This window comes from Drosophila subobscura, chromosome A, assembly GCF_008121235.1.
Source record: "Drosophila subobscura isolate 14011-0131.10 chromosome A, UCBerk_Dsub_1.0, whole genome shotgun sequence".
Classification (NCBI taxonomy): domain Eukaryota; kingdom Metazoa; phylum Arthropoda; class Insecta; order Diptera; family Drosophilidae; genus Drosophila; species Drosophila subobscura.
Window position 1 is genome coordinate 21,127,129 of NC_048530.1, and position 455,273 is coordinate 21,582,401.

Here is a 455,273-nt window from a genome sequence, read left to right on the forward strand (position 1 = left end):
GCTGCTGTCCAGCAAAAATATTTCGTTTTGATTTTTGCATGAACTTTTCACAATTTATGCGCCATTTAAAATGTAACGCACGTGTGTGTGCGTGTGTTAAATAACCGAAGCTGAAGGAGACTGCCCAACCACCCCCTTAGCTGGCTATTTTCAAATTCGAATTTTTGCCCGCTCTTGCTAAAACGAAGCTGCCAACCTTGTTAAAACCGAGGCTGTCAACTCGAGCAAAAAAGTACAAGCGCCCTGCCGCGTTGCCAATCAATCGTTGGCTTTAGCCAGTGCTGCTTGGGAACATATCGATACATGATATTTGCTATCGATACTACTAGCGCCAAGCGATTACAGACTTTCGAAATAAACAATTTTTTTGTGGCAAAAAATTGGAAAATTTTCGAGTGCCGTGTATTGTGTTGGCAACAGAATGTCTACGCTTAGGATTCCCACAGTGGCCACCAACGGCAAAGGCGGCAGCAGCAGCAGTGGCACCATCGGCAACTGCAGCAACAACAACAGCGAGTCGCCGCAGCAGCACTCGTCGCTGGCCCATCAGGATGCAGGAGTGGCAGAGGCGATTGGATATATGAGAGAATTCAGCGACAAGGCAGCCACCTACCATCAGCTAAAGACCGAGGAGTCGCTGGTGTATCTGCACCGCAGCATAGCGCTGCTGGGCACAAAGGTGCAGCCGCATTATTTTGCACCGACGCCCGGCAATCTGGAGCTGGCGCGCTTCTTTATGGATCTGCATGCGCTGACGTCCAGTGCCCTGGACGGGGAGTGTGAGGTGGTGTGGGCATGCGTGGCACTGGTGCGGCACTGCAGCCGGAATCTAGAGGCGCGTGTGGCCATTGTCGAGAAGTTCTGCTTTGTGCCGCTGCTGAGTTTTCTGCTGAAGAAGACGGAGCGCGAGGAGCGCGTGTATCAGCTGCTGGTGCTGCTGCAGGACCTCACCTACGGCATACACATCGCCTGGGAGGAGCCGTATCTGCCAGTGGTGCTCGAGCATCTGGTGGACATTGTCCACAATGTGGAGGGCGACGGTGACGGCGCACAGCCGACGGCGCACGCCCTGCTGGCCCTCTCCATACTGGTGAATCTCTGCTACAAGAACTTTGTGGTGCTGTTCCTCTTCCTGCGCAGCGTGAACATATCGAGCTTCTGCAAGCGCATCATGAAGTACGGCCTGCTCGCCTACAAAATGCTCATCATCCTCTCCGAGGATGTGCACGCCTTTGAGCAGCGCGAACTGCACACCTTCCTGCGGACATGCTTCGCGGGCATCGAGGACTGCCTCAAGAACTGGAACGTCGCCCAGCTGCGGCACATTGTGGACTATCTGCTGGACTCCCAGAGCCATGCGGGCCTCCACCAGGCCATGCTCTCCCACAGCCACTACTGCGAGGATGTCGAAAAGCTATTGGATGTAAGCAGCAGACTCAGGTCATACATCATTCCATTATCATCGACACTCTCGAATGTTTTCAGCAAATCGACTCACGCAGCACCATGGACGACTCGCACGAGGATACGCGAAAGCATCAACAGATCTGCCTGGATCTGGTCTTCCGCCTCATCAGCTACATTCTGGATCTGTCCGATGAGCAGAGCAACGTCATCAGCCTGGACGCCATTACGCCGCGTCTGTACGAGATGCTCGGCGAGTGGCTGGTCTCCGATCTGTGCGGCGTGGCGGCCATTGAGCTGCTCTCCACGCTGCTGCGCCGTGGCAAGGGTGCTGCCGTGGCGCAGCAGATTGCCCGCGAGCCAGCCAATCTCGTCAGCCTGGTGGCCAGTGCCGAGCGGCCCGAGACGAAGCCCGCCCATGTCGTTGCCATTCTACGCCTGCTGCTGGATCTACTGTGCGAGCCCAAGACGGAGAAGTTGGTGCTATCGAAAGTGTCCGAGTCGTACTTTGATAAGATCTTGGCCTCTCCGCTCGCCCTGACGCCACAGTCCCTGAGCGGCCAGTCGCTGGCACAGGCCGAGGTGGCAAAGGCCATCTTCTGCCTGCTGCTGCTCATCAATTTTGCCAGCATTGCCAAGAAGGCGTACCTCGAGAAGTGTTGCTCTCTTCTGGAGCAGCCCCAGCTGCAGTACACCCTGGCCCGGGGCATGGCCAGTGGCAACGAGCAGGTTGTGGCGGCCGTTCTACAGATTGCCCGATTCGAGCACTTCCCCACGTCGGCCGTGGCCAAGGTGAGCGAGATTAAAATCCTTTCACTTCTTGTTTTGGCATCCAATTTGCATTTGCATCTCGTCCGCAGCATTTGGCAAGCATCAATAGTGGACGACTGAATTGCTCGTCGGCTGCTGCTGAGGCAGCACCGCAGCAGCAGCAGCAGTGGTACACACTCAGCTCGATCCTCAAGTGCCATCGCACGTTCATTAACAAGGAACTGTCGCAGCGCGTCGGGTCACTGGTCGACAACATAAGCGGCATTGTGAGGCGCAACGAGCTGCAGTCGGTGCCCGTCTCGCAGGTGATCGAATTGTACAACCATCGCATCGACAGCCTCAAGAGCGGCATGCTGAGCGTCCAGCAGCGGCTGGAACAGGCCAACAATCAATTGATTGCCAGCACCCAGCTGTCCAATGTCCAGAATGCCGAACTGGAACAGTTTCAGACCAAGAACTTTGAGCTGCTCATCAGCCAGGAAAGGTAAGTGAAAGTGCACAAGTTCAAAGATTGACTCCAAGTTGTACTTTCCCTCCATTTGTTTAGGCTGCAAATACAGTCGAAGGATCTCAAACAGCAGACAGACAAGCTGAAGAGCAACATGAGCAACTTGCTGAAGCAGCTATCCGAGAACGAGGATCACTTGAAGGCCAGCGAGCGCCGGCTGGCCGTCAAGAGATCGGAAGTGGCCGGCCTCCGAACGGACTGCGAAGAGCTGAAAGCAAAACTGAGCTCCAAGTGCGAAGAGCTCACCAAGCTGGAGACCTTCAGCAAGGATAGCGTAAGAGTCAAGAGAGCATTCCATTTGCGGTACTGAAATCCTTTCCTTTGTAGACTTCACGCATCGACAAGCTAAAGAAGTCTGTGCTGGCGTATGAGCAGGACATCAAGGAGAAGATGCGCGGCATTGAGGAGCGCGATCGTGAGCTGGCCAAAACGCACAAGAGCCTCGAGGAGCAGCGCGAGGGTCGCAAAAAGTCGGAAGATCTCGTGTCCGTGCTGGAGACACAGCTGCAGGAGAAGAAGGAGCAGATCGAGCATCTGGAGACGGAGCTGAAGGAAACGGAGGATATGCGCAAGACCATCATGAGTCTGATGGAAAGCAAAAAGCCCAAGCGAAAGAATTGAACGGCAGTCCCAGTCCCATTCCCATCGATATTGGACATCTTAGCTTAGTGTTTTCCCCCTAAGTAAGCAAATTAAATGTACACGCCCGTCTGATTTTTTTTTGTCTCATTATTTTATATTATTTATGTACACATTTTATTGCATTTCACTGCACTGACACACTCGCACGTGTTGCAAAAAGATCCATTTAAAAACAAAACAAAAATAAAGCTCCAATTTAAAACCGAGAAATACAAAAGAAAAACATAAAAGCAAAAGGCAAATAAAAGGATAATCGAATGTGTAGTTTACAAATCACTAGGGGGGACACTTGTGTACGCATTCTATGAATATATATTTAGTGTATATATCTGTTTGTGTATGTATTTATATTGTGTATATTTGTCGTATAAATTTACTAAAAAATGTTCTTTGCTATATAGACTCTCTGTCGATAATCATTTGTCATCCTTGTGGGTTGGGGTCAGGGCTGTTTTACTATACTTTACGCTTAAATCTCTAATCACCAAACTCTGCTAGCTGTTATCTGTGGGTACAAGCACAACTAAAAGCCGAATAGAATTAGCCAGGGAACAAGGAAAGGAATAATCAAATCACACATCATAAAGCGAAGCAAGAAACGACGGTCGAGGTAGAGGTAGAGTTAGAGCCGAGAATTGGAGTGGGAGCAAGGATTTGCCAGCACCAAACAAACGCAAAAAAGTTAAAGCCTAAAATGAAGCGGAAATTGCACGTGGAAATTGCATGTTGGAGAGTGAAGAATTGCTGCCATCGAGCATTGGGAAGCGTAGTTAATGGAAGCTAATTTAGGAGCCGAAATGCTCCTTGTCCTGGTCGATTGCCTCAAACTCGTAGCTGCCTCGGCCATCGAACTGCAGGTAGTAGTCGTGATGGACCCACAGCGATTTACGATGCGAGACTGTGAATAGCGTGATGCCCACCTCCCGGCAGTAGCTGTACATTTTGCCCTCAACATCCACGGACACGGCGCTGGTGCACTCATCGAGAATGGCAAACTGCGGCCGATGGTAGAAGAGTCGGGCCATGGCCACGCGCTGCTTCTCACCTCCCGACAGCACATCGATCCAGTCCTCGATGGCATCCAGGCCATTCTCCCGCTGCTCCAGATACGTCAGCTGAACAATGTCCAAGTAGTGCATGAGATCCTCATCCGACTGGCCCATTCGTCGCATATCCTCACGCGTGTGCGGATAGATGATCTACGTGGAATAGAGAGGGAGATCGTTGGTGTCATCAAAGGGAAATGGGAAATGGGAAATGCAATCAAAGGGAAATACCTGATCGCGCAATGTGCCCAGCGTCATGTAGGGCCTCTGAGGTATGTAGAAGAGCTTCCCCCTTGAGGGCTTTGTCACCTTGCCACCCCACGTGGGCCACAGCTCGCCAAGGATGCGGAACAGCGAGGACTTGCCGCAGCCATTGGGTCCGCAAACCAGAACATTGGTGCCAGATCTGCAGGAACAGAGAGTCAAAGACCGAAAGGCGCTTCAGCTGCAGCCACTTACTTGACTTCAAAGGTCAGCTCCTTGAGCAGCACATCGCCATTGGGCGTAACCAAAGGCACTTGCTCGAACCGGATGATGTTGTCCTCGAAGCACATGATGCCCTTGTTGGGCCCAAAGCTATCCGCTCCAGAGCCGCTGGCATTCTGGGTGATATTATTGCCATTGACCATGGTCCGCTCGTAGGTGCCCTTGTTGAGATCACCCAGCACCTTGATCAGCTCGGTCATGCGAGCGGTGAAGCCCGCAAGGCGTGACATTTCCCGTCCGGCCAACACCAGGCGGCCAATAGCCTCCGCCAGCTTCACCAGCATCCGGCCGTATGTGTAGTAGGCCTGCAGACGCTGTCCGCTGTGCTCCCCAGAGAGCAGAGGATGATTTTCGGTGAAGAAGGGTATGGACACAGCATAGAAGCCCACAATGGAGGCAAAGTCTGCAACAACAAAAACATTTAAGAGACAAAGCAGAGGAGGGAGCCCAATGCGAGGATGGACATACATTTGCCGATGATGTTGTCGATGATGCCCATGCTGACGCGGAACTCAAGGAACTTGCTCAGATGTGCACGCAGCTTGGAGTAGCTGGCCAACAGGGTGAGCTTCTCGCGCACATTGCCCTGATAGAAGGCCACCTCCTCCGAGTTGGTAATCAGCCTGCTGTTCACATACCGGAACTCTCCCTCCAGCTTCTGCTCCTCGACGGTGAGGCGGCCGGTGGGGCGGCGCAGGCGTGTGAGGAACACACCGGCAATCAACAGGTACAGCATAAGGATGGAGGGCGTCTTGCCGCCCAGATTCACCGTCAGTCGGTAAACATAGATGAATATATCCAGCACGGGCTTGCTAATGTTCGAGTAAAGATCCGTGGCGCTCTCACAGAACTTGTCGATGTCCGTTGTCAGCAGCTGGTCCGCGTTTGCTATTCTATTGTCCAGATTTGACATTTTGTAGTACGTGTAGCCGCTAAAGAGGCGAAGAAATCAGAATAAGATTTATGTTTCAAGATGCGAGCACCTCAAACCTACTTCAGGTATTGATTGTACAGATGATGCGTCAGATTTGTGCGAAAGCGAAGCTTCAGCTCGCCCAGACTCCACTTCAGGACATTGGTTACCACAGAGATCTGCAAGTGGGCAGGGCATTAGCAATAGCCTTGAGCCTTTTAGCAGTGATAGTCTTACCGCTGGCAGGGCTGTTAGATATTTGAGCAGAGCCGCCTTGAATTTCGTTTTATTCATATGTATGATGGTGCTCTCCACAACCGTCGCATTCTGTATCATCCAGATGTCGCTCACCGAACGGCCAATCAGTGCGGCGGCCACCAGGACCAGCAGTCCCGTCTCCACGCTCCAGAATCCAGGAATGAGTATGGCTGCAGGGACAAACAGAAAGCATTTAAAGCGTGCACTCTGCATGGATTAAGCAGTCAAAGGACTTACGGAGCAGCTTTCGCAGCTGTTTGAAGAATACTGAATTGACATGCGCCTTGTTGGCCTTCTTATCCTTCTTCTCGGCGATTGTGTACTGAATCTTGTCCTCATAGCTGGATTTTCTGCAAGCCAGACAAAAAGGATTTTTAAATCATAGCAAAGTAAGGGGATTGTCATTGGGGACGGGTGCCTACAATCGCAGACACTAGCCAAAGGTCAGACAGGTGGAATTGCAGCAGATATCGCAGACAACTGCTTCGGTTTGTTTGCAGCTGGCGGGGCTCTGAGGCTCTGGGGACTGGGGCAAGACAAAGTACAAAGCTCATGTCTGGGTTATCATGACTCTCTCTATGCTGTAGGTGTCGCGCGCAGCCATAGACACAAAAGATGATGAGTCGCGATGACTCGGCCATTTCTTGAATTCCAAACGCCATGGGCCGGCAGCGACGGCTCTCTAATTTATTCGTAATGCTCTTGTATTGTCTGTATTTATCGTTTGGCACTTCCTTATTTGGAAATCCGTGTATTAAACTCGTTTTCTTTTCTTTTCTTTCTGTTCGCCGCATGCGCGGGCGCGCGCTTGCTCGTGCAACATGTGTTTGGGTCCATAGGTCGTTCGATCGGTGAGTCTCCATCGCGCTCACTTACTCTCCCAACACCCCACACCGCACACACCTTCCTTACCTTCACTATCTTTCGATGGACCGAACTGTCTTTTCGCCGTTGCTTATCGCCCACCGGCAATCGATTGGCTGGCGGCACATTGAACCCAAACACGAGATGAGAGAGGTACAAATGTACATAAATAGGAGGAAGACAAGCAGCAGCAGATTTTGGGGGGCTGCTGACTCAGGGGCCGGCCCGATTTCTCAAGGCAGGGAGCAAAGTTCAACTGTTCTTTTTCTTTTCTTTTGGCCTAGCCTAGCCTCTTGCCTATCTGATCGCTCGTTTCGGGCTCTCTCTTATCGTACTGATAAACATGTGCGAAACAAATACAGATATACATGCATATGTATTCCAGTTTGCATCTCCCTCTTTCACCCGCTTGCTCCCTGCTGACGAACATTTGCCAAACACAAACCCATTCCCGTTACGGAACGCTGGTATAGAACATGTACACGTGTATGTACATGTACATACATATGTATGCACGAGAGAGAACTTTCTTCATCTATCGATCGATCGGCTCGGCTGCTGCACCGCGCTCTCCCAGAAGTTACTGCAATCCAGCTGGCTGGCTGGCTGGCTGGCTGGCTGGCTGGCTGGCTGGTGTCTCTCCGCTTCGTAAATGCATCCCCCGTAAATCAGTATTCAAATTGAGATTTAATTTCACGCGCAAAATTAGTTTGGCTCGCAATTACACGAAACTGCGACATTGGATGTGCGCAAGTTTACAGCAATTTACAGCAGTAGAAGGAGATTTACATTACATAGAGGGAGACGGGGCGAGACGACCAACCTGTTGCCAACAGGGAGAAAGGCCGCAAGACGGAGGATGAGAGAGGTGGGGGCTAGCCCAATGAGTATGCCCAATGTTTGCGGGCTAATTGAGGCGTAATGTAACTACAATATGAGAAATCTGACAAACAGTTAATAATAGAAATAAAGAAAATACCAAAGAAAGAACCACAACAACTCTTTTCACCGTTTTCAGTTTACCGTTTAGGTTGTGGTCCGAAATAAACGTTTTTGCCAATGTTACGCAACAGTTACCCAAACCGACACACACGCAGGCACACACACACACACACTCGTACACCTGAAGAAGTGAGAAATGAGACGAGAAGTGCGCTCGCTCTCTTGTCTTGTTCGGTTGTCTGTCTACCTGTGGAATATGACGACGCGACGGACTACAACTACAACCGAAATTAGCATTTATTCTGGCGGGTCTGCCTGTCTGTCTGTCTGCGGGTCGGTCAAATACTCGGCGTAGGAATAGCAAAAGGGAACCCGCAAAAAAACGAAACCAGAATCATGCAAAGTCTCATTTGTATAAGTGTAGACCCGGCACGGCCCAAGCCCCAGCCCCAGCCCAAGCCCCAGCCCCGTGGTAGATCTCACTTGCCAGTCATTAAGGTACCTACTACCGGGTACTCGCACCGCACTCGTGTCTCGTAATATTTATGTTTGATACTCATACTCGGGATGCCATTAAATTGTGACACTTGTGGCACCTGTCCTCCGTGTGTCCATAGGGATGATGCAATTGTTGGCCAACTCCACATACGCTTTCACCCCCACTCCAAGCCTCAAGCTTCATACAGCAGCACCCTGACCGGCTAGCTGGCTGGCTGTCTGGCTGGCTGGCTGTCTGGCTACGTGTTTAATTGCATTGAAGGGGGCTGCTGCTGCTGCTGTGGCTGGATGTCAAAGTTGTTAGACTTGCGGCTTGGGGTCGTGTAGATTTGCATTTGCGTTTCGAGTGTGCGCCCGCGGGTAGGTAGTGCATACCCTGTTGTGAGTCAGCTTGCATCAGCAAGCATCAGCAGAACTGATATGCCACAACGGATCAGGCGTAGGGCGCGAAAATATGCAATACGTCGCATAAATTTACCGGCCATTCCACACAACAGGTGGGCAACGGGGAACGGCGGGGACGGGGAACGGCGGGAACGGGCAGCGGCGGCAGCCCATTAAAATGTTTTTATTGCTTTCCAAAGTGCACACAGAAAGTGTGGAAAGAGCAAACAACAAGTCGATTGCTGACTGATATCGAGACCATTATCGAGACAATTATCGAGTGATCCCAACCACATTCCCAGCGGAAATACCCACAAGCCACAATCTCTTTCTCTCTCTAATTAATTGCTTTGGTCATGCAAATAGAATTCAATTAAATTAGACCAGAAATAGATGTAGCATAATGCTGGTATCCGTATCGCATGGCTCCGATCCCAGCAAATGGGGGTGGTAACAGGCAATCAGTCTAATCACTTCGAGGGCCGCCACTAACACCGATAGCTGTAGCATTGGTTAATATGGGAACCGTCTGGCCTGCAGATAAGATTAGCGCCCCCGAAACCCCAAGTCCATCGAAACGAGAACCCCGAAACGTGGCGGGGCCACGGTCGGTCTGCACATCATCAAATTTCGATTGTAAAATGTGCTGGCACTGTTGACCACGGGCAGACTTTGTACAGCGAATCTCTTGTGCGGCCGTCGGCTGTCGATCTCTGCACTTGTTTCGACCGTTATCCCACATGCAGGCGGCTACTCAGAGGCGGGCACTTGGCGCAGTAAGTGGGGATAGTGAAGTGAAGGCCTCAAGTGAGGAAGCAGTGAAGAACCCTTTCCTATACAGATTAAGAGATAGATTGTGGTCGCGTGGGGATCTGCATCAATTGTGGCAATTTGTAGCGAATGATTGGAGAGAAAGCGTTAAGTGTGCAACACCACATTATAGAGATTATTCTGAATCTCTCTCTCTCTCTCTCTCTTTCTCTCTCAGAGAGTGCAGCAGAGCGGCTCTTGGAATGAACAAAAAATCCACACAAACACACAGCCAGGCAGAGTGAAAGCCTTAACTGGGGCCATGCAACCCATTACCCCGCCCTCTTCCATTGAGATCTTGGGAGGGAGCAAGTTCAGTCGGAACATAACGGAACAGCTGCTCGTAGCTAGCTGGCTGTCCTTGAGGCTAGTGCAGAGAGAAATCGAAAGGCAGGTGGACGAGTATAAAATGCATCAAATGTGATCAATAAACCAGTTTCAAAGACAACCCACTACCGGGCATCGTACGATCACACACACACAGAGAGAGAGGTATGTATGTAAAGAGAGCGTCAGAGAACCGCAATAATTGCAACAACTGCAACGGTCTGAGGGGGGGCTGTGGCTTGGGGCAGCAGAGTGCAGGCTTAGCGTAAATACCCGCGTATCGTAAATCAAATTCAATGTCAAGCACAATTTTGAAAAGACCCCGACCGAGACCTTCCCCAATGTTTTGCGCTGGCTGGTCAAAATAATAGCATAGTATAAGCAGTATATAAACAAAAGGCGGGCCAGGAGAGCACGCCAAAGAGATTATTGTACTGATGATATTTCGATTAGGTTGTCTGTGTGAGCAATGGGGAATGGGGATCGTATTGTACAGCGGGGGGGTACACTCACCTCTTTTTGTTGGACATCTTGCCGTAGGCAATTATCCCCACGGCTGCCGTCATGCCTACCACACCAACAATGGCGCTTTGATTGTTGGCCAGTTTGCTCAGTGCTGGGGCCATTTTGGTTTCAAGTAGTTAGAAACCAAATTGTAGGAATTGGAAATGTTCGTTTACTCCGCTGTGTGTGTCCCAAGGCACAACAGCAACCATAAAAAAATATATAAAAAAAAATAAACAATTGCTGTTATTTATCAGTAATCTATTATAGTTTTTTGCATGAATTGTTTGATATTGTTATTCACGCACACGCACACACAGGCGGCACAGGAACACACACATACACAAATATATGGCGAGAGAGAAAGATATAGAGAGAGAGAGTGAGTAATAAGTTGTAAACACCTGGTTTTGGCTTCACAGCCCTGTCTTTGATTTCGTCCTCTCTCGTCCCACTCTCACGCGCTCAACAGCCCTGCCTATTTACACGCCTCTGTCCTCTGTCCCTGCCTGTCCTGACGACTGGATTGTGCCAAGTGATTGTCACACACCACACACTGGTCCCTTTTATTTATTCAATTTCTGCCCAGCTTATCGCTTTGTCTAGTAATTACACACGGCTGCTGCTTTCGCTTCGTGTCGTTTCGTTGTTATTTCCTTTCCGCGCGAGAAAAATATAAACTAACAAACGTGCGACCAGTGTGACTGCGGATTTAACGATTAAAAATGCCGCCTGACCCTCTGAAATATACCTTCCATTGTGAAAAAATACCAGAGATATACGTTCTGGTAACTACACGTTAACTACACATTTGGTACATATAAACGTCTTTTTTGTGGCGGAAGCCAAGAGCTGTGGCGATGACCATCCACTTTTTCAACTCTCTCTACCCTCAGAGAGACAAATGCCTGTTTTCTGACAAGCCACAAGTTGCCAAATTACGTACCATTCCATTCCCACTCGCGTAAAGTTGTATGCTAGTGTTTTTGGTAGACCTATTTGATAAGCAATACAATACAAATAGGTCCTGAAGGCCAGCTAAATTTATTGATGCTTCGGGTAAAACTATAGTTTAAGCGGCAAGAGTCCTAACTAGCTGGTAATATTAAAAAGAAGATCAAAATCGAGAAAAAATATTGAGCATTCACGGTATATTTAGAATTATATTTTTGAGGGTCGTGCAGTATATTTGATGGTCACACTGCTTGTGCACGTGAGAGCGAGAGAGAGAGGCTAAAATTTATTTTCGGTGCTAAAATTTGAACATTGAATGTCATTGAATGTAACTGGTATTTGACAATCGACTGATTATATTACATTTTAACAGTGTCAAGATGTCTGAGAAGAAGAAATTGGTGTCGGCTTTTGCCGCCTACCGCAGCCCCCCAACCGCAAAGAATGCACAAAAAGGAACAAAGAATGCCGGCAAGAACGTGGCCGCCAAAAACACCAACAAGAACGTGGCCGCCAGAAACGGTAACAGAAACTTGGCCACCCAAAATGGTGTCAAGCAGAACGGTCAGGCACAGAAGAACGGCAGCTACAGCGACGCCGCTAACTCCAGTAGCAGCGAGGATGACAGCTCCGGCAGCGGCAGCGACAGCGACATAAGCTACGGCAGCGAGACCAGCCATTGCAGCGCCCGTTCGGATGACTCCCTCGAGGAATACACGCTGAATAGCCACTCTAGCACAGCCAGCCAGTCCCAATCCTCACCGGAATCACTGGTCAATAAACGCCAGTCACTGAAGCGACGCCTCGATAATGAGTTGAATGGCAACCCCAGTGGCGCCAAGCGCACTTCATCCACTCCAGAGGGCCCGTCGACATCGGCTGCCAGGGTCACACTAGCAGGACAGCAGCCAAAGGCGTCCACCAGCGCCAGCAACAAACGCAAGTCGCTGCCAGTTGCCACAGCAAATGCCAAATCGTGTCCACTACCGACCAAAAATAAAAAGGCATCCCAAGCCCTCCCGGCTGTGGCTCCTTCATGTCCTCTGCTCAGCAAGAAGAATGCGCTGCCAGTCAAGGTGGAACCCGTGGCCAGCATGCCATGCAGCATTAACATCGGTTTAGTGAAGTCTGAGAACGGCGTGGAGCTACACAAGATTAACAGCATTAAAGAGGGAGAGCGGGCACTGGCCGCGCTCATTGCACCGATGACAATGGCCACCTTCTTGAGTGAACACTGGGAGAAGGAGGCGTTCCGAGTGGCCAGCACAAGCCCGGACAGATTCTGCGATCTAATTTCATTCAGTATGATCGACCAGATGCTGCTGCAGAACCACGTGGAGTACACTACCAACATCGATGTAACCAGCTACGAGGACGGCGTGCGGCAGACCTTAAACCCGGACGGTCGTGCCTTGCCGCCCAGTGTTTGGGCCCACTATCGACGCGGCTGCAGCATCCGCATCCTGAATCCCTCCACCTACCTTGAGGGGCTGCGGCAGTTGTGCAGCAAGCTGCAGGAGTACTTCCACTGCCTGGTGGGGGCCAATGTCTATCTGACGCCACCCGAGAGCCAGGGATTCGCTCCGCACTACGATGACATTGAAGCCTTTGTGCTCCAGGTGGAGGGCAAGAAGCGCTGGCGCATCTACCCGCCCACCAAAGAACTGCCCCGCGTATCGTCGGGCAACCTCAGCCAGGCTGAGCTCGGGGAACCCCTCATGGACATCGTGCTGCATCCCGGCGATGTGCTGTACTTTCCACGCGGCTGGATCCACCAGGCCCTCACAGAGAAGAACTCGCATTCGCTGCACATTACGCTCAGCGCCTACCAGCAGCAGTCGTATGCCAATCTGATGGAGAAACTTATGCCCCTGGTCGTTGCTGGGAGTGTCGAGCAGAGCTTGAGTCTGCGCAAGGGCCTGCCGCTGAACATCTGGCAGAATCTGGGCGCGGCCAATGATAGTCTCAAGGGGCAGCAGCGGCAAAAGATGATCCAACATATCCAGAAACTGGCACAGCGCATGGTGCCCACCGCCAATCAGATCGATCAAGCCCTGGACCAGCTGGCCATACGATTCCAACACGAGGCCCTGCCGCCCACCATTGCGCCCGCGGAGATGAAGCGCACTGTGTTCGGGATGCGGCACACCGCGGACGCAAATGGCCGCTGCTCGCATGGCTACAAGTTCACAGTGTCGACGGCAGTGCGTCTGCTGCGTGCCAATATCGTGCGCCTCACCAGCGACGACGGTGTCCTGCGCTGCTACTACTACACGGACAACGCCTTGGAGTACTGCAAATACGAGCCAAACTTCTTTGAGCTGGAGCTCAGCCAGGCCACCACCATACAGATACTAATTCATGCCTATCCCGAATACATAAAGATCAAAGATCTGCCGCCCATGGAGACACTTCCGAACGAATACGAAGACCGCTTGGAGTTCGCCGAAGCCCTCTGGGAGCGCGGCATCCTTATGGTTGAGAAGCCCTTTAAAAATCAGCCATAAGATGTATTTGTACTACAACTAAGTAATTGCCAACTTCCCTGTTTGGTTCATCCTTTTGTAATTCGTGTTCTCCCGCAAAAACTCCAATTTTTTGTGTCCCGACTCTTTGGACAGTGACAGGGAGCATGAACATCAACAAGAAAATGTGTAAAAAATAGCAAATAAAAATATATGTATACTCCAAGTAATGCAACATTCGCTTGTGTGTGTGTGTTTGTGTAGCGTAACATTTATTTATTCTGTAGATTATGGAGCTGTATCCAGCCTGTTCAGGCGCTGCGAATTTTCTTGCGCTCGCGGTAGAGGCTCTCCTGTTGAACTGTGGGAAGAAAAGCATCGATTGGAGTGTGTATAGCGGTGCATATATCACTGTACTCACTGTATGGATCGAAGCGTATCATCTCGATCTTCTCGGCCAGGCGTTCGCGGAACGCATTGTACTGATGTCCGCTGACCACGCTCTCCAGCACGACCATGATCCGTCTGCGGGCGGAACACAACACAAATTACCCAATTATCCATGGCTCTCAGCTGAATGTACTTACTTGCTCTTCACCTTCTTGAACAGGACATTGGTGAGGCGCATTTTGTGTCACTATTTTTATGTTTTCTTTTTTTGGGGAAAAACGGGCAAAACGCCGCAAGTGTTGTGCAAGAAACAGCTGATCAGTGTGACCGCGGACTCACCCTTAGAAATATACCGAATTATACCTTCTTATTTTCAAAATATACCAATGGAAAGAAAAACAAACTTTGCACCGCTCAATTTAAGCAGGAGAACAAACTGCATACATATAATAAAAATAATAAATAATAGTAGCACCTCTTTCCTTGCTAAAAGTATCGACATGACATATTTCAACAGAAAAGCGTAAAATACCCCATGTGGAGTGCGGTTGCCAGACTGTCGAATGGCCTGGGCGCCTAATTCAAATTCAATGCTTGGTGAGCACTTTGCTGCTTTGTAGGCTGCACTTTGGTACAAAAAAATCCCACCCACTTGTAAGCTAGCTTTGAATATTTTTCCGAATTTCAGAGATTTATTACTATGATTCATGGTAAAAATTAATAAATGAATTCATTAATCACGCACGCCCAAAATTATGCCATGAACTTTTCGCATGGTCTCGAATTTAAAATGTGATATTCGTGTGTTTGTCTATGTCTAGACTGGCTTTATCTTTATCATTTATCCTTCTTTTCGAAAGCTGCTCAGTTAACAACTGAACAAAGCAAAACTTGGCCAACTGTACCTATATTGCTGCCTCCTTAACTGCCTTAACTAGCTGCTATATTCCTGCTATAATCTGTTAGATCTCTTGTCTGTGTACAAACGATCGGCAGACCCGCACAGCTTTTGGCTTTCCGATGGGAATTGGCCACTGTGGGAACCTCTTTCCCTTCCCAAATCTTTTCCAAAAAACAGAATAGACTTAAAGAGTCCTTGCTGCGAACCAGTTGGAAAGGGTCCGTTGTGGCCCAGTCCGGTCCAGCCCGGTCCGGGTTGGTCCGGTCCGACGCTGCTCTATTGTCGCAACCAGCACCCAAGTGTCCAAGGTGTCCAAAGGACTATGATCATGGCGGGCCATTGTGGGCTAAACAAAAGGAAACGAATAACAAAAAGCTTTTTCTAGTTTCGCAGCTTTAATGGGCAGCAGCGCTGGACAGCTGTCCGTTCGAGGGCAGGACAGGGTTCGGACTGGACACGGACAGGCTTCGGACTGGACTGGTCAGCGTGAGAATTGGCGGACGCACAGCCTCCCAAGTGGGCCGCACAATGGCTATGGAAATGGAAATGAAAATATCAGGCTACACTCCTATTTTTGGCCCTTTTGTTATTCAAAATTAGCCAAAATCAAGGCGGGAAGAAGAACTGGCTGGACCAGCCCGAGGCCGGGAGATGACCGACATCTGCTTTGGCGGCATCTCGAATGGCGCCCAAAAAACGTGTCACCCGACAGATGTCCTAACTGGAATGTAATTTTCCTTCAAGCTAGTTTTCAAACTAAAAATCAAAGGCACAGGACATGCTTCTGTGTCCTTATGTGTCTGTGTGTGTCCCTGTGGCATTGCCTGACACAAGTCAATGATCGCACGGCTGCAGAAATGACTTTTTGCGAAATGAAAAGTGCCCCGACCAAATCGTAATCAAGCGCAAAGGATCAGCCAGAACAGAACAGAACGGGACAGGACAGCAAGGAGCAGTACAGTACGGGGGATAGCATTGGATGGGCTGGTCGCTGATAATCCGGCTGACACTGGATCAGAGCACGAAGAGCCCAGACAGACACATGGGATGTGTACGAGTATGTCCCTATACGGGACCCGAGGGACATGGCATTAGGGTGTACATATGAGCCACGAGGATTCGCTCGTTCATTCGGAACCTTTTCGGCAATTACCGAAAAAAATAAAGAAGCGAATTAATGCAGAGACGGGCACACACACACACACACAAGGGCAGCCACGATCAGGGGTGGAGTACTGCAGTCTGTCTGTCTGTCTGTGTGTCTGTGTGTGCTTAAGGATACTCTCTCGGGGGACGGACAAAAGCTGAAAGGCAAAGGCAAAGAAAAGAGTTTTTGCACCTGTCCCCAGAAGGAGCACAAGGAGCAGGACGGTACAGGACGGTACAGGACAGCACAGGACAGGGAGAGCGACAGACGGACAGCAGGACAGCCGGACAGCAGAAGAGCCAACGAAAGTTAAGGATAAGCAGTGCAGGAGTGAAGGAGTTTCGTGGCTCGTGGATCGGGCAGCGGGCAACGGTCACCGGCGCGTGCCACTCAAAATTCCAGCTTAATTTTTTGCTGCTGCATTTCTTTTTTTGTGGTGTTTCACTTGAGCAACTCGCGGACATAGACTCCTACTCCTGCTCCTACATTATGTGGGTGCATATCCGCGATCCCTTGATCCGCTCCGATCCGCTCCGATCCTAGTGCTCGGCTGTAAATGTTTTCGCGTGCCGCTTTCTCATTGTTATGCAGTTTAAATATGCATTTTTTTATGGCCGCCAGACATGCAACGATCCTTTGGTGCTCAGCTGCCCTGCCCCATGCCCCACCCAGGCATTGCCTGCTTCCTCCTTCGTTGGTGTTCCTCGCTGCCAGGGACACTTTTGTTCGCCTTTTGTTTTCTGGCTAAATGCCCGTTAATTCGCGGCGTTAATGAGCACGCGGACCAGCACCCGTACCCGAAGCCGAAGCCGCCGCATAGTCCTGGGTGGCCTGCAGATGGTCCGTCCCTTGGCTGCTCCCTTGATCACGCGCCAATATCCCTGCCCGAGTCTCATTTCAATTTTCAGTGTTTTGCTGATTGTTTTTTTTAATATGAAAATAACCTTTTTATTGAGGCTGCATAACAAGGCTGCAGCAACTGCAATCTGCCGATGGATGACACCCCAAAAAAGGGTCCGATGACTGACCGGTTTTTGGCACGAGGTGCTGATTCCCCCCCGGCAGCATTCGCCAATAGTGCAAGAGACTGCAAGGGATCTGGGCACTGGGCAGGAATCAGCTTTGTGGCTTATCTCTTCTACTATATCCCATGTTCCTCTGCTCTGCTACAGCATTCCGTTTGCCGAAGGAAGCTTCCGTTTGCCACCTTTAAGCCAGTTTCTTTCCATTGTTTCAGTCGATTCCTCTTTTCCTGCCGTTCCGAGCCGTTACTCTTTGATTTTTTGTCACTTTTCGCTTTAAAGTTGCGTTACTCTTCGATATGTTCATGGAATAGCTGGGGCTTTCTTTTGGTAAATAAAAGTTCCTTCTCCTCTCCTCTTTCATTCTTTTTTGGCTGTAATTTTGTAAGCATTAACAAGCCATCTTGAGAGATGATCCCCATTTGGGCTGTCCAGCCTGCCAGTTGCTTTTCCTTTGGTTCTTTTTTGTTAGCTGGGACTCCTCCTTGCTGCCACTGGCCCTCAATTCGTGGCCCTTATCCATTGTTTGTTTTCTTACTGTAATATTGAAATTTTATGTTTTCATTTGCACTGCAATTTGCAGTTTCCCGTTTTCGAATGCGGGCTGGGGCAGTGGGGAGTGGCAATATATTGCTTGTAATTGAGCTGACAACATTATCGGGGCCACACCTTCCTCTATGTGCGGCAACTCCTCATAATTGCTATATTTGAGGCACAGCAGCCTCCGGCAGGTAAGCTGCCAACAGCTGCCCCAACCGTGTGCCTTTGGGACTACTCTCCACTCTCCACTCTCCACTCCGATTACGCAATCACAACTCATTAAGCGCTGATTAAGACACTTGGGACGAGCTGGTAAACGGGCACCGTCCTGTCCCATCCCATCCCATCCCATCCCGTCCCGTCCTTTCCCGTTCAGCCTTGCAATCTGCAACCTGCAACTTGGCACCGCACCGCACCGCAATATGCAAAGCGACAACGCGCAGCAGGCAGATCAGATTGCACAAGATCCTGCACTGCACACTGCCACAAGGGTAGTGGCACGGGGCACGGAGCACGGGGCAGAAGCCATGTGGCACACGCGTTGCTCTCTCTCTCGCTCTCTGCTGCACAAGCAGCGCAAAGAGAAGGAGAAGGAGGAGGCTGCAACGATGCAACAGACAGACAGACAGACAGACAGACAGCGAGGGGCTGACTGGCAAAAAGGGCACGCGACTTGGTCCTGCATTTACCTCGTTCCCGCTTTCCCGTCACCTTGCTTTGGCTCTTGTGGCACGGCAGGCACCTACCACCTTGGCGAAATGCACTCCTTTATCCTTCATTCCCCCCTGTTCGTTGTTGATATGATAATTATGAGAAGAGTCAAGATTACGAGTATCGAATGGCACAGGCCATGGGCATGGGCATGGGCAACGGGCAACGGGGGGGTGTGTGTGTGCAGTTTGACATGAAACGGTACAGCATGGACAGAGGACGGGCAAAAGATCAGGCAGCAGCAGCAGCATCTATTGCAAAAGCTCAGCCTCTGCCCGCTGCCTGAGTCTATGCCTGAGTCTCTGCCGCTGCCTCTGCCGCTGCCCGAATTTCTGCCTCTGCATCTGCCCTTCCCACTGTCTGAGTCACTCCCTCAACTGCATTCCCGTTAACCGTTCACCGTTCACTGTTCACCGTTAATCAAGAAACGAATGTGGTGGGGAACAGGCGAGTGCGCGAATGCGAGAAACGAAACTTTGAATACCCTTTGGCAGCTCCAACTAAAATCCAACTGAAACTTCAATATCAGCGTGGAACTGCTGGAGCTGCTGGAACCCTTCTTAGCATGCATCTGAGTTTTGGTTGTCTTTTCCCCAAAATTATTTAGGCATACTTTTTTGTGTGTGTTTTTAAGCACATTTAATTACATGTAAAGCACAAACTTAGCACGGTCTTCAGTTAATAAAAGTTACAAAAAACAAACAAAAAGCTTTTGGCAGAGTTTGGATTCAATTTTCTGGCACATTTTTAGATGGTTTTGACCTCCGCCAAGAGAAATGTGCTTTATTTTGTGCATTGGCACAGCTCTGGCTAGAATGTTAATATCCTTTTGAGGGGAGCTGCCAGAAAAGCGAAAAACCAACAAACACGGGCCAAACACCAGCAGCAGCAACAGCAGCAGGTGCACCTGAAGGAGATCAAGGATCGCCGATCGCCGATGCCCGATTGCCGATGCAGTCCAGTCTTGTACGGGCACGGCACGGGGCTATGAACCGATGCCTGGCCCCAAGGGAGAGTGCGATTGGCAGGCACTTTCGCTGTCCTGTCGGGTGTTTGCAGGCAGGATCGCGGCCGCGCAGGATGCATGTTGCATGCCACACGCGCTTTCTTCTGCAACGAGAGAGAGAGAGAGCGAGAGAGAAAGGAAAGCGAAGTGGAGCAAGGGCCCTGCCGTGAGATAGCCATCATCCAATCAGCCGAGTCCGAGTGTTCGAGTGTCCGAGTGTCCGTTTGCCGAACCGAACCGAACCGAGTGCCTGAGTGTCCGAGTGTCAGCGGCAGAAGCAGAAGCAGAACTTATTAAAAACGCATTGAGGTCATCGCACTAGCAGATGAGGGCAAAGCAAAATGGAACAATAAGAGGAAGGAAGCAAGAAAGCAAGGAGCAGCAGAAGACGAAGAAGAGGAACAGTTAGACTGACGGCAGAAATTATACCACGAGCGCCAATAGGAACTGAAAGCAGCCAAAGAAGGAATACGACGAAAGAAAACTGAATCAAATAAATACTTGTATGTAGGTGCAGCCTCTCATACCTGATTCCTTCTTGCTTTCATCCGCTTGTACAGCTTCTCTTACCAGATCGATGACGTCAGCTCCTGCAGCAGCAACGCAGCAGCAAGGACTCCCAGCTTCGAGGGTCGAGATATATTTACGCACTTCTCAGCTCATCCCATGCCAACCCAAGCCAACCCGTGTATTCCGGCACGGGACAACAGCAGCAGAGAGGACAATGGGCAGGGGGTATGGTATGAACGAGGGGTTGACACACACGAGGGTTGCAATCTAATGAAATAATAATAATAAAAAAAATAAATAAATAAACCCAGGGCGGGGGGCGGCACAAAAAAAAAGAGTAGAGCGTAGAGAGAGTAAGGGCAGGGAGAGCGGGGTGGCTTCCACATACAAACATTTTCGATCCGCAGCAGTGGCGGCATGACAAACGGGATACTCGTCGCTTGCTGCCAGCACACACACGATAACTTTACCACCGACGCTTTTGCTGTCACATAAGAGCAGCGACAAGAGCAGGGAACGAGGAGATATGGAGTAGGCTCTGACGATAAATGGATGAAAAGTGTTCGTAGAAGACTTGCAAAAAGTCTGGAGCCTGAAGCAGCACGAGTAAAAATGGAATATGCCACAAAAAATGTCCCGTTCATGTCCCAAAAGGGAATGTTGCATGAATGTCTGCGATGTTGTTGTTCGCTTCATCTTCTACGCTCTTCAGAATCAGAATCCGTGCTAAGCATTCTCGTGGGTGTTGCCGTCGGTGAAAAACGTTTCGCGTTGCCTCTGCAGTCGGAGTCGCAGGAACGCAACGCAACGCGACGGAATGGAATGGAATAAAATGGAATGGAATGCTCACCGTTATCCCAAATCGAAATCGCAACCCGATATCAAAAAGTGCGTCGCAGTTTCGTCCTTGGGGGTGGGTGGCTTATACCATCCATCCCTCCCTCCCCACCGACACATTACAGCGCGTCTGCATCTGGGAGGGTAGAGCCAGAGCCAGAGGCCTTGGCTAGAGCTACATACGGCCCAGTCCAGTGCGAGGGCCGGCTGTAAGTACATTGTATGTATGTATGTATTCCTGCCACACGCATACTCGCACGCACACGCACCACAATCACACACACACACACACACGTGGCGTATCCTCGACCTTGTCCTTGTCCCGTTTTTTGGGGTTGAAAAACAGTTGAGAGTTTCATGAAATTCGAAAACGGGATAGAATATAATTCGCTTATGTGTGTGTGTGTGTGTGTGTTCCTGCATCTGTGTGTGGGTTGGTAACAGTCGGAAATTTGTGAATTTCTGCGGCTGTTAGGGGTGCGCATCGGATTTAGCTCTTCTACAGCCGAACAGGATGAGGAGGAAGGTCGCAGTGGAAATGGAAGTGTAAGTGAAAGATGAAGCAGTGGAAACGGGAAGTGGAAGAGGGAGAGGAAGGTCGCAGTAGCTGGGCGAAGGGGTAGACGAGGAAGCGGCTAGCCAAAGAGGAAGAAGAGGCCAAACATAGCGGGCGCGTAGGAAGCAAGGTCAAAGGAAAGAGGAAATGATAAAGAGTATGAGAGAGAGAGGTGGGAAGGTGGTGAGCAAAGGATCAAGTCAGATCACACACAGTATTCGGTAGTGCTCTTTCAGCACTTTCCTCGTACTTCCACCAGAGTCTTCCTTTGTCCCCTTTTTCGCCTGTTCTTCCACTGCCAGCTACCGACGCTCGTTCTGTCTCCTGTCTCGCTTCTGCCTATCCTGCTCCTGCCTCTCCTTCTTTTTCATTGCTTGTTGATCTGCAACTATGATGATTCCTTTCCCTACTCTTTCTTTGGAGCATACCAAAAGTGGTAACAGTATTTCTTTGCAGTATTTAAAATAGATTTAGCTACTAAATTTTTAGTATTTATTTATTGGGCGCCACAGCACTTTGTGTTCTGACCTTTCGATTTCCAGCAAACTTCCCCCTTACTGTCTAAATATGGAATTAAGCAGCACAAATTTCCACAGAATTCAGATTCACCTTTGACCTTTGACAGACACTTCTTTCCTGATGAGAAATATAATTGTGATCTTGGCTTCAACTTTGGGTACAACTTTGTGTGTGTGTGTGTGTGGGTACACTTGTACATTTATTTGTTTTGCTTTCTCTCATTTTTGGTACAAAGTTGTAATTTCTCTCGCTCTCTCTCTCTCTCTCTTGCTGCGCTTCTTCTTGTTATATTTTTCTCGTCCTTAGCCGCTTCCTTCCTCTCTCTCAGTTTCCTTCTTCATGTCCAATTCCTGAGTAGATTTTCATCGCAGAGCTGAGAGCAGCTGTGCCGACAAGCAGAATTTTCCGACATTTACACGAACCAACAGGGAAAACAGACGGACAGACGGACGGAGTGAAAACCCAGAGAGACAGACAGACCGACAGACAAATAGCCAGAAAGAGCGGCAGAAGGAACGAGTGCTTGGAAGAGGGGGGAACAGAGAGAAAGAGAGAGCGAGCGTCTGTTGGTGCTCTTGCCACCCCTGTTTTTGGAGTTTTTCCATGAGTTTTCCCGCCTGTGCCTCTCCGACCACACCGTGTGTGTTGTGCTCGTTCTGTGACAATGAAAATTTCGCTTTTCACACTCACCCTCGTGAGACGTCGAGCAGCGCGACAGCGCAGCAGCGTCATAGGTCGACGGCAACGCCAACGCCAACGACAGCAGCGACTTCGCCGCTTAACTGGAGACCAAAACCAAACCAATCAGATGGAAAATATACAAACGGTTTATCCATCCCGGCTCTTTTACGCATTTCCACTTTTCGCCTAGCTGTCCAGAGAGCATTGCTTAACCTTAACACCGGCTTCGGTTCTGGATCGACACAGTGCAGGCCAAAAGACCGGCAGCAGAGGCAGCCAGCTGCCAGGCAGTGTAAAGAGATCAGTCCGTTCCAGTCAGTTTGTCAATGATTGAAAGGAATTTACTTAGTCTTTACTTTGTATGTGCATATTCACTTTGAAAAACTGCAGGCAAACAATCTGATGGAAAAAAAGATACACAAATCGCATCGGAAATGAATTGTAACTTGTCCTCTTATTGGGATACTCTGCATGCGCTAGGTGCATATCAGAGGAAGTACAACTCATACAATTTAATTCTAGTCAATGAATTTCTTCGAAATTAAATTAATAAAATTGCACAGAAAATAAAAATAGTTTCATTTACATAATAATTCATGATCTGCTTGCATACTTTTAGAAGTTTTTGATGTGGCTGCGCACAATTGTGGGTGACTGTGCTGTAAACAAGCTGCTGCTGCTGTGTGCTGCTGCTGCTGTGAGCTGCTGCCTGCTGTGTAACGGATAAACTGGCGGATTACAGACGCCGCACAGATGGGATGGTCAGCCATTTTGGTTTCCGAGGTCTTTACTTAACTTTCACTACTCTGTTCTCTGTGTGGGTTTCTGTTTCTCTTTCTGTGTGTGTGTGTGTGTGTGTGTGTTGGGAAAATGCGACGCTGCTGCTCTGCCGCTGGCTCTGCTGACGCTGAGTTTTCCTCGCATTTCCATCGAGCCACAGACATCCGAGGGTCGTCGCCAGTGCCCGGGCTGCCAGTTCACTCGTCGTCGCCGTCGCATTAGTTCGTTCGTTCGACTCTCAACTCGACTCTCAGCCACAGTACCAGCCACAGTCACAGTCACAGTTACAGTCACAGCTCCAGGGTCCAGGTTCAGGTTCAGCTTACGGTTCAGGTCTAACCACAGCTTCCGCCCCAACACCACCGCCCACCACCCAACGGCCAACGGCCAACGATATAACGGAAAATCGGACGCCGTCGGTTATCGTCGTTTTTTTTATGTTGATGCAACCGCCTCCGGCTGAATGCTAGTGACAAAAATACCAACCAACAAAAATATAAGAAAAATTGCAAGTGAAAATACAAAGTGAGGCCAAGAAATATACAAAAAAAACAAGAAAAGGAATTTTATTCCGCAAAGAAAAATATTCCCAAAAATCTAAACCCCCCCAGCCCCACCACAGCCATACCACACCATACCGCACAATATTGTAAGCAGCTTACAAAAGAAAGAGAGAGAGGAGAGTGGAGTGGAGTGGAGAGTGGAGTGGAGAGTGCAGAACAGAGCGGAGAGAGAGAGTCGGAAGAGCAGCATAGCAAAAGCGAGATAGAGAGAGGAAGAGGAAGAGACGGCGTTTTTCAGCTCTCCTTTTCTTTTCTTGTTTCGTACACGCACTCCACGCACTTCCAGCTGCTGGCATCTCGCTCGCACCGCCACCGCCACCGCACACGCACATAGCCACCCCAAAAGCCAGAGTTGTCACCTAAGCAAAAATCAATAAACCATAGAAAGGAAAATAGAAAGCGAAAAGGAAAACGAAAACGAAAAGCAAAAGCAAAAGGAATCCAATCCAATCCAATTCAATTGAATGAAAGCAAAACACACACAGAAACTTTTCTACGTGTTCCCTGAACTTTCTTCCTGCATCGTAAGAAAATACAAGTGCCAGCCACCCACGCAGCCCATGGGGCATGCAACCCTGAACATGCCTACCCCCCCCCAAAACCAAATACAATCGGAAAAACTTAGAGCTGTTGCCATTTACACTTCTGTCAGATTCATGTTACAAATTTTTAGTTCCTTTCAATTCAGTTTAAAATTTTTCTCACTTTTTGCCGAAATTATTCAAAAAACAAAAGTCACACTCTCTCACAACCACCCAAAACACACACACACACACAGCGAAACTATAGCAAATATAGTGGAGATCCATAGCCAGGGCCTAGCCGCATCAAAATTGAACGTGGATGGAATAGACGCACATTTAATTGTGGAATTGTGGAATGTCTTAGAAGCACAAGCAAGAGCCAACCAAAATCCCACAAGAAACAAGAAAAAAAAACCCTCTAGCCACAACCCTGCAGTTAGCTAAGAAGAAAGGAGACTCCAATCAGCTTCAGTCTCTATGAATCAATCAATTGAAATCGATGATCCAATGAATGATCAGTTTACCCTAAACGAATTCGATTTGTGAGTATATTCCAAAAACCATAATCAGAAATTAGCTTGAACGATCCAGCAAGCATCTGCTTACAATATTTACAACGCAGTTGAGTTTTCCACACACCAAAAAGGATGTGGCCCAAGAGTCTCTGTGAGATCTTTGGCTGCTAAACTTCTCAATTATTTCTGCAACTTGTTCTGTTTCTACTGCTACTCCAATTTTGTAACCACATTTCTGTGCCACGAGTATTCGTAGGTGGCCCTAGGCAGAGCCATCTGTCCTTTCTCGTTCATAATTTTCATGGAAGATTTGTACCCCATCCACAAATAGTTGCAACATTGTTGTAGCTGCTGTCTACAGTGTGGACACAGCAACAATGGAGCGCCACCAGGGAGATAGAGTTCTGGGTGTCTCAATGGTGGCTCCACTGTGGTTGCGCTTGGATGTGGCGTGCCGCTGGGTGGATACCTCCAACCGTGTCTATTTTAAATGTCGACAGCACGAGACGCGCGTGGCATGAATGAAGTGTCTGCCTCTCTCTTTGCTGCCGCTGCTCTTGCTGCTTCTTTCGTCTTCCTTCCTCATTCTAATCTGACTCGTCTCATCTCATCTCGTTTCGTTTCTTCTAAATTTAATGCATTCTCGAGTGGGGCTAAAATGCGCGTGGAAGATGCGAAAAATTAAATCAATTTTAAAGTTCAACAGCCCCAAACCCCGTCACCGTCACCGGCACCCAGGGGACAGAATTAGATGCGTAAAACCTATAAGAAATTCCTTGATTTCCTACCCACAATCCCCAACCCCCAACCCCCAACGATAGATATTCTCTCGTTTACTTTATCTACTTACCGCCATCTCATCTCTCATCTCTCATCTCATCCCCTAACGGACAGTACTGTACTTTAGATTAGAGATGATTTGTGGCCCTGTCCTTGAAAGCCTTTGGCTTGGCTCTAAGAAAAAGCTTAGGTAGGCAGCTGGCTGCGATCTCTCTCTCTCTCTCTCGCTCGCTCTCCCTGTCTGTCTCTCTCTCACTCTCACACACAGTCTGTGGCGTTGTTGCACGCTTCATCTATTATATAATGGTTGGTGTGTCCTGTAGCCACTCGTTGCCATTCCCCCCGCCGAAATCATTTCGCGTTCAATTGTTTAATGTCCTGTGTTCTGTGTGTTTTTTTTTCTTGCCTGCGTGTCTGTGTGTGTGTTTGTGTGTGCGATAGCGAGCTGGCGTCAGGATACGCCGAAGATTAACCCTAGAACGGTGTCACATTTGTCTGTGCCTTGCCAGGCCTTGCCGTGCCGCCTTCCTGCTTTCAGATCATTTTTTGCATATACCCTTGCAGATCCATCTTTTCATCTTTCGATAGATGATATTGAAAGATTTGTTTTTATTATCCAAGTACTCAGAATCTCTTGATCTTGCAAGATTGCAAGATAAAAAGCTTTCCATAAGGCAGCTAAAAAGTGCTTCTCGATTTTGTAGCTGTGATGGGAAAATGCGCTCTAGAAATGTGAGAAAACTCGCATTCAGCTTTTAGCTTTCATCATTTGCTTGCCATATGGAACAGACTAGAACCCTCCAAGTCCTGGCAGCTGGACAGACCAAGGCAGCAACAATATTTACATTCTATTTCCATTTGCATCAATTTTTCAAGGCATTTCCCTTCCATCAACTTTCCATCCATCAATTGCCCGTCTATCTGCATTCGCCATTGCATTCGTCAAATTGCAATCCACCACTGAGCCGACAGCGGCCAGCCACAACCGCCCAACCACCCATGCAGAGAGCCATTCGCAGAGGGCGGACAGCCAGAGACAGAGACAGGCGGACATAAGAGCAAACGGACAAACGGACAGACAGACGGACGGACACGGAAATATGCACATAGCTCTCGACATTGCCATTCGCAGGACTCCCGGGCAGAGTTCTCTTTCGCTCTGCCACGTGGGCTGTTGGGTGGGTGGGGTGGGTGGTATAGGCCTGCTATTGCATACTTTTGCGGGGTTGCTGCCACTCTGGGCAGGCCTCTACTGCTGCAGTTTGCTGCGCGCGCGCCATTTTGTGCCGCATGCAACAAAGAGTGCAACAGGCTGGCTGCGTGGGGGTCGTATCGGGTCGAACGACAGTCAACCTTCGGTTATTCGCCGATGATGCCACACAAATAGGGGTGGTCAGGATGGTCAGGCTGGAGAAGGTGGACGGACGGACGGACGCCTGCCCACGCCCACCAACGACGCACTGACGGGCCACACAACAGCCAGGGCTGGGAAGGGCAGGGCAAGGCAGGGCGGTGCAACCCCCTTTGTTGGTGGGAGGATGTGTGTTGCAACATTGGAACGTGACGAGTCAGAGCCATTGCCATAGCCCTTGGCCCATAGCCACCCCTGTGGTGGTTGAACCCTCTTGACGATGCACTTTTGTTGCAGCTTTTTGTTGGTTGTGTGGCAGCAACAAGGAAGCTTTTCAAGCCGCTAATTGGCTTGTCAGGCAAGGGGTTTCGGCACGGTACGGTTCGGCTCTGTTCGGTTTGGTTCGGTTCAGTTCGGGGCATGCACTATCCGCCCGCCAACCCTTTTGGGCGGCACGAAAACGCATGGCATGGCAGAGGCAGAGGCAGGGGCACCCTTTCGACGGTCTGAGATGATGCCTATTAAACGTCAATTAATGTCACCTTCAACAACTGCAATTGCTGCAGTTGCCACAGCCACACACACGCACACACACACACACACCCCTTTTGGACCCTTTCCTTTTCTTACCTCCGGATCCTCCTCCCTGCTGCCACAACCTCAACCGCTGCTGCTGCTGCTGGCTCTGCCGCTGCCTCTTCTTGATTCTGATTTTGTTTTGATTGCGACGCGTGCAGGGCTTACAACCAGAAGAAGAAGGCAGGGAGGACGGGAGTGTGCCTGGTCCTTTGCCTTGTGCCTTTTGAAAGTGTTGCAACGCGTTGCATGCAACAAGTGACCTTCGGGCCATCCCTTTTCAATTGGATAATTGCAACAGCAAATGGCAGCGAACGTGCAAACGGGGTATGGAGAGTGAGCGACAGCATTAAGGAGGGGGAAATTGAGTGGAAAAGCTTTGACAGAATGACGGGAAATGAAACCCATAGACTGAAGGTCTTCCTTTAGACATTTTGTTGGATTTTTCTATTCAATTTTCCATTTCCATATTCAAAGAATTTTCTTTCGATTGGTTCGTTTTTCTCAATGCATTTTAATACAATTTTCCATCAATTTATTTATATGGCGTGTGGGGAACAAGACTTGAAGGATCTTCGCATAATATTTCCAGTCTTTGATGAACATTATTTTGAGATATTTTCAAGCACTCGAAAATGTTCAAGCAATGCCAAAAACAGAGGGAGCAAAACCCTGCAGCCTAGAAACTCCATGAATTAAATCAATTTTGAAAATGTCAAAGGCCGCATGGGATTATAGAATTTTCCAAATAATATATGTATGTACATATTTATGAACATAATATGTACGAATGTACATGGATACACACACACACACACACACACACATACACACATTGAAATGGCGCTCAAATTTTCTCTTTATGTGGGCGCCTAAAATAACAGGACTAATCTTCGGTCTCTTGGACTTGAACTTTTGCCAGCAAAACGAAAAAAAATATAATCAAAATAAAATAAACTCAAGGACATTGTACTAGCCCCCTTCCACCCCTCCGCAAACACCTCCCCCCGCCCCACACCATCCCCTGCAACTAGGTTCCCTGTGAAACGAGCTTAAAGCATTTTTGGACAGATTCGTCCACCCCTTCCCCTTTCCAACTGCTCGCATTTCGTTTGCGTTTTTCAATTTTTGGCAGCTTTTTGCGCTATTTTTTTTTGTTTTTTGGTTTTTGGTTTTTTTTGTTGCTGCCTTCTAAGAAACGGCAGAGGGGCAACAGGAGCAGGACCAGCTTTTGTGTCCACTTCCTTTGCCGCTTCCTTCTTCCTTTTCGAACTTAAGCGCCGCCGTCGTCGTCGTCGTCACCATCTCTCTCCATGCACAATGGTTCCCCCGTTCGACAGCCTGTAGGTGCGTGTGTGTGTGTGTGTGTGTGAGTGTGTGTCTGTTTCTGGGTTCTCTTCATTTTTTGGGCAACAGCGACGGCGACTGCGACGTCTTTTGGCCACTCACTCACTCACACTCACTCACTAGCTCACTCGCTCACTCATTGAAATTTTCGGCAATACATACCGCAATCGCATTTGCTTTCGTGCGTCTTCTTGCCTGCTCTTCCGTTTCGTGCTGCTGCTGCCTCTGGGGCTCTCCGGCTGCGCGAGTATGCGTGTGAGTGTGTTTGCTTGTGTGAGCGTCGTCGCGACTCTGTCTACGCGCATAGGAATTTGGGCAGCAGCGGCGACGACGATTGCCGAAAAAAAGAAGAATCCCAAAGGCATGTCGCTCGAGTGAAATTGTCGCAGCGCTGCCTCTGCTGCTGCTTTTGCTGCTGCTGCTGCCGCTGCTATCTTCTTGCGTTGCTGCTTCTGTTAGCATGTGCTGCTTTCAGCTCTGCCGCTGCTGCTGCTGCTCTTTGATGGCGGCCTACTATTAGCTCTTCAAAATCCGCTGCTCGTTCCTCTGTTGAAAGAGAGGGTTGCAGTATTCTAATATATAATTTTAATGTCTCTTTTAATTAGAAACTATATTATTTAGATTTGTTGTATATCATAGAAAAGTATCGAAATATGAATTGAATGACATTTGGCCTCGCTCATCACGCAAAACTGAGCATTGGTGCTCTCTTTTTCTCTCATGCGAATTGGTCATCACACTCAAGCAGCGACGTCAGCAGCGTTTTCTCTTGCTACCCTTGAACAACTTGATCGTTATAAACTGTATGAAAAGTTTGTAACCAAAAAAACCAACTACCGTTTTTTCTCTTCAAAATAAACAACTCAGAAATTAGCGTCGCACTCAAAATCCCAATTCAACAACGGCAGCGAGCAAGCAACGCTGCTGGTGTTGCTCTTGCTGTTGTATACGAATCATAATCGCACTCAAAGTTCAAAAGCTGCGCTCCCACTATATCTGAGTACGTTGTACCGCAACATTTAGGCAGACATGGGGCAACATTTAGCAAAATGATTTTTGGCAACATTTGCTAACATTTAAAGGCCCATAGTATGTTTGTTTACCAACTCTCACTCGGAGTCGTTTTCAAGTTCAAGTTGCACCACGAAACAGAGGGTATAGAATCTTTCATACCAGCGCTCCTCATTGAGTGTAATTGTTCTTTTCAAAATAACAATCAGCTCGAAAACATAGCAAACACTCAAGGCGCGAGCGGCGCTCAAAATCACACTCAAAATCCGAAGCGACAGCGACGCCGGCAGCGATGGCGCGTCGGGCGACGGGCCGTACGGTGGTTGTGGAAAAATGTAAAAGGAGACACAGTGGACTTTTGCTGTCTCAATCTTTTCTCGGCCGCGGCAACGAAACAAACAGAAATTTGGTTAAATTTTTGGCGGTTGGCGCTTTTAACCGAATTCATAAAAGTAGTTCCGTTTCCGTTGATATTTGTTATCCCACAGTACCATCCTAACTGTAAGCAACGTAACGTCGCGGCTCCGCGTTCTGCCCCTGCACCAGAAAAAACAAACACAAAAAATCACCAAAAATATACCATTCACAAATACAACAAAACAATTTGTTTAAACCAAAAACACACGAAAATACCGCCGCACACCGCAAAGACAAGCCATACTATCATTTTTTTTTTGTATTTGTTGGTTTTGTTATCAGAAACAAAAAACGTATTCAAGTTTTTCCACGTTTCGCGCCACGGATCCGTCATTCATTCAGTCACGGGCGGCCCCTACTGTGTCCCGTCCCGTGCCCCTGTTCTTCGTGTGCGCCTACGCCTGCGTCCCCAAATAATTAGAGAAAAACTTGAACAAAAACAACAACTCACACAACACACACACAGAGAGCGAGAGAGAGAGAGAGAGAGAGCCACCAGAGAGGAGCAGAAGCAGCAGCAAAGAGTCACAGAGAACGCGCGCGGGGGTGTAGTAAGTGCGAGAGGGGGCCTTCTCCATACTGTTGTTCTTTTTTTTTCGTGGCATATTTTTTGACTTTGACTTGTTTTTTTTCGCAATATTTTTGGTTTTACTTTTGTTTGCTTTGTGCGTGCTTGTGTGTGTGGTGCGGGTGTGCAACAAAAAATATGTATGTCTATCTATACAAAAATGTCCCCTAGATATTGTTTTTCCCATTTTTTTTGTTGTGTTATTTTTTGGTGCTGCCCCAAAAAAGATCGCATGCCAAAAAATAAGTAAATTCATATTGAAGAACCTTTTTTTGTTTGTGGAAAACATTCCATTCTGTAAATTTGGCAATCACAAATAATAAAACTATCAAAACGCGCGAAAGCACAAAATCAAAGTCAAAATCCACACACACACAAAAAAACCAACAGCAGCAGCAACAGCAAACACACAAAAAAAAAATTCGGCACTCTGACATCATCTGCGCTCTCCTCCCCACCCGCCCCTAACCAGTACCACTCTACTCTGCTCAGCTGCCCCTGCCCCTCCCTGCCCCACTGCACGACACTGCCGACAAGAAAACATCAAAAATTAAAACACAAGAAATATAGCAACAAAAGCAAGAGCAACAGCAACTAAATGTAAGCCACCAGAAAGAAACGAAACAAAACAAAAGCAGAAAAGCAGCAGCAAAATTTCCCCATTTTTGGGCACATTTTTTTTTTTAGACCATATGCGAGAAGTGGTACTTTTTTAACACACACACACACACACAAACGGTATATAGCGAAAGAGGGAGAGTGATTGTTGGCAGGGGGGAGTCCAAGATCAAAGTCATCAGCTTTTGGGGACAGCGCCAGCAGCAGCAGCCAAAAAAAGCTCTCGCTCTCACGCATAAATCTCTTCTAATGGTCCACCACCACCACCGTCCCACCAATAGTCAAAAGCATAGCCCAGTTCTCTCGATGTCTTCTCTCCCTCTCGCGAGTAGCTTGATGACGAAAGCAAACAGCAGTGTGTGCGTAAGTGTGTGTGCGTGTGTTTGTGTATGCGCCAGCAATGAAAGCAAAAAAAGAAAGCCGGCCGGCCGGCGATCTCCCAGCTGTTTTAGTGGGTGCAAAACAGAAGAAAAAGCTGTGCCTGCGTGTCTGTGCTTTTACCAAAAGAATCCTTCCTATCTCAGCGCCCTCTCCCTCTCCCTCTCGCTCTTCATCTCTACCTCTCTCTGTCCCGGAAAATCTCGCAGCCTAAAGCTTAAGACTACAAACATTTTGCTTACGGCCATCCAAAAACTAACCACACTTTTCCACTTAACACCATTCTCTTTCACAGATTATTCTTCCCTTTTTGGCTCAACTGACACCACATATAAAAACAACAACAACAAAAACACGCCACAACAAAATCCTAAAAAAAAACAATTTTTTTTTGGAACTCTCTCCCAAGGAAAACTAAATTTGAGCGCACAAAAACCACAACGCAAAAATTCAAACAAAATTCAACAGCCAAAAACGGTTTTCAACAAATTAAACAACGAACACAAAACAAAACGGGAAACGGTGTAAAGACCTCAAACAGAAAATCAATAAGTAAAACATAAGAAATAAAAAATCAAATATATTTCAAACAAAGAAACGCCAGTCCCCTGACCAAGCCAAAAGTTTTTCCGGGCTCAGAAAAAGATTTGTTTCTACGACCAATAATAACAAAAAGCAAACAACAACAACAAAACACGCAACGTAATAAAAAAAAAAAAGAGTAATCGTCCAGGACATGTGTGAATCGAGTAATTGAGCGAGAGAAAAAAGCAAAGAGCAAAAAAAGTTCCATCATTCCATCCTCCTCCCACCCAACAACAAAACAAACCCACATGAAAAACACGGCGAAAAGTAAAGAAAAAAGAGAAAGTGAAGAGTAAGAGTGAGAGTAAGAGTAAGAAAGGTATTTTTAAAGCTCTTTTCGAATCAAAGTAAAGCAAAGCAAAGCAAAGCAAAGCAAACCAACCCTCCTGCAAGCCAAGCCCCGAAATTCAGAAATTCTAAAGTGCTCCTCCCCAAGAAATAAATTTCGGTTTTGACATCGTTTAGGCAGAGAAGAAACAAACACACAAAAAACAACATAATTATTCCTATAAAGACCACTTTATATATCGTATATCGTATATAAACGCGTGCTAAGCCAAAGCCCAGAAAGTCGATCAAACAAATCCAAGTCCCTCGTTAAGCCAACAAAAAGTATAAACAACAAAACGAAAGCAGCAAAAATGGCATCCGAATTGGATCAATTCGCCGACTTGGAGCTATCGAAGGAGGATCGCGAACAGATCTTCGATCCGCCATTGGATCGGCAGCAGTTGGAAGGTGCTGGCACCTCAAGGTATGTAACTATCAAATCACAAGGATACATAGAGCATCCTCTATCTGCTCTCCATACCCATCTACTCGTACTATCACTGAGATCCCTTCCCCACCCATTCAAGTACCCCCCCACACACCACGCCACTGTAAACCGTAAACCGTAAACTGTAAACTGTAGATTTTTGTGTGTAGTTTTGTTTGTGTGATGCTTTGTAGCTTTGCCACCCACAAGAACTCAAGGATATATGTACCACTAGGCCCTGCTCCTTACTCCCTACTCCCATTCTCCCATTCTCCCTCCCTGCCAGAGTACTTGAGACGGACGCAACAAAAAATGGCGGCAACCAATTCGTTTGCGCTGCCCACAAAAATCTACTCTACTCTGTGTCTCTGCAAGCAAAAAAAGGGGGAAGGATTGGTCTTTCTGGCCAATCCACAATTGCACAAATTATCACGCCAAATAACATGAAGCTTGCCCCTCGCTCGCAGTGGCAGCAGCAGCAGCAGCAGTAGCAACAAACAAAAAAAAAACAACAACTCCTTTTGGACATACAACGCTGCTAAATAGCAGCTAATTTCCTGTGATAAATTGGGCATATCACCCAGTGGCATGCAGCAGCAGTAGCAGCAGCAGCGGTAAAAAAAAAAGGCTCTCAGTGCCAGAAAAAAGACCACGAAAGATCCTCCTCATCCTCATCCTCTGACCCTCATCAACGTTTCCCTCAAGGCTCAAGTGGTGTAAGCAAACACTGGAAGGAGCAGCCCTAGGAACTGAACGGAACTCTCACCTCATAGCAGGGTGGTGCAGGGAAGGGGAGGGCAGGGCAGTGCGAAACTATCATCATTGTCACATAAAAAGCAAAGACCAGAGACCCCAAGGGTCTCTCTCTCTCTCTGCCAAAACAGTAGCTCTACCTGCATCTAAGCTCTCACCCTTTTGTGATGCTCCTTCCCCGAGATGCCTGAGGAGTCTTCCTTCCTGATCTGACAAAAATTGATATACTTGCCACACCGCACGCACACACGCTGGACCCTGGACGTGGAATCGAGTTCAAATAGGGTGCGAAGAGCGATCAATGATGGACAGGGAGGGCGAGAGACAGACGGTGGGGCGGGGGAATGGGAATTGTCCAACTCAAAATCAAACTTCGACCCAACTCTCTTGAGGCTTTCAGCTCAGCTTCCAAGTGCTAAAGAAAATGTTTATCCAAGACCTAAACAGATTATTTCTACGGTTCGCCATCCCCAAGAAGGCGCTGTGCAAGTGAATGGTTGGATGGTTCCCGTTACATCCATTGAAGAAAGTATCTTTAGAGCATCATGCACACGACATGCAAACAATCGCTTAACATTTAAAGGGTAAAAGATCCCTAGATAAGGCCCACTGTGAACGGTTCCTCCTCGAGAGCAAATGCCACAGCAGAAATCATCACAGTAAAAACTAGAGCAATCTTTTAAATAAGAAATGTTAAGCCAAAGCAGGAGCTTTATCTGTGAGAGCTTTGCGTTCAGCGGTAAAGCGCATTACTAAGCACTTAGCACTCCTGTGGTCGCTCCCAGGACTCTCTCTCTCTCTCTCTCTCTCTCTGTCTGTCTGTCTGTCTAATGCCATTTAAATGTGCCTCGCTCTGGCTCTGCCTGTGGCTGTCGGGGGCTGCTGCCCCAGCTTGTTGCGTGTTAAGCCGCTTGTTGCAACAACAGCTAAGCTGCTAGGCAAACCGAGCCGAGTAGCAACAGCACAAAACGAAAATCCTTACTAATTTCCTTGAAGGAATTCAAAGTAAAAAAAAAGAAAACAATTAAAAAAAAATGAAAATAAAAAAAGAATCTCACACACCAAGAAATGAGAAGCAGGGAAACAAGAGAGACGCACAAAGATATAGAAATATATATAAGAAGAGAGGCGAAGAGAGTGAGAGAATGAAATCGTTTTTCTGTAGCATTTGGTTTAATCCTCCAAAGGAAACATGCCGCTTGCCGCAAGGAGGAGGCAGCAGCTAGGCCTCCTGCTTCTGCTTCTGCTTCAGCTTCTGCAGAGCTTCTGCTTTAGGTTTTTGTGCTTAGAAAAAAGGGAAGGGTTCAGTGTTGTATCTTTGCGATCTTCTCATATACTTGTTGTGTCTTGGTGTGTGTATGCCCCTCATATGATGATCAGGTTTCCACAGTGGAACATTTTTTTTGTTGCTTTGAGTTGGAGGAAATATGATTTTGGCCTTTTTTTTGTTTGTTAGGTTTAGAAGGGGCTTTCCCTTGCCTCCTCCCCATCCACGATTCCTACTGGCCTCAGCTTCTGTTCAGAATTCTGTTCTTTATTTTGAGTTTTTTTTGCTTTGTATTTTCTAGGCAGAAACACGTTTCTCATATTTCCGCAGCGCGTTCGCTTCTCTCGCTCTCTCTGCGAGTGCTCAAACATTTTTAATTATACATTTGAAGGATGCTGCTTTGGTGGCATCCTTTTGCCATTATATTTCCATCTGTACTTCTGTATGTCCATCTAATGTTTGTTCACTTGGCAGACAAACGCCTGTGACGCCTGTGGATAGAAGGGGGGAGAATGAGGCTTCGAGACTTTGAGGCCCTGGAAGAGCCAGCCCAGTCGTCAGTCGTTTGCCAATTTGTCGTCCATCTACCCTGCCTCCCATCTAATCTCTCTCGCTCTCGCTCAACCCTTTTTCATGCCTGGCATCTGTGTTGCATCTTGTATCTGGGTATCTGTTGTATCTTTGTATCGCTTGCCACTTAGGCGCTTGTTTGAGCACCTTCTCGCACGCTCGCTCCCCTTCTAAGAAGTTTTTTTGTTTTGTTTTTTTTTTTTTGGGAAATTTTTGGAAGCAAATTTGATTCCCATCGATTATCAGGCAGGAGGCAGGAGGCTGGAGGCTGCCGCTGCTTCCTGTTCCGCGTCCTTGCTCGCCTTTTGCTTTTGATTGACAGTCAAATTAGTAGAAGGATCCTTTCGGCTCTGCGGCCAACGAGTATTTTCGCTGCTCAGCTCTGTTTTTTTTGGGGGTAGGATCTCGGATCTCGGATCTCGGTTCTATGTAGATCCTGGCAGAATCTAAGCAAATTTCTGCCGCTGCTACTACTCCTGTGGCAGCTGTGGCTGTGCTTCGAGGCCTGACCTTGGTCCATTGCTTGGCAACCCATTCATTCCTTCATTCCACTCTCCGTCCTCAATCCTTACCCTGTCGTTCGCCCCCGCCTTTGTTTAGCAAGAAAATAAGAACGAAACGAAGCGGCAAATACCCTTACAAATAATTCGAATCAATTTCATAGCTGGAATAATAAATGTGAAGGAATAGCCGCGACTCCTATGGAATAAATCGATCTTATTTTGGATTCTATGCCCGCTCTAAACCCGTTTCACATCACACTCCAGAGATTTATTTCTCTGTGCATAAGAGGAACAGAGACCGCCATGCTTTATAGAGACTCAAAGAGTTTTGAATGAAATCAAGTACTGGAGGGGCCACAGACAGACGCTGCGGACTCCTCTACTCTGACAGTGGGACAGAGAGTCGAGTCGAGTCGCGTCGACTCGGCGGACACTTACCTACATTTTGGGCTGCCCTGCCCGAATTGTGGTTGGTATTTGTTGCCCCATATTGTTCGTGGTGGATCTTGCCAGCGGAAGGGCAGAAGGACACCCGAATTCTGCTTTGGACTCTGGAGGCAAACAGGATGCAAATGTTTTTGTGTGTGAGGGCAGGTAGGCGGGTAGCGTAGCCCATGGAGGCGGCCACAGCACAGAGTTCTTCTGTGTGTGTGTGTGTGTGTGTGTCGATGTCAGGTAGGAGCAAAGTGTGGTAGAGTAGAGAGTGGAGAGTGAAGAGAGAGGTAGTCTTGGCCTGCCCTAATTTCAATATGCTGTAATCAGACACACACCAGCACACACACAGTTCGTATGTGGGAATCGAATCTGGAAATGACACACAGAACACCGAAAGAAAAGAAGCTGGCGAAAAGATGGAATAACTTGGGGCATCGCTTTTTGAATTAGTTTTGATTGTCAGATATCGATCATGAAGATGCTGTTTGTTATCGTTATCGGATGCACTGCATATCGCTCTCTCTCAGTTTCAAAGTTATCGCTTATCAAGGTATCGATCGTGTGGCATCTAATTGTTGAACGATTGCTAAGTCTCTCTTGCTCTCCCGCGCTCCATCTCTCATGTCTCGCATTCCGCTCTCTCTCTCTCTCTCTCTCTCAGTCGCTCTTGTTCTTGCTCTCTCTTAGTGGCATCACATTCTTGGCCTGTTGTTTCTTTGTTGTTTAACTACATTTTTGTGTGCTCCTTTTTGAGTTTGTGTTCATTAGAAATTTCCAAGAATTCCACAGCGACAACGACACACACACACACACAGCAGCACACGTGAGTAGAGATGAGTATGTGTGCATCTGGATCTGTGTCTGAAGATTCGTGTTACTGCTGGCTTAGTTTTTCAACACACACCAAAAGCAAAAGCAAAAGTAAAACAAAAAATACGCTGCCAGAGGAAAGGAAGGCATAGGGCACAGGCACAGGCACTGGCACTTGAGCAGGGAGAGAGAGGCATGCCGGACTGGAGATGCATAGATGGTGCGATCCGATGCGTTGCGATGACAGTAAGGCAGTGGGCACACATCCCAGGAGTAGGAGGCTGCGTCGGCAGAATCTCTCTCTCTCTCTCTCTCTCTCTCTCTCTCGCTGTTTGTGTGTGTGTTTGGAAGAAGGGTTGCCATCGTCGTCGGGGCTTCCTTTTCCTCCTTTTTCTGTTCGTAAGGTTTTAGGATAGCTGTGGCTATGGTGTTCCTTCATTTTAAAACGAAATGAAACGAACATCATCATGATGTTTGCGAGTTTCCTCTCCGTCCAACTGTTCTTACCCACACAGGACACTCGGACTTTCTTTACCCATCCCCAAGCCATGCCATGCCATACCATAAGCATACCCGTTATTTCGCTGGCGCGATCACTTTCTTTTCGCGAGTGGCAGCTGCTGCAAGTCCCTGCCGCGTGTGATCGCGGGAGCCAGGCAAGGCAACCCTTTTCTTCCTGTTGTGTCCTTGCGTGTGTTCTCGACACGCAGGTAGGGACATAGAAATTAAGTGATCCGCAACAAGGACTCGACTCGACTCGACTCTCTCCCTCTATTTGTGTGAGTGGAGAAGAGCGAGGAGAAGAAAGCATTTCACCGCGCGAATCGCGAAAAAGGGTTGGCTCCGCGGCTACCACAACTCGCGATCTCTTTCTGCTACTGCTGCCGTCGTCGTCGTCGTCGCACTATCAGCAATTCATGATCAACGTGGCCGGCGTCGGTCGGTCGGTTTTTAGTGGGGAGCGTTGGGGAACGTGTGGGCAGGTGGGGAGAGGAGGGCCGCTGTTCAGGCCATTGAACCTCCGAAATGAGCAGCGGGGCAGAGCTCTGTGCCCGCTCCCGCTCTCACTCTCACACACACTCTCTCCCTCTCTTCTTCTCTTGTGTATTATAAGTTAAGCGGTTTGTTGCCGCCTGTTTACAACTGTTTTAACCGTTGTTCTCGCTTTATTCACTCAACTTTTGCTGGCCGCGTTTTATATTCTTGGTCTTTGCTGCGTCTTTGCGGTCAGCATATGGTTGCAAATGTACACACATACATATGTACATAAATAAATATGTATTGCTGGTGCTGACAGTGTTGGCAAGCGTGTAATTATCACACATGCATGTGTGTGGCGACACAGAAATGTATAGATGTATGTACATATGTATGTTTTTATGTATGTAAAGGCAATCAATGACCGGAAATAACAAATAGTTGACGCGCGCGCGCGCTCCTGTTGTCTTTGTTTTGTTGCGACAGGGTCGCGTCGGGGGTCGAGGGTCGGATACCATGCCAAAACAACCGCATGAACCACAACAACAAACACACACGCACGCATACAAAGGCACGCGTGGCGGTAGCAGCAATGCACGCATGCAGGGCGTGACGTAATCTGTTGCTGCACTTTGCTGTGGGAAGAGAACACACAGAGAGAACGTGAATGGAAAGAGAGTCGCCGACCGCCTGCAAAAACAACTGCCAAAACATGCCCGTACACACCCGAACACACATGCACGACGCCGATCGTTCACATAAGAGAGCAAGAGCGAGAGCAAAACAGAGCAACAATCTTGAAAGAGAACGTTCGTGCTCTTTCTGTGACACTTGACGATTGGCCAGCGTTGCCGGAGTGGTGCTTGCATTTGTGGATCCTAAAAGTGGAACCTAAAAGTTGATCGGATTAAAAAAATGAAAAGTACAAATAAAAATTTCGGGAAAGAAATTTTACAGCATTAATAATTGGAAAACTATACTTGTGAAAAATATTTTTAAATCAAATAACTGAATTTAATTAAATTCACGCAAAACTGGACTAATCTTGTGCTCCCCTTTCCATCAGTCTGGCATCGCTTTGTTATAGCACGTTATGGTTTACGTTAATTGCGGGGCCTCTCCGTCATCATTTCTCCTCCTTTACCTCCTCTGTGTTTTCGCAAAACACACACACCCATACAAAGAGACACGAGACACCGAAGTTGTATTAGCGTTCGTTCGTTCCGAAACTTTGACTCACTCACTGTCACTCCCCACTTGCTTGTTTTCTCATCCACGCTCTCTCTCTCTTTCTCTCTCTCTGTCTCCTCTCACGCCTTTATGTGGGGCTCTGTTGCTGGCGGCAACTCTCGGCCCACCGCCGTCGTCTTGTTCTCTTTCGTCCCTCCCCTTCGCACCATTCCATTTTCGCTCACTCTCGCATTCTGCTTTGGGGCCTGCCTGCTACTGCTGCTGCTACTGCTGGGGCTGTCTGCCTGCCGGTTCTGTTTCTGCTGCTCTTTGGTGAAAAGCAAGCGCCAGTCAGTATTTCGAATACACTGCTATTTAGCATTTCGGTTTCGCTGATCAAATGATATTTATATTTTCCAAAAGACTTTAATCCCGGTGAATAACAGAGGGCAAAGTTGTTGCTGAATTTTCGATGTTGTTTGAATGGTGCAACAGGTTTTTTCGTTAGATCATTTTATTGTAATTTTCTCCTATCTGGCAACTCTCGGCCACTACGTATACAAACCGACCGCGCGCCCACGTCTGTCTTGCACTCATAACGGAACGCAAAATGAGCTCTCCGGTTTAGTACGAGTGTTTTTCCCCACACGAAGGCCAATCTCGCTCAAAACCAACGCAACTCCAACTCCGACGTAGCGTATGAGTGTTACGTGCCGAGCCGACAGAGCGCTTACGTCTTTCTGTTTTGTCATTCACTCTTCACTCTTTCTCCCGGTCTTTTCGGAATACGCGGCGTAGTTGCACAAATAAAAAGCAACAGAACCGAAACAACAAAAGCAACAATTATAAAATATTATAAGCCAGCCAATTGGTGTGTGTATATAACTGAGTGTGTGTGTGTGTGTCGGTACTACGTGTACGTGTGGTTCTTTTTTTTAAATTATGTACATATGCGAATATACATGTATATTTTTTCGTATTCTTTCATTTCCACACTACGTGCGCGCTCTCGCTTTTAGGCACAAATTTTGTTAAAGAGGAAATATGATTGATACAGTATTCCGGTTTTTTTTCAATATTTTTTTTTGCCACTAAAACAAACGAAAAATAGTGCAAAAAACAACAAAAACAGCAGTAGCAGCAACGAATGAACCGCAAAAAAAGCAAAAGTGTGTGTCGTGTCTTTAGCCCCAATCTCTCCTGCCCACGCTATTTCGTAGTTTTTGCCACCCATTTGCCTGCTATTTCTCCCTCCTCCTCTTCTGATTGTCGTGTGGTCGTGCGTTTATCTACAAAAACACACACACAAACACACAGGCACGGTCGTTCACGTTCAGCAACATGCAGAGACACCCACATACATATGGCTGTATAAACTATGGCTGGAGAGTGGACCGAAGAGCAGACAAGGCATGTCAAGAGAAGTGAAGAGAAGAGAAGAGTGGAGTGGAGTGGAGAAGAACATCACACACAAAACAAAAATAACAAATCTTTTTGCATTGGATACCGTTATGACAGACACCGGTGTGCCACTTTCCGCCGGCGCCGCATTTTCTCATCTCTCTCTTGTCTCTCTCTCCCTGTCTCTTTTGGTTGCCGTTGCCTTTCCACTAAACCCCAATGCCTTGCGTTGAGCATAAGGCATAAGGCAAAGGAAACCAAACCCAACTCCGAGTCGATGATAATGATGATCCCATAAACTGTTTCCAAGAAGAATCTGAAAGTAAAGGCTAAAGCTAAAGCCAGAGCGAGACCCAGAGATCATGTTGAATTCGCGCAACTTTGTCTTTGAGAAACTGCTGTGCCACCAATTTGTCCAAAACCGAAACCAAACCAATCGGAGAAGGAAAAACAAAGGCGCTTGTGGCCAATGCGCATTTGGAGACCGCATTTCAGATACCCAACAGTCGGAATTTATTTGTTTTCCGTTTTTTTTTGTTTTGTGTGCTGAAGAAGGCAGAATATAAACTGTTTCCTGGAATCCCAATTCGTATGCATATTTGTAGATTCCTCATCGGGTTACATCTTCTGCTATTGCTGGGAGAAACTGCTAGGGTAGTCGGAATTTGGCAGAACAAGAAATTAAGAAAGAGCTCTTATCTAACGATCCTCATTACGAGTTACGAGAGTGTTGTCTCTTCTCCCGTGTTGGAGCTGATTTTCATATTTTGGTTTCCAATATTTTGCAAGGTTTTAAGTGTGTTTGCTTTTTGTGCCATTTCTTTTGTTGTTGGAGAGGTGTGCACCGCATACGGTGAAAATAAATCAATTGGTGAAAAATCCATGTGTGCCATGTGTGGTGCAGCAGCAGTTGGACACTGACCTACTTTGCACGCCTCAGCTTTGGGCAGTCTCTGGCATTCATTCCCATAGTGCATATAACGGTAACAGGTGCTGGTTGTGGCCGTTGATGGTGGCAACCCTGGTCAGACCGGACTACTGCGGGAACTGCAGAATGTGGCGGTAGTGGCTGTTGCTAATTAGCCAAACACGTTTTCACATCGGATCACGGATCAGAAAACAGAAAATGGTTCAATCACGGCGATGCGAGACGAGGCGCTGCTGCTTGTCCCACTAATGCGTGATAGGCGATCAATCCCTCTCTCTCTCTTCATATGCTTCTCTTTCTTTCCGTACGTGTGTGAGTGTGTACTTTGTGTGGTTGTCGTGTTCATGTGAGTCATGCTGTGGGAATAGAAGAAAAGCGATACAAAAAGAATCGCAAAGAAAACTAAAGCCCATACGCATGACCACTAAATATAATAAAAAGAACAAGAACTAGAAGAATCAGCGCAGAGAGCGAGGGAGAGGGACCAGAAAGAGCTTAAAGAAGAATCACTGGAAGACTGAAAGAGAGAAGGCAGACGTTAAAGAGAGCACAAAAGCTTGAGCAAAAAAAAAAACAAAAGTCATATCAGCAAAAGCTTTTTTTCGAGAGAAAGAGAGCGCTGGAAGGTGAGAGATTAAAGAGTGGATGGAGTATTGTCAAAGATAAGCAACAGTTAGAGAGAGAGACAGGATGGAACGCGGAAGCAGTAGAATAACTGCTGCTCTTGCACCACACAAACGTCACCAAAGCTATGCCCTCTCACTTCTAGCGTGCTTCTAACATTCTCTATCTCTTTCTCTCTCAATCTATCTATCTATGGCTTATTCCCATTTGCGAATTGATATATAGACAGACAATAGAAAAAGACACACGAAAAAAAGAACCAAAAGAAACATCCAGTAGTCGATCGATCCCCCCCGTTCAGATTGAGTGACCGGTGTCAGGAAGTGCAAGTGGAAAAAGCGGCGCGGGCCCTTGGCGACACACGATAATAGTTTGGAAAAGTTAAATAATATTTGTATAATATTATAAGCAATATATTCGAAAATCGAAAAAATACATAAATAAAAAATAAGCAAAGATGCACCCAAACAACAATATCAACAACATCCACAACAACCAAAATAGACTTAATAATAATAACAATAATATTAACAACAATATACCCAACAACAACAACGTTTTCTATCAACAAAAACAACAAACATTTATACGGTACTTGGATCGGTGAGTGTTTTTATTAGGTCGGGATCCTTTTCCGTCTCCCTCCCTCCCGTCTGTATGTGTACCGTCCGCCTCCCACCATTCATGTACCCCTCACCATATCTACATACATGCATAAATACATATGTATAATATTTCCACTCCCGTATTCGTGTACTCATTTTCATACTCACTCCCACACTTGTTTTCGTTACCTAGTTTAGGCGTGGGACTCTTGGAACTGTGTTGGTCACAACTTTTAAGATACATATGGCACATTCATTGATCAAGTGCATCCGAACATCGTAGAATCAGTGAAGTTATTCCAAGTAAAACTAATCGGACAAATTCGAGCCAAAAACATGAGAGAGGGTAGCAGGAATGATGATACATACATATGTAAGTACATATGTAATATGTACTTATGTATGTACAGATGTATGTACGTATGTTGGGGCACAGGGGAATGTCCGGTCATTAATCCCCGTTTAAGTGAAAGAAAATTTCACCATTGCCCCCGCCTCTCTCTCAGTCTCTCTGTGTATCCTTAATGTCATTCATCATTCTGTCATGTGGTTCAAATTAAAATGAATCCCAAAGTCGCAGGCGAAGGGCGAAGCTTTGCATACCCTAACGGACTCGCTTTTATTTTGTCATAGAGCTCTCTCATAAATTCCATTAAAAATTCGTTGTAGAAGCTACTGTGAATATTTTATGATTTGTATATATATCATCCTTATGGGGACTAAAATCCTAATACCCCAGTGGCATTTCAGGGGCAAAGGGTACCACGAGTATATGCATGCATCTGCAAATGTTTGTTTTCGAGCTTGTGATATGGATGGGTGTTGCTGGCGTGGACTGGTTGCTGGTGTGGCGCTCTTTGTCCATTTTCAATGGTCTCATCGCTGTCGTATCCATATGGCAGCTTTGTGGCACGCCCACCGCCGACACCGCCTGCTTGCACCACCCTGTTGCACACAGCGTACGCTCAAGTATTGGCTGCAACCAATGAATACCACCAGCCTCCTCTTCCTTCCTTCCTTCCCTTCATCCACAAACTCCAAGCACACACTCCTTGTTCGCCATTTTGTCATTTGCATTCACTTCTGCATGTTGATGATGATGATGATACTCGTACCACTCGCAAAACAAAAAACAGAAATAATGAGGCACGGCAGTGGGAAAAGCAGCAATGTGAATGTGTCCATAAAATAGAACAAATTGGTCATAGATATGCGCATACAAATGTATGTACATACATACATACATATGTATATTGTGGTAGGATTAAAATTACAGTGTGTCCACCTTAAAATCAATAAATGTTTGACATGCCAATGCAGCTAAGATATTTCTCCTAAAATTACCAATGTTTTATGTTTACGTTTATTATGTTTTGAATCTTCTTTGAGAAACACACTCTACTAATCTGCAACAAGTGCGTCACTGTGCAGCGAGAAGTTCCACTGTACAAACATTACAATATGTGCATGGAAAATGCAATGGGGGGGAGCAGGCAGCACCAATTTAGGTCAAAGCGCTGCTGCTTTTGCTGCTGCTTTGGCTGGCTCTCTACACTCAGGGGAAACGAGTTGTTTTTATTGTTTCTCTGACAAAACAAATTCTTTTCATGCAGTTTTTTGCCAAGTGTAATAAAGCGTAGGGAGGGGAATAGATAAGCTCTGCAAATAATAAAAAAACTAGCGTTACTTCTCTCTCTCTCTCTATCTATATAACTGCACCACAATCGCAACAGCAACTTGTGGAATGCAATGAAAATAGAACACAAGAAGCACACTCACACTTGCTCACGCGTCCCAACACAGCCATGGAACATGCAAACATGCATCAGTTTATATGTGCATGTGTTCACGTGTTTGTGGGCGTCCGCCAAGCAAGACACAGAAATAAAGTTGCAATAAAAAGCCACTCGGGCTGCGTCAAAAGCAGATTTCAGAGTTTTTCATTCATAAAAATTATAAAAAGACAAAAAACACGACAGACAGAACAACAAAAAGGGAAGAAAGAAAGCAAAGTAAAACACACACGCACCAAGAGAGCAGCAGCAGAGTCGGATGCGTGTGTTTGTGACTGCATTGAGCACATACATATGTGCATACATATGTATGTATGTACGAAAGAGATAAAGGCAGAGGCAAAGTAAAAAATACACAACGGCGCCCTGTTAGTGACTGCGGTGCTCCGTCTGTATTGATTGTGTGTGGGGGGGGGGGAGGGTGGAGTAAGAGGGCACCCCTGATGTACCAGGCAGCCGGCTATTTACCGGTGAATTACAAGCCAACCGGTGGCTACCCCTCATTACTTTTTTACTGTATGCCATTTAGTTGGATTAACTTGTTAAATCGAGAAAGTTTTGCCCACAGCTGATCTGTATAAATACATATATTTAAAAATGTTGGACAAAGTTGAAACATTTTAGAGGGATGTGCACTCTTCATAGTAAATTCGCTCCTTGCATTGAGTGTTGCTGTCACTTTGCGCGACATTGTTGTCTCTTTAGTATTTCATTGTAAAAAATACAAATATCGCTCAAGGCGAATGCTTTCTGGTCGTGTCATTTATATCGAATGACGTCAAATTACACAAAATCAACGTCATTCGATGTTTAATTCACGTCAATCGAAGACATGATGGTGGGTGGGGATTATGAGGGAGAGAAGTGGTACAATTTAGGTCTTTCAAAAGAATTTGCTTAGGGGAACCATCCCTGACTACCTCTTTTCATAGAAGTAAGTAGTTATTGTGGTAGTTATTATCATCAATGGGTAGGCAGAGAAGTATCTCGAATTGAAACGGAAAAACGGCAAAAAAACTCTCTCTCTCTCTCTCTCCCTATGACCTCATGGGGGTCATTTACTTCGAATCATTCACATGTTGTTAAAAAGAAATAGAAAAGAAGAAGAGCCCAGAGCAACAAACAACAAGTAACGCAGGAAAGGTGAAATGCAACAGAGACTGGTTAATGACTGCGCTGCTGGGCGCTGGGAGAAAGAGAGAAAGCGAATGGAGCATTCTCATTGGACGTGCACTGCGGTCGCTGCTCTGCTGGTATCAACGTCAACGAACTGCAACATGAAATTTGCATGCATATTCATGCAGAGGCTGTGGCTGGGTCTGTAGACGTGACGCATGCTCAGCAGTTACAGTTACATTCATCTATACATAGCTGGAGGCAGCCAGGCCAGACTAGCAGAATACCCCACTGGTTGAAACGGGCGGGAGATCAGATTCCAGCAAAGAGAGAGAGAGCAATACAATGTAAAACAGCAAGCGCTGCTGAATTCGCCTGGAATTCCGGCGAAAAGAAAAACTGAAAACTCCATATAGCCTGAACCGGCGGAGCGAGTGCTGCACAGCCACAGCCGTCGCCGCCTGAGAAATGCAGCGCAAAAGGAAAAAACAAAACGGCAATGACGGAATGGGAGCGAAAAATTAGATCTCGATGGTCAATAGTTTGCCTGGGAGGGGGTGTGGTAAATGGGAATGGAATGCGGGAGGATGGAATGCTCTACAGATCTTTCTTTGGCCTTTATTTTCCTCGCTTACTTTGCCGGGTGTCTATTCCTATAGTTTCAGAGAGAAAGTTTGAGAGGTTTATACAGTTTAAGGAATCAAACTTCCAATGGCAGAAGTACTGATTAATTCAAAATCAAACATTTTAATTAAAAAACAAACGAAAATGTGCTCCTCCTTCTTGTCTGTTGCTTCCCATTTGATCTCTCTCTCTCCATTTTTGGATATTTTTGTTGTTGGCGGCGACTTCGGTCGGGTCGCCGACTGGAATGAAATTTTTTCCAAGAAAAATAAACACGATATTAAATGTGCAACATTCCAGGCGTCGCTTTTTGCCATTGCCATCCTTTATTCTCATTCCTCATTCCCATACGCGTCGTCTGTCGCCGGTGTCGCTGGTCGATGGATTTGGATTGGTGCGTTGGGGTGTAGGGGAGATGCAGCAGCCAAAGAAGACGCGTTAGAATATCAGTAGCAAAAGGAGAATACAAAAAATATGTAGAACATGTACCATATGAATGTGAGGCGGCATTCAATGCCTGCTCTCGCTCTCTCTCACAAGCTGTGTATCTGGCTTGCCACTCGCCAGCTGTCGAACAAAAACAACAACGATTTGACGACCGCGAGCTCATAAGCTACAAGAAGAAGGAGACGAGAAAAAAGTTTCGGCGCCGCAGCCGCAGCGGCAGAAGTAGAACTACAGTACTTGAGAGTTGGTCACCAGATTCCAAGAGATTTTTCGTTCATTTGATTTTGAAAACTCGACTCGCTCTATCGGTTTCTAAGTTTGTGGTTTTTTTGATAATGGTGGAGGCTTTTGATATGGCGATTTGGCATAAGGGCATGGCCTATTATTATGTTTATACCGTTAACGATGCTTATCAATATACTGAAAGTTCGACGGAGTTCGTGTGCCACAGGTAAATGTAACGTAGCTGTTGGGCGTATTGGGAGGGTCCCCCGCATCCCTCCCATCTCCTGTCCATGTAGTTTGCATAATTATTAGTACTCTCTCTGTTTAACATCGGTATCCTTTCCCATTCATCCCATATGTTTGTACTTATTTGTAAGTCACTTTCTCACGTGCTCGTTTGGCTTGTAAAATGTGCTTGGATTTTGTATGTTTTTTAGGCTTGTACTTACTGCTAGCACACATTCACACACACACACCCAGCCCACGCGCCATGGATTGAGGCTTTTTTGCCGCCAAATTTTAGTAAAACAAAATGCCGGTTGATGTCTCTTTTACATGTAATAATGTATGTGTGTGTTTTTTGTGATGCTCCTTTCGCGTGTGATCTATGTATGTACATGTTTGTATGTGTGTAATTAGCAAAAAAAAAAACTTGCTGCGTGAGCTGTTTAGTATCGACCGTTACTTTGGGTGTTTTTTGTAGTGCGCTTGTTCCCTGCCAGCCCTGAGCGTGTGTGTGTGTGACTTGTCTATTCGTGTGAGTGGATCGTGATCTCCCTTTGGTACTAAATTTAGTGCAGGGCTCGGCACCCATACAATGTAAAGACGCACGCAAAACGGAACATTTCAATGTATTTGTACGAATCACTGCGATACGCGTGTACGTGAGAGGCAGCGCCGCGGCAGAGCCTTGTCCTATGTACAACAGATAGGGCCGTGCCGAGCCCTGGTCATCTCACACAGACGCACACACATGCACAAGTACTCCTAAAAATGCTAAATTCTAGATGTTACTTGCGCTGCTACAACTCTGGCTTTCTCTCTCGCTCTCTCTCTCTCTGCTACTATCTGTCGCTCTCTTTAATGTGTCGTGCTTTTGCCGTGACGCTGCTATATTTATAGCATTACCGTTATCCTTTCATGCCATTTCATTTACTTAATTTCCCTCCCTCTTCCTTCCCCCCTTCCTTGCTCATTTTCTACTGCTAATGTCCCTATCCTACGATCCCTTCTCATCACTCCTTTTGTTCTTTTGTGTTTTGTGTTAACTGTTTTTTTTTCTTCTGGTGTGTTTTCGGTTTACTACTATTTCTACTACTATTACTACTACTACTACCTACTACAATTACTACTACTTTTTTGTTTTCGTTTTTTCTCTCTTTTTTTTTTGTTTTGTTTTCACCGTGTGTGTGTTTTTTTCACGCCATTTTCTTCGCAGTGTTACGACATCAAAACTCTTAATAAGCGGCATACCGATGCAAACACGTTTCGAAGACATCGAACCGCTACTGAAGCCCTTCGGCATCGTGAAACAATGCGAAGCTATTTCTAGTAAGGACCAATCTACTCAAACAGTACATATTACATTCGAAAACCCTGAGCAGGCGCAAAGGTATATACCCCCAAACCAAAACCAAAACCCAAACCCAAAAACAAAAACCGACCCCAATCGACCCCCAAACCCAAACAGATCCTGGCTTAACATCGGGGAACTTTATTGAGCACAAAAGCAAAAATATGCATACTTATAGCTGAAACCTCTCGGTGAATATCGGTGTTAAGCCTGGATATATTTTCTAAAGAGAGAGAGAGAGAGACAGAGAAAGAGAGAGCTGGCGGGCTGGGATTGTGTGTGCGTGGGCGTGTGTGTTGGGAGGGCGATCCTCTTTCTGTTGTTCAATGTTTAGCAAATGAAAACCAACCCCGATCTCAACATCTCCACTATTTATCCCCTCTATGCGAAACGCCCACTAATCAACTCTTCTCAAACAAAACAAAAACCCCTTCCCATTCCACAGAGCTGCTGGCGGCCTGAACGGAGTCGAATTTGAGGGCAACAAGCTCCATTGCGAGCAACTGGATAAAAACCAGCGTCGCAGTCAGCGCAATCAGCGCAATCCGTACCCTGGAATGCCAGGACCCGGACGTCAGGCTGACTTTCCGCTGCGCGTTCTCGTCCAGAGTGAAATGGTTGGGGCCATTATCGGACGACAGGGCAGCACGATCAGGACAATCACACAGCAGAGTCGTGCTCGTGTGGATGTGCATCGCAAGGAGAATGTCGGCTCCCTGGAGAAGTCGATCACGATCTATGGAAATCCAGAGAACTGCACCAATGCCTGCAAGCGCATTCTGGAGGTGATGCAACAGGAGGCCCTCTCTACGAATAAGGGGTGAGCACTGATCAATGGCATTTATGTCTCTCATACTCATTTTGTTTCTCTATGCACTCCTCACTCCATTCCACAGTGAAATCTGCCTGAAGATACTGGCCCATAACAATCTGATTGGAAGGATCATTGGAAAGTCCGGAAACACCATCAAGCGGATCATGCAGGACACTGACACGAAGATCACCGTCAGTTCGATCAATGACATTAACAGCTTCAATCTGGAGCGCATCATCACGGTGAAGGGTTTGATCGAGAATATGTCGCGGGCCGAGAACCAGATCAGCACCAAACTGCGCCAGAGCTACGAGAATGACCTGCAGGCGATGGCACCGCAGAGCCTCATGTTCCCCGGCCTCCATCCCATGGCAATGATGTCGACACCCGGCAATGGCATGGTCTTTAACACAAGCATGCCATTCCCATCGTGTCAGAGCTTTGCCATGTCCAAGACGCCGGCCAGCGTGGTGCCGCCCGTCTTCCCCAATGATCTGCAGGAGACGACATATCTCTATATACCGAACAATGCCGTTGGTGCGATCATCGGCACCAAGGGCTCCCATATCCGGAGCATAATGCGATTCTCGAATGCATCCCTTAAAATTGCACCCCTCGATGCCGACAAGCCGCTGGACCAACAAACGGAACGTAAAGTGACGATTGTTGGCACACCTGAGGGTCAGTGGAAGGCGCAGTACATGATATTTGAGAAGATGCGCGAAGAGGGTTTCATGTGCGGCACCGATGATGTTCGTCTAACGGTTGAATTGCTTGTGGCCAGCTCTCAGGTAGGCCCTTGATTCCCTTTAGCTAATTGACACACACTTTAAACACACACTCACACACACACACAGGTCGGTCGTATTATCGGCAAGGGTGGTCAGAATGTGCGCGAGCTGCAGCGCGTGACGGGCAGTGTCATCAAGCTGCCAGAGCATGCCTTGGCCCCGCCAGCTGGCGGTGATGAGGAGACGCCCGTTCACATCATTGGGCCATTCTACAGCGTACAGGTGAGTGGCTGTGCAAGAAAGGAGCCGTGGAGCCAGAGTGAAATCCATCCCCATTTATCATTGCAGTCCGCCCAGCGTCGCATCCGGGCCATGATGCTGTCGACGAATCCGCCGCCAGTGACCAAGAAACAGAAAGCTGCCAAAGAACAACTGCAACAACAGCAACTGAGCTTAGCCGGTGCTGCGACCAGTGGATCCCAGCAGCTTCAGCAACAGCAGCAGCAGCAACTTTCGCCAACGTTGCAGCAGCAGCCTTTGCCGCAGCAATCGCATCACCAATCTGTGTCGGCGTCGTCGTCGTCATCGACGCCGCCTGCCCATCATCAGCAGCAACAGCAGCAGCAGGCGTCATCGGCAGCGACCTCGCACCAATTGCAGCAGCAAGCGTCGCCACCACTGAGCGGCAGCAATGAAACTCTGGCCGCCTCCCAGCAGCAGCTGGCGAGCTCTCAGCAGTAAGAAGCAGTAAGCAAAACAAATCATTGGGAACGAGGAGGAAGGAGAAGATGTAGCGCCGCAACCAGCAAAATCAAACAGCAAACAGCCACAACACCAATTGGAGGATGCAACCAGCAGCCATCGATATCCAGCAATAGCCAAGGCAGGGTTTTCTTTTTTATGTACTACTACTACCACAACTAATACTACTACTACTACCATGAATACTACCTCCGATCCTCGGCTCACAAAATTACAAACCAATACCATACCATACCCATACCCATACCCATGGCATACCACAATCACAACCACAGCCAACCATAGGCGCCACCTTCGTGCTGGCACAGGCGACCGATCCGCAAACAGAAATAGAAACAGAGAAAGAAACAGGTCGAAATCGTCGCGTGAAAGATTTTCTTCCTAGCTTATAACAGTGTATAACAGTTGGGAATGCAACTAAAAACCATCCCAAAAAAAATCATGCTACGAAATAAAGCAAAATTCTTAAGTTGAAAGAAAAAAAGTGATGCCCCTTCCCCCCACTTTGTGCTGTGTGTCCCCGTATATAACAGATATAACAGATATCTGAAGGAGGTTTTCCTCATCCAACAAAAATACTCGACAACAGCACAAAGTCCAACGTTGAACACATTCTACCACCACACACCCCTCTTCCCCCATCCATACAGAATGGTGTGCATGAAGGAAGAGCAGAAAGTGAACGCGAAAGCGAAAGCGAAAGCAGAAGCAGAAGCAAAATGAAAAGCAAAAATTGAGCAGTGTATGCGTTATATTTTTTTTAAATATATTTAATTATAACAAGTTAATTCTTAATTATTTTTTTTTTAAAAACGAGCATTTAGTAATCTTACATTTAAGCCAAAAACAAGAATTGAAAGCCGATGGAAAGCAAGATGAGAAAAGGAAGATCGAAATAGTAAAGAGCAGAAGAGTAAAGTTTGTTTTGTTTGGACAACAATTAAAACAGAAATTATTGTACACATTATTGTAACCAAAACAAAATAAAAACTAAACATTCAAAGCATATTTAAACAGGACAGATAAGAACAGAACAGCAGAGAAAAACTAAAAAAGAAAAACACAAGAAATGAAAAGCAAAGCAAAATGCACGCCAGGAAAGTGTAACAGTTATACTATACAATGTCGATGTAGCTGTTACGCCCAACAACAGTTGTACATAGTACATATAACTACTGCAACCCCTACTAAAAACAAACTAAGAAAAGAAAACTATCTAATGTATACAATATAGTAAGGAGCTGCCATTGTAATTGATGTAATGGATGAAAGGATGGAGTGAGCAAAGCATTAGCAGGGGATATGATTTCCCGCTAATGCCTAGAGCGAGAGCAATGTTTAACTGTACTGTACAGCTGTAAAATAGTCTTGTCGATGCCTGCAAGAGAAAGTTGTTTGCATTGATAGCTCTTTTTTGTTTGTTTGTGTGTGGCAAAAAAGTTACAAGAATTGTTGATTATACTTAGAGGAGGAGAATAGAAGCAGACAGACGCGACTAGAGGGCGAGAGCTAGAGCTAGAGCGAAAGCGAAAGCGACAGCAAGCGAGGAATAAGTGTTAAAGAAAACTATTGTAATGTGTTTGCCTTGAAATGAAAACAAAAGAAACAAAACAAAAAAAAGTTAATACGAATACGAAACGAAACGAAAGTGAAAGAAACTAACTAGAAATGAAATAACGGTGCTGAAATGTTAATTTTTTTTAATCGAACGAAGAAAAGTTGATCGTTACGTTACGTTACATTAAGTGTTACGTTATAACGTTTGAGCGTGTATGAGAGAGACAAGCTGTTATACATGGATGGGACACCACACAGAAAATATAGACAGATAGACATAGACCCAATCCAAAATCCAAAACCCCCACATAAAATCACAAAAAAATCAAACTGAAGAGTGCATTTAATGTGGTTCAAACTTAGCTGAGAACTGCAGCTGTAGATCAGTAGGGAAGTAGAACAGTAGCACAGTAATACAGTAGAGAGCAGCTGAACAGTATCACAAGCCATAGCTAATGAAACCGCAATCCAAGTAACTGTATCCCGAGCAGCAAACAATCAAACTAAACTACAATCAACAATCAAGCCAAAAGCATTCATACATACTACATATAGCAACTGCAATAGCCCGATTCTGTGATGTTTTAAGGCATCATCTATTACCTATTAACTAATAATTAACGTAAATCTTACAAGTACTAGTAGCTATTCCATAGAATTAATGTAACAAACCAGAACAAATCAAATCAAATCAAACCAAACCCGAAGCCCCAACCAGCCCAACCCTTTTGTTTGTATAACACTTGCATCAGCGACAGACAGATGAGAAAGAAAGAGAGAAACTGTTATATTCAGGCACCCAAAAGAAATAAAAACTAAAAAGAAAAATCAACATTTCGGCAAACCAAAAACAAAACAAACTAAAAAAAAACATTTCGGTCAAAAAAACAAGCAACAAGATGAAAACTTTTGAGTGGCAAAAAGCATTTTTGTGGAAAAGCGCAAAAAAATCACAAAGACAAAGAAGAACAACATTTTTGGAGACAAATTCAAGAAGCATTTTAGGCCAGCAAGCAGCGTGTACAAGCTTAGGGGCAGCCCAATTTTTTGAAATATCACATTTTCCTTGCTCTTTTTAAGAAGAAACAAAGGGAAGCAAAACACAAGAAGAACTTTGATGGAGAAGATTGAAAAAGTAATTAAAATACCTCAATGTAAGTGCATTATCTTCTACAAAAAGAAAAAACAAAGCAAAAAGAAAAAAAAAAACACAAAAAAACAAACAAAGAACATTCATAATGAATAGATATCCTACAAATGAGCTAAACAGAAATGAAATAAAAATAAAATATAAAAACGAATGTCGAGAAACCTAAACATTAACGTTAGTGTGTAAGCGAAAGAAAGATTTAACGAAGAAAAAACAAAACAGAAAATTGAGAATTGAAGGATCAGAGAAAGAAAAACCAGAAAGAAATACCAACCAGAAAAAAAAATACCAACCAGAACAAGCAAACAAAAGAAAATGATTTCAACTTTGGAAAAGGCATATCATCTAAGAAAACTAAAGCAGAAAGAAAGCAAGCAAACCAATTTCGATCATAAATCTTACCAGACAGAGAATATCTTTTAGGAACGGTTTGTCCACAAGCGAAAGCCTAATCCCAATCCAATCAAATCACACAGCAACCAATCAAACAAACAAACCAATCAATCAATCACCCACCAAAGCCCCATGCGACTAAAGTTTCGGGTCGAACTCCCCACCCAGATAATATACATATGCCAGACCAACTGAAACTGAAACTAAAACAGATTCAACTGAGGAAATCGAGGGATGGGATGGATGTACGAGGAGCAGGAGCATGAGGAGCAGCTGTAGGAGGATAAACAGATGCAGATAGAATGGGAAGTGTATATAAGAATGTTGCTAGGCATTAACATTGATCTATATATACGGGAATCAAGCCACTATATATATATGCGATTATATATATGTATATGTTGAAAATGCGTGACATTTTGTTTTGTTATACTTGAGAATCTATATATGTATATCTATAGATATATTTATATTTATATATATACAAATCTAATCATTTTTGTCCCCTTTTTTTATAACAATAATTATTCTAATTGATTATTATAATTATAATTATATTTTTTTTATTTTTTTTCTATGGAAAAATGTCCAAAGTTGTCAATACAAAGACCTATACATATACATATATATAGATATATATAGAGATGTGGAACTATGCTTAAAATAACAATATTTATAAAGAACGAAAGTGAGGAATTTTTCTAAAAGATTTCCCGGCTGAAAGGAGGATGATTCGAAGAAGAGAGAAAGAAAGAACAAAGAAATGAAAACTATTATTCCAAATGCTGAATCAAAGAAAAGTCAGATCAGATCGAGGCAAGGCGAGGCGAGAAGGAGAAGGAAAGAGGATTTATTTAAGCTATAGCTCTGGTTTATTTCGATGGGGGTTAAACATGATATAATACCACATAATACGACTATAAAACAAAACATAAAATAACGAAACGAACGGAAAACTGAGAACTTGTGAGTTAGCGTGCGCGTTGAAACGTTGAAAACGAAGACAAAGATATGGATAGGGATAAAGATAAAGATAAAGATCACGATAGTGACGGAGGAGGACGAAAGAGTTGTAATTTGGGGAATGAATGTCGAGAACGGAAAGTGAACAGCAGAAACGAAATTATTTTTTAGTATTTAGAGGCTATTTTATATCGTTATTAAAGCATTTAATGAGAACGGTTAGGAAGGAAAGAAACCTACATAAAAGCGGAAAAAAGTGAGAATGTTTGGCAAGAGCAAACGTGATTTCAACCCCAAAAGAGAAGGGGAAAACACATCAAAAGTGGACCAGTTATCTTCTTTGGCATGTGTGTGTGTGAGAACTTCTGTAATTATCTATTTCTTCGACAGTCCTGACCGTTGGCAGTGCCTAAATACAGTCGACGCCATTGCGGACAGTGTACCAGCGTTCTGGGGTACAGTCCCATCAAAATGTTTACCAATATTTCGATTTAATCTATTTTCTCCTGGAACTATTTTGCAATTCACACACTCACACACGCCCGGACACTTCTTTGTGCAGCTTTCCCCTTCGGAAAACATCTAAGAAGGTTGAAATTTAGCTTTGCTTTTTGGGCAAACTAAAATAATAGAAGGAAGAAAACATAAAGTGAACAATTAATGGGAGAAGAGAAAAGGAATAAAGAGAAAAGTACTTTTTTGTGTTGTAAGTTGTGCCAAGTACTGATAACGTTTAAGGTGTGATAAACTCGTTTTTAAATTTAACAACTATTTAAACTATAAAAAAACTACTTACTAAAACAAAACGACAAAAACAAAAAAAAATGAAAATTGATAAAAAAAAACTATTATTATTTAACGGCAACAAAAAATGCTTTTGATGTACATTTTATACACAAACACCTAGACACTCTCAATCACACAAACATGCAAACAAAAAACCCACACACACTCAGATACACACACACACACACCAAACCACAAAAGTACTTTGAGAACTCGATTCAGGAACAGCAGAGGAAGAAGACCAAATGAACACCCACAACTTCAACCAGAGAAAAAAAACAACCAAAATTTGCTTTGCCATCACAAGATTTGACAAGATTTAATTTAGTTTGGTTTCTTTTAAACGTTTTAATTTTTAATCAGTAGAGGAAGTTTGTACCTTTTGATAGATGAGGAAAGATAAAGGGAAACTGGAACTATACAGAAGAAGCTTGAAAGGACTACCGACGGGAAATGAATTGAAAAGCGCAAGGCAGGGGAATACTTTTAAAAAAAGGCATATTTTTTTATATATGTATGTACATATACAAGAATATTTACATAACAAAGAAAAACAAAAAGAAAAGGAAACGTAAAAGTAAAAGTAAAGGGAGAAAAATGATGGTAAAAAAAGTTTTTAGCGGTACAAACACGAGTACAAATCAAGAGTTTTATTATTGTATTTTTTTTATATTTTTTTCGAATCTTTTTTGGCCATCTACGTCTATGAGAATGGAGTTTTACATATTTAAATAAAGGTTTTTAAGGCATAATGTACGAAAAAATATGGGAGATTTGTTTTTCAAATTGTTAAGAAGAGTAAAGCTCGAGAGAGCACTAAGGCAGGAAAGCAGGCAAGAGATAGATAGGGACAAGAACAGATGATAGAGACATTCTTTTAAAAGCGCGAAGATAACGATTAACGATAGCGATAGGGATAACGATTTTTAACGTAAGCCTAGCCAGCAGCAGCAACAGCAACAGAAACAGCCGAGAACAGCAGGAGCATATGGAAGAGAAATAACTAGGAGAACAGAACCGTTAGCAACGCAGAGAGCAGAGCAAAGCAGTAAATAAGCAAGCAAATAGACCAGAAGCCAAGCCGCCACTCACACAGTGAAATTGATGATAGGGAAACGCAGAACGACGAACGCAAAAAGAGAGCTAAATGAAAACAAAATTAAAAAATGAAATTGAAGCGAAAAAAGCTGATTTAAGAAAATAATTATAAATGAAAAAAAAGTTCCGATGAAATAGCATTTGAAAACGAGAGCATAAAAAATAAGAATTAAAAAATAAAACAAACTGGGGGTTATTTTGTTTAGTTTCGAAATGAAAAAAATTGGACGCAAAATCCAGCCAGAATCCAGAGCAGCAAAAATCAGGAATACCAGCAAGGACGATCAGAGTCAGCAAAGTTAGTCAGGAAGAAATAAATTGAAAGGAATATCAAACCCACTCTGAAAGACGACGCGACACAAAACTAACAAATCTATACGAAACTGTACCAAACAACTTGGCAGAACGCACAGATTGGAACAGCGGATTGCATGAAATTGCATGCAACAACAACAAAAGCAACAGCAAAAGCTAAAATACATTTAAAAATTTAAAAAAAAAAAACAAAAAGCGAGAAAAACATACCCCGAAAAACATTTTTCAATGCAAACGAGAAAACAAACATGAAATACAACTTTCAACATTTACTATATATTTTTAGCTTTTAAGATCCCATCCCAAAAATGGAAGAGAAATAAACCTAATGTGTCAGCCCGTAAGAGAAATGTACTAAAAAAAAAACATTAAAACAAAATAATCAAAGAAAAAACTACCATATTACAAAGCAAAAAAAAAAAACAAATCAAGATATTTTGATACACCCTAAAACACACACAAAAACACACACACTGAATTCTCTATGTGAAATTCGAAAGGCGGAGCCACACTCTATTCGTAAATGTAAATGTAAATGTATAACACAAACAACAACCACAAAAGGAACAACAAAACAACCAGAAACAAAAATAATCTGCTATTGTTATACGAAAATGCATAAATAATATGATGTATAGCCAATGAATGGAAACGAAACGCGAAGCGAGTGGAACGAAGAGCAAATAGGAAGTAGGAAGTAGGAAACTGGAAACGTTCCTTTTACGAATCTAGCCCTAGCCCTTACCCCTACCCCAACCCCAAACCGCAACCACAAATCTTTGTTTGTTTGTTTTTGTACATTTCAAGCATTTTGAGTATATGGTATATATATTTCTATATACAAATATATATGATAGTCCTTATTTAATTACGATTTAATATTATGAATATACCTATATATTTTTTTATTGTTTCGATTTGTAATAAATTATACACGGTAATCAACTGGAGACTGAGCTACAACATATATTTAGTTACCGTTATGTTTATTGCAAAGATACATACATACATACAATAACCCCCAAGACACACCCCCACCAACATCATCAACACATACAACACTAAAATGATCCCCCACAAAAACTCTTAAACTCTTAACCGAACCCCCTTAATCTATAATAAACAAATTAAAATAAAGTACCTATCCTATACAATAAACACACATAAGCTATAAAGTTACTCGTATCAAACCCGTTGTGTACTAAGCCGTTGGTATTTTGAGAACGGAATAGAGCAAGAAAGGAAGATAGAGAGAGAGAGAAGAGGATTTCCAATTGATTTTGTGCCCATAATGGGCATTCTCTTAACTTTAATTTGATTAATTTACATATATCATTTTTTGTTGTGTATTTCATTTTTTCCGGCAAGAGTAAAAACCCCAGAGAAGCATTTGAAACCACCACATGATCCGTTTACTCCTACTTACTCCATCCAGCGATGGGTTGCCTGTGTGATAGTAGTTTATAATTAAAACTCCTCGCTGGATGTGTCCCCCCATACCACACCAAACCACAGCACACAACCCCTCATCGTAACAACAAAATAAAATAAATAAATAAATATAAATACACGCATTTTTATCATTTTATTATTTTTTTGAATGGCAAGCAAAACTACATAGAGAAAAACCCTTCAAAAACTATAAATATATATATATATATATACCATACTTAACAAGATCATGAAAAAAAACAAAAAAAAAATAACAATGAATATGAAAAGTTACAAAAAAAAACAACAATATTTTTACATTAATTATGTTTATATTTACCTTTATTTGTAATCTTTATCTAAAATTAGTTTAGAGCTTTTTTTTTGCGTCGTCTACATTTTACATCTTACGTTAAGTTCATTTAATCGGATTGATTTGACGACACGGATGTATGTATCTACATTGTAAATTGTAACTACATTACAGAGCTAAAATATCTATAAATATTATAAATATAACAAAAAAAGAGTAAAATATTATTAAAAAAACCAAAAAAAAAAAAGAAAAAAACACAAACAAAATTTGTACACTCTTGTTTTTATTATTGCCTTTCATGATTTGTAGTTCAGTGTTTCCCGTATTTACAGTACCTTTTTTTAGTTTTTATAGCCAGGCAGTTTATTGTTTATTGCTTTGTTTTGAGCTCGTTTGAGTTCGTTTCCAGAACTCCTTAGATCCAATCCCATCCCAACCGATCCGTTCGTTTCCGAAAACGCTTTCGATGTTCAACATTGCCGTATAGCCATATAGCCATATAGCCATATAGCCATATACCCATAACCATACCCACACCCAGAGAACCCACAATGCAAGCCCTAAATGAATTTAATATGAACGATAAGATGAGATGCCAGAATGGTACATACAGAGGTACAGTTGTGTGTACAGATGACTACACCTGTAATACCGTCATACTACCCGTAAGCTAACCACGTGCGTATATATGTATGTACATATACATATGTATATATAAACTATATGGAGTAAACGTAAACGTAAACTTAACTAAACATAAACTAAAGTAAATGAATAATGAATGAATTAACTACCTCAGCTTTGAATATTTCTATAGAAATGTTATTAAATGTATTTGAGCAGGCATAAGGACTATATACAATACCCACACAGATACTAAACATAAACAATGTCAGAGAATACAAAGTTTTAGAGCTGCATTTACTATATAGTAACAGAAACCTAAGTGAAGTACCGTGGGCAAAAAAGTTAAAAAAACAAAAAAAACATTAAAAACAAAATATATTAAGTGTACGTTTTGCATATTCCTATATACATACATAGTTAAATAATAAAAACATAAAAAGCAAAATGGGTCAACTTGAATACTACTATAACAATAATTTTGCGTCCATTTTTGTTGTTTCCTATGAAAAAAGATAAAAAAATAAATAAATTCACAAAAAATTAACAAAAAGACAAGACAAGAATTGCAAAAACGATGGAGAGGTACATCGATATGGATGTACAATAATCACAATACTGATACATACATATGTACATAGTATGTGTGTATGTATGCATGTAGTAAAATGTATGTACATATGTATGGATGTACTGTACCCACTCTGTGTATGTTTTTATCTGCCATTAAGTACACACACAAAATAACCATATAAAAAAACATTAAATAGGCTAAAGAAAACAGCGCCCCCTTTACAAATATAACTTATGTATCTATGTACTACTGGATGTCATGTCTGCCGTTGTAACATATGTATAAGTTTAGTACCAAGTATTTACCAGCGAGTAAAGTAAAGGGCATTTGTTTACCAATTATCAAAATTACAAAAAGTTCTTCTTTCTAATTTCAACCCGTACCCCAAAACCCAGAAACCAAAATCCAAAACCCCAAAACAAAATCGAAAACCCAAAAACTTATACAAATATACATAGATGTATACTCGTACTAATCTGCGTAAGATGTTTTCCCCATTTCGGTGTAATTAAATGTTAATTGCTAGCGCTCAATACGAAAATTTACCACAAAACAAACAACCAAATCTAACTAACACACAAACACACAACCCACAAGCTTACATTGTATCCCAAGGCCAAGAAGAATATTAGAAAACCTAAATACAATTTTGTGAACATGTGAAAAAAACTACAAAAAGAAATCGAAAAGAAATTTACTCAATAAATGATTTTTCGTACATAAGACCAATGACTAGTGTGATCTGACCTACGGTGACGTCTCCACCACGGGATAGTCTCTATCTCTATCCCTTTCTAGCGCGTGACTCTCTGTGCGTGGTGAATAAGTTATTGGTCCTCCCCACACAGCGAACAGCGTCACCTTCTAAGTAAATTCCCCTTGGTCTTGATATTTTAGTGAAATTGTTCCCCTTTTGCCCAGAGAGCCATGCAAGTTATTCCCATTGCCCAAACGCAACAAACTAATGTATGTTTGTTTGTGGTATCCCTGAGATACTGGATAACCTTTGAGATGAAGCTAGCTTGACTTTCCACCATCTGCTCGAGTATCGCAATCTGGGCCTTGTTTCGCTCCTTCTCAACTTTTGACATTTCTCGAGCTACATACATATCTCTAGCAGTTCGGCCTGATATTCCTGGTTGTTGGTAGATCGCAAGTATTCTTCTTCTGCAATGAAATCCTGTTAATATAGGGACAAACATACTACATACATATGTATGTACACATGTGTTTGTATTGCTAAGCAAGTCACTCACCGAGGGCGTCGAAAAGGACATCGAATGCGTTTGATGTCGCAGTTGGTTCGATTTTTTCCTATTTTCGTGTTCAAACACAGCTTTTAGTATGGGTAAATAGTCCATCGCAGCTGTCCGGCAAACAAATCAAATGTTGTTGTTGTTGCTGTGGCCATCAGCTGTCCTGTTTTGCCAAGTGTGACCAGAGTGCTGGCCCGGCTGAGGTTTAATGCGGGAATCAGAGTTTGTGCCTTGCAGGAAATACGTTTAAATGCAATTGAGGCACTCAGAGTTTATAGAGCATATTTGTAGAACAAATAAAACAACTTTTAGATAATTGAATCAACAAAATTGAACTCGATCAGCACTTTGCGCGCTACGGCCAGCCACCGTGCGACTATCGAAATGTGAACTTTCAAAGTCTGTCATCGATTGTGAAAATTATTCATCTGTTGAAGTCCGGAACGTTCGAAAGCTTTTCGCTGGCTTGGCGTCCCACCGTCAGACAACAGACAAGTGAAATCAGTTAATAACCGAAGTAAGCAACAATAGCAGCATCGTCAGCATCATCATCAGCAGCAGCAGCAGCAGCCGCAGCCAAAACAGTCGAGAGAAACTGGTTTCTGTAATTAGCATGCACATTTGATCGCTGAATTATGATTAACGTTTTCATTTCGCACAATATTTTGTATCGTTGCCAGAGTCTGCTCTTTTATTCGTATTGAAAATCGTTAGGTCCGACCTGTCACGGAGGCAGACGACCGCCGAAGATGGCTTCTTCCAATTGCGCAGTAGTCGCCCTCAGCCTGTTTGCCCTCCTGCTGACGCAAGGGGGCGTTGATGTTGTGGATGCGCGCCGTAACCAAGGCAGCAACCAGCGCAAAACATCATCCTCATCCAGCTCCAACGGTCATGTGACCCAACCCAGCTACAGCACGAACGGACATGCGGCCGGTAACTCGCATGCGGACGTGGCCAAGCTGAGTTATCCCAACTACAACTCGCAGCCAAATCGGCCGAATGTGAACGGGAACGCGAATCCGGGCTCGGCTCCGGCTCCGCAGGCCGGCTGGAATGTGCCACAGGGTCCGCCGCCAGCCTACTCCGCCTCCAATCCCGTGGGTGGCGCTCGCCCCAATGTGAACGAGCAGGCGCCCTCCTATCATGCACCCAGCTATGGGGCAGCTCCGCCCAGCTATGGTGGCGCACCGCCAAGCTATGGAGCAGCCACCTCGAACGTCCATCAGCCCATCACGGCCACCCAGAACCATGGCACCCAGTATGCTGGTGCCCCACCCGGCGCCACCTACTATCCATCGGGCGGACACAATGGCTATCCCAGCAATCTGCCAGCCGGCGCCACTTACTATCCCTCGTCGGGACATGCGCCCATGGGTGGCGGATATCCAGCCGCACCGCAGGGAGCCACATATTACCAGGCAGGCTCTGCGCTGCCTCCAGGCGCCACCTACTACTCGCAGCCTCCACAGCAATCCTCGTCAGGCCTGGGCTTTGGTACGTTCCACTCTCTCTCTCTCTCTCTCTCTCTTTCGCAATCTTTATTGACTCTAAATGGTATTTTCTGCAGGAACGGGTCTACTGGCTGGTGGATTGGGTGGCGCTCTGCTTGGCCACGCATTGACACCCTCGGGCGGCAGCTCGTCCCAGCCAGCTGCCGCTGCTGCTCCAGCAGCTGCCGGTCAGGACCGCATCATCATCATTAACAATGGAGTGCCGGTGAATGCCAGCGATGGCACCACAGTTATCAATGCGGCCGGAGTGGCTGCAGCAGCACCAGCCGCAGCCGCAGTCCCAATGAACACCACTCAAGATGCCCAGCCAGCTCCCATGGCGCCGTTTAGTCCCGAAACCTCTAACATGACTGTGCCCAATGCAGCAGATGCAGCTGCAGCACCACCGCCACCCGGTGGCATTATTTGTGTGCCCACAAAGGTCAACGAGACAGATCCGGCCGACAGCAGCAAGATGATTGAGGTGGAGAAGATTGCCTGCTATCCGGCACCTCCGCCGCCGGCAGCAGCGCCCGGCGAGGGACCCGCTCCATTGGCTCCTATGGCCGCGGCACAGCCAGGGTCACAGCAGATGCAGACACCACCGGCCGCCGCCTCATCAATGGACGCAGCCCTCAAGTCCAACACGAGCGGAGCCTGGTCCGTGACCTCTGGTAGTGGCCTGGGCCTTTTGATGGTTGCAGTCGGTGTACTCGCCATGCGTCTGGCAGCTCCAGAACTTTCCAATTCGTTGTAAATCCTCCACTGACCGGTTTTGGTGCCGACAGTCACTGCACTGCTAGCCGCCCGCCCACTGCACCCCCTCCCTAGTTGTCTCACTCCGCCCTGTCTGCAGCTTTTTGTGGCCTTGAAACGATTTGCCGCCTGTTACCCAAGAGTCCATTAACGCTGGCCAAGATCGATATTCCAAATGCGTTATGGTCCCGCTCGCCACGGGCGTGGACAAGTGACAAATGGCAAATGGCACGTGTTAATTGGGAGAAAATTGTTAATGTTAATTTATTGCGTACCCTCGTCAAACCTACAGCAGTCAGTATTCAGCGACATCCCGTACTCCCAGTATTCCCAGCTTAATGTCTCGATATATGTATGCAGACAGACATCTAACTGTATACCCCAATGTATTTGCGTTTCCCTAACCTAACCCTGTAACTGTGACTGTGACTGCGTGTCCAAGATCCAGTAGTCAGTGTCTCCCACAACGAATCTCTCACTAGTGTGAACCAAATTACATTCGAATATCTAAATACCCTTTTTTCTCAATTAACGAATTATGTAAGCAAAAAGTAAAACTAAACAAAAAAAAAAACACTGAAAGTGTTTGTATATTTTTCTAGAATTGTAATTGTTGCTCGTTTTCTGTTTTCTTTTGTATTGTTGTAATGTAAGCATTTGTTGCACTCTTTAATTGTTGAAATAAAAAGCTTTTGACCAACACCCCCCCACACACGCACGCGATATGGAAATTTTTTTATTTCACATGGCGTAGGCGTAGGCAGCATTGGGATTCGCCCTAAAATAGTTGTTATTCGACGAAATAGCGAAAACTAGTGCTGGTTTTTTATTAACTGTAATTGCACAAGCAGCGGGCGTCACTCGTTCCATCCCGCTCACACTCGTGCTCAGAGCACACCGCGTTGGCGCGCGCACACACACACACACACACTCGTTTAGGTTAGTTAGTCAGAGGTGCGGTCTTTATTTGGTGCGGTACAAGTATTTCGTTTCAAGGTAATAAATAATAAACAAACCGAACCACGTACCCGGGTGCACAAATATTTGCAACGCAAAAAAAACAAACAAAAGCCGTGGACAACTCTTGAACATAAATACATGCACATGTACACACATATGTACGCATACTCGTCTGCTAAGCGGACATTTCCTCATGTCATTCATTCTCTTGTCGCTCCGACGATCACAAGAGTGAGCGAGGTAGCTATAGAGCCGTGATGAGTAACGTAACGGTGCCCTTCCACTGGATAAATGGCAGCGATGAGAACGTTTAGCTACGGCAGGCAGCATCAGCAGCCGCATTGCAAATGAATTAATTGGTTTAATATTGGTATCGCAGCTGCACCCAATAATTAGTAGTTAGCCACCGGAACTAAATAATGAAACGTTTTAATATCGGGTTTACACAGTTTTATTTTGTGGTAGGCCCAAAAAATTGATTTTCAATTAGTTTACATTTTTAGTTTTGTTTGCATATAAAAACTGTTGTTGTAATCATCTTTACTCCGCATCATCGTCCTCGTCATCGTTGGAGCTGATTCTGAAGTAGCGCAGCTCGTACGAATCCTTCTCGTTGGCCACAACGCGGATCCAGTCGCGCAGGCTGTTCTTCTTCAAGTACCGCTTGGTCAGGTACTTGAGGTAGGCCTTGGAGAAGTGCACATCGGAGCTAACGTGCAGCTTCAACTTGGAGCGCTCAAAGGTGACATTATTGCCTAGATTGTTAACCTTGCCGTTGACCTTAAGGCGAGCCTTAACGTATTTCTCCTGCAAAACATAGGTAGATACAGTTAGCAGGCAACTCGAAAGGACACAAAAGACCAACAAGTATTAATGCGTTCGATCCGACATGGGGTTGATGGGGGGTATAAAGATGTCTCTTTCAGTGTTAAGGCCAACAGTCAGATATCAACTGAAGGCCCAAATTTAGAAGAGTGTCCAATTTTTTAATATGCCACTGAGTACACTGCCATCAGAGCGACGCAGAGCTTCACTCTCTGACGGCAAATCGTCGTGGCCCGAGACGGTTTCTTCCCGTACGGATAACAATAATGATGATGATGCATTTAGTTAGTAGTAGTTACCTGATTGGGAGATGGTGAGCGGGTTGCGATGCAATCAGCAGCGCCCTGCTCTAAAGGTAGCGCGTGTAGCGCTTACGGTTTGCCCACTTGCGGGTGTGTGTGTTTGTGTGTGTATACGGCTGAGCTTTATAGTGATGGGAATATTCCTTCTTCTCTGTTGGAAGTCTAGCTCTAATGTTGTGGGAAAACCTGCAGTGTCACGGATGTCGGAGCACTTGAGCAGGGCGCACTATGAATTTTGGCTCGATGCGACACGGTTGTGCCGCACTCAACCCGGGGCCCACCACGTGGCGGTACACATAGCACGGCTTGACGCTGTTCACAGACGGTTGCACCAACTGGCCAGTACCAGGTTACTGGCGATCAGTGGCTACCCCGTTGTGCAGTGACCAGAGCCCCTTATCGGCGCACTCCCCTCGGGAATGGGGAGCACTTTAAGCAGAGAGACGCGTGTCGCCATGATAGGCGAATCGAAGAGTGAGCGACGGAGTTGTAATTGTGAGACAATACTCTACTAACTTCTTGTCTAATCTGATTGTGAACATGTACCAGGAGTTGTTAACCGCTAGCGGAACGGATTTTGAATCCGCAAGCAGTTTAATCGCAAATGGAAGTTCGCTATAACCACAACTTTTTATCCAAAGCCCCAGGCTATGTTTGGGGGCAATGGAAAGCTTGGTGCGGTAGCCATAGTTCAGCTGATGGCGGTACTGGGCCAGATGGCTCGGGGTGGTACTTACGAAGTCGGCCACATCCATGATGCTGTCCTCAGCGATGTTGGTGCAGTCGATAGTGAAGCGCAGAGAGACCTTCTTCTTCTTCTGGCCCTTGCCGCGGAGCACGTTCTTCTTCGCCACCTTGCTGGGAGCCGGTGCTGCCTTTGCCTTGGGCTTGGGAGCGGCAGGCTTGGCAGCAGCAGGAGCGACGGCAGCGGCTGCTGGCACTGCAGCAGCAGCAGCGGCGACTGCAACTGGGGCAGCTGCCTTGGCAGGGGTTGCCTTCTTGGCTGGGGGAGCAGCCGCGGCAGTGGAAGCAGCCTTCTTGACGGGCGCAGCCTTGGCTGCAGCGGGAGCAGCAGCCTTGGCTGGGGCCGCCTTCTTGGCAGCTGCAGCGGCAGCGGGTGCCTTCTTGGCGGCCTCCTTAGCGGGAGCAGCCTTGGCGGCAGCAGCGGCCTTAGCGGGCGCAGCCTTGGCGGCGGCGGCAGCAGCAGCCTTCACATCCTTAGCGGCCTCTGGGGCCTTCTTCACGTTCTTGGCGGCAGCGGCGGCGGGCTTGGCAGCCTCAGCCTTGGGCTTCTCAACCTTGCCCTTAGCGGCGGCAGGAGCGGCCTTCTTCTCAGCCGGCTTGGCAGCAGCGGCCTTAGTATCACCCTTGTTGGTCTTGGCCTGCACATACAAAAAAATAAAACACAAACGTCAGCTAACCAGTTACGTCATTCATAGTGCAATTTGTCGCGAAATTTCCACTTTTTCATTTAGAATATGGTATAAAGTTGGATATTTCGTAACACACGAGCACGTTTTTTATAAGATTGCATTGCACTTTCACGATTTATTTTCCGCACTTACAGTTGGAGCCATCTTGTCAGTCGAAAACCACGAAGGAAAAGAACAAAACGCTGGCTGTCAAAATTGACAACACTTCGGCGTTGGCGAAATTGCCGGCCTGGGAGCAGAGCTGTCATTTGACGGCGCTGCCAAGTGTCACGCAATCGATACTTGTGGCTTCCATCTCAAATAGGGAGTGTTTGGCCTATTTCTGCTTCAAACAAGTGCATGAAAGTGATGTTTCTCAAAGTTTAAAGCACATGAATATATTTTATAAATTAACATTAATGATAATATGAAGAGAATCCTTGTGTTTTTCATAGCCATGTTTCTTTTTTGTTTTGGTCTCCAGCAATAGTTGTGTTATCGCACAAGAATATCAGTGGAACTATACATCGATTTACTTTTAATCCTCCCTGCCTTTTTTCGTTCTGGTCAGATGCAGTGTTGACAACTTAGCTATTTTCCCACAGATCTAGCGTTTTTCAATATCCAAATACGGGATAAACTGTAAACGAGTGGCTAGCGGAAACCTTAGACATTTTCAAAGAAATATTTGCGTAATTTTAAAACATTATCAACAAATCAATAAAAATAACGTCACTGTTCAAGCGTATAGTTCTTGCCGCAATCCAAATTGTCTGGCTATTTCTCCTTTTTTTATGACCCGTGGAGTTGGCAGCACTGGTCAGTCGGTATATTTCATTTAGAACTCCCCGGTCACACCGATTGCTCTAGTGTATTTAAAACAGCTGTGTGTGTGTCGGGCGAATTGTTGATTCGAACAAAACATACATAAAGACGCAATTTTCAGCAGATTTTCCATCAATGTTCTGTTAAATGCAATACAACCGGCTCCGGCGTTTGGAACGTGTTCATCAGGTAGGTCTCAGTGTGGACACGCGGGGAGGAGTGAAGTCCGAAAAGTCCCAGAAGTCATACAAAATCCAAGAATAGAGAGCCAGGCCAGCGAGAATATTAATTATGTACATACAGCGCACTCTGCATGTGTGTGTGAGAGTGTTGTGTGTGTGATGCTGTGTTGACTAATGGTCGGAATGGTAGCGGTGGTGGGGAATAGTGGGGGAAACCGGTGGAAAGGGGAGACTGCCGCTTATAATTGGAAATGCCCATAGAGAATTTCGTAATATTAAATGGCTTCTTGGTTTCTTTTTGTATCCAACAAAGTGGTCCGGCAATAGCCCAGCTGCTGTGGGGCCACTTCTTTGTTGGCATTGCGCGCGCGCGCCAAAGTGCAGTTTGGCTAGGAGACAGCCCCCCCACCATTGGGTTGTGGGCCCCGCGTCTTTGTCTGCTTCCTGCATCAGCTCATGTGTCTGGTCTATGTGCAGGGGGGTGCAACCTCTTGCATGGTTGCAGTTTGCCGAAGTTTTGCCGAGATGACTCAAGGCAAGCGAACGGCAGCTGCACTGACGCCATTCACTCGCTTGGTCTACACTTTACAGTTAGCTCTATCAGCTGTATCTGTGCGTGCATATCTTATCAGAAATTAAATAAATACTCGCGTTTATAAGAAAACATCTTTGATAGCACAACGGGATCTGTGTCTGTCACTTGGTCAGTGTCAGTATCAGTATCTTCTTCCTCTGTTTGGTAAGTGCGCACTTGATCGCACTTTGTCTCTGTGTGTGTGTGAGCGTGTGTGAAAGAGAAACTCTCAACGGTCTCTGGCCCTGGCCCTCGCTTTGGCAACAACAAAAAAACGGACGACCTACAAAAGAACACCGGCAATGGCAATGGCAATGGCAAGAGCCACAGCAGCAGCGACAGCGCGGTTGCGGGTGCTGACAACGAGAGATCATGAATCACTTATCGCGGGGGAATCGCCCGCAAAGCAGCTTAAACGATTTGATTGTACAAATATTTGACACGAACAAAAAACCACTGACTAACATTTTATATTGTGTGGGATTTCTTTTCGGCGGCAGCAGAAGACACAAACGGTGGAGCAGCGGCAGCTTCAGCTTCAGCAGATCGGGCAGCATGAACAAAGTCGGCAAGCACATCCAAAGCGGCGTCTCGTCACTCGGCGGTGGCAGTCCTGTGGGTCTCTCAACAGCATCTCTGCTCGGCTCCCCAATAGAAAGTGAAACTGTGGTGTCCGGACCGGGTGCCGGCAATGCAACGAATGTGTTCAACTCGATCATGAGCTTCCTGCCAGACAATCGGCCCATCACCTCGCTGCACATTGTCGAGGATTTTGAGCGGTGAGTGGGGGGAGTGGGCTGTAGCATCGAATGGGAATTGAATCAAATATTTTGGTGCCCGTTTGCAGCTGCCCAAAGAACTTCAGTGCCATTAATCGCACCTATGACCAGGATGCAGATGCAGACCTATGGCGCGACTATAGCATTTTCGGACGCCAGAATACCCGCTATCTGTGCCTCTCCAAGTCCGAGGGCCTGCCCGACTATGTGGTGGAGACACTCCAGTGAGTTGGCTTAATCCCAGTCCCCCCTCAAGCGCTCATCCTCAAACGCTTTGCTTGTAGGGTCATTGCGGACAAGACGACTCCGCCGAAGGAGTTCTCGCTGCTCTCGCGCACAGCTGACAGCGACCAGAAGGCCTGGCGGAAGCGGCAGATCGCCTACAAGCTGTCGAAGCGCGGAACTGTGACCCAAGCGGTGACCGACATCATTCTCTGCTCCAAGCTTAAGGTGGCACCCGACGGATTCAAGCTGGCTGGCGATATCAATGGTGTGCTCATCTGCTACAAGACGGGCGCCATTCCCGTACGCTTGCCGCCGCCAGTGCCAGCTGCAGCTGCAGCTGCAACCGCCGGAGGCGGCGCCTGTGAGGTGGAACAGGCCCTCAATCGCCTCAACCTGCAGGGACAGCGACACTCGCGCGGACCCGTAAGTGCTTGAGCCGAACGCGAACGCTTTGTTTGGCCATTGAACATGGAATATTTTGTTGTTTTTAGCTGCCGCAGCCACCAACATCAGAGCATCATGACTATGAGGAGATTCAGGCCAATTATCAAATAAATTCGCCACAGCGCCCGGCACCGCCACGTCCAGCGGGTGCCAATGCCAGTGGGGTGGTTGGACGTGCGGCCTATGGCGGAACAGGAACACTGGGAACCTACACAGAACTGGAAGGGGTTCCCTTTGTGATGGATGTCAGGCTGCAGCGGAGTCAGCCAGGAACTGATGTGAGTGTGTCCCCCTCTCTAGATCCTTATCTTTTACTTATGTGCTGTGCTCTCTCTCTGTTTGCCTTTGTAGCTACCAATACTGCCAGAGCTGACAACGCTGCTGAGATCGTTGGACTATGATTTTCAATTGGAACGTCAGGTTCTGTGCACCATGAAGTCTTCGGCCTCGAAGAATCCATTCTTCAAGTAGATAATCCCGATAACAAAACGCAATCACAAAATGTCAACGTTTAGACGTAAGAGACTCGAAGAGCAGCCGCCATGGACTACCTAGAAGTTATTTAGTTGCGATTCAGTTTGGTAGCAGAGATGAGGAGGAGGAGTTTTAGCGTAGAATCGTTGTGTGTGCGTGCGTGTAATAAGTATTCCTGTGCCTTCGATGTGTACCCATGTGACCCCCCACACCCTTGCATAACCCCCCCCTCGAGTTATAGTTGGAGCCACAAAAACTTAATATGAAATATTTACATCATTATACTTAATAATCCCAGAATTGTGATCAGCAGCAGAGCAAGTGAATGATTTTTTGAGTTTTCTTTTGGTTTTCTAATCATTATGCATAACATATGCACACACACACACACACACACACACACACACAAATACATATATACATATGCATACATATGCATATATTATGTGAAAGAAAAACCCCTCCATGTACAACCCAATCAATTGTGTTTTGTTGTGCGTGAATGTTAAAGTTTGGAACAAGTCGAGGCAAAGCAAAGCGCCTGCATATATCCAATTGATATCTACCTTAATGTATAATTCTAATTCTATTATGTATAACGAGTATATTATATACCCAGTACATACATGCGCGCATACACACACATATATCAAATATATACACAAACATTTACATTTACATTTAGTGCAGACCAGTTGGTCTCGAGCATAACATTACATTACATGCAGATGTAAGCGGTAGCCTCCATAGAGATGTTTAGACTGTAATTGTAATTGCGTGAGAGAGATATCCATAAATTCTTCCACCTGTCCCCCCAGTCAGTCAGTCAGTCAGTCTACCACCTAATACACGAGCACGAGAACAGCAAACACTCCACCCGCAATGTTATTATAAACAAGAAAGAAAAAACAAAACAAAAAAAAGATGAGAAATCAGTTCAAAATAAAAATCAATTATATACACAGAATCTATGTTCGATTTCCACTGTGGAAATCTTCTCCTTTTACCGCTTGGTGGTTGCTGCGTGGTGAATAAGTTATTGCTACTCCCCACAGCGGCCAATAAATTCACCTTGGGCACAGAATTCTCTTCGTTAAAGCAAGGGCAAAGGTTCGTAAGTCTAATTTATTAACAAGAAATATTCATAAACGGGGATATACGTTAATGTATAACTAATGTCATTCACTATATATAGACAGTGGCTCTCTGTCGCTCTCTCTGTGTTGCGTTTTGCGTGGGTTGTGCCCATCAGAATATATTATGGAATAGTAAATCCGGTTGTGATAGCGTCTTCTTTAAGTTTCGCACACTCAGGCGATGCAGGCGTCGATCGGCGGTGCATCTGTAGATTGTAGGTTGTTGGTTTGGGTTTGAGGAAGGGAGGATCAAGGAGCGAGCAGTACAGCAGGTACAGTAGGTTTCAGGTTCAGGTTCAGGTTTAGGAGAATTCGGATTTGGATTTGTTTTCGATTAGCATTAATTTCGACACGAAACAAAGGAGAGACATTCAAGTGGATTCAAGCAGGTGGCGTAGGCGGACGGGGGGGATGCGTTTTGAGCGTTGTGCGGGAGTTGCGGCTGGTACCAACACCGTATCGGGAGGGGGGCCCACTGGCCATCACTTACTCGAATATTCGCGAATGATACTCAATCATCAGCTTGACACAATCGGCCAGCGTTTCGCCCTCGCGTAGCAGCTGCTGTATGTCCTGCATGTGCACGCCCTGCGGCACCGTATGGAATATGGAGGGCGTCACCGAAATGGACAGCGTCTCGGCGCTGATCTGCTGCAGCGGCACCTTGGTAAGCCTGCGACCATGAAAGCATTGACAGCATTGTCATTGAAAGAGGGGAAGTGCTGAGCGTGAGCGTGAGCGTCGCTTCACTTACCGATTGAAGTGGCCAAAAATGTAGTCCATGGTGTCCCGATTGCTCTCCGGCAGCGAGCGTATCAGTCTTTTCAACGTATCCAGCTTGAGGGCCAGTTCGGTGAGCACTACGAAAAAGGAGCATAAACTTCAGCTCACTCGAGGGACTGTGGCTGGGGCTATACGTACACCATTGATGGGGTGTGCCAATGAAGGTCTTGGCCTCGTTCACACTGACCAGCGGCGATTTGATCTCGCGCAGAAAGAGCTTTAGGACACCCGTGAGTGTGTGTATGTCGACATCCGGCTGCCGCAGGGCCTCATAGTCATTCGCATCGATGCTGAAGCGCAGCGTCTGGATCTTGTTGTAGTCACCGCACTGCCGGTAAATCCCCTCGATGGGCTGCGTCGAGCGGCGATACTTGTGCTCGATGAGGTCACAGCAATCGACCACGATGCGGGGCACAGTGCGCTGCTGATCGTGCTTCAGCACCAGCTCCAGTTCCGTGTCGAAGCAGGGCTCGTCGAAGAAGATGCGCTGCTCGCGCAGCGTCTCCACGCTGGGCCGGCTCTTCCACCAATTGGACAGATTCATCCAGGCCACCAGGCGCGAGGGCCTCACATTGCTCTTGCCCGCCCCACCACCTGCTACACCGCGTTGCTTCTCTCTGTCCCTGTCCCTGTCCTTGTCCTTGTCCTGCATCAGTTCGCCCAGCTGGCGGGTCAGCTCCAGCAGCTTGGCCTCTAGCTCCTGGCTGTAGCTGGCCTGTGCCAGCAGATCCTGCTCCATCGTGTGCATGCGCTGCTTGAGCTCGTGCCAGCGCTTGGAGCAGCTGCTGCAGCACTCCCGATCTCGATCCCGGTCCCGGTCCCGATCCCTGGCCCGCGCTTTGGCCCTGCCGCTGGCCAGGGGACTGCTGGCCGAACTGGAGTTGGAGGAGCACACATCCAGGCTGGTGTTGGACACCAGCACCGCCGTGCTCGTGCTGCCGTTGGCATCCTCGAGCAGCAGCCGCGTCAAGTCTCTCGTGCTGCTGCTCTTGAGCAGCGCCAGCTTGTTGGGCTTCGACTTTAGCTCACGCACCCAGCGAACGGCCTCCGGTCGTCCGGTCTCGATGCCCGCCTGATCCAGGGCGTTGCCCGAGCCTCCACCTCCACCCGCGCTGCTCTCCAGGCGCAGCAGCGTCGCCGAGTTGGTGCTGTGTCCGCGCATATAGTAAGCTGGCGGCGGTCCACCGCCCGTTGACGATGTGGAGCGGTCGCGAAAGCAATTCATCAAAGTCTTCTCACGGGGCTGTCGTCTCTCGTGGGCTGCAAAGCCAGCGGCGCCGATTATGATGTGCGCCGAGTCTGGTGTTCCAGGCGTCACTGGCACTGGCACTGGCACTGCCACAAGCATTGGTCTGCCATTGTTTGTCGTCTGCATCGCTGTCGTTGCTCTCTGCTTCTCGCGAGTCGTTTATCGGGCTTCGCTGCAGCTGCGGCTGCACTTGGTCGAGCTTATCGCAAATGCGGCAGCGGCAGCTGACCAGGCGGCAAATCCCCCAACTCCCCTGCCTCCCTGTCTGTCTGTCTGCTTGCTGCTGTTTTGGCGTGGCTGTGGGTGGGGTGGCAAGTGACGTCAGAGACAGCAACTGCGGACGACAATCGTGCGTATAATTAGTTTATGACTATTGAATGGAATGACAGATAAAGCCGCGATTATTTTCTTACTCGGTACTGCGGTACCCCAACTGTGAGTGCTCACTGTAGCCGCGCTCCTTCCGCTTCTCAAGTGCCAATATCCAGCAGCAACCTCTTCGTTTTGGGTGTCGTATAACGCCTGGCCACGCCACGGTCACGGACGCATGGATAATTCTCAGGCAGCTCCAATTTCCGACTGAGCAAAACAATTCCAATCGAATTCTCTGCGAACACTTCGCTCTCTCTCTCTCTTATCGCCCTTGCCTGCTCTTGCCTTTGCCACTTCCATGGCGCAAAGTGATAAGATAAAGGTCGAGTCGAGCTGAGAGCCAAACAAATGCTGCTGCTATATAAGCAAATGCGTATTAAAAATAAAACTAATGCCGATAATCAGCTAAAAAAGGGTTCCACTTGGATCCAAGCCCTTCCACTTCCACTTCCCCTTCCCTGTGGCCTGTTGGCTTTTGCTTTGTTCCGTGAATGGCACACAATCAAGATGTGTCTCTCTCTCTCGCTATGCAGTTTCTAGCATAGTTTTGCTGCACGGCCATGTGACTTCATGTGGCCACTGAGTCCGGCGTATTGGGCAAAGCTCTTGGCGCATATTTTGCAGCTGTAACGCTTTTGGGGATTGTGGATCTCCTTGTGCTGGCGCAGGTACTTGCAGCTGGTGAAGGTCTTGTGGCAGATGTCGCACTCCTTGTCGCGCACATTGAGATGCCCCTTGATGTGGTCATTCAGCACGGACTGCTCGAAGAAGCTCTTGCCGCAGATGTGACACTTGCCGCGGGGCCGCTGCTCGTGCCGCCGGCGATGGCGCTCGAAGAAGGACTTCGTGCTGAAGCGCTTGCCGCAGGTGTCACAGCAGAAGGGTCGCTCGCCGGTGTGCGAGCGCTGGTGGACCTGCAGGTCCGAGGTGGTGGCGAATCGCTTGCCACACTCATCGCAGCCCAGCTGATAGTCGTGCGTATGCCGTCGCAGGTGGATCGTGCAGTTGCCGCTGCGCGAGAAGCCCCTGCCGCAGATGGGGCACACGAACGGCTGGCTGCCGTCGTGCTCGGCCCGATGCACCTTGTAGCCGTCCACACTGCTCAGCAGCTGCTCGCACAGATCACACTGAAAGGGAGCGACGTGTGGCTCGAGGAAACGCAGCTGCTCGTAGTAGCGGCAACGGGGCGTGAAGTCCACACCGGCAGCGCCCTCACGCTCGCACTGGATGCGTCGCATCTTCTCCTGCTGGTAGGCGGTGCGCAGATTTCGGGTGTGGCGCTGCAGCAGCGAGGGCTCCAGCAGGGGAATCTGCAGCTCGGTGCGACACAGCGCCAGCAGCTTCTCCTTGGCCGCGTCTCGTACGTGACGCAGGCGGCAGGACATGTCCTGCATGTCCCAGTTGCCGCTGCACTGCCGATAGATCTCAATGAGTTTCAGGCACTGCTGATGGCTCAGATGGGGCACCGGCACGGACATGGACATCTTGGGATGCCGCTTCCGCCGCAAACTCTTCGCCAGGAAGCCCAACCTTGCGTAGTACCAGTGTGGGGCCGTGGGCGAATCCCGTTCCAGACGCTGCCTCTCCCGCCGGTAGACATCCTGCAGTCGCTTCGTGTGACCGGCCACCTCCTCGCCCGTTAGCTGTAGATCAAACTGCGCGTTCAGCCGCTCAGCGATCGTGGCACAGGCGTCGCTTCGACGCTTGTAGTTGCGGTAGGCCAGCATACCCAAGTCCCAGAGCAGGCGCTGCTCCTCCACCTGCCCGATGAAGGCCAGCATGATGGGGTGCTCCTGCAGCCAGAAGTGCGAGGTGTCTGTGCCTCTTGGCTGCAACTACAAACAGTAGAGACATGGATATGGGGGATGGGGCGAGGCAAAGTGCTCAGCTTACATCTGCCGCTTCCTGGGAGGACTCCTGGGAGATGCTGCTCTGGCTGGGCCAGTCCAACATTGTCTCTGGCTCAAAGCACTCCACAGGAGTATCATCTGTTACAGTGTCCAAAGCTTGCTCGACCGCCGGCTCCGTGTCCCTGGCTATCTGCGCAGCCTCCTGATCTTCAAACAGAGCCGCGTGCTTCGATTCCAGATGCGACTTGAAGTCTTTGAGTGTAGTGGTCTGCTCCTCATCCCGGCAGTAGATGCACTGGAAGGCGAACGCCTTTGTCTGTCGCTCCCACAGGCAGACTATCTCCCCGCAGCGCTGATACGGCGGCATGCTTACCCAAAATGTTTGGTTGAATTTATTTGTTTACAATTTACAGCCGGTGTGCAGGGTTGCCGTTGTACTCAGCTGAGCAGGGTTACCAGCCAGTGCTGGGGCCAGTGTTGCAAGTCGTCCTCCAGTAGTCACTTCGCCCATATTCAAAATGTAGAACTTCATTTTTATTAGCAATTATTACATAATTTCGTGGCAGAAGAATACAACTTTCGACTTAATTAGCAATTAGAAATAGAGTAAAACAGGGCGTTAGCGTTACAAGGCCACGTTCGAGGCACATTGGGATAAATGCAAACTGATCGAGCTCATTGATAATTCCCCCATTTTCAGTGATCTTAGGGCATCATGCGCAGGGCACCATCGATGCGGATGACTTCGCCGTTGAGCAGGGGATTCTCGAATATGGCCTGCACCAGATGGGCATACTCGCTGGGCTCGCCCAGTCGCTGGGGGAAGGGGATGCTCTTGGCCAGGAAGGTGCGCACCTTCTCGGGCAGGGCCGCCAGCATGGGTGTGTTGAACAGGCCCGGGGCAATGGTGCAGATGCGAATGCCCTGGGTGCTAAGGTCCCGGGCAATGGGCAGGGTCATGCCCACCACAGCCGCCTTGGAGGCAGCGTAGGCAGCCTGACCGATCTGCCCGTCGAAGGCAGCCACAGAGGCAGTGTTCACGATGACACCGCGTTGGCCATCCTGGTTGGGTTCGTTGGCGCCCATCAGGCCCGCGGACAGGCGAATCACATTGAAGGTGCCCACCGTGTTGATGTTGATCACCCGCTGGAAGTCCTCCAGCCGATGGGCCACATTCTTGTTGAAGTTGAAGGTCTTCACGGCCGTCGCTGTGCCGGCGCAGTTGACGGTGAGATCCAGACGGCCGAACTTATCCTTGGCGATCTGCAGGGCCGCACTCACATCCTTCTCCGAGGTGACGTCGACGGGCACAAAGACCACCTTGTCGCCCAGCTCCTTGGCCACTTCATTGCCCTTCGAAGACGGCAAGTCGGCGAGCACCACGCTGGCACCCTGCCTGGCCAGACGCTCGGCTGTAGCGCGACCCAGACCGGAGGCTCCACCGGTCACCAAAGATACGGCGTTCTGCGGGACAGACAGAGATTTGTTATTGTATAACGCTCCGGAGCTACGAACATGCTAATCGTTCAGGGTACAAGGTGCACATACACATATGTATAGAGTTATACAGTTATTCTATTTGCCGATGACACGGGTTCAAATCCCCATTGGACTTTGCACCCGGCCAGGGTATTTCTCTTCTTGCATTTTGGGATTGGGGGCACCATAAATAACACTCGAGCATACCTTGATCATATTGATATTGTTTATCAGTTTACAACGTTAATTGGTTACAGCGAACTTTGTACAATGCACAAAAGACCAGCGACAAGGCGACAAACGTAATGTGAAAGCAGGCAAAGACACCGGTTGCTTATTTATATAGATAGCTGGAATATAGTGTTGTAAATGAGCGAACCATCGAGTATCAGTGTCGTATGACACTAGGCCTCACGGGCCATATGACATTAGACTTTGCTAACTGCCTAACTGCAGGAGCACGGGTTGGCCCTATTTGAAAAGAAAGGAGTGTGAGAGCGAGTTAGTTTGTCGTTTGTTCAGTGGTTCATATTGAGCGGCTCACATATTTACATATGTAGATTGTCCAATGGTCGTATTACACTACATTTTTACACTAATCTAGTCTAAGTGTTGGTAACTGTTTCCCCAGGCCAAATAAGACGCCGTGATTGTGTACTGAAAATTAGAAAGTCATTGAAGTAGTCATCTGGCCAAGGACAAAGCGACGAGAAGGAAATAAATTTCTCCATTTTTTGCTGCAAACCGGCCGTCAACCAGACTAGACTTTTAGAGCTTTTAAATCGTTTCTCTTGCTGTCCTGCTTGTCCCTTCAATCGTTGGAGACGTTATGCCTGAACGTCTCAAGCGATTGCAAGGGCAAGCCGGACACCACGACAAACGGTCTGAAGGCTATAATGTCTGCCCTGGTTGAATGGTTGGTGGGAAAGGCAAATCATCGATTGCCACTGACTCCTCAGGTGAGTGAATCAGGGGCAAGCCGTGCAAGCAGCCGGAAATCGTCTCCAAGTCTGTGAATGACTTGCAGTTTCGTCCCGGCCTCCGTTCTCAAGCACAGTTTGTTGTCCCCAGGCAGCGTCTAACGCTATTTATCAGAGCAAGCCAGGTCCGTCGCTTGGTTCACACAAATGGCATGTCCTGACGGCAGTTGTGTTGCCTGGAAGCTTCTGGAACATATGTATTCACCCGTACACTGTAATGAGACGCCAGATGGCCTGGAAGAATCTAGAAATCCAAGGTGAGAGAGAGAGAGAGATAGAGACATGTCCTTGCCTGCTGGCTAACTGCGAGTTTCTTTTTCTTTTAGCAGAACCTGCAACGAGCAGCAATATCCTTGACCATGCTGGTCTCCTGAACGCTGCCTTTCCCGAGGACTGTTTTGCCATGAGGTTCCGCAGCAAGCCACTGCACCGCTCGACAAAATGAAGTACAACACAGCCAGAACAAAGCATCTAATTAGGTTTATGCCATCCACCAGTCATGTTTACCAGTGTATGGAAGCGCCTTAACGCTGCCTTGTATCGGAATATCACATTTGAGGCTGCAATAAACTAAAGAAGAGTCGAGTATTTGTAATCTGATTGCGTTTCCGTTCGAAAAGAACACCCACAGAACGGAAGAAGGAGGAGGAGCACCGTGTACACAGTGCATAAACTTTGGCTTTTGGTTCTTCTCACTTCTGTTTGGATTTAATTAGCCGCCAGCTTGGAAGGCTGGTCGCTGGCTTATCGAACCGAAGGGTAAACAAAGCTGTGCGCTGGTAGCAGCTTCCGCTGCCGGAGGGCGAGGCGAGGCCTCTTCGCTGGCCCTGTTGGTGGCATCTAGCTCAAAGCGCAGGCAGCGTTCGCTGAGCGAAGATACAGAGATTCAGATACACGGATCTCTAAATTAAAAGGGTAACTTTATTGCCTTCGCGATAACTAAAGCTATACAGAAAGTGTCGTGTGTGTTTTTTTGCATGTGAAAGTGGAAGTGCACGATAAGGAGAAGTCTTCTTTTAAGCTACATATTCTACATAAAATCAATATATATATTTATATATATATATGTATAGCTTAAGTATGCTTAAGTATGATACATATGGCTATGTATGTCTGCTGTGTTAATGTACATCTGTCGGAGCCAAGAGCTGGAGAGAGGGAAGAGACTCTCTCTTTCAAACGAATCAGAAACATTGAAGCTGCAAGAGAACATCTCCGCGCTCTTGCCCGATTGCCCGATGCATGGCCACCAGCTGGCACCAGCTCCAGGCCATGCCCCTGTCCTACAATTTTCCGTCCATCATATTGGAGGAGGGGCCTAGGGGCGGCAGAATGTTCATGCGCTCCAGCTGATCGGCCAGAATGCGCTGCTCTTTGGTGAGGCGTAGAATCTCCTGTTTCTCCTCGACGGTGTGCCCCTTTCGCTTTGCCCGATACTGCAGCATTCGCTTGTAGCACTCGAGTATCTCCGTGTCAATCATGTCCAGCTTGTGCTTGAGCTCGATGCGCTTGATCTCGTCGCTGGCCGCCACACGGAGGCGCTTCAGCTCCTCGCTGTTGAACGTCGACACGGTGCTGATCTCCGACGTGACGCGCTTGATCTCGTGCAGCACATCGTCCATGTCTTCGGGCGGCTGGCAGTCGCTGGCATCCATCAGGCCGTTCTCCAGCAGCTCCTTCTTCAGGCGCTGCTCAATGCCCACGCCGTGCTTGAGCATCGAGAGTGGTCGGAAGTTGCCGCTGGCTGCAGGAGCTCCCGAGTTGGCGGAGGACAGATGCGAGTGCGAATGTGAGTGCGTATGAGAGTTGTCGTTGCTGCTGCTTGTGGTGCTGTTGCTGTGCTCTCCCACAGCCGCCTGCTCGCTGGGCAGCGTCAGCAGCGACTCCTCCATTAGGGCTGTGACAAGGCGTTGGGTGAGGGGACCCGTGATGCTCTCCTCCACCATTCCCTCAGCCTTCTTCATCATGGCCGAGGCATTCTGTGACTTGATGCGCGATCCGCCCGGCTGCAACGCCTTCATGTCCTCCAGCGCCCACACGGTGGAGTAGTGCGGCCCCAGTGTGGGTACGGGCGGCACCAGGGGGCCGCGATACTGCTCCAAAAGGTCATCGATGAGGCGCAGATCCTCATTTGTAATCGGCATGCAGTACGGCTCCACCGAGAGCCAGAACTTGTTCGGCATATCGTTCTTTGGCATCGCCAGCTTCGGCAGCTGCGGCAACATGGGCAGGATCAGGTTCGAGGATGGCAGGAAGTCCAGGCTGTCGTCTGTGTGCACGGCCATTGGACTGTTCTTCGAGTGCCTCGAGTTGCCGGAGGGGCCGAGGCCGCCCTTTAGAATGGTCATCGATGAGTGCTTCTTGCGCACGCCCGTCGGCTCGTCCCGCTTCCGCTTGGCCAGGCTCGACGAGGTGCCCGATGGACTGCCCAAGCCGCCGCTGGCTCCGCCTACTCCTATGCCCAGCATGGCATTCAGCATGGCATTGTTGCTGGTGCACGGCGGTGAGCCAGCAACTCGATCAAACTTGCGACGGTCGTTGCGCTTCTCATCTTTGTCCACACTGTCGTATTCGGCCTTGAGGACGCGCGCACGCAGCGCCACATTCGAGAGCAGCTGCTCCAGCTCGAGTTGCACTGCATCCAGATCCTCGGCCGACAAATGGTCATCGGAGGGCCGCTGTAGGGCTGCCGACATCGTGGGCAGCCTCTTTGGCATATCCCTAGTACGGATAAGGGGGATGATAACACCGCTGGGCGTCAGAAATACCTCCGACTCGGCTGCAGCAGCCGCTGACGCGCCCTTACCTCCGCCGCCACCGCCGCCATTTAGGGGCATCTTACCAGCGACTCCACCAGATATTGCCATTCCAAAGGCACCGCCGATGCTTCCACCAGCACCTCCTCCGCCTACGATACCAGCACCGCCGCCACCGAAATGGCCCAGCTTCAGGTTCTTGAACGTTGTACTCATGGTCGCGTGTCGGTGCAGTAGCAGGAACTGCCTTGTTTTGGCTTTAAATATTTGTTTTTTGTTTTGTTTTCTTTTTTTTTTGTGTGAAATTTCTGCGCGAATCGCAATTTGTTTGCGTGAGTTAACAGAGCGCAGAGCGTCTAGCAGGGTGCGTCCAACAGCACTGTGCGAGCAAGCGATATTTGCAGAGCATTGCAGGCCGATATTTCATCATTAATCTTTTTAGGGCTGCTATGACCATATTTATATGGGTTTATGATAAGATAACAGACATAATGAGCTCATTTCCGCTGTTGCCAGTTTGGTTTAAAGAATATTTAATTAAATTATTTTTGCAGTGCGCTGCACAGACTATATCGATATATCGATATTTCCAGCAATATTTTGGCTCGCGACTTGCGATATTTTGTTTTGAATAGTTGTTCGCGGAAGAAACGAACGCTATTGCTGCACTTCTCCCACCGCCGAAATAATTATAGTGGCCCAAAAGAAATATATAGTACAAGTGCAGTTGCGAGCTCTTTGTTTTTGTTATTATTCCGTCAAAGTGGCCGTCTGCTCCGTGTGCGGGTGTTCGGGTGTGCGCGCTCTTCTGTGATAAGCAGTGTACTTAATAAATCAGTAACTTGTTGACAATTAGTAATGATTGTGAGTGGATCAGGTGCCCGCTGAGAGACCATTCATTTAACAATCCATCTGTATATATTTAGCAATGTGCTGCTGCAACGAATTCTGTACAAAAGTCGGATAGCTCCTTCTCAACCATTGGCCATTGCCACTCTTTGCAGCGCTGCCCACTGCACTATAGCTGCAAGCTGCATCAGGCAGCAGCGCTGCAGCAGCAGCAGAAGCAGAAGCAGCGTATATGTATGTACATATGTCATTTTATGTAATTGAAAGACTATTCCCCTCATTCTTCGGTTAATCTATAGCCTAAATGGCCTTCAATTGGTTTTTGGTTTTCCATCAATTACTTTGAGAAACGCTGCGCTGGCGCTCTGACCCACTGTCACTCATCGTTTGAATGAATCGCGTATCAAGAACAACAAAAACAGCCACAACAAAGACAAAAACAACATCATCATATTTCCAGATAATAAGGAGAGCGACTTCCAGACACGACTTTCGGACAATTCTGCTCAGTTAACAGTTTTTTTGTGTGCTTTTTTTCTTTCGTGTTTTGTTTTTATTGATCAAATATTTGCGTCGTACGTGTACGTGTGTTTGTGCGTGTATGTCGATGTGTCTCGTAGGGCAGTGAAGGGGGTTGGGGTAGAGGCGGCTGTGGGGCTTTGTGTGTCAATTTTTGTTGGTTCTGCTGCCGCCGTCGACGCTGTTGCTGCTACGGATGGCAGCACACACATGTTTGATATGGTTAACTGTATAACTGTATCGTTATCAGTGGCAATTAAGCCCCTAGAGAAGGAATGAATCTGTAAGCAGTTCGAGAGGGGTGCGGGGCGGAGCGATAAGGGACGAGAACACTCTGTTATGCATTGTTCGGATAACTGTTATAATCCCCGCTCTTAAACTGTTCAAATCGGCAAACTGAATGAGCATCGATGATCGATCAGCTGTTACTATTCGACGAGTGCCCTAATCAATCAGCGTCGCTGTTCTATATTTAAACCCCACCATTGACCATTGACGTTAATTGACCAACAGACTGCTGTTGTGGTTGCGGGACTGACCCTGCCATCAATTATCACCTCCAGTGTAAAGCCCACTCTTTGTTCGCTTCGCTTTGCTTTCCCTTCGTTCCAGAAGAAGGAGAAGAAGAAGACGAACGTTCCTGTGCTGGAAGGAAGCTCAGCCAAAACGGGACTCTATCCTCGAATGTGAGGAGACAGGCTGGGAATGAGAGCGGACTTTAAGCCTTGCCTGAAAAATATAAAATTAAATGATTGAAAATAGGAAGGGGCAACCACAATGACTGGGTTACAACTAATTAATTACAGAGACTGACTCTACACTGCACTCCACTATGGGAAAATACGATCAGCAACTGTAGCTTCAACAACAGTAAATGTGCAGGATTGAATGGAAATAATAATAGCGGGCAAGGTGGAGGAAATATTTATTCAATTGATTAAAATGTTGGCATCTTTCGAGTTTTTTTTGTTTGTTGTGTTTGCCTTTGCGACGAAAATTTTCCAATTTGCTTAGCTTATTATTCGGGCCACGTTAATGAGATACTACACAATAATTCTGTAAAGAGATTGGGGGGGCTTATCATTCGCAGTGCACACACACTCACACACACACGTACACAAGATGGTGAATGGCGAGGGGGAAGTCGTTGCCATCCAATTGTGGGGCAATCGTCGGATTGAGGCGTTTGTAAACCCAATTTGCAATCGCTTCTAGGCAAATATTCCCCTTACTTTGGATTAGATATACACACACACATATGTAAGCCTGTATGTATGTATGTATGATCACGGATCACGGATAGACATGCCCCACCCCCATTAGTATGGCCATCGGGGCGTTAAATTGTGTTTACACTTGAAAAGAGACGATGCCAAATGGCTGCCACGGAACTCAGGGACAGTGAAAATACCTTCAGTAGGGCATATTAATACAAATTGAAGACATAACTTTAACAATGGGAACTGAAAATGGGCAGATTAATTGACTGCGAACGAGAAAGAAGAATTACTGTAAGTTCGCCCTCTAATGGAACGTTGAAAAATAAGCAACGGTTTCCCACTGGAATATGGCAAATTGAGAGCTTCAACTCGCAGAAAGGGGAAACAACAGTCTGAAACAGAGAAAAGTCCCGCTACAACTCTCCCTTTTATGGTTGTACTTGCAGACGCACTTCCAGTGAGGGTCCAAACCGCAAGGAGAGGCAATCCTTGGAACCAGAATTAGAGGCAAGCGATAAACCGGAGCAGCCCTAACCATGAAGTTTGCCGAGCATCTGTCGGCGCACATAACGCCCGAGTGGCGCAAGCAGTACATCAACTATGAGGTGAGTCTCTTTTTATCCATCCAAAGAGAGATCCCTCCAAGCCATACCATTTTATCGTAAAGGAAATGAAGGCAATGCTGTACTTGGCCGTCGAGGAGGCCCCGTCGGTGGAGAGTGTTGAGGATGATGTGCTGAAGCGTCACTTTGCCAACTTCGATGAGAACTTCTTCCACTACTGCGACAAGGAGCTAAAGAAGATCAACACCTTCTATTCGGAAAAGCTGGCGGAGGCCACACGCAAGTTTGCCAATCTGAATGCTGAGCTGAAGACCTGCATCGAGGAGTCCGAGCGGAGTGCGAAAAAGTCAAAGGGACAGAAGCGTCTGGCCGCCCTGCCCGATCGCAAGGCGCGCGAACTGAAGTTGGCCTTCAGCGAGTTCTACCTGAGTCTCATTCTTCTGCAGAACTATCAGAATCTGAATCACACTGGATTCCGTAAAATACTCAAGAAGCATGACAAGGTAAGCCACTCGTGAAATTTACAACCTCTGCAGTGACAGAGGCAGCTCTTGGCTCTGAACCTTGACCTCAACTCTTATCTTTTCTCTTTTGCTGGGGTGCAGCTTTTGCGCGTTGACACCGGCGCCAAGTGGCGACAGGAGTACGTGGAGGCATCGCATTTCTTCACCAACAAAGACATCGACAACATTATCAATGAGACGGAGACGACGGTGACGGGTGAACTGGAGGGTGGAGATCGACAGCGGGCGATGAAGCGGCTGCGCGTGCCACCGCTGGGGGAGCAGCAGAGTCCGTGGACCACCTTCAAGGTGGGCCTCTTCTCCGGCAGCTTCATTGTGCTGGGCATTGTGGTGGTGCTCTCGGCCATTTTCCACGAGATCAGCGGGGAGAACCTGAAGGTTACGTTCCGCCTCTATCGCGGCCCCCTGCTGATCATCGAGTTCATCTTTCTGATTGGTGTAAATATCTACGGCTGGCGTTCGTCCGGCGTCAACCATGTGCTCATTTTCGAACTGGATCCGCGCAATCATCTGTCCGAGCAGCATCTCATGGAGCTGGCGGCCATCTTCGGTGTGGTGTGGACGCTCAGCATGCTGAGCTTCCTGTACAGCGCCAGCCTGGCCATTCCGGCGTTTATCAATCCCCTGACGCTCACCCTGATTATGGTGCTCTTTCTGGCCAATCCGTTCCATGTGCTGCACCACGATGCCCGCTTCTGGCTGTGGCGCATCACCGGACGCTGCATCTCGGCGCCATTCTTTCACGTGGGCTTCGCCGATTTCTGGCTGGGCGATCAGCTCAACTCTCTGGCCACTGCCATACTGGACTTTGAGTACCTCATTTGCTTCTACTTCACCAACGGCAACTGGACGGAGGCCAAGGATGCCTCCATCTGCATGGAGCAGGACTATATCATCCGGCCGATTGTCAACTGTCTGCCGGCATGGTTCCGTTTCGCCCAATGCCTGCGACGGTATCGCGACTCGCGTGAGGCCTTTCCCCATTTGGTAAATGCCGGCAAATACTCGACCACGTTCCTCGTCGTGATCTTTGCCACCCTCAAGTCGTTCCACAGTCGTGAGTGCACCTGCTAAAGATCTTTCTCTTTCATTTCTTATCTCTTTGCTCCCTTTTTTAGAGAACTATGCCAGCACATTCGATAATCCGTATACGTGGCTCTGGATTATCGCCTCGATAGTGTCCTCCTGCTATGCCTACACGTGGGACATCAAGATGGATTGGGGCCTGTTCGATAAAAATGCCGGCGAGAATACGTTTCTGCGCGAAGAGGTCGTCTACTCATCGACGGTGTGTGATTTGTGTCCAATCCTACTCTTTGAATTATAATTTTATTGGTTTAATTTGTGGGTTTATTTTTCAGGGTTTCTACTATTTTGCAATTATTGAGGATCTTGCCCTGCGCTTCATTTGGGTGCTTTCCTTTTATCTGACGGAGATGAAGATCGTTAGCGGAGACATTATGACCTCCATAACGGGCATCCTTGAGGTCTTTCGGTATGCGTAGAAAATCAAGAGTAAGAGTAAACTTTTACATTTTGTTCTCCCTTGCAGTCGCTTTGTGTGGAACTTCTTTCGACTGGAGAACGAGCATCTGAACAATTGCGGCAAGTTCCGAGCGGTGCGTGACATTTCGATTGCGCCGCTCGACTCCTCCGATCAGGCGCTCATCCTACGGATGATGGACGAAACGGATGGTGTGATCAATCGCTACACAAAGACGAACCGACCCAAGCCAAAGAAGATCAAGGATCCGGAGAAGCGCAGTCTGTTGCAGCCACGCGGCTCCATGCCCGATCTTCGTATAGATATTGATAGCAAAAAGTTATAGGCAGACCTACGCCAACGCCTCGATCAAGTTGTGCTTCCCATTGAGCGTTTAATGAGAGATTGGTGTCACGACTCGGCCCTACCGATAATGCTTATAATATTATCGACCTTTTTTTTGTTCATCTTTTTTTTGTGCCCATTGTTTAGCTAATTTGTACTATACATTACTATATTTAACTTACTAGTTACGTTAAGTGTACTTAAACGGAAAGGAAAGGAAACTGAAACTGAAACTTAAGCGCAAAACACGCGACAGACAGAGAAAGAGCACGAGAGAGTGAGTGAGTGAGAGAGAGCGATATGTCCAGCAATAACTAGCTTATAAGAGAAACCAACTAATTAAGCATTCCATTTATCCGTTGAAAAACTAACGAAAGAACCTCCTGTATCCCATTCTATACTATCCATTCCCAATTTTTCACAATATTAAGCCACAATTTCGGAGCAGCCAGGAGATGCGAAAGATGCGGCAGTATTAGTACTTAGAAAAGGCGAACAAAAATGTAACAGTCCCTGATGAACTCCCCCCTCCATTTAACAGACATTCCTTTATTAATCACGATATATTTTATATCGTTTATTGTTTATCGTTAGTCAAATTTAGTTATCTCTTAATCCGTTATCTGTTATCTGTCCTATTCCCCCATTGTTTCGATTGATGTACCCCTGCCAAAAAGGAATATTTTGTGTATATCGGCAGAGCCTGTGTGTGTGTGTGTGTATGTTCTTTTCGAATGTTTCTGTATGAGAGATGGAATGGTGGATCTAGCTAGTGGTAGCTCTCCCATGGGCTTTTCTTTTGTTTAATAACAAACAGACTTGAGAACGTGCAACGTTTTGTATTTGTACTTATAAAATATCGGAATATCTCATATGATATATGGATGATATATCATCAAACTAACTAACTATCAATCTATACCTTAAATAATTAACTTATGTAAATTGTAAACTGTAAGAGATTTTCCTCTATATTTTTGTTGTTGTTTTTTGTTTATGTTGCCATAGCTTGCTCGCATTTTGAGCTGCTGTACCCCCCACAATTTTGTATCGTAGATTAAAATCGAACCAAAAACGATAAATCGAAATGTGCCAGAGATGTGGTCTAGCCCCTGCCCTAAAACACACAAAAAACAATCCCTAGATCTTAATCTTAAGAACATTTATTGTACATAAAACATAAACATACACACGCACGCACATACACACACACACACACACACAACAGCTGAGAGAGTGAGAGACAGCGTGAGAACAGAGTAACAAAATAAACGACGCCTTTAGGCATGCAGAAAATATAACAACATTTTAGGAAACATTCTCCACGACACCCGAAACGAGTGCTGTGCCACGCATTACCCAAAACTCGGGCTCATTTTGGCTGATTAGCAGGACGGACAGCACGAAATTCGTCGAATGGCCGGTGGTGGAGAGGACGCCGGATCGCTGCTGGGTCTTGTAGAGCGGCGCCTCGTAGCGCACCTGCGGCGCGATCTCCAGGCAGGGCATGAAGCGAACGATGGGCAGGCGGGTGTACAGCTCACCGAACTTGGCGTCGCAGAGGCCACCCTGGCTGAGATCCCAGCGTGCCGCTTCGATGAATATGCCATGGACATTGATGACGGCATCGGTGGACTCCTGCAGATCGCCATACAAGCGATCATCCTGCAGGGAACACGGCATAAACAGAGGTGGGAGGAAAGGACATCCAGTACTTACACTTCTGCCCGCAGTATGGGCCTCAAAGAAGTCCTGCTGGACCAGCTCACGCTCGACAATGTCAAAGTCGATCTTCAGCGAGTCGATGGGCAGCACGCGACGGCGAGCGTACGTCTGCAGCACGCCCGTGAGGAAGGATTGGGGAAAGAAGAAGCCACTGATCCAGTAGGAGCGCGGCGCCCCATTCTCCGCCCAGTGCTGAATGAAGTCGATGCGTCGCTGAAAGTCCGTGATGTAGTTCGGCAGCGGCTTGATGGAGAGGAAACTTCGCTTGGCCCAGGAGGCCGGCACCAGGTTGGCCAGCAGCGCCTTGAACACATTCTCCAGCTCCTCGGACATCACCACCAGACCCTTGATGGCCTTGGCCAGATTCGCCAGGCTGTCGTGAACGATGCCCAGCGCAATGTTGAAGCGATCAATCTCCTGCACCAGCACAGTGGTCAGCGATGGCACCTGTCCCTTGCTGTCCAGCTGTGAAAGTAGAGAAAAAGTGATCAGATATATCAGCTGCATGCTGCACGCTGCACAACCTACCAACGAGAGTGAATCATGGAGTGGCTCCCGCTTGATTCTATGCGCCAGGGACTCCTGAATGCGGGCAATGATCTGCAGGCAAATGTCATTCTCCGCCGCCTGACCCTCGTCGGCCGAGGAGCGTGGCTGGCCCAGCAGCAGCGTGCTGATAAAGAATTCCGTCTCCTTGGTCTGAAAGACTATGTTGGCGTTCTGATTCATGCCGAATATCTCGGGATCCTCCAGCACTGGGAAGCCCTGCACAAAGGTCGAGTACTCGGCGAGCGTCTTCTTGCGCGGATCCCGATAGTAGGCGTCGCCCCGACAATACCGATACTCTGGCTGTATGATGCGCTCCGACGAGAAGATCATCAGCACCGTGCGCAAGCAGCGCAGATCCCAGTAGTCGGTGACGCGGCCGCCCCAGGTGATCTCTCCGTTGATGTAGAGGATGGCCTCCCAGGGTATATCGTCGAGCACCTGGCGATCGATGAAGAAGTCGAGCGTCTTGAGGCCGCACTCGCGATCACTCTCATTGAACTCGTACATAATGTTCCAGCCGAGCGGCCCGAACTTGCGCCGCTCCAGCAGCACCGCATGGAACATGCACAGCCCAAAGACAATGGCCCGCCAGTTGGCACTCTGGATGTGCTGCTCGAAGAAGTCACGCTTGAGATCCGCCAGCGCACCAATCACATTCGCCTTGATGCCCTTGGGCGGCTCATTGGTTATCTTCACCGAATTCTGCAGCACGCTGATGGGGAACTCCCTGATGGGCATCGAGGAGAGGAAGAGCCGGAATTCGGGATGCGCTTTGGTGACGCCCAGCGACAGATTTCGCACAATTGTCTCCAACGTGCGCATCCACGAGGTGGCCAAGTGGCAGTTCTGCAGAAAGACCCAGTGGCCCAGGCGCAGGCTCATGGCAATCAAATTCTCGGCCACCGGTCCCTGGCCCTGGCCCAGCGATATCGAATAATACTTTTCCGTGTACTGCATTTGGGTTGTGAACTTCAGGAAGCCCGACATCGGATCGGAGCCTGTGGAGAGCACAAAAATCAGCGGCGTCACATCGGACGTGTCCAGGAAGCTGTCAGGAAGGGGAGGGAACATTAAAAGGGAGCCCCACACCATGGCCAATGCTGCTTACACGGTGCTCAGTTGTGTGCCCGTGGCGGAGACTTCGGTGAAGTAGCGGCCAACGGTGGCGTGCAGATAGCTGACAACATTCAGCAGGAAGCGCGGCTTCCGGAACACGGCAATGAACATGAGCTTGTGGAAGATGCGCAGCCGCTTGTTCCACTTGTCCGTGGGCGGCTGCTTGGTGCGGGCAAAGTCAAAGATCTCCTTGTTGTCCTGCAGCTGCAGGAAGAAGGGCCGGTCGATCTCGTTGCTGATGCCCGAGAATGTGTCCGGGAAGTTGTCCTCCAAGTAGATGCACGCATCCCACTCCATCTGGCTGAGCTTTGTGCTCGATGGCTGCTGCTTGGGCCGAATATTTCCGACGGCGCCGCGTGTCAGGAAGCTGAACTCCTCGTCGGAGACGCGCTTCTCCTGCCGCTCCACGGACAGGGCCAGCAGGAAGCTGAAGATGATCTTGTGGTTCTCAAAAAGGCCACGCGATATGTTGTCATAGATGGCCTTCAGCTCGTCCAACATCAGCGAGGAGATGCGCTTCTCGACGGACTGTGTGGCATGCTCCTGGCGCAGGACATTGCAAAAGATCTGCGTAAAGTACTTGAGGCTGTACTGGTACATGGGATCGATCTCGGCCAGTCCGGCCACCACAAAGTACAGGATGGCACCGCGTGACGCCAAAATGCGATAACGTTCGCGCGATGCTGTGATGATCTTCTCCGTCTCCTCGGTGTCGATTAGTCGAGCGGCAATGATGAGGGACGTTTCCTGTTGCCAGCAGATAAATAGGAGACTTAGAGTAGGGTAGATCACAGTTCAGCAATCACGGACACACCTTGGCATCGTTGAGGGTCTCCACGAGCTCCTCGTCATCGAGTATGTTGCCCTCGGAGTGGAAGAGCAGCTTCAGCACCTTGTCCTCGAGGATCAACAGCTGCTGCTTGTCGTCATTGATCTTCACCACCAGATCGTTGCGTTGCGCCTCCATGGCAGGCAGCTCAATGGCCACAATGTCGCTGCAAACACAGAGAGACCAGTGAGCGGCAGAGAGGCCTTGAAGCGCTGGGAATACTCACGCTAAAAGCTGATCCTCGAGTCCACTTTCGGTCACTAGGAAATTCACGAGCGTCACATTGATGCACACCTCGGGCAGATAGTGGGGATTGGGCAGCTTTGTGGTCATGTACAGCTTGAAGTTCTCATCGTAGTCGATGACCTGATCGCCCAGCTTGAGGTAGATGCGACCCTCGTACTTGTACGTCTCTCGCTGCAGGATGGGCCGCAGGGCCGGATCGATGGTCTCATCGATTTCCTCGAGCAGCACCGGATACCCCTGCCGCACGCTGTTCTCCAGTATGCGCATCATGTTCGCATCTGTCATCTTCACAACTTGCAGATTGTTCTCCTTCTCCATGTTGCGTATCCAGCGATTGGCCTGCTCCTGCGGATCGATCATCAGCGCCCAGCGCAGGGCGCGCGTCGCATAGATGCCATTCTCGATGGAGATGTTGTCCTTGGGCAACCCGTCCACATTCCACTGCCGCATCTCGTACGCATCGCCCAGGACCTTCAGCAGATTGAACTCCCCGCTGGATGGTATCTTATTCTCGCGGCACTTGCTCACCCACAAGGCGCCCATGTCGCGACGATAGACGTGCGAGAAGGCGCCCAGATAGGCCACGCAGGCGGCTGACACGAGCACATCCCCCGGCACGCAGGCCAAGTCGGCGGTCAGCGATTTGACTGTCTCACGCCAGCGCACCTGCTCGTCGGACAGGGCGGAGGTGAGGCGTCCGGCGCGATTGATGCGGCCGTACGTGAGATCAACATTGGCCTGGATCACCTGGAATTCGCGTTGCTTCTCATCGAGGCTGTCGCGCAGTGTCTGGATTTTGGCCTCGACGGCGGCCAGTTCCTTTTGCTTCTGCCGCAGCACGGTCATCACCTCCTTGAGCTCCGCCTCGGCGGCCTCCTTGCGCTTTATCTTCGGCTCCACCACCTTGTACACCTTCGAGAACTTGTCCATGGCAATCACCCACATGCTCACCGATTTCGCCACCTTCGAAACCTTTTCGAATTTCTATCAAGCACAAAAAGGAACAAAAGGATCAGTCAGAAACTAAACAGAAAGAGCAGCAGTACCCACGGCTGGATTAAAGTCCTTGTGGTCAATGTACTTTTTGACCTTCTTCAGAACATCGTCCTTCATGTGCTCCTTGTCGTACTCGAACAGCCGCTTGATGAAGTTTATGTCCGCCATAATAGCCTTGGCCGAGGCCCAAGTGGGTCTGTCGGGATACAAAAATAAGAGTCCATCTCTCCTACTCCTGTGTCGTTTACTCACTTGGCGCCGAGGAGTATGCAAACGGCCTCCATGCAGAACTGCACCAGCGCCGGGGGCGTTGTGAATGATTTCAGCTCATTGATGTCCGCCTTGGTGAGGCCCTTGAGGGCATCTTCGGCCTCGCGCAGCGCTGGCATTGCTATCTCCAGATCTTTGCCAGCATCCTCGGATATGGCCTGGGCCACGGCTGCCTTCTCCTTGGCGCTGGCCTCATCCTCCATGACACTCTGCTTCACGATGTCCGCCTGCTTCGTTTCGGTTGTGAGATTCGCCACCAGCGACTTCATCAGCGCCGATTTCTCATCCAACTGTGGCACCATCACCTCCAGCTCCTTTTGCATCACAGCAATCTGTGGTGGGGGATTGATATCTGTGGAGTGGAGTGGAAAACATCTTTGATGCGTGCACTTACCACTTCGTTTGTTTCCAGCAGCTTGTTGAGGCCATTGCCAATGCGCTTTCGCTTGGCAATTATCTCCTGGTTCTTGGCTTTCAGCAGATTCTGATAGAGCTTCAGCAGCTCCAAGTAGCTGCTGGGTGTGGTGTAATAGTGTCGCTTCATTTCCTTGTAAAAGCGCACCGATGCATCCTCAACAGTCTGCAGCAAAGAACAAAGAAAAACAGATTAGATATCACTGAGAAAATATCACAGAACTCTCCCTACCTTATGCATAAATACTGTGACGCTGGCTAGTGCGACGCGATCTTCCATTTTGGGTGCTATCTTTGTGAGCAGGCCGAGGGCCACCGAGTAGAGGGCCTCTGTGGGCCAGCTGGTGAACCAGTCGATGGTTGTGCAGTTGACCAGCGAGGGGAACATGCGGCAGCGTCGACGAAAGGCATCGCCCACAGGACTCATCGACATGACCACATGCAGATTATTCCGCACACGATTGATGAAGAACTTGTATATGTCGTCACGATTGCAGGGCTAACAGGAGGATAATCAGAGGATTACGAATCGAATGGCACTGATATACTCACCTCAGTCTTTTGTGTTTCGTTGCAGGCATCGCGGGCATCCAGTATGATCTTTTCGAATTCATCGCCTTCAAAGAGATTGGGCACCTCGCCCGAGTTCAGAATGTTATTGATGTCCTCCAGGAACTCCTCTTCGACAATCTGGCTGTCGATCATCAGAAAGGTCACGGGATGATTGTCAATCTGTTGGGTGAGTGAAAAGAGTAGCAGATTTACATCAGACTTTGGATGCAGTGATGGTTGGGAGCACCCTGCTTACCCCTGCTATTCGATAAAGGACACGCAAATCCTCGTGGAATGCATTCAGATCGTAGTTGCGCCTCATCTCGATCTGCCAGCAGTTGTACTCGTTGACGTGGGAGGCCAGTCGTGTGAGCGACTGCTTGCCCATGCCTGCGACACCCACCAGCAGGCCATTGCCACGATCGCTGCGCAGCAGGCGGGCCAGTCGCACCGTATGCTCCATGGCATCCTGAAAGAGTATCAGCTTCATGCGCTTGCCCACGGCCATCGAGTTGTAGTCGACAATGTAGTCATTGAGGACGCTCTCGAGCTTCGCCTGATCCTTGATCTCATCGTAGATGCGTTCGTTTTTCGGCTTGCCAAAGATCATGAAGTCCCCAAAGAGGATTGCCGGCTCATCGTCCTGGACGACATCACGCTTAAAGTGCAGCTGGCAAACGCTCTTCATGAGCCCCTTGAACACATCCTTGTCCTCCTGATTGATCAGGCGATCGTGGAAGACGCGCGTCGTCTCGTGGTAGAACAGCCTCAATATTTGATTCTCCATATTGTAGTGCAGATTGGTGGCCTGCAGTATGCCCTGAATGCACTTGGACAGATCCCGCAGATTGAATATGTAATGGGAACGATCGGGCGTCGGCAGCATCACATTGGCCACCCGCATGTAAACATCCACGCAGGCATTCACCATTGGTTCGGATAGGGCGCGTATCGCGCCCGAGAACGAGCCCAGAAAGCCCAACAAAATGCCATTGAAGATCTGTGTGAGTGTCTCCTCGTTGGGCTTGGGCAGCGAGAACAGAGCAAAGTGTCGCACGTAGCGCGGTGTCAGCGGATTGCGACCACCGCCGGGCGGTGCACAGGCACAGCCCAGCACCACATCGAGCACCTCCTTCCAGAAGAGCTTCTCCCTGTCGTAGAAGCCCTTGAAGTCGAGAAACTGCCGCAGCAGCTCGATGGCCGCCTGGCTGCCATACGTGTCCAGCTTGGGCATATTCACATCGTCAATGAAGATGATCACCGTCTTGCCCATGGGTGCGCCCAGCTGGGTGCGCTTGCGCTTCTCCAGCGGCCCCTCGATCATCTCCTGGGTGCGCACGCTGCTCGTCTGTGCCGAGAAGTTCAGTATCACCGGTATGACCTTGCCCTCGGACAGGCGCTTCATGCAGCTAATTGCCAGCACAGTTTTGCCCACGCCCGTCTCGCCCGTAAACATGACGGGTATGTTTCGCTTGAACAGAAGATCAGCCACATAGCTGCAGGAAGAGGAGGAGGAGGATTAGCTCTAAGAGGAGGAGAGAGAGATGGCGACTGGCTTACCCGTATTTGGTGGTATCCACTGTGGGCACCTGCATGTCATAGTAGGAAATCTCCGAGCTAAACTTAAACGTGGGCATTATGTCCAGCCATTTGCCCCATTCGCGTGTCTCCAGATCCACGCGATAATTCCACATTGTGTGCGGCGGCAGGCTACAAAAGGGAAGAACGTCACAGGTTTAATCTCTACACTGAGGGTTAAGTGTGGTCACGCTTTGGGCTTACTCCATATTTGGATGCTGGGCAATGGTTCGACTCCATTGCTCCTCGTAGGCCACTTTCTCGGCATCCCTGAGATTGGAGGCAATCGACCAGAGCACGCTCCATGAGAAGATCTTTGTGAGCAGATCCTTGGCCTGCTCCTCATTCAGGGCCGGCCACTTGACGGCCTCCAGCTGCGACGAGGTGAGGGCACAGCACAGACGCACCTTGGCATTGGTCACCTGATGAATGGTGTACAGCGCACGCTTGCGCTCAATCTTCAGCGCCTTCTCAAAGTAGCTCGTGAACAGTTGATAGAGGAACTCGGCCAGGGCGGGTGGCAGCTTCTGGCGCATCTGCACCTCGCGCCACGTATCGATCAGTGGCAGCCAGCCGAGATCAGCGGGATCAACGTAGACCATGCCGCAGCGCGAAACTGTGGCGGGTGAGGCCTGCAGCAGATCCTGCACCTCGAACAGCATGTGTATCCAGGCGGTGAGCTTAATGCGCTCCGAATTGGCCAGACACAGCATCTTGTTGTCGTCCAGCACGGTGTTCAAGTTCTCAATCCAAACGGCATCCACGGGGCCATCGCACATGATCCATTGATGAATCTCATCTGCAAGATAGAAACCATCTGTTGAGATCCAACAGAGGATCCATGCAACTCACCCTCCACATTGACGGCTGTGCGCACGGCCAGACCGAGGAGACCGTCCTGCCATTCCAACGTCTTTGGATCCACATAGCCGTACAGCTCGTTCATGGACACCGCCTTGGGGTTCATTGTCTGTATGACAACGGGCCGAAAGTTCGGATCCGGCACCTCAGTCTCAAAGAGATGCGCCAGCGCAAACTCGAGAGCGTGCAGCACCACGGACTTGCCACCGCCGGTGGGTCCCACCAGCATGACGCCCCAACGCACACACATTGTCTCGTACAGCTGCAGGCACTTGCGTATGGTGGTGGCCACCGGCTGGAGGCTCTTCTGTCGCAGACCCAGCATCAGGCTGGCCTCCAGATTCGGGTGCTGCGAGTCTGGCAGCTCGACGCCCGGGAACAAGTCGCTGAGAATGCCGCGAAAGAGCACGGCATCGTCGGCCAGGAACTTGGGTATATTGGAGTCACGCAGTGCGGCAATCAGCGTGATGTCCTCTCGCTGATCGGGCGAGGCACGCTTCAGGGCGCCGGCCATGACCAGCACAGACTTGACGGCGCGCATGCCAAAGTCGTAGTGATTCTGTTGGCTGAGCTGCTGGCTGCACAGCTGATACATTTGCACCATTTTGCGGGCCAAGATCTTGGGGTCCTCGAAGCCCTCCGAGTAGAGGATCACCTCGGAGATCAGCGCATAGTCCGGCACCATCATCGAGATGGGGCGGAACAGAGCCTTCAGATTGTCGGGTAACTCCGTGCGACCCGCATAGCCCGGATTCATTGTTATGAACACACAGCACGATCGATTGATGTTGATCTCGCGACCCTCAAACACGAAGCTGCAAAATGGGAGCGGAGAAATAAATCAATCCTCCCCAAGTGGAGCTGCCGATCTCTTACCGCTGTGCCTTCATGGCCTTGGCCGTTCGTATCGTTATCAACTGCTGGGCAATCACGGACAGCACCTCGATGTCGATGCGATTGAACTCGTCGAAGCAGCACCACGCACCGCACTGGGCCAGGCCCGAGAAGAAGCGGCCCATCATCTTGTAGTCGAGGCCATCGGAGCAATTGAAGACGACACACTGCTTGGCCAGGGCCTTGGCCAGATCCTTGGTTGTCTCCGTTTTGCCCGTGCCCGCGGGCCCCGCCGGTGCGCCACCCAAATCCATTTGAAATGCGCCCATCAGGCAGAGGTAGCATCGATCTGTGAGTGGTGTCAGCACCAGGACACCACCGGCGCCCAAATACTCATAGTAGTAAGGAATATTGGCGGCCGCCATGCGGGAGTACACGGTCTCCGTTTCATCTTCCCAATAGAAGCGCAGCATCTTCAGCCAATTGAAGTCGTTGCTGAGCAGAGACCAGAGAGCAGAGTAAGTTGAGAAGGGAATACGGAAGGGACTGGCTGCGTACTTACGGCTTGCACACCTCCTTCTCGATGAGCATGCGCACCGAGTCCTTGGCATGGACATCGATGGTGATCAGTGCGCAGAGTATCTTGCGCAGCAGCGAGCTAATGCTGCTCCGTGTGAGGGCCGCCAATGCGCCCAGATCCTTGAGGCACTTCTCCTCGTAGCTCTCCATTTTCTCCAGTATGCTGTCGGGAGTCTTGTCCTTGTTGTCGAATATGCGATGAATGTCGGCGGCCCACTGTACCTGGGTGACGGTGAGCACCACCTGATTGGGATGATCCTGGAACCACTCCTCCCGCTCCTTGGCCATGTAGCACAGATAGCCCAAGCGCATGTAGCGCTTCACGGAGACAAACATCGCCTCCTCCACCTTGCTGAGCCACTCCTCGACGGCGCCGCGCGCCTTCAGTCCCTTGCCAAACTGCAGCTTCTCGCCCTCGGGCGACAGGTAGGCGACAATGTCATTGGTGGCCACCACCTTGTCGTCGCCAGAGTCCTTGGTGCCAAACTCCAAGCGATAGATGGCATCGAAGCACTTGCGCAGATGCGGCTGCACCGCCTGCGGTATGCGGGTCTGTGCCAAAATCTCCAAAAGTTCATCGTTCGACAGGAAGTAGAATCTGCGGGGAACGAAGAGCAGGCTGTAGGCAGTAGGCAGTTGGCAGTAGAGGAACCTTTCCCTACCTGGGAAACACAACACGCTTCACCTCCAGATAGGCCTCCAGGCCGCGCGTTATGAGATCGAGCAGTCGATTATTCTCCACAAGGGCATCGTACACCTCCACACTGGACATTGTGGGCAGGGCGAGGGCCACTTTCTTGGCCTGACGTACAATATCCTTGAAGCACTTGTCCACCTGAAAGAACATTTTGGCCTCGTTGGGCAGCTGGCGCTGAATGTCCGCGGATGCGAATATGGCCTCCAAATAAATCCATGCACCCTGGCAGTCCATCCAGGACTCTACAAAAGAGAGACAGCATTAGATGAGCAAGGAGCAAATGCAGTTGCAGCCTCACCGAATGTCTTGCCAAATTGATCCATATCCGTGATCCAAACATTCACCTTGCCCTTGATGGGACCCACAAACTTGGAGGCAGCTATCGTATTGATATTCACATTGGCATCATCGAGCACCGCCTGCAGCTCCTCGGTGCCGGCCAGTATGAAGACATCCTTCTCATCGTGATGCGAGACAATGGCCAGTTCGGTCTCCTTCCATAGCGTTTCGATGGCCTTTAGCATATTCTCGAGCTGCATTTCGCCGGTGGCCTGAGAGGAGATCTGCATGAGAGACTCCCCAATGGCCTCATTATCGAAGGCGTGCACATTCTCGTAGGTGGCAAGCACAATGCCCTTCTCCTGGAAGAATTTGTGGCGCAACAGCTCCTCGATCTGTGTCCAGTGACGCTATGCGAAAGAAAGAATTGTATATGGAATTAGTTGTGGATTCTGATAATGATTGATGCGCCACTCACAGCCCGGAGATTGGGATTGCGAAGATAACCAATTACTGGCAGCTTCTCCTTGAACGCCTCCGCCGATTTCTGCAGCACCGGCACAATGTTATTCTCTGGCAGATACTTTTGGAACTGCAAACAGTTCTTGATTGTCTTTGAGTTGAGCTCGAGCATATCGGCGACGATTAGGGTGTTGAAATCGGCCGCATGCCAGTCGATGAGTGCCTGCTCCCAGTCCATCATTGTCTTGTAGAGACTCTGGCGCATGCGTACGTCATAGAAGGCCTCATCCATCTCCTCGTACATGGTTAAGTCGATGCGGAACTCCTTCTGGTAGCCGAGAAACTCCTCGGCACGCGCCTTGCATTCTTTCAGCTGTTCCATCAATGTGTCCAGCTTGTTGGTCACCGAAATCCGTTCGGATTTGGCCTACCGACGGGGAATGGCATGGATGTAGTCTCTGTTAAGGATAATCCCGCGATACTTACATCCAACAGCCACGGTTCGAGCGCCACCACAGCGATCTCGTGTATCTCCTCTTTGAGTGTAAAGATGTCAGCCATCATGACCTCGTCGAGGCGATTGATGAACTCTTGCCGCTTCTCCTGGATCTCGAGCAGCGTTTCCTTGGTGCGATTCACATAGTCCTCGGTGTCCATGTAGTCCTCCTTGCGTTCGTCGTCGATCGGTATGTCAAAGTCCTTGATAATCAGCAGCAGATCGTGCACATAGTCGACATCCTGGAATATCAAATCGAGCTCCGTGTTGCATGTGTCCAGGAATCGTATGTGCTGCACAATATCGAGCGTCTCCAGCGGATCGTAGCAGATGCGGCCAAAGAAATCCTGCGCATCCTCGTACAGCTGCGTTGTCTCCACCTCGGCCAGCTTGGGCAGATACTGGGCCAGCACGTTCTGCAGACGCTGGCACACCGGCGTCACAGCCTCCTTGAAGTTCGTCTGCGTCAGCTTCAGCAGTCCCAGATAGACAAACTCCAAGATCCCATCCAGCGCCCGCACATTGTTGCAATAACGATCGCAGTATGCGCGCAGCTTTATCAGATCTGCCAGGACATTTATGCTGTTTAGTTTTGTCTTTCTTGGGGCTACGAGACCACTCACCCTTTTCGCTTCTCAACGTTTCAGGATCTGTGTGGGTGTCAATATAGAAATTCTCGCGAATTTCATGGAAAAGTTTCGTATAGGTGGAAGCACGATCGAAGGCTTTACCCAGCAGATAGAAGATATTTTGCCTGCGGATTGAATATCGGATGAGATCTTGCATCGCTGGAGATAGCTTTACTTACCGATTAAACTGAAAAACGTGATCGGCGTGCAGCAGCCAGTGCAGTTCGGGCACGCCATCATACAGCAACTCCTCCTGACGTCCCATGATCGATGGCCTGAGAGATGCTCAGAGTCAGATCAGAGAAGAGAGCGGTAACTCACTCTTTACTCACTTTGTGTACTGCCAGAAGTACTCGTCTGTTGTGAAGGGTCGTATTTCCAGCACTGTCTCTAGTATCAGTTCGGTGATGCGCATAAAAATGATCTTGATGATATCCTCCGATGGCTCGATATCGATGCGATCGGGCAACAGTTTCAGCATTGCGAGGAAAAAGGGATGCTGCGGCATATTCTCCGGCCGCTTCCGCTCCACCGCCATATCCGTTTCAATGTGACTCTCAATGTCCGCGTCCGTTGGCCCAGCGGCATCGTGCATTTTGAGCGCATAGGCCAGATCCGCGAAGCTTTTGGTGGTGACGCGGTACAGCATTTGGAAGACCATCATGTCAGAGAATGTGAGAAAGCTGAGAGAACAGAATGAAGAATGAATAATGAGTCGATAAGTAAAGGGTCAGTCTGCCATACTTTGTTAGGGTCTTGCAGAAGGCTCGCTTGCGTGCCCGATCCGTAAAGCTGTGCGCTTCGCGCATCTTCTTCATCGATGGATAGTAGTTGACCTCATCGTCCGGAAAGAAGCCACGCGCCCGCATGGCATGCGTGCAGGATTGAACTGTACAAAGGATTTAAATAGGTAAAGGCTAAGGCTAAGGCTTGGGCACTCACATATCGAAACGCCAAATTCTTTACGAAATCTGTTAAAGATCTTGTGCAGCTGCTCATAGATACGCATGTGGGTCTCGAGAAAGTAGAATGGATGCCAGTTCTCAATGTTGCTGATGTCCACGAAATTCAGACTCTCCATTTCAACAAGTTCCGTGCGCATGCGCAGTATGGCCTTGGCCAGATGCGGTATCACAATGAACAGATTGCTGTGCAAATAGTTTCGGGCTTCGTTCAGCTTGCGCCATTTGATTGTCTTCTCCCACACTTTGAAGCCCTTCCAGATGCGAAAGAGGGCGAAGGTCTTGATCTTGATGATGCTGAGGAACTGGCGGAATTCCTTCTGCCACTGGTCGAGTGTCGTGAAGAAGTTCTCCGAGCGATGCCAGAATGTGACGCCGTGCCGTGTCACCGTGTAGAATGGATGGTAGGGATTCATATCCTCGTAGTCCACCTCCCTCAGGCTGTACGGCGTGAAGTACTCGCTGTCGTATGGCAGCATGTAGTCCATGTAGACGTACGAATCATCCTCGTTGGCCCGAATCCGGTCGATCACCAGATTCAGATTCGGTATCAGCGAAGCGCCCGTCGTTATCTTGATAGTGCTGGAGCTGCGCGACCTACCCGCTATCGAGCCCGTTCGCTGGAAATTGAGTCGCTGCTTTCGCGTCCTGGAGGTCGCTGTTTCCCTCGGCATTATTACGCTGCTCCTGCCAATCGTGCTCTTGCGCTCCGGAATCTGCACTTGACTGACACTGTTGCCGGCAGTGTCGGTGCTGGCGGCGGCGGTGACGGTTATGTCGCTTGCAGCCGCTGGACCATGAATCTGCTCACTGGTGCTCCATTGCACCAGCGTTTCGGATGATTTACCCTTACCCGACGATCTGGACATTGTTGAATACCGTTGGCTAGAGTCGGTCTATATTGGTATATGCTGCCTCTATATTTTGTTAGATATATTATGTACATATATACATATTATATGTACTGACAGATTGTACTGCCTGCTTTTGATTGCCTGCTTTAGCAATTTTGCTGTTATTCTTTCGGTGCCGAAGGGTAAACGGTTGCCTCGTTTCCTCGTTTTCCTGTTGCCATGGAAAAGGCTCTTGAGCTTTCGGTTTAGGGCTTTCCATGCCGTGCTTTATGGAGTATTTTGGGAATGTTCCTGCAAGCAGAAGAAGTAAAAAATTAGTCCGATCTCGGAAACTCTATATATCAAATATTTCTTTCTTTCGCTCTTGGGCTCTACACCGGTATCCCGGTGCTCATTCGCTTTCTAGTGTCCCTCGATGTGGCATCCGTTGGCATTGCAGATGCCGACCGTGTAGTTGGTTGTTCCAAGAGCGTCGCGACATCAGGGCATGGCTGATAGATCATGGCTAGCGCCTGCTGCTCATGGTCCTGCTTCAGGCTTCTTATTGCGCAACATGAGCTGGACCATCTTCAGGTCTGGCCCAGCGGTCGCCACGTAGTCTAATTTCTCAAAATCATTTTGAATTTTCGGTAGCAAGCAAAAACAAGCTTCGTTGGTAACGGAAACTTAAACTTGGAAAGCTTTTGGGCTTTTAGTTTTCGTCGCCGAAATGGAACATCGAAAATTCTCTGCATTCTGTTGCGGTTGTCTGCGGCGTTGGCCCACTTTTCACCGCTCTCCGGAGTCCATCGGCCAGCCGACGAACTTCAACTTCTGCAGAACGGACCGGCATTTTGGGGCACTCTTTAAATGTTGGCGGATGGCAGGGAGCTATGAGTGGGCGGGGCTAGGCGATTGTTGCTTCGGCTGGCCGTCGCTGCTGACCTTCAAATTGAGAGTCGTGACAGCGCTGCTCGCTCTCTGTTGCGATGCGCTTCGCGCTTCGCTCTCCGCTCTGCTTTCTGCTGGTGTGCTTTGTGATGCGGGTGCGTTGAGCTTTTTGTTCGATGTCGAAAGCGTCATAGATAACGTTGGAGCATGAACGTGCCTGTCGAAAAAGCTCAGGTTGAAAGCCGCAGCCGCAGCTGCTGCTTTTTCTGTTGCTTTTCTTCATGCTTCTGCTGCTGCTGCTGCTGCTACTGTGCCGCGAACAGCGACTGCGGCTGCATTCGTTCCGATTCGGAATACCCGATTCGGAATCCGTTTCGTTTTCGGGCTCTCTGCCCGATTGTCGCCTGCAGAGACGCGGGCATCGTCTGCGTCTGGGTCTCGCACAGACGGTCTCCAGCGCCTCCGCTGCGTCAGTGGGGCCAATAGTCGTTGCGTATACGCCGCGATGTACAGAGCCGCGACACGCGACACGCAAGGCATCGCAGCAGCAGCAGCAGCAGCAGTTGGAGCAGCAGCAGCAGCAGCAGTAGCTGCAGTAGTAGGAGCAGTAGTAGTAGCATCAGATTCAACCGCTGGACCGTTGGAACCGTTGAGCCGCTCATTGAGCCGCAGTGCCTGCTTAGCCGTGCCGTCGTTTCCGTATTCGTCTACTTATTAGTCTGTAGTCCGTAATCCGAAATCCACATCCGCGGCAGGCTACCAAAAGCCAACCTGCTAAATCATTAAATTTTGTTTTATTTTTTATTTTTTTGCATTTTTTTTCTAAATTTTTTTCTGGTGATTCTACTCGCGTCGCGCCTCCCCCAAAAAGGGTAAAACAAATTAAAGTTGTTCCTGCTTTTCGTGGTTCTTTTTTAATCAAAAAACTGAATCGTGGCCCCCGCACCGCTGTGTCTCGCGCGCCCGTCACCGATCCATGAGGTAGGTCTCAAAAAATATTCGATTGAAGAATTCGCCCTCTGCTTTTTGGCGGCTACTTTTTCGAGTCGATCCACCCATATACAAAGATATGTAGACCGTCTATCGGTCTGATTATTATTAATATTTTGTTGATGTGCGTTTTTATTAATATTTAAAGAGTCATAAAACTGTTGTGACGTAAATACGTGGCCAAAAAAATAACTAAAACAAAAAATTAAAGCTCAAAAACTCAAACATTTGTTGGTTTATTTAGATATAGATCTATCTGGTGTATATTTTGCGCGTCGCGTCGCATCGTTAAAACAATTTTCATATTCATAACATTGCAGGTCTAGCTACCATATACCACATCATCCATCCATACCCATACCCATATCCCATATCCATTTGCCATTTGCGTTCCGACATATTTCATCTCTTTCCATTGGAATTTGGATTTCTAATTTCTGAATATTTCTGTTAGTTTTTGTTGCTGGTCGAGCTTTGATTTGATTTGAGTTTTTAATGGCTTTCGCATGGACAAAGTTATGCCAGTGGTGGGGGACAGTTGTGTCCCCTAGAATCTGTTAGACATTTGAAAAACCAAAAGGAACTTGCCTTCATTTGATAGTTCTGTTAGGGGCATACAGTTACAAACTTGAGTAGCTTTAGGCATCTATTTTAGAGTGAAAAGTAGCAAAATCTCTCACATACGAAGAACGAAAGATTGGGGCATTCATGCACTTATTTGGCCCAAAGGTATGTCCGCTCCAGACACACAGATGATTGAGGGAACAGATCTGACACTCACATGCAGAAAGGAGATGGTAGCGCATCTACCTCAAGCAAGTTTCACTGCTTATGTAAATCCTAATGTAAATCCATGCAGACCAGCGATCCGTTTTGGTCACTTAATGCTGGGAATTTGCTCTGGTTTGCGCAGTGTCCTTGAGAGCATGTCTCTCTCTCTCTCTCTCTCTCTTTCTCTCAGTGTGTGTGTGACATCGGTTGAGTGGGGGCGATGGTTTTCCTTAATAGCGCCGCCAAAGAAATGCCTAATGAAACACACACAGGGCCCAAAGACAAAGGCCAACTTAAGCAAATTCAAACACGACGCTGGAAGCCAAAGGAAAAGCTCAAACTTTGCCCACATCTTCGTCGTCATTTCAGCTGCTGCTGCAGTTGCAGTTGCGGAGGAGGAGGAGGAGGAAGCTGCGTTTTCCATTTCCATATCCCAGGCCATTTTCCAACTTTCAGCCATTAGCGGAGCAAAAACGAAACGAAAATGAAACGAAACTACAGAAGACAAAGTCAAGTGGAGGAAGGAGCATTTGGCCCACGGGCCGAGCACGGGAATTCACTTAAATGCGAATTTGGTTAAAGACCAGCCAGGGGCAGTCAGCGGGAGTCAGGGGCAGCCAGGGGTAGCCAGCGGTGTTCCACCCCAAGCCTGCAGCCAGCTTCCCTCTATCACTTTTGGTTCTGGGGTTGGTATTGGGCACCAGGGAAAGCGAGAAAAAACTCATTGAATGGGGGAACATTTTGCACGCCCCCGCAGCAAAGCCAAAGGGCGGCAGTGCGGTGGCGAAAAGCAGCAGGTGAGAGAAAAATAATAAGTAGGGGAAACAAGAAAGCAAAGCATCCTCCAGCGAGTGTCGGGGCAGTGGATCTATGGATACCCTAACCCTACCCCATATGGATATGATTTTGTCGCCACTGGCATGGCGCTCTTCTGATGTTATTCCATTAAGGACTGTGTCTCAAAACCATAATAGCCGTGGCAAAAGGGTATTTCAAAAAGGGGTTGCAGGTGAGATGAGATGGTGGCGGTGGCGGTGTCGGTGCTCTTGGGTAGGCCGTGCTGACAGCATCTGAGGCCCTCAAGGGAACATGGCAAATTCTTTATCAAAATGTATGACAAGTTTAAAAAGTCTTGCGGAGAACATCAACAAACTGAAGGCAATGTAGGCTGTGGCAGAGGCACAGGCAGAGGCAGCGTTAGCGCTTCGTGGGCATGAAAGGGATTTGAAGTGGAATGTTAAGGGAGGGGCCAGCCAGCCAGCCAGCCAATATAGGAAAGGATAAAGCCAGCAAGTAAGTAAGTAATGTGGCCCAGAGAGGGGCCAAAAGGTGAGACGTGAGAATATATCCAGATGAGAAACGAGCCCTGAAATGGGGTTAGAAGTCAGTCAAAGTGCTGAGAAGAGCAGAGAGAAAAAATGAAATGAATTTTGGAATTGGGTTACAAGTTTGAGAGACGAGAATCGAAAGAAAGCTTAAAGGAAATTCGTCGGTCTTTAAGCTAAAGCAAGTTCCATTCCATATCGGTTTTACTTCCCAAATGATTCTGGCACCAGCACTCAAATATTTTTCAACTTTAAAGAGTTCGTTCTGGCCGCATTTGATGGCTGGGTTGGCCGTATTCCCTTTCTATTAATGTCGGCAAAGCCTTGCTACAGTACTGAAACGGACTTTATGCAGAGGAAGAGAGAGTGAGAGTGTCAGTTGCTGTGCCGCATCAGAGCCATGGCCAAAACGGATGTGGCAGGCAAACTAGGTTTATTTGGACAACCCCAATCCCCATCAACAGTCTCAACAAACACTTCATCCATCACCCGCACACACTTGCACACACACACACACAACCAGCAGATGCATACAGCTTCATACATACATATTTACATATTTACATACATATTTACATATTCTCGTACATTGTAGCATCAGAAGCGACCATAATTTGTTGCAAATTTATTGAAAAGCCATAAAAAAATGTCCGTTTCCTTTGCTCTTCGCGTTTTTTCATTGCAGCCAGAGGACAAGGAGGAGGAGCGTAGAGAAGACAACAGCAAAACCACAGGGACAGCCGCCGTTCCGCAGAACGCCCTGAGGCAGGGCCAGTGGCAGTGGCAGGGGAGAGCGCGCTAAATGAGCTGGAAATGTCCAAGTGGCCGCGGCAGGCAACGGCAACTACAAGGGCGGAGGTACATGCTGGTGCTGGTGGTGGAACTCAAGACGAACCATCAAGGGAACAACGTCATCCATCCAGCAAATAAGCTAAATTAACGAGACAGCGAATCAGAGAGACAGGGAGAGACGGAGGAGCAAGGTGGAAGCGCCGTGAACGTGGACGTGGAGGAGGAACAATCAATGCCAAAAAAGAAAGCTATTCAAAGTGAAAGTAATCTGCACATAATCGAATAATCACAGCTAGTCGTGCGTCTCCGTATTTCTATCCGATATTCGGGCCCGTTATTCGTATCATATTCGCCGTCGTCGTCGCGTTCGCTTCTGTGTGCCGTGTATCGTGTGCGTGCGTGCGTGTGTGTGTGTGTGTATGATATATACGTGTATAAATATCGATGTTACATCCAAAATATATCTACAACTAAGTTTTTGTTGTTGTTTGTTTTTTTTTTAAGATCTTGATCGAAACAAACTGAATGCAGAGAAAAAAGGTGAATGAATGAATGCAATGATTAAAGAAAACAATCGGATAAATGAGTACAAAGAGTCGAACTATCGATTCAAGCAACGAGAGAGCAGTGGCAGTTCTAGAACAATTACGGGTATGCCTGGTCTACGGTCTACACTGTGCATCGTCGTCGTCGGTGCATCATCTGTGCTATCCGGTTATGTTCGGGGTCTTCTGTTCATTCTCTATGCTAAATCAGCGCCCATCAGCGCCAACTACGGACATTAAGAGTTTCCTTACTAGTTTATCAATATAGCAATCTATGGTTCAACTAACCAAATGCAAATACAATACATAATCAAGTACCAAAACTCAGCTCCGAGTCAGAGTCTCACGGAATGCAATAAGGTGAGTGGAGAGAGTGAATTTTCAATTTGTTTTCCTTTGACACAACTGACACAATATCCGTTCGCTTAGGGCAAACTTGTACAGCGAATCATTGGGGGTTCATATTTACTTGTGCAAATATTTTTCCTTTTGAAATAATTCCTTAAACCAAAATCTGTTGGCTTAAAGTCTCAAATTGAAGAGAATGAAAAGTTTTGCCATACGATTTATGTATATTCAAATGATGGGAGCTCTAATGAAGTTGTCGGTCCTAATTCAATGCTGAAAAATATGTGAAAACGAAATGAAAACCCCACACCCATGAATGTGGCACCAAATATCGAATGGGGGTAGCAGGAGCTGCGGACAGGACACATAATTGCATAAAAAATAATTTAATTTTCGTGCATTTTATGAGCCCGAAAGCAAATCATTGACCATAATCAATGGTGTGGTGTGCGCGGGGAGAGGACACACTCGAACGGTGTGGAGCAGAGCTTAGCCTGGGGCTGGCTGCCTGTTATGGCGAAGCCACCCCTACAACGGTGGCCTGCCTGTCTGTCCCATTTGTTTGTCCCGCTCGCTCGCTCGCGTTCACACACGCGCCAGTCGCCAGAGGCTGGAAGCAACAGCCTCAGCCGCACCGCCGTTGGCTCTCGTAAATGTGAATGATGTTACCAATGGCCGAACGGGGACTGCCACGGACCATGGATGCATGGACCATGGACCGGTCCGGTCCTCTCGTGCCCAAACGTACCAAAGTGCTCATAAACATTTTGTGTCCAGTGTTGGCTTTGGGTTGGGGTCTCCCCTTTCCATTGCGCTACTTTTTCTCCGCACTCTTTTTGCTTGTATTTTACGGCCTTCCTCTCTGTTGCTGTTTGTGTGCAAATATTTTGCAGCTTCTGCTTCTGCGTTTGCCTCTGCTTCTGTTTCAGCTTCTGCTTCTTTCATCGCTAATCAAAAACTGCAGCAGCTTTGAAACAGTTTCCAAAAAAAAGAAAAACACACAAAAAAAGACTACCACAAAAAAAAGTGCGTATGGCACAAGGTCGACCCACTTCTTTCTCCGTCTTTCCCCTTTATCACTCCTCTACTCTGTCGCTTGGGTCTTCCGCCATCTGCTGGGCGTCTTTTGCACACTTCCTTCTTATTACTATTATTCTCTGTTGCTCTTCCGCCTTTCATTCGTTTTGTTGCAGAAAAAATAGCTGTATTTAATTTGCTCCTTGTCCGTGTCTCTTCTCTTTCTATCTCTCTGTCTCTGGCCTTCTCGTTTGCTCCCAAAACACAAGCACAACACACAAAACACACAAAATTACGACTCACCAGGCCATCTCCGTTCTCCGTCCACGCTGCTCCTTCAACTGTGTGCCCATTCCGTGGCTGTGTGTTTGTTTGTGTGCCTGGAATTTTCGTTGGTTTTTCCACACTCCAGTCCAGTCCTGTCCCCACTCTCACATAATTTAGGCCGCCGCTGCTCCTTTAGCTTTTTATTTTCACTCTGGGCTCTCCGTTGTTGTGTTCTTTTCTTTCTTTTGTTCTAATAGAAATTCGCAGCTGCTGCGCAGAGTTGCTTAGGGACACACCACCCACACTGTGTAATGTTAACGAGTTAACCAGCACTGGCACTCACTGGCTTGATCTATCGATATTAAGCTATCGATCTTGGCTTTGAATTCAAATTTGAATTCGAATTCAAAAACGAAATGAATGAAAATTTGCAAATTCGTCTCTCTCTTTTCGGGTGCATGGCTTTTTCGCTCTTAGTTGTTGTTGTTTTTGTTGCTTTTGCTGTTGTGGTGGTTTTTCCAAAAATAAAGTGCGTTTTGGGAGCAGTACGACAAAATGACAAATCCACGACGACGTCGCGTCGCTCTGCGTCGCTGCTTCTAAATCTAAATTTATGTAAGTTTTATTTTTACTTTATGGTCGTGTCTGTTGTGGTGATGTTTGTTGTTGCTATTGTTGCTGTTTTGTTGTTGCATTTTGCATGTGTTCTTTTGATTGCGTTTCGCCTCTATTTATAACGCCAGTCTCTTTTTTTCACGTGTCTCTGCTATCAATCGTATTTTGCATTCGTTTATTTTGTTTTTTATTTTGTATCGATGGAATGAATGGTTGAATGGGAAACGAGAGTAGGATCAAAATCTGTATCAATATCCCATTTCCCATTTGTAGAATTAAATGCTGCATTTATCTGTGGGGCACACACAGAGCAAGAGACAGGGAGAGGGAGGGGGAAACAGGGAATTGCTTCATTAAAATTGTTTGTTCCCCCAGTTTTATTTTTTGGCCAAAAAAGTTTGCATTGAATCATGTTTTATGGGCCACCAGCTGTGTGTGCGCCACTGCCACTGCCGCCGCCGCATGGTGGCAAAGGATTTCGGTATGAGGTCGATTTATTTTGTGGTTTTTAAACTGTTTCCACCATTGCATATTTAACAGTCCAGCTGCGGCTCTTCTGCAGCATATGAAAACGCAATGAATAAAATGCCAAGCAGCCACACAGCGTGGAAGCTGAATGTTGTTTTTTGGAAGGCAAAATCAAATGAAAGCATAGGTTTGGGTGCGAGAGCGATTCTCCTTCGACTTGAGCACTGTCCAAAGACTGAAAACACAAGCAAATGCACAGTGAAGTCAAATGGAATTAAGCATTAAGCTTCAAATTGTAAGCTGCAGATTGTTAAGACACTGATGTGCAAGAGTGATATGTTCCTACACGACTTTGAATTAATCCAAAGATGCAGCATACATTCTGTATACACATTTGTTTCTGGAAGGTCACTATATATCGTTAGAGTTTTCTCTAACAAAAAAAAAATACAGAGACAACATGAACTGATTGGCAAATGCTTTTGATAGTGCTCCTCCGATTGTAATCTATCATAACATTTGGTGGGGAAAACTCATCCAAAAAGCTTAAAAAAAAAAGGAGAAGAAAAGACTGACATCTGTTGGTCGCTGTCAGTGCTCTGCGTGTTCCAAGCACATGGTCAAAGGCATTATACCCTGACATTCTAAAGAGCACACAAATTTCTCGCTCTGTGGCAATGACAGAAACAACCCACAAATTGGCAAAAAAAAAAGAACCAAATTAAACAAATTGAAAATGGGCCGACAAGCGATCAAGAAGTGGACGGTGGACGACGGACGACGCTTCTTTCTTTCTATTTATTTTTTGTTTGTCTGCAATGTGTTTTATAGGCCCACGCGAACACTCACACACGGACATTATAGTGGATATGTTGGGCTATATAGTGGATAGACAGTGGGACAGACATGCGATAAATCGTCGCTGATATTTATAGAGGAGTTTAGTTTTCGGCGACGCACCCAGAAAAAAGCCAAAGCAAAGGCGAAAAGCAATCACGAAAAGCAGGCAATGCTGCATATGACCTTGCCATACCCTTCCCTAAGTAAGAGAGAGGGAGAGAGAGACAGACAGAGAGAGTGAGAGCGAGCACTTGGCTTTCATTCTCCGAGATTGGCCCACATTTTGGGTGCACGATGACAAGCTGCACCCCAACGCCTCGGGGCAGGACACTACTCAGCAAATTGTAAGGTACGCGTGTCGATTGATAAGCAGCAGTCTATGTCCATGTCATGGTCCCTGTCCAAGCCCAAGTCCAGAGTCAATGGCACCCATCCATCCATCCATCCATCCATCCACCATTCTGACTTCTTGAGAATGTCGTTAAACGAAGGAGAGAGCGGAGACCGAGACTACGTCAGCATCGTAAATCGTCAACAAATTGAAAACCAACAAAAAACAAAAAAATAATAGACATTCAGCTCTGGCCTGGGATTGGAGAAGAATTTTAACTTGAAAAGCGAGGCAAGAATGTTGCATGTCAAAGTGAGAGATGAAACTAAGATAGATAAACAGAGATTTAATATATTGAGGATTCGCGAGAGAAAGAGACTTGAGAAAATATCCAGCAATTGGGAGTAGTAAGAGGCTTAAGTAAGAAGTGCCAAGTGCAGGAAAGTTTCTTTATAGATTCTTGTCTGTTTACTGTATGCAAAGAGCTTGCTTGAGCCCAAAGATCGATAGCTCTTCCACGATCATTGCAAATTGATGATAACCCCGTTGTCTCATCTCGTTCCCGGCAGCCATCGATTGCTCTATCGATATTCATCAGCAGCCTCGTGGCCCACGTATGCACTTCAGCGTTTATCGATTTCCTTATTCTGCTTTGATGTTCATTTTAAATGCTTTGCTGCTAAAGTGCTCGGTTCTGTAGCTCATTAATTACACTGTCCGACATGCGAATGAACATGTTTTAAATGTGTTTTCAGAAAAGTTACAAAAATCGCAATTTGTTATTAAAATACAAATATTCGGATGGGTCAATTGCTTGTTCTCAGTATGTTAGGATATCATCTCCACATGCAGTCCTACAAACTCGCCGTTGTGGTTGCAAAAGTCTTTATTTTGTCGCACAGTGTAGACATTTTGTGTAGCGCTCAAGCGATAGGGCGACAGGGGGACAGATGGTGCCATTAATTTCGCTGGCAAATTTTGAGCAGATTTAATTGCTTTTGCAGTTGGTTTGATTAAAAAATAATACGAAAACAATCGATAAATCAATCGAGGCGGAAAGCAAACAGGTGGCGTAATAGGGAAGCGTTTTAGGAGGGAGAACTAAAACTAAAAAACAAAAACAAAAAAAAAGGAACAAAGAAACTAATAAAATTGCTGCTAATCAAAGGTTGCACGAACGATGTGTGGTGTGCTGATGCCGCAACGTTGTTTTTTGCGTGGGAGTAAAGTGGAGTGGTGCTGAGTGGTGGAGCACGAGCAGGGGGCTGTTCGCCTCTATGCCAACAACAATAACTAATCAAAAGTGAGTGTCGATGGCCCGCGGGGTGGCGTAAACAGTAAGGGGGTGCCAAATGGTTTAGGGATTGTAAACTTGGTCCTGCTCCACACACACACACACACATGCACACTCACACACATACACATAACATGCCTCAGAGCGGCAGCAGCTGCAAACATTTAGCAACTCGTTTGGGGCATTCACGTAAGCGCACCACAGCCACGCAAAATGCCATTTTCTGGCTGAAATTTTTGCGAATGTAAACTCTAGATATGTGTATTTCTGTGAACTTTGAACCCCTGATGTGGGCATGCCCATTACTCCAGGAATTGTTCTAATTTAATTTGATTTCACACATTAGTTTGTTAAACACTTACGGGAGTACCCCCAACCCAGGCCATGCCCACCGATAGCTGCTGCTGCTCGAATTCATTTTAAATTGAGAAAAATCGCAGCTACGCTGGCACGAAATCACGAAAAGTTTTAATTATTTTCTAACAGGCGAACACACACGCAGCAAACGGCAGGCGGCAAACGGAAGTCGGCAAGCGGCAAGCGGCAGACGATGGACACGGCGGAAGTCAGTCCTGGGCGGGAAGGTAGCGGAAAAAGAGTGCCAGTGGCAGCAGACACAGGGAAAGCTGGAGGGCGACAGAACGATTGGTGTATGACACCAATTTGATGCTCTCTTTGAGCAGTCTTTCAATGCACAGAAAGAGGGATTAAAAAAGGAGGTTAGGAGTTATTTTAGGAGAAATTTGCAATAAAACTCAACACAAATTTTAAACTTTTATTTCGAAATATTGTGGATTCGCTAGATCACATTTAATGCAAATTTCCCCTAAGTGAAATGACACAGAGAACAGCGAAATGAGAGATGGTAATGTAGACTTGGTTGGTCCTTGCCTGCTACCGTGTAGTACGTCACTTGGTGTGAGAGAAGTGAGGCAAATCCTCCTCTTTGTGTACATATTCCGAGGGGGTAGCAGCCAGCAGGCAGCAGGCAGCATTTTGGCACGCCATGGCCTCAGCAGATCCATGGAATTCTACGGCAAAATGTGGGCCTGTCAAATGGTATCCTGTATCACTCCTTCTCTCTTTCTCTCTCTATCTCTCTCGTTGTAGCTGGAGAAAGAGAGGGAAATTAAATACGTTAAATAACGTACCACACATATACACACACACACACACACACACATTCCCACGGCAATTTGTGGTCATTTCCTTTTTCATCAGCTTGGGCAATAATTTCTATGTCCCCGTTCTCGTTCTCGTTCTCCCTCTCTCTCTTCTATCTCTTCCATCCTTACCTTCTCTGCTGCTACCTCTGTTTCTGTTTTCTTTGCTCGTTTTGTTTACCGTTAGGTTGCGATGCGAGGACACAGTGCTCTGCTCTCCAGCCAGCAGAACGTGCCACAGGATGCCACAGCTTAAGAGTTTTGAGGCTGAGACAAGGAGCAGCAATCGCAGGCTAGTGTCGAGGGCGTGACTGGGAAAGGTGGAGAAGGGAGTTGGGCGTACATAGAATGTGAGCAGAACGAAAGAGAGTGAGCAGAAATATTTTGTGGCTCGCTTTTCAGAAAACATTTTCTGCAGCAGCAGCAGCAAACAGGAAAACAAGAAACACAAAAATCCAAATGAGAAACAACAGACGAGTGCCTCGAAAATGTGATACCCTGCCACAGGCTTTTATTTGGCAAAGGAATTTTCAATGCAATTATCGAGACGAAGCCGAAGCGGAGAGAAATCTCTCTTCCAGTTCCTTTGAGGGGGTTAATTGGGATTCATTATTGAGCATGTGCCCCACACACACACACACATCTCACATCCATAGACTGCCTGAGTTGCAGCGAGTACATAACGGTTTTTCAATTAAAAGAGGCAACAAATTCCAGCACACAAATTCCTCTCATTTCATTCTGTTCTGTCGTTTTGTGGTCCATCCAGGGGTAGAATTATTAAGACACCAACCACCGCCCCCCAGCCACTCTGCCACACTCAACGCAATAAAATATTAATGTTGCAACAGAACATTCCTCTAACGACTGGCTTGCCACTGATTAAAGCGAGCAACCGAAAACCAGTGTGGGAATGCCGCTGAGAGAGATGAAATGCATAAATTTTGGAATGCAATTTGGTAACTCATGTGGAATAATGCTCTTAGGACGCCACACACGAGCACAGGCAGGCATGTGCATCTCAGTCACACACTCGCCATCTATCCATCCATCCATCTCACTCGCTCGCTCTTTGTGGCTGCATATGTGTGTGTGTGTGTGTGTGTGTGTGTGTGTCGCAAGGACCAAAATGAATGAGCGGCAGGATGTGGGGGAAGAGACTCTGGTGGTGGTCTCTGGGACATTTGCATAAATATTGCCTGCCATGGAATGTCATCCATCCAAAATCCTTCGTCTCTCCACCCCCCCACTCCTTCCACACACATACACAGTTTCTATCTCTATCTCCATCTCTGTCACTCGCTGTTGAGCGGCGTGCGGTCGCTAGGTGGCGTTGTAATCAACTGTGTCAAAATGCCAGCAGAGCAGAGAGAAAGTCAAAAGTCTTTCGTTGGAAGGAGTGAGGGAATGGAATGGAAGCCAAGTGAAAACACATGGACACACGCGGACTGACACACACACAGACACACTCTAGGGACATTTCTGTAGGAAATTTCAAGGCAGGTGAAGCATCGCCACAGCTCAGCACAGCTTCAACTCAGACATTCTAAATTGAGGTTAAAAAACGAAACGAAACCAAAAAAAACAGAAAACGAAAAGAAAACAACAAATATACGGTCCAAGGCAGAAGCAGAAGCAGAGTGGCAGTAGCAGAAGGAGAAGATGGAGACGCAGCTGGAGGAGAGGCAAAAGGCAAGTGGTAAATAAAACAAGACGGAAAGTAGGTGGGGTGGTGAGGCCAAAGCATTTGATACACTCATCCTGGCAGCAGCAAGGGCCAAGCTGCTGGCAGATCTAACTTGAAGTTGTATTTTATTTTATATTGCATTTTCCACTAAGCAGCAATGGGTGGGGAGAGCAGCAGCAAGCAGAGTAACATTTTTTGCAATATCCGTTATGCCCGAACTGCAAAAGAGTATCAGCAAAAGCTAAAGGCAAAGGCAAGGGACTGCTGCGATGACAGGTAGACAGACAGACAGACAGGCAGAGAGACAGCCAGCCCGCCAGCAAGATGTGTCAAATCCCCAGCTCTCGCTCTCGCTCTCTCCCTCTCTCTCTCTCTCTTCTGCCATTTGCTGCGTCACACGCTGCTGCGTTTCTTTTTTGCTGTTTTTCTGCTGTTGGGGGTTGTAATTGACACTTAAACTGAAAATTAGAGGCACAATCGAGGCAAAGCGAGCAAGAAGAGAGCTCGCGACTGCTTTGACACCCATCATTCATTCAGTGTACATACAGTACATACATATCTACATAGGTATACATACATTATATGTACATTGTACATAAATTATGCGAGACGCGCGGCGACTATCTCCATTCATGCCACTGGCAAGACGTGAGGCTTTCAGCTAGCCCACGTTGTTGTTGCTGTCAAAGGTGCAGGTGTGAACGAGAGCAGGGTCGCCGACGCCCTTTGAAAGTGTAATGAGAGCAGGGGCCAGAAGCAGCAACAAGGAGCAGCAGCAGCCAGGAGCAGCAGCCAGGAGCAGCGTCATTTCAAGTGCCCGCATGCGGAAGTCGCTGCTGCTGTTGCTGCTGCTGCTCTGCTTTAAGCCTTTGCTTGCGTCACAGCAAGCGCCAGCGGGGCTGACAGTTCTGCGACACCACCGGCACACTCGTCCTGCCTACGGGAATGCCCACTCCCGCCCGCTCTCTCCCTCTCTTGCCACCTGTGCTGTAATGAATTGTAATTTGAACAGACGCGAACGATGACAGCGAACATGAGTGTACAAGTGTATGAGTACGTACCTGTGTGCATGCGTGTGTCTGTGTGTGCATGTGTGTCTGTGTGTGTGTGTGGCGGCTATTAACTTAAATTACGCAGCACACTTTTGTGAGCATCCTGCGGATTTAACGGCTGCTTCTATTTTTTCCTTCTTCTACTGCTGCTGTGTGTGCCACAATAGCAACGCATTAAAGTCGCACTCACACACACACATGCACATGCAACACGGGAGTGCTGGAGGTGTCTCTCTCTCTCTCTCCCTCTCTCTCTTATGAACAGAACAAAAAGCAGAAACAAAAGTCAGTGCCTCGCATCAGAGATGCCCCTTGAAAATGTTTATCTAAAGTTAGGGTTATAGGAGGTATATAAAATAGAAGCCTGCCAATTACAGAGCAAGATATTCCAGCAGAAGATGTTCTTTCATTGCCTTAGAGATCGAAGATCGTAATTATTTTAAATAGATCTAATTGGAAATTGAGAAACCAAAATTCATCCATATTCCTCAACCTTTTTGGGTGTTCCCCAACAACTTTAACAAGGGGTTCATTAAACATATTTTTCCATGCAAATAAAAACATTTTTTGCTGGTTTAAAGTGTGCGTTAGGATCACCCTGGTATAAATAACATTTCTAGCTGCATCATTGCAGTGGGTGTTTGTCAAGAAATTGAAGCTAATATTTTTGGTAAATTTGGTAAAAAAGAAAAGTAAGAGGAGGGTATACGACGTACCCCGTACCTTGCACTCTCAACAAGCAATGTACACACGCGGCGCACGGATTTATTGTTTGCCAGGTAGCACACGCAATTTGAGTGCTGAATGATGCCTTGATTAAAGTAAAAAGTACAGTATAAAAATATAAACCAGAAGGAAAACATGGTCTACCTCCCGGCCATACACAAACGGACTCCCCCACTCTGCCTCTCACGTTGCTTCTCCTGTGTGTGTATGTGGATGGAATGGACATTTGCATAGTTATGTTTTGTCAGTTAACACATGTAATACATGCTACATACATACAAATGTATGTACATATGTTTGCCATGGCAATGGCTTGCTCTCAGCTGAAAAATGTGTGAGAAAAAAACACAGAGCTCGGAGCACACAGAAACCGAAAAAAGGTGTAGAGAGAAACCAACACGGGCAAAACTGTGGGGATACTGAGAGAAGACTTGGCAAATTGTATTCGAAAATGTTCAATTTATGGAAATATTTTGCATACACTAAAGAGTGTAGCCGCAGGGGGAGCGAGCACTGACTGATGGTTGAAGCCTGTTGTCTGCCTGCTGGGTTGCACCTCTAAATATTTACTCGCAAATGTATGTTAACCCAGGAAATGGCTGAGGTCGATGCTGAAATTGTATTTCCTTTTGCTCACTAATTAGAGCTTCTGCCATAGAAAATATACATCGAGTAGCAGTTGCAACCAGCAGCTGCATTGTTCGTACTTCAACTCGTAATTTGCATAGAAATGCCATGGAAACGGTTCGATGGATGTTTAAATCTTTGCATTCTGTTTGATTTTGTAGCGTATTGTAATTGTTGAGCAAAAGCTCCAATTAGAGTAAAGAAGAGAGAGAGAGATGGAGAGCGCAATTTGCGACTTTGTGGAAAAAACTGTTGAGAAAAACATCTGCACAACAGCATCATTAAATGCTGTGGAAGCACAACAGAAGCCCACTTGAATGGAGGTATTAAATCAGTCCAAAATAAGCAAATAAAAAGGACAACCCACAGACCGAACCGAACCGAAGCGAGCCGCACCGAACTGGACTGGACTGGACTCGATGAAGGACCTGCCTTATGCTGATGCTGATGCTGCTGCTGCTGCTGCTGCTGTGGCAATCGATGCCTTTTGAAGTGCTTCCCAAAGCGGCTTTAACTGTTAAGACCCAACCGCCAGAAGGTCAATAGAAAACCCAACGGAGCAATGAAACGAAGCAAGGCAGCACAAAAAAGTTCTTTCGAACACAAACAGAATGGCCAAATTTGTGTGGAAAATACTTAAAAATGATGAAAAATAAGCAGATGGAGTGGGTGGGAAAAGAGAGTGTGGGGATGGAAACTGATACAATAACGGCAGACGATGGCCACCCAAACAGCTCTGGGGCTGTGCGCTCTGAGCTTATGATGAATCAACGAATGAAGCCGAAAATTGTAAGGAAAATTGAAAAACAGGCAAAAGAAACAGGCTACAAAATGAGAAAACTAATTGAGGAAAAAGTGAGGAAAGTTGCAGGGTAAAGGGTACAGTTTGTACACTAATTGCATCGAATGATTGTGCCAAAAATGTATGTACACATGTAGTCCCCATGGGCACACACTGTTGTCGTTTATGGGAGTTGCGGTTAACGCTAACAACTGGTCCGGGTAAACGGTTAAAGCGCTGCGACAGGTGCGAATAACGGAAACGGCAGCGGAAACAAAACGTTGCACTTGGCATCCGGCAACCAAAATTCAACAACAACCCCCAAAAATCGAGGGAGAGGAAGAGCAAACCCCAAAAACAAACCGCAACGAGTAGGAACATTTTGGCAACATCCGTTGGGAGTGTTTTTCGGGTACTCCACGCCACACCGCAGCAGCGAAAACAGCAACAACAAATGTGTCACATGCCCCGTAAAAACATCAAACAAGAAATGACTTGGGCAGGGCATATAGGGGTTAGGGCGCAACCAAATAAACAGCGACAAGCTTCTTCGTCTGTCGCAAAATCTTCAGATTTTTGTTCAATCATTTACCCTTTATTATTAACTTTGAAATTTACTTAATTTATTTCGAATTTTGCTTCTAATCACACCGAAAATTTAGTTGCATAAAAAACAAACTGGAAATAGTCGAAGGAGTCTCAAGAAAGGGTATTCCCTGGACCTTTGTGGCATGTAGCAGACCCACTGCCATGTCTCATGAGTGCCTCTCGTATTGAATTTAATTTAGGGTCTGCTTCTGCTTCTGCTCCGGCAAGACAAATACTTTTTAATTATTTATTTATGCATATGCCCGAGGAGAGAGCGAAGACCCAGTACAGGGCTCGACTCTGCCTCATTAACAAAACGAATGACAGCTGTGGCAGGGATGGGGCCCCATTTTAGTTGTGTCGCTTGGTGTGGTGTGGCAGACAGCTTGGCGCCCAATTGTTGCCACACACTCGCGACCTTCGCTCGGCAGGCGAACAACAATGAACGCGACACACCCACACATGCCAGCCACACTCCCAGTCCCAGTAACAGTCCCAGTCCCAGCCTCAGCCTCACGCGCTCCTTTGGCAGCTCAGCCTCTGGGCACGCACACTCAAGTTGCGTATACGCAGCGTTGTCCTCCCCTAGCTGCTGCCCGAAAATGGAATGACAGGCAAAGTGAAAAAATGGCTAAAAGGGACTCTGGCGCACGCATTAAAGGATAAGAATAAAGATTCGCTGCGAATATGTTAATTGTGCTGCGTGTTGCCGCGGGGGATGAGCCTTAAGCTGCTGACAATGAATGATAATTCACTTACAGATTGATGAGGCGGAACGGGGCCTGTGGATCGATAAGATTCATAAGAAGCGAGAGGCAGGAAGGCAGTCAGGCAGTCAGTCAACACAAGCTCAATGGCCGTATGGCCATCAGTATCCTGGCCACATTGTCCCTGAGCACCGGGCTCATTGTGCGCTGCTTCTCGAGACTCACAGGCTGCGCGTGGGCCTGGGAGAGTTGATAGAGATCCGCATAGTACTCCATGCCGGCAATGCCCACCGCATTGAAGCTGGCCGACACCTCGGTGCAGTCAATGATCGAGGTCTTGAGCGGCGTCACCAGCAGCGTGGAGTAGTACGGCACCTTCTTGCCCTCGATGAGCTCGCGGACGAGCAAAACGGCGGTGCGTGAGCCGGCCAGCAGATTCCAGCGGGACCAGCTAAAGTTATGCGATTGGGCGAGGGTCGAGAGGCAGGCGTAGCAGTGCATCTCCATCACGTAGTTCTTCTCGCAGGAGCCCTCCGTATAGCAGAAGGCATCCTCATCGGGGAAGATGTCCACCGCGGAGAGTATCAAGGTGGCTTTTAGCTCCGACAGCGACAGCGTCTTGCCGATCATCTCGGTGAGGCCCTGGGTGGTGCCGCCCTGGAAATTGTTGACCGTGTAACCCGCCTCGCTGATGGTCATGTCCAGGCTGATTAGCGATGCCGTAAAGCTAAACAGAATGGTGCCGGGACTGAAAAAAGGATGCCACAAAACATGTCAGGGGCTTGTCTGCTATTGGGCACTTTTGTTGACTTGCTTTTTCATGTCTGGTCGCAGGTCCCAGGTCTGGTAGGGCATGTTGCTGTATTTGTTCAACGCAAAGCCAAAGATGCCTAAGCGAGATGCAGGATAAGACAGGAAAGGACATGCCCGGCACTACTCTGCACTCACCCAATCGTCCTGTGCGAAATTGTATCGAGAGCTTGTCCTCGTTGAACTTTGTGTCGTGCACATCGCGAGTGCTCCACTTGCCCTGAGTGATGGCCGCCGTGCTGCTGAGCTTCTGCTTGCGCCTGGAAGAGCCAGAGGGAAAGAATGAGGATAGCAGCAGCAGGATGCAGCAGGACTCCCACTTACATCTCACTGTCGCTGTTCTCGCTCTGACTCTGGCCGGTGCCAGAGGCCAGCAGCAGCTCGTGCAGCGTGTTGCCCGCCGTGGAGGCACCCTCGAGCAGCTCCAGCAAACTGTCGACATCCTCGTCGTCATCCTCGCTGCTGTCCTGGCCATCGGCTGGCTGCTTGGCGTTCGCCTCCTCCGTCTCAGAGTCGTGCGGCAGCTGGGAGTCGCGCACAAAGGAGATGCCTGTGTAGTAGGCAAAGGCAGCGGCCGCTGCGGCTGGCTGCAGGACATCCACCAGCTCCTGGCTGAGCGGCTGTACGGCATCCGCCTCCTCCGTGTCCAGCTGCTGCTGCTCCCCCGCCTCGCTGCCCGCAGAGCCAGTGGGCGACAGATGCTCCGAGATCTGCTGGATGAGCTCCTCCTGCTGCTCGCGCGGCAACTGCAGCCGCCACAGCCGGTCCATGTCCTCAATAAGCTGCGAGAAGAGGTAGCCACAGGGCAGCACAGGAGCTGCTTGGCGGAACTTTAGCAACTTGTCAAAGCACAGCGGCGGAAACATCTCTGCCGGCTCCTCAGTGTCCAGGAAATCGGCTCCAATGCCCAGGCCCAGGCCCAGCCCCAGCTGCAGCTCATCCGAGGTGTCGACCTCGAGTGCAGTCTGTGCCTGACCCTGACCCAAAGCCTGACCCAGCCGCACGTGGGTCTGGCGGGCGAGGAACATCACCCGGCGGCGACGCTGACCCGAGCCGGACTCTGCCGGCGTCGTTGCCTCGAGGCGCACACAGAAACCCTGCGGCAGACGCGGCACCACAAACTCCTTGACCAGCCCGTACAGGTCGACGTCGCTGGGTATGGAACACAGGTCAAAGTCCGTGATCTCGCGCAGCGCCTGCTGTGGCTCCGATGTTGACTTCTGGGGCCGCAGCCGCGAGGCCGGACAGCGGGGCGAACTCTTTAGCGGACTGGGCTGGGCGTTGGTCGAGAGGGGCGTGGCCTCCGTGGGTGTGGCTGTGGTGGCAGCTGCTGTCGCATCCATTGGGGCAGTCGGCGACGGCTTCATGCCATCGGCCAGCTCCATTTCGAGCGTTTCGATGTGCGTCTCCCAGCGGCAGGCGACGGGCGGCTCGAACCAAATGACAGAATCGGGTAACCTACCGCGTGGGGGGAAGGAAAGAATAAGTGGAAGAGACTTGTGGTAGATGGACCCACTGCAGCGTGACCAGCGCCAGCTTATCCAGCGCAGACTCAATCATTCGCATCTCTGCTTCGATTTCCTCGGGCAATCGTCGCACGCCGGGCAGCACCGGTGGCGGAGGCTTGTAGGTTTGATAGTATTCCTTGAGCACCAAACTGTTGGCACAAGTGACTGAAGGGGAAAGAGAAGAGTCAGTAGTCAGTAGCTACACGGAGTGAGGATCATCATCTCTATGGCCTACTTGTTCTTATAAAGGAATGCGCATTCAGCTGCTTATCCTGCTGTGGCGTCTCGAGAAAGTCAATGCAGTAGACGCCACCGATGATGCGATATTTGCGCAGATTCACATCCGTCTCGAGCATGCCATATGCCTCTGGTCCAATGGCCCTGCGATGCGCACGACTCAGCTCATCCTCGTACTCCGCATACAACTTGTCCACGTCGTAGGAGCGCTCTCGCGTTGGCTGTGAGCTCGCCGAGTGCTGCTCCTGTGTCAGTTGCTCCAGCTCTGACAACGGAATGTCCCGGCCACACTCATCCAGCATGGCCTGCAGGATCTCTTTGCGCTTGCGCCACTCGCGTTTCGTTTGCCGCAGGATATCTAAAGTGGAAAATGGATAAGCATTGGCATGGGAATTGGCTTCCATAGTCTGTTCCTCCTACTGGCATTCTCGGAGCGTGCATGCTTCAGTCGATAGCTGCTGCAATAGTCACTGAAATGATCATAATTCAGCCACAGTCCACGCAGCGCCGAACTCTGCAGTCGCACTGTCGGTGGCAGCGAAATTTGCATCTCGATGGTGGGAAAATCAATCTCATTGTGCGCCGATTGTTCGCCAATGCGTGCCTTTGGATTGATGGCACTGTCGGGGCGGGAATGGCAGAAAGTAAATTGATTTGAGGGCAGTCTTTGGACTTACATTTGTGCATCCTTCGAGAAGGTCCACACAAAGCTCTGAAAGACATCCGAGCTGTAGATGTGCTTCGAGACGCCTGGTCTATCGATTCTGTGGCGGAAAAAGAATCAGCAAATTGTCCAAATAACTCCTTATCGATACTCACTCCATATCGCGCTCTATGTGGGACATTGTCTTGTAGGTAAACTCATCCAAATGCTGTCGCAGAAAGACTCGCATCTCCGTCTTAAGTTTGGCCAAATCCGCTGCCACATGCACCGAGCGCTGCCTGAAGGGCAACATCTCATCCAGCTCGCTGAGAATCTGTGTGCCAAATGTTCAGTGAATTATCTCTCGAGTGGTTCTACAGACTCACCCCCAGCACCTCCTTGATGCGTTGGGCATAGACATCGCCGAGTCGTCCTTGTTGCTGGCGTAGCGAGATGCGCGTTAGATCTGGCACCTGGGCATCCTGCGTGAGCAGCGTTCGCTCGTCGGTGCGCAGCAGCCAGTTGCGTGCCACACGCTGCCGCTGTGCAATATCCGCATGCCACTGATGGATGTACTTGCGCAGATCACTCGGACTGGCGGCATTCGGCAGCCCATTGCAGCGCATAAACTTCTCCCAATCCCGTTCGTGTCGCTCCCCATCCTTGATGGCTTCGATGGCCGTTCGCACTCCCTCAAAGAATTGCATGCTGTCCTTCAGCTGTGATCTGCGTTGCCGATTCTCGGCCACCTCCTGCTGCTGACGATGCTTGGCCTGTTCCATTTCGAGTTTCTTACGCTGTCGTGCCTCCTCCAGTTTCTTGAGTCTGTTGTAAGGGAATGGGAGAGGGATTATCGCAGGCTTAGCTGAAATGTGTCCTGGCGCTCACTCACTTTTCCTTTTCCATTTCGATGCGCAGCAGCTCGGCCTGCTCCGCCTCCAGGCGTGCCTTTTCCTTCTTCGAAAGCTTCTTCTTTGGTGGCTATAAGTAGATGGGAGCTGGGGCATAATCTTTCTCTTCATAATTGACTCTCCGAGTGAGGATTTCATGACCTACCATCTTGGACTGCTGCTACTCTCTGTGGCAACTGGTGTCGCTGGTGCTTGAGGCAACTCCATGCCCCTTATTCCTCATTGATTCAACACCACCACCGCCATGGTTACCTGGTTACCTGTTGTTACCTGCCCCATTGCTGGGGCAACTATCCCTCCAACTCTTCGTCATGCTCCCGTTGTCATCCCTTTGCGACCAGCTGCCATAATTTCCTTAATTAAATATTCAACGAGAGAGCTTAGTGGCGGCTACAACTGTGTGCATGTGTGTGTGTGTTGTCCCCCCCTGAGGCAGGTGACAGGATTTGCACGTAGCACGGTGATGCTGCAACACCAGCTGACACCCCCCCTGCAAACTGTCAGCCAGGCTGTCTCACACTTAAGCCAGTAGGTTAATCGTTTGTTCATCAACCATTTCGTGATTATTTCTGCCTGTCGATGATGAATAGAGCTTCCCCCTAAAGATGGACATCACAACCCAAGCGGACACCTAGGAGCAATGCTTAGATCATTGTTTCATACTATTCCCTAAGGTTCTACCAAGCTTCCCCAAGCTTCTACCAAGATTAGCTTCCCCCTAAAGATGGACATCACAACCCAAGCGGACACCTAGGAGCAATGCTTAGATCATTGTTTCATACTATTCCCTAAGGTTCTACCAAGATTTCTTCACATTTTTTGGCAGTGGTTCATAATATGATGAGTTCTGTTCCTGTTTGCCTTTCTATACTCATTAATCTGTGAATCAAAATTAAAATTAAACAATTTTGTTGTAGATTTTCTTTGACATTCTTTGTAATGCTTCGTCTCTTCAGAATCTCCCAATTCTTTAGGTTAATTTGAGGCTAAAGTGTAAACTCTTTTTGGTTGGAACTTTCCCTGACAAACTCACTTATGGCACTTATTTACCTTTACCTTACTGGCATACCTTTGCCTCAGCTCATCTCATATTTCCTCTGCTTTTCTCTATGCTTAAAACTTTCCCATTTCATTGCCCCTGCCTCTGTCTTGCTCTTTTCTCTCTCGACTGAGTGCAAAAGTTTTTGCTTGGGTCTAAAATTTTGAGATTAAATTCAAGGGGCTTCCTGCTTTGAGGTGTCGGGTGGACAACGTCGCTTACTTAATTGCCAGACAATTTTAAATGCTTGGCAAAACGCTTCTCCGACTCGCTGCCATCAAAGGATAGGCTTCAGTTTGGTTCCTAGGGATAATGTGGGCTGGTCCTTTTGACTTATCAATTTAATGGCCGTGACATTAACCCGCAACATTTATGCGCGTAATTAGGTGTGTGTGGGAAGGTCAGCACCTGCACCTGCCCCGTTTGAAATGGCAAAAAAAAGGAAGAGAAACCGTCCCAGGATGTGTGGATTATTTAATCCTTTGCGCATGGCGCAATCTTTGTTGCAAATGGAACAGAAGATGGAAATGGAGGGTGCACGTGTCATATAATGCGTCGTAATTTGTGCAAAATAATATCTACAAATTGTATGGCATCCGGTTGTCATGCCAATAAAGCCCCAAAACCCCGCCCGCTGCAGCATGGGAAAGCTACTGGCTGCTGGTTGCCGCTGGCTGCTCCTGGATTGGGACTAAGTACTCTAAGGATTGGGCATGGCTACTGGCTATGGCGTGGGGCACAAACTGAGGCACTTGGCAAGTGGCTGCACAATAAATATATATCATACGCACCGTTGACGTTGACAGATAGCTGTGCTGGTGGCGCGGCAAGCGACAGGCGACAGGGAACAAACTGTGACACAAGTTGCAGCCACCAGCCACCAGCCACTAGCAGCAGCAACAAACTATCACACAATGGGCTGCTGTCAGCGGTGCTGATGGTCCTTAGAATCTGCAGCAGTCACCAGGCACCACAACACACCATCCGATGCCACACCATGCGATGCCACACCATGCCATGCCACCATCTTTGGTATCCATCTCCTGAATGCCTCACGCTCGAGTGGACTCTGCAGTCTGACAAAATTGGTGAATGGAACAGGAAGAGCAAGAGGGAGAGAGAAACCTGCAGCTGAAGCGGAGACTGAGTCTGTGGCAGAGCTGAGTTTCGCTCGCTTAACCCTTGAGCAGACTTTTGGTATAATTGCCACATGCCGTTTGTTTGCCCAAAAGTATAAGTTCTTCCCCTCCAAAGAAAGACTGCATAAAGGCTGTTTGAATGAATAAAATAAATACGGAAAGTGCGGAGACAGTCGCACAGTTCAAAGAGTTGCTCCATGGGAATATCCACTCTTGGATTTCTCACATTTTCCACATCTTTTCTGGGCAACCAACACATTCGCGGGTTAACGCGACCTGCAATACAATTTATTCCCTCTCCTCAAGCGTGCTCCAATTCATTTTCATTTCCATTTACCATTTTCCATGTATTTTCTGGTGACATTATTTTTTCTTTTTTTTTTGTGGCTGCCTGACAAATTGCTGCTGCTACTGCTGCTGCTGGTCTTGGTCTTCGCCAACAGATGCTACGGTTTTTTTTACCGGGTCCTGGCTGCGCTTGCCTGACATGCCCTCATCCGGACAAATTTCGTTTGCGGCCTTCATGTTATGCCTTCTAGGCGGCAATCACACAAACTGAGATGGAGAGAGAGAGAGGGGCCACTGAGAGTGTTGCGATTATTAATTACTCTTACATGTGTGTGTGTCTGTGTGCGCTATTTTTTTTGTCTGTCACCCAGCTTCAGGCCAGTGCATGGGCCTCGGTCTGGTCCCCAATCTTGATCCACATTTTGCCCATTAGCATTTTCGATTTTATAATTATGTATTCTGGACTGCTGGCTTGCTGGCTTATATCTGCTGTCCAACTGGGTGAGAATGACTTTGGGCCATGACAGCCAAACCGCCGCCCCAGTGGGAGGCAGACGATGACGATGACGATGAGGTTGAGGTTGAGGATGGCATGGCAGGATGAGTGCCACAGAGCCAGCGTGCCACAGTGTCACAGAGTGGCAAAAGTGAGGCGAGCCGGAATGGTTTCTTAATGTGCTCACAGCGACGTTGATGGCATTGCAAATGTGCACACGCTCCAGTCCTTCAGTCCTCCAGTCCCTCATCCAGTTTTGCTCCTCCGAGTACTTAGCAGACGACCAACCGAGGACCTCCCTCCTTTCATGTTCGCTGTCAGATTTGGCAGAGAGAAACAACTGCTTAACGCCATTGGAAGGGAAGATGGAGGATGAAGTATGGTGTGGTGTGTGTCATAGGTGTGTGTGGTGTCGAGGCTTCTCCTTTCCCTTGGGTTAGATTGAAAATTGCAAAAGGCGAGTATCTATATTGACAGACATTCCCATAAGCGAAGCCAAATGATTATTCTCGTGCCGAGTTGATGATCAGAAATCGTTGACATAATTGAACTGATGAAGAGAATCCTTTGCCCATGCCACATTTGTGTGTTGTGTGTGCCATTAGTGTCTCTCTCGCCTCAAGGGCCTCTTGTCTCGCACTTGATGCATTTTATTTGTACCGTAGAAATGCCTCTAATTATTGCAATTTAATTGACTCAAAGACATGGCCAGGACTCATGTTATTTGTGTGTGTTCTCTGCTCCGAAACGGACTGTAATGAATGTTGTCTTTGCCTTGGGACTGTGATTGGGATTTTATGGATTTTTCAAACACATAATTTAACGTTGCTTAAAATATTAGAAACATACTAAAATTATTTATTAATATTTTGCATTTTCTTCTCTCGTTTTTCCGCAGCTGCCTGTGCACGTAAAATCTCATATCGTCGTTTAAACGTCTTTCCTATCCTATGAAGTATCAACTACCAGTCCACACGGCTACAGGGCTACACAACTGCAAAACTACAACTACAAAAGCAACCGAAGAGCAATCGCAAAAGAACATTTAGATCTTCAACAAACAGACACACATTTGACCACAAAGAGTGACTAGATCTGTGGAGAGCTGAAGATCGCCACAAAATATATACACTAAAGATAACTCCACAGATTGCTGAGTGTGGCCATGGACGTGTCCTTTCTGTATCTGAAAGATCTAGTAATCGGCCGCCATTTCTACCCCAATGAATGAGCTGAAAGCTCAATCAATTCGCTGATCTATGCTGAAAAGTACTAGAAATCTAACGGCCAACTGCCAACACTGACCATTAACCAACACTAGTGGGCGGGCAGCAGCACTGCCCAACACTGACGTTCGGCACCAATCAGAGCGCTCGAAGGAAAGAGATTACAACTATCGGAGGGAGTCTTCATGCTATCGGGACATCCCTTTCGACCGAAAATTTGGCCAAGGATAAATTTAGCTAGAAGATAAATTATACAAGCAAAATTAAAAGAAAGAGCCGAGCCCAGGGACGATAAGGATAACTTTTGCATACACAAAATTGAAACCAAGACGAAACAATAATTAGAATTAAAATTGAGACAAACATTCGCTGAAAAACAAACAAAAAAACCAAACACTAAAGGAGGTAATGAAAACGCCCATTGTGATTCTTAATTTTAGACATTAGGCCAAGAGAAGCAAAAAAAAAAAAAAAAAAAACCAAAAAACTAAAAGCAAAAGGGAAAAGGAAGAGGAAAGGAAAACCAAAGCGAATGTAATAAGAATGATATTAAGCAAGGAAAATGCATGATAGAGCAGCATAAAGCAGGAACAGCGCAGGATCAGGATCATAGAGCAGCAGCAGTCTAAAAAGCGATAGAAAAACGACCAAACAAAGGCTGCTGTGGGCAAAGGAGTAAGAGGGAAAGAGAGAGAGACGGAGAGAGTATATGCAATAGCAACGCCAGCCGCCCAAAAAGGACAACAACAATTCAAAGTTCAATTCCATCCAAAAGCGAACGGGGAAGCAAAAGCACGGAAGCAAAAGGGATATTCAATGTGGAAAGGCTTCTAAATCAATCTCTGAATAACATTTCCTCAACACGAAAAAAAGGAAAAGCAACTGCAAACAGGATCAATTGAAGTTGACAGGTTTCGTCCTCGTCTTCGATCCAGTACCCCGAACCCCAACAACAACAGACCAATCGCGAGTGATTTGTAATTTTTGTGGTGTTTTTTTTTGTGTTTGGTTTTGGTTTTGATTTTGATTGGAGGCTAAACCTGTTAAAGCTGCTACCACTGCCACAGTCAGAGTGCAAAGAGTGCCGCCGCCAAGATGACTATGTGGCAGAGTGGCGGCATGGGAGGCCATGGCTCCCAGAACAATCCATGGATGAAGCTGATGGGCATCGTGCACAAGGAGCGACGCCACACCGAAAACGTCCAGAGTCAGTCCGGCTCCAACGAGCGCAATCTTAATCAGTAAGTACAAGAAACAAAAATAGAAAATACTTATACAAATACTATAAATATACTGAATACCAGAAAAATACCATACATTTTACCAAATAATACCAAATGGCTTCTAAATGGGCATTCGAGGAATCTTAAATATAAATTGTGACTCCTAAATGGATTCACGAACGAATGGAGAATGCTAAAGGAAACAAAAGGAAAAAGGGATGAGAATGACGATGAGGAAAAGAGAAAGAAGGAGAGAGATGGAGAGGGAGGCTGAGATTGAGAGCAAATGTGCAAGCAAAAGCTGAAACTTTTAGAGTTGGGTCTTGCATCTGCAGTGTCAAAAAAAAAGAGAAGACAAGTCCAGAGATAAGTGCGCTGCAACCTGGCTAGGTTCCACGCCCTACTGTCCCTTTCCCAACCTCAGGCACTGCCACAGGCCACCTACAGCTCCTGCTCCTGCCGCGACACCATTCAGCCATCAATAAGCACAGTTTTGCATACTTAGGTACATAGTGGCAATGCTGTGGGTTGGGAGAGGGCAGGCCATGGCTACGTGCTAGAGCGCAAGAATGTTTGACACTGCTTGCGCACGAAAGTATGCAACGGCCAGTGCTGCCACGCCCTCAGCCCTTGTCTCAGTGTGTGTGTGCTGCTGAATATCGAATGTGATTGTGAATGTGTATGGTGGGATGCCATGTTATGCATATTGGTCGTAAAACATGAGCCAACTGCGCAATTAAATGGCCCGCAATGCAAATGGAATGCCCCAGGACATGGACGTGGTCCACCCAAAATACAACAGCAACAACAACAAAGAAAAGATTGACATTGCTGGGAGGAGTCGCCTCCGCCTACGCCTATCCCACCCACCAACTGGTTTCCGTTTTTTGCTTCCATTTACCACAAATCAACGCTGAGGACAGAGCTGCACTCGGATTGTCCGTCCGTCTGTTTGTCCGTCTGTCGCTCTGCTGCTCTGTCCCTGGGGGCACCTTGTTTATCCAAGTGAAGCGCCCTGTAAATGATATATCCAACTGGTCATTTGAGCTGCCGCTGCCGCTGCCGCTGCCACACTCCCACACAACCGCCTCCCACTCGCACTGGCACTCTGCCGATGTGGCTGCTGACTCTGTTGCCATCGGAAAGTGCAGCTCTTTGGGCTTTTAAATTGGCTATAAATGCGCTGGAGCATAAATGGATTTACACACATGCAGCTTGTTGCTGCCCCACCTCCACTCCACCACACCCGGTCTTCAGCTCTTCCGCTCTACCATTTCCATGTTGCATGCAAATACATGCCACTGCACAAGCCCAAACGAAAATCGGATCCATTTCCCCCATGCTTCGATGGCATATGCCTCCTGCCGTCTGCCGTCTGCCTTCGCCTCAGTCACTTTCCACTTTTAAAAAAATGTTCCCCTATCTCTTTGGCACTCTTTCTCGCTCTCTTTCGTGTGTGTTGGTGTGTGTGTGGGTGTGTGCTCTGTTTCAAGGATTCAAGGAAGTGAAAATGGGAAAGGAACTTCCGGCAGCCAGATGAGTTGAGCGGATGCCGTCGTAGATTGAAAGATTAAGTAAATGGGAACCAAAAGAAGAATCTGGCAACATGATTAATTTTCTCACTGTTCAGCGAACAACATAGATGAATAGATAAATAGATAGATGGATAGATAGATAGATAAATAAATAGGTAGACAGGCATGCATCGGTCTATGCTTTTCAAATCAGAGTTGAGAGCTCAAACTATCCATCGCTGGAAAGCGACTGAGACTGTGAATTGGCCCACTCTCTCTCTCTCTCTCTCTCTCTCTCTCTCGAGGGGCGTTGAACTTTTCAATTGCACCCCCAATGCACTCTGCCCCCGCTCAAGCGGATTAATTGAACTAGTTCCCCAATTTGCCAACTAATGTGCTCTTAGCATCCACAGCATCCTGCATCCAGAGCACCCACAGCACACCGCGGGTATCATAAACTTTCGCACACACCCACAGCCACACTTGCACACTCGTACACGGAGAGGGCGCACACATACACAATGGAAAACACTTGAAAATGAAAGGATAATAATAATATTTTTATTATATTATATTTTTACTCGTACTCGGTGCTCGTAGTTCTTTCTCTGCTGTTTGCCCGCTTGCATCCACAGGAGTGTGTGGTGTGCACCAGCAGCATCAGCATATGAGAGAGCAGGGGAGAGGAGAGGTCAGGTCATGGGGTTGGCAACTCTGTTGCTGGGTTCCGGGGGGTTCTTTGGGGTTACAGGGGATGGCTTAAGTGCAGCCTCTGCGTTGCTGCAACAACACTCGAGTGCTGTCGGGCACTGGGTCGGCAGGGAGGGACAACAACTGTAACTGTAACTGCAGCTGCAGCACCAGCAAGTGTTGGGCAACGCTTGCTAACTGCGCGATGATTTCCAGGATTTCAGCCGGATTACTTTTGTGTGTGTTTGTGTGTGTTTGTGTGGGAGTGTGTGTGTGTGCCAAGTGTTTCGCAATTTATGGCTGGCCCTTCACATTCGGCTGTTCGTGTTTCTGTTCTGTTTTTCAGTTTGCAGTGCCAAGTGGCATAAAGCATGCCATGAGGCAATTTGATTACTTTTAAATGATTTTTAAATTGATCATCTGTGACTTTGAGGCGGGAGCATGCTCCCATTGTATCTAGCTCTTGTGTTCCACCAGCTCTTGCCTTGGTTTTACTTTGGTTCCCAATACTTTGTGTTCCATAGTTCAGAACTAGTTCCATGCAGCACCCAAGCGAAGCCAATTCATTGATTTAAATGATCTGAACTTTGGCATTTTTGGTGCCCTTCCACTTGCACCAGATGGTCCCAAAAATACCCTCTAAGCACACACACACAAAAAAAGATGAACAATTTATCATTTCGTCATAATTTGCATGCCCCTCTTGGCAAGTACAGTCTCGCTCTTTGGGTGTTTCGGCACACTTCATGCATAAACACGGCGAAGGTCAGACGATGCTGACATAAAAGGTTTGAGCCCTGCCCTCAAAGGAGGGAGAACGGGAGATGGTTATAGGGTTCCGGATGCAGCCAGGAGTATTGCTATTTTACCTTTTCTTTTGCTGCTCCTGCTTCTGCTCCACTTGTTTGCCTTTTTTTGTTGGCTCGAGCAACAGTTGAACATTTGGAAATTTGCATAAATATTTCCCAGCTCCCGCAGTCCGTGGCTGCCACTTCTCCGCTTCCTCTGCCGTGCCACTCGAAATTTATAGAAATGTTGCACGAAACTGTTTCCATTTTGCTTGGGCAGGCTCCAGCTACAGCCCCCTGTCTCTCTCTCTCTCTGTCTCTTTGTTAAAATCCTTTTGGGTCCAACATGTACGATTCATATGAATATTTTATAAGCCCTTGTCTCTCACTCTTGTGCGAGTTTTTGTTGCTGCTGCTGCTGTTGCTGTTTTTGTTGCCTGGGCGTTATTTATGCGGGGAGACAAAGTTGAAGTTGACGAAACCATCGGGATCGGGTTGGGTCTGGCTCGCTTCGGCTGTGGTCGTTATATTTAACGCCAATGCCACCAAAAGCTGTGACATGGACAGCAAGGGAAAGGACACGCACGACAGACAGGACAGAACAGAACAGCACGGGACAGGAGAGGACAGCACGGGACAGGAGAGAACAAGTCCCTCTATATTTCCTCTTGCAGCAAATGGATCTATTTTGCATTGAAATGGAAATTGAAATGTCCGCTGCGCGTCACCACAGCGGGGATTGGGACTGAGACAGGGATTGGCATTGGTACTGGGATAAATTGATGGCTCTATCCGCACATGTCCACATACCACATGCCACCATGACAATTCCCACAGTGCAAGGGAGGGCTACGCTAATCAGATTTATTGAATCTTATCATAAATTGCAGTCTCGCAGTATCGTCTGTGGTCTACCCTTAGCGAAAAGGAGAGTTCACAATTTATATCTGTCCTCAAACTGGAACAGGGACAGTGGTTCACACAGCAGTGGCAGTCCATTTTGGGGGCCATTTTGGAGAGCTTTCTGCATGCTTATCCTGTTGTCAGGCACAACAGGCGCAGCAGCAGCAAAATTAATTGTTTATCTTTTGGACTACGAAAAGAAAAGAAAGTCTGAAAGTGTGTGTGTGTCCACACCGGAAGTGGATTACTGGCAAAGTTGGTTTAGATTTGTCAACGCCAGTGGAGGCATCTGCCTGCGGCATACAGGGTGATGTAAGCCTTTTATCGTTCACTTGTCGATGAATAAGCGATGACTACCCAACGATTACCAATCGATTATCCTTTTTTGCTACATTTTCAACGGTTCTTTAATCGAAAATGGCTCTGGCTGTTCCTGTGGCACCCTGTCATCGTGGGGCTCTGGCTGTGCCTGTGCCACCCCGTCATCGTATCCTGGTTGCCTGTCATCGATTGGGGATTGCATGAGACACGTTCGTTACTTATTCTTGTCCATTCTTCGTCGACGTCTCTGCACCTCTGTCTAATTGCTGGCCATTCGTTTTGGCCATTCTGCTAAGTTGCTGGCCGACTTTGCTTATCAGCGCTTTTCGCCGCTGTGCCACAGACCAGCCACACCCGTTGCCGGGCCGCCCATTTGTTAGCCAGGCTCTGGGTAAATCATTTTTCATTTGCCTGTTGAAATTTTGCACTACTTTGTCTGCCACCTGCCAGCTGCCAGCTGCCACTCGTTCCCGAGCGTGCCGGAAGACTGTGGGGCAGAGCGGGGTGTCTGCTGTTTTTGGGCCGTTCTATTGAACTTTACTCAAGCGAAATTAATGAGCGGCCCGGGGCCATAACACGCGCCAGAAGCCAGTTCATTACCGGTACGGATTTTGGTGGGTGGTTCCTGGTTTTGGCTGCTGCTTCTGCTTCTGCTCCTGTTTCCACTTCGCCCACTCAAGTGCACCAAAGCGCGAAAAGCATTAGGGGGCAGTGGGGTTGGGGCAGTGGGGCATGGGCAGGGGCAGGGGGTGTACGGACATTTTATTGGCGACCATAAAACGCAAAGTGTCAAAGCGAAACGTTTGCAGACGAGAAGGTTGGGCAACATTTTGGCCAACATTTCAATTGGCAAAGCCATAAAAAAAAAGAAAAGTCGCAAAAAGCTGTGCAAGTGCTCGACGTGAGCCCATACCCTGCTCTAGCCAACGCTTTATCGTTGAAAGTGGTTTGGCTCTGGCATCTGCCATCTGAATCTCTATCAATTTTGCATTCATTGAAAGCACAATTAAATGTTGTGGTTGATTTTGTAAGCCTTTTTTTCAACACAAAAGCCAACTCGATTCTTTTCGCGTTTCATTGTGAAAGTGGGTTCAATATTTATGCAATTTAATTACCAATCGATTATGCTAATTAATTGCTGAATATTAATTGGAATGTATTGGCATTACCTCATCAATTGGCAATTGATTCATGTGTCCAACACCCCAGACCCCCGCTGCCGGAGTGTGCTGCTGCTGCTGCTGCTGCTGCTACCCTGTAAGCGATGGACGTTCATCTCGTTGACCATTTGACTTTGATTTGTTGTTTGTACTAGCAAAGTACAAGTGGATGTGGAATGTGGGTGCCCCTGCCTCTCCCTGTGCCGCTGCCTTTGGGTGGCGCTTCGAGTTGCGCGACGAACAACAAAAGGAAGCCAGACAAAAAAGCTGAAAGACAATTCCTAGCACTCAATTAACGCATTTAAGACTACAGAGGAAGAGAGAGAGAGAGAGAGGGATCTGAAGAGTAGAGGCTGTGCCACTTGTGTTTGGGTTTTATTTCGAGAAATGCCATTGCCTGGCATTGTGCATCTGCCTTCTGCCTTCTGCCTTTTGTCTGTGGCACGAAGCATATCCACATCGACAAGGCATTGTCTCTATCCGACTATGCAGCAGCAGCAGCAGCAGGAGAAAGCCGAACCCATTTCCAATCCCCAGCCCATGCCCAATGCAACCAAATCCGAAGCCCAGTCAGAGTTCCAGTACCGCCGCTCCCACCAATCATTTCTCATTGCTCTGGCATGGAGAAGCTGTGTGCAGGAGGAGACTCTACGCTGCCACACAATCAATCAAAGAGCCAAGGCTGGCACTGGCGATCAAAATCCCTTTCGCTTTTCGCATTTCGCTTTCCCTCCTGCTGGCAGGGCTAATCGTGTGCTCGATAGGGGAAAAGTGCCACAAGTTCAAGTGGTCTTTGCTGGAATTTATACGAATGCATCCAAATGCCGAATACGATTGCTGAGATGAGCAGCTTCCACTGGTAATTGGGAATCGCTTAACGAGTTGCAGCAATTATCGTGACACTTGCCCTAAGCTTTTGTTCGCCATAAAATCAGCTTCTTTGTCCTGTTTCCCACCTTTAATATCTGCCACTGATTGGGCATGAGAGGGCTTTTTGCCTTTCCATTCAGCAAAACTTAAGCTGCGTCACAATTCGCCAGTAAATGTTGTTCCGATGGAGCACTTGGACCGAGCCATTTATTAGCATTTAAGCAAAGTTATTGGACTGCTAAAGCAGCCTGCCGCTCCTCTGATGCTTGACATTTGAGGGCTGTGGGTTCATCAAAGTTTAAGTGGCTCTATGGGTGCTTTCTGTACAGGCTCCCTCCCATCCTCGTTTTATTACGAGAAATAATTTAACGCACCAGCGAGATTGGCATCGTCCTGGCATCATGATTATTGGGACGGACACACTGGCCGCTGTGTGTTTAGTTTTAGCTTCAGGCTGCAGGCTTCAGGCTCTGATAATTGCTCTCTGTCTGTGCTCCCCCCTTAGCCATGAAATTATATGAATCTTTATGGCCCAGTGACCTGCACACGTTCATGTTCATGTTAAGAGACCAAATTACATTTTGCATTTTGATTAAAAAGTAAGCACCCAACCCGCTCTCACTCACTCTCTCTACCTTATCCTTGCCCCCTCCTCTCTCTCTCTGACTAGTTGTCGAGGCTTTCTTCACTCCTTGCCCTCGTTTGTCTTGCTGGTCTATCGCCTGCGCCTCCCCAGGAGACACTCGAAGCGCGGAGCTCTCGTTTGCAATTTAATGAAGCAAACTGTTGCTAAACACAACGACTAAAGTTAGTCACCGCGGGGCGTTGGTGGGAAAGGCAACAGAGAGGCACTTCCTAAGAGTGACTTCTCCAGCGTGCAGATGAGCGATGGATGGGTGGATGAGTGGACTTGGCACCGCTGAAGCATGAAAATCATTTGATGAACGCCATGCCATTGGGCTCTAAGGACTCTCCGCTATCCAACAGATGCTCCAGAGAGAGAGCAAAAGAGAAAGAGAGAGCGGTAAAGCAGCTGCCAAATGCGCTTAGCGGCAAACATCCGCTCCAGTGTTGGATGCCCTCCCGCTGCCAGTGCTCGACAACTGTCGACTCTGCGATACCCTCAAACAAAGTCACACAAATATGTGACACATTTCCACTGCTCTCAAATGCGAAATGCCCCACGGATAAACGTCACAAGTTTTGGCTTTGAAAATGATAAAGAGAAAGTGAAATGGGGAAAAGGAAAAGGGAATGCTGCTTGGCCAAGTCAAACGTTTTGTCCGCTGGCATTTGGCCAGCAAAAGAAAAAGCGAAAGCCAATTCAATAGAGGGGAAAAATTGTATGAAATGTATATTTAAAATTGCATAAATCAAAACACTCGTGCAACGGAGGTGACGCAGAAGGAGCCGAGCCACAGTCAGAGCCAAAGCCAAAGGCCAACAAGGTTGAACGGTGCTAATTGATTGATGATCGACTCTCGACAGATGCTGCTCGATTAAGAGCAACCCAAAAAGCTTCAAAAGTTCTCGTAACAGAGGAGCCTCGAGACTCGGCACTGCCGCTGCAAATACTTTGAAAGTCTGGAAATGACACTCGAAAATCTAAAGTTATTTCGCAGTGGAACACTCCATGACTATCCAGTGTTTGTTGCCCTCTTTTCACTGTTCTGTAGTTCCTTTTTTGGGATATATTTTATCTGTTGTTGGGGTTCCACTTTGCATGCACATCGCAGGGGGGCCTGCTGCAATCGTTTCTCGAATCGAATCACGTCCACACATGCGAGGACCACCCGCTGCTAAAACAACTGAAGGACCTCAAAGGACCAATACCAGTACCGAAACCAAAATGCCAAATGCCAATGCGAAAGTCTCAATTAAAGCACACTCTTTGGCCATTCCAGCTGTGACTTTTGCGCTGGCCAGAGAGATTCGACAGTCACAGTCGGAGTCACAGCCACAACCACGGCCATGGCCAGAGCCCATAGGCCATAGGCATCGTAAGCCACGGCACGACTCCACTCCGCTGGCAGTTGGTGGAGCGCATTCCATGGAACATTGACAAAAGGAATCGGAAAATGCAGTGGGAAATCGCTCAGACAATGGCCCAAGCGGGTCCCAGGAATGTTGCACAAAGAGTAAGGGCAGGCAGGGAGAGAGCAGAGCTTGCAACGCCGCGGGGCAAACGAAAAATGCAAATTGTCAAACATGCAACGAAATTGACGAGAAAGACTTCCTGCAACGCGACTCTCTCTCTCTCCGTCACGCACATTGCACAGCGGTAGGTGGGTGGAGGGGTGATGGCAGGGCTTCAACCCCCCACCAGCACCCGCTCCGCCTATCATGGCTCTGAGTTTCAGCGAAATAATCGTACCAGCAGCGAATATTGACTGCATTGACAGGCCGTCATTCTGGTCTGTCACTCTGTCAGTATGTCAATATGAAGCTTCAGGCTCTGCAGGACACTCCCCCACCCGTGCCAGCCGTGGCAACGATGCCAGCAAATTAACTCAAACCGAACCGAACCGCATGGCCAGCCCGCCTCCCCCCTTGCCGCATCACGCTGTGGCACGTCTCAGAAAATGACTGCTGAAAATGGTAGGGGAAAGGGTGTGGGGGACTGCGGATGGATGGGAACTTGTTGCTGCAATTTGGCAGCCATTCCTGGTCCAGGTCCAGGTCCGGGTCCGGGCAATTTTTAAGCAGGCATAATTAATGGAAAACGGCCCTCGTTTCCTCGGATAATGTCAACATTATCGCTGCTAATTGGCAACGGGGGGCTGACAGAGACACACAGAGACAGGAGGAGCGAGAGAGACTGGATGATGGACACCAATGGTGAGGCCGCTGCCGCGGGAGGGAGGTCTTAGATTTAGCTAATGGATTTACCTCGTCATTTAGTGGATGATTTTGGTTTGTGGCATGACGGACAGGTGGAGTGGATGGAAATGGCAGAGGATAAGGATGAGAAAAACAACAAAAGATGATGAAAAGGAATCCGAAACATGTCATAGAGGGAAAAGGGCAACCGATTTGTTACCTAGGCCCTCTCTTAACCCACTTGGACTGCTTGCAAGCAGTGCTATCTTCGGTGCTGGGCTGCAAATTAATTCATTTCACATTTGTCAGCATTTGCCTAACGCTACGTCTGGAGGGTTTTATTTGCTCTCTGCTCTCCGCTCTTTTTCACACTCTCTTGCTGCACAAATACTTTGTTGCACTTGCAAGCAGCGCTTGTCCATTGGCAAATTTACACTTGACACCCACAGATCTATGGCCACTTTCCTCCCTGCTCGCTGACTTTTGCAATTAGCGCAGCGCCAGACGTGAGAATCAAGCGACCAAACAATCGAATGATCTCGGAATAAATATTGAACACCAACAGACAAAGTTGAGCTGTGTAGATTGTGGGACAAAAAAAACAATTTTCATTTATTTATTGTGTGTGTGTTGTGTGTGTGTTGCGTGTGTGCCTTAGTATCTACATACATTAGATTAGATTTTGAGCTGTGACTGGAGCAGATCGATCTCGGATCCGCTCCTAACTGTTGTCGGATATGAGTCGCTGCTCGTTGTAGCGTATGGGATATGTGAGTGCATTGCCCTTGTCCCACGAGTAGAGTTCCTGCAAAGGTGGGGAATGAGTGGGGTAAAGCCATAGGCCAAAGATTTATCACTCACAACTGTCAGGGGATTGTAGCCGACGGTGGTCGTGTGACTGAAGGGATTCGAGAATGGCAGATTCGTATTGAGCAGCTTGCCCTTGTACAGGTCCACCACATATCGGATCTGTGTGTTCTTGTCTGTGGCCGAATCGATGGCATACAGATTGCCGCACACAATAAACATCTCCCCAAACTGATGGTGGTCCAGTGTGATGTTGAAATTGTACTGCATCTTCAGTGTCTCTGCGTCCAGCTGTGGAAGAAATCATTCTAAAGAGGCGGCTCTCTCAGGCGCTGTTCACTACGCACCTTTGCCACCAGCGTGTTGTTGGAGTTGTAGGTGCTGTAGACAACCCACAGGCCCACCTCGTCCACATTAAAGTCCATGAAGTTGAAGTCCGTGGCGTAGAGTCGATTGGAGGCAGCCACTCCCGCATAGGGCAGTTGTGTGGCTGCAAAGAGGCAGGAATCAATCCACAATGGATGACATTTCTGGGAATATTTATGGCACTACGTACTGATTTTCTTGAGGCTTGTCAGATCCAGCTTAACCACCAGATCGGAGTTCCTCTGATGATAGTAGAACGAGCCATTGAACACCACATGAGCATTGCCCTAAAAGCGGCAAAGGAAAGTAACAACAAAGAGTCTTGGAATCCTTTACGTTACTCACATGGAAACCCTCGGGTATCTCGTACTTGCGCCGGGGCACACTGTTCATGCGATACTGTATCCGCGTGGTAAACTCAAACAAATTGTACGGATCATTCTCGTTCGTCACGTATGTCTTCTCGCGATCGCTTTCGGGCGCTGGATCGCGCAGCCACGAGCCAAACTTCTCATTGACAACCTTGTGGAAGACGGGCTTGCCGACGGCATACAAGTAGCAGGCTACCAAGAGACAGAAACAGAGACAAGATGCACTTGAGGAATGCTGAAATCTGATCTCACTGTGTTCACTCACTCTTGGGTCGCTTGGGCAGTCCCGGATAGCTGAGATTTCCCGTTGGCTGTATCTCAAAGTTGTTCAGTATGGAATCCTTGCACTGGTACAGGCTGTAATATAAAGCATTGCAGGATGCGTAGACCAGTATTAAGTGGGGCAGGGCACTTACCTCGGATCCGGACACTGATCACAGACGGGGCACTCGCTCTCAGGCGGTCGCTGGCCATACACCTTGATGCTGTTGCCCACATACGGCGTCTCGCTGTTTGGATCTTGTGCTGGAGAAGTAGCCCAAGGATAAAGCAAGTCTCTCCGTCTATGCTGTGTACTCACGTGCTATCTCAAAGTTGACCATGGTGGCATTCAGTTCGTTGCGTGCCACACAATGATAGTAGCCAAAGTCGTCCTTGCGCAGGTTATTAATGGTCAGACGCATGGAAGTTTTGAAGCTGCAAATAGCAGATTAAAAATCAACCAACAGTAGCTCTTTTTGTGTTTTTCTGCTCACCCATCTGGATAGGATTCAATGCTGTACTTCTCGCTGGGATCCAGTATCTTGCCATCGTAGGCACGCTCCCAGTAGCGTATGGCCTCGGGGAATGCCTCCACGAGGCACTCGAGCGTGGCGCTGCTCTGGTATTCCGCGTAGATCATTTGTCGGTACACCGAGATCATTGGCGCAACTTTTGGGCGTAGAATAAATAAATGAAAATAGGCTCCATGGATGGATCTCTCTCGTGCTTACAGTGTACTTCCACTATGAAGGTTGCATTGGCAACGGGCGCGATCCCATTGTTGGCATAGCACGTGTAGGCCGCCATCTGATGCCTCGTGATGTTGGTGAACTTCAGAAACTGTCCGCTGATGGAGGCCACTGTGATGGATGCAATGTTTAGCTTCAGTTCTTCTCTCTGCTGCTCTCTCCCTACTCACTCTCCATTCCATTGACGTTGATGGTGCGTCCGTCCTCGCGGCGCCACTCCACCTGCGGCTGGGGACTGCCGGTGGCCGTGCAGCTGAGATTCAGGGATCGCCCTTCCTCGACAATCACCGTGCGCTGGAAGTCCGGTGCGTGTAGGTCTGTGATCGAGGGCGGTATCAGCAGATCGTTCGAGGAGCTGCCATTGGGGAACTGCATCTTCCAGGCATTGATGCCGGGCACGCCGGGCGTGCCGTTGGTGCCCGGCTTGCCAGGACGTCCGCGCGGACCAGCAATGCCTGTGGGGGGCACACAATTTTGCACTCTGGAAGCACACACAAGCAATGAATGATACCCTACCCTTGAGTCCTCGTTCGCCTGGTGGTCCTTGGGCGCCTTTTGGCCCGGTGATGGACAGCCCATCCTTGCCATCCTTGCCGTGCAGCCCGTCCTTGCCGTCACGCCCCGGCTGCCCGTTCTTGCCATCGGCACCAGCTCGTCCCGGCACTCCGTCCAGTCCGGGCTCCCCCGGCACACCGTCACGCCCATCCAGGCCCGACCGTCCGACGGCGCCCGCATCGCCCTTGATGCCACGTGGACCCGCGGGCCCCACATGGCCGACACCATCGACGCCAGGTGCGCCCGGCAGACCGACATCGCCGCGATTGCCCTTGGGGCCGGGTATGCCGGGCAACCCAGGATTCCCAGTCGGTCCCTTGGGCCCAGACTCACCCGGCGGACCCACTGGCGCCGGCGGACAGTAGTCCTGTGTGCCCTTGCAGAAGCCTGTGATTATCTTCTCCGGCACGCGGCAGTAGGTGTTCAGATAGATCCACTCGTCGCCGCCCGGAGCGGCGCCCTTCTGCCCGGTTCGCTTGCGGATCTCCGTGTCCTGCTCCTCGAGCGCCATGCGGTGGTTTGGATTGAAGAACTCAATCAGTGGATCAGCTGTGAGAGAGAGAGATGGATTAGGTTGGGTTACAAAGAGCATTCTGAAAGTGTCTTGCCATGCATCGAAGCGGGCGACGAGGCAATGTCCCGTCGGATGCGCATTCGCCTCTCCTCTGTCCGGTGGCCAATCAGGTTGTCCGTGAACTTGCGCTCGTTCTTCAACTCTCCGTTGCTGCTGCTGCTGACCTTTCGCGTGGTGCTGGCGGTGCTATCAAGAGAGAGTTCAAAGATTAAAAGTGATTCCAAACCCCAACTGGCACACACTCACGTTGTTTCCCTGTCCGCTTCTCGATCCGCTGCGATAATCTGGTTGAGCATTGCTCTGAGGACATCCTCGGATCGCTGCAACTCCGCCTGGAACTGTGCGCGAAAGAGCCTCGAGGAGCTGGGCGTGGGCGACGAGGCATCGCCTGGCTCCTGCTGTGTGTGCGTGTAAAAGACAATGGCGAGACTGGCCAGGATCAGGGTGAGGGCGCCCAAGTAGATGTAGACGAGCACCAGCGAGGTAACCGCCTTGTTGCCCCCGCCAGCACCGGTAGCTGCCGTCGATGTTGCGTCGCCAGCCACCAGCTGGTCACTGGACGCCGCAGACTCCAGACGCCGCGGCTTCACCTCAGTGCTGCCCGTGGCGCTGCTCTCATCCTCATCCTGCTGTATGGAGCGTCGCTTCTTCTTTTTCTTGCTGGCATTGTGGAGACTCTGATTGACGGCCAAGAACATGATGTTGCAGCCGCTGTGGTTTCCGTTCTGCTGCTGCTACACAAATCCCAAATCAAAGAGGGGAAATTTGTCTAGTTTTGATGTTCGATTCAGAATTTCTGCTTTGATTTATGGAGCACAAGTGCAGTTCGAAAATCAAATTTCCATATTTTTAGATTACACAAACAACAAAAAGTATGATGGAGGGGCAAAAGAGTGTGGGAGTGTGGGAGGAGAACTCGGTCTAATTTTAAATAAAAACTCTCGGGACTCTCTCCAGCTGGAAAGCAGGGAAGACTGCTTGCACGGCTCTGCGCTGCTTGGCCACTGCTTGCAGCATGCGAGTGTTGTTGCAGTGCCTCAAGTGCAAATTAGAATGGAAATTGTTTTGTTTGTCGTTCGGGTTGTACGTACGTGATGTATACATAAGAGCCGCTCGCTACCAAAACTTTTTCACACTTTTCCGCATGTGGAGGGCACGCCAAAGGGGCACGGTGGGGACGGAGATAGAGCGAGAGCGAGAGCGAGCGAGCGAGCGAGAGTTTAAGTGTGAATGAGAAAAAGGTGGCAAAGGGAACAGAGAACGAGAGAAAGAGAGAGCTAGAGCCTTGGTGACCAAACGCGTTGGCGTCTAATGCTCGACTGAGTGACAGTTTCTGTTCCGCTTCTCATAGCCGGCAACTTTCCCACGCACTCTATCTCGCTCTCTCTCCCTCTCTCTCTATGTCTCCCACTCTCGGCAAAGAGAGCGCGATAGAGAGAGAGAGAGAGAGAGCGAGAGAGGTGCTTGGGGGAAGGGGCGCGTGTACGAACGATAACAAATCGAGTCTATATCTAGATACGTATATATCCATTTCCATGGCTATATCTCTTGACAGCTTTACGTACGCCATAAATTAATCGAAATCTTTTTGGGGAAATTTGGAAATTCGTTTGATTTCTGCTAATTTTAGGAAAACTAAAAGGAAATTTGTTTGCCAAAATGATTCTTCCAATATTTGGCCACTAAATATAATCGTTTATAACTGAAAATGAGGCAAATACTAAAGGGGAAGAGAGGCAGCAAGAGAGAGATTGCTGGGGCACCTCTCTGCGATTTGACGCCTGCGCCGTGGCCTTCAGCTTTCGCTGGCAGTTAACGGGAATGCACATGAATGCTACCCAAAGGGGCCGTAAAGAGAGTGAGCGAAAGCGAGGGGAGTTGGGTAATGTCTGGACTGGCGGGTGGAAGAAAACTTTCCTCAACAAGTAAACAGTTGAACGGTGGACAAGCCCCGGCTCTGGGGACACCGAAACTTCAAAGATAAATGCAACTGCAGTGGGAATATTAACTAAATAAACTATAGATACAGATACTAGATGTACATAGATACAAATATCAGTAATTGAATTACTATAAATTAGCTGAGAGACTATGAGGTAAAGGCTACCTTCAGTGGCACTTGCATTTAATCTTTCTGCTGTATAATTCTACTTCTTCAATTTGCTTATGGATCAGCCAGAAATAGGAGCGTAAAAACTTATTTGAGAGCAGCTACAACCATTGGGAATCACTTTGTGCTTAATTTGCATTTCCGTTTCGAAAGAGAATTCAATTTGCATTGGCCCAATGCCTGCAACAGAGCGAATCGAAACGAAACTCAATGAGCCGTAACGAGCTCGTTAACAGGATGACTTTGGCTTTGGCGTTGGCGTTGGCTCCTGGATCCTGCATCAAGGAGCACCAGCAAACATTCAACATGCTGCTGCGCCTGCTGCTGCTGCTGCATTAGTTGCACAAACATGTCACACGACACAAGAGCCAATGCCAATGCCAATGGCAGCGCGTAATTTGGCAGCTGACGAGCATGCGAAAGCCGACCAGCCGCGGTTTTGGCACTGTTCCGGGTACAAGTAGGTGTACGGGTAGGGGTCGGTGTCGGAGTCCAGCTGGTAAGCGGCTCAGTGCCAAATCATCAGCAACAAGCCGCAACAGCAACAGCCACAGCCACAGGCAAATCGACACTGAGGGAATGCAAGTGGAGGACTCTTGTATTTCCTTGTTCACACTTTTCCCAGTCATTCAATTTTCTTGCAGCTAAAACTATACCAAAAGCCGACTCTATGCCACAGATTTTCCCCTTCAAATTTTGCAAATATATTTCGGATTTTGTTTTTCTCAGTGAAGCCCTACATCGGCGCATTAGTCAATAAATCAAAATGTCAAGATGATGGTCTTCGAAGTGAAGGCTGAAGGTGAAGGCAAAGCCACAGGCAAAGGCAAAGCTAAAGTCAATGAGGGGGGAAATCGGCAGACGGAGAGGAAAACGGCCGCCATTAGACCAACGCTTATATCATGGAAGTGACAAATTAAATGACAAGAAACCGACATTAAGTCCCAATCCGGGACCACCACCAATCATTCACTCATTAATTTATTCATTCATTCATTCATTCATTCATTCATTCAGGGGTAGCTAAACATATTGGCTTACCCCCCCACCCCGCCACGGACCACTTACATTGTTGCTTATGAGTAATAAATGAATGCAAATGCAAATGCAAATTCAAGGAAGGAAAGAAAGGGGAAGGGGCACTTCCGGGTTTTTTATGTGCACAGCACCGTCGCGTCGGAAAGTGCATTCCGAGTTGGCAATAAAAATGCGAATACGGCAGACAAACAAAAACAAATACGAGTTTTCGCCCCCCTGCAGGAGTTAAAGTTTAAATTTTATTAGCATATTTCCCAGGCTGCCGCCAAGGATTTCTGGCTCTGGTTGCCACAATCAGGCTGATTGAAGCGCAACATGAGCCGCGCAATGTGCAACGAATTTAAGTTTTGACGCGGAATTTGAATGTGTTTTTGGATTCCCAGGGGATTAGGTAGACAGGATTATGGCTTGGGTTTTGTGTTTGAGCATTTATAGTCTGTTCCTCACAGTTTTGTTCGAATAAAAGGAACTTCTGCTGCGATATTAAATAGTTTTTAGCTCTGAAAAACTTTCGTTAATGGGTAAAAATTAACAGAAATCACTCACCAGCAGATGTTGTACGAAAGAAGTGAAAAGTGGAAACATTTCCGTTTGGATGAAATGTGCGAAAATAAAGCAAATTGGAGGGGGATTTTATAGGAACACATCTGAGCGAGGCAATTAAGTTGTGATTGGGGAACATTTCACGTAATGGGGCACTCGCATAGCTGCCTGTAATTTATATTTCTTCAAACTTGAACAAAGCTAAAAACACCCAAAAATGTGGAAAGCTTTAAGAAATTGTCCCAGGCCAAGTGAATGTGGACGTGGGCGTGGCAAGGAAGAAAATTGTCGTATCCTCCTTCAATGCTTAAATACACCGCCGGAATTTCAGCCAGCCCCCACGCGTCTTGTCTCCTTTTCATCAGTTTTATTCTCGGTTTGCATATTTATGAGGGTAGCAGCAGGAGAGGGAACACGAAACAGGAGCAGCAGCAGGATAGAGCCCTAAAGACAGCCAAAAGCGCGCTGAGAAGGGTGGGGAAACGTGAAGAAATCATTGAACAGCATCGAGTGGCAGGCAGCGCTTATCTCTCGTCAACGGGGAGTCAACGCCAAACATGAGCCAAAGGCAGCGAAGCCAAAACGGAGCGAAAAGAATGCGGAAGCGAGGGAGCGCCTGCTGACAGCAGAGTCGAACCCTTTGATACCCTCTGTCGCCAAGCTGAAGGCATAGAGGTAGCAATTAGGCAAACTTCCACCCGTTGATGTCTCTTCTTTGGTAGAGATCTACTTTGATTGTTTGATCAAATGTGGGATCCATCTCCGACTCGTGAGAAGACTTTTCTGTGCTTTTCCCAGGGGTATTTGTTACTTCTATCCTTATTAATTGAAGGCTTTTCTATCTTGTTATTTTTTGTTGTTTTTGTTATTTTTATTGCTTCAAAATCCAAGAGAAAATTCGCCTGCTCCAGTATCTTGCCGTAGCTGAAGGGGGTGGGAGAGTGAGTTTTGTGGATGCCGCAGATGCCGAGCGCTGCTGCTGCCGCTGCCGCTGCCACCGAGCACGTGCTCCTCCAGAGCAACAAATTCCGAAAAGCCGAGCGATAAGCGTTGCTGCCGCTGCTTCGCCGCAGTCTCTGCCGCAGTCGCTGCCTGCGCTGGCGTAGGTGGTTGGCTTGCCTCTTGAAATATTTTCGAAATTGGAAGTTCGAAAAGCTGGCAAAAAGCTCGGTGCTTTGGGGCCAGAGGGCGCCAGGCAGACTCCTATGCGCGCGCAATTTCAATTTAAATTCAAATTTAATTATTTATTCATTCTACGACAACTTTTTGGGGGCTTTCTTGCCATCTCTCTCGGGTAAAAAGCTTTCTTCAGGCAAAAGCCCGCAATGCAGACGTCACAGTTGCCCCCCCAATGTCAATGTCCTGTGCAATTCAAAACGCAACGAAGAGAAAATCTTCAGGAAGAGGGAGAAAAATCCTAATAAACGAGGTCATGAGGTCACTGCGCCACTGGGGCATCCGAGACAGTACTCAATGAACAGCCAACTAAGAACTAAGAAAGAAATAAACGATTAAAAATCAACCGCACTAATCCCTTACTTTGTTCTCCCACTTTTCTTCTCTTTGCAGGTGAGTTACCAATCTTTAAAAGTTTAAAGAAATCAAAGAATAAAGTACCAAGCAAAGGCTAGGAGGCCCTAGGACGGTGTGGTTTGTGTACTGTCTAAGTGCTTTACTCGATGCCACTTTCCAATTCGTAAGCTAACTGCGACTATGACTCTACCCTTGACTAGGTCTTCGAACCCAATCCGCAATATAATTTTCAGTTTCAGAAGGCTTTTAGTGGGCAGTAAATCTCTTAGTCTATAATGTTAACATTCATAAAACTATATTCACCCACGATCTTAACCCCATCAAAAATAGACTTTTATGCAATCAATCATCCAAGCAACACAATAATATAACTAATACACTAAAAGGCATGGGGAAGAGTACACAGAATCTTTATTGGATCACGATTAATAAGTACTCAAACTCAATGAACTTTTGGTTTTAGTCGCACCGAACCTCACACTTCCATTCATTGAGATCTTCCATCTATGTATGCCTCAATCTTTCTTGTCCCTCGGACGCCCTTCACGCTGATCCATCAACACAGCCTTCTATCAAATCATCCATTCTCCATCATTCGATATTCGCATCTTTTCCGTAACCCTATTTGGTCACTCATGTGAATCGCTTTTCGAGGGAACGGGGCAACATCAACAACAATCAATCGACAAATGGGAAGCAATGCCAAGAATCGGACATTGAGAAAATGCATTAAAAATGTATCACTCGAGCAAAATCACCAATCCACCCAAAGACCCCCTTAGCCAAGCACTTTGTACATATTGAGTTCTCAAAGTGTGGCAGCAGTTGTGACACCCTTCAATGAATGGTATATGCATACGTAGCAACATAAGCAACCTTAAGAAAGATCTCGTTATCGTGTATACATATATCCCAATATGTACATAAAGGTTCATCGCTCATTTCATTTGACTGCTTTACAGGGTACACAGAACTTCGACAGCAGCCTTTCAGACTTTTCCTTTAGTGGGGATTTCATTTATTCTTCTGCCTTTGTCAGTCTCTTATTCGTTTTGTGAGTTTTCTTTTTAAACAAATAAAGAGGCGCATTAAAAACGATATTGTCGACAATTGACGAAAACAGGGCCAACACACAATCAGCGGAATCTTATTTTGCGGCGTCTGACGGGTTGTACGGGTGGATGGGATGGGATGGGGTGGAATGGGTGGATGGGCTTTACGCAATCTTTGGCCGAGTGAGAGGAAAATGAAAATGAAAAACGAGTGAAGGTCGCCGCCACTGCTTGAGTATCTGTATCTGCTTGAGAGTGTCTGTGAGTATGTGTTGTTAATCAAGTGACGCTATAAACGCATCTATAAGTGTAACATTTGTCTGCCAATAGACAAAGCAGCGTTTATCCCACCCATTCATTGGCACTGGGCTCTTCATGATCATCATTCGGATCATCATCATCATTATCATCATGGGTGCGCGTACTCGTATTTGTTTGTTGGCCTGCTTTGTGTCTTTTGGCCACAAATATACAATACTCGTATTTATGACCAATTGAAATTGTGCAGAATTCGCGATTTGCAACTGCGTCGATTGCGAAATTAATTGAATTATTTGTACATGTGTACGACGATCCATGCGAAGTTCGAATCAATTCAAACTGCCAATGAAAATCATGTGTCACCGCGGAAGCTCACTCTCGTTGGAATCGGCTGCCCCATAATTGCTGGTATCGATTCCTTGTGGCATGCAATTTGTGTAATCGATGCCACACCCACACCATTCCATTCCCCCAAACAACAAACAAACAAACAAACAAGCACTGTCCCCCCACGCTACCCATCAATTTACATCGTTCTTGTGTCTCGTACTGTCAAGTGTGCGCTTCGATTTCCATTCACTTGTTGCCGCGGCTGCTGCTGCGATTTGGAATCGTGAATCATTCGTCGGAGGTTTTTGAGACAAAATAAAGACAAAGTGCCTGCGGCACTAAGCCAAATGCTTGTCGGGGTTCCACTTTGGATAGGAACCAATGATTGTTTCAGGCTAACAATATGAGGGGAGGAAAATATAAAATGATAGGAACTTGATGATGGTCTTTGATAATGCACTTATCGAAGCGGGAGTCCCTCACATTTCTGGGCCTCTTATTTACATATATTTCAATAAACTTGCATTTACCGATATCACAGCACATGAATGTACCGTTTCAGCAAGCATAACAATGCATGAACTTTCATGTTCAGATTTGCTAGCGCAACGAGATGCTTGCGCAGGCTTTAAATTACGGTACATGCGAATGCGTGTGAAAGAAGAACCAAAACCAACTTGGTGCTTGGTGTTTGCTGCCTGCGATACCGTGTACCGTTCGAATGTATTTTTTCGCTGAACGTTTATTAAACGTCGCTGGCTGTTGACGTTGTAAGCAATTTGCGTGGAAAACACTTTGCACAACACTCACCCATAAAGAGTCACCTCCCCCGCCACCTCTCAGTCACCCACATGCTCGATTTTCGGCACTGTTCTGGTTTTCATTAACGTTTTTGTTTTTGTTCATTCCGTATTGGAAGAAAGCAGAGATATTTTATGTAAGATGTTCTGGCAAATGAAATTAAAATTTCAATGGAAAATAAGATCTCGCATTAAGAGAAATTGTAGGATATTTAAGTATGTTAATGCAGAAACTAAAGATCTCTTACCGATCTCCGAGTGAAATTGCAAACCGGAACAGTGTCGATTGGTGCTGCTGCTGCTGTTGCTGGCGCTTGGCCCCTGGCCTGCGGTGATGTCCATCCATGTGCCCCCACGTCAGACCTGGCATTCGCATTCGCAGTCGCAGTCGCCGCCGACAACGTCGCTGTCGCTGTCGCAGGCCTCTGCGGCGAGCAGAGGAGCGATCTTCAGTAACGCGCACGCCGGTGAGCGCTTCGCTTCGCACTTGTTTCACTCTCACACAGAAGATAGAAAACAGAAAAGGAGGAAAGCAAAAGAATCGGACTAAGTGCATTGGCATAAGGTGAGGCATTGCCAGAGAATGCGATCGCCTGATAGTCGCCCATTAAGTTTGTGTTTGTGTGTGCGGTACAAGTACTCTCGTCGAAAGAGAGCGTGCATTGGCAGCTGCAATGCTCTCAGATTTATGCAGCTTCGAAGCAGAGCTTTAACCACTTCTCCCGCTGCCGAGCCAATTCTCCCGCACCGAACCAGTGCGTATGTCGTGCGTTTCTTTTTTGTTGTTGTGGTGACCAAGATGTTTGTGATGGTGATAATGATTCACGAAATGATAATTTTATTGATGATAATTATGCCACGGAAATTATGTGGAAAATAGTGTCGCATTGATGACGTTCCGCTTCGTTTGTCGTTTGCCCAACGGTTCTTAAGCTCTTTCGCTCTTTCTCGCGCAGGGTTCATTTATGCAAGGGGAGGTGTTGTTCTCCCAGTTTCTCTCTCATAAATATAATATGGGTAGTGGTGATCTCCTCTCCATTCCCCTCGAATGTGTTTTTTAATAAACAAAGCCACTATCCTGAGATGACTTCTTGGAAATGTCCTCACCTTGCATAAATTCACCTTGCACTTGCGTGGACCAAATGAAGAATTCTCTCTTCCATCCCACCTCTTACACTCTCACTGCCGCGCGCGATCTTTCTCTCCTTCTCTGTGCTGACGCGTAAGTTTCAGAAATGTTTGAGTGTTGTTTTTTTGGTTTTGTTGTCGTTTCGTGTGTGTTTTTTGTTTTCTTCCTCTTGCGGTGCCGTTTGGAAAATGTGAAAAATGTGTGCGACAACTGCTTCCCCACACCCCGCCACACTCTCGCCCGGCCTACACCCACCAACCCATCCCCGTTGACACCGTCGCGCGCTCTTTCGGTCGGCGTCTCGGCTGCTGGCGCTGCCGCTGCTGCCGCCGCTGTCGTGGAAGAAGGCGGCCAGCAACGGGAAAAGCAACAAAAAACAAAAGTGAAAAATAAATGAAAATTGTCTCGTTTCATTTCTTTTGTCATTTGAATATAAATAAATATATATATGTAGATGTCGCTGTCTCTGTATATATGCAAGTAGCCATCCGTCTGCTGATGTACCAACATATGTACATATGGACATACATAGTATATGTACATACATACATATGTGAACCGGTATCACAGATCTATGTATATAGCACAATCATACATGTGTGCATAGTGAATCGTTATAGTCGGAAGAGCAGAAATTAAAAAGAATTACAGTTACAGCTGCCTGCCGATAATATCTGCTATTGAGCATAGAACACACAATAAATTGTTACCAGTACACGGCGCGAAAAAGTGGAGTAAGTTAATGGATTGCCTGCATGGCCCACATCACGACGACGAACGGCAGCTTAAGCCAAGCGCCAAGGTAAGAGCCACCCTGCTGTTGTTGCTGCTGTTCATCGCTGTCTCATTCAAACTCTTCCACAGTAGCGCTGCCTCTCATCCACTGCTGCCGCTGCTGCTGCTGCTGTTGTTTCTGAAATGAAAGGAATGTAATTATTATGTGTACATACATATGTACAATCATAGCTAAGATCAGATCAATACACGTAGCATCTAGCATACAATAATTTAATGGATAAAATGCCAACGATTTGGTTTTGACGTCAACAAGTTGAGAACATCTTTAACACTAAAAGAAAATGTGTACCCTTTGCTGTAGGTTTTCCCTTATCAGATGTAAAGGTACATGTGTAGGTATTGGTACATCAACTATGTGCATGAATCTTGCAAAGGATATTTACATACATATATTATTATGACAGGGTATCAAAAGCTTCGCAGCACAAAGTTAGCCTATCTTTATGGGCCTTTCATTTGTTTGCCACGCGCTTTCGCGTTTATCTGCGCTATCTGCTAAATCATTGCTTTTCTTTTTGCATTAAAATTTGGTTTTATTATTTTCTAAATATTTACTTTGGAGCGAGAATTTTCGCATTTACGACTCGCCCCAGAATACGCGCACATAGCGTAGGCTCAGGTGGCGAATGCTGACGGACAGGGAAATGTTTGACGCCCCCAAAAGGTGGGATGGATCACAATTAATGGAACAGACTCCTTAGTTATTGAGTTGCTGTTTAACGATTACTTATTCGGTTAAGTTTGATTCCTTTAGCACGACTTATTAAAGGTCATCTTTTCTTTCCCAAACTAATTGCTGCTGGTTGAGAGCAGTTGATCAGCGATACTGGAGTATGTCTTTGGCCTCATTTCCCATGCCCATACCCATACCCATACCCATGCCCATACTCGTTGCCTCTTTCGCTGTCTTCGTGGCCGACCTTGCCCCGAAACGAATGCAGAAGAAGAATAAAACTATTTATGTTTTTCATTTTCATTTCATTTTTGCGGCGCTTTATGCTTTGTTTGCTCCCATCGATTGACGTTGCAGCTAATTAACGTGCCCCAAAAGCGCATATGCCCCATGCCCATGAGTCGGATGGGGGGGCACGGCGTGCGGTGTGCAGAGGCAGGCGATGATTATTAAGACGGACAAAAGACCTTGACAGCGACTTAAAATGTGCTAACAAGCGCGCTCTCATGTCACTGGGGTCTTAGCTCTCCACACGCTCTCATCTCTCTCTCTCTCTCTCTCTCTCCTTCTTACTCTCTCATAATTTATCTGTCTCTCGCTTGGACCTCTCTCTATTCACTGTTTTGCTCTGAAGAGCAATGCTGTCAGCTGTATCTCTCTCCCGTTTCCGGCTGTGCCCAAAGCCAAGGTGCAACCCCCTTAAAATTCAATTAGAACGGGCTGGGAATGACCAGGGCAGTGGATCGAAGCGAAGAGTACCCTGGAATTGGTTATACTTACCGTATCGAAGAGCTAAGCATTGAGTCTGTGAAGGATTTCGCACAAGGACACTCTGCCATTAATACAACACACACATGGAAGGGTCGTACACTGTCCAGCAAGGGTGTCAAAACATTGTGACCATTGTGCGTTGATCGACCATCGAACCATACAGCCACACAATGTGGCTGCGGCTGTGTCTGTGGCGGTGTCCGCCCGCAACGCTGTTGCACTTTTAAGTGGCGCGCGCGCCCGTTCACATCGTTCCCAGGCCCAGGCCGAGTCGAGTTCGTGGGTTGTCGCGTGGGTGCCGGAAAAGCCAGTAAACTGGTAACTGGAATAATGCATGCGGCGTCCAATGTACGCTCGCCAGCAGAGATGCGTCACAAGAAGAAGAGGTACACCGCTCTGCTGCTGCGGCAGGAGGAGGAGGAGGAGCAGGAGGAGGAGTCAGGGGAGTGTCAGAGCTCCCAGTCCCTCTCCTGATCCATGGATACATGGATAATCCCCCGGACTGAAGCGGGACTTACAGTGATTCTGTGATTTGTATTTTCGTTGCTAATTCTATTTTCTTTTGATTTTATTTGATGGTTTTTTTTGCCTGTGTGTGTTTTTTTGTGTGTTGGTACGGAATTATGGAAATGTGGAAATATGGAAATATGGATCCGGGTGCCGTAACAGGCAAAAGCAGTTCGTCATGCAGGACAACTATAGGATGATGTAAATATGACGCTCCCCACGTCCACGTTCCTCTCTCTCTCTCTCTCAAAGTAGAGCTCCAATTGTAGCACTTGCTAATTGTATTACTTATAAACCCCTTTCGTCGTTTTACCTGCTGATTCTTTTGCACTTTTTAATTATTAATAAACAAAGCTAAGCTAATCCTTAGCTGCAAAGAGATCTCTTCGTCTTGTGCCTATGAAATATGAAAGTCCAAAAACTATTCTTAGAAGATTTTCAGAGCAGCTAAAAATATTCCCCACTAATTGAAAAGCTTAAAGCCTGAATTGAATCAAAAATCTTCCCTCTTTTTGTGTTAAATATTTCGCTCAGTGTGTGGGAACATGGGAACATGGGACAGGCCGCTGATGGATTTCTGTGGCAGTTGCTGCAAGGAGTTGGTTGCCACAGTTGAAGTGCCAGAACGGATATGTTAGGCGGCACGAAACAGTCCCATCAACTTCTTGTCGCTTGCCCCACTCTCTGTTCATCTATTTCTTGTTGCCACTCACTCTCGGACCCCTTCTGCCCATCATTCTCTCTTCCACTCTCTGTGCCACTGGTGTGTGCCGCTTTTTGATTGCCACAACCTTGACGTGAAGCGGAAATATTTGCCCAGCACTTTCGCCTTTGGTTTTTCTTTGTTCGGGGTTTCCATTTTCCGTTTTTGGTTTTTCGGCTTTCTGTTTTGCTTTTTTTCGTTTTCGTTTTTTTTAGGCAAATTTTTAATTGATTTGCCTTTGTTGTTGTTGTTGTTGCTTTTTGTGGCGGTTCTCAAGCCTTCACCGTGGCCGTGACCAGTTAGCCGCAAAAAGCGAACCTCATCCTTCCAGCCTTCCAGCCTTTCCTCGATTTCGCGGTAGTCGCCTCCTCCTTTCTAGCCGCTTTCTTTATGGAGCACACACGCACAAGGCCTACGTACGTACGTGTTTGTATGTGTGTGTGCCCCATCAATTTTGTTATTTTTAGCATGCAAATCGTTTTGTCAGCCTTCAAGGCAGTGGCGGCGGCAGCAGAGCGTCAGAGCGGAGCAGTGGAGAGACCGCCAGCTGACGGACCAGATCCCCCCCATTGATGATGAGCTTCTCCTTCAGCCACACTGCAATTGCAATCCCCTGCAGTTTTTTTATGTCTGAGACAATGTCGAATGGGTGGATGGGTGGTTGTGTGTGTGTGGGTGGGTGGTTGGACCTCCCACGTTGGTGGTTTTCGAGTGGTTCCGAATGGTTGCAAAAAAAAAAAAATTGCTTTATTTGTTTGTTTTCACGTTCGTCATCATTTGCTGTGGCAACACTGGTTGGGAATAAATTTGATCAATAATATTTTCTTTTTTTTGGTGGGCCACAGCCCCAGTTGCCGTCCAACCCCCTACCCCCACAGCTTGCGACCATTCTCCTCACGTGCCGTGACTGCTTATTAGCCATGAAGGTTACCAGCGCCAGCGTCAGCTGAGTTAAGGCTCATGCCACATGGCCGCATGGCATGCAACCCCTGCATCTCCCGCCCGTCTCTGTCGTCTCCATTTGCATGGGGCAGCAAGGCATGCTAGGCATGCCAGGCAGGCCACAAGCAACAGCAGCGACAGAACCACTGGCCATGATCCATGATTTGGTCCAACATTGCGTATGCGTCATATGCTCAATGTTGCCCCATGCCACATGCCCCATTGGACCGCCCGCAGGCAACAAATTGCACTCGCGCATGCAATTCCATTCAACCCTGAGCCCTTGCACCGATTGGCCCCTCGAGACCCCGAGACCCAAAGACCCATAGACCCACCCACAGAAAACCAGAATATGAAATATGAATTGGAATTTGAATCGAAATTTCAATGGGAATTCCAGTCACAATCGAAAAACAAACACCAATGGGGGGAGATGGGAGATATTTATGATAATGTCACAGATTTCCATGAACCAATATTATCCAGAAATATAGGGGAAAAGGGGGGAGACATGGAACCATTGTGGGACACTTGGTAAACAAATTTGTATATGAAATTGGTGTCATCTTTTTGTTGATTGCTTAAGAATTGTTCCCTAACTTTTCTGTTAAAGATCAAGGAGCTAGATATTCGGATATGGATAACTCTGGGAGATTGACATTGAAAACAGATTTAAGCGTAGATATTTTCTCTCTCTATTCGTCAGTTTTATCTTCAGCCATGTGCAGCCTCTGTTCCTGTTAGCAGCAGATGGGTTTCGGGGTTTTGCTAGCAGTGGCATTCCGTCGCATCGCATCGCCTACCGATGCACACATTAACATTAATCGCTCGCTCTCTTTCTCGCGCCAAACGGGGCAGCTGTTACGAAACCGTTGATGAGGAGCGTTGGGAGGGGGAATGGAGGGAAGCGGCAAACGAGCAAAACAAACTACGAAAATGAGGAACGCCCGACGGAGAGCCGAGTGTCCGCACGAAGGGCGGGCAGCCGAAACCGAATTGAAATGTTTCGCTCGGCTGACAGAATCTCACTCACATTTGCACTTATTTACACTCAGGCTTTGGCCCTCACTTACTCCTAGCGCCTTCCGTCCCCTTCTCAATCGCCACTCAATCTGGCTAACCCGCTCATAAAGCTGCTGTTGAACGAAACGTTCTTCCTCTGTATGTAAATCTTGCTGAGTGCAGAATGAATTTAGGAATTTCGGATGGTCAAGTGCTATCCTGTGCTTCCTTTTTCCATGGTGAAGAAATCTGTTCAAGAATTCATTCAGTTTCCTGGAATGGAAGCGCATGGCTTCAGTGTCTAAAGGGGTTTTGATTTTTCTGCTTTAAATATGTTTTGATATTACAAATTTTTTGTTTGTTAATTAATGTGATTTCTTTCCTATTTTTGGGAGTTTTTCTGTACGTATTTTCTTGAGTTTAAAAGCAGCTGGAATCCACTCTTTGGCGTTCAATCAATCAGGCTTATTCCCTCTCAGTCTTTAACCGAACTCATTCACATTTCTCACTCAACCCACCCCACCCCTCTTTAACCCACTCTCACACACTCTCTCTCTCTCTCTCTCTCTCTCTGTCTCTGTCTCTCTCTTAGCCTATCGAACTCGTTGACTCTTTCATACACTTACACTTGAAGTTCACGAGCAGTTGGCCTGTGGTTCGGCTTTTTGGTTTTCACTCGAGTTAAGCATGTGTTTGTTTGTTTGTATGTGTAAGTGTGTGTGCGAGTGTGTGTGTGTGCGGTAGTACAACATTTAGTTAAGTTAAGCGCTGAAGTGAACTCAACTGAACCGAAAACTGGCCCGAAATTGAAACGATGAAACGATGAGGAATCGTTGCCCCGTATGCCACGTGTGTGTGTGTGTGTGTTTATGTTGGTGTGTGTGTATGTGTTTGTGTGTGTGCTGGTATGATTCAAGTGCTGCCTGCCTGACTTAGATTTCTGGCCGATTGTTTGGCATTTTTCGTCTTTTTTCTTTTTTTTTCTTGGTGAAGAAGTCGCCACGCTGCTGCTGCCACTGCCACTGCCACTGGCACTGCTGCTGCTGCCACTGCTGCTGCTGCCACTGCTGCTTTTGGTGCTCCTGCTGGTGCTTCTGGTTCGGCGAATAGTTTGTCCCGGCCAGCCAAGCCAGGAAGCCAGTTAACAGAGCTTCGCGCTCTCTCTCTCTCTCTCCTTCTCTCTCTGTCCCTGTCCCTGTCTCTGCCTCTGGCTGTGCCCGTGTCTGTGTGCGTGTGGCAACTTCGTTGTTGGTGCTGGTGCTGCCACTGCGGCTCTGTTTGGCTCTGAGCATTGTCAACAACGCGGCACAAAGTTCATACAATTGTGACACGCGGCGCGTTAAGCACGTGGCTCTGACTGATAACAGGAGACCAGAGGTTAGAGCTGTGTCCCAAAAGGATTGACAGCACTTGAACCATTCAAGAGGGTGCCAGTGCCTGTGCCAGTGCCAGTGATATTGATATTGATAGTGCCGCCACAAGAGAGACTTGCACGGAAACTCGTAAATGTGGCCGGAAATGGTTGCACATTAGCACGGTTGCACCGTACGACAGGGAGAGCGTGAGACAGAGACAGAGAGAGAGAGAGACCTGACAGCAGAGTGTGCAACGCGTTCAACTAAATGAATAATTAATGAATAATCTATGAATTGTTTTTTTGTTGTTGTGTTTATGTGCAACGCCTCGAAGCAGGCAACAACTTGCAGTGACAAAAGTGCGTGAGATTTTGTGCAGAAATAATTTGTTCACATTTTTTGTTCAAGTGCCGCACACACACACACACACACTCAGAGAGTGAGATAGAGATAGTGGTAGTGCACCCCAGACAGAGCAGAGGCTTAGGTCCTCGGCCCCAGGCAGTGCACTGCAGTGCCTTCGACTCGGTTTCAAAAATTTGGAATTATTCCAGCAAAAATGAATCTGAATACGAAATGAATGCCAGCACGGGCGTTTGCTTGAAGCTGCTCAAAATTAACACAATAAAAAATAGTTCTTTGTAGCTGAAAATGTTAACAAATAAAAGGAGACCAAACGAATTTTAACACTTGCAGATTCATTGCTTTATTTGTGTTCATAAATATGTTTGTTTGTTTGTCAGAAATTTGTTTTTCCTTTATAATTTTGCGTTAAATTAAAATTCAGTTGGAATAACAGCAACTAATAAAAGGCTTTCTGCAAGTGTAAAATATTCCTTAATAAATATTAATTATATTCAAACAAGAAGTGCTCAAAACTAAATAAAATAAATAACTAAAGCAAATTAATGACATATCTCCGAATGCAACATGCGACAATCCACACTAAATGCTTGCTACAAATTACAGAGCTGACAATAATGTGAAAAGAATAAAAAACAAAAAGAATATAGAAACCAAAATTGGAAAATTAAAACCAAACAAAGAAAAACTTAACTAAAATGAATTTGTATACAAAGTTGATGTAATTTGAAGTTGCAACAAACATTCGCTGTGGCACAACGACAACGACCATGAGTGGCAACAATGGCAATGGCAACAGTGCCCCCAGCAATGAACAGCAGCAGCAGCAGACAGCTGGTCCAGCAACAGCAGCAGCAGCAGCAACATCGGGACCTGAGGCAGCAGTGGCAGGTGTTGGCAACTCGCCGCGACCTGCCACAGCGCCGGCACGCACCACCGATTCAAGCAACAACAATAATAACAACAACAACAACAACACCACCAGCAGCAGCATCAGCTATAGGGTGAATCTGAGCAATATAAACAACAACAGCAGCAGCAGTAACACGAGCAACACCAGCAACACCAACAGCAATCGGCAGGCAAGCAACAACAATCACAATGAGAGCAGCACGGGGCTGGTGGTCAACACGGGTGGCACAACAGCAACAGCAGCAGCAGCAACAACAGCAACAGCAACAGCAACAGCAACACCTGCTGCAACTGCCGCTGCAACTGCCACGAGCAGCAGCAGCAACAACAACAATCACATCTATGTGAATCCGCACAGCTACGACAGCAGCACCACTGGCAGCGTAAGTGGCTCCACGGCGGTGATGCTGCCACTGCCACTGAGCAATCCATTGACGCTGCAACTGCCACCAGCAGGAGGAGCAGCAGGAGCAGGAGCAGGAGACATCCATTTGCAGCAGCAGCAGCAGCTCAACACGGGTGCCATCAGTCGAACGGGCACCTCCACGTCGACAACGCTGAGCACTTTGAACACATATCTGTTCCCCTGCGGCGCCTCGGACTCGGCGGGCACACTGGGCGGTGGCAGCTGTGATCTGGACAGCAATTTCAGCCAGATGGTCAATGGAGCGGGCAGCAGCGAGGCGGGCAGCAGTCTCAGCCAGAGCACAGCGCCCGTCGGCCTGGGCATGGGATTGGGCGTGCAGCTGGGCCTGGGCTTCATCAGCGGCAGGCGGCGCATACGGCGGCTGTTTGGTGTGCCCGAGCCCACCAGTCTGGGCACAAACGGCGCCAATCCCTATGCGGCGGCCACGCTGCGGCGACGCAGCTCACAGCTGGGGCAGTTCGGTAGCAAGCGGCGGGAGCGTGAGCGGGAGCGAGAGCTGGAGGAGATTGAGCAGCAGCAGCGCATTGCCACGGTGGCCTCTGCCAATGCGGCATTCCTCGAGCGACGCGAGATGCAGCTCCAGCAGCAGCAGCAAACACAGCAGCAACAATTGCAGCAACAACAGCAACAATATCTGCCACAGCAGCAGCAGCAAATTCAGTTCATGTTCAATCCGCTGCAGCCGGAGCCACAAAAGAAGAAAAAGAAAAAGCCACCGGGTCCGCCGGCCCAGGCCCGGCAGCAGTCATCGCGCACCATGGACGATCCAATGATGAATCGGCCGCGCAAGAGCACGCCCGCCAAGAAGGCCAAAAAGGCCGCACCGGAGAATCCCTATGAGAAGTACCCACAAAATCACAATCCCAAAAATCCAATTAAACAAAAAACAAAAATCAAAAATCCAAATCAGAGCAAGCCAAAAGCACAAAGCAAACCGCTCTTTAGCCACTTAAGCCACGCCTCAAACGCCCAAATGCCAAAAAGCCAAAAATACATTTATGAAAATTTTATAATCAAAATATTATATAGCAGCCGCCAATGAAGAACGATGACGAGCTTACTTTTTTTTTGTTAACAATTTTTAATTGAAGCGCTTAACAAATTTTTGCTTTGAACTTAATTAATTTTTGTTGTTGTAAGGATTTGAATAAAACGTTGATGAATATCGAATACTCGACATAAATATTTATGAATACTTTTTAAATACGTTTTTTCCGCTTTGCTTTTTCGCTTATTCCAATGCTTTTAGCGGCTTGTTGATACCCTGCCAATGACCATATGTCCACACCCCAACTTGTTCTATAATCACCATCGCTTAAGCACCAATGAATCTATCCATACATCTATCTATCGAATATACTTTGAGAAGCGTGTACACACGCGTATGCGTAATGCTCGAACACAAATTTGCCCCTGGGGGGTCAGGAGCCAAGTCGCCGCCAAGTCAATGCCCCGGAAAGCAGCAGGCGGAAGAGAGCAGCCAAATGGTAGCCGTAAGCCGAATCCCGAATCTATTCTCGAATGGGAATCAACAGACAGCAGACGGCAGACGGCGCCAGGCTCCAACTCTGCTGAACTCTACGCCAAAAATAAAATATAAACCAGTGAGAAATTTCCGCATGGGCGCAACGAAGTTTTGAATGCCTTTTCCTGGATAAAGATTTCATTAGAGAGGATTCAAACAACATGAGGGAGAGCAGCGTTATGTGTGGTATGAAACGAGTTTGAAACACAATTCAAAGGGGTCTCAATGGGTTTGTGGATGCTGAACTTCTCCATGGGAAAGGGTATCTGTCCACAGCTACGGATTGTTGGCATTGGGTGGCGGAATTTTGGTTAGAGGAAGTGTAAAAATAAATGTGCGTCTAACTGGAGCCAGCATAAGTCAGTGTCCTGATGCCGTTTGGCTAGCTATTGTCTCCTGTCTCTGTCCCTGTCCCTGCCTCATTACGTATACGCCACCGACTACACAGAAAAGACACTAAAAAACACAAAAGATAAATGAGCAAAATCAAAGTTAATTTTCTATTCTTTCCGAGAGATGTTTTGCGGGATGTCGCTGCTTTTGTTTATTCTCTTTGCTGATTCTGGCATATATTTAACGCTTTTATGTAATGTGAATGTGAGTGAGGTGGGTGAATAGAGGGGATTGGGTCAACAGGGGGGTGATGGTGGTGGTGGCGGGATTTAAATGTCGCAGGGAAATTGCTTTAATGTGACTTGCGTGTCCGGGGCTGCGCCCTTTGTTGCTGTTTCTCTGCTGTTGCCGCTTGTTCTTTTCTCTGTTTTTCCACGTGTTTCTGTTGTTTTTTCTGCCCCCTCTTTCTCATTCTCTTTTTGAGGAATTTATGTCAATGCCACAAACGACAAACAACAAACAGCAAACAATAGGGGGAAGCGAGAGAGAGCGAGCGAGAGTGGATAGAGGTTCAGTTCGTGGTACTCCCTTTTCTTTGGCCCAAAAAGCATTACTCTGCAGTTTTGAGTTAATTGGCAAGAGTCATACCCTGTCAGCCACCCACCCATCACCCACGTAGTGGCCAACACGTGGGCGACACAGAGAAAGATACACAGCGAGAGAGAGCGAGATAGAGTGGAAGAAAGGGAACACGCGACGCCATGGCTGCGACATGTAGCCGCCATTTAAATTGCCCGGCAGAGTCGACCTCGCCACACAGAGCCACACACTAGTCACTCCCCCAAACCCCAAACCCCAAACCCCAGACCCCGTCCACCTTCTGCCCCTTCACTTCTACACACTCCTCGCCGACGAGCACTTACCCCTAAAACACCAGCAACCCAGGCACACCCCCCTCACCCCACCCCGGACAAGAGGCAGACCCGGAATGAGACATGTTGCCCTTGATTTGTGTGCACGGCATGTGGCGGCGTGTTGACTATTTGCATTGCATGCCATGCCGCTCTCTCGCTCCTGCTCTCTCTCTCTCTCTCTCTTTCTACACATATATTGATGTGTTTATGTGTGTGTGTGTGTTTGTGCGTCCAATAATTTCGTAACATGGCCTTTGTGGCGATCTTTGCACTGCGATAAGCCCCTCGCCGCCACCAAACAAAGGCAAAAAAAAGGACGCGGCATGAAGGGCGGAGGGATGGGGTGGTAAACTCATTGAGTCCGGCCACTCGCAACATTTTTTCTTGCCGTATACTACAGGGTATTGCACTTTTTCCAAAGTGCCTGGCCCCACTCGTTGCAGGTGGGTCCTAAAGTTAACAAAATCTTGATACAAGAAATGATTTTATTGTCTTCTGGTAACCATTCACACTTTTCACTTTATTTAAATTGCTGATATTTAGCTGCATGACTTTAAAGGGTATTCTATGCTTCGTGCTGAGCGAACACATTTTCCTCTCTGGACTTTATGTTGCCTTGTGTGTCGAGCTGTCGAGGAAGTGTAAAGGCCCTTGGCGAGGACAAAACAATTCGTAGCTCCAATGCATTTGCCTAACTACACTTATTGGCTTTGCCCTACCCTACCCTACGCTACCCTACCCTACCCTACCCTACCCTACACTACCCTTTGGGCCCACTCTTTTAGCCCTCTCGTTTGTGTTTGTGTTTGGGCCCAATGCCAAATGACTTGCACATTTAGATGGAAATTGTTGCTATTGTCGCTGAATTTCAGCCTAATGCCCGGCAATTATTAATTATTTAATGTCAATCGTAGCACTTATACCTTCTACTTGACTCCAACCCCCTCTGCCTCAACCTCTTTCCTACCTCTGCCAAGCAACTCTCGCTGACAATGAACTTTGAACAAATCGCGGAAATATCTTTTGCAGTTTCTGCTTAAAAGTTAATTTAATATCTTAAAATTGTATAATAACAGTTTATGCCACACTGCCCCTTGCCACGCCTTTCCTACATTACATTAATTGTCTGCCGCAGGACCTCTTCCGACGACCAAATTGCGAACGCCAAAAAGTATGCTATGGCAACGATTGTTCGCTTCAGTTTTGTATTGTATATGTACGTGTGTGTGTGTTTGTTTGTGTGTGTGGCCCAACTTTAGCTCAAGGGCCAGCAATTAGTCGACACCCCGCTGTAGCCGCAGCCCCTGCCCCTGCCTCTACCTCGCCCCCGCTGCAGGCCACTGTGGCAGGTACAACCTTGAACTCGCCGGCAAATCGAAGCACGAAACGAGCACAAAGCGAATGAAAGTAAAAGTTGCACGTGCTACTGCTGCTGCCTGCCTGCCACTTGCGGCAGCTGCATGAATAATGTGAATGCACCACCAGCACATCCACGCCCTCTCCCCTGCTCTCCTGCTCTCCTCCTGCTCCTTCCTTTTGCCACTGTGTGAAGGTCGGAGCGGTGCAGCGCGGAGTCACAGACGACTGCAGGCCACAGGAATCCATTAGGCCGTGCAACGAGACCTCAGCTGATGAGCCTGCCACCGTCTGTCGACTGTCGTCTGCCTGCTGACGTCATTGGTGTGCCACAGGCCCTCCATCCGCACCTGCCATCACCTGGAGTCGCGCGTCTGCCCCAATCAAAGTCTTTGGAGTTGGCTTTCGCCTCTTTCTTTGTCTTTGGCCTACCAGCATTTATTTATTTATTGAGCGCTGCGACAAAAATGTTGTACGAAAGAACTTGCCCCCCCTGCCACAGTGCGGGCGACGACGGCGACGTCAGCAGCGATTTATTTAGCGACAGTTTGTCGTTCATCTTTTTTTTATGGCCACTGCCAGCCACACACTGCCCCCTGCGACCGAATGTTGCTGCTGCCACCACTGAATGTTGCTGCCACTGCTGAATGTTGCTGCCGCTGCTGCTGCTGTCATTTATTTGCCGTCATAAACTTTCAATGGAATCACGCAAGCCAAGTTGCTCGTGCCCCACTTGCCACCCGCTGCCAGCCTGCTGATTTCTTTTATTGTTTCGCATATGACAACAGTCATTGGCTTCAACCAAAAAGAAAATGTGACAACGACAGCAGCAGCAGAAGCAGCAGCAGCAGCAGCAGCACCAACAATTGTTGGAGACCTCCCCAGTGGAGCAGCACACGCATTACCGCCTCCACGCTCCGCTCTGCAGCCTTCTGCTTCGTTTTGGCTGGCACTTCATGGCTCGATCTGCCCTTCCCCCATGCACCCTTTTCTTGAGAATATGCAGCCAAAAGGCGAACAATAAGCAAATCGACTAAAAGGCAAACAACAACTGCAGCAGCAGCAGCAGCATTATCAGCTGGCAATACTGACAAAAATTATTGGTTATAGAACTAGCTTTCAGCTTAAGGCACTCGAAGCATTGGATACCCCTGTGCTGACATCAAGGCATCAAGCCTTTTGGCAGTAGCTGAATGCTATCTTTGATGATTATGAATGAGAGAACATATTCTGTATGGGTTGGTAAATGCTCCTCCTTTTTCTTAGCTCTATATTGCTTTCTTGAAGTCATCTTCAGCTAAAGGCAAGGAGAAATATAATTCTAGAAATTAAATGTGGATGTTCCTTACTGTAGATTTTGGTTGATTACTTTCTGCTAAAGTCTGGTCTTCCATTTGTATATAGATTATATAAAAAAATATGTCGGGAAATGTTCGCTGCTGCCCAGCGCCTCGGCCGGAGTCTCTTGTGTTTCCTCCGCCATATTTCAATACATTTCCGCAGTGCAGCCAGTCGCCAGCGTTATCGTTCCAATTTACATTTATTGTTTATAATTTTGTTTTGAAGAATACTTTCCCACACCAAAATCACACTTCATATTCACATTTAAACATGTCTTTTGGTTGGAAAACTCTTAGGTATAAAATCATCTTCAATTGAAGCTTTCATCTTTTATCTTGTACAAGAAAATCCTGCAATTCTTGGCAGCAATCGAATCAGCTGAAATCCTTAGTAAATATGCAGCAAAGTAGCTGGGTATTTTCTAGTCCAAATATTGCATTACGATGTTGTTTTTCTCAAGTTTTTTGTCAGCATTCCCTCTGCCTCTCCCTCTCTCTGTGTCTCCCTGTGTGTGTGTTTGTGTTTGGGCACTTCTCTTTGTATAAATAACATTTTTGTCAAGTGGCTTGTATGACAAAGTGTCAGCCATAAGTGTAGGACTTGTGCGCGCACACACACACACACACACACATGCTCGTATATTTATATGTGTATATAGGACTAGGCCTATTGGGCACTCGAGTGGCTGCAATTGCTGATGTGGCTGCTGCCGTTGCCACTGCCACTGCCTCTGCCTCTGCCTCTGCTGCTGTTCTTGCAGTTCAAACGCCAAAATGGCAAACAACAGCAACAACAACAATAACACTTGCAACCAGCTGCTGCTGCAGTCATAGTTGCAGGCGTCGCTGTTTTGTTGCCGCCTCTGCCTAATTGTTGTTGTAGGCCGACGACTGCCTTTCGCCAGCTGCCCCGAATCCGCCTCCTTGCCCGCATAGCCTGGCGTCTGCGTTGCCCTTTTGCATACCCTTTGGGGAGAAAGTGTGATCGACTCTTAGCACTGCAATGAAGATAAAATCGAACATTGAATGCAGGATACACGCGGGATATCTGTGTGTCCTCTTGCAAGGGTATTCAATGCTTCGCTCTGGGCTTTTGCTCACTTTCTTGTGGCTTGTTTTTGCTGTAATTTTCAGAGACTTTTACTGGCATTCCTCGCAGTGTTGTTGCTGCCGTTGCCGCGCCGCTGCTGCTGCTGCTGCTGTGGCGACAAACATTTTTGTTGGCCTCCTTTATGTGTCGCGTAGCCGCTGCCGCTGCTGCCTGACATTTTTCCTTTCTTTTATTTGGTTGTTGCTGTATTTGTCTGCCATTTGTTTTTCCTTTCCCTTACATTTTTCGGCAGTCAGGCACAACATTTTCGGCTGTCGGTCTGGGTTTGTCTGAGTTTTCGGTATTTTTTTTGGTTTTTTTTCGGTTTTTCGGTTCTGCAGCCTGATGTTGCTGCCGTCCACGTTGCAGTTGCACTCGGCGCGGAAAGCGGAAGCGTTGCTGGCTCCTCGCTCCATGCGGACCGTCAAACAAGTTCTGCGGCATCAAAGTTTCGCCTCATCGTCGGTGTCACTGTCGCTGTCGCTGTCATCGCCATCATTGCAGTCACAGTGGTCCGGTCCATTGTCCCGGTTGCTCCATCTGATCCTCGCCAGAGTGATTGCTGTCTCCCCGGGTAATCCCTGCGATCCGTGAGTGCCGTTTGTGTGCGTGGGCTCCATCCGCAGCATGGCAGCCGTCGCAGCCGCAGTGTCGTGCAAAACGCATTCCGGCTGCCCAGTGGATTGCCGAGTTCTTTTTGTTGTTCAAGTTTTCTACATTTTTTTCACGTGAGTTCTGGCTGTTGTGTTGTGTTCTGTGAAGTGGAGGAGTAGCAGCAGCAGCAGCAGCAGCGGGAGGAGCAGCAGGAGCAGTTGCCACACTAAACAGGATGTTCCTCTACAGTGCCATCGTTGATGAGCTGGATAAAATGTAAATATGGTTACAGTGAAGCCTCAATGCGCCAGCTCGGTTCGTGTTGCATTGATTTCTGATTTCTGGTTTCTGATTTCTGCTTTTGTTTTTTGGTTTTTTTTGCTGATTTTGACCCCCAATACTCGTAATTGAAATATTAAAAATGCATCCACGGGCAGTGGCCGGAAAGCCGGAAGACGAAAGGAAGCGGAAAGAAAAACCCAAAAATACTCACGCACACAAACACACAAACACACACACACACACACACACACATATTCAATTATGCAAAAATTCTGTCAAATTCTGTTGCTCTCTTTTGCTCGCTTTTCTGGCTCTGGCTCTTTCTCTTTTCGTTTTTCTGTGTTTTTTGTTGTTGTTGGGGGAAAATCAATTGATACGCAAATCTCGTCCACAGTCCGCTCTGCGCTCTCTACGACCATTTGCACTTGCCATTTGCACCGTGTGACATCGTTGTGTGCTGACCCCAGCCGAAAATAAACTCCATTGACCGTTTGCCACTCGACTGCGACTTTTGCTTGTCTCCCAAAATGCGGCAACTTCGTCTGCCTCTTCGACTTCCCCCGACACTGCCCCAGAAGTGGTGCTCGGTCGCCACCTGGATGGGCATGCACTGAGCGAAACTCGTGGCTCGTTATGGCTCAGGTAGAGGGGTGAACTGTACACAAAGTCCATTTCTTAGTTTTATTTTGTATGCGATTATATGGGATTTCCAATTGGCATTGGATCTGCCAGGTCTTTTACCTCTAACTTCTCTGATTGTTGCTCTTTAATCCATTAATGTCTATATATCCAGGCAGCCGCTATTCAAGTATTAATTTCTCTTCCTTACAGGCATTTTTTCTGTTCATTTCCATGTCTCCATGTAGCTCTTGATCTGCGACAATTTTCGTATATTTTATTTCTTGAAAACTTTCCATGAATATGTGTCAGGAACTATTTTCAATGTTGTATCTACACGTTCCTCTGTGTCGATTACAGATCCATTATGAGCCCGATTTATTTGTTGTATTTCTCGTGTGTTGATCGTGGAGTAGCAGTTGTGGGATTTTTACACCACTTTTTGCCTATCACTTTTACTTTCCTGAAAGTTTCTTGTAGTTTTCATCTTATTTGTTGGTTCTCCAGCTTTGTCTGCATTGGGTGACAAGTCGCAGCAGCATTAGAGCCATAAATCCGTGTCACACGTTCGTGTCCCACTGCGCCTTTGTCCCTCTGTGTCTCTGGTTCGTCATCTTCTTCCGTTTCAATTCAGCTCGTTCCTCAGTTGACTTGGCTTCTCATTTGTTGTCTGCTTGTTGTCTGACACCAGACCAGACACCCATCCTGCCAGCCTGTCTACCCATTCGCCCTTCCACCCATATATCCATCTGCTTTTGGATATGCCTTGCACTTTTGTCTAAGCCTCAAGTCGGTGTCTTAAACGGGCCAACGCCATATCTTTCAGTGGCGGAATGTGGAACAGCCGTTGGCTATAATTACACACACGTTTCTCTGTCTCTCTCTTGCTCTCCAGCTGTCTCTTTCTGTGTTTCTGTAAATTGTGTAACCAACAGACAGACAGACAGACAGACAGACAATAAAAGTAAAAGTAACTGAATTTCGAGCCACTTTCTGCGCCCCGATTGCACCGTCTTTTGCTACCAAAAAAAGAATGTGGCAAGCATAAGTTGTTTGCAAAGGCAAGGGTTTGGGTAGGGTGTAGGGGGGCATCGGGGTCTGACAGGTGGCAGCCACCAAGCGACGTGCACGGTGTGCACGGTGGGGGGTATGGTGTGGCGCCCAAGAAACGTTTAACGTTTTAGTTTCATTCTCATTTTCGCCCATTTTCTACATGCCCATTCCCCCGGTTGCCCATGCCCATTCCCCATTCTCCATTCTCATTTCACGTTGCATTCATTTGCATTGCCTGCCACCGGGGAGTTCTTCTACCGTTTTAGTAATCAATTTGTTGTTCTTGTTCTTGTTGCACCCAAATGCTGTCGCTATCGATATGTCTCTCTGTCCAACAGTGTCTGTGTGTAAGTTCATATGTATGTATCCAGCTGTGTGTGTGTGTGTGCGTGGCAGTCTCTGGGCGAAAATGTTCCATCGAGACTGGCAGACTGGCAGTTGCATAAACGTCGCACGCGGACGCGGAACGAGCCGGCAAAATCGTATTAAAACTTAATTTTCCTCCTCCTCGATTCACAATCCAACAATTACATAAATCCTCTCTCCAGAGGCAAGCAGAGCCACCAGAGGCAGCAGAACAGCAGCCAGCAGCCACAGCATAAGCTGGCATGAGCAGTGCGGCAGAGAATGAAATGGAATCCGATTCATGAGTCTGCCAGGCGGCACGGCACGGCACGGCACGACACTCTCGTGTGTTTGCCCGCCCCATTGCCCATTCCATTCCCATTATTCGCATCTCGTTATCGCACTCTCTCCACTCTCACACACCCACTGCGAAGCGGTTAACCAAAAGCACTGGCTAAATGTGGCAGTCTGCCTCTGATTAGCAGTGATGCTGCCCACTGCAGTTGTTAGGCTACATGTGATATTCTCTATAACATTCGATCAGTTTTTGGGTAGTTCGATGCTTCTGCCACTGGCATTGGCATCGATCGAATGGATGCATGGATCGATGGAAATACGCGAGTGCTCGAGTACAAACAGCTGATGTGCCATAAAATGCATCCAACAATCGTGCTGCTAGTTCTCAACTTACAAATGTGTGCCAGACGAATGTGATTTGTTTGTTTTGTGTGTTTTTTTGTTGTTGTTGTTTGTGTCGCTTACTTGGTGCGAATATTTCAGCATGCGAATGATGACATTCCGTTTATGGGGAGGACGGGGAAATTTAATGCACCGAATCAATGTCATATCCGTAATACGAGTAATGCTTATAGAACGCGTTTCGGTAGCTTAAGCACGTTTTACGCACCCATTCACACGGTGTCTGTGTGTGTGTGTTTGTGTGTGCTACGCGCTCTCTTTCGTTCATTCTCTTAGTCTCTTTCTCTCTCTCTCTTGCGTTCGTTCGTTTAGCCAGTAACTAATCCATCCATCAGCCATATCAGCGCTCTGTCTCGCTCTGACTCGTGTGTGCGTGCTCGCTCTCTCTCGCTTTGGCGCCTCTCCTCAGTCCACAAGCCACCCACACGCCTGGTGTGCTCCATTAGTGCGAGTGCTCGTGTTTGACGCTGTATTCTCACGTGTCCAGAGTGGCGTGCTCTCGCTCTCTTTCAAGCAGTGCCTTTTCAAGCAGTGCCAGTGCCCGTACCCGCAGCAGCAGCAGCAGCATCCAAACCAACGACACAGCATCACGCAGAGCTAACGGGAAACGTTTTGGCAAAAATGTGAAACACGAAGAAATGTTTGTGATTGCTTCTGGCTCTGGCTCTGGCTGCCTCTGCCACTCTGCTTGTTCTTCTTTGATTTGATTTCGGGCTGTTGTTCGCTTCGTTTCGTTTCGTTGTTCGTATCATTCGTCGCAGCATTGTTGTCCCACTGCGTTGCGTTGCGTTCACTTTCGTTCGTTGTTTGCCTCTTGGCGCGTCGCGTCGTTCTTCGCTCGTCGCCTGTCGACCGTCGACCGTCTCAATGTCGCTCTGTCACCGCCTCGCTCCTCTATCACTGACTTTGTGTCGTGTTCCATTACCGTTTACCGCTTGCCGTTTAGCGTTTACCGTTTGCAATAGTTTTCTGCTTATCGTTATCCGTTCGTCTCCATCTCTGTCTCTTGCACTTTGTTTTGGTTGTTATTGTTATTGTGCCATTTGATAAATTAAAGAGTTTCCGGCAATTCCGTTACGGCTATTCGTTCTTCCTTCTCGCCACTTCTCCCACATCCTCCTGCAAGTGAATTTCTGTGATTGTCTTCCGCTGACCTGCGCGTAACACCAAAGTCTGTTATCTCTGCATTGTCTCTGTGTGTGTGCGAGCCGATTAACAGTAAGGATTTTGATAACAACTTCATTAGGAGCTTAAAAACATTCAAGTTTTAGCTGCAGCGCCTTCATCTGCACCCTCCATACATCCGTCAGCCAAATCTCGTCAAACTATAAATTCAATTGAATATTATCCATAGCATCGGCAATATATAGTTGGGAAATATTTGGGGTACCAAGAGATTAATCTAAGGAGCAATAAGAAGAGAAGCTTTAGCGCTAGTCTCACTCTTGTGAGTCTCAAACCCTACAGAAAGCTCCACGCATTCCCTAATTCAATTTCAATCCAAATCCGCTCAACAGTAAATTAAAACTGTAACTCTGACTGTCTTTTGTTCATCGGTAAATGTTCTTGGGGCATCTGCAATGCTCGTAAACAGATCTTTGTTTTTGTGTGCTCGCTAATGAAAACCATTTTCCCAGCTAAATCTAACCCACAAAAATGTCAACTCTTTGAAGAGGTCGGAAAACCTATCAACTGCAAAACGACATTTACCATCTCTGAACCCCACACACACACACCCACACACCCACACACAAACACACACACTGAAATGACTGGGATTGACCTACCCTATCGTCTGCATTACGCTTCGCCCTTCTGCTTACGCCACCCGTTTCCCAGTCGCAGTCCCAGTCGCAGTCCCCCCAACCTCCTCTTCTTCTGGAGCCAAGTTTTCATGTCGATGTCAGTGTGTCAGTGTTACATTGCCAAAGCCGGGTCCATGCCGTGTCCGTGTCCGTGTCCAAGTCCATGAGATGCCGACGTCTCACGAAGCTCTTTCTCTCTCTCTCTGCCCATCTCTTGCTCTTGCTTTTGATTCTGCTCTTGCTCCTTCTCTTTCCTTCACCCTATTGCTCTCACTCTCTGTCTCTCTCTCTTGCTGCCTCTCTGTGTGTCATGCTGGCTGTGTGTGTGTGTGTGCGGTGCGTTGGGGAAACGTTTTGGCAAATGAAACAACGCTGGGCTGCAATTTACATTTTGGACCGCGCGCGCGGCATTTTCGTTACGTATACGCAATGTGCGAATCGAGGGAAATTCCTCTTTCCGACCGAAAATAAAGCGATAATAAAAACCAGCAAAAATTTAAATAAAACATACACATTCAATGGAAATTAATACACAAAGTCTGACATACAGACATGAATCCATGTTGCCATCTTGCTGTGTGTCTGTTTGTGTGTCTGTGTGTGTCTGTGTGAGTGTGTGTTAACTGGTTTAGTTGCTTTCCGGTGCTGGTTCCGTTTCTGGCCCAAAACGTAAACAAATTTCCTTAATGAAAAAAAGCAGCGGATGGTTTGTGCTTGTATGTGTGTGTGTGTGTTTGTCTCGATCAGGGGCGCATGTCTGCAGTAAGAAGCGGCAGCAATTTCCACATGGAATAAAGCAGCTGTGCGATGTTCTCTCGTCTTTATTTACATTTATTAAAATTTCAGTTTTTTATTATATTCCCCTCAACTTTTTTGTCACTATTTTCGGCCGGTCTCTTGCTCTGGCTGTCTTTCCCTCTCTCTCTGCCTGTCTGTATGTGTGTGTGTATATTTCCCTAGGGCATTATGGCGTCGCCCTGGCGTATGCGTAATATTTTGCTTTGTAATTATATGCGATACAAAACAAACGACAAAAATTTGTGTTTAATTAATTAATTGAAACGAAGAAGCAGCAGCAGTAGCGCAGCAGTGACAGCTACTGGCAGTGCCACCAACAGAGCAAAGCGCCCATCCAGTTGTCCGAGTGGCGCCAATCCGCTCGGTGGTGCCCAGCGTGTGTACCTACGATAATATTTCCTTTCTTCCCAACTTTGCTTCCACTTCGACAACTACAAAAACAGCTGCTTGCAACAACAGCAGCAGCAACAACAACAGCTGTACGTGCTGTGTGTGAGTGTGCGTGTGCGAGAGTGTGGGAGCGAGACTTGAATAGAATATTTTTGCGGCCTGCATCCGATAGAGGAACGACCTTGGCGACGCCACCAAAGTGTTAGAAGGGGGGAATCGAAACCACAGTGCCAATAAAACGAAACGAAGCGAAACGAAACGGAATGAAACACCAACAATAACAAACTAAATTCGATCCACCGCAAATGTGTAAATCATTTCACAGAGAGCAATTTCCATCTGTTTTTTTAAGAGTTGGTTTTTTTTTCGGTGCCCCAAAAAGTCGGCAGCAAAAAGTTGTCCGCAAAAGTGCTACAGAAAATACAGAAAAGGAAGCCCATATAAATAAATAACCGCAAATAAAAAGTTGCAGCAGTTGCAACCGAGTTGAAGCAGCAGCCGGGAGGGGCACAGAAGCAACATGTGTCACAGCAACCGCAGCTGAACCGCTGAATTGTAATTGCAAATGAGAATACCAACAAATAAACAAACAAATACAAAAACAGCAACAAATCAACCGCAAGCAGCCATACAAAAATTACAAAAAAAAAAAGTGCAAAGTGTGGGAACGGGAGGGGAAGGGCAGGAAGTGCGAGTTGCCCACGTTTCGGGGTGTGCAATCGAACGATCGATAAAGCCAAGCCAGCGGCGTCGATAGGCAATATACGATAGACGGTGAAGCTTTATTCATGCCCCGAAAATGCATTCCAAAAGTAATATAATAAATTGCCAAGCAGCCAAATCTTTGGCTCGCTCGGGCGCAATCGAGACGTTGTTCTCTGATTGGAATTATCAATAAGTAGATGGGTGGCTTTGCCGCTTTTCATGTGCATATCTCAAGCCATCTTCATCTGTTTTGGTATCGTGTCTGTAGGATATCGTTGGTCTGTTGACCATGCAACAAAATGCCGTAATTGAATAAGTGACGCCAGCCAAGTCTATAACCAAATGCCGCACAGCAAATGGAGCTGCCGGCAAACAAAGACCACAAACGACCACAGACACCAAACGGAGGCAAAGTTCCGCTGCCGTTGCCGCTGGCAGTGCAAGTGCCGGTTCGTGATACTCGTACAGTGAAACAAAGCTAACATCGACGCGTACGCGTACGCTTGTGCAGGGGCTGCGAGCTGCCCAAGGAGCGGCGACCAGTGCGCTCAGGAGGAGGCGGCTTGAGGTGTGCTCTGGCCCGGGCAGCGGCCGTCATGCAGCTGCAAGCGGCCAGGGCCAAAGCGTCGCAGCCAGGAGGCCAGGAGGCGGCATTGTAGTCAGCCAGTTGCATTTATTCCATCCATAGATACTACGACACAAAAACACAGATACCAACCACACCCCATCACACCACACCACACTTCATATTCACGCACATACCCACAAGCACACACGCACACGCACACGCATACTCGTACAGATCAATACACTGACATTGACGTGGATTCATTCGAGACGCATATAGAACCAGAGAGCCAACATGCAGATGATACTTGTTGCTGGCGGGTAAGTGAACAGCCAAAGCGAAGCGGTTCCTCCCCCAATCCCACACCTCCAACGAATCCAGCAATCCATCCCCTTTCCCCTCTTTCTGCCTATTCCCCGCCTTCTCTATCTCTCTCTCTGTTTGTGTGTGATTCGAATCGTACTAACTGCTCTGTGTGTGTTCAGCCTGCAACTGAAACTGAAACTGAAACTGTGCTAACAATTTAACTGTGTATCTGACAGGATTTTGACTGTTAGTCTTCTGAAAACCATCTGACAGCTATTCTGTTCAACGATCTTCGATCTGCGTTATTCAATCTGTGATCTCCGATCTCCAAATCTTTTTATTCTCGTGCTTCTTTGTTTCCCTTAGTTGCCAATCGCACTCGACGCTCGTAGCCTTTGCTTGGCACTTGTATCTAGCATATACTTTAACCTAACTTTGTATCTCTGTAACTATTTCTATATGTATCTACTATTTTATATTGTGTTACAGTCTTTCCCCATTTGCTAATCTCGATCATTCTTTCTTTCCACAACTCTCTTTTGGCAATTATCTCACTGATGACTGATGTGCTGCCCTTTTGTGCTTTCATCCTCAGGTAAGTGTCTATCAATTTATCAAAACATTTCTAGCTGCGTAAGTTTACCGTTCGAACTGGAAATAACGTATGTTTAAAGGTAGTTTTGGACATACTTATCTGAATTTATGTTGCTCCATTTAATGAAGGGTTAATAGGGGAGGTTTTATGGGATAAATTATTAAGTTTTTACCATCTTTAGATATACTTTTCTGGAAAACAAAGACCCCAATGCGGGTGTAAATATATTATTTCCAATTAATTGTAGACTCAAATCAAACAAGATGTGTCTAATGTTTCCTTGAAATTATACCGCAAGCTGTCTTTCGATTAAGCAGTGCTCAATCAGGGCGCAACTGTAACCTGTTGGCCTGCTTCGTTATTTTTCTGCTGTTAAAAGTTCAGCGACCAAAGCTAAAAGTTTTGATCAGTACCCTTAAAAACAAACTAAAGCAAAATTAAGCTGTCTGTGATGTCCGGTGGGAGGTGCGGTTCAGCCTATGATAGGGAAAATCTGGGGTTGAAAAACACAGACGTCGTTTTCGGTGTTTGGTACTGCATAAATAGAAGACGAGGGTAAATTAATTGCTGGTGTGGTCAGGTCAGAGGAATTATCTGGAACGAACCTGAACAATGTACATACATATCTGTATATATTTTTTTATTATCTCACTGAATCCTAACATGGTGTCATATGTAGGTAACTATGTACTTCCTCATGTGTCTCTACACTTTATGGCCCATTTATGTGGTACCCTCACTATATCTGCCTATAGGTCTTTAGCTCTCTTTCAGGCAGACTTTATTAGCAATTACATCTGCATTTTTCTTTTTGTTATATATACCTAATATTCAAATTAGAACAATTTGTGTACTGGAAAATCACTCGAATCGATTGTGGGTGGTGCAACGAGTTTGTTGAGCATCTGCTTCATTTTAAATGCCCGTTTGAAAGCAGCTTTTAAATGGGATTCAATTAATATTTAATTAAAGGGGCTATTTATTGTATGTTTAAGGTTAAAGATATGCTGAAGGATGCAATAGACTCTGCACTGATCCCACTCTGCTGAAGCTTCCAAGTCAACAACTTCCGACTATCTATTCCGCTGAAAGTTGTACCCCAACTCGAAAGCTTCCCTCAAAGCAACTAGGACTAAGTTGAGGCACAAAAAGCTGGGCCGTAAGCTTTCATGAGCCACGGATAAAGCTCTCAAAGGTTGAGCTTAGCTTTCGCATCGGAACTTTTAGAAGCGACAAAGCTTTTGGGCAAAGTTCGTGTATGAGCTTGGCATAAACTTGTCAAAGAATCAGCTTAAAGCTCCGTGCATCTACATCCTCTCACTCTTACTGCAGCTTTCCTTGCGTGCCTTGGTGTCTGTGTGTGTGTGTATGTGTGCCGCGTGTTTATTTATTAATAATTGCATTACTCATACGCCGTGTTGGCGCGCTTTAGCTGCAGCCTCGGCTGCCTGCCTGCCTGCCTGCAATGCATTCAAGTGCACACGTGACACGCATCCTTCCCACCAGCTCCACACCCACCATGTGGCATGCGTGCGTGTGTGTGTGTGTCAGGGCATAGATTCGCATTATTATAATCAAGTCACCCCCCTCCCCTCCACCACTCCTCCCCGGACATGATTCCGTGCGGCAAGAGCAACATCAACAAAAGGCGAAAAGAGGAAGGCGAGCATAACGAGCCCGGCGGCATTTTAAAGCACACATTAATAATGGAGGAAGTCGGGCCAGAACAATGCTGCACGGAACACACACACACACACACACACACCTAGCCACATATGTGGCACATATACATACAGACACATGTATGTGGCAGAAAGCAGGAAGAATGGGGCAGGAAGAATGGGGAACGAGTGTCGTCGCTGATGGCTTTGCGGTTTCCCCTTCATTCGATTCGATTTTCACTCCGTTTTCCGTGTTTCGTTTACAGTTTTCACCTAGTTTTTTTTTGTTTCGTTGCTGCCGCCACCGCCGCCGCTGGCCTCAGCGGAATTTCGTGTGTGTTCCGTCGCCCCCCGCCACCGGCATCACCTGCCACACTGCCATGGCATGCCACAGGGGGCACGCTCCAGTGCCCAAGCGGCCAAGCCGAGTCGAGCCGGCCAGAGTGTCGCCAGTGTCCCTCCGGTCTCTTGGGCCGCCCCTCTTCGACCCCCCCACTCCTGCTTAGCCATGTTCATTCAGCCAGGCTCTAATTTTTTCTCCATGTTTTTCTCTCTGTTGTTTTCCCTTTTTTCTCCTTTTTATTTTTTGGGTACCGCTTCAGCCGTTTGTGTTTCGTGCCAAGTGGCACTAAAACTGTTTGCCTTTTGCCCAGTTTCTCGCATCCTCTTCTCCTTCTCTCGCTCTCTCTCGCTCTCTGTATTCCTCTCTCTGTCCGGTGTGCTGTGGCGTGCTGCAGCGGGAAGCAGGAGGCGGCATAGGAGTTGTACCTGCCACACAGCACACACAGAGGACACAGCACGCAACACGCAGAGGCAGCAGGCAGGCAGGCAGGCAGGCAGCAGACGCCAGTCAGCGCCAGTCAGAGTGCAGCTCGGGGAACTCCATCGCTGAAGCCATCACCAGAGCCTGAACCCGCCAGAGCCATCAGAGAATGGAATAGGAGCCACTGCAGCAAATCGCACGTGCTTGCTTCGGTCGCAACTTCGGTTTGCCGTCGCTCCTCAGTTCGCTTGGTTTGTCGGCTCCACATTTGTTTTTGGGGGAGGGGGGATTTTCCTCGGTCTCGGCTGGGGCCACGGGGCCTCGGGCCTGGCCTCGGCCTCGGTCAAAGTCTCGGCTTTAGCCGCTCGTTGTGGCTCGTTGTTCGTATTCGGTTCGGCTCTGGCGCTGCTTTCTGGTTTCTGGTTGTGGCTCTGGCTCTGGCGCTGGTCTTCCAGCTGCGGCAGCGACACTCTTTCTGGCGTTCTGTTCGGTTCAGTCGTCGCAGTCGCAGTCACGTCGTCACAACGTATTCGTGCATCGCGTTCCGCGCTTGGCGGCGACTGTCGTCTGTCAGTCAGTCAGTCAGTCAGTTAGTCAATCCGTCAATCCGTCACTCAATCCGTCAGTCAGTGAGTCAAACCAACCAAACAACCAAGCAACCATCACTCATTCAGTTAGCGACCAGTCCAGCCAGCCAGCCAGCCGTCAGTTAGTCAGTCAGTTTGTCAATCTAACCATCCATCAGTCAATCATTGAGTCAATACTTTAAAATTCAGTTAGTCAATCTATCCATCAGTCAATCAATCTATGCGTCAGTCACTGAGTTAAAGCTTCGTTTTTTGTGGTTTTTTTTGTGTTTTTTTTTTTTGGGGAAAGTTTCTCCCCTTGCCGCAGTTAACTCCACCTGAGCGAGAGCATGGGCTGGGGGTAGTGGAGTGTGTGGATTGTGTGGAGAGTGTGCCAGAGCTTCACTGATGTGGCATGCAGGGGCAGAGTCGTGCTGCAGGTGCGTGCCGCGTTGCCGCGCGTGATTCCCGTTGTCGTAGCCGTTGTTGCCGTTGTTGCCGTTCCCGTTGCTCTTGTTGTTCTTGTTTGTTTGTTGTTTGTTCAAGTGTTTTCCAAGTTTCCATTTTTGTCAATTTTTTTTACTGTTCGTTGCATGGTGCGTGTGCCGGAGAAGAGACATTCGCAAAAGGTGTTCGAAAACCCGCTTAAAAGCCGCTCAAGAAGCAGCAAGCAGACAGGAGCAGCCAGGAGCCAAAAGGATCAGAGCTGAGGCCCACATCCCGCACCCAGGCCATAACGAGCTGAAACACTCATCAAGCATCAAGCCAGAAGCGGCTCAGCTTTCACCTCTATCTGTGTCTGTGTCTGTGTCTGTGCTTCTGCCTCTCATTCTTATTCTCGTTTGCCCACTCTTGCACCCAGATCTACGCCCACTGTCGTCCCTGTGGAAAAGTGTGTCTGTGTTTGGTTGTTTACCTTAATTAATGCACTGGCAAACGGTAAACGGACACAGAAACACAGGGAGAGAGAGAGAGAGAGACACACAAACACAGTCGGAAAGACACACACACAGACAGACACAGAGAGACACAGACAACATAATTTGCCTTTGGGGCGCCACTCCAATCCACTCCAAGCTGCAGCCTCGAGCCGTAGAGTAGAAAGAGTAGCAGACAGAGGCCTAAAGAGCTTGCAGCAGGAGGCAGGAGGCTGGAGGCGGGAGGCCCAAGAGCTGGAAGGACGAACAGTGCATCTGCGGGGCAGAGTTAATTAATATTTTAGCCAAGAACCAAACAGAACTGAACAACTCCAGTGCTGGTGCTGGTGCTGGGAGCTTACATAAGCCTACTAGTACTTCAGTTTCCATTCCTATTCCCCGAACCATTAGCAGGCTTCGCCACTTGCCACATGCCACATGCCGCTTGCCCCTTTCCGATGCCAATTCCAATTGCTTCTTGTTTCATTTTTGGCGAGGCTGAAAACAGAAAAAATATTTTGCAAAATGGGAAATTGCTCATACGACGCGTTGGCGCCGTCAAAAATGAAACAGTTCAAGGAATGCGCAGTTGGCAGGGGGACGGGTGGCTGGCCAAGGCGAATTAGAATCAGTGCTGAAGGGGAGAAAGAGAGTCAGTCCCGAATTGGAGTCTCAGCCGAAGGCACAGGTCGGGGAAGTCTGTGAAGAATCAGCCAGAGTCGGCGAAGAACCAAACAAGAAGAAGCGCAAGCAATAAAGCAAAATGGGGGCCACAGCAGGGGGGCACAGGGGTGGGGGGAGCACAGGGGCACATTAAGTACGTGTAGAAGTACGAGTAGCAAGCAGGCAGGCTAAGGCAGCAGCTGAAACAAGAAGCAAAAACAAGAAAAACAACAAAAAGTTGACCCAATTTGCAATTCTAAATCGAAACCAAAGTCAAAGCTATACAAAAATAACAAAAGAGCGAGGGAGGGGGTTAGAATAGACAGAGAGAGAGAGAGAGAGAGAGAGAGCAGAGAGAATATTGTTTCAAATGCAAATTTGAAATTATTCAATCCCTGCAGCACACTGCACCGCACCGCGCCCACCATCGATATCCGCCACCAAACTGGCAACGAACTCATTAAAAAACTTTTAGTGTGTGTTCCATAGAATGTGGTTGGCAGTCTGTAATCCACTCGGGCGTGCGGCACAATCTGCCTGCCTCTCGACTGCCACCTGACTAATTACGAGTCATGCGAGTACTCGTAATCATCTGAAAGTATGTCCGAGGAAGGCCTACTCCACCGATGCTCGACTCCGAGAACAGGCTGACACTTCCAGCTGTGTGTGTGTGTGTGTGTTGGTTCTTTTCCTTTTTTTTGGTGCAACCTTAAACTGACAGCTTAACTGACAGTTAACCCAAATAAAAGTTGCCTAATGGAATAAATAAATTAACTAAATACCGAGGCCAAGACTCGCAGCGGAGCACTCGAGTTGCAGTTTGTGTGAGTCCAAAGGATTGATACGGACACGGTAATCCGTAAACGACTTTAAGACAGCATTTTCTTTTCTTTTTATAAGGTGAACAGTTCTAGCAGAGAATTATCCTCTTTTGAAGCATACGTTTCCCTTCCATCTGCAATTATTATTGCAGAAGCATATTTTCTGCTCTGTTTTCTTCTCCATGTCCTTCTGCTGCGCTGCTGTTGCTCCCATTCGTCTTCCCATTGTGTGTGTGTTTCCGCGATTAGATTCAAGAAGTTTGACTCGCACACGCCAAAATTAATTGGGCACTTGAGGAGTTTGAAGACGGAATGAATGTATGGGGTGTGTGTGGAGGGTGCGCGTAGATGTTCCGTGACGTGACGGCTCGACAGCACACAGGCACAGGCTTCTTCTGTTAACCCTTACCCTAAGCCCCCACTCGACATACCTACCCCAAGGCCCTCAGCTTCATCCATTGTTACTCTGTCGCTCCTCTCGCTCTCTCTCTGTGTGTGTGTGTTTGCTACTGGAAGTCTGTAATGTTCTAGGCAACTGATTTATTTTGATTGAACTTTGCATGCAACCAGCTGAGGCAGCAACACACAGAGCGTGAGGGCGAAGGAGCAACAACTGGCAAGTGAAAACATCATAAAACAAAAGCAGTTTGCGGTGGGAATACAAAAGAGTAGGAGAAGGTGGCTCAAAGGGTGTGAGAAGTATGTGTGTGTGGGGTGAAAGGGGTGTAAAAGGCAGAAGGGCTGTAGGGGCAAGGGGTTGGCATGGTGGCAGGAGAAGGGTGCAAAGTGGCAGTATAGATTGTAGGCCATTCGCACGCACATTCGCCGCTTTTTAGGCGCCGAGAGACGGCTTAGCCCTTGGCTCAATCGTAAATGCGTTGTACAGCCGGCTCCCTGTTCCCCCCACACCACCCCTCGCTACTGTTTGTGAGACGGGGTTAAGTGGTTATGGCAACAGTCTTAACGCCCAGCCGTTCTCCCGCTAATAAATCCTCTCGACTCTCCCTTTCAGGAAGCACTCAATAAGCTCCGCCAGAGCCTGAGAGTTGCAGAAGACAGAGAGAGGGAAAGGGAGAATCCCTCGCATCCATCTCTCTTAGTTCTTGTCTTTGTTTTAGACCAAGCCTTTGGCTTAGCTGGAGTCTTTGTCTGTGTCTTTGTCTGTGTCTTTGTCTGTGTCTTTGCCTTTGTCTTTGCCCCTGTCTCTGTCTTTGTCTTGGCATACTGTGTCTCTGTCTTTGTGATGGGATTTGGCTTAAAAATTGGAAAGTTGAAGCTCGTCTTTGGACCTGTGTCGAATGTAAGCTCTGCTGCTCTTCAAGTTACTTCAAGTTACTGTAAGGAATGCGTGGCGAAGTTAACCTGAATATTTGATTATTTAACTGCCAGTTAATAGTTATGCTCAACAGGAGGAGCATGGAACTGAGGGGTTTCTGTGGCGTAGATACATAAATTGATTGATACAGCAAATGAATTATTCAAACAATAAATTGTACGCGTGCCAGTAAGCCTTTTAGCACTTCATTTCATTTCCTATCATTTCATATGTGAAGTGGCCCCGGGGTTGTGCCTGGTGCCTGTGTCCGGTGCTTTGTGTAGTTGCTCCTCTGGCACAAGTTTCTTTCAGCATTTATGTATGTGTCAGTGCCACTAATTACTTATTATTTATGAATGCAGTCGGGCAAAACGAAAGGCAAAGGCAATTGACTGCCACATAAATTCGTTTTCCAAAAGAGTTTTCTTAAGCAGAGCAAAGTGCTTTAGCCGTACTCTTATTTATTTGTATTTGAGCCGCACACACAATAAATGAGATGATCCCAAACAACAACAAGAATGCCTGCAAAGTTTATCCTTCTCTCTCACTCGCTCCCTCTCTGTGCTGTCTCGCTCTCTTATGCTGCTGTTCATTTAGTTTTTGGCTTAACTGCCGCTGATTCGGCCATATACGATGCATATGGATGTATGCTTAGCTGTACATATTTACGTACATGAAAACATATGTACATACATACATATGCCTGTGTCTACCCATTATTTATGGCTATATATCTAGCTACCAGCTCATACCCTTTAGCTTTGTGCATAGAAATTGTAAATTATTTGCTTGTCTAGGATCTGCTGCTGCTCCTGCAGCTCCTGCTGCCTGCTGCCAGTCGATTTTTGGGGGCAGGCTCTGGGAGTGGGCCATGGTCTGATTCCGGTGGTTCTCTGGCCAACATTCAACGCGTTCTACGCACTGCGGCGCTGGCGAGTTTTGCTTTTTAATATGCTAAGGTGCTTGTGTGTATTAGTGTGTGTGTGCCTCCACCTATACTCCGCTGTGTGTGTCTGTGTGTGTGTTGTGTCTGTGTGGAAATTGCACGTGCTCTGCGTGATTTTAATTTGAAACAAACATGGGGCAAAAACTCACACACGAAGAGAGTCGAAATTTATGTGTGTCAGTGTGTGTGTGTGTTCTTTCCTTTTCGATTCTTTCGCTTGGCTTTTAAGGTTTCTCTCGCTCGCCCTCTCTCTCTCTCTGTCTCGCTTTCTGTTCTATTTTTTTTGTGATTTTTGTGAGTTTTTCTCTATGCTTCCGCTGTGCATTTTGCGGCTCCGGCTTTTCACGTTTTTATTTGGGTTTTTCCGTTCTTCTCTCACTTTTATTTCGGTTTTTATTTTTTGTTGTTTTTATTTTTATTTTCTTCCTTTTTGTATTGTTTTTTTGCGTAATTCTTTTTACGACTCAACAAGCAGCAGAAATATAACTACAACAACAACAACAAAAGGCCACCAAAAAATACAAGCAGAGAGACTGAGAGGGGGGAGAAAATTTATTGATCTGTGTGGAGGGGCCGCTTCGAAGCCAATTCGAAGGTCAAGCATACGCACTGTGGGCCACCATCACCGTCACCGTCACCCCTGCCATTGGTGGGAGGCTTTGGATAGACAGGGGTTTGGTTTCTGTGCTGCAAAAGAGTTCTGCAATGTTATGCAAACATATGCAGCAAAACCCGACAGTCAACCTACCATCCAGCCCCACAATCTTCCCTATGGCCTACGGCACTCTGGCGGCCTGGTGACGTCATTGTAAATTATTTTGAAATTTGGTGCCCAAAGGGCCCAAAAGCAGAGATCGAGAAGCAGGAGCAGAAGCAGAAGCAGCGAGAAGCAGCTGCTGCAGCAGCTCAAAGCGGAAACGGAAGCAGCGACGGGACAGGCAGGCAGCAGGCCACAGCACGGCAAACAGAACAGAGTTCACACACAAACACACACCAGCACACACACACGCACATGCATGTAGGGTGGGGCGTTGGGTATGGCCACTGCACTTGCCTGCTCCTCCTGTTGTTCCGTGTCAAACATTTTCATCCACTTGTTCGCATTATCCTTCCCGACAGCGGGACAGCGGACTCAGCGGGTGGGAGAAAACTTCAAAAGATGCCGCCAGCAGCCGCACAGCCACAGAGCCAGCGAGGAAAATTGTAACAATTGTGTGAACGATGTACGCGGGGGGAGGATGCAGTGACAGTGACAGGGAGGGGGAGGGGAGAGCTAGCTGGCTAGAGGCAGTTGGGTTCAAGTGAAAGCCAAATCCGTGCGACCCAAACGAGCGAAAATGTGAGAGGGAGGGAGGGAGGGAGGTACGGAGGATTGAAACAGATTGAAATGGCAATAAACAGGGCAAAAGGAAATTGCTTCTGCGGTGATGCCAACCGAATCCTGAGTTACCCTCTCAACGGAATATAAACTTGTCTCGACTCGGGGCGGACTACGGATCGGTAGATCTATATCGATATAAATCTTCGTTTAGGATCGCTGAGAAATCTAACAGCACTACAGCCAGTTCCCATTTAATCCGTGCTAGATCTGCAATCACTTTGGATCTATCCAATCAAATAAAAATCAAATCAAAGTCCCAGCCAAAACGAATCTCGAATCTAGTTGGACGCCGAGGAATGAAGAGTGGAAACTTAAAAAAAGAGCATTCTATTCGACTGAAGTATAGCTATCGGCAAAGGCTTTGCCTTTACTGCATCCCTACAGCACTCTGTCGCCTCTGCTGCCATCACTGCCACCACTGCCACGTTGTCTGTGTCCGCTTCAGTTGCCGCAACAACAACAGCAGCAACAAAAATGCTTTTCAAATCATGCAGAAAATCGCAAGAAAAAAAAACCCAAGCAACAACAGGGCATGCCCCAAAGACGACTGAAGGCACACGCACATTCTTATTTCTCAGTTTTTTGCCAGCTTTTTGGTTGCCTCTTTTGGCTCCTTTTGCTTCGAATTTGCTCCTTTCTTGCTGAGCAATGAAATTTCATTAATGCTTAAATAGAAATTCATTTCGCATTTCGCAATCGATTAGCATTTGGCCTTTTGGCCACAGCCCAGAGAGTGGTAGCAGCTCCTTTGAGCGCTGTGGGAATGCATTTCAATTATGCACAAGGAACTGCATTACACCTTCCAGTTATACATACCCGACAACCCACGACAAGCCCACAGCCTGCAACCCATAACCCGCCACACACCATTACCATTGCCATTTCCATTTGCATTTCCATTCACCCCAAATGAAAATCGTTTCCAAGTTGAATAAACATCAACAGAAGGAGGAGAAGGGAAGTCCGGAACTCATTTTCGCTCGCATAAAATGAAAACTTTCTACCCAGGCTGAAGCCTATGAAGAGTCGCTGGGAAAACAGAAGCTCTACACAAATCATTCTTTTCACTAATTAAAAATGTTCCTAGACAACGGCGAATGGCAAATGGCCGCTGCTCGATAGTTGAGAAAATCTTCGCGGGGCAAGGAAACGTTTCAGTGTGATCCAGTTTCGAGTCTATCGATGGATATGTCATTCACTGTGTCCTGGTTGGATATTCTTCACCTGCCTTAACCGCAATTGTGATACGGCACGGGAGGGCAGGAGTGCGGGCAGTTCGAGCATACTTTACATTGCCCATACGCCCCATTGGACATTGAATGCGCACACGCCCCTCGCTTGTGGAGTGGGAATGGGAGCGGGAAAATAATTAATAGTTTCGCATAATTGGAATAATTGCAGTCGCCGTAATCGTCAGGGTCTTCTTCAGGGGCTGGGTTCATTTTTAAATAAATTAAATGCAATTCGAATTCGAGCAGCTGCATGCACGTGGTCAGGGCAGGGCGCTGACTGGCAAATTAAGCGAAAATAAATGAAAAGTTAACCCAAAGCAGAGAAGAGAGCGGTAGAAGCTTGGGTAAAAGCAACTGCAAAAGAAACATCAACTGAAGCAGAAGAAAAAGGAAAACTAGAAGACGAAGACGAAGCAAAAGTCGAGCAAAACGAAATCACAAATTAAATAAAATTAATTCAAATGGCTGAGGGAAAGAGCAATGAAAAAAACAACAAAATGGGAGCTGAAGCAACGAGAAAACAATAAAAAGAAGGCAATAAAAATTAACATAAAAAAACGGCAGAATGGCGAATGTCAAGCCACGGGCCGTAGCCGTAGGCACTGCTGTTGCTCTAGCTGTGGGTCTATAAAAACCATATGCCCCCTGGCCGTACATTCACACCGGGACACACAGGTGTGTGCAACACACTGCCCGGACCAAACGGAAGTTCCAGGCTGGCGAAATATCGGAGAGAAGGAGTGGGGTAGGCAAAATCGATACAGGCAACAACCACATGCAACAACAGCAACAACAACAGCAGCAGCAAGAACAACAACATCATCGTGTGCGAAAAGAAATGCAAAAAAGAATCAGGATACCATTGCCGCCGCAGGGGCCAAAGGACTCTTTCGTGGAAAGGCTTTCCGCACTTAATTAAAACTCTGACGGTGCAGGGCAGAGGAAAAGAAAAATGGTGTGCCAGGTGGCAAGTAGCAGGTGGCAGGTAGCAGGTAGCAGGTGGTGGCACCTCATCGAACCATCACCATCACCCTCTCCCCCCGGCCCTCCTCCCTCCTTTGAGCTCATTGATTTCCATTGCACTTAGCCTAATTAAATTTGTGCAGCTTAATTTTTCGTCATCGATTCGAAAATCATTCATTTGCATACGAGTATGTGGTGCACACTCACACACACACACTCTTTGTGTGGCTGTGTGTGTGAGAGTTCATTAAATTGAACGCAGCAAAAAACTTTCACATGACCAGTCGACAAATTTTGAAAGTCACGTGCCGCCGTCGAGTCATAACTCGGCACAAAACGAACAAAAAGCAACACGAGCAAAAGGTTAGCCGAAGCGGCACATACCCCTTGATATTCGACAGATATATGGGCAGCTATATGCAGGCTTAAAACTGCTGATTTATGTTTATTCTACGCTCCTCCTTGGCCTGCTCCCAAATCAGTATGCCCTTTCCTACACGTCATTTTCTCAGAGGTATTTGCTAGGCAGTCAGTCACTCAGTCAGTCCGTTTGTTCAGCTTACAAGTGTCCACCCAGCGCCAGCGCCAGACAGCAGCAGGTTGGACGGACTTGGAATAAAAAAAATGAGAAAGCGCCAGAGACAGGTAGACAGGGGGAATGGCCTTTTGGGGGCAGAAACAAGAGAAAGACAGAGAGATAGAGAGAGAGGCGGACAGGGGGAGAGTCAACTCGACTCCGACACGAAACTATAAATGTTAATAACCAGCAACATTGTTACTAGTTCCTTTTTCCTCTGCGCCTCTTCCTGCTGTCTGTCGAGGGGGCATGGCGGCAGCTCCAGGTCAGTCCTGAAGTCCTCGCTCTCGCTCGCTCTCTCTCTCTGCCTGTCTCTGAGTGCTGGGCATGAAACTATTCGAGGCAGTTCTAAAACTAAACTCAAACTTAATTGTTCGACTCTGGCCTGGCCCTGTGCTCCGTGCTTTGGGCTCTCTGCTCTGCCCTGCTCTGCTCTCTGTGTGGCATGCCCCGAAACAGTGGCTCGCCCTTGTAGTTGCTGCTGCTATTGCTGTTGTTGTTTCCACATTGTTTTATTTGCTGCCCTTGTTGTTTGTGTGTGTGTGTGTGTGTGTGTGTGTCTCTCTCTGTTACATTGTTGTTCCTCATTGCCTGCTGGCTTTGGTCTGTTGGACAAAAAAAGTTTTAATGGTATTAGCAAAGCCAAAAATAACACACACAAAATGTTGCCCAATCGACAACACTATAGGGAACGAACGAGCACACGTACACACACACACGTACACTCTGGCCATGAGGGGAATTTAAAAATCCATTGCCTACTTTTTGGGGCTGGCTGGGAGCTTCGCCTTTGCCTTTGCGTTTGCGTTTTGGGTTGGTTGTCTTTGAATCCTTGCGCTACACTTGATTTCAAATTGTGGTAAATTAATTGTAAAAACCCACAGCTTAACCCTGACTGGGGGCTAACGACCACCACCACCAGCACCCCCCCTCTCTGGGGCTGGGAAAAGGTGACGGAAACTCCAAAGTGCTCTGGGCAGGAGCACACACATGCGACACGCGTGAGACTATGTATCGTATGTGAGTGAGTGCCTCTCTGTGCGTGTGTCAATTATCCCTGTCACTTTGGAGGAGTAAGGGAGGAGGAGCAGCACGTGTGTGTGTATGTGTGTGTGTGTGTGAGAGAAGGCCAGCAAAACTGTGACTTTGTCAAGCAGTTTTAGCAGTTTTATGAATTCAAAAAGGTTTGACCAGAATGTCGGCAGGGCAGCGTGGCAACGGGGCAGTTGGTCTCCTAATTTCTCCTTTGTCTCCGAAACAATAAAGCACGAGGCAGAGGCATTCGATCCTTCGCATTGCATTGCAGATGCAATGGGCAAAAATTTGGCATAGCATTTCTGCCAATGAACTGGAGAATTTTCCACATTTCGGGGGCAGCTTGGAATTTAAATTGGAATTAAAACTACAGAAAGAAGAGATATTGGGAAATGAGGAGAGAAACAAAAATTTCGATTAAATATTTGCCTACAAATATAATAATAAATGTGCATACATAACCATACATTTACATACATACATAAGCACATGCAGTGTGGCAGCTCAATAGAAATACAACCAAGAGGGAGAAAAAAGCCAAAAGAAAAACTGCCACAAATAAATGCTGCAAAATAAGTGAAGCAAATGTGTGCGTGTGTGTGTGTGTGTGTGTGTTGAATGCAAAAATTGCAATTTCACTGCAGACATTTTGTGTGAATTTTTAATTAAAAACGAATTAAACGCCACAGCCACACCCACCGCCCAGACTCTGATACGAAACAACTTTCAAGTGCTGCCTGCCTGCCTGCCCGGCTGCCTGGCTGGCTGGTCACAAGAGCAGCTTGATAATTTCCATTAGCTTTTCCTCAATTGCCAGCTGAATATTTGGCTTATTTAGACATTATTTACGCGAACTCTGAAACCTAATTGGTGAGAGGGAATGTTAAGCGCAGTTTTGAGCTCAAAAATTGGCAGCAAGGCAAAAATTCCTCACTTTGCCGCACTTTGATTTGTTTACACTTCGGGATATGGAACTTTGCAGCCAGTAAGTGGGTGGAGGTGGCTCGGAGTGGGTGCAGCTAGCTTTTCCCATTTCTCTGGCTGCCCTGACCAAGGGGAATGACCAGGCACGCACGCAGCGAATCGCGTTTTTTCCCTCCATTTCGTTTATATTTCCTCTCTGTTTCGGTTGTTGTTTTTCTTGGTGTTTTCACCGCACGACGTCAGCTTTGATATTTTGTCTGTCATTTCCAATTTATTGGGGGGCTCCCTGCCTGCCACTATTCCTCTCTCCGTTTTGTGGTTTACCCAACCTTTGGCCAACGCCTAACCCTAACCCCACATTAACTTCCCACAGCGTTTCCCCCCTCGCCATCGCATTGGCATGTCCGCTGTCACTTAGGAATCGATAAATGTTGTATTTGCCTCTGGTAAATGATTTTCGTTTAGTTTGGTTTTTCGTTTGTCAATGCCTGCGCGCTCTCTCCCTCTCTGTCTCTCCTTTGCTCTGTGTGTCTCCACGGCTTCAATCCATTTGCACTCTGGTTGCATCTCCTGGCGGCAAATCAATCAATCAGAATGTTCGGAGGGCAACCGCAAGCGCCGCAACCGCAACCACAAAACAGGCAAACCACCATCCTTTCCACTCCTTGTGCCACAGCCACACCTCAAAGACTTCCCGCAGATTAAGCAGCTTCCCCTCCTTCCACTCCCATCCCAATTTTGTGCCTGTTGTCCCCCGTGTCTTGTGTGCATAAAACAATAATTTGTGCAAGCGAAAATGCTTGGAAATGTTTATGGCACCACGGGGATCTCTCAACTATATGTTCATGCTGCTCTGCTCTCTATATACATATACATATACAAATACAAATACATATATACTAGCAGAGTGCATAAATATAGCCACAAAGAGAGAGAGAGAGAGAGAGAGAGCGAGCGAGAACGAGCCTGGGCACCCGTTCCCAGGGAGACAGAGCGAGAGAGCGGCTTGTCATTAGTTTGAATAATTTAGTTTTTTGTGAATTTTGGAATAGATTTTATCTGCTTGTCAGACAAACAGGAAGCGAGTGTTGAGGCAGTGATCCTTAGCGTGCTCTTTAGACTGCTGTGTGGCTGCCTCTTGCCTGTCCCCCTCTTGCCTTTGTCTCTCACTTTGCCTTTGTTTATTTATTCGTTTCGATTTCCGTTTGAGTGCATCCTTTTTGTGCGGTTTTTCGTGCTTGAAATTGAAATGTTAAATTTCCTGAAAATGCAATTTTCATATGTTAACATTTTGCCAATTGCAAACCTCCACTTGTTCCGCCATTAGCCACGGAAACCCACTGAACACAGACTATCCAAACCCATTCAAGTGCCACTCCCACTCCCACTCCCACTTGCCACGCCGCTTTTACCTGCCACAAATGCCACAAATTTTACCTGTTGTCCGAACAATGTGCAAAAAAATACAAAAAACAAAGGGCAGGGGGGAGAGCTGCTGCGGCGCTGGAAGAGCGCATTAAATAAGCATTCTGAGAGCAAGGGCCACGCCCATCCAGCCACCATTTAAGCCGCCATATCGCCCCCGCCGCAATCCCCTTTAGCCGGTCATGGAGCTCGCTTTGTTTTATTGCTTTCAAATTAGCACAAAACTCAATTAAAGTCAGAGGAGGAGAACGAGAAGGAGGAGGAAGTGCGGTATGGGGTGTGTGTGTGTGTGTGTGTACGCGTTGAAGTGCATCCAAGCGCGCATACACACACACACACACACACACACACACACACGAGTCTCATTTAATTAAGTTGATTCTAATTTAATAACGAGTTGAATGGGTCTCTTTTTGGCAGAAAAGTTCCATTCCCCATTCCCAGTCGCAGTCGCAGTGCCAGTCCCATTCAGAGTTCCACGACCAGCATCCCTGTGGCATGTAACATGCCGCATCAGATTCAGATTCAGATTAAAGATAATTCTGATGAGCAGAGTAATTGCCACAGGAAGGAAGGGAATGCTGAATGCTGTTGGAAAAATTGCAGATATCCGAATGCAAAATAAATTCCAGAATTTATGTGATTTGGTGGGACAAGTGAGGGGTCTGTCGTGGGGGGCGTGGGAATTGCATGGCAAATATTTAGCTTGCAGCTGCATTTAAATACATTTCTTGTAAATACTTCAGTGAATATTTCTCTGAATACTTCTCTGAATACTTTTGTGAACACAAAGAGGGGACAATGGATGGCATTTCTGGCATAACTTTCAGCCAAGGGATGGATGCATCTGGCATGGGATTTCACACGGGTTGAGCATAGGTAAAGGTAACAGACAACGTGGAATATGAGCTTGCTTGTAAGCACCCCGACAGTGTCAGTGTCACAGTCACAGTCAGGCAGCCCAACCCACACCAGCCATTCCACCAAAATCGCCCAGACAACAGACGGCGCCCTCCCTCTATTCATTTCCCTATTTTCCCTACACACACACACACACACACACACGAAAGCATGGCCAGGGCAGTGCGAGAGTGGGAGTGAGAGCTATAATTGAATGGCCATTGGACTTGTCCCTCGTTCTGGCCCTGACCTTGCCGCTTGCCGCTTGCTGGGACTACCTAGGGGCCTATGCCCCGCCATTACCAGCGCGTCTCTGTCTCGGTCTGTGTGTGTGTGTGTGTGTGTGTGAACCACCTGCCGCTTTCCTTTGCTGGTATGAGTTAATGCGCTTACATGAACAGGCATCGTCAACGCAAGTGTTTGGCATTGCATTTTAAGCCTCTGTGCAGCCGGCCAACTGTCACTTAATGGCTGCACCCCGAGCACCGGCACCCCCATAGGCCAATGCACACACACACCATCGACACCCACTCGAAGCAGCACCGAAACACCCTCGAGCACCCCGGAACTACCATCTGCTGTACGAGATTAGTGCAGTGGACGAGGCACGAGGCGTATACGTGATGTGAGGTGTCGCGCATAAATCAATAAACTGCGGCCCCCCTTACACTCTCTCTCTCTCTCTATCTATGTAAGTGTGTGTAGGGGTGGGGGTGGGATATTGTTAACTCAATTTCAACACGGAAGCAATTTGCGGCACAACCCCCGTAACCCCCCGGGGCAGAACCCTTTTGGGCTTATTAAATGCCGCTTGAGTCGTCGCAAAACTGCAATTTGGCATCTTCGAAAAGTGTCAGACATAATGAGATGAGAGAGAGAGGTAGGTGCCTGCTGGCTGCTGTCTCGGATAGAGATCGAAACCCAGATGGGGGTGTGGTGGTAGAGGTAGGGCATTCTGAATTTCATTTTGATAATAGATAATGGGCCCCATTCAACATGCCACATGCTACGCGTTACGCGCTTACCGCCAAATGCCGCATTTCGGATTTGCTTTTGTGTGGCTGTATGTGTATGTGTGTGTGTGTTTCTGTGTGTGTGTGTGTCTGTGTGTTTTTCTGTTTGCCTTGGCTTGAGTTGATTTCGATTTCGATTCAATTCAATTCGATTCAATTCGATTCTGTTCGATTTGATTTGATGTGATTCACTTTCATTCAGGCTGCAGGGTTGATGGTTGGGCGGTGGGGCAGTGGGGCAGAGGTTGTGGGTTTGGCGGCATCGCCTTTTGTTTGGCTGTTTCAATCTGAGCGGAAAACAAACATCGAGTGGGCGGTGTGCGGTGTGCGGTGCCCGCAACGATGCAATTATGGGGGCAGGCATTACGCAATACGCTTACATAACCCATGCCGGTAGCCCCAAAATGTAGAAATCGATTCAAGCCCAGCACCTGTATAGGCATCAGCATGATCCTACATTCCTCATCCTAACACACCAGATCCAAATGAATATCAAAATGAATGCAGCAGCAGCAGCAGTAGCAGCAGTAGAAGGCAATGCGAGTACAATCGATCGATGCACCAACGAGTGACAAAAAGAGAAACTTTCAAGTGATACGCGGCAGTCCACAGTGTGTCCACAGTGTGTCCTCATTATAATAATCAACATAGTCGTGGCCAGTGGCGGGCGGTGCGCGTGTTTGGCGGCCATTTGGTGAACGGGTGGCGGCTGTGGCATGGCCGCCGTTGCCGGCCTCTATGGCCTCGGTGAGGATCGCCAGCACCGCAAGAAGCAGCAGCAGCAGCAGCAACACCAAAAGGAGCAGCTCGAGCAAAAGGAGGAGCAAAAGAAGATCGCCGAGCGAAAGTTGCAACTACGTGAACAGCAGCAGCGCAACTCACTCGATGGTTACGGGTATGACAAAAAACCATAAGCAAAAACTTTCATTTTAATCCAAATATTTACATAATTATGTGGAGGATACCCCTTCCGACGATACATCTTTAGATTAAGTCTCTTTTCTCAGTTGACTCTTTCAGAGAGTTATCCCATACCCGACACTCTTTCAGGTGCTTCCTTACTGTCTGTCTGTGTGGCTGCCCTGTGGACTTGGCCCCCTTTTTGCTGTTGGCAGAGTGAGGCACTCTAATCCGTGTTTCTGCAGACAATATAGACCATGCTGCCGCACAATCAAATAAAGATACAAACAGTCGAAGGCTGTGTTTTGTTGCTGCAGCATAAAGGATACTTTTACCGTTACATATGGCGCCGCTTGCGGCACTTATCCGCACCTGCCAGGCGCCCATCTGCTCGCGCCCAGTTTCCCGCTCTTGAATCTCTGGCATCTGCAGTGGGAAACTTGGAGGAACTTGTCCTAAAAGCGCAATAAACGTGACTAAAGTCAAACTAAATCAAGAACAAAGACGAGCATTGCCATTTGGGTGGGCGGGGTTTGGCGGCACATTCAAGTTGGGGCACTTGACGGAGCGAAACTTTCATCTAGATACATTTGTATCCACAGCTCAGGGAACTGGGAGCTGGCTGGGAAGTGCAGCTGAAAGCTGCCACCTCCTCCTCCATCCTCCTACTACCCTTGTGTATCCTTTGGCCAATGTATCTGTGTATCTGCATCGGCTGGCTGTGTGCGCCTTTGCCTTTTCTACCTACAAAATAAAAGAGGCAAAAAACGTAAGCCAAAATGTTATTTTGTTCAAGCTGCAAGGCGCTAAGCAGCCGCCCCGCCCCGCCACCCCGCACACCCGCTCAACTCTCCACTCCCTTACACCCTTAACCTTATATGGAGTACGCCTGCCATATACGAGTATGCTTTGAATTCGCTCAAAAGCCTCCTAGAAAACTTTTGGGCAGCCGACCGACCACACGGCACACTGGGTAAGGGGGACAGGGAACGTATAGTAGGGGTGGGGGATTTTCCAGTGCGCCATTTTCTGTTTTTTGTTTTTCATTGCTCTCAAAATTCTCTTTCTTTCCTTTTGGCTATTTTTTCTGTGTTGAAGAAGTTTCTTATTGGACTTTTGTGTGCCTTTCCTTGTGCTTAAGCTCGTATTTTATAGAATGATATTTTTTTGGCTGAATGCCAAGCAGGGCGGAGTCGAGAGTCCCGCAAGAGGTGTGGCAGTGGCCACAGTGTGCACTGTGCAATGTGCACTGAAAGCCTTTTGGTAATTACATTAAACATGCCCAAAATGCAGCAGCAATTTACACATTTCTCAGGCTTTTCCCCCAAGCCGCTTTCACACTGACTCTCTCTACCTCTCTCTCTACCTCTCTCTCTCTCTAGCAACTCCATTTGCTATTGCTGCATGTGTCTGTGTGTGTGTGTGTGTGTGTTTGTCAAGTGACGTCACAGCGCTGCAGCATTCGCCAGAAATAGCAAAAACAAAAATGAAAACTCTGTTGGCCATAAAAAGAGAGCGAGGAGAATCGGTTAAGCAGAAACATGTGTATGTGTCTCTGTGTGTGAATGTGTGGCTGTGTGTGTGCCTGTTTGTAGCTGTGTGTATGCTGCATCCTCAAGGACATTTCCACTTGTCTCTACTTCAATTTTGTTGCATTAGTGTCAGTAGCTCTGCTGCTCTGCTCTGCTCTGCTCCGTGGCACTTATTTTGGTCTGGTTTATGTCCCAGAATTTCGCTAGGCTCTGTGACCCACTGGACCGGAGACCGTATTGGAGCCATACCCGTAGCGGTAGGCGTGGCAGTCGCCTATTGAGACAGAATGTCGCGACAACGAGGAGGCGAACACAAAAAGAGGAGCGGAGCGAATGCCTGCTCGCAATTCTCAGTCACATTCTCTCCTTCGGCTCATTGAAATTCATTTAATTGCCAAAGGGGCGCGGCTGAGAATCCACTAGCAGTTCATGGCGCACTCGTTTTGCAACAGTATCATCTCTGCTCTTGCAACAATGTGGCATTGTCGAGGGGCAGCAGAGCCATCGAAGCGGCATTCGCATTTCAATTGGAGCTCCTTCTCCGGGTCCTTCTGTTGCAACTTATGAGTCTCATCGCATGTGTCTCTCGCATGAGCTGAGTGTGCGGCAAGCAGCTTAATCAACAGAAAACGATTGCAATTAATTAAGCGGGAAATATGTTCGCTGCATACTTTTTCGGGCAAGCTGTGATAAGTCCTTGGGGGAATCCTTGACTCCGTTGAGTGATTGCCGGAGACACAATCTTAAGCCGATTTATGTAGATTATCGTGGGAGGCACAGGGGCAGGTGCAGAGGGTAGGAGCAGCTGGAATACATTTCCATTTGCCATTTTGCCATTTCAATATAATCAAGCACTCGAGAGTGCAACTAATGACGTTGACAAATGCTCCGAAATGCTACCCGTATGTCCCGTCTGGCTGTGGCTGTGGCTGCAGTTGCCAACTGCCTGCCAAGAGCATCAAATGGCTGGGATGACGGTCTTCTGCCGCTGTCGCTGCTGTCGCTGCTGTCAGATAGTCTCAGAGCCGCAGACACGCTGACGACGAGCCGCACAAGCCCAGTCGAGGCGTCGCCAGAGTTTCCTCAAACGAGTCTGTATGCTTTTTCAGCTTCCAACTTCCATCCATCCAGCCATCCAGCATCACACCTCTGCAGCAGGCCAGACCAGACCAGACAGAGTCAGTTGGTCCTTTGGCTGCTGCCGTTGGCGGTCGTGCTGCAAATTAACAGCATGACACACATTTAAATCGAGCCAAGTGCAAGCGAGAGAGGGCTGAAGGATGTCAGTGGGTGCCCCCCAGAAGGCAAGCAGTGCGAACAGCTGCTCCACCTGCGTCCCAGCTTATTGAGGCTACGTGCCAGGCACTCACGTGCATTCGCACAGCAATCAGAGCCATGGAGAGCAGAGAGCGAATAAGATGGGGAAAGCCAGAGAGAGAGAGAGAGAGAGAGAGCCTTCGCCTTAGTCTTAGAAGTCCTCTAACTAGAATTATTTGATGGAGTTTCGATAAGCGCTCGTGCAAATAAATGTCGAATGCTTTTCCCTCCAACTAATCCTTTGATAAGCAATCCATAAATAATGGTCAACCGATTCTCTTTGCAGTGATAAAAGCACATAAATTGCGCCTAAATATATCCATTCATTTTATTCCGAAATCCAGAGCTCTCATTTCTCTCCCCACAAATCCATAAATATGCCCTGGAATCGCATTTGCATAATCAGTTATTAAAATTATCGATTGCCCGCCTAAACACCGCCAATAAATTATCGACAACATCGACAGTTTTGCGGGGAAAGTCCCAGACAAGGCGACCATAGAAAACTTTTCATTGGTTTTATTTTCCAAATTTTTGTTGTTTTCTTTTTTGGGAGTTTCTCGAGCGTTGGGAAAGGCAAAGGCAAAGGCCACAAAAGGCAACTTGGCAAAAGAACTTTCCGCTTGCATAATCGAGAGAAAGTGGGGGAAAGTTTTGTAAAGCGACGGAGAGATGCACTGGGGCAGAGTGGCAGCGTGGCAGAGTGGCAGTGTGGCAGAGTGGCAGAGTACGCTGCCAATATAAATATGCGATTGTTATGAAAAATCGAAGGCCAACTTTGAAGCGCCAGCCATATTTCACACTCCACCGGGCACTAGAACGTACGTACCACCCAGTGAATATATTGGAGAGAGAGAGAGAAAAAACAGAGCAAAAGATGGATGGCGGTAGCTAGAGACAGAAGAGCGGCAGAGGGAGAGACAGAGAGAAAGAGTGGCGGCCGGAAGTGACAAGCAATTTGAACGGCGAAACGATGCAGCGACGATGAGCAGACTCCGCAATCCATCCACCAATGTCCCCTGCTCCCTGCTCCCTTCTCCCACTCTCATCCACATTCAAATCTGCCACATTTGAATCTGCCTGCAGCCTGCTGGTCACTTGGTCCTTTGCTGTGTGGCGCCATTGCAGCTGCAGCTGCAGTTCGCTTCGTTTGCGCCATCAATTTTGCACGTTGTTTTGCTGCGCTGCACACATTTTTTTGGTGCTGCTGCTGCTTCCCCCCCCCCCCGTCGATGGATCCGGCATTTGCCTCATTTTTCTTTTCTGCGGCTCTTTGCTCAAAAATATGTATATTTTGTGTCCTCGCTCACTCACTCTCTCACTCACTGACTGTCGCTCCCCTAGTCGAATATTTTATGCAGTTGCTTCGGGTCCCTGAGAGGGTCCTAGGAGCCAGGAGCAGGCCCACAGCCAGCCGGAAAGTCGGCCAAAGCTGCGGGCAACATTTTCGGCACTGCCACTGACATCCTCCTGCTGCTGCTGCTGCTGCTGCTTTTTTTTGTGTGTGTGTTTTGTTTTGCGTTGTTGAATCGCTGTTGAGTTGCTGCTGTCCGTTGTCCTTCTACCAATAGCGGAATATGCAATGCGATGTGATGAGATGCATGTCTCCATCTGCCAGGGACCTGTCTTCTGTCTTCTGTCTTCAACAGAACTCCATTTCCGATGTGCATAATAAGGTCAAAAATCAAAACTGCAAACTGCAACCACATTTCGGTGCACTGTGCCCTGGCAGAGTGCACTTTCAGTTGAGTGCAGCCAGCAGCCAGCAGATAGCAATTGAGTTGTATTCCCATATTTGTTGTCTACTTGTTGTTGGTTGTGTTGCCTTTTACATATCCAATTAAAAATTCTTGTTACATGTGCACAGTGCACATAAAACCCACACACCTCAATGCAATTCTCTCTTCGAGTATTCAGTTTTTAGAATTGTTTCAGAGAGCATATGGAGCTGGGCTTTGGGCCTTCAATATTTTAGGAATTTCGATTCAGTTACAGAGGGAACTCAGTTAATTCGATGGGACAGGGTTCCCCTACAACGAATGCACACAACGAGTGCCCGCCCGGATTCTGGTCGAGTTCTTTATTGTTATCCTCGTTAAGCAGACACCCGAAATTGTGAGGCAACCAGATACCAGCAACCAGCCAGCAGCTAGCAACATGCAATCGCCTCATGCCCGTCCCTGTCCCCTATTTATGCAACACACTCTCCTTTGCACCACTCTTTCGGCTCTGCTCTGCTCTGATCTGGTGGGAATGGTTTGCCATAAATTTGGCAGCTTAACAAGCGAGCGAAAAGCACGAAAGAACGAACACAAAAAAAACACACCGAAATGCAGCAACCGAATGCAGGGGCAAGGTGCAACGTGGCAGACACAGAGAGAGTGAGAGAGAGGGCGAAGAGAATGGAGGGGGGTAGGCGCCAGCTTGGCGCTGGGTTACAAATGTAAAACAAGACACTCAAAATTTCATGAGCTTCCGCCCTCCCACCCCACACAGTTTTTGACTTTAGTTTGAGTTTCAGTTTCAGTTTGAGTTTAAGATTGGACTGCGGTTAAGTGCATTCCCGACTATGGCTACCATTATTAGCGTTGTTATCCTTCAGAACTTCACTGCCATTGCTGTTGCTGTTATGCGTGTGCGTCACTGGGCTTGTTCCCCTTTTGGCCATTGCCAAAAATAAATTCCGGCCAGGCCTCGCTGTGGCAACGCTGTGGCCCCTCTGTGTCGCCTCTTTGGCTAATTGATGGAGTCCGACTTTTGCCGCAACCGCAATTCGAGCTTCCCATTTATTACGAGCCAGTCACACACATACATATGTACATGTGTATGCGTAAAGAGAGAACGTCAGAGATATTTTGTTTGTCCTTAGGCCTACTTTTCAGCGAGGCCATAATCGATTAAGCACGCAGACTGGCAGCCACTGCGAGCCAGATGCGGAAGCTCTTTTGGATGTGGCACATATTTATGGGTGAACAGCGAGTGCAGAAAATATCAATTTAGTTCTCATAAATGTTTAATTTCCCTTGGAAATTCAATTGCAGACTGTTCGTCAGGAGCAAAAGTTTTTCCAGGATTCAATCTGTTTTTTTTTTCCTAGTTTAAGGAGCATTCCGTCGTAGTCATGGCTTTTGTTACAAAATGCAGGAATTCGTAATAAATTCTGTTCTCTGTTAATTGAAGCAGAATGCAGGACGTTGCTGCATCCTTAGAGATGCTCCACAACGGGGTTGGGGTGTGTCAAATAGCTGTTAAAATATTTCATTTTCATTTGCTGCCTGCACCTCAAGGAGCCGGCCAAGACGGACTCAAGAATGTTTGTTGTTGCCAGCCCCACCAACATTGTCCAACGAAGATTTTTCCGCTCCGTCTCCTTGACATCTTTCTAATTCTTTAAATTTAAATTGAGCTCCTAATTGAATTGTTTGCCAACTGCAACTGCCAAGTGGCAACGTTTCCGAGCAATGAAACTGAAATGAATCTGGAATGAATCTGGATTATATGTATCTATATTTCATATCTCTTGGATGTGCCTAAAACCCAGAGTTGACTTCCCTAATGGAGCGCCCTTGACTTCTATATTCGGTTGCGAATTCAATGGTGTCACTCAATCAATTGAATCCTTAATCAGTGTAGCCTTCAGTGCATTGCGCCCCCGAAGCCGAGAGTGGTCTCTTTGGTAAAGTTCAAACGTAATTTGGTTGCAGCATCCACCATCCACCATGCAGGAAGCAGCATGCAGCAGCCAGCGAGCCTTTCCACGGCCTTTTCCGCTGGCCTGACCTGACTAATTGATTTGGTACGAGTGGTGCAGGGGATACAAATACGGATACGAGGATACGAGGATACGGCTACGGATACACTCGTATCAACTCAACTCAACTCAATTTCAGTTGTTTGTCCCTGCAGCAGCAGCGATAGCCAGAGTTGCAACATTCGGCAAGCTGCATGTGGCATGGGCCAGTGGGCATCCACATGGTATATGGATTTTGTGGGTTTTGCCTGGCTTGTGGCCATGTGGCCATGTGGCATGTGGCGTGTGGCATGTGGCGGGTTAATCGCATTAGACGAGCGCGTGTGTGGCTGCAGCCTTGACAGTCAGACGAGGACGGAGGACGGACACCGCACACATCCTCCGGAACGCTTTCGTACGTCACACGGGGGCGGTGAACTGTACTGTGATGTGGGTAATGTGGGCCATGACGATGACCCTCTGGACATTTCAGCTTTCCTTTCCGATTTGAGTGCGCGCCCAGCATCCGGACAGAAAAGTCGAGGCGGAGCTTTCCGGTGCTGGTCCATGATGGTAGCTTTCCGCTGCGAAGCTGCAGGCGAGCACAGCCTCGCCACAGCTTCCGACTTCTTGGCTTGGCTCCACTGAAAGCTCGCAGTGTTGACAGTCGACAGCGTTCCAATTCCATTACATTCCAAGTGCTATAGTTGCAACGGACAAAACGGATATCTATGAAGATTATTTAAAAAAAAAAACATTTAAATTCGTGAATAAATGAACGTGTTATCGAATGAGTCTTCTGTCTGTTGAATACATCTATATAAATTCTTACACGCGCTTGCTCTCGCTCTCTATGGCCATCATTAGCAGCTTTTGACAGCTGAGCAGAGCTTTATTCATTGACAAAATCTGGACAAAGCTGCCAACAGCGCAGTGGAAGCCTGGAATGGCACTGGCGCTGGCGCTGCCTGGATGCCCGTAAGCGCGTCTGTCGCCTGACAGCTGACAGGCGACGGTGCTACCGTGGAAGCTTCCAGCTCTGCCGTCGTACTCAGCTGTAAAGCGCGTGGCGCGCAGCATCAACAAAAGCGCAGCGGAGAAGAGCAAAGGCAGAAACAGAAGCTGAAGCTGAGGCTGAAGCACAGGCAGAAGCAATAGCAGAAGCAAAGATGGGAGGAGGGAAGGAGGGAAAGAGGCAAAGAGGGAAGGGAGTGAAGCACACGAAACGTGAAACGAACGGAACTGAAACGAACGAAGGCGTCGCTAGCTGCTCCGTTGAACCGTTGGACCGTTGGCGGCACGCTTCAGTCTCACGCAGCCAGCAGGTCGACGTATACCGTTAGCCGTGTGTACCGTGTACCGTTTAGCCGTTTAGCCGTTGCGCCGTTCGCCGTTCCATTGCCAATTCGTGGTGTGGCGTTCCATATACTGCCGCGGGGCAACCGAGCAGCAGCAGCAGCGACAGGCGACAGACGATAAACGAATTACGAATAACGGGAACGCGAAAGGCGAGAAAGAATAAAAGTCGAACAGAGTTCTGGCTTACGGTAACACACACTAAAAAAAAAAAAAAACCGAAAGCGAAAGAAAGAAAGGCACAAAGAGAGAATTGAGCAGCCTGTTTTTTTTTCGCTTCTATTTTTGTTGTTGTGAGTGCAAAAGAAAGTGAAGAAGCAGAAACCAAACCATGAAGAAAGCGCGAAGAGAATGCTGAAAACGAGAAGAAAGCGGGAAGCCCGAAGCCCGAAGGAAATTCGAAATTAGAAATAAGTGCAAATAAGTGTGAGAAGTGGGAGAGAAGGCCGCAGAGAGTGGAGCGGAGTGCCACAAAAGGCGGCCAAAATAATCGAAGCTAAAGGAATAGGCAAACAGGGAAAAAGGGAAAGGCAAAGGGAGAGCGTGGCTGGCGTAAAGAAACAAATTTAAATGAAGATAAATGCAATGATAAATCTATAGATAAATCTAAAGACAAATCGAATGATAAATACAATATATAAAATGACCAACCCCCCGCCACCATGCGAGTGTTTAACCTTGACACATCAAAGACATCAAAACTCAAGAGAAAGAAAAGAAATTACACACTAAATGCCTAAGTAGTAATCGTGTATAGTATTTACACATCTATCTGTATCTGTTTCTGTGCACAAAACGCAGCCAGAATAAATAGAGGATATTGGTGGATGGGACAGTGGATGGGTGGCCAATGCTGCGAGAATGCCCCCGTTCCGAGCATCGAGCATTCCTGTGACATGCCACACATTTCAGCAATAAATCGAACAGCAGAGACAACAACAGCGCAGAGCAGAGCAGAACAAAACAGAATTGTATTTATAACCAAATGAAACTAAACAAGTGGCCGCTACCAGAGGCAGAGTAGAACAGTGGGCACTGGCACTGACAGTGGTATCTGTGGTATCTGTAGTTTCCATCATAACATATTGTCAACTCAGACACACACGCACACGCATACGGGGTAGCCAGAGAGAGAGAGAGAGAGAGAGAGAGAGAGAGCGAGCGAGCGAGACAATGGCAGCGGGAAAGAGAGAGACAGCGAGTTGGTGGGAGAAAGTTATTAAGATGCCAAACAGCTGAGTAGGCATCTCCTCCCATTCCACTGGCAGTGCCAGTGGCAGTGCCATGAAGAGGCATACCTGAAGAGCAAGAAGCAGAGCCAGAGTCAGAGGCAGTGGCAGTGGCAGAGGCAGCAGCGGTAACAGTAACAATTCCGCTGTAAGCAATATTTTTGAGGTATATCCTTCTTAAGGACGTTCCAAAGGCAATTTGCTTCTGCTGCTGCTTCTTGTGCTTCTGGTGCTCCTGTCTGTGTGTGTGTGGGCCTGCCCCACTCTCTATCCACAGCATTCCTTGCTCTGTGCTTTGTGTTCATCTTCTCGCACAGACACAGCCACAGTCACACACGACAAAGCAAAAGCCAGCAACAAAAAAAAGACACAAAAAAAATACGAATGCAAAAGAGAATGGGAATTAGGCTGTGGATGGGGGCAGGACTCTGCGAAAATCTCTTTAAAGGGTAGCAAGAAAAGAAGAAAGAATGAAAGAACTGCTTAGGAATTTTGTTTAGCCTTCAAAAATATAACCCAACAATCTTCATGGAAATGCTCTAATGACATGCCGGGAGAGATGCTACGAATACTCCATGAAACTCCAAACCTCGGCCCAATTGTACTCTTAAAGATACATCAAGATTGCAAATGGAAATCGAGCTAAATGATGTATGATTTATGTTGGTTCAAGTATTATTAATGGTCGTTCGCTCCATGACCATATTTATGGGCAATTCGGACACACACCACACATGGAAAGTACTGCCCAGAAGTAAGAGAAAATCTGTACCCTCTGTGTGCGTGTGTCTGCCAGCACAACGTACATATGTACATATGTATGTGCAATGTATGCACTAATCATACGCCCTGTTGGCCCTGCAATCTGGACTGCAATTTGGCACCAAATCCCGCCCTATCAGCTTGCAGAATCTGGCCAAAATCAATTAGAGGTCAGAGGTAGGGGCAGAGGCGGAGTCCGCTATTCATCTGCCGTTCATCTGCCGCTGCAGGCTTTTCACCTGGCTGCAATTTGGCAGTCGCTGTTGGCAAACGCTCAATTTCGTGTCACCAGCTCACCCTGGTGTCCCCCACCGGCTGACCTTTGAGCGATGCCAAAAACACACTCGCTTCAGCAACCGATTGATAGATGGCTTCCTTCCTCTGGATATTGCCTCAAGCTGCAGGATGTGTGAGCATCAAACTGTTGCACCAACACAGGCACAAGCAAGAGCAGAAACACAAACACAAACATCGTACACTTCGATATATAGAGCGCGAGGTAGAAGCAAGGGTGGAGAAGCTAATCTAAATTGATTAAAAATTGCTCAATGAGAGGGGGAATCATGCTCGGGAATCGGCAGACAGCAGATGGCAGAACACAGAGACGAATGGCTACGAAAGGGATGTACTAGGGGGGCAGGGTACGGGGTACGGGGTAGCCCATGGCATAATGCAGTTTGACCATCAATCAATTAGCATCTATAAGCGACAAGTGTGTGGAACACTTGCCAATCCTTGGATAACTAATTGAAAACCGATCGAAGAGCGAGGTCAGATTACCATCCGCCATCCGCAATCCGCCTGCTGCCATGGACGATGCCATGGAGTTGTATGTATTTTTATTTTTATTGCGTTTCTGCTTGCTTTGATTTCGTTTTGATTTGCATTTGTGTTTATTTGTTAAATGTTTTTCTTTTGGATTATTTCTTGCATCTGGTCATTTCTCCACCTCGATTTGGAATGCTCCGCTACAATCTTGAGCTTCTCAGTCGCTCAGTTGAACAGCCTCGAAGCCCCCTAGAAGCGACGCACAATTCATTTACATTGATCAGAGTCAAGAATACTTATGCTTCCTGGACTTGGCTTTAATTTGTAAAGAAATTTGAAAGTCTGTCTTCCCCCTGTCCTCATTGTGACTGCAAATTCCTTTCAGCATTGGCTTCCAGCTTCCAGCTTTCAGCTTAGCTGCTGGAAAATAAAAAACAAACAGTTGCAACGGAAACTCTTTTTGGCCCCTGGACTTGAGTCTTTTGTTCCCTGCTACATATTCATCTCTGGCATCCCGGCCATCCCCTTTGTTCGTGCCGTCGCTCCATGCAAAACGCCCGCCCGACATTGTGCAAATATGCAACTCGAGATGAGATTCAGCTTTAACTTCGGTTTGGTTCCATATTTTAGTTCAAATTTCTGGATTTTGCCAGAGCTCGCAGCTTGCATTTCTGATCTTTCATCATCTCGAGCTGCACTTGGACTCTGTTTTGGCCTTTAGCCTGTAAGAAAGTTCTCTGGCAGCATCCTTAGCTTGAGTTCATCTGCACCTTCTCCTGTTCATCTACATATTCAGCCCCAGCAGTTCTTAGCCCAGTTCTCAGCCACGTTAGATTCAGTTGAGTTCAGTTGAGCTCGCTTCAGTTCATCTCAGTTCGGTTGAGTTGGCCTCTCTCTCTGTCCTGTCATGGAGCGAGGGCCTCCATAAAATGCGTGACAAGACAAAAGCGACACAGAGGCGTGAGTGGATGTCTCCGTCTCTCCTTCTCCAGCTCTCTCTGCCTTTGGGTTGTGGGGTGTAAGGTGGGTGCGGGTGAGGGTGAGGGTGAGGGTGAAGTATTTACTGCGCACACCGACAAAAAAAATAGCAGAATCAGACCCAAAGAAGGAAACGAAATTCATGACGCTGACGTTGGATGGTGGCTGAACGGAGGCGGTTGGGTGGGTTTGGGGGGCTTGGGCAATGAGGAGCCCGGCTCGCTGGGGCCTAGCCAGGACAGTACAGCATAGGACAGGCCCGGCCGGCCCTCGGGGACCAACAAACACACATACACACACACACACACACACACACACACACACACACACATACAGCTGCAATAACACCAAGCACGCAGACGCAACGAAAAACGAAAAAACAAACACCAAAAAAAAAGAAAAATCAACTAAAAAAGCGAAGAAAATTGAGACAAAATAAAAGCAAACTTGACAGCTGCTTAACACTCCCGTCTGCAGGAGGGACAGAGAGAGAGAGAGAGAAAGAGTGAGTGTGGGGGGAGACAGAGAGCAGGAGCTGGTTTCGGGTGATGTATAGGTAAGAGGCGTCTGATAATAACTGCCAAGATAATGGCAGAAGGACGCTCGAAAGAGAGAGGGAGAGAGAGAGAGAGAGAGCGAGCGAGAAAAGCTTTTGACTAGGCGACAGCCACACGAAGCACCGAACAAAGCAGGAAACGCCAACAAGCGCGGGGGGACACACACACACAGAGAGAGAGAGAGAGAGAGAGAGAATGAACAGAAGAGAGAAAAAGCGGCACACGGCACAACGGTAAATGAACGCAGGACACGCACAAAACGGGCCATGTGCGTTGTGTCCTTTCGTGTTTCGCTTGGTATTCGTACTCTTATTCGTATTCGTATTCGCATTCCTGCTCGTATTCATATTCTCGTACTCGTCTCGATCCACTCTCTTCATGCCACCTCCCACCGTCTGTGTGTTGCATAAATCCGCCAACAAGTTTCCCATTGTGCATGGCCGCCCACCCAACACCTTACTCTCCCTGCTCCCACTCGTTCGCTCGCTCTCACATCCATCCCGTCCCATCCCATTACATACGTTTCGTTTTCATCGTGTTTCGCTACGTTTCGTTTCCTTTTGCTCGTGTCGCTGGTCTCTCCGGTCGCTCGTTTCCATCCCATCCCATCCCATCCATGACTCACGAGAGCTTTTGCCCTCGTGCTGCTGCTGTGTTTTGTTATACACACACACACGCATACGTACTACCTGTTTGTGTGTGTGTGTGTGGGGAGGGTGTACTTCTGTGGGTGTGCGTGTGTGTTGGTGTCATTACAGCGCCAGTTAAGCGCTTACACGCTTCAATTTCTCGCTTGCCACTTATGGCCCCAGCAGCATTTGTCGCCTTTCGTCCTTTCGTCCGCGTTTGTTGTTGTTGCTCCTTCGTTCGTTCGCTCGTTCGTTCGTTCCATTCCACTCGTTCACTCTCGCTATCCATTTTCGTCTCGTTTCACTGCGTTGCACTTCCCAGTTTCCCATCGTTTCGCTTCGTTTCGTTTCGTTTGGTTCTCGGCTGGGTCTCTCCACGTTTTGCGCGCTTCTTCCAGAGGGCACGCGCCCCCGCACCCGCCACCGCCACCGACTCCACATCCGCACCCGCACTGGAAGGCCCATCGAGCAATGCTCCTCGTACTCCTCGTACAAGCACGTACGAAAAATACGAAATATGAAAAATACAAATCAAACCAACGGGAGAATCACCTCCGGCCAGAGCAGCAGCATCCTCCTCTTCCGCAACTTGCCTCTACTTACCTCACCTGCCACTTATTCTACTCTCATCCTCCATCCGCTATCCTGCATCCCACATCCTCTTTGTGGCTTCTCTCTGTGTACTTTCCCGTTCGAATTCAACTCCAAAAAACTATTGGTTGACACACTTTGAGTCGGTTCTTTTTTTGTGTCTTTTTTTTGTGCCGTTCGTGCGGTCGTGTGTCGCAAAGTGAAAGTTGACTGCAACTTGATGATGTCCTGAAGGACCACCAAGGCGTGTGTGTGTGCGTGAGAGAAAACTTTTACAAATTTAGAAATTATGTGCAAAAAAACAAGTGGAAAAAGTGGATAATGAAGGCATCAGCAGCCATGTAGCTGTAGGCGTGGGCACTCTTAGGCATAGGCATAGGCACCTTCCCTTGTATTTATAACCAGACCAGGATAAATCCCTCTCTTTCTCTCTCTCTCTCTCTACACCCGTGTGTGTGTGCGTGTGCGTGCATGTGTGTGCTTACCTGTGCGGCTGCTTGCTCCTGGGGCACCATCTACCCGAAAGGTTCAAGGTTGTTCTTCCCAACTAAAAAACGCAACAACAAAAAACACTGAAAACTCGCGCCAAAAACAAAAAACAATCTCAATCAGTGCCAATAGTTTCAACTGCAAAACGAACCCAAAAGAGTGAACCAAAAGTGAAGAGAGAGAGAGAGAGAGGGAGTAAAGAGAAGTGTAGATGAAGGTAAAGACAAATAAACATAAATACAAGCGAAAATGGAGACGAAGGTGTTGGTGCGGGTCTGAAAATCAATAGGTAAAGGACATTCAAGGCACACAAGCCAGAGCCTCCTCGCTTCATCTCTCTCTCGTTCTCGCTCGTTTTCTGGCACACACTTTCTCCGATTTTCCACCTCCGTGTCTCTCTCTCTCTCTCTGTGCTCTGCCGCTTTCTTGTTCACTCATTGCCTCTCAGCTTCTGTTTCGGTTTCGGCTTTCTTTTGGCTCGCCCGAAAAACAGAAAAAAAAAAAAATCATTGGGCCTATTTTTACAACAAAAATGACATTGGAAATAGCATACGTACATGTGTGTATGTATTGTGTCTGTGTGCCTGTGTGAGGACTGCGCCTAAAAGCGGAAATTAACATTTTCACTTGCTGTTTCCGGTTTGCAAGCCAACAACAACAACAAAAGTGTAACTCAAATGCCGAATGTGCAAGTGTTTTTTTTTTTTGAGGCGTCAAAAACTAATGAAAAATCCATTCCGGCAGATTGAGCTGAAAAATGAATTTAAATCATATCAAAAACTAAACCAAAAACCACAAAAAATCGTAATAAATAAAATACGCATAAAAACGAAACCATGTGAAAAATGTAAAAACCATAAAATTAATGGTAAACCCCGACACGAACGTACAGAAGAACCGGAAGAGCAATATGCCGAGAACAGACGACAGGAAAATGCACCTAAAATGGCATAAAAAGAACCGCAAACTCGCCATTGGACAGCACTGAGAAATCAACCACGAAGTCAGTCAATGCCAACGCCAACGTACCACACAAAATCAGCAACAAAATGTAAAGCAACAAAAAACCTAAAGCCAAACAAATACACAAAAAAAGAACTATCAAAATCCAAGTCAAGTCTTCTCAACCTAAACCAAAAACCCAAAACTAAATCTAAACTGTAACTGAAACCGAAAGGGAAAAGAAAACTCAACGAAATCTTACCAAAAGAAACAAATGATCGAAGGGCTTCTTCTTCACTTTACATTTGATTTTACACAAGAAATGCAACAAAACCCAAGAATGCCAAATGCTAGTCGAGCCGAGGGCCAAAACTGAGAAGAGGAACAGCCGTGGGATCAATGGCCATTGATCCTCCATGAAGCACGGAGAACAGCAGACTGGAGAGGAGCAGCGGGACAAATCACAGACGAAGAAGAAGGCAGCCAAAGTTAGCCAAAGCAAGGAGAGCCGAGGCAAGTTGCAGCTCAGAGACGGAGGCCAAAACACACACAAGAAAGTGGAGCTGAACGTGGACGGACTGGCAGATCGAAGGCAAGCGGCAGCAGGAAGCCAAGCCAGTTTGGGTAGCCAAGCAGGAGTGGAGTTGGGAGACCAGTCCCAGTTTCCCGAGTCCCGCGTAGATCGGGACTGGGGTTGCGCCTGCGCCTGCGCTGAGCATTGGCGCAGTTAGAAATTCGAACAACTTGCTCGTCCTCAACCATTTCCCGCATCGATTTCATCGAGAGATGGGGCCTCACACCCGTTCTACGACCGCGCCAGGAGCAACCGTTGAGCGGTGAAAATCTATCCACCGCCTCGCCCCCTCTTCTGCGCGATAGGTAATATAGAATATCTGAATTTCCCACTTTATCCATAACCAAATATAATATAACCCATGCTAATTCTCACGAGAACTCTTTCAAAATCACTGAAAATGTATGTGTAACCTTTTAGAGCCATTCGGTTGATATTTAAAGTCTCTTCTGCATCGTTGGGCACACTTTTGGGCACTGCACTCTGCAGCTGGTAGCCTCCAGGGAGGAGACATGCTCCGTGTGGCCAGGCTGCGGCAAGGGAGTGCGGCATGGAGTCAAGTGACCCAATGCACTCTGCAGATACTCGTAACCCGAAACGAAACCCATTTCGCACACTTTTCATTGCCTGCTCTGGTCCGTTCTCATCAGATAATAATGATGAAGATGATGACACGAATGCCACATCGCTCAATGCAGATGCACGCACACAGGAACTCACACACACACACACACCACAGAGAGAAAGCCAAAGGAGGGCAAGCAATGCGGCGTATGCGCAATGTGACATTGACAGCTTCCCCAAAAACAGCAACAGCAACAGCAACAGAAACAGCAGCGTCAGTGGCAGTGGCAGTGGCAGCAAACAGAAGTTTCACCGCATCAATATCATTAACATGCCGCCACAGCAGCAGCCAGCCCCTTAGCCCCACAGCACCCACAAGAGCCACAATGAACCCCAGCACCGACACCGACTCTCTGCCCTCGATTGAGACATAACAATATCCTTTGATGATATCCTGTAATCGTCTCAGTGAATTGAAATGAGTTTGACATTGATAATGTTGCCTGCCGCCTTTCAATGGCAACGGGAATGGGAATTCTGATGGGTATGGGTATCGGTATGGGGATGGGGATGGCACACAATAAAGTGCGGTAGCTGCTTAAGAATTGTCGGTTAACATTATCCCCTGCCACTTTTTGCTTTCGCTTTTTCCTTTACCTACTTTTATATTTTCTTCCCTTGTGTTGCGAGTATTTTTTTGGGGCACTGGCGATGGCGTTCCTATCGCATACAGCTCCTGCCGCAGCTCAGCATTGATGGGCTTCGAATTGATGGCCGAGCTAATCGCTGACGCTGAATCCTTTGCCCTTGTCCTTATCCTTATCCGCAAAGCTCTGCCCCATGCCCCATGCTGCGGCTGCTGCTGTTGATTGACGAGGCTTACACTTTCACTTTGCCATTTTACTCTCTCTCTCTCTCTCTCTCTCTCTCTCTCTTTCTCTCTGGGCCAAACAATTGCAACTTGACTTCTCGACAGTGTTTGCTGTTTGCCGCTTGCTATTTGCTGTCATTGTTCTTGACTCTTGATCCCCGCCTGCTGGCTCTGTTGGTATGGCTGCTGCTGCTGTTGGTCCTGCTGCCTGCCAGTGCCAGTGCCAGTGCCACAGCTGGGTCTGCTGGCAGCGACAAGGCGACAAGCGACGTCAACGTCAGGCAACAAAGCCATGAACAATGGACAGCGAACAGCGAACAGCAAGCACAATGAGCACACACACACACACACACACACAAATGGACATATGTACATTCACACACACAGACAAACACACAGACACATATACACATATGCATTTGGGTCTTATGGGTCGGCCATTGTGTGTCTCGTTTGCTGTCTGCTCTCTGCTCTTTGCACGCTTTTGTGTCGCTTTCACTCGCTTGACTTTTCCCTCCTACATTTTGTGTTTACATGCTCCATCCGCCCCAGTCCCTTGCATGTACATATGTACCTTATGTATGCACTGCATTAAAATTAAAACCACACAAGGAATAAGGGATAGATGGATGGATAGGGACATAAATGCTTTTGGGGAACTTCATCAGCTGAATGGAGATTACTTTGATTGTGAGCAAGCGTAACACAATCGATTCGAACTCGTTTTGCCACGGTGGAGAGAGTGGGAGTGGGATTAGGAGAGAGGGCAAATTCGATTCGATTGTTCGAAAATAAGAGTCTATTAATGGTTCTGCTACTGGTACTGCCACTGGTCACTGCTCCATGACAATGAATGCGGACACTGCGATGGGATAAGAGTGTGTGAGTGTCTGCTGTGTGGGCTTATGGTATCGATTCGAGTGCACAAATTAATCCTTAGGCTACAGTTTCCAAACAGCTTGGTTCCAGGAAAAGCCAATTCCATTGTTGATGCAATTGGGCAGAGGTGCAGAATGCTTTTGGCTCAAAGTTGGCAATGATTAGCAAATCATTGATGGCTCAATGGTTACCTTTATCGCTTATGCTGAGGTTATGGATCAGGTGTGCTCTTATTACAGACAGGACCCATGCCCCTTCCATTCCTCTGTGTGCCATCAGCGACTTTGTTTTGCGCTCACTTGAGACGTAAGCGAAAGTTTCACCTTTGGCGAAGTTTTGTAAATTGCGCGCTTAACAAGTTTGCCCCTGTCCCACTCCACTTCACTGCTTCGTGCTGTGTGTGTGTGTGAGTGTGTGGCTTTATCCTTAGTTCTCTTCCTTTTCGGATAATAAACGACTCAAAGTTTCAAATAGCGGAACATGTTTAAAATGCCTGACGTGCACACAATCATTCTCTCAGTCCTTCAGCTCTTCAGGCCTTTGGTCCGTTAGTCCTTTAGGCCTCCACCTTCACTTCAGTGCTCCTTTGCCACCTTCTTTCAGTCATTCTCATGCCTCACGCCTGGCCACACACGTGCAACAACGCCACAACGCAAGCATACAGCCCCCAGGGGGAGGGAGGGAACAAACAGCACAGCTGCAGCACCTGCACCTGCAGCAGCAACGCTCTACATCCATGGGGTTGCATGTTGTGTGCGCAGAGAACCCGAGAAATGGTTGCCAAAAATAACAAATAAAAACAACAACGCCAAAACAGAAAGCGTCAAACAAGAATGAAAACGAAAAACAACAACAACAACAAAAAGAAAAGCAGCAAAAAATGGAAAGGCACAAACACGGAAAACAACAAATAAAACAAAGCGAAAACCCACACAAATTGTGCACGCAACTGGCCAAGGTCAGGCAGGGCAGGGCAGGTCCGTCCGTCCTACAGTCCGTCCGTCAGCCAGTGGCCCGGTAACTGCCTGCTGCCTGCCTGCTCCCGGCTACCTGCTCTGGCTCTGGCTATGGGTCCGACCTGGTGCCCAGGCCAAGGATTTGCATAACTCGACTCCGCTGCTGTGGCCGTGAGGCCCTGATTCCATCGTAGCTTTTCCCTCTTCCCCTTTTGCAATCTGCATCTGACGATTGATTGCACCGGAACCGACACCGACTCACAGTCGAGAAATCCGTTTCAGCTCCGCGGAAAGTGTGAAATGCAAAGCACAACCATGTGGGGGCGGAGCATACCTTTTCGATGCACTCATTCATTCATGCTCGCATTTACAACTTTTGCCATTCGAATGCCGTTTGTGACGTCAGCGCGCAAATGAGTCTCGCCCTTACCTGGCACAGTTCAAGCTTCCTGGCAGTACACACCCCACACCCCATCCCACTCCACACGTATCCGTTGATGGAATCTTACGATTGAAACTTTGTAACTCCAAATGGGAATGTTCCTTGCTAAAGACTTTTTCGGCATAAATATTAAAGATGTTAAATGATCTAAAGCCTGGATTTCAGGCACTGCAAAGTGTGTGTTCTCATCCAATTCTGCTAAGTGGATTTCCAAGTCATTTCTTTGTTCTCCCCCGTTCAGCTCCTTCCATCATCATCATCATCAGCAGCAGCAGCCATGGAGGCTTGCTTGCTGCTTGCAATCTTTTGCCAGCTGCTGACTGGGTTTGTTGATTAACTTGAAGATGCATATACATATGTATGTATGTATGTATGCATGTATACATCATACATAGGCACATGTACATGCATATGTATGCATATGCCAGCTTGCATAAGCAGGCAGCCAGTCGATGAGGGGTGACTGAGTGACTCTGAGTGAGTGTTCATCAGTTCAAGGCTCTCTCTTCCGCTTCCTTTTGTGTCCCTCGAGTGTGTGCTCTGTATGTGTGTGTGTGCCTTAAATTCCCTTCTCCATTAATTCATACAATTCAGCACATGTTGATGATGTGGCTAAAAATAGTCAGGATGACTTGGTGAGAGGCGGCATCAGGCATGCTCTCTGTCGTTGCCTTGACCGGCATCCACGCAGACAAAGAACACAGAAAAAGAACACACAAACACACACACACACACATGCACACAAAGAGTTGCATCTAGTACACAGATCTGAGGGCAAGATTTACACTTTGATTTTCGCCTTTGTCCATTGCATTGAACTTCAGTCCCTCCACTCCGATTTCCACTCCGTTGCAGTGGCAGTTTTCTGCTTTCTGCTTTCGGCATTCGGCTTATGCAACATCCACAGCGGCACCTGCCTCACCGCATGCGGAAGTGCACACACAGACACACACACACACACTCTGATGTATACCAATGGCTGCCATGTACTAGTGAGTAAATAGTGTAAATAGGTCGCTGCACCAGCGACTCATCGCATCGCATCGACTGGCGTCGTCGGCGGCATTTAGAAGAGGAGGCGACAATGACGTCACAGCCGCATCAGGCAGGGCAGGCGTCAGCAATAGCCAAAGTGCCGCTGACCTATATAAAGAGTGAGAAAGGGGTTGGAAAAGAGAGATGCAGATACAGAGCGATGCAGAGGGCAGGGAAGGAGCGAAAGGAGGAAGCAAATGCCAAAGCAATAGCAAGAGCAAGAGAGTAAAAGTAAGAATAAAGTGCTGACTGACATTTACATACACAGATACACATTTGGCATATGGCCCCATCCCATACACACACCCAGAGGAATATAAAAATATGCAAGCCCACACACACAGACAGACAGGTGCACTTCTGGTACACAGATGCAACACACACAGCAATACACCTTGGCCAAATTGTTTGTTGACATTCGCAAAGAACGAACTCTGACCGACTTTACCTGATGCCGGCCTTTTCCTCACTCTCTCTCTCTCTCTCTCATTTTCTACCTATGGCTCTTTGTCGCTGTTTCTCTCTGTTATCGGCTTTTGGCTGCATGGAGCATTAACAGCCCAGTCCGCTCTCTCTCGATATTTCGATTGCCTAAATAATGATTCATTTTCCATTGGAACAAGCTTCAAATACGGGCGCTTTGCACAGCATATTTTGTGATTCATTTAGTTATGTTGTACTTACAAATATTTACTAGAATTTAATGCCACCTGAAACAGACACAAATATGACAGACTTACTCGTTGTAGAGGGATGCAATCTATTTGTTGCCCTTAGCACTATTTTTTTGCCAGAGAGCATTCGACTGAATCTATTGATGGGGACAGAGAAAAACGCGGAGGCATGGAATCGCAGGAAGAAAGTAGCGAGAGAGGCAAATTATATTTTGACAAACAATTTGTACGAGAATGCACTTTAGCCATCGCTCCCTCTAGCCCCATTTCTCTCTTGTCTGTGCCTTCCCTGCCTGTCCATATATTAACCCATGGCTGGCCAAAAGAGTGGGTGCAGCGGCTGCCTGTCGTTCGTGCACTGCACTTACACGCTTAATTAAATGCCACGGCACGGCGCCAAATACTCGTAGCACAGGCAACAGCAACAGCAATCCGAGCCACACTCGTGCCTGTGCCTGTGCCTGGGTCTGGCTCTGTGCTAGGGTGTGGGTGTGGATCTGCTTCTGGGCCTCGGAAAATTGCCAGCAGCAACCGCAGCCACAATTGCACATTGTCAGCAACATCAGCGATAAAGGACAGGGTGCAGGGTGCTGGGTGCTGGGTTCTGGGTGCTGGCAGACAGTGAAGGAGGCATGAAACACGAGTGGTGGGCACACTGCCAGCTGTGGGCGGAACTGTTCGTTTTTATATGGGATTGTAATACAATTCCAATTACAAGTGTAAACATAAGTATACTGCCAGAGCCCATCTCTATCTCTGTGCCTGGACACGGACATGGACATGGACATCGACATGGCACGGACATGGACATGGACATGGCACATGGACTTTGTTGCCTAGGTTCAGGTTGGGATCGTACTGGCCTGGCCCGGTGCTGTCTTGAGTGCGGAGTGCAGTGAATTTAATTTGAGCATTTGAAGCTTAACCACCTCTTGGCCAGGCCAGGCCAGGCCAAGCCATACGATAGCCCCGACCCATGTTTTGGCTAAGGCTATGGCTATCCCTGTCCCTGTGCCTGTGCCTGTGGCTGTGTTTGGGCTCATGTCCAAATATCGTTAGTGGGGCATACAACATACGGCATACAGCAATTGCAATGGCAATTGAAATCGAGAAGGAGAAAACCAAAGCCAAAACCAAAACGAAAACGAAAACAAAAACCGAAAACAAATTCCCCGAACCGCCTCGCAGGCCATCCATTATGCAGCGCCATTGAATATTCAATTGGGGCAAAGGCATCTGGAAAATTGATTCGAGTCCGAAAAGTAATTAAAGACCAGGCCACTGGAGAGCTTTAAGATCGAATCGGTTGAATAATGGAGCTGCGATTACCAGGTTAAATGCGGAATGTCCCACATTCCCACTTACCCACTCCTTATCTATATATTGCTCATACGAATCGTATCTAATATTGTTTTTCTCTTCCATTACTATTTTCAGGTCTTTGCCCAAATTGAGCAGTCAAGACGAAGAAGGGGGGGCTGGTCATGGCTTTGGTGGCGGACCGCAACACTTTGAACCCATTCCTCACGATCATGATTTCTGTGAAAGAGTCGTTATAAATGTGAGTACGAGTGAGACCAACCCCCACCCACCTGAGAACGGAGCATAGCCTCATTCTCCTAAACCTCATCTTAACTTCTTGCATCCCGAAATATTTGCTTTGTTTTGTTATAGGTAAGCGGGCTGAGGTTTGAGACACAACTACGTACGCTTAATCAATTCCCGGACACGCTGCTCGGGGATCCGGCTCGGAGATTACGGTACTTTGACCCGCTTAGAAATGAATATTTTTTTGACCGTAGTCGACCGAGCTTCGATGCGATTTTATACTATTATCAGAGTGGTAAGCATTTCGATCCGTTTTCGAGCCCCGTCTCCCCGTCTTTGCATTCTATGGAACATTCTTCTGATCTCTCTCTCTTCCCTCTTCTGTCTCTATCTCTTCCTTCCTTCATCAATCTGCCTCTTGGTCTGTCTGTCTCTCTTACCATTCACAACAATCACTCATCTGTATATCCTCCTATATACTCGCACTACCATCCACAGGAGGCCGACTACGGAGACCGGTCAATGTCCCTTTAGACGTATTTAGTGAAGAAATAAAATTTTATGAATTAGGTGATCAAGCAATTAATAAATTCAGGTAAGCCAAAGCCAAAGCACAAACTTCAAATCCAAGCTCAAAACTCCAACCCCAACACAAAAACTGAAACAAAATCTAAGCACACAAATTAGGATTTGGTTTAATAATTAATTGAATTAGTGTACTGTGGCATGCAGCACGGCAACCAGAACAGAACAGAGAGTCAACCACAAGGAAATGCAAGATTGCTCCGACTTATTTTGACTTAAGATTGTTGGGAATTTTAGGGAATTTGTAAGCAATAGAGACAAGGTAGCAATTGAACAAAGAAAGGAGCCAAAAGCTGTGGGCAAGTTGACCATTAATCACTACAATGTTGATACGCCATGAGGACGCGCAGTGTGGCTGGGCCGCAGCCGAGAAGACGATCCGCAGGGGCCATGACTAGGAGGATTAACTTACATTTTAGCAGCCAACTCTACACTTTCAACTACATTTTTTCCAATTTTATGGCAGTGCCTCAAAGCTGAGCTTAGCTGAAAGAGCTGCAAAGTGTTGTCCTTCGGATTTCTGCAATGTCAGTCTAGAGTCCAGTCGGCAATCCTTTGCCACTTTAAGCTTGTTTTATGCGGCGTTTCGATGCGAACCAATCCTGTGTCTTGCTGCCAGTGCTGCCCATAGAAACACACACGCAAAATACACTTAAGAATTGGGGGAAAAAACTGAACTGCATGACGACTAATGGTGATGGGTGTGGGTGTGATCGGTCGATCACATTTCTTTGTTTTCTTTTTCTTGCAGAGAGGATGAAGGCTTTATTAAAGAGGAAGAAAGACCATTACCGGATAATGAGAAACAAAGAAAAGTCTGGCTGCTCTTCGAGTATCCAGAGAGTTCACAAGCCGCCAGAGTTGTAGCCATAATTAGTGTATTTGTTATATTGCTATCAATTGTTATATTTTGTCTAGAAACATTACCCGAATTTAAGCATTACAAGGTGCGTACTCCACTCAGCAGTCAGCGGATAATGGATCCAACTGATGCCCCAACTAATGCACACTCCCCTCTCTATTTCTATCTATCTCTCTCTCCCCGCTCTTTAGGTGTTCAATACAACAACAAATGGCACAAAAATCGAGGAAGACGAGGTGCCTGACATCACAGATCCTTTCTTCCTTATAGAAACGTTATGTATTATTTGGTTTACATTTGAACTAACTGTCAGGTAGGCGAAACCACTTTCACTTTCACTTCCACAACTACACCACTCCACCACTCCATTCTCCTCCATACTCCATACTCGTACTCGTATTCGTACCCGTACTCGTATGCATATGTACCATACCACATATAGCATAGCATAAGCTAAGCGAACGAAAGAGATATCTATATAAGTACTAGTAGCACTAGAATACCGATATCTCTCTCTCCCTCTCCCTCTCCCTAACTCTAACTCGAACTCTCTCTCTCTCTATAAATCTACATCGCTATACCTATCCATACATATATTTATCAACGAATAACTAGAACTCGTTCATGTATATATATATTGATACATATTGATTGAATTTTTGTTTTCTTTTCTTCTCTTTATATTTTTGTCTACGTACGAGTATTCCTTCATTTATAATTTTGATGATCTCTCCAACTATCCAACTCTCTCTTACGTCTCTTATTCTCTCTCTCTCTCTCTCTCTCGTTCTCGTTCTCTCTCTCTTTCTTTCTGTTTCGTTTCTCCTCTCCATCTTGCTCTCGCTGTCGCTGTCGCTCTCTCTGTGTGTGAATCTTTAAACCAAACCAAATCGCTGGTCGTTGTATCGATTATTGTGTGTGTTCAGGTTCCTCGCATGTCCGAACAAATTAAATTTCTGCAGGGATGTCATGAATGTTATCGACATAATCGCCATCATTCCGTACTTTATAACACTAGCGACTGTCGTTGCCGAAGAGGAGGATACGTTAAATCTTCCAAAAGCGCCAGTCAGTCCACAGGTATGAGATTCCGTTTGCCCAATACTCTTCCCACCACACACACAAACCCACACATACAATACACATACATATACTATCTATCTATACGTCACACAGAAATACAGTATTAAGTGTTGCCATCATCATTTATGAGTTGCCTGACATGCTCTAGGGTTGCCTGCCCCCCGCCCTCGAGCCCACAACAAAGTCATGTATTATTTTACTCTAACAAAAATCGTAACCCACCGATCGATTACACTGCCTTCACACACACACACACTTATCGATAACACTCCTCGAGGTTATGTTCATTGTTGTGTATCCGTATCCGTATCCGCCCCCCACAGTATTCCTGTTACAATACTAACAAACAGACATTATTTACATCGATCGATCTATGTACATAAATGATTATCCATCAATTCATTCAATACACACACACACACGCACACACTTACACAAACACCTATCAACTATACGTATCTGTGTTCTTCATATGTATGCCACCTACTCTATAAATATATATATATATATTTCGATACAAATTTTTAGGACAAGTCATCGAATCAGGCTATGTCCTTGGCAATATTACGAGTGATACGATTAGTTCGAGTATTTCGAATATTTAAGTTATCTAGGCATTCGAAGGGTTTACAAATATTAGGACGAACTCTGAAAGCCTCAATGCGGGAATTAGGTTTACTTATATTTTTCTTATTTATAGGTAAGTTCCAAACAGCAAAAACGAAAAAAAACAACCAAAATAATAACTATAACAAAACAAAATCCAATTTTTGTTATCGATTTACAAGAATTATCAAAAAAAAAAAAAAAAAAACCGAAAGAAAATACTGCAAAACGACTGCGACCATCCAACATAGCACAGACAGACTCTCCACCCCCGCGCCCACTTTCTCCCCCCACCAACCCACCGCTCTCTCTCTCTCTCTGTCTCTGTCTCTGTCACTCTCTCTCTTTATCTATCAATCTCACTGTCTCTTTGTCTTACTGCCCCCATATATACACACACACACATACTCGTACATCTATCAAAAGTTCTGAGAATCGATAATTAAAACAACCACAAAAGATACATATATACATACCTATAGATACACCTCTCCAAGATACAGAGATCCAGGAGAGATGTATCTGCAACGTATTTGCGAGCGCAAGCCAGCACATTTATGTTAACTGCTCATCACGATCCCCAAATGCCAGAATACCACAACACCGAACACTAACAGCCCCAGCAACCACAAAACACAGCAAACACCACAAAGCATCGGCCAAAGATATACCTAGGAAAACAGCATTAACTCAGACAGCAAACAAAACAGAAAAAAACCAAACACACAAAATGATATTTATTGAATATATAATACAAAACTGTGTTGCTTTTTAAGAATTTATCATTTTCGATATTTGATTTGCCACCCACACAAAACGAAACTAAACTCTCGATTAGAAGATACGATTTGTAGAACCAGAACTTAAGACTAAGTTATCTTTGCCCACGAGCAGCAGCCAAGCAATTAGATATACATACACACTAGTACTTCAGTCAGGAATACTTTCAATCCCCACTTCCACCAGCCAACCAGCCACCCTTTGTCCCCCAACACACCAAATCTCTGACCCCACAGAACCAACCCAGAATCCACAAACCAGAAACCAGAATCCACAAACCAGAACCCTAGAAACCAGAACCTTCCCCTACAACGAACACACATAATCAAGATTCTCAACGATAGAGATTAGACATAAAAACATCAAGCTAAACTAAAGTAATACTAAAGTAAAGTAAACTAGATTTACCATATATAGTCATACCACACACACACGTGAAAACACTCACAAATACACACATGAAAACACTCACAAAAATACACTGAGACACTCCGAGCTACAACAAAAATTAGAGGAAGCGAAGAGCAGCCTAGAGGCCCGTAGTACAGCCCGTGTACAACTCACCCATTTACGTATATCTAACTTATTTATTGTCATCTTAAAACTAGAACTAAGTACAACCATAGGTCGTCAAAAACAAACAAGTGATACTTAGCCATCTCTTATTTATCCCAGCCAGACACCAGCTCAATGCTCAATCTTCCCTTTGCACACACACACGCGCACTTGAAGATACATTTGTACGAGTATATGTATATCCATCCGATACATAAAGATTCCCTAGGAATTAATGACTCTCAAATGTGTGCGTGTTTGTTTGCGTGTGTGTGTGCATCGTGTACAAGTATTGTTCACTTTGGATATGTTCGTTGAGTTTCCGATCGATCTTTTGTTTGCGTTCTATATTTGAGTTTTAGTTTTTATTTTGTGGCTCTAGCGATAACCAGCAGCAATCTCAATGTACTCGAATTTTAGTCTATTACTCCTGATATACTCTGACAAAGTGCGAAAGGCAAATGTTGTGTGCAATGAAATGGAAATCGAGATCAAAACTGAAATCGAAATGGATATCCCCCATTCGCTGTGCCCTCAATGCCGCGCTCAAGTCGTTGGCAATTTTAAGGACTTCACGTAATTTGCACGCAGAATATATCGTTTGTATCTTTCTATCTCTCCATAGCTGTGTATAGCATCTAAACCTCTCCTCTCCACTAAACTCCACTCCACTCCTTTCCTTACAATATTCCCCATTCCCTTTCTTCTCCAACTCTGCAACTCTCCTTTGCTTCGGTTGCCTGTTAAACTGCGTTGAAAATACCTTAAAATTGGCAAACTTCTTGGCGTTCAAGCTGTCCAACCAACCAAACGAAGAGTAGAGTGTTGATCAACACTATCGTTGATCTTTGATCCGTTCCTGGATGGATCAAGCAAACAGAAACGAAAAGAAGATGATAAAAAAACCATCTCTTTCGAATAAAGTATATATTTTTTGTATTGTTGTTCATGTTCTCTATCCACCAATAAAAGTTGTTCGTAAATTGTAAACCGTAAACCGTAATCCGTAATCCGTAAACCGTACTCATCATCAACGTTGTCGTTTCGTTGTCGATGTCCATGTCCACAGACTGTGCCGTGGTTGAAATCTTTTGCTTTTAGTTGATAGTTTCTAGCCTCTAGCTTCTAGTTGATAGTGATCCTAATTTCTAGTTGGTAATTTAATAGCTTATAGTTTGTTGTTGTATCTGTTGAGCGATTAACGTATTAACTAACCATGACTAAGTACCAGACGCGTGTGTCTAATCGCTAGTGTACCATATTTAAACCGACATGTGCATAAACAAATCTATATCTACACATATACCTAACAAACAAATATATCGTTATCTATACGAGCAATATATATGTATGTATGTATGTATGGCAACAACCAATTCAATTAAAAGTCAAATTCAATTAAGTTTTTTGTTTATATTTCTTTTTTTTCGTTGTCTGTGATCTGTTATCTGTTTCGTTCCGTTATGTCTACTTCTCGTTGTATCGCCAAAGTTCCATCTCTAATGCAGCTACCTAAACGCTGTAGTGTATCGATAACTATCGATTAACGGGCCAAAGGCTGTCGATCTGTGATACACGTAACTGATTAAATATACATATGTATACTGATATACTGCTATTTCCTATAGGATTTATGTTATTATTCAATGGTTGCCTTCTGTTCTTTATGTACCTCTATGTACCTATTCAGTTCTCGTATCATTTGTCTTGCAGTAGTTTAGTCTAAACATACTTATACTTGTACTTACATTTATGTATGCATATAATCGTGTATCGATCTATAGATATATATATATGATCAATTAATACCAATGAAATACTACTTATGAATATTGTATTGTACAGAGTATCTATACATACGTACTTAGCTAGCTCCATGTATCCATTTATTTCTAATCAAACCACAAACCTAATAATATATAATATTGATAATAATAAATACTACAAGTATACATAGTTAATCTTGTGGAAAGTTAGTTGCCACCGATCAAGTAGCATTACTAACCACACAAACATACACACACTTACACATACACACACACTAACATACACTCTGTCTCTCTCTCTCTCTCACACACAAACATAATGTTTGTGGCCTAAAAGTAGGCTACACACAGTTGTACCTACTGGCACTTCGGTCATTGCCGAAGTTTTGTACTTTTCCTTTCGAATTTTGTGATAATTTGCAAACTTTTTATGTTACATTCAAACACACACACACAGAGAACACTAATAATACTTACATAAAAACACAAGTGTCACTCCAAGAACTTTCCAAAATCAATTTCCACACAAAAACAAAAAACAAAAACCAAAACAAAAACTGACATCAATTAAAATTAAATAAAATTCCAGTTGCAGTTGTTTCTTCATACCTTATTTTTGTTCCACCTTATCGAATATTCCAATAGTTTTCTTTTAATGCACCAGATTTCAATTCAAACAAAATTAACAACCAAAAAATAAACAAAAAGCATTTACTAATCTATAGCCATAGCCTTATGTATATCTTGTAGTTGTTTTAAAGAGAAAATAAACCAATTTCTTGGAAAATTCCTTGGAAAAGGTACAAACAAAAGGCCACACACAAAATAAAAATAGAATAAAATAAAAAAAAAGACACATCTGTGACGGAAAATGGTTAGACCCATCGTCCTGCGAGGACCCATTCCTCCATTTCCCAACAGATTCCCAAGCAGAAACGCACAAATACTAACGACTCGATTGCATACTAACGATTGATTAATGAATCTGAATCTCTGTTTGACTCGCCCTGAATTAATTGATCGCAGGCGTGGTCCTGTTCTCGTCGGCGGTCTATTTCGCGGAGGCTGGCAGCGACAATTCGTTTTTCAAGTCCATACCGGACGGCTTCTGGTGGGCTGTGGTGACCATGACTACGGTGGGATATGGTGATATGAGGTACAGCCTATTGTTTAAATTGTCCACACGTTCCAATCCCATAATTGTGCTGCTCTGCCATGGGCACCATTGTGGTGTCATGTGCTGGTGCTCTCACTCCTCACAAGCTACTCTCGATCTTGTAAACCTGCTCTAACATCTATCTACATATATATGTATCTACTATTTACTATCTCTCTTTCTTCCTCTCTCTTTAATCTGTTCGTCTGAGTGTTTGTAATGCAAGTCTGTCTGTCTCTAACCCTGCCATCAATCTATCCACTTTATCTCTTTCTCTCTGTCTCTTTTCTGGAGCTGTATATGTCTTAATGTTTTGCTTTTGTCACCATGTTGTGTACATACCATATTATGTATGAGATGCCATCGAAGGACCCACAAAAACGAGCACACACTCAGATTTGAGGGGCTTCATTACGAAGGCCCCATTCCACTCTTCGCTCTCACCCCAGCGCTGTACAGTTGCTCCCCCTGTATATTGAACTGAACGATGTGATTAAGCTCCTGTAAGCCCTTCTTAGATGTTGTACTGTGTGATCGCTCGCTTTTATCCAATATTCCAACTCACATAGACATAACCTCCAACTCTGTACATAAATCTTTAATATATGCATATACGTCCCACATTTTCATTTTCATTTAATGTCTCAGTTCCGTTCCTTTGCGTTCCGTTCATTCCAATTATGATTTTTATGTTTCCACTCCCATCCATCCCCACAAATCGTTTGGCATGGTGTCTGTCAAGCTCCTCCTCTTTCATTCAGTTCGTTTCGTTCCGTCTTCATGTGGACTTCTTTTCATTCGTCTTTAGTATTTAACCATGTGTGTGTGTCTCTCTCCCACCACTTGTCACAGCCAGGCAGCAATGAAAGAGTCTGGATTAATTCTCTGGCCAATTTGGTCGATTGTATGTTCTGCCTGTCGGCGTTTGTTCCACCACAAATACTCGCATATCACCATAGTGAGAGCAATGAGAAAGAAGCTCACCAGAAACCGCTTTCAGTGCCCTCACGCGGTCACATCGTCATTTTGAATTTCTGCTTGGGAATTCCGCCGGATTGCAGATTGGGGAAATGCAGTAAATCGCAGTAGATCCTCAATGGAGTATTCACTCGTGAATGATACAACTCTTTTTGTTAGCCCGAGACAGCAAAACCAAAACAGAGCCAGCCAGGGCTACCCAACTGTCTTGCGGCCGCTGCCGAAGGAGCCGCAGCCCTGGCCGCAGACAACAAGAAACAGAAAGAATGTAACACAAATGAGCCTCACACCAACAAAAAAACAAAAAAACCAAAACAAAAACCAAACACACCGAAAACGGACGAGCTTCTGACGGACCCCTAAGAGACCAAAAGACTACCCACAACGGACACACTTAAAACTCTCTCTATCTCGAAAAAAAAAATAATACAACTTTTTGGTTTAATGTTTATTTTTGAATAAAAATTAAAAAAAAAAAATTTAAAAAAAATTAAAAAATTATAGCAATCAAAAACAATAAGAATATAATACCAATGCAAAGCAATATTTCTCCCATCAATTTTTTTAGGCGTCGTACTCTTCTCATCGGCGGTTTATTTTGCGGAAGCTGGAAGCGAAAATTCCTTCTTCAAGTCCATACCCGATGCATTTTGGTGGGCGGTCGTCACCATGACCACCGTTGGATATGGTGACATGACGTATGCAAATCTATACAATTCTAACTCTTATGATTACCTTTACGATAACTCCAGTTATAATTATGATTATGATTTTGATATCGCTTTATTTTCCCGTTCTCGTTTCCGTTTTTGTTTCGTGTTGTCTCTGTTACCGTTCCCGTTACCGTTAACATTCCTTTCTCTCCTGCCGGGGGCGTGCCGTCGCTATAGCGGCATTCCTCCTCCCGCTACCACCAAATTCTGTTCTATTTTTCGACTACCACTATTTCGTTTTTTATGACTAACCCACCGCTCCATCCCAAAAAGTCAAAGCCTAAATATAATATTTACTGTAAATGGCTAACCAAACCTAAAGCTCCTATATGGTTTTGTAATTACATTCCCGATTATAATACGCAAAAATCCCTAACCAAACCAAACCTAACCCAACTGTTGCTATCTCTTACTTTGACTCGCTGAGCTGTTTGTTTGTATTCTGTATTCAGTATTTGTATTTGTCTATGACAAGTTATATTTGTCTTTGTATTTGTCTCTGTATTCTGTATTTGTATTCGTGTAACCAATTTTGTTCCATTCCGTTTCTTTCATATTACTTTTGACTCATTTGACTCGGTTCTGTTTCACTTTCAATTTAGTTTCAATTCGTTTCACATGCAGAAAGCTTTTGTCTTTCTCTCTCTCTCATTCTGTTTTTCTCATCTCAAAATAGTTTTCATTTCAATGCTGTTCGAAGCGATTGTTTCAGTTTCCAGTTTGCCCTTCAGTTTTAAATGCCATTATTTTATTATCGCAATTATCAATGTAAACGTTGTGTCGTTGTTTAGTTCACCTATGAAAAACCAAAAAAAGAAAAGCAAAATATTGATAACCATATGAAAAATACTAGAAAACTGCTGAAAAATATCCCATCAGCTCAGCTCTATTCCACACTCACCGAGCATTGTACAGTGAAGAGTACAGTGCACTCCCATCCATCCATTCTCATCATCCTAGAAGCTACACATACACTGGCGATCCCCGATAAGGGGGCACACACAAACACACTCACACACACACACAAACACACTGCGAGTATAACGGTAACTTCATTTGCTGCTGCGAAAAAACAGTTAATCGAGTTTTGTTCACACCAACACCAACTCCAACGGCAACTAAACCGAAATATAAAAAGTTTCTACAGAAGAGGAACAGGATAGTAGGAGGGAAAGGCGAGCATGCTGCATGGGCTCAATATGTGCCACGCACACCAGTACACACACACACACACACACACACACACACACACACATACAGACACATTCTCACGCCCATTCCCACACAGACACACAGATATAAAACTTTTTAGCTTTAGCTACTGCCAAAAACAAAAAAAGTGCCCAAGCCGCCTGCCAAATCGAATTACTCGAACTGCCAATGATTCCAGTCCCTCAAACCTCTTGGCCCATAGTCCTGTCCTGACCCATCCATCCATCCATGCCCCGCTCCCATACTGTCAGACGAGAAAAGTTTCTGTTACACACGCACAAATTCTAGTTCTACGTCTCTGTCGATTGTTTCTGTCTGTCCAACTTCCACCTCCCACTTCCACCCACCGGCACCAGCGTTTTTCGATCGCACTTGTGCAATAATTATATTTACATACATATCTAACACAATCACAGCTACAGCTACAGCTACAGGCACAGCTAAAACAGCTCAGCTGCCATCACACTTCAAAGAGTTTTGCTCTACCACCATGCGAGCCACCAATATCCACTAATCCAATACGCTACTCCACTCAAAGTTCCAAGTTCTAAGTGTTGTGCCATCTTTCGAGTAATCTTTTGGTTTGATCGTTCGCTAGACTAATGCCTATTTACTCTCATATACCCTGTACCTACCCTGTATATACATCCCGTACTGCCGTACTACCCGCCTCTATCTATCTATCTATCAATCTACATATGTACGTATCTATATCTACCTATATGTATATCTGCCCAAATACGAATCTCTCTATACATACCTTACCCATCCCCCCTATATGTATGCTATAACTATATATTGAAACGAATATCCATATCTATGCCTATATCTATATCTATATAATGCGTAATGCTGTATGATTTTGCAATTGCATATAGTATATGACAAAAAAAAAAAACAAAATCAAAATAATACCAACGCAAAATGAATATTAAGAACAAACGAGAGTTTTACTTTACATTTCTTATATATTTGTATTTTCATTTTATTTATATCGTTCGTTCGTTAACATCGCTCGCTTCCATCCAAACAAACAAAATACCAATTTTCAAAATATAAAAAAAAACTCCAACCAACAACCAACTCCAAAATTCTCAATTCAAATCAAATCAAAATATAAATCAAAACCAAAAAATTTACAAAACAAAAAAAACTCCCCAACAACGACAAAAATATTTTTGCACAAAAATCTCACCACAAAATACCAAATATCAACGATAACAATCGATAACAACAACGAAATGCAACCCCAAAACGACCGAAACTGAAATCAAAACCGAAATGATCTGCATTGAACTTGTATCTTTTATCGTTTGATATACGATAACTGCAATCGATTGAATTCGAAATTGATATTGATATTGAAACTTAAACTGAAATTTGATTATTGAATCGGAAAATTGATTTTGAAAATGAAATTCATGAAATAATACAGACCCGTCGGCGTTTGGGGCAAGATTGTGGGATCACTGTGTGCCATTGCTGGTGTGCTGACAATCGCACTGCCGGTGCCGGTTATCGTCAGTAATTTTAATTACTTCTATCACCGCGAAACGGACCAGGAGGAGATGCAGAGCCAGAACTTTAATCATGTCACTAGTTGTCCATATTTGCCAGGTACACTAGGTAAGTTCCACCCCTCTCTGTGTGTGCACTCTCTCTGTGTGTGTCTCTCTGTTGTACTCGTACTCGTAGCCTCGTGAGCCTCGTGCTCATGCCCGTGCTCGTACTCGTTACTCGTTAATCGTTTACGCATATACCACATATCCGAATGGATAATCCAGACCGCCCGTCCCCCAACCAACCAACCAACCAACCAACCAACCAACCAACCAAGAACCAACAACCAATCAACCAACCAACCACAACCTCACATACTTACTACTCAAGTAGAGCAACCAAACAACCGCCAACAAAAAGAATGTGTAGAAAGAAACAAGAATTAGAAGTACCCGTGCCGAATAAAAATAGAAACATTTACGAAGAAAGAAACGAATTGTGGGTGGCAGCCCTGCCCTGCCCCTGCCCCTGCCCTGCCGCTAAGGCAGGCCAGCGAAGGCCGGACAGGCTGCAGGCTGTCGGCTGTCGGCTGCCGGCTGCGTTTACGGGCAGCCCAAAACCTGCTGAAACGCAGGCGGCAGCCCTGTCCATGGCAGAGGCAGCGGCCGTGGCAGCCCTACAAGCAACGTACTCTGCACGTACTGTGTGTTTTGTGTGTAAGGCAAGAACTACAACAAAAAACATTATTGTAATTGATGCATTACAACTGTATGTGTGATCTCCTCTTTCTCTCTTCTCTCTCTCTTCTTTTTGTTTCTCTCTTTATTCCGTCCAACAATTGTATGGAAAATTTGAATATCGAAACGTGATCTCCAAACAAATCCAAATCCAAACCGAATCAAACCGAACCATACCCATACCCATGCCATTCCGATCCGAACTGTTCCGCTCCTGAATTCCGATGAATTCTTCTCCCACCATCCTGGCATCCCACCAACCCGCTCACCACACACATGCCTGCAATCGAACTCACGACACCCTCCCCCCCGTTCTCCAACAAACACAAAATCACACACACACACACACACAAACAACCTTGTATGCCACCGCGTGCCGAAAACTGGGTGACAACCACACTAAACAATTGACTACAAACTACCAAGTAGGTCAACACATGAAGAAATCATCGTTGTCCGAGTCCTCATCGGATATGATGGATTTGGATGATGGTGTCGAGTCGACGCCGGGATTAACTGACACACATCCTGGACGTAGTGCGGCAGCGGCTCAGTTTTTGGGAGCCCAGCAACAGCAGCAGCAGCAACAGCAGCAGCAGCAGCAGCAACTGCAGCAACAGCCAGCATCGTCGACGTCGATGTCGATGTCGCTCGATAAGCAGCTCCAACATCCCCTGCAGCAGCACCCACTGCAGCAGCACCCGCTACAGCAGCAGCCGTACCAGTCGCCGACGCAGCCGCAGCCGCAGCATAACGGCTTCAAGCAGCAGTCCACAATGAGTGCGAGCGCGGCGGCAACAACGAGTAGCGCCAGCGGCAGTGGGAGTGCCAGCGGCAGCGGCGCCACCACCCTCACCATGAGGCACAATAATGCCCTGGCCGTTAGTATCGAGACCGACGTTTGACTACTGGGTAAGTGTTGGTTAACTCGCTTTCGCACACTCCTCTCACTCTCTCTCTCTCTCTCGACCGCTCGCTCTCTCGCTTCCCCTCTCTCTTTCTCTCACAGTCATCCCTGCTCCATTTGCCTCTTCCCGGCCCCATCTATATCTCCCACTCTCCCGACCCTCCTCGCTCACTATCTGTACCCAACTAAATCACTTTCACTTCACCTTCCTTGTGCACCTCTAAACAGTAGAGCCTAACTTAGTTAAAGTGTTGCAAAACGCCACAAACAAATTCCAAAACGGATTGTGCGCACTGCCACAGATGCCAGAGACCACAGAGTTGTGTCCACAGACTAGAGACACTTTCTACCCAACTACGAGCACTCCAAGTGGCAGTGCGGACAACCAATCAATTGAATTGAACTGAATTGAATTCCGATTTGATTAGAACATAACTTTTTCTCTCTTTTCTCTCCACGTGGCGCTCCCTCCCACCTACGCGATACATACTCGTATGTCTTTACTTATGTCTGAACCTATCAATACCTTTGACTTGTATGTATGTATGTCTCGTTCTCGTCTGTGTATATTTTACGTATGGGAAACCAACCCACAATTGTATTTATTGTATATCTGACATATATCCATCTGGTCCGATCTGATCTGATCTGATGTGATGTGCTCTGATCAGGGCGAAAGATGTTAAGTGGTATAGAATTGGCCTTGACAAGAGTTACGTTGGATGCCAGAAACGACTACAAAGAAAGCTGTTTGTATTTAATTTAAGTAGAACAAATAACAAAACAAATTTAATCTATGGCTAAATTAATCTAAATCCTTATTTACATTTAAATTACATTTAATTAAATTATAAACTTAATCTTAAACGTGAACAACAAACACAAAAGCAAAAGCATACCCCAAACCAAAAACAAAAACAGACCCAAACACAAAACAAGCAAATCAAGTTGAAATCATCTCGAACAAGGAGAGGAAAAGAGTCGAGGCACCACCCCCTATGTGTACATAAAATGGCATATGTATGTACATAAGTACGTACATATAACCCAGGCATTGTCCAACTAAAACTATAAACCCCATAAAGAAAAAAGCAAATGAAAGCATAAACATCGAACGAAGTGCTGGCGGCAGCAGATGGGAATGCCCACATAAACTAACTCAAAGATTTTAGATCTAATTCATTGAATGCCATAACATAACTAGCCCTGCATAATCCGACCACACAACTGTAAATAAGTCATAACACAACAATCAAACCAAAAAGCTGATCAAAAAAGAGCACAGAACAGGTTGAACAGAAGTGTAGCGCAGAGCAAGCAGTTCTTCAGGCAGTCCGTATAGAATAGGATGGGATGCAGTTCAAGTAGAAAGAAAGCAGTCCAGCTGGAATGCAAGCAGTCACAGGCATACAAATCAGAAATAGACACTCCACACACACACACACTTACACTAGCACTAACACTAACACTGAACTAAAAGTATAGAAAAACTGCCGTAATATTTAATAAAACCCAATGTGTATAGTGTTTAAAGTTTAAACAAAACAAACAGGGGAGAACCTTCATACCAACTGCAAACGAGATTCGATGCAATATCTGCTTTTAAATGTGACAGGAAGTACATATACATGTAGCCTAATATAGACAACTAACCAGCTAACTGAAGTAACTAAGCGATAAGCCTAACCACAGCATATACGTGCATTTATATATGTGTATGTGTATGTGTACCACTAAGACAACAACAAAAACAACAGCGACAGTAAACACTAAAGACCCTCGGTCCTAGTCGGGATCATCAATCCATCGATTCAGTTGCGAGGATTTTGTTTTTTGACTAAAGCTTCAGGGAAATCTCTAGCCCTCCAATGGCCACACCCACACCTACACCCACCCAATCGCCAGCCACCACCCACCCACTAACCACCAAACTTACCAAAAACTGAACACTTACCTATCTACTGTACCCATATCAGCTGACGAACAGAACCTGCGATTCTTCTGCTTCGATCCCCCCGAATTAAATCGAAATAAAAAGTACAAATATTCAACTAAACAAAGAAAAGAAAACAAATGAAATTATCATAAATAATACAATACAAGGAGCAATAGCAATTTTTGTTGTTGTTGTTAAACTACAGGCGAAAGAGCATTAATCCACATCCAGCGGATGGATATCCCAGTCCCAGATCAGCTCAACCACAATAACAAACAAAAAACAAACAAACAAACAACAAATGAGAGTAATGAAAAACAAAACGGGAAACGCTCTTATGATTTTATAATACAAAAATATTATATATTTAGAGGCCCATACGACCGACTACGTTCAGATAACAAGAGATATAAATTTAAAGACGAAACAAACAAAACAAAAAAAAAGGGAGAGAAAAATATAAATTTCTTAAAAGATGAGCGGCTACCGAGATCCTGCCTGGGACAAACTTCTTCAACTGGATTGCATAGGCCCCCAAACCTCTCCCACAACACACACACACACACACACACACACACACACACACACACACATGCATACACAAATTTACACATAGACAGAAAAAAACGAGTATAAAATGTATGGAAAACCAAGAGAATTCAAATCGTTGACTGAAACTATGCAATTTCAAATTTTTGCATACAATGTATAAATAAATATAATAAAAAGTATAAAAACCAAAAAAAATTCATAAAAATTTATATTTATGTATATATGTATATGAGTGTGTGTTAATAGATACATATACGTGCATATATGTATGTACATATGTATGTATGTACATACATATATATGTAACCTGTAAATAAAAAGGAACCAGCCGTTGTATATTGAAGATAACAAAAAAGAAAGAAAACCCAAAAAAAAACAAACAAAAAAAACCAAAAATGTGTAAATTTTAAAAGCTTCGAATACCGTCCACGCACACATTCAACAATTACACACACACTAAGATCAGAATCGGGGGAATGGAAATTAACGGAGAGAGGGTTAAGGGTCAAGGGAAATGCCTTATGGAACAGCCCACACCCCCTCCTCCGATCCCACTGCCAGCTCCTCCCCTGCCAACATCATCCATCTCCCGTCCCATCTGCAGTCCCACATCCAGTCCCACTCCCAAGTTAATTGCAATACAGAAGAGAAGAAGAGCTTACCGAACAATAATACTTTTCCAAGCTCCAGCGAGCAGGGGCGATCGATCGAACTCTGTGTACATATGGAAGACCATACATCCCGAGTCCGAGTTAGAGTCCGAGCCCGCGAGATCTAGCCAGTTCCCCTTAGTGGTAGGGTCTGCCCATTTCTGGCCTATAACTGCTGTAAATACTCTCGAAGCAAAGCTGAAAAACAAAAGTAAACAGAAAATTCAAATGCTTTTTTGTACAAAATAAAATCTTAACAACCACTCTATAATCATAAACGTTAAATAAATATAACAAAGAACCATGAACGATGCACCCGAGAGCAACACACATGCAAAAATGTCCTTTAGTTGTACTGTACTTAGCCACACCAGAGTCCTTGTATCTCTAAGAAGTAGATGGGAAGGAAGTCATAGGAAATAGTGAGGAATGAGAATAAGCGAAACGCAAACACCAAAAGGAGGAACCGATATGAAGAGTAAGGATAAGGAGGAGAACAGAAGACGGGGAAGCTGGAAGCAACAGGGGAAAAATGGATAAAACGAAACAGATCCGCTTAACTATGTTTAGACTATGATTTAGGACAGAGGACAGGGGGCAGAGGAGATGATTTTAGCGTAATAGATACAAGATACAAAATACCACATAGCAGATAGCAGATAGCAGATACATAGGGTCGAGTGTAAAGTAAGGTTGTTTTTTTTCCTAGCCTTAATCTAGACAATTGAATAAATTTAGCGAACGTATGTATGTATGATAATTGTAAATGAGTCTAAGGATTTCCAATGTATAGCAGGACATAGGATTCGTGTTTAGTTTTATTCTTATGGTTATTCGTTCATACTCGTAATGTTCTTTTCCTACATCTTAAGACTTTGATTTAATCACAAAACTGAGCCACTAAAATTACCTTAAAACACACACAAAACAAGCAAAAAAGAACAAAAAAAAAACAAAACAAAACAAAAAATTTTAAATAAAAATAAAGTAAAGAAAACAGAAAAATAAATTGTGTTGATATTTACCTATGAACGCTTAAAACAAAACCAAACAAAGAGAAAACAAAACAACAACAAAAAAAACAGAAAAACAAACAAAAAAAGTAAAAATTTTGGAATAAATGTGTTCAGCAAAAGAAATGTTATTATATGTTTAAATAAATTACAATTAAAATTAAAATTACAATTACAATTAATTCGAGATGGACAAACATTTAATGTAATTAAATTGAGCTAAGTACACGAGAAAAACTCTAAAAAAAATTCAAATTGTATATATAGAAGCATATACATAGCACATAGCCTAACACGTAGCTACACACACACATACCCACACATACACACACACACACGTGAGCTGCAATCGAGTCACGAGCTGTAGACTAAACAGTAAAGAAATCCTAGAGTAACTCGTACCAAAGAAATTCCAGCCATGGTCCTACATATAATGATGCAGCATACTCAAAACTCAGCACAAACCAAGAATGAAAAGGAAAAGGAAAACGAGAACCAATCTGATCCAAGCCGATCCAAGCCGATCCTTTCTGATGTTCATCAACTAAAGCCGAAAGCAAAGAAGAAATTAAAGAGCGAGTTTTTGAAGTGATTTTTGTTTTATTTCGCACACTCCGCTGTGCCGCATTGTAAATACTTACTTTCTTACTACAACTAGCTAACACGAGTATCTACTCAACAGTAAATGCATTACGTTTGCCAGCGTATCCGTATCCGAGTCGCATTGCATTCCGTTTCCGTAACGTATCATTCGGTAGATTTTTCAATTGTATTTTGGCGATTTTTTTGTAGTTAGTTCAACCAAAATGGAATCGGTAACCGTAACAGTAGTCTTTTCGATCTACTTAGCCTGAAAGAAATCGGTTGACATGTATTCTTAGTTTACATTTTGTTATTCTGTAACTTTAGTCCTGTCTTTGGCTATCACCCACCAGAGACAGCAGCAGCAGCAGTTGACAGCTAATCGATCGCAATGCTAATTTAAAAACCCACAAAAAAATACAAACAGAGGCACACACACACAAACATACACACACACCCATTCGTACTCATAGACTTATTTAGAGCTGAAGGCGCATCTCATCCGATTTTCGTATTAGTTTCGTATGCTTGAACTTTGCTCTACTGTCTCCACCCCACCCAACTCGAACCCAACTCGAACCCAACTCGAGCCCAGCTCGAGCCCAACTCGAACCCAACTCAACTCAACGCTATCGAACTTTACTCTACTCAACGCAACTGTAGCCTACTCTACTCTACTCTAGTCGTAACCTAGCCCAAGCGGACAAGCGTAAAACTACTACTAAAGATACTCGAATAAACGAAGAAATCTCCAGGAGAAGAAGCAGACATATCGTTGTAAAGCAAAAACTTAATTATAATCGTAATAACCAAGCTCAGACACCTGAGAATAACTCGAAGAATGAATCGAATTGAATAATTAACTCATAGATAATTATTTGCAAAACGCAAAAGAAGGAAAAACGCAAAACAACAAAACTGAACTCTCACAACAAAAAGAACAAGCAAGAAACGCTCGACTTCTCCTAAATTTAAACCAGAAACAATCCTTTCAAGTTTTCCATTAAATTTAATTGCAAACTAAACGACAAAACACTTAACACGCATACTTAAACGCATACGAAAAACGAAAAACAAAACGAACACACACAAAAACCAAAAAGAAAGAATAAACAATACCTATATACCATATGCTAAAGCTATATTCTACACACGTACGAGTAAATCAAAACATAAAAAATAAAACAAAAGCCACAAATAATGAAAACTATCTGTCAGACTCTTCTCAATGCTTCTAGAAACATACAAAAAACTAACACAAAATTTCTATTAAGGACAAAGACTGCAAATAGAGATTAAAAAAGAAAAAAAAAATATAATAAAATATGTATAATGTATATGTATACATACAAAAAAATATTGATATATTTGTAAAACTTCTTTGTTGATTGATTTCCAATTTTGATTTGGCCTTGATTCAAACATCCAAAATATATGTTTAAGTTTAGCTAGAAGCTCCAAGACCCACAGCCGGACCGAACCTAACCGAGCGGAACAGAACAGAACCGAACACAACCGAACAGAATTGGGAGAACAGCACCCCAGACCTTAACCGAACCTAATTAGACCTAGATATGTTTGCAGGTACCCATGAGCCCATAGACCAAGCAGGAACCCAACGAACAGAGCATCGGGAATAGCATGAATAAAACACATGAGCGATAACGATAAACTGAGAAACAATAACACAGAAAAAAGCAGAGAACCAAAAGAAAAACCAGAACAATACGAATCAAAGCATATAAAAGATAACAGCAGATAACACGAGTAATCCACATATAGAAAAATAACTTAGTATTACGCCCAATAAGATATGACAAAAGCAAAAGCAAAACCAAGAAACAAAAAGCAAAAAGCAAAAAAAAAACAAAAAACAAAACCCACTCACAAAATAAACCAAAAGGAAAACCAACAAAACGAAAAAACCAAAAGGAAATGTTGTTAAGATTAAAATGAAATGTTTTATAATCGTTATTCAATAAAAATACAAACAAAAAATAATAAAAAATAATTTCCAAAAAAAAAAGCATCCATCAACCGTACAACAACAACAAAAACACATCCAAAGACGAATGCGAGCCCGAAAATTAAGTTGTTCGAGCAATATGTAGATGTAATTATCCCTATTCCAGTCGTAAATACGTATACATGGTGGTCTCTGACCCCCTTTCGCCCATCATCCCTTCATCCTATCCACCTGTACCCCCCAATACCAATACCACCACCCATCTTACATACATAGCTTGTGTTTCGTATCTAAGTACTCGTATGTTTTTGGGTAGATCTTTGCAGAGGGAGTGGCAAGTATCTAGCCATAGAATCGTTATCCATAACCATAAGCCTAGAATCTAGTTGAATACTCGTATAACTAAGAACCCACAAGGTCTAACTATCCCGTCTTCCCAACCCCCAACCCCCAGCCCCAAGTCCACTCCCAATCACACGAACACATTCAATATTTAAATATTTTTATATAACTACCTTTATCTCGTATAACCATCATGTAAGGAGCACAACATTCTCTTGCGGACATTTCTTAGCGTAGTCTTAGCTCTATTGCCTTACCCCTCTGTCTCAACACACACACACAAACAATCACACACACACACACACCGACAACACTTACTCGCCGTCTTACTCATGCGAAGGCGAACGAACAAAAACAAACCCCCAGAAAAAACAAAAGAAAAACCCACCGATAAAACTATAAAAAGAAAATATTGCAATTTTATTGAAAATCTTGGAAAGTTGAAGTCCGAACAGGTCAAGCCCAGGTCCAGGCCCAGGCAAGCCAGGCGGTGCTCAATCCAGCGAACGGTGAGTGTGAAAAAACCCCCGAGTCCAGCCCCAGACCCCAGCCCCAGCCCCACCCAACCTCTCTCCACGGTTACCACCATCCGATTTCTGTGTGTCTCTTCCAAATCTATATTGTATATGTATCCACCATATGTATGTCTCCAGCCCCCTCTCAATGGAGCGGGGGGTGTGGGGTGGCAGTCTCAGTTTTATTTTAAATATCTCTATCTCTCTCTGTCTCTATCTCTCTGAAACTCTCTTTTGATTTGACTTTGGTATCTACTATTCGTATTCGTTTTTTGTATGCCTCCATTTTGCCTATCCATTTTGGTTTTGCCTATCTACGCGTATGTATATCTATCTACCTATCTATCCCCTGGATATACATGCGTATGCTAAGCGCACAACTACTCTCGTATATCCTGAATACTACATATATGTATGTATATCTTATGCCAATATTAGATGTACTCGTATATGATATGTGATAATAATACAATATAATAATCGTTTATGGAATATTTTGTAAACTTTTTGCTTACATTCTCCCCCTCCCCTCTAAATGTATAAAAACCAAATGTAAGAAACGCTTCAGCGCTCAGTCTGCTCAGCCTGCACCTGCCGAAGCTCCTGCGCTCCGCTCCTGTTCCCGTTACAGCTACCAGCTACCAGCAATCGCTATCGTTATCGTTATCGTTACGCTATTGCTATCGCCTACCATTACTGCTATCGCAACCAGCAATGCCATCAGCAGCAGTAGAAACGGCAACTGCAACTGCAACATCAACATCTGCAAGAGACCTGCAGCAGCAGCAGCAGCAGCAGCAGCAACAGTATCAGCAGCGGCAGCAACAACCAGAACCAGAACAAGAACATGAACAAAATCAAGCAAAAGAAAATATAACAAGCAAAGAAAAAACAGCAAACTATCAAAAGAACAAGAACAACCCGCAGCATTTGGCAGCTCTCGAAAGCTCCGGCTCAGGCTGTACGGCTCCTGCTTCTGCTCCTAAGTCCCGTTTCCCTGTGCTTCCCGATTCCGGTGCATGTGCATTCTGTTGCTATATCCAGTCGCTCGAGATTGAGATTGCAACCGAACCAGAATCAGAATCAGATCAATATATATATATATATATAGCTACACACATATATATGTAAATTGAAGCGCAATCAACCAGCAAATCAAAAGCAAATCAAACGCAAAAAACAAATTACAGTAAATAAAAGAAAAAACGAAACCAGCATAAGAAAAGCAAAGACAAAACCTAATCTACTCGTAAACCAAAAAGCAAAACGCAAAAGCAAAACGCAAACAAATACATAAGCAAACGCAAAAGCAAAAGCAAATGCAAAAGCATAACACACACAAGGGCGCACGCTTAGCACATTTGCATATATACCAAACTTACTTGCTACTCCTGTATCTCCTATATCACAACCCCCACTCCACCTCCACCTCCACCACCCCCACACCACAACACAACACACACCGCAGACACCACTCACACCCACACAAAACAGACACAGGAATGCACACCATCACCCAACCAACAACCAACAACCCAACCAAAACCAAACCAAACCAATCAAAAGTTGAATCGAAAACTTTTTTGGCTTTTCTAATCACTTTGAACACGTACGTTTTTTTAATCTCGCTTTGATTTTGATTTGGTTCCTTAACTCAAACACTCGAATGAGCATTGAATCAGCTACTCGTACTCTTTGCCTACTTACGATCGCTTACTATACCCACCTATATCTCTACCTATCTACGTACCTATATGTAAACACCCACACACACACATTGTCAAGCACACGGACACATTCCGGATGTATCCGAAAGAGCCTCCGAAAGCGTCGCCTCTGTTGTGCAGCCTCTCTCTATCTGTCATCTCCTACTACTATCATCATCACACCAGACAAGAAAACAGAAACAGAAACAGAATCATGCATCAAGTACAGTCAGTCAGTCCAAACAGTCAGTCAGTCAGCACACCAATCCAATACAGAGAAGACTTGAATACCATCCAAGAAGAGCAAGCAAGAAACCTGAGAAGAGCAGATAAGAGAAGAATATGCAAGAGGAACGGAGGCAACCCTAGGACCAACTCCATCGACAGCGCCAGCTATCTGTCTCTCTGTCTACCCTCTATCGCTCGCTTTCTCCCACTCTCACTGTGCGTGTGTATGTGCTGGCCAAAGCAGTTGGCAGAGTGCGGATCTGCCACTGCCACTGCCACTGGTTGTCCGCTGGGGCTTGATTCGGCTCCGACTGATTTGCTTTGGTCTCTCCACACATCCCTCTACTATGTATATTCATTTTGTGTCAAGTTTAACAGCGACGACGCCAAACGCCGGCACATTTTGTTTATTCCATTTGGCAATAAGTACGCTTCGGTTTTTTGTTAGCCAAGCCAGCCCAGCTATATCTATATCTAACTATCTCTATTTATTATTGTATAAACATATGTACTTATTTATTAGTGTACTTATCCCTTATTTCTTTACTCATACTTTGACGTTCTTGTTTTTTCTGTCTTTGTTTTGAGTGATTTGTTCCCTTCGTGGATTTGTTTCCCTAAGTTGGTATTTGATTTTGATTTTGATTTTGTTTCCGTTGCTCGGTTCGCTCCAGCCATCATCAGCCGGAGCAAGATCAGCGAACGATTTGCTTTCAATGTTTTGCATACGAATACTAATACCAAAACCAATACCACTACCAATGCCAATGCCAATGCCAATACCTTTACCTATACCCATAACAATATCCATACTGTAATACGAACCAGCTAACGATACTAATACCACCCGATCGATCCCCGTTGCGTATGTACTCGATATCCCCCCAACTCCGTTTGAGCTTTTCGTTTTTGATTTTTTGCCTTGAGTTCGATTGAGTTCCATTGTATCGTATCCTTAAATACTTATGCCTTTATCCACGCTCCATCTATCGAACTTATCTGTATTATCTAACTTGCTCCGTTTGTGTAACCCATCTCTGTTGTTGTGACATGTTTTTGAGTTGACTTCAGTTGGGTCCGGGGTCGGAAATTGACCCGGACCCGGACCCGGACCACGGCCAAGGCCAAAGCCAGCGCCAACGCCAGCACCGCAGTAGTGGTTGTGGCTGCGGCAGTGGCTATCTAGAATAATATATCGAATATATCAAAACTTATAACTTGTTTCTATTTGTTTGTTTTTTTTTACCACCTGATTTACATACTGCGTTCTTCTTCTACGTTCTTCTTCATACCAAAACCAAAAACCAAACCAAACAAACAAAAATACCAAAACGAAAAAAAACAAAAAAAAAATATATAAAAACTAAACTAAAAAATATATACCGAAAAAATATATATATATATGCCACACCACAAATTCAATAATTCAACGATTTGAATTTGAATTTTCGAAATGAATTTGCATATTTAAAACCGAATGAAAACGGATTAAATATACAAACGAACCGAAACCGAAACCGAACAAAACGAAAACCCCACCACCAATTGACAAATTGACAAACATGAATCGAACCCATGAATATTGCCATTGAACAAAATGAAAATGAAAATCAAAATGAAAATGAAAATGAATATCGAATGCACATCGATAAATGCATTTAGGCCCGTCGGCTTCTGGGGCAAAATTGTCGGCTCTTTGTGCGTGATCGCTGGTGTGCTGACAATCGCACTGCCGGTACCGGTTATCGTCAGTAATTTCAATTACTTCTATCACCGCGAAACGGATCAGGAGGAGATGCAGAGCCAAAATTTCAACCACGTTACAAGTTGTTCATATTTACCTGGTGCACTAGGTACATACTACTATACTTATTATATCTGCTATTTAACTCTACCGCATAAGAATGTTCTTAGTCTAAGCTTCTCCCAAAATACCAAAATACCAAAATAACCGACTACCGAAAAACCCCTCGAATACCCCACGACAATCCCGTCCCCAACTGCCTGAGTGTCTCACTTCTAATCGTTTGCTCTTTTGTGTATTCCCCTCAAAATGAATACCTCCACCGCCCCCACACACCCCACTGAAATAGGTCAACATTTGAAGAAATCCTCACTCTCCGAATCGTCATCGGACATCATGGATTTGGATGATGGCATTGATGCAACCACGCCAGGTCTGACTGATCATACGGGACGCCACATGGTGCCCTTTCTGAGGACGCAGCAATCCTTCGAGAAACAGCAGCTCCAGCTGCAGCTCCAGCTCCAGCAGCAGCAGCAGGCGCAGCAAGGACAGCAGCAGCAGCAGATGGGCCAAAACGGCCTCAGGAGCACAAATAGTTTACAGTTAAGGCATAATAACGCGATGGCTGTCAGTATTGAGACCGACGTCTGACTACTAGGTGAGTGCTAGCTGGTGCTACGGCTACAGAGCAGCAGTGATGGGAATTTCATGGGTGCACAAGGCTTAACAAGCGAAACCTACGACAACTAATCCAGTCACGTATGTACTACTTACAACAGTATGTATTCATATTCATTTAAAGCTTGAAAGTTCCATACCACATAAATATATGTACTCTCTATTATCTATTGTGTATCGATGATGTATCAGCAGTCTACTAATTATCATTTTGACCGTAAATAAGTCAATTTCATAGGCACAAATAACTAGGCAAGTGTATGTGTCTGCTTCCCATTACTGGCTGCACTGGGCGAGTACTTGGGATGACTCTATGGCCATCTACATATGGGGGATTACTGACTCCTACTATTCCTTCGAGTGTACATACATACGTACATATGTATATACATACATACATACATACATACATATATGTATATGTGTTTCCAACGTTCTTCTGTTGCAGTCAAACAAATGGAAAATGGACGAAATTTGCGCAGTGAAATGCTACGTTGGATGCCAGAAACGTCATCAAAAGCAGTCTAATTTAGAATTTTATTAATAACTACAATTAAAATAATAATAATAATAAATAATAAATAATAATAATAATAATTAGTAAGCAGCGTAGTTGTAAATTAAACAGCAAATGTAAAACACACAGCCACATACTACAGACACACACACACCCACACACACACAGTAAAGATACACACACACAAACATACACTCAGTGCCAGTTCACTCAGCTTGAATTAGAGTATTCGTATTCGTAGACACCATAGAGTCAAACTTGGACTGGCTTTCTAGAACAATTATTCTCCTTGTTTTTTTCCTCTTTTTTTTTCTTCACACACAGCCACACACACACACACACACACAACACACACTCGAAGAAAATAAAGAAAAACTCTACTTGATACCTATGTTCAAATTTAGCAACTAAAACTAACAATCGTTATAGTCAACAACAAGAACAACAACAACAACAAAACAGATAAAAACACTTAAAAAAAAACAAAATCCAAAAAAAACTAAAAAACTAAATCGAATTATCTTAGTAGACTAATCTAATTGGAGTTTCTTCCTTTCTTTAGACGCTAGCAAAACAAAACCAAACCAAACGAAAACATCCAGACAAAAACAACAAACAAACAAACAAAACAAACAACCAGAAACAAACATACAATATCTACTAATTTTATTTTCAACTTTAAATTATGCTCTATTAATTAAATATTAGTCAAATATTAGTCAAATGAAACTAAACTAAAAACTAAAAAAAAACAAAAACAAAACCAAATACCAAACCTAAGGCAAAAAGCGATACAAAAACGTGGAGTGGAAGAAGCGGAAGCGATTGCGACAATGAACAGCGGCTTGTCGCTGTTAAAGCAGTGCTCCTATCCTAACCTGCTCTCCAACGTGCAGTGCCCAAGCAGTTGAGCCAACGCACAGCTGCACTGCTTGGCAGCAGTTCTTACACTGCCGGGCGGATGCGTTGAGAAGGGCATATAATACGCGTATAGCCAGAGGAAATAGACAATTGCCTTCTGAGTCGAGCTTGTCCGTTTGTTCGAAGCTCACATCTATAAACTTTCCACCCTTGTCCGATCACTGATCACTGACTAACATTGATTCGCTGTAGTAAATCCTTAAAGCTACACGGACGAATGGCATTCGCCGCTGCGTACTTAGAAAATCATCGAATCTTAACAAAGAAAGTTACATTTAGATTGGTCTCCGTTGCTAGATAAATACAATTCAGATTGGAAAACGATCAAAACCATGGGATAACAACTATAATTTTACTGCCTCGCGACACAGCAAATCAGCTGTTGTACTTGCCCTCATCGACTAGTTGCCAGTGTCAAATCTACATAAGCGGAAGTATCAGCCATGTTCATTCGGGAAGGTCGTAAAGTCTGGCCCTCTTAGGTGGTTAGGGCTAAGGTGCTGCTTAAGTCCTGCATTCACTGAAAAAGAGACAACAAAAAAACACACACACACAATGATCCAATAAACCAACAAACAAACACCAAACACACACACATACACACACTCACACTGACATGATATTGCTAAAAACATCAAAACTGCCGTTAAGTTTAAATAATGAGTAATACAAAGAAGAGATCATATATAAATAAATAAATATATATTAAATATATATATATATACATACATTTAAATATACTATAATTAAATATACATAAAGCGAACTAAACTGCTATTTTGTAAATAAATAAGTCAGAGCTGAGCTGAAGCTGAACAAATAGACATAGACGTAAAGTATATACATACATACATATACATATATACTATATATAGATATATATAAATGAATGAATTAATTAATTAAACAACCAAGAAGAGAACCCAAAAACCAACCAAAAACCAACCAAAATCATAGCTAACTAAAACAAGGGGGATACAAGACGAACCTAAAACCAAAAAATGGAAAAAGAAAGCTGCTAACGATACAAAAACAATAATTAAACTTAGCAATTTAACAGACAACCGACAACAAGAACAGCTAAACACACTAACAACTGAACGCCAGAAAATGAAAACAGAAAAACAGAAAACGCCACAGTACCGAAATACAAGAAGTAACAAACCTACAAATGAACCGCGCTGATCTTCCCATTTCAAAGCAAAACAAAATTACCCCCCCACAAAGCGGAAACTAAATGTACATCAAAACTTTAGGAAAGCCCTGGCCCAAAAGGCCATGCTAGCCATGATCTCTCATCGGAGGCCTTCTGCTTTCGTTTAGTTTAGTTCTAGTTTTAGTTAGTCTTCCTTCACTACAGCGATGACCAGCAGCAGCACGTGTTAGTACTCGTCCTCGTAGTTGTTACTGTATTTCCAAGGGAATACACAAACCGCTGCTCTGATGTATGATGTGTAGTAAGTAAATAGTAAGAGACGCTGGAGGAAAGGGCTGTGGGGTCGGTCATCGCTGATCTACTCGTATTACATACAATACTTATATGTAGATGCTATTTCATTGGGGAACACTCTCTCTCTCGCCTAGCAGTTCCGTCAGAGTTGTCAGCTTGTAGTGCTTAAGTACGTGTCTTTCCTATGTCCTCCCTCACATGCACGCACGCACGCACGCACAACACACAAAAACACACACAACTCTCACACACACACACACACATTCATGTTCGTAGGTGTAGCTATTATTACACACGATTTGAGTAGAACACTTCATTTTTCCGTCTTCCTAATTTTTGTGTGATTTGATCCAATCAAAATCTTCTTCTCATTTGAAAACGTTCAAACTCTAGCGACTTCAACTTTTGTCAAGCTTAAAAAACCAAACCTAAAAAATAACTAAAAAAAAAAAGATGCATGCGCATTCGATAACTATCTACCAGTCGGTATATTCATACTATGTAGATGAATTATCGATAAATATCGATCGCACTGATCGCTTCCACTGATTAGGAGAGTAGAGAGCTTCTGTGCAGTGCGGCGGCGGAGCTACTGCCTGCGATCAATGCCATATCTAAATTTCTCTATGCCTAGAATCCTACCTACAAAAGCTTTGCTTCTACTGCTCTTGCTAGCCGAAAGGATACGAGATGAAAGGAAACGAAATGCAACAAAATATAGAAAACAGAACAACCCTTAATAAGTATATAAAATTGCACAAGTTCAGGAGCCACAAATGACTTTGGACCACAGAAGAAACATCTCACAAAACAGAAATAAACTAAAAAGAAACAGAATAATAATAGTAATAATAGAATGGGGCAGAGAAAATGCTAAGAAGAGAATAGGTTTGAGAAGAGATAGATGGATGGGGTTGGAGAAGAAGTCGATGAAGGAATGAATACCAAACAGAGAAAACTAAACCTGCAGCATGCATATATACATACATACATATATGATATTTATATATATACAGACATATATATATACACATATATATAAATGTGTTTTTGTTAGATATGCGACTGAATAAAAGTTTTTATTGATTTGCTGCTTGTTGTAATTAAGAAGAATTTAAACCGAAACCTAAAACCTAACACCTAAAATCTAAACCTAAATTAAACGATAATATTTATACCAAGGAAAATCTGTAAATATGTAAAAATGTAAAACGCAAAACGGAGACCCAAAAAAAAAAACAACAACAAAAAGAACGAAAAAAAGCGGGGAGAAAAAAAAGTAAAATAGATCGAATCAATTTACAGCTTTGAAAACCGTCCACACGCACACAGCAAAAGAAAGCGGAAGTAAAAGAGAGATGAGATATGAAAGGAGACAGAAGCGGACAGAGAGGAAAATGTAAAGAGGAGAGCAGAGGGAGAGGGAGGAAATAGGGAGAGACGAAGGAGGAGATTGAATCAACTGGAACCGATTGAACCTTGATTTTGCCTCAAGCGCAGTCCAAAACAAACACACAAACTCACACACACCAGCATACGGCCATATACAAAGGTGCACAGCCATATGTACATACATACAGATGTGTATGTATATGTGAACAAAAGTTGAAGTATTACATACGAACGAAGCAGTCGCAGTCGCATTTGCAGCCTCACATTTTATACGTGCCTCATTAGCATTGCCACTTGCCATTATCACAGTCACAGCCAGATGCAGATTCAGAGTCAGATGCAGATGCAGATTCAGATTCAGTTTGGTTTTAGTTTCTTCGATTCCTGGTTCGGCCAGTCGATAGAGACAACAAAGGAGAAATAACAAAAGATAGAACACACACACACACATAAATACTCTTAATATTAACATTAATAATAATAACTACACAGTAATCTCATCATAGAACAACCAAAATAAATAATAACTAAATAAATAATAATTAATTCAACCAAATTAAACGTAATTAAACGTAAAAAAAAAACATATCGTCTTAAAGTCATGCAAAAGAGCAAAACAAAAAACCAACAAACAAATACAACTAAAATATTTTTTTTTTTATAAGCGTAATTTACAAGCTAATATTAAAAACCAAAAAAAAAAAGAGAACAAAACCAAAAACAAGAAATCGCTAAGAATAAAAAGCTTACTATTAAATCGAATGACGAAGAGAGAGCTAGTCGAAGGAGAGATTTTAGTTTTAAATCAGATCAGAGCGATGCAAGAGAGAGCGAGGAAGATGGATAAAAGGCTCGAGAGAAGAAGAGGGAGAACCAGGCCAGGCTACAACTAAAAGTGATATAAACCAAAAACGAGTCAAAAAATCCAAAAAAAAAAAAAAACAAAACAAAATATACCTTGCCAAAATAATTAAGTGTACAAGCAGATGAGAATGGATGAAGAGGAGAACGAGATCGAAAAGAAAAGGTGAAGAAATAAGAGGAAAAAACTATGCTAATTAGTAACAAAAACCAATCGAGTCGCTCTGCAGCCAGCCAGCAAAAGCAAAAGCAAAAGGGATCGATGGATCGAAGACCAGCCAATCAAGCAGTTCAGAAGTCACAATTTACAAGCTGCCAGCTGCTTTCCAGCCACTGCTCCAGCTGAGCCCCCCGTCCGCTTTTCCTTCTTCCAGTAGGACAACTAGGATATTTCCCCTTTCCACAGCTAAATCCCCTACCCCAACCCCTTGCCCAAGGATTATTTTGTTGCTCTCTTCATGTGTATGAGGAGAGGAGTGAGGAGGAGGCTTGAAAAGTAAGATGAAGCTTATAATAGTATGAATAAACACAAAGACTGGAATAAAAACAATATGAAAATAATTAAAGTAACATTTACACACACATACTTGCATGGGTAGCACACATACACACACATATTATAGAGAACAAAATGCATAAATGAGTGCGTGTGTGTGTGTGTGTGTGTGCAGGTCCCCAGGCATCTTGACATCCTGACATCCCATCCTCATCCTGCTTTGATCGAAGGCCAACATCAGTCGCAGTCTCCCATTCCCATAAGCATTCGCATTCGCATTTGCAGCTTTTCAAAATCCAAATTTCAGTACACATTTCGAATTCAGTAAAGTGCAAAAACTTACCAGAGAAACCAGAGAATATTTAGCTCAAGCATGCGAAAGCAACAATAAAAGTAACAAATATAATAAATATGACTAGAAAAATAAATATAATTAATACTACAATAATACCTACTAATAAAAGGCACTTTCAGTCAGACACACAGATACTCGAACACAGCAAAAAGTATTAGTAGAGGCAGCAGAGAAACGTAACGAGAAAACGAAAGGAAAGGAAAGGTAAGGGCAGGATTTAGAAGAGAGATGATGGGGGGATGATGAGGAGGAGTTAGCAGGAAGCGGGAAGAGAGAAGAGAGAAAGAGAGGTGAAGAGAGAGCGGCGCCACTCCATGTAAATTATACGTACAACAATAACGACAACAAAAGAGGGGCATATGGGAAGAACTACTTATGAATTAATGCTAAACAAATTTACATATTATACATGTAATACATATACATATGTAATACATAAGTAAATCAAGTAATAAAACGCCGCTGCAATTATTATAAAATATATAAATGTATATGTATAAAGTATATGTATGTATATACATATATATATGTTGTTAGGATTCTAAATGAAGTGTTTTATAAATAGTTAAACCGAAAACAGAAAACAGAAAACAGATGAAACCAAAACAGCAGAAAAAACCAAATGATTATTATATATTAAATACGGAGAAGAAAACCAAGAGCCAGAGGTACTAGAAGATGAAACACACAAAAACACACACACAGCTAACAAACAAGATGAAACGAAAACAGAACACACCCACACACATACACACACACACACACACACAGAGAGACACACAATAGGAAAGTACGAGTACTCGTAGCAATAAACAATAAACACACAAAGCGAGTGCAAGCACAAAATTGACCGCATGAATTTCGATCAACTTTAGCCAAAAGCCAAAAGCCATAAGCAAAGAGCAGAAACCACACAAAAACCCACAAGTGGAAACCAAAGAATCAATTTTTACAATCATTGTAAATTTGGAACAAAGCAAATTGGATTTCGAGTCAAAGCAGCTTAACAAATGAACAAACTAAAGTGAATGTTATTAATATTATGTATGAGAGACGGCAGCCAGCTACAAATGAAATTACAGACAGACACACACACACGCACACAAACACAACACACAGACACACACATTGACATTCTCACATACAGAGGCAGACACACGTTACTTTATGAACATAAAACAAATTAAATGGAAAAGTATATAAAAATAAATTATGCTAAAAGAAAAATACAAATATACGCGGCTTCATGTGTTTTTTCTTCTCATTTCGAAAGGAACAAGCAGTGTAACGGTAAGTGTTAAATGGAAGCAGTCACTGTTAACCACCCATGGAGACTGCTTGCAAGCAGTGACGTTCAAATTCATTTCAGAGCCGCCGTAGGCTCAGTGGCGCCCACCCAACATTATTAAAACCCAATTGCTCCCAGCAACAAATATAAATAAAAGACGACACAAGCGGAGAAGGAGTATCTTAGAGTCGAGACACTCGACTGTAGTATTAATTCTTATTCGTAAATCTCTCACATTATAAACTTATACACTAAATCCACCGATTTGATTGATCTGTCTGTCGATCTGTCGGATCATATATATATTTACAGTGTCGAAAGTTTTGGTGCGCCGCCTGTTCTCGATATAAATTGGGGATGGATGGGGATGATGCGACGGCTGAGGGATGCTGATGGTGGGGATGATGGGGATGGGTAGCTTTGCGGGGGATCGGTGTCTGCCCCAGCCACGATCCGGGGATTGCATGGCGCTGCCAGATTCTCATATCACAAAGTGTTCTTCTTCCTGGATAACTGGTTGCCGGGAGCCTTATTGGAGCGCCAATGAGGAGGCTCTGCCTCGACGCCGAACCGCCCTCTCCCTGGTATGCTTCGATGCTGATCCAGACACCGAAACTGTGGTTGAAGCTGAAGCTGAGGCAGCAGATGCTGATGATGATGATGGTGTGGCCGACACAGGTGGTCGATAGGTGGGCAGATCAACGAAAACTGGCCGATACTCGGGCACCTCCGGACGCATGGACCGGGACTCCGAGTGGAGCATATTGGTGTAGTAGGTGACCTCATTCTCCTGTACCTTCCGCTTCTGCTGCTGCTGCTGCTCCTCCTGCTCTTGCTCTTGCTGCTGCTGTTGCTCCTCGTCGCTCCTCTGGGCGGAACGTGCGCGCATCAGCCGAAAGAGATTTCGCTGTTGGACCGCTGAGCGTCGAGCCGCCTTCTGGGCGCGTGTCTTCCCATTGCCACTGCCACTGCCACTGCGCGGTGTCTGGCTGGAGCTTGTGTTGTTGTTGAGAAAGGCGGACTCCTCGTAGCGGGGAATGTAGCGCGGCTTGCGCTGATCGCTCGCCGGACGTGCCAGCTCCCGGTCGTGTGGCGTCACGTTGAAGCCAAAGAAGCGCGGCGCCTGCACAGAGATCAGGGGCAGGAGCGTCTCGCGGGCATAGCGTTCGGCCCGCTGCAGCAGCTCGCCCAAGCGGAACGGCAGCAGCTGCACTGTTTGCGGCTCCTCCTGGCCACCAGTGGCGGAGTGACTCGTGTGGCCAGTGCCCAGCTGTGCCATCATTTTGGGTGGCGCCACAGACGCAGCTGCAGCTGCAGATGGCGATGGAGGGACAGGTGCGGCGGTCGTCTGTGCGAGCAGCTCTGGTGGGTCGCCGAGCTGTCGCAGATCCAACTCCTTGCCCTGCTTAACCCGCGGCGTGGTGGCCTTGAGCACCGGCTCCATGATCTCCTCCGTGGTGAGGCCGTAGTCCTGAAGATTTCGACCCCGATTGAAGGCCACCAGCCGCCTGTCCTTCAGCACGGGCTCGAAGATCTCACCCGCCTGATCGTGGTCCGGGTCCGGGTCAAGTACTGCCGCCGCATCCGACAGACTGCGACTGGACTCGGCCGCCTCGGCTGTCTCGTTGTCCAGCGAGTTGCCCACCAGGATGGGCTGCCAGGGCAGCTCGTCGCCCTGGTCGAGGGGATAAGTCTGGTTCTGGGCCAGCTTGAAGCTGGTGCCAAGATTGAAGATGTCCTTGCGCTGCTTCACGCTCTCCACGCCATCCACGGCGGCGGCGCTCAGGCCCGACTCCTGCACACTGGAGTCCGGCACATCCGTGCCCGTGGCTGGTGCCAGTGTGGCCTGTGGCTGTGGCTGTGGCTGTGGCGGCGGCTGGGTGGTGTAGGCGCCATAATCCTCCTGATTGTCCAGCTCACAGTTGCCGGCCTGCAGGCGCATGCGGACGGGGCTGCCGCTGCTCAGCTTGGTGGACGGACGGCAGAGGGAATGGCTGCGGCCGAAGCTGTCGGTGAGCACCACCTTGTCGATGTCCCAGTGGGGCAGGCCCTTGCTCAGCCAGCCGCTGTACGACTTGTAGTGGAGGCTCAGCGTGGTGGGGAAGCCCAAAGCGGGATGGGGCACAATAATCTTGGACACGATGTCGCCGGCAAAGAACTCAGCATCGTCCTTTCTGCGGGACACACAGAGAGGGAGCATGAAGCATGAGGAATGGAGCGAGAGGAAAGCAGGAGCGTCTGCTGGACTTACTCGGATATTTCAAAGGTCTCGTTGAGGCCACCATCGCCCTCGAGTATGGCTTCGAGGCGGCCGATGGTGCGCAGTGGCAGATCGTTGAACGAGTTGAAGATCTGCAGCTGGAACTGGTGGGCGCAGAAGGGCTCCTCCTCGCGTGTGAGGAGATAGAGCTGGCCGCGGCCCGTGGAGCGGTCCGCGTAGTAGCCCATGTTGCCGCACCTGGGCACACCGTCGGCGAGATCCTCGTCGTCCTGGGCGCAGGGGAAGCACTTGCCCTTGAGGAAGTCATCGTAGCTGGCACAGGGGAAGGCGGGAAACATGCAGCGCGGCGCCACCGAATCAATGAAGAACTTGTAGGCGCGCCGATGGTTGCACAGCGATCGCCCCTCCTCGTCCTCGGCTGCCTGTGCCGCTGTTGGTGGTGGAGAAGAATGAAGAGTGAGAAAGGATGGATAAGTGGGAAGAAGACCGAAGCTTACACCAAATAAAGTCAGTGACGGCGCCGACAAAGAGATTGGAGCAGCCCGTTTGCACGCGTCCGCCATTTGGGTAGTAGTCGACGTGGCCCATGGGCTGCCAGGAGCCAAGTCCGCCGAGAATGAGATTCTCGCCATTCGAATGGATAACATCGACAAACTCCGCATCGTTGCTGTCCAGTCGCACCTTTGGGTGTTGGGCCTCGAACAGTGGACCCGCCGGGTCCAGGCCCGTGATCCGCGAGAGGCCCGGTAGCTCGGCGCCGGCAAAGCCGGACACGTGGGCGCCCAGGCTGAAGCCGATGATGTGGGTGCGCATCAGATTGAGGCCCTTGTGGTGCTGCAGATTTTGGAGCAGCATGGCCAGCTGCTTGCCCACGAGACGCGTGTTGGCCGCTGCCCGCACGTAGTTCGGGAAGGTGGCCCCGTTCTCCCAGTCCACGCAGATTACGATGCAGTCCTCCTGCGCGTCAAGTGTGAGATTAACAAATGGAAAGGCTGACCACTGACCACTGACCCCCAACCACTTACCACTGCCATGAGAGCCGTCTTCATCTCGTAGATCCAGACGTGGGGACAGGCCGAGCCGAAGCCGTGAACGATCACCCGAACGGATAACTCGTCGAAGCCTTCTAGGTCATCAATGGACGGGGCTGGCTTCTTTTGCCCACCACCGCCACCGCCACTGAGCTTCTCCGTGCTGAAGGTTGCATTTGCACTCGAAGTCGAGCTGGAAGTAGAACCGGAACTGGACGATCGTCCGCTCTCGGGAGCACTCGTACTGGCTGAGGCATCGTTCTGCACGCTCTGGGCTTCCGACTCGCGCTTGGCCTTGCCGCGGAAGGCTGTGGTCATGTTGAGGAAGGAGAGCTCCATCAGCGGGCGGTCCGAGCGCTGGCGCGTCGAGTAGAAGTAGAACTTGGTATTGATCTCCTCCGGCGGCGAGGGCAGCATCTCCAGGTAGGCGAACGGGCCGGAATCCTCGAAGCAACCGAGCTCCCCGTAGCACACTCGCTTGACCGCCCGTTTCGAGCGGTGTCCATATCGCTGGCTCTCACGCTGTCGCTCCTCGTGCTCCAACAGCGAGTCATGCACGGCCTGCGACAGCTCCGTAAAGTTGCCATACGCTGCACGCCTCACTTCCTGGCCGAGCGCTGCACGTGGAGGGAGAGATTGGGGTGGGTGAGTCAGAGGCGGGACAGAAATGGAACTGAGGGGCAGGCTGCCTACATATCAATGGGGTTCTATGCATGGCAGTCACGTTTGCGGACTAAGCACATTTGATTTAATTCGATTTCGTTTGTCCAATTTGGAGGATTCGTCATCACATTGCAGGAATTTCAAATACGAAAACCGGCAACGGCTTCAGCAACTGCTTGGCACGCATTCCCTCTTGCTGTTCTGTTCTGCACTGCTTTGACGCGTGTACCTCTTGCCTGTTATGTTAAGTTGTTTTAACATTAACCCTGCTTGGATGTACCTCTTGTTCCGCTAACTGCTTGTAAGCAGTTGAAGATTGGGCGGCAAATACACATACAAAAGTAGCCACGAATTGTCATAGAAATTTCTTTAATGACAACGCGTAAATTATTTTAATTTTGCGCTTTTGAAACGCACGCCATGCGCATGACATAACACCACCATGGAACGTGTCCATGTGTCCGCCCAGTGTGTGTGTGTGTGTGTGTGACTCTATCTTTTTTTTTGTGCTATGTATGATAAATCGACGAAGCGTGATTGCGTTTTTAAAATACCCAAACTCTACTCGTACACAGCAAGCAATAAGCCAAAGCCCAATCCCAAGCCCAAAACTGAGTCTCCAGCACCTCGATACGCCACACACGTTGTTTGCTTTATAAGCTTCTAGTTGCTGGTGGATCGCATCCAAAAAAAGAATAGGGAAATCATAAAGAACAAACGGACAGCGATTAGATCACGCAAAAATCCCGAAAAGGTATTCCTATTCGCATTCATATTGATCAATTCTATTCTCTGGCCAAGTGCAACTGTCCTTGAGTCTGAGGAGGACGGGGAGATGCCAGTCTGCACTCCAATAATCCATACTCTTCAATGCATGGCTCAGCCCAAGGGTAAGTGTAAACGCTACTTAAATGGAGGCTTTCATTGGTTTTACCTTCACGACACACAGACTCAAGCAGGGCTCTTACACGAGCGGGTGTCTGAGATGTGAGATCTGAGAGGATTGTGCAATCGCTGAGCTGAAGTGAAGTTACTGGCAGTCATCCATTACTCACTACTCACGAAGCTGACACCCACACAAGTTAGCTGACAGACAGTTAGACAACCAGTGACAAAAAGTGATTCCATTCCAGTTGAAAGCGTTTTCGCATGAAGCGCTAAGTAAATTAGTTAATGTTCATTTTTTGTCTGTCTGTCGCTGGCAATTAGTTAATGGAGCCCGCGGGGCGTATACTCACCATTTCCATTTCCATTATCATTTCCCGTGTGGCATAGGCACAGCGATGCTGCCAGCAACAGCAGCAGATGGCACAGGCAAACATTCGGCATGTTGCCTCCGGTTGTCGCAATTGTTGCCGCTCTCGTTGTAGTTTTTATGCTGTTCTACAACGCTCTCTCATTGATCAAATCTCCGCGATGCGACACGACACGACACGACACGATCTTGATCTTGTCTTTCAATGGAATTGCTTTGATCTAGTGAGCATTGCTCTGCTTTCTGGCTGATGGTGATGATGATGTTGTTGCAGCCAACAACATTCGCTCGCACAGGTTTCTGTTTTTTGTTGTCTCAATGCTGTTATGCGTCTCGTCTCTTTCGCTTTGGTAATAGCGAAATATACAATAAACAAATTCACTTTCACTTATTTGTGAACCTGCCGGACAGCAACGACAAACCAAACCAGCACGAAGACACTGAAGCTGAGACCACAGCTGACGCAGACTTCAGTCGTTGTCGATGTCGATGGCAATGGTGATGGTGATGGTCTTTGTTTAGTGTTGGTGGAGTCGCGACTTTAACTATGACTATAGGTTCCAGTGAGTGTCTGACTCACTGACACTAAACCAATGCAGACAGTGTCGCCTCGATAAGCTCCCACTCCTCCAGCTTCCAGCTCCCAGCTACCAGCTCCAGTTTGAGTTTCAATTTCAGCTCGAGTCAGCTCTGAGGCGTCGGTGTTGGGTCCGTAATGCTTATTAGTTATTGCTTATTGGTTATTGCTTATTGGTTGCGCTGCGCTTGATTGAATTATGTGGCAGACGCAGACAGCAGCAGACAGCAGCAGCAGCGGCGTTGGCTTTCTCCCGACCGGGGAGAGCAGCTCCCACCTCCAATTCCGATTGAAAATCCAACTCCCAGCCCCAGTTAGCGACAAGCCTTAAAGCACTGCTGATTGATGGCCTGATTGATTGCTTGTTGTCTCGTGGCCGTCTGCAATCTGCAAGAAGAAAAGTTGAAGAAGCGGACGTCATATCTCTGTCAATTGTTTTCGAGCTACCAAATGGCGAATTGTATAATAGACTGCCGGCTCCCGGCTCTAAACAGGATATGTGTGTGGCTGTCTGTGTGTGCGTGTGTGTGGGCCATTGACCTTACACTTGACTGCAAAGCATTCTTCTTGAGGAGCGCATATCCCGCCTAACCACTTTTTTGCGGCTGCCTTGCCGCACATGTGGGTCAAGCAGTCAAAGCCGTCTGTTGGCTTTTGGCTAATTTACAGCCCCTCAGCCCCTCCGCGCCCCTCTGCAGGGGCCCAATTGGTGGGTCGGGGTCTGTGCAGATGGCGCAAAGGAAAGTGAAAACCAACCCCAAAACCACAAGCAAATGAAACCGAAATTGAAACCAACAACCAAAAACCGAAACCCAAACCCAAACACAAACACAAACCCAAAGCCGTGACTGTAAAGCTGCGTTCCCAGTCCATCGATTAACAAATTTGATTTTCAATCGTCTTCATTTCGCTTTCGTTTGGGTGCTGCGCCGTGAGCCGCCAATTAGCACTTGGCAAGAGTCTCGTCAGGAAACGCTATGAGGCAAGAGATTCGTAAAAGATTTGTGAAGATTTGCATCTGGCAATTGGACAACCACGACCACGATGCGGTAATCGTTGGTTGGACATGCAAATGCAACCAAGAATGGATTGGGCAACAAGCCAACAGAAACTTCAAACTGCAAACTGAAAGAAGATTCTTTGAAGGAAGATTCCCCGTAGGTGCAGACATCCTATAACACATAATCCATAGCCAGATGGTGCACCATTTGCTTCATTGCTATTATCTTTTGTGTGCCATGGGAAACTGATGATGGGCACCGATGGAAAGCTACATTTAAGTGCCGTTAAAGAAGGAATTGTCTGCCCTACACTTTGTCAGCGTCAGAGAGTTGACAGCTGATGGAATGGCAGAATGACAGACGGACGGACATTGCTTTCTGCTGAGAAAGCAGCAGCAGCAGCAGCAGCAGCAGAGACAAACGTCAAAATGGAAAGTAACGCACAAAAAGTATTCATGGAAATGCTTCTGTGACGACTTTCGCAGACTCGGACTTGATCTGAGTGCTGCTGTGGTGCTGTGTCTGGCTGGTGTTGGTGGTGTCGGTGCTGCTTCTACTTTCAAATAGATTAACCTAATTTGATGGGGCCGTGGGGGCTCGCTTTCAGCTCGCTCATTTTTGCAGCTCATTTTGCTCATTAAAATTAAGCGAAGAACGCGACTGGCCCCACCAGTTACCTACTTACAGCTCGTATGTATTTGTGTATGTACACACTGAGGTGGTGATGAAGATGTAGATTGAGATATGCAAGTCCCATTTGAATGGCCGCGGTGGTGGTGTCGGTGAAAAGTGAGACGTGCCAAGAATTGGCTGGGAAAGTGGCTCTGCAAATCGAATCGAGCGGGAAAACCGAACCATGCCAAAGAAAAGTGCAGTCCCTCTGTCCATCCAGCTGTCTGTCAAACCAGCCGTCTGCCTGTCTGTCTGTCTGCCCGTCTGTTGGTCTTTTTGTTGTTTTGCCTCCAGCCAATATGCGAGTTGGAACGTGAGCCAAGCGCATGAACAATGGTCACTTAACATTGCCAAATACCAGCCACAATGGCAATGCATTGTCTTCCCCCCTCGGTCTTTGGGTTTTTTTATGTTGTTCATCTTTGTGCAATCGAAATTCGCGTGAAGCGATTTGATTGATTTGTCAAGCTAAAATTTATGTACAGATATTTGATGGTAAAACTTTATGGAGAACACATCGGGAATTAAGCAATTTCTTGCTAAAGTTTTCTCAGGGAATTGTCACGATTTCTGCTCGACTTTCGGAGGGGAAAACTCTGAATGGAATCATTGTCGAACAATTAAAACTTGACCCAAAGAGTTGCTATTTCTTTTTTCTGTTTTTCTAAGATATCAAGGAATACCCAGAGCTATCCCTTCCCCCGCCAGAGACTCGTGTGTTGCAGCAAGTGTGTACAAGGGTCGGTGGTGGGTTTGGACTCACATCGGGGGCGAAATGCCACCTGCCATACAAAAGACTTGGGCAACGAACTTGCTCTACTACGTTCCCCCTGTCCCCGCCCCCACTGATCGCTTGCTGCGGATGGCTGATGGCTGACTCTTGCTGAATGCTGATTGCAGAAAAAGGCCAAAATAAATCCCAAAAAAAATCAAAAAACCAAAAGGAAAACCCCAATAAACGAAAATATAAATTTCCTTAGCCAATTTTCGCATGGCAGCAGCAGCAGCAGCCGCGGCAGCATGGAAAATAGTTGTTTCCTGTTTTTGTTGCAACGCGGACATGGGCCCAATGGCAGCGAAAAAGGGAGGAAGCCGAAGACCGAGCCAAAGCCGAACCAAAACCGAACCAATTTCAGCTGCAAGAAATATCAAATGAGAAAAGAAACAAAAACAGAAGCAGAAATAGCAAAGCAAAGCCAGCAACAGCCAAAAGGCATAAAAAGCAGCGGCGCATAAAATTTCCGCTCTGGTCTTTGGCAGGGGAATTGGTTCGTGCTGGCTCGTGTGGCTGATGGCTGATGGTCGGTGGCTAGCTCGTTGGCTTGTTCGCTTTGGTAGCCTGCAATTAGCTGTAGGTATTTCTCGTTTTGTGTATTCGATGCCCCAAGAACTTCCCCAATCCCCAAATTGCCGATGCATGGCACGAAAGGAGAACAGCAAAAAGCGAAATGAGCAATATGCCATAAATCAAATACGTTGTGGAAATCGCTGTGTGTTTGGTGAAGCCAACCCAGACTGCTGTTGCAGTGCAGCAATAGCCAACAGGCAGCAGGCGGCAGGCGGCAGGCAGCCCGCAACAATTACATGCACAGACAGACATGTATGAGTACATGCAATGGGCCAAGTACCAACAAGTGGCCAAGTGTGTGACACAGTTTTCGGGAATAACAATTTCCCAGAGACAGCATCAAGTTACCTGTTATGGTTCACGGCTCATAGAAAGAGCGGGAACAAAGCCACAACCGAACCGAACCGAACCGAACCGAAACCCAACCGAACAGAGAGCTGACCTAATCAGGCACTACGCTATATCATTTGCTGTCTTACGAAACCTTCTGGCCCACTTACCCAATGACAATGAGAAGCTGATTAAATATACCAAAAGCAGAAGCCAGAGCCAAAGCAGAAGCAACAAGAAGCAAGGTAGAAAGATTGTAATAAAAGTGCAGTCTGTAGCTCATATGAGAACAAGTGCACAAAGCGTTATGTGTACATGTGTCAGCATCCCACGATCCCTGGTATATGCTCAAGTTATCACCACCACCATCATCATAGCGATAAGCACCACCATCATAGCACACACACAATTAGAACAAAGATAATTTCTCGCTTTAATTTCAGACACCGTCTCGCTTGGTTGGCCTTTTGCCGCTGCCGAGAGAATGTCAAGAGCAGAAGAAATTTAATTGTTTTGAACTCATTTAATGGTTGCCTTTCTTTGGCAGTCAGAGGGAAAGAGAATCTTGTACAACTCTAACGAGCAATTACATCAAATGTTGCTGTCATCGCTAGGCCCGGGCAGTGAGTGACACAAAATTGAACATTGAACTATTTAAGTATGAGTGTAATTTAGGGAAATTTTCCAGCATTTAGCAGTCATAATAGCTATTTACATTTGCATTTGATTTAATGCGAGTGGTAAACGCTAAACGACCTTGTTCCGCAGGCCAAATCGATTCGGTGGCCATAATCCACACTCAACAATCAACAATCAACAATCAAAACTCAACAATCAACAGAAGCAGTCAACAAGCAGCCGCTGACAGGCGGCAGGCGGCAGGCAGGCATTGTTCGCTATGGTTTCATTATGTTTGTTCAGCATCAAATGCAATACAAAATGGAAAACATGGATATTAAACAAAATTGACAAGTGCCGCAGGGCAAAATAAACTTTAAGCTTGAATTAAAATAAATATATTTTATGGTCGTTGCTGGCGTCGTGTCGCGTCGCATCTCGTCGCCTGGCATTGATGGAATTTGTGGGTATATGCAATTTAATTGTAAGCGCTCACAAATTCAGTCAGAGTCAGAGTCAGAGATTTGTTGTGTGCGCTTAGTGGTGGTGGTGGACCTAAACTTTAAACTATGTACATATATGTATGATGGTTATGTTGTTGGTGGCTGTTTGTTGTTGCTGCTGCTGTTGCTGGCGACGACAATTCGTGTCAATGTCAGCGTGATTTTAGTTTTTCTGATCATATTTGTGTTGTTGGTTTTGTGGCTGCAGCAGGGTGCAGGGGCGGGCAAACAGGTGTTCGTCTGATCTCGTCTGCAAACAAGTTTCATCTCATCATGCATAACATATGCCGCCGCGTCGAGCGCTTGCAACTGCAAGCAGTCAAAGCAGTTCAGCCATCAAATGCAGTGCCTGCAAGCAGTGCCACAATGAGAACATTATCTTTTATCTTTTACACAGTCAAGCGGTTGTCGATTAACCTTCAATGCTGCAAATGGATATAGATTTTATGCTGCCACATTTATTAGCAGGGAGATGGGATGTTCTCGGGGTTCTGGACTCTAGAACTTAGAGCCTTAAGTTTCCTGGAGTGGACTGCCCTCGAGTCTACGGTTTATATCTCCTGTGGAAAGGCTACCGAACCGAATGCAGGTGTTCAAAAACTTGCCTCCAGTTGCCCTGCATCCTCCTGTACCCCCTGTATACTGAAATGCAGGCAGCAGCAGTTAATAAATCACTTGGACAGCCACTCGCATGTTTGAAATGTTTTCAAAACTGACTCTAATGGAAATATGCACTTCAGAAATAGTTTTGCCAAACGGCGAACGAGTGACACAGAAACAGAAACGGAGGCAGAGACAGAAAGACTGGGACAAGAGACTAAGGCAAAAACAATGAAACAATGCGAATAGGCGTGGAAATGGCGAAAATGAGAAACAGCAACAAAATAAAAGCTGCTGCTTCTTTATCCACCTCATCCGCATCTCCTCTCTTCTTCCACCTCTTGTACAATTTTTCATGTTTTTTTTTTGCTTTTGCTTATTTTGGACCCGGCTCACGGTTTCACTTGAAGCGCGTGAAAGTTGCGCTCTTTACCACCGCCGGCCGAAACAACAAATGAGCAACATGGAAAAAAAATGCAAACAAAAAGCACACCGGAGAGGAGCCAGCCATCAGAAGTGGCCCAAAAGGCCAGGCCCAGGCCCAGGCTAAATCAAAAACCACAAATTAACCAAATGACAACAATAAAAAAAACATGCACACAAAATAAAATCAAATAAAAACAAAATCCACAATAAAGCACATCGTTTACGCACTTTTTGTTGCAAGTACTTCTTATTTTTTACGCCTGCCACACAATGTTGCGCAAAGCGCACGCCGAGATATCTTTTTGCCGTATTTATGACTTTTTCCTCTCTATTTTTATTTATTTTTTTGTATTTTTTTTAGCTCTTTGGGCAGCACTGCAGGCAGTTTTGGTGCATTCACGTAACGGGACTTTAAATGCGGCGCCAGATAAAACGAAAAGCGCGAACCGAACTTTGTGGCATCGCAGCTGGAGATTGACTGAAAGCCCAACATGCAAGACCGAGTCGAAGCAAGCGAAGAGCCGACGCAAGCCGCAAAGAGCAACCCGATGCCAAAGAAACCGAACGCCTGAAACGATCGCAGAGAGAGACAGAGATAGAGAGAGAGAGAGGTAGCTGGTAGATCGATCTGCTCTGTGCGAATGTAGTTTACAAGGTGAGAGGCTATCTGCAGAGCGGCCTCTTTTGGAATGGCACAATAACCAAACCAATGCATCATCCTGCTCCCTGTGGCTCTCCGAAATGTGGCTTATCCGAACTGGAGCCGTCGCTCTACGGATGGTTTACCTCTGATTGGATATACCTTGACCTAGGAACCCAATGCATCATGCGAATGCAATTTCATAAAAGCGTTCTCTGGATATCTCGCTAAGAGTTTATCAGGACTAACCGCTAACAGCTGGCAGGGGTGTTTCACACACTGGTTAAGGAATTTTAAATTCTACATAGAATAATGGATTTCCTGGGCTAATTTGTGCTTTAGGTCTCCATTAATGAAGGTTCTAGTTAAATGGCAGAAAATGTACATTCTGGATTGGTACAGTGCCGTACAGTATACACTTTTCGTTTATTATTCATAAGTTACATTTGAATTAGGTTTGCTTGGTTGCTTGAATTGGTTGGCTTCGTTCACTACTTGTATTTCTTCATTTGCTGATCACTTCTGCGGTATGGGACATCCACACATGCACTTACGGGCAGAACACACACTGTCAAACACGTAACGTTCGTCGTGTACATGGGGGGTGGCACGGGGGATGGACCTCTCTTCTATTGCTTAATATTACGAGTACAAAAATACATTGACTTTGTTATTACAACAACATCAGGCTGCTTCTGGTGTTAGCCATCTCTCTGCTCTTGCTCTCCTTTACTCTCCCTTTCTTTCTCTTTCCTTCTCTCTCTTTCCTTCTTTCTCCTGCAATCGCATTGAAATTTGAATTAAGTTCAACCGTACATACATATATCGCTCGCATATCGTTTATCGTAAAAAAAAACAGGTAATGGAGAGCCCGAAGAAACGTGTGTGTTGAATTTATGCAATAGGCAACAATTAGAATTAGCTGGTGGTGCTGGAGTGTGGGCGGAGAATGGGGCTCTAGCCCTAGCCCTCCTGTCCAAAGTCCTCTGTGAATTTGCGTAGCTTCTTCAGATCATCATCGTTGACTGTGGGTTTCGTGCGCGACAGCGACTTCAACATGTCGCGCTGCACACACAAAGAGTTGAGCAAACAGAATGTGAGAAGTGAGAGATTATTGTGGGATTTTGTTTGATGCTTACCATTGTTACGGCCGGCTCGAAGAGCTTGTCGCTGGGCACATCTATCCAGTTCATTTCGACGGCGCCCGCATCGCCTGGAGAGCATGGGATAAGCAGGTCATCGACGGTCTCGTCCTTATTCGTGGGACTGGGTCCCGTCACCTTCTTGAAGTGCGTGGCTGTTTGAACCTTTCGCACGGGCTCCATCAGTGCATCGCGCACCACAATCGAGATATCCGCGCCCGAGTATCTGAAAATACAGCGTCCAGTTAGATGGTTCTACGAGTCTGCAAGGATGTATGCACCCACCCTTCGGTTTTGCCAGCCAGCTCCTTGAGATCCTGCTCGGTGAGGACGTGTGTGGTGTTGCCCAAGTGTATCTTGAACATGACAAGGCGGGCATGCGCCTCCGGCAGCGGAATGTAGATGCGCTTCTCGAAGCGTCGCCGGATGGCAGAGTCGAGTACCCAGGGTATATTGGTGGCGCCCAGGACCAGGATGCCGTCAGTGTCGTTGCCCACGCCCTGCATCTGCACCAGGAACTCGGTCTTGATGCGGCGCACACTGTCGTTCTCGTTGTCGGAACGGGCTGAGCACATGGAGTCGATCTCGTCGATGAATATGATCGATGGCTTGTGCTGGCGAGCCAGCTCGAAGAGATTCTTGACCAGCTTCTCGGACTCGCCCAGCCATTTGGACATCAGGTCGGAGCTGGAGACGGAGAAGAATGTGGACCGGTTGGCCTCGGTGGCTACTGCCTTCGCCAGGTAGGACTTGCCCGTACCGGGTGGGCCGAACAGGAGGATGCCCTTCCAGGGTATGCGCTTGCCGGTGAACAGCTGTGGGAACTTTATGGGCAAGATGACGGCCTCTTTGAGGGCCTCCTTGGCAGCATCCAGACCGGCCACATCGGACCACTGCACCTGCGGCTTCTCGATGACAATCGCCCCCTCCAGCTTGGCCTGCAGCTTCTTCTTCTCCGGGTCATCGTCCTCGTCATCGCTGTCGCTCTTCTTGTCCTTGTCATCCTTGGAGCTGGACTCGTCGCCCTCCTTTATCGGTTTCTTCTTGCCCTTCTTCAGGTACTCCTTGAGCTTCTCGGCCCGATCCAAATACTGCAGACACTTGGCTCTGATCGAGTCTTTGGCCTTCTCGCCCTGCGCCTCGTCTAGATGTTGGTAGAGTAAAGAGCGTGGAAATGAGCGCGTCCCCAAACTGGATCGATTTCGCGGACTACTCACACTTAATCGTATGCAGAAAGTACTCTACGCCGTGCTCATAGAGGCGCAGTGCCTCTGCATAGTTCTTGTTGCGATCCTCCTCGGTGGCCTTGGTCACCAGATCTATGGCCTTCTGCAGTGTGGTGCCGGATGCCATGCTGCTGCTGCAATAATTAACACAATCAATTATGGTTGAAGTATTTTACTCTAGCCGCAGTGACGTCATAGGGGCAGTCTTTAATAAAAAGGGGGCGGGAGCTGCGTGTCTTATTGATTTTGCTGGAGAAACCCAAAAGGAGGGGTCTGCTCCATCAGGTTCAACTGCTTCATCGGGTTTTTTTCCCGTCTTGTTTTTCTGCTGCTGTTTCTCTGTCTGCGGTCTGCTGATGGCTTGTCCGAGATTTTTTCCATCCATTTAATCCGCTAGCGATTCTCTGGCCGAGTACCCTACCAGAGGGTCACAGAGTCAAGGGGTGCTCCTGTTGTGGCGCTTCCCCGCACAAAATCGACCTTCTGTGCATGACTAATGCAGCGCTTTGGACAAAAACAAATTGCATGACGAAGGCGGGCGGGCGCCCATAGCGGGGAGATATTTTTGTTGATTCGTTGGTTGCGCATTACTCACATTTACGCTGTCTGTCCGAGCTGTCTGGCTCCAAATCCCGAAAACTAAACTCTTGCCGCTCACAGGATGCAGAGGGTCGTATGCTTGGGGGCTGTTGGATATTGGATATGCAGCTGGGAAACAGAAATAGAAGTATAAACTTTGTTGGAATTTGCGAATGACGACGTCCTCGACCGATACAATTTATCGATAAGATATACCGAAATATACCTTCTCATCTTCAATACCGTAATCATACCAAATCCTGAATAATTGTCTGCACTTTAGATGTTATATTTGATATTACTAGCTAGTTCAATCAATTCAATGGACATGGCATCACTCACGTAATGTTTTATGCTAGTTTTGTTGGTTGACCTTTTCAGTTTTAAATTTAATTTTTAAGCATTCCAGTAAAATTAAGTTATGAAAACTAGCCAATTTTTGGGATAATTTATTGATAAATCGGATAAAATTTTGGTTTTAGCGCTAAGAATCCTAACAAGCTAGTAATATAAATTTTTTTTTTTTATATTTAATCGCTACAGCGAAATTGGTTGGTCGCAGAGATGAGTCCGCATTGACCAGGTACTTTAGTTTTGTGTTGAATATTATAAAAAGTTACTGAACATTTTGAACTCAAAAAAGAGTTGTTTGCCGAACGAACGTAATATAAATTAGAACATCAAAATCGAGACCAATGATTTAAGATTTACGGTATATTTGTATAATGGGTAGGTAACGTCGGTATATTTATAAGGCTAGTGTGGTATATTTTGAAAATGAGAAGGTATATTTCGGTATATGGTCACACTTCACACACCGGCACAACTCAATTGAAATGTCAAAATTTGCCTAAGAGCTCCGACTTAGTTATATTTTTACTTATTGTTTAGTGTGCGCATAAGTTTTATAGTAAAAATGGATTGGTTCGAAATGGAATTAGATGAGAAACGAAGCTCAGCAGACCGCGGAATTCTTGTCCACGACGACCGCAGTAAGTACATAGAACACACATCTATAGACACACATACAAAGCGTGGGATAGCCCACGGACTGCGGTCCACAACAATTTGTAGACTTCTTGCTTTTCGCCATTTATAATTTTTCTGATGTTTCATGTTATAATCCTGCCTGCTTGCAGCCGATTACCTTGGTGGCATCATCTATGGCGGCCAGTGGGGATGGATGACAAACAGGTACGCTAAGGACGCCATTCTGGTGATCTGTACGCTGAGTGAGGGCAACCCCATTATGGGTCACGTATTCTGGAGGGAAGACGAGGAAAACGGTGGCAAGCGCTGCAGCATCCGCTGTGTGGAGGAACTCTTTCCGGGCCAAAGCGACGGCATGACACTGCTCGCCGTCTGCCTGGAGACGTGGAGCGACAAAGAGAGCCAACCCGAGAACTGTGACAAGGCCCAGACACAGATTGCCATCCTCTCGACACAATACAGTCAGGTGCTGCGCTACATCGACCTGGATGGCCTCTACTGCAGCACCCTCACATTTCTGGACACCCGAATCCGCCAGCGCACGCGCCTCCAAAACTTTGATGGCTGCCTGGCGGTGGGCACCGTTTCGGGAGCGGTTCTACTCTGCGATATAAAACGCAGCGCTTTGATTACAGGTCGCAGTCAGAACATAAGACTCCCACGGAGTGAGATCGACTGTGGCCAGGTGATCCGAAGACACTCCTCCGAGTGCTCCATGGACCAAATAAACACTTGGCTGCAGGAATGCCCCAACGACGGCCACTTGGCAGTGGAGTTGAGTGAGGATGGTGAGTGTTAGTTGTGTTTTTCGATGATTTTTGACACTAATTTCTAATTTCAAATTCCTTCTTTGATTAACTTTCGGCGGCACAGTGGCCAAGGGCGAGGTGCGTTGTCTCATTTGCGTTAATTCCATCACTGGCATTGCCGTTGGCCTCAAGGATGGCCGCATTGTGATCTACGATCTGGAGAGTTTTGACATTACCCGTGTGATACGTCCCCCGGGGGACTTGGCTTGCAGTGTGGAGCGACTCTGTGACGTTGTGCCGCCAGATGATCCCAAGCCGTGCCTCTTCATATTCGGCGTATACAGTGGGGCCAGCAATACGACCGCTCTGCTCCACTGCATCCACTACAGACACTCCTATGCGGATGCACAGAGCAATGAACTCTACTTTAAGGTAAGCAAACATAAATCGACATATTTCCCCACTCACTCTGTGAACTGCCTGCCACTTCCACAGAACTTTAAGAGCTCCGAAACGTGCGCTCGTCTGATGCTCGATGACGGCCATATCTCAGTGCTGGGCTGCACAACGGCCTCGACATTCAGCTTTTCGGGCGACAATGGCACCCTGCTGGTCATCATCGGCTGGTACTCGCACCAGACGAAGACGAACAAGCTGGTGCTCTTCGACATGAATCAGTGGTACAAGGACGAGATGCCCAACTGCCTGCATCTGCTCGATGAGAAGCCCTACTTTGTGGTCGGCTACACGCTGACTGGCAAGGACCCAGGCCTCGGCTTTCACCTCAACGCCAGATCAATTAAGCATTTCATATCGTTGCAGCGCTACGACGAGCACTTCTATCCGAACTCATTGACCTTTGGTAAGACACTAACTGAGCATCTGGGCAAAGAACACTTTTAGAGCATCTTTTTCGTTTAGATTTGTTCCTGCTCACCGCTAGGCGTCACCAGTACCATGTTCACGTGGGGTCGCAGCATAGCTTTCTGCGTAAATTGCAGGGCCAGAACGCCACAATATTTCTGTATGCGGACGACACACACGCGGATATTGTACGCCTGCGTCTCATGCCTCAGTTCGGTGAGCTAAATCCCGATGCCACATTCTCCAAGGTAGGACCCATACATACCATCCATAAATTGTACTAATGTTTCGTCTCTTTTTTAGCGGGCCATCTATGAGGAGATCCTGTCGGTGGCCCTCGAGCATGGATGCATGGGATTGCTGAAGAATTGTGCCAAGGGCTGGATCGATGGCAGCTACATGTTCAACCTGTGCATTCCCACAGAACTCACACTGTTGACCTTCACCGCCTGGATTGTGAAGCGCGCCGCCCAGACCAAGACGCGCTGCTCGGAGCTGTGCGAAAGCATCTTTGACTACGGCGGCTATCCGCTGGACGAGCGCGAGCGCAAGGAGCTCAAGGCTCTCAATGGCCAGCTGGGCAATTTGGACAACCTGCAGGCGTTCATTCTGAACTTGGGCAGGCGCAGGCTGGCGCCTGCGATCATCAGTGAAATCGAGGATAATGCACAGCGGATTCGCACATTTTACACCTATCAGCGAGTGCTTTTGTTCTTCATTGAGTGGGGACTGTTGCCAGAGGGTCAGCAGGAGCATCAGCCTTCGGCTCTGGCTCAGCTACAATCTATCTACGTCAATAGACACACGTCTGTGGATGATCTTCCATACATCAATGGCCTGCTGCGTCGCATTGGCCAGGAGACGGGCAGCGGTGCAGCCGTGGCCCTCATCTATCCACCACGAACACTGCACTTTCTCTTGCATTTGATGTTGGCGTTCAACACCGATTTGGACAACAAGCACGAGGTCATCTTGTATCTGCTCTACGATCTGGATGTTGTCCAGCCGGCGGGCGTGAAACTTAGCGACAGATTCGAGGCCTCTTTCGGTCTCAAAACGCAGCTCGTGACGCGTGTCAAGTCGCTCTGGCACCTGGAGCACCATAATCGTGATGTAAGTTCTGACTTCAGAGTTTATGGAACATCCAATCTAATATCTAATCCCATGCAGGAATGCATGAAAGAGCTCTCGAGCTCATTGTGCCCGGATAGTCCATACCAGAGCTGGCATGTGGAGCTGCTGGTGAAGGAGCTGCTGGCCAAGGGCGCCATTTCGGATGCCATGAGTGTGGTGTATCGGCCACCGGGTCCGCTTGCCTCGCTGACGCGCTTGAAGGTGCTCATGGCCAGCAAGAACATACCCGAGGCCTTTGAGTATGCACGCCGCAATGACGACGATGAAACGGGCCGCCCGCTGCTGGAGTACTTCTTTCGGCAATCGATTGAGATGCGCCAGTTCAAGGCGCTGGCCCAGCTGTGCATGCGCGACGCGGAGGAGGAGCTCGCCCTGCACCTGCTCAGGGAGTGCAGGACACCGGTGACGGACAGCGTTCAGTTGATTTTGCTGCTGCAAAAGTGCAAGTACATTGAGGCGGTCTCCTTCATGGATGAGGTGGCCGCCGAGCGGGAGATTGCCGATGAGTCCAGCCGTGCCATCATCTATGCCTATCGCTCAACGATGAATCCCGTTTCGCAGACCCTTGCCGGTGATTATTTTCGCATACGCGAGAACTTGGACGTGGCGCCGGCAGAGAACGTGCATCCGGTGCCCTTTAGCTGTCAGCTGGCCAGGGACTATGCCAGTGGACTGCGGGGCGGCGTCTTCCAGAGCTCTGCCCTCGGCGCACGCTGGGCCACGGTCAACAGCACGGACTCGGCGCCAAAAGCAAAAGGACCAATGCCCTGCCACCAGGTGCCCTTCCTGCGGAGCTCGCTGTACGGCCTCAGCCAGCTGCCACATCGTCGACGCACAGTGCGCCCCGTGCCCCACCAGGCGGTGGAGAAGCGTGTACGCGAGCAGGAGGAATCTGAGCTAACTGTCGGCACCGCCACCCAGTCGAAGATCCTGCAGCCATCGAAGCGCCGCCGCTTGCTGAACGAACAGCTTGTGGAGGGCGTGTGCGACTTTGTTGGGGATAAGTTGAATCCCAAAACGGACCAAGACCGGAACGACGCCGAACAGCAGCAGCAGCTGGCCAATGAGCTGCTCCAATTGCCGTCGTATTTGCGTCTCAAGAGAACGCCGCAACAGCCGAAGACGCCGCCGGTGACCATACTGAAGCGTCGAACGGCTCTCGAGGCAGTGGAAGGCACGCCGCCGATGGCCACATCAACGTCCATGGGGGAGGCAAAGCGATTACGCTTCATGCCGCCAAAGCCATTGCCAGGCCATCTCTCTAACGAAGCCATGGAGGTGGACAGCTTGTTGAATCGCCAACAGGCAGATGAGGTGGACTTGGATGAGGATGAGGAGGAGGAGGAGGAGGAGACTGACGAGATCATTGTAGAGATCGAATCGGCAAGTGATTTCCAACGCCCCAACTCGAACAGCAACCAGTCGTCGGAGGAGGAGGAGGAGGAGGATGAGTTTGTGTCGCCCCTAACTTCTCCACATGTTTCGTTGGTCAGTCCACGACTGAAGGTAGCTCCAGAGCCAACACATGCGACGATGGTCCAACCCATGGCTCCGCCGGCTGGACCCCAGCCCCGCAGCTCGCTCATTCAGGCGGGAAGGAGCGAGAGCAGCAGCGGCTTTGGTAGCTTTGCCTCGATCCTCACGGCCGAGACGGCATCCCACGAGTTTGTGCCCACTGTCTGCTCCTCGAAAATGGGTGCACAGTCGACATTTTCCATTGGTGCAGCCACCGCCACCGCCAGCGCCACAGCCACCGCCAGCACCTCTGTGAAGATCTCTGAGCGTACCACCATCTGCGGCGAGATGGACGAGACGGAGCCAGAGTCAGCCACAACGGACTGGTACTCGTCGCCGTCGGTTCGGTTGGAGGAGCACGAGCCGGAGCAAGAGCACCAAGAGCTACAAATGCTGGACACCACTCTGGGCATGTCCACATACGATGTGACGGCACCTGAGCAGCGGGAGGAGGCGCATTTGCTGACCAAAGACGAGGATGATGATCATGAAATGCAAGTGCAAGTGGTGGAGGTGACCGACGAGGAGGAAGAGGAGGAGATTCAACTAGAGGAGATCGACGACGAGGACGAGGAGGTGGAGCAGGAGCAAGAGCAGGAGGAAGAGGAGGAGGAGGAGGAGGAAAAGGACCCAGGACTAATGGAGGAGTATCTGCAAGAGACGCAGGATGACGATGCCCAGCTGGCGGCGAGGCCCAGCAGCTTGAATCGAACCTACATGGGCAGCTCCGATGATCCGCCGCAGGAGCGCAGCTCCTCGCCATCCCTCAGCCTGAGCAGCATGTCGTGCATGTCCTCGGCGCACTTCATGCCGGAGATGATGCAGAGTGGCGATGCCATGTACTCCATTGTAATCGAATCCACGGCCTCCGTCACCACATCGCGCTCGGTCACGCACACGCACACGCCCACCTCCTTCCTGCCCAGCGACACGAACGTATCGCAGAACTCGAGTCCGCGGGCAACGCGCGGCACTGGTGGCGATGGCTCGCCGCCCGCCCTGTACCGGGCCAATAGCCTCGAGACTGTCGACGATCTGGACACCACCAAGGGCTCCCTGGAGGAGGAGGAGGAGGAGGAAGAGGACGATTGTGTGATCGCCCTCGATGGTACTCGGGTGGGCGGCTATGTGGCCCGACCCACGCCCCAATCGGCGCCATCCAGCAGCGCCGAACTGTTCGCCTTCAAGGACGACACGCAGAAGGAGCGCGCCTCCGTGGACGGTCCCTCGCTCTCCGTTGGAGCCACGGCCACATCTCCATCCATTGTCATCCTGGACAGCAGTGAGGATGAGGCCGATCAAGAGGATGAAATTATGCTCGAGGTTCAGGCTGAAATGAATGCCGAGTCCGAGGCTGAAGCTGAAGCTGAAGCCGAAACCGAAGCTGAAGCCAAGGCTGAAACGGAAACTGAAGCTGTAACATACTTAGATTCGGATTCGGGATCCGATTCTGTATCAGATACCGGCTCCGGTAGGCTCTTATCCATGTCACCATCCTCGACGGCCTCTGGATCCAGTTCCACTTCAAAGTCCTCAACCATTGGCGCTGCAGCAGCCGCCAAGAAGTTGCCGTTGGCACCGCTGCCCGAGATTGCGGAGGACATGGAGCTTGAGCTGGAGATGGAAGTTCCCGCAGACCACGAGGAGGAATCTGAATCAAAAGCCGAGCAAAAGGAGGAGCAGCAGGCCGAGAAAGAACCGGAGACGGTGGCACATGATGACGACTCCAAGCAAAGTCTCACGTTGGCCTTCTCTGACGATGAGGAGGAACGTGCTCCTACAGGTGCAACCGCCGCCGCCGCAGCTGCTCCAGTTGCCACACGCGCGCTTCGCCCACGCGCCAAATCTATGAACAGTCCAGTCCCGCCAACGCCGCCAAAGGCCACGCTACGCGTGCGCCTACGCAGTGACGACTGTCCGCCCAGTGGCTCTGCAGGCAGCCTCGACCGAGCCGTGTCCACGCCACCAGTGTCCACTCCGAAGCGTCGCCATGCGGCACTGCGCAAGTATTCGCTGGAGGTGATCGACGAGCAGAAATCTCTGGGCTCTGGTGGCCCATCAAATGTGCGTACGCGTGCGCGCACCCAACTAAGCATGGAGCGAGAGCCAGAGCCAGAGCCGGAGACGGACACTCAAGCTAAATCGACGCGCAGCAAGCGAGCCCACTCCACGGCTCCGCAGTCGACAACCACAACAAAAACTGAGCGCCGGCAGAGTCGTGGCGCCAGCGAGCCACCCGTGAAGTCAACAAGCAAAAAGCGGACCAGGAAGCGAAGCACAGCCGAGGAGAAGCTGCCCGAAGCTGCCGAGCTGGCGTCAGTGCCTCCGGTGCGACGCACCAGCCGACGCCTCAGCTCGGGTCTAAGCGATCATCAGCCGTCGCCCTCGACCACCCCCATACCGGAGACAAGTGGACGCGAGCTACGTCCTCGTCGCATTCGAACTGATTCGGATTCCGTATCATCGCCCGCCACTCGAACAGCCACACCAACGCCAAAGCAGGGTAAGACTTTATAACACTGATAACTGATCAATGATCACTGATCCTTTTTGTTATTTTGCTCTTTTCCAGTGAACAGCGAAGCCAATGTGCCCCTCAAGAAACGCGGGAGACCTAAAATTATGGATGAAGGCGATGGCAAGTCCAAGAAGTAAGTTTTAGGAGAAGATGAACCACCCCGCAACACCCACACACCACAACCACGAGCAGACATTAGGGAAACGCTTGTATTATTTCATGGTTACCCCCCGCCTCACGCGATGGGGGCTTACGTTTTGTTTATGTTATAGTTTTATTGACCGAAAATTGCTAAAATTAGCGGGAGAAGTGTTTCGAAATGCAAATAAAGAGTTCCAATTGATGGTCTTGAGAATGTATTTAAATCGCGTGCCGTTTATCGATATAGTTCATCGATGTCGGAAAAAAACCACAGTCTACGAAACAAGTTGCGAGCAACATCGTTTTCGCTGAAGCTGCCAACTCGTCAAAAGCAACTGCCACAGTGCGTCACCTAGCGACGGCAAATGATTTGTACATTTAGTATGTAAGTACACATGTAGTTAAACGAACGGTACGGTACTTTACACAAATGTTAAATTTATTGTGTGGCGCCCACTTGCACCCAAGAAAGGAACTAAGCCAAACAATGTGCGGGTAAAATTTGAATTTAAAACTAAAATTAATTTACTTCCAAGTCGATACTTAAGGCTATATAGATATAGATATTTACAAATATATACAGCAATTGTTATTTTTCGGCAAGAAGGGGTTCCAACGTTGTACGGTGGTCGTGGTCGTCTACGGCTATGATTCTACCTGCTAGCTAAAGACTAAAATCAGTGATTAATATCAGTGGATTGGGGTTTGCTGTGACCGTCTAGACGAGCGTGGATAGCTCGTGCAGTGATATTGTGATGTTGCTCATGTCGAGCGTGGGCGGGATGCCCGGACTGACTGACCCGCTGGCCTCGCGACCCACCAGACAGCTTCCGGCTCCCCCGCCGAGGGGCTTTGGCGTGGGTGGCGTGGCCGTAGATGGTCGGACAAGAAATGAGGAATTGATGGCTCCGCCTCCACCAGCACCTCCACCGCCCATAATGTTGTTGCAGAGGAGGGGATTGAAGCTGCCGTGCGAGTGATTCGGTGAGACAGGCGTCACCGAGGTAGGCTGCAGCATGCAGGCATGTTGGCCCTGGTACAGGGCCTGCATTTGTGGCTGGACCAGTGGCGGCGGGGAGCCAGCATGGAACTGCACTGGCGACAGGGTGTGTGGCAGTGGCAGCTGGGCGGCTGAAAGCAGCGACATGTTGTGTGGCAGGGATCCCACAAGAGTCCCGTGCAGCGGGGCGCTCCGATAGCTAATGGTCTTCTCCTTCTGCCACACAAACACATTGTGGACCATGGCGCCGCCACAGAAAACGATGCCCACGCCAATGAGTATGCTGGTGATGATGGCGGGCGTCGAGTGAAAGTGATTGAAGGTGTACAGGATGATGCCGGTGAGGAATACCGGTATGGAGATGAAGAATCCGCTCACGGCGCACGTCCGACTGGCACTCGACTTCTCCAGATACTTGTTGTCGCGCCCCTCGAAGGCGGGCGAGCGCAGCTTGACGGCAAACAGGAACTGGATGGCGCACACGAGCAGGCAGCAGAGATTCAGCGAGAGGGAGAGGGCGCACAGGGCCAGTGTCACGTCGTAAACAATAATGAAATCCTCGCTGCTCACGCCCCTGGACAGGGCATCGTCGCGCCCATTCGGCGAGATCTTTAGCAGAAAGATCAGCGAGAGCAACGCCAGCAGCAGGGAACCTGAAACAGATTAAAGGCGGACATCAGGTCAGATGGTCAGATGGCAGTCTCTCGACTGGCACTCACTCAGGCAGAGCAGACCCAGGCTGGTGAGGGCCTCGCGCGGCGATGGTCCTGGCTTGGACAGTTTCTGGAGCATCTGGGGATGATTTCCCGTCAGATTGTTGCAGTTGCTGTAATTGTGCTGCTGCAGTTGGCTGAGATGTTGCGGCTGTGACTGCGACATCGGCGATTGTGGCTGCATCAGGGAGTGCGACAATTTCGGCTGTGCGGGCAAGGGCAGTGTCTGTTGCTGCTGCTGTTGCTGCTGCTGCTGGTGGCTGCTGGCCAGGATGTGCTGGTTCGTGTAGGTGTGATGGTGCAGGCTCCCATTGCTGTTGCAGTGTCCATTGGGAGTGAGCGGCGTCAATGGTGTCAGCGGTTTCAGTGGCGTTGGCGTAGTTGGCATTGCAATGTTAAGAAGATTGGAGGAGGCTCCATTTGCCACGCGGCAACCGCCATTGAGGAGCGTGCTGCAGGTGGACGCATTCAGAGCGGATATGTTCAGGGGTTGCGGCTGGGGCGGTCGCAGGTGAATGTTGCGTGCCGTGCTGGCCAACGCCAAGGCAGCTGCTGCGGGCGTTGGAGAACCTGCCCCGACTGCCGCTGCCGCTGTCGCTGACCCAGAGCCATTTGTGGTGGTGGTTGTTGCCGTTCCTCCTGCCGCTGCTGTTGCTGCTACCCCTACTGGAACGGAGGGTGTGTTGTTGCCGCTTCCACTACTTCCGTTTCCATTCCCATTCCCATTCCCGTTGTTGTTGTTGTTACTGCTGCTGGTGCTGCTGTTGGCACAGACTGAAGCGGTGCGCAGCAGCTGTCCATTGAGCGGCAAAGCGACTGCAACCGCTGGCACGGGCAGTGGGGCGCTGATGGAGGCGGGGAGAGTGGCGGTAGCGATAGCGGTGGCGGTGGCGGAGGCGGAGGCAGAGGCACTGCTCGCATTGGAGGCGTGTTTCAGCATTTCCTGTAAATTAGCTTCAAGTGCGGTTCAACGCTCGCTAGATGGCGCCACGATTGCATCCGACTCTGCGGCGCTACACATCCTGAGCGGAACGAGCAGGTGGATTATATGGATAGATGGACTGATGGATATGATGGATTGGATGATTCACCAAATAAACCAAAGATGCAACGATTTCTATCTGGAATGGAATTTGAATCGTATGAAAAACCTCTGCAGTTTTCTTTTTCCTTCTTTTGCTGTACTTTAGTACATGCCTTTTCCACTTTCCCATAAATTATGGCATTAAAAAATATGCATTAGTGTGGGTATATTGAGTAATTAGTTGGCGGAGAACTTTTTACAGAATTAACTCTTGTGTTTAAGCAAAAGAAAAGCAAAAGGAGAAGAGAGCTAACTATTCTCTCACGCTGTTTGCATCGAAATGGAAACTTCAATGGAATGAAGCGAGATGCCAAGAGTGGCGCTGGTGCCCTGTAACGGTTCTTCTGCCTTGCAGTGGAAATATCACAACAGCAACAACAACAACCACAACAGAGAGAGAAGTCATGCATTAGGATCGTTTTGGTTCCCACAAAACTGCACAGATTCTATGGAACTTTGATTTCAATTACTCGGAAATTACATGTGTGTGTATGTGTACATATGTACATATATTCTGCTGAGCAAACGGTTTTCGTATCTTTACACAATTTATCACAATTTTGCACTACACAAAAAAAAAACACAATCAGTCGCGGGATTTATACAAAATAAAAACCACACACAAAACAGATAGGGAACGGAAAATTGCAATTACCAGGTTGTAAAACAAGTTTACCTCGCTGTATTCTGTTTTTGGTGTTTCTTAATTTCCTTTCCGCCTCTTGGCCTGGCCTGTGACATTTACATGGCGGCCATTCTCAAATCACAAAACAAAAACAACCGAAGCATTCCGTTAATTGGCAATGAATGTGGGTTAAATCAATTTTTAGGCTGCCGCATGAAGACGTCTCCAACTCCAGTGCCAATACGAAGATTAACCAAACAAAACGAAACATCGCCGCCGCGGCCGTTGAGTTGAGTTGATGAGGCGTCGAATGAACGATGTGTATGATGATTATTGTATATGTTGTAAATGAATGGATATGGGATATGAATATTTTGAAAAACATCAACAACCAACGGCCGAATGACAACTACGACTATCGGTCGGGGCGCGTAGTCCGCGTCGCATCAGCCGCTGATTCTAGCCGCCGGGGACCGATCCGATGCCAGCTATTCGCACAACCAGTTAACAAGTGAACGGGCGGCACGGCACACAGACGAGAATGTGCAGGTGAGCGAGGGTACGAGCCAACGGCAGACACCACAAAAATACCAATACCAGTGTGGATGCCAATCGTTGCCACAGTGGACAAAGACCAAGCTGTAACCTGATTGGGTGCCACGCCATGGCAAGGAAGTTGCGTTGCCCGAATGCGGCCCACTGTGCAACAAACCTGATCGGCACATGCATACGCACACAAAGACACAGCTCCTGTTACACACAAACACACATACACTGATGCACAGGTAAAGAAAAACGATACAAGCAAACGATATCAATGGTCGCAACGGCTTCCAACTTGCTTAGCCACATTCCACGAGCTATAGCTCTGGGCCTGGAAGGGAAGGCTGCTGTCGGTTGTTTTCTCCATCTCCTTGCATACCACACATTTCTCATGGCATAGTACGTGCGATTATTTCGTATGTAAATTACATGCAATACCTTATGTTTCTACGATCATAATGGCTGGATGGAAGCACCACACACAGTGTCTTATCAGTAATTAACAAACATAAATGTAAACACCAAACTTCCACTTGACCAGGTAGAATTTCCTTTCAGTTGGATTTAAAATTTCTAATGAATTTTCGGCCAGTGCTGCAAGACGATTTTACAGTCTTGTTAAACGTTCCATTTCGATTTCGCACAAGAATACTGACAAAGTACCAGTGCATCGATAAGAGCAACACATCCATGGAACAAAATAATGAAACTTGTGGTGGTTAAATACTCATCTTAGATCGATTTATATATACATAGAAAACATACGTAGAGGTTAAACACATGTCAGTCTGAGATAAAGTCATTGTTAATGAAAAAAGGGTATACAAATTGTTGAAAAGCAACATGTTGTCAAATACGTAACCTTCATGCCCACTCACGTAACGTTTTAGTCTATTTCTTTTGGTGGACCTTTTTAGTTTGATCCCTATTTTTTCTATAATCCATTAAAAAAAAGGTCATGAAAAGTAGCCAAACCGGTTGAGAATTGTTTCATAAATCGGATTAAATTATAGTCTTAGTGCCGAGTATTCTAACTAGCTGGTAATATTAATTAGAATATCAAAATCGACGAAAACGATTTAAGATCACGGTATGTTTTGGTAATGAGTAGGTATATTTTGGTATATTTTTAAGGGTCGTGTGGTATATTTCATAGATAAATCCGCGGTAGTGCCAAACGCTTTTTAAACATTTTTTAAACAATATTTAATTGGAAACGAGCTGTTGGCGATTAACTAGGAATGCCAATGACATAATGGATCCCATTATTTTCGGTGTTTTAACTAGTGAGTAGCTTTTTGCTTGTCGCCTGCTGTGTGCGGTAACATTTCTCATGTATTGTGGCAGTCAGTGACACCTGTTACAACGACCGCTCGAGGGATCGCAGCGGTCCGCGTTTGGTGTCCCAGATTATGCAGACGTTTAGGAATGCCCAGGTAATCACCAGCGTTGTGCCCGACGAAAAACACCTCATACAGGGCGAGCTGCGCCAGTGGATCGATCGGAAGGATGTTGGCGTCATCTTCACCACGGGCGGCACAGGTCTGGCCCCACGCGATGTGACGCCCGAGGCCACCAAGCCGCTGCTCGACAAGGAGTGCCCACAGTTGATGATGGCCATAGCTCTCGCATCGCTGAAGAAAACCGCCTTTGCGGCTCTGTCGCGTGGAATCTGTGGCATCGCTGGCGATACGCTGATCATGAACTTTCCCGGCAGTGAGAAGGCGGTGGCCGAGTGCTTTGGCACTGTGAAGGATCTACTGCCCCATGCCCTCCATCTGATCAATGACGACCTGGCCCTGGTGCAGCGCACCCATGCCCAAGTGCAGGGCACAGAGACGGTGCAGGCCCAGATTCACGTCTGCCCGCACAAGACAGGATCTGGCGATGGCAGGGATCGCAACTCGCCGTTTCCCATGCTCCCCGTCTCGGCGGTCTTGGACATCATATTCGGAGTGGTGCATCGCCGCAGCAGCTTGGACGATGACATCTGGAAGACGACCTCGCCAGTGAATATTCCACCGTTTCGGGCCTCCATCAAGGATGGCTATGCCATGAAATCGACCGGCTTCTCCGGCAGCAAGCGTGTCGTGGGCTTCATAGCCGCCGGTGATGCGGTAAGTAGGATCCATTCTTAGCAGGAAGTGTCGACTCCAAACGAATTCTATCTGCAGCCCAGCGCCCAACCATTGGAAGAGGATGAATGCTTCAAGATCAACACGGGCGCCCCACTGCCCGACCAAGCGGACTGTGTGGTCCAGGTGGAAGACACACTTTTGGTTAGTCGCGACAAAAACGGAGACGAGAGTCTGGTAGAGATAATGGTGGAGCCCCAGGCGGAATTGGATGTGCGGTGAGTTTGTTGCTTTGGTCGATCAGCAGAACTCAATTCACTTCGAGCTACCCACTGCCTTCAGTCCCATTGGTCACGATTTGCGCGTCAATGATGCCATTTTCCCCACTGCGGACGCTTCATCCGTTGTCATTCAGTCGCTGCTGGCATCTGTGGGCAATTCCAAGCGCTTGCCCAAGCCCAAGGTGGCTGTCATCTCCACGGGCAGCGAGCTGCTCGCTCCGGGAGCGCAGCCTGTTCCCGGCAAAGTCTACGACTCCAATGCCACGATGCTGGAGGAGCTCTTGCTCTACTTTGGCTTCGATTGCGTGCGCACCGTTGTGGTGAGCGACAAGTGAGTGAATCTCCCCTCCCTCCCTGGCTGACCGACATTCATTTCAATCAAATCTCTTTTTTGCAGCTTGGCGGACACAAAGGCCTCTCTTGTCACTCTGTTTGAGAAGGTGGAATTTGTCATCTCCACTGGCGGCGTCTCAATGGGCGACAAGGACTTTATAAAGACAGCGCTGGAAGAGCTTCAATTTAAGATCCACTGCGGCCGGGTCAACATGAAGCCAGGGTATGGCTCGAGACTCTCCTCCCCAAACGCTCGCACTAAAGACTTTCCTTCTCTGCTCCCATCAACAGCAAACCCATGACCTTTGCCAGCAAGGACAACATGTATTTCTTTGGTCTGCCGGGCAATCCCGTCTCTGCCTTTGTCACATTCCATTTGTTTGCGCTGCCAGCCATCCGCTGGTCCGCCGGCTGGGAGCGCACAAAGTGTCCCCTGGCGACCATTCAAGTGAAGGTAAGCGTGTGCCTCTTTCAATTTAAACAAATGGCGAAATTGGGTCACAGTGGAGTGAACCATTTGCTGGTTCTAGAACATGCATAAATTGCTGTAGGTCGTATCTGTCGCCCAGCCCACTTCATTCACATTCAGCACTACAGATACGTTTGCCCCAGAGTGGGGCCCTTATCTTTGTGTACGTCAGCCACCAAGTTGTGAGTGGCTGATAAGCTAGAGCAATGGTTTGCCTATACCGTGGCCAGCTGCATACCCTAATAAATTGTTTTCTCTCTCTCCCTGACAGCTGGCGCAAGACCTCAGCTTGGATCCACGTCCAGAGTATGTGCGTGCTTCGGTGACCTCCAAAAATGGTCAACTCTATGCCAGCGTCAATGGGAATCAGGTAAACAAGATAGAACCCACTTCAACAGGCACTACAATTAGTTTTTTATTTACAGATCAGCAGCCGTTTGCAGAGCATTGCTGGTGCCGATGTGCTCGTCCATCTGCCAGCACGCAGCTCCGAGTGTTGCAAGGCAAGTGCCGGCGAGTCCTATACCGCCTCAGTGCTGCGCTATGACTTCATATCCAAGTATGAGTAGGTGCCCCAAGCACACACACGCATCACAAAAGAATTCCTAAACCAATCGAATGTTTTAGATTAGCACAAAGATTTATTTTTCATAACTCGCGCGCATCGTTGTCAGTGCTTTTTGTTGTCATTTTGTTTGTTTCTTGTGCACCGTCAGATTGTATGCATAAACGAGTATAAAACATAAAATATAATATGTATAAAAAGCCTTCCCAAAGGAAGAAAATATCAATTAAACAAAAAACATAATTGTTAGCGTTGTTAGACGACAGCAGGATCAGGAGCAGGAGCAGGAGCGGAAGCAGAAGAGGTTACTGCAGCGGGGGATACGTATGTACAGGAGGAGGCAGCTACGCTCTGAAGGAGACCGAATCGGTGTGCAACATTTAAACAGATTGCGTCGCAGATTGGACTGCAGCTGCCGGCCGCTGTAGACGCAACGAGGAGCGGCATGGCAACGTGAATTGGTACTTGTTGTGGCTGAGCAGCGTGTAACGCTCCTGCGGTGCAAAGTCCCACAGTGCCCGCTCGATCACCTGCAGGGCACTGGGACTCAGAACGTCCGCCGTATATTGAGTGGGTGCTCCGGCACTCGCCGACATTGCTGTGCGGATAAAGAAACGAGAGGCGAGAATGTTAATCGACTAGCTGGGAGCTGGCATGTTTTTACTCACTCTGCGCCACGGGGGCCTTGTAAAGGGACTCGGCTGTCATGCCGCAGGTGTCGAGGGCCACCACACTGACACCGTACGGCTGCAGCTCCTTGCGCAGCTCCTCGGCGCACTTGTCCACGGCCACGCGCGATGCATTGAAGGCCACCAAACCCTCGCCGCCCGTCAACGCTGAGCCCGTCCGCGTGCCACCGGCACCGCCCAAGTAGAGGAGGCGACCGCGCGTGGGCCGGAGAAAGCCAACAAAGGCCTTGGCCACACGCAGCGTGCCCAGGATGTTGGTCTTCAGCATGTGCTCCCACTGCTGCACATCCTGCGACTCCACGCGGCCCCGGAACACGCTGCCACTGGTGTTGATCACGGCGGCAATGCCGCGCTCGTCAGCATTCAGATGGGCGCCCATGGCCACGGTGGCCTCGCGCAGCACATCCTCTCTGGTCACATCCAGGCGCATTGGAATGATGGTGCCGGCAATGGGCTCCTCGCTGTACTCCCGAATCTTCATCCAGCCACAGAGGAGCTTGGCGGGCAGCGAATCGTGGGCCTCCTTCATGCCGGCAAACACGCGGCAGCCCTTGTTGGCCAAATGGGTGCACAGCTGCAGTCCCAGGGCCGTATCCGCGCTGGTCACCAACACCACCCGGCTAGGCTGGGCCTCCACGGTGGCCGCCTCACTGTCCTCGCGCACCTTGCAAATCAAGTAGATGAGCAGCGCCCCGGCGATCGAGAAGAGCGCCAGCAGCTGGAAGGCCAACACCAGCATGGTCATTGGCTCCATTATGACATGTCTGAAAAGATAGTAAACAAATGGTATTAAATATAAGACAAACTATGAGATCATGAGCTGCCTCCCCTTGGCCAGCCACTCTTCCTGCACAAACCAACGGACACTCCCTTGGACGGACACGGACACTCTTCTCTCCCCATGGCACATGGTTTGTCATCTTTTTGGGTTGGATAACCAAACACAAACTGCACTCTCAAATCTTTGGCTGGCCATCGCTCGGTTATGGCTATGGTTATGGGTGTGCGCATGCGGCTGCATCTACAGCCATATCCATGTCGATCTCTGGGAGTTTTCACTTTAATTAATACTCGTTAAGCTGCCGACGCATCCATCAGGTAACAACTTTACGCTTGCCTTGCCTTGCCAATGTGCTTTTGTTTTTCTTTCTTTCTTTCGTTTTCCACTTAAAACGCTTTAATTATTGCACATTTTTCTTTAGACTATTTACTGTCCCGCTTGGCTCCCAGCACCTCTCTCTCGCACCATCATCTGCCACCCGAAACCCTTGAAGAAAAAGAAAAGTACGCTCGGGAGAGGAGAGGAGAGCAAGTGGAGGCGAGGAGCGAGTATCTATGGTATCTATGACGCTCCACACATGGACACGGACACGGACACGGACACGACACGAATGCGACCAGCGAGGCGTGTCCAGTGCGAGTGAGTTGAGTCTTCCATGCATTTGGCAATAAATTATGTCTACGTGCCTCTCGGCTTTTCACTGCACGCGCCAACGATGGAACGCATAAGTACATATGTACAGAGATATGTACATAAATTGGTGGACAATAAACCAAAGTAAAAGTTGAAGCGAGCTCAGCTGCAGCTGCAGGAGAGATTCGGAGTCTTTGACGTTCTTCGCAGCTGAGCAAACGAATCAAATACCAAAATCCACCCACTACATAGAGCGCTACTCCATGTACAGGGACAAACCAAGTCTTCTTTTTATGAGGAATACGTATAACCCTATCCACACCCATCCCCATCCCCATCCCCATCCACGGCTGCAGTTAGTCGAGCGGCATATGAATTTTCCAAGCCACTTTTGGAACCATCCCAGTTCCGGTGGCTCCCTGCCGCTTGGAAAATTTCACCAAAGTGCTTTTGGGGCGAAGTGAAGTGAAGTGAAGTTGTTGCACAGTTGACATGCGGAAATGGGTTGGCCATACGAGTATCTGTTGCTGCTGCTGGTTGCTGGTTGCTGCTGCGGTTGCCGCTTTTGGCAGGTCGCGGAAGACGCGGTGCTGGCGGTGTAGCGGAATTTGAATCGCTTTTGGTCAAGCCACAACTGCAGCGGCCGTGCATCCGCTCCGAGTTGCGTAATTAAATAAACAATCAACGGAGGAGCCCCCAAGCCAACAGCAAACCAAATGATATTCGAATGGAAGAAAGCAAGCGGAAAAAAATACATCAATTGGCAGCTGGAGTCCTCCCTGGCGTTTGTTTGATGAACGAACGAAACAATAGCCAAAATAATTTTACTAAAACATTTTTCAAGAATTTGTAAAAGCAACAAAATTGTAAGCTAATTCTGGCTCAGCTCCATCTGGTGTAGCTCAATGCCATCCTTGGTAATTATGTTGAGGATCACCCATTCGCCGGTGTATTGATCGCTGCGGGCGGCCATGGTGAGGGCATCTTTCGCAATGGACAGGGCACGCTCCTTGGTCACAGGCTCGTGGCAGCCAATTTGGCTGTCCAGCACTGGCAGCAGCATGGCACCGGCCGAACCCTCAGCACGGTAGCCCTCACGCTGCAATAAGCCGATGCAGTCATAGAAATAGACAGCCCCCTGGCCATCCTGGTCGATGCCACCCAGAATGGGGCACACATCGTAGGGCAAATGACGTCGCTGGTACTGTACAACGGAGAGCATCTGTGCCATGGACTCGATGCTCATGCTCTTAAAGTGTTCCCGCTCGTAGAGCTGCTGCTCCATCTTCAGTTGATTAGTCAGAGCGACGGCATCGCTCCAGCAGCCAGCAGTCGCCACCACCATCTGATCGGACATGGGACACAACTTGGTTTGTGTCCGCGAGAGAATTGCACAGTCGCTGCACACACCCGTGTCGCAGCCCATGACCACAAAGTCCTTGCCAGCAATGGCCAGTACAGTGCCTTCATAAATATTGGGTGGCTTTATGTTGTGCGCCTGGAAAGTCATAGACGTAGGCTCAGGCCTTCTTCCAAGGTGCCGCCGCCTGTCCATGATTTTTCTTGTATTTAAAACATATTTCTATTATTGCTTTGGGGATGCCCAAAAGTTAAAGCAAAGTAATGTAGATCTGTTGCTAGCTACTCGTAAAGTGAACTCAAAATTCTCCACTGACATCGCCAGAAGTGGGTCGTCTCGAAGTCGCCATTCCATTTGGTTGGTTACGCAAGCGGCGCTTGTGTGCCGTGTCTGCAGTTATGTCAACTGTTGGACAGTTCTAATTACTGCCAATCAGCGGCAAGAGCAGCAGCTGCATTTACAATCTTTGGATCTTTAAGTAGAGTGCGCAGAGCTCAGAGTGGAGCCGTTGGTCAGTTGCATGACCCAAATTAAATGCCAGTCGCTGATCTTTAGCTCAGTGCCCAGCCAGTGCAGCGATCAATCATTCAATCATTGTATCACTGAATCAAGCGTGTCGTTAGCTATTGGCACTGGCAGTGACAGCAGCAGCAGCAGCAGCAGCACCAGTTGAATGTATCAGTAATGAGCCCGAAGCTGCAATTATCTGCCTGGAATGCGGGGAACGTGCCACAATTGAAGTGGCATTGACTGCAGCTCCGATGGTTTAATCAACCGATAGCCAATTGGCGACTACTTGTCACTGCTGCATCTACTTCTTATTTGTTTATCCAGTTCCCAAATCGGATTCTACCCGGTTTATGGCAGACTTTTGCCAACCGAAAATGCAGACTTATAAATCAATTCTCTTATCTCAAGAGACTCGTACTCGCACTCGAAGTGCTTACCTTCAAAAGTGTTCTTCAGGCAGATAGAGAAGCGTTGGAAATGAGCACTCAGCATTCCAGTGTGTGGCGGCACGTCTGTCGCTACAAAAAACTATTCGACTGGTTTTATGCTGATGTCAGGTCTCGACACTGCGCTAATTGAGATGTCACATAAAGCCGCATCATTGTTTGGCCCAGACAGCGGGCCAAAGTAAATATCTACTGAATATCTCTCTCACTATCTCATTTTTGGCAAGAGCTCTTTGGGTTCCTTTTTCGAAAATTGATCGCTTGGGCAGAAATCTATCTTCGAAACATGATCCTAATCGACTCCGACTTGGAGTACGACTCAGAGCCAGTTGACAATCAATTCGTTTCATTACACACTATTCACTTAGCTCATCGTACAGAATGTCGCGAGTAATGTTCTGCACCAAGCCTCACTGTTTATTAATGTTTACATTACAAGTACAAATACATACACACATATTTACATATGTATGTACCTACATATGTGCACTCATACTCGCATGAGAAATATGTTAATTGCGACATTTACTTTGCCGATTTTGCTGCGGTCAGGCATTCATGGCTTCGCTTGGAGTTTAGTTTGTGTTTGTGTTTGCTTTGTTTTTGCGTCTCTTTTTTGAACATTTTTGCTGTTAACATTCAACCCAAATATGTATGTCAGACAGTCCGGAGAGACGGACACAGACACGGACACGGACACGGACAGGCCTGGCATCCCAATGGCGTGAGATCGATACCCATAAAGAAGGCTCGTGCAATATTCACGACTGCCACTGCGACTCTGTCTATAACCACATTACGTATACGTATACGTATGCGCCGCATGGGGCAAGCAGCGCAACCTGTCCGCTTTAGCTTCATTCGCTGCGTTGGGATGCGAGCGATGCGATGCGATGCGAATCGATTCATTCGAGGCTTGGGATTTGGAAATGGATGATTATGAATGCAGTTCATTAAAGCTAAACCATATTGATTAATGATTCACGTTCAATCATGGCCGATGGCAAATAAATTAAGTTATTTTCCAGGCCACTAAAGATGTAACTAAAACCCTTAATAGTGTTATTAAAAGTGATATGCGGGGAAGCATTTATGTTTGCTAACTTTTGGCATGCCCTATCTTTGGGTTTAAGCATCGTGGCAAGAGAAAGCGAAAACTGAACGAACTTGGAAAGTGTTGGTTAACTGCTTTAACAACAGGCAACCCATTGATTGATATACATTTGTACATATCTGCTCAGTTTTTCAGACAAAGAAAAATACAGACAAGCTGTTCTCACAACATTGAAGGCAAATTCCATAAATCAGCAAAGTTAATTGTTTTTTAAGGCGTGAAAAATATGTGACCGACCAGTGCGGGCTAACGTTTTTAACCGTGGAGCGTCATCTTTCGCCAAAACTACAGAAAAAAAGGATGACTGTTCAGGGTTTAAAGCAGGCACTAACTTGAGCAACAAGCTGCAAAAACAGCACCACTTCAACAGCCTTAAAGAAGTGCATCAACAAGTTTTAATCTTAATGCAAAACCAAACCATTTCGATTTGCGATATCCGATAGCAGCCGAAACCGAAACTGATTGTCGCTTGGCCTCTTTCTTGTCTCTGTCTTTGGCTTTGTCTTTCATCTGCGGCTCCGTTTTATTGCTTTGCTGCACATTTTCGCCGCATTCGTGGCGCATGCAAAGCGAAATTGTTGGCTAATTGCCGTAATTGAAGAATCGATCAAAGAAATCAAAACGAAACAAGAGAAACAAAACGAACAAAACAAAAACGACACGAGACCGAAAACGAGGTAAATCGAGACTCCGGAATATGGCCCCAATTAATTTGCACCTCAACGACGGACTGACGACGATGTCTGCCCTCTGTCCCACTCCACCCGCTTCCAGGCAGACAGACTTTCATGCTGTTGTCCCTCTCCCACTCCCACTCGCACTGCCACTCGCTTTTACCGTACTTCGAGCGTGCGATGCATGTGTGTGGTGAGCGGCGCTTGGAATTCGTTTTCGTTTCTGTTTTGGGGCATTTCTGCTGTGATCTCTCATTCGTATTGGGTTTTGTTGTTGCTGTTGTTGCTGTTGCTGTGTGTCTGTCCGTTGCTTTGCATTTCATGTTCAGGTGCGATCAAGATTTCTATTTCGCTTTAACACATTTCAGTCCAACTTCAAGTGCTAATTTGGCCAGAGACCAAGCCCGAGTCCAAGCCCTGCCCTCTAGCTCCCCCACGGTAGGCTGAAGCTGGCCCAAATACCGAAAGATGGTATTGGAATTGGAAGCAGCCAAAAGCAAAGCTGCCGAACCGATTCGCATTTAAAAGGTGAAAATATGCAAAATTTGTATTTTGTTTTGCTTTGCTCTCTCTCTCTCTCTCTCTGTGTATGTCTCCCTCTCTTTCTCAGCCCATCCTTCGGTGTCTTGCTCCGTGCCGTGCCGCTCTGTGTGTAGGTGGCTTGAATTTCAATCGTTTTTGTTTTCTGTTTTGGCATTTGGTTTCTTTTTTTTTTTTTTTATGGAATGACGCGAGCCAGCCACCAGTGCCATCCCGCTCTGGGTGTCCAACAATGCAACCCTGGAGGACGGGCGCGTAACTGCATTCATGGCACTGCATTGAGGTTGTTGTTGCTGCTGCTGCTGTTGTTGTTGCTGCTGCTGGTGCGGGGTGGAGGACAAAGCTAAGCTTAGAAATTGCGTTTTAGATTTTGGTGGCATGTACGTGTGTTTAGCTCGTACTTTCCTTTTCAATAACATCTAAATTTAGCCACACAACAATACATTTCCCAATTCATTGAATTGCGATATTTCAAGGTGGGGGGCAAACACACACAGAAGGAGAGAGAATGACAGAGATGCAAAACCTTGTTTTGTCTCCTCTCCAAAACAGCAAGAGCAAAAGCAACAGCAACAACAATGACAAATAACAGCTATAAACAGTCAGCAATTTTTCTTTTCAAGTGCAATGAACTTTTCTTTACTCAAGCGTTAACCACAAAAAACTTCATCTCCATTTGTGTCTCCATCTTCCAACTTCCATCCTCCAACTCCATCTCCATCTCCGCTTTCCTCTTTTAACTCCATTTTCGTTGGATTATGCCGCATTGTCTTCCAATTGAAACTTCCGAGAGGGCAGGCAAAGTAATTGCCATCACCCCTTCATCCACTACTTCCACTTCTCCCTCTCCCTCTCTCTCTCTCACCCATTCTCGCACTCTAGCACTCCCACTCCGCCACTGCTCAGCATCATTTTCAAGTTCAAATGTAAAACATTACAAATGTTTTTATTGTTGTTGCTCTTGCTGCTGCTGCTGGCTGTTGTTTGCCATTTCTCTTCCATCTTCAGATTAGATCATCGCCGCGAATCGGTGAGCTAAGCGCGGGCGCCGCGCACTGGAATACCTCTCCAAGTGGGCAGCGGGGTGTGCTCGTGGGGCTGTGCCGTAGGGGCTATTACTCTAAGAAGATGACACCATTTGCCCCAATTGGAATGTTGTTTTGGGTGTGGAAGTGGGATTGAATGCGAACCATGCAGTCATAGCAGTTTGAAGCAAAATAATAAGCTCTTCGAACTGCTAGCGTTTTCTGTTACCCTTCCATTGATAATTTTTAGGCTAATGCAATCAAGAACTTAGGTAGAAGACTGAATCCTACAGAAACCAAAATATGACTTCAAATCGAGTTACATTAGCAATTAATTTTCATAGCAATTGGACGACATATCGTAATTCCCTTGAAAGAGTTGGAACTCGTTCCGTTTTTTTGTCTAATATCACCTGACTGTGAAATTGGTTAACTTTGCTTTTCGGTTGCATTTCTCATGTGAATGCACTCATTGAAATTGAATTCGATTCACCTGCACTCACATCATACATCATACATCATCCAGCGTAATGCACTCGATGAGGTAATGGCTAGGCAATTCTCACGCTGCTTACTTGACGAGTGTCTCGCCCCATTTCTCCACCATTCGTTGCGTATTTGATTCGGTTTGGATATCACTCATACTCCGATCGGAGGAGGCTTAATTTTGTCATCGAAATGGCTTTGTGTGGTGCATAATTTAAGCATTTCTTTAGCTCTTCTTGGCCATTACCTCATCATCATTATCATCCATATAGCCGCATTTTGCTGGCATTATTCCCTCTCCACTTTGGGCTCTCTATCCGCTTTCAGATGTAAATTTCGAGGGTTGGATCAATAAACTTAAGCATTTTACGACCAATTTGCAGTTGCTCATTGATTCGGTTCGACTCGGGTTCGATGGGATTCGCTTTGATTTGATTTTTGATTCCTTTTGATTATGCAAATGCATTCCATTCTCAATCCGTCGATCCACAGAGCACAAAGCACAAAGCACAGTGTAACAAGTGGAAGTTTGGTAAGAAAACAAACAGCACACCCAATCAGTGAAACAATACAGCAAAATGCAATGTCGTCATGTGTCGGTCCGTCAGTCCTTCTGTCTTGCTGTGTGTTTCTGCCTGCCCAGCAGTCTGCACTTGGTTTTGATTTTGTTTCTTTTTGTGTGTGTTGTTGGCCAAAACCAAAACAGCAACCAGCCAACTCCGCTGCAATTGCAGTTGAACAACTTTACGCTCCATTCAGCATTAAAATTACTTTGTGCCACTTTCAAAGCTATTTCTACTACGAAAACAAAAACACACACCAGCAGCCCATTCTGTTTCTTCTCCTTTTTCGGGGCCCCACAACAAAAGTTTTATTATTTTGCATTTGCCATTTGCCATGATGTGGGACTTGGACTGCAACTGGACCTCGCAGCAGGTGCCACAGGCGCAGTACGTATGGCAAACAAAGAAGCTAAGGATCGGACAGACAGAGAGCTAGGGTGAGGAATGTCGCAAATGTCACGCTTGTCACGCTTCAAGTTCCGCAGAAGTGAGAAGAGAGAAAATGCACTGCACCAATTGATAACAGAGGAAAATGCAATAGAACGGAACGAAAAGAACAAAAGGGAATAGAATGGGGCTATAGTTGCTCCAACCAAAGTTGCTAGGCTTTGATACAATTCCCTGAAATTCTTCTAAAAACCTCAAAGAGCAACTTTGTGGCTATCGATTGTAATCATTCTCTGCCATAAGCTCGCCCCAAACTTTGCTGACTTGAGCGCTAATCAAACCTGATTATAATCAACAACCAGCAATAGCAATTTTCATGGGTTACTCGAACACTCGTACAGCAGCACACACCCATTAACATTAACACCTGTCATCCAGCGCTGTCACGTAAGCGAACAAAATCGAAAACACTTTCAATATAATTGCAAAAATATTTGAAATCATATTCGTTGTCGGTCGATTGGCTCGGATCGCATCGGATCGGATCGGCCACCTCTGCTCCGAACGCTTTCCTTTCTTGGACACACAAACAAAAGTTGGGGCGCACGGAGTGTGGGGTCTGTGATCTGCGTATGCCCCGGGAATTTTAATCATATTTCTCTCTGTTTGTACACGCCTAATTGTTTGCTTTTTGTGGCCATCTCGCTCTCTGTTTTTGTTTCCCATTTGGTTTTGACGGCTCCGCGGAGGCCAATTTGATTTTCATTTCGATTCGATTAACGTTTGCAGCACGTAAAATATCAATCAACAACGAAACTAGGAATACCCTTGCACTCAGGTCGGGACCACAGGACCAGTGCTCATGTTTTGAGGCCAACATTATACACCAAGCGAGATCAGAGATCAACTTTTAAAGCTCGCGAGCCTGATAGACGTTAACCAAAAAGACAGATAGTAGAAATATTCCATTCCCATTTCATTTGATTGAGTCTTCAATCGCAAAACTCTTTTGTGGCAGTGTATTTCTTGATTGCAGGCGCTTGTTAATTTCTGACTAATATTTTTGGCTTTGTATGTGATTGGATTGGAATGGACTGGACTGAGGTGGATTGTATTGGATTAGATTGGATACATTTCGGGCATTGGCAGCTACTCAAGCGTCCTATTTGTGGCTATTTGTTGGTGCTGTCGTAGTGGCTCTTTCCGCCAATTATTATGGCCGACAGGCCGTCTCCGTCTCCGACTGCCATCCCCCCCGTCCAAAAGTAGTTTGTCGTTATGTTCAGGTTTTGCCTATTCGTTTGTTTCTTTCTTTAACGTTTGAAATTTCACTTTTGTCTTGCCGGATTTGAACTGCGTTAGCTGTTGGTCCTAGGATCGAATCACGAAAGAGGGCCGCCACCAATCTGCGCAAAAATCCATCCGACTGCAGTTCGATCGGTAAATCGCTTTCTCTTTGGGCAATCATTTGACTGTGACCCACCAGGATGGACCAAAACAGAAGATACATGCATACATATGTATCCATTATGTGTACAGTCGAATAGCTAATGAAGACCAGTCACAGCCAACAAGGCAGAAAATAAATGGAGAAAAAGAAAAACAAACTCTACCCAGATGGAGAACAGAGATACTCGTGCACGTGCTGGGGCAGCTTGTACAAGTAAGTGATCTCTCTCTCTGTGTCTCTGGGGTCTAGGCTCTGTCTACAGATCAGATCTCTCCACTCACCTGCTCTTACCCCGCCCTCTAATGCCATTCGCCAGAGCATAAGACATAGAAAACCTACAAAGCAAATAGAAACGAATGCAAACCAATTTCAGAGACGCAACAGAAGCTGAGAACGACTCATCGATGCACTGCTGAGAGAGTCAATGAATCCAGCTCCATGTCTTTCTGTAGCTTCGCAAATTACTTTCAAGAATGAACCCCCAGGCCCTTGAGTTAGCTGAGTAACCCCTTTCCAGAACACGGGCTAGAGTATTACATGGCTTTCAATTAGCCCGCATAAAGTCACTCAAGTCACGACAAGTCAAGTTAAGTCAATTCAAGTGAGTTTTGCTGTTTGATGTCTAAATCAGAAGCCCAGCCAGAACCAAAACCCCCTCAAACTCAGAGTCAGAGCCATCTCTCTCCATCTGCATAAAACCCAACCCGAAACACATTCCCAAGTCAGACTGACAAAAGTCTTAAGACAAAAACAAAAAACACCAATCTGAAGCCGAAGCCGAAGCCGAGACTGAGTCTGTGACTGTGACTGCGACTGAATCTTAAATGTTTTGAGCAATGACCTTAAGACGTCTTTTCTTTTTTGTTGTTGTGGGTAGTGTGTGCATGCATGGAATTTCAGATGAGAGAGAACCGCTGGGGGAATGGAGAATCATAAATTACATAAGCCAAACAAAGCAAGACAGGGGCAGTGAGAATGCGGGAACGGTATCAGGATTGGAATTGGGAGCGCGATCGGAGAGGTACAGGACAGAACAATAAGTCCAATCTATCATCCACTCAATTTTATTCTAAATTCCTTATTCCATTCACATTCCCAAGAACTTTGAGAGCTGTCGCAAAGAATTTGATTGTTTTTATGCATAGAGAGATCCAAGAACTGTGAAGCAGAGATCTGAGATCTCTTTGGCATTCGAATGAGTGGAGTAAAAAGAATGGGCAGGGTGGGCCATCAGTATGGGGCGGGCGGAGCTCAAAGTGGATAAGTGGGCAAACAATCGATAGTTAAACAGCTTGAAAGACAAACATTGACATTGAGGCAAACTGCTAGACCAGTTTGGACCCTGTTTACAACCAGTTGGGTGGGCCAGGTTTGGGCCACTAAATATCCGCCATAAATACATTCATACTACAGTTAATCAAAAATTGTTTTGCTTTGGAGCAGCTTACCTTTTCAGCTAAATCAAATGTTAAATTCAAATATTCGTCGTTTGTTTTTGGCTAAAACGAATCGAAATACAAGTTTTTATTAACTTAATATTCGGCACAGCAAAAAATTCAACTCGAACAAAAAATTATTCAAACACGCCCCAAAAGGGTTTCCAGCCTCGAAATCTTGTTGGGGAGCTTTCAACTGGAAGCTGCTTTTGAATAGCCGTTCTTCGGTTTCTGTTTTAATATTTTGTCTTCGGTTTTGGGGTGTTTGGGGGGACGGGCGTTTTAATTTCGATTTCAGTTTCAGTTTTAATTTTGGATTTGGTCTACCAATTTCACGCACAGTTTGATCCAAAAGCAATACTGCACTCGCGACTCTCGAGCTGTTTGTCTGGAACGGAGAACGAATGAACGAACGAACGAACGACTCTGTTAAGTCTCTGTGTCTGCGTTTTCGTTGTTGCAGCTGCTGCGCCTGCGCCTCTTTCTCTCAATGCGACTTGCGATTTGACTGAGCTCGAACCGAAGACTGGCAAGTGCGGTTTTGGCTCGCCTCAGTCACAGTTACAGTCGGTTTCGTTGCGGCAGCGCGCCACACGAACGAAGCCAAAACGAAGACGAAGACAAGCCCGAAGTCTTGGCTGTTCGTGCGTGCGCAAGCTGATCTCAACTCCCCCCAAGCCGTCCCCCAGTCCATCGCTCTATGAGTTTCTTGGGCCTGCTTGGGCCCAAAGCCCAGCCTTTGCTGTTGCGTGCGTGTGGCCCCGCACCACCACTATTTACCTTCGGTCGATCGTGCTTGTGCTGCTCCGTCTCCTCTCTCTCGGCGTTCCACTGGTTAACTTTTGACGAAACCGAAGTCTCGAGTCTCGGCCTGCTCGTGCGTGTGCCAGTCGACTTTTCATACCCTTCCCCCCCACCCGTCTCTACTCTATGCCGAGCTTGAGTATCTTTGGCCTTTCGCCTCATTCCTTTTGCCGCTCTTTCCTGCTCTCGAGCGTGTGTGGAAGGCGACAAAATGTCAAATGATCGCCAGCCACTTAGGACCTCCAGCTAGCAACTGGTTTTACAGTTCTGATTGTGCCTGGGGCCCCTCAGCCCAACCCTAAACCCCCTCACCAATGATCGAAACAACCTGCTGAAATTATTTTCATATCAACTTCTTATTCCCGCCGAATAGTTTGAACACTTAGAACAGTTACTTGCAGAAGCTTGGACAAAAATTCGACATTTTCCAAATTGATTCCCTGCCGCCCACTGCGAGTACATCTCCATCCCATTGCTCCATCTCTAATGGCTCCTTTCTCCAATTATTACTATTTTTCCCCAATTTATGTCCGCTCTAATAACGGTCGATCGCCACGCCTCTTTCGTTTTAACTGCACTCGAAGTGAGTCAAGGAGGAAGAGAGTCAGGCCCGAAGAGAATTCGATCAAAAGTGGAACTGGATCTTGGAATGCCGTCCAATGGCCTGGAACGGCAACGGGAATGGGAATAGTAGAAATGGGAACGGAATTGGGTACGGTTACAAAGTGGTGACACTCACGACACTTCCCTGCCACTGCCACTGCACTCCCCGCTACTGCACTTCTCCCTCTCCCCTCTCTGGCTCTCCCTTGGAATGCGTTTGCAGTGGGGAAACTTTCTGCACTCCGCGGTGTAAAGGGGCGGCAGAGCTGTGGGGAGGAGACTTGCAATTGCAATTGGCCAAGCTGACCAGAAACCTGTTACCACTTTAAGGAAAAGCTCACTCTATCCAAAAATAGGTGAGAGATGGATTGGGAGAGAAAGAGAGAGAAGAGGAGATGAAGCCCCAATGATGCCTCTGTACAAAGGCTGGCACGGTGGGCAAGGGGACAAGGAGGCTTCATTTTGACGCTCAACGCTCGAGGAAAACCAGAAACAAGTTTTTCCAGTAGACGAAAGAGGAATCCGGCTCATCTGCAGCTGCTGGCTCGGGGCCACTGACGGAGGATGAGGCATGGGGCATGGGCTGGGGCGAAGAGGCTGAAAAAGTTGTCAAGAATCTCGGATGCGAATCGATCAATAACCTTTCAAATCAAATTGCAACAAAAAAACAAAACTCGATAGCAAAGAGCCACTTACCAACTACATCGAAATGTGGTTGAGGATGATTAGGCCTCTGGGCGATCTCTTCAGATTATCTATGATTTTGATTTCTCGACATTCTGGAGTCTGACAAATCAACCCAAGACGCACACAAAAATAATTTTTTAGTGTTCCTAGGAAAACAGTTGGTGACTCTTTTGGGTCTCTACGGGGATCCGCTAAAGGGCGCATTATCAGTCCAGTCAGTGTAGTTTTATGCATAATAATCACACTGCTAGATTTAATACCCAACACACCGTTTTCATTTATGTAATCTTATGATTTATGTGGTTTTGTTTAAATACCTGCAAGTGATCTACGAGTGAACATTGATCATTGATACTCTAATGATCTGCCATAGATCTTCTTTCAGTTCTTATGTTCAAATTGAGTCTCCCACGCACCAAGTCATACGTGGAAGAAGTTAGAGCAACAAATTCGTAGAGATTGAGTGGGGCGAAACAATTTGTTGGGAATAAGCATACTAATACCAACATGCACATAGATGTACATAAGTACATATGTACATATGTATGTACATCTTTCACCCCATTGGAATAGTTGTTTTTGCATTTTCGAACACGTTTTTCGATGTTTCGGTTGTTCGATTTTTCGCTAGTTTTCTTGTTTTTTGTTTTTGTTGTTGTTGTTGTTGTTGTTGCGCATTGTTTGCTTTGTTGTTTTCCTTTTTCTTGTTTACATTTTTACGCAGCCTAAAGTCAGAGCGGGAGAGACGGAGAAAGAGAGTGAGTGCAGGAAGGGGTGGGTGGCGGGCAGAAGAGAGAAGGAAAACTGGTTTCCAGCAGATAGAGGTGCGCATGGTCATTATTAAGCTTTGGTCTTGTCCGTCGGTAAGGGGAGAGCAGAGTGGACGCAGTGGGGTTACAGGGCGAAACAAGTTTGATGGAATCCGAAACTCGATGCGCAGCCTGCTTCTGATCCTGCTGAGGGTGATCCTGGGCACCCTTTCCATTACAACGAGACGATCTTTTCTCATCAGAAATCTGATTCTTATGTTTCACTCTTCACACTTTCCCTTCAATTTTTGTTAAGCTTCCCACTCTTCTTGCTATTTCTGTTGAATTGTTGAACACTCTTTCTGTTTGTTCACCTTCCCTGACCGTCGCTTGGAAATTTTCAACTCAAATGGCAGGATTTTGATGTCAATTCATGGCGTGGTCTTCCATTCACCATCCCTTATCCATTCTCCACACTTCGTATCCCTTTGCACCGTTCTTTTTGCTATTCTTTATTCACAAGCAGCTTACGTGCTAGACAAAAAAAAAAAGAGAGAGCGAGCAGGGGGATTCCCTGGGCCTGAATCCTGGCCATCCTCAAGGGGGGGAATTCTACCAGCTGCCGGCGTAGGCATTGGCCGAGGCCTTGGCATAGGCATTGCTGCTGCTGCCGCCTCCACCGCCGCCGCCGCACGAGTTGCAGCCGCCGTTGTTACCTCCACCACCTCCTCCTCCGTAGCTGTAGCTGTTGGCGCTGCTGCTGGCATAGGATCCACTTCCTCCTCCGCCGCCACCGCCTGGATGGAAGCCTCCTCCACCGCCACCGCCTGGATGGAAGCCTCCACCGCCGCCACTGGGTTGATGACCTCCGCCGCCGCTGGGTTGATGGCCTCCGCCGCCGCTGTAGACTGGCTTCACCACATAGATATCGATGTTGCTGCCACCGCCCCGGCCGCCACCTCCATGACCACCGCCGCCACCGCCCCAGCCTCCACCGCCGCCACCGCCCCAGCCTCCGCCTCCACCGCCGCCGCCAAAGAGGATCTTCTTCTTAAGCGCCAGCAGCGACGGCTGGACTAGACCCACGCAGATGACCAGGATGAGCGCCCAGCAGCCGAGCAGCTTCCAGTGTCTCATGTTGAAGTTATGTATTTTTGATCCTCACAAAACCGTGCGATTTCTTCTCGTCTCGTCTCGTTCCGTTCTAATCAGATCTGTTCTGTTCTGCTCTTAACTTGATGAGGCCGCTGGCCAACTAATCGTGGATCCGTTCATCGCATTCCATTTTATAGAATCTCATCCTACTCGCGGCTGTCCATTGTTTGGAACGGTGTGGATCGTATCGTATCGATGATGCGCTGCTGGGTGCTTGTCAGATGCATTGTCGTCATCGTTGCGGGCCCTCAGCGGCTCTCAGGCAATTGGCAGTGCATGAGTTGGTGGGGTTGGGCGATCTGGGGGTTCCAGCATTCGGGGGAGTTGTAATGCACACACAAAACAATATCAGACAGAATCCGCAAACAGGTATTAACTATTAATTATCCACTCAATGGGCCGGCGAAGCGCATCGAGCATGAAATGAGACACTTGAATACCCTGCTCACAGCCCAGAGGGATTGGATGTCCGATGTACCTATAAATAATAAAAAATGTCTGATATCTTCCAACAAATAAGTGAACAAAAGGGAACCATGAAGGGTTCCAGGGTAAACCCCTTTAACAACAAATCGCTGTTACTATAAATTCTCCATTAAATAATGCAAAATTGTATGATTGTGAAGAGCATTTTTTGGGTATTTTCAGCACTTCTTCAAGCACTTCTTCCAGCTTCACACAGCTGACTTTTCCTGGTCACAGCAAATTCGTTTGCATTCCAGTTGCAGCCATCAAGCTTCGCAACCCTTTAGGGTTAGGGCATCTGCAATTATATGCATGACATCTGCTGGAAAATCCCTGTTACTCATAGAGAATACTCCATAGAGAATAATGCACATAACCAGAAAGTGAGGGAGAGCGAGCCTGGGGCAAGCCATGTACGTGGAGGAAATCTAAATTATCCAGGAATCCGTGAGTTAAAAGCTCAAGTACGCTCGTAAATGTGCAAATTACTCATCAGAATCTCTCTGTCTTTTTCTCTTTACGAGTACATATCTCCAATGTCTATAAAGTTTCCCGCTCCATGCCACATCAACAAATCGCTCCACTCATTCAGTGTTTGGGAACCGATTGGCAACGTCTCCGTTTGAATCAAAAAATCCCCGATGTCAACCCCGATGGAAAAGCGGATATGCTATTTAAATTGGGGTATGTTAATGTGGGTTTTCTCAAGGGGGTTTTCTCGGTCTTCAGCTACAAACAAAGCTTAAGAATCGATTAAAGCGATCAAATCCACAAATATTTGAGGCTATAAATTCCCAATTAGAATAGAATCAAGGTGCATTTGTAGGAATATCCTTATGGGTCAGATCATACATTCTGTGTTGCCCGATTCGGTGCCCGCAAGCAAAACACAAATCCTTTGAAATGGAATATTTAATAAAAAATATACATAAGTATATATAGAGGCATGTTGCATCATCGTACACACATCAAATATATGTATATATATATCTATATATTCTGCTAGATTTATGTATACAAATATATTGTTTGTTTTTTTGTTGTTGTTTGCTTCATTTCATATGACATTTTGGAATGATTATTTAATGCATTACATCAGTTGTTCTCGGTGTGGCGTGTGTGTGGGTGTGTTGGTGTGCGAGTGTGTGTGTGTGTGTGTGTGTGTGTGTGTGTGTTTTGTGGGGGTTTGGGTATGTGTCTGATTTAATCGCTACATAGGCACGTCAGTTCTATTTGTTGATGCTGCTTCCAGTGGATCGTTTTCTTACATCTAAACGATTCTAAACATACATAAATATACTTTCATACATACAGATACATAGATGTCCGCATACGTTTTCACTTTTGCATTTAATACAAAAACAAAACAAAAACACAGGCATTATAATAGTTTTAACCATAGTTTTTATGAGCTTTTCGCTAATAAATATACATACATACTCGTACATAATCGAAAAAAAAACACAAAAATTCATTAATTTAGTTACATACATAAATATGTATGTGTGCGCGTATGTATGTATGTATATAGTACATACTGTGTATGTGTGTGTGTATATAAAATACTATGCGTGTGTGTTGTATGCATATGTGTGTGTGCGTGTGTGTGGGAGGGAATCATTCATTGATCGTGATCCGAGTGATTGTTTGATTGATTTATTGCTGATGACTGTGCTAAAAGCAATTTGCAAATTTTCCAATTTTTCAAAAATATGTCAACATAAATATATATGAACCTTACTATCTATCTCTCTCTCGCTCGCTCTTACACTCTCTCGCTCTCTGTTGCCTTCTTTCCAGCTTTCTTTCTCTATGTTTGCTATCTCTCTTTTGCTTTCGTATATGTTGTACAAAATAAATCGCAGCAAAATGCATTTTCTTCCGTCATAAAACATAAAATGTTTAAAATATATAATTGTTAAGCTTTTCTGTAAATAAATACAGGTTCTGAGTTTTGCTATCATTTGTTTTTGTCTCCTTCTGCTCCTTTCGTTCGACGACTCTCGCGTTTTGCTTTGTTCTTTTGTGGTGGTTTTACTCTTTTAACTAATAATTGGCTATAAATATTAACATTTGTATTATGTCTTGTTCGATGAGCGAGTGTGGGCAAAGGGCAAAGGAAGGGGAGCTATGCGAATCCAATAGGTTTAGAGTACGGTTCTGAATTCTCTGAATTTATCAATTCATAATTTATAGAAATAAAATCAAATCTAAATCACAGTTATCGTATAAAGTTCATAGCTGCCGTCATTTTGTAATATTTTCAAAGTGGGAAAAGCTATTCAGGTAAAACTGAATTCAGTTTACAGATCAGACAAGGGTGCATTTATTCCATTGAGTTATTTAAGAATAACTTAATTTTCACTACTTGGAAGTAATTCATTGAAATGGCTAATTGCATAGTTATTATTGTGCAAATTTTCACATAAGCCAGTGCACGAATATATTTTTCTATCAAATGTTCGCTTTTCTTCTCATGAGACTTGCATTTTAAACTTGTGGTAAAGTGAGTATTAAGTATGGCAAATATTCTGCAGCATATTGTTTGATCAATGTTTTGACTTATGTAAATGTTGGGAGCTGGAATGCCATTCCAAGAACATGGCTCTGGACAAACAATTTCGATTTTAATGAACAGAAGTAAACTATATTTAAAAGGTGAGACCAATCAAACACACAAATGTGATGCAATTTTATGACGTGCGCATGACTTTTAGAATTTCGCTTTGATTGCTGTTAATAACTGATTTTACAACAATTTTGTTGATTGATTTTAACTATTGTTTGTCGAAAAATTATTATCGTCGCAGTTAATTTTGTAATGGGAATGAGTTGTATGACATAAGACTTAGCTGGCTGTCTTTTATCGCTTTGTCGATCGCTCTCACTGCATGTATTTCCCGTAATGCCATCTTTGTTTTTCAGATAAGACTCTTGGCCGAGTCTATTGCAAGCAAGCAGTGCACTTTAGCTAGTGATGGCCATCGCATGGGCTTGCAATTTACCTTAATTATCGATAAATGATTATTACATCGCTTTTCAATACGGTTTGAATAATTTAAAAACTAAAGCATAGGCTCAATCTTAGTGATTTATTTCAGGTTATGAGGATTTACTATGAGTTTGTATGGATTCTCTACGTTCTCTCCCTCCTCCTCCCCCCGTATTTTCCCCTCTTCTCATCCTGGCTATATTATTTGTAATATATATTTAACTGTGTTCCTATCTTTAGTTTAGTTTTGTTTGTTTGTTATAATTGCACTTATGTTGCTATCTTTCTCATGTATTGTGTTCCCCTTTATATGTCTCTCTGCTGCTTCTGCTGCTGCTCCTTCTCTCCTACTCCTTCTCATTGTCTCTTGCTGCTGTTTGTTCTGCTTTCATTTGTTCTGTTTCCAGTTGTTCTGCTGTCTCTTTTTGTTTTTGTTTTTTGATATACATTAACTTAACTTAATTAAAGTTCAGTACTGAATAAATTGCATGCGTGCAAAGGAGTTGAAAGCCGTAAAAGCCAGCAATGCGAATTGGCGAGTAGGCCTCTCCATTTACCCCCACAAACGGCGACATGCAATTAATGAATATAAATAATTAAAATGTATGATCAAAACTAGCAACTAAATGCGTGTGTCTATAAAAGATGAAGCTGCCTGGACAAACACACACACAGACGCACACACATGAAGCGCGCGGAAATGGTTTTCCCTGGAATGAACACGCCAAGTGGCGTGGCTGTGGCTGTGGCTGTGTGTGTGAATTAGTGGGTATGTGCGACATTCTAGGAATGCTTAGCATATATTTTGTATACATATACGCTTGAATATCTAAGTTCTACCTATACATAAACATATACACAAGTGTATATCTCATATTGAATACAATTTCATATTGCAGAGAGCGTTCCACCCATCTCTGCCTCAAATACTTTATAAAAAATACAAATTGTGCCGAGCTATCCAACGTTTTTTCCTAATACCTAAAATTATGCGGCATGGTGCAGTTGTGCCAGGCGGTGCAGTGCGGTGCACGGAGAATGCCGATGAGGTGCCAGTAGGTGATGGTCATTCACTTAGCGCGTAAAGGCACTGAGAAAGTGTGGTCCGCCCATATCGAATTGCTGCTGCTCGTAGCCATCATCGACTCCGCCAAAGCTGTGGCTGCCACTTCCCCCTCCACTGCTGGCCCCCACGCCCACGCCCAATCCTCCCACTCCTCCGACGGCCAGCGCCGCTGCAACGGTGGCCGCTTTTATCTGGCTGATGGCCAGCATGGAGGGCTTGTCGCCTGGTTTCCAGCGACGATGAATGCCCATCGACTTGAGCTTCTGGCAGACGGACGATGGCGAAATGTTGATGCCCTTCTCGGCCAGGCGGGCCGACACTTTCCAATACTGGATGTTGCTATCCTCCTCGATCAGCTCGAGTATCTCCCGGGTGATGTTCTTGTCCCGTAGCTCCCGTTCGGCGGCTTTCAGGCGGCGCCGCGGCAGTGGCAACTTTGGTGGTGGCAGCTGACGGTGCTGCTGCTGGTGCGGTTGAGGCTGCTGTTGAAAGTGTGATGTGTCCGCTGGCGTCTGATGACGCAACTGTTGCTGTTGCTGCTGTTGCTGACGTATCAACTCCTGCCGCTGGCGCTGCTGCTTAATGCGCTCCATCTGCTCAAGCTGCTGCTGACGCTCCTGTCGCTCCTGCTGCGCCTGCTGCAAAGCCTGTTGCCGCTGGTGTGCCTGCTGCAGTTCCTGCTCCTGCTGCGCCAATTGCTGGGCCTGCTGCTCCTTGACGTTGGCTACCTCTGTAACGCGCGAATCGTCGCCTAGCGCCGAAAGGCGTCCGTCGGTGCGCTTGTTGCGATAGGAGAGCGGCACGCCCTTCAGTATGGCATCGCGCACCTTCCATGCCGTCATCTGCGACACGTTAAGCGCTCGGGCTATCTCCATGGTGGATGAATTCTGGGCCACCAGCAACTTGGCCATGGCGTACTTCTCATCATCGATAAAGACGTTCGGCTTGCGCGGCTTCTTTGCCGAACCAGAACCAGAGCCCGACCCTGTCGCTGTTGAGATTGAGGCTGACGCTGGCGTTGCTGTCGCTCCTGCATGGGGCGTTGGGACGGCGACGTTGGTGTTGCTGTTGCTGCTGCCATTGCTGCGAGAATGAAGAGAGTTGAGAGCAGATTTATTAGCGGGGAAACCCTCACGGAACTGTGGACTGTGGACTCACCTCTCGTTGCTGTTCATGTGGGCCATGGAGCGTAGGGACAGGTTCACGGGTAGAGCATGGCTGCACCGGGGTGGAGAGACAAATTATAATTTTAATTCAATTGGAAAGGGCTTCTTCTCCTGCATCTGCCTGGTGTATTAAATGCTTGTCTCTAGCAGCCAACTGCAGCTTTCGTCTGTGTAATCTAAATACAATTTATGTTTGCACTCCGATATCTAGAGAACTACAACTCACAGCTTATTCCACATTAAAAGTGCAAACATTATTACATTTTCAATACAAAATCTTCATCTGTTTTCCCGCTGAGAACATTTGATTGCAAACTGCTTGCACTGCTTGCCTGTGGAAGTTTGGAATGTTTGGCATTCCATGCACAGTTACACCGTTACTTGAACCTGGGGGACACGTGAAAAATCGAAGCAGAGCGAATAGCTTCGGGAATTGATTTATGCTCTAAATATGCTTTAGCGACGCAGGGTATAAATGCCCATAGTTAAATTCTCTCTTCGCTCCACCGCTATCAGCACTGTCTCTGCCAGTGAATTTGAACCGCTTTGAGTGTACATTTTTTGACTTAACTGCTTGCTGCGTGATATGCACTGCTTTCTAGAACTGCTTTTACTGAGATGCCAAATTGCAACTTACATGACGGCGGGCGGATAACGGGTGAGCAGCGGCATTGCTCCATTGTGGGCTGGCTTCTGCTGATGCTGCTGTAGCTGCTCCCGATGCTGCTGCTGCTGCTGTTGCTGGTGCAGCTGCAACTGCTGGGCGTTGACGATGTGTGGAAAGTGCTGCGACTCGGCCAGCAGACGCTTGTAGACCTCGACGGTGGGTCGCGAGGGCACATGCACTGGCACCTGAACCGGAGCCGTGGCCAATGGCGGGGGCGGGAGCGAGACAGAGTTGGCCCCGCCCGTATTGGAATGACGCTCGTTCTCGTTGCCCTCGTAGGAGTCGTGCTCGACGGGATCAGAGTCTGGATCGGGGTCCTCCAGCTGGCCGCGCATATCGTAGCCATTGTGGAGCAGACTGCACACAGCATCCTCGTCGCCCATGTAGCCGGCCGTCTCCTCTGCACCAATCTCATCCGCCCCGCACTCGTCGCCCAAGGCCAGCGAGCTGTGCAGCTGGTGCTGATGCTGATGCTGAGGGTGGTGGAGCTGCTGCTGTTCCTGCTGCTCCTCATCCTCGCTGTCCTGTCGCTCCTCCTTGATCAGGCCCAGGCCAAGGTGGCCATAGGGCAGACTCAGATGCTGATGCTCCCGCTCCCGCTCAGCGGCTGCCGCAATGGCAGCTGCAGCCTCTTCCTGCTGCTGCTGCATGGCCTGGATATGCTGCTGGTGCTGCTGCTGGAGCTGCTCCTCAGCGGCCTGGTCCACCACACGCTCGTGCAGACTGACTCCGTTGACGAGGCTCTTGCGCAGACGCCAGGCAAAAGTGCGCGAAATGTTCAGCTCGTTGGCGATCACCGTGGTGGTGGCCTCGCGCAGGATTAGTTGCTTGGCCAGGGCGATCTTCTTGGCGTCCAGCTTGATGCGAGTGCGCCCCTTCCGCTTGTTAACCAAGCCCAGCCTGAAAGTTAGCGACAAAAGATCGTCAGGTAATGTGACAGTTAATTTTCGCTGCCACTCACTTGCGGCTGTTCACGTGCAGATCTGGGGCTGTGGGCTTACGTGCTGGCCCTGTTCCTGTTCCTGCTCCTGCCCCAGCTCCAGCTCCTCCACCTGTTCCGCCTCCAGTGGCTGGGACACGCTTGGGGAAGTTATTAAACTGCACAATGTTCTGTTTAAAGAGCTGCTGCAGCGGCCTGCGTAAACAAGATGAAACGAAAGTCAGTAGAGGGTAACAGCACAGGCAATTGGGTAACCGCTCACATCTTGGCAGCCTTGGAGGGACATCCGGTGCGCTTGTGCCAGCCCAAATGGTGGCCCGTGGGGAAAAGGACATGGCAGTCCGAACATTGCATGGGCCGCCTGTAACCAAAGGGAGAGAGAGAGAGAGGCGCGGGTTATTACTGGGAGTCCGACGAGCATTCAGCTCGACTGGCACTTACGTTTGGTTGCGCCGCTTCTTTACGCAGCGACCACGCCGGATGTGCTTCTCCAGGAAACGCTTGTAGAAGTAGGTCTTGCGGCAATTGCTGCACTCGTAGACGGGCCCCGGAGCCCCGTGGACGCTCTGCATGTGCGCCTTAAGGATCTGTTTCATGTCAAAGGTCTGGTAGCAGTGCGGACACTGGAATCCTGGTGTACCGCGCATCACCTGTTGTCCAGCCTCATGGGCCGCCGCCGCCGAGTGATCGGCGGCCATGTCTGGGCCGATCATCGAATCATCGCCGGGCGTAATCAGCTCGATTTCGGGTATCAGTGGCAGTGTCATCTCCTCGTCATCGTCATCCTCATCCACTTCGTGCTGATGGTCGAGATCCGGGTCGTGGCCCGGCAAACCCGCGCCATTGGGGAACTTATTCATCTGGTGCTGCATGTACTCCTGCATCAGGCGTATCGAGTTGAAGTCGAACGGCTCCTTGGGGTGGCCATCTTGGACAGTTATCTCGCCATCGTCGTGCTGGTCGGGTGACTCTCCTCGGTGCATCACCGCCAAGTCCTCGTCTTCCCCATCGCCCAAACCCAGACCCACACCATTGCTGAGCTCAATGCCTGACTGATCCTGCTGCTCGTCAACGAGCAGTGGCCTCTGCCCATCATCCAGATCAAACTGATGATGCTGCTCCTCCTGCTCCTGCTCCTCATCCTCCGCATCCTCATCATTGGGATCCTCGACCAGGTGCCCGTTAATGGCATGCCCATGACCGTTCTGTAGACGCTCCTCCGCCTCCCCAGCAACGCTCGCATCATCATGATCATCTTCATTGCCATTGCCAGTTGCGTTGTCATTGTCCTCATCTTCGTCATCGTCGGAGCTGCTGCTGGAGGAGCTACTTCCGCTTCCGGTGGCACTGCCACTGCCGCTGCCGCTGGCGGTGCCACTGCTGCTGGCAGTGCTGCCGCCTCTGCTCTTTGCCCGATCACCCGATGCGGCTTCCTCTTTTCGGTTTTCTCCTCCCGCCTTCTGCCTCTCCGCGTCGCCCTCGATCTTCTTCAGCAGCAGCTGCTGGCGGTAAAAGTTGTCCGCATCCTCGCACTTCTTCTTGAACAGACAGGCCGAGATCGCTGTCTTGGCGCACTCCACGCAGACCTGCTGCGGCAATGTGTCGTTCTTACTGATCTGTAACAAAAGAAGAAAATGCAAAATAAAGTCAATAATTGATCAAACAAATTGCAGATCTTCCAAGAAAGAATTCCAAAAGTTGGGTAAGTAGAGCGTTGCCAGATCGATTGGTGACGAGTGCAAGGCGTTAGGACATTTTCGAATACCAAATATCTAACGGTTTTTCAAACATTTCTGTGTAGTGGTGCAAACTTTTTTAAACAAAACAAATGTGAGGGAATTCAATTGAATGGAAAACAAAAATGTACAAGCTACGAGCGACAAGGGACACTCCGCTCAACTCCACTCCTTTCCCTACCCACAGCAAACCGCACTCGGCACATGTAAATGTGTAAATATTCATTTATGTACATACATATGTACATACATAAGTATGTATTAGCACGTTTGTAAGCCACCCAATGGACGGGGCCAACGAACGTCTAAGCTGGAGTCGACCTAACGTAAAGTAGGAAACAAGCGGGGGGAGGGAGGCCGAAGAACAAAGCCAGCGAGAGAGGCAGAGAGAGAGAAGGCGACGGCATGGCTCTCTTGGAAAAGAAAAATGTATGGAATTAAGCCAAACATATGAATTATACATACAAACAAACAACAAAAGCAAAAACAAAATACCAAAGAAATATGTACATGCATGTGTACACGAGTGTGTGTGTGCTCAAGAGGAAGGGGGAGGGGAAAATAAAAGGTAGGCAACACACACACAAATAGCAATTCAAACGGTAAATTATTTTACAAAAGCCGAAGCTAAAGAAACGAAACGAAACGAAGAAATACGAAATTTAGTCTAAGAAGCAAAACAGTTTCAAGACACAAAACGAAAAATTGGGAAATATTTGTTAATAAAATTGTATATGTACACATGTACATATTTACATATGTATGTATGTACATACGTGCATACATAAATTGAAAAAAATAACAAAATTCTTTAAAATAAGCAAAGACGAAATCAAAGCCGAACCCCAAATAGTAACATACCGAGCAAATAAACAAGAATAACAAAAATGTGTGCCTGTTGGAGTGCCAACGAGCGGGGAAAGGAGGGGTAGCGTAAGAGATACAAGCCATGAAAACTGATGCCAAAAATATGTACGTATGTACACACATGTGAAAATTAATACGAATGAATAATAAACAACGTTTGTAAAAAACTTCCCAGTATCTGATTTTCTTTGCATTTTGATATTCCACGAAGGTGAGTAATTTTTTCATTGCACTTAATCTTGGGTTACGCACGTACATACACATGTACATATGTACATACATATGTAAGTACATACAGTGGGACAGTGATGAAAAACAGTTGATGCCAATAATGATAGTGCTGATCTAGTGCTAGTGCGATTATTGCGGATATTGTGGCTGGGGACTACTTAATTTCTGTCTCTAAGCCAGGCGTGAGGAATGCACAAAATTTTAGAGCGAACTGTGTCGGCATGTTAGAGTGCGTTACACTGCTTAAAGCTAAAGCCTACAAATTTATTTTACGCATTTAACATTACTTAAGTAGACACATAGATTTGTAAATCCATACATTGCACACTCAATTTCCCACAGTAATGGCGCGCGCACACCAAAAGCCGAAAGCGGGGCCAATAAAAGTTCTGAAATAAAGCAAACCCAGTGCAACGGTGCAACGGTGCAGCGGTGCACGTGCGCACACTGTTCGTTTGGCTGTGCTGAGAACTTTGAAAGCTCTTCCAGAAGGGGTCGGTCAGCTTTGTTTAATCGAACAAGCAGTGTTTGCATTTATCAGCTGAGAGAGTGTGTCTGATATCTACAATCAATACATGACATACATAAATATACATATGTATGTACACATATGTAGATGTCAGAAATCAACTACCGACCCACTAATCAAGCTCTCTTCCTCTACATATACATAATTATACTCTGCTCTCACCTGGACGTTGGCCAGAGTGGTTATCTTCTGCCAGAGCGAGTCCTCGCCGAATATTGAAATCATTTGCATGGGACTGCCGCTCGCGTGAGAGCCGATGCAAATACGACATAGCTCGTCGTCCATGGTGAATGCACTCCAGTCACAGTCGCCGGCTCCGGCTCCGTCCCCTTCTCAGATGAATGGTGGATGCTGCTCTTTAGGTCGTCGTCAGCTGTTGGAGCGGAAGTGGAGTTGGAGTGTGACCAGCTTCCAGTCAACTGCATGCCAGAGTTGTCACCCTCACGCGCCCAGCCGCCGCCTCTTTCTGCACGATGCGGCGTGATTTGGGTGGTGGTAAGTGGAAGAAAGAGCAACAAGTGGCGCAGAAGAACGCAGATTTATGGAGCCAATGGTCCCTCTCGACTGGATTGCCTGGCAGTGGATTGTAAACTGAAATGAAAGAAAACTATTTATTAATAATGAAACGAACAAAAAGTGTGCACAAAACAGAATATGATATGAGCTCAAAATGGCAAGGGCAGGGGAGGGAATGTGCTGGGGCTGACTTTAAAGTAGGATGGAAACACAAAACGTAAAAGAAAACTAAATAAAAAGTTAACAACTAAGAAATATGCACACACTCACATACACAGAGAGAACAGTGACAACCACCACACATTCGCTGCTACTCTTTTACTCCCCTTGCGGGTACCCACAAACATTTATACATACATAAATATATGTACATACATACATGTGTACATATTTATTGTGTTGATTCCAGAAACAACAAAAAAGCAATTCTTACTGCCTTTGCCGCATACAAAAAGTTTATGAACTTGATACACACACACACATACACCGAGATAAACACACGAACACGAAAATAAAATTACACAAAAGAAAACAAGTCGAAACTAAAAAATAACATTCACACAGACACAAGCAATGACAAAGAGAGCGAGAGAGAGAGACAAAAACAAATAATAATAGAAAAAATCGTAACGAAACGAAATGAAATAAACTACATATCTATGAGAAAGAGCCGAAGAAGGGGTAGGGGTGTTTGGGGAGGGCAGCTGTAGAAGGTTCCACACAAAGCACATAAAACTACGACAATTCATTGTTTCTCTTTCTCTCTCTCTCTCTCTCTGTCTCTGTCTACACAATCTAATTGTGCGTGATGGTCAGAGGGAAGTGGGGAAAACTAGTTGGAAAATCAAGTGAACTTTTACAATCGATGACATTAGAAGCAATTCGATCAATTAATCGTAACAAGTCATCGAACTATTAATGTTGCTCCTTCATCCACCATGCATATTCATCACTTTATTCTGGTTTCACTTATTTAAGGAAATCCTTATCCTTATCCTTAGACATTATCCTATCCTTCACAGATATTCAGATCGTCAATCCTCTTTCTACTCCCCAACCTCTTAAGGGAAAATTAATATAAAACAAGTCAGCGCACTACCTTTCATAGTTCTTTCCATTACACGCCATGAGCTCGCTATATTTTAACTCCTATTCCTCCCGTCCTTCCACTCAACCAACTCTTTTACTTCTCCATCCATTCTTCCAAAGTTCTCGCTCGCTCTCTCTCTCTCTCTCTCTCTTCATAAGCGTACAAGGTGAATGAACGGAAATAGAAAATGCGTGGAACAAATTCAAATGCAATTCAAGTTCAGGAATGCAAAAATTCACAACCAGTTACAAAAATAGTGGAACGTTGCGGAAAGTGGCTCTAGGGGGGGATTGGCCACACGTAAATACATGTGCATACATACATACATATGTATGTACATGGATGTACATATCACAGGCACATGAGTTGGCAAATTGAAATCTTTTTTCCTTTTCTTTTTTGATCTCTTGCGAACGATCTCTTTCAAATCGGAATCTGTATGGGGAAAAAAGGATGTAGAATATGTTGAAAAGGCAATAAGAAGCAAGAAATAGAGGTAGATGGGAACAGGGAGGACCTGGAAACTGGATCCAATTTGCAATACATATTTGAACAACGTTGCTACCACTTGCAACACTACACTACTGCTTGCATCCTCCGCCCACTCCACACTGCTTACCCTACCGTTCAAACTTTTTAGGTTTATTTGGTAGCTGTGAGACGCAAATGGCCATCTTTTTTTGGTTTTAATTGAAAAAACTGTTTAAGTACTCTGTCTATACGATTTTAAGTTAAACCAATTCGTTGGTTCAAACAAAAAAATACTTATTTGATCGGTAATTCCGCTCCTCATCTCCCCTCGCTATACCAAAACATGTAACACACCTCAACGCAACACACCTCAGTGCCGCCGATCTGCACCTCAGCCCCGGAACACTACAACCAAGCAAAAGCATAATCCTCACACAGAGATATGAATAGGTTCCAGGTTTGTAAGTGGCCCGCATATGCCTCTGCCTCTCTCCATGCCGTGCACCACACCCCCTCCACCACTCTGCCCGACACTATCAATTACCATTCCAAGTCACAGGCACCGACATGGTCACAGCCAGAGCCAGACATTGTTTAAAGTTTAAAATAAAATTAAATAAAATTGAACCCATATAAAGACGAGACAATGGAAAGAGACGCAGGGAATGGGAGGGGGGTTGAATGGAAGGGAAGGAGATCTAACCGTCGCGTATTCGCGGTTTAACACACACATATGGATGTCTACATGTATGAAGAAATACGCCAAAAACAAGGACAAAAACAACAACCACAAGAAAATGCAAGACTTATGAGAGAAGGGAGATGGAGCGTCCGCGGCCCCAGTGCGTAGGCAAGAGAGGAAAACCCCAACAGAAAGAGAACCACAGCACGTGGTGGAGAGAGGGGAGGCGGCAAGAAGAAAACAGCAGAAAAGTCAAGAAACTCGAGATTTTTGCTTCTTCTTCAATTTTCCAGAAAAAAATAAAAAGCAACCAGCAACATTTTAGCTTTGGAGGTCGAGCTTTTAATGCCCTTGCAGATCAATCGTTGCTATGAGAGCAGAACAAGAGACTAATATTAACTTTTGTATAGTTCTTTACAAAAATATGCATACGATATTTACATATGTTTTTATGTATGTAAATATGTATGCGTATGGTTATGGAAACTGTAAAAGCCTGCGTGGCAAACATATGCTCAAAGTCATTATGCGGTCAGGAAAGGGTAGAACAAAACTTTAGATGCAAAGAGCAAGAGAGAGAGAGATGGAGATACCCAGTGTTGAAGTCAAAGCCGCAGCCGCAGTCGTAGTGGCGGCAGCGGCGCAGCAGCAGCAGAAGCAACCTACCAACCCCACGACGACATGCCGCTGCGGCAGAGAGCCGACGACAGAAAACGACGACTCTACGACTATTAAAGAGAACGACAGCCACAGCAAAAGCAGTAAGAGCAAGCAAAAGAAGAAGAAGCAGTCGACAAGAAAAACAAATATACACTACTTACACTTACTATCCCACATATTCATGCATGGCTACATGTACAGATGCACACGTATGCATGTACATACATATGAATGTACATATGTACGTATGTATGAACGTGCACTGCTTTTGTTGGTTTACCTCCGAGCCGAACCGAACACACACACATACAGACGGACTTAAAAACTTTGTTATTTCTTTTTCTTTTTTTTATGATTATTTTAGCTATTGTACAGTTCCACAGAAAATTTATACACCGCACGAACCTACACAGGCAGTCATGGGGTGTAAGTGGGACGAGTGGGTTGGGGAGGGGCGGAAGGCGGGTGGAGGTAATATTTGTGAGAATATTTGCGGACGAGAATGGAATAGAACTTACACACACACTTGCAGAGAGACACACAAAACTAGCAGAAGAACAAGAACATGCTGAAGAAGCAGAATTTGAAGAGTTTGAGCAACATTTTTCGCAGAGCGCGGATGATAATGTATCTGTGTGATTGTGTGTGTGTGTCTGCATACATATATGTACGTGTGTATGTAAGAGTACTAGATACAATTTTAAATGCTGTCGTTGACTTAGAAAGTATTCCAAATAATAAAAGAAGCACAAGAATTTCTTGTGATTTGTGATGCTTTGAGGAAGAGCAACGGCACATCCATCAAACAGCAGTATCAGTTGGGGAGATCAGGGAACTTCATTCCATGCTTGAGCACTGCACTGCCCTGCTTGAGCATTGCACTGCTCTGCTCTGGCCTTGCATAACAAATTGCGGTTCATCAGGCTAACATGACATTTTTGGTGAAACTGTATTGGGCGGGGGGGTGTGATTATTGGTAATGGAAAAACCGTTTAACTATTTATCCAGAATTTATCTGCATTATTTACACAAACATTGAGAATTTCACTTGACTATTTCAACGGTATTCTGCTATCTAGCTGTCAATTGAAGAAAAGGAGGCCAGGTAGTGGATTTTTGAATGCAATAGAAGGGATTTCAACCGATTTTGAATGGGTTGTAGAAGTCGAAAGCTGGAAATATAACCACGCAAAGATTTTAGCGAAGAATAATGTTAAACAATTCTAGACCAGGTATGAGAATCCGTGGATACCCCAAGTTCTACATAAAGTCTTTTTCCATAAACCATAATCATAATCCGGTAAATGAATCCGTTTTAATGAACCCATAGGTTCAGGAAATGCTAATACTATTATTCCAAAACATTGCTGGTTAGTGCTAGTAGTGTTATTCCCCTAGATTTCAAGACCTCACCATGTAACAACAGAGATGACAACAAAATAAATAAAAAATGTAATACGTATTATTATTAAAAGTAGATACTTCTATCAGTCGAAGTGCTGATTGAGACTAATATGGACAAAGCTGAAATGCAAAATACGACTTTATCAAATACAAACTAGAGGATAAATGTTGTACATTGTACATATGTATGTACATTCTATCTTTTATGTACATTGTCTGCTCTCACAGCCTTGAATTGAAGTTAATTGATATTGATATTAATCTGAAAAGCTTTACAATTTAACATAAGATTCATATGCTTTTAACTTGAAGGACTTGAACTTTGAAGACGCTAAAAGAGGCTTCTAATCTCTGTTAAGAATGAGACAGATAAGAGTGTGATTCTTAGATACCCAACTGATTATGCAACAAGAGTGATGCCAAAGAATCGCTTTTAATCTGTACAATATCTCCATTACGTATTTATGTACAATATGTTCATATGTTTGTACATTTATAATTACATACAGACATACATATGTACATATGTACATATTAATGTATTAATGTAAGTATTACATTTCAAGTCTTTGCCGTGTGCTGTGGGAAGATGATGGGCCATGGAATGGCTGGCAAACTAAGGGAGTGGTGAGGGGTTTAGTTCGGTTACGGGGGCGGGGCGACTCGGTAATTACAAGCTCACGACAATGTGCGACGTGAACAATAATTTTACGTGTACTTGTAATAACAATAACTCCGGAAGAAGGCAAGCACACACACAGCGAGCTGTGTGAGGAAATGCACACACAAACACATTCACATATGTACATAGATACACATGTATGTAAATACATATAAATATTATTTGCATACATATTTACTTATCTTCTTTTCTATTACCAGGACACAAGACGTGTCTGACGCATTGATTTCTAGACGTATCCCAAGCTACATATGTATGTACATATGTTGTATGTATGTACATATGTATGTATGTATGTACATATTTATATTCATATGCATATTATAAACATAGGAGGAACGGGATGGATTTATTTTGCACTGGGGAGAATACCAGATAAATAAACACAAATTTTGAAATTAATACGATTTCTGCAACTGAACAAACAAACAGGAGAAGTGCGTGAAAGAGGAAGATGTGAAAATTGTTCCGCATAAATCCGCTGACAATCAAATTTTGAAGATAAGACTGGCGCACGACGATGATGCTGAGAGCAACGATGATGGGGGAGGGGGCTAAGGAATATGCTCAACATTGAAACCAGAACCAAAGTTAACCAACCGCTTCCCCAAGTGGGGATGCGTGTGGGCGGAGAGAAAGAGAAAGAAAAAGAGAACTGGAACCAAGAAAAAGATGGCTTGGCTTGGTAAAGCAAAACGAAAGCCAAAAACTAGATGAAAAACTTGGCTCTGGCAATGGCAATGGCAGAACCGTAAAAGATAAGCCAAAGATGCAAGCCAAGAACAAAGCAGACGCAAGCAGCAGCAGCAGCAGAAAGCATCGCGCAGAAGAAGCAGAACAAGAACGAGCGGGCTGTCGGGTTAGTAAGAACAAGACAAGTTTCATATGCAGCATGATGCACTCTGCTCTGTCTCTCTCTTCATCCCATCCCACTCTCGCATTGGCAAAAATAGAACTCTGCTTGAAAAAGAGAGCTTCTCATCTCTCTCCCTCTCTTTTTCTTTCTTACCACAAAAGCTCACCGCTTGATTGATAGCAAAAGGGAGCGGGCGGGCCCTGGAGCCGAGGGTTTCAGGCTTTTCTTACGGTTGGAGGTAAAGGGGCGGAAGCCACAAGGAACTGCAGCATAGAAAAGTTTAAAACTTGAGAAATATTTGTAGCGCTTTACATTTCATTCTTGGCTCAACTGCGAGAAATAGAGAACGACAGAAAGACCAAGGAGAGAGCAAAGAGAGAAGTTAAGAGCCAGCAAGAGAGAGAAAGGGAGAGCACGTGCAATAAATGCAATTACAGCAGTGTCCGTGTACGAGCGTGTGTGTGTGCGAGTTTATGGGTTCAAGTTGTACATTTTCTCGAGTCTTTTATAGACGATTCTGATATGCGGGGTACCAGCGGGTGTATAGGCACATGCGTATGTATCTCTTGTCCTTTTCCATCCACTGAAATTAATCACTCACACATTGCAGCCGCTATAAAATGAAAATCTATAAGCTTGGATTTTTGTTATGGACATTTCTTAGATTGAGTTACACAATTATTATTGACGTTTGGTGGTTTTTGTGCTTTTCTAACTTTAATAAGTAAGGAGCTAAAATATCACATGAGCTCATTTCGACATTAGATAGGGTATCAACTAGTCATACCTTTCGAACAATATCTTGGTGGTTATTTTATGCGTTCACAAAACTTGAGAAGCAAACAACACAAAAGCAAAAATAGCAATAACAATAACGAATAAAATCTACGAAAGAAACGACATTTTCTGTATACGCGCCGCCGCCGCTGCGCAGTCCACCAAGCAGTCGCTGTTTGCACGCTGCTTGCAGGTTGCTAATGCAGTCGCAGCGCTGCTGACGCTTGGCTGCAGTTGTTATTGCTGTTGCTGCACTTACGGTTGTCGTATTTTTATTCATTTTTTTCCTCTGCTTGCACACGCATACATGCATAAATATTTACACATGCCCATACATATTTCTCTCTTCATATGCACTTTTATCTGCGTGTGTGTGTTTGCCTCGGATCAAATTTGTTGAATTGTTTATTTAGTACGTTGTAGCTGTTATTGCTATTGCCGTGTGTCGCTTGCGTTGTTGTTTCTCTCGTTTTATTGCATTTTTCGTTATTGTTATTATCGCTGGTGGCAGCGCTGCAGCAGCAGCGCCACCAGCAGCAGCAAACAGCGTTGCATTCGCTCTTATTCGGCTCCCATTCGTCGTTTGCTGCTTGCTAGCCTTCCATTGCCGTCTCTTTCGTTTTTGGTATTTGTAAATTACATAAATTGTCTTGGACTATAAATTACGGGAAGATTATTATGGATTGTTGCTTGGCTTTTGTAATGCATACACACATACATACGTATGTATGCAAGTATGAGTGTGTGCTTGTGTGAGATTGTGTTCGAGACGGCCTGCACATGTACCAAGCATTGTGGTTCGAACGCAAGCACCGCACAACAGCAAAAAAACACCAACAATGTTACTTCTCTGCTTCTTCTACTGCTTACTTGCTGTGCTCCTTTTTTTTTACCATTTTTATGCTTTTATAGAGATCTGCATTTAATGATACTCTCGCATAGTTACATATGCATATCCGCTCTCCGCTCTCTCTATCCCATTAAGTTTGTGTGTGCGGGAACATAAATAGGTGTGTGCCTGCATTGTTGCTGTTGTTTCTGAGTCAGAGGTGGGGGAAGAGTTGGAATCGGAGTCGGACTCGGATCCGAGGGCTTGGAAATGGGATATGGTGTGTGCGGGGGCGGGGCAATGGGAGGGATATGGTAATGTTAACAAATATGTGCAGCGCGCGACCAACATGGGTTGACGTCTGTCTGGGGGTTTTTTTTTTGTTTTTGCAAATGCCAGCCACAAAACTAGAGTGCGAGTGGAGGGGGGCGAAGGGATCAACAGGAGAATCAGGAGGCATGCTGAAAAAGGGAATTCCCTCACAGAGGTTCTATCGAAACGAGTATTTAACCTTTAGATACACCAGATTGCCAAGCATACGGATCAAAATCAGTAATAAGAGGGAATGGAACGCCATAGGAATGGGTTTCCCTCGAGAGAAAAACCGGTAATCGGTACTAGAAAGTCAAGCCGAATCAGGATCATACATTTGTATGTACATTTCTATGTACGATAAATGTACCAGGGGTACTGCTGTGGTTGATCAAGCAGTATCAGGATCAAGTCTTCAGATGGGCTTTCATGGGCTTGCATGCTCTGCTTGAAAGATCGCTGAAAATAGTTCATTTACTCTGTGTCCAAGAGTGAAGGGTGCAGCAAGCATGAATGTATTCATTGTAGATAAATCCATACTTAAAGGCAAGATATGGTATTCAACATGCTTTTTATCTCCATGCACAAATTAATATGTACACATAATTCAATTCAATTTGACTTCGTTATGTAATATGTATGACTGGGTTTCTTGTTACACTACATTTGGTGGTCCCTGAACTTAGAATTTGTTTAGTTTTTGCGAAACACCATCCATTGTTTTTCTGGTATTAATCTGTATTTTGTTTATCTCACTGAAGGATTAGGTAACAAGTACGTGTTTTTGATATGGCTTAAAATGAATCTGGCTTCAAAAAGAGCTGTTTCTCTGTATGTAACACATGTACATACAACATACATACATATATACATACATATGTATTTATGCGTTTAGTGTATCTAATGAGAAAAGCATTCAGCAGCAAATCTTTCATCTACAGATAATTCATTTTGCTGGACATGCTGACCCCTCGTCTCCAGCCGCCCCACATGTTGCATAAGTGGAGTCGAGTGAGAAGATATCGGTCAAATCGAAAAACTTATCGAACTGTGGATCAGTAACGGTTTTTGTGGCTGCTTTGTTTCTACATGAATTTATTTCCAAGCTATTTTCAAAGTGTAGAAATTTCCGCTAACAATACCACAGAAAATTTCACTTCATTCAATTTATGTATGTACAAATGTACAAAGCACACACAACGCAAACAGATGAAAAAAGGCACTTACAGATATAAGCATGCATGCATACATATGTACATACATATGTATTATATGTATTGTATACTTAACCTAAGCGACTGTACATTCCGTGTGGTTGTTGTTATTCTCTATTTTATCAAGAGGTTGTTCAAATACGCAAGAACAATAGCAATAAACACCCGAACGCACACAGCTACAGCTACAATTGCGCTTAAATATGTATGTAAGTATACGAGTATTTCCTAAGCATTCTCGCAGGCATTTAACCAGAAGAAGGAAAGACTGACTATCTTCGAAGATATGTACATAGATCGCACCGATGCCTAACATACCCTTGGTGAAATTCAATTTAAAGGATCAAATTGACTGTTCCTGTGTTGTCTTAGTCTTGTCTCGGCTCAACCGAAATCTATTCGAGTTGGATTGGAATTTAGCTGAACTAGGTAACTAATTTACACTACTGACATTTGTATAATTTCGTTGACTTAAATGTGAGCGACTTTCAAATAAGAAAAAAGTTAGTTTTTCGGTATTTTCTTTTACTATACGCTTATCCAATAAGAAAATAATTATTGGGAAAATTTCTTCCACAAAGTCTTTAACATATTAAACTAACTGGAAAATGGAACAATCTCGTCTGTTCTGAAATGTTTATGGCTCTTATTAGTTTATGTTTCGAGTTCTTAGCCTAGAATAGTTGTCCAAAATCGAAAATAGCAGCAGCAATGGGGCTGAGCAAAAGGTACTTTTTAATGGAAAAATCATTTTAAAACCCGTCCTTTTTTCACCATTGTGCACCAATGCACTCCTCTCCGCTTAGATAGCTATTTATATAGTATGTATACTATATATGTATAATTATGGAGTTTTTACAAGCATTGAAATTTAGTTGCAAGAATTATTTATGCACCATATAGAAGCTTGATTATAAAGTTATTCATGCTGATGTGACCGACAACTCGAGGGCCTAAGACGTGTTTTGTAAACAAAACGTTTCAGACCCCTGCAGACTTAAGTTTTGCCTTACATGGGTTTACACGGTACTCTAAGATTTTACGGATATTTAAATTTTGTGGTCGCTCTCCTCCGATTCCATACAGAACGAAACTTTGTGGCATACACAATTTTGAAGATACGTACTAAGAACTAATTTTCCTTGGCTATCCTACCCCCTACCCCTCACTATCACCAATTCTGCCTTGTGCAACAGATAAAATATTTAAAAGTTCCACATAAATCATAAGCTCACATGTACATGTACTGACACTGAGTGCCGGGTATAAAAGTAGACTTGCGGCAATTGCAGAGACTCTCTCAACGATCCCACTTGTTTGGTAACTACCAACCAAAGTGTGGAAAATCATAGTAGCCTCTTCAAAGAGTATTAAAATCGTAATCATTCACACACGCACACACATGCACTTGCACACACACACTTTCATAGAGAGTTAACGCACTGATTTAACGTAACTATTCCAGTGCTCTCAAGTGAACATACAGAGTAGTTAATGGGAAAAGCAACAAGAACTATCAAAGACAGAGACAGATAGTGGTGGAAAGAGAGGGAGAGAGAGCATACACAGCATGTGCTGAGAGCAGAGCAACGGAATGTCATACAATGTTGACGAAGAGGAGGGTGGGGTGGGTGGCAATGAGAGCGGCACAAGGAGCGAGCGAGTGAATGAGTGAGAGAGGCCAAAGCCATAATAATAACAATCATAAATTGAAGAGTTAAACTAATAATGATATACTGCCATCTCTTTCGCACTCTCCCTACCTCTCTCTTCATAATACATGTACATATTTACATTTGTATCTGTGTGAGTGTGTGTTTTGTATAGTTAATAATAATAAAGTCGCACATACCTTTATTTAGTTGAAATTGCTGTGTATTTATCTTTACTCGGCTTCTTCCTCTGCCTTTTCGTCTTCTGCTTCGTAGTCTATGATTTTTGTTATTTGCCGTTGGTTTCTCTCTCTCTCTCTCTCTATCTATCTTATAGTTTTTCACACACAACAGAATCAAAAATGGAATGTGTAAAATTGTATTTATTAGTACTTTTTATTGTTTGTCGTTTTAGGAGCGTTTCTCTCTCATGGTGTGTGTTTGCGTATGTGTTTGTGTGGATAGTAAATTATGCTATTATGCTTATATAAATTGTAGACAAAACATAGTTCTTCATTCCGTTTTACTATTCACATTTGTTCTTTCCTTGCTCGTTCTCTTACTTACACTTATTTTACTTATTTTCTCAGCTTTTCCTTTGCCTTTTCTTAGAATTGAATTTGTCGGCTAACGGTAAAAGCTCACTGTCCAAAAAAACAAACAAAAAGAACAGGAACAGACGGCGGGGGAAACTCCCAGGCACTGAAATCCCGTCAAACGCGCGCTTCTAACACACCGTTATATTTTCCGCATTAGTGTAAAATAGAACATTTGAAACCGCAAAAAAATGACACTCCGCCAGCATGAAACACACATATTGTTGCTGTTACTAGTCTAAGTTAAGTTATTGTTTTTAAAGACTGCGGCGGCAGAGCAAAGGTAAAGAAAGGTAAGACAGCAGTGTGACCACAGAGTTATTGATAAGATATGCCTTCTGACCCTCAAAAATAGAATAAAATATACCAGACAATTTTCAAAATATACCGTAATATACCGATCCAAGTCATCATATTCCTCTATTTTGATATTCTATTTAACATTATTAGCTTGCAAATACTTTTAACACTAAAAAAATAATTTTACCCCATTAAAGATTCAATTTAGCTTATTATCAATAATCATTTTTGTTGGATTTTATATAAATGAAATTTTAAACAAAGAAAGTCACAAATTGATCTTGTTTTTTTCAAGGTCATTGTATGTCAACAAATTAGTGAAAAATGTGTTGCGAGCGCAACAAAACGACAGAAGAAATTATATTTGTGATTCGGATAAGTGCACAAAGCAAGATATCAGAAATTATGGAGAAATCATTGTCATCGTCTGCAAAAAGTATAAAGTTCCTGCATTGTCGTATTTGCACCATAGATGCAACAAATATCGATATTTATGTGCGATAAGCCGCTCTTGATTTATGTTGCCTGATTTCGCGACACCTATGTATCTATTTTACTAGTTCTTGCTACCTTTTCACAATAATTCTGCGTTTTTTCGAGTATACTATTTTTTCTCAACATACTAGGCTCTTCGTTTTATCGATATATGGCAGTGCGACTGTTCGATTCTTCGTTAAATTCTTACTATCGGACACTGCTCATCACTGCTCAGCACTGCCCGCCAATTTTTTCAACGAATTGCTATTTGCAAACACGTGAAAAGTTTTTAACTTTATTTTGTTTTGAATGCAAGAGGGTTAGGATTAAAGCTATTCAATTATGAACATTATGCATGTCAATATATGTCATGTGTGTGTGCCATCCCTTTTTCTTCAAATCACACGGCGTTACTTAATTTTCTTAATTTGACGTCAAGCATGGCCTTATAATAAAGACTAAGGCTTCTTTGACTACATCGGGGTCGGTATTCGTAAAGAAGGTATTGCCCATGGTTTCCAGTACGTCGTCCACCTTCATGTTACGTTTATACAGAGCCTCGCAATTGACGTGAAGCTGTGGACGGAGCTTTCCAACTGCAACAAAGTCATCGATGTAATTTGTGATTCCAAGCATATCCACGGTGGCGATGTACGGACGCCGTGTGACGGGTTGGAGGCCAGCCACAATGCAGTCCACATGGTAGGGTACCGGGCTGACTTGCAAGAAACGGGACAAATTCAGTGTATACTCCTCTGGCGTCATCTGTCTAGATATCTGCTGCACGCGGATTGTCATCTGCTTGCGTACGGCACTAACATGAGATTCTGGTCCTGTAAGGTTAATCGTGGGTAAATTTGGTCATCCGGTTGCACTAACTACAAGACGTATGTCACAAACCTTCGATACCACAATAAAGACGGCCATGTACTGGCACTCTGAACAGATTCCCGTTGGCCGCATTATCCGTTCCAATGAGCACGCAGTTCATGCCTTGAATGGCCAAAACATTACCTCCAGCACTATTTTCCATGTCGTCGAAGCAGTTGGAGTCTTCTGAATAAGGGTCCGAATAGTTTTTGCTGCTCTAGTTTTCTAAAACGTTTGGTAAGGCTGTTGTATGTTTTAAATCTGACAAAAGTGTGACCAACACGCCTTTAGGTAAAAACGAAGAAGTATCACTCACACTCAGAACAGAACATATGTTGTTGTTGCTCTCGTGTCTTGTGTTGAGCTCTGAGAGGTCAAGAAGTTACGTTTGTAAGCAGCGTTAAAGACTGAATATTAACATTAATTTAAGGTAATACTCCAAAAAAGTCCCAACCAGCTGGTAATACCGAATAGAGTTGCAAAATAAATTATTATTTACGGTATATTTTTAAAAGGTATATGTCGATATATTTTTGAGGGTGGTGCTGTACATTTGATCGATACATCATCCCGGTCACACTGCAGTACTGAAGAACCCAACAACAATTGAAAACCAACAATAAAGAGGTTTCTAGTGTTCGTTCGGCAAACAACTCTTTTTTGAGTTCAAAATTTTCAGTAACTTTTTTATAATATTCAACTGGTCAATGCGGATTCGTCTCTGCGACCAACCAATTTCGCTGTAGCGATTAAATATAAAAAAAAATAAAAATTGAAAACCTACACAAAAAAAAACTACAATGTGGTTATAGAGCTATGGCAAGCACAGTTGTGGTGCTCGACAATGGAGCACACACAGCCAAGGTGGGCCTGGCCAATCAGGAGGAGCCGCGAGTGGTCCCGAATTGCGTTATGAAGGCCAAGAGCGAGCGGCGGCGGGCGTTTGTGGGCAATCAGATTGAGGATTGCCGCGATACCTCGGCTCTGTTCTACATCCTGGCCTTTCAGCGTGGCTACCTGCTCAACTGGGATACCCAGAAGACTGTGTGGGACTACATCTTCAGCAAGGAGGGCATCGGGTGCAGCCTGGACAATCGGAACATAGTCATAACGGAGCCGCAGATGAACTTTCCCAGCGTGCAGGAGGCAATGCTGGAGATGCTCTTCGAGCAATATCATGTGGCCGGTATGTACAAGACGACGGCAGCCGATCTGGCGGCCTTCAACTATGTCGCCGACAGCGAGGAGCGCACCACGATGCAGACCCTCAACTGCATTATCATTGATGTGGGCTACAGCTTCACCCACATTGTGCCCTTTGTGCTGGGCAGGCGAGTGCTCGAGGGCATTCGTCGCATCGACATGGGTGGCAAGGCGCTGACTAATCACCTGAAGGAACTCATCTCCTACAGGCAGCTGAACATGATGGACGAGAGCCACGTGGTGAACCAGATCAAGGAGGATGTCTGCTTTGTGGCCGAGGACTTCAAGGAGGCCATGCGGGTGCATCAGTGCGAGAAGAAGCGCAAGGAGGTGGCCGTCGACTATGTCCTGCCCGACTTTACGACCATCAAGCGTGGCTATGTCCGCATACCGGGGCGGCCACGCATGGACGAGGAAACAATGCAGATAGTGCCGCTGTGCAACGAGCGCTTCACCGTGCCCGAGCTGCTCTTCAATCCATCGGACATTGGCATACAGCAAGTGGGCATACCGGAGGCAGTGGCCGATTGCCTCAAGGCCTGCCCCTGGCAGGCCCATCGCGAGCTCCTGCTCAACATTCTGATTGTGGGCGGCTGTGCTCAGTTTCCCGGCTTCCTGCCGCGACTCAAGAAGGATTTGCGCGCCCTGGTGCCCGACGATCTGGAGGTGTCGCTCATCTGCCCCGAGGATCCAGTCCGCTATGCCTGGTACGGCGGCAGGGAGGTGGCCACCAGTCCCAATTTCGAAGAATTTGTCTACACACGCGACGACTACGAGGAATTTGGCGTCCATGGGATGAACCAGCGATGAACGGATGCAATTAAATTACGTGAAACAGATTTGTTCTAGAACATTCCTTGTTTTGTCTATTCATCTTAAGAGTTCGAGTGAAACAATGTGCAAAATACATATGTAGGCCAGCCAAACGGGGCAACCAAAGCGGAACATACTTAACGTGTACATTGAATTATTTTAATTTCCTAGACATTGGATGATTGCCTAGAGCCTTAATCCTTCTTTTTTTGTTTTTATCAATATACAACTAAATTTGAACTACAGAGAACACAACTTATCTTTAGCATTCGTGTACAGTGTCAAGTTTACTGCCAACATAAATGAGAGGAGATGCTTTGGGGGTGTTGCATGCTGGGATTGGATCTGCATCTGATCTTCGTTAGGCATAAGCTTTGGGGGGAGGGTGTCTGCGAGGCGGGTGTTGCCGGCTCCAGAGCCAGAGTTTACATGCTGAACGACTCGCCGCAGCCGCAGGTGCCCTTGATGTTCGGATTGTTGAACACAAACTCGCTGGACAGCTTCGATTCCACAAAGTCCATTTCAGTGCCTGCGGGAATACAGAAATTGGAGCTTATATAACCACTTATTTATGCATGTGTGTGTGGTGGAAGAGCACTTGCCTAGCAATGAGAGCTGCGCCTTCTTGTCAATGAATACCTTCACGCCATCCTGGACCACCTCCTCGTCCAGTTTGTCTGCTGACCGAACCCAAAAACAGAACAGAATCTTAGTTCGCCTCTATGCTCGCGCTGTGGCTGTGGGCTGTGGGACTTACCTTTGCTGCTGGCATAGTCCAGGGTGTAGGAGAGGCCGTTGCAGCCGCGCTGTCGTACGCCAACCTTCAGGCCAATCTGCAGGAGAAAGGCTTTTGAGTGATGATGGCATGATTTCGTTGTTGCGATTCACTTACAAAGTCTGGCTTGTCCTGCAGCAGGCTCTTGATGCGGTTCACTGCAGCCGGAGTCTGGAGGGAGAGGCGAAACGATAAGCAATGGCTAAATAACAACAAATTGTAGCCAGCTGGCCGGACTGTTACTTCATCAGCACGCATCACGAGCGTATTTCATCACTTTCTATCGGTTCTTACCAGGGTCAGGGCCGCTCGTGTGGGTATCAATTTGCGTCCCTTTACGGCGCGCACCGTTGCAGTTGCCACCACACGTGTTGCCATTGCGTCTTTGCTTTATATAATTTGTTTTCTTTCCTAAAATTCCAACGATTTGCGATTCGAAAAATATGTGATTGCGACTGTTTTGGTAGAGCTGACAGAAATTTCGATATTGATTGTTGTAGTCGTGAAACGATAGTTGCCACCGATAGATATCCTGTCACTGCCATGTAGTATCGTGTCAAAAAAGAGTGAAAAATATTCTTTATTTGACTAAAATTAATGAACTAATGTTCTATGATTATTCGACTTCACTTCGATATCGAAATAGGTAATAATTTTTGGAGGAATTTCACGCCAGTCACGACTTTAAAAGTGTTTTCTCATCACTAGGTGGTGTTGTAACAGCTGTGGCAAAGTTCCATCTCTAAAGAATGTATTTCACACAATTCGCTTTATAATAATAATTCTGGGCAAAATGAGCACGTTCAGGCAGTTGTTTAAACTTTCTGCTGGTTTGGCACAGCGCTCGCTACGAGTTGCAACAAGAATACAACCAAATGAAGCACTCACGCACAGGCAGTTGCAAGTACAACTTCCCAGCACGAGACTGGCATCCACAACAACAGCTGTTCCTGTTTGGACCGGCACCAATAGATGCACGTGCACTGGCACGCGATTCCACAGCAGCAGCAAGCCAGTCGTAAGTGTGGCAGAGATACAGACCCTTTGGATGCACCATTTATTCATCTATATCATTGGCTGGGTATCTTTCAGAAAGATGGAGACAACACGGCCACCAACAGCATACCCCTGGGCGAGCTGCAAACGAAAATGCAACTCATTTACACCTGCAAGATCTGCCAGACGCGCAACATGAAGACCATTTCCAAGGTGGCCTATCAGCGCGGCGTCGTTATCGTGACGTGCGAGGGCTGTGCCAATCATCACCTGATAGCCGATAATCTGAATTGGTTCACGGATCTAAACGGCAAGCGCAACATCGAGGAGATTCTGGCCGAAAAGGGCGAGAAGGTGATCAAAATGGTCGACGGCAACTGCGAATTTCTGCCCGAACCAAATAAACCAAAGCCGAATCCTTAACTATAAACAAATGCAACTTTATTGAGGAGCTCCATCAGCTGGCTGGTCATGGCATGGGGTCGCAATTGCTGATAAAATTGCTCGCGGCAGGGCGATCGGGTCGTCAGCAGGAGGTGGGTGAGAAATGTCACTTCGACTAGGGGCAGCGGCGGGCAGACGCTGGCGGTGGGTGGAGCATCGGCCGTGATTTGCATGTCGTCCTGATCCAAGTACGGCATGTGGATGTTCCAGTAGCCGATCAAGTAGGCAATGAGGCTGCCAGGCAGACGGGCATGGTCCAGGCACGCCCAGAAGCGCGACTCGTTGGCCGGGTTCGCCACAAAGAGGTACATGTTGTGCAGGAAACCATAGCAGGGGCCAGTGCCCTCGGCCAGCATATCACAGATCATGTGGCGCAGCAGACGGCAATCGGCGTGGATGTTGCTGTGGCGTGGCTCGCGGAACAGACACAGCCACACACTGAAGCCGACCAGCTCCAGGGCACGGTGCAGGGCGGTTTCCATTTTCTGCTGCGTGGACAGACGGCAGATGCGCTTCACCAGGCGACGCATTTGCAGGAGATCAGTGCTGAGCATTTGCGAAGGGTCGAAGGCAGCCGGCTGGCGCATTGCTGCCCAATCCAGCTCCCTGATGACGTTCCACGCCGGCTGCACGTCCGCAAAGGGCTTGTGCATCAAGTGCAGCAATGCTGCATGTGCCTCGCCCTTTCTCGTCTTTACTATTCCGGCACACAGCTCCTTGATGCTCTGTTTGCGTTCCGCCAGTGTGGAGGATGTGGCGTAGAAACTGTGCGAGTTGCAGCGCTCCGCCAGAGCCTCGCCGAAGCGTTCGTGGCACTCGAACAGGTACATGGTGGCCTTCATCATTGATTCGATTAGATTTGGCGTCAGCTTGAGGAGCTTCTGTTGTGTTTGGATCTCCACCTGGCAGTCCAGCAGCCAGGCCAGCAGTTTGATGCAGTGCGGGGCGACATTTTCGAGGCTTGTACCAGCATTGAGTATCAGCTCCTTTCTAATAAACGCATCCATTCCCAGTCCACACGTCCTTTTTCTTAAGTCCCCCACAAGCCACAAATGTTGTTATTTGGCGCTGCCAACCAGTGTGACCGCGGATTTATCGATACCGCCTGAGCCTCAGAAATATTCCTTTTCACTTTCAAAATATACCGTAAATATACCGTATGGCCTCTATAATTTTTCTCGTTTGTTATATTCTGCTTAATATTACCAGCCTTTGTATCCCCTATTCTGTTTTCCAAACTGCTCTTAAACTTTAGTAACGACTTTGGAATGACATGCTCTCAACTTATTCATATTTTTTGTATGCATATATTACTATTGACTTGCTTTTGCCTTGATTGGAGTCTGAGATTTCCAACATTTCCTGCCCGTGATGGCTGAAAAATGATTTTTCAGCTAGGAATCCAAATGATGCAATAAATATTTGAGATTTCTTTGAAATTTATTACGATAAATGAGCTTACTTCTTGTATCCACCCTCTGTGAGTTACAATTACGGCTCATTGCACAAAAATAAAATGCATAACACATAGACTTATAAATGTAACATCGAGATATTTGAATCCATTTTGAAATACATATGCCTTCTCCTCCTTCATAGTTCTCGCCTCGTCGTCGTGCTGTCTTCTCTTCGGATTCATTACAGATAAACTAGAAACCAAAGGCGTATACTGTGAATTTCCTATAGACTATTGTATATACTAGGGGCCTCTTTTTTTTATCTCTTCTCATCACTTTTCTCTATAATATAATAAATGAAACAAATAATAACGAAATTACATTGTTTTATATTTTTTATTGTTATCTTGTGTGTAATGGGAAATGTTTGAATAGACAAATAAACGAAAATTATATATTTTAAATGATTTACGCATACTAAATTTAGATAATTTTTTCCTTCTTTACAGTTTTTCCTCTATTCTGTTGTGTGTGCTGTATGTAATTTTCTTCTTTCTTTCGTGTGGTTTTTGTTTTTTTTTGGGAATCTATCTCTCTCTACACTTTCTAGATTTGTTTTTTTTCGCCGTCTTTCTTTTTCCATTTTTGAAAATTTAAGAAAATATATATTGTATATATATATGTAGGCGCGAAAATTAATAATTAATTCAACATTTTTTATATATACTATTTAACTATATGTATTGTATGTTTATGCATTTTGCTGCTGCTTGCCGCAGCTTGCTGTTGCTGCTTTTTTCTTGTTTCTTTCTCTTTTTGCCGCCTTGCGCTTGCACACTCTCACATCTGCAGTGGCTGTTCTGTTCTCTCTCATCTCGAAAATATATAATGTATTGGGGGGTAGGGGGGGCGGGGGTACTTAAATTTAAACAAATTTCGTTTTCGTAGGCGCAGCGCTACATGTCGTCGTCGTCTAGGAATCAACGAATGGTGTGCTGTGGCTGTGTGGGATTGGAGGGTTCGCGCTTAGGCGAAGCCAAAGCCCTCGGAACACTCATGAATGGCCTTCAGCAGGCAGCTGCGCAATTTATCGTATGACTTGTACATCGGCAGATCCAGTTGGTTGAAGCTAAAAGCGATAAGTGTATAAACATTGATTAGTAAGAGAAGGGGGGAAACTTCACTATTTTCTTTTAGTTATTGGAACTCACCATGTGTGGGCACATGGCAGGCGATCTGTGGAACGATCGTCGCGATGGATTTGGAACTTTTGTATGCCGTTCATGCCCTCCAATGAGCCAAAGCCCTGCAGTGGCACCTTTGAGGTGCCGGTGACAAATTGCAAGAATTTTGCCCTATCCGCTTGGTCGAAGCTGCGCAACGCACGCCAGAACCATTGGATCTGAAAGGGACAGACAGAAAGAGAGAGAAATAAATACATCATTTAGAAAGAGATGCAAGATGAAGGTGTGAACAAGAAAGAGAGAAAGGAGATGCATTTTTTACCTGTGCCGATTTCGACGTGTACTTGTGATATTCGGTATTGGCCTTCAGATCTTCTATATCAATATCTGGCAGACCGGATATGAGAAGTTCCAGTTCCTGTTCGTTGAAAATCGAGATTAAATGCTTTGGAATTATATCGTAGAAGCCCTCGAGGAATGCATCCAATCTGTTGGGTGGATAAAAGCATTAATTATAAATGGATTGACAGGAGAGAGTGGATCAACTTGTATACTCACTGCTGACGTATGGAGCCGCTCATCTTTAATTGGCACACCAGCTGAACATACTCGAATTTGTTCTCCTCGGTGACGGGTGTGTCGCGTCCATTTGGCTTGAGATCACGGATCTGGGTGACGCCAAACTCCTGCACTTCGGTGGAGAAGGTCAGCTCGTAGCCCAAATTGGAGATGTCGTTCTTCATGAGATAGTCGAGGCCCTTGTAGAATTCATAGTCCTGCGATTCCATATCCGTATGCTTCACCTGCTTGCCAAGGATGTGCTTGTAGAAGGAGCGCGTAAAGTAACATTCCAGCAGCTTGTTGTCGTGAACAGCCTTGGCTATAAGCAGAGAATTAAGATTAAAACCCAGACGGCTGCTGCTGCTGTGTCCTTTGTGACTTACCAATCACACGTCCGACAAACTTGAAGTAGCTCAAATGATTGGGATTGGCATGGCTGGAGGGATTTATCATGTAGGTGACGCGATCGCCCGGCGATACGCAGAACAAGGCATACATCGGATTGAAGATCTCACGGGATATGATCACATACCATTCACGTAGCAGGCCGCCAGCGTCCTGACCCTCCTCATCTATTAAACGAAGGAAGGTAGAACGAACCATCAGTAAAGCAGTTGATAGTGCATCGATTTAGCTTACCTTCAAACACAATGTAGAAACGATTCTTCCACTCTTCGGGTCCCAGACGGTAGAGGACGCGGAATGAATCCTCAAAGACGGTGACACGACGAACGCTAACCGTGTGCTCTTCGCGGCGAATGCCCTCGTCGAGGCGCTCCAATTCGGTCTGGAAGTACTTGCGCTTCACATCAAAGTCCAGGATGCGTGTGTGGTCCACGAGCACGGCAAAGGGACCGTCCGAGAGGTGGGTGGGGGACTGGCGCAGGATCTGATTGAGCACAGTTCGATGCTTCTCAGCGAACTGAAGGAACTTGTGGCGATCCTGCTTCAGCTGTGCCTCGTGGGCACTCAAGCCGGAACCGATTGCAGTTGCGGCTCCAGCATTGGCATTTCCATTGCCATTGCCGATGGACGTACTGCTGGCATCCTGGGCATCATCCGAGCTGAAGGCGGTGCTGCCGCTGCCGCTGCCCTCGTCCATCAGCGGTGAGATATCCTGCACCGATGATGCAGACGTATTGGCGGCCGAAGCGCGGCTTGACGCGGCCCTGCCGCGTGGTCCCTTCTTGGGTATGCGATGTGAGGCATGGATCAGGAAGAAGGCCTCCACTGTGGGCTGCAGCACGAGGACGGCAAACTCATCCTTGGACTCCTCCAATGCCACCAGGCACTCGCTCAGCGTATGCCACAGGACATCGAGGCACAGGATCTGGCTGAGCGTGGGCTTACCGGGCTTGCTGCTGTCTGTGCCGCTGGCACCAGCGACGCCGCCGACGGAACTGCCGCTCGCTCCACCCATTGGCATGGCCTCTTCATCATCCTCGTCATCGCCATCACCATCTCCATCGCCATCTCCGTCAGCATCCCCATCGAGGGTGCCATCCGTGGGTTGATTCGTCTCCATGCGCGCACGGAAGCGTGAGGCATCCGAACTGCTGCCACTGGTGGCTCCGCCATCGCCTAGGATGTCAATAAAGTCCTCCTCATCGTCAGAGGCCACCGTCTGGTTCTCGTACATGTCCCGCACCTGCATGAAGATCTTCAATGTGCGCAGGAAGAACGGCTGCGAGGATGAGTTCGACATCAGCTTCTTCATCGACGGCAGCTGCAGCTCGCACGTGGGCTTGGCGTTCTTTGGTGCCGAAATGATGACATGCTCTGCTGTGAAGCGATCCTGCATGATGCCCTCGTGTACGGCCAAATTGGGCAGGAGACCAGCTGAAGTGGAGGGTCCCGACGCGGCTGCTACCGCCGCCGCCGCCGCTGCAGCTGCCGCAGCTGATGCCGCAGCCGCTGCTGCCGCCGCCTGTTGCGAGGTGCTCGGCAATCCCGCATTGCTGTTATACGCTCGTATCTCCTGGAGCAGCGTCTGTATGGCCTGGCGCACCTCCTCGGCGAGTCCCAGAATGGCGGCGGTCAAGTACTGAATGAAAATGGCATTCGATGCCTGTGAGCACTGCGTGAGATTGACAATCAGCTTGGCCACATTGTCCAGGCCCTCGGTGGTGCCGCACTGATGCGTCAGCACTTCGATGACCAGCTGCAGCTGCGAGAAGTTCTTGGCGTAGATCTTGCGCTTCGGCTTGATGGGCAGCTGTAGGGTCAGTGGCGGCGGTGGCGGCATCTTCTTGAGCTCGGGCAGGGGACGGGTGGTGTGCGTTTCGCCGGTCAAGGCGGCTGCTGCCTGTGACATTTCCTGATTCTGTTGCGCCTGCTGATTGAGCACCGCCTGATTCATGGGTATCAGCGTTGGCATTTGCGGCTCAATCACTGGCCCCGGCTCCTCCTCCTTGGGCAGCTCGGTGCTGAGCGAGGCCAGCAGCTTCACGAGCATGTCCGTCAGATGTGGCGACCGACAGATCACCTTGTACGGCAGCATGGCCAGCAGTTGGCCGAACGGCGAGTCGCTGAACGAGAGAAAGTCTCCCGTTTTGGCCACCCACTCCCAGGAGGGCTGCGAGACGATGGGGAACTTGGACACATGCTTCATGCGCTCCTCCGTCTGGCGATCAATGTTCAGGACCACATCCCAGAAGTTGTACGAGTTCGTCTGGTAGCCATTGCCGTCAGTCGTTGTGGCAGCCTTGGCTGCCTTGGCGGCAGCCGCCTTCGATGTGGATGGAGCCTCATCCAGAGGCGTCGCTGTGACTGCGGCCTGGACTGGTGGCGGCGGTGTGGGTGGTGCCAGCATTCGCGGATGATCCTCGAGCATTGCACGCATCCGATTTGCCACTTGGTAGCGATAGAAGCGCGACCGAAAGTCGAGAGTGCCGCCAGCGGGTGGGGGCTGCTGCTGCTGCTGTTCCTCGGCGCGTGCACCCGGAACGGGTGGCGGCATACCGAACACAGCGCTGAGCATGCGACGGGTCTTGGTCTCGCGATGATACGGCACAAAGCTGGACGGATAGTGCTTGGCCAGAACGAACAGCAGGTCCAAACAGTTGCGGACAATCATTTGGGCTGCCTGCGGATTGATGCTAATGCTCTTGGCACCGCTGTCGCTGCCGTCATCGTTCAGGCGATTGATCAAAAAGATGTTGCTCTTGTAGCCAAAGGCCGCATCCACGCGCAGCTTCAGCCAATCGGGCTTGCTGCCCTGTCCTTGTCCTTGTCCCGCCCCAAAGTTGGCGCTCTCCTCGTTCGTTTTCTGTACAATATTGATCAGGGCATTGATGATCCAGTCGCGCGTTGGCTCATGGTGGCACAGATTACGGATGACGCGATGCAGCCGCATGCTGTTCACCTTCTGATCCTCCACGAACAGGAACAGCAGCAGCGTGGCCAGGGAGTCCGGATCGAGCAGAATGTTCTCATCCTCCATCATGAGCAGTGCCAATGGTTTGCACACATTCGGCGCATGATGATGATGGTGCACAATGGTCGTGTGCTGATGATGCTGCGGCTGTGCATTGCCGCTGGCATCATACCAAATGGAACTGTGCCAGCGTGCCTCCTCCAGGCTTTGCAGTGTGTTCTGGAAACGAGCTGTGGGGTTGGGAAAGAGAAGAAGTTGCATATAAATTGGAATAGATAGGAGAAGCAAATAAATGAATGCTTTGGCAAAACCCTTGCTTAGGCTGTGGCAATAAGTAATAAGTATCTATTGGGTCCAGTCAAGAGCGTTATTTCTGCGTATTTATATGTTTTTGATGAACCCTCTTCGATTTTTACAAGTACTTCCTATAGTCAACTCTCGTTGGAATGTCTTTGAGAGGCTCAAAATCAGTCACTTTGTGTGTAGTTTGCTGGTTCCCTCTACCAGAAAATCAATTGGGGGAACGAGTGAGAAAAAACGAGGAGGAACATTTGTGAGTCACCTTCAAAAGCGACTCTACCACTACTCTACTCAGTCAGACAATTTTCGAACAAAAATCTTATGTACGAAAATCTCAGCTGCGTTCAGTCCGGTTTGTAAGGAACCCACCAAAATCGTTGCGGTTATCTGTTTATGCAGAGATAGAGAGAGCTCTACTATATGCCGACTCCATGTTAAATAATATTTGTCACTAATCTTCTTCCATGGAATCAGCAAGATAAAGTGACAAAAAAGAGAATGCTAAACCGACTCGCAATGGATTGACATATCCATTCAATAATGGCATACATAATGCTGCTCTCAATGGGTTCCAATAAATAATATACTTACATAGCGCATTGCTGGGGGGATGGGCATCCCCTAGGCGTGGGCCATTGCGTGTCTCCCAGTCGCGGCGTAGGAACTGTGCTTCGGCGGCCAGCTCTGGCGGCAGGCTTGCAATCTGTGACTCCTCCATGTCCGAGAGTATCTAACAAAGAGAGAGATGTTCGAGAAATTAGCCACAAAATAGAGTGTGGGCAGGCAGGGAGAATCCACTCCACTCCACTCACCACTTGACGCAGATTCTCGGGTAAATTCTGGAAAAATGCAGCCGTATCCACCGGATCCTCGGGATTGGCCGTCTGTGCTGCCTGTCGCTGCTGCTCGATGCGCTGCTGCATGAGCACCTCCGACTGTATGCTGAGCGGTAGAGCGGCCAGAAATTCGGGATTCACTTCCACCAGCGAATCGTGTGCAATTTGGATGGCATTCTGTTGGGCCCGCTGGCGTATGCGCTGCATGCGCAGATGCTCCTGGATCACCTCCTCGCGCATCTCGCTGGGCAGGGCGGCCAAAAATGAGGGATCTACGCCCTCTGGCACCTCCAGATCACCCAGAGCGGCACGCACTTCGGGACTCATGTCTGTGACGGTTCGTGTTGCGGTTCCAGAGCCACTTGCAGCAGCAGCTGCTCCTTCCTCTGTGCTGGCAGCGGCTGCAGTTGCAGCTGTGGTTGGAGCACCGCCAGCGGAGGCTGTCGATGTGGCAGCTACTCCTACTCCTGCTCCGGCATTAGTGGGAGACGATCCCAAATAGGGATTCCCACTGCGGCCACCAGAGGTGGCAGAAGTCCGCTGCTGGTGCTGGGGATGTGCTGTGGTCGGACGGGGGGGACGGCTGAGTGTGGCCGCTCCCCATAGCGGCTCATCGGTGATGGCCACCTGAATGGGTGGCTGAATTGTGCTATCATTGGGCTGCGTCGGTGGTGGTGGCGGTGGTCCTGGGCGGTTGCTGATGCTCTGGACTGACTCATCTTCATCTTCGTCATCCTCCTCCTCCTCCTGCTGCAGCTGCTGCTGTTGCTCTTCTCCCTGCTGCTGGGGCTGTGCCGCCTCTTGGCCATCGAATGCGCCAGACCACAACAGATTCACTTCATCCGCCTCCAGCCCAAGATCCTGTTCGGTGGGAACCAATGGTGATGGCTCCAAATCCAATTCCACATTGATCGACTGATCGGCGGCCGCTGCTCCAGCAGCTGGATAGAAATCAAGCACTGAGGCCGGTGCCGGGGCCAATGGTGGCGGCGGTGGTGGTGGTGGCGCCGGGCCACGTCCCGCATGGTGCAGCCGTTGCTGGCCGTACATCAAGCGATGTGTGCGTCCATTAAGCACACGTGGTGCACTCTGCGAGAGAAACGTTAGAGAAAGGGTTGGGATGGGAAGCGACAGGCTCTACTTTACCTGTCCAAATTCATTGAATATATTTATATCCTGTACGCGCACATGGAGACGCCGTAGCCTGGCACTGCCACTGGCTGGCAAATGTGGCACTGGCGGATGACCTGGCGGCGCCAATGGCTCGGCCTGTGCTTGTGCCTGTTCCTGCGCCTGCTCCTGTACCTGCGCCTGCTCCTGCACCTGCACCTCTTCTAGTTCAAACAATTCCGTTGGCGGTTCTGGTGCCACATTCTGCAGGTTTTGTGCCAAAGCGGTGGCTAATGCGTTTGTGCCTGCCGTCATTGTATCATTATCATCATCATCGATATCCGGTTCGTTGGTCAAATCAATTTCTGCATAAATGTTGAAGTTCGTTGAACGTTGCTCCTGGCGACGCTGTGCGGCAGTACGTGTTGGTGCACGCAGCGGCCGCGAACGTGCTGTTGTGGTAAACGGCGCACCTTCAGCTGGATTGGCAGAAGTTGCCACAGTGGGCGCCGCCGCTGTGGCTGCCGTTGGGGCCACAGTTGCAGCTGCAGTCGTTGCGGTTGTTGTTGTGCTACTGCTGCTGCTGATGGCGGATGTGCCATCAGGGTTTGCACCACGAGCGGCCATTGCTGGCGCCAACGATGAGGGTATCAGCATGGGAATCAGTACGGGTATAGAGCTGCGACGATTGTTGCTGGCTGCAATGGCTGCTCCTGTGGCTGCTGCCGCAGCAGATGTCACTGTCGCTGTGGCACTCGTAAATGTCGATGTGGGCGTAGTTATCGGTATCGGTGTCGCTGTTGGCGTTGTGGCCGTTGGCGTTGCTATGGTTGTGGCTGTCGTGGCTGCTGCAGCGGCTGCCAGGGCCGCCTGTCGGGCGGCCTCCTCCTGCTTGCGCTGATGGTGTGCCGCCTTCAGTTCACGTATGAGGTACGGCAGCAAGAAGTGCGCCGCATACAGGCAGGCATCCGTCTGGCTCTCCATGTCCAAGGCCTTGGCCTCCTCCAGCCACCAGTGGAGCGCATCCTGTGTGAATATCTCGATCTGTGTCTCCTCCGTCGGGTTCTGGTGCGTGGGCATGCACACGCAGTACTGCTGATCCAAGTACATTAAGCGGCGGCGCACACCATTGTTGCACAGCGTGGAGGAGCCGGAGCCACCACCGCCGGAGCCGCTCTGATGGCCTCCGCTGGCAGCGGTTGCGCCTCCATTGCCGCCAGTGCCACCACCGGCCACCTGTTCGTCCAGGAGATTGCTCATGTTCTGGTTTTGGTTGTTCGAGGCGGTTGCTGCTGCCGCTGCCGCCGCTCCTCCTCCTCCTCCGCTGGGTGTGTGGAAGCCACCGCCTCCTGCGCCGTTGCCTGCTCCCTCGTTTCCATTGGCAGGGGCATTGCTGCCGCTCGCACCCTGGGGTACTCCTCCTGCGGCGCTGATGAAGCTAAAGTCCGGTGCTATCCAGGAACGCGATGAGGGACGCAGGGCGGAGGCCACTGGGCGTTCGCCGCCGCTGCTGCTGCCACCAGCTGCACCGCCGCTGGAGCCGCCCCTGGCTGAGGATGAGCCTGCAGCGGCTCCTCCTGCGGCACCACTGGAACCACTTGCACCACCACTGGCATTGCCTCCATCGTTCACATCAATGTCCAGGGGCTGGGCAATGGAGCTGTTCATGCGCACACGGAAGCTGCTCGGCGGTTGGGGCATCAGCAGGGGATTGTCCACGACGAGACGCTCGAAGAGGAAGGCTTCGGCACGGCTGGCTGCCTCATTGACGGCCGAATCATCGTCCTCATCATCGACATCGTCATCATCATCGTCGTCATCGGGCAACGGATCATCGGGCACTGGCTCGCCGGATGCCGTGATCGCGGCACTGCGTCTTGGTCGATTATTGGAGTTGCTCAGGGCCAGGGCAATGTCGATTTGGTTCTCAAGTTCAGGATCATCGATGCCGGCGGCACGATCCTCATCGTCGTCGTCGTCATCCGCGTCATCATCATCGACATCCTCATCGTCGTCATCATCATCGTCGTCGGCATCGACATCGGCATCATTGGAGGCCGTCTCCGAGGACTCCGGCTCATAGATGTGATCGAATACCTCGATAAATTGTCGCGGACGCTCCTCATCGACATCCGTCTCGCTGTGCTCATCCGCATCCTCGTCGGGTGCATCATCCTCGTCGTCATCCTCCTCATCGTTGCGCTCATCGTTCTCCGAGGAGCCATCCGAATCGGAATCCGAGCTGCTGGCATCGCCCAGCATGGAGGCATTCATCTCGCGACGATTCTCGCGGGCGCCCGTATCGGATGAGGTGGAGGCGCCATCGCTGTTGCCGCCGCCCAGGCCGTTGTCATTGCCGCCACTGCCACTTCCGCTGCCGCCACCGCTGCTGCTGGCGTTGGGTCCATCCTGTGCGAGGTGCCCATCGGGCTGGGAGTTGCGCAGTCGCGGATCCACATTGAGGGAGCTGCCAGAGCCGGAGCCAGCGCCAGTGCCACTTGCTGCACTCGATGTGCCACCGTTTTGTGCGTGCTGCTGCGAGGAGCTGCCGCCGCTGACGCTGCTGCCACCGCCTGTGCCGCCTGCGCGCGAGGCCAGACGCAGTCCCTCGCTCTGCAGAAAGTCATCCCAGAGCTGATCAAAGTTGAGGACGGGACGCACGGGTCCACCGGATGAGGAGCCACCTGCAGCGCCTGCCGATCCCGATGGTCCATCGATTGCCTCTCCACCGATGCCGATGCCGCCGCCTCCGCCGCTGCTGCTGCTGTTGCGCTCTCCGACCACATCGATGACGGAGGCAGCGGCGGCGCTGGTGCTGCTGCTGCTCGATCCGAGACCGAGACCCAGTCCAAGGCCGAGGCCAGTTCCGGGTCCGGCGCCCGAACCAGCTGCTCCTGATCCTACTCCTCCGCCTGCCGGCGGTGGCGCATCCTCTGGATCCACAGCCATTTCGTCCGAGTTGAAGATGAACTCAAAGGCGTGCCGTCTGTCCGACAGCACGTTGCGGATGATGTCCCGTAGGACATGCTCTCCCCCCATGCCATTCGATCGCTCGACAGCCGCTCCGGCGGCCGTGCGTGCAGCCAGGCGGGGATAGAGGCGGCGATTGATGATGGCGCCGTAGGTGTTGTTCACGCTATTGCCGCCGCCGCCACCTCCGCCGCCCAGGGAGGACATTGAGAACGATCCAATGCCCGTGCCAGAGGCATTGTTGCCGGCACCAGTGCCACCGGCGCCCGTGCCTCCCGCTCCGCCGGCGCTGGCATCGCCAAAGAGTATCCGCTTGGAGCTGAGGGTCGTCGTGGAGACGCTGAAGCGCAGCAGAATCTCCATGGGCCGCAGAATGGAGGCCAGAGTGCAGAGCGTGTTGTGATTCGACAGATCCTTGTACTGGGCAATCTTGGTGAGGTACGTCATGACGCCCTGCCGCAACAGGACGCGGTACATGTTGTTCCGGTGCATGTGCACCTTGTCGAAGAGCATCGGCGACTCGATGAGGTTGGGAAAGAGGCTCATCAGCACCTGCAGCCGTGTGTGCTTCTCCGATGAGTCTGGCTGGGCCAGGGCCCTGGCGACAGCCGCATGCAGCTCCTCGGCCACTTGCACCTGCACGCCGGGCATCTGATAGCAGTCGGAGAGCGAGCAAATGAGCACGCGGGCCATGGTGCTCACCTCGGGCACATGGTGGCGCTTTGTGATGGGCAGAAAGCGATCCAGCAGCACGGCCATGAATGTCATTTGTGGTTCCTGGATCAGCGGACTGTCTGCGGGTGTGTACACATGACCCAGCAGGACACGCGGCAGCAGCGACTGGTAGGCCCTGGTGGCATCTGCCAGCAGCTTCAGCAGCGTCGCTCGCGACAGTGTCGGCTTCGAGTGGGTGTGCACAGCGGTGGGCACATGCCACGTGCAGCAGCAGGGCTCATATTTGCCGCCATCCCCCGTGGGGCCAGCTGTGCCAGCAGCAGTAGCTGCTGCTGCTCCTCCTTTCTTGGTGCTGCCGCTTGTCGCTGCTTGTGGCTGGTTGGCCGCTGCCTGCGGCTGCTGCGTTGGTTCATCCTCTTCCATGGCACCGAATTGTGTGCTGCCCGGATGGTCGGTTTGCGGCAGCTCTGCCGCTGCCTTGGGATGATCGTTTGTGGGTACGGCAATGCTGTAGTGGCAGCACGGCTGCACCAGCGCCAGCAGCAGCTCCTTGAGCACAGCGACTGCCGACTGCACCATCGGATCCTCCCACATCTCCTCCTTGACGGGTGCGGGTGGCGGCGTCTGTGGATTGGGTCCCCCGGCGGCTGCTGTCGGCTGTTGGCCAAACTTTGACTTGACCATCACGCGAGCATCGTCCGCCAGGGCATTGCCGCTGGAGCTGTTCGAGTTCATGAGATATTCGCCGCGCAGCATCTCCTTGGCGGCGGCCACAAATATTTGCGGATTGCGCGACACAGCCGTCGAGACTTGGGTGAGGACAAAGATCAAGTCGCGTTGTCCCACGGGCACTATGCCGGCGGCACGCATGCCCAGCACACGCTCCATGGCCTCCTGCAGCACTGGCGGTGCCTCCAGCACGTGCCGCAGTATGATTATCGCATAGGTGGGGAAGCCCATGAAGCTGCACGACTGCTGCAGCTGCAGCAGCATCTTGACGCCGCCGCGACGTATGAAGGTCTGGGCATTCTCGTAGTTGCGCGTGAGACGTGCGCAGAGGCGCAACAGCGACAGCTTCGTCTCGTGTTGCAGCAATATCGGTGGCTGCAGCAGCGACACAATGCTGCCAATGATCCGTGCGCAATCGAATTTGCTCAAACCCACATTCTCCTCGCTCAGCAGGATCCGCTGGGTGCGCTTGGGTATCGTTGGTGTCGCAGCTGCTGCCGGAGCCGCCGCCGCTGCCGCTGTTGTTGATGTCTTTGCCTTCGCGGCTGCTGCCGCAGCGGCATTCCTCTGTCTCGATTTGCTGCGTGTTGTCATGGGTGCGGGTGGGGAACGTGCCCTGGCGCGAGCCCCGCCACTCGTCGACTCATTGGAGGTCTCATCGCTGGTTCCTGTCGTTGCCGCCGCCGCTGCTGTGGCACCTGCTGGTGGTTGCACCATTGTTGGCGTCTGTTGGCCATCGCCGAATGTCATCAAGTGTCGCAATGAAATTAATTCGTCCGTGTGGGTTGTGCCCTGGCCATCGGGCGCTGTGCGCACCACACGGTTCAGCAGATGCTCCACCTTCGTGACGGCCACGGGATTGTTCAAGTTCGAGATGGCCTCGCTCAGCTTGAGCGTAGGGAAGACCGGACGATGGCTGCCAGAGGCCTCGCTCACCTGCGTCATGCAATTGAAGGAGACGGTGCAACGCTGCCGCCCAACGCTGATGTGCAGCCAGCGTTCGCCCGAGTTGTAGGCATTCCGTATGAGCTCATTGTTGGCCTCCGAGTAGCCATTCCACTTGCCAGTGGAGGCGTCGTACCAGCGCCACACATCACTGCACACCGCACGCATATTGGACTTGCGCTGCAAAATGTGACTGATGCTGTCGATGGCATCGATCAGATCGACCAGATTCTGCACCCAGCGTGGCACGCTTATGCGCTCCGCTTGTGGCTTCTCCGACTGTTCCATCATCCACTGGGCCATGTTGTCGAGCAGCTTGACGAGCGACACCATCGCATCCTGGGCATTGATGGCCTCCACCAGCGGTCGATGCATGTCGCTAAAGTTCTCGTCCAACAGCAGCGTTGAGGTCTTCAGTCGCACAAACAGCCGCGTGGCCGTCATGCCCGTGAGGCACTCCTCGAGACGTGTGCCGCGGCAGGTGGCGCCCGGCTGGCGTGGATTCTCAAAGAGCTGCAGCGTAAAGTCCACCCACTGGATGACATTGCGCACAAAGTTCGTGACAAAGACCTGCTTGTTGAGGTGATTGTGGCGCCTGTAGAGCACGGCAATGAGATCCGAGGCACTGTTCACCACATCCGGTATGGCCTCCATGAACTCGAAGGCTCTGCCAATGGCCTCGTCGCAGAAACGATCAAAGATCATGGGCGGCATCAGCTTCAGGTGTTTGTAGTCATAGCTGGATGGGTTACCCCCCGATTTGTACTGGCTGAATGTGGGCGTCGGTGTGGGTCCCAGGCTGATGGTGGAGCCCGAGCCGCCGCCCGATGACTCGCCACCCTCCATGCCGGTGCCATCCAGTCCAATCTCCATCGCTGTGGGCGGCGGTGTCGGCGCTGTGGCTGCCCCACCCGCACCAGCACTGGTCGTGGCGGCATGCGAGGAGTGTGCACTCGCCTCTGGGTTGTTCAGCAGATAGTCGGTGGCCTCCTCCAGGGTGCCATTGTTGCGCAGCGCATCCACCACATGATAGTGCGTGAATCCCATGTCCGTCAGTCTCTTGATGTGCTCCACATTCAGGCCATCGTCCGTGCTGCGTATGTAGAGATTCTCGAACTTGATCTCCTTCAGGCGTGTGTGATAGCGCTCCAGGAGCGTGGCATGTGACTTCACCAGATGCTTGACAATCAGAATCATTGTCTCGAACATGCTGGCACCATAGTTGGCAATGGGGCGTCGTGCCCAGATCCGGCGCAGTGCCTGCATGGCCAGCTGATGGATGTGTATCAGATAGAACACCGGCTCAAAGGGCACCGTGTCGGGCATGTAGTTGAGGCGCGGACTCATCGTGTAGGGCGAGTCTAGCATTGCACGTGGATTGACCATCTTCTCGAGCAGCTGCAGCCAGGCATCGAGGAACTCGCCGGTACCCTCCGGGCAGTCACGCTTATCATCCTCATGCGACTGCATCAGGTCCTCCATCGATGCCCATTGCTTGAACTCGAACTTCTTTGACTCCGCGTCGAGGGACAGCGCCCAGTAGAACATCTCGAAGAACGCCTTGAGGCCGTTCTCGGCGCAAAACTGCGAGATCATTAGATGAAACGCGGAGCGTTTGTCGTCGAACAGCATGGGACCGGTGAATCCCACCGAGCAGATGAGGAACGTCAGCTTCAGCTTGGGCACGGGCTTGGGCAGGATGCTCTCGTGGCTGAATCCATTCACCAGAATGGAGCTCAATATGCGCGCTATCTCCCGCGCCTCCGGTGTAGGAACTTTGTTGATATTACTGATCAGATCGTTGATTCGGCGCTGGCGCGTCTGTGGGGAGCCCACCGATAGCTTGACGAGCGTGCCCAGCAGCTCGGCGAGGGCACGGCCCAGCCGTGAGCTGGCCGCCAGCAGGCTCTTGATATACCGGAACTGCTCCTCGGGCGTATACTTTGTGCGAAACTCTGCGGCACGCTCCAGCTTCCTCGAGAGATCGGCTTCGGTCATGGGATCGGCGGTGCCTGCGGCCGCGGACATTTGGGCGGCAATCTCATCCCAGATCAGATCCGGATGCTGTGTGGGCTCATCGGAGCAGAGGTTCAGCAGTATGGTGCTCTCCCACACCAGCGAAATGTACAGCTGGACGAGCTGCTGCAGCAGCTGGACGCCAGTCTCCCGATTGACGCCCCAACGCTTGAGCAGAATGGCTCGCATATCCGTGGAGGCATTGCGGCACAGATGCACCAGCATCACCACATAGCCATGCACGAAGCTCATGTTGTGCAGGATCGGTGTGTATTCGGCATTGGCAAAGCCATCCTCCAGCCGTTGGCAGCAGACCAACTCCGCCAGCAGGACACTGCCACCCGGAAAGGTGAAGTGCTTGATGAGGGGCTTCAGCTTGCCCACAATGTCCGCCAGTTGCTTGAGGGCCACATCGAGCACCTTTGTCTCCTGCGCCTGGCTGAGTATCGCCTTGCAGACATTCGCCACAGCCTGCGAGGTGGTGGACACCGGCGAGTCCACGGGCAAATTGGGCAGCGACAGCAGCTGCAGAATGGGCCTGAGTCCGCCCTGCAGCACAAACTCGCGGCAATGGTCGCCATTGGGGCTGTTGCTGAAGATCGCTTCGATGAATTTCATTACGTTGAGGATGTAATCGATCAGGGGTATGGCCTCACGCTCTGGCGGCGACACCGAGGCTCGCACCAGAGCCGACGACGACGACGAGGAGGAGGATGATGAAGTGGTGGCAACGGTGAGGCATCCTCCCGGTATGCCAGCTCCCGCGGATCCTGCTGCCAGCGAGGCAGCGCCACGTGATGTGGAGGCAACAACAACGACGCCGCCTCCTCCTACCGTTCCCGGTGGTGGCTGCTGTTGTTGCTGCGATGCGGAGCTCATCTCATCATCGTCATCGTCATCATCTCCGCTGCTGTCGTTATTATCATTGGCCGCACTCTGGAGCACAGAGGCTGTGCCGCCTGCGCCGGCCACCATCACCATGGGTGAGGCCGTCACCGAGGGCAGAACGCCATGGGAGCCCGAGCCATGGGAACCGCTGCCCGAGCCGCTGCTCTCTTTGTTGGCACGCCAGCAAATGAAGCTGGGATCGGAGCCAAGGCGCACCAGTTCTCTGAGCATACGCACAATCGCTTCGGTGGCATCGGCCCTCAGATACGGATGATGTTTAATGAGATCGTCCATGGCATTGCCCAAATTGGTGGCCGTATCGCCAAGTGGATCCGAGGAGCGGCGCCGGCGCATCGCCACGAGATAGTCCGGGGAGAGTAGTACCTTGAGCACCTTGTCGAACGGATCATACGAGAGGAACTCGAACAGGCCGCGCTCGTTCAGGCATAGAGCCGAAAAGACATTGGGCAGGGAGCCAAGTACTTCGCGTGTGGCTGGGACATCCTTTTGGAGTAGGGCCTTTAGCATGACGCTGGTGATGCCCAGATCCTGGAGGGAGGAGAGCAGCGAGGGCTCATTGAATACGTACACGGTGACCACATCGGTGGCCAAAAGGAACAGCGAGGGGCCATAGTACTCGGCATTGGCGATGATGTGCCGCAGCGACTGTGTGAGGCTCGTCTCCATGATGTTGCGCATGTTGCTGAAGTGCGCATGATCCTGGATGCTCTTCTTCAGGAAGTTCAGCATCGATTTGAGCAGCGCCGCACGCTGCGTGACGCACGAGGGCTTCTTCGGCTGAACACTGCTCGGGGGCAGCTGTGCCTGCGACAGTTCGGCCTTGCGTTCGGCCAGAGGACGGGCATAGTAACTATTGAGTGGATATGTGGCGATCACAGAGCGCCCTTGGTCGCCAGGTTCATAGCTGAAGCTGTCCGCCGGGGCGCCGCCCTCTGCGCCACCTTCTTCGCTGGAGCCAGCGACGGCCACAATCATGTTGCTGGAACCGCTAGGCCTTTGGGCAGACTCCAGATCCTGATCCTCGTCATCATCTGGTGGATCCTCATCTTCATCATCGAGATGGATGCCTCCCAGTTGATCATCGGATGTGTCACGATGCGGGGAGGAGCCACTTCCATCTAAAAGACAGAGAGAAAAATAGTGTTTGAGAAAGAGAAATTCCTTCTGTGGCTTATGCTCGGTTCGATTGCTACCTTCGATATCGACATCGACTAGATCCAGTGACATATCCAGCTTATCCTCATCCCTGAGGGTGGACTCTTTCAGTGTGATGCCAATATCCGCCAGGGCCTTGCAGCAGCTCTTAATCTCCTTCTCCAGTCGATCGATGAACACATTCAGTCCATTATTCTGATGGAATCGGGCAATGTCAATGTTTGTGATCAGATCAATCACACGCACGGCGCGTGTCACAAATGTGATGTGCTCCAGATCAACGCCTGGCCAACTGATTACGCACAGGAGCGACTGCATCATGCCGCTCTTGACGAGGGCAGAGCCCCCAAGCTCATAGCTGGCCAAATGGTACAGCAGCGAGAAGAGCGATGTGGCCAGTATCAATGGATATCGCTCCGTGAGGCCATGTGTTGTCAGATTATTTATGCAATCGCGCACCAGCAGTGGCAATGTGCCGCCCTGCCGCTCGGCGCCTGTGTAGTGCACAATCTTCATTAGCCGCGATCCGGCCCTGCTGCAGGGAAACACGAAAAAAGCAAAGAGTGCGAGGAGCACACACACACAAAAAGAACAAGAAAGAAGGAGGAGAAACAATCAATAAATTATGGGAAAATCATTCCGGCTGGGGGAGCAACCATTCTGTTGCAGCAACGCACCTGGGCACATTTGGATTGCGATCAAAGTGTAGCATGGATGTGAGGGTGCGCAGAACGGCGGCGCGTATCTCCACCAGTATCACATCCTCCTTGTCAATCAGCTCGCAGAGCTCTTCCCCAAAGCCGGGATACAGCACCTTGTCTGTGTTGTCCTGCAGGGCATTTGAGTAAATCAAAATTGAGACCGCCTGCAGGCGGGCCTGGACAAACTGCAGGCGCAGCTTGTAGTTGTTGAAGCCAGAAATAAGACGCACACGATGAGCAATGCGCATCTACATGAGAAGAGAGAAAGGAGAGTGTGAAAAAGAGTGCGAAAAAGAGGAGATATAAAGTGGCTTAGACGCACCTTTATTGCCTCACTGGGCTTTGAGATCTGTCCGGCAATCGTTTTGATCACCTCTGGTGCCGATGCCGTGTGGCAGAGGTCCATCATGTCAGGGATTTCCAGCTGTGCAGCATGACCATGCTCATCCACATAGTCGATGCACAGCTGATAAAGAAACTCCAGCTTTGGCTCGCCAATGCAGCAGTCCTTGAGCGAGAGGCCATAGTTTGGATCGCCCCAGCGCTGTAAAAGTTCAAAAGGTTCAGCGAGTGGCTATGGTTATGGCTATCTTGTTGATCCCTTACCTCTGCAATGTTGAAGAGTTTCACAATCAGTAGCTCCTTCTTTTCGAAGGGCAGACGTGGTATAAAGTTGCTGCGCTTCGAGAACATATACAACAGATTGAGTACGGCAAGGACAATGTCCATGTTCTGTGAGGAGAGCAGCTGTGTCAGATGCTCAATGGAGTTGTACAGATGCCGCGAGAACGAATGCTCGATCAAGAGTGTCGTAAAGTTCAGCACATGCAGCAGCAATGTAACATCCTGTATGGTGTGATTCATCCATCGGAAAAGGAAGGAATATTAATTAGAATTGTCCATGAGTATGCGTGGTCTGGTGTGTGTTTTGCTGAGGAGGGGAGAAAAACCTACCGTGGGACCTACCGTTGAGTGGAATTGTGTGTCGCATTGGAGCACAAATTCATTGGAATTCACATGTCTGGCTGCCTCATCCAGTATTTTGTCGAAACGATCGAGTATCTCGATCCAGTGATAGAGCTCGCACTTGCCATAGATCCATACATGGATTTTGTCGAGAAACTCGAGCAGTTCGGCGCGTGTGCGACGCTTTGTGAGCTCATCGATCAGTTCGCGGCACTCCGAAGTCAGCTCCGAAGAGCCCTTCTTCAGCTTTACCGTATCCACCTTCATGGCGAAGTCGATGGCTCGGGCGGGAATCGCCGCGCCTCGCCGCTCCGGCAGCTCCTGCCTGCGCTCCTGCTCCTGTTTCTCTCTCTCCTTGTGTGTGTGGGTGCCGTTGCCTCTGGTGGTGGATGGTGTTTATAACCTCCACCTACTCTCGTCTCCTGGAGTCGGTCGCTTGGTTGGTTGGCTTTTTTAAGTGTCCTCTTTCTACTGATTAATCATTAAATTTCGCCTCAAAATGTATCGTCAGCATATTTAATAAGTAAACTGCAAGATTTTACCAAAAAGAGAAACGTGAAATTACTTTCAAAGATTTGTAAAAGGATTATTTGGTCAATAAACAAATAAGTGTCGCACACACAAACGTTCGTATATCCACAAATGAATGAATAATCACCGAAATTTGATAGAAAACAAAAATGCAAACTGCGAGCAATGTTTTTTTTTCTCCTCTAAATGGAGTTGCGTTCAGCACACACAACCAGCTACGCAGCAGAAAAAGAGTAACTGCACTTAGCAGCTGAGCGAACGAGATGGGACGAGACGAGATTGCAAACCGAAATGTTTGCTGAACGCTGCCGGATTATATATCTATCAAAATAATGGAAAAACGTTGTGAGCGCGCTCCTGGAATTGTGGAAGGAACACAGTCGACGAAGTAACTGCACTTGTCAGCTGTGAACGGAACGAAACGGAACGGCACACGCGACTACCACTACATTAGCAGAAATGCTGCATCCCTTCCACACTCACACACACATGCCAATTGGACGCACAATAAATTTCCAACTGGCAACAGCAGCAAAACACGAAGCAAAAACGCGTAAGGTAAATCGGCACAAGAGCGCGCGCGCATTAACAAGAACTTTCGATGCGTTAGAATATATAGATATAAAGTAAAATGCATTTGTAATTGTATCAATTTTGACAGACACTCACACCCACCGACCCACACACACACACGCACACTCGCGCAGGAACACTCACAGACCGGACAGGCACACAGGCTCAAACGCAACATGTTTGAGCGAAATGTCAAATGAGCAGAAAAAGGCTTTTTGCCTTTTTTCACTATCAAATTTACACTTTTGCGTGCATGCATGTATGTATGTATGTCTGGTTGTGATTTAGGTGCACGCGTTTGTGTCTGTGTGTGTGTGTGTCTTGCGGAGCACCCCGATTTCTAGAAACACTTGGGCATTATTTTTCTGTGCGGCATTTCCTAAGATTTCTACCGACCCAATATGCAAGTGTGTGCGTGCGTGTGCTGAAGAAGTCTGTTTTTTCTTCCCAGCAACAAAAACAAAACCAGCCCCGCTCCCTGTCTCACCCGATGCATTGCACTCTTTTTTTTTCATTATGCCCTTTTCACTTCGTTTTTTGCACAAACCTTTGCCGATTTTGTTAATATAATGCTCTTTTACCAGACAGACACACGCGCAATAGCAGTGCATAAAATGCAAAAAGAAAAAGAAAAAAAACTACCGAGAAAAAAAATGAAATTTCCACAGTCAGAACGCAGAAAACAATTAGAGTAGAGTGTGTGTGCGTGTGTAGATGATTTTGTTTAAGAAAAAACTCTGATGAAATACTTACATTAATATTAAACAGCAGCAGCATTTCTGCTACGTTCTTTTTTTGTAAAACGTTCTAATTTGGGTAAATTTAACAATCTTGGCTTTCTTGAACAAGGCAAATAAATGCATGATAGGGATGATAGAAACTAGTATATCAATATATCGATATATATAATTCGCTGACAATGTATTTGTGAGTGATATTTTTTTGGACTGCCAAATGGACATTTTGGTGGATAAATTATGAAATTGTATCATTTTATGAACATTTCTAAACTTTAAGCTAATTGCAACTGATTTTCTGTTGTTTCATGTCTAAAGATTGCTTTTTATTCTGCTCATTGGTGTGCCGGGTAGTTTCAACGAAATTACCCGGTACTATTGTGCGATAGGCGGAACTTATCGATGTTTTCTTTTGAAAATACCAATCAAAATTACGATTCCAAATAATATAATTCCGCTATAAATAAATGAAACAATATAATTTTTATCATATCAGAGTATCCACCGGATCTTATCAATAATTCATACCATATTTGGTACGGCAGATTTAAATACCCCATTCCGTATCTATCCCATATCTTTAAATAAATTTATAAATAATCGGCATACATTCGACTGACTTCATCATTTTCGATTTGTCTTTATTATTGAATTTTTCGGACCGTGGCGCCCTTCCTCGGTGGTCATGCCTACGTAAGTACTCCGCAGCTGCGATGAAGGTCATTAGAGCGATGTCCACATTCAACAGGGCAATGCTCTCAAATAAATCTTACAGTTTCGTGCTCCAATACTCGAGGCAGGAGATTGCAACGGAAGTCGGCAGTACCAAATGGAGAAGACGATCTCCAGAGGTGTTCTTGTTCCCCAGAGGGGCCATCAGAAGTATCAGATGTCCAATGCCAGGCCCAGGCCCAGCTCTACAAACCGCTAAAGATCCTCCGTGGACACGCGTCAACCTTTGAATTTGGATTATACAATTTGTTTGTTTATGTTTGTAATTTATTATACTAATTTAAAATATAAATTGACCTCTCAGCAGACGAGGCGGTAGGAGATATATCGACCGGCTGTCTCCGACGAACGGATGATCTTCACCACTTGACCACGCTTAAGACCGAAGTAGCGAGCCACTGGATCGCCGGCCTGGATGCGCATCAACATGTTCTCCTTAAGCTTGTAGCGACTGAGCAGCTCCTGCTTCTCCTCAACGGTCATCACCACATGCTCCGGCACCAGGTCGTGCTCAGTGATGTTGATGAGCAGCTCAGACTCGAGAAACTGTTCCAGAATGTACTTGGGGGCCATGTCCACGAGCGACTGCTTGGCCGAGGGTGTCATGCCGCCCTGCACCACAACGATGGCTCGATGAATGTTCTCTTCCTGCATACGGGTGCAATAGGTTTTGATTGTCTTGATGCCGATCTTCGGCTCCTCCGGGAAGAACACAAACATCTGATCAGTGGGATCGTCGTTGTGGGCCACCAGTACGATGAGATCGGACCTGGCCGGCCTTTTTTCGCTTGGCTTGTCACCAAACATGTCTTTGAACTGCTCCAGCGTCTGGTCCAATTCGTCCTGCGTCACCAAATAACCGCGATCGTGACTCAGTTGCATGATTGTCTTGCGAATGCGCCACAGCTTGTATGTTTCAGCTTCGTCATCCATGGCTATTTTCTAAATATTTTTATTTTTATTGCAAATGAAGCACGCACGCGGACGCTGCAGTGTGACAGCGGACTTATCGATAAAATATACCGCCTGACTTCCAGAATATACCGTAATATACCAAACACAAATTGATGAAATTGATGATTCATTAAAAAAATATCCTAAAATGGCTACTTATCCGGTAAACCATCCAAAGCCTGATTAAATTAATTAATTATGGGTTTATTTCTATTTTGTTTATTTCTTTGGTCACAGGAACACAAATTGTATTTTTGGTAATCGTTTCTATCCAAATATCCTTACTGCAGCTTGAGAAATGTATAATTTTCGTTGCACACTTTTTGCCCGGCAGCTAATATTATATTTAATTAGTTACTAACTAAAGCAACTAAATGTATGATAATTTAATTTTTTAAACATACGAGAATCTGAGCATAAACAAAAGTCTGAGCCCCTTTGGGAACTTTCAGCTCGAATATCTTGAGATCAAATTCTGACCGATTGTTCATGCAGAACAGGAATATATGTCATATTCTATATGGGGTGGAGATGCTCTCTTAAGTGCACTCCAACATAAGGAGTATTTGGATAAAACTAAATAATAATATAGGACAACATTGGCCGTTTTTGGCTAAAATCGATATACCCCCAGTCAAGGGTACAATACTAACAATAAAATCCTGCAAGTCTGTAATCTAGACCGGAGATACGAAATTTGGGTCCCTTGAAAAGTTCCTTGCGGAGCTTTCCATGGCTCCAGTCTCGGCGGAGTAGACAACTTGCTGCATGCGCACCTTGGCCCATGCGACGGCGGCCGGATTGGGTATCTTCCGCAGCTGCGAGGCAATGCCTAGGGCAAAGTGCGTAAAATCATCATCGGGATGCGAAGCGACAATTGCCCCTGACACAACTGATGGTGGTGGTGGTGGTGCTAGTGGTTCTTGTGCTGCTGGTGCTGATGGATCGTCCTGCCGCTCCGAATCCGACTGAACGGTGCGGTATAGTTCAGCTCCTGAAGGCCTGAAAATGGGTGGGCTTTGGCTCGAACATTCCTCCTCCACCTTTGAGTTATCCACTGAAATGGAATTATCAATAGTAAGCTCGAATGACAATGGTCGTGCGCTGCAATTTGGCGTGGAAGTCTTCTGTGTGCGGAAGGCATTGAGAGTGGACGGCGCCACAGAAATTTGCTCAATGGATTCTACAAAGCTGTCATCCTGTTCTATGGCATCCTCGCTCGTACTAATGTCTGTATTGGAGTCGAAGAGTGCTGCTAAGTTCTTTGTTGGCGTTTTCTTGCGCTGCGAATGTGTGTTATACACATATGTAAGAGAGGGCATCGCCATTTTTGGCCCGTACCCTAGGGCTAGGTACTCACGTTTCTGGGATGCGAATTCGATACCTTTCTTAGAAAGGTGTCGGCCACACGGAACCACTGGAGCTTCGTTTCGTAGGGCCTGCCCTTCTCCGCGAAGCACCTGCGAATGCCCAACTCCTTGGTGTAGACGGTGCGAATGCTCTTGATTTTCCGCTTGACATCTTTGATCGAAATATTTGGAGAGTTGAGGTTTTCGATCATCGCAGCGTAGGCCTTCTCGCGGGCCATACGGTTCTTGTAGTTATCCATTTTGGGGTCGTACAAGCAAGGCTGCTCCTTGTAAGCCTCCAAGAACTTGAGCATTGCAAAGTTTCCGTAGCCAAATTTCGACATGTCTACAATTTTTTTTGTTTTTATACAGCTATGGGTATACTGGTAACTTGCGTTGAACAATTATTATTTCTATTGTTTTGTCGTTGGGGACTTACTTACCTAAACTTAAAAATCCTATTTTTTTCTTTTTAACGAAGTTTGGATGGTCGAACAGAGCAGTCGATATATCGCACTATACAATTCTGAGACCATCGATATTACCATCGATGGTTTTGCAGCCTGCAAACAGGGTGACCAGCAATTTCAAAGTGGAAGTATGTATTGAGAAATATACGCGTTTTTCGAGATCTTTTTGAGGGTCAGACGGTATATTCTATCGACAAATCCGCGGTCACACTCCCTACGAAACACGTGTAAATGCGTGTGTGTGTGTTCCGTTCCCCCTCTAAGCGGCCCAGCACCAGTCCGAGGCAAGACAGCCGATAATTTGCGAGCCCGTATTAAGACTTCGATCCGTTCCTGTTCGTGACACCTCTATTATTTATTAAAAATCAAAAGGTAAGTAACTGCACAGCCAAAGCTGTGGGAAATTCGATAATTTGCGCATCCCACACATGCATTTTTCTTCCCCTGTGTCTGTTCTCGTTCGCTGTGCGTGTATGTAAGTGGTGTAACATCAGTCAAGTGTGCGTTGCCGTTGCCTTGTCTGTGCGCTACAGGGGCAAGGTGGTAGATCGACAGTAGTGTTGACTAGCGTGTGTACGTACACGAGTGCTGCAATTTTTTTTGCACCTTTTCTTTTTGATTCCCCCTTTCACCGACCGACCGTTGCTGCAACGGAATTCCTGGCTAACTGTGAACTGTGAATCATCGTGAAGCGCGCGGGGTGGCAAGACAGACACGACGCGAAACACGAAGTAGTCCGCTCAGCAACAGTGAAACCCGCAAGCACACGCCGAAGGCACAGTGGAAATTTTTCCGTTTTTGCTGACGCTGTCTAAATTTAAAATTGAGACCAAACCAAACATTTGTTAAAACAGTTGTTTGCTGCGTTGCGCTGCGCTGCTCTGCTCTGCTCAGGTGCAAGGTGGGTGGTGGATAAGGAGATCACATCTGCATTTTTAGCGTCTGTGGGACGCCTGAAAGCGTGCTGCACATGCACACGCAGGTGACCCTGATTACCCAGGGCAGCTGGCAACCCTGCTGTGCACCGTTACATGACCTTGTCGTAACAAGCGCTTCAATCCTGACTGCCATTCGAGCAAGGAAAAGTCCTTATTTTTTGTTGCATGCAGTAGACCCTGATTTTGTTGACATCCCAGCATAATTTCGGAGTCAGTATAAAGCAACCCTTTGGCCGCAAAACATTATAGACTAGATATTAGATTGAAGTAGAAAATACTCGACAACAAAAGTAAAAATAAAGTGTAAAAGTTAAATATATTTTTGTGTGTGTTTAGCAGCTAGAAGAATGCCTTCCGACTCAAAGAAACGCGATGCGCAGCGCAAGAAGGATGCCCGCAACAAGAAGATCCAACAGATTCCCTCCACTAAGAAGGCCAACGGCCAGCCGGAGCGCGAACTGACGGAGGAGGAGAAGCTGTGCGCCAAGCTCGAGGAGGAGGCTCGCATTAGTGCCGAGGCCCGCTCCTGCACCGGCTCCCTGGCTGTGCATCCTCGCTCGCGTGATGTCAAGATCGCCAACTTTTCGATCACGTTCTTTGGCTCCGAGCTGCTGCAGGACACCATGCTGGAGTTGAACTGCGGACGTCGCTACGGCCTGATTGGTCTCAATGGCTGCGGCAAGTCCTCGCTGCTGGCCGTGCTGGGCGGTCGCGAAGTGCCCATTCCGCCGCACATTGACATTTTCCACTTGACGCGCGAGATACCGGCCAGCTCGAAGAGTGCCCTTCAGTGCGTCATGGAGGTGGACGAGGAGCGCATCAAGCTCGAGAAGCTCGCCGAGGAGCTGGCCATGAGCGAGGAGGATGATGCCCAGGAGCAGCTTATTGATATCTATGAGCGTCTCGATGACATGTCCGCCGACCTGGCCGAGGTAAAGGCCGCCCGCATCCTGCACGGTCTTGGCTTTGACAAGGCTATGCAACAGAAACAGGCCAAGGACTTCTCTGGTGGCTGGCGTATGCGCATCGCCCTGGCCCGTGCCCTGTTCGTGAAACCGCATCTGCTTTTGCTCGATGAGCCGACCAATCACTTGGATCTGGACGCCTGCGTGTGGCTGGAGGAGGAGTTGAAAACATACAAACGCATCCTGGTGCTCATCTCGCACTCTCAGGACTTCCTCAACGGCGTCTGCACCAACATCGTACACTTGACGGCCAAGCGCCTCAAATACTACACCGGCAACTACGAGGCTTTTGTGCGCACACGCATGGAGCTGCTCGAGAACCAGATGAAGCAGTACAACTGGGAGCAGGATCAGATATCGCACATGAAGAACTACATTGCCAGATTCGGTCACGGCTCCGCCAAGTTGGCGCGTCAGGCGCAGTCCAAGGAGAAGACACTCGCCAAAATGGTCGCCCAGGGCCTAACCGAAAAGGTCTCTGACGACAAGGTGCTCAACTTCTATTTCCCCTCGTGCGGCAAGGTGCCCCCACCTGTGATCATGGTGCAGGTAAGCGCAGCCATCCATTAATCCTTCACACCCACACATCTCTCTCTGATCACTCACGTGTCCCCCCGCCCTTTTGTAGAATGTGAATTTCCGGTACAACGATGAAACGCCTTGGATCTACAAGAACCTGGAGTTTGGCATCGATTTGGACACACGTCTCGCTTTGGTGGGGCCCAACGGAGCCGGCAAGTCGACGCTGCTGAAGCTGCTTTATGGCGATCTGGTGCCCACCTCTGGCATGATCCGCAAGAACTCCCATCTGCGCATCGCTCGCTACCACCAGCATCTGCACGAGCTGCTCGATCTCGATGTCAGTCCGCTGGAGTATATGATGCACGCCTTTCCCGATGTCAAGGAGAAGGAGGAGATGCGCAAGATCATCGGCCGCTATGGCCTGACTGGTCGCCAGCAGGTCTGCCCCATTCGCCAGCTGTCGGATGGACAGCGTTGTCGTGTGGTCTTCGCCTGGCTCGCCTGGCAGGTGCCCCACCTTCTGCTGCTGGACGAGCCTACCAATCACTTGGACATGGAGACAATCGATGCCCTGGCCGATGCCATTAACGACTTTGATGGCGGCATGGTGCTAGTTAGTCACGATTTCCGTTTGATCAATCAGGTAAGAGATTTAATCAGGATACAAATGCATGATTGAGGCTATGATTGATTGGCTAATTGCATTTTCCAGGTGGCTGAGGAGATTTGGGTGTGCGAAAAGGAGACGGTGACCAAGTGGAAGGGCGGCATTCTCGACTACAAGGATCATTTGAAGAACAAGATCACCTCAGAGAACGAGAAGAAGGCCAAGGCGGCAAAGTAGAGAGAAGCTACACAGAAAGAAAACCACACACATTAGTTACATACAAAAAAAAAGAATACACACACAGACACCACACACACACCATACGGACATTCAGGCAAACGCTCCTCCTCCTTCGCTCTTCAAACCCATTCGATGACAATCTCAAAGGGATTGCTGCGCCGCATCCCCCTCCCACGATTATCCCCCTGCAAAATTACGATTTGAGTTTACACAATGCTATAGTCAAGTCATGTAAACAGACAGCCCAACCATATACAGAAAGTGCATGGGAAGAACCCCCCTATGTAATGCACACACACACACACCACACACACACACAACCTACACACACAGGCAAGAAAGAGTCCGAAACTCAACAAGAATATACACAAATTTTTAGCTGAATTTTTTCTTTTTATGTGTCGAATTAAAATTAAAATAAACATTACAAATGTATAAATATTTATATATATATCGTATATAAACATACTATCAATCATTCATCATATGTGGAGTAGTCGTTGGAGAGGAACAAACAAAACAAAATCAAAAACAATAACTAAACAAAACAAAAGAAAAAAAGAAAAACTACAAAAACTGCTTGTGATCTTGCGCTTATTCGTAATTTCGTTTAATTCTCCGCTAGGTTTCAATATATATTTATATATATATAATAAATATGTTTTTTTTTGTAATTTATTTACGCCCTAACGATACGAGTATATATATACATACATGATAGATACGATATATACACCACGGATCAGATATATGAAAAAAGAAACACAAGATCAAGTTAAAGATAAAGTTAATAGATACAACAACAAAATATACTACTAAATATATGTAATTAAAGTTTTGATTAAGAAGCCAGAGAGTGACAAAAACAAAAACCAACAACCAAAATGTGTGTAAAGAGAAACAAAACAAAAATAATGAAAAAACCATACCGAGATGATACTGCCTGCAGCGGTTCAGGCGTTCAGCCGATGCTTAGAAATTTCAAAAATATTCAATATACGATTTGCTAGGGGAATTCGCAGGAATTCGCGACGCTCGATAGAAGAGAGTATTCGCGACGTTCGAGTATTACAATACAAAAATAATAAACTAAATATATTAAAACAAATTACAACAGGAAGAAGAACGGAAGGAGCAGTTCAGAACACAGATATTATTTATAGGTTATTTAACAAATTGGAAGAGTTTTTATATACTAAACGAGTATGCCACAAAGATATAAATATATACAAATACACACGTACACCCGTACACCCGTATCCCACATACAAGAACAGCAACAGCAATCTATGCCTAATGCTAGACAGACGATGAATGATTTTATGCAAAAAGCAGCTAATTGTATAGGTTAAAGGTTATGTCAAATCAATCAGCCATCATCATCAGCTCCGAATGTGAGACAGCAAAACAGTTGCTTCAGACAAGGTAATAAACGAAATCTTTGACCAAAAAACCAACCGATTACCGATTCATTTACTCATGTTAGAGGGGAACCATTGAAAGTGTGGATTTCAGATGTATAGCAATCCATAAAGTGTTCCTTGATGTGTCCAGAACCATACATATATGGCCAGGGAGGGCATATTTCTTGGGTGTGGCTTGGCCTCACCCCTTTTATCTTTATGAATTCTTTGAGTTCTAACCCAAAACAATAAATATAAACAGAAAGTCGAATGTTGTTTGAGGTAATCTCCATTTGCTTTGCTTTATTGTACAATTTTCAAATCTGTGTGCTTTTAGATGATTTAACATTTGTTGTTAGCGCATTTATGTATCATATATGATTCCCTTTATTGCTGTAAGTTTTTCATAATATACCCTTGCAGGGGACCCGTACTCGTGTGGCTATTGGTCAAATGTGTTGGGAAGCATCTCCGAGAGAATGTTTAAAGATTTTAGGGAGCCTTTTTCCTCCTCTGTTTTAGGCAATCTCTTTATGGTCTTCGTTTCTGATAGATCTGGATTATATATGTTGTTGGAATGTATTAGTTCGCTGCACTATATTAAATAGCAAACAATACTATGATTACAAAGCCTTTTTGTACTGGCCAGTAGGAGTATTTGGAAGATCCCTTTGTGTTTTTAGGGGTTTAATGAGTTGAAGCACTTTAGTGGGTAGTAATGCCCAAATCTTGGAAGGGGAAACTGTCTAGATATCCTTCTATAGAGTGCAGTGCGTTCACTTAGATTGTGTTCAGAGTTTTCATGCCAAATGTCACAGAATCTACAGGAGTCTCTCTGTAATAAATTCAACTTGTTGAGAAGATATCATAGGTTACATTTTTGTAAATATTGCAATTAAATATTTATCTCCAAAAAGAGAAACAAATCGAATGACTATATCACACAGCTGCCATAGGGAAAGAGCCGTCGAAGGTACATACATTGCAATCAACTGATCAACAGCAGACAGAACAGAACGGAACTATCAATAATCAGTAGTCAACGTCCAACTGCAAGGGTACATATATAGACTTCGGTGCGCCGAAGGGCTGGCCCCCTGCTCTGTCTTACCTGCTGCTGCTGCTTCCTGCTTTCATTTCTGATTTATGTGGTTCATTCGTTTTCTCGTTTCTTGCGTAGGCACGTTCAAAGGTTGAATGGTAGACTTGGTTACACTTAAGCGATACTAGTTACGTGTGCTAATGCTAATCAATAATCGTAATAAAATAATCATATATATGGATGTGTGTGTATCCGTATCAATACCATTTGCTACAATCCATGATACTCGCACAATGCCGTGGCGAGCCGTGCTCGCTCGCGGCTAGTACACTGTGGAGAGGTCCGCGTAGATGAGTTTAAGCAGCTGGCGCTCGGCAGTGCTTGCCGAACTAAATTCGGCTGCAAAGTCACGGAGTAGATGCTTGAGAAAGCACATTTTGCGCTCAACCCAGGCACAGATGATCTCGGCCAATGCGTACTGCTGCTGCTGGGGCACAAAGGCGCCGGGCCGCTCTACCAGCTCACTGTTGTAGCCCGGACAGGGGCTCGCCTCGAACTGGGCGAGGCTGTAGTAGTGCTCGATGAGCTTGATGTGGGCGGGCGATTGCCGGGCAGGCGGCAGATTCAGGTGGACCAGCAGCAGCAGACGCAGGACCTCCACGCGCCTGAGCAGATCGGTGTACATCAGTGCACCCCGGCGCTCGTAGATGTTGTCCACGATGTCGTCGTAGTGCTGGAGGGCACTGCGGTAGTCCTCGCGCTGTGTGCTCAGGTCAGCGCTCATTTCCAGGTCGTGGATCTGGTGGGTGGGCGAGGCGAAGCTGCTGGTGCGGTCCAACTGTCGCTGCAGCTGCTGCAGCTCGCGGAGAATGGCAGCCTTGAAGACACAGCCGTCCACAACGCGCTCCGCTGCCTTGTGGTAGCAGTGAAGGGCACCCTCCCGGAAGCCGCTGTGCTGGGTGCGCTGGTGTAGGAGCCCGAACTCGTTGTGGGCCTGCAGGAAGGCACGGGCGGCCCTCACATACGCCTCAGACTCGCGCTGCGGCGCCCCCCCAAAGGACTCGCACTTGGCATAGCCAATGTGGCACATGGCCGCGTACTGCATGATGCCCGACTCCTCGAAGCTGTACGCCAGCCTCTGGAAGTCCGCCTGCACATCGTTCACACTGGGCGCAAAGCGTCTAAATGGCCAGAAATTGAATCAGATGTGGTATCTAGTTGGGGGCAAGAACTCACTTGAAAAAGCCGGCACGCTCAAACTTTTTGATTTTATTGGAGGCACGCAGATATTGCTCGATCAGGTTCTTGGGATACTGCTCGACATGGTGTTGCTCGGCCAGTGGGCCTTGTCCCGGGGAGGAGGTGCGTTGGTGGGTGCCAGCAGTGCCGCTGCGTAGCTTGTCCATGCTGCGCCAGTGGCCGGGGTGGCGGTGGCGGTGCCCTTGGCCTTGGCAATGGCGGACTACAATAAAAACCGTTTAATTGTGCATTATTTCGTTGTAACCAAAACAGTTTCCACGGCTGGTGCTGCCAGTTCTGGAAAATGCCGTTATGTGTGTGATTCAACATAATTGCAGTGGTGAGAGGCCAGCTTTTTCCCGTCAATTCTAGCTATTTTCACGGTAAACTACGGAAATAATATAAATAACACCTTTTAGCGTGAAGTTGAGAATTTAAAGAACAAGAAGGTGAGATGGAGAGAGGGGGAGATAGCGAACAAACACTTCTTTGAGTGCGGGTGTGTTGAGAAAATGATATCAGTATATTGCTTTTGATTTTTCTCAACTTGCTTCTAGCTGCTCTTTAATTTAGCTTTATTTTACCACAAAATAATGCCCGCACTGATCATAATATGTACGTTATCCGCGAGTGTGTGCCGCCAGGTTGGCAGTGCTGCCGAGGTGCGCAGGTGCGAGCCATCTGGCAGCCCCCCGTTGAAAATCCTACAACACTAACCACCTCACTCGCTACGCATTTAACAAACAAAAAACTCGAATCTCAATCTCAGACGGAAGCGAACAGAACTTTTCAAGCGCCCAGCCACAATGGCCATTGCCGAGCATGACAACGTCTTCATCTTTGTGCCAAATTTGATTGGTAAGTACTAGTGGAGCGAATCGCTCGAATCTGCCTCTGGAATTATGGAATGTATACATACCTGAACCCGTGTGATTGTTCCTGCCGATGGGGCTGCGGTGGCAGTTGTTGAAGGGGGGCGGGTGCTCCGTGGGGCTCGTCCCTAATTCAATTAGCCGTGCGCTTGTAATAATGCACAATACCAGTGCATGCGAACAGCCCAGCAACAGCAAACAGCAACAGCGTCAGCGTCAGCCCCACATCAATATCACTTCCCTTATCGATTGAACCGCTGATGATTGTTTGTTTGCTTTCATTCCTCTTTCAGGCTATGCACGCATCATTTTGGCCTTGATTGCGTTCTGGTTCATGTCCACGAACTATGTGATCTCCGGCTGGTGTTATGTAACCAGCGCCCTTCTGGATGCCGTCGATGGACACGCCGCCCGGGCCTTCAATCAAAGTGAGCATTACCAAATCGGACGGCTGGCGGGGCAACAAACACATCGCACCATAGTCAGGCCACATCGCACACACCTGTTCACACAATGACGCCAGCCGATGAGCCGGCAAACTGAATTATTTGGCTAATTAATGATATGCGCACTTTGCCCATACGAATGCCAACTCCCTCCCCTAGCGACAACACAACCATATACATACATGTCTCACGGACCGACCGTAAAACAAACCGAATCGTATCTATGAGTAGTTGCGCCAGTATCTGATATTTGTTTTATCGCACGCCAATACTTAATATGGTCGCGATTGTGGAAGGGAACCACGTCAGGACCAACGCCCCAACCCTGAAGCACCGATTCGCCTGATTAAAAATGTTCTTAACCTGTGTTTGGGTCCGTTCCAGGCACACGCTTTGGGGCCATGCTGGACCAGCTCACTGATAGATGCGGCACCACGGGCCTGCTGGTTACCCTGGCCTACTTCTATCCACGCTACATGTTCTGGTTCCAGCTATCCATTGCCATCGATGTCGCCTGCCACTGGCTCTTTATGCAAACGTAAGTCAATCAATCCGCGAACTGCTATCTGCCATCTGCATTGTGTTTATTTCGTGTCTTTGCAGGAGCGTTGTGGTTGGACGCGCATCGCACAAGGTCAATGAGAACTTTGTGATGCGTTTGTACTATCAAAAGGATATTTTGACCTTTATGTGCTGCGTCAATGAGCTGTTCTATGTGTGCTTGTACCTCTTGCATTTCACCTACGGTCCCCTCAGTGAGTATTCTGATGCGTAATTTTGTATATTGGACACTGGACACTGCAATTGATTCATTTGTTTATACTAAAACTTGAACTTTCTCTTGAACTGTGATAGTATTCGGCGCGTCGCTCTTCAAAATACTGGCCTTCCTCACCGGCCCCTTTGCCGTGCTGAAGGCCTTGATCTCCGTAATGCACGCCTATGTGGCTGGCATTGATTTGGCCGCGGTGGATGTACGTGAGCGGCAGGAGAAGCGCCAGAAGCCCAACGAGCCAGTGCCAGTGGCTGGCAAGAAGTTGGAGTAGGGCGGCAACTAGTCAAAATCCATTGAAAACGAACAGCTTTCCAACTAACTAAAGTACTAAAGCAAACTAACTCTTGATTCCAGCAAAAACAAAACAAAACAAAACAAAAAACAAGAAAGAACAGATGCAATGCGATACGAGAAGTGAAGTGAAGAGCAGAGAAGGCTAGAAACAGAAACAGAAGAAAGAAAAACAAAAACAAAAAAAAAACAAACAAACATTAAAACAAAAACCAAGAAAAGTTTAGTAGATTTATTAATTATTTGTACGCGCTATTGCAATATTGTTGATTTTATTTTGTATTTTTTAGTTTTACGGCGTGGGGCGGCGTCGGGGTCGTACCCGTAGCCACAGCCAGCGACTTGTATTTAAATAATTTAGAATGGAATGGAAATTGAAAGTGAAAACAATTCTCGTTCCATGCGCGCGAACAACAATTGTCGTGAATAGTCGTAGCTGTTGCATATTTATTTTTGCTTCCTCTTTTTAGTAGTCAATGATTATTTACATTTTTATGTGTCGTGAGTGTGAAGCTTACCACCAACTAATGTACACACATATTTTACGATTGAAAATGATCGATTGAATGTCCATTTATACGAATTGTTTATACACATATGTATGTATATGTATATGGCGAGTACTTCCAGAAGTACATACAATATTCGTACGTCTAGCCAGTCGATGTGTTGGCACAGGCAGAGTCTCATTTTGTACATTTTTCTTTATTTTTAATATTGGTTCAAATACAGACATTACAGATTACAGACACACTTCCAACGATTGTTCAATTCTCAATGTAACTAATGTATTTCTAATCATAAGTAAAAAATTGTAATTGGAGACCTGCATGAAATATATATAAATAACCATTATCGTGACCATTCCAATTGTTTTCCTTCTCAATAGCAGACACAAGAGACCAACGTATGGTGATCAATTATTGCCACCTTGTTAAATATCATGGAAAAAGTAGACATACAAATGGATAGCTTTAACTGTCAACACACCGATTAATTATTTCTTTGTTTGCACATAAATAAGGAAATACACAAGAGCGCTCACTTTTGGAGTGTTTGAATTACGCGCCCAATTGCTCAGCGTTGCACCCATGGTAGTCGTTTGATTACATTTAATTCAGGGTGAGCATTTACAGTATAATATACTTTTGGGGATATTTTAGCCATGAAAAAGAGTTCCATCTATAATTCGGTATATTTCCGAGGGTCTGTCAGTATATTTGATCGATAATCCCGCGGTCACACTGATTTAATTGTTTATATTTTTATCGGGCCAAGAAAAGGAAAATAAGCACCATTTGGCCGGTGCTAATACGTTATTGGACTGGGCGGTCGAGGACTACTGCGGCACGAAATGATAATAAACTGGAAGCGCCTGTCCACCATAGTGCGCTATTCAGTGGCCTATGCTGCCATAACGCACTGCACCTTTGAGTACATTGGCGACTTTGTGCTGGTGAGTGTGAAACGTCCAAGGCTGCTCCTATGTGGCCCCAATGTTAATATTCCATACATTTTCCTATCCGTTCGTTCAGTGCAAAGGACCATCGATGGAGCCGACTCTCTACACGGACAATGTGCTGGTGACCGAACGCCTGACCAAGTACTGGCGCGGCTATAAGCCCGGCGACATTGTCATTGCCGTCTCGCCGACCAATGCCAGGCAGTGTGTCTGCAAGCGTGTGGTGGCCGTCTCCGGCGAAGAGGTGTTCATAGCCAAGCCCCAGCCGCTCGAAGCGGAATGCAGTCCGTCTGCGAAAAAGAAGCAGCCTGTCATGATCAAGAGTTACGTGCCGCGCGGCCACATCTGGATCGAGGGCGACAACAAGGACAATAGCTGTGACTCCCGCTACTATGGCCCCATTCCCGTTGGCCTCATTCGCAGCCGTGTGGTCTATCGTGTTTGGCCGCTGGCCGACGCCTGTGGCGAACTGTAGCTCTTCCTTCCCCTTCTGCCAACTTTTATTTGTTAATTTTAATGCGATGATCTGTGTGTAGCCTTAGCCAGAGCGTAAGGGCATGCAAATTGTTCAGAGACTGTTATAAAGCATATATATTTACGAAACGAATAATGTTGCTCAAGCATTCACCTGTACTGCCTCCCCCATGTGGCAGGGTAGTCCCTGTCCCTGCCCCAAGATTGTCAGTGTGTCTCAGTTTGGCCAGTGGCTGCTGGCCCTTCATTTGGCACATTTAACAATACAAAAGTACGTTACAAAAATGTATTCTCTATTTAACTAATTCTGTGTGCAATTCACCTAAAAACGTTTGCTGCCATTTGGAAGCGGCTTCCACAATGATTCCAAGCATTGCCAATCACAGCTTTGGCCCATCATCGACTGCCTGCGTCTGTCCGTCCACAAAGTACAGATTGTATTCCCGCTTGAGCACTTGGTGCACCTGGTTGCGGCAGGTGAGGACCAGGCCGCGCTTCTGGTAGTCGAGGAATGTGTGCACGAACTGACGATTTGTCTCGTGCACCTGCGGATGCTGCAGATACTCTGCGATGGGCATCCACTGAAGGCGGGCAATCTCGCGCTCGCAGCGCGTAAAATCCAAGTTGAGCGGCTTCAGGGCAATCACCATGTAGATGTCCGAGCAGCCAAAGATGCCGCCGTGCGCATGCCGCAGGCACACCACCGAACGGAACGTGGTCCTGATGCCAGTCTCCTCCTCCACCTCGCGTATGGCCGCATCGATGAGATTCTCGCGCGGCTCCACATAGCCTCCTGGCAGCTTCCAGCTGTTGGGTATCATCGCATAGCGATCGGTGACCACCAGCACCTCGTCCTTGTCGTTGATCACCAACCCCCCGACGCCCAGCAGGGTGTGGGCATAGTTCGGCAGGTTGCTGGACTCGTGCGTGGGCAGCCAGCGGTACATGACCACCATGCCGGTGCGGGCGTGATGGAAATCAAAGCCGTACGCTGCCAAAATGGGCACCCAGTCCGCCTGCTCCTTGTACACACGAAACCAAATGGCGCGATTCTTGTTGCTGGTCCACCACTCCAAGGATTCTGTGGATGGATGGGGGTTGGGTTTCAGTTTCTAACTTGATTCCAGCTTTCACTTACTTTTCAGCTTTTCCTCAAACTCCGACTTGTCGACCTTCTCCTCGCGGCCATCCACAGTGACGCCCTCGAAGCGATCCTTTAGCCCAATAAATACATCCGGCGGAGAGTCCATGGCTTTATGTCTGCAAAGATGTGGACACATTGGAATGAAATGATCTAAAGCTATTGCCTTGGGGTCGACTTACGAGTGAAGCGCACGCGTAAATTGCAGCGACTGCTGTTGGGTTGCCTGTTCGCGGTGGAGCTGGGTAAATGCTGGAACGGAGGTGCTTCTGTTAGTCCGCAGGCGCCTTCGCCATGAATTGAACGCTTGCAAGGGTAAACGTGTTCTGTGACCCAATATGGCTGTAGACAACATTAAGTGGTTGCGCAATAGCGACGGACGGCACCGTTAGCAGCAGCTTCCCACAAACTTTTCACAATTTCCAGAGATTACGAGATATAAAACGAAGCGCTGGGCATGCTGCGTGAGAAAGGCGAGAGAGAACGGGGGGAACGAGTAAAAACACCAGCCGGCAACCATCCGCAGCGCTCCAAACGTCGAATCGATGTAAATCTAAAGTGGGTGACACTATCTCGTCTGGCAAAGAGAGATAAGCGCCTAAGCGTTGCCATTGCAGTGACGTCGTAGAGTTCAGTTGCTGACATTTTGAATTTGGCGCGCGCTGCTCTCACATGCACATGCAATAGAGATGAGTTGTGACTGCTTCCCCCGGCTGTGACCGCCACCCAAATGCATTTTGAATGGATTTATGTAATAGCTGTAGCGGATTAATCGGCTGTGATTTATGGCTGATGTTTTCGATGGCCAGAACAAATAAAAATAGCTTATTAGTTGTTGCGATTCAAAGCTTATTTTTGTTGCTGCTGATTCTGATTCATGTAAGTGAGACCAGGGAATAAGTAACAGTAACCGTGACAAGTGGTCGCTCATCTCTAAGCAGCCAACCTTGAATGGCAATCCAAGGTGCGTGTAGGAGGAAGAGGTTTGTGCTTGTGTTAGTTATTTGAATTGCTTCCGCATTAGTTTTGTACTAGCTGTGAGGCTTGTGTGTGTGTGTGTATGTGTGTCTGTGCGTTTATCAGCCGTTATCAACATTGCTCCATAATTTTATGCACGCTTTATATAACAAACAAACCAAAACAAAGCTTGCACTTACTGCACACTCGATACTTGTCACGGCTACTGTTGTCCACTAGGATGCCAACGTATTTAGATGATAATATAACCGAACCGAACCCACTTTAGTCTAGCACTAGAACAAGTATGCACAAATAATTAAACTATTTGAATCCCGAATTCTAGCTAATAAGCAAAACAATCTTTACCATTGGAAACACACACAAAGTCTGCGCGCGATTTGAGCAAGACGGTCACACTTGGCGTGCAAGCACTAATGCGTTGAGAATGTTATCGATTAGCCGAGCCAGTGCTGTTAAGCACTCAACTTGTATTGTTGGCGCACTATATTTATTTTGAATTATTAACAATCGAAACGATGAATTAAGGCAGGACCAGCCAGTTGTTGTTCAATGCCGAGGTGGCCGAAAGGCGACGACGTGGATCAGGGTCCAGCATGGGCTTCAAGAACGCCACAAACTCAAAGGCCTCGCTCTCGCTCCAGTTGTAAGTTTCGATGAGGACGGTGACCAGATTGCGCTTCTTCAGCTCCTTAATGTGGAGCAGCTCCCCATTCGGCTTTAAAATCTGCCGCGCGAACTCGCCACGGTAAATGAGATACTGGGGAATGGGGCCGCACGTCTCAATGATGCTGGCGATGTGCATATCATCGCAGCTGATCGTGCCAGTCTTCTTGGGTAGCTCAAACAGGTAATCGCCGGTCGCCAGCTCCCAGAACATGCAGGCGGCGCTCCAGATGTCGGCCGACTCGTTGTAGCCAGCCCCAAGGATGACTTCCACGGCCCGGTACTCCCGGGTCTGTATGTCGTCCGTGTAGTGTTTCTCGAACCAGCAGGCATTGCCCATGTCCGCGAGTTTCGCGTTCAACTTACACGGAAAAAGCGCCGGATCACGGCGCAAGACTATATTGCGGTCCGGCAAATTCACAGTTGGACTTTCCCCACTGACTTTCTGTCGAGCATCTGCCATCTTGCACTTGCGATTCATTTTGGGCCACACCTTTGGCTGGGCAGCTGCTGCCGCCCGATCGCACTCCTGCACCTTATCCAGGACAGCGCGCATGAAGTCCTCCGGGCTGCTGTGGAGTAACTTCAGCATTTCGGATCCTCCGGCCAGACTACGCTTCATGGCAGCCAGTTCGTCACGTGGCAACATGATGCCGCCGCCCTTCAAACGGCTGCCCGCGCGCTTCTTCAACGACTTGGTGTCGATTGGCTCATTTTTGTCGAAGGATTCGCACTCGAGCAGGAAGCACTTCATGGCATAGGCGCGAGGGTTCGACATTTGCTCTAGATGCTTGAAGCGCTCCAGATGGAAAATGTCGTACTCCGTGAGGATGGTCAGACCGTCGAAGGTGAACGGCATGAAGGGCAGCTGCCCGGTAACGCCCAGGCCGGCGGTGGATGGGCTGAGGAGGCTGCGACCGGCGAGTTGCAGCAGATCCTCGACGGCACGCTGACGCAGCCAGCGGCGATGAGACTCGAAGAAGCTGACAGTGCGCTTGATTTGGCCACGCAGCCGCTTCTTGGCCGTTTTTGTTAGCTTCTTCTCCTGGTCGGACTCCATGGCCTCGCCACTCGGACTGGCACAGCCGTTGGGCTTGCGGGTCGGCGACAACTTGGCATGCGCCTCCAAATAGCTGTTGGCCGCCTCAGCGGCCTTGCTGCGCACATTGAGTTCGTTCGCCTCGAGCATGACATTCTCGGGCTTGAGGTCCGTGTGAATGATGCGGCACTGGGTGTGCAGATAGGCCAGGCCCTCCAGCACCTGGCGCGCAATCTGCCGCACATTGTAGCTGGGTATGCCCCGGTAGTTGGAGCGCTGGATCAGGCCGAACAGATTCTGTCCGAGTATCTCGAACACCAGACAGTGGTGCGTCCCGTTGGGTCCGCTCGCAAAGAAGTTGTGCGTGAGCGAGACCAGGCGGCTGCGCAGCGCATGCGACTCGTACTTGGCCACCCGCTTCAGCAGCGACACCTCGTCGAGTGCCGTCGCCGCAAAGTTCTCCGCCGACTTGCACACCTTGACGGCACAGTAGACACTGGCTGTCATATCGAAGCAGAGCCACACGATGGAGAAGTGCCCCCAGCCGAGTTTCTTCAGCACCACATAGCGGTGGTTCAGGATGTCGCCCAAGTGCAACGGATGGTAGCCGCCCACGCAATAGTCGGCCGGATTCTCGTCCTCCCCGCAAGTAACATAACTGGAGCTGCTGCCGTTCCTGCCGTTTCCCAAATGTTGCAGTGATCCGGATGTGGACCCCTCATCGGGGCTTATCTGTGGAGTAGCTGCCGCCTCGTTGTGGTCGGGCACTGCATTATGCTTTGGGCTGTCGCCAATGGCGCTGTCATTTGTAGCCTCCTCCTCTGACATCTTTGCTTGCCCGCTGCAGCACCTAAGCGCGAAAATGTTTTGGTTTACAAAATAAAATGCCACTAAATCACTTACTTGGCTAATAAGTTACGAATAGAGCGCCTAATATTTGCGCCTAAAATATATTTGTAATGATCTGAAATTGAGCTGTAACTAATGGCAGACAAACAAATATGATTTGTGTATGAATGTCATTAATAGAGAGGCCGGCAGCGTCGCATGCTTTGTGCATGGGTAAAGGTATCGGGCAGCGCAGTCGGCGCACGCACAGCTTGAAAGCTTCGTGTGGCTTTGGCTTCGAAGCTCGCCTACCGCAGCGGCAGAGAAGCAAGAAACTTTTTTTGTAACTTCGTGTCTGTTTGTGTCTGTGTTTGTTGTACTGGAACACGTGAGTGACTAAGTGCCGACCTCTGCCATGGAAAGAAACAGCTCAGACAGACAGAAATAACTGCGCTGTTGTACAACTATTTAAGTCTCTTTTGATTATAGGATTTCTTGTGTATGTATGTATGTATGCATGCATGTATGGGCGGTACATTTATTTCCTATATTACCTTTGATTAAACAGTAGAGCGCTGAATGTTCTTGAACAGAAAATCTTATAAGATTTTACCTCTCTGCAATGGGAAATTATTATTATTAAGCAAATAAATATACTTATAAATGTACTCACTGTGTTCTTTCTTAAATAATCACTTAAACTAATTCAATCTGAAGATTTGTTTTATATTATTTTCGCTTGTAAAAAGTTTTGATGATTTTACGGAAAGGCTCAGCCGGTAAATGATAAAATTATTAAAGCCAGTCTGTAGCTGTACCCAAATGACAGCCTACTAATTATTGAATTTTCAAGTAATAATAAAAATTGCTCGATATGGGAATGGGTGTGTTGGTGTTGCAGTTTCAATTGCTGGAATGGGGAATGGGCATGGGAGTGCTTTGTGCTGGTGCATTGATCTGGAAAATGCCATTTAAGGCAACAAAGCGGCAACACCAAAATAAACGTATAACCAGTTTAGAGCACGGGAGAAGGGATTGGATTATAAAGGATTGGTTAAGCTGTTGCAAAATGCACATAGTGCCCGGGAGTCAGCAGGATGCCGCATTAGAGCCGGAATCAAAGTCCGAGTCCGAATCCCAATCGGGCAGCACATGGGGGGTGTGTGCACACTCTCTCCTCAGGTGTGTGTCATCGAGCGGAGAACAATGGCCTCCCATTGAGGGCCCCTCAGTCCGGATATGTTTGTATTTTGATTGCCAGCTTAACAACAATTTCCTTTTTTTACTCTGCTTTTTTTGGAGTGAAATTTCCCAAAAAAAAGAGAAAGGGAAGCCTTAAATGTTACCCCTACTGGGCGAATTTTCTGTACTTTTTACAGTTGATATTTGCACAGTTGTTTAAATAAATTTTCCGCTTAGGGTTGCTTCGAGACCTACTGTTTGCACACAATGGATTTCCATGCGTTTTGGGCTTAAGTGAAAATGCCTTGTCAAATATTTATGAAAGAATCGATTGCGTGGAACACAGGGCTCAGGGCACCCGCCACTCCACACAGTACAAGTATCTCTGGGTACCCCGCGATGCGATCGACAAACCAAACACTTTTCCAAGGCTCATCCAAAGAAACTTCAGCGATGCGACCTGCGTGTGTGTGTGTGTGTGGAAAAGCATTCGTTCCCAGGCGCGCCTTCGTCTTCAACCCTTCAACCCTCCACCCTCCACTCTCCTTTTCCACGGCCATTTAACGTTTGTTGGAAAAATCTTGTTTGTAATTAGGGAGTTTTCCTTATCATTTATCCACTGCAATGCCCTTGGCATTGTTTCTTTACCAATTAAGCGTCATTTTCAAGTGTCCCGTTTGGGTATGAAATATTTGCCTAGGCAACATTTTTCTGTGCCGGAGCAAGGAGAGGCGCGTTTTGAATTTCACTTACAGTAATGCATGTATAACTGGTTGCCTCCTAATGAACTGTTTATGTGCACACAATGGAATGAAAATGAACATAAATTAATGGCAATTTTCCCCTTTTTCCGAGGGGCAAAGCTCTTTCCTTTCATACTGGTGGGTGGTGCGCAGTCAGCGCTGGCAGCTGGAAAAATCAAGCAAGCCTTTTGACAGCACAAAGAGCATTATAATTGGCACTTTTCGGTGAAGTTTGAGCTGCAACCATGAAAAAGAACCAGCACAATGGCAAGAGAAATGAAATCTCGGACACTCTTCCTGAAGAAGATCCAGCCAAATGGCAGTTCTAATGCAGACTGCTTGATCCAATGAGCCGAACAATACGTCTCCAATATAAGTAACAATAGAAAAGTGCAACAATGGGAATTAACTTTAAATGTTGCACAGTGTCTACCCCGTGCACTCCGCGGAGTCTTCCCTTTCTCGTTGGAGTACTTTGAGCTGAGTTTTAGCTAGTTTTAGTTCGCGCGCTGGAACAGTGTATCATGAAATCTGTGTAATTGGCACATTTTGCAGCATTTTGGGCAATCAAACGAACAATAGATGTGGCGCACAGCCTGCCGGAACGGCTGCGGCAGCTGCTTGCTGCATCATCGATTGGCACAACAAAGAACGCGACGCATGCCACACACTGCACTGCAGAAAAAAACAACAAAAAAAAGGAAAGGAAAGGAAAAAGGAAGAAGGTCGTTCGACGTCTAAGGAAAAAAAACGATGCTGCAGCAGGAGTAGGCGCAATAACTGCACATTGAGGAAGCGGAGGAAGCGCCTGGCCTGTCCCGAACAATGGAAAAGTCTCTCTGGAAAAATCTCCCCAAGGACAGCTGTCTGCCACGGAGCAGAATGTCTCCTTCAAGAGTGCAACTGAGTACAGGGTATGCGGCATGAATTGATTGTGCAACTAACTGTAGCAACACTAATGGGCTTGCCACCAGGAGGAGCAGCGGCAGCGGCAGCGGCAGCATCATCATCGCCCAGGGGCAGGCAGCGTTACGCGCGACTACGCGGTCAATTGGTAATTGGATTAGGGCAACCGGGCAACCGGGCAACCGGGCAACCCTTTTGCCCAGCATCCCATGCAGCAGCGATGTTGACCCTGTGACCCGACGGCGACCCCTTCCTTGGCTTTCGGCTAATCAAGAGCAAGAGAGAGGAGAGAGAGAGAGAGGCGGAAGCTGGCCCTTTTGCTGCCTTCGCTGGCAAAGAAAAACACGGAAATTAATTAAGAAAACAGAAAGTATCCGTATCTGACAGCAGCCACAGCTTCAGCCACAGCCACAGCCTCAACGCACAGCTCGGGCTCGGGCTGTGGCTGTCCATCAAGGCTGCAGGCTGTCCCGCGGCTCATCTAGTGTCCCGTAGCGGATTTTTATTACATGTAAGTTATTTACGCACACCTCAGTGGGCACCACGTATCAAATGTTCTTTTCCCATTTAAGGAATTTACATATTATGCCCTGACCCAACCCTTGCGTCAAACCAAACGCCAAGGGGCTGCTCGGCCAGCCTGAAAGTCCTGCAAGAACTTTGGCCTATGCTGGAGCAGCGTCTTCAGTCGCCGATGAAACGTTGTGGGAAACCAGATCTGGAGCAGCCGCCACCTTTAATGGCTGCAAGATCAAAATTGTGGGAAACTTCTGTGTGGGATGATGTCACCTCACCGTTCGTTCATTTATCAAAGCGGCTGGCGGCAGGATATGCGATGCGCAGGATGTGACTGGGCATAAACGGTGTCCGCAATCATTATCACTACCAACCGCATCCTGTAGTCCTGCCTGTGATCCTGCGTGTAAAAAGGAATGCCATCGCCTCCATTGTTGCTCCAAAAAACGTAGCGAATGCTGCGCACAGGCGCAGGATGCGCCGGCAGCTGCTGCCGATCGACCGCAAAGTTCGCGCCCATGTCCCGCTCGCTGTAATCCTTTAACTGTCACCAAAACAAACACAAACACAAGCACAAGCACAGTCCACAGGACACAGGACTGACCTCTTCATTATAATATGAATACGTTTGCCGGGTCATGCCGCGCCGCGTTCAGGGGCCGCGTTCAGCGAATCGGAAAATGAGGCAAACGCTCGCTGGCTTCTCAGGACGCAGGATTAGCGGCCAAGAAGTCGCTCGACTGACCCCTGCGCCTGTTTTTATTGCCTTGTGTCGGACAATTGATTTTGTGACATACATTTTGGTGTAAACAGCTTTGGTCAGCTTCTCGCATCTCGGCGATCTACCTGGGAACAAAATAGAGTCGTCAATGGCCCGCCCCGCCCGGGCACTGGGCATAAATCACAGATATCACATGGGCCCTGCCTGACTGGTTGTCCGGCAGAGTGCGCTCTATTTACGGATCGCTTCAATCAACAATGGACGAATGATATATGGTCCATGCACAATGGTAATCTATAATAATTACCATCCATCTGTGTGTTATTGGAGGATCGCTGCCGTGTTCTTCGAGTGCTGGAAGCTGCAGTTCAAGGGATCCTTGCTTGGCGCTTTCAATGCTTTGAATATGGATAGATTAAGGTCGATTAATGGTTATAATTGTTGCAGAGAACAATAATTGTTTGGGTTTAAAGATGCAGAAGTACTTTAAGAAGAATCTCTGTTGAAATTTTGATACAAATCATGGCTAGTTAAAGTCGTTGAATGAGGGTTTCCCCTTCCATTGGTTTCAATAAAAAAGAAGTCTCTGAGCAGACTACAGACAAGAGCAAGGCTTGCATGCACAACTCACGAAACTCTGCCACAATTTGTATGGCAAGGTATTATTATTTGTGTCACTCTTTTTTCCAATCTCTACCCAAAGGACTTTAATGGCAGTTGGTAATTTAGGCACCGACCGCGCTTCCTGTTCGCCCACACCCCAGCCTTGACTTTGCCGCAGACTAAAGGTGGTGTTTGGTGGCTTGCTGGGTGAAAACATGCCATAAATGCATTAGAATGCACTCAATATGCAAACTACAGATCTACTCGCACAATAATTGAAAACTGTCAGCGTCTGACAAATTTCCTCGTCGTAAAACCGTTCGCGGGTAACCCTATATTAACCCCACAAAGTCAGGGGCACAACATATGTGGGTTCCGTAAAGTCATAAACTTGTGATCGACATCGACAGCAGCGGACAGTCGCTGCCTGGCCGCCAGTGTCCTGCAGGACTTTGTGTTAATGTGTGAGGCGCGTGGGTTGTCTGTGTTCTCTTTGGGGTGGTGGCTTTTGGGCTGCAATTTGTTGATAAACATCTAGCGGTGTACTTTTGACAGTTTATCATTATGGCCAGACCCCATTTGGGGGTTGTTCTGCTCTTTTCCAGCCTGCCATGCCATGGGTCAGGGATCATTACAGTGTAAACATTTTTACATTTTGTATTTAATTGATTTTCTGCACTGGCAGTGGCGCAAGTTTTCCGTCATTAGCAGATCCAGTTCCGATATGCAGGACCTTAGCATTTGTGTGATTAATGCACGCCCCAGACGACGACGACGGCGACGACGATTACGAGGACTGCTCCTGTGGCCCGGGCACTCTTGATCCTGCCATCGTTGGGTTCTCACGTCTCCGATCTTAGGATCTTTCGGGACTTCGAACTTTGTGCTCCTTTTGTGTTTCCTTATGGCTGCACACGACGCGCCAAAAAAGCGAAAATTCGCACACTCTGCGGAGATTTATTATTGGGCAAACACAACACGGAGCCGCGCAGGCGCATAAATCTCAATCTGTCGGGGAAACGAAGAAGCGGGGAAACGGGGAAATGTGAAATGCCAAATCGAAAATGAAATCATTGTGCCCAAATCAAAATCGCAGCAAAATTTAACCGCAAATTAGGCAATAAACAATGGCCAAAGCGGTCATGGGTTAATACGTTTAGCATCAGGCAGACACAACCGCCCGAGGGTCACGCCACACAAAAGGGTTAAGGGTGTGTTCCCCTCCCCACCCTGCCCTCCCTCCACAAAATTCCACAATTTTCAACGTGCGAAAATATATTTTTAAATCCATGTCGTTGCTCCAGTTATTTTTGGGCTCGGAAAATGCTCAGAAAATGTTTCTGATTCGACACGAGGTGCAACGAAGGTCGAAGGTCTGTTACCAAAAACACTTGCAAAATAATAAAAATAAATACGATAAATAAGAATAAATAAAGCACTTTCTCAATCTCTTTTCGTCATCATTTTGAATGTCTTTTATATGATGATTGCCATTCAAATGTTGGCCCTAAGCTTGGGCCTGGCATGGCCCCATGGGCATGGGCATTTGTGGTGGCAAAAACATATTTTATTGATGGCCATTTCGTAGATTGATGTGAAGCTGCAGCCTGTGATGTGGCTGAAAAATGTTAATTGAAATCTGCTCTCACCGCTGCTGCTGCTGCCGCTGCCGCTGCCTCTGGCTAATCAATTACGCCGCAACTTTGGGCAAAAGAAGGGCCTTGCGCTTACTCGATAAGTTTTACATTTTATTCAAATTTAATTGCAGCCATGCATTAATTTTTCGTTGGCCTGAAAGAACCTGATCGCTCTGCGCGCCTGTCAAACGTTTGACAAACTTCCACGGGGTTTCCCGCCGCCAGGACTGACATTGATGTGTGCTGCGCGGATCGACAGGGTCCCATGGCCATGCCTCAGTCCCATTTGGGAATGTCTCTGGCATGGGCAATGCCTGTGTCGCGTCATTTGCATTTTTAACCCCTTTTCTTTGTCTAATGATGCACACAAGTCGCGACGTCTTTGCCGCCTTGCGGTCGCCTCTCTCCGTCTTCCAGCGCCCCTGTCGATTGCCTCTTCCCCTTGCCACGGATCTGCTCCAGGGCGTCTGGCAGTTTGCGCCAAAGATTTATGGGCGGCCAACAGCCATTCGCGCTGTTTTCCCCGGCAAAAGGACATTTCCATTTTGGGTTGAATTGATCCGTTGGCTGCTGCCTCAAAGATTTGTTGTTTTCCTGCGATATTTTGGTAATTTTCTTCACAATTAAATATGCAAATGCCATTGGCTAAGCGTTTGTTTGCAGGGCGTTTGATATTCTCAAATTGCCTGAGCGTACATCACTCACAAAAAAAGAACACAAATCCCACAAATGATGGCAAGCATAAAGACAATTCCTTAGCCCCCAAGTTGGACAATAAGTGAGCTGCCAGTTGCCATAAAGTGCACCGAGAGACAAGCTGTAGGTTGGGAAGATGTGGAACTACCATCTCATCCTCAGTGTCCTGAAAGATGTACGAAAAATGAAACAAAAACTAAAGCAAAGAATGTCAGGCATGGAGTGGCAGGAACCTGTGACTCTATGGGATGTTTGAGATTAGAATTTAGGAAGATTTCCTTTAGCCGGAACCTGTGAATTTCCACAACTGAGATTAGACCGATGATAATGCATGTCGTTCACGGGGTGGAAACTGGAGTTTATGATCTCATTGAGAGAGATCTGGGATCTATCTTTCATGTTCCAGTTCTATGCAAAACGAATGCCGATTTCAATGGTGCAGCGTAAGCCACAGTTTGGACTAATTAAGTGTCGAAAGGATTACCAACGCCTACCCGCCGAGCTGGTGATTTACGATCTGTCCAGCTGCCATCAGCTACCTGTAGCCTGTAGCCTGTAACCTGTATTGATCCTCGAATCCTCATTAGCATGAGCCACCTGAGGTGTGGATCTAATGCGAGCGACTTCGGCTCAGCGCGTGTGCCATTCATTGAACATCACTGAGAGTCCGCCTTCCATTCACATTCATTCAGAGATCTCGTCCCATTCTGATTTGCTAATCTTGCTTTTCCACCTTTTGTGTGTTGAGGGAAACTCATTTGGCTTAGGACACGGCGATCGCTTTCGTATTGCAGGCGAATCTTGGCGACAAGAATCCTTTCATGCCGTAACTGTCATTGCAACTGCCGTCTGATCCTGATCCTTGTTCTGGCGGTGCAGCTGCATCGTGTGGGCGCTGCTGCCATAGTCCTGCATTTGCATCTGGCTTAAGAAGGGAGCAAATCTTAAGACCTCCATTGTGTGTCGATCTCCTTTGCTGAATAGAGTCCTGCGGGTACGACAACAGCTGTCCGACGCTTTGCCAGTGATTGACACGAAAAGAGTGCCGAATATCTGAGTACGCTCAATCTTTTTTTGTCGTCTGCGTTTGCGCAACATCGCCATTATGCCAAATGCGCAGCCTTTCTATTCCGCCTGTCAGCTGTCCGTTGGTCACGTGCCCACGTGTGTCCACTCGGGGCCAGCAGCACCGGCACCGGCACCGGCACCGTCACCGGCACCTCAATTTTGGGCACATCAAACGCGCGACTAACTCCTGTAATTGGCCCTCTCTCTCTCCACCGTCCAATGGCACCTTATCGTAATTGGATCTTGCTTTTACTTCTGGCTCTGCACTGTACACTCTGCTCTCTGTTATTTTGACTATGTCATGTCACATGTTGCAAGGAGGCAACGACATCGGCGGGGAAAGATACTCACGCGTATCGATGTCCCCATGGAAAACATCAATGTCCCTCGCGACCAAAGACCTCTGACTCTGATCGAGAGAGGCAAAGTCGAGAGTCGAGAGACCCTTCAGCAATATATTGCTCAATTTATATTTGCTTAGACTGCCAATAGTTCAATAATTCATAAATGCAAGGCGCCTATCATGTGTCTCCTGGGAATTTGCATAAACGAGATTTGCATAAGGCAGCTGCCGTCTCGTCTTGTCAGGGGTAGGGCCGATGCCTCTGCCTCTGACTTGGCTCCTTGGCGCGGCAAAAGGTGTGAGGCCATGTAATAGAAGTTCTGCCTGCCCCGATCTGTTGTTGTTTGTTCCCGTGTTGTTTTGATATGTAAGTTGATATATGATATTTGATTCAGACTTTTGGGTGTCGCAAAGGACTTCAACTCCAACTTCAACTTCAATTATGGAAAATGGCAAGCACAAAAGCTAGTTATGGGCTCGGTTTTCGGTTTCCTCTGGGTGAGGTTTTTCTTGCCTTTTCCCTTTTCCCTTTATTGTTTTCAACTTTTTTTTGCATAGTCACAGCTGCCACGTACAAAATATGCAAAATACGAGTAGGAGTTGCAGTTGCAGTTGCAGTTGGAGTGGGTCAAGACTTTTAGTCAGGGTCGCGGCCTCGGCCTGTCGTCCCATATGGCAGTGCAGTCGAGGTGCAGTCTAGCATAACGCACGCTACCTGTGCTCTGGGCTCTGGTTCAGACTCCCCTCTCCGCGATGCCGCAAGTTGCACGGACAATTCGTGGCTCTTGAGGGTTGGGTTGAACCTTTGCCCTGAAGTGCGTTTGTAAATTTGTTTGCCAAATCAATTCAAATCGAGAGAACGCGCGGAAAATATCCATAGGAAATGGCATTGTGTCACCCTTCGAAATATCTCAAATCTCTCCAGTGACAGACAGGCCGGGCAGGACTGTCACCCTTTTCTCTTTTCTTTTCTTTTCTTTGCTTTTCTCTCAAGGCATTCAGCATGTTGCCGATTTCCATCGATGCCATCTTCTTCATTAGTGCAATGCGGAAAATTGCAAATGATTCAATTCTAATCCGCTCTGAACTCGCTCTCTTTGGCATCATTTAAATTTCTGCGCACTTCAGCGGAGAGGACAATTCGGTGTTTTTCTTTATCTCACGGGTCGGGTCTCCCCCCACCGCCCATCACTCAAGGGTTTAAACTTTAAAGGGCTCCGCGCACAGATTCTCAATGATTTTGTCACATCCCGACGCCGTGCTGTCAAGTGAGCCGCACTTAATGAAGTAGCAAAAGGATCGCAGTGTTTCCTCCTTTGGCTCCTTAGATTGCAACAAAGATCGCGCACAGTTTTCGCACAACACTCTCCTCTACGCCCCGGGAGTCTGCCGTCTCTGCCGAGTCTGGCAATTGTTATAATAATATTTTCAGTGACATGACAGTACTGGTGCTGGTCGTGGCCCATAGATTTGCATTAATGATATGCGGCCCGGCCCGATGATGATGTGCAACATTTGTTAGATTGCTCTCCTTCCCAGGGCAAAGGGTTGCCCTCCGTTCTCTGGGTGACTGCATCTTGATGGGTTTTTTCTCTTTCTATATCTTATTTTTTGTGTTGTTTAGTTGAAGTCCTCGCCGAGGTGTTGGGTTGCCTCGCCCAAGGAATATTGGCAATTATGCGAGTCGGCTTGGTGTCGGTAAGATGATGCATGATCATATTATGCAGAGCGTATGCAGATCCTCCTGAAGATCGAGATCGAGATCGAGTCTAATCCAGATCTATGAGCCCAGAAGATTGATTATGTCGACGGGGCCTGTGACTAGACTATGCCTAGGCGCATCCTCATCCTCATCCTCATCCGCATCGATGCTCCTTTCTGTGACCTTCTTTGAGGTTTCCGTTCCAGAGATCTGCAAGCAAGAAAAAATGTTGATGGATTGATTATTTCTATGGGTCTTTGATTGTGTTCAGAGGTTCGGCCTGGAATACTTAATTGTTTATATTAAAATGGAAGCTGCCACCGAATATGCTAATGATCCTTGGCCCATGATCTGCTTGCGTTTGTTATGCGCAGACATATGCAACATTTGATGGATTGCTGTCCCACCTTGGAAGAGACAAATAGATTATAAAGTTTGATTTGTTCTTTACTTTGCTTCGTGCTGATCTGAACGCATTTTAGGGACCTTGCGTGACCTTTGCACCTGCTGTTGATCGACTTTGCTCGAGTGGATGTGCAGCGCTCTGGCTGCAAATAATATGTTGTCTGAGGCATAATTGGACCGAAAAAAAGCAGCCGCAGCAGCAGCAGCAACCGGCAGGACAATGCCCTGGACAACAGGTGAGTTTTCGGGCGCTAGCGAGGGATACGGCTTGTTAGAGCCTCGCCAGAAGTTTTGTTGTTGCTTTTTGGCCAGCTAGCGTCTACGCCTCAAATGTTTAGCGCCTTCCACTGGGAGTGGTCTCTCCTTTCTCTCCATCCAGTCCTCTCTCTCTCTCTCTCTGTGTGTGTGTCTAATGGATATTAGAGTTAGCAGCCGATCGTCGAGTGCCTTTTGGGAGGAGTACCCGCAGAACGTATGAATGTATCCATTTGGCAGCAGCATAACTGTTAAATGTCCTTTGTCCTGCCATTTCTGCGTGCATGCTTGTGTTTTTTTTTGCACATGTTGACACGTTCGCAGGAGACAGCGACTTCCTGACAGGACATGCCCTCACGTGCCGCCACACTCCCCAGCCGCCCGGGCACAGCCAGTCGGTCCATTGTTTGGGCTGTTTTCGCAACTGTTTCGATCGATTTGCCGCGCGATAAGCCCTGGCAGCGGCAGACCTGGGATCGGGGCACGCGCTGCAAGGCCAGCGGCGGACACACACTGAAAGCGGGCAACAAAGTGCGGGTCGAAAGGTGCGTCGAGCGTTGTCAATCGGCGTTGCCGGTAGCCGATCGAGTGGCTGCATTCACCATAACCCGATGGCGAGTCGTCGTCGTCGACTTTTGTCACTGTCCAAAATTAAGCGGGTGCCCCTCAGCAGAGTGTCTGTCTGTCTGTGTGTGTGTTTGTGTGTGCTGCTATTAAATTTTCGCCACTCGAGAAACGTTTAAATCGCAATTAGAGTTTTGAAGTGTGCCCGCTTTTAATGGGCGATTTTTCACAATTTTCCCCATTTCCCATCGAACAAAAGTGTGATGTGCCCTCAAATGGGTTTCGAATTGAGAGTAGGATCCGCCCGATCCTCCGATTTCTGGCACTCTATTAACTTGTTCACAATTGCAAAATGACACTTATGCCGGGCAGGGCGGAGGGGGGGCCAAGCAGCCAACAATTCAATTAAATCAGAAGAAACACACACTGAAAGAAGGAACAAAAGATAAGCAAAAATCTATTTATAGAACTCACATGTGTATGCAGGCAGCTCTGAAAGCTTGCCGAAGCTTGCTAAGCGAACGCCGAATGGCGTGGGAGGAGGAGACAAAAACGAACACCGCAAGCAAAGCTGCAGATGAGCTTAAAATGCATGCGAACGATGCGAGAGACAGGGTGAAAGCAAACTGGAGGAAAAAGAGAACAAACAGAAGGTAAATAAAGCGAAACATGATCGTTCCTGATCGTTCCTACTTGCTATTGGACTTTAGCGTATGTTCAGAACAAAAGGCACTAGGCTGGCACGTGAGTACCAACTAAATTTCATACACGTATGCATTAATGCAAGTAGCATGTGAATGATTTTAGTAACCACATTTCGTCTGGTACTTTTGGGAACTTCTTCTGTCTGGTCCTATCTACAGTGGACAATCGGTTATGGCACTGTAACTCTTCTAACTCTCGGGCAACTCATTACGCTGCAACCATCCAGAACATCCAGAAGGCAGAACATAGAGAAAAAGGTACAACAATTCTTTGGACATTGCGTAAGTATCCGTTTCACTTTCAATCAAAACGAAATTAAAGAAATGCATGTTAAATGACACGGGAAGTCCAGAACGGGAATGGGAAGAGGAATGGGAACGGGAACGGGCAATGCCAATGGGAACGGGATTGGGAATGGGAAAGGGAAAGCAAAGAAAAGCAAAGGCCATCATTAGCCGGACGCGCCAGAAACCAAGAACCAGATAATAATAATAATGGACAACAACCCATAAAAAAGTAGTGAAATGAAATAATAATAAAAACACAGCAACAACAATGACAACTACAACGACGACGACGACAACACATGACGGGTAGGACGAGGATGTTAACCTCACGGCGATTTGTTCCTGGTCAGCGAAATGCCTGTAGAAAGTTCATATGGATAAGGACAAGGGTATGACAGGACCTGTGCGCTGCTTTTTGTTTGTGCCGTGATTTCGGGTGGGCTGCTTGACCGCTGGACTGCCCAGAAACCCATTCGACCTCCGAAGAAAGTTGCGCTCCGACCCTGTCGATCCAGCCCATTCATATCACATAATAAAGTATTTTACTTTGTTTTTTCCTGTCATATCACACAAAGAGATGGACATGTGTCGGGTCGGCCTTGCTGGCCAGCAGACAGTCGAGTAGATCCACGCTGAACTCGTCCGAGCATGCATTTTCTTATAGCAAGTTGTAGATGCTACGACGAGGAGCCCTATGTCGCTGTACTTGCCGACCAATGAAAGTTTCACGCTCTACTGAGCATTGCCATGGGAATGTCTGTCTGGTTTTTGGGGTCTGTGAAAAGTGTTAACGGTTTGGCTTAAAACATTTCTAGTCGAACTCCAGAGACGAGACGGTAAAATGGTGAGAATATGCATAGATCAGGGGTTGGACAAAATGTTATGACAGCTCATTTAACGCCCTAGACTCTAGAGTGGCATTGACCAGCTCGATCCTTCAGCCATAGACAACTGGGACAACTTATTATCATAATTGATGCTTCACTTTACCCTGTAGGAAACTTCTTTTGTGCTCTGCGGGTGATCAATCGATCTTTAAGGGCTTCACCAGTACCACTTTTGGTTGATAATCCTACAAGTTGGAATCTTTCAGACTTTTTGTGACTAATGAGGCGTTGCTGCTCCTAAAGATTATTCTAGTGGAAAGTTCCTAAGATGAGGAACTGGAACTTACCTTTATTTTTACAACAAAACTTCAACTTTGAAACAATGTTTGTGTGTGTTATAGAAAGAAACCATGTGGGTAGCATCTTCCTGTTATTCTTGATTGCCTCTCTCCTGGTTCTAGCTCGTTTCCAGGTAATCATTATCTACGTAAGACACGTATAATATCTTTCCCTTAACCCGATTGTCTTCATGCGCATTTCGACCACAAAATGTTAAGTGACAAATGCGGCCCACCCCTTGCCCTTATTATAGCCAGAAATTCCCGGACTGAACCGAACCGAACTGAACCATTCCCTGGACCCACATGTTGACTATGGCTATTGCCAGAGTCGTGATCGTGCTCGTAGGCCCAGATGGGCCATGTCTCGCTATCAGAGCATTAAAACGCTCATTAAACCAGGAGCTGTGGCAGTGAGAAACACTTGGGGTGGGATGGGGGAGCGGGACCTGGCTGTTACTCTTCCGTGTACTTTCCGCAGAACTCATGCGCCACGCTCCGTTGACCCCCTCTCGAGTCGGGTTCGAGTGAGGTGTTTTGCATAAAGTGCTGGCTCCTTTTGTGGTTTTCTTTATCCAAATTATGGCACCCCAGACCCCAGACCCCAGACCATGTGGGAACTTTTCTTCTTTTCTCCTTCGTCATTCATCCCGTCATTGGGTTCATCAGAAACGTTGCATTTTGCATAAAAAATGATTTATTCCTTCTTATAATGTTTATACGACAAAAAAAAGTTGCTTACGGCTAAGAAAAAAAAGTGATAAAAAAAATATGGACTGATCCCAGAAGAAGATCCTCAGCTGGCCTCCGACATGGAGAAGCTGAGGCGCCTCTTGGTGGCGTCCCTGATATGCGCCTGCGCCTGCAGCCACATGGCATCCAGCTGGCAAGAGGCCTCAAGCTCCTCGCCGCCCAATCCCAGTCCCATTGCCAGAATGGGATTGGAATGCTCCTCGTCCAGCTCGCAGTCGCTGGTGGAGTTGTGGCCGCTGTCGGGGCTGATGTGGCGGATCTTCTGGGCGGAGCGAGCGGCCGCCAGCAGCTTCTGGGCGGAATGCCGCACACTGGAGGAGATTCTGGTGGCGATCTTCCGTTTGCGTCGCACCACGCGCTGCCTCCGCAGCTGCAGGGATAGCCTCTTCCCCTGGGATTGACTCCCGTCTGGGGCTGTGGCTGTGGCTGGCAGTTCCGGTGGAGGCTGGGGGGAGCGTACCTCCCGCTCCTCGTAGCCACTCGCGTGCGGCGACTTCCAGTACTCGCAGAGGTCGCTGGCTGGGTCGAAGGCGGGTCGGTAGGTGGGCGAGTGGGTGGCGGTGTCAGCGGAGGTGGTGCTGCTCAGGGGGTGATGTCTGTGGCGATGACGCAGACGTTGACGCTGCTGCCGGGGAGCTGGCGCCTTGCGGGTGCTCTCCAGAATGGCATCGATCATCCGCTCCAGCGTCACGTCTCCCATCTGGCTGGAGCTGAGCGTTGTCTGGCCGCTCTTCGTGGCAGGAGCTTGTGGCACGGGCAGGGGCTGGGGCAGGGCCTTTAGCTCCAGGTAGCGCGGCTTCTCGAAGTAGCTGTCGGGGATGCCCATGCCGCGGAGGGCGAGCAGGGGACCCGGGATGATGGCCGCACTCGGGGAGTACTCCGCCTCGAAGGTCGGCAGGGTGGAGGCGTAGGCGGTGGGAGCTGCTGCTGCAGTGTGTGGGCGGGGTGTGGGTGTAGTGAGGGGCGAGGACATGATGTTGCTGAGGTCCTTGAGCAGCGGTGTCCGTGGTTGCATGGACAGGGAGCTGGCGGGCAGTGGCGTCGAGGTCAGCTGGTTCTCCTTCCCCTGTCCGTGGGCCAGGGCCAGGCAGAGGGACTTTCGCTTGAGCTTTCCTCGCAGCGCATGGAACTCGCTGTAGCTGCTTGCCTCCACTCCTGCAGCAGTTCCAGTTCCAGTTGCCGTTCCCCTGCCCATTGGCGTGGCTGCAGACTCCTCCATGTACGAGGGTCGTGGCTGGTTGACGGCCCACTTGAGCATCTTGTTCTGGTCTCTGGCCGGCGGCTGCTCTCCTCGGTGTGGGTGAGGTTGTGGGTGCTGCAAGTGCGGGAGAGCAGGAGGGAGAAAATATGTTTGGGTTAGTTTCGAGTTGTAGCTGTGTCTGTGTGTCTGTGTGAGTGTTGCTATGTGTATCTTCTGGTTCTGTTTGTTCTGTCTGGATGCCAGAGCTGGTTGGCTTTTGACGCAAAAAGTTGCCGGGTGAGTTTTTCGGGAATTTTGGCGCGCTTTCTGGTGGCCTCTTCGATTCCCAAATCAGCGAAGCGGCAAAAATGAAATCAAAATGAAAAGAATTCCAGGCAATCAGCCTCCCCCCGGGCAGTCGCCGTCGTACCCTTTTATGCCTTCGGACACGAACTGGACACGAACTTCCAGCTGAATATTAATCGAATATCCCTAATTAAAACTCCATGCATCGCTGGACTCGGAGAAAGACTTTTGCGGGAAATGCCTCTTAAATTCACTTTAATTTACCTTTTCACAGTTTATTCTCCACTTCAAAAAAAAGGCACAAACTGCACAGATTTAATGGGTGTATGTTCTATATATTTGCAGATGGATATTCCAGTTCCTTCGGACGCGGCGCGAGTGAGTCTACGAGTGCTGCGCATGCGTGTGTGCTCGACGCGAAGTTCGTTTTGAGAGTGGCCCCTGTTCGGGTGCGTCCACCACTTAACTACCGGCGCTCGGCAGAGATGAGAGAGCGGCAGAGAACGCACAGAGAGAGCGAAAGAATGAGAGTGTAAAGTTGGAGAGCGCAGCGAACGTGTTGCATTTTCTCCGAGCGGCAGAGAGAGAGAGAGAGCCAGGGAGATGCACTGCAACAGTTTCAAGCGCTCTTTCAATTCGGAAAGTGGGTGGAATGTCGCCTTGAACGGCAATGGCACGCAAGTTCTGGAATGCAATGCCTATGCCTACACCTTTGCGTACTGCCTTTTGTGGGAATTTTAGCTTGAAAGCATTGCCAGTTGGTAACTGCAAGAATCGATTTGTATATCAAAAAAAGAGTTATGCTAGAAATTGTTCAAAGTGTTAAATAAAATTTAAATTAGAATGAGGTGAAATTCCTTAGATATAATAAGTGGCTTAATGGGGTTGACATCTTCCGAACGCCCAATTTAAATAAAACTTGTATAAGCTGTAAAGGAACCTCTTAAACCTTATCCTTTTGGCTATCACATAAAAGTCAGTTACATCAGGCTATAATAATTCTGAGCATTTCTTAGAGCTTTCATTGGAATCTTCGAAAATGAACTGCTAGAGCCTTCTTCCTCCCTCTCTTACCAATTCTATATGGATAATAATCTGCTTATGTGTTCCAACAGCTGTGCGAATTCTTCGTTGAGCGTTTGATTGAAAGTGAGAGTGAAGGAGATGGCATGCCATAACGGTGCTCCTCTGTCGAGGGGCCAGCTGTTCACTTCGCTGCTCGGCTCGGCGCTGCTTACGCCACAAAACATAATTTTCAATTACCTTTCTCTCAGCGTGTGGCTCCTTTCACCTTTCCTCCCTCTCCCTCTGCAACACCATCTCCTTCCTCTGTCTGTTGGTCTCTGTTTTCCCATTTTCGCCAAGAAAAGGACAACTCGTAGCAGCTACAGTGGGAACCGGGGGATTGTACAATTTGGCCCATTGTTTATGGGACAAGCAGAGGAGTCGTCGTCGGCGTCAGCGTCGTTGCAGGAAAATGTTGTGGAAAATTGTGCAATTGTTTTGCAATTTATTGGTTGAAAAGGAGAGTCGCTTCCACAGCCTCTTTCTCTGTTCCCCACCCTTCCATTATTTCCACTCTCTCTATGGCTGGCCATCTCCTTCCGCTTTGTTCTTGCGTCTCCGTTCGCCTTCCTGTCCTGTCTTTCCATTTTCTTCCGCTTTCTTTGCCCATCTCCTTTCTTCTTTAGGCGCATATTTATGATACTTTCTGGATACCCTCTGAATGGAGTAAGAGGATGGCGACCATGGAAAAAAATAACAAAAATAAAATCTAAGATTCAACCAATTCACATTTAAAGAGAAAATTATTTTAATATTGTTAATAGATCGATTTGGAAGGGTATCCAAAGTTTCGACTACCGGCACTCACCGAGTCTCCTGTCCATTGAGCAGAGAATCTCAACAGTGGCTGCAGAGAGGCAAGCAGAGAGCGAGAGAGAGACACCAGAGGAGAGTAGAACACCAGAGACAGCTGTGTCTCTCGAGATCCGTCACTTATGCCCCCTTTGAGAATCTCTCCACTATCTATTTTTCTTTGTTTTGACTAATTTATTTGGCACTTTGGCCGAAGTGGCATTCTACTATTTGTATTACCTTTCAATGGCAATTGGATCACTCTCCAATGTCCGGCGATTCGGATGTGAATCGGATCGGTTCAGGTCCTTGCAATCGCAGTTTGCAGCTCGCAGTTCCGGACCACCAAATGGGTAATAGTTTATGGCACCTGTAGGAACAATTCAAAACAATTGGAGAGTGTTCCACAAGTATTAAGAGTTTATTAGGCAATGGGACCACCCTCATTTGGTTCCCAGGAGAATAATACAGGGATATGATCAATGAAGGAATGAATTGAACAAAGCTGAAATTGCTGCACGCTTTGACTACACTCATTACACCTAGTAAAGAGAGGAACACTAGAGGATCAAATATGCCACAAAGTATCCTCATGTTAATGGATTATTAAGAGGAAACCCTTCCTATCCTTCCTGTCAACTTCTTGAACAACAAAACTAATAAGAGAAGCTGAAATAATATGGCATATAATGGGAATATTTGTCTCTTTCTTTAGGTAGTCCAAAATTTGCCCAATTCACTTTCAGCCGACTGTTCTTGGCCCTGAAATATGGATCAATGATGAATATTCTGGGTCGTTCTCACAGTTTTAATTTAAATAATAAATCTCAAACCTTCGTTTCGCAAATTTGACATTCGAGAGGCTTTCCCGGAGCTCAATTTGCTCTTCCATTCAGAACAACGAAAAAAAAGAACGATTCAGCTGTCCAGAAATGTCGAGTGACCAACAATAAATCTACGGAAAAAGCGAAGAAAATGGAAATAAATCAATAATATTGCAGCAGAGTGCACTCGGGATGGCCAGCTGCATTTTTCTTTGGCTTCTGCCCTCCTTCAAAATCTTACCAATAATCCTATCCGTCTATCTGTCTTTCAGTTCCATCGAATCAAAGGCAATTTTACGCATTGGTCACTGGCCCAGGCTCAGGCTCAGACCCTGACTCAGGGAGGAGACATTTTGAGGCAGAACAAGGAAGATAAATTAGGGCAGAGCCCTGAGCCCCGAGCCCCGAGCCCCGGCCCAGTCACATAGGGTAGGAGGAGGAGGTAGGAGAAGGGCAGACAGTGCGTCGCGATCCACTAATAAATTGCCCAACAATTGTGCAATTTTTCATAGACATTGGAATCCGCACGGTTGCGACCCTGACGCGCTGATGCTAAGACTTCACGCTCGGATTTGCTACCGTTTTCGATTCTTCGCTGTCCTTTTTCCAATCACTATTATTTTTTCTTACTCTTGGTATTATTTCTGTGGCTCTGCCTCTAAGAGTGGGACATGGGACTCGCTGTCCCATTCACCCCGCCTCCCCTCCTAAAACAGACACATACATTGGAGGGACGTGCGGCGGCAAGGACATCAGATAAAGTGGAAAGTAGGTAAGGGACAGAAGAAAACTAATCTTGAATCACACGCCGCACTGATAGCGCCAGGATCGAGGATCGGGGATCGGGGATCGAGAATCGAGGAGCGGGGACCCACAATCCACAATCCTTGGCTGGACAGCTGTTCGGGGATTAGCACACAGCTCCTTCTGCCGCTGCTATCTGGACTCGCACGCAAAATTATTAAAACACGGCCCTGAATTATGGGCCATAATTTAGAATTTGAACGGGGCCGGGCCGGGCCTGCGCGAAGGGGCAGCCTATTTGTACTGCTGCCTTTCTGGCATTTCCGTCTCCCGGCGTCTTATTTGATAAGGCTGGCAAAAGGGAAAGAGGGAGAGGAGTGAGGGAGAAGAGAAAGCCGAGACCAGATGCAGCCACAGGATCCTGTGACTGTAGGCGCTCGCCTTTCATAATTTCTTTCTTGGCTTTGATTGATTTGGGTAGCCAGTTGCTGGGATTTATTGAACCAAGATGTGTGTGCCACTCAAAAGCCTCAGGCGAAGACACGGAATCCAACGATGAAATGGAAACTTAAGGAATGCGAATCTCAGGAAGAGGAAAGAGGGATTGTCATTTGGGATATAAGTATAATCGAGCTGGAAATATTTTTAATTTATACATTCACTTCACGGTAAATGTAGGAAAACAATTATGAAAGCGAATGGATGTCTCCTAATACTATTTAAATATTTGTATCTATTTTAATGTACAATTTCTTAATTTTCAGATTAAGATTAGAGCTCAATGCTGAAGAGAGATGATGTCTTAAAAACCCCATGGAGTTTATTGGGTAATTCCTTTCTCCATTGCCGCCAAGTGGAATCTAAGGCGACAATCCATCTTGGGCTGCCCTATTCCACCCATAGACATTTGAGCCAATTTTTCACAGAATACTGTCATCTAATGATTCGCTCAGAAAGCCATCAATATTCGGAAAATGTATATCAATTACAACAAATGAAAATCCCCTGAGAGCCATTAATATGCTGATGGCCCATTTGTCAGGGCTTATTCGATTGAAATCCGAACTTAAATTGCAATATTCAAAACGGTGCACCGCCGCGGAAAGGGTTTCCCAGTTGAGTCCAAGGGAATGCGTGCATGCGCAAGCGAGTGCACAGGAATGCAGAAGAATCTCACATATCCAAATGCAGCAGCAGCAGCAGCAGCAGCAGCAGAGAGAGAGAGCCAAAGGTGGTGGCTGCGAGCGAGAGAGCGACCGAGCGTGAGCCGAAGCAGGGAGAGCCGCTGCCGCTGCCGCTGCCGAAGCCACTGGCGAGGTGACCACGCAACGTGGCGTGCAGAGGGAGAATCAGTCACATTTGCACCATCGCCCCCGTCAGGACGTACCCGGTACCCGTCACCGTCTTCGAACGCGATCTGCACACAAACTTCTAGACTCTTTGCTGTTGTTGCCTGTTGTTCTTTTTTTTTTTGTTAATTTGCAAACGCAAACCAAAAGCGAAAGTTGTACAACTTATTTTTTGACTGTGTGACAAACCAAGGAAAATTTCGACATTTTTGGATATCAAATAGGAATTACCAGACGAACCAGAAAAAAGGTAAAGATAAAGTGAAGTGAAAGAGAAATGGAGTGGAAGTACGAGTGCTCGTACTCGTGCTCAAAATCGTACTCGTACTTGTACTCGTTCTCCCATTACCGGAAGAACATTAAAAATGCATTAAAGCAGGCGAGTGGTGGGCCTTTACTTCTGACTCTGCCTCTGCCTCTGCCACTGCCTCGGCCACTGTGAGAAAATTAATTAAAAACACCCCATAAAAATCGCATAAAAATTCATAAATTCGCGCGCGTGCGTTTGCGATTTGGGGTACGGAATCGGGTTTAATTTTTTTTGTATGTTGTATTTTGTTTTTTTGGCTATTTGTGGGTTACCCGGGCCAAGTGCCCGAGTGGCCGATAAGTGCTCTTCAGACCAAAACGAGAGAGCGGCTGCAAAAAGCGCAAAATGCTAGCACGCATCGAAGTTCTCCTTCTCCTCGTTCCTTTTCATTCTCTCAGCTCTGTTCTGCTCTGCTCTACACTCTCTTCTCTTCTCTCCACCGCGCGCGATCTCCGCATCTCCGAGCAGGGTCTTGAGTGGCCCGAGATGGGCAGAGTGTGGCAGTGCCACCATTTTGGCCGCTCCTACCACCCAAAACACGAGTCGCAGTCGCTGTCGCAGCTGGAAGTAGCTGTTGCTGTTGCTGTTGCCCCAGCTATTCCATAGCCATGAAATGAACTGAACCCGATATGCCCAGAACCTAGTCGAAAAGCTTTTGCGCGCTTTTCCATTGTTTGCAAGGTCCTCATTGTTCGCAGGGATTCAGGATTCAGGGGCGCAGCCGGCAGCGATGTTGTGCGAAATCCTTGCAGAAATCTTGCCGAAACCCCACCGAAACCCGTTCCCTGCGGACACGTTAGTCGGGTTTGCCCGTGTCACATGTCTCAGGCGGCGGGTTTCGCACACTCTGCCCTAAATACATATGAAGGGACCCCAGCAGACAATTGCTAACTAGCCCGATCTTCCTTTGCTACTTTCAGATCCACATCTAGACACACACAACCCGATCGACGACTTATATCGCCGGAGATATCGCAGCTGTCAAGATGCTCAAGTGGGCTGTGAACCAGCCCCGGCCCTCGTACCTGGCCAAGGAGCTGCCAGGGGGAGCCGTCACCAACCCCAAGTCATCAGCAGCAGCGGCGGCAACAGGAGCTACAGGAGCAGCATCTGCAGCCGGATCAGGATCAGGGGCAAGCAGCTACAGCGAGTTCCATGCGCTGCGAGGAAAGCTCAAGCGAAAGTCCCTCTGCCTGGCCCTGGCCCACGGACAGGGGAAGGAGAACCAGCTGACCTCGACGCCACTGCCCGCCAGCTCCCTGTCCATGCAACCACGGACACCGCTGCTCAAGGACCTCAGCAACATCATGTCCTCGCCCCTCACTACACCCACACCCCGCCCACACACTGCAGCAGCAGCTCCCACCGCCTACGCCTCCACACTGCCGACCTTCGAGGCGGAGTACTCCCCGAGTGCGGCCATCATCCCGGGTCCCCTGCTCGCCCTCCGCGGCATGGGCATCCCCGACAGCTACTTCGAGAAGCCGCGCTACCTGGAGCTAAAGGCCCTGCCCCAGCCCCTGCCCGTGCCACAAGCTCCTGCCACGAAGAGCGGCCAGACAACGCTCAGCTCCAGCCAGATGGGAGACGTGACGCTGGAGCGGATGATCGATGCCATTCTGGAGAGCACCCGCAAGGCGCCAGCTCCCCGGCAGCAGCGTCAACGTCTGCGTCATCGCCACAGACATCACCCCCTGAGCAGCACAACCTCCGCTGACACCGCCACCCACTCGCCCACCTACCGACCCGCCTTCGACCCAGCCAGCGACCTCTGCGAGTACTGGAAGTCGCCGCACGCGAGTGGCTACGAGGAGCGGGAGGTACGCTCCCCCCAGCCTCCACCGGAACTGCCAGGCACCGCCACAGCCACAGCCACAGCCGAGAGTCAATCCCAGGGGAAGAGGCGATCCCTGCAGCTGCGGAGGCAGCGCGTGGTGCGACGCAAACGGAAGATCGCCACCAGAATCTCCTCCAGTGTGCGGCATTCCGCCCAGAAGCTGCTGGCGGCCGCTCGCTCCGCCCAGAAGATCCGCCACATCAGCCCCGACAGCGGCCACAACTCCACCAGCGACTGTGACTTTGAGGAGGAGGCGGACTCGCTGTCATCGCTGGGCGCCTGTGGAGGCCTGGGACTGGGCTTGGAGGCGGGAACCAAGCGGCGGCTGAGCTTCTCCTTCCAGGAGGACCTGTTCGTGGAGAAGTGAGAACGAGAAACATCTTTGGCTGTCAACAGATTATTTGCCTTTCCCCACACTTTTTTTCGTTAATACTTTTGTTTAAACATTAGCAGAATGTGGCTAAAAGCGCAGACTCGCATCGGTATCCATATCCAGATATATTCCGCAGATGAATGATATGTTGAAAATGATTTTATAATTGATTAAGATTTTTTTTTTTGGAAATAAAAATCGAAGATGAAATGGAATGGTTTTTAATGCTGGGCAGAGAACACAAATGTGTCGAAGAGTCACACTGAAAGAGGCTCCCAGATACTCTCTTCAGAAATTTGTTGCATGCGAAAGGATTCAAAGGAACTGCCCTTCCGCGGCCACTTTGTAAGCGATTTTCCCCCCATTTGAGTGCAGTTCTCACGGGCGCCAGCGTTGGCCCGTTCGTTCCGCCTTTGAGTTCGTGAGTACGTGGAGCGGACATTGCCGATTAGTCGAACGCTGCCGGACGGTAAGGCACACACCATGTGGGCTGGTGCTTTGGGTGACTTGAGTGATACGGCATATCCTGTAGGTCCTGCGACACGGCACTTATCACGCACCTGTGCACCACCACCAAGAACGGCCAGGCAGCAGACTACAAAACGGTTTGGCATTACCATAAATTTGCATAGAATATACACAAAAAATTCGGTTTCGCTGCTGCTTTTTCGTGTTTCCGTGTTTTTTGTTTTGTTTTGTGGCTAGGACGGGATTCGGCAAGGTCCTTGTTAACTGTACGATCCAACGGGCCGTGACTAAGTTATGCAAGCTCTGGAGGAGGCATATGGAAAGTTGTGTACCTTATGATCCTGTCCTGCCAGGGTCCAGTCCAGCAGCAGGAGCAGCTGCCAAGGACTCGATGGCGTGGGCTGTTGCTCCCGAGGCTCTGTTGCGTTTTTAAATGTCTATTAAATGCCTTTAGGTAAATGGCTTTGAATGCAATGCGTTGCATTGTCTGCCGCCGCCTTGCCTCGACTCGACTCGGATCGTATCCCATCGCATCCATTGTTGCACGGCTTCTGTGCGCTCAATTGAGCCGGTCCTGTGCCTGATCCTGCGACCATGCCAGCTGCCCAAGAGGTGGAGAGGTGAGGATCGCTCTGTTCTGCTCTGATTTGAGACTCTTTGCTCGCCTTGCTAAATGTCACACAAGAGCCTGAACGACGGAACGTTGCGTCGGCGGTAGCCCGAAACACCTTTCCGAAAATTGCGCCAAAAAGGGACTGCAAGAAGTCAATGGAAGACTGCGCATAATGGGATATGAAGAATGTGGCAGCGGGGCAAAGGAAACAAAATCGCATCGTGGCATGCGTCGCACGAGGGCGGTGGCAGCCCTCGGGGACAGCTGTCGTCGTCGTCGTCGTCGTCTCCTGTGGCACGTGATACTCCACTCATTCCGCCAACGCATCGAGGCTCGTCTTGAGTTGATATTTGCCATAGGAGTGGGAGCCAGTGTTTAGTGGCACGAGAAGTTGTTGGCCTCAAGTGCCTGTTGCCACATGTTGCCGCTTCAAATTGGAACAATTGTCGGCCCAATAGGGTTAAGTGCCGGAAATTGCCACGACTTTAAGTAGCTGCAAGAAAACTTGCGCCGCTCTTCTGATATTTCCGAGAGCTTAAATCTACAACCATAAACATTTGCTTTTAAAACAGAATCTGCAATCGTTGGATCTGCAAATGTTATCTGCAGCTATCTGAGGAGCAAACTTATCCCTCGGCAGCTGCCTCAAATGCAGAGCAATGGGAATGGGAATGGGACAAGAACTAGTCTGATAACGATCATTAGCGTAGCTGTGAGAGATAGAGTTCAAGTCGTTGCCGAAAGATGCCTTTCTTCCTTCCTTCCTTTCGTCCTTTCCTGATAGCAACTCAATCAACGTCAGCGGCGGGCACGGGGCGGGGGAATGAATCGCAACTGTCAATAAATGGGGCAGTGGAGAGGGGACAGTAGTTCCTTAATCCCATCTGACATGAGCAATAAGTAATAAGTGGCTGAATAGTAGCCCCCGCCCCGACCAGAGACCAGAACGGACCAGAGACCAAACCAGAGCAGAGCAGATCAGGGGAGGATCAGAGTAAGAGTAAGAGTAAGAGTAAGAACCGGGGGGAAAGTTGTCGCTTTTTGCCAACTAAAAACTATTTGTATTTGTCAGAAGGCTCTGATTTCACGGCAGCTCAAGGCACAAAACTCAAGGCAGCACCACGCCTGATCCTCGACGATTAATCAATGTGACGTGTGCGAGTGTGTGTGCGAGTGTGCGTGTGTGTGCGAGTGTGTGTGTGTGTTCACTCTCCCTCTCTCTGGTTTTGGGACATCTTGTGTTTGGTTTTTTCGCGCCAAACGAATGTGCGCTGTCGCGCTCCTTCTCTACACTTCGGTGACAGCAATTTAATTTTATTTCTCATTTCTCAATTTGAATGTTGGATATCCCAGCCCCACATTGGGTCTCTCTCACACAGACACTCTCAGCTCTCGAAGCTCTGTCTCTGTCTTTGTCCTGCGCCTTGTGAAAGGGTTGTCGCGGGGTCAGAGGAGCCGGCCGGCCAGGGGTAGACCGCAAGATCAAACAATCCAATCGATTTGCATAGCCGGTAAAAGTCGAAGAGGGTTGTGCCTGTTGGTCCTTGGTCCTTTGCTGCTGATTCCGATCAAGATCCAGGCTACAGATTCCGTTTGAGATTCCGATTGCGTATGTAAATGTTGTTTGCACGACAAACTTTATCTCGAGACAATACCAAATGCAAGCTAATAGATACATTTATAGCGATTTCGGGCGGGATTAGAAAGGGTCTCTGCGCCACCCAGGGGTAATTAAACATCTTTACGGTCAGCAAAAAAAGGGCCAAAGGTGCAGGATGCTGCCGATGCAGATTGCTTTCTCCTCTGCCTAATGTGTACACAAGGCAATGAAAAGGAGTGCGAGTGCGAGTGCGAGTACAGTGAAAGGAGTGAGAGTCGAGTTGAGCACTTAAGCCAATTTGAAGTGAACTTTTTGTTTACTTTGTTTGTTGTCTTGTGGCTTAGATGTGGTCATGCACTTACTCTCATCGCATTTGACCCCATTCGGACCATAGATGGATCTATTTGTTTTACATTTGCATGAAGATCACATCACCAGACAGACTCAGTTACTTCTGTGGCGTTTGTCTGCTCTTCAAATTGGCTGAAGAATATTGTGTGTAGAATCTTACACCCAATATTTCAGATATAAACCAAAGTTAACCAACTTTTGTAAGCCAAATCGTTGCAGCAATTAGTCTCATATCTCAGATGCGATTGCTTGAAATGTTTCTAATGAACCTCCGCCCTTTCGCTTCCATTTATTGCTCCTCAGATAGCTCTTGTCTGGGTTGCGCTACACGCAATGTTTGCCCACAAAGATGGATCGTAAAACTGTGTAAAAAGTTTCGAAATATCTACTTGTAAGCCTAATGAATTGTTTCTCCCTTAAATGTGGCGTCGTAAAACCCCCCCAAAAAGAAAAAAGAGCAGTAAAAGTGCCAGAACAATGGCTGGGAGATTGTCTTCATGGATTTGGTACTTTTACGAGCGGGATGGAAGTTTTATGATCCATGCTCGCACTGCACTTCATCCATCTCGCACATGAATCGCAGGAGACTTTATCAAATTGTCATTAGAATCGAGACGAGCCTTCGGGGCGTGCGGCAATAAGAGAAAGGAAGGGAAACAATTGTGATTAGGCAGCGTTCGGTTTGGTTTGCCATCGATAACGGAGTCATAAAATTGCACCTTGGTTGCCCTTGGTGGCAGCTGATGCGGGTCCCTCGTACCACACTCGCACTCGCACTCACATTCACTTTCGCACTCATATTTACATTCACATTCATTCGAATTCCCATTCGCATTGTCATTGTGCAGTCATCGGGACATGTGCGAATAGTTATATCGCTGGCATCGGAATCGGGATCGAAAATTAGCGTATTCCGTGGTGAAATTAGGCAGAGTCTGATTATGCTGGCTGTTGGTTGGGCTGCAAATGAAATATCCTAAATTATGTGGCACTCGAATCAACCTGCCTGCCACGACTATGGGGGTACCATCACATACTCGCAGGAGTGTGGACATTCTGTATAGACATTGAGTGTGTTTTCGGTGCCCTCATTCCATTCTCCGCTGTTTGTATTTCTGTTTTTGTGTTGCCCCGTGGCACCTGTCTTCATTAGTTTGCTCTCCTTCGGAGCCCTCGATAAGCAATCAATATAGAGGGAAACGTCTGTCTGTCTACAGGTGCAAATGAAGGGCTGGCTGGCTGGCTGGCTGGCTTGCTCCAATTTGTAGGCAGTCGCTGCCTTTGGCCTGTATACATAATTCCACTTGCTTTTGCATATTGATTAGGGCTAATCCAGGGCACTCTGCGTAGCTGCAGGTTCATCTATAGCTACATTTTCATCTACAGCTGCTGGCTGGCACCAGGAGCTTGGAGGAGCAAAAGGCTTGGACTTGGAGCACATGCCAGGCGGAACCAATCGCAGTTTGAGGCACAAAATGCAAGGGAAATTATCGGCAAATGTGCTCTAGGAAGTCATATAATATAATTCATATAATTCAACATGATTTCTGCACCTTTACCAATGCTACTTCGATGCAGAAAGACTTTACGTGAGAGTTTCTACAAATTCTAGAAACAAATGCTGTGGCATCCCGCGATTCCGATCAGTTCCCAGCGGGCTATGGCAAGGAAGTTGTTCCATCATTTGCTCATTAGATAACTCTCTCTCTCTCTCTCCCTCTGTTGCTCTCTCTGGCTGTCGCTCTGGTAGTTTTCTCTCAGTTCTGGTTCTCGATACCTGCCTGGAGTGCTAATCCTGGGCCTGGATTCCTTCGCTGTATCCTGTATCGAATGCGAACCAGTTTTCCGCTTCGCTGCAACTGACGCATAAATTGCGGCATATCCCGTTCCTGCCTCAGTCGAAAACAGGACATGCCCCGCACACACTCTCTCCGTCTCTCTCCCTACAGCGTTTGCCCAATTTCCAGTTGGTTTTCCACTTTTCCAACATTTGCTCGGGCCAAGTGGCCGAGGAGGGAATGGCTATTCAAATTGTTTGCCCTGGCAATATGGCACGGTGATTTTTCATTTTCTTCTTGGGCGTAATCGCTATAGGGATGTGAATGGAAATGCGAATGGGAATGGGGGGATACGACATGATCATTGATCAGTTTTATGGCGGTCTTTGGCAGCCGCTCCTCCAGCACCTGTTCCCCAATGCAGGTGCTGCTGCTGCTCCTTCCTGGCATTTACATAAGTGGCGCGTGGCCCCAGAAGCAACCTGCTGCTGCTGCTGCTGCTGTCCTTAGATCCTCGTAAAGTCGATAGCCCCGGGATCCTACCGCATGACAATGCTAAGTGGAGATCCCCCCTGTGCTTGGCATCTTCCTATCTCCGTGTTCGTCTGTCGTCGTCTCATCGACCCTCATCAAATGCGTCGATTTTAATGTTTCCTTTCGCATTTTTCACGCTGCATTTTCCGGTGCCGCTGCTGCTGTTCGGTTCGTTTTCCTTCTGCTGACCAGCGGGCAACCGGCAACCAACAACCGGCAGCCGGCAAGGGTTGCAAATGACCGCCTGCCAGGTCGTGTAGATTTTCTGCGTTTTTCTTTCGGGCAAGTTCAATATTTTCCCAAGACGCTGACGGCACGCGCTTTTGCTGGTCAGTGGGCTGGCTGGTCAGCCATTGTTTCAACCCTTTGACAACTGTGTTGTGACAGCGGACAGCAAACAACGGACAATGGACAGCCCACAACGGACAGCAGCTTTATGCTAATGCCTGGACCTTGATTCCGCCCAACAATTGAAGCATCAATCATGATACAAGCCGCGATATGACAGCCAGTCAAACCGAGTCTTGGCGATTACTTTCACAAACTTGCTGCAAGAAATATAATAGCAGGAAGATAATTAATCCATTGTTGTGCCAATAATAAAAACTAAATAAATGCCTTTGGGCTCTCCCAATTGTTTCTTATTTAAAGCTAACTAAAGGGCTGATGGATGCAGTGGAATTTTCAGCTTGGTTTTAATAGAAGAATAGCATAGAATTATGCACTGATTGGCCTCCATTTAATGTGTATCTCATAAGTAAGTTGAAGAAACTTTATGCGTATTGCTGAACCAGCAACGTTCTGGTTGTCCCAGGTGACGATGCTCCAAGGACACGGGCTGCAGCTCACCATCCACAATACCAGTTCCAGTGGCGACTGCTCTATCAAGAGCGTTTGACAACTGCTTCGAGGAGGGTAGGGATGAGATTCCCGTACATGTCCTGTTCCCGAATCACTCAGTTTTGTGCCCAAAAACAAAACAAAAAAAGCAACAACAACAACAACAAATGTGTGTTTGTGTCGTATTCGTTTTCGTATTCGTATCCTTTCATTTGCATGTAACCCTTTCGGCTTGATGGCCGCCGCGGGGTTTCCACTCGGTCGTCACCAGCCATAGACTCTACTTCTACTTCTCGGCGATCGTCGTCGTTCTCAACGCCCTTCTCCTTCTCCTTCTACTTTGCCTCATCCTTATCCTTCTCCTCATCCGACCCGCTCCGCTCCTCTTTGCTCGTCTCTTACTTGATTTTAATTTGATTTCTTTCTCTTCTCTCTCTAATATTTCGCTTGACATTTTCGTAGTTTTATTAAGAAAACTGTTTTTTTCTTTTGTGTTTTTCCTGTCGCTTCTTGGGCCCTGGCTTCTTCAATTAAATATGCAAATGTCCCTCCCGGATGATGCTGCAGAAATGTCAACAAGAAGCGTTTCTCGTGTGATATATTTCCAAGTGGGACACTTGAAGTTGCGCTTAATTAACTAATTGCCTGCACGGCGTAATGGCACAGGGAGTTCCCTTGCTTTCTTTTGTTGCCCAGGATATGGGATAGAAGCTGGGGCTGAACCTGGAACTGGAACTGGGACAAGCATTGGCATTGGGCATTCCTGCAGCTGGAAGTCACATGCATAATTCTTGCTCCATTGCGTTTGAGAGCTACAGCTAAAATGTGGGATCACACGAGGGAATTAACTATGACTAGGAAATGCCTTCAAATGTAGTAGAGAAGGTTGGAATGTTCTATTGTTTTAGGGGATTATAAATTTAATGTCTTACATATCAGACTTACATATATTGACAAAGCAAATATTGCAGCTCTCAGTTAATTCTAGCCATGCAAAAATTGAATATTTGCTCAATTTTTGGATGTTTCAAGTTCTCTGACGTGTGCCTGAAAAGTTCAACGAAGAATTGTTTTAATAATTTCTAATGTGTATTGCAAAAAGAACAAAAATGTGTAGCTTCATGGACATTGTTATAGATTAAAGCCTTTTAAACATTCTTTTGACCCTAGAGCAATGCAAAAGAGCAGTCTGAAAGATGCATGTGCTAATATATGTAAGACATCCCCAAGAATCTTGCCATTGGATTTGTGTCATTTTATGGGGAGCTGTACCATTACCCATATATTATTCAACATATAGAAGCAGGGCATATTGTTTTTGTAAGTACACAAAAAACAGAGAACCAAATCTAAGCATGAAATTGAAAGTTTCCAAGCCACTGAGCCGATTTCTTCGACTCAATCAGGGAACAAAGTACATATAAAAAATGTAGGGAGAAGGAAGGCAGGAAATTAAAGGCAAGAAGTGGAATGCTACGGAAAGGAAAGGAAGGAAAAAAACGTAAACTAAATAATTACAAGGCCTGCCAGCCAGTGAGCCAACAACAAAAACACAACAACACCGAAAATCACTATAATAAGGAAACGGACAAATCCTTGACACCCATGGCAAAAGGACACCCTACATACACATGTACATATGTATGTGTGCATGTACGGCTGGTCGTGGCGTGAGTCCTTGGTCTTGGGTCCGAGAGAAAACGAAACGAAACGAAATCGAAATCCCGAAAAATGAAATGTAATTGCAGTTGCAACAACAGAGGAATAAAGAACAAAAAAAAGAAAACTAGACCAAGACCTTGGTGTTTTTTAGGGCTGAGGGGTGAGCATGCCCCTACCCACGACGTGGCAGGGGGGGTGCAGAGCCTACCCCTTGCCTTTTGGGAGTGCCCCTTGGGAAAGTCTTTCGCTCTGGCGATGCTTTCTTTGCTTGATTAGATTTGATTTGTGTGTTTGTGGCATTTCACTTTCGCCATTCGCATTCCCATTCCCATTCCCATTCCCTGTCCTTGGCCCACTCCCCAGATCTGATTCCCTTTTCAGTTCATGCTTCTGTGAGCTACATTTAATTTCTAAATTATCGACACGACCATGGCAATGGGCGTGGATTGGATTCAGAATTGGTATCGAGATCGGTTCCAGGATCCGGGATCCGTGTGCGAATTGGGCGGGTTGCAACGAGACGGGCCCCCCCTTTGCGTGTTGCTGTTTTTGTTTTGATTAATCAAATTATAGAGAGCCATAGAGCTTTGCAGGAATAGCAAATAGCAAATAGAGCGGGAGCAGGAGCTACAGCACTCCAGTTTCTCCCAAAAAACATGAGGAAAAAAAAGAACATTGCACTGTGGAAGCATCTGCTAATGAGGCAATTTAAATGCTAATACTTTGCCCAACAAAATATCAAATTATAATCCAAATCTCACCGCCCCGATGCGTGTGCGCCCTGCCAATGCCACTGCCACTGCCATCGCTGCCAGAGGGGTTGGCTTTATAATTATGGAATATGAATATGAATTTAAATATGAATTTGAATTGTGAACTGAGAATTAGCTGGGAATTGGCTTTCGGCTTTTATGATTCAAATCGAAGCACTAATACGTTTCGCAAAATGAGCGACAGCTAAAAGGATGATCGGAAAATTCCAGGGATATGCCACATCATCTCCGGCGATCGCATCTCTCGCTCTCCCGCTTCGGCAGTCCGTTAAGTTTGGTTTATTTTGTATTTTTCGTTTTGTTTTGGGTGGATTGTTTGCCGATAAACGAGAACAGACCTAAGCAAACAAAAGCTGCGGCACCACTTTATTACACCACCGTCACAGCAGCACCACCACTAAGCTGCTGGACCTGCTGGCCGCAGGATGACCGCACTGCGAGCGCGTGCTTGGGGTCACAAAGGACATCCGCACGCATCTGCAGCTGACTTTCCCGAAAGGCAAACAATGAAACAGAACTCTCCTTTCTGTTTACCATTTACCATTTTCCGCCGTCTGTCTGCTTTTTTAATAAATAAAACAAATAGTGGAGAGCGGAAAGCGCGCTTTCATATTTTTGTCATCTGTTTGCTTTTCAATAATTTCCAAAACGGCGGCGCGCACGCTCAGAGATGACAAACGATGTCGCTAAGCCGCGACAATATCAGGCTATTAGGGTAATAATTTGTGGGATTAGGAGTGGAGGTTGGACCCGAACTTGGACTTGGACTCGCGCACCTATAGCTACCCCCAGAGGTAGACGCAGAGTGCATTCAAAGGCATCGAAAGTTGCATTTCCGTTGGTCCCAGCGGGTGCTACGGGTGCTACGGCTGCTACGGATCCTTGGCCCCTTGGTGCGAACTACTTGCTCTTGCGGTTTTGGGAAATTATTTCGAATTATGACATATTAAGATTTATATTTCAGCGCAAGCAGGGAAGGAGAGTGCGAGCTTGCCAAAAAATCCTTGTGAGCGCGCACAGGAGGCGGCCGCAAAACGCAACGCGACGGCTCCTTGGGTTCCGTGCTCCTGCTCGGGTTTCATCCTTCTTCCTTCACAATGGGCGCTCTCCCGACTTACAGCTGTTCCTTGGAGGGACCTCGACCTCGACATCGACCTCGACTCGTGTATCAGCCAGCGAGGCCGAAGCCATTATTATTTCATATTTTGATTTATTGTTTTGCTTATTGTTTTGCAATACATTCACAGCAGATTTTTTGGCAAATGCCTTTGCCGTTTGCCGTTGCCATTGCCTTGTTCTCATCCTTTTGTTCCACTTTTGGCTCCGGGTTTTGCGGTCTGCCTCCAGTTTTGCGATTTTCGCCCAACAATTTATGTAAATTTTTCCCAACTGAAATTTCATTTTATTTCTGTAGCCGGTACGAGCAGCCAGGAGACACAATGTGCAGTGGAGACGTTTGTAACGGAATTCTAAATGTTACTTTGGAGATGGAGCGTAGTCGCTGGGTATCCTGTTATCCTAGAATAATACTTTTCAGGGCATACTTTGCATAATTGTATTACGGCTTACAGCTGCGAAAAGGAATATTATCCGTTTCCTGATGTATGTAAGTATGTATATAAAAAATATATTCGAGACTAAATTAATAAATACTCATTAAAGTAGAAAAAATAAATAAAAAGTGGAATGTGCCTCTAAACAATTGACACCGAGAGTCTAGAAATTAGATTCGACGACTGCTCAGCTTCCTTTGGAGGCATTTTTTTCTCCCCTTTACTGTACTTTGGCACGCCTAAATGTCGTGAGAATGACAGGTGACGCGTGGCGAGTGCAGGGGTATGCGGAAATGAATGAAAAAACCTTGAGAAGAATATTGAGAGAATTGGTCCACAGCCGGATTTGAAACTCCAACTACACCCCAAATATCTATTGGATGGGTCGCCAGCACCTCAACGAGCTATGCCACGCCGACCTCGTAGTACTGTAGCAAACAGCTCGCTGTAGTTCAGAGGGAATCAAAATGGCACAAGTTCGATTGCCACTGAGGATAAACAGAAACTGTGAATAAATTTTTTTTTTTTATTTATAGTTTTTCCCTTTTCTATTTGTTTTAAAATATTTTTCGCATTAGTTTCACAAAATTTTCAATAATTATTCAAACGGAATGGCATAAGTTGGTAACGATTGCCAGTAAATTGACACTAGCGCCATCTGGTGGTCGCTTTCGTAGGGCTGCCAGACCGCAATTCAACTGTTATACGAGTCCCATATAAAGAAAGATAATAAATTTGTCACTGTAAAATTCATGTAATATTATACAGTGGCGCCTCCCTTCGCATCTGAATAGAAGCTTCTTATAATTGTGGAACTCATTGAACAAGTTTACTTCTGACCCCTCCAGGTGGCGCTTGTTGCGATTGTTATGTAGATTAGAGATGGGCATGAGTCGTGATTTCATCGTGCCACAAAACTCGGCACGTTTCGGTCGAAACCAGAAGCAAGAACTCGCAGATGAATTTATGATCTTCTAACAGAAATAAGGAGCCCTCTAACTAATGAAGAAATTCTTCTGTTCCAAAAGTCTTTTGAAACCAAATCCAATTTACAAGTAATTCGAAATCCAAAACGGTAGAGGAGAAAAGTATACTCTCATTTCCAGTGGATAAATTTATTTAAATTAGACCCAACACAAACGCCATCGATTATTTTTCATATCATCCATTTTATTTCATCTAACTTTCATATATTCGTAAGTATGTATTGTATGTTGTGGATTTGTTTTGTTTCGTTTCGTTTTCTTTCGTTCAATAATTACACAATTTGCAGTTTAATTATGTGGCTTCATCTTCTGGCTTCACAAAATGCCCAATAAAATGTTTGGATTAAGAGAATGCAAAGGATAAAGTAAGAGCTGAAAGGAGGGTTCTCAAGCTGGTGTTGCATGATCAGATCAGAGATTTAGGACTCGTATTTACAGAATGTCCGAGAATACTTGCTTGATTTCAAATATGCATTAAACAAAAGTTAAAAGAACAAATAGACTTTCTCGCAGAAAGTTATACGCTTCTATCTATGTGTTCTCTAACCTCTAATCTGTGATACAAGCAACACAAGGAAATATGGAGCAGGGCTTAAGGTTTTCCTTGGGGATATGCATCGCCCATTTAAAGTGGATATCCGCTGCATGGCGAAGAGGTTTGCTTATTTACAATTTTTACAGGAAGGATGCGATACAAAAAAAATTGGTTATATTTTTAACTTAGTTTTCGATGATAAAAAAAAAGATCTTAAACGATAAAAAGCCTTGTTCAGAATCGATAACTAAATTAAATCACATTTAGCGTATTTTAGAAATTTTGCAAATCGCTGCGAATGGGTTCTGGGGTTCGTTCGTTCTCCAATAATTTAATACTTAAATATTTACACTCTCGAAAAAAAGGGCAAAAAAAATGCCATTGAATATGGTACTATAGTAGTATCTATGCATATACGATCGTACGATTAACTCGTATTTCTGTATGGGTGCTTGCTTCTTAGGTCTATGAAAAAAAATGTTTTTGTTCCGTTTGATTTACGTTTAAGTTTATGAGTAATGTCATTAGATTATGCTTAGAAAAGGGTTCATTGCCACGCCCGGAGTCACCCGGGGCGTTCCCATTGCGCTTCGTTGTTCGTTGTTTGAGAATTAGAACAACACATCGATGTACATGTTTCATCTGGAGGAGCCGCCCGCGGCCTGCTCCTGCTTGACCTTCAGCAGCAGCTGCTCGTGCATGTGCACCTCGTCGTCGTGGTCGTCACATATGTCGATCTCGCCATCGCCATCGACATCCCCGTCCGCATCGCCAGCGACCTCCATGTCGCCCTCGATCTCCGCGTCGCAATCCTTGTCCATCTCCTCGTCCTCGTCCGGCTCCTCCTCCGACTCGGCAACGGTCACGGCCGCGGATGCGGCGGCTGCAGCGGCCGCGTTCCTGGCATTGGCAGCGGCTGCCACAGCAGCAGCAGCGGCGGCGGCGGCCACGGCTGCCTCAGCATAGCCGGCGGGGCCGTGGTGGTGCATGTGCATGGCGTGCTGCACCGCCTGCTGTTGCTGGCGCTCCCGCTCCCGCTCCCGTTCGCGCTCGCGCTCCCTCTCCCTTTCCCGCTCGGCCAGCTGCTGCTGCTGCTGTTGGTGGTGCTGCTGCTGTTGCTGCTGCAGCTGCTGCAGGTGGTGCAGGTGCTGCTGCTGGTTGTACGGGTGGTGCTGGTGCTGGCCCCCGGCGCCCGTGCCGGATGCTCCGGTCGGCTGTGCGTGGTGCGGCTGGGAGTGGGCGTGTGCGTGGTGGTGCTGCTGGGCCATGCCCGCGTGCATGGCAGCGGCAGCAGCGGCGGCGGCGGCTGCCTCCCCACCATGGTGGTGGTGATGATGGTGATGATGGGCGGCAGCGGCTGCGGCGGCCGCCGCATTGGCAGCCGCGATGTGGGCTTGGGCCTGCGCGTGGGCGTGGGCATGGTGCTTGCTCGGCTTGCCCGTGGCGGGCGGCGGGGCGTCGAAGAGGAGCCGTGAGATGGAGAAGCTGGAGATGGGCGAGTTGTGGGTGCTGCCAGCCGAGTAGCTGGTGTTGGTGTCGTCCGAAGTGGGCGTCTCCCGGTCGCTCTCGTCGCTCTTCAGCAGCTCGGCGGCCTCCAGCGACTTCTTGTGCATCCCCAGCAGCCAGGGGGCCACCGACTCGTCCTCCTTCGCCGACTTGATGATTGTCTCCGGCAGCGGCAGCGAGTGGCGCACCATCGCCCCATATAGGCCGTACTCGGCCATCTTTGTGCTGTGGCCCCAGCACTTCTCCGTCTTGCGCCACTTGGCCCGCCGGTTCTGGTACCAGACCTGCAACACAAGGGGTGAGAAATGGATCAGTTGAAGGTTACTCATTCGGTTATAGGCTACAGGTTATGGGGGGAATGGAGAGTGCAACTCAATATGCAATTAAAAATGCACACATCTCGCCTCTGTCTGGGGAAATGGAGTGGAATCGGACACAGAAGTGGGTCAAAGGGATTGAACACGGGGGCCAAAAGCATGAAAAGGCTGCTGTGTGGCAAGCAGCTACAGTCCTTCCATTCTTTCTGACTGCCCGTAGCTCAATAATTACGTTTGTATAACTGCCCCCGAAACACGAATCCAGGAGTCGACGAAGAAATACAAATTTTAACACATTTTAATTAAACCCCAAAATAATGATGGAGTTCCAACACTTTTGGCAAAGTAAAGCAAAGTTTCGATTTCAGATTTCGTATAAAATGCGTTGAGAAATAAATGCAGGATACCCTTGTGCAAAACGAAAACTTTGCAGAGAAATTTCTCCTGCTGCATGCTCAACCCCGAGCTTAGGAAATCTCACTCAAGAAATATGCAAATGTACACAAGTGCAGTTCTCTCTGCTGAAACTATATCCTGTCCCTCCACCAAGCAACCAAATAAACGAAATGTTCGCCGTTTAGGGCACTTGAATTGATTCCCAACTGTTTTGCCTTGGCCTATTTTTGCCCATTAGATTATCGGAAACACTGTACGGATATTGCTTGGGATTATCCCTTCCACGGTTGGTCCGCCCCGTGTACAGTCTACACAAAAAGTGGCAGCAAAAGCAGCGGAGAGAGAGAGAGCGCGACTCGTGACAGGGTCACGACAAGGACAAAAGGCGTACGATTAGGGCGGCGGCACACGACACGACCAGCAAAGCGACCAAAAACTAATTAAATTAACGGTAGAACGAAAACTGGGTGGAGTTGGCATGTCTGCGAAGGATGGGGCTGAGGATGAGGATGAGGCTGAGGCTGAGGCTGTGCCCGAGCAGACAGCACTTGTCACGCATCCGTCTCGCCCCCGCGCTTCCCATTTCAAGTACTTATTAGTGGCACGAGACAAGCCAAGCAAAAATGTTGCCAGCCGTAGCCGTGGCCGTGGCCGTGTGCGGCAACATTAAACGGTCAATTTTCAATTTCACAGACAACTTGCACGGAAAGTGGTCTGTCCTTGTCTCCTTATTTCCTTGTCCTCCCGGGGGACAACTTAATCTGCTGTTGTGAAAAGTTCAACTTCATTTTGGGCTCTGCTTTTCCCAGGGTTGCCCTGTGCCACTGCCACTGCTCCTGCAACATGTGCCGCAATTCTCCAGGGACCATCAAATTGTGGAAATCACTTTAAATTTGTGCGCCACGCGGCCTCGACCGGGTCCGCGTCCACGTCCCCGTCTCCACGCACCACTTGGTGTGATGTCAACATTTGCATTTACAGTTGTTTGCCTTGTTTATTGTTGCACTTGCAACAACAGCAATAGCAACACCAACAGCAACAACAACAGCAACAAAAAGCAAAGCAAAAACATGGCAAATTAAATCTGCTTGAGTTGACAACACTTAACACCCGCCACTTCCCCATCCCCAGGGTGTTTTCTGTGTAAGAGGGAGACAGCTGGCGAAAGCCAGTGTTATCTATTTGAGAGAGGGAGAGGCAGAGCGCGTGAGCGAGAGTCAGCGAGAGGGCGCAGGGTAGCGGTAGACTCAATCAGTGTTGCTAATGCGTTGATAAATGACTTTCTAAAATGCGCCTAGTTCTGAGAGTTTGGCGCTACTATTATACCCTGGCAGAGAGCATCACAGCTGACGTGGATGATTCACAAATTGGAACAACGGATCTGGTTAGGGTATGGCTATTATGCATATAAGCTTTCCTTTCTATTTGTAGCCACGGTTCCACGGGGGAATAGACGAAAAATGCTTAAAACCTGCGACACGGCGCTGCGAGAGACGAACGGGACAGAGAGTGAGGGGAAACGAGGGGAGTGGGGAGTGGGGAGAGTGGGAGAAAAATGCAAATAGCAATTTGTTAAATGCTTTTGTTTCCAGCCATAACCTCTTTTGTTTAAATGTTAATTACATAATTATGCATAATCATTTTTAATTCCACTTTTTTTTATCCACCTTCTTTGTGTATGCGCGTTAATATTAACAGCTCATTAAAAGCGCAGGAGAAAAAGGAGAGAGAGGAGCGCCAAAGTGTATAATTAATGCAGCAACAGAATTATGCAAAAACCAAAACAGAAAAACTATGATGCGAACAATTTGTTGCATGGCTCGATTGCGTGTAATCCTCATGTAATTTCCACGAGAAAAACAATTTTGAAACGTTTTTGGCAATCCTTTGAAAATCGCTGAGAGCTAAAAGCCATAAGGGACGTTTGAAAAGGGAATATTTGAATTGCTGTTCTATACTATTATTCTATGTATTCTATCCTTTCAATCCTTTGAAAATCGCTGAGAGCTAAAAGCCATAAGGGACGTTTGAAAAGGGAATATTTGAATTGCTGTTCTATACTATTATTCTATGTATTCTATTTCTAATTGCCTTTGCTTCATAAAATCTATAATTATTATAATGTTTTCAAGCGTAAAAAGGTGATCGCTGCATCGATCTTTTCCAATGTTTCATTTGAATTTCAATGAATTCCCTTACGACAACACTTGATGTGTTTGCTCTCAATTTTATGGTATAATTTCCAATGAGAGAACGAAAAGCGACTCAAGGATAACCGGAATTAATATAATCGAAAGCTGTTTGTTGGCTTTTTAAATGGGTGCTCCTGGTACTGCCTTATGGAGTATTGATATTCATCTTATGACCACTGCCAGAACTTAAGCTTAGGACTCAATGATGCTCGAGGTTCTAGCAGTAGGTTTTTGCAACTCTCTCAAGTGCAAGTGCAGCGATTCCCTTTGGAAGTTTCTTTTGTGCTTTTCGCAGAATGTGGCAGTTTTTGTGCAACTTTTTGGGCAAATTGGAACAATCGGAACATGCGGTGGAGTGCAATTGGAATTGTGCATTTAATGCATTTACCACACAAAAAAAGTGCACTTTTCATTGTCTTAATTTGATTGCTTTATGCACAAAGCGAGCCTTCGAGCAGCACCCCAAGCAGCAGGTTGTCCCCAGTTCAGTCTTGAAATGGACAGCCGAATGCCGTTTTTTGCGGTTCGTTTGTGTTCCCTTTTCTGCCGCCTTTTCAATGTATTGTATGTACCTCATTCGCTCACTTAGGACATGAGCAATACCCTTGAAGAGCTATGTACATATTTCTCTTAAGGAAGCTGTGTTCTGAATTGGTCTAGAAATATGAAGCCTTCTTTATTGAAGCATTAATGAATAGTATGTATCAGTGTGAATGCTGCACATTCTGCATTGCATCTGCCTACAACCATTATACCCTCTTGCAAAGGAGTATACGGATACCATCTGCGCACAAAGCCCCGCCAAGGAGGAGAAGGCAAAGCCAATTGCACAATTCGCAAGGAAACAATGCAAGAAAGTTGGAGCTTCTAGCTTTGTCCTTGTTGCACACGTCAAACACTCACACAGGCGACATATCGGTCAGCATCGATCTCTAGTCCCGCATCTATTATACAAAATATCCGATGGACTCTCTTAGGGCATTGTATGGCCCCGCTTGGAAGCCAATTTCAGTCAGTGATTGCCTTGGGGCCATGCGAAACGTTTCGCTAGCGACGCCTTTGTCGCCTGGTCGTTGACTTTTGACAGTAGCAACATTTTTGGCAGAGCAGCCAACCGACCGTAAAGAAGAGGTAGAGAGAGACAGAAGCAGAGAGCGAGCTTTGGTATTGGGTCTTTGTGGAAGAGCGGGAGAGCCGAAAACATGTTTTTGCCAGCCATGTTTCTTTCTCTTTCTCTTCTTTGCGGCTTGTCTGGCAGAGAAGCAGAGCACAGCGGAGCAGGGACAGGGGCCCACGAGGGGGAGAGAATGCACAACACACGCACACACACATACAGCACACAATGCACGACGAAACGCACACAAAATGGAATGCAATTAAAAACGGCAGGCAAAAAAACACACGCAGAAAACAATCAGCGGGTGTGGAGAAGGAGGCAAAGGTGGAAGCGAAGCGAAGGCAGCGCGAGAGAGCGAAAGAGAGAAAACTTTTAATGGTGGCTTCGATTTGTACACGAGTAGCCGTTCGTTCGTTGCCGTTGTTCTTGTCTCAACGAATTTGCATGGCTGCCGACGACAGGCCACAGCCACAGCCGCAGTCCTGCTCCTCACTCCTTCTCCTCCTCCTCCACCATCGAGCATCATCTTTGTCCTCGTCCTCTTATCGTGGTGCTAATGATTGCCTCGCCTCGGCACCAAGAGAGACCTCAGACCGCCCGCCGCCCCGCCGACCCGCCGACGACATTGCCTCGGCTCACCCATTGCTCTGCTTTTTTCAAGCTGTGAGCCGACTGCGCTGCTGCGCCATATTTGCACTTAATTGAAGTGTGTGTGAGTGTGTGTGTGAGAGAAAGAGATAGAGTGTGTGTGTGCGGAGAGTGCGAGAGTGAGTGCTTTTGAATTATTTTGTGCGTTTTACTGCTTCTACTTCATTTTTTACTTTTCACTTTTCAGCCAATTGTGCTTGTTAATTTGATTTCTGCACATTAACACACACACACACACTCACACTCACACACAGGCACTCACGTACCCCACGAGATGCACTCACACACACATGCACACACGCACACAATGCCCCTGTGCAAGCGCCATCTTGCGGCTTCTGAAGTGCATATTGAAATAGCGGGAGTTATGCAACAACTGGAAGGGAGGCAGCTCAAAATGGTAGATGATCGAAGGGCAAAAGCTCTATTTATTGGAATGGAAGATTAATCGTATTGCATGACAGATTAATAATCGTGTTGCAATGCCACGAGTGAGAGAGGAAGGAACAACAATTTGCGTATCTAAGTGGCTGTAGAACAGCTCTCAAAGAATATTTTTCTACAATTGAACGACTCTATTCCACGTTCATCTCGTTTTGAGTGTTTGTATTTATATTTCTGCTTTTCCCTTGTGGTGTTTCTGCTTTTATTTCTATCGCCGTTTCTCTTCAATTAAATTATTCACACAATTGGATCACTTTTTAAATAATATTTTGTAAAATTTACTCGGAAAGCCAAGCCAAGCCAGTCTGCAATCGATATTATCGAGGAATGTTCATATTTTTGAGGACACATACCTAAAAAATGTTAAATTCTTTTCAAACTATCTTCAAAGTACAGTTTTTTCCACCTGAATGGGATCCTACAGCTCTAAGAAAGAAATTGTGTGCCATTTTGTGTGGAATTAGAGGTGTAATAAGAAGGTAATGAATGCTCTTCTCACTTTTATTTAGTTCTGACTCTGGCTGCTGTTTTCTCTTTGACTGCCGATCGCTTTGTTTTAGTTGCCGACCCGCCTTCCAATTTATACATTTTGCAATTGTTATGCTCTCGTCTCGTCTCGTGCTCTTCGCATTTTTTTTTGGAGTGTCGGCGAGTGCCGCTTGCCACGTTTTCTTACTTCATTTCCACATTTGTGTTTTCGTTTTTTTGGATTTTTTTTTTGTTTCTGTTTCTGTTGCAATTGCAATTGTGTGCACTCGTAATTATGTAATCAGCGGAGGCCTCATTATGGCGGCCCCACAAGTGTGGCAACACTTGCCAAGTGGGCAGGTCTCTCCATTCTGACACCGAATCAGCGTCCCATTCCCATTGCGGCACCCGTAGTCCCCCATCCTGCCAGAAATCGAAGCTTTCAATGAATCTTTACGATGGCGCACCCATAAAAGTTCTCCCCCGTCAAACGGTTATAAATCCTCTCAACCAACAGGGGCCCATTAAAGTCAGAGAATCCACAATCAGACGACGGACTGCAAGGCTACGTGACTCCAAAAGGAAGCCCAGACCCCCCCCCCTCCTGACTGGAGAGCTTGATTTCACGCTAGGGGATACATATGTACCATATATGAATGTGCATCAAAGGAATTCTAGGAGGCTTGGGGTACATTGTTGAGTGCTGCAGCGGGGGTTAAGCCTTAAATTGTCCACAGATCGCATGTTAGACGAGTCTATGTCTTAAAGGTTGCCGACTCTTACCTGTATACGATCCTCGGCGAGGCCGGTTTTCATGGAGAGCAGCTCTCGGGCACTCACATCCGGATAGTGGGCGTCCTTGAAGGCCTTCTCCAGCTCCTCCAGCTGGCTGCTGGTGAAGATGGTGCGGCCGTGTCGGCGTTTGTTCTTCTTTTTGCCACCGGGTCCGGTGCCACCGGGTCCTACCAGGACATCGCCGCCATGGCCGGCCAGAAGACTATTGGGATTGCCGCCAGCTCCTCCGGCCGCGCCCAGGAAGGCGGCTGCGTCTGCATGATGGGCGGCATGGGCATGCAAGTGGGGGTGACCGTGATGTGCAGAATGGGCGTGGTGGGCATGGTGAGCGGCGGCAGCAGCAGCGGCATGGTGATGGGCCGCAGCGGCAGCGGCTGCCGCATGCTGATGGGCCGCCAAGGCGGCATGGTGATGGGCAGTGCCGCCGCCGCCACTGGCGGGCGAGGAGCGACTGCCTGAGGATGCCACAGCAGCCGAGGCAGAGGCGCTGGCCAGGGCCGATCCGGAGCCGCCTGATCCTGCGGAGTTGCCACGGGCGGCCTCCCCACCAGGCCCATTGCTGCTGGGCGGTGAGCCCAGATGCCCGTTGCTGTTGCCGCTGCTGCCGTTGCCCGGGGCGGAGCCCGAGCCTGCACTGCCGCCAGCCTTGCTGGGCGACTGCTCATCTCCGCTGGCGTTGGCCAGGCTGCTGGCGTACTCCTGACCACGTGCGGCCGCATGTTCTGCAAAGAAAGGAGAGAGACAAGAGGGGAGGATTAGTTGAGTGGCATTCCTGGCGCTTGCACTACACATGTCGTTGTCGTTGTCGTTGTCGATGTAGATGTAGATGTTGAGGCATGTCTGCCCTGCCACAAATCCCATTTCCATTTCCCTTTGAGCGGAGGACAATGGCAATGCCGCCGCAGACCTAGGACCGAGGACCGAGGACACAGCACCCAGGAGATATTCGAGCCGAATCCTTTCGCACTCCAGCACTCCTGCACTCCCGATTTAATGCCCTGTGATTCCCTGATTTTTCGCACACGATAACCGTGTCAGGCGGCAGCAGCTGGAAAATTGTTCCATGCCCCATGACCGACTCTCATTCAACATTCAACTCATTCGTGCAGATTTTGACAAGTTGCCTGGATTTTTATTCAAATGTCAGCCAGCGAAGGGTTAAGCGCATGTCGTCCTCCTTCTCTCTCCTTCTGCTTTCATGGCATTCCCAGAAAATGGAAATGGAAATGGGAAAGAGAAAGAGAACAGCCACCACACAGCCAAATATTTTCTTTTGGCAGACAGGAAAGGAAAACGAAAAGGAGGAGACGCATACGGAGACGCTGAAAGGAGGTCTCGGCCTCGGCGTCGGCTTCGTCGGCTTTGTTTTGACAATTAGGGTGTTAGGGTGTTAAGTGGTTTAGCCCTTTTTTTCTACCCCCGTCTCAAATTAAACGGGAATCGGCTTAGGCGTGTCGCAAAGGGCGTTCTATTGTGATCCCCGACCGCACAATGCCCCCGATCCACATTGATGATGCTGGTGACGATTGTGCGCGTCTCACTTTTCTTTCCATGGCCAAAATCGGTTTCCGGCCACACACTTATCGGGCTGACCAAATTATCTATGATTATCCCTGCCAGTTGTTCGGTTAATGGGATGCTAGGAAGTCCCTAAATAAGCATTGATCTCTCATAGAGAAAACATTTTGGTTTTAATGTAAGGAAATTGAAGGGCTAGATATATTTTATTTATGTATGTGATTTCGTGTAGAAGTTAAAGCAATTATTAAGATTAGATATTAATTCCTTAGTTGTGAGTCTTTACACTGAACAAAGACTTATCCACAGTGATTCAAATCTCTTCATTCTCTGCCACTTCATTCCCAATTTGCATAATTGTGAGTCCCTACAGTCGAATCTTTCGAAATATTCTCTTAAACAACTTATTGGCCCATAATGGAAACGATCTATTGTCTGGTTTGAATGCTCTCTTCAACATTTACAGATTATACTAGCGAAACTGTTCAACTTTCCATTGAATTAGGCAACCAGCAATGAACAAACCACCTCCTAGAAACCACTCATATTTGCACACATACTCGTCCGAGAGCATTCTTTCGATGGTATCTACATATATTTGTATGTGTGTTGTGTGTTCTGTGTTCTGTGTTCTGTGAGAGGCTGTTATTGCCTGGCCACTTTGGCGGCATAATTAGACACACATCAGTTAACAATTAGCCGGGGAGTGGGCAGCGACAGCTGACCAATGTCCATCCCAACCCACACACAACGAGCGAGCCCTGGGCTAAAATGCTTTAAAAGCACTACCAGACCATACTTATAAATAGCAACAATGATGAACAGTAAATTGTATATACATGTACATGTACATATGTATAGATACTTTCTATAGATGCGAGCGAGTGGTTAGCCACTTTGGCCAGCTATCGATGTCGTCTCCCATCCATGCGCCGTCTCCCGTTCAGCGCTCGACTCGGTTCATCAACTAATTTGATTTGGTGCGGCCCAGTCCGGTCTGGTCGCTGGGTCAGTCAATCGGAGCGGTGCCTGGCAGTTCCTTGATTCTCTGTCATGCGATATGTTGTGGCCAGCAGCAGCCTCCGCCACCGCCTCCGTCTTCGTTTACCCTCTGCACTCGGCCCTTGCCTTTGCATTTGCTCTGCCCTCTTCCATATCCATTTTCAGCCAGTTTTCCCCGCTCGTTTTCCGCCTAAATTCATTTGATATGTATTGTACATATAGTTCTGCTTTGGCCGGGGGTCTGTCTGCTCCTCAAGTGAAATAAATACGTGCATTGGCCTCCTGCCCATCGACTGCTTTGTGTCCTGCCTTTGTCCTGGGCCACTTCGGTAGCTCCTTTGTTCATTGCTTAATTGTTCAATTAAGCAATATTTTGATCGAATGGCTTTTGTTTTGTGCGGCATTCCATGAATTTCATTAACTGCCAATCGAAGCGGTCACGATATTAATATGCCAATTTATCGCTGCGGCTAATGGCTTTGCAAAATGGATAAAGGCAGGCTCACCCATGAAGTGTCTAACACATTTCCATAAAGCAATCTATCGGTGAGTGTGCAGAGATCGATGCTACTCGATAGTTTTCTATTCTTAATATCCAAGCAAAAAAAAGACTGGTTCGAACTCCATCCGGAGGGACTGATTTATAGGTTCTGTTCTGCTGCAGACCCTGTGATAAATGGCCACCTAACCCAACCCAATCCCCTCTCCACTACCCATCCTTCGCATCTAAGAATTCCCCATTCCGAGTACCTCCTCCACCCAGAGACGAAATGTAAAATTACCAATAAAGTCAAATTGAAATTGCCAGACATATTAATAAAAGCCCACCACCAACCACTTGGCATGGATCTCTGTGTCTGTGTCTCTGTGTCTCTGTGTTGTGGCGGCTGGGTAGGAGCTGTTCTGGATGTTCTAGCATTGCGTAGAGATGAGAATGGGCCACTGGGGTGCCACCAGCACTAGAACGATGGAGAAACCCTAGGCAACCAACCAGCCAGTGAGCCGAGCCCTCCCCATGCCATCTACGATTTCATCTCTCTCTCTCTTCCTTTTCTTTTTTTACTTTCCTCTTAATTTTATTTTCGCTGAATACCTTGAGGGGGTGGTGTGGCAGGAGTGCTACTGGCAAAAAGAAGAACATTTCTGTTGACAGGAAATACACTCGAAATTGGCAATTTTGCATTTACGTTAATAATACTCGAGCGTATTTACTACTTACGCTAACACGTTGAAGGGGGGGTGGTGGTGATGGAGGAGGAGCTGTGCGGCTGGGACGGTGGGTGGAATGGGATGCTTTTGGGTTGTCTAGGCAAAATGGGGCCACATGGTGGCAGGGGCAGTGTGGGGTTTCTGTGGGTGGTCCTGGCAACTTTTTTTTTTTTTTTTGCCAAATGAAAAGCGTATTTATTTGCGCCAAGGCAAGGCAACATTTTGCCCTGAGTTGGCAGCTCTCCCAGCCAAGGTGTGGGGGTGGCCGGGGGCATGGGGTGGATTGTGTCTGGCGCGGGTGGGAGCTAAGTATAGCCGAGCCAATATGACGCGCAATTATTTGTAATGGAGACGTAAATAAGTTGAAGAAGCAAAGTGGCAAAAGAAAAATGGCAAGAGGCAAGCGGCAGGCGGCAGGCGGCAGGCAGCGTACCTCCTGAGTGGGTGGCTCGGGTGTGGGAGTGGGTGTGGGTGGTTATCGGGTGGTGTCCTCAGATGATGGGAGGGTTGGGTGGTAGTTAAGTTGTTAGTTGTTATACAATCTACAGTCTTGCGTCTTTTTTTCTTCGTCTTTTTATTTTCTGGCTTTCTGGCTGCTGCTGCTGCTTTTGCTGCTGCTGTTGTTGTTGTTGTTTGGGGGTTGCTTTTCGGGATATGTCTCCCAAATTGTGGGTGGTGGTTGAGTTTGCCCGTGTTGGGGGTGAGTGAGTGAGAAGGGGACGCCCCGCAGTTAGCTCGTTAACTCGATTTGCGCTCGCATTTCCCTTTGTTGCTGTTCTTGTTCCCCGCCTCCCTGGGTGCTGCTGCTGCTGCTGCTCCCTGGATTCTACATTGAAATAAATACGAAAAGGCGGAGAGCAGTCCCGTTGTTTTTCCAAAATGGCTGACTGCCGCTGCCCCCCCACTCGTGTGGTAGTGTGCGTGCGAGAGAGCGGGACGGTTAGACAGTTTTTTTGGGAAAATTAAAAACTTTCTTCTCTTTGGCAACTTTAAAACGTTTTTTGGTGGGGAAACATTTAAGATTCGCAGCGAAAAAGAATGGGGGAGTTGCTATGTTTTGCATGCCTGACTAATACAGTGCGTAACATGACTGTAAGCACACAATCTGAAAAGATCTTTAGATCTGCTATGACCACTGCAAGTTCCTTCCTGGTTATATCTACAAGTACAAGTGGTAGCAGCAGGACCCAAAGCAACAATCAGACAATGAAAACCGTGCTCAAAAGGAGAGAGAGAGAGAGAGAGGGAGGCAGCAGTGGGAGGTTGTGTCACAGTAGAGGAGCTTGCCTTGGGCTTTCCTCTGCCCCCTTCCGGACGTGGGTGGAGCGGGGTTTTGTGTTACGCTTATTTTCCAATTTCACTTTTGTTAGCTGAAGATTTTCCTGCCATTGATTTTCTCAGCTGTGCTTAAATTTGCTTATTCGCCAGCTCCACTTCCCCCGCAGTCACTCTCTCACTCAACCACTTGACTCATTGTTGCTGCCACTGCCACTGCCTCATCCACTGGGACTGGCACTGGGACTGGCACTGGGACTGGGTCTGTCGCTGGCACTGCTGTAGCTGTAGTTGTTGTGCTTGTAAAAAGCAAAACGAGTCTGCTGTGTGTTGTATTTCCATTTTGAAGCAGATTTCCTATGCTTTTTGTGTACTTTTTCAGAGGGTAATACGAATTTAACAAGATGTTTGCAACGCAATTGCAATTTCTGAGCTAAAAATTGAGTTTTAATAAGTATAAGATCGTTCCATAGACTCGCGATAAATAAATCGTATATTCTCTTTTCAAAGAAAAGCCTGAAAAATATCTAAAGATTAAAACTAACCATTATCAGCTACTTGTGTGTTGCTGCTTTATGGCAACGATGAATATTTAAAGTGTATCAAAGGAGTCGCCTCTCGATGCAAGAGATTTTCCTCTTGTTTGTTGGTATCTTTGTTATTTTCGTTGTTATACGATGTTTCTTCGAGCCATTCAACCATTTTGCTTGGGCTTTCTGCAATTGCTAGTAGAAGAGAGGCGCAGGGGAAGGGAAAAAGTGGCAGGCAGGCAGACAGAGAGAGAGAGAGAGCGAGAGCGAGAGCGAGAGCGGAGAGAGTGCAGTGAAGCTTAAATGAAATAATTGGGTAGTTAGTGCGATTTTGTTGTTGTCAAAAGCCGCCTTTTTGAACGAAACGCTTCACTCTCTCACTCTCTCACTCTCTCTCTCTCGCTCTGACGTCTTCCGCCTCTAATTTATTTATATGCCCTGCACTCGAGTGAGAGGTGCCCTGCTACCTTCTCCCGTTTCGCGTGCTGCTGCTGCTTCTGCTGCTGCTTTTTCTCTATAATTAGACATTATTTCGCGTTCAATTGCGTTTTGTAGTTGCCCTGCGGTGCTGTGGGGCTGTGCGGCTGTTGGCGGTACCTAGGTGGCTATTAGCTAATGAAATTCAGCCAGCGATGGGCGCCCCTCGATTACACTCACGCGATGGGGGCGATAATTAAGTGCAAGTGCTATCGATTTCTGCTAAAAATCGACGATTCATTATGAATTTCTTGGCGTAAGGGAAAATATAGATTGGATATATGCATCTATGCGTATATCTGGCCCATCTGCATACATATGCCATAGATTTGTTATGGCCTTTGCATCGATTTCGAGTTTATTTTGTACCCCCTTTTATTTTATTTCTCATTCGACCATCTTTTACACTCATTTATCGAATGGCCATCAATAACTGCTTCTTTATTTTCTCCCTGCCGCCACTGAATTATCGATAAAATTCAGTGTGCTGTCCAGGAATGCCACTAAAGGCCTTGTTCCATGCACCCACGCCCCACACACTCATACAACGAATCAGAAACCAAGCGAAATGGTATGTTTTACTTTTGTAAAATTCATTGGGCCATAAAACGGTACTCGCCTGAACTCCCCCCCACAGTCCCCTAAAAGCACACACACACCCACACCCACACCCACTCGTATGCCGTGGCGCCTCTCAGGACGGACGGACGGTCGAAATGTTGTTCCATTTAAATGGGCAACTAACTCGTAACCAGAAAACGGTTGCAACCTACAACCCTTTTGTGGTCTGTCCATTTCGGTTGGCAGCAACGTTTTACAACACTGTAAATGCTGTGCGGAAATAGCGGTAAATATAAAAGGGGACACACGGAGCGAGAGAGAGACAGGCATGTGTATGTGTGTGCTCAAATATTTATTAACCCATCAACACATGCGGAAGTTTTCGTTTTTCCGGCCGTTTCGTTACACTTACGTATACAGAGACACGACGACACTCATCGCACGTTTCACAGCCGAAAAACTTCAGACCCACCCACCGCGCAACAGCACCGACCCTCCTCCGCCTCTTCCTTCAGTCTTCGGATGTGTGTTTGTGTGTGTTTTTTGGTGGTAACAAATTCGTGTAGCGTTGCAAATTGCTGTCAACAGGGAAATTAATAAAAAGTCAAACGCCTTTTAGAGGCAACAACCCCACACCCACACTCACACTCGCACCACTCCTTCCTCCTGTGGAATTGCATGGGACTGGCATGGGTTCTTAGCGTTAAGATCGGCAAATAAAACAGGACTCTTATCGTAGGATGTGGGGTGTGGGACAAGGTCTAACTTTTGGGTTCTTTGCGTGGCCGTAAAATGGATTAACACGTTTAATATTCAATTTGGGCACGCAGCCCCCTTCGCAAAACGTCGCAATGTGAGTGCAGAATGAGTGTTTGCGAGTGCAAAATGCGAATGCCAGTGCGAGTGCGAGTAGTGAATCTATGAGTGCGAAATAAGTGTGTGAGTGGTGAGTGCATGTTTTGAGTGGCGCCCGGGGGACAGCTACCAGCGCCTAGACAAGAACTGTCTGCTTTGGACCTCGTGATTCGATTAATGGCAAATTTTGAGTGGCAACATTTGTTGTCAGGGTAATTGCTTCGAGGGAATTGAAATGGAATTCGCAACATTTCCGCCAACAGATTGGCATGGCCGCATTGAGTAGCCGCTAAAGGATGATTCGCTAATCCTCACAAAAGAATCCCAACCAGGCAATGAGGATTGTCATTTGTTGTGCAACTGAATGGATTTATTGGCCTGGCCCACAGCCTTACATTCTAATGAATCTGTTAGCCACCCATTCACAGCATCGTTATTGCCCTGCTCCATCCATGGGTTTTCTTTTGGGAATTTTCCAAGGCAAACAACAAAAAAAACATAAAAAGCAAAGCTCTTGTCCATCATGTCGCCACGCTGTCCAATGCACTTTCCCGATTTGTGTGTTTGCCCAGCGGCTTAACTGCAAAATCATGCAGAAAATGTTCAAGATGGGGATTGGGGCTTTTGGAGGGGGGCTTGAGGAGGAGCTTGAGTCGCATTAACTGACGAACAAAGCCACTTAATGGTCCAAGGGCTAGGACTGAGGACTATGGGCAAAACACTGACTAGCCTTGTGGCTCCGTGGTCCTCTGCCCACGGCATCAACAGGGAGGGAGCGAGAGACAGAGAGTGAGGGACAAAGCAGGCTGGAAAATCTGTGCAAGTTGTTTACACGCCGCGCACTCGAGTGCTTCCTAGAAAATGACGAAGACCACGGCGACTATTGCGAGTGCAACTGCAGTCTGAAGTCTGAAGTGGCTGACTGCATTTTGTGGATGATCATGCAGCCAGGCAGCAGTCGGGCCAAGGCAATTGGTGGGCCAAGGCAGCTGGTAAAAGTCGCAGAGCTCGCAGCTCCTTTCAATGCCTGCCACTTGTTGTCATCAATTTCTGTGTTGGTTACCTCTTCTTCTCATGCTGTTTATCCAGACTCTAGACTCCAGACCCCCTCCATCTCATCCATCTCTGAGATGCACAGCCAGTGCCCGAGGCAGGTTGAATGCCACTTGCTGCTTCGGCTGCACTTCGTTGGAAATGTACAATATATATTTTGGGAAAATTATCTACCATTTTCATTTAGCTGTTACTTCTGTATTTGTTTTCGTTTCGTTTCGTTTCGGTTGTTTGCCTTTCGGAGGAGAGTTTTCTAATTTTTTCCTGAAAACCGAACTTGTAGTTTTCCAATTAAAAAATTATTATGAAAATAATGGGTATGGGGATCTCATTTTCATTCTCTTCCCCTGCCACACACTCTCTCTCTGTGAGGATTGTGATCGTGTTTGGGTTGTTCTTTTCCGCTCTTTTGGCCTACTCATTGTCACATAATTAACACTTGATATAGCAATTTGTCGGGTAGCAATTTGCTTTCCACTTTGGTTTCGTTTCCCTCACTTTTATCGAGTTTTTGTGGGTATTTTGGTTTTTGGGAAAATGTGCGAAAAACTATCGAATTACCTTTTGTCTGGCAACAAAATAAGGTAGGCCCCCAGGAGCACCACAGAGGCAGGAAATGTGCACGGGAATTATTTCGGAAGTGCGGCGGTCCCCCCCCCATACCACAATAATATCGCAAAAACATCTTTGTCCTTCACTTTAGAGTCTGTAGTCTAGATTCTTATCGCTGATGCCGCTGCTGCTGCTGCACTTTTTAGAGGTTTCTATTTTCATTGATTTTTTCACTCATTTCCTTTTTTGGCTTCGAAAATTGGTGCGATCCGTTCTCAGCCAGAGAACACGCGTGTGGCAGCGACAAGGGAGTGGGTCTAAGAATGCAAAGAAGATCTGTCAGCTGAATATGTGATTCCCCTACACTCATTAGGATGTTCCCAAGTAATTATCTGATTTATTTAGTTAATTTTGTCAACTTTTGAATGAATTGCAGCCAAGGCACTGCTCTCCCAATTAGAGCCAACAATTTGTGGGCAATTATTTGCCATTAAGTCAAATCCACTGGCACTTTGGATTGCCCATGACTCAGGGACTGGGACTGGGCCCGAGCCCGGGAACAATGGCCCACAAGTGAGGTGCTGAGAAGCGAGATAAAGACGGGAAAGACCACTTCGTTGGCCACTTCGAAATGTGTGGAAATGTGTGCTGAAGAAAAAAACATAGTTTGTGGGCATTACATAAACACCAATAAAAGAGCAGCCACAGCAGCAGATGACAGCGATACGAAGCGAGGGATCTATATATGTGGGAATACACACAAACATGTGTACATGTGTACATGAGTATCCCAAAGGATCTGCGCACTTGCATGACTTTCGAGTAAATATTTATTAGAAGAAGAAACGAAGCCCTAGAGCAGCAGGCAAGAGGAAGGTGACGGGGTCCTCCTCGATGGCCACTCAAATTAAGGATAACAACGTGCAAAAGCAGCATCAGCACAGGAGCACACAGGCAACCTGGCAAAGTAGCAATTTTCCCGTAGCCAACATAAAGGAATAGAAAAGAAATTGAAAGGATGCTGATGCTGGTGCTACTGCTGCTGCGGTTAACCACTCGAGTCGATTTATTTTGTACACAATTTGCCTCGAAAACTAACGCCCCGTGTCCTGTGCCTGTGCCTGTGTCCTGGTGCTGGGCAGAAGAAACCAGAAAAGGACGTTGTCGTCCGTCTGTTGCCTTTTTTACAGCTCAACCAGGCCAAAAGGGGCCCCGAGGCCCTCCAACTGTTGTTGTGCAAACAATGTGCGAGCGGACGCGGACGCTGACACGGAGACGGACACGGAGACGAACGGACCCTCGGCAAATAGACGGATGGTCATGGGCATGACTAACAAGAACTAGAAGGAAGCATAAGAATAACGCCAGGGCCAACAGCCAGCAGAAGAATACGACAAGGAATAAGTGCCAGCAGATGAAGGAAAAAATGCAGAAGTGGCTGGAAAAACAGCTCCCGGAAAGGTCAACAGTGAAAGCAGGCACAGAAACCACACAACGGAACAACAAATAAACAGATGTAAAGTGTGAAAATTTAACAAATTAAGTGCGTGTAACTCTCAGATACATTTGTATCTCGTATCTCGTGCTTCGCACCTTTGCCCCGTAGGTGAGAAGGCCTACATGTGTACCTTCTCGAGGGTGTGAGAGTGGGATGGTTAGATAAACACGAACTTGCACGCCACACACCGTTGGCCAGAAAGGGATGGCGTTGAAAATTCTAGCCAGGGGCGTGGCCATCTGCCCCATGACGCGGCACAAACGGGAGAAAAGCAAACCAGATCTACATTAAGGTAGATCTTGTCACGGAATCAGATGGAAATTGTGTGATCTATAGGACAAAGAAATTTTGTTCTACGTTTTGCGCTATCTTAGGATCACAATGAGGTACAAGACATCACATAAAACACCAGAATATGATGGCATAAATTTATTACTAGACCATACGAAAGTATCCCAGAACTAGCAAAAAGCATTTCCCAAATTGCGCAAAGTTCGGAATTCTGATTAAAAACAGTTTTAAAGCAATAAAAGACTAATGCAAAAATAAATGTTCATCAGAGTGTTGTTTTTTATGGCACCAATTGGAATTTGTATGGCAAATCTCAAGCGGAATGATCTTATCAGAACTACATAAATGAAGCTTTAATCCAGTTTGGCAAAAGAAAATCATTTTTAGGGGTAGCAAAAAAATATCCGTTTATGGATCAACGTCAGAATAATGAATGTTCCCAATATGCGCCAATGAGATACATCCACTTTCAAGTACTCGAAACGAAGATTCGTGTGTTAAAGTTTCATCAATTGAAATGATTTAAAAAATTCTTTTAAGTTTTTAGACCACGGCCTTAAATATTAAAAAATGGAAAATTTTCCTATTGACATTATTATCAATAAAATAAACTAAACTGGAGTCCAAAATGGTATTCATGAGTGTAAATTTCCCACTAAAATATTCAAAGAGAACTAAAGTCTAAAGTGCGATTTAAAATTGGCTGAAATGAGTTCAACGGACTGCCCCATGGCTATCGCATTTCAATGGCTGATGAGACGGCTCCTTTATGCACGATCCCTATCCCTATCCCCTATACCGAGGTGGAGGAGGCTTCTTCTGCTCGTCGCTAATTTGAATGGAAATTATGCGCTTAATTAGCGATACACTCACACGGATGCGAATACGGTGGGGGGGACATGGATTGAAGTGTGTGCGAGATTTCACACTTTGCTGACATGGAATGCTGGCTCTTCTTTCCCCTCTCCCAAACCTTAACCATCTGCATGTGTGTGTGTGTGTGTGTGTTTTGTATTAATAAGCTTTGTTGAGCGTTGCCACTCGTGCTTAATTTACCGTTCCATTGTTTCAATGCTCAGCCCTGCCTGCCAACCCCTTTTTACGCTTTGAGCTTATTAGTCCACGGGCCTACGCGTCGACACAGGAGGGCAGTCGTCCGCCCGTTCGTCCGTCCGTCCGTCCGTCCGGGTTGCCACTTGGCTGCACCCGTTCAAAGCCCAGGGAGGACTCTGACGCAACAGCATGGTACAGGTTACACATACACAAATACATACAGATAGCTGCTTATGTATATGGGATGCACCGTAATTAGCCGTGCAACAGATCTCAGTCAGACTCACTCACCTGCGAATTGGGCTCCAAAATGCTGCTGGAAGTGGCCCCGGAACTCGTGCGGCGTACTGAAGCCGGGCGGCAGGAAGCCTCGCAGATAGGCCGCCGCCGCCAGCGTGGTCATGTGGTGGTGGTGGGCAGCCGCCGCATTGGAGGGATCCGCGGCGGCAGCATAGCCAGCGGCCGCGTAAAAGTTGGCCGGATTGAAGACGGGCAGCTGGCAGTGGGCGGCGGCGGCGGCTGCCGCAGCTGCAGCGGCCGACAGTCGTGTCACGTCTGGGGAGAGGGAGCGCGAATCCCGCACGGCCGCCTCCTGGGAGATCTGCTGCTGTTGCAGTTGTTGCTGTTGCAGCTGCTGCTGCTGCAGTCCAGAGGCGCCTGAGGCGGCGCTGGCTGGTGTGTTGGCATTGCGGGGCGGCGGTGTGGCGGCCGGCGATAGTGGCGCCTCCGTGGAGCTGGGCGTGGCTGCTGCAGCGGCCACCTGCTGGTGCTGTTGTTGTTGTTGCTGTTGCTGCTGCTGGTAGGCGGCTGCACCAACGCCAAGGCCGAGGATCTCCTGGATGGCAAAGGGGGTACGCATTTTGGTGGCCTGCATTTTGCCGACGGCTTTTCTCTTTGTCTCTCTTTTTGGTCACACCGTTTCGGCAACTGTTCTGGAGAGGGGGAGAGTAGGGTCTTATTGCACTCGTAGAACGGTCATTGCCGGCACAGTTAAAGTTACAGTTAGGACACAATAAAAAACAATATGCTAATATGCACGATCACGCGAACGAGAGCAAGAAAAACACGCACTTAGTATCGAACTTTCTTAAGCGATGGACAACGGTTTTCACTCTTAAGCTTTTGATTCGATTCGGTTCGGGCAAAGGCAACGCTGAACTGTAAACTGTAAACTGTAAATGGTGAACGGTGAACGGCTCAATGTGTTACGCTGCCTTCTTGCGTGTCTCTTTGGCTCTTTGCTGCTTGTTGTTTTTGTGTGTGTGAGAGATGAACCGTTCGTTGCGAACAGCGTGCGAAAACGAACTGAAACCATAGCGAGCGCTGCACGCGAGCAAAAGCGTCGTCGCTGTCTCTCTGCCGCTGTCACTGCCCGCGCCAGCTGCGACGCCAACGACAACGCCAACGCGTGGAGTGGAGTGGGATATTTCCGTTCCGTTTGTCGTTTGCCGTCGCTCGGTGGTTGCTCAGCTCAGATGCCGCGCGCGACGACACCTTGGCGCAGCTTCAACTGTCGACTGTGTCGCTGCTTCTGCTGCTGCTGCGCTGCTGCCAGCGCTCTGGCTACGCCATCTTTGCGCGCAAACGGGATGGCACCACTACGGCATGCTAGCCATCCCTCGCGCACTCACTGCCCTTCCACTGGCAGGGGCAAGCGCTGAACTTCCAGGGGCAGCCATCCCGCTCGCACACACCGCAACCAGCTCTGGCCCTCTCGCTCACCACTGGAAGGCCGCTCACACACACTGTACGTGTGCGTCCCTTCCGTACGTGTACGGTAATTATGCAGCGACTGCCCTGCGTACTTTTTCGACAACGTTTCGGTTTCAGTTTGTTTTGCGCCCGCCGCCAATTTGGCTGGATGTTGCGCTACCCTGTGTCTATATGTGTTTGCCACTGTGTGGGTGTGTGTATGTGTGCGAATGATGGGACTTACGTGCTTGCTCTTTGGCCCAATACTTCCTCTATATTTTGTTGGTTGTAATTTTGCCGCAAATGGATTTTCACTTGTGTTCAATAATAGCAAAACAAAACCGACCTAAACTATGACATTTCATTGGTTGCATTTCCATAGGAATCGTCAATGATGTCAATAAAATGAGACGAGAGGATGGCCCAATTATTACCATCCAATTCTTTTTTTTGTCGATATTTTACCTGGATTTATATTATTTCTATATTCTCTGGGGGAAGCTTTAATTAATTCTAGAGCAAAATACTTTTCAAAGTGAAGGCAAAGCTTAAACTGAACTTTCAATTGGAATTTGGAATTGGAATTTTATGGAAATTGTTTGGTTCTCTTTCTCTTTCGGCACTCTCAATGTTGTTGCTTCCAGGCTCGCTCCTTAACGTTTGGACCCGTCTGTCGGCTCGTCCTTCCGTCCCCAAATTGCAAGCATTGTTCGGGCCAAAGTTGGTCATGTTAATTAAGGGCTCCCTTTGCTTGAGCGCTCTCTTTCTGCCTCCCTCTCTCTCACTCTCCAGTTTAACTGTGGTGGCTTATCGATTAGCTGCCTCTCCGTCTCCCCACCCATTTGACTGCATTTTCACATCCATTAATTAGTCGCATTGCATAACAATTGCATAATCAATATGCCATTTCAATTAGCACACTTGTCTCGAGAATAACCGCCCCCACCCAGCACACCTAAATGCCACCTACACATACAAATGCATCTACAGTGAGGCTTCTGCTGGGCGGAAATCAATGAACATTCTATTCCGGTGGGCTCCTCGAGGTATTGCAATAAAATGTCCGTAAAATGTAGCTGTCCGCCCAAGAGAGATTACTAAACGAATTACTAAAAGAGCTTATCTCTACAAGTTAGAATTTTGACTTTTATACATTATATTTTTAATTCGACGAAATAACAATGGAGTAGACTTAATTTAACGTTATGAATGTTTACATATCTACATACATAGTATGCATTCTCCCCCCCATAATGCCATAAAACAATTATGTACTGATGTATTTGTTGCACTTTGCTTTCATCTTTACTCTCCTCTCTTCAGAAGCAACACATTAAAACTGACAATTTTCAATGATTTCCATCACCATTTTCCCGCTTTGTACTCCACAGCCAGTCTCAAGTGGCTTGGTGCCTCGCACCCCACACTGGATGTCGCAGCCACAAATGAAATAAATCTAATTGACAAAAGGACAAGAATTAAGGGATGGGAAGTTGGGGACACAAGAAGGAGACACAATAGTTGGGGGCACATTCAGGAGCATATTTAGCTAAATGCGTTCGCTCTAGAAGAACTACCTAGGTGGGGGAAAGCGATTTGGGAATATTCGCAAAACTTTAATACAGCCGAAAAGATTTGCATAAAGTGTGTGATTGAAAAAGACGACAGTAGAAGTTTCATTCAAAGGTAATATTCATTCAAGATTTCAGAAATTTCCATGAAAAACGATGGACAACACATTGAAATGTGTGTGATTTGAGGTTCTACCCACTTACTTTCACTTCCATGATTTGTAGATTTTAATCAATGAAAACGCAATACTTTCGCCACACTTAGAAATGCTTTGGTCGTGAAAAACTTATTAACACGAAATTGTACAGCGACAAAGAAGACTATTTTAGAGGTATTCAAATACAATTATTGTCACCTAATTGGTTCCTCTATGGACTGCTAACTTTTGGACATTCGGTTGTCGTGCCACTGCCACTGCCACTGCTAGTGCCACAGCGTGGCCCTGCTCTGCCCCATTCGGCTGTGGTTCGATAAAAGGAGTTTCCGTTTCGCATTGTCCTCAAGGGCCGCCGCATTATTTCATATTTATAATGTAATCTGCACTTCATCCTCAAAGAGACGTCGCATAAATCACACACAAATGGAGACGTGCCATTGCCAGCACCATTGCCAGTGCCAGTGCCAGTGCCCGTGAGTGGGTGAGTGGGCGACTATTTGGATTCCATATGGAAGGCGTCCACTTCATAGGCTAAAAGCCTTCACTTGCCTCCCATTTGTGCGGCGTTGCGCTGCCTTTTTGTTTGATGTTCGACGGCCACTTGAGATGCATTTGGAAGAACTTTGCATTTTGCAATCGCACTCGCACTTCCCATTTGGTTGGGAGTCGGAATCCTTTCCTGGGACACGGCAACAGCTACAGCCACATCCATACACATTCATAGCCAGGCTTGCAGTTGGTGTGGGTGGGTTCCTTTATTGTTGAATGCAAATTGGAATTTCAATTCGATATTTTATTGGTTGATTGATCCTTTGATCCACATGGCCCCTGCTTTTGCACTGCGTTATGTGCCCACCTTTTGTCCCGTCTTCCGGGCCATCGAAAACAGCTCATTAGGCTGAAAGCCTTTCATTCCACTCAAATCTGTGGCCAACTAATTAACCATCGTTTCGAGGTGCTGCAAATGGATCTGGAGCTGGAGCTGGAACATCTGGCAGCTCTTCGATTGCTTATTTTCGTTTTGTTTTTGCTCACTTTGGGGGTAATCCCCAGGGGGGAATTGCATTTGCCACTGCCATTTGCCATTGTCTCTGGCTGCATATTAGCCAGGTTCTCGAATGGGCCACGACTTGGCCATTGTTATTGCTTAGCCACAGGAACAGAAACGGAGAGAGAGAGTAAGAGAGCGAAGTGGAGAGCCCACATGGCAGTTCACCGCCATTGTCCTTCCGGCATTAGCCGGGGAGTCCTACCATTTAACTAATGACAAACAACGACCGCAATCGAGCTTCACACTCCACATGACTTCGTTGCGATTAAGTGGAGTTACTCGAGAAATCTTGGAGAGATTTCATGCCACACAGAAAGAGAAAGAGCAAGAGAGAGATCTGTAGATCTGGTGTCCCGCTGTCCTTTCGTTGAGGGAATTTTATTGAGGGCCTTTCGAGCTATCGAATCGTAAGTGCCTTGAAAAAACCGATGGGACATTGGATAACGTCTCGCATGAAAACGCTTTGTAAAATATAAAAGTTCTCTGTATAAACAAATGCAAATTGAAACTTTTCTATTTAAAAACTGCCACTAATGCGGTATTTCTTCATGTAATGCTTGAACTGTCGCTTAAAAGGCCAACAGATTGGTAATATATTAAGAAACCTTGCGACTTAGTCATGGATTCCCTGTATGGCTTAACATTTATGGAGTTCAATTGATTGAATGCCAGGGAAAAATCTACACCATATTGATGGAATTATAAGAATAATCGAATGCGACCTTGCATGTGCATTCCCCATCAATATAGAGACTGTACCCAATTGCAGCTCTCCTTCGTGCCACACATACACACTCACATCCCCAATGCATTGTTGCAACGTGCTGTTCCTGTATTCCTTATCCTGGCAGACACGCTCCCAATGGTCGGATGGGCGATGGCGACGTCGCTTTAAGCCACTTGGAAATCGTTAATTTCATAATTACATGTTTCATGCACACGCTCTGTGCCCCGGACTCCAAAATGGGGAATAGCGGTGGCAGGTCCGGGCTTCGGGCGCATGGGGGGCGGGTATGTGTGTGCATGTGCGTGTGTGTGTAAGTGGCACATAAGTGGCAGCCAGCCAGAAAGCCAACACCATTTTGGCCATAATTTAGTTTTACCCGTCCATTAGCAGGCCAGGGCATGGAACGTCAGGAGAGGTGTCTGAGGCGTGGGGCGTGCCTTTGTTGCAACGCCACTCGGCGAGAAATCAGCACCAGGCAGGCCATGTCGCGCCGCGCCAAGGGGTGGTGTGGGGGAAGTGGCCTCGAAGGAGCGGCAGTGCCACAAACGCGAAAGAGAAACCGAAGAAGAAGGACGAGTGGATAATTATTAATAATTATCGCATTGACGTGTTTTCGTTTTCAGTTTTTTTTCTCTTCTTTTGCTTTTTGAGGGTGTGCACACACACACACACACACGCACAAACACACATATAGCCCCCCTCCAGACCACTCCTTGCGAGTGTGTGCAAGTGGTTTATATAATTGGTCAACTTCTGCCCCATTCCTTGCCCCAGCGGCGGCCACTTGGCTTCTTCTTGCAGCTCTCAGATTTCTTTGGCTCGAGGGTTGACACAGAAATGGAAAAAAAGGGTTGCCCGCCCGCTGCGAGGGAGGTTGGAAGAGCGAAATATGGGTAGCCACGAATGCCATGAAACTTTATTTAAAACAAATTTCGTTGGCCAGACTTTGTTCTTAGAACAGTTCTTTTAGGAGCTGAAACGTGGAAAAGAATGACTCTAGTGTATTGCTTATCTTCCACTGCAGATTACTCAATACCTTTCAAATTCCCTGAGAACTCCTCATCAAACATTCATAGCTCTATTCAGTAGCGATTAAAAGTTGTTTCAATACTTGGTTTCTTGTTTTGATTTCTTTCATTTTAAGATGAAGCTTAATCCCATTCCCGATTTGCAGCTTCCTTTATGGAAATATCCCTCCCACTCCTGCCTAATCAGCTGTCTCTTTTCAGCAAATTGCGTACCCTATGCACAAAGAGATAAGAGAGAACCTTCACTTCACCCAACCACGAGACCCAGGACGAGCCATGCCCATACCAACGTTAATAACTCCCGAGCTGTTTGGCTGTGAGCTCATTAAGCTGGTGGGCTCTTCTCTTTTCAATTATTGCTGCAGAAACAACATTTAAATGGAATTCAAGAACGCTCATAATTCAGAATTAATCCCGGAGACCGAATGAAAGGCCGAATGGGGGTTGTCTTTTGTGGACATTGCGCCTAAATGAGCAGCAAACTCTTCATCAGACCCATTCGAATCCGAATCAGACACAGAATCATCATCAACTTCAAAAGCGCGACCTCCCTTCCCTCCCCACTTGTATGTGGCTGTATATGGCTTTTCAGTTTCTGTTGACGTGGCGTTCTATTTGACCATCATCTAAAGGCTAAAGGAAAGCTGCGACAGCAAACAAATTAAAAGTAAACGTCACATTCAAGTACGAGTATTCATAATTCCATTCGCATCTTAGCGGTTAGGGGATTTGGCTTTGGATGGTGGGGTTTTTAGGAAGCTTACTTACATGGGGTTTATTTTCTTAATTACGCAGCTCAAAATGCTGGACCCGCAATGCCCCGCAATTATGTGATTTCAGAATTTTTCAATTAAAACCCACATAGAGCCACACCACGCAGGTCCCCAGCCAAAAAGAGTCAAAAGAACGACGACAAGCTGTCAATGGGACGCTTGGAGCTTTGCTTTTGTTTCGAATTTTCTATTCCATTTCATTGGATATGAGTTTTTTTTCGTTTCCTTCTGGGTACAGGGATTAGCGCGGATGCACAGATGGGGCTGATGCTGGCAAAAAATGCTCCTCGAAACTTTTCAAACAAATTTAATCAACGGCCAAAAAGTGACAGATAGCGGAGGAGATGTTGATGATTCCCCTCAAGGACACACAAAATGTCATGGCTTTGTCGTCTCTCATTTACTTTTATGGCAAAACCTCCTTTTTATGGCACGCTGTGTCAGGCTACGCCAGAGGGCGCCACCATATGTCGCCCCGAAGGTCCTTTGGAGCTTGCGCTGAGCCTCGGGGGTGCGTGTATTGGATTTAAAAGCAAGAAAAAGCTTCTGCATTCACTTCGGAAAGCTGCAATTTCTTGTGTAATTATGGGGATGAATCCTTAAAATATTTATTTGATCAAAAATTGATTGGGAAAGGAGAAGTTTTGACCGAACTGTTGTCGAAATTGAAGTTTATTTGAGCAAAGATGTGGCCAAAGATTGAAGCAGGCAAGGGACTCTTATTTGTGGCAATACAAGATGGCTAGTATATGCCTTACCAGTCCTACAAGAGCGGAAATATGGCTACAGTCCACCAGTAAGGCCATTCAGACAGCGCTCTGGACTATGTGCCAAAGGCTTCTTGTTTATTGTTATTTAGCATAATTGCACGTTGATTTTCGTGTAGAAACTGTAAAGTTGGAAAAGTTAAACTTTAACACTTTGATCTCTTGCTGGCAACTTAAATCGGTTAATTTCTGCAGTGGCAGTGGGAGTTCCGCACTCCGGAGTGGGCTTCATTTCTGACGGATGACTGGCAACATTGGATGGATGCGTGACAGATGACAGCAGCACTACAAACACTCGTGCCACCAGCAGACACACACGCAGATAGAGAGAAACAGGGATACACGTATGGTGGGAGTGGGAGAGAGTGTGGGGTGGGGAGGAGCATGGGGAGCCCCATCCATGTCGGGTTGGGCCCTGATTGAATCAACTTTATTTCAAAATGATGCCACTTAAGCGCTTCCTCTGGATGTCGACTGTGTGTCAGTGCGTTTGCGTGTGTGTGTGCTGGATTCAGTTTGGATTTTGCATGTGGCAGACACACACACACACACACACGCACCCATAGCATACTTTCTGGAATGTGCAACGTGCCAACCGAAATAAACTTGATAACAAGCAATTTCTCACGTCTCTCGAGCGTGGCAGTTGCCATTTTTGGTTGCTGTCCATTGGGATGGGGTAGTCGTCCATTCCATCCGCCCCGTCGATGAGGATGATGATGCGGAGCAGGCTCACGGCATGCCACACATGAATCCCAATTACAATTGCCATACACTGAAGGAACATCAAGGCATCAGAAATTGTCTCTCTATAACTACAATTGAAAGAACTATTTGGGAATATTTTAAGACTGGATGGAGGACAGCAGATCATTCATCTAACCTAAAGTTGTACTGGAAATTGTGTAATTAATTGTCTAAAATGTGTGTCATGAAAGAGCTGTTCAACAGAGCAGACAGATGGCTCACCAATAGTTCTGTGACTGTAGATAAGGCCAAGAAAGATATGCCAAGCACGATGAGAAAACTTCTCAAAACATTCCATTTGTATGTTTCATTTATGGACTGATCTTTTCTTCGAGTGTGAATAAATTCAAATCAAAATGCACACACCGAACGGTTTGGTTCGGCTCGGTTTGGTTTGGTTTGGTTTGGTTCGGCTCCCCTCGATGGCTCTTTGGGAAATGTTTTGACTTTTGACGCGTTCCATTGCGTTGCGCTGCGTTTCGTTTCGCTCCGCTCCTCGTTTTGCTTATCATTAGTTTAATTGGTGGCATGACGACATCATTGACATCTATTTTTATCCAACGCCCCGGCCCATCCCTTGGCCGTCTTTTGCCATTTAATTGGATGTTGGCAGTCGCAGGCCCAGCAGGTGGCTGGTGGGGGGAGGCATGAGATTGGATCGGATCGGAGCGGATGAATGGGAGGGCTGGGCTAGGGCTTGCTTTGAGGGTTGCGTCTATTTTGACATTTGACACAATTCGGATGACTCGGAGCGGCATCAACAAACCTCCTCCTACCCTCCCCCTTGCCCTGCCAGGGGTGGACTTTTAATTTGTCACTAATTTTCCATGTCTCGTCAAATTTCATCGCTCCGCTTCTGTCCTCATTAACGCCTTTTAAGCCGGCGACAACGACAACATCAGCAACGAACACACAGAGGGAGAGAGAGAGTGGGAAAAATATGATTCCAATTTCGCCAACTTAATGAAAGTGTCAACTTTAACGAGCCTCAAATTGTTTTTATTTTCACTTACTAATCATAGCACAACAACATGAAAAGCAGCAGTAGCACGACAATCAAAATAAATGGCGTAACATTGTGGCGACTATGGATAGATACCCTTTAGGAATTAATTTTCCTATATTTTTATTTGATATTTAAGGTAGTTCTTGAATGGTTTTTTGATTAGTTTTGTGGCCCGTAAGAATTGATTTAAATATCTAGAAAACAGAACCATTTCTCAAGTCAGAAGTTCAATCTTGTAATCCGTTGAAGATGCACTTTAGATTGATAAATTAATGAGCAACAATAATGGAAATTTATAAGTGAAATAAAAGCCAAAACATAAAGAGTTTGGCACAGTGAATACTGTTAATTGTTGTGATATTTTATTAATATCTCAAACCACCAAAAATTAATGATCTGTGTAAAGTTTATTCCCTTATTCCCTTTATGGCTTCAATAATTCAATAAACTCTCTCTAAGAGTATAATAAAATAATAATAGCAACGCCGCCGACAACGACTTCCTGCGCCCCCCACATCATCAGACATCAACGCTATTGATTGCTTCATCAGCGACCACTGACCCCCCTCCTTCAGTCATCCTCCATTCCCTTCCCCTTAAGGGAGCTTTGTGCTTTGATTGATTGGAAAAATTATTCAATCTGGTCTACGGATTTTATGATTATGTGGATTATTAGATTTTGTTCAACATTATGTGGATCCAAGACAAAGAATTATTGAGTGAGAATTGTACAAATTATTAACAGCTGTTGGGGGTAATAGGATTAATAGTTGCTGAGGGAAGAGAAGTTGAAGTTATCTGCTATAAATTTAATACAGTAAGTAATGTATTTTAATAACAGTCTTTCCATCTGTGAGTGAGAGATTTGCTTTCCATTTACCATTGAAGGCTATCTAAAATTAAACAGATTTTGCCAATAGAAACCTTTATGCTTCTTTCATATTTATAGATAAGTTTAGTTGTAAATAAATTAAAGAATCCAATGATAAATAGCTATAAAATAATAACCAACACACTTCTTTCATTTCCCATTTAAAGTCGCAGTTAACAAAATTCGAGGAATTAGCGATCATCCGCTAATGGCAGACAATAATCAAAGGACAGACACGCTCTCAGGGCCCGAAAGCTGGCTGCCTATTTAGACAATTGCTGTCAAAACATTTGGTAATTGATACCGGGAGGATGTCTCACCGCCACTAACTAGGACACAATGGGGGCACCAGAGAGCAAAACAAATTATGGAACAGAAAGAAACGCGTCAAGTTGATTAAATTGCGTGAAGAGCTAAACGACAACCGTGGGGATAATGACAAAAGGGGAAGCCGGCCAAAGGATTGCCCGTGTCATGATGATCGGGTTTCAATTACAAAAAGGAAATGCCGTCTCCAGTCTATGGAGCATACCCAATCCAATTCCAATTCCCATTCCTATTCCCATGGAAATCCTGTTTCCATTCCGATTCCCATTCCCATCCGCAGCTCCAATTCAATTGCCGCTTCCTGGCGCAAATGTCATTCGTCCACGGGGCCCAAGACAAAGGACTGTGCTTGTGGTTCTTCTCTGCCTTGTTTGGTTGGTTTTAATTACGTCAAGTGATTCGCTGGCTGGCTGGCTGCCTGCCCTGCCCTGCCAGTCGCAATAAGCAAAATGGAAATCAAATGCGCCATCTTGAAATGCAGCTCTGGCATCTCAAGTGACATTTATCGCGTGTTTTGACAGAACGTTTGATGTGCCAGCCTCTGCACCCCGACTCCTCCAGCCAGCCAGCTCGTTGACATTTCCACTTCCGCTAAACCACTGAGACGAGGAAAGCGCGAAATGGGGAGAAGGAGAGCGAGTGAGAGTGGGGGTACTGCAACACTCTTGGCGTAATCCTTGGCCCATTATCATCCAAATTATCGAAATTCGTTCCCTCCAACTCAAGCACTCAACACCCACTCCAGCGGAAAACAATGAGAAAGCCTCGTTTTCCACTCGAATAGATACGCAGATGATGACAACACAACGTCTGTCCCGCATTATGCAATCATTATATTTTTATGCCTATTAACAACTAAACGAATCTATAGAAATTTGCATAAATCTGTGCAGGTGATTTGGGCAATGGAGCGTGGAGTGTGCATTCGTATTCCCCTTCCCCATTATCCATGAATGAGTGTGAATCAAATCAATCCCAAATCGCTGACTACTCAGACGGAATGGGCCCAAGACCACAACATGCGACCTGCTGGAACCACAAGTGGTTCGTCTTCAAACTACGGATAATTATTGATTAATTCGCTGGGGATCTATCTGAATCTGCTTATTAGATTCGTTGCAGTTGAAGGTTGGGTGGAAGAGAGTGCCTCAAGCCTGCAACCTTCAAGGTTCACAGGAAAGCTGGTCGATCCAATAGTTACTCCCATTGAGAAATAGTTAATTCTTCAGCACAGTCTTAAGATACAACATATAAGTACAGCCAGATAAATTCTGAATCCAATTTGCAGCAATAGCATTTGAAGTGGTTCAACCAATTGAATAAACAAAACCAATCATGGTCCTAGGGAACTGGCAGTGGCTGTGGAAGTGTGATATTCTCTTCCCCGAATAATGCTCGTAAATGATTTTCTATCGGTGAATCGAACTGGCACTCACTTAGCCATGAAACGTATTCACTTGGGCACCCATCACCTCAACCATTTCTGTGTCTCATTGTGCCCGCAGCTGGGGCACCTTTCTGCATGCGAGTATGTCCGTCGCTTCTTCCTTCCTTCTCTTTGTTGCTCAATTTGTGCCTCAATTTGCTCATTTATTCCCATACACTTGGCTTGCCGTTTCCACACTGCCACATTTTGCCCATTTTCACACTTTCCAGGACAGAAGAGAATACTGGACACTGGACAGAGGACACAAATTGTGCTCGGGTTTGGGGGCAAACTCAATTGCAGTTCACATGACAGGACAATTGAAGGGCTGGCCGCAGCTGAGGATGCCTGGGATATCATTATCCCTGCCACTGTCGTCATCGTCGTCGTCCTCATTGTCATTGAGTTTCTGACTGACTAATTGCTGCCTGCTCTTTGCCGCCGCTGCCCCGGAGAAAGTTCTCGGGAGGACATCGGAGAGTGGAGAAAGTCAGCCGTGAAATTTTAATGATTCGTAAGTCGATACGCCTTGTAAGGCAAGACAAGAACCTGGCAATGCCGTTGGAGTGGGAGATGCAAATGAAGGGAAGTGGAGACGGAGACCCGACGCTTTGTCAACCTCTCACTAATCCTGTAAAGGACAATTTCTTATTGAGTATCAAAGGCGAGCCAGTAGCAATAAGGGTGGGTGTGGGTGCCTGGAGATAGAATCAGATGAACAAATAATAAAACTAGAGCAAGACAATCAGATACCCTCTGCTGGGAATGATCTGTTTATTAAATTATAGGGAATTCACACTGCAAAGGTTCCTCTGCTTTGGTATATTAAAAATATAATTTATAGAAAATCCAATCTTTACAGTATTTGCAATGCATCGATTAGAACGCAAAGCATTGCTTTGCAGCGTGACAAGTTACCTGTTTTTCATGAAACACATCATACCCTTTAGCTGCACAAATGCGGGGTAGCTAAAGCAAAAAAAGAAGCGGAAAAATCCAAAACAAATGACGGGGGATGGAGGTGTGACACCCCGGGTGAGGACCAAGGCGCGCGTCAAAAGATTATGACAATTTTCCCACCACAAATGAACATGAAAACCCGTCAGGCGACAGCGACAGCGACAACGAAAGGAGCAACAGCCCAGGACGAGGACGAGGACGAGGATGAAGGACAGAGGACAGAGGAAAACGGATCCAGACCCAGAGCCATTGTTAGCTGCTGCCTTGTGTTGACAAGGATTAAGGACATCAACGGCAAAAGAAAATTCCATGGAAAATAAGAAAATGACAAAATGTATAAAAAAAGAAAATGAAGACAGGACGAAGCATTAGAAGCATCAGAGAAAGGAGCCAAAGAAAAGCCCAAGTAGACAAACAGAATAAATGTAATCAATGTGAGAAGAAAAAATAGCGAAAATTATGATTGATGTCGATTGTTTGATTGGGTCTGGCCTACACCCCGGACGGCCCCGGTAAATGGAGTGGGAGACCGGTCGGAGGGTGCCACAGAATGCCCGAATCCAAATGAATGATTGAATAAGAAAAGATGCAGCCGAAAATGTCCGTGTCTCCATTTTGTAACCAGAAACTGATAATAATTGAAGGGAAAATGTGGAGGGAAAGTGAAGAAGAAAAACGACGTTCTGGATGAGAATTTAGTTGCGAAAAGTAAACTTGCACAAGAGGTCCACTTTCACGATAAGTGTCAGGGAAGTTCATTGATCTACAAAGCAATAGAATTACCCAAAAAATATTAAAATCTGGACAGTGATGATCCACAAACAAATTAAGTTTCCCAGCAGCAGAAAAAGTTGGATCTCTGGTAACAAGATGTTGGGTTTTTGGGCACTCGAATTGCAACTAAGTCGCAGTGAAGGGCATTTGGCGAATGTTGCCACCCGGGGCGTTGCCACTTCAGTGGAGGAGTGGCAGTACGGACGACAACCCGGGCAGGCAACCCTTTCTCATTAAAAATCATTTAGGAAACAATCTTTTTTCTATTTTTCCTTTAGGATAATTTCAACAATGCTCTTGAAAGTCCACGCAGTGCCCTGTTAAGGGTTAGACGACGACGACGACGATGACGATGACGACGGGGGGCGTGCCTAGCGCCATTCAGGGCCAAGTGGGGCAAAAGGGGGATGATGACAGCACTCAAGTGCAACAAGACGCATGCAGCCATCGGGAGGAGGTTGCGGATGCAGGCTGCGAAGCTCCTTTTGATCGAATTAAGGCGCACAGCATGGCGTTCAAATATGGCCAACTTTGTGTCTAGAGACCTTTGCACTTGTCTCAGCCATGCCACCCCCACTGGCAGCCGTAGTAGCAGCTCGTACCACCACCCCGCCTCGTGCTTGAGTGCAGTTTATTGTTTGATTTTTTCCTCTTTGTGCATTTGCTGGCTGGCTGGCTGGCTGGATGGCTGCCTCTTGTGGGGGCGGCCCTTTGAAATTCAAATTTAAATTGAAATTCAAATTAAAATCAAGAGCGGCGCAAAGCGTTCGCCATCATCGCAATTGCAGTCGTCAGCCATCATGGTTACCTTTTTGTTTCACAGTCTTCAGCTGGTGGCTCTTCGCCATGGACTCCGCCCAATTCGCGGACATCAAAGCCCCATGGACAGTCAGCCCCATGTGAGATGTGGAACATTTCGTGAATGCTCACTCGTTCGCCTTTTGTGATTGTGCAACGCTCCTTGGTGCCGCACGGCCCGACACTGCCCTGCCCCTCGAGTGGGCAAGTCGAGGGGAAAGACCAAACACCAAAACACCAAACAAAAAACCCAACAAATAAAGGGCCAGCACACGTTGAACGTAGAAATTAAAAGGTCTGAAAGGTTTTACGCTCCAGCGCGGTCACCAAATGAAACTTTCTTTCCCCACCAGTGAAATTTTCTTCTTGGAGTTGAGTTGGCAAATTTCGATGGGTCTTCCGCCATGCTCTTATGTTTTCTTCTTTAATTTAAACTTTTTGGCAATGCTTTGAGACTACTCTTAAATATTCCCTGGTATTCCCTTTCTAACTGCTCTAAAACATATCTTACTAAGGAGTTGGCTGATAATGTTTTTATAATCCAATCTAGAGCATAAAGTGCACGAAAAGTTAATATGGCAATCGAATTAATAAGCGAACTGCAAGTGGACTTTAAGACTTGCAGAATTCACAATTTCCATTGGCAGTTTCTTTTACTAATGTTAGTCCCCAAATATATTTGATATATTTGTTGCCACTTGCTAATCAAGTCTTTTCATTTATTTCATTTCGTAGTTCCATAAGCGAAATTTCAGTAGATAGATAGACAAACTCATCAACAGGAAAATGTTAGCAAAATAAATGCAAAATGTATTCACTCTTTATGGATGCTTTCAGTCAATAACTTTCCATCTGAACATCTTTACATTGACTGAATTAATTGCACTTTTTGTCTGCATTTTAATGTTAGGCGCTGCTCTGGTATTGTTATTGTTATTAATATTATTATTATTTTTGTCTATTCCGCTGCTTTGTTTTGTGCTTATGCTTAAGTTTTTACTTGCCACATAATTCGTTTGGTCTTCTACTTATTTTCTACTTATTTTTTGAGTTCTTTTTCACTAATTCTTTGAGTACCAATATTTTTGGCGTTTCGTTTATCATTATTATTATTATGCCTTTACATGCCCGTAGCAATTTATCTGGTAGCTGGAACTGGTAGCTTGGGAGCTCTAAAAGAACCAGCAAATGAAGCGATTTCTTGTGTATTTTGAGTAAAAGTTTGTAATTTACCCATTATCCTCTACTCCCATAATGCAATACCATATCCTTTCGTTTTACGTTCCTTCTGACATCCTCCTGGCCAACAATGTGCCGTGGGGCATATTAAATGAATTGGTAAAACGGTGCAACAAAAATGTGCACCAAAATGCAGCTGTGGCACCTTTCATCCTACTGATTTCTCCTCCCCTGAGCCACACACGAGGGACTGAGTGCGTCAAAGGGATCGCACCTCAAAGCAAAATGCAAAATAATTGTTTATGGTGTTTTAACAATTTGCAGAGAACCGAAAGAACCAACGACAGAAGGCGGCAATTCTCATTGGGCGAAGGAACCTCGAGAAATGCAAACATATAACAATTATAAAGCAAAGGCAAAGGCAGGACGAGGATGAGGATGAGGAGGTGAGGACCAGGATGAGGTGTATGTGCATGTGCATATGAGTGGGGATGTGGATGTGGAGCAAAGGAAGCGGTTGCACATTATGCAAAGCAGCCAAGGATATCCGAGGAAAAATGCGTCTCATTATAGATTCACACAAACACGCACACTGACGCACAGGCATCCCCAATCCCATTCGCATTCGCATTCCCAGAAGAGGACCGAGGACGAACGTCGTTCGTTATCCTTAATTTATAAGAGTGTGCGTTGCCGTCGTCGTCGTCGTCGTCATCTTGTGAATATGCATGAAACTGGAAGGAATTAAATTTCCAACGATGTCCCTGCACACCCCACACCCACACCCAGACCCCACCGATCCCATAATGAAATGTAATGTAACCGAATAACGAACCAACCAAGCGAAACCGCCAGCCATCACGGTATCCACCATTGAAGCATCGAACCACCCCACACACCTGCTGGCTGCAGTTTTCCCTTTGTGCCCATGCCCGTGCCCATCCCGATACCGAGTAATTTGCATATATGTGCATTAATATGCTTCAAGAATTCCGCATCCATCCGTATGCCTTGCCCTGTGCCCTTTGTGTGTGGCATGTGTGAATGTGATGAGGCTGCACAATCCATCGGGAGCACAGGCATCGCATCATTTTGTGGCTTCAATGGTGGCCTGTTAATGGGATCCTTGTCAAGTGATACAGTCCGCCATCCGCTGATGGTAAAAGCATCCTGAAATGCGATACGCTACTTGTTAAATAATTGGCGAAAAGTTAATGACTGTCAGCTGATTAAAGTAGCTTATGGATAGATTTAAAATGGTTTACTTAAACTTAAAATAATGTCAGAATATTAGAATCCCGATAGGGAGATTGAGACAGAAATGAGAGCGAAAAGGTTTAATAATAAACAATTTATGTAAATGCATTAACAGCAAGGCAAGATCCTTTGCACAGTCAAAGTATTTGACAGCTGGAACAATCTATAGTTTGTTGTGTGTGAAAGTCATGTTTGACTTTGTTTAATTGTTGAAATTTATAGAATAAACTAACTAAATGGCAATTAAGATGCGACAAGTGCTCAAGTATGGATCTGAGTCGATTCTGTGGTTTGGAATTAGTTGCTGGGCCTGCCTATCCCGGGTATCCACACGGCCGAGGCACTGGCATGGTCTGGGGGCAAAGGCAAAGGCAAAGTCACCACCAGAGGACGACGTCTCCACCCCCTTGACTGGCTCAGGGTTGCTGTCCTGCTGTCCTCCGGTTGAGGGGTTGCCAAATCGAGTAATCAGCGTTTTAATAAACGCCTCAACCCCAGCGCCCGACAGAACGAAAATTTATAATGGCTTCCGCTTTGAGTCCTCCTCTCGTTGCAGCCAGCCAGAAAGAGAGAGAAAGAGAGAGAAGCAGACAGAGAGGGAGATTGAGTGAGTGAAGGAGAGCAGCGTGCGCAGGTCCAGCGAGTGCGAGAGAGAGAGAGAGAAAGAGCAAATGCAATTCATAAAATGAAAATGAATGAATGAATTTACCAAGAAAAGGAGAGAGAGATATAGAGCTAGAGAGAGAGAGAGAGAGAGAGAGTCAAATTAACTGGGAGGGGCATGCCACACAAACAGAGAGCGAAAATGTCCTGTCAAGGATGATTGCAAAAATCAGCAAAGAATATGAACAAAGCGTAGGAAGAAAACATAAGAAAAGAAGAGCAGCAGAAGCAGGGGAGGGCGTTGAGGGTTGCTTGTCACACAAGAACACACACCCCGAGTCCACCCACAGTCCTACCGCCACCCACTGCAGGTAAGCGATGGGAAACAACCACCGGGCGGCATGCGGCATGGGTGCAAGAGTGATGGCAAGAGCGACGCCAACTGCGAGGCGCCTCGTACCAGAAGAGGCAGAGAACCTGCCTTGGCCTCGGTCTACGTCTCTGCCCGAGCTCTTGCGGCTGCTGCTGCTCCTGCTTCAGCTTATGGACAGGACTCTGCTGACCGTGATTGGGTCCTGGCCGGTGGCCATCGGCCGGTGGCTGGGGGTTGCTGGGGCTTCGTTCTTCGGCCTGTGGCACTCGTGTGTGGCATGGGTCGCCCCGAGAGCGGATATTAGATTGGAAATATTGACTGCTCGCATTGATAATTCTGAGGATGATTGCGGATGACGCTGATGAGTCGCTGAATTGGTTCGGCAGCGTCTAATGACTCGACTAAACAGCCCAAACTCGATTGCACCACATCGCAACGAATCAGCAATTATGCAGGCAGGAATCGGAATCGAAGGGGTCGTTGTCGCCTCTAATGGGGCATATCGTTGCCTGACTTTTAATGAGGCATCTTTGCGGCCTGCATGCATTAAGGATTGCAGCAGCTCCCCAGGGTCCACGGGTACAACGTGGGTGGGCAGAAGTCATTCCTCAATTCCGCTTTTAATGGTGGGAGAAAGGAGAGTCAGCGATTAATTTATTTATCAATTCTTAAACAGCAATTATATACTCAAGAACGCGATCAATCTCTAAAGAAAGATTATTTATAAATTATTTATTTATCATTCCCCAAAAATACTTAACTTTTGAGTCAGTTCCCTGGCCACGTTCACGTACGTCCTCTATGCCAGCAGCCAATCCCTAAGGCTACAAACTGAAGAAAATGTTTTGCGCTCCGCCCCACCTATGGGCAGGCACTCTGCTTCCTGGATGCTTCATTTGCTTTGCTGATTTCGAAGTTTTTTCCACATTTTGATGCAATTTTGTCTCTTAATTTTGGTAAGAGTCCGCAGTTCGTCTTGCGGTTGATTACGGCGCTGTGGGAATTGAGTTTGGGGAATTATGATGCGTGAAATATGAGGGTGGAGCACCGCCACAGCACCGCACAGCGCAGCCATTCGCTTCCATATGCAAATCTCGTTAGTTTGTGCCCCATTCTCCTTTGGCCCATCGTTAGCGAATCTCGCATGCAGCCAGAACGGGGCGGTGGAAAAAGTCGAGGTGGAAATTGAATTTCGCAAGTATTTTTTTTTTGCTACCTTCCCCCGCACCTTCCACACACCACCCCTCCGCGCACAATGACATATTAATTTCAAATATAGAAAAGTGCTCGACAAAGCGCGAACCGAGAGTACAAACCCCATCCTTGAGGGCTCTTCAGCTGATCCCTGCGCCACCTCTTGCCGTATCTGTATCTGTATCCGTGTCTGTATTTATATTTGTATCTGCGCATCTATCTATCTTTCTATCTGTATATCTGGTTACGGCCTAACGAGTTGCAGCATCTCATTCATTATACGACGATTTGCAGTATTATGGCCTCGTTTGCAGCTCTCCCGCCTGCTGCCTGCCCCACCACCACCGCTTGTCTTTGGCGGTTGGGGCGTGGCAAGCACTCATCAAATATAACGTTTCTTTTTTTTTCCTTTTCCATTTTGTAAAATTTGCATTAAGTGAAGTAGTCATCAGTTAACATCAGCATCAACATCATCCACATAATCATCATCCCCCTTCCTCCCCGTCCTGCCGCCTCGTCTATCGACCGACGCAGCAAATTTTGAATTCAATGGACGAGGACAGCCTTCGGGTGCCGTGGGGTGTGGGTTGTGGGGTGGTATGGGTCCTCAAGGGGTTCTCTCAAGCGGGCTGGTGCGGTGGCGGCATTGTTTGCCCAAGAGGAGCTCCTCTCCGCTCCGCTCCGCTCCAAGACTCAACCTCATTTGGACCAGAAATATGCCAACCGTTCTCGACGAGCACTCGGCATAATAGTGAGCAGGGAGCTTGCAGCGGGGCCAGAAGACAGAGGCTGAGATGGGGAGGAGGAGCACTGTTGCGCTTCAGTTGCCTGTTAGTTTGAACGCAAAATCAGCGACATTATAATCGTCCTCATTAACGGTGCGCCGTCGTTTTCGTCCTCGTCCTCGTCATCATCATCATCATCATCGTTAATATCCTGGAAAACCTACCTCGTCAACTCATCAGCGTCATTAGCGAAGAAGCTGCAGCGGAAGGAAAGGAAAAAAAAGCATTTTCAGAATGGGTTCGGGGCGAGTCGAGCATTGCAATGCGCTATAAAAAGCGGTTGGAAAGGGATTAGGTGGGGCACCAGCAGCAAGAAAGATCTCGCAAAAGGACTACGATGCTTTTGAGACAATCTAAGCTTCTGTTTGGCTGCTATCTATGATCACTTCTGCAAAGATACTTGGATAATCCTTTGGAATAAAACTCCAGGCTGAAGCAAACTGATCGAAGTTGCAGGATAGCTGAAAGACATCAGATTTTGTAGGGTTCTTTAACCGACCGCGCTTACTCAATCCATCTCAATCCAATCCAATCCAATCCAATTCATCGCTACCTGGCAAGTTCGTTGAGTTTTTCAATTGATAATACACTTGACTGAATCCAGCACACCCCCAGCACCTGCTCCTGCCCCTGCACTTGTCCCAATCCAATACAGTCGGAGTCGCAGCAGCAGTCCCCATCCATTGAATGCCCATTCAGACAATTGCACAGCCCATCATCGCATATAGAATCGCTGGAATCCAAGTTGCTCCCCAGTCCACAGTCCTCAGCTCTCCGCAGTCCGTAAGTCAGTCGGTTTGTCAATCAGTCAGTCAGTCAGTCAGTCAATTGGGGAACGCAATTTTCTATTGGCAGTCAGTGACAGGAAGGCAGCAGGATGCCGAAGGATGCCCCAGGCCAGAGCTGATGTGGATGTGACTGTCGATGATGATGATGATGATTCTGGGAAGGAGAAATCGAAAAGAAATATTATTTCAGCGACTCGTTTTTTTCGCTATTTATTATTATATTGTAGCTCTTAAGTGCACTTTCAAGGGGTTGTGTAAATTATTCAGCTTAATTCGGAATTCTGGCATTATTTGCAGACCGAAAAGCCACCAGCCACCATCCACCACCCACCAGACTGGGCCTGTCGTTCCTTCATTTTGCTTTGACTCAATTCGATTCGATTCGCCTTGGGTGCCCCTTGTTGTCCTTGTTGGTGCTCATATTTCGCTAATGGCTGCCTGCCAGGACCACCTCCATAATCCTGCTGCTGCTGCTGCTGCTGCAACAACTCCTCCTCCTTCTGCCTCTTTTTGTTGCTGCTGCTGCTGCTGCTGCTGTTGTGGGTTGGTCGTTGCATTGCGCACAGGAAGTCATTATGGCGCACAACTGCAATGGGGAATTATATTGACTGTTGTCCTTTCTTTCGGTCGTTTCACCAAATTGAATTATATCGAATTTTTTGTCTATTCCCATAGCGGGCGCCCAAAGTAATGGATGGCTCCGAGAGTGCCGATGGAGACTGGGGGAGGGCAACCAATTACACGGTAGCACTGCAGATTTGAGAGGTTTAAATAGGTGGAAAATTGTATAACATTTTGATTGTGCTGTATTTAGCAATGGGACATTTAATTAAAACGCAATCGAAACACTCGAATTAATTAATCACATCTCTACCGAAACACCGAACAAATATGAACTGAAACTTCTCGGCATAAATTAGGGCAATAAAGAGAGACGCCAAAGGTATGCAGGTCAAGTCAGTGAGCAAACGACAAGGACACGCCTTCAGCATTTATACCATGGCCGCCAGGTCATTGTTCATTCATTTGAAAAGATCGTTGGACCCACTTGCATAAAAACTCATGATAGTTCAACAAAATGTTAAGAAATATATTTACACTGATATTTTCCCCACCTAGAGCAGCAGATCTTGAATGGGTCTCCACTGCGCAGCGAGCACAGATCCCTCCAGCGTTGTGGTGGATTGCCAGACAACGAGAGTGAGCAGATGATTTCTACAATTATTAAGTCATAGATAAACGCTTCATATAGAAACACGCTTAGATCATCGAGTTAAAATGTTGCACAAATTGGAAGGGGAAGTGTAATTCGCACTGCCAAGTGCAATATCAACAGTTGAACAGTCAACATGGCCCCCAAGTGGAAATGGGAATCGTAATAGAAATTCGTTTAGCTGCAATCGCTCAAGGATCCTGTGCTGCCGGCTGCATGTCAGCGGCAGGCGGTGGAGTCATGGAATCGTAATGGCCAAACGTTGCACGCACACAATACGCATTCTTGTGATGATTGCACAATAAATATGGCACAGGGGAGATCTGGCAGCCCATGCCCCATGCACCTGTCAGACTTCAGCAGCGGCTTTGATTTGATTCGATTTAATAACTTCTGTCAAGCGCACACACTCGCAGCTCTTGTGGAAATGCCTTGCTGTTGCGTGCATTTGACAGGCTACACCGCCCAGCCCCGCCCATCCTGGCGCCACTCGAAGCTGCCAATATTTGCCCTGCAACAACTTATTTACGATGGGGATCTGTGGGTAGGGGCAGGCTGACTTCGATGCGTTGCCATTGTCGAGCAAATAACTTCAGACCGAGACGGAGACAGAGCTGGAAGCGGAACCGGAGTCCGTGGTGGAGCAAATGGCAAACGGTAATAGAAAATGTCAAATGCCATTTTCCAGGATGCTGTTGATGATGATGCGGCGAAACCTGTTGATTTTTCGATTTAAATTGAAGCTCAGAATAGTCTTTGAGTGTCAAAGTGTTGTAATACTTCGTCAGTCAGGGTGAATGCGAAACATTCTTGAGGAAAAATGTTAATTTCGATGATCGATCTCACATTTGAAGAATGTTTTTGTACGGAGTTTGCAGTGGTGTTTCCTCTACATGGGGACAGTCACCCCTGAACCAAAGATTGTTCTAATGATGATAAACCAATAACAGACCTCATTTCGTACCCCATGCTATAACCAGGGGCATTCATTCGACATGGGCTTCCCCCGCCTGCCCGCCTGCTCGGGTGCCACTTCAGAGGCTACGTGTCAGAATTGGTTGACATGTTTGCCGTTGTCTGTGTCTGTCCTCCCGGTGACGTGAAATGTTTGCACTTCATCCTATTGTCCGTCGACTGTCTACCATCTACCATCTACCATCAGCGATGTTGTCGATGTTTTCGTTGATAAAAAGGCCTTTTGTATCTGGTATCTATCAGATACTGCCACCAGCCCCTATTCTATTCCCGATATTCCCCTCCGATCCTATCCGTCTATCATCGCGCTTCTCTATTTATTTGCTCACGCCGACAGATGTTGCATTTGTTGCTATTCTCCCATTCACGCTTTTCCACATAATTCTGGTTGTAGGCAAGCGACTTTTCTGCTCTGCTCTGTTCTGTTTCGTTCTGTTTGTGTTCTGGGAAATGTGAAAGTATCTCAGGGATACAAAATTACTCAATTTCACCTCACCAGCTGGAAGTAGCGGCCAGGTGCCGCCTCAGCGCCTGTGGGGGAACTGTGCGGGGTGTGCACACCCATTCAGCATTTTTCCATTCTGCTCCATCGGCAGAAACACAAACACAGCGAAAGGTTCGCATTTGCATAAGGCCGACAAGGAGATTTCTCCACAAACAGTCCAGACAAATTTTCCTCAGCTTCCTCAGTCAAAGAGATTTATTTCTCATCCCCTTCCCCTGTGTAATCCAAAATTAATTCATTTACAAATTTTACTCTGTGCGGCGGATGGTAAAAAGTGCCGTTAAGCAATTTTCATTCATATGCAAAGAGGTCGTGTCCGAGCGATTTCTTTTTCTATTCACCGAATCTTGACCAATCTTAACGCTGCCAAAGGGCAGCGCAGGTGGTTGGCTACGAGCCACGGGGCATACCAAGCCAGAATGCAATTAAATTTATGTTATATTAAAAGACAAGACATAAGTACATACATACATATGTAAATATGTACATACATACGAGTTTTTATGTAAAATTTATGGACAATCATTGATGGCTGACGCACCTAATAAATAAAATAAAATCAAGATATTAAGCAAATGACAAGAAATGGGCTGACTTCGAGACTACAAAGACATTGAATGAGGAGCAAATGCTGTTTCAATTTTCGTTTGAAGCTTTTAGGTATGGTCGAGCGGGGCTACTACTAGGCTACATCAATGCTCTTTAAATCTATACTTCGCCACTGAAATGTCTCGGCCGGCCAGCGCTAAAGCCTTTGGCGCTTCACATTGTGGGCCGAAAATATCTCCTTAAAGTCTCTATTAATTCGGTTTACTTGAATATGGAAATGTTCGATAATCCGCCTTCGGATGAACAACACACTCAAAAAAAAAAGGAGCGCAATTTCAACTGACTTTTTTTTAAATAAAATACAAATCACGAAAACGGGTTACGTCGCACGACTGCACTCGAATTCTGACTATCGATACTACGAAAACCAGGTCTTAAATCTCTTTTCTATCATTTTGATAAGTTCAGAAAATGTCGAAGTAATTTGCCGGAAAAAAACTTTCAATAGCAAAATAGCAAATATAGGTTTAGTTGTCTATGTCTATAGTTGTCACATAGAACGGCTAGTTTCACCAGGATACTCGCACGAAATATAACGGTAAATTGATAAGGAAGTAGATGAAAGACTAAAATTTTCACCTAATTTGGAAGTTTTTTTCTCTCCTGATCAGGGATCGAATGGGGATAGCTTTTACGTAAAGGATATGAGTCTTGTCAACAATTTTAAGAAGTTAAACCATTACATAATTGCATCAGACAGGCCTGTAGCGAGCTTTAATTGAACCCTTTGAAATCCCTTTCATTTTAATGTCCTGAAGGACATTACCAAGCAATTCCATAAAAGTTTTCCACAAACATTATTAGTTAAGCTCCAAACATCATAGCAAAAATATGTATTACAAAGCTTTTAAAAGATTTTGCCTAAAATTCATCATTGAGTCTATTCAGTGGCCTTATTTTTAGGTATTTACACAAAATAATTCATAAAAAAAACCTTTTCACTTAGAAGACGAATTCTTTACTTTTTAAATAAGGAAAATAATCTTGATCAATGGAAAAATAAATTTGCTCCACTATCATTCGCTGCTGGACTTTTAGAAACCTTTTTCTTTTTGAAAACTCGTGAGTCTATTCGTCTGATTGGGAGTGTTTGTAGCACATAAGAAAATTAGATATTTATGGCGACGTGGAATGGTATTTGAGTGGAGGCTTCCACAAAGATGAAAGTGGCCTGCACAGATCGAGACTCCTGAGGATGTTGATCTGGAACATATTCAACTATAAGGTTTGCTGGCGAGTTAAATGGCGCCATCGATTAATTGTGACAGAGTGTGGCCAGAGCTTGGCATCAGAAAGCACAAAAAAGGCAGAGATTTGGACCACAACAGCCGTTCTTGCTACCACTGGCTATCACACCCTGTGGGTCCATGGTTTTGTGGGTGTGGAGCATCCCTGACTGTGTTGACTGTGTTTGACTGGACCGCACGAGTGTAAATAAATTCAGCAAGGGACTCGTCCGCAAAATGCTCTGCCTGGCTGGCTGTCTCTGTCTGTCTGTCTGTCTGTCTGCCTGTCTGAAGGATTACACAGGGAAAAGGTTTGGTGGACAAGGAGTGACGCTGATGGAGGCAGCAGTCACAATGGCAGCCAGGATAACAAGCAAAACAACAACTTGGGCCGCTCAACTTGGCCCATTGTCAAGTGGGCTCTAAAGCTTTTAGCTTAAATACACTTTGGGCCAACTACTTGGATGCAGGAAGCAGAGTGAAGGGCTCTGCGATGGCCGTGCCCCGTGCCCCCTGCTACTGCCACTGCCATTGCCACTGTCTTCGTCTCTGCCCTGGCCTCTGCCATTGACATTTTGTCCAGAAAAAGGGGATGGCCAAGTGTAATTTAATTTATCGTTTCGATTGTGCCAAAGTGTATCGAGAAAATTGCGCAAAATCGAATCACCGAGTCGCCGTTAAATGCAACTTAACGAAATTGCCAACAAATTGCTGGACATGCGAGCAATGTGAGGAGGGGACAAGCATTAAATAAATGAAATCGAATCAAATCTGGCCACATGAAGCATACGCAGCGGTGTATACCGCGATTCAGCCAACACACAGGCTGCATGTCGCTGCACGAGTGTGCGATGTGCGCTTGCAACCCTTTGGGCTGTGACCCAAAAGCTCCCCCTACTTCACTCTTTTGTTGACACTCGAAAGCTGCGATGTTTGCAAACTTTTCAGCGCTCGAATGCAGCGCTAGAACTGCCTGCGGCAGTGCTTAGTCGGGACATGAACCCCCTGCCAGCGGATGGCCAAAAATCGCCGCCGCAAAAGGATGTGGGGAAACGGTGCTGCTTGGAGGTGGAGCTGTGGCAGGGATGGAATATATTAGCGGAGGTGGAGGATGTTAACTGCTGAGACAGGGGAATGAGCGAAGAAGAAGGAGTGAAAGGCCAGACGTAATAATTTGGGGAAAATACTAACAGAAGGAAAGTAAGCAGCGAAAATAGTGATATTTCATTTATCCAAGCTCTAGAATAATAATCTTTAAAGCGAAATCTTTCAGATAGGAATTTGTTTGAGCAGCATAAGAATTTCCATACCCGAGTTTGAAATGAACTTGCAATCTATTCAATTCGAAATTAAAAAGCTTTAAACGTTGGAAAACTATTTTATTCAATTAATTGATTATTATGACGAATCGTTGGCATACGTTGGGGCTATCCAAGCTGATATTTGACTGGAAATTTGACGTTGTGATGAGCTCCTTTTTTGTGCCATTTTATGTACCATAAGGGCAGAAGACAAGCTACTTTAAGCTACGCAAACTAAAGTTGTTTCTGTTGTAAAACCTTTAAGATTATTTTGTTTTGGATGCAAAAACAGAAAGTTCATTTAAGAATATCTTTATGGAAATTTCGTGGCATGTGACTTCATTTGGGGGAAGCTGTTGACGCATTGATGAAACGCATTTAAGTCAATCATCTTGAGAGGGATTACCCCGATTGGGGGCTACGGCAATCACGTGGCAATCACGCCAATGTGGATGTGGGTGTGGGTGTGAGTGGGTCTCGGTATCCGTCTCGACTCTCTCTCTCTCTCGAGTGCTCAACCACTTCAAAGTGCAAATGTCATCGCGCCCACCAAATGAATCTTAAACGCACTTCAAAGCCCCGTCCAAAAGCCGAATTGCATCCATGGAATCCACTCTGACGAGCGAGACATCGGAGGAGGTCTCTGCCGCCTGTGTGCCTCTTTGCTCTGAGGTCTGAGGGAATCGCTTGATTACTTATTTAACATTTATTCCAATTTCCTTACCCAAAGAGCGTTGCGCCTTCGACAATTGTCTATTGTCAGCAGTTGGCACTTGGGCTCTAATTGCAATCTGCAATTTATAGGACACCATCGTTGCCCAGAAATTAACCAAAGCGGATATGAATACGCGGGAGGGATCGTAGCAGGAGCAGCAACAGAAACAGGAGAGGAGAACCTGCTGCAATAGATGGAACTGGCGATGGTGTGGGTGCGGCCTATTATGCAATCAGCAGGACAGACGAAGGCTGAATGTGAATCCCAATTTGAATATGATTTTCTTTTATTTCTTGTTCACGCCACTTGCGCATTATTCAAATTTTGCAATTTTCAAATGAAAAACAAAAGCTCTATTCAAAAAACGAATGAAAAAACGTGTAAAAAAAACAAAATAAAGAGTGTTGTATATAGGGAATGGCATGGAGAGTGGAATGGAGAACAGTCGTTGCTGTTGCCGCAAATCCTTTTATGATAATTTCTCAAGAGTGTCGTCCTTTGATCAGGCAAGTGCCTGGCGTGCAGAAAAAACTCATTCAAGCATGAATGTGAATATGATTTTCAACCACATCAGACCCACATACACCCACATTCAGACACTACAGCGACAGAGCTACAGAGGCATTGGGCATTGGGCGTGGGGCAACGGGCATGGGCATGGGCATGGGCTGCTCGCGAGGATTACAATTGCCAACTGCAGGAGCAGCGGCTGCCCAACCTTGGTGCGAATTCATTGTGTTTTAAGCAATTTCAGCGTAATCGATATGAAGACAGAAAAGCAATCATTTATGAGCTGGATGAAGCGTGGGTTTAACCAGGAATGACATAACAATATGGCCTGAGGTGTGCTGATGGTAAATTATATCCCTAGAGCGGTATATTCTGTAATTATGAACACTCTAATGATGCAACTATTTTATTCCGCACCTTTTTGCACTGTTTTTGGACCACTGTTTCGGCATTGCCTCACCTGCCTCATCAGCTACGCGGCGCTCGACTCGTTAGTAGTCGGATTTCTCCTTCCTTCTCTTGTGGATTTGCTGTTCCAGCTTCTTTTTTATAAATATTCAAAACTGCAACCCAACCACTCCCCCTAACCCCCACCCTCCTCTCTAATTGCATTTTTAGCTCAATTTTCGCTCACTCCACGGCAAAGTTGAGTCCCGGGCATGGGCTCGGGTTGGGGTTCGTGGCTGTGTTCGGGTCCGTGGCTCGTTTCCTGGGAAATCATTGCAATTAAAGCGTAATTGTTTTTACGCATTTGTCCAGTGTGCCACCTGCCGCATCCACCTGCCCCACCATTTACCACCAGCAACTACTAACCTTCCACCCCCCTCCTGTGCTGCTGCTTGGCTCGGCTCGTGTCTTTTCGAGTGCTGAAAAAAATGTGTATATGCGAGAGAGAAATTAATTTACAACATTCATAATGCAGCAGCGCCTTGCCCCATGCCACAAAACATGCCACAGCCCCCTCTGCATGCGCTTAATTTTCGCGCATTTGGTGGGAGTGGCGCAGGCTCAGCCCCATTCTGAGAGTCCCAGTGCCAGGACCAGCCCCCATCTCTGGCTACAGCGAATACGAACACACGAATTCATTTGCATAATTTTTTAATACTCCATTTCGCTTGCAGGTGCGTCGGCGTCGGCGTCAGCATCCACAGCATCCTTCTGCTCATTCCCATCCTTTACCTCATCGTTAGCGAACGAGGAGTGGATGTGGTGGCCCTGGTGCGTCCTGGCGGGTCCTGGTGGGTGTCCTCATTATTATATTTCACTGCCTCGACGAGCACACACGGGCCTCCTTCACTTTTATCCGTTTAAACATAATTCCCGCCTTCCCCACACACTCTCTCTCTCTCTCTGTCTCTTACTTACTCTGCGGCTGTATCTGTCCATCTCTCTTTCTCTTTCTCTTTCTTTTGGCGCAATTTTTAACTCGTTTCCCACCCGTTGCCCCTCCCCATCCCACTCTCGACCAGCTCATGTCATCCAAATTAATGTTAAAATATGTTGATTTCCTTTGAGAAAAACATTTTTTCCTCTCATTTTTCGACCGTTTTTTGCCGCATTTTTTCCATGCAAATAATTCTAATGAATGCGAGAAGCAAAACTTGTTGGCTACCAATTAGAAAGCGGTAGCAGCGCCAGCCCCAGATAAACATAAAGAGTATGGGACAAATCCCATAGAAATGTACATGTGGAGAAATGATTTTATTCCATGACAAAAATTGCTGAACGGGAAAAGAATATATTTTTATTCTCTACGAGGGAAAACATTTGTCGATTCGGGTCTGAGAACCAATTAGCCAGCGGGCATCGAATCGCATCGAATCTCATTAGAGCTCAAGCCCATCAATTCGTATCAACTGCAGTTTAGACATCGACCTGCCCATTGCCCATTGAGCCCATAACAACACCAGCAGATCGGAGAGTGCACTCACTCGATTCACTCACTCAGTCAGTCATCCAGTGCCGTGCTTTGGCCGCTGGTTATTCATTATTCCGGTGGCTCACAGTCCGCCAATTATCCAATCAAAGAGGCGTGTGCAAATTGCTTTCTAAAATAGGGAAAAATGAATTAATTCGATTCGAATATCTCGCATGCAGAGCACTCAATAAGCAATACACAAAGCTGGAGGCGGATCATTGCTGGCATATTCAGGAAATTTAATTGGTTCCAACGAAGCGGGGAAACCGGGAAGCCGACAGTCGACAGTCGACAGACGGCAGCCGACAACCAGGGGAAACCCTTGAGAGGCATTTTCGCGTCGTCGTCACCTCGTTAAAAAAGGTGAAAAACTGTTGTAATTGTTTTTACAGCCAGCAGAAGGCCCCGGCAAGTGTGAATCTGAGTAGACACTCGAGCGAGTGTGTGAGCGAGTGTACCTCATAATTGGTTCTGACTGCTAAATGAACCATTTACCAATTAAACTTGATTGCCAGCCAAAGACCTCAGAACCGAGAACCGAGAACGTAGAATGAAGAACCGAGAGCCCAGAGAGCCGGGAGAGTGTTTGCCTCCATCTGCACCTAGAGATGGACCACAGTGACTACAATGCAAAGATTCAGGAGGGTAGAAAAAGCAAATGGAAAATGTACACACCATCGACAGACTTTCGTGGCAACTACTAGCAGAATATCAACCATTCAAATCTAAGGAAGGTTCCAATAGGTTCTGGAAAATGAACTTAAGGACTCATATCTGATCACGCTACCATCTCTAGTCGACGGCTGCTGCTCGTTAGTGACCTGTTATAGAAACGCTTTAGTCACGCTTAAGAACAGAACAGAATAGAACAGAGTAGAGTAGAGCAGAGTAGAGTAGAGCGGCGTGGAGCACGAGTACGAGCAGAATTGCTTCAGCAAAGTGCCGTGGAGAGAGGTGTTGAGGTTGCTGGAAAAAACAACTCCCGTCGGAGCTGGATAAACGTTGCCTGTTTGCTGGAAAAGTGTAGGGAAAACACACACACACACACACACACACACACACACATACACACCACTTTCACATACTCAAAAATAAAAGTTGCTGAGCCATCGACGGAGCACATGTGCTCCTGGCTGTCTTTTTTTTTGCGCTTAGAAAAATGGAATCTCAAGTGCCTGCACCTCCTCCGCCGACAGCTCCTTATTTCTCAACCATGTGAATGTGCCTCCGACTGAGAATGAGAATGAGGGGAATGGGGATGGGCATGGGCATGGGTAGGGCTATTCAAGGCAGATTGGCGTTAATCATGCAATTAATTGGGCTATAACGGCAGAGCAGGGATAATGATAGACAGTTGGCAGATGCAATGCGGACAGCTGCTAAAAACTGAAAGGCATTGGAGTATTTTCTTTAAACTAAAGAATAATAATGATGAAGCTGCAAACACATGCATGAGTGGAATAGGCTTGAAGCTAACTAGTTTCATAGAAACTGACCAAAATGCTCTCAAATGTTGTTGATGGAAAATTGCAGCAGGCGAAAGTGACTTGACTTGGGATCATTTGATAGTATTTCTCTGGTGAATGGAATAACTAAGGCAGAACTTAGAAGATCTGGGAAATCAGTCATCAATCAATTAGGATATAACTTCTACAGAAAGCCAGAAGTAAGCTTAATTTCTGGTTAGTTGATTCATTATTCACACATATTTATGTGAGCTGGGGAAACAATACTTTGAACAAATAAATTACCAGTATATGCCACAATGCCAGCGATATTCTCTGCAAAGGGATTTGCTCTCGCAGCACTCGGAATGTGTACAGCTGGACCCTAGACTCAACGGTCAATGGCATTGTCATGGGCTCTGTTTGTGCTGGCCAACTGCTGCTGCCTCCGATTGTTGTTGCTGCATTGCTGCCACTTAACGGTTCGGAATCACACCCACGGGTAGAGGTCAATGGTAATCGCATTCGTAAGCCGTCTCAGCCCACTCCTCTTCGCACCTCCTATGAGGATCTGCTTATTTACATTGGCACTTCTTGGTCCCGGGGGGGGATTAAGTGGCAGCGGTAGGGATAGCCACTCGGGCATCCTGCCATTGTGTGGCATCCCCTGGCATCCTCGTGCATGTTTGTTCTCCAAATAATATAATTACAAGTAATTCGAATGGATTCTGCAGGCTGCTCTGCTGTGAGCCGCCGATGATCCCATTTAGAGCCAAGACAATGGCGCACTGGAATGTCCTGCGAGGCAGCGTCACAGACCCAAGTCCTGACAGCCTGACAACTGTTGTGTCAATATTTTGACAGAAGAATGCCAAAAAAGGAAGAGGTTTCTCGCTTTTGCACACAGGCTCGCAGCTAAACAGGAAGAGTGGCTGGCCATGCATATATAAATGTACAGGATAAGCGGGAGAGCGCACTGTCGATGAGTCAGGCTGCAAATATGCAGACAGGATAATGCAGCGCTGAGAGCGCGCTGGAGAGCGGAACTACACAGCGAGCCTGAACAGGTTTCCAAGACAGGAACAGCTGCTGTTCATTGGGGCATAACGAAACCACAGGAGCCATGCGATTTAGATGACAAATATATTTATTTAAGGATGGGAAAACTGCCAAGACAATTGGCATGAGCCTCCGGATGTACTATGTACATTTGAGATGCAATTAAAATATTCTCGGACTGTCCAACTATGTACATCCCTGCCTCCCAGATTGGAAGTGGCAACACCGCATTCGAAAAATCATTAGAAATGGAACCGAGAGAGGGGGACACCCAGCTGACACCCTGTACATCTATCCCCTCTTGGCGGTGCCGGAGCACTCTTTCACTTAACAACAATTGGAGCACAGACACACACACACGACACACACGCTCACTGACTCATTTAGCATTTGTCAAGTGTCCAGAGACACAAACACACACAGACAGACAGACATTTGCATGAAAAGACGATATAAGCAGCAAACTAAAATAGAAATTAAGAGAAATGCAAGGCAAAGAGAGGGGGATGGAGGGCAGAGAATATGAGGCGGGAACTTAGGACTGAGAAGAGTGGCGGAGAACACACAAGCACAAAGTGCAACTCAGATGGCGGAAATGAAAAGAAATTGCATGTACAATGCACAAGTATTGCTACGTGTGTGTGCTGTGTGTGTGCTGTGTGTGTGTATCTGTGTGCATAATGAAAAAGTACTTCATTAAAAATCAACAGCATCAACACCAACAACATCAACGGACCAAGTGTGTGTTGATTTCCATATAAACAAGAGGAAAAACCCAGAAGCGAGGCTCGAAACGTTAGATACCCCAGCAAGGGCTAGAAAACTTGGGAATTTCGTTGAAAGCAAACTGTTTCTTGGAGCAAACATTATCGCAGAAGCCCACCAATGCAGCGTAATGCATTTCCACTCCTTATAAGTGATAAGTTTCGCCATTAATTCCATGTAGACAGAAAGCTGATAAGTAAGTATAAGTAGAAGCATAATTCCCATTTAACGTTGCAAACATCTCTGCAGAGTCGTAATACCCCTTCTGAATGGGTATTGAGAAGAAAAACAACTGAAGGAAAAATAGAAACCAACCGAGGAAATGCAAGGCACACGTGAGTTGGGGACAGCGCTCTTGAGGGAGGCTGGGAAATGGGTGCAGGGCGATGGGTGCTGGGAGATGGTTGCCATATCAAGAGGCGTGGCAACGCCATTGTTGCAGGAAATGAGTTGAGCCATAATGCAGGGCCCCGAGTGGATAGCTGCATGGCTGCATGGAGAAGGCCTAGACTCTGCAACTCAGAATTGAAATTAAAAATGTGTAAATGAAGAAATGAATAAATATGCATCAGGGGTGTTGGATGGGGTGTTGGTGCGGGGGGCTAAAGCAAATGCAAGAATATAATTGCTACATTTCGTATTAAGCAGTTTATGCCCCACACCCATGCCTGCCCCTCAAACAACATCCTGCCCCAGCCGCTCGGAGACTGCCGCTGCTGCTGCTGGGCAAATGGCAACAATTGAAAACTTTCTTTGATCTTTCGCATGGAAATTAATTTCTTGCGCCTTTTTGTTGTTGTTCTGCAATTATGATTCGTATTATTTGTCGGCGTTGAATGGCCCCACACCCCCCCAACCACTCCCCAAAAGCCCAGAAGTATGCAATGAGCCAGGCAAAGGACCTTCTCAGGTCCTGGAGCAGGGGATAATGGAAGCCACGCCAGAGAGAGATGGAGGAGAGAGAGCGGGAAATGCGATTGGAACACTCAGTGATACGCTCAGCTCGCTGCCGAGCGCGGAACAATGCGAATGACAGATGGGATTAAGGATTATGGTAATCTGCGGAACAATTGGAATGGCCTGGCAACGGCATGGGTACAGTCACACCAGCAAGTGTGAGGCAGCCGTAATGGGAGTTGAGTACAAACAAATGGCAAATGGGTATGGCTGGAAGCAAAGCTTTGAGGAGCGTTTATATGCGAACATAATCTTAACGATCATTAATCAAAACGGTTGCTAGGAATGGTCTATTGCTATTGCTGTTCGAAATATGTATTAATTCCATACGGAAATGTCATTTTAATGTCAACAGTTGAAGGCCCAATCTAAGTCAAACTTTCTCACATCTTTGATGGTATATCAAATCGCATTCTTATGATCCCCTACCAATCGCTTTCTGTCGCCTTATCCCCCCCGGTTAGACCGTATTCCTGCACAGAGGGCCCGCATCTTGCATTTCTCGCATTTTTCCTTTTCAGTTGCATAATCAGAGTATTGCATAATTTTAGGCCCACACAAACACATACACACACACACACATACACACACACACACAGGGGGAGAGAGGAGCACTCACACTGTGGCATACATTAATTAAATTTTTGCAGCCTGTAGGAGAATCGCAGCTTATAATTATGCAAAAGTCTGCATAGACACGACCCCCTCCACCCATCTAGTCACTCCCCCCCTGCACCAGCTTGCCCCCTGCTCCGTTGCTTGCGAGAAATAATTGAAAATTGCGCAATTCTCACAAGTGGGAAACAGAGCGGCTCGCCGCTGCCACAGTCCCACACCTACATATGCCCCCAAACACAGCTCCAACCACAATTAACCGGGCGCATAGCACACCCACACACATGTGCACATAAGGCATATAGCCACCGAATGCCACGCCCATCGCGCCCCCATTAGAATGACAACATCCTTGCGCCGCGTCGCGTCGCTGGTAGAATTTTTTCTCTCTAGGATTTTTTTACTCGCAATTTTCACAATTTTTTTTCTCCGCATTTTCTGGGCTTTCTCCGTACAGGCGCCAACGCCCTGGCCCGAGGGGCAGCCCATATCCCACAACCACACACCCCCCCCCGTCTCTCTTATATGTGTATGTGTGCATGTATGTGGGAGTGCGATTATTATTATCATGATTATTATGCGCAAATTGCAAAATTTCGCGGCGAGCAGGCAGCGGCTGAAACAGCAGCGGTACAAAAAATCTCACATGAGAAAGAACACTGGAGAAAAACTGTTTCTGAGTTCGGTGGGTATGCAAAATATGTCCTTAAATATATAAATATGGACCACAAACAGAGCACCAATGGGAACCATTAAATCCATTCTTGAACCACTATACCTTTGGGTTATACAAAAAGCTGGAACATCGAAAATTTGGAGTGCCTTCACGCAACGAAGGAGCAACGTTTCTTCTTGTTTTTCTCAGTGTGTGTGTCTTCCCCGTATCCCAGACTTCGGTTCAGGCCACAAATTGCTGCGGTTTCAGGCTGCATTTTCCATTGTTTCACAAAATGGCGTGGCTTAGACCAGGCCGAGGGCAAACAGAGGCAAAGCGGGGGGAGAGAGAGAGAGAGTGTAAGAGCCAGAGAATGAGGGATTGGGGCTGCTTTGTTCCCACTCACTTGTTGTATTTGCATACATAATTGTAATGAAAATTCACGCCCGGAGAGCAGACACACACATGCACATTCCACACAACCCATTCTTGTTCCCGTACTCCCCGTATCCCTGGTAAATCAGCCTCATCATTATCATTATCAAAACGTCACCAGCCGCAGAGGTGGAGGCGGTGAGTGGGGCATGGGGCGTGACAACATCATTTTCACCGCAAATCCACCAGCAGCAGCGGCAGTCCCCACAGTCTCTCCTCAGACAAGTGGATATGGAGATGAAGCTCTCTCTTCCGCTTCCGCTTTCCCATCTCCCGCACGAGCACTCGTATAGTTTTCATCCTGCAATTATGTGTCTGCAGCCCTCATTTGTTGACTCTATGAATAGAGGAGGAGTCTAGGAGGAGTTAAGACCGGTGGGGTGAATGCATGAAACTGTTGGACCAACATCCAACTGGGTATAGTGGAGATTTGAATCCGCTTCTAAGGGACTTCGTGCGAGGAATATGCCACCAAAGATCTCTCATTTTCGGAATATTTTGCTACAGTTTAAGTGTGGAGTATTTATGTTCTAAATCTGCTCTTGCAATCCATAGAGGAATATGCCTCAAACTGTTTCAGCGATTCACTGCCAGCAAATCCAATTCGAATTTGAAGGGGCAATCCCAGTCTGCGAACGGCGGGGATTTTCTTTGATTGCAATTGCTTGCGAATTCAACAAGCAGAAAACAAAAACGGCAAAAAATTAATCAAAAATCGTGTCGAAAAATGTGAGCTGGAAATGGAGAAATGGAAATGAATCGAAGGTTGGGCGTGCAGGAAGGTTGGCTGATTGAAACGCCTCCTAGTGGGTGGTTTTTAATCTCTGCCTCGGATTCATGCACTTTTCGCACAAAGAATCAAACGGCGGCAAGTGAATTCCGGGACGAGCTCGCCGGCGGCTCTTACACCGACTTTTGGGTCTCTGCCGCAGCATTTGTGGGCTTCTCTTTTGCAAATTGCCTATAATTTGTTCTGCAGAAAGCGTAGGACACCGCAGGTGATTTCCAGATGGCTCAACAAAGGTCAAAGTCAAAGCTCTTTTGGGATTGCGGCAAGGTAGAAGGGGAAAAATAGTGCCTTGAGAGCAAGAGCAGCGTGAAAAACATGAATGCAATAACCAAAGATTGTTCCTATATGATTTGTTTTAAGTTTAGCTATTCATCCCCAAACCAATATGGATGAAAGTCA

General features: G+C 47.0%; 44 protein-coding genes and 1 long non-coding RNA gene across 88 annotated transcripts; 17 read left to right on the forward strand and 28 right to left on the reverse strand.

Moving 5' to 3' along the window:
• Nucleotides 1–308: 308 nt before the first annotated feature.
• Nucleotides 309–3,464, forward strand: LOC117890708. Of its 2 annotated transcripts, none has more exons than XM_034795749.1 (5): nucleotides 309–1,423; nucleotides 1,486–2,196; nucleotides 2,265–2,659; nucleotides 2,723–2,961; nucleotides 3,015–3,464. In XM_034795749.1, the coding sequence occupies exons 1-5, from the start codon at nucleotides 422–424 to the stop codon at nucleotides 3,302–3,304; spliced, it is 2,637 nt and encodes an 878-aa protein (XP_034651640.1). In that variant the 5' UTR covers nucleotides 309–421; the 3' UTR covers nucleotides 3,305–3,464. The 2 variants fall into 2 exon arrangements, with proteins under 2 accessions (XP_034651640.1, XP_034651629.1); XM_034795738.1 differs by having other exon boundaries at nucleotides 2,723–2,957; nucleotides 3,011–3,464.
• Nucleotides 3,465–3,538: 74 nt separating this feature from the next.
• On the reverse strand, nucleotides 3,539–11,039 carry LOC117890716 (ATP-binding cassette sub-family D member 3). 2 transcript variants are annotated; one of them, XM_034795771.1, is made up of 9 exons: nucleotides 10,971–11,039; nucleotides 10,367–10,537; nucleotides 6,266–6,378; nucleotides 6,008–6,198; nucleotides 5,852–5,949; nucleotides 5,326–5,789; nucleotides 4,831–5,260; nucleotides 4,603–4,777; nucleotides 3,539–4,524 (listed from the first exon to the last, which is right to left on the reverse strand). In XM_034795771.1, the coding sequence occupies exons 2-9, from the start codon at nucleotides 10,477–10,479 to the stop codon at nucleotides 4,111–4,113; spliced, it is 1,998 nt and encodes a 665-aa protein (XP_034651662.1). In that variant the 5' UTR covers nucleotides 10,480–10,537; nucleotides 10,971–11,039; the 3' UTR covers nucleotides 3,539–4,110. The 2 variants fall into 2 exon arrangements, with proteins under 2 accessions (XP_034651662.1, XP_034651652.1); XM_034795761.1 differs by having other exon boundaries at nucleotides 10,762–11,016.
• Nucleotides 11,040–11,560: 521 nt separating this feature from the next.
• Nucleotides 11,561–13,963, forward strand: LOC117891625 (bifunctional lysine-specific demethylase and histidyl-hydroxylase NO66). The gene has a single exon (XM_034797167.1). The coding sequence runs from the start codon at nucleotides 11,692–11,694 to the stop codon at nucleotides 13,816–13,818; it is 2,127 nt and encodes a 708-aa protein (XP_034653058.1). The 5' UTR covers nucleotides 11,561–11,691; the 3' UTR covers nucleotides 13,819–13,963.
• A 64-nt stretch (nucleotides 13,964–14,027) lies between these two features.
• On the reverse strand, nucleotides 14,028–33,983 carry LOC117891747 (39S ribosomal protein L33, mitochondrial). The gene is made up of 4 exons (XM_034797357.1): nucleotides 33,967–33,983; nucleotides 14,364–14,444; nucleotides 14,198–14,301; nucleotides 14,028–14,137 (listed from the first exon to the last, which is right to left on the reverse strand). Exons 2-4 carry the CDS (start codon nucleotides 14,402–14,404, stop codon nucleotides 14,088–14,090), a joined length of 195 nt encoding a protein of 64 aa, XP_034653248.1. The 5' UTR covers nucleotides 14,405–14,444; nucleotides 33,967–33,983; the 3' UTR covers nucleotides 14,028–14,087.
• Nucleotides 24,956–54,249, forward strand: LOC117891633 (insulin-like growth factor 2 mRNA-binding protein 1). Of its 6 annotated transcripts, XM_034797180.1 has the most exons (7): nucleotides 40,614–40,723; nucleotides 43,031–43,408; nucleotides 49,054–49,227; nucleotides 49,634–50,008; nucleotides 50,085–50,793; nucleotides 50,860–51,015; nucleotides 51,082–54,249. In XM_034797180.1, exons 2-7 carry the CDS (start codon nucleotides 43,263–43,265, stop codon nucleotides 51,472–51,474), a joined length of 1,953 nt encoding a protein of 650 aa, XP_034653071.1. In that variant the 5' UTR covers nucleotides 40,614–40,723; nucleotides 43,031–43,262; the 3' UTR covers nucleotides 51,475–54,249. The 6 variants fall into 6 exon arrangements, with proteins under 6 accessions (XP_034653111.1, XP_034653087.1, XP_034653103.1 ...); XM_034797196.1 differs by lacking the exons at nucleotides 40,614–40,723; nucleotides 43,031–43,408 and adding an exon at nucleotides 33,128–33,363; XM_034797187.1 differs by lacking the exons at nucleotides 40,614–40,723; nucleotides 43,031–43,408 and adding an exon at nucleotides 47,750–47,841.
• A 7,487-nt stretch (nucleotides 54,250–61,736) lies between these two features.
• LOC117891755 lies at nucleotides 61,737–62,007 on the reverse strand. Its single transcript, XR_004648655.1, has 2 exons — nucleotides 61,959–62,007; nucleotides 61,737–61,869 (listed from the first exon to the last, which is right to left on the reverse strand). It is a non-coding gene; the product is annotated as an uncharacterized LOC117891755 (long non-coding RNA).
• A 398-nt stretch (nucleotides 62,008–62,405) lies between these two features.
• LOC117891685 (protein transport protein SEC31) lies at nucleotides 62,406–64,927 on the forward strand. The gene is made up of 3 exons (XM_034797267.1): nucleotides 62,406–62,562; nucleotides 62,639–63,452; nucleotides 63,526–64,927. The coding sequence occupies exons 2-3, from the start codon at nucleotides 62,708–62,710 to the stop codon at nucleotides 64,203–64,205; spliced, it is 1,425 nt and encodes a 474-aa protein (XP_034653158.1). The 5' UTR covers nucleotides 62,406–62,562; nucleotides 62,639–62,707; the 3' UTR covers nucleotides 64,206–64,927.
• A 770-nt stretch (nucleotides 64,928–65,697) lies between these two features.
• On the reverse strand, nucleotides 65,698–67,968 carry LOC117891704 (60S ribosomal protein L22). The gene is made up of 3 exons (XM_034797301.1): nucleotides 67,857–67,968; nucleotides 67,029–67,673; nucleotides 65,698–65,971 (listed from the first exon to the last, which is right to left on the reverse strand). The coding sequence occupies exons 1-3, from the start codon at nucleotides 67,866–67,868 to the stop codon at nucleotides 65,705–65,707; spliced, it is 924 nt and encodes a 307-aa protein (XP_034653192.1). The 5' UTR covers nucleotides 67,869–67,968; the 3' UTR covers nucleotides 65,698–65,704.
• A 597-nt stretch (nucleotides 67,969–68,565) lies between these two features.
• On the forward strand, nucleotides 68,566–71,229 carry LOC117891691 (multivesicular body subunit 12A). Of its 2 annotated transcripts, none has more exons than XM_034797281.1 (6): nucleotides 68,566–68,717; nucleotides 69,788–70,063; nucleotides 70,132–70,287; nucleotides 70,348–70,711; nucleotides 70,780–71,010; nucleotides 71,084–71,229. In XM_034797281.1, exons 2-6 carry the CDS (start codon nucleotides 69,840–69,842, stop codon nucleotides 71,201–71,203), a joined length of 1,095 nt encoding a protein of 364 aa, XP_034653172.1. In that variant the 5' UTR covers nucleotides 68,566–68,717; nucleotides 69,788–69,839; the 3' UTR covers nucleotides 71,204–71,229. The 2 variants fall into 2 exon arrangements, with proteins under 2 accessions (XP_034653172.1, XP_034653180.1); XM_034797289.1 differs by having other exon boundaries at nucleotides 68,570–68,717; nucleotides 69,785–70,063.
• Nucleotides 71,230–72,414: 1,185 nt separating this feature from the next.
• Nucleotides 72,415–74,927, reverse strand: LOC117891672 (rho GTPase-activating protein 15). Of its 2 annotated transcripts, XM_034797247.1 has the most exons (5): nucleotides 74,788–74,927; nucleotides 73,264–74,708; nucleotides 73,097–73,202; nucleotides 72,833–73,015; nucleotides 72,415–72,548 (listed from the first exon to the last, which is right to left on the reverse strand). In XM_034797247.1, exons 2-5 carry the CDS (start codon nucleotides 74,498–74,500, stop codon nucleotides 72,455–72,457), a joined length of 1,620 nt encoding a protein of 539 aa, XP_034653138.1. In that variant the 5' UTR covers nucleotides 74,501–74,708; nucleotides 74,788–74,927; the 3' UTR covers nucleotides 72,415–72,454. The 2 variants fall into 2 exon arrangements, with proteins under 2 accessions (XP_034653138.1, XP_034653147.1); XM_034797256.1 differs by having other exon boundaries at nucleotides 72,415–73,015.
• A 321-nt stretch (nucleotides 74,928–75,248) lies between these two features.
• LOC117891665 (oocyte zinc finger protein XlCOF6-like) lies at nucleotides 75,249–77,039 on the reverse strand. The gene is made up of 2 exons (XM_034797234.1): nucleotides 76,640–77,039; nucleotides 75,249–76,581 (listed from the first exon to the last, which is right to left on the reverse strand). Exons 1-2 carry the CDS (start codon nucleotides 76,961–76,963, stop codon nucleotides 75,283–75,285), a joined length of 1,623 nt encoding a protein of 540 aa, XP_034653125.1. The 5' UTR covers nucleotides 76,964–77,039; the 3' UTR covers nucleotides 75,249–75,282.
• Nucleotides 77,040–77,108: 69 nt separating this feature from the next.
• Nucleotides 77,109–78,410, reverse strand: LOC117891715 (3-hydroxyacyl-CoA dehydrogenase type-2). Its single transcript, XM_034797312.1, has 2 exons — nucleotides 78,283–78,410; nucleotides 77,109–78,060 (listed from the first exon to the last, which is right to left on the reverse strand). Exons 1-2 carry the CDS (start codon nucleotides 78,289–78,291, stop codon nucleotides 77,302–77,304), a joined length of 768 nt encoding a protein of 255 aa, XP_034653203.1. The 5' UTR covers nucleotides 78,292–78,410; the 3' UTR covers nucleotides 77,109–77,301.
• Nucleotides 78,411–78,515: 105 nt separating this feature from the next.
• Nucleotides 78,516–79,683, forward strand: LOC117891726. Of its 4 annotated transcripts, none has more exons than XM_034797322.1 (3): nucleotides 78,516–79,034; nucleotides 79,147–79,312; nucleotides 79,382–79,683. In XM_034797322.1, exons 1-3 carry the CDS (start codon nucleotides 78,972–78,974, stop codon nucleotides 79,498–79,500), a joined length of 348 nt encoding a protein of 115 aa, XP_034653213.1. In that variant the 5' UTR covers nucleotides 78,516–78,971; the 3' UTR covers nucleotides 79,501–79,683. The 4 variants fall into 4 exon arrangements, with proteins under 4 accessions (XP_034653213.1, XP_034653228.1, XP_034653220.1 ...); XM_034797337.1 differs by having other exon boundaries at nucleotides 78,520–79,034; nucleotides 79,385–79,523; XM_034797329.1 differs by having other exon boundaries at nucleotides 78,522–79,034; nucleotides 79,133–79,312; nucleotides 79,382–79,522.
• Nucleotides 79,684–79,954: 271 nt separating this feature from the next.
• On the reverse strand, nucleotides 79,955–82,168 carry LOC117889595 (transcriptional adapter 3). The gene has a single exon (XM_034794005.1). The coding sequence runs from the start codon at nucleotides 82,025–82,027 to the stop codon at nucleotides 80,339–80,341; it is 1,689 nt and encodes a 562-aa protein (XP_034649896.1). The 5' UTR covers nucleotides 82,028–82,168; the 3' UTR covers nucleotides 79,955–80,338.
• Nucleotides 82,169–82,458: 290 nt separating this feature from the next.
• Nucleotides 82,459–88,144, forward strand: LOC117889594 (xenotropic and polytropic retrovirus receptor 1). The gene is made up of 7 exons (XM_034794004.1): nucleotides 82,459–82,894; nucleotides 84,846–85,004; nucleotides 85,067–85,465; nucleotides 85,568–86,543; nucleotides 86,605–86,774; nucleotides 86,848–86,981; nucleotides 87,039–88,144. Exons 2-7 carry the CDS (start codon nucleotides 84,936–84,938, stop codon nucleotides 87,313–87,315), a joined length of 2,025 nt encoding a protein of 674 aa, XP_034649895.1. The 5' UTR covers nucleotides 82,459–82,894; nucleotides 84,846–84,935; the 3' UTR covers nucleotides 87,316–88,144.
• A 476-nt stretch (nucleotides 88,145–88,620) lies between these two features.
• LOC117889592 (dynein heavy chain 6, axonemal) lies at nucleotides 88,621–102,311 on the reverse strand. The gene is made up of 26 exons (XM_034794003.1): nucleotides 101,369–102,311; nucleotides 101,171–101,315; nucleotides 100,759–101,109; nucleotides 100,606–100,701; nucleotides 100,421–100,551; nucleotides 99,788–100,362; nucleotides 99,318–99,728; nucleotides 98,859–99,249; nucleotides 98,526–98,802; nucleotides 97,847–98,461; nucleotides 97,327–97,779; nucleotides 96,442–97,265; nucleotides 95,794–96,388; nucleotides 95,572–95,721; nucleotides 94,268–95,507; nucleotides 94,012–94,191; nucleotides 93,692–93,958; nucleotides 93,440–93,625; nucleotides 93,028–93,377; nucleotides 92,830–92,971; nucleotides 91,760–92,763; nucleotides 91,519–91,699; nucleotides 90,697–91,451; nucleotides 89,568–90,636; nucleotides 89,034–89,504; nucleotides 88,621–88,979 (listed from the first exon to the last, which is right to left on the reverse strand). The coding sequence occupies exons 1-26, from the start codon at nucleotides 102,255–102,257 to the stop codon at nucleotides 88,623–88,625; spliced, it is 12,105 nt and encodes a 4,034-aa protein (XP_034649894.1). The 5' UTR covers nucleotides 102,258–102,311; the 3' UTR covers nucleotides 88,621–88,622.
• A 17,867-nt stretch (nucleotides 102,312–120,178) lies between these two features.
• LOC117903260 (axonemal 84 kDa protein) lies at nucleotides 120,179–124,303 on the reverse strand. The gene is given in 11 exon segments (XM_034815163.1): nucleotides 120,179–120,794; nucleotides 120,861–120,936; nucleotides 120,995–121,109; nucleotides 121,177–122,314; nucleotides 122,373–122,529; nucleotides 122,600–122,959; nucleotides 123,022–123,221; nucleotides 123,279–123,365; nucleotides 123,421–123,578; nucleotides 123,631–124,069; nucleotides 124,137–124,303. Coding segments are annotated over 11 exon segments (3,513 nt in total).
• A 5,007-nt stretch (nucleotides 124,304–129,310) lies between these two features.
• Nucleotides 129,311–235,313, forward strand: LOC117892502 (potassium voltage-gated channel protein Shaker). Of its 15 annotated transcripts, none has more exons than XM_034798847.1 (13): nucleotides 153,628–153,739; nucleotides 154,023–154,061; nucleotides 215,195–215,318; nucleotides 215,432–215,600; nucleotides 215,804–215,900; nucleotides 216,642–216,837; nucleotides 216,944–217,065; nucleotides 217,679–217,832; nucleotides 218,364–218,535; nucleotides 224,245–224,374; nucleotides 227,037–227,227; nucleotides 228,265–228,750; nucleotides 229,417–230,805. In XM_034798847.1, exons 1-12 carry the CDS (start codon nucleotides 153,684–153,686, stop codon nucleotides 228,741–228,743), a joined length of 1,929 nt encoding a protein of 642 aa, XP_034654738.1. In that variant the 5' UTR covers nucleotides 153,628–153,683; the 3' UTR covers nucleotides 228,744–228,750; nucleotides 229,417–230,805. The 15 variants fall into 15 exon arrangements, 14 of the variants coding, with proteins under 14 accessions (XP_034654723.1, XP_034654731.1, XP_034654777.1 ...); XR_004648727.1 differs by lacking the exons at nucleotides 153,628–153,739; nucleotides 154,023–154,061 and adding exons at nucleotides 158,911–160,407; nucleotides 235,302–235,313 and having other exon boundaries at nucleotides 229,417–230,278; XM_034798832.1 differs by lacking the exons at nucleotides 153,628–153,739; nucleotides 154,023–154,061 and adding an exon at nucleotides 129,311–129,584.
• On the reverse strand, nucleotides 139,254–143,622 carry LOC117892576. 3 transcript variants are annotated; one of them, XM_034798908.1, is made up of 15 exons: nucleotides 143,407–143,622; nucleotides 142,562–143,046; nucleotides 142,350–142,501; nucleotides 141,703–142,290; nucleotides 141,357–141,641; nucleotides 141,169–141,297; nucleotides 140,932–141,106; nucleotides 140,757–140,872; nucleotides 140,593–140,701; nucleotides 140,442–140,533; nucleotides 140,151–140,368; nucleotides 139,996–140,092; nucleotides 139,787–139,929; nucleotides 139,494–139,730; nucleotides 139,254–139,437 (listed from the first exon to the last, which is right to left on the reverse strand). In XM_034798908.1, exons 2-15 carry the CDS (start codon nucleotides 143,011–143,013, stop codon nucleotides 139,354–139,356), a joined length of 2,877 nt encoding a protein of 958 aa, XP_034654799.1. In that variant the 5' UTR covers nucleotides 143,014–143,046; nucleotides 143,407–143,622; the 3' UTR covers nucleotides 139,254–139,353. The 3 variants fall into 3 exon arrangements, with proteins under 3 accessions (XP_034654799.1, XP_034654816.1, XP_034654808.1); XM_034798925.1 differs by having other exon boundaries at nucleotides 142,562–143,049; XM_034798917.1 differs by having other exon boundaries at nucleotides 142,562–143,111.
• Nucleotides 235,314–239,693: 4,380 nt separating the features above from the next.
• On the forward strand, nucleotides 239,694–242,633 carry LOC117892642 (potassium voltage-gated channel protein Shaker-like). The gene is made up of 4 exons (XM_034799000.1): nucleotides 239,694–239,838; nucleotides 239,869–240,088; nucleotides 240,329–240,640; nucleotides 241,109–242,633. The coding sequence occupies exons 1-3, from the start codon at nucleotides 239,833–239,835 to the stop codon at nucleotides 240,631–240,633; spliced, it is 531 nt and encodes a 176-aa protein (XP_034654891.1). The 5' UTR covers nucleotides 239,694–239,832; the 3' UTR covers nucleotides 240,634–240,640; nucleotides 241,109–242,633.
• A 5,484-nt stretch (nucleotides 242,634–248,117) lies between these two features.
• On the reverse strand, nucleotides 248,118–253,887 carry LOC117892651. Its single transcript, XM_034799012.1, has 6 exons — nucleotides 253,094–253,887; nucleotides 251,187–251,809; nucleotides 250,659–251,118; nucleotides 250,192–250,591; nucleotides 249,517–250,114; nucleotides 248,118–249,483 (listed from the first exon to the last, which is right to left on the reverse strand). Exons 1-6 carry the CDS (start codon nucleotides 253,182–253,184, stop codon nucleotides 248,470–248,472), a joined length of 3,186 nt encoding a protein of 1,061 aa, XP_034654903.1. The 5' UTR covers nucleotides 253,185–253,887; the 3' UTR covers nucleotides 248,118–248,469.
• Nucleotides 253,888–260,232: 6,345 nt separating this feature from the next.
• On the reverse strand, nucleotides 260,233–262,953 carry LOC117892612 (vacuolar protein sorting-associated protein 4B). Of its 4 annotated transcripts, none has more exons than XM_034798989.1 (5): nucleotides 262,789–262,953; nucleotides 262,185–262,321; nucleotides 261,253–262,111; nucleotides 260,965–261,193; nucleotides 260,233–260,890 (listed from the first exon to the last, which is right to left on the reverse strand). In XM_034798989.1, exons 2-5 carry the CDS (start codon nucleotides 262,318–262,320, stop codon nucleotides 260,789–260,791), a joined length of 1,326 nt encoding a protein of 441 aa, XP_034654880.1. In that variant the 5' UTR covers nucleotide 262,321; nucleotides 262,789–262,953; the 3' UTR covers nucleotides 260,233–260,788. The 4 variants fall into 4 exon arrangements, with proteins under 4 accessions (XP_034654880.1, XP_034654865.1, XP_034654872.1 ...); XM_034798974.1 differs by having other exon boundaries at nucleotides 262,185–262,327; XM_034798981.1 differs by having other exon boundaries at nucleotides 262,185–262,330.
• Nucleotides 262,954–263,582: 629 nt separating this feature from the next.
• On the forward strand, nucleotides 263,583–270,889 carry LOC117892487 (protein ELYS homolog). Of its 3 annotated transcripts, none has more exons than XM_034798771.1 (9): nucleotides 263,583–263,764; nucleotides 263,912–264,550; nucleotides 264,636–264,943; nucleotides 265,007–265,042; nucleotides 265,118–265,373; nucleotides 265,433–265,623; nucleotides 265,679–266,488; nucleotides 266,546–270,527; nucleotides 270,597–270,889. In XM_034798771.1, the coding sequence occupies exons 1-9, from the start codon at nucleotides 263,689–263,691 to the stop codon at nucleotides 270,677–270,679; spliced, it is 6,381 nt and encodes a 2,126-aa protein (XP_034654662.1). In that variant the 5' UTR covers nucleotides 263,583–263,688; the 3' UTR covers nucleotides 270,680–270,889. The 3 variants fall into 3 exon arrangements, with proteins under 3 accessions (XP_034654662.1, XP_034654652.1, XP_034654644.1); XM_034798761.1 differs by having other exon boundaries at nucleotides 263,912–264,490; nucleotides 264,524–264,550; nucleotides 265,007–265,373; XM_034798753.1 differs by having other exon boundaries at nucleotides 265,007–265,373.
• Nucleotides 270,890–271,033: 144 nt separating this feature from the next.
• Nucleotides 271,034–275,247, reverse strand: LOC117892594. Of its 3 annotated transcripts, none has more exons than XM_034798944.1 (3): nucleotides 275,087–275,247; nucleotides 272,403–273,517; nucleotides 271,034–272,336 (listed from the first exon to the last, which is right to left on the reverse strand). In XM_034798944.1, exons 2-3 carry the CDS (start codon nucleotides 273,334–273,336, stop codon nucleotides 271,402–271,404), a joined length of 1,869 nt encoding a protein of 622 aa, XP_034654835.1. In that variant the 5' UTR covers nucleotides 273,337–273,517; nucleotides 275,087–275,247; the 3' UTR covers nucleotides 271,034–271,401. The 3 variants fall into 3 exon arrangements, with proteins under 3 accessions (XP_034654835.1, XP_034654844.1, XP_034654827.1); XM_034798953.1 differs by lacking the exon at nucleotides 275,087–275,247 and adding an exon at nucleotides 274,157–274,326; XM_034798936.1 differs by lacking the exon at nucleotides 275,087–275,247 and having other exon boundaries at nucleotides 272,403–274,326.
• A 534-nt stretch (nucleotides 275,248–275,781) lies between these two features.
• Nucleotides 275,782–278,554, forward strand: LOC117903842 (molybdenum cofactor synthesis protein cinnamon). Of its 2 annotated transcripts, none has more exons than XM_034816302.1 (8): nucleotides 275,782–275,934; nucleotides 275,996–276,765; nucleotides 276,823–277,001; nucleotides 277,066–277,335; nucleotides 277,402–277,560; nucleotides 277,629–277,791; nucleotides 278,078–278,176; nucleotides 278,232–278,554. In XM_034816302.1, the coding sequence occupies exons 1-8, from the start codon at nucleotides 275,904–275,906 to the stop codon at nucleotides 278,373–278,375; spliced, it is 1,815 nt and encodes a 604-aa protein (XP_034672193.1). In that variant the 5' UTR covers nucleotides 275,782–275,903; the 3' UTR covers nucleotides 278,376–278,554. The 2 variants fall into 2 exon arrangements, with proteins under 2 accessions (XP_034672193.1, XP_034672192.1); XM_034816301.1 differs by having other exon boundaries at nucleotides 275,857–275,931; nucleotides 275,993–276,765.
• On the reverse strand, nucleotides 278,426–290,986 carry LOC117903843 (uncharacterized oxidoreductase SSP0419). The gene is made up of 4 exons (XM_034816303.1): nucleotides 290,806–290,986; nucleotides 290,478–290,528; nucleotides 279,040–279,824; nucleotides 278,426–278,969 (listed from the first exon to the last, which is right to left on the reverse strand). The coding sequence occupies exons 3-4, from the start codon at nucleotides 279,812–279,814 to the stop codon at nucleotides 278,752–278,754; spliced, it is 993 nt and encodes a 330-aa protein (XP_034672194.1). The 5' UTR covers nucleotides 279,815–279,824; nucleotides 290,478–290,528; nucleotides 290,806–290,986; the 3' UTR covers nucleotides 278,426–278,751.
• LOC117903261 (proteasome subunit beta type-1-like) lies at nucleotides 281,346–281,984 on the reverse strand. The gene has a single exon (XM_034815164.1). It carries the CDS (start codon nucleotides 281,982–281,984, stop codon nucleotides 281,346–281,348), a length of 639 nt encoding a protein of 212 aa, XP_034671055.1.
• A 4,960-nt stretch (nucleotides 290,987–295,946) lies between the features above and the next one.
• On the reverse strand, nucleotides 295,947–317,171 carry LOC117903841. Of its 4 annotated transcripts, XM_034816296.1 has the most exons (9): nucleotides 316,835–317,171; nucleotides 316,468–316,593; nucleotides 305,285–305,713; nucleotides 302,201–303,375; nucleotides 302,022–302,120; nucleotides 301,781–301,954; nucleotides 300,790–301,719; nucleotides 300,145–300,204; nucleotides 295,947–300,069 (listed from the first exon to the last, which is right to left on the reverse strand). In XM_034816296.1, exons 3-9 carry the CDS (start codon nucleotides 305,405–305,407, stop codon nucleotides 298,995–298,997), a joined length of 3,636 nt encoding a protein of 1,211 aa, XP_034672187.1. In that variant the 5' UTR covers nucleotides 305,408–305,713; nucleotides 316,468–316,593; nucleotides 316,835–317,171; the 3' UTR covers nucleotides 295,947–298,994. The 4 variants fall into 4 exon arrangements, with proteins under 4 accessions (XP_034672187.1, XP_034672188.1, XP_034672189.1 ...); XM_034816297.1 differs by lacking the exon at nucleotides 300,145–300,204 and adding an exon at nucleotides 300,290–300,293 and having other exon boundaries at nucleotides 295,947–299,531; nucleotides 300,880–301,719; nucleotides 316,468–317,171; XM_034816300.1 differs by having other exon boundaries at nucleotides 299,257–299,531; nucleotides 316,468–317,171.
• Nucleotides 317,172–318,013: 842 nt separating this feature from the next.
• LOC117898853 (proteasome subunit beta type-3-like) lies at nucleotides 318,014–318,735 on the reverse strand. The gene is made up of 2 exons (XM_034808533.1): nucleotides 318,541–318,735; nucleotides 318,014–318,473 (listed from the first exon to the last, which is right to left on the reverse strand). Exons 1-2 carry the CDS (start codon nucleotides 318,671–318,673, stop codon nucleotides 318,064–318,066), a joined length of 543 nt encoding a protein of 180 aa, XP_034664424.1. The 5' UTR covers nucleotides 318,674–318,735; the 3' UTR covers nucleotides 318,014–318,063.
• Nucleotides 318,736–319,112: 377 nt separating this feature from the next.
• On the forward strand, nucleotides 319,113–320,766 carry LOC117897959 (actin-related protein 6). The gene is made up of 2 exons (XM_034807065.1): nucleotides 319,113–319,129; nucleotides 319,299–320,766. The coding sequence occupies exon 2, from the start codon at nucleotides 319,327–319,329 to the stop codon at nucleotides 320,521–320,523; it is 1,197 nt and encodes a 398-aa protein (XP_034662956.1). The 5' UTR covers nucleotides 319,113–319,129; nucleotides 319,299–319,326; the 3' UTR covers nucleotides 320,524–320,766.
• On the reverse strand, nucleotides 320,672–321,785 carry LOC117897966 (iron-sulfur cluster assembly 1 homolog, mitochondrial). 2 transcript variants are annotated; one of them, XM_034807085.1, is made up of 5 exons: nucleotides 321,596–321,785; nucleotides 321,419–321,472; nucleotides 321,284–321,359; nucleotides 321,129–321,203; nucleotides 320,672–321,055 (listed from the first exon to the last, which is right to left on the reverse strand). In XM_034807085.1, exons 1-5 carry the CDS (start codon nucleotides 321,677–321,679, stop codon nucleotides 320,952–320,954), a joined length of 393 nt encoding a protein of 130 aa, XP_034662976.1. In that variant the 5' UTR covers nucleotides 321,680–321,785; the 3' UTR covers nucleotides 320,672–320,951. The 2 variants fall into 2 exon arrangements, with proteins under 2 accessions (XP_034662976.1, XP_034662969.1); XM_034807078.1 differs by having other exon boundaries at nucleotides 321,129–321,206.
• A 228-nt stretch (nucleotides 321,786–322,013) lies between these two features.
• LOC117901375 (DNL-type zinc finger protein) lies at nucleotides 322,014–322,727 on the forward strand. Of its 2 annotated transcripts, none has more exons than XM_034812089.1 (2): nucleotides 322,014–322,319; nucleotides 322,382–322,727. In XM_034812089.1, the coding sequence occupies exons 1-2, from the start codon at nucleotides 322,095–322,097 to the stop codon at nucleotides 322,718–322,720; spliced, it is 564 nt and encodes a 187-aa protein (XP_034667980.1). In that variant the 5' UTR covers nucleotides 322,014–322,094; the 3' UTR covers nucleotides 322,721–322,727. The 2 variants fall into 2 exon arrangements, with proteins under 2 accessions (XP_034667980.1, XP_034667990.1); XM_034812099.1 differs by having other exon boundaries at nucleotides 322,016–322,319; nucleotides 322,394–322,727.
• On the reverse strand, nucleotides 322,702–323,820 carry LOC117901364. Its single transcript, XM_034812077.1, has one exon. The coding sequence runs from the start codon at nucleotides 323,746–323,748 to the stop codon at nucleotides 322,717–322,719; it is 1,032 nt and encodes a 343-aa protein (XP_034667968.1). The 5' UTR covers nucleotides 323,749–323,820; the 3' UTR covers nucleotides 322,702–322,716.
• Nucleotides 323,821–324,934: 1,114 nt separating this feature from the next.
• On the reverse strand, nucleotides 324,935–344,556 carry LOC117903168 (E3 ubiquitin-protein ligase HUWE1). The gene is made up of 16 exons (XM_034815013.1): nucleotides 344,429–344,556; nucleotides 342,572–343,099; nucleotides 342,212–342,451; nucleotides 341,928–342,149; nucleotides 341,582–341,853; nucleotides 340,943–341,439; nucleotides 336,578–340,867; nucleotides 331,542–336,547; nucleotides 330,372–331,484; nucleotides 330,151–330,289; nucleotides 326,523–329,489; nucleotides 326,267–326,455; nucleotides 325,881–326,202; nucleotides 325,645–325,810; nucleotides 325,350–325,540; nucleotides 324,935–325,267 (listed from the first exon to the last, which is right to left on the reverse strand). The coding sequence occupies exons 2-16, from the start codon at nucleotides 342,836–342,838 to the stop codon at nucleotides 325,165–325,167; spliced, it is 15,984 nt and encodes a 5,327-aa protein (XP_034670904.1). The 5' UTR covers nucleotides 342,839–343,099; nucleotides 344,429–344,556; the 3' UTR covers nucleotides 324,935–325,164.
• A 472-nt stretch (nucleotides 344,557–345,028) lies between these two features.
• LOC117889581 (DNA-directed RNA polymerases I, II, and III subunit RPABC1) lies at nucleotides 345,029–346,142 on the reverse strand. Its single transcript, XM_034793987.1, has one exon. It carries the CDS (start codon nucleotides 346,075–346,077, stop codon nucleotides 345,445–345,447), a length of 633 nt encoding a protein of 210 aa, XP_034649878.1. The 5' UTR covers nucleotides 346,078–346,142; the 3' UTR covers nucleotides 345,029–345,444.
• A 633-nt stretch (nucleotides 346,143–346,775) lies between these two features.
• On the reverse strand, nucleotides 346,776–347,978 carry LOC117903262. The gene is made up of 2 exons (XM_034815165.1): nucleotides 347,459–347,978; nucleotides 346,776–347,381 (listed from the first exon to the last, which is right to left on the reverse strand). Exons 1-2 carry the CDS (start codon nucleotides 347,789–347,791, stop codon nucleotides 346,776–346,778), a joined length of 939 nt encoding a protein of 312 aa, XP_034671056.1. The 5' UTR covers nucleotides 347,792–347,978.
• Nucleotides 347,979–348,133: 155 nt separating this feature from the next.
• On the forward strand, nucleotides 348,134–351,227 carry LOC117889578 (ATP-binding cassette sub-family F member 2). 2 transcript variants are annotated; one of them, XM_034793983.1, is made up of 4 exons: nucleotides 348,134–348,289; nucleotides 349,195–350,369; nucleotides 350,449–350,985; nucleotides 351,055–351,227. In XM_034793983.1, exons 2-4 carry the CDS (start codon nucleotides 349,203–349,205, stop codon nucleotides 351,184–351,186), a joined length of 1,836 nt encoding a protein of 611 aa, XP_034649874.1. In that variant the 5' UTR covers nucleotides 348,134–348,289; nucleotides 349,195–349,202; the 3' UTR covers nucleotides 351,187–351,227. The 2 variants fall into 2 exon arrangements, with proteins under 2 accessions (XP_034649874.1, XP_034649875.1); XM_034793984.1 differs by having other exon boundaries at nucleotides 348,135–348,289; nucleotides 349,192–350,369.
• Nucleotides 351,228–352,865: 1,638 nt separating this feature from the next.
• Nucleotides 352,866–355,186, reverse strand: LOC117889579. 2 transcript variants are annotated; one of them, XR_004648513.1, is made up of 3 exons: nucleotides 354,871–355,186; nucleotides 353,704–354,815; nucleotides 352,866–353,442 (listed from the first exon to the last, which is right to left on the reverse strand). XR_004648513.1 is itself a non-coding variant. In XM_034793985.1 (2 exons), the coding sequence occupies exons 1-2, from the start codon at nucleotides 355,038–355,040 to the stop codon at nucleotides 353,957–353,959; spliced, it is 1,029 nt and encodes a 342-aa protein (XP_034649876.1). In that variant the 5' UTR covers nucleotides 355,041–355,186; the 3' UTR covers nucleotides 352,866–353,956. The 2 variants fall into 2 exon arrangements, 1 of the variants encoding a protein (XP_034649876.1); XM_034793985.1 differs by having other exon boundaries at nucleotides 352,866–354,815.
• A 392-nt stretch (nucleotides 355,187–355,578) lies between these two features.
• Nucleotides 355,579–357,424, forward strand: LOC117889580 (CDP-diacylglycerol--inositol 3-phosphatidyltransferase). Its single transcript, XM_034793986.1, has 5 exons — nucleotides 355,579–355,731; nucleotides 356,039–356,173; nucleotides 356,576–356,729; nucleotides 356,795–356,946; nucleotides 357,047–357,424. Exons 1-5 carry the CDS (start codon nucleotides 355,680–355,682, stop codon nucleotides 357,235–357,237), a joined length of 684 nt encoding a protein of 227 aa, XP_034649877.1. The 5' UTR covers nucleotides 355,579–355,679; the 3' UTR covers nucleotides 357,238–357,424.
• Nucleotides 357,425–358,519: 1,095 nt separating this feature from the next.
• Nucleotides 358,520–359,326, forward strand: LOC117897994 (mitochondrial inner membrane protease subunit 1). The gene is made up of 2 exons (XM_034807124.1): nucleotides 358,520–358,713; nucleotides 358,793–359,326. Exons 1-2 carry the CDS (start codon nucleotides 358,612–358,614, stop codon nucleotides 359,192–359,194), a joined length of 504 nt encoding a protein of 167 aa, XP_034663015.1. The 5' UTR covers nucleotides 358,520–358,611; the 3' UTR covers nucleotides 359,195–359,326.
• An 84-nt stretch (nucleotides 359,327–359,410) lies between these two features.
• LOC117897986 (nudix hydrolase 8) lies at nucleotides 359,411–361,579 on the reverse strand. The gene is made up of 4 exons (XM_034807112.1): nucleotides 361,492–361,579; nucleotides 360,517–360,794; nucleotides 360,332–360,453; nucleotides 359,411–360,274 (listed from the first exon to the last, which is right to left on the reverse strand). The coding sequence occupies exons 2-4, from the start codon at nucleotides 360,687–360,689 to the stop codon at nucleotides 359,574–359,576; spliced, it is 996 nt and encodes a 331-aa protein (XP_034663003.1). The 5' UTR covers nucleotides 360,690–360,794; nucleotides 361,492–361,579; the 3' UTR covers nucleotides 359,411–359,573.
• A 256-nt stretch (nucleotides 361,580–361,835) lies between these two features.
• On the reverse strand, nucleotides 361,836–363,845 carry LOC117903263 (serine/threonine-protein kinase SRPK-like). The gene has a single exon (XM_034815166.1). The coding sequence runs from the start codon at nucleotides 363,843–363,845 to the stop codon at nucleotides 361,836–361,838; it is 2,010 nt and encodes a 669-aa protein (XP_034671057.1).
• Nucleotides 363,846–378,078: 14,233 nt separating this feature from the next.
• On the reverse strand, nucleotides 378,079–379,998 carry LOC117891254. Its single transcript, XM_034796629.1, has 2 exons — nucleotides 379,847–379,998; nucleotides 378,079–379,411 (listed from the first exon to the last, which is right to left on the reverse strand). The coding sequence occupies exon 2, from the start codon at nucleotides 379,352–379,354 to the stop codon at nucleotides 378,140–378,142; it is 1,215 nt and encodes a 404-aa protein (XP_034652520.1). The 5' UTR covers nucleotides 379,355–379,411; nucleotides 379,847–379,998; the 3' UTR covers nucleotides 378,079–378,139.
• Nucleotides 379,999–384,343: 4,345 nt separating this feature from the next.
• On the forward strand, nucleotides 384,344–387,033 carry LOC117891149 (flocculation protein FLO11-like). Its single transcript, XM_034796406.1, has 2 exons — nucleotides 384,344–384,606; nucleotides 385,587–387,033. The coding sequence occupies exon 2, from the start codon at nucleotides 385,653–385,655 to the stop codon at nucleotides 386,868–386,870; it is 1,218 nt and encodes a 405-aa protein (XP_034652297.1). The 5' UTR covers nucleotides 384,344–384,606; nucleotides 385,587–385,652; the 3' UTR covers nucleotides 386,871–387,033.
• An 11,306-nt stretch (nucleotides 387,034–398,339) lies between these two features.
• On the reverse strand, nucleotides 398,340–419,812 carry LOC117902569 (protein Teyrha-meyrha). The gene is made up of 3 exons (XM_034814019.1): nucleotides 418,618–419,812; nucleotides 406,441–407,174; nucleotides 398,340–400,359 (listed from the first exon to the last, which is right to left on the reverse strand). Exons 1-3 carry the CDS (start codon nucleotides 419,198–419,200, stop codon nucleotides 399,208–399,210), a joined length of 2,469 nt encoding a protein of 822 aa, XP_034669910.1. The 5' UTR covers nucleotides 419,201–419,812; the 3' UTR covers nucleotides 398,340–399,207.
• Between the last annotated feature and the right edge of the window lie 35,461 nt (nucleotides 419,813–455,273).

What these genes read in the sequence shown, in the direction of transcription:
- LOC117890708 (XM_034795749.1), top strand. Translation starts at nt 422, where the DNA reads ATGTCTACGCTTAGGATTCCCACAGTGGCCACCAACGGCAAAGGCGGC. An exon ending in CCACGTCGGCCGTGGCCAAG is followed by an intron (nt 2,197 to 2,264) that starts GTGAGCGAGATT and finishes TCTCGTCCGCAG; the next exon opens with CATTTGGCAAGCATCAATAG. An exon ending in CTTCAGCAAGGATAGCGTAA is followed by an intron (nt 2,962 to 3,014) that starts GAGTCAAGAGAG and finishes CTTTGTAGACTT; the next exon opens with CACGCATCGACAAGCTAAAG.
- LOC117890716 (XM_034795771.1), bottom strand. Translation starts at nt 10,479, where the DNA reads ATGGCCCCAGCACTGAGCAAACTGGCCAACAATCAAAGCGCCATTGTT. An exon ending in ACAGCTGCGAAAGCTGCTCC is followed by an intron (nt 6,199 to 6,265) that starts GTAAGTCCTTTG and finishes TTGTCCCTGCAG; the next exon opens with CCATACTCATTCCTGGATTC. An exon ending in CGACAACATCATCGGCAAAT is followed by an intron (nt 5,261 to 5,325) that starts GTATGTCCATCC and finishes TTGTTGTTGCAG; the next exon opens with ACTTTGCCTCCATTGTGGGC.
- LOC117891625 (XM_034797167.1), top strand. Translation starts at nt 11,692, where the DNA reads ATGTCTGAGAAGAAGAAATTGGTGTCGGCTTTTGCCGCCTACCGCAGC.
- LOC117891747 (XM_034797357.1), bottom strand. Translation starts at nt 14,404, where the DNA reads ATGCGCCTCACCAATGTCCTGTTCAAGAAGGTGAAGAGCAA. An exon ending in TTCAAGAAGGTGAAGAGCAA is followed by an intron (nt 14,302 to 14,363) that starts GTAAGTACATTC and finishes TTCCGCCCGCAG; the next exon opens with ACGGATCATGGTCGTGCTGG. An exon ending in GATACGCTTCGATCCATACA is followed by an intron (nt 14,138 to 14,197) that starts GTGAGTACAGTG and finishes TTCTTCCCACAG; the next exon opens with TTCAACAGGAGAGCCTCTAC.
- LOC117891633 (XM_034797180.1), top strand. Translation starts at nt 43,263, where the DNA reads ATGCACCCAAACAACAATATCAACAACATCCACAACAACCAAAATAGA. An exon ending in GCCCTCTCTACGAATAAGGG is followed by an intron (nt 50,009 to 50,084) that starts GTGAGCACTGAT and finishes TCCATTCCACAG; the next exon opens with TGAAATCTGCCTGAAGATAC. An exon ending in GGCCATTCTACAGCGTACAG is followed by an intron (nt 51,016 to 51,081) that starts GTGAGTGGCTGT and finishes TTATCATTGCAG; the next exon opens with TCCGCCCAGCGTCGCATCCG.
- LOC117891685 (XM_034797267.1), top strand. Translation starts at nt 62,708, where the DNA reads ATGGCTTCTTCCAATTGCGCAGTAGTCGCCCTCAGCCTGTTTGCCCTC. An exon ending in CTCGTCAGGCCTGGGCTTTG is followed by an intron (nt 63,453 to 63,525) that starts GTACGTTCCACT and finishes TATTTTCTGCAG; the next exon opens with GAACGGGTCTACTGGCTGGT.
- LOC117891704 (XM_034797301.1), bottom strand. An exon ending in TCATGGATGTGGCCGACTTC is followed by an intron (nt 65,972 to 67,028) that starts GTAAGTACCACC and finishes TATGTTTTGCAG; the next exon opens with GAGAAATACGTTAAGGCTCG.
- LOC117891691 (XM_034797281.1), top strand. Translation starts at nt 69,840, where the DNA reads ATGAACAAAGTCGGCAAGCACATCCAAAGCGGCGTCTCGTCACTCGGC. An exon ending in AGCGACACTCGCGCGGACCC is followed by an intron (nt 70,712 to 70,779) that starts GTAAGTGCTTGA and finishes TGTTGTTTTTAG; the next exon opens with CTGCCGCAGCCACCAACATC. An exon ending in GGAGTCAGCCAGGAACTGAT is followed by an intron (nt 71,011 to 71,083) that starts GTGAGTGTGTCC and finishes TTGCCTTTGTAG; the next exon opens with CTACCAATACTGCCAGAGCT.
- LOC117891672 (XM_034797247.1), bottom strand. Translation starts at nt 74,500, where the DNA reads ATGCAGACGACAAACAATGGCAGACCAATGCTTGTGGCAGTGCCAGTG. An exon ending in ATTTTTGGCCACTTCAATCG is followed by an intron (nt 73,016 to 73,096) that starts GTAAGTGAAGCG and finishes TCATGGTCGCAG; the next exon opens with GCTTACCAAGGTGCCGCTGC. An exon ending in TATCATTCGCGAATATTCGA is followed by an intron (nt 72,549 to 72,832) that starts GTAAGTGATGGC and finishes TACAATCTACAG; the next exon opens with ATGCACCGCCGATCGACGCC.
- LOC117891665 (XM_034797234.1), bottom strand. Translation starts at nt 76,963, where the DNA reads ATGCCGCCGTATCAGCGCTGCGGGGAGATAGTCTGCCTGTGGGAGCGA. An exon ending in CCTCCCAGGAAGCGGCAGAT is followed by an intron (nt 76,582 to 76,639) that starts GTAAGCTGAGCA and finishes TACTGTTTGTAG; the next exon opens with TTGCAGCCAAGAGGCACAGA.
- LOC117891726 (XM_034797322.1), top strand. Translation starts at nt 78,972, where the DNA reads ATGTCTGCCCTGGTTGAATGGTTGGTGGGAAAGGCAAATCATCGATTG. An exon ending in GATTGCCACTGACTCCTCAG is followed by an intron (nt 79,035 to 79,146) that starts GTGAGTGAATCA and finishes TGTTGTCCCCAG; the next exon opens with GCAGCGTCTAACGCTATTTA. An exon ending in GAAGAATCTAGAAATCCAAG is followed by an intron (nt 79,313 to 79,381) that starts GTGAGAGAGAGA and finishes TTTTTCTTTTAG; the next exon opens with CAGAACCTGCAACGAGCAGC.
- LOC117889595 (XM_034794005.1), bottom strand. Translation starts at nt 82,027, where the DNA reads ATGAGTACAACGTTCAAGAACCTGAAGCTGGGCCATTTCGGTGGCGGC.
- LOC117889594 (XM_034794004.1), top strand. Translation starts at nt 84,936, where the DNA reads ATGAAGTTTGCCGAGCATCTGTCGGCGCACATAACGCCCGAGTGGCGC. An exon ending in AGGTCGTCTACTCATCGACG is followed by an intron (nt 86,775 to 86,847) that starts GTGTGTGATTTG and finishes TTTATTTTTCAG; the next exon opens with GGTTTCTACTATTTTGCAAT. An exon ending in GGCATCCTTGAGGTCTTTCG is followed by an intron (nt 86,982 to 87,038) that starts GTATGCGTAGAA and finishes TCTCCCTTGCAG; the next exon opens with TCGCTTTGTGTGGAACTTCT.
- LOC117889592 (XM_034794003.1), bottom strand. Translation starts at nt 102,257, where the DNA reads ATGTCCAGATCGTCGGGTAAGGGTAAATCATCCGAAACGCTGGTGCAA. An exon ending in TACTTCTGGCAGTACACAAA is followed by an intron (nt 100,702 to 100,758) that starts GTGAGTAAAGAG and finishes AGCATCTCTCAG; the next exon opens with GCCATCGATCATGGGACGTC. An exon ending in CCCATACTGCGGGCAGAAGT is followed by an intron (nt 88,980 to 89,033) that starts GTAAGTACTGGA and finishes TGTTCCCTGCAG; the next exon opens with GATGATCGCTTGTATGGCGA.
- LOC117892576 (XM_034798908.1), bottom strand. Translation starts at nt 143,013, where the DNA reads ATGTTCTTGGCCGTCAATCAGAGTCTCCACAATGCCAGCAAGAAAAAG. An exon ending in ATTGAATCCTATCCAGATGG is followed by an intron (nt 140,873 to 140,931) that starts GTGAGCAGAAAA and finishes TGCTATTTGCAG; the next exon opens with CTTCAAAACTTCCATGCGTC. An exon ending in GCTACAATCCCCTGACAGTT is followed by an intron (nt 139,438 to 139,493) that starts GTGAGTGATAAA and finishes CCACCTTTGCAG; the next exon opens with GAACTCTACTCGTGGGACAA.
- LOC117892502 (XM_034798782.1), top strand. Translation starts at nt 158,996, where the DNA reads ATGAGTGGCAACAATGGCAATGGCAACAGTGCCCCCAGCAATGAACAG. An exon ending in CCGAATTTAAGCATTACAAG is followed by an intron (nt 216,838 to 216,943) that starts GTGCGTACTCCA and finishes CCCGCTCTTTAG; the next exon opens with GTGTTCAATACAACAACAAA. An exon ending in ACATTTGAACTAACTGTCAG is followed by an intron (nt 217,066 to 217,678) that starts GTAGGCGAAACC and finishes GTGTGTGTTCAG; the next exon opens with GTTCCTCGCATGTCCGAACA.
- LOC117892642 (XM_034799000.1), top strand. An exon ending in ATATTTACCTGGTGCACTAG is followed by an intron (nt 240,089 to 240,328) that starts GTACATACTACT and finishes CCACTGAAATAG; the next exon opens with GTCAACATTTGAAGAAATCC.
- LOC117892651 (XM_034799012.1), bottom strand. Translation starts at nt 253,184, where the DNA reads ATGCCGAATGTTTGCCTGTGCCATCTGCTGCTGTTGCTGGCAGCATCG. An exon ending in GAGACCTTTGAAATATCCGA is followed by an intron (nt 250,115 to 250,191) that starts GTAAGTCCAGCA and finishes TGTGTCCCGCAG; the next exon opens with AAAGGACGATGCTGAGTTCT. An exon ending in GCAGTCTGTCGGATGCGGCG is followed by an intron (nt 249,484 to 249,516) that starts GCAGTACTTGAC and finishes GACCACGATCAG; the next exon opens with GCGGGTGAGATCTTCGAGCC.
- LOC117892612 (XM_034798989.1), bottom strand. Translation starts at nt 262,320, where the DNA reads ATGGCATCCGGCACCACACTGCAGAAGGCCATAGATCTGGTGACCAAG. An exon ending in CTTTCTGCATACGATTAAGT is followed by an intron (nt 262,112 to 262,184) that starts GTGAGTAGTCCG and finishes ACCAACATCTAG; the next exon opens with ACGAGGCGCAGGGCGAGAAG. An exon ending in TCGAGCCGGCCGTAACAATG is followed by an intron (nt 260,891 to 260,964) that starts GTAAGCATCAAA and finishes TTGTGTGTGCAG; the next exon opens with CGCGACATGTTGAAGTCGCT.
- LOC117892487 (XM_034798753.1), top strand. Translation starts at nt 263,689, where the DNA reads ATGGATTGGTTCGAAATGGAATTAGATGAGAAACGAAGCTCAGCAGAC. An exon ending in TCTTGTCCACGACGACCGCA is followed by an intron (nt 263,765 to 263,911) that starts GTAAGTACATAG and finishes GCCTGCTTGCAG; the next exon opens with CCGATTACCTTGGTGGCATC. An exon ending in GCAATGAACTCTACTTTAAG is followed by an intron (nt 264,944 to 265,006) that starts GTAAGCAAACAT and finishes CCACTTCCACAG; the next exon opens with AACTTTAAGAGCTCCGAAAC.
- LOC117892594 (XM_034798944.1), bottom strand. Translation starts at nt 273,336, where the DNA reads ATGCTGAAACACGCCTCCAATGCGAGCAGTGCCTCTGCCTCCGCCTCC. An exon ending in CCTGGGTCTGCTCTGCCTGA is followed by an intron (nt 272,337 to 272,402) that starts GTGAGTGCCAGT and finishes AATCTGTTTCAG; the next exon opens with GTTCCCTGCTGCTGGCGTTG.
- LOC117903842 (XM_034816302.1), top strand. Translation starts at nt 275,904, where the DNA reads ATGGATCCCATTATTTTCGGTGTTTTAACTA. An exon ending in CAGGCGGAATTGGATGTGCG is followed by an intron (nt 277,002 to 277,065) that starts GTGAGTTTGTTG and finishes CACTGCCTTCAG; the next exon opens with TCCCATTGGTCACGATTTGC. An exon ending in TGGCGACCATTCAAGTGAAG is followed by an intron (nt 277,792 to 278,077) that starts GTAAGCGTGTGC and finishes TCTCCCTGACAG; the next exon opens with CTGGCGCAAGACCTCAGCTT.
- LOC117903843 (XM_034816303.1), bottom strand. Translation starts at nt 279,814, where the DNA reads ATGGAGCCAATGACCATGCTGGTGTTGGCCTTCCAGCTGCTGGCGCTC. An exon ending in CAAGGCCCCCGTGGCGCAGA is followed by an intron (nt 278,970 to 279,039) that starts GTGAGTAAAAAC and finishes TTATCCGCACAG; the next exon opens with CAATGTCGGCGAGTGCCGGA.
- LOC117903261 (XM_034815164.1), bottom strand. Translation starts at nt 281,984, where the DNA reads ATGACTTTCCAGGCGCACAACATAAAGCCACCCAATATTTATGAAGGC.
- LOC117903841 (XM_034816296.1), bottom strand. Translation starts at nt 305,407, where the DNA reads ATGGACGACGAGCTATGTCGTATTTGCATCGGCTCTCACGCGAGCGGC. An exon ending in CCCTCCAAGGCTGCCAAGAT is followed by an intron (nt 301,955 to 302,021) that starts GTGAGCGGTTAC and finishes TTGTTTACGCAG; the next exon opens with GCCGCTGCAGCAGCTCTTTA. An exon ending in CACATGAACAGCAACGAGAG is followed by an intron (nt 300,070 to 300,144) that starts GTGAGTCCACAG and finishes TCATTCTCGCAG; the next exon opens with CAATGGCAGCAGCAACAGCA.
- LOC117898853 (XM_034808533.1), bottom strand. Translation starts at nt 318,673, where the DNA reads ATGGAAAATAGTGCTGGAGGTAATGTTTTGGCCATTCAAGGCATGAAC. An exon ending in TCTTTATTGTGGTATCGAAG is followed by an intron (nt 318,474 to 318,540) that starts GTTTGTGACATA and finishes TTAACCTTACAG; the next exon opens with GACCAGAATCTCATGTTAGT.
- LOC117897959 (XM_034807065.1), top strand. Translation starts at nt 319,327, where the DNA reads ATGGCAAGCACAGTTGTGGTGCTCGACAATGGAGCACACACAGCCAAG.
- LOC117897966 (XM_034807078.1), bottom strand. Translation starts at nt 321,679, where the DNA reads ATGGCAACACGTGTGGTGGCAACTGCAACGGTGCGCGCCGTAAAGGGA. An exon ending in CACGAGCGGCCCTGACCCTG is followed by an intron (nt 321,473 to 321,595) that starts GTAAGAACCGAT and finishes CTCTCCCTCCAG; the next exon opens with ACTCCGGCTGCAGTGAACCG. An exon ending in GGACTATGCCAGCAGCAAAG is followed by an intron (nt 321,207 to 321,283) that starts GTAAGTCCCACA and finishes GGGTTCGGTCAG; the next exon opens with CAGACAAACTGGACGAGGAG.
- LOC117901375 (XM_034812089.1), top strand. Translation starts at nt 322,095, where the DNA reads ATGAGCACGTTCAGGCAGTTGTTTAAACTTTCTGCTGGTTTGGCACAG. An exon ending in ACAGCAGCAGCAAGCCAGTC is followed by an intron (nt 322,320 to 322,381) that starts GTAAGTGTGGCA and finishes TATCATTGGCTG; the next exon opens with GGTATCTTTCAGAAAGATGG.
- LOC117901364 (XM_034812077.1), bottom strand. Translation starts at nt 323,748, where the DNA reads ATGGATGCGTTTATTAGAAAGGAGCTGATACTCAATGCTGGTACAAGC.
- LOC117903168 (XM_034815013.1), bottom strand. Translation starts at nt 342,838, where the DNA reads ATGAAGGTGGATACGGTAAAGCTGAAGAAGGGCTCTTCGGAGCTGACT. An exon ending in AATGGTGCAACCACCAGCAG is followed by an intron (nt 336,548 to 336,577) that starts GTGCCACAGCAG and finishes CGGCAACGACAG; the next exon opens with GAACCAGCGATGAGACCTCC. An exon ending in CCGAGAATCTGCGTCAAGTG is followed by an intron (nt 330,290 to 330,371) that starts GTGAGTGGAGTG and finishes TCTCTTTGTTAG; the next exon opens with ATACTCTCGGACATGGAGGA.
- LOC117889581 (XM_034793987.1), bottom strand. Translation starts at nt 346,077, where the DNA reads ATGGATGACGAAGCTGAAACATACAAGCTGTGGCGCATTCGCAAGACA.
- LOC117903262 (XM_034815165.1), bottom strand. Translation starts at nt 347,791, where the DNA reads ATGTCGAAATTTGGCTACGGAAACTTTGCAATGCTCAAGTTCTTGGAG. An exon ending in CGAATTCGCATCCCAGAAAC is followed by an intron (nt 347,382 to 347,458) that starts GTGAGTACCTAG and finishes ACACATTCGCAG; the next exon opens with CGCAAGAAAACGCCAACAAA.
- LOC117889578 (XM_034793983.1), top strand. Translation starts at nt 349,203, where the DNA reads ATGCCTTCCGACTCAAAGAAACGCGATGCGCAGCGCAAGAAGGATGCC. An exon ending in CACCTGTGATCATGGTGCAG is followed by an intron (nt 350,370 to 350,448) that starts GTAAGCGCAGCC and finishes GCCCTTTTGTAG; the next exon opens with AATGTGAATTTCCGGTACAA. An exon ending in ATTTCCGTTTGATCAATCAG is followed by an intron (nt 350,986 to 351,054) that starts GTAAGAGATTTA and finishes TGCATTTTCCAG; the next exon opens with GTGGCTGAGGAGATTTGGGT.
- LOC117889579 (XM_034793985.1), bottom strand. Translation starts at nt 355,040, where the DNA reads ATGGACAAGCTACGCAGCGGCACTGCTGGCACCCACCAACGCACCTCC. An exon ending in GAGCGTGCCGGCTTTTTCAA is followed by an intron (nt 354,816 to 354,870) that starts GTGAGTTCTTGC and finishes CTGGCCATTTAG; the next exon opens with ACGCTTTGCGCCCAGTGTGA.
- LOC117889580 (XM_034793986.1), top strand. Translation starts at nt 355,680, where the DNA reads ATGGCCATTGCCGAGCATGACAACGTCTTCATCTTTGTGCCAAATTTG. An exon ending in CTTTGTGCCAAATTTGATTG is followed by an intron (nt 355,732 to 356,038) that starts GTAAGTACTAGT and finishes TTCCTCTTTCAG; the next exon opens with GCTATGCACGCATCATTTTG. An exon ending in TTTCACCTACGGTCCCCTCA is followed by an intron (nt 356,947 to 357,046) that starts GTGAGTATTCTG and finishes GAACTGTGATAG; the next exon opens with TATTCGGCGCGTCGCTCTTC.
- LOC117897994 (XM_034807124.1), top strand. Translation starts at nt 358,612, where the DNA reads ATGATAATAAACTGGAAGCGCCTGTCCACCATAGTGCGCTATTCAGTG. An exon ending in ACATTGGCGACTTTGTGCTG is followed by an intron (nt 358,714 to 358,792) that starts GTGAGTGTGAAA and finishes CCGTTCGTTCAG; the next exon opens with TGCAAAGGACCATCGATGGA.
- LOC117897986 (XM_034807112.1), bottom strand. Translation starts at nt 360,689, where the DNA reads ATGTTGTCTACAGCCATATTGGGTCACAGAACACGTTTACCCTTGCAA. An exon ending in TTTACGCGTGCGCTTCACTC is followed by an intron (nt 360,454 to 360,516) that starts GTAAGTCGACCC and finishes ACATCTTTGCAG; the next exon opens with ACATAAAGCCATGGACTCTC. An exon ending in GTTTGAGGAAAAGCTGAAAA is followed by an intron (nt 360,275 to 360,331) that starts GTAAGTGAAAGC and finishes ATCCATCCACAG; the next exon opens with AATCCTTGGAGTGGTGGACC.
- LOC117903263 (XM_034815166.1), bottom strand. Translation starts at nt 363,845, where the DNA reads ATGTCAGAGGAGGAGGCTACAAATGACAGCGCCATTGGCGACAGCCCA.
- LOC117891254 (XM_034796629.1), bottom strand. Translation starts at nt 379,354, where the DNA reads ATGCTCAAGTGGGCCGTCAACCAGCCACGACCCTCGTACATGGAGGAG.
- LOC117891149 (XM_034796406.1), top strand. Translation starts at nt 385,653, where the DNA reads ATGCTCAAGTGGGCTGTGAACCAGCCCCGGCCCTCGTACCTGGCCAAG.
- LOC117902569 (XM_034814019.1), bottom strand. Translation starts at nt 419,200, where the DNA reads ATGCAGGCCACCAAAATGCGTACCCCCTTTGCCATCCAGGAGATCCTC. An exon ending in TTTTGGAGCCCAATTCGCAG is followed by an intron (nt 407,175 to 418,617) that starts GTGAGTGAGTCT and finishes CTTTCTTTGCAG; the next exon opens with AACATGCGGCCGCACGTGGT. An exon ending in TCGCCGAGGATCGTATACAG is followed by an intron (nt 400,360 to 406,440) that starts GTAAGAGTCGGC and finishes CTTGTGTTGCAG; the next exon opens with GTCTGGTACCAGAACCGGCG.